This window comes from Pristis pectinata, chromosome 23 (assembly GCF_009764475.1).
Source record: "Pristis pectinata isolate sPriPec2 chromosome 23, sPriPec2.1.pri, whole genome shotgun sequence".
Lineage (NCBI taxonomy): Eukaryota > Metazoa > Chordata > Chondrichthyes > Rhinopristiformes > Pristidae > Pristis > Pristis pectinata.
Window position 1 is genome coordinate 29192485 of NC_067427.1, and position 576716 is coordinate 29769200.

At 43.4% G+C, this 576716-nt stretch overlaps 6 protein-coding genes and 1 long non-coding RNA gene across 18 annotated transcripts in view; 2 read left to right on the forward strand and 5 right to left on the reverse strand.

Annotated features, from left to right (window-relative positions):
* Window positions 1–29175: 29175 nt before the first annotated feature.
* LOC127582304 (uncharacterized) lies at window positions 29176–233523 on the reverse strand. The gene is made up of 25 exons (XM_052037483.1): window positions 233498–233523; window positions 219200–219239; window positions 202983–203139; window positions 146589–146666; window positions 137941–138018; window positions 133493–133573; window positions 132221–132298; window positions 129930–129950; window positions 123953–124036; window positions 119017–119082; window positions 112939–112965; window positions 111425–111508; window positions 102665–102691; window positions 96445–96474; window positions 86767–86802; window positions 82117–82146; window positions 76079–76114; window positions 69827–69862; window positions 68905–68940; window positions 67206–67241; window positions 58139–58168; window positions 45130–45159; window positions 42392–42418; window positions 30901–30927; window positions 29176–29209 (listed from the first exon to the last, which is right to left on the reverse strand). Exons 2-25 carry the CDS (start codon window positions 219210–219212, stop codon window positions 29176–29178), a joined length of 1182 nt encoding a protein of 393 aa, XP_051893443.1. The 5' UTR covers window positions 219213–219239; window positions 233498–233523.
* A 296-nt stretch (window positions 233524–233819) lies between these two features.
* LOC127581958 (CD209 antigen-like protein D) lies at window positions 233820–279552 on the forward strand. 2 transcript variants are annotated; one of them, XM_052036753.1, is made up of 9 exons: window positions 233836–233893; window positions 243870–244027; window positions 247478–247590; window positions 248264–248388; window positions 256665–256754; window positions 256890–256979; window positions 257434–257601; window positions 267603–267744; window positions 279432–279552. In XM_052036753.1, the coding sequence occupies exons 1-7, from the start codon at window positions 233875–233877 to the stop codon at window positions 257574–257576; spliced, it is 738 nt and encodes a 245-aa protein (XP_051892713.1). In that variant the 5' UTR covers window positions 233836–233874; the 3' UTR covers window positions 257577–257601; window positions 267603–267744; window positions 279432–279552. The 2 variants fall into 2 exon arrangements, 1 of the variants encoding a protein (XP_051892713.1); XR_007958045.1 differs by lacking the exons at window positions 256665–256754; window positions 256890–256979; window positions 257434–257601; window positions 267603–267744; window positions 279432–279552 and adding exons at window positions 241012–241286; window positions 251607–253700 and having other exon boundaries at window positions 233820–233893.
* LOC127581956 (glutamate receptor ionotropic, NMDA 1) lies at window positions 270449–374011 on the reverse strand. Of its 6 annotated transcripts, XM_052036751.1 has the most exons (21): window positions 373489–374010; window positions 362958–363092; window positions 343297–343473; window positions 332797–332859; window positions 332116–332216; window positions 323833–323954; window positions 322088–322262; window positions 321322–321466; window positions 318912–318995; window positions 317289–317424; window positions 315608–315741; window positions 314599–314763; window positions 313331–313449; window positions 311977–312089; window positions 308257–308405; window positions 306146–306303; window positions 304345–304506; window positions 302739–302848; window positions 300162–300307; window positions 280133–280246; window positions 270449–275147 (listed from the first exon to the last, which is right to left on the reverse strand). In XM_052036751.1, the coding sequence occupies exons 1-21, from the start codon at window positions 373969–373971 to the stop codon at window positions 275079–275081; spliced, it is 3060 nt and encodes a 1019-aa protein (XP_051892711.1). In that variant the 5' UTR covers window positions 373972–374010; the 3' UTR covers window positions 270449–275078. The 6 variants fall into 6 exon arrangements, with proteins under 6 accessions (XP_051892711.1, XP_051892712.1, XP_051892708.1 ...); XM_052036752.1 differs by lacking the exon at window positions 332797–332859 and having other exon boundaries at window positions 373489–374011; XM_052036748.1 differs by lacking the exon at window positions 280133–280246 and having other exon boundaries at window positions 373489–374007.
* Window positions 374012–383458: 9447 nt separating this feature from the next.
* Window positions 383459–420797, forward strand: zgc:92275 (cholesterol 7-desaturase nvd). The gene is made up of 7 exons (XM_052037195.1): window positions 383459–383851; window positions 408764–408952; window positions 409368–409546; window positions 410766–410891; window positions 414196–414315; window positions 416560–416736; window positions 419550–420797. Exons 1-7 carry the CDS (start codon window positions 383506–383508, stop codon window positions 419709–419711), a joined length of 1299 nt encoding a protein of 432 aa, XP_051893155.1. The 5' UTR covers window positions 383459–383505; the 3' UTR covers window positions 419712–420797.
* A 10557-nt stretch (window positions 420798–431354) lies between these two features.
* LOC127582191 (tetratricopeptide repeat protein 28-like) overlaps window positions 431355–576716 on the reverse strand; it is a 167224-nt gene continuing 21862 nt past the window's right edge. The window contains exons 5-15 of one of the 2 annotated variants that reach the window (XM_052037266.1): window positions 573361–573580; window positions 565664–565885; window positions 465039–465186; window positions 461959–462125; window positions 460387–460530; window positions 450477–450755; window positions 447506–447591; window positions 445769–445926; window positions 439707–440838; window positions 433340–433531; window positions 431355–431981 (exon numbers count right to left, since the gene is read on the reverse strand). In XM_052037266.1, the coding sequence (XP_051893226.1) occupies window positions 431751–431981; window positions 433340–433531; window positions 439707–440838; window positions 445769–445926; window positions 447506–447591; window positions 450477–450755; window positions 460387–460530; window positions 461959–462125; window positions 465039–465186; window positions 565664–565885; window positions 573361–573580 (2979 nt within the window). In that variant the 3' untranslated portion in view covers window positions 431355–431750. The remainder of the gene's footprint in view (window positions 431982–433339; window positions 433532–439706; window positions 440839–445768; window positions 445927–447505; window positions 447592–450476; window positions 450756–460386; window positions 460531–461958; window positions 462126–465038; window positions 465187–565663; window positions 565886–573360; window positions 573581–576716) is intronic. The other variant, XM_052037267.1, reaches the window with a different exon arrangement.
* Window positions 481300–483833, reverse strand: rnf208 (ring finger protein 208). The gene has a single exon (XM_052037305.1). It carries the CDS (start codon window positions 482999–483001, stop codon window positions 482264–482266), a length of 738 nt encoding a protein of 245 aa, XP_051893265.1. The 5' UTR covers window positions 483002–483833; the 3' UTR covers window positions 481300–482263.
* LOC127582206 (uncharacterized) lies at window positions 532819–534674 on the reverse strand. Of its 5 annotated transcripts, none has more exons than XR_007958074.1 (4): window positions 534128–534674; window positions 533814–533865; window positions 533500–533551; window positions 532819–533448 (listed from the first exon to the last, which is right to left on the reverse strand). It is a non-coding gene; the product is annotated as an uncharacterized LOC127582206 (long non-coding RNA). The 5 variants fall into 5 exon arrangements; XR_007958073.1 differs by lacking the exon at window positions 533814–533865 and adding an exon at window positions 533973–534024 and having other exon boundaries at window positions 534128–534672; XR_007958077.1 differs by lacking the exon at window positions 533814–533865 and having other exon boundaries at window positions 534128–534673.

The window sequence follows — 576716 nt, forward strand, 5'->3', positions numbered from 1 at the left end:
CCCATTTAGAACAGAGATGTGGAGAAATTTCTTTAGCCAGAGGGTCGTGGATTTATGGAATTTGTTGCCACGTACAGCAGTGGAGGCCCGATCATTGGGGGTGTTTAAGGCAGAGATTGATAGGTATCTAATTAGTCAGGGTATCAAGGGATATGGGGAAAAGGCCAGGAATTGGGGCTAGACGGGAGAATAGTTTAGCTCATGGTGAAGTGGCAGAGCAGACTCGATGGGCCGAATGGCCTACTTCTGCTCCTTTGTCTTGTGATCTTGTGCCAATACCAATATTGGAATCCATTTGCAGAAGAGTCAAACGCTGAGAATCTTAATATGACAGTTTTTAGATAATGAGCCCAATGTGACATGAAGGAAAACTTTTCATGCAGTAAGTTGTCAGGTCTTGAATGAACTGCCAGGGGTAATAGTGGAGACAGATTCAATCTCAAAGTCAGATCAAGTCGAGTTTATTGTCATATGCACAAGTACATGTATGCAAAAGTGTAAAGAAAAACTTACTTGCAGCAGCATCACAGGCACGTTATTAGAGACACAACATTCATAAGAAAAACATAAATTAAACATAAATTTTACAATATTATACAAGAAAAGACACAATTAGAACTAAAAAAAAAGCCCAATGTAGTGCAAAGCAATCAACGTGTTGCTATACTGATTAGGGTTGTGCAAGAACTGAATGGTTGAAGGGAAGTAGCGAAGTGGTGGTGTGGGACTTCAGGCTTCTGGGGATCTTTGACGATAGACGCTGCCTTCTTGAGGCAGCACCTCATGTAAGTACTCTTGATGGTGGGGAGGGATATGCCTGGGATGTATTGGGCTGAGTCCACTACTATCTGCAGCTTCTTATGTTCCTGTGCATTCGAACTGCTGTACCAGATCATAACATAACCAGTCAGGATACTTTCAACAGTACATCTGTTGAAGTTTGTTAGCGTGTAAAGTGACTTGCTGAACCTCCTTAATCTTCTAAGAAAGTCGAGACTCTGGCAGGCCTTCCTTGTGATAGCATCTATGTGCTGGGCCCAGGAAAGGTCATCTGATATGTTAATGCACAGGAATTTAAAGCTGCTAACTCTCTCTACTGCCAAAGACTGGTGCATGTTCACCCTCCTTCCTGTTCCTGAAGTCAATGATCAGTTCTTTAGTTTTACTGATGTTGAGTGAGAGGTTGTTGTTGCAGCACCACTCAACCAGGTGTCCTATCTCGCTTCTGTACGCTGACTTACTGCACCTGTGATTCGTCCAACAACAGTGGGGTCATTGGTGAATTTATATATGGCATTGAAGCTGTGCTTACCCACACAGTCATGTGTGAATAGGGAGCAGAGCAGGGAACTAAGTACGCAGCCTTGAGCACCTGTGCTGATGGTCAATGAGGAGGAGACGTTGTTACCAATCCTCACTGATTGAGATCTGCCGATAAGGAAGTCGAGTATCCAGTTACAGAGGAAGGTACAGAGGCCCAGGTCTTGAAGCTTGATGATAAGTTTGAAGGGGATGATTGTGTTGAATGCTGAGCTGTAGTTAATGAACAGCAGCCTGATGTATGTGTTCCTGTTGTGCAGATGATCCAGAGCAGAGTGAAAAGCCAGAGAAATTGCTTAGTGACCAAAAGGGAGCTGGATAAGTTTTTGAAAGGAATGAATCTTCAGGGCTATGGGAAGAGGTCAGTGAGCTGTGTGACCATGTAAATCAGCTAGATTAGATCAATAGTTTCCTTCTATACTGTAACCATTCTGTGATTCCAGGAGTGGAATATGGAAGGTGGGGAGATGGAGGTTTTTTTTTGACTTTATGAAGGGTCAAAACAGCTGTTGGAAATGGTGGCTAAGAGTTTGCCCTGAAATAAGAGCACCATGTGTATTTAGGTGAAATGAATATCTCTAAGGTATCTTTTCCTGTATTGAAGGGTTGGGTAGGGGTAGAATGACAAATGATTAATAAGCACACAAGAAATAATCATACCTTAATATATTCGGTCCTTGGTAAGTCCTAGAAATTAAAAACAGTACTATCAAAAAAAGAAAATCAGTTGGGAAAGTGGAGACAATAAAATAGTAAATAACTATCTGCATAATTCCTTTTTACCTATTTTGATTGATATAAATTACTTTCCTGATAAACAAGGCTGTTGATATGAAACTACCTCTTAATATAACTTTGTTGTACATAAGCTTGTGATTGCTAGCACTATTTAAAGCACCAACCCAATACTGGAATCCATTTGGGTATTTTCAATACATCTGGGGCAAAGGTGACTTTATATTTGACTTGTCAAGATAGTTTCAGTAAAATGAGTCAAGGTTCACTTCAGTAGAAAGGGTTTGAGGGTCAGTTGAAGTAAAATGGAAAACTCGTGGCCTTTATTGGTGTAATAAAGATTGACAAAGAGGAAAGTATTGAAATAAGAGAACCTGACATTTGAATTTATGCTGTCACCATTACACTCAACCACCACTTAAAAGTCTCAGGGTAGACAGCTCCAGAGAAAACTCTCAAATAGCTGATAAATGTAAAGTTTTTCATATTTGTGGTACAAACTTACTAGTCCACCTTACATCTGTCAGAATAATATTTCATACTTGTGTCAAAATCAGTGTGTCACAGTGCTCTAACACACTCCATATTCTCGATGAACATTTGTGAACGCAACAAATATTATAACTTATATATTACTATGTCAATACTTAATTTGTAAAACAAGGAAGACCACAACCTATTACATATTCTGACCTTATTCTTATCATCAACACATGAAGAGCCACAATCATCACTGAAGTTTCACAGTAAATATCAGGTTCAACAGGATTCTGTTTCTTATAAGAACACAGGAAAATAAAGAAAAGGAACAGGAGTAAGAAGGGGAATAGAGGATCTTCAGATGGTGTCATCTTGGTGTTTAAGATGAGGAGAGAAAAGACTTTAATGCAATGGTCAGCAATTAAGCAAAGGTCCCTTGTAACAGCTTGGTGAGTAAAGGATTGCCCTAAACAAGCAACTGCTCCTCTACTGATGACCTCTGAACGCTACATGACAGCTTTAATTTTCTAAGGCGGAGCTATTTCTGGAAAATACTGAGGTTGACTTATTTTTGCATTGTTAAGTTCTTTCAGCAGGCCTGCTGTGTTCAGCATGATTCAGATGGATGACTGAACCTTGTGGTTGTGCTCAATAGGAAAGATAATATTAATGGACAAGACTACTGATAATCTTTGCCTCCATGGAGCTTAAAGAGTGGTGGTCTGTTGGACCAGCTTAAAACAAAATCTTCACAGCTACTGAACAGAAAATGAGGGTGGAATGGCCTCATCCTAACCTGTGTATGCCCTTGAAGTAAGGCCCGCAAAAATGCTACAATTTGACCAATTGTACAAGTTAACCAAATACCATGTACTAACATGTTTTAAGAAGAGAAGCCAACAAGACTTGCAAGTTAGCTTTGCTGACTGCTGAGATTTTTGTGAGAGTTGTTTCTCATGATAAACGTGAGTGAGATCTGACCTTGGGATAAAGGTGGATTGTTTTGTTTAAAACAAGAACACCCTCAGATGATTTAGCCTTGGAAGGCAGACACAAATTATCTGTTGTTGAAGAATGAAAAACAATTTCCAATGTAAGCTGTTGCATAGTGGAAAAATATTATATCGAGACTAATTGACTTAAAAAAGTCTCTGTGTAGTACCATTAGGGACAATAGTTAACAGGCAGGCAACTTTGGTGTTAATTAAGGAACTAATCCTAGGTCACAATCTGCTGGTGTCCTCTACATTTGCATATTTTTGTGTATGATCATTTGAGGTTTTATATATAGTCATTTGTAACAGAACATAGAACATTACAGCACAGTACAGGCTCTCCAGCACACGATGTTGTGCCGACATTTTGTCCTACTCTAAGATCTATTTAACCCTTCCCTCTCACTTAGCCTTCCATTTTTCTATCATTCATGTGCCTATCTAAGAGTCTCTTAAATATCCCTAATGTATCTGCTTCCACCACCTCTGCCAGCAGTGCGTTCCACCCACCCACCACTCTGTGTAAAAAAAAACTTACCTCTGACATCCCCCCATACCTTCCTCCAGTCACCTTAAAATTAAGCCCCCTCGTGTTAGCCATTTTCGCCCTGGAAAAAAGTCTCTGACCGTCCATTCGATCCATGCCTCTTATCATCTTGTACACCTCCATCAAGTCACCTCTCATCCTCCTTCGCACCAAAGAGAAAAGCCCGAGCTCGCTCAACCTATCCTCATTAGACATGCTCTCCAATCCAGGCAGCATCCTGGTAAATCTCCTCTGCATCCTCTCTAAAGCTTCCACATCCTTCCTATAATGGGGCGACCAGAACTGAACACAATACTCCAAGTGTGGTCAAACTAGAGTTCTATAGAGCTGCACCATTACTTCATGGCTCTTGAACTCAATACCCCAACTAATGAAGGCCAACACACCATATGCTTTCTTAACAACCTTATAGGTCTACACGGCAACCTTGAGGGATCTATGAACTTGGACCCCAAGATCCCTCTGTTCCTCCATACTGCTAAGAGTCCTGCCATTAACCTTGTATACTGCCTTCAAATTCGATCTTCCAAAGTGGATCACTTTACACTTTTCCGGGTTGAACTCCATCTGCCACTTCTCAGCCCAGGTCTGCATCCTATCAATGTCCTGTTGTAATCGACACCAACCTTCTACACGATCCACAACACCACCAACCTTTGTGTCATCAGCAAACTTACTAACCCACCCTTCCACATCCTCATCCAAGTCATTTATAAAAATCACAAAGAGCAGGGGTCCCAGAACAGATCCCTGCGGAACACCACTAGTCACTGACCTCCAGGCAGAATACGCTCCATCTATCACCATCCTCTGTCTTCTATGGACGAGCCAATTCTGAATCCACACAGCAGAGTTTCCCTGGATTCCATGCCTCCTGACTTTCTGAATAAGCCCTCCATCAGGAACCTTATCAAATGCCTTACTAAAATCCATGTACACTAAATCCAATGTCACATCCTCAAAGAATTCAATCAGGCTCGTGAGGCAGGGCCTGCCCCTCATAAAGCCATGCTGACTGTCCCTAATCAGCCCATGCTTCTCCAAATGCCCATAAATCCTGTCTCTAAGAATCTTCTCCAGTAATTTGCCCACCACTGAAGTAAGACTAACTGGTCTGTAATTCCCAGGGTTATCCCTACTCCCTTTCTTAGAGCAAGGAACAACATTTGCCACCCTCCAATCATCCGGCACTACTCCTGTCTCCAGTGATGACGCAAAGATCATCGCCAAAGACACAGCAATCTCTTCGCTTGCTTCCCGTAATAACCTTGGATATATTCCGTCCGTCCCAGTGACTTATCTGTTCTAATGTTTTTCAAAAGTTCCAGCACATCCTCTTTCCTCACCTCAACATGCCCTAGTATATCAGTCTGTCGTATGCCATCCTCACAAACGTCAAGCCCTCTCACTCTGGTGAATACGGAAGCAAAGTATTCATTAAGGACTTCCCCTACCTCTTCCGACTCCAGGCACGTTTCCTCTTTTATCCCTGATCAGTCCTACCCTCACTCTAATCATCCTCCTATTCTTCACATACTTGTAGAACGCCTTGGGGATTTCCTTAATCCTACTCACCAAGGCCTCTCATGCCCCCTTCTAGCTCTCCCAAGTCCATTCTTAAGCTCCCTCCTGGCTACCTTGTAACTCTCCAGAGCCCTGTCTGAACCATGCTTTCTGAACCTTAGGTAAGCTTCTTTCTTCCACTTGACGAGATATTCTACATCTCTTGTCAACCACGGTTCCTTCACTCTACCATCCTTACCTTGCCTCAATGGAACAAACCTATCCAGAAGCCCATGCAAGTACTCCCTAAACAACCTCCACATGTCCATTGTGCACTTCCCCAAGAACATCCGTTCCCAATTTATGCTCCCAAGTTCCTGCCTAATAGCATCATAATTCCCCCTCCCCCAATTAAATACCTTCCCATACCATCTGCTCCTATCCCTCTCCAAGGCTATCGTAAAGGTCAAGGCGTTATGGTCACTGTCTCCAAAATGCTCTCCCACCGAGAGAACTGAAACCTGATCAGGCTCATTGCCCAGTACCAGGTCCAGTATGGCCTCTCCTCTTGTCGGCCTGTCCACGTACTGTGTCAGGAATCCTTCCTGGACACACCTAACAAACTCTGCCCCATCTATCCCCTTTACACTAAGGAGGTGCCAATCAATATTAGGAAGTTGAAATCACCTATGACAACAGCCCTGTGATTTTTGCTCCTCAGTGTCTCTGCTGCTATTGGGGGATCTGTAGAATACTCCCAATAGAGTGGATGCTCCCTTCCTGTTCTGACTTCCACCCACACTCACTCAGTAGACAATCCCTCCAGGATGTCCTCCCTTTCTACGGCTGTGACACTGTCCCTGATCAGCAAAGCCACCCTTTTACCTCTGTCCCTGTCCCTTTTGAAACAGCTGAACCCCAGAATATCCAGCAGCTATTCGTGCCCTTGTGACAGCCAAGTCTCCGTAATGGCCACCACGTCATAGTTCCAAGTACCTGGCCATGCTCTGAGTTCATTACCCTTGTTCCTGATACTTCTCGCATTAAGGTAGACATACTGCAGCCCATTCAACTGACTGTAATTTTCACCTGCCTATTCTTCCTCACAGTCTTTCTACACTCTGCATCTACTTGTACACTAAATGCACCAACCTTTGACCTATCACTCTGATTCCTATCGTCCACCAAACTAGTTTAAACCCTCCCCAACAGCTCTAGCAAACCTGCCTGCAAGAATATTGGTCCCCCTGCAGTTCAGGTGTAACCCATCCCTTTTGTACAGGTCGTACCTTCCCCAGAAAAGATCCCAATGAGTAACAAATCTGAAACCCTGTTCTCTGTGCCAACTCCTCAGCCACACATTCATCTGCCAAATCAACCTATTTTTACCCTCACTGGCTTGTGTAAACAGGCAGCAATCCAGAGATTGCTACCCTTGAGGTCCTGCTTTACAGCTTCCTACCTAACTCTCTCTATTCCCTCTTCAGGACCTCATCTCTTTTCTTCCCTATGTCATTAATACCAATATGTACCACAGCCTCTGGCTGTTTGCCCTCCCCCTTCAGAATGCTGTGGACCCGATCCGAGACATCCCTGTCCCTGTGACCCAGGAGGCAACATACTATCCGTGAGTCTCTTTCACATCCACAGAATCTCCTGTCTGCCCCCTTACTATGGAATCCCCTATCACTACCACTCTCCTCTTCTTCCCCTTTCGTGCCACACAACCAGGCTCAGTGCCAGAGACCTGATCACTGTGGCTTTCCCCTGGTAGGTCGCTCCACCGCCCCCCCCCCCCCCCCAACAGTATCAAAAGCAGTATACCTGTAATTGAGAGGAGTGGCCACAGGGGTACCCTGCACTACCTGCCTATTCTCCGTCCTTCTCCTGGTCATCCACCTGCAGCTCCAGTTCCCTAATACGGTCTGTAAGGAGCTGCAGCTGGATTAATAGCTTGAGATTAAAGTTAAATCATTCATATATGCATAGTCCTGGGGTTAATGGATACCAACAATACAGATGCTTACTTGGGACATCTAGTTGATCTTAAGTGGGAAAGGCTTGTTCCATTTATGCAAGTAATTCTCCAGCAATTTTAAATATAGCATTTTTAACATCTTCATTCTTTGTCTCGTTGTCTATTTCATAGGCTCGAATCCTGAAATTTGTTGGATGACTGTTATCTAAAACTATGCACCCTACATCTGCAATTTCTGTAATCTTAAGAAACCACCCCTTCTAAGTCTGGAGGATTAGAAATGTTGGTGCTGAGGCAAATTCAGGACAATGTGCTCCTGATGCTCTCTCTCAATTTAATTTAGATTTTTCAGAATAGTTTTTATTTATTCAGTTCAAAACAGTATTCAGTAAAAACTCCCCTACTCCTCTAAACGAAGTTGTCGCCTAAACACAGAACTTCAGTTCAAACCAGAGTCAAAAAATAACAGACTTCAGGACAACATAAGCTGGTGAAGAAGAAAGAAAAATCTGGTGAAATGAAGAAATCCATTTCATAGAGAAACAATTGAGAGCAATATGCCTGTTACTATTTTCCATACTGTTTACTTCATTTCTTATTTCGTGTCAACTGCAAGCTTGGACATTATGCCTAATGTAACTATGATATCTTATCTGTAACCTATTGACATCCTGTAACTATAAACATAATCTCTCTCTTCACCACATAAGTTTAAGGGAGCAGGCAACATCCTAGCTGTAGACTTTAGCACTGAAGACCTATGCTGCAGAGCTAGATGTACCTATACTCAAGCCATTCCGTAACAGATGCACTTTGGCAACCACCACAAAATGTCATATTCTTTCTTTGTATTTGCAATTTATCATCGTGAGAGCAACCAGGTTAGTGCAGCCAGCTACTACTAAAACACACAGTACTGGTGACACCCGCACTACAGTTGTTTAGAAAACAGAAATTCACCCTTATTCACAAATCAGTACCAAAAAACTGAGATTCAGAATAAGATTCAATCTGAAGGAATTTATGTGAAAAAAGTAAATATATAAACACAAAACTTATTTTTTAATTTTGCATTTCTTGACACATGTACAGATGATGGAGCTTTGTGTTACGGAAAATCGTGATACGGACCATTTTCTAGGAATGCAACCGTCACTCTCCAAATATCTCAGCAGAGGAATAAACAGGAAAGAGTGGTGGAAAATGAGAAAATGAGAAAATAAGAAACAATGGGAAATATCTCACCTCTGTTGATTGAGTTGATTGTCAGATCTACAAAATAAAAGTTAGCATGGTAAGTACAAAGCATTATGGAATTGTCATAGAGAGATACACAATGGAAACAGGCCCTTTGGCTCACTGAATCAGCACCGACTACCAACCACATTGCACAAACGCAAAGTGCCGTATAGAATGAACAGAAGAGACAGTCAGAAAGAACATAATAGTTCAAGCATCTTTGCCAGTTCCCCAGAACCATTTTCTTCTCTGTGCCCACACTGCCCAGATTCCATCACGGCAGAAGAAGAAGGCTATTAATACAGGAAAAGATCATAACAGTTCATTGCATGAAAATATGTCTCTTCATCTCCTGTCAGGCATGTGCTAGTTATCCACGAGAGAAGTAATTTTGGAGCTGAGTATGCTTGGGATAATTGTCAGAAGCTACTCAACTGTTGTCAGCAGCTTTCATTTCTATATGTGAGAAGGGTTTGGCCACAGTACTTGCACTAAAAGACTACTTTACCCACTTTATAAGTTTCTTCATCAGACATTTAACTCTAAAGGTTTGAATTTCTAATCTACATATAAATAGCTGCTTTATGGAAGGGCCACCAATAATGACACCAGATGGAACTGGAGGATGCTCGGCTTTGTAAGTCTAATTGGGTACTAAATTTTGCCATTTCATTTGTAGGAAGCAGTCTACTTGGTTGCACCTCTTTACAATTGTGCATCTTAAATTACCCAATTATATTCTCAGTTCCAAAGAATGTAGTCTTAGACTGTGAAGTCTTTAATATTTGTATTTGCATTTCCATTTTTTTCATACTGAAAGCAAGTCAGTTTGCAGCTAATATTAAGATTTAGAGCAATTTTTGAAGGCTGACCTCTTACCTCCTAATCTAGAGGAATAGTTGAGAAAAGATGGAAAAATGAGAAAAGTCAGAAAACAAACAAACATCTCACCTTTGTTGATTAACATAATTGTTCATTCTGAAACAAAAATGTATGTTAGATGCCAGCAACATATTAAAAATCAGCTTAAGGCAAACAAGAACATGAACGCACATTCATTCAGCACATTTAACGTAGTAAAAATTTCCTGAAGCACTTTACAGGAATATAATCAAACATTGAGTCACATCAACAGCTTATAGTAGAGGTAATGAAAAGACTGGGAACTTGGAAGAAGCAAGGAGGAAAAGTGCAGTTTATGAAGGGAATTCCAGAGCTTAGGATCTTAGCATAAGATGGCTTGGCTACCAGTGGTGGAGAAATAAAAAACTGTCATGTATGGAAGGTTAAAACTGGAAGGGCAAAGAGATAATGAGCAGTCCCAGACTGGAGAGGTTACAGAGAAAGGGAGAGGCATGTAGGGAAAGGTGGAAGATGATGTCTCTGCATTATACCCTATAGTATATACAGGAATGAAAAGGCAATGACATTGTCTGATCGCTAAGAGAGTTTGTCAACACAAAAGGTATTCTCTCCAATGTGCATTTGTTGTGCAATTAGAAAAGAACTCTCTGCAGGTATGCATGAGAAGCCCAAGGTGGTTTGCAAGCCAGATGTCTCCATGCTTGGATGCAGTGGTTCTAACTAGTTGCTTGGAGACAAGGGATGCCCACTTAATATGTTGTTGATGAATAGGAACCAAAAAACATGAGGAGCAGTAGTTGGCTACTCAGTCCACTGTGTCTGCTTTCCTATTTAATAAGATCATAACTGATATGATGGTTGGCCTCAACTCCACTCTCCAGCTTGTTCTGAGGAACACTACAGGGCACTACTATGAATGGACACCAAATTTCTCACTGAGGAAACAGTGTGATTAAAGTGTGCATCAAGTACCTGCACTGATATTTATTTATTCATTCATTTTCCCAGATCTGAGCCTCATTGCCATTTATTTCCCATCCTTAATTGCTCTTGAGAATATGATGGATAGCCATCTTCTTGAACCACTGCTGTCCTTCTGTTGAAGGTACTCCCAAAGTGCCATCGAGAGGGAGTTCCTGGATTTAGATCCAGCAACAATGAAGGACTGGTGAAAATTTTCTAAATCACGATGGCATGTGACTTAGAGGCGAACAGGCAGGTAGTGGTGATTCCATGCACCTGCTGCCCTTGTTCTTCTTGGCGGCAGCAATCATAGGTTTGGGACGTGCTGTTGATGTAGCCTTGTAGTTATTTTGTAGATGGTATACAGTACAATATCTGATAGTGATGTAAATTTGTTCTTTTCTATTTTATCCACTTTTTCTCTTTACTTCTCTCCTAATATCTAATATTTCCTTCCTTGTGCTCTGTAACTGATTTGACACCCTTTTATTCAATCCCTTCCCCTGTCCTTCTGCTATTTTTCTCTCATTCATGAATTTCCCAGTCATTAAGTTTCGTTTGTTAAGGAGTACTCTGTAGGTTGTCTTATTCATTCTGATCCCAAATGCCAATTCCTTCCATGTGCTGTTACCAGCATGTATTTAATTCAGTCTGTGAGTGCAGATGTTTTGAGGTGTAGCGTGCAAGAGAAGTGGACACAATTGCCATGTAATGCCTTGCTAAATCTAGTCCACTAACAAAATGGAAAAATTCTTCCCTCTGTTAATTAACATCAATCCTAGAAATATACTCAGGTCTGTTAAAAGATGTGTAACTAACCACTGAAATTAATTCACAGCATGTTTCATTAAAAGCTCGTGAGATTGAAAAGATAGTGGCAGCAGCCTTAGTGACATCCCAGGAGAATGACACGTAGATGTTTGAGGCCTGTAATATTCTTGTGGCATAATGCAGTGGATGTTCATTTTATGGATTTTAAGAAAGTATTTGACAAATTACTACATAAAAATCTCGTTAACAAATCTGAGGCTCATGGAACATCAGGGCTATTGTCAGCTCAGCTAAAAATAAAATTTGTTTAAGGACAGAAAACAGTGAGCTGTGGTAAATGTTTTTTTAGATGGGAGAATGGTAAGTGCGAGGGCCATTGCCCTTTCTGATATACGTGAATGACTTAGACACTAGAATACAAAATAAAATTTTCAATCTTTCCTATGATACCAAACTTGAAGGTGCTGTAACCAGTAAGAAGGATACTAATTGACTGAAACAGGACATGGATAAGCTGTAGGAATGGCAGATAACTAGTGGATGGAATTTAATGCAGAGAACTGTGAGGTGATGTATTTTGGCAGAAGGGAAGAGGGGGAGGCAATATAGGATTAATGATACAGCTCTAGAAATAGAGGAGCCTATAGCTTTGTGTGCATAAATCTTTGTAAGTGGCAGGATATATTAAGGGCATAGTTAGTAAAGAAATGGGATCCTTGGCTTCACAAATAGAGGTATTGAGGAAGAACTTTTTTTTCACACAGTGGGTGGTAATGACCTAGAACCTGCTGCCTATAAGGGTGGTAGAAATGGAGACATTCAATGACATCAAAAGGAAATTAGTATGGTGCTCGAGGGAAAGGAACTTGCAGATCTGAGGATAAAATGGTTAAATGGAACTGACCCGATGACTGTACAGATAGTTGGCAAGAACTCAATGGGGTAACTAGTCTCCCTCTGTGCCATAATGACTCTAGGTCACTCCAATAATGCTGCACCACTCCTTTTACAGCACAGAAGAGAAAGAGGTGAAAAAGTAAGAAGGTTATCTTACCTTGATCTTTCTGCAGCTTGGTAATTCCTAGAAATCAAAATGATTGTCAGCACACTAGTCAGTGCAATTGCTTACAAATAACATTGAATGACCTCAAGACATCTTGCTTTCACAGGCAAAAATCACTTTAAGTTTAGCCATTCTTGTAAAGTTAGAAAATGAGGAGAACATTTAGTATGGAACAAAATTTCACAAACAGCAATGAAATAGAAACATACTTCATCTAGCTTTTGTGGCACACATTAACCCACCAATTTAAGATCGATAAATTGGGCCTAAACAATTTGCTAGTGGTTCCATAGAAAACCACAGTGATGTCCTCTGTACATTACAAGGCAGAAGTCAGAATGAAGAGGGAGATCAGATGCCAAGACTTCTGACCTCTCGCCATGTGGCTGATTCACCACTGCATCCAGAGGCAGAACATAAAGGCCAATAATGGTTGATCTAAGTAGGGTGGCCCCATTTAAGTTAATGGGCTGGCCAATCTTGATCGAAAATCACAGTTAAGTAGTTTGTTTATTTCTAACAAAAATAGAAAATGCTGGAAATACTGAGCAGGTATTTTTTTTATTTCACTTGCTTGGTTATTTTCCTTTGCTTTACCTTTATGTTGATAAAAGGGAATCTGTAGATGTACTGTACTTAGATTTCCATAAGATATTTGATGATGCCACATTAAAAGTTATTATAGAAAAAAGCTCATGGTATAAGGGGTATATTGGCACGCACAGAAGATTTAAAAGAAACAGAATATGCATACATGTGCCTTTTTCTGGTTGGCACAATGTAATAAGTGGTATCCCACAGGGATCTGTGCTGGGGCCTTAACTTGTTACAATTTGTTACAAAGGTATAGTTAAGTGAGTAGGCAAAAGTCTAGCAAATGTGGGGAAAAGTCTATTTTGGCAGGAAAAATAAAAAAAATATATTACCTAAATGGAGAGGGATTGCAGAACTCTAAGATGCACAGACATCTGGGTGCCCTAGTGCATGATTTGCAAAAGGCTATTATACAGATAAAGCAAGTAATTAGGAAAGCCAGCAGAGTGTTATTATTTATTGCAAAGGGAATTAAACACAAAAGTAGGGAGGCTATGCTTCAGTCATGTAGATGAGACCTATCTGGGCAGTATTGTTTAAAGAATGGTGTTAATGTGATGGAAACAGTTCATAGCAGCACTACTAGATCAACATCCAGAATAGGTAGGGAGTCTTATGAGGAAAGGTTGGACAGGACAGTTTTTTATCTGTGGAATTTAGAAGAGAGAGAGGGAACTCTACTAAAATACAAGATCCTGATGGGTGGATGTGGAGAGGATTCTTCCTCTTGTGGGAGAGTCTAGAACTAGGGGCTGCTGTTTCAAAATGATGGGTCACTTAAGACACAGATGAGGAAAACTTCTCTCTGTGGGTCATGAGTCTTTGGAACTTTTCCTCAAAGCGCAGTGAGATCATTGAATACAGCCTTTGAATATTTCTAAGACAGAAACAGATACTGTAGATAATTGATAAACATGGGCTGAAAGGTTATTATGGACAGTTAAGAATGTGAAATTGAGATTACAATCAGATCAGCCATGATCTTATTAAATGGCAGAGCAGGCTGGAGGAGCCAATTACCCTAATCCAACTCCTAATTTGTATGTACAAACGTTCACATTGATCTTTACCAAGGAAGAAGAGGCAGCTGGAGTCTCAGCAAAGGAATATGTCAGTGACTTTCTGGATGGGCTAAAAACCAATAAATCTGGTAGATATACTAGAAAGACTAGTTTGACTTAAAGTGGATGTCACTGTATCCAGATGGAATCTCAACAACATCTTCCTTTTCTGAGACTCTAGCAGCATCAAAACTAACCTCAGCCCTGGTCTCCATGAGCAGATTTTCTTTTTGTCTTTGATTGGCCTCACCTATCCTCTAACAGCCCTTTTCCTGTCCACTTGCCTGTAAAACACTTTTAGGATCTGTTTTCTGTTTGCTGCTAGTCTCTCCTCATGCTCTCTCTTTGCCTCTTTTATTTCCTTTTCTAAATCGCCTCTTGAACTTTCTATAATTAGCCTGGTTCTCACATACGTTAACAACCTAGTAACTGTCATATGATTTTTTAAACATTTATTTTACTCTCTATCTTTTTGTTATACAAGGAGCGCTATCTGTAATGCCCCTACTTTTCTCTATCATGGGGAATGTATCTAGACGCAGCTAAGACATCTCTGTTTTAAAGGCCTCTTGTATAATTTCAGTTTTGCCTACCAAACTTCATTACAATTTACATGGACTAGGTCTATCAACATCCAATGGAAATTGATTCCTGCCAAAAAGACTAACTTTATCCTTTTCTACTTCTTTCCTAAACTTCTTGGTATCATGATTGCTGTTTCCTCAGCAATACTTGCTCCTCTCTTACAGCATGTCCTTTATTCTCTAAACAAAGTCCAACAATGCCAATCTTTGCTGTTAGACCAGAAACAAATTGATCAACAAGTTTGGCTGACCAGAAACCCTTCCCCCTTTATTGACCCTTTATATTATAGCTACCCCAGACCATAATCAGTTAGCTGAAGTCTTCATTATCACTATTCTATGGCTTTTCACTTCCCTGGAATTCCCTGAACACATGCTCCTCAAGCCCTAGGATTAATTACATAAGTAACAGCAAGTAGAGAAAGGACTGAGAAATGAACAAACAGTCAAAATAAAAAAGACAAAGTAAAATAAATTATAGTAAGCTATTTTCTTTGCTGCAAATCCTAAAAAAATAAATTCAGTTTTTCGGGAAAGAACTAGGTCAAAATTAGAACATGACAAACAATTCAGCCCAGCCAGCCAGTGCTCATGTTTTCCTCCATGAAGATTCCTAATCCTATGTTATATCCTGGTCCCATATTCCTTTAACTATCTGCCTTAAGTGTTATCCATATCTCCATGGTTCTTTAATACATTGGATCACATCTGTGATCTTGGATCACATGCAGCTTTACAAAACTCTAGTTAGACCACACTTAGAGTACTGTGTTCAGTTTTGGTCGCCGCATTATAGGAAGGATGTGGAGGCGTTGGTGAGAGTGCAGAGGAGATTTACCAGGATGCTGCCTGGATTAGAGCGTATGGAATATGAGGAGAGGCTTAAGGTGCTAGGGCTTTATTCCCGGGAAAGGAGGAGGATGAGAGGAGACATGATAGAGGTATATAAAATATTGAGAGGAATAGATAGACAGCCAGCGCCTCTTTCCCAGGGCACCAATGCTCAAGACAAGAGGGCATGGCTTTAAGGTTATAGGTGGGAGGTTCAGGGGAGATGTCAGGGGGAGGTTCTTCACCCAGAGAGTGGTTGGTGCATGGAATGCACTACTTGGGGTGGTGGTGGAGGCAGATACATTGGACAGGTTCAAGAGTTTGTTGGATAGGCACATGGAGGAATGTGAGATAGGGGGATATGCGGGAGGAAAGGTTTAGATAGTATGAGGGTGGTTTGATGGATGGCACAACATGGTGGGCCGAAGGGCCTGTTTTGTGCTGTATGGTTCTATGGTTTGTCCATTCTCTCACATTATAACTGATACCTACATACCGTAATTTTAACGCCTTGGCTGAAGCAAGCAGGCTGTTCTGATGTTCTCTGCCTAACCCCTTCATAATTTTAAATCTCTATTTACTCATTAATCATCAATTCTATAATTTTTTTTCTACTTCTATTTTCTTACACTGAAAGCAAGTGAGTTACTGCAACTATCTAATACTAAAATTCTCAACACTTTAATATACCCGGAGGCTGACCTCTCAATTAAGAGATCAATTGAAAAAAAGGGAATGGAACCTGAGAAAATATGGAAGAAAAAATGGTAAATATCTCACCTCTGATGATTGGCTTGATTGTCAGATCTAGAGATAAAATTATTTCGTTAGGTGGATGCAAATAATCCATTGAAATCAGTCTATAACAGACTACAATACCAGCAAGAACTTGCATTAATGTAGCAACTTTAAAGTCATAAAAGCTTTCCTAGATTGCTCACAAGAATATTATTACATAAACAATTGATGATGAGTGACAGATGGATTTTAGCACCTGTGATCAAAAGATCAGGAGGTGGAGAAAGGTGAAGGAGGGAACAATGTAGCAAGGCAAAGGAGTTTATAGAGCAAATTCCAGGCCTCAGGGCTGAGGCTGCTGAAGCAATAGGGGCCTGAACTGGAGGAGTGCAGAGATCCTGGGAGAATTTAGTGTGAGATGATTGAGGGATTTGAACTGGAATAACTCAACTCAATATCCCATTCTCTGGTGTAAAGGAGGCCATAAAAGCAATGGAGGCAGCTTTATGGGATCACTAAAAAATAAGGGATAGAGGCATGAGGTATGTAAACACATGTAACACTAAGGAAGCAGATAAATAAAAGTTTGCTTGGTTTACTCTGGCCCCAAATTCTTCTTAAAATGAATCATCCATCCCCTATTGTGACTAGTGCATCTCAGAAGCATCCCAACTGCAAAGTTTCGATTGGAATGAATAGAATACATAAAGCTAAAATATAAAAAGCCTTACAAGCATTCTTACCCTCTCACAAAAAACCACAGTACTTTATATCCTGTTCCTAGATTTCTCAGTGCCCATCACACCAGCAGAAATGATGTGCTCCAATTACACTTCACAGGAATGTGTCAACTGGCACACCTGTCATGTTCAATGAATTTACAGCATAGGAGACCACTCCGTCCATCATTGAGGGTTTAAACTAAATGGCAGGGGGATGGGAATCCATGCAAGAAAGACAGAAGGAAGCAAAGCAGAGACCAGACTAAAAGTTAGAAAAGAGTAAGAGTGGAGTACAGAAAGTTAAACGCAAAGGACACACAGGTTACTAGATTTGAAAACGACAATGGGTGTAAGGGCACTTTATCTGAATGCCCGTAGTATTCGAAACAAGGTCAGTGAACTTCTGGCACAAATCAGTACAAAGGGGTATGATTTAGTAGCCATTACAGAAATGTGATTGCAGGGTGGAGATGTGTGAATTAAATATCCAAGGGTATCAGGTAATACGGAAGGATAAACAGGAAGGTAAGGGAGGTGGGGTAGAACTCTTAATTAAGAATGAGATTGGGGCAATAGTGAGAGATGATATAAGATCTAGGAAGCAGAATGTTGAGTCCATCTGGGTAGAGATCAGGAAGATTAAAGGGAAAAAAATTACTGGTGGGAGCTGTCTATATGTCACCAAATAATAACATTACAGTGGCACAAGCAATTAATGAAGAAATACTTGATGCATGTAAGAATGGAATGGCAGTCATGGGGGACTTTAACTTGCTCATAGATTGGGCGAATCAAGTTGGTCGAGGCAGTCTTGAGGAGGACTTCATAGAAAGCATCCGTGATAGGTTCCTTGAAGACCATGTTAGTGAACCTACAAGTGAAAATGCCATCTTAGGTCTGTTCTGTGCAATGAGACAGGTAAAATTAACAATCTTGTAGTTAGGGATCCTCTTGTAAAGAGTGATCTGAGTATGATTAAATTTCTCACAAACGAAAGGTGTAAAGGTTCCATCTAAAATCAGCGTATTATGCCTAAACAAGAGAGACAACAATGGGATGAGGGAGGAGTTGGCTAGCGTAGACTGGCAACACAGGCTATATGGTGGGACAGTTGAGGAACAGTGGAAGATTTTCAAAGAGATTTTTCACAGTGCTCAACAAAAATATTTTCCAGTTAAAAGCAAGGACAGTAAGGGTGGGGAGAGCCAGCCTTGGATAACTAAGGAAATAAAAGAAGGCATCAAGCTAAAAGCTCATGCACCCAAAGTCATCTAAAGTAGTGGGAAACTGGAAGATTGGGAAAACTTTTAAAAAGCAACAAAGAACCACTAAGCAAGCAATAAGGAAAGGGAAGATAGATTATGAAAGTAAACTATCACAAAATATATAAACAGTTGGTAAAAGTTTTTATAATTATATAAATAAGAAAAGGGTCGCTAAAGTGAACATAGGTCCCTTGGAAGATGAGAAGGTAGAATTAATATCAGGTAACGTGGAAATGGCTGAGGACTTGAACAACTATTTTGTGTCAGTCTTTACGGTGGAGGATACGTTTAACAATGTTATGGATGCGATGGGGGTGGGGGCAGGGCCTCGATACAAATGCTGTCACTAAAGTGGTAGTGATGAGCAAACTAGTGGGTCTAAAGGTAGACAAGTCCCCTGGTCCTGATGGGATGCATCCCAGGGTACTGAAAGAAATGGCGGAAGTTATTGTAGAGGTGTTTGTGATAATTTACCAAAATTCTCTGGACTCTGGGCAGGTCCCAGTGGATTGGAAGACAGCGAATGTCACGCCACTGTTTAAAAAAGGAGGCAGGCAAAAGACAGGTAACTATAGGTCAGTTAGCTTAACGTCTGTAGTTGGGAAAATGCTTGAAGCTATCATTAAGGAAGAAATAGTGAGACATCTGGATAGAAGTGGTTCCATCAGGCAGACACAGCATGGATTCAGGAAGGCAGGTCCTGTTTGACAAATTTACTGGAGTTCTTTGAGGATATAATGAGCACAGTGGATAGAGGGGAACAGGTGGATGTTGTGTACTTGAATTTCCAGAAGGTGTTCGATAAGGTGCCGCATCAGAGAAGGATGCATGGAGTTGGGGGTAATGTACTAGCATGGATAGAGGATTGGTTAACCAATATAAGGCAGAGAGATGGGATAAATGGGTGTCTCTCTGGTTGGCAATCAGTGGTGAGCAGGGTACCACAGAGGTTGGCGCTGGGCCTGCAACTGTTCATACATTAACGATTTGGAAGAGGGGACAGAGTGTAGTGTATCTAAGTTTGCTGTCGACAGTAAATTGAGTGAAAAAGCAAATTGTACAGAGTATACAGAGAGTCTGCAGAGAGATATAGATAGGTTAAATGAGTGGGCAAGGGTCTAGCAGATGAATGACAATGTTGGTAAATGTGAGGACATCCACTTTGGAAGGAAAAGTAGAAGATTAGATTATTATTTAAATGGTGAAAGATTGCAGCATGCTGTTGTGCAGAGGGACTTGGGAATATTTGTGCATGAATCGCAAAAGGTTGGTTTGCAGGTTCAACAGGTTATCAAGAAGGCAAATGGAATGTTGGCCTTCATTGCTAAAGGGATTGAATTTAACAGTAGGGAGGTTATGCTGCAACTGTACAGGGTACTGGCGAGGCCGCACCTGGAGTACTGCGTGCAGTTCTGGTTTCCTTACTTGTGGAAAGATAGACTGGCTTTGGAGGTGGTACAGAGGAGGTTCACCAGATTCCAGAGATGAGAGGGTTAGCCTATGAGGAGAGATAGAGTCCCTGGGACTATATTTGATGGAATTCAAAAGAATGAGAGGGATCTTACAGAAACACATAAAATTATGAAAGGGATAGATAAGATAGAGGCAGGAAGGTGGTTTCCACTGGTGGGTGAGACTAGAACTAGGGGACATAGGCTCAAGATTCAGGTGAATAGATTTAGGGCTGAGATGAGAAGAAACTGCTTTCCCACAGAGTAGTGAATCTGTGGAATTCTCTGCCCGAAAAGACAGGGAGGTGGATCTGAGTCCACGACCAGATCAGCCATGATCTTAATGAATGGCAGTGCAGGCTTGATGGGCCAGATGACATACTTCTGCTGCTATTTCTTATGTTCTTATGTGGCTGTGCTGGCTTGTTGGAGCTATTAGATTAGTCCCACCTGCACTCCTTTCCTTGGTCTGAAGATTTCTCCTTTTAAAAACTATATTCAACTCCCTTTGAAAAGTTCCCTCTGAATGTTCATCCTACTTCATCGTTTTAGGATGTATGACTTGCTTCTACTCCACTTCTGTAGATTCTGAGATGACTGATGAAGCCAATTTGGAACCTGCAGATTTTGCCACAAGTGGGGCAAGAGGTTCTTGATAGGCCAGGCAAGTAAGTTTAAGGTCTTGATCTTCAAACACTCCATTCCTAAGGCAACCAGTGCTGGTGCACTGGAGGTGATGGTGAATTTCATTATCAATGCAAGCCTTCACTGAGAGGTGACTCCCAAGATACAAGAGGTGGTCCACATTTTCCAAGATCTCACTATGGACCTTTTTATCAGAGGGCCGTGTTGTATAGTGGAGGAAGGTTGGTAAGTGAACCTCATTTTGTAAATATTAAATATAAGATCTGTCATCTTGTATATTCAGTGGATGAATCAACAATGATTTGGAGATTGGCCTTTGAACGTGCATGAACACAAACATTATCTCCATATTACAGCTTGACCACTGAGGGTGAGGTGACCTTGCTTCTGGAGTGGAGATACATAGATTGAACAGTTTCCCCTTAGTGTCGAAGGTGAAGTGCAGCAATGCTATGAGAAAGACTTAGTGTTAGTGTGATGATGCCCGTCTGCTTTCAGATTGATTGGCTGTTTGGGATCTTGGCTTGCATGCCAACTGAAGCAAACATAGGATGGAAACAAATTTCTGCAGAACAGCTGTAAGTATGCTCCACAGTTCATTCCAATTAACGGAAACAAAGACTTCAATGAGGTTGAAATAGGACATATTATAGTCAGCGCTGCTCCTTTAGAGTTGATGTGTGGCAAAGATCATGTCTACTGTGCCTCCAGATGGATAGAATCCACATTCTGATTCAGGGAGCATCATTTTGGCCAATAGGAAAGGTGGTTGAGGAAGAGCCTGGTTTTCCCCATGGCAGACAGCAGAGATATCTTCTGTGGTTGCTGCAGTCAGGTTCATCTCATCTCTTGAAGATAGTCACAATTATGACATCTCTGAAGTATCTTGATATATCCTACTCTTCCCAAATGTAGGTGATGAGACTGTAGATATGTGACTGAAGTTCCTCACCACCTCGTTTTAGAACTTAAGCAGGGATGCCATCTTCTCCAGAGGTCTTGTTGTTCTCATTTGGCTTTGGCCTTTGCTTTTTGTCAGTCAGGGGTGGTGGCAAGGCTGGACGGACAGATGGCTGTTTCCATAACCCTTTGAAAAAGTGTATTCTGGATCATAAGAACTTGTTACATAAGTGCTGTCTTAATGGGCTTAATCTTAATTATGTGTCTTCTGGTTATCAGACCTCTAGCCTGTGTGACCACAGAAATTTAAGCTATTTTATTGATATCTATATGATAGCTATCTATTGACACCTATCTTTTCTATCAATAGGATTCATTATTCTGACACATCTCTTCAATTTCCTGTAGCCTTCTCTGCTCTAAGGAGAACAATCCAGCTTTTCCAGTCTCTGCACAACTAAAGTGGTTTATCCCTAGTGTTTAATCTCCTCTGCACTGACTCCAAGGTCTTGAAAACCTTTCTAATATGGAATGACAGAATTGAATATTGGTCCTCATGATGGACCACTGTACTGTCAGCATTGTAAAATCTGCATTTTCTTCTCTGTGCCAATAGTGAAGCTTACTTCAGTTGTAAAATATTAAAATGCAGATTTTTATGACTTCTAATTGATAGTTTAGAGCACACTTACATCAACAGAAAACTGATAATTATTTCCAATTACCATCCACGGCACAGAAAATTAATATTTGCAAGGTTTTGTCAACTGTTGTGGCTTGAATGCATTCACTCCACGTGTTAGCAGGAAATGGTTGAGAGCATTGGACAAAGCATTGACTATGGAACCACACAACATACTGGCTGTGATACTGAAGATCTGTGCTCCAAAACTAACTTGACTTGGAAATCTTTTGCTCTCCTTTCATCATCACTGGGTCTACATCTCCTATCTCCCCTCCCAATGGTACTGTGGGATTACCTTCCCAGAAGGACTGCAGCGGTTTAAGAAGGCAGCTAACTCCCATCATCTCAAGGGAGAATAGGGATGGGAAATAAATGCTGGCCTTGCCTGTTATACCCCAATCATGAAAAATGAATAAAGAAAATATATTTTCACATCTGAAATGAAATCCTATTGAATATATATCACTTCATTGTAACAAATATAATTGGAATTTCGCTTGTAATTCAAATTTTGTCTATGTAAGAAATTGAAACTGTATCATAGATCTAACACCAACCAGACAGAAGTGGGTTAAACTTGTGCTGAATTCCCATTGATTCAGGCCAGAAGGGTGAGTGCAAAATTTACTTTTAGATCAAAGGGAATGTTGCAATTACAGCAAATTACAGTTAGCAAGGTTTTATCTTAAAGATAAGACTTTCAGCTATGAGGATACCAAAGAGATAGGGTGACCTGGTCAGTCACCAATAGGCATTTGCAGGTTGACCACAGAGACTGTAGTTGGGAAGGGTGATCTGGGCCTCATTGGATTCTTGGCAGATTGACCACTTCCCTCCCATCCCACCAGAAGGACTGCAAGTACCTGGGGCTCAGTCCATAACATACAGGTGTAGAGAGAAAGAGAGCATAACAGTGTCTGCTGTTATATTAGGGTTACTCTAATCTCCTCATGTCAAGTAAAGGTATATCATTGCAGAGTAAGGAATCTGGTCTCTTATCATTTATTAAATTCCTGGGTCATACAGTAATTCAATCCCCATCTGTGTTAATGTGGATAGGTGGGGGAAACAACAGTCCTGTAAAGGGCAGAGTGGGAGAAGAGAATGCAATATGAGAAAGTAAGAAGAAATCGCCTTACCTTGATCTTTCTGCAGCTTGGAAACTTCTATAAATCAAAACCTGTATCAGTAAACCAGTCACTGCCTCATTTCAACTTTTTTTTGCTTTAGAATGGCTGAGATGGAAAGGTATTCTTTACATTTCAGTGCACTGGTAACAACTAGAGACATCTTTTGGTTTTGTAACTAGTCACTCCAGTAATGAGGGGAGTGCAGAGGACTATCTGCGCGTTGTCTCACAAATAACCATGAGATAAACATAGACTACACTAATTTCATGTGGTATACATTAAGGCATCAGTATAAATTTGAAGTGCATTAAGTGTATCACCATAAAGTGGTGAAGAAGGCATGCAGGATACTTGCTTTCATTAGACAGAGCAAACAGTATAAGAATAAGAAATTATGGTACAACAGTGATTAGGTCACAGCTGTACTGTCTGCAGTCTAGTCACCAACCTATAGGAAGGATGTGTGTACTGGAGAGGGTGCAGAGGAGATTCACCAAGAAGTTGCCTGAGATGGAGCATTTTGGTTATGATGAGGGACTAGACAGGCTGGATTTGTTTTCCTTGGGAGCAGAGGAGGCTGATGGGGGATATGATAGAGGTATACAAAACTATGAGGGGCATGGATAGAGTGGATAGTAGGAAGCTTCTCCCTTAGCAGAGGTGTCCAAAAGTAGAGGATGTGGATCCAGAATAAGTAGTAAGGAGTTTAGAGGAGATTTAAGGAAGAACTTTTTCATCCAGAGGGAGCTGGTTTCTCTAACATATTGCCTGAGTGGATTGTGGAGGCAGGTACTTTCAGAATGGTTAAGAAATGTCTAGACAAGCACTTGAATCTCCAAGGCACTGAAGGCAACAGACCAAGTGCTGGTAAATGGGATTGGTATAAATGGGTACTTGATGACACCATGGATATGGTGGGCCAAAGGACCTGTTTTTGTGCTGTATAACTCTACAACTCTGTGATTCATCACCACAGACACTGCCTGATTCACAAACACCCTAATTATATCACACATTGTAAATCATCGGGCATGTTACAGCTGAGCAGTAAACGAAATGTAAACTATGTACAGTAGAAGTAGATATAATATTAGAAAAGAATAAGGACATTAGCAATGTATTAGGGTTCTGTTAACTGAAGACCATCAACTAACAACAAACCGAAGCTTTGGAGAACATGCCAACGGATATTGCAAATGATTGATCAGAGAGCTTGAGGCAGCACAGACACACAAAATGACCCTAACTGCAGACTTCCCAAAGGTTCAGTGAACAATATCCAACAAGAGAAAATCCAGCTATCAACCCCTGATATTCGATGGCAGTACCGTTACAGAATCCCACACTATCAATATCCTGGGAAAGTTACCATTAGCCAGAAACCAAACTGGAGTAGCCATATATAGAATGTGGCCATGAGAGCAGGTTGGAGACTAGGAATCCTGTGGCAAGTAACTCACCTCCTAACTCCCCGAAGTCCATCATCTACTAGGCTCAAGTCAGGAGTGTGATAGAATACTCTCCACTTGCCTGGATGAGTGCAGTTTCAACAACACTCATGAAGCTTGACACATGACGTAGCAGCCCACTTTATAGGCACCCCATCCATAACCATAGACTCACTCCATCACCGACGCACAGTAGCAGCAGGATGCACTGTAGCAATTCACCAAGACTCCTTAGTCAACACCTTCCAAACCCACGACTTCTATCAGCAAGGACAAGGGCAGCAAAAGCTGGGAACACCACCACTTGGAAGTTGTCCTCCAAACCACACACCATTGTGACTTGGAAATACATTGCCATCCATTCACCATCATTGGGTCAAACTCCCTCCCTAACAGCATTGTGGGTATACCCACACCTCAGGGACTGTACTGGTTCAAGAAGGCAGCTCACCACCCCTTTCTCACGGGCAATTTGAGTTGGGCAATTAAAAAGCTGGCTCAGACTGTGAAGCCCATATCCCTTGAATGAAAATGTTTAATTACATGTGTGACTCTACATTCAAACCTCAAACTTATCTTCAACAGTAAGGTCCTGAGGCCAACCATGGAAGACTGGAAGAAGAAGGCAAGATCTCTGGCCAAGGGGGCTAGACCTCTTAATGTACAAATCCTTTATGTGTAAATAGCATGCCACCACCAGGAAAGTCTCCTCAAAATCATCAAAATGCACACAGAAGCTTGCATAATTCCTTCAATCCGAAGTAGTCTCCTGTCCCTGGTTTATTATAGTCACCACAGCAGAGGGTCAGCTCACAAGTTAGTGTTTTCATACTCCCCTGTATGGCTGGGCCAGAGCGTTGCATATGATTGGATAAAGTACTGATCCACTTACAGATGTGGCAACTTGTCTTCCTCTCCACAGGAAAAACTCTGCAAGTAATATTCTTTGGTTGGAACAAGTAGAGACACCCAAGGTGGTTTTAGGATTAGATACCATGTACGGGTAGTGTGTGAAAAATTCATAAGATGGTATACATCTGACTCACTGATTAACAACTGGATAGGAAAAAAGAGTGGAAATTGAGAAAATAATTAATCAATTCATCAAAATAAATGATTTTACTTTGAAATATCCTGGCTGTTGCAAATTCCTTAAGACGAAAAAAAACTCCTAATCCTTACAATTGTTAAATCTTTGTTCCCTAGTTATTGTTCTCATTTTAAATGAAATGGGCCATTTCCCTTGTAGGTCTTTCATAATTTTGCACACATTCAATAAAATCTCTGCTCAATCTTCTTTATTCCAAGGAAAACATCCCCAGTCTAGACAATCTCTCCTCATGGTGATAATTCTGGCAACATCCTTAAATCTTCTCTGTGCTCTCTTTGGTGCTATCACTGTAATGTTTCTTAATGGCCTGCGCCAGTTTACTTTCACCTCTGAGTGTAGTAACTAGAACATGCACTGCTGTCTAATTACTATTTTATAAATGAGATTATCACCAAAGCTTTAGACACCTTGTCTTGCTACCTTCAATGATCTACCTTTAAAGTCCAAGATCCCTCTGCTCCTCTCCATTTAGCATTCGATCATTTATTGTTTATTCTCCTGTTTACACACAGTGCATATGACATCAAATGCACTAACTTCACTGACATTCTTTACCTCCCCCAAAAAACTTTAGTCAGATACAACCTTTCCTTAACAAATCAGTGCTGAATGACCTTGATTGATGTGCACCTCTCTAAGCTCTGATTCATGCTGTCTCTCTGAATGTTCTCCAACCACCTGCCTTCCACCAATGTCAGAGTGACTAACTGGCTTGTGGTTACTCCGTCTAAACTTCTCCCTTTTTAATTATAATATATCAACAACATTCTGTTCCCCCAGCATTACACCTGCATTCTAAGAGCACTGAAAAATCATCGTTGCTGGCATAGCTTAAAATATACAACTGGTCTCAAGTGGTGCTTCCGATGGTGAGTGATGGGATATGCTAATGTGTGACTGCTAAAAATGTGACAGGAAACATTAATCCACTCAAGAAATTCCATGCTTTATGTAAGTTAAACTGTTATACATTGGGAAGTCAAGACATAAAGCAACATCCCAGTCACCCACAATAAAAGGGTAAGATAAAGATAAATGTCCATTAGCAAAGGAAAGATAAGGAATATGGAGATAGCAAGGGTATGTGAATGAAAGAACAGAGAATGGAAAAAAGGGTCAAAGAGAAAGGAACAGAGGGAGTAATCATCCAGAAATTTTAGTTTGGAGGAGGTGATTGGTTATTTTCAACTGAATATGTTTGAGAGTGAATGTGCTTATCTGAATTAGAGACTCAAAAGTAAGATAAGTAATCTTGCCTTGATCTATCTGCTTCTTGATAATACCTAGAAATTAAAATATGGGAAAATTAATTCTTGCAACAAAAATGAAAAGCCATAAGTACAATTTTCTTTGATCATCTGTAACTAATTTACCTTCATGGTAACTATAAAGGAAAATACTGCAGATACTGCACATCTGAAATAAAAGGAATACTTAGAATATTCAGCAGTTCAAGACAGCATCCATGGAGAGAGAAAAGCAGCTTACATTTCAGGGTCAGGTCAACATTAACTTAAATGGTAACTCTGTTTCTCTCTCTACATGTGCTGCCTGACCCGTTGAGTATTTATGGCATTTTGTATTATTTTTCTGTACTTCTTATCTGGTGCAGTGTTTTAGTTAAAAACCTATCCACTTAGTCTATAGCAAGTGAAAAAAAGTTAAATTCTTGTGGCTCTGTTGACTTTAATGCCAAGCAATTAGGCTTTCATCTCACTCAACCAGGCAACTCATTAATACGTCGTCATCAAGGTCCACTGCTCAGGTGTGCCCGAGTAGTACAATATGGATCAGAGCATACTTTGATTATTCTGACCAGTGAAATATGCTGAAACAGAATCTACAAAAAAAAATAATTAATTACTTCGTATTTGGGATGTCTGGAATGAACCTTAGTGTTCCATAAATTATGTTATGAGCTCTGCTTCCCTGGATTTCTCTCTGCCGATCTATGTGACCTCTACTAAACCCAATCACCAGTATTCACATGAGTGCCATTAGACAGGCTCTGTGCTACCAATCTTCACCTCATTAAAAACATCTAAGTGTCTCCAAGTTTTGTGCAGGTATCTGGCTTGCAAGACATTAACACAACCCAGTGGTTAAAATCAGCCATCCATTGCTCAGAAGGACCAAGTTATTAAATTTGCCAGCTTGCTCACTTTGAAGAGATTTTGGTATTGTCTTACAGATCTCTCTTCTGCAAATAGAAAATACTGCTTGTTGGGAATAATAAGTAGATTCTTGTCATTTTATCAACATTCAGTATGCTTGATCAATAATACACACACTCTGAGCCAAAGTTTCATAGCATCCGTTATCCTTGGCATAATCATTTATACCTCAGGTGTTACCTTGGCCACAATACTTTGCTGTGAATATACAATCTCATTAAGGAAGCTAAAATGGTTCATGTTAATTAAGGTAACCAATCAGTGGCACATATCCCCTTGGACTTGAAAAGTGAATTTAGAAATGAAGCACACAGTGTGACATTCACAACCATCTGAAAAGCAAGGATACAGTAACAAAGTCTTGCAAATTTTAAGCACATAAGAAATAGGAGTAGCGATTTGGCCACTCCAATCTGGAAGCTGACTTATTAATACTCACTCTAAACTATTGAAAACACTGAGTAGAAACTGGTTCATTTTTGTTCATGTCATGATCCAATTTCTGTAAAAAGTTAATACATAACTGAAAATCATGCTCTCCATGTGAGTTGCGAGTCAGGGTCTTCTGGGTCTCTGACACTCTTGTGCACAGCGGACCCAAGATGGGCATCAGCATCCAACACATTACTGCATATCTCTTCCACAATTTTCATTCATTCATGTATGGCCTGTGCTGTTCACCAGTCATTAATGAAGAAGCAGCTTTTGATGTGACTGGAAACATGCTAGGCAAGTCTCAGGCCGTCACTAAGAACTTGATTTGGGTGGTACTTACCCCTACCCACAAAGAAACTCTCACTTCACCAAGCTTGTGTCCACTATCAACTCTTCTCACCTATTGCTTGGCCAACCCAATCTGACTCCGATCTATCAAAGTACTGTCCCCTTTCCAACTCAACATCTTTTTTCCTTTTACCTCATCCCCAAAACTGTGATTGATCCCAAACCTAACCAATCATCACACTCCCCGTTATCATCTTTACTTTCCAATTATCAATATTACCCTTCCACTCCCCACCAAACTCAGCAGCCAACCCTTGTCCAAACCCTCTGCTCACTGATTGCTCATGACCTTCCTTCCCAATCCCCAAATCTTTCTTCCTCTCTCCAGCAAAACCCTGGATCTGAATCTGGACTTATTTTCTTTGCAAACTTCAGTTTAACAAAATACATGAAGGAAAAATCTTTAGTATCCAAATCCTTGTCAGACCTCTGCAATGCTGTTTGCTCTGTGCACTACTGAATTTCACAGCTGCTGTCCCATGAACAATATGTTATTGGGCACTGAGCGGCAAATGCTTAAAGCACCTTTATGGACACTGACCAACTGACATGGAATTGAAATACAGAAGCCAAAAAGATTAAAACTAGAGGAAACTTACTCTGGATCTTCAAGAAGTGTGCTCCTGGAACTTAAAATCAATGTGAAATAAAGTAGTTAATATTAGAATATAATCTGTGAAACATTATTTATACAATATCATCACAATGACATTTACTGATAAGTGTTTCACCTTCTATTTCTGATATTTTTGAACCTTCTCATGTAATATTTATTGGATTAATCCAAAACACTGCCACCTTTCCACTATCCTGCATCAATTCCTGACCACCCACTAGCCCAGTAATTGCAGACTTATTTTGACGTAGTGTGGTAAACCTCAATTTTCTGGTGGCTCCAGAAAAATTGGATGGATTACTTTCGATCTTCCAGAATTCTCTGTGCTCCCAGTTCTGTGGACTGGAACAAAGGAACCCTACTATTCAAGAAAGGAGAAACCAGAACTACAGAACAATTGTCCTGACATCAGTAGGAAAGACAATCCATTTTCAATAACGTGGTAACTTGGAAAATCACTATGAGTAGGCACAGCCAACATGCTTTTGAGTGGAATGTCATGTTTGACAAATACAGAACATTTTCAGGATATTGTAAACAAGGCAGATAAGGGGAACACAAGTTTCACAAAGCCATTGCAATTTTGTTGAAAGGTTAACAAGTATGATAGATCCACAGGGACTTTAGTGGAATGTAGAGGGAAAATAGTGGCCTTGATGGTCTATAATCTATTGGATTGTAATACATCCAAGTTGGCTAAATAGGCAAATAAATTGTGAGGAGGGCGTAAGGGGAAAAAGGCACATTGAGTGAGTAGGCAAGAAGGTGTAGATAGAGTATCTGGGTAAGTGTGAAGTTAGGAAGAAAGAAAAAGCTGAATGTTTGAATGGTGAGAGTTTGGCACATCTATTCAGCTGAACCTCTTTGTCCTTGTATGTAAATCATAAGCAGTAGCAAGAAATCAAGAAAGAAAATAATGTGTTATCCATTGCTGAGAGAGGGTTGTAGTATAAAAGTAAGAAAGTCTTTCTGCAATAACATAGATTATTCAGAGCTGAAGTACTTTAACAAATTTGATCTCAGATGTGAGAATGCTCCCAATGAGCCAGAGATGATACTGGGAATAATCCAGAAGCAAATACTGTAGATGCTGGAAATGTTCAATAGATCAGTAACATTAGTAATGTTTGTGGTTGATGAACTGTCAGTTGTTTTCCCCTCTAGAGATATTCTGTGAGTACTTCCAGCATTTCCTGCTTTTATTTTATGACCTAGGTATTGAGTTGGGTGGTGTGGTGGGTGGTGAAGAATGATCTAGTGTCAGCTCAAGACCATGGCAATCAAGGGTATCAGGCCAAGCAAACGTGCAATCATTGGTTGAGCCAGGAAGGAAGTTGGATAGTTGTAGGCTGGGCCAAGATGAAGAATTATGATCAGGAATTGGATTGCAAGGAAGATTGATGGGGGCAAATTGGGAAGATAATCATGGGTTGGGATGTGAAAGAAGGCAATTGGATTGGTTCAGGGTGGAGGAAATTCAGATGCCTCCAGACCCAAGTACATTTTTGACTAATTTATCTTGCACCCAATCCTAAACTCACTTTACTCTTCAATGAAGTTCCTCCTACTCTGTTATTTTTTTAAAATTCCGATAGCTGGAGAGTGATCTCCTAACTAAGTTTTACATTAAGTGCCGTTGTACGTGGAACATAAATTGAGAAAGTAATAAGACCTCTAAAAAATTAAAAAATGTTTATATCTTACTATAAAGGATTTTCTTCATTGTAAAGCCTACAAATTGAAATTAATAATGTTAGATTGGAGCAACGTAGTTACTACAACTAATATTGCTAATATTCTAGCCGCGGAGTCTAAATCTAGAAGAATAAATCAGTAAGTATGAATAAATTGGGGCCACATGGATTCACCCAGTTCAATCCTGACCTCTGGTGTTGTCTCCATAGCACACTCTTTCCAGACCTTAGGATGCAGACCATTGCGTCCTGTGGATTTATTATCTTTCACTACCATTAATTTCTCCATTACTAGTTTCAGGCTAATGCCATTGTCTTTGAGCTTCTCATTCTCTGTAGATCTATTGATCACCACTGTTTCAGAGAGATTTTCCATATCATTTCCTATGAAAATTCAAAATATATACTTAATTTTCTATGCTATTTCATTAATTCCCAATATTTTTCCTGAGTTGGTCTGTAAGGGGTCCACAATAACTTTTGTTATTCTCTTCCTTTACACATCTATCGAAGCCTTTATGGTCTATCTTTGTTTCTCCCTGGTTTACTCTTGTATTCTACTTTCTCTCTCCCATGTCATTACTTTGGTCCTCTGAAATGTTCTACATCTTCATGATTTTGGCAACAAACAGGTGGGAAGAAATTTGCTGACATTAATGAAGTAAGGATGGATGGAGGTGGTTTGGGATGGCAGCATCTGCAGTATTGCAACAAGACTATTGATCTAATGGGGACCTAGCTAGGTTTAGGAAAGCAAGAATATGCCAATTTTTACTCATTTTCTGCAAGATGCCTCTTCGTACTCTCTTCTGTCTACACTGCTCATATAAATCTTTACTCTGCATTATTTTCCTCAGCATCAATTACAATACACTATTTCTCATTCTTACTGCTTACACTTTCTGCTTCCTCTTTTTACTCTGAGAATAAGAGAACTTTCATCTGTGGATTATAGTTTTCAGAGCACTTGTGCTCAATCCAGAGTGACCCTGAGTTTCCCATTGCTTGCCACTTTAACTTACCTTCCCACTTCCACCTGTCTGTGACCTCCTGCACACTTACAGCAAGGTGCAATGCAAAATTGAGCAACAATGCCTCATACTCAATCTAAGAACGATGCAACCATCTGGACTCAGTTCTGAATTCTCCAACTTTAGTAACTCATTCTTTCTTTATGGCTGTATCGGGCCTGGCTATTTTTGTTTGTCACCATTTTGGCTCAGTTTTTCTTTTCCTATTTGTTTAGCCAAGCACACTGGGCATGCCTGACAGCTATGAGCAACACTCCGTACAGACAAAGAAGCATAATTTAATAGCAACTGCTACTCCTACTTCTGCATTGAGTCATTTGGTCTCACCCCATCAGAGATATTCCTTTTGTTTTATCATTTGTTCCATTCAAAAGGAAGCTGGATAAATACGAGAGGAAAAGACTTCCAGGGCTGTGGGGAGAAGGTGAGGGAATGGGACATGCCTGATTGCTGTTACCTAGAGCCATTTCATCATCCTAGTTGGATCAAAACCCTGAAATTCATTTCCTATCATGTTTGATAGATTCCTTAGATGTGAAAATTACTGTTTTTGCCTGTCCACATTCTGGGAATGAATAAAGAAAAGACATGTTAAACAATGGAGTGTCTTCGAGTGCTTTCTAGGTTAAACATTCTACATAAATGCAAGTGGTTATTGTTTTAGCATTGACAAGTTTCAGAAATGCCATTGACCTCAAGGTCATATTAAAAACTTTAAAATACTATTTTTATTTCTGCATTCATTGTTCTTTCTCCAGGACCCCCTCAGAAAGAACACAAACAAATGCTTACAGAAAACAAAATTGCATTGGGGAGCCTCAGGAAGCTAGCTTGGACCAAACAGATGAGACATCATTATGGCGATATGGAAGCATAAAAGCAATTACACTCAAAACCATGCTTAACTGGCTGTTTGTCAGTTTATCCTGGTGACATTCAGATGTCTTGAGCAAAGACTTGTGCATTTAAGCAGTGCCAATAACTCTATAATTCTATATGTGCAAGGACAATTTCAAGATTCTCCCAGGTCCAACTGAAAGTCATCCCTGCACTTCTTGAAGGGAAGGAGCTCAATGCCCATAACTACTGCTGGAAGTTATTGCATAACTTAAGCAGCACTCAGAGCAACAATGGCAAACTGAACATGGGAGCTGGCAACACATTTCTTGGACACTATACTCCAAATACTTAGAGGTGGAGGCCAGGAGAGAGATCAGAGCTCCAAGAAGCTTTTCAGTGGGAGAAGGTTGCTTGGATGCAGACTGCAAGGTACAACGTACAATGTTCTAGTCCTACGTTGAGAGTAGGAAGAAGTTTAATGACTACAAGATAAATGAATGCATCAACAAATGTCATCTGTTAATAACTGGGCAATTGCACTCACTAACTGCTCTCGAAATGATCAAGTAGCTCTTTTCCACGGATGCTGCCTTTTCTGCTGAGTTCCCCCAGCATCTTCTTGTTTCTTTTCCATCTAGATTCCAGCATCTGCAGTCCTTTGTTTCTCTCCAGAGGCAGAGTAGTCCAGGCATGAGTACAGGGTTAGAGCTCCGAACCAGGTAAAAAGGTTTTAAGTGTCCTTTTGAAAATCTTAGCCTCCAGTACATTGCTCCTCAAACATGAAGAGATGGGAGCATCACTCTCAAAAGACTCTTGGAGGATAGGCTTTCCATCCCAGATCCCTTCTCCTGCTTCACTCACTACCATCAAACATGGTAGTCTTCACCTCATTAAATGGAAATCTACCATCCTGCCAGGTCTAAACTGTGACACCATGGACTACAACTTGCTCTCCTCCAAATTAATAGCAAATAAAACTTCAAGTAATTATTGAAACCTGTGAATAGCTGATATCTGGGGCTTCTTCCTGTTTGGTTTTGATTTTCTGTACATATCCCACACAAGGAACTAGTTCCATATATGCTGCCCAATGTAGCAAGGCAGATGCCAACAGAATGTTGCAGGAGAACTGATATCATTGCTGCATACTTCAGGCAGATAATTTTATAGGTTGGATTGTCCAAGGCAATGTCCAACCAGCACATGCTGAATAGCTGAAGTTTTTATGTGAGCCACTTGGCAATGATTGACAAACCTATAAATTCTCAAGTGACCTCAACAGGCTGACGCTAACCCTAAAATGCAATCCTGAACTTGCATGCCATCTGTGAAGTTTGTGTGTTGTCCTTCTGACTTTGTTGATCTCCTCAAAGTGCTCTGGTTTCTTCCCTCATGCCAAAGATCTGCTGGTTAGTAGCTTAATTGGCCAGTGTAAATTGTCCCTAGGGTAGATGGATGACAAAAGAATCTTGGGACTGGGGAAGTTATGGGGATGCAAGAGGAAAAAAAGGATTAGTGTAGATGGGTATTTGATGATTGGCATGGATGCGGTAGGCTGAAGGGGTTGTCTCCATGCTCATAGAGACACAGAGATGTACAGCATAGAAATAGGCCCTTTGGACCATCTTTTTTGTCTGTTCACACTAATGCCATTTGCTTGCATTAGGTCCATATCCTTCCATGGCTTTCCTATTCAGGTGCTGTCCAAATGTGCCAAACATAGTGATTGTATCTGGTTTCACCATCTCCTATGGCAGTGAGTTCCAGATACTGACCACACACTGTTCAAAAAACTTATCCAACAGATCCACTTTAAAACTCCTTCCTCTCAACTTAAACCTATGCACTCTTGCTTTTGATACTCCTACCACGTGAAAAAAATATCCTATCTACCCTGTCTGTGCCGCTCATAATCTTATATACCTCTATTAAGTCACCCCTCAGCCTCTTTCACTCCAGGGAAAACAATCCCATCCTATTCAATCTCTCCCCATAACTAAAGTCCTCCAATCCAGGCAATATCCTGGTGAACACACATGGAGACACAAAAATTCTGCAGATGCTGGACTATGGAGCAATACACAAAAAGTGTTGGAGGAACTCAGCAGGTCAGGCAGCATCCATGGAGGGAAACAAACAGTCGACGTTTCGGGCTGAGGCCCTTCATCAGGACTGGAAAGGAAGAGGGCAGAAGCCAGAATAAGAAACTGGGGGGAGAGGGAGGAGCACACACAGGTAGAGTTTAGGTAATAGGTGAGAGGGGGAAGGTAGGTGGGTGGGGGAGAAGATGTAATAAGCTGAGAGGTGATAGGTAGAAGAGGCAAAGGGCTGAAGGAGGGGGGATCTGGTAGAAGAGGGCAGTGGACCATGGAGTAAAGGATGGAGGAGGGGAGGAGAGGAGATGGGCAGGTCATCAAGGTGGGGATGCTTCACCAAGTCTTACTGCTGTTTTTAAATATGTTGAGCATGCTTCCAGTGAGAAACAAAAATTAGGTACAGTGTTAAATAGATTGTCAATTTGATGAAAATCGATTTTGCATTACTGCTGCTGAAGTTACCCTTGAGAAAGGGATATTAAAAAAAAGAAGTACAGGGGAGAATATTTCTTTACTCTAATTTGAATTTTTAAAAATAATACACAATTTGAATTTTGAAAACAATATAAAAGCTTTGAATTATTCTTTTTTAGTTGAGAGTTAGAAAATGACAATTTTCTACTTGATAACAGAGATATAACCATAAGGAGAGAACAAAGGAGAGAAATAGTATGAAAGATATACACTTCCAAGAATCAATTGCCAATGCTAAATATAATGTTTGCAAATATCCACTATAGCCCGATAAATCACTGCTATGAAACTTAGGAAACTTCACTCATTGCAACCTGGTCAATGTACATGAAAATTGGAAGTATATAACAAACAGCTGAATATATTTTCACACAAAGCCAAACTTAACCCTGTAGCCTCGACTTTCATAGATGGGCAATCATTAGGCCCTGCAATTCAGGTTTTCTGTGTTTATGTCCTTTCAAAAACCTATTTTTACAGAAAGATTTTCAATAACCACTAATTCAAATGTAATGGGAGTTATAATTCATATTGCTTAAATAATTTAGGTGCAACTGGAATATCAAAAAGTGGCTTGGCTTTTCAACAATCTTTTCAATGTTGTGATTGACTTTGCTCTGTAAGCCAACTTCAGGAATTCAGAAATCCTATTCTCGGTTTCTTTTACTCACTCATTTTCTCCTGATTCTTCCCTCGTATCACACCTTCCTTTACTTGATTTCTCCTACAATCCCTAAGAAAGTGAAACTCACCCTGTTTTTGCTGCAGTAAACAGGTGCCAGAGCTCAATGGGGTGGCCCATAAGAAAAACTGCAAAATTGGTGAAAAATCAGGTAAAAAAGTCATTAGGGGTGGGTTTTCAAACTAAAATATGTGCAAATATGTTACCTGCACAGCAACTGCCTGCAGAGATTACAACTGTTGTATCACTGCTGGATTGAATGCTCAAAAGCAAGTTAGTTCCACGGTAGCCACAGTACAGCAGCTTAAAAAACTGCTCTGATGAGGAAAGATGTCAGGAAGGGTGGGGTAGTGGACATAGTTCCAAGCCAGTGTAAGTCAAAGGCTCTTCAAGGAACCAGTGGTCACAGCACATTGCACTGTGGTGCATAACAAAGAGATGCTGTGATTTTTGTCCTTGATTATGGACAAAAGTAGGTCACAGATAAATGAATTTGGGAGAAGTTGCAGGCAAAATAGCAATGCCACAGTGGGGATGCTTGTGCATGTTTCTTTGATGGCTAGTTGCAGGATTTGCCCCTTGCTTTACTGTAGGTGAACAAATGCAAGTCATGGCTCATAACTTCAATTGCCAACTTTCATTGATAAGCCTGGAAATAACCACTGCATTCCAGATGATGTCATTAGATGCATGTCAGACTCCAGAAAATGTCACATATTGTTAGGTCAATCGGGCTCAGAGGTGTCTGGGTCAAAATCCAGATGGCCGTCAATTGACCCGGAGCTGATCAGTAGTGCAAACTAACATGCAGAAAGTGTTTTTATGTGCACATTTTGATCTATTTTATAGACATATTGTACAAGTTGCTTACATACTATCCCTTTCCTAATGTTTTGTATCTCAAAGACAACTTAACAACGGGCCTACAAATAGAAGATGACCCTCTCCCCCCAGTAAACAAAATTAGTGCTCTCTTGTTTGGACATGAAGAGAAAGAACCAAAAACACAACTCTGATATTCACCAAACAATTAGCTTGTGAATATTTATGGTCCAGCCATAATCATAAAGATTTGTGACGTGGGCAGAGTGTCATTACTATTTGTGGAATTTACTACAACAACAGCCAATACTCTCAGGAAAGAAAAGATATGTAAAGAAAGCAACAACCTTTCAGACTTAGAAACAAACTATTATTATAAGATAGTTGATGGCCAGGTTTATCCCACTTACCATGATGGGGAAAATGGTAAAACATCTGTGCCATAGCCAAAGGCTACACTATACAAATCAGAATAAAATAAAGGAAAAATACAATCATTTTGCAAATTTTATGTTTGTTTTCACACAATTGTATTTTTGGTTATCCAAAGTAAAACTGGAACCATTTGGGTTGCTGGTTTATAAAACTAAGCCTTTTTTGTCCGCCAGTTAATAAATTATTTTGAAATAAAGTAGCTAAGAAATCCTTTAAAGGAGTGGATGAAGAATTACACATGCATGCATTAAACTTCTGTAACCTAGCATCCAATGAATGGTGTTGGTCTGTTTCTAAACTTTTGAAAATATTTTCACAATAATGTGAGAGTTTCAAGGTGTTCAGAAGTATAACATGCAAACTTTGAATTATTTCCTCTGTTTAGTAGTTCAACAAAAAACTATGCAAAATTATATGTGCTTTGGTAAAGACTGAGGGGACTAAAACTAAATGCAAAATAAACAAGGTGCCGAAGTATTATCACTACGAACTAAGTATAAACTGTTGTATTAATGGGATTGCAACACAGAACACTGAGAAGGGAATAACGAAGACAAAAGAGACTGCAGATGCTGGAATCTGGAGCGAAAATGAGCTGCTGGGGTAACTCAGCGAGTCAGGCAGGACCTCTGGAGGAAGTGGACAGTCAAGACCCTTTATTTGGACAAAGTGTAGAGGGGAGACAGCCAGTATAAAGAGGTGTTTGTGTGTGTGTGTGTGGGGGGGGGGGGGGGGGGGGAGGGAGGGCAAGAGCTGGCAAGTGAGGATTCAGGTGAAGAGGAGTTGATTGGCAGATGGAGTGATGTGGGAGAGGGAAGGGTGGAGATAGCGACAGGGGCTGCAGATTATGGCGTTTGAAAAGAAAGGAAGGTGAAGAGTGAATCAAATAAGGGAGGATAATAGGCAGATAGGAGCAGTGGGGGGAAGGGACCCAGTGGGAGGAATGTGTGGGTGATGGGGAGATGAAGTAGGTGGGGGAGGGGAAAGAAACTGGGTGATATGGGGGCTAGGGGTGTAATGGAAAGGTAGATCAGAAGGAGAAAGAAAGGAACAGAGGGTGAGCAGGTTACTTGAAATTGAAGGATTCAATATTTACGCTGTCAGGTTGCAGATTATTGAGGCAAAATATAAGGTGCTGTTCTTCTAGTTTGCATTTGGCCTCATCCTGGCAGTGGAGGAGGATGCACAAGTTGGCTTGGGAATGGGACAAAGAATTAACATGGCTAGCAACCAAAAGCTCCAGACGGCCATTATGGATAGAGCGCAGGTGCTTGGCAAAGTGGTTGCCTATTCTGTGCTGGTTTCACCGATGTAGAGGAGGCCACATCGAGAGCACTGAATGCAATAGACAAGGTTGGAGGAAGGAGGTGCATGTAAATCTCTGTCTCACCTGGAAGGGCTGTTTAGGTCACTTGATGGAGATGAGGGAGGAGGTGTATGGACAGGTGTTATACCTCCTGTGGTTGCAGGGGAAAGTGCCTGTGGAGGGGGAGGGATGGGTGAGTAGTCCCTGCGGAAAGCAGAAAGGCAAAGATGTGACTGGTCGTGGGATGTCTTAGTTGGTGAAAATGTCAAAAAATGATGTGCTGCATGTGGAGGGAAAGGTAAGGTCCAAATCTATCCCTGTTCTGTCTGTGGGAAGTGGGGTGAGAGGAGAAGTGTTGGAAATGGAGGAGATGTGGTTGAGGGCTCTATCAACCACAGTGTAGGAGAAGTTATGACACCTGGGTTAACTTACAGAAATGACTAAAAAATCATTTTCCCTTGCTGTTCTAAGGCCCTGGATGTGTTTATTTCAGGCTTATCTACAATGGGCTACACCTTATTGGAGTGCTTGCTGGCCAATGGGTAGGAGCAGGTCATGGCACGCATCAACTCCAGCCTACCAGACAACCTGGACCCATTACAATTCACCTATTGGCGAAACAGGTTTACAGTGGAATCCATCTCCCTGGCCCTACACTCAGCTCTGGAGCATCTGGACAGTAAAGACACATACGTTAGACTATTGTTTATTGACTACAGCTCTGCCTTCAATACAATAATTCCAAGCAAGCTTGTCACTAAACTCCGAGACCTAGGACTCAACACCTCCCTCTGTAACTGGATCCTTGACTTTCTAACAAACAGACCACAATCAGTGAGGATAGGCAGCAATACCTCCGACACGATTATTCTCAACACTGGTGCACCTCAAGGCTGCATCCTCAGCCCTCTACTCTACTCCCTATACACTCATGACTGTGTGGCCAGATTCTGCTCTAACTCCATCTACAAGTTTGCAGATGATAGCACCACTGTAGGCTGTATCTCAAACAGCGATGTCGGAGTATAGGAAGGAGATAGAGAGCTTAGTGGAATGGTGTCATGACAACAACCTTTCCCTCAATGTCAACAAAACTAAAGAGCTGGTCATTGACTTCAGGAAAGGGGGCAGTGTACATGCACCTGTCTACATCAATGGTGCTGAGGTCGAGAGGGTTGAGAGCTTCAAGTTCCTGGGAGTGAACATCACCAACAGTCTGTCCTGGTCAAATCATGTAGATGCCACAGCCAAGAAAGCTCACCAGCGCCTCTACTTCCTCAGAAGGCTAAAGAAATTTGGTTTGTCCCCTTTGACTCTCACCAACTTTTACCGATGCACCATAGAAAGCATCCTATCTGGATGTATCACGGCTTGGTACGGCAACTGCTCCGTCCAGGACCGCAAGAAGCTGCAGAGAGTTGTGGACACAGCCCAGCGCATCACGGACACCAGTCTCCCCTCCTTGGACTCTGTCTTTACCTCTTGTTGTCTTGGTGAAGCAGCCAGCATAATCAAAGACCCCACCCACCCAGGACATTCTCTCTTTACTCTTCCATCGGGAAGAAGATACAGGTGCCTGAAGGCACGTACCACCAGACTTAAGGACAGCTTCTACCCCACTGTGATAAGACTATTGAACGGTTCCCTTATACAATGAGATGGACTATGACCTCACGATCTACCTTGTTGTGACCTTGCACCTTAATGCACTGCACTTTCTCTGTAGCTGTGACACTTTACTCTGTACTGTCACTGTTTTTACCTGTACTACTTCAATGCACTCTGTACTAACTCAATGTAACTGCACTGTGTAATGAATTGATCACCCAATGTTGTGATCACCCTGCCTTGGTTTGTTCCAGAAAAATAGGTCTAACTTTGTTGCAAGCTCCTATGATTCAAACACTTTTGTGAATATCACGTGATGATTAGATCATGAAACAATTTTCTTTTAATACTTTCAGTGTAAAATGAGGATGTAACATTCTGTTATCCTGCTACTGTAAACATGACTGGTTATCTTGTTGGTACAATTTTATTTCACCAGACACAAAAATCAAGGTCACTAATTACCTAGAACTTCTCTTTTCCTTATGCAGTCCCTCAGGAAAGAGGATGACTCTCTTACTTAATTTTGTGGGTTCTGAGGTGTTTAATGAAGCCAGTATAGAAACTATGTATGGCCTTGAGGTCTTCACACTATCCTGAATGCTGCTTCTCCACCCTTTACAGTCATGGGCCAGAGATCTCCAGGGCATGTTGCATTTCTTCAAAGAGACTTTGAGAACATCTTGATCCGCCTGTAATCCTTCTCATGACAGAGGTCTGCATGGAATGTCTTTTTCAGGAGTCTGGTGTTGGGCATACAAATAATGTGGCCTGCCCAATGGAGCTGACTGAGTGTAACTAGGGCCTCAAGTCTTGGGATTTTGGCCTTGGAGAGGACACTGATTTGCTTATCCTTTCAGTGAATTTGTAGGATTCTGTGGAGACAGCATTGGTGGTATTTTCCAGTGACTTGAGATGCTTGCTGTAGGTGGTCCAATTCTTGGGAAGCATATATTTGAAGTGCGATCACTGCTGCCCAACATTCGTGTGGCACCAACATTGCATGGGATTGATCAGTAATGTTGTTCACATCTTTCTGCATGGGCTTCTCTGTTAGAGGAATTACAAGTGCAATTTGAACATTGCGACCTTTTGATGGAGGAAAGTTCAGTGAAGAAGCATCTGTGAGGCATCTGGTCGAGGTCAGTACTCTGAGAAACCTCTGTAATGATGGCTGGGGATATAATCAGCTATAATTGTCCACAACAAAAACAACCATCTTTCATCATGCTAGCTATGAATCCACCCAGTGAAGAAGCTTTTCTGTGATTTCCACTGGCTTGATTTTTATAATCGAATCAAGATAACTTCCTTTGATAAATCACTGATCCCACCCCACTTTAGAGTAACAGTCTTATTATAAATCAGATACAAAAATAGACTCTCAGCAGGCTTTTGAAATTTATTTTGACATCACTATAGGAAGTGTCATGCTACCAATTAGAGATGAATTTTCAGTCATTCCTCTTTTAAGCCATTCCTTAAAGTCTATTAAGCAATTGATGATATTCCCTTGTATCTCCTTAAATGTCCCAGTGACAAATCCTATTGGATAACACAAATATGAAGTTCATTGGGACTTCTTGCAACTATTAAGGCACAATGTAAATAAAAGCAAGTTGGAGTTTTTGTGAATTGGTGCTATAATGCTTTGCTGACACAAATTGTCATTAATTAAACGAAAGGGAGCTTCATGATATTGCCCTCCTTTAGGATCTCCTTATGAAACATTATGGCCCCTCTTATAATAATACAGGCAGTCCCTGGGTAATAAATGGGTTCCATTTTTACAGACGGTTTTGTTCGTAAGTTGGAAAATACACAAAACTCACTTGATATGTTAGCTATACCTCCACAGTATTATAAATGAATGCATCAGAAGCACATGAGACTGAGAAGAAAGAACAATTAATAAAAGTGGAGAGAGAGAGAGAGGAAACTAGTTCTGCCATTCATAGGAATGAACATATGTACATATGTCAGACTTTTGAGTTTAATATTATGGGAGCTCATTCATATGTATGGTTGTCCATAAGCTGGGCATTTGTAGCTGGAGACAGCCTGTATACTGTTTTGGATCATAAACTTGCGGTTCTGATTTCTCTATTACTGTGACCAAAAGCTAACTGGATAGTGATCCTCACATGCCAGATGGGAATGTGGGAATGTGCTTCACGACAATGGCTAGAACAGTGTTTGGTACTCACCTAGGTCTGGATGGAGATGTTCTCACCCTGAAGACACAGAAGAATAGATATCAGAAATTTCTGGATGATGGCATTTCCTGCTGGGAACATAGTAACATAGGAGTTCTGGACAGAAAAAAAGTACATTTCGTTCACCCTTCACTCATCCAAATGTAACAACATACAATGATAATTGAGTTTTTCTTCATTCATAGCAATTGCCCAAAGATTAGGAGGATTCTTTATTATATTTTAAAAAATGCACCCTGTCACAGAAATCATTATATCACTTTCAGGCTCGATGTAAATTTCCATCATATTATGGCCACTTTTCCCTGAAGTCCCCTTTACAAGATTGTTAATTAGCCCTTTCATATTGCACAATATTAGGTCTAAAATAGTCTTTTTCTTAGTTGGCTCCTTCAACATATTTATCTAGAAAACATTTCATTTCTATTCCATGAATTCAACCCCTACCTCATCAGTGCTCATAGTTCAGTTTGTATGCAGATTAAAGACTACTATAATTACTACACTACTCCTATTACATACACCTCTAATCTCCTGACATATGTTGTATTACAAAACCAAATACCCTGATACCATTCCAGTAAATCTTCCCAGCATCACTAAGCCTTCAACATCCTTTCTAGAGCATGGTGCTGAGAACTGCAAAACTGCAACAGGGGGTTAACCAGTGGCTTATAAAGGTTTAATTTCATTGCTTTAGCATGCTGTCCCCATCATATAAAGCATGTCATTTTAATGGCTTTTTCAATTTATCTTCTACCTTCAAAGAATTGTGTACATATACACTCAAATTTCACTTTCCTTCACCACCTTTAATATTGCAAACTTGATTCATTTTGCTGTCTGAACTCACTGCCCATGTTGCTTTCCTGTGCACACTAAGCTGTAAGTTAACCAGGCCAGTAAGTTGACCCTCGGGAGTAAATTCATGAGGAGAAGTGTTCTGAGCAACAATTAGGATTCAAACAGTGCATCCTTTGGGCCCCTCCCAGAATGCCCACATTTGTGGCTGTCATCACCGATCTTCGACACGATTTCACTAGTTTCTTGCAGCACTGGGACCATCATGGGCCATGATTCCAGGCCCTGATCTCTCTGACCACCTCCTCCCAATGGCACTTCCTGTCAGACCTTGGTGCCTTTCTGTGACCACATCCCTATCTTCCTCCCCATCCCAAAGACTGTACCTCCTTGTGGTTGTTCCCCTCTTACTCAGATTTCAAGGTCAGTATTTGTGATATCCATGCCTCTCTCCCTGTGCAGGCACAGCTATTCTTCTGTGCAGTGGTTCCCAAGTAGTGGTTGGTTTAAAAGGGGAATCACATTCATCAGGCACTGCTGGGTGGCTTGATCAAGCATGTTAACACTCCAAAAGTACTTGTGCTTAAGTCATTGCAATTAAGGTAATGCTGATGTTATGTAAATTATGGAAACAGTCTGTCTTCTTCTGTGAGCAGTGACCTATTAATGTATTATATCACATAATTGCAAAAAATGAAGAGAAATGCAGCCTCCAAGTTGTACGCATTGTTGCACTAGGTGCTTGCACCAAACCCATGCACAGACAGCACTGGAATGAAGAGCCTTAGTTAACTTGCCCAGTATCATTTTAGTCCTTGCAAATGGCAAAACAACTTCAGGCCTTTTCACCACTTGTTATACTTTGCCCAAATTGCTGGATTGCTCCATGGTCATAACTTGTTTCTTTAAATCTATTTTCTGACGCTTGCAGGTAAACACAGGCAGTTTTTTTGGTTAAATATTGGCATTTCTCCATATAATTGCCACCAAGTCCAGATTTCCTGTGTGGAACCAGAAGTACTGTGCTTGTTGGCTGCTCTAGGCTGCAGCTTTCTGATTGCTCCTAGCATCTATCAGAGGAATTTTAAATTGCTGCAATTCCCCCAGCCACTTTGCTGGTAATCTGCTCAATGAACCTGCACCAGGTTAGATCTGGCATAGAAACAGAGATCCCATTATTTTAAAAGAGAACTGTTGTGAGGAAGAAAGGTATCCATCAGTTTAGCTTATTTGTATTAATTATGTTTTGTCAAATGTTTTAATTATAATTTAGTATTTTCATTTTCTTACAAAATTATGAGGGGCACAAATAGGGTAAATAGTCAGTCTTTCTCCCAGGGTAGTGGAGTCTAAAACTAGAAGGTGTAGGTTTAAGGTGACAGGGAATGATTTAAAGGGGATCTGATGGGCAAGTTTTTTTTACACAGAGGGTAGTTGGTATTATAGAATGAGATGCCAGAGGAGGTGGTAGAGGCAAGTACAATTACAACATTCAAAAAACACTTGGACAGGTAAATAGATTGGAAAGGTTTAGCAGGCAGGCAAATGGGATAAGTTTAGATAGACATCATGGTCAGCATGGACAAGTTAGGCCGAAGGACCTGTTCCATGTTGCATAACTCTATGATTATATAATCATGTGAATAATATTTGCTCCTGTAATACATAAAAAAAGTAATTAATTTGTAAGAAACAAAGAAGTATAATGATTTTAATAGCAACAATTAAAAAGAGGCCTGCCACATGATATATTTGGGGTCCTGATTTTTCTAATCTTGACATATATATCTACAATCACGCATGCAAATATACTGATCAAGCTATTTCCCTTGCATACACTCCAGGAATCCCTTTCCATTTTTGTCATCTATAATTAGTGTTTTAAGAATGCTAATTCAGTCAAGAGACAATCAGTGCGCTGTACTTACAGCTTTGGGGACAATTGCTGTATGGATTTCCTGTGAATAAAAAAAAAGTAAAAAATCTATCAAAGAGCAAGCTATTTTCTGTCTAGATCTTGAACCAGAAATAATCCGCACCCAAAATTAGACCCACATGGGCATTAAAGGCAGCCACTGCACCTGCCATTACCACTTGATCTCAGTAGCATGCAATATTAGCATTGCCTGATTATTATCTTAAGTCAGTCAAGCATTCTGTACAGTTCATTTTGCTGCATGCCGGTAGACTCGATGGCATTTAGGACATTATGAAAAGGCAATATGGTATCTCTAAAGGAAAAGGAGGCACTCTGGCTGAAAGTAGCAGAGAAATACCTCCAGAAGGAGAAATAGCTGAAACAAGAGCATTAAAAGGGCACCAGCAGAAACAAAGTAAGTGAGTAGACCTGGCTGATATTTCCATCAGTAAATGCTTGGCAAGAACTCAAACATTCAGCAAAAGCTCAAAATATACCAATATCATAGGGTCTGGCAGCTGTATTGTAAAGGGAATTTTATGGTTTTCAGACATAAAAATTGACTGTTCTTCATAATTCTAGCATGCTGTGAGAAACCAGTAGGCTTTTTCTTGATCTTTTAAAACAGGCTGTGAGTTGAAAGGAAATGCTGAAGGAACTATGTTAGCCGGGGGAGGACATTGGCACAAAACAGAGAGAGTAGTCAGATCATAGGCTGAATCCCTGTGGCCTGGCTGTCAGCATATTTACACATCAACACATAAGTAACAACCAGCCTTGCACCAAGTCTGGATTTTTCCACCACCTTTGAAAGCGTTAAACGTTGGAGCACCAGAATCATCACTACAGTAAAACCAATCACTTAGCTTTCACAATGTTCATAAACACAGACCTCTCCACATCAAAATATTTTTGTTATAATTGGACATCAAGTGGAAATGCCACTTCCTTAATGACAATGGACTGATTCACTAAATAGACAAAATCATGGACTTATAACACACAGGAAAACTGCCATCCTTTAATGTAATTGCTACCATGACAACTTCAGTCTGCAGCTCATCACAGACATTCCCTCTGTTCTCTCCACACCTCCCCCACTCTGCAAATTAAAACATATTTGTTTTCCCACTTCTACTAAATGGATCTTGTACTGAAACATTAACTCTCTCTCCCCATAGATGCTGCCTGCCCTTCCAGTCAGTGCTTCCATCTTTTTCTGATTTTTCTCCTCTAATATGGTCCAGACTGCAGATGTATTCTTGCTAATATCTTCTGTGGCAATACATCGCATGTGGGCATGCTATGCAGTTGTACATGTTTCTTCTTCTTAGGTAGTGTCTCAGGATCAGGATGACTTGTTTCCACTCCAGTTCTGTGGGTTCTGAGGTGGCTGATGAGGCCAATGTAGTACTCAGAACCTCTGTCATGGATGGAGCAAGATGTGCTTGGTGGGGCACACAAATGTGTAGTTTGGCAGGTGTGTGGCTAGGAACAAGAGGCTAGAGCAAGACTGGGAGTGTGCAGAGCTATGCAAGGAGTGGTAGCTCTGTTCAGAGGAGATGGCCCTTTGTGCCCACCAGCCAACTTGGGGTGGCTTGGTTTTATTCAAGATCATACAAAGAATTGGTGCAAATGAAAGGGTAATGACTGCTGTCAGCATGATGTTATAGATCACCATGATGTGCTGCCCATGGTTGCAATCTAGTGGTGCAACCATTTTAATTAAGATGCCAGACTGATGAATGGCAGCCTGTAAGGTAATGAGTCTGCAATTTATGTTTCTTGACACATTTTTGGAAAGTTTGTCAGGCATGCAACATTTTGTTGTCTTTTGTTTTGCTTTGATCTGCCCATAATGAAGTTAGATATCCTTCTAATATAGGCAGCTTAGTGACTTTCTATATTGGTATACTGCATGCTGTGAATGCCACTGATGTCATCAATTGGATCCTGATAGAATATCAGGATTCTATAGATCCTGAATTCAGTTTAGGTGTGATGATGAACTTAACAGACCAGTACAGTGCTGTCTACGCCAAGGTCTGAGGTAGGAGCTGTAGTTGCAGAGTTAAACAAAATGCTGATAATCTTTGAATACCTCCATTCCATCCAATAAGAACGTCTGTGAGCTTCCAGTCAACTATCATCTTAATTCTACCATACACTCCTACTCTGACTCTCAATTCTTGACCTTCTACATTGTTCTAATGAAGGTTGAACATCAACATATCATTTGACAAGTCACACTGCAGCCTCCCAAATTCAGTACTAGCAGAATGTTTATTTCAGATTTTCAACATCTACAGATTTTTCCTCTGGTAATTTCAGATATCATTTAGCTTATCAAACTTACACCACATTCACAGGCCTTCTTCTCTCTTTCACCTTGCACTGTCATTCTATTTATCATTTTATCTCTTCTGCTTTCCCCTACATGCAGTTTCACTCATTTTTCTTTTTCCTTTCTCTGTATCTTAAAATCTATTTATCTCCAACTTTTCCCAGTTCTAATGGAGATCATAGACATTGTCTCCCTCTCTCCAAAGGTGCTCTCTATCTGCTGAGTGCTTCCATTTCTTTTTGTTTCATTTCAGATTTTCAGTACACAGTTTGATTTTACAGCCAGACTGTTAGATGCAAGGCAATAAACATGTAAGAGTATCAAGTTCTCCTTTGGTGCAGACAGACTTTATTGACACAGCAGAACAACCACCCAAAAAAGCAGCAGCCTGAAATAGCAAACCAGAAACTAGACTGTAAGTGCTGCCTGATTTTTTTTTAAATGGCAACAGTGAGGGAGTCCTTCCTGACAGCCAGAGCAGAGTTGCACTATGTGTGGTCGGAAAGTGGTATGTGAAATGCTGGGAGATCCAAATGGAAAACAGATCCTGCAAGAAACCAATGATCCTAATTTATACATAATATTCAGAACTTAGAACATTGCTGGGCTGTTCTTATAACTCTAGTATGCTTCCTTTACCCATCTGGTGGGAGGCAAACTTCTGACCAGAGTGCACATGTATGCTGTCATAATGGTCATATGGCATTTAAATATGGATCATATACAGCCAAGCACCTATTTCATTCAGTCTACAACAATGATAATTGCACAATGTTCAATTCAATTTACAACCTCAAAGCAAATGAGGCAGTCCATGCTTTGAAATCTTGACTTTGGAGGGTTGCACAAAGTAGGTCACTGGGAGTAGATACATTTTTGAAAGATCAGGGAATTGAGGGCTATGGTGAACTGGCATAAAAAAGAGTTGAGGCTGGGGCAGATCAGCCATGAGGGGTTAAGTGGCGTACCCTTGTTTTTTTTATGTACTCAGCAAGATTTAGACAACATTCAGACTTGGACTGATAAGCAACAAGTAATAATCGTGTCACACAAGCGACAAGTATTCACAATCCACAATAATCAAGAATATAACTGCCTACCCTTGACAATTAATGGCATCCCAATTGCCAAGACCTCTGTCATAAACTCTTCACATCACCATTGATCAAAAATACAATGGGACCAAATACATAAAAATTGTGACTACAGAAGTGGGACAGGGGCTGGGTATTCTGTAGTCAGTGACCTACCTCCTGAGATCCAAAATCTTTCCATCATCTACAAAGCACATGTCAGGAGTGTGATAGAATATATTGTTACTGGAGGGGTGGGAGGAGGTGACTTTTCATTTTGGAAATGACCATTGCCTGTTTCTTGAGCGGCAGGAATGTTACATGCTTATTATGCTCGAACACCATTCAGACGTTGTTAAAAATCGACATGGAATGCATGATTTGCTGAGGAATTGTAATTGGATTCTCTATAATGAAATCTCAATATTATTCATCTTTCTCTGAATGACTAACTTGCATGAAAGTTGGAATAGCTGGATCAGAAAATTGTTAGTTCGATTTGCTGTGGCAATTTGGCCCCATTCTAGTTTAGTCGTGTGCAGTGATGTTGAAATGAAACCATCTCTATTGTCATTACTACAGAAGCTCTAATGCAATGAACATCCTATTGCTTCAAAACTGGCTCAGCTTTTCTGCTGGCTAACAAAACCTTTTCCATTGACCTTTGCTGTCACTTCTGGACAACCTCAGGAACTTTAATTTGGTAATATGGGTCTCTAAAACTAAAATCCAAACATCTTTGAATTTATACTGAAATAAAAAAACGCATTTCTTATATCTCATTAAATGTATATATTTTAAAAGGTGAAATAGGGAATGAATTTCCCTAGGGTTACTCACAAGAATTTACACAAGAAAATAAGAGCAGGTGTAGGCCACCTAGCCCTTCAGCCTGCCCCACATTGAATATGATCATGGCTGATCTACCTCCTTTTTACTTAAAGTGATCTACCTCCTCCGCAACTGTCTGGGGTACAGAATTCCAGAAATTCACCATCCTCTGCAAGAAGGAATTCCTACACAGCTTGGTTTTAAATGACTGCCCCATGTATCATAATATGCTCGAGACTCTTCCACTAGTGGAAACATCTCAACATCTACCTTGTCATGCACCATAGGGTCTTATATGTTTCCAAAACACCACTTCTCATTCTTTGAAACACCAAAGAATAGAGGTCTAACTATTTTAACCATTTATGATGGAACAGTCCTCTCATCCCTGGAATTAGCCTAGTAAATTTCTTCTGGACAGCCTCCAATGCTAGTGCATCCTTTCTTAAGTTAGGGGCCAAAACTGTGCACAATACTCCAGCTCTGGCCTCTAAAACACTCTGTACAATTGTTGCAATATTTCTCTATTTTTAAATGTGAAGCCCCTTGCAGTGGAGACCAATATGCCATTTGCCTTCTTAATTACTCGCAGAATATGCATGTTAACTTTTTGTGTTTCCTGCACAACAATATCTCTCTCCATTTAGATAATTTTCTGCCTTTTGATTCTTCTTACTAATGCATGACCTCACACTTTCCTACATTAAATTTAATGTGATTAGATTTTGCTCACTAACTCAACCTATCTATTTTCTGTTGCAGAGTCCAACAATCTTCATTGCAGCAGGAGATCAAATAACCTCCAGCAACTCCAGATGTTAAGCTAACTGATCTAGAGTTTTCCACTTCCTGTCTTCCTCCTTGAACAATTTCCAAACAGTGGATGCCCTGGAACTCAGTGAGTTTTGAACCATTTCAATCAATGGCTCTACAATTTCCACAGCAGTCTCTACTCTTAGATGCACACCATCAGGCCATGGTGTCTAGTCTGCTTTGAGTGTCCTAAGCTTTTTCAATATTTTGACTTTCGTAACAGTGATTGCTCTAAGTTCTTCCATACTCTTTGAAACTAGCACATTTTTTAATCCTTGGGATGTTTGCAGTGTTCACTGTGAAGAGTGATGGAAAGTATTAAGTTATAGGTCATTTTCTTGTTTCCCATCCTTAATTCCCCAGTCTCATTCTCTAGGGTGCCACATTTATCTTAGCTACCTTCTTATGCATCCATGGATGCCCCTGAGCTTTTTGTTTTGATACAACTTGACAGTTTACTCTCATAAACAACTTTCTCTCTCCTTATTAGCTTTTTAGTCCTCCACTGCCGGTTGGTTCCTGAAAAATTGCAGACCTTTGGTATACCAGTAACCTTTGTTACTTTACACACTTTAGTTTTTGATTTAATACTTTCCTTGACCTCTTTTGTTAACCACAAATGCCATTTCTTCTCCTGAGTCTAAACCCTTGAAACTTCTTCCCCAAGAGCATGTTGGAGTACACTCATCAGAAGGACTCCAGTGGTTCAAGAGAGCAACTCACCACCACCTTCTCAAGAGCAATTAGGAATGAGCAGTGAATGATGGCTTTGCCAGCATTGCCCAGATCCTGATAAATGAATAAGTAAAAAAATGTATTCGCCTCAACGACCCTATCTGTTACTTTATCAAAATCTCCATTATTAGTTAAGCTTGATTTGCCTTTAACTTGCTTTCGAATTGTCCAAGAGACTGCTAACTTTGTCTCTGATTACTGGTTCCAGAGCTTTCCCCAGCTCCAAGGTTAAACTGACTGGTCTGTGGTTGCTACCAGTATCCCTTTTTAAACAAAGTTTAACATTTCCAATTTTCCAGTCCTGTTCACACCTCCAATCTGAAGATGTTTCGAGGAATATCATCAGGGCCTCTGCAATTACTAAATGTAACGTTCTAAATGAATAATTTATATCAGTATTTAAAGAGAAAGGAGGTTACTGGAGTCTCCGTACTGCCCAACCTGTCCTCTTTCAAGCCTTTCCCTGTTCATACCTCAGAGGAATATTTTGGTTCCTTTCTATGTTTGCTGTCAGTCTTTATTCACGCTTTTTGTGTCTGCTATTTTTATTTCCTCATTTACCTCCCCTTTACACTTGCTATAATCAGCCTGGTTCTCGCTTGTTGTAACAACCTAGTATCTGACATAACGATTTTTATTCTGCACTATTTACTATAACTTTTTGATCATTCAGGAAGCTCTGATTTTAATTTCCTTACCCTCATCCATCAAGTCAATGTAATTGGACCACAGTTTAAACATTTCCACCCTCAAGGCATCCCATTATTTTAAGTCTTGCCTGTCAACCTTTGATGCAATTTACGCAGACAGATTTGTTTTCATCCCACTGAAATTGGTCTTTGCCCACTTGACTATTTTTACTTTGGAGCAGCCTATGTCCTTTCCCATCGCCATTCCAAATCTTACGATAGTATGATCACTGTTTCCCAGATATCCCTCCACGGATACTTGCTCCAGTTGGCTCAGTTAATTTCCCCAAACCAAGGCTACCTTTCTTTGTCAATATTTTTATTAATTTCAAATAAGTACAAAATGAATGAAACAAAGGAAAAAAAGAAAATGTTACAAAATAGATTATATTGAGTCACACAAGAAATCACAATGTTTCATATTGATAAACAAAAAATATCAATTGATATAAGTTGGAATAATTTTATATATAAAAGAAATCTAACCCCACTACCAAAACCAAAGCTGTTTCGTAACATCCTAAAGACATAGTAGTATTGGCCAATATCTGTACATTTAGCACCAAATCAGTGGTTTTGAAAGTAGTTCAAAAAAGGTCCCCATAATATTTGAAATTCAGAATAGATCCAGAAATAGAGCAATGGATCTTCTCTAAATTTAGATATGACATAACATCCCGTAACCATTGAGAATGAGTAGGGGGAATAGTTTCCTACCATTTCAGCAACACAGCCGTCCTGGCTATAAGAGAAATGAAGGCCAATATGTGTAAGTTGGAAGTCTCCAGAATTGTATCTTTTTCTCCAACAATCCCAAATAATGCAGTTAAAGGCTTAAAATTTATTTTAAAAAGTACGGAAAAAGTTTGAAATACCTCTATCCAGAATTTTTCCAAACTCGGACATGACCAAAACATATGGATTAAGGAAGCCTCTCCATTATTGCATTTGTCACAATAAGGAAATATATCTGAATAGTAACACGATAACTTGTCTTTGGACAGGTGGACTCTATGGACTACTTTAAAGTGAAGGAGGGAGTGACGTGCACATAATGATGAAGTATTAACCAGTTTAAAAATTTGATTCCAAGTTTCCTCAGAAACTGAAATCTGCAGATCACGTTCCCGAGCGTTTTTAATTTTGTTTAAAGGGACCTTATTCATTCCTGATAATCTACCATAAATCTTAGATATTGAAGCATCATAGAAAGGCTTCAAGTTAAAAATTACATCTAATAAGTTCTCATCAGGACTTATAGGGAGGGTATGTACTTCAGATCAGAGAAAATCTCTAATTTGCAAATATCGAAAAAAGTGAGTTTTTGGCAAATTATATTTAATTGCCAATTGTTCAAACGTTAAGAAATTTCCTCCAACAAACAGATCCTGAAAACAAGTAATACCCAATCTATCCCATTCTCTAAAAACTATATCAGTTATAGAAGGTTTAAAGAAAAAAAATAGCAAAAATGGGACTAGACAAAAAAAATTCAATAAACCATAGTATTTTCTAAATTGTAACCAAATCATCAGTTAATTTATTTATTGATAAAGGAAGTGAAGAGCCAAGCAAAGAAATAATAGAAAATTTTTAAACAGAATTAACTTCCAAAGAGACCCATACTGGACAGGCTTCATGATTAATATAATGTAAGCAAAAAGTAAGATTTCGTATATTGACTGCCCAGTAATATAACCTAAAATTAGGTAAAGCAAACCCTCCATTACTTTTAGCTTTCTGAAAATGAACTTTATTTAACCTAGGATGTTTATTTTCCCATATGGAAGAAAAGATAATTGAGTCAAGAAAATCAAAAAAAGACTTAGGAATAAAAACGGGTAAAGCCTGAAATAAATACATAAATTTAGGTAAAATATTCATTTTAATAGAATTAATGCGACCAATCAGCGATATAGAGAGGGGTGACCAATTTGGTAAGATCCTTTTCACATAATTCAATAAGGCAAGAAAGTTTTCTTTAAATAAATGTTTATAATTCTTAGTAATAGTTACACCCAAATAGGTAAAATGGTTTCCTACAGTTTTAAAAGGAAGATTAATATTGAATGGTATCAGATTGTTCAAAGGGAAAAGTTCGCTCTTGTGTAAATTCAATTTATATCCTGAAAATTGGCTAAAACGGGAAAGTAAAGAAGGCAGAGAAGGTAATGAAGTCTCAACATCAGAAATAAAAAGCAGTAAATCATCAGCAATAGAGCGAAACTTTATGGATGATACCTCTCCCAGAGATACCGGCAATCCCTGTAGATTCTCGAAAAGCAATAGCTAAAGGTTCGAGGACTAGGTCAAATAGCAAAGGGCTCAAAGGGCATCCCTGTCTAGTTCCACGTTGAAGTTTAAAAGGTTCAGAAAGTTGAAAATTACTAAGAACACAGGCAGGAGATAAATAAAATAATTTAATCCATTGAATAAAATTGGGCCCAAAATTAAATTTTTCTAAAGTTTTAAATAGGTAACTCCATTCAACCCAGTGAAAGGCCTTCTCAGCATCTAGAGAGATCACACATTCCGATATTTTGTTAGAAGGAGAATAAATAATATTCAATAAATGACAAATATTAAAATGGAAATAACGGTTTTTGATAAACCCCATCTGATCATCGGATATAAGTAATGGTAAAATATTTTCTCATCTACGAGCCAAAACTTTAGACAAAATTTTAACATCAGCATTTAGTAACGAAATTGGTCTGTATGAAGAACATTCCATTGGGTTTTTAGTCTTCTTGAGAATAAGTGAAATGGTAGCTTCATAAAAGGATTGTGGTAACCTTCCCAATTTAAAAGAATCCGAAAAAACAGAACTTAAATAAGGATTAAGCAATGAAGAGAAAGCCTTATAGAATTCTCCCGGAAATCCATGAGGGCCCGGTGTCTTTCCAGAGTGCATTGACTATACAGCCTTGGCGATTTCCTCATGAGTAATATATTTATCTAATTGTTTTTGGTTATCAGCAGAGAGTGTAGGAATATTTAATTGGTCGAAAAAGTTGTTCATTACAGTATCTTCTTTAGGAGAATCAGAACTATAAAGTTTAGAATAGAATTCTTTAAAAGTATCATTTATTTCTAAATGATCTGTTGTCCTACGTCCATTGGCTTTGCGAACTTCTTTGATTTGCCATCTAGCTATAGAGGTTTCTAATTGATTAGCCAATAATTTACCAGTTTTATATCCATGGATATAAAATTGAGTTTTACCTTTTAAGAGTTGATTCTCAATTGGATATGTTAAAAGGAGATCGTATTTGGTTTTAATTTCAACTCGCCTTTTATATAAAGTGGGATCTGGATCCAAGGCATATTTTTGATCTAAAAGTTTCAATTGATTGGCTAAAACAATCCTCTCTGCATTAGCTTTTTTCTTAACGCTTGCCGCATAAGAAATAATTTGTCCTCTAATATAGGCTTTAAAAGCATCCCATATAATAAGACTAGAAGTCTCTCCCAGGGTATTCTCTTTAAAAAAGAAAGTGATTTGTTTCTCCAAAAATTTTTAAAAATCTTTATCAGATAGCAAAGTTAGATTAAAACGCCAGGATCTGTTTACTTGAGGGAGTCCAGGGAGGTTTAAAGATAAAAACACAGGAGCATGATTTGAAAGAGCAATCTCTTTATATTCACAGGCTTGGATTGGTGAAATCAATTGACTATCAATAAAAAAAAATAATCAATCCTGGAATATGTGTGAGGAACATGAGAAAAAAAATGAATATTCCCTGTCTTCTGGATGTAAAAAACGCCAGGCATCAGTAACACCAGTTTTCATTAAAAAAAATTGAAGAAATCAAGCTGATTTATTAAGAGCTGCTGGTTTAATAGATGACCTATCTAACCTTGAATCTAACCAACAATTAAAATCTCCTCCTAAAACCAGAGAATAAAGATTCAAATCTGGCAAAAGTGCAAAAAATCGTTCAAAAAATCCTGGATCGTCCATATTCGGAGCATAAATATTGGCAAATACCATTAGTCTATTACCTAACTTCCCTGATACTATAACGAAACAACCATTAGTGTCCGTTATAACCTTATGTTGAACAAATGAAACAGTATTATCTATAAAGATTGAAACCCCTCTGGATTTAGCCCGAAAAGAAGAATGGTATTGTAGCCCTCTCCATTGGCTGAAAAGACGTAAAGTATCACAATTGTGTGTGGAAGTTTCTTGTAACAAAATAATTGAGGCTTTGAGCTTTTTAATATAAGCAAAAATCTTGTTTCGCTTTACAGGATGGTTTAGTCCTTTAACATTAAAGCTCATTAAATTAAATCACTCGATCCATTTTAATATTGTTTAACTGTAAATAATAAACAAAATAATATACAAGTCATATTAAGATGTATATTTAAATAAGACATTGAACTTTCTGATAAGGTAGCTACGCAACAGACTTGGCTAAAAGCCCAAAACAGCTTCCAAAGAAAGAACCCAATCCCCCTCCCCCGACCCAAAGAGAGAAAGCAGCCGACCAAAAGAAAGCCGGCATCGCTACCTAGAGACAGCATAACCCAAATTGTTGCCAATTTCTCAAGGTTGGTAAAATTCAACCTAGTCAAAACAGTAACTCGAAAAGAAACACCACGGTTTCAAAATCATGAAATAACAAGTATCTTGGTTAGTTTATTAGTAAAAGACCTCAAAAAAAATATAAAATGTCAAAAAAAGATCAAAAATCAAAGTACATAAAACATTGAGTATTAGTAGTTACCAAAACAAAATTTTAAAAAAGTGTAAATAAAGAAAATTACGAAGTATTTCAATCCTCAGATTCCAGAAAATCCTGAGCGTCTCCAGGAGAAATAAACCATTTATACGAGCCATTTTTCAGAATGATTCTTAGCTTTGCAGGGTAGCGAAGCGAAGGCTCATAACCTTGGTTAAAAAGCTCCGACATGACCTTTTTAAATGTCACACGTTCATTCATAACTTCAGGTGAGAAATCTTCAACGATTCTAATTTTGTAATCTTGGTAATTAATCATTCCTCTTCGGCGACATTCACGAATCAAAAGGTCTTTAATTTGAAAGTCATGCAGTGAGATAATGACTGAGCTGGATTTGCCTTCCGTAATAAATTTGTTCATTGGTGACCTATGCACTCTGTCAATCTTAGGTGCAGCTTTTAGAATAGAAGGAAACAATTCAACCAGAAAGTTTGCAAAGAATTCAGTAGGTTGATTGCCTTCGACAAGCTCTCTAAGTCTGAGGACTCTGATGTTGTTCCCTCTGGTCTTGTTTTCTAAGTCAATAATCTTCTGTTTTAACTTTCCATTAGCTTTAGATTGTTTTTCACAAAGCTTTTCCAAGTCATCAATTTTCTCATCCAGAACCGAGAGAGATGCTTCATGCTGTTGTAAAGTTTCTTGGAAAGAATCCAATTTAGAATTAATCTGCTGAAGTTGCTTTTGAAATTGTTCAAATTTCTCGGAAGAATCATCTATATGTTTTCAAAGCAATTGTAAAATAGATTCCAGAGATGCAGGAGGGTCATCTTCTTTAGTAATTTTAGTACCTTTGGCAGCCCTTGTAGTCATGGTGAAGTAGAATTGCAATTAGCGAAAAAGTTTCAAACCGGGTTGAAAAGGTAAGATAAAATGGGAGCTCCGGTGCGTAGCTGTTACTCCACTGACGACCAGCAGGATAATCTCTACCTTTCACTCTGGGCTAGAAACATACCTGATCAAGGAACTTCTTCTGAACAATAACTATCCCTCTTTTCTCTCTTACATAATTGCTATTGTAGTCTATATTGGAATAATGAAATCCCCTATTGTCACAAGAAATTTTGGAGTATCCCTGGAAATTTACTCCTCCATATCCTTCACTCTCGTTGGCAGCTTATATAATATTGCCCATAGGGTAATCAAATCTTTGTTGTTTGTTTAAAATAAGGGTTCCAACAGGGTTTTCAGGGTTTCAATCCAAAACACTGGCAATTTCTCTCCTCCCACAGGTGCTGCTTGACCTGCTGAGTTCCTCAAGCAGATTATCTGTTGCCCCAGATTCCAGCATCTGCAGTCTCCGTTGTCTCCACTGTTTAAATATGCTACTTGCCTTTATACATCTACCTTAGATATTCTTGCACCTTCCTGATAGTCTGGCTCTTTCTAAAAACATTCAATTTCCTTTTCTGATGCTATTTATCTCTTCTAATCCTTTCTGTACCTTATTTCTCTATTTTTCAGAGCTACCTTCCTGAGTTCAACTTCCTGCTAAATTAGTCTCCTCCCACAGCACCAGCAAACTCTCCTGTAAGGATATAGGTCTCATCTCCATTGTTGCAATCCATCTGGCCTGCACAGATCCCACTTTCCTCAGAATTTAGTGCTCCAAGAATATGAAATTGCTCCCCCCAGCACTATCTCTTCAGCCAAGCATTTCCCTCCTATCTCTATAGCCAATGGCAAATGACACAGGGAGCAATTCAGAGATTGCCATCTCTGAGATCCTATTTTAATCAATTTCCTAACTTTATAAAATCTGCTAACAGAACCTCTGTGTACTTACACATCATGAGATGAAGGCGCCTTCAGATTTCTAACAATACAAAATAAAAAAGAAACATGAACGGTATTATCAATAGAATTGTTTGATGTTACCAATTTCCTTCAATGGTCTACTGCAGAATTATTAGATATGTTCATATTAGCAAAATAAAAAAAATGAGGAAAACTGCACACTCCGGAAAAATATACAATATATTGAAATGATAACTAAAAATTGAAATTAAATTTTAAGAAATCCACGTGATCCTGACTTCTATTGATTCATTAATTAACACATTGTTTGACCTAATGGTTCTCTCAACTAATGCTTATAAAATACATTGCATCATATTTTCACCAGGAGAGTAAGTTGTATGAACTTAGAAAACTACCCCCATGTGAACCATAATTCCATTCCATAGGAGAAAAAATGTTTCATTCAATTATGACATTTAAAGTTAAATGGCTTCATTTCCAACTCTGTATTAAAGATAGTAATTATGGATTTTTGTAATAAAAGTGATATTACAACAGGTTAAACACTGCCACAGTACCAATGGATGCTATTAACCCAAATCAGTCTTGCACTTTTTCTAAATGCAAACAATAATGAAAATTCATAAATATAAATATTTAAGTTGCGCATTTGTTATAATGGTACATCACCAGAAAATGTTTCAATGACTGTTACCAGCTCACAAACTGTACTGGGATTAATTTGACGGCAGGAACAACAGTATCAGTGATCAGGGAAGAATGGTTTGTATTGTGGGACTAGGTGATGATATACCAAGCTGTGCCAAAAGGAATATTTCTTCTGAGATTTAAGAGATTGCGGATGCTGGAAGCTGGAGCAAAAAACAAACTGTGTTCATTCCCTTCCACAGATGCTGCCTGACCCGCTGAGTTCCTCCAGCAGTTTGTTGTTTTTTTGTTCTGAGGACAATGTTCTAACCACACTGATCGGTATATTTTATTTTAAAGTCAGCATTAATCTGAATACACTGAGATGCCAGCTTGGTTACTGACCATTCAAACCTCTGATGTAAATGAGATCAGGACATTCTGGTCAAGGATGGTGCAGGCATACAAGAGCAGAGATATTAGCAATGGTTTTCTTTCCTGCTGAAAAGTGATAGAGACACATGTACCATTTGTTTTTTGAATTTAGCTCATGAACAAAACTCACAAAAACATTCTCTTTGGACTTTCCTGGACTTAACTGTTCCTGACCAGAGATTTTCTCCAAAGATCTAGGTACAGGGGCAGAGGCTGATTGTTCTTAGCAAAACATAGTACAGCCCCTACTTAGGTTGTCTTAAGGTAAAGGTTTGCATTTTCAAGGGAGGCCTTTATTTCTGACATTTTAAATAAAAATTATATTGTTGTTCCAATTAGTCTTTTATATTTCATGATAGAATTGTGTTTAGTACAGTTTTAACTCCACCTTTTGAACTATGCCTTACTTAGAATCACATAGTGATATACTACAGAAGGAATTGATTCAACCCATATGCCTGTATTAAACTTTGGTAAAGCTATGCAATTAGATTCATTTTCCTACTCTACCACCCTTTTAATCAATGCATTCCAGGTCACAACAACTCCCTACCTAAGAACATCCCTCACGTTCTTTTGCTACTTACCTTAAATCTATATTTTCTAGTCACTTCATCACAAACAACTTCTCCTTATTCTAGCTGAATTCTTTATAATCTTGCACAATTCTATTAAAAACCTTCACCTTCTCTGCTCTGATAAAAATAATCAAAACTTTTCTGTAACTGAAGTCACTAATCCACTGTACCATTCTAGTAACTGGATTGTTTAGAAATAGGGTAGGAGGGAGACACTTCTGGTGTTTAAAAGCAGAATGAAGAAAGGTCAAAGTATTCAGAAACAATGACATGGAAAGGGGCTTTAAATGTTTAAAAACACAAGAGAGAAGGTTGTAAATGTTAAAAAGTAGTGCGGGAAAGAAGCTGAGTGTTTAGTGTTGAGTGTTTGTAAGAGATTCCAAATATTTAAAAATAATGCAGAAGAGAGGGGCAGGAGAGCTGTGGGGTTGTGGTGGGGTGTGGGGGTTACTCAAATTTTAAAAGCAGTGTGGGAAAGAGAACGTACATAGTTGGGACCTGTTGTCTGCAACTCCTGCACCAATTGGGAACTACAGGATGCTTTGTGACCTGGGGAACATGTGTGCAGGAATTACTCTTAATTTAGTAGGTTCAGGATTACTGAATTTGAGGCTGATTAGGGAAGTTGAGATCTTTCTGGATTATACATTCCAGTAGATGACCACCTACAGCCAGAGGGTGTTCAGGAGATTGTATAGGATATACTTTTGATATATATTAATAGCTTAGAATTTAGTGTAAAAAGCACAATTTTCAAATTTGCAGATAAACACAACTTGGAGGCACAATTAATTATTAGGATAATAAGAGACTAAGGAGATGCAGATAAACAGGTGGAATGCAGGGAGAATGAGAAGTGGCAATACTAACTTGACCAGACAATTCTAAAAGTGATAGGAGAGTCTGGGGCACATGTGCATAGTTCATTGAAAGTGGCAGATTGAGATTATTACAAATGTATATGGGACCCTGGGCATGGAGTATAAGAGCAAGGAGATTATGATGAACTTTTATAAATCATTGGTTGAGGCACAAGTAGAGGATTGTGTCCAGTTGTGGACACCACACTTCAGGAAAGAAGTAAGGCTTTAAAGAGGGTGCAGAAGAGATTTCCTAAATTGGTTTCAGAGATGAGGGTCTTTTGTTATGTGGATAGATTAGAGTAGCTGAGGTTGTTCTCCTTGGAACAGACTAAGTTGCAAAGAAATCAGATAGAGGTGTTTAAAATCATGAAATGTATAGACAGTAGAGAAAGAAGAAAATGTTCCCAATAATGCAGTAAAGGATATAGAATGCAGGTGACTGGCTAAAGAACCAAAGCGATCTGATGACAGAATGTTTAACAGCCTGTAATTAGGATCTGGATTGCATTAACAGGGTTAATAATGGAAGCAGATTCAATTGTACTTTTCAAGAGGGAGTTGGAAAAAAGAAATAATTTGCAGGGCTCTAGAGACATGGTAGTAGACTGGAAATAGCTGGATTGCTCTTATGTAAAGCCAGTAGAGACTTGACAGGTTGAACAGCTTCCTTCTGTGCTGTAAGCCTTCTGTGATTGTGTGATACTATCAGGGTCATATGGCAGCAAAAGTACGGGGCAGGAGGATACTACAAGATAGATGACTTGCATCCCAAAAGAATAGGGCCTAATGCCCTCATGGGGAAGGCAACTAGTGTGTTTGGAAGGGCTTAAAATAAATTGGCAGGGGAAGAAATAATGGCAAACAGCAGTAGAAAGGGAGGATAAAGAATGAGTAGTAGATAGCACGTGTAGTATTACAATTTTCAGTGGGTAGACTAAACTGAGTACAAGAAAGACAAAAATGGGTTTAGCATGCACAAAATTTTGTGAATAAGATTGGTGAGCTGCAGGCACAATCAGCTATGTGGGAATATGATGCAGTGGAATTAACTAAAACCTGGGTCATAAAAGACAGGGCTAAATACTTAAAAGTTCTGGATTCAGAGGCCCAGAAATTGGATATCACCTATATTCATCTCACAATGTGTAAGTACACAGAGGTTCTATCAGCAGATGCACTAAAATGGACTTAATAGTGTTCTTTCTTGTAAGAATTGTGTTTATGTTTTTCTTGTGAATGCTGCTTATCTGATGCTATGTGCCTGTGATGCTGCTGCAAGCAAGTTCTTCATTGCACCTGTGCACACATGTACTTGTGCATCATTCTCATGTGACTGATAGGAAGCAAAATTCATCCTTAAAATACACACCCCTTGGCAACCAACTGAAATAAAGGATGCCATGGAGTTAAGAGTAAATGGGAGCAGGGGAAGGATGGAAATGGGGGGGGTGCAGGGGAGAAACATTGCACTGCATGGTTATGTGCACTCATGTGCTGAGCTGGTCCACTGGGACCCTGTGGCATATGTGAATCCAAGCCAGAAAGATTAGTGATTGAGGGGACAGTGACTGAACATCTTCCACTAAGGTGCATAACACACAGATAATGTGATCTTTGTCAGTGATTCCTGTGGAAGAGACTGCAGCAAACCATTGCAGCAAAGCCCATACACACTACATCAATGCCCAAGCAGGGACCTTCAATTTTCCTACTGATGCTGACTTGCCATGGGATTTTTTTCTTATTTTACTGGAAATTAAAAATCAAGGTCATAGGTCACACATTTTTAATAACATTTCTATCAGGAAAGTTGGGATGACCACCATGCATATTCATTACATTCACAGATAACGCCAGAAAAATGCTAGTTGCTTATCAGTTACTCTCAGGAGTCCAATCTTACTTCATGATGATGGAACTTCCACCAGAAATGGGTATAATCACAATAAAATATTTGCAAAACTGATTGTGCTTCAATTTCTCAGCTAGAGGGTTCAGGCAAGATAGGGGAAGAAAAATAGGAGGCAGGGTACTGATTAAAGAAGAACAGGTCCTGATGAAGTGTCTTCGACCTGAAACATTAATTCTGTTTCTCTTCCCACAGATCCAGCCTGACCTGCTGCATATTTCCAGCATTGTTTGTTTTTCTTTTAGATTTCCAGTATCTGCAATATTTTTTATTTTTGGGAATATATTCTATAGGCCACCAAGTAGTAAGATGAAGATGAAAGAACAAATCTGGAGAGAAATTACAGAACAGGAACCACAAAAGTGTGATATAGGAGGATTTCAATTAGTCCAGTAGTTTGGGACAGCATGGAGTAAAGGGCGACAACAGAAGAAATTTCTGAAAAATATTCAAGAGACCATCTTTGATCAGTATGTTTATGGCCCAACAGGAAGCATAACTAGATCTTGTGCTGAGGAATGGGGCAGGCCAAATAGATCAGTTAACAGTGGGATAACACTTGGGGTAGAATAGTACAAGGTTCAGATTAGCAATGAAGAAGAGTAATTGGAATTGGTTTATTATTGTCACTTGTACCAAGGTACAGTGAAAAACTTGTCTTGGATACCGCTCATACAGATCAATTCATTACACAGTGCATTGAGGTTGTAGAAGGTAAAACAATACAGAGTAAAGTGCAAGCTTAAAAGAGCAGAACAATTTTAGTAGAAGTAATGAGTAGATCTGCAAAGAGCAGCTTGCAACGAATCACCAGGCTCTAGCACCATCTTGCTCATTTTGCAATTGGTTTATTACTGTACCTTGATACAAGTGACAATAATAAATCAATTCCAATTCTATTGAATGGTTTCTCGTTCCACAGATGTTGCTTGACTGTAGCAGAGTTTATCCAGTATTTTCTGGGTGTTTTTTTTTGAGTAGGATTTGAGGTGTATGACCAAACCCACGGAGGCACAGTTACTACCTGCTGTCTTACACAGCTTTCAAAAAATCATTGGTCACGCTTATTTTTTAACCAGATCTGAGCCAGGTAATAGGGCATGGTGTCATCATACGTCCAATTAGGCAATAGCGGATTGTCACTTTGGTATTGGTCCACCATTGTCACTTGTATTGAGTAATCCAGAGCAATCTGAATTTGAACCTAATTGGAACAGGAGTATCGTCAATGGGACAAGAGGGGAACTGCCCAGAGTAAAGTAGAAACAAAGGTTCGCAAGTAAAACTGTTAAAGTAGAGCTGTCCGGGTGACAGTAGTGACAGGTGTATTCAATGAATGCCTGCTGAACAATGCAAATGGAAAACAAGAATACAGTCAGCTGAGAAGTCAGGTTAAAAAAAAAGACAATTAAAAAGAATGTGAGCATAGAATGACATTTAATACAAAGAGGAACACAAAACCTAAAGTGAGGAGAACCAGGCCTGATTAGGAACCAAGAAGGTAATCAAAGCATCGCAGTGGAAAATAGGGCTGGACTACTTAGTATCAGCCTTTACCAAGGAAGAGACACCTGGCAATACCTCAGTGGAAGTAGTGGTAACCGTGATACCATACGAGGTGAAATTTACTCTCTTGCTATCCCATATAATACTGGACCAAGGAGAAAGTATTAGAAAGGCTGGCTAAAGTAATCAAGTCACCCGGTTCAGATTGTTACGAGCCAGGTTGCTACTTGGTGAATGTCCCTTTAAGGCACCTGGACAGTAGTGTAGTAGTGTGTGTGAGGTGTTATCTGACAACTGCAAGACTATAACTGGAGTGTACTGGCTGTTGCGGGGAGAGAGAGCGAGAGAGAGGAGTGTGAGAGAGCGAGAGAGAGACCCTGACTGCTGGTCTCTGTATCTATGGATGAAGAACAATAGCTGTCACTATACAATCCTTGTATGGATTTTTGGAGCAATCTATGGAGTCCACTTGGTCGTTAACCTGTACTGGAAAGCAGGTATATCTGTGGGTGGCCACGAATCGAGTGCCCTTGGTGTGGCAGATACTTCAGAACAAAGCAATGGAGATCATTGGTGACTGAGGTGTCGTATGGGTTCCATCGTGGAACATGTGGATTTCGTAAATTTTCTCTCTACATTCTCTCCGCAATCTACTGTGGTTTTCAAAAGCCTTTGCTCATCGTTCTACCTTATGACTTGCTGAACTGAACTTTGAGAACTACTCCTAGACTTGGGGTTTGGGAATTTGCCACACACACACACACACTTCGAGATTATATTTTTGGATCAATGTTTAATATCTAATGTTTTTATTTCTCTGATTATTACAAGTAGTTATTAATAAATAGATCCTAACACTTATACATGGCTCTTTGTGTTTCTATTGTTGCTGGTATGTAACAAGATGCAATGCATCCTAGGCTGATTAAGGAATTTGGGGTGGAGATTACAGAAGGGTTTGCCATAAGCTTTCGATCTTCACTAGTTACAGCTGATGTGTCAGGGAACTAGGGAATGGCAAATATGATGGTGCTGTCCAGAAAACAGTGCAACGGCATGATAGTCTTGTTGGTTTAACTCCAACCTAAAAGTTGGGGAAGGTTTTAGAGCAATGTTCAGGACTAATTTAATAGTTATCTGCAGAAATTTGAGCTGGTAAAAGGGAGCCAGCATCTTAAAGGCAAATTTAGTTCGATTAACCTGAGTGATTGTTTGATAAGGCAACAAAGGTGGCTGATAAAGGGCACACGCTAGATGTCATCTATATAAATTTTAAGAAGGCATCAGGCAAAGTCCCAGATAAACGGTTGGTTAGCATAAATAAAGCCCATGAAACTGAGGAGTCAGTGAGAGCATAGATTAAAAAAAAAGATATAAAGTGGCTGAAAAAGAGAAGGCAGAACTTTGCAGACTTGATGGGCAGTAGTGTTCCACAGGGATCAATGTTTTTTTTTTGATATATTGAAGACTTGGATAAGGGTCTGCTGAATCACTTTTTGGAATCTGCATGCAACACCATGCTTCGAGGTGTGGCAAACAGCAAGTAACAGATTGCAAAACAACATCAATAGACTGGCAAAAAGGACAGACATTTATTAAGGAAAAGGATTGCAGGCAATATATCAATGGAAGTAATGATAATAGTGATAGCAGGGAAACATGAAATGATACATTTTGACAGAAAGAACAATATGGGTTAAATGAAAGACAACGGTTAGTAAAGCATGTGGGATCCCTGGCTTCATAAATGGAGACACAGAATACAAAAGAGCAGAAGTTATGTTGAATCTATATAAAGTATTGGTTAAGTCACAACTAGAATACTGGGCCCACCTCCAGCAATCAAGAAGGATGTTAGGGTCCTAGAGATAGTACAGAAAAGAAAGTAGAAAGCAGGTTTGAAAGTGGTGCACAAGAGTATAAGAGGTTTAGAGAGTATTTACAGGGAGAAGCCTTCTTGCTACTTGAAATCTATATACAGTAGATGACATCTTGTGTATACCCTTTATCAGCCATCTTTGTTGCCATCTCAAACAATCAATCAGCTTAATCAAACTAAATTTGCCTTTAAAATGCTGGCTCTCTTTTACTAGCTCAAAGATGGGGACACTGTGTTAAAATAAATTCTAATGAAGTGTCTAGGACCTGATATGTTTTTCTTTCTACAGGTGCTGCCTGATGTGCTGAGTATTTCCAGCATCTATTTTTATTTCAGCTTTCTAGCACTATAGTTTTTAGATTTTCATAGATTATAGGCATATTTCATACAACTTTAATAGAGTTCATAATCCTTTTGATATTCAGCTCATTTGTGGCCAGCAGCAGCCTTTGAACTTGCTGCGTCATGCTGTTTTTGTACTCCCAGTATTTAGAGGTCCTGATTTTGGGTGTTCAGAATTGCTATCAAATCAAACTAGTTTATGGTCAAAGTTTAGTTTTAGTTTAAGTGGATAAGCTTGGCCTCTATGCGTGATTCCACTACTGTCCAACTTGTGCCTATGTGAATATGAGGAAAAATATAGAAGATAGATCCTACGAGTTCTAAACTTAACATGAATTACAACCTGTCCTTTCTCAATTCCCTGTAGGTCCTTTGTGCCCTTTGAACTTGGAAGATATCTTATCATAGGAAATCAATGTCCAATACTTCCAAAGTCATCCTCTGGTCTGAGTCTTTAGTTCTGTGAAATGTAGTCATATTTTCTAATTGCAGGCAGTAAGCTCCAGAACCCCAGCACTAATGAAAACATTTTACTCAACTCCCCCCATATTCTTTCTCACAATCAAGTTAAATTTATTACTCCTACTTATTCTCTCCACTGACTGCAATGGGTCGTTCCTTTTCAGCCTGCCCAGGTCTCTCATAATGTTATACACCTCTTTTAAACCTCTTCTCAGGCTCCTTTGTTAAGCTATAATTGGCATGTATCTGCTTGGTCTATCCTTCTCCCTTTTTAAGTCATGGTTCCACATTGTGTCCTATCTGTTCTGGCTTAGTTTTGTATTTGGGATAATAATTGGTCTCACTAGTTACAAGGGCAGATGGTGAAGATAAGTAATTTCTATCAAAAAACAAATTAACTGAGCTGGAAATACAAGCTCCTGATCAAGAAATTACCAGAAATTCACTTCTTTTGGAAAAAGATTATTTCAGAAAATAAGGAAGATACTTACTTATCGCGGAATGAAGGTGAAGGCTCTCTTAGAATCCTAAGATTAAAAAAAAATTTCTTTTTCTATTTTTCAATAACTATACTTGATGATTTGTAGGTTCAGTTTCCAGTCTCGTTCAGTAGCATTGTTCCAGCATTATTTAGTATTATCACATGCAGATAACATAATACTTTCACCCGTTATTGAACATGGTCCTGACATAAAAAAAAAATCTGTGGTTTGTGGGTTTCTAACTCTTGTTTTTATTTTTATTAAAAATACTCTCAGGATATGGTGATTTCTGGCAAGATTGGCACTTATCACCATTTGCCCCCAAGGCAGATGCCAAGAAATTGAAGTCTTTCTTGGTGCACTAAGCAGGTGCTATGTATAATGCTGGCACCTGATCAGGTGACCTGCAAAAGTTAGGAAAGTAGCAAAATGAACAGTTAAAAGTGTTTAGGATGGTTTTCACTCTAATCTGCACACAAAATCCTTACCAGCACGGTTCTCATAACTGTATGGCTAAGCACAGCTCAAATACCATCTATAAATTCGCCGATGACACCACTGTTGTTGGGAGAATCTCAGATGGCAATGAGGAGGCATACAAGAGTGAGATAGATCAGTTGGTTGAGTGATGTCATAACAACAACCTCGCACTCAATGTTAGCAAAACCAAGTAATTGATTGTGGACTTCAGGAAGGGGAAGTCGGGAGAACACACACCAGTCTTCATTGAGGGGTCAGCAGTGGAAAGGGCGAGCAGCTTCAAGTTCCTTGGTGTCAACATCTCAAAAGATCTATCCTGGGCCCAACACATTGATGCAATCACGAAGAAAGCATGCCAGTGGCTCTACTTTGTTAGTAGTTTAAGGAGATTTGGTAGGTCACCAAAGACTCTTACAAATTTTGATAGACGTATGGTGGAAGGCATTCTGACTGGTTGCATCACGGCCTGGTATGGAGGCTCCAATGCACAGGATTGCAAGAAACTGCAGAGGATTATAGACTCAGCCAGCTCCATCACGGGCACGGCCCTCTCCACCATCGATGACATCTTTAAGATGCAGTGTCTCAAGGAGGCAGCATCCATCACTAAGGACCCTCACCATCCAGGACATGACCTCTTCTCATTACTACCATCAGGGAGGAGGCGCAGGAGCTTGAAGACTCGCACTCAATGATTCGAGAACAGCTTCTTCCCCTCCAGCATCAGATTTCTGAACGATCCATGAACACTACCTACGTATAAGTCAGTGATAATAACTCTGATTCTGATTCTATGAATCAGGGGACAGCTGTCAGAGCGCTGAATGTCAGGGGAAAATGGTTATACTCTCTTTTCACAAAGATGGCTATTGTCTATAAATGGGAATAATTAATAAAATGCTAGAAACACTCAGCAGATCAGGCTGCATCTAAGGAGAAAGAGAGAGAGAGAGAGTTAGCAGATCAGGTCAGTGAAGATTCGCCAGATGAAAGGCTCTAATAAAAGGTTATCAAGCTGAAACATTAACTTTGTTTTTGTCTCTCTATAAATGGTGCCTTGTCTGCTGATGTTTCCAGAATCTTTAGTTTTTATTTCAGATTTCCAGTATCTACATATTTTTATGTTTGGAAGCAAGGACTCCTGATCTCTGTGCTCATGGACAAGAAGTGACTAGAAGTTCATTCTTTCTGGAAGCAAATTGTTTCAGAACATAGGGAAGATACTTACTTATCATGGAATGAAGGTGAAGGCTCTCTCAGAATCCTAAGATAAAAGAATCAAATATATTTTCTTATTCAACTTTTCAATAAATACATTTAATCATTCATAGGTTCAGTTTCCATTCTCATTCAGTAGCATTGCTACAGCATTATTTCGTTATCACATGCAGATAATAAAAGCAAACTGCTGAAATTGCAATGCTGACATAATACTTTCACCTTGAGTATTGAACATAGCCCTGACATTTTAAAAAATCTGTAGTTTGTGGATTTCTAACTTCTTTGTTTTTATTTTTATTAAAAGCATTCTCAGGAAATGCAATTTCTGGCAACATTGACAATTATCACCAGTTGCCCCTAAGAAAGATGCCAAGAAATTGGAGTCTTTCTTGGTCACCAAACAGGTCCTTTGTGTAATACTGGCACCTAATCAGGTGATCTACAAATGTTAGGAAAGTGGCAAAAAGAACAGTTAAGTGTGTTTAGGATGGATTTCATTTTGACTTGTGCGCAAAATCTTAACCACATGGTTCTCCACAGCAGCAGCCTGCAGAGGCCACAGCTGCTGTGTCATTGCTGCCATGAATCGGGGACAGCTGCCAGAGCACTGAATGTCAGGAGAAGATGGTTATACTCTCTTTTCACAAAGATGGCTATTGTCTATAAATGGTAATCATAATAAAATGCTAGAAATACTCAGCAGATCAGGCTGCTTCTAGGGAGAGAGAAATAGTTAACAGTTCAAGTCAGTGAACATTCACCAGATGAAAGGCTCGAATAAAAGGTCATCAAACTGAATCATTAACTTGTCTGAGTTTTTCCAGAATTTTCTGTTCTTAATTTCAGTTTTCCAGCATCTACATATGTTGCCTTTGGTAGGAATGGAAAGGAACTGACAAATTATTTCAGAAAATAAGATAGATACTTACTTATCATGGAACGAAGGTGAAGTCTCTCTCAGAATCCTGATAAAAGAATCAAATATATTTTCTTTTTCAATTCTTCAATAACTATATTTAATCATTTGAAGGTCCAGTTTCTAGTCTCATTCAGTAGCATTGCTCCAGCAATATTTGGTATTCATTATCACATGCAGATAATATAATGAAGGCAAATTGTTACAATTGCAATGCTGGCATAATTCACCATGGTCCTGACATTAAAAAAAACCTGTATTTGTGGGTTTCTAACTTGTTTTTATTTTTATTAAAAGCATTCTCAGGATATGGGGACTTCTGGCAACATTGGCACTTATCACCATTTGCCCCAAAGACAGATGCTAAGAAATTGGAGTCTTTCTTGGTCACTAAACAGATGCTGTGTGTAATGCTGGCATCTGATCAGGTGACCTGCAAAAGTTAGGAAAATGGCAAAAGGAACTGTTAAATGTGTTCAGCATAGTTTTCATTCTGTCATACATGCAAAATCTTTACCAGCACGGTTCCATGAATCAAGGGACAGCTGTCAGAGCGTTGAATGTCAGGGGAAAATGGTTATACTCTCTTTTCACAAAGATGGCTATTGTCTGTAAATGATAACTATTAATAAAATGCTAGAAATACTCAGCAGATCAGGCTACATCTAGGGACAGATGTTCAGGTCAGTGAACATTCACCAGATGAAAGGCTTTAATAAAAGATCATCAAGCTGAAACATTAAGTTTGTTTTCGTCTCTCTATAGATGGTGCCTTGTCCACTTATTTTTCCAGAATCCTCAGTTTTTATATCAGATTTCCAGCATCTACATATTTTTGTGTTTGGAAGTAAGAACTCCTGATCTCTGTGCTCATGGACAAGAAGTGACCAGAAGTTCATTTTTTTTGGAAACAAGTTGTTTCAGAATATAAGGAAGATACTGTAGCGACTCACCGCACCAGCATCGAACCGGCTGCCAACATCGCGAACGTCGTCGGAGGCCCCGATCCAAGATGGCGTGGGGCCCTCCTTCTTCCCCATCAGGCTAGGAAAGCCCACGCGCGGGAAGGTCAGGTGACCCACGTGTGACGTCAGCATGGGAACTTTAGCACAGCAAGTTTCAGATATTAAAGGCGCACTGCGCCCCTGTCGTTCATTCGACTTCTGATTTCAAACCAGCAACTATGTCTTCATTTTGTACTGTGTAGCTAGCCGCTACATTGGTGACCCCAACGGGCCCAAACGTTTTTGGACCCACGATGTCTGCACAACAAGTAGTACAGGCAGTTGCCCTTAAACTGCCCACCTTCTGGACCCTCAGGCCTCGTGTCTGGTTCGGCCAGATCGAGGCCCAATTCCAGATTCGCCAGATCACCAGGGACGACACCAAATACTACGACATGGTGAGCGCCCTTGACCAAGACACCATAGCCCAGGTCGAGGACTTCATTCAGGCACCCCCGGAGGAAGAGAAGTACGATAAGTTCAAGAACCTCCTTCTCGAGACTTTCGGCCTTTCCCAACATGAACGGGCTTCCCGCCTCCTCCACCTCGATGGGTTGGGTGACAGACCCCCCTCCGCGCTCATGAATGAGATGTTGGCCCTGGTAGACGACCACAAACCCTGCCTGATGTTTGAGCAGGCCTTCCTGGAGCAGTTACCCGACGACATCCACCTGCTCCTGGCGGATGCCGATTTCAGCGACCCCCGGAAGGTGGCTGCCCGGGCGGATGTCCTTTGGCGGGCAAAACTGGAAAACGGGGTGTTCGTGTAGCGCGTTGCCACACCACATACCCAGCGGCCCAGCAATCAAACGCACCCCACCCGCCACCAGGTCTGAGACACCGACCGACCAATGGTGTTCCTACCACTAGTGGTGGGGCGCTGACGCCCGCAGGTGCTGGCCACCATGCAGGTCTCCAGGAAACGCCAGAGCCAGCCGCCGCTGATGGCTACAGCGGCTGGTCACCCGGATAGCCTCTTGCATGTGTGGGACAGGCGTTCCGGACGTCGTTTCCTAGTGGACACCGGAGCCGAAGCCAGCGTCATGCCTCCCAACAGCCACGAGACTCGCAACTGCACACCAGGACCCGCTCTCAGAGCCGCCAACGGTAGCGCCATTCGGACCTTTGGCACCCGTTTGGTGCACCTCCAGTTCGGCACCTGCAACTTTACTTGGAAGTTCATCCTGGCCACCGTCGCGCAACCACTCCTCGGGGCAGACTTCCTTCGCGCCAACAGTCTGCTGGTTGACCTGTGGGGTAAGCATTTGGTACATGCCAGGACCTTCCGAACGTTCTCGTTGGGTGAGGCCAAGCTACCGGACCCGCACCTTGACTCCATCACGTCGACCAACGAGTTCGCCAGGGTCCTGGCAGAGTTCCCATCTATACTAACACCCCAGTTCTCCACCACCTTGCCCAAGCACGGCGTCCAGCATCACATCCCCACCCAGGGCCCTCCCCTCCACGCCCACGCCCGGCAGCTACCCCTGGACAAGCTCCGCCTCGCGAAAGAGGAATTCAAAGAAATGGAGGAGTTGGGGATCATCCGCAGGTCGGACAGCCCATGGGCCTCTCTGCTACACATGGTCCCCAAGGCAGCTGGAGGCTGGTGACCCTGTGGCAATTACCAACGCCTGAACGACATTACTACCCCGGACCAGTACCCCGTGCCGCATATTCAGGACTTCGCTGCCAACTTCCACGGGCGGTCTTGTCACGAGGTCGACCTCGACCGCGGGTATCACCAGATCCCAGTGCATCTGGATGACATTCCAAAGACGGCGCTGATCACACCTTTCGGCCTCTTTGAATTTGTCTGGATGCCCTTTGGCCTCAAGAACGCTGCTCAGTCCTTCCAATGACTGATGGACACGGTCGGGCGCGACCTTGACCTTCTTCATATACCTCGACGACATCTTGATCACCAGCAGCGGCCGCCAGGGACATTTCACGCACCTCTGCCAACGCTTTTCTCGCCTGAGGGATTTTGGCCTGACCATCAACCCAGCCAAATGCCAGTTCCGGCTTGAGTCAATCAATTTCCTGGGCCATCGGATCGACAAACACGGTGCCACACCCCTGCCTGCGAAGGTCGACGCCATCCGCCTTTTCGCCAGATCTATCTCCACCAAGGGCCTGCAGAAATTCTTCGGTACGGTAAATTTTTATCACTAGTCCATACCATCCGCGGCCTGCATCACGCGCCCGCTGTTTGCTCTCCTGTCGGGCAGAAGCAAGGACGTTGTTTGGTCGGAAGAGACTCACACTGCATTCATCGAAACCAAGCAGGCCTTGGCGGACGCGGTCATGTTGGTGCATCCTCGTACAGATGTCCCGACTGCCCTCATGGTCGACGCCTCCAGCACAGCAGTCTGAGGCATTCTAGAGCAGCTTATCGAAGGGTGTTGGCAACCGCTGGCGTTCTTCAGCAGGCACCTTCGACCACCAGAGCTCAAATATAGCGCCTTTGACTGTGAGCTGTTGGCATCGTACCTGGCCATCAGACACTTCCGATACTTCTTGGAGGACAGGCCGTTTACAGCTTTCACCGACCACAAGCCGTTGACCTTCGCTTTCAACAAGGTCTCAGATACCTGGTCAGCACGGCAGCAGCGGCACTTGTCATACATCTCAGAGTTCACCACTGATGTCTGCCATCTGTCTGGGAAAGAGAATGTGGTCGCAGATGCACTGTCACGGCCCACCATCCAAGTTTTGTCCCAGGGAGTGGATTTTGGCACCTTGGCGGAGGCACAGCGAATAGACATGGAGATGCCCAGCTATCACACCACAGTCTCGGGCCTGCAACTGCAAGACCTACTGGTAGGCCCAGGTGAGCGCACCCTGCTCTGCGATATCTCCACAGGTAGACCCCGCCCCATCATCCCAGCTGCCTGGCGCCGACGGGTGTTTGATTCCATCCACGGTCTCGCACACCCATCCATCCAGACTACTGTCCGGATGGTGTCCGACAAGTTCGTCTGGCATGGCCTCCGTAAACAGGTTTCCAAATGGGCCTGGTCCTGCACACACTGTCAAACCTCGAAAGTACAGCGGCATGTGAAGGCCCCCCTGCAGGATTTTCAACCTACCTGCCGGAGGTTCGACCATATCCATGTCGACCTGGTCAGCCCCCTCCCAGTCTCCCGAGGAGCGCTGTACCTCCTCACGATTGTCGACCGTTCTACCCACTGGCCTAAAGCCATTCCCCTCGCAGACATCTCCACCCAGTCCTGCACACGGGCCCTTTTGTCAACTTGGGTGGCCCGTTTCAGTGTCCCTGCACATATCACCTCAGACAGGGGAGCTCAATTCTCCTCCGGCCTGTGGTCTGCCATCGCCGACCTGTGGAGTTCCCAGATCCACCTCACCACCGCCTATCACCCACAATCCAATGGGCTGGTGGAGAGGTTCCATCGACACCTGAAGTCGGCACTCATGGCCCGCCTTAAGGGGCCCAACTGGGTAGACGAACTCCCCTGGATCCTGCTGGGGATACACACCGCGCCAGAAGAGGACCTGCGTGCCTCGTCTGTGGAGATGGTCTACGGAACGCCCTCAGTCGTCCCCGGCGAGTTCCTACCAGCCCCTCAGGGGCCAGAAGAAGAACCTGCTGCAGCGCTCGACCAGCTGCGCGAGTGGCTTGTAAACCTGGCCCCGATCCCACCTCACGACACGGACAGGCCTCGACCCATATGCCGACTTCCCTCCAAGACTGTAAGTTTGTTTTCATCAGGAGGGGCATGCACCGAACACCGCTGCAGCGGCCGTACGAAGGGCCATTCCGGGTCATCAGGAACAATGGGTCTACGTTCGTGCTGGACACTGGGGGGCGTGAGAAGGTTTTTACAATTGACCAGCTGAAGCTGGCTCATTTAGACTTGGACCAACCCGTGGTGGTCCAGCGAGCGTGACGCAGGGGAAGGCCACCCAAGTCATAGTTTATTGAATTCTGGTTTACGCGACAGTAGCGCCGGTTCTTGGGGGGGGTTATGTAGCGACTCACCGCACTGGCATTGAACCAGCTCCCAACATCGCGAATGTTGGAGGCCCCGACCCAAGATGGCGCAGGGCCCTCCTTCTTCCCTATTGTCAGGCTAGGAAAGCCCACGCTCGGGAAGGTCAGGTGACCCGCACATGACGTCAGTGTGGGAACTTTAGCGCGGGAAGTTTCGGATATTAAAGGTGCACCGCGCCCCTGTCGTCATTCGACTTCTGATTTCAAACCAGTGACTCTGTGTCTTCATTTTGTAGTGTGTAGCTAGCTGCTACAATACTTACTTATCATGGAATGAAGGTGAAGGCTCTCTCAGAATCCTAAAAGAATCAAATATATTTTCTTTTTCAACTTTTCAATAAATATATTTAATCATTCATAGGTTCAGTTTCCAGTCTCATTTAGGAGCATTGCTACAGGAATATTTCATTATCACATGCAGATAATATAATAAAGGCAAACTGCTGAAATTGCAATGCTGACATAATACTTTCACCTTGAGTATTGAACATAGTCCTGACATTTAAAAAGATCTATAGTTTGTGGGTTTCTAACTTCTTTATTTTTATTAAAAGCATTCTCAGAATATGGCAATTTCTGGCAACATTGACACATCACCAGTTGCCACTAAGACAGATGCCAAGAAATTGGAGTCTTTCTTGGTCATTAAAAAGGTGCTGGCAGCTAATCAGGTGACCTGCAAGAGTTAGGAAAGTGGCAAAAAGAACAGTTTAAAGTGTTTAGAATGGTCTTCATTCTGACTTGCATGCAAAATCTTTACCACATGCTTCTTCACAGCAGCAGGCTGCAGAGGTCACAGCTGCTGTGTCATTGCCGCCATGAATCAGGGGACAGTTGTCAGAGCGCTGAATGTCAGGGGAAGATGATTATTCTCCCTTTTCACAAGATGGCTATTGTCTGTAAATGGTAATCATTAATAAAATGCTAGAAATATTCAGCAGGTCAGGCTGCAGCTAGGGAGAGAGAAATGATGTTAACATTTCAGGTCAGTGAATATTCACCAGATGAAAGGCTCTAATAAAAGGTAATCAAGCTGAAACATTAACTTTGTTTTCATCTCTCTACAGATGGTGCCTTATCTGCTGAGTTTTTCCAGAATTTTCTGTTTTATTTCAGATTTCCAGCATCTACATATTTTGCTTTGGAAGTAAGAGCTCCTGATCTCTGTGTTCATGGACAAGTAGTGACCAGAATTAAATCTTTCTGGAAACAAACTGTTTCAGAAAATAAGGAAGATACTTACTTATCATGGAACGAAGGTGAAGGCTCTCTCAGAATCCTAAGGTAAAACAATATATTTTCCTTTTCAATTTTTTTTCAATAACTATATTTAATCTTTTTGAAGGTTCAGTTCAGTCTCATTCAGTAGCACTGCTCCAGCATTATTTGGTATTCATTATCACACACAGATAATAAAGGAAATTTGCTGAAATTGCAATGTTGACATAATTTGCACCTTGACTATTAAGCATGGTCCTGCTGTAAAAAAAAATCTGTAGTGTGTGGGTTTCTAACTTCTGTTTTGTATAAATGCATTCTCAGGATATGGGGTGTTCTGGCATTTTATCACCAATTATCCTAAAAAAGATAGGTGCCTATAATGTGGAGTTCATCTTAAATGCATAGTGTGTGTAGTGCTGACACATAATCAGGTGATCTGCAAAAGTTAGGAAAGTGGCAAAGAGCACAAATAAAAATCATTTGGTTTTCATCCCGACTCATGCACAAAATCTTTAGCAGCAAAGGTCTTCGTAGCAGCAGCCTGCCACTTTTTTTTTACTTCTTGTGACACACCAGAGTTGGTGGAAATACTTATTTTAAGCAAATGAATTTCAATCATGAATGCCCTGGGAAGTTAAATTCGAAATTTTGGAACATGGGAGCAGGAATGACCAATTCTGTATCACAAACCTGTTTTGTTATTTGATTAAATTATGTGTGATCTGTCCCTCATTCCTTTTCCCTGTTTTTGTGCCTTTTCCTTTAATTTTCAGGATTCCTTTGTCATTGTAAACATATTGTAAACATATCCAATCATTGTAAACATATCAATTAGTTGACCTTTCATATATTTAATCTATTGAAATTTACCTCATAATGGCAGTGATAATTTCAAATATTGTTGCCCAATGCAAACAGCATACATGACAGATTTGGTGTAATTTATGTGATGTATGCATTTCTTTTAATGCTCTCCATAAAAAGATGAACTGATGTGTAGGGCGTATACTGGGATGGCAGGGGTTCATGAGTTGGAAGCTCTTGAAATGGCATATTTTGCAATTAAGTGATCTGCATATACTGTGATGGATATTTACTTTCCAGGCCCCAAGGGGCTTACTGCTAACCTCAGCTTTTTTAGCACAGCAGCAGAAACTGTCCAAGGTTCAAGAATTTTGTTGTTCACTAAGTTAAACTTCTTTCTAGCACATCATCAGAAATCATCCAAGGTTCAAGATGATGATGATGCCGCCAACTAGTGGAAAAACAGTATAAATGTTAGAAGGCAGTCAGGATAGTTAGGAATAACAGAGAGAAGGAGCAACAGAAAGCAGACCTAGAGTTCATTCCTCAGCAACGGACGACCTGTTCATCTGCAACTTGTTGTTATAACTTTTTAAACTTATAAGAATTGTACTTGTGTTTGGAAATCCTTTACAAGTTACAAATCTTTGTTAAGAATTATTTATTAGAATTAAAAGTGTCTCACTTAAAAATAAACTGTGCTTAGACTGCTTCGTGAGCTGGAAGTATCTCCTCCGTGTTTGGGGGAGGGGACCCACCACTCGAAATAGTGATTATTGACAGCTAGACCTTTCTGTACAGACTAAAGTAGTGAAGTAAACTAGTCCTTAAAGTGTAGATTGATACAGTATAATCTCCCTAAAGTGAGGGTACTCATAGATACTTATATCAGATAGAACTTAAAGTCTTGACTTAAGTTTAGAGCTCTTGGATGGTACACTCAATATCATCACAATATTTCAGAGTTAACTCAGTTCTGGCAAAAAAAAGGGAAAGGAGGAGGGTTTCCTTTCAGGATGCAGGTCACGAGGTGCTATTTTAGAAATTTCTACAGAGGAGAGGTTTTCTTTTTAAAGTTAAGATCCATCCTCCCATTGAGTACCTGATCCAAATTCCCTGGGTGGAGACGATGGGGCATATCAATGACACCTCCAATGCCAGTAGGCTATGAGCAATTTTTGCCTAAAAAGTTGTTTGAATACTGCAAAGGCTGATATGAAGCATTAAGTAGGTTTATTATTTGGGTATCTTGACCTAAAATCTTTTAAATTCAAGATATCCACATATTTTTTCCAATTATAGAATATGATCACATATAACAGGCATAAAAATATCCAGACTAGAGGATGGTAAGATATGGAATAGATGGGGGTGCACTAACAGAACAGAAAGGTTGGGATATATCTAGGAGATGTGAGGGACTCCGGGTGTGATTGGGAATTGGGAAGAAGGGAAACAGAAGACTGAGGAAGTTGATTATGATTGGATGAGGCCAAGAACTTTCTTCAACAATTAGGAAGAGAATGTCTGTTCCAGAAACGACCTATATTAAAGCACTTACTTTCTTTTCAGTGCCGTATGCTGTGATTACTGAACTCCAGTACTGTTACGCAGAAAACTTTCAATAAATTTGCATATACATTACTGATGGCATAAAGAAAAATTGAAAGATTGGCTGTCATTCAGGGCATCTTCATATCCAGGTCGCCTTTCTGACTAACCAGGACAATAACAGTAACTTCCCACTTAGATACAAGTGAGAATTGCAATCTGGCCCTGATAACATTACTGATTGTGCTGGGTTCAAGTGGGTACCTTGATGTGCCTTATTACAAATCAAAATAGACAAGAGGAAGAGAGAATTTGAACACCTGGGATATTTTAAACTGACAGATAGTGTTCAAAACCCACTGCATAATAGAAAAAATGTGTTAATTCCTGTTTGTCTCTTCCCAAGTTTCAGGCACATTGAAACTGCTGATCTGATCAAAATTAAATGCCCTTAAACTGTCTTGCTGATATCCTATCTGCTCAATTGGAACTCAATCAAGAAGATAGCTACTTGATACTCAGTTCCATTCAGCAGCACAAGGACCCATTAATTATGTTATAGTCACCTGGCATCATAAAGATTGTTGGTCCAGATTCCAGCATCTGAGGTCTCTCCTGTCATAAATATCTGCATCTTCGCACCTGGCACTAGCAGCGTCATTGGAAATCTGCCGGTATTTCCAAACTCTCCACATCTTGTACATTGAAGCTGAAGAACATCAGTAGCACTGGGTTTTGAAACTAAGCATGTGTTGCAATTCTATAATTTGGAGAATGATTGCCAAGAAGCAATGTTTTGTGGGGTTCAGATTATTAAATAAATCTTTAATGTTTTATTGGTGAAAAGTAGTGCATAGTGCTGCTGTCACATGGTAATCTACATAATTACCATAAACTGAGCCTCAGCATGATTGGGAAGCATCCGTGTAAAGATGGTTGATCCTCGACCACACTCAGGTGTTCAGAAACCAACCCTGACTGTGTACCTATCAGCTTTGTGTGGCACAGAAACCAAGACAAATAAAGGTAGGCCATTCAGCCCGTTGAGCCTCCTCTGCCATTTAATATGACAATGATTGATCCTGTATTGTCCATACAGTAAACTCTCACTGATCTGGTATTCATGCATTTAGAATTTCCATGCAACTGGCAAAAGTTTGTTTTTATGAAAATAAGCTCAAACAGTGAATTTTATTTCAAGTGTTGTGCAAAATGATTAACTGCAACATCCTCTTTGAAGGTTTGGCACTTCATGCAATAGTGAGTGCAGTCATTCATTTGATTTGTTTTTTCTGCATTTTACATTAATACTGTTTAACCTTAAAATATAGAATTGCCATGTAAAACATTATTTAAAAAGGTAAGGGGATGACATACAGTTTGTCAATTTAAAGATTTATGCAAAGAATACTAGCGTGAGGTAGTGATTTTTTTTTGAGCGATTCTCACGCAATCCCTATTCCCCATGGATGCCAGCATATTGTATCATTTTCCTACTTTCTTCCCAGACCCTTTGATGTCTTTTGTGTCTAGAAATCTAACTGACTCCATCATGACTATATTCTGAAACTTGGCCTGGGACTGTAACCCTCATTCCAGACCCTCCAGCAGGGAAAATGTCCTCCCTGCAACCAGTCTGTCAAGCACTGTCAAACGTTTTATAGCCCTTCTTGTAAAGGTATTCCCACAGTGTTATTGAGCAATGAGTTCCAGGATTTCAAATCAGGATGGCCCATAACTTGGAGGGGAACCTGCAAGTAATGGTGTTCTCATGTGCCTGCTGCCCCATCCTTTTTGATGCAGGTTTGGGAGACACCGTGCAAGTATCCCGGGTGAATAAATACACTACACTTACTTGGTATACATTGCAACTAGTGCGCACTGCTGATGGAGGAAATGAATGCTTAGGGTGATTGATGGGATGCCATTCAAGTGGACTGCATCATACTGGATGGTGTCAAGCTTCTTCAGAGTTGTTCGCATTGCACTCATCTAGGTAAGTAGAGAATATTCCATCATACTTCTGACTTGTGCTTTGTAAATGGTGGTAGGGTTTTGGGGTGTCAGGAGATGAATCACTCTCTGTAGGATAGTTTTGACTTACTCTTGTAGACATGGTGCTTATGTGGCCGGTCCAGCTGAGTTTCTGGTGAATGCTGATCCCCAAGAATATTGAAGGTGGGGGACTCGATGATGGTAGCATCACCGGATATCAAGGGTAGGTGTTTAGATTCTTCATAATTGGAGATGGTCATTGCCTGGTGCTTTTGTGGCATGAATGCTACTTGCTACTTATCAGCCCATGCTTGAATATCATCTGGGTCATGCTATATGCAGGCTTAGGTGACTTCATTTGTAGAGGGGTTGCAAATGGAATTGAATATTATACAATCATCTGGGAACATTCTGACCTTGTATTGTAACTGTCCAAGATGAAAGTTTTATGATAGTTTCCTAAACATCCATCAGGCAACACTTGAAGCATTTGCCATTTCAAAATCTGGATATAACTGCCATGCAAAAGATGTCAGGAGGCTCACCTTCTTTTCCAAGAACCATACTGAATTTGAGGCAGAGTAGCCACTGTGCTAAGATAGATTCAAAGATTGAGTTCTGATGCTAGTTTGGTATGGATGTAACTTAAAAAAATAATTATTGGTTCTATATGACAAAACATTAAAACACATAAGAAAATATACTTTTATCTCACTTTAGCAAATTATACATTCTCAGGACAACCTTTTTGGAAATGCTGCCCAAATTTGAACTGAAGGCAATAGTTATTAAGTCAGAGGTAGCATTACTTATATAGCTCACATCAATGGCTGACTATAATCGTAGCAATATTGATTGTTTGTGGGTTTTGGAGGCCAATCATTACAGCAGTAGGACCTATCAGTAGGAATTCCTCAGGTAAACTCAGCCCATCATAAATGTCTTTTATACCCACATGTCAGGTAGGCTGACCAAGTGGTAATAAAGCTACTTGCTCAATGATTGGCATTTTTATGAAATGAATGTGTCAGCTAGCTGAACACACCATCCCAATATTGTTTTAAGCTGGCATGCAAGGATTCAGGAATAGCCTGAATCCAACACCACTATCATTACTGTGTCATCTGCCTCAATAAACTTGGAAGTCACCAACACCTACTAGAAGCCAAACCAGACCAGCTACATCAACACCATAGCTATAAAAGCAAAACTGAGGGGTGATATTTTGCAAAAAAGGTCTTAATTACTGGTCCTTCAAATTCTCGCTAATCTATACCCGGACTGTCAGGAATATGATGGAATACTCACCATTAGCTTTGATAATGAAACCACAATTATAAAGTTCAACATGGACCAGGACAGACAACAGTTCACATAACTTGTATCCTACTACTTCATTTTAATATTAACCCTGCCCCCTGCATGCCAGTAGATTGTGATTTAGCAAATATACTGCAGAAATTTAAATAAGTTACTTTAAAGTATATTTCTTTCTCATGACTTCTGTCATTAAGAACCAATCCCATTGAGTACATTCAACTTCGTTATTTTCTAAGTCAAACATCATACTGATTATTTCAAAGAAAAATGTGAAAAACACAAACCCAATTAGGAACATCTTAATTTCACTTAAAAACAGATTAAATATATTTTGTAAAAAAAACTGAATTAAATGTGAAGTACTAATATATTTGGGTATATTGCACTTACAGATCAGAAGACAACCGTGGCAGACTTCTCCTTAGAAAACAGAGAATCATTATCAGAAAGGCTGCTTTCTTAGCAGATATGCACATATTTCTGCAGTTGTATCAAACTAAATATTGTAGATTTCAAGACTATTATAATTCAAATGTCTGCAAAAGTCACACAATGCCTAATTCAATTTCAATGTCATGTTTCCAAAAGGTACAAAAAAATAAGTACAATTTTTTTAGAATTTACAAAGAAACTCTAATTGCAGAGAAAAGAGAAAACCCGATGCGCAAGGCTTTCCAGTGTGCTCGGATCTTCACAAGTCTTGGGTGAGAATTCTGCTCCGACACCAGCCAATTTTCAGGAGAGTTTTGTATACTTAAGTTAACTCTACAAGCTCTGTTTGAGGTGCCTTTTGAAAACAGACATGGATTGGATTTAGCTGATGCAGACACCTACCCCTCTGTAGATACATTAACCTGGAGTTATGAGCCAGGTTGCTACTTGGTGAATGTCCCTTTAAGGCACCTGGACAGTAATGTAGTAATCTGTGTGTGGTTTTATCTCACTACTGGCATGTGGAAAACAAAACTATGAGAGGGAGAGGGAGAGTGGAACACTGACTGCCAGTGTCTCGGTGTCTACGAGTGACGGATATTCATTATAAGTGTCACTATACAAATCCATGTATGGATATTTTTGGAGCAATCTGTGGAGTCCACTTTGTCATTAACCTGTACTGGAAAGCATGCATATCTGTGGGTGACCATGTCTCAAGTGCCCTTGAAGTGGCAGAGATCTCTGACTAAAAGCAACAGAGTTCTTTGGCGATTAAGGTGTCGTATGGGTTCCATCGTGGAACTTGTGGGGTTCGTAAACTGCTCTCTATATTCTCTCTACATTCTACTGTGGTTTTCGGAAGCCTTTGCTCATCATGTTGCTTTATGACAGCTGAACTGAACTTTGAGAACTGTTCCTAGACTTGGGGGTTTGGGAACGTGACACACACACACCGAGTTTATTTTGGGGTCAATGCTTAATATCTAACGTTTTTATTTCTTATTATTACAAGTAGTTATTAATAAATAGATTCTAACATTTAAACATGGCTCATTGTGTTTCTGTTGTTGCTGGTACGTAACAAAATTGGGGGCTCATCCGGGATCGATCCCAAGATCGACGAGAGTGATCCGAAATCAAACTCAAGACCGGTACGAGAGGTCTGGGTTTGAAACAAATTGGGGCTTATTGGATGACTGATTGTTGATTGGCTTGATAAATTTCTTTTCAATTGGCTTGGGTGTGTGGAAACCAGCAGCAATGGAGGTGGATACATTTGTGAGCTGGCCTACCCCTGAGGGATCGCACTGGCTGAGGAAGGCAGATTTGTTGAGCATTGCTAAAAAGTTAAATATTGCGGCAGCAAAGCAGTCTATGAAAAAGGCAGATATTCAGAGACTGATAGCTGGCTATTATGTGAAGGAGGAGGTATTTGAGGAGGAAGTGTTAAAACAGTTTCCTGGGAGTAAACCAGAAATTTCTGATGCCCAAGTGCAGCTAGCAAAGATAGAGGCCGAACGAGAACAAAAATGATTAGAGGCTGAGATGGAACAAAGGAAACTAGAGATGGAACAAAGGAAGATAAATGCTGAGATAGAACTGAAGAGGCTAGAGGCTGAGGAAAAGGAGAAACAGCGGCGGCATGAGTTAGAAATGAATCGTGGGGGTTATGTTTCTGGTCTTGGAGATAGCTTTATGCCCAGTAGGGAGGTTCGATTAGTCCCTCCATTTGAGGAGGATCAGGTTGATCAGTATTTCCAACATTTTGAAAAAGTTGCTGAGAACCTCCCAGTTTCTTCATGCAAGTTTCATCATGAAGACAATGCAACTCTAACGGCCTGGATATGAAATCACCCAGGAATAGAATTTCATTCACGTAATTTAAATAAAACGGTGCTGTTCTGTTGAAAGCTGAGTTACTTTGGAGGAGAGCAATTTTGCACACATTTCCTAAGCGCCCATCAGAAAATTCATTTTACTTTTTGTCTGCATTCTTTACTCTCGCTAGTAATTTTTTTCTAACATAAGACTCCCTGAAATGATGTCGAAGTACAGCAACAAACAAAATTCATCTGTGGCGAGATTGTCAACCTCACCAGTCCACAAATTGACAGTATCTATTTAAGCACAGAACAACTTCACACTTCCAACCTGCAGTGTTATTCTCTAGGCTAAACAGGTTACTCTGTCCCTTCAGGAACACCTCCCCACAATCATTGCAATGTTCACTCATTTGATAGTAAACCTCTCCAATAGCTGGAAGAGTAATGCTTGCTTGTCTCTATAAGAATCAGCGGAAAAGAATACACCTGCTATGCTAAATATGCTGAGATTAGCAAAAACATCATTAGGAAGTTCTGTATTGAAAACAATATTATTATTTTTGGCTCACAGTTACACAGGGAAATCCAGCAACATTTCTGTGAACCTTGCAAATTAAATTCTCCCTTTTTATGCAACTTCCACAAATAGTCCCAGAGTGATCAGTATGCTATATTAATTTTAAATAAACAAAACAGAGCAATTTGTAAGTCCTGTACTTACATTTAACATTACCAGACAACTTTTTACCAGAAGGTAATAAGCTATTTTCCACATGGCATAATTTTCTTCTCCGAAAACATTCCCACAGGCACTGCTCCAGTGATAGGTAGCCTGGGACTTTGAGTAAGAATACCAAAAAAGTACCAGAACAGGATGCAAGGATATACTACTATTTTGTCAGAAGTCTTAGGATCTTAAGAACTATAGACAGGGATGATGAGAGCACATTGACACAAATCAAGCAAGTGGTCAGCTGCAATCTGGGAGAATTAAAGTCGAAAGTCAAGTTTCTTGTCATATGCACAAGTACATGTATGCACAGATACAATGAAAATCTTACCTACAGCAGCATCACAGGCACACAGCATCATATAAGCAACATTCACAAGAAAAACATAAATTATACACAATTTTTTTTTACAAGAAAACACAACAAGAACAAAAAAAGTCAATTTTAGAGATGGATAATTAGAGAGGGGTGTCCTAAAATATGGAAAGTTATTCTGGAGTCAGAGGAAAGCATACTGAGGACTGGGAAGGAGCTCCAGTAAAGTGGATCTAGCATTCCAGAATGGTTGAAAAATGGACCTGGGCAAGACATGGCAAAGGGCAGAATTTTACAGTGATATGGCTGTTATGGTTCTAGCAGTTTACAAAACAGAATGGAAGGTTAAGGCATCTACAGAAGAATTCAATACAATAAGTCTCTTGCAGCTTTTAGATAATCAAACACACCACCATAGACTTCTGGTCTTTCTGTGCCCTTCCCAAATGCATATATAGGTCTTTACTGGCCATCAGGCAGTCTTCACCTCTTTGATTTTGGTTAGGAGCAACTCTCTTCCAGCTTAGTTTTATTCTTTGATAAAGCAACTTCCAATGTTAAAAATATGCAGAACTACATATTGTGACATCAATCATCCCGTAATTCTGATTTGATGTCAGTGTTGCTATATTGTACCTCAATTATACAGCTTAATGTAATATGTTCAAATCGCAATATTTTTCCAATATTTACTGACAGGAAGGACAGGGATCTTCCTGAGCTATTAAAAAAGAATCATGACTTGCAGGATAGTCACTAAATAATTTGTATGGAGTGTTTATACTGCTCATTCATGCTGCTACTACTCCAAACCAAAACGCCACATGATTCTTAACTCCAATGCATATATGAGGACAATGTGAATTTAGTGAAAATAATACTGGCACTTACAACCTGAAAAAACACTCCATTAATGAGCATGATAATGATCTCATTTCCTCGACTGCTAAAGGGGGTTTCTAGCTTTACTGTGAGTTGCTCTATGCTAAACAACCTTGCTAACACACATAGCAGCCCCTACCAGCTGCTATACAAGGGACCAGCTGCAGACACAAAGCAGGTGGAGGAGGAGAACAGGAGCAGAGGAAGTGGGAGGAAGAAGCCAACATGGAGAATAGGTTTTTGGCTTGGTCATTTATGATGCTGCACTATTTACTGACACAAGTGCAACTTCCAGAAGCATAACAGCTCAGCTCGCATCTTACTTTTCTTATTTGCTGATCAAGAGCCACAGTGACAAAATAAAAGCCATAAAATATTAGGGTTTCATTTTCTCTCATGACCCCATTAAAACTCATTTACCTGTCCATAAGATACATCAATGCCAAACTTGTGCAATAAGGAAGAATTGGAATTCAGATATCCAATGCCATTCATCCTATTTGCTTGTGCATACCAAAAAAGGAATAGGTGGAGAAATTCCTACTCCTGGGGAAGGAAAACTCAGCACAATGAAAAACAAATTAACACTACAGCAATATTCATTCTGACAGTCAACATTATTGAACTGTGAGTGTGGCAGAATCCTTGAATTCCATATTGGCCTCATCAGCCATTCTCACAATCCACAGAACTGAAGTGAAAGCAAGTTGTTGATCCTGAGGAAGTGTCTAAGAAATGGAAATGAATGTCAGAACTGCAGTGATTTCAATACAAGGAATGCAAGAGTGATGTGTAGAAATATTTCCTCAGATTACAAGTTCCACAGTTTAGCAGAGTGAGGTCATTATACTTACATGCTGTACTCTTCGGGTAGTGGTGGCCTCAAGCTTCTAAAAGTAAGAGCATAAGATTTATTAACCTTGAAATAAAATTAATGAAAAAGTGCTGCTATGATTATGGGGAACTGAGAAAAATGGATTTTCTGAACTCAGGGGTCCTTTAATTTTGTTTCCTGCTAACAGACAAGATAATTGGAAAGCTGGTGACATTTTGGGTGAAAGACCTAGTTCACAAACTCAAAACCTTTGGGAAGTCAGAGACTAAGGAGGAGGAAATTCCTGATCTCTGGAGTACTGGTACACAATGTGAGACAAAGGAGAATGGAGGTTCTCAGTCACAGTGGAAGGTTTCAATTGTGGTGTGATTAAATTTTGGGTGGGCAGCCACCCACATCAATGGGGAGGACAAATTGAAGGCTGGTCACATTGTGGGACTGGGCTGCCTAATGAGTGGTGTGGTTCAAAGGTAGCTCAAAGAGTCTAGTTGTGGGCTCGCAGGTTCCGAGGAAGACTGGGGGCTAACAATAATGTGGATGTATTGGCAGTAGAGAGATGGATGAAGAATTAGGTCGGTGACACTGGTAGGAGGGTTCATTGGTAGTCAGGGGTGAGCAGCTGGTGATCAGAGGGTCCAATGATCTGAAATTGGTTGGAGTGGGAAATGTATAATATTGTGAAATGTATAAAATTCTGTCAACCCATGACTGTTAAGACATGATTCTATCGCTTAGTCATAGCCTCGAAATACAGGCAGGACTGTGTGGTAAATCTTTGCAGTTCTCTTCAGAGAACTGAGAGATCTATTGATCTGGATATTAGAGTCAAAGGATATCGGAATAGGGCTGGAAAAATGATGTTTGAGGTAGAAGGTCAGTATGATTTTATTTAATGCATGAGTTGGCATGAGAGACTGAATAGCCATTCCAGCTGCAGCCTCGTTATCAACAGACCATAAGGTCACTTGCCAAATAATTGCCTGGGATCATTATGACAACACTTCATTTGCATTGGTCCAGCAGGCACAAATGCGACTGCATTGACATCTCCAGCATCAGCCTGGCCTTGCCCGCTGGAAACTCTGGTGCTCACCCATGGAGATGTTCATCAACCTCTTTCTGGTCCAAATCTAGGAATTAATATGCAGCTTTTTAAAAGAAAGTGTAGGGTTTTCAATGTCAATGAACAGGAAATTTGACAAACAAACTGGGAGCTTGCTTTATGAGAATTGCACTATTATTGATTATCACAGACAATTGAGTAGAAAAAAGTCTATAATTAAGAAATGCTCAGAATTCTTGTGCTTAACAGATGGTACTTAGTACAAATGCATAATCGTTGATTTCCTTCAGAGAACTTATAAGGAGAAGACCCGGACTGACTGCTTCTATCTATGAACTCATCTAGGGTATTTGCACTAATTGACAGAACAGCCATATTAGCTGTATTAAGAAACATGGCTGCAGGCTGAAGATGTCAGTTTGAGAAATAGTTGTTTGGTATCTTCCAGAGGTACTTGTCATACTGCAGGGACTTCTAGCCTTTTAAAATCAAACACCTCTGGAAAGAGAAGCATCCTCTTGCTCACAATTGCTAATAATGAGTTGAAAAATAAATGGTAATCAAGCTTAATTAGATTCTGTCTCAGCTTCTGCCCCCAAAGGTGGTATTATAGTTAAAAAGGTGGATAAAGTTTAGCTCTATATTTGCAGGAACTGACAATGAAGGTCAATAAAACATTCACTGGAGCAGAAGTGTATAATCCTGATTTCTCAATTTATGTTACAACAAATGTAAATATCAAGTTTCTACTTTCTCACAGCATCTTGTTTCAGAAAATGGTTATAATAGTTCAGCATGGTGTGCTCATTGCACTCACAAAACAAGGTTTAACTCCAATGGTCTACAAAAGATAAATTTGAAAATGGTATTAAAAATTCTTCTTTCATGACATCGTTATTCAAATGTGGACGCAAACCATATCAGGATTGAGTTATTCACTTTCCTTATCCTGCATAACATAATGATTTATCTTTTATTTACCTACTGGGGCAGCTCACTCCTCTTTGGGATCTTTAGATCTGTATGGGAACAATAACTTACCTCACAGGCCAGCTGACTCCACTCCAGGTCTGTCCTTAAGCAGTCACTTACCTTCTAGTTCATGTGAATCCACTCCAGGTCTTCCTAGAAGAAATCACTTACCTTCCAGATGAATCCACTCTAGGTCTTCCAAGTCCGTCCTTCAGCAGTCACTTACCTTCCAGTCCAGGTGGCTCCACTCCAGGACTTCCAGGACTGACCACATGCAGCCACATACCTTGGAAATGTGGTAAAAGGGCTGGACTGCAGGTGAGACTGAAACAGCATGGGTTCATAACACCCCTACCCAGCATACTAACAGCTAATGTCCAGACCATTGAGAACAAAGTTGATGAACGAAGGGCACGACTGACCTACCAAAGAGAACTGAGGGACTGCTGTGTGCTATGTCTCACTGAAACGTGGCTTACACCTGCTTCACCTGACTGTGCCATACAACCTGAAGGCTTCTCAATTCACCGGATGGACTGTACAGCATCCTTGGGCAAAGAGGCAGAGGGCTCTGCTTCTTAATCAACTCGTGGTGATCGGACATGACGGTCCTGGCAAGTTCCTGCTCACCCAGCTTGGAATATCTAACGGTGAACTGTCACCCATACTACCTGCCATGGGAGTTCATTTCAGCTGTCCTGACAGAGTCTACATCCCACCTCAGATGGAATGTGAAGCCTGCACTCAATGAACTAAACTCTGTGGTCAACAGCCTTGAAACAGGATACCGAGGCCCTCTTCATCATTGCAGGTGACCTCAACAGGCCAACTTCAAGATCGTGTTACCAAAATACTCACAGCAAGTCTCCTGTCCCACCAGGGGCCCAAACATCATTGACCATTGCTATACAACCATCAAAGATGCATACTGAGCCACACCCCCACCCTCACTTTGAGACCACCAAGCTGTGCTGCTTCTCCCTGCATACAAACAGAAGCTGAAATGGGAGGATCCAGAACAGAAAGTCCTATAATGCTGGTCTGAGGAAATAGATGAGCTTCTACATGACTACTTTGAGTCAGTGGACTGGTCCATGTTCAAAGACTCAGCTGCTAGCCTAGATGAGTACGTCACCACCATCACGGACTTCATTAGCAAGTGTGTTGAGGACTGTATACCAAAGAGGACAATATGGGTGTTTCCAAACCGGAAAACATGGATGAACTGGGAGATTCACTCCCGACTGAAGTCTAGGACTGCAGCATTCAAATCAGGTGACTCTGACTTTACAAGAAATCAAGATACGACCTCTGTAAAGCTATCAGAGATGCTAAGAGACAATAACAGTCCAAAATCCAGTCCCAGACCAGACGTCAGTTGTGGCAGGGCTTGTATGCTATAACGGGCTACAAAACTAAGTCGGGCAGCATCGCCGACAATAGCGCATCCCTTCCCAATTATCTTAATGTATTCGGTGCACATTTTGAACAGAAGGGGCTTGGTGTGTCACCACCCCAACAGCCTCCAATGCACCTAAACTAATAGTCACTGTTGAGGATATAAGATCAGTCTTCTGGAGAGTGAACCTGCAGAAAACATCTGGCTCGGATGGTGTCCCTGGCCGTGTCCTTAGATCCTGTGCAGATCAACTGCAGCAGTATTTGCAGACATTTTTAACCTCTCCCTGTTTCAATCTGAGATTCCCACTTCCTTTAAGAAGACCACTATCATCCCAGTACATAAGAAAAACAAGGTAACATGCCTTAATGACTACTGACCAGTGGTCTGACATCCACCATCATGAAGTGCTTCGAGAGGCTGGCATACATCAACTCCAGCCTCCCAGAAAACCTTTACCCACTGCAATTCGCCTACCGCCAAAACAGGTCTATGGCGGACGCCATCTCCCTGGCCCTACATTCATCCCTGGAATATATGGACAGTAACGATACCTACCCTAGACTATTGTTTATTGACTACAGCTCCGCCTTCAATACTGTAATTCCAAGCAAGCTCATCACCAAACTCCAAGACCTGGGACTCAATGCCTCCCTTTGCAATTGGATCCTTGACTTCCAGACCAACAAACTGCAATCATTAAGGATAGGCAGCAACAGCTCCGCCACAATTAATCTCAGCACTGGTGCCCCAAAAGGCTGCGTCCTCAACCCCCTCCTCTACTCCCCATACACTCATGACTGTGTGGCTAGATTCTGCTCTAACTCCAAGTTTGCAGATGATACTACTATAGTCAGCCATATCTCAAATAATGACGAGTTGGAGTACAGAAGGGAGATAGAGAGCTCAATGGCATGGTGTCATAACAACAACCTTTCCCTCAATGTCAGTAAAACAAAAGAGCTGGTCATTGACTTCAGGAAGGGGGGGGAGGGGCGGTGCACATTCTCCCGTCTACATCAAAAGTTCTGAGGTTGAGAAGGTTGGGAGCATCAGGTTCCTAGGAGTGTACATCACCAATAGCCTGTCCTGGTCTAACCACGTAGACACCACAGCTAAGAAAGCTCACCAGCGCCTCTACTTCCTCAGGCGGCGAAAGAAATTTGGCATGTCCCCTTTGACACTCACCAACTTTTATCGATGCACCACAGAAAGCATCCTATCTGGATGCATCACGGCTTGGTATGGCAACTGCTCTGCCTGGGACCACAAAAAAAATGTAAAGAGTTGTGGACACAGCTCAGCACATCACGGAAACCAGCCTCCCCTCCAGGGACTCTGTCTATACTTTTTGCTGCCTCAGTAAAGCAACCAGCATAATCAAAGACCCCACTCACCCCGCACGCTCTCTCTTCTCTCCTCTCCCATCATGCAGAAGATATAAAAGCCTGAAGACACGTACCACCAGGCTCAAGGACAGCTTCTATCCTGACTATTGAACGGTTCCCTAATACAATAAGATGGATCCTTGGTTTCACAATCTACCTCATTATGACCTTGCACCTTATTGTCTACCTGCACTGCACTTTCTCTGTAGCTGTGATACTTTATTGTTTTACCTTGTACTACCTCAATGCACTGTGTAATGAATTGATCTGTATGAATGGCATGCATGACAAGTTTTTCCACTGTACGTCAGTACAAGTGATGATAATAAACAAATTCAATTCAATTAAAGCTATATTGGAGTTGTGATTTTGGAGGATTTTTGTTGATCGTGATTTTTGTTATAACAAAGTAAATCTTTCAGACTACTTCAATGTTCATGATGACTGCATGTATTTGTTATGGTTTGGATTTTACCATCAAAAAGAGAAATTTGAGTGGTCTAAACAATTAAAAATTGATTTTACCCAGAATAAATCATGATCATTTTTCGGTTGTTTTGTGCCATTCCAGCTATTTAACTGAGCACATCCTGGAGTTACTCACACTTGTGCCTCTGATTGAACTTTTCAGTTACATGCAGGATGACATCATTCCCCATGCCATCGTTATGTTGGAGTTGTACAAGACATTGGTGAGACTGCCCTTGGAGTACTGTCTACAGTTCTGGTCACCCTATTATGTGAAGGATGTCATTAAATTGGAAAGAGTGCAGAGAAGATTTACGATGTCAGGACTCAAAGGCCTGACTTACAGGGAGAGGTGGGACAGGCTAGGTCTTTATTCCTTGGAATATAGGAGATTGAGGGGTCAACCACATGGAGGTGTATAAAATCATGAGGGGTATAGATTGGGTGAATGCACATTGTCTTTTTCCCAAGGAAAGGGAACTAAAAACTAGAGGGCATAGGTTTAAGGTGAGAAGTGAAAGATTTAAAAGGGATCTGCAGGGCAACTTCTTCACACAGAAGGTGCTGCATATATGGAAAGAGCTGCCAGAGAAAGTGATTGAGGCAGGTACAACAACAACATTTAGAAGACATTTGGATAAGTACATGGATAGGAGGGATATCAGCCAAATGTGGGAAAATGTTTTCCAGCTTAATGGGCTGAAGGGCCTGCCTCCATGCTGTATTACTCTATGACTCGACCAAGTTTAAATCCTGGAACTCCCTACCAAACAGTGTTGTGGACACCTATACCAAAAGGACTACAACAGTTCAGGAAGATGGTTCTCCACAATCATCTAAGATACAACTAGAAATGACAATAAATCTAGACCTTGCCTGTGACTCTCACATCCAAAAATGTGAATAATTAAAAAAAAATGAAACCTAAACTAACCATAAGCAGCAGATTATTGTGAAGGACATCCATCACTTTTATGAAGATTGAAAGTAGACTTATTGGGTGGTAATAAGCCAAATTTGATTTGTCCTGGCTTCTTCCACATTGTCAGATAAACGCCAGTGCTGTAACTGTACTGCAACAGTTTGGCAACAAGAGCAGCTAGTTCTGAAACACAAGCTTTCAGTGCTACAAGTGGGATATGTTCTGGCCTCTTGGTCTCTGCTGTATCTAGTGTCCTCATTCATTTCTTGGTATCACATAGAGTGAACAGAATCGGTTGAAACCTTCTGTAATGGTGGGATGACTTTGCATTTCTAGCTAAACAATGCAGCAAATGCAATTGTTAAATCATATTGTGTCTGCACATTGCAAGATGTGGGAATGACACTTTGCAAAACTGCAAGAATTCAGTGGAGAATATGAATATTGGGCATAGGTCCTGAACAGCTATTTCTAGGTAAGTGATAAGAGTGTGAGATTTATGGAGAAATTAATAGGATGTGGCATTTGCAGGTGCATCCACTAGCTTTAATTACATGTCTCAAAATTACTGAATTTCCTGTGGCAGAGCATCTTTTGATGACTCCTGTTACTGATTATCAAAACTATGTCCTCTCAACTTTCCAATATGTGCCTGGAGGGCTTGGAAAATGAGAACAAATCTCCTACAATGTGACCCAGACCAAAGCATCAAGAGTTATCTGCCCTCTCTTGTATTAAGCCATTATTGGTCACCTCACAGGTTAGAATGAATTTCAGGCCACCTGCCAGCACCTGCAATAACCTCAATGCACCTTTAAGTGGTTCTGGACCCTGAAATTGAGTACCCTGCCAAAGTAATAAGCCAAAGCACAAAGTTGGAATGCTACTTGGACAGGAGATAGCTGGAATGCATAAATAACACATTTTTGCATTCTCACTTTTAGGTGATCTAACCAATGGGGGAAGATTAGAAATTATGGAACAGAAATTAAATAGGAAAATGGCAAGGATGAAGAGAAATAAACCAGAGTTTTATAAAGCTGCAACATAACTTCCTGACTCCTGAACTCAATGCCTCAACTAGTAAAGGCAAGTATGCCAGACACAAGAAAGACTGCAGATGCTGGAAATCTGAAGCAACACACAAAATGCTGGAGGAACTCAGCAGGTCAGGCAACATCTATAGAGGGAAATGAACAGTCAACATTTTGGGCCAAGACCCTCCATCAGAATGGAAAGAAAGAGGGCAGAAGTCAGAATAAAAGGGTGTGGGGAGGGGAAGGAGCACGAGCTGGTGGGGATAGGTAAATCCAGGTGAAGGGGGAAGGTAGCTAAGGCGGCAGGGATGGGGAGGGGGGTGGGATTGATGTTGAGAAGCTGGGAGGTGATAGGTGGAAGAGGCAAAGGACTGAACAAGATGGAATCTGATAGGAGAGGACAGTGGAGCATGGAATAAAGGGAAGGTGGTGGGAACCCGTGGGAGGAAGTTGTGGGTGATGGGTAGGTCATGAGGGTGGGGGAGGGGAAGGAGAAGGGGTAGAGCGGCCTGAGGGATAAGGGATAACCAAGGGTTGGGGGGGGGGGGAAGGAGAGAGTGGTTACCAGAAGTTAGTGAAATCGACGTTGATGCTGTCAGGTTGGAGACAAGCATGCTATATGCCTTCTTTACCACCTTATCAACTTGTGCAGCCACTTTCAGGGAGCTATGGACTTGGACCCCAAGATCCCTCTGCCCACCAATGTTGTTAAGAGTCCTGACATTAACTGTGTACTGTTCCTTTACATTTGGTCTCCCAAAGTGCAACACATAACACTTGGCTTGATTAAACTCCATCTGCCATTTCTCCACCTATATCTGCACCTAATCTATATCCTGCTGTATCCTTTGGCAATGTTCTACAGTATCCACAGTCACTAATCTTTGTATCATCTGTGAACTTACTAACCCATCCAACCACGTTTTCATCGAAGTCATTTATATATAATCACAAACAGCAGAGGTCCCAGTATGGATCCCTGCAGAATACCACTAGTCACGGACCTCCAGCCAGAATAAGTCCCATCAACCACCATTTGCTGTCTTTTAAGGGCAAACTAATTCAGAATCCAAACCGTCAAGTCACTTTAGATCCCATGCATCTCAATCTTCTGAATGAGCCTACCATGTGGGACCTTGACAACTGCCTTACTAAGATCCTTGCAGACAAAATCCACAGCTCTACCTTAATGGATCACCTTCGTCACCTCCAAACATTTCCCCACATATAGTCCATCTGCCACTTTTTTCTCATTCACAACCTATGTTCTTTTAAAGATTCTTTGTATCTTCTCAATATGTTTTCCCACTACCTTTTTATCAAAACAAACAGTTATAATACCACTTGGTCGCTTCACCTAAGTTATTAATTTAGATGCTAAGTGGTTGAGGTCCTGGCACCGATCCCTGTGGCACACCATTTTCTACAGCTGGCCAACTTGAAAATGACCTATTTATCTTGACACTTTTTTCTATTAGTTAGCCAGTTCTCTCTCTATTCTATTACTCACAATGCCATGAGCTCTAATCTTGTGCAGTATCCTTTCTTGTGCCATTGGAAATCCAAATCCAACATGTTTAGTGGTTTCCCCATATCCATACTGCTGATTACATCCTCAAAGAACTAATAAACACCAAGGACAAAAGAGACTGCAGATGCTGGAAACCTGGAGCAACACACAAAGGAGCTGGAGGAACTCAGCGAGTCAGGTAGCACCTATGGAGGGAAATTGAAAGTTGACGTTTTGGGTCAAGACCCTTCACCTGGACTAATAAACACCATTTGCCTATCATAAAATGTGTTGACTCTGCTTAGTTTAATTATGCTTTTCTGAAAGTCTGATTATTATATCTTGAACAATGGATTCTAGTATCTCCCCAAAGTGAAAAATGTTAAGCTAAGATTTGAAGAGAGGGTTTTACTTGTGGTTTTCTAATCTACTGGGGCCTTTCCAGAATCTGTGGAATTTTGGAAGATTACAACCAATGCATGCATTATCTCTGCCACTACTTCTTTTATGAACCTAGCGTGCAGATTAGCAGGTTCAGGTGACTTGAAAGCCTTTGATCCTATTTGTTTGCCCAAAATCTGGGACAGCCAGTAAGTATAACTTGAATATATCAATGTGAAACACAAGCTGCCAGTCTCATATCCTAGCATTACTGCTAACTTCCCTGACTTGCCAAAAGTCTCGATTCTGCATTCCTATTATAAAAGTCATACATGCTCTGTCACTGTAAGTCACCTTTCTTTTCTTACTATGTCAGATAACCAAGAATCTTTCCACAAAACTTTGATGCATTCCCAAATCTTTGATTTCAGGAGTGACTTATGCACTGGCAACAGAAAGTAGGTTCCTGATTTACTTCTTGATGTACTACACTGAATATATAGATTGTTTGAGGAAGCTACTCCTAAAATGAAGCATACAATGTGTGTTTGACTTACTGTATTGGACTTGATGAACTTGGAGGCAACCTGAGGAAACAAATCAGGAAATCATTAGCTATTATACAAAAACAAAAATACCAAGATGCTGGAAATCTAAAAGTGATGATAAAGAAAGCTTGAATTTTATTAACTTTTCTGACATCTAAAGGTCTATTGCAATTCTTCCCATCTCTTGCTCTGTATCCGGGATAGGCTATTCACCAATTCCATTATAGCATGCAAATATCTATGGATAGCTTCACCATACATTCTCATACCTTACATCCCATAAAGATCTGTAATTTTTCCTCGTTCCTTCATCTTTATTTTATCTAAACATAATGGCACCTTTTATGTCATTACTTTTGTCTTCCTATCCTCAAGCAAGAATTCTCTTCCACCCATGGATGACAAAACTCTTGATCACGTCACATTTCTCACACATCTGATATAATGATCTAATCCCGTTCTCCCTCAGAACCAGGATACATCATTTCTTAACCTTCCATCTCCACATTTAACCAATTCTATTATATCCAGAATGAAGTCTCCACCTAATACTTCTGCTCTTTCCACTTCAGATATTGCTTCCTAATTGAAACTTTAGTCTACTGTTCAGTAACCAGCAATATCATAGAATCATAGAACAGCACAGCACAATACAGGCCCTTCGGCCCACAATGTTGTGCCAACCTTTAAACCTCGCCTGAGACTATCTGACCCCTTCCTCCCACATATACCTCTATTTCAAATTCCTCCATATGCTTATCTAGCAATCTCTTGAATTTGGTCAATGTACCTGCCTCCACCGCTACCCCAGGCAGCACATTCCATGCCCAACCATTCTCTGGGTAAAAAACCTTCCTCTGATATCTCCCTTGAACTTCCCACCCATTACTTTAAAGCCATGCCCTCTTGTATTGAGCATTGGTGCCCTGGGAAAGAGGCGCTGGCTGTGTATCTATTCCTCTTAATATTTTGTACACCTCTATCATGTCTCCTCTCATCCTCCTTCTCTCCAAAGAGTAAAGCCCTAGCTCCTTTAGTCCCTCCTCATAACACCACCAACCTCTGTGTCGTGTGCAAACTTGCCAACCCACTCTTCTACCCCCTCATACAGGTCATTAATAAAAATCACAAAAAGCAGAGGTCCCAGAACCGATCCTTGTGGGACACCGCTAGTCACAGCCCTCCAATCTGAATGCACTCCTTCCACAACCCTCTGCTTCTACAGGCAAGCCAATTCTGGATCCACATGGCCAAGCTTCCCTGGATCCCATGTCCTCTGACCTTCTGAAGAAGCCTACCATGTGGAACCTTGTCAAATGCCTAAAATCCATGTAGACCACATCTACTGCACTACCCTCATCAATCTGCTAGGTCACCTCCACAAAGAACCCTTTCAGGCTTGTGAGACATGATCTGCCCTTCACAAAGCCATGCTGGCTGTCCCTGATCAGACCATGATTCTCTAAATGCCCACAGATCCTACCTCTAAGAATCCTTTCCAACAGCTTGCCCACCATAGACACAAAGCTCACTGGTCTATAATTCCCTGGAGTATCCCTACTACCTTTTTTGAATAAGGGGAAAACATTTACCACCCTTCAATCCTCCGGTACCATTCCCGTAGACAACGAGCATTCAAAGATCCTAGCCAACGGTTCAGCAATCTCCTCCCTTGCCTCGCGGAGCAGCCTGCGGAATATTTTGTCAGGCCCTGGGGACTTATCTGTCCTAATATTTTCTAACAGCTCCAACACATCCTTTCTTTTGGTATCAACATGCTCTAGAACATTAACCTTACCAACACTGTCTCAGCGTCAAGGCCCCTCTCCTTGGTGAATACTGAAGAGAAATATTGAGGATCTCACCCACTTCCACAGCTTCCAGGCACATCTTCTCACCTTTGTCTCTAATCAGTCCTACCTTTACTCTCGTCATCCTTCTGCTCTTCACATAAGTGAAAAATGCCTTGGGATTTTCCTTAACCCTACTCGCCAAAGCCTTTTCATGTCCCCTTTTTGCTCTCCTCAGTCCCTTCTTAAGTTCCTTCCTCTGTTCATGCAAGTACAGAGACACAACAGCTGGGATTTACCTCCTTCCTTTCCACTATTCAAGGCCCCAAGACGTCCTTTCATGTGAAATAGTGATTTACATCACCTCCTTTCAATTTCATGACTGTAATTGCTAATCAAACCTATCAGCCCAGGCCTTGATACCGTTCATGTCTTGCTGCATTTGGACATGAACTACCTCATTATCCAAGGAGTCGCGAATGGTTTTGAACATCGTGCAACCATCAGCAAACATCCCTACTTCTGAACTTACAATTGAGTGAAGGTCATTGATATAGTACCTGAAGATGTTGGGTCTGGATCCCTCCCTGAGAAATTCCTGCAGAGATGTTCTGTGGCTGACATGATTGATCTGCAACAACCACAATCATTTTTTTTTGCGTGCTAGGTATGATTCCAACCAGTGGACGGTTTCTCCCTGATTCCCTATGACTACAGTTTAGCCAGAGCTCCTTGATGCCATACTCAATCAAAAGCTACCTTGATGTCAAGGGCAGTTACTCTCACTTCACCTCTGGAGTTCAGCTCTTTTGTCCATGTTTGGACCAAAGCTGTAAAGAGGTCAGGAGCTGAGTGACTTTGCAGAACCTCAACTGAGCTTCTGTGAGCAGGTTGTTGCTAAGCAAGTGCTGCTCAATAGCACTATCAATTATCCCTTTCATCACTTTACTGCTGATTGAGAATAGACTAATGGGGCAGTAATTGGCTGGATTGGATTTGTCCTGCTTCTTGTGGACAGCACACACCTGAGCAATTTTCCACATTACCAGGGAGACGCTAGCTAAACTGGAACAGCTTGTCCAAGGGTATGGCCAGTTCTGGAGCACAGGTCTTCAGTACTATTACTGAAATGTTGTCAAGGCTGATAGTTTTTGTTGTATCCAATACCTTTAGTCATTCCATGATGCACATGAAGTGAATCAAATTGGCTGAAGGCTGGCATCTAGCATGCTGGGGAGCATTGGAGGAGACCAAGATGGATTATCCAATTGGCACTTCTGACTAAAGATTCTTTCAAATGTTTCAGCTTTCTCACTTGCACTGATGTTTTGGCTTCCCCCATCATTCAGAATGAGGATATCTGTGGAGCTTTCTCCTCTAGTGAGTTGTTGAATTGTCCACCACCATTCATGACTGGGTGTGGCAGGACTGCAGAGCTCAGATTTGATCTGTCGGTTGTGAGGCTGCTTAGTTCTGTCTACTGCATGCTGCTTATGTTGTTTGGCACGCAAGTAGTCCTGTCTTGTAGTCCAAGTTGACCCCTCATTCTGCGGTATGCCTGGCACTGCTCCTGGCATGCTCACCTGCACGCTTCATTTAACCAAGATTGTTCTCTTGGTTTGATGGTGATGGTAGAGGGGGGGATATGTTGGGCCAGGAGACTGCAGATCATGGTTGAGTACAATTCTGCTGCTGATGATGGCCTGCAGCGCCTCATGTCTGCCCAGTCCAGAGATGCTAGATCTGCTTGCAGTCCACCCCATTTAGCATGGCGGTCATACCACGCAATACGATGAAGTGTATTTTGACTCTGAAGATGCATCTGTTCCACAGGTAGATTGGCGAGGATGAAATCAAGTAGGTTTTTCCCCTCTTGTTGGTTCCCTCACCACCTGCCTCAGGCCCAATCCAGCAGCAATGTCCTTTAGCACTCAGCCTGCTCAGTTAATCGTGGTGCTACAGTGCCACTTTTGGTGGTGAATATTGAAATCCCCACCCAGAGTACATTCTGTGCCTTTGCCACTCTTAGTGCTTCCTCCAAGTGGTGTTCTATATGGAGTAATACTGATTCATCAGCTAAGGGGGGGGATGGTAGGGGGTAACCAGCAGAAGGTTTCCTTGCCCAAGTTTAACCTGATGCCCTGAGATTTTATGGGATGTTAAATCAATGTAGAGGACTCCCAGGGCCGTTCCCTCCTGACTGTATACCACCGTGCTGCCCCGCACTTCTATCAGGTCTCCCTCAGCTTCCAATGCTCCAGAGTAAACAATCCAAGTTTGTCCAACCTCTCCTTATAGCTAATAATCTCTAATTCATGCAACATCCTGGTGAACCTCTTCTGCACCCTCTCCGAAGTCTCCACATCCTTCCTGCAGCAGACTGACCAGAACAGCATACAATACTCCAAATATGGGCTAACCAAAGTTTTATACAGCTGCAACATGACTTCTTGACCTTTATACTCAACACCCCGACCAATGAAGGCAAGTATGCATATGTCTTCTTTGTCATCCTATCTACTTGTGTTGCTACTTTGAGGGAACTATGGACTTGCACCCTAATACCCTGTGAACATCAATGCTCCTTAGGCTCCTGCCATTTGCTATGTACTTTCCTCTTACATTTGACTTCCAAAAGAGCAACACCTCAGACTTGTCTGAATTGAAGTTCATTTGCTATTTCTCTGTGCAAATTTCCAGCTGGTCTATATCCTGCCAAATCCTTTGACAACCTTCCTCACTATCCAAACTTTGCCAATTTTCGTATCAACTGCAAACTTACTAATCAGCCCTATGTTCTTGTTCAAATCATTTATACACATCATAAACAACAGAGGTCCCAGCATTGATCCTTGCAGAACACCACAGACCTCCAGTCAGAATAACATCCCGCACACTTTTATATCACACAATGTCTTGATTTAATGTCTCATCTGAAATCTAACATCCTGAAAAGTGAATCAGTCTTCCAGAAATGTTATAGAATGCAAATCTAGAAGTTGGTACCCAAACTTTTGGAAATGTACTTGGTCATCAAGAGCATGCCGTGCAATTTGGAACAGAATGCAAGGTAAGACAATTTTTCTGATTATCAAGTCCACAGTTGCTTAATAATTCCCAGTTCTGAATCGTTAAATTGGTTCTTAATATTCCAGGACTTAGTAGCTCACTAGGTAGTGCACTACCAACTTCATGAACATTGAAGTTCTTGAGATCATTTGTGCTTCCACAGAGAGAAGAATAATATAAATTAACAGTGGCTGAGCTAGGGTGGTATAGTATGTTGAAACCAGAGTTGAAGATCACTATGGGTATTCCCCATTTAACGCAAGCCACTCCTAAGCTTCTGTCATCCCAGTGGGACAGAATATGCAGGAATTTGAGATGTAGGCTGCTAAGAATAATTCTGCCTGACTATGTCAAACTATTGCTTCCCTTCTTTATGAGACAAATCTTCCAGTATTAGTAACAGTCCCCACCCAGATGGTACTGTGGAAGCCTTTTCTAGGTTGACTGAGCTGTAAGTGTCTTTGCCTTGATTGAAGTCAACTAAGTAGTCCATTAGGTGTTTTACTTTTCTTCTTTTCAATCAATTTTGTGTAACAGAGTAATAATCTAAGCCATTATAGGGAATCAATTGAGTCAGTCATGTTGATATGTGATTAGATTCAACTATAGGCCAAATCAGGTAATGATGATAAGGTTTTCTTTCCTAAAGGGATTTTGGAAAACTATCTGTTATTGGTGCCAGCATTTTATGACTAGATTAAAAAAATCAAGTTCTGAAATTATTAGATGAGTTTTCAGAAATACTACTCCAGTAAAATGTCACTATGGTGCATATCTTACTAGAGTAGATCAAATCATCAGTGAAGTTGTTGCTGCTTGTCCAACCTGGACCATCCTAGCCATTAGAGTTCGACCTGCAGGATTATTTGTAGCCACATAGGACTGATCACAAGCTTAATTGCCATATTTATCATCTTGCATCAGTTAGCTCACATAGTAGTGCAATCTGAAATAGGACAAAAAGAAATGCTGAAGTGACAATAATGGAATAAGCAAGAGAAAGAGAATTAGGAGTCTGAGAACGTGGCAGCACCACCACTTTCATATCACCATTCCATTATTGTCGCTTTAGCATCTCTTTTTGCACTTCTTCAGATTGCACTACCATCTTTGTACCATTCCATTGTTTTGCACCCATCACTGCACTTATTATTGTATTTATTATTACAATGTATCCTGTTTACTCTGTGAGCTTCATGTGAGCAAGGAACTTCATTGCACCTTGGTGTACACGACAATAAGTTAAACTTACTAAACTAATTTAAACTAACTAAAAACAACTAGAAACTAACTTGTTTCAAAACCTTCATCTCCATGCCCAGAAACATTTCTCAGAATTCTTCAGAACAAACTGCTTATAAAGCACTTACCACACTGAAGGTGAAGGCTGCCTCATTCTGAAACATAGAAATAACATTCACAATCTTCTGTTCAGATTCTTCACAATTTTATTGAAGTATTTTCTGATTTCATAAGTCAAAAAATCACCAAAATATGTTTATTAACAATATATCAAAAATGGTGAATAGTCAAAATAATAAAGCTGTCAGTATAAACTTATACAGACTGAATAACCCCAAACATAAATCCAGGGATCACAAGGCCCATTTACCTTGTGATCATTTGAAGCAGGCAGCATGGCATTTTGTGCTTCTTGATTATGAGCATCATTTGTGCATGCAGTCAGGACTAATCATTGTTTACTGCTACATCCATCAGCCCAAAATTGATACTTCATGGCATTACTTAAAGGTAACTTATAATGCTTAATGTCAGTCTCCATCTTCTGAAGGGGAGCTGCATTGTAACTGGAGTGGATGTTGGGACCCCTTTGTAGCTGATCTGGGAAAGACAGAAGAATGGTTGAAGATGGGAAAGAACAGCTATCCAGGTTTTCAAAAGCTACACTGGAGGTGAAATCATAGGATCATACTGGGCTGTTCATGCATGCTAGCCAGTGGACATCCTTCTGAATTAACTCCATTGCCCAGCTCTTGTTCCATAGTGCTCTATGCCAAAGTGATTCAAGTGCTCATCTAGACACTTGTTGGTTGCTGTCAGCAACCCAGCTTCCATCACTCTCTCCAGCAGTGGAATCCAAGTACTCACCACTCTGAGTAAAGAAGGTCCTCTTCACATCCCCTCTGAATCTCTTACCCCTTACCCTAAACCTACGTCCTCTAGTTTTATCCATCTCTAATATGGGGAAAAGCTTCCTGCAGTCTATCCTATGTATACTCCTCATAATTATATATACCTCAATCATGTCCCCTCTTAACCTCCTCCGCTCCAGGGAGAAATGACCTCCATCCTCCAGAAGATTAAGGCGCATGGGATTCATGAAGAATTGGGAGACTGGATTCAAAATTGGCTTGGGCATAGAAGACAGTGGGTAGTGTGGAGGGTTGTCATTCTGCATGAAGGACTGTAACCGTGGTGTTCTGCAAGAATCACCGCTAGGACCTCTGTTGTTTGTGATATAAAAAATGGACAAAAATGTAGGTGGGATGATTAGTAAGTTTGCAGATGACACAAAAATCGGCAGAGTTGCGGATAGGGAGGAAGGCTGTCAAATGATTCAGTTGGATACAGACTAGTTGGAAACGTGGTCAGAGCAATGATAAGTGAGGTGTTGCACTTTGGGGGGTTAAAATATAAGAGGAAAGTACACAGCAAATGGCAGGACCCTTAGGAGCATTGATGTACTGAGGGATCTTGCAGTCCAAGTACATAGCTCCATTAAAGTGGCGATACAAGTAGATAGGGTCGTAAAGCTTGTGTACTGTGTGCCTGCCTTCATCGGTCAGGGCATTATAAAAGTAAGGAAGTCATGTTGCAACGGTAAAAACTTTGATTAACCCACATTTGCAGTATTATGGGCACTTCTGGGCACCAAACTGCAGGAAGGTTGTGGAGGCTTTGGAGAGAGTGCACAAGAGATTCACTAGGATGTCACCTGGATTAGAGTATTAGCTATAAGGAGAGGTGGGTCAAACTTGGAGATAGAAGAGACTGCAGATGCTTGAATCTGGAGCAACACACAATCTGCTGGAGGAACTCAATGGGTTGAACAGGATCTGTAGGGGGATGGGGAAGGAACTTTTGGTGTTTCAGGTCAAAACTCTGCATCAGGTGTGAGAGTGGAGAGGGGAAATAGCCAGTACAATGAGAAGGGGGTGGTGCAGATTCAGGAGCCTAAGATGATTGGTGGACTGAGGAGTGGTGAAAGATGACAGGCAAATCGAGCCAGGTAGGGGAGGGGGAAGGGTAGAGTTGGGAGACATAAGCAGGTGGATGAAAGATGGAAGTAGACAAAAAAAGGAGAGGTGCAGCGAGGTGGGGAGAGGGAAGGGTGAAGGTGAGACAGCTGCAAGAGGGTGATAAGCAGGGACACAAAGGCTACCAATGCCAGAATCTAATAAATAAGGGAGGTGATAATGGGAACCATTAGGGGAGAGGTGACCTCGACCACCCCCCCTTCCAAGAATCCAATGACCCAAACAGTCCTTTCAGATGAAACAGTAATTTACTTGTACTTTTTATAACGTAGTGTACTACATTTGATGCTCATGTGGTCTCTGCTGTATTAAAGAAACCAAACACAGGGTGGGTGACTACTTAAACAAGGGTAGCCATGAGTTTCCAGTTGCCTGTCACTTTAATGTTACATCCTATTCCCACTCTGACTGCTCTATATTTGGCTTCTTACAAATCCCAATGTAAACTTGAGGAACAGCAGCTCATTTTCAGCCCTCAGGACTCAACACTGAATTTAGCAATTTCAGATAACCAACCTTTCCTATTTGTATCAGATGAAAGCATCAAACTGTAATGTTAACTCAGGTTTTTCTCCCTCTGCAGAAGCTCAACCCTTTGCAGAAAAACAAAGTAGAAATAGCAATCTTTTCCCACAACTAAAGCTCTCAGATCTGGCAATAATTTTGTTAATTACCTCAGTTCCCCTTCTTGAGTGCTATCACACCTTTTCTGTGACATGGAAGTTTGTTCCTTCACTGTCCAGTAATGACAGGAAGATTTACCCATTTTCTGCAATCTTTTACATTAATTGAAGAGCATTTAAAAAAAATCAGACCCTGCCCCTTGCATTCTAATTGTAAAATCCTACTGATTGAGTTAGTTTAGGGATTAGTTCAAACTGCATCTAATTTCTTAGAATAAAAAGGGACTAATGGACAACTTTTAAAAGAATTTTCATTTAAAACATATTTAACATGAGAAACTAAATAACATACACCATTGGATAGAGCAAATGGTTCAATTAAACCACCTTCCGTGATTTAAAAAAGTCAGCTACAGGTGTAGCACTCAACACATTAAATACTTTTTGCAATAAATTTATTTTTTAGTATTAAAAGTTGGACCAAATTAACAGTCTTAACCTTATCAATGAATGCATTTTATAGGGAAGAAAACAACACTATTACACTTTGTTAGACTGCCCAACTGAGGGGAATGTAAGGTTTTACACTTCTGATCCTGTAAATAATTATTGGAAACAAAATGCGTCCTAACCAGTGGAACTTACTTGCAAATCCCAGCCCTGAGCCCTCAATCCAACCATTACATTGATCAAAATGTTCCATGGAGAGAATATTTTTCCTACTCCTTTCATTCACACACCAAGAATCTGCAGAACTAGACTACTGGAGTTAAGATGAAGGACACAGCCTTCAAGTCCTTACATACAACACTGAATGATTAGAGGTCTCTCCAATAATGACCTGAATATAAATAAAGCTGCCTGAGTTAGTGTTTTAAGAGCATTTTCTAGCATCTTTTTCTTTCCCATTTGCATTCATCTCCCACTATTTACACTTCCTCTAGATGAATCAGCTGCAATAAACAACTCCTCACTACCCTCTCAACATCTGTTTCATTCAGTCTCACTTGATTTCCACACTATCAAAGACATTCCTATTGTTCTTTCCATGCTTCCTACTCTTTCCAATTTAAAACAACTTTAATTTCTAATTCTTTTCCTAGTTGTGATGAAAGGCCATCAACCTGAAAAGCTAACTCTGCTTCACACACCATAGAAGCTGCCTGACTAGTTCAGTATTTTCACTATTTTCTGCTTTTATTTCAGTACTGCGGCCAGGATGTTGTCTGGTTTCATAGCCTTTGCTCTATCCAGTGCTCTCAGCCATTTTATGTCGTGAACTCAATCGACGGAAGACTGGTTTTTGTGATGGTGGAGACCTCTGTAGGAAGACAGAATCCACTTGGCACTTCTGGCTGAGGATTGAAACCCATACGCCGACATATGCCAAGATGCCAATAGAGATGTTCTCAAATCCTTGTACATCCATTAGCATTTATTGTCTACCATCACTGACAATGTGAAAGAACTGCAGAGCTATGTTCTGATCAGTGTCTTTGGAAGTAACCATCACTGTCAACAATTTTGTCCCCAGTTCTTGCACAGCAGCACTGGTGTTTCCAGTATCAGTCAACTGCATCTAAATGCATTAGTTAAGTCACTAATAGTTTGCCGTAATTTACAAGGCCAATAATTATGGAAAAACTCTTCTGTAATGAAGACGACAAAGTAAACAAACACTGGGATTCAGCTCTTTGCCTGGAATTCCATGGAGTACTGGGTGTCAAGGACTACAAATATATGATAAATTGTCCATCATTACAGCAACCTAGAGTTTATTTAAATACAAAGAGAATATTTGTACTGTTACGGACTCAGTGAAAGTCCCTTTAAGATAGAGAGTGTGTATGTGTGTGGGGCGTGCTTACGTCAATAGAAGATAAAGGACGTAATGACGTTGTTGAAGAAGTTAGGAGAGAGAGAGAGAGAGGGAAGGGAGAGAGACACCAGCTTGCTAGTTTTCTCTATCGATGGATGAGAAACAATAACTGTGTCTGCCACAGAAATCCATGTATGGAAGTTGGAAGTAATCCGGTGGAGTTCACTTTGTTGCTGACCTGTAGAAGGAAACAGGTATTTGTGTGTGTGGATGACCACGATTCGGATGCTTTTCGGGGTGAGGAAGTCACTACCGAGTAAACACTGAAGTGTCGCTGGGGTTCCATCGTGGAACATTTGGATTTCGTATTTACTCTCTCTCTGTTTTTCTACATCTACGTCTTATCTTCAGACAACGGTGGTTGTTGAAGAAGCCCTTGCTCATGTTTCACCTTATGGCTTGCGGAACTGAACTTTAAGAACCATTCCGGAACTTGGAGTTTGGGACTTTGTCACACACACACACAAAGAGTTTAGTTTTGGGGTTAACGTTCAAGGTTTAACATTTTTGAATTCTAACATACTAACATTTTTACTTTTATTTTACATATTATCATAAGTAGTGATTAATAAAATAGTTTTTAACACTGAATCATGCTCAGTGTGGTTCTTTTGTTGCTGGTTCGTGACAAAATATCAATAAGCAGCTGGTGGGAAACCACAAGAAGGATCAATGCAACTTTGCAACAGGTTCGCTGGAAGTTGTCAAGCTTCTTTCACGTTGCAACAATTCAACATTCCAGAACTTTTTATTCTAAAAAGCAAATTTAAGGGAAGTTAAGTAATACCCATTTCAAATCTGTCATATAATACCTGTGAGGAACCTCATCACTGATCATGCCAAATGACTACCTGATGCATCATTACACAAGTGTTGACAATATGCCTCAGGTACACTATTGGTTTTAACGTGTCTGTATACTCACTACTGAGGATGTCCAGAATGATAACAGTGTGCAGCTTGCTGCACATAACTGTGACACAAAAAAATTGCAGATGGAGGGTGGCTTATCACTTCGGAGGACTAGTAAAAGAATGAAGATTAGACATTCACCACACTTAAAAAGCACCCGATGAGCACTGGAAGATTCATTTTCTGCTGGGCTGTGGGCCATCAATTTTTGGTTTACAAGGGCGTTCATAAAAATAAGTCATTCATCCTACATACTGTTGAACAGGAAGTCTGGAAGCTCTAACTTTGCAGAAGTTCGTCCTGGATCAACTCACTTAGCATCCAAGCACCCTGGTCAACAATGCATGGAGCTGGTCTGGCAATTAGTACTCCATGTTCATTGTAGAAATTCATTGTAGAACAGGAGGAGGACAGTTGGCTGATTGCTTCCATGCCATCCAAAAACAGATTCGTAGTATATTGTTTCTCTGGTGCTATGTTTTATCGCATTACTCGCCCAGAACGTTCGTTCATTGTGACAGTTTGATCTTAACTATACTGACAAGCATACCACACCAAAGTTGCAAAGATCAACCATCTGAGGAAGTCTTCAAGTGAGAGCAGTCCACCACCACTGCACTTAGCAGAATTTCAACCACACCCACTATTCCACATCAACAATTAGTCCTGTATGTTTGAGAAATTCATCATAAAATGAGTGGAAGAATGATCTAATAAGGGATAAAAGTCAGCTGTGGTGCCAATCAATAAATTTTATACATTGTTGTGAGAAAAATAATCAATAACATGAAACCCTTGCTGAACAATAATTTCTGAACATATCAGGTGCATCCAAAGTAGCTTCAACAATGCAGGGGCAGGCTGGTCAGATACCTGACTCACAGCCTTAGTTGTGCCATAGATTGCAGACTGTTCCTCTCTGATAAGTAAATGTACACTTGGATGCTCAAAAGTTAATTCCTAACATAGGTCAGTAAATTTTCAGATGTATAGGGGAAGAATCAGCATTAAATGAGGCAACACAACTGGTTCTGGCTAAAGGTTGAGCAACAGGTAGAACATGGAGGCATCCCACCTACATGTTGCCTTGCATTATTATTCATTTTCACGAGGTCAGTGCCATACCACTCCTATCAGTTTGCTGCAGACCAACTTGTGGGAATCAGTCACACATCATGAGAGCACAGATAAAGTGCCATCCTATTTAATGTCGCAGGCAAGTTGGCATCCAAACTTAGCATAACCTTGATCAACTTCTGCAAAGACTCTTTTTAAAGACTTACCTGAAATTCAGCTTAACACCTCCTTCCTCTCCTGTATTGTAGATAATATGTGGAGTATACCTATCAGAACCTAAATAAGTTTCTTATGCACCACAAACATTATGTTCCTTAATCTTTTCCAAAGTTCAGTGTTTATGTCCAGCTGAGAAGAAATATGGAGACAAGTCCAGAAGCATACTCTGCACAACTGCCCCTACAACCAGTGACAACTCTCACTCATTTTTAAGATACAACTTACTGGATGAAGACCCCAACCGTCCATGTGACCTACCGAATTGTTACATAGAACAGTACAGCACCAGAACAGGCCCTTCGGCCCATGATGTTGCGCTGAACTAATTAAGCTAACGACATCTAATCCTTTCTGCCTGCATATGATCCATATCCCTCCATATTCATGTGCCTATCCAAGAGCCTCTTAAATGCCTCTATCGTATCAGCCTCCACCATCACCCCTGGCAGCACATTCTGCACCCACTATTCTCTGTGTAAAAAACCTGCCCTGCACATCTCCTTTGAACTTTTCCCCCTCTCACCTTAAATGCATGTCCTCTAGTATTAAACATTTTGACCCTGGGAAAAAAAATACCGGCTGTCTACTCTATCTATGCCTCTCATAATTTTATAAACTTCAGGTCTCCCCTCAGCCTCTGCCATTCTGGAGAAAACAACCCTAGATGGGTTTAGGTTTTCTGAGAGTCACCCTGTAAAGGAATAAGAATTATTCTTGTGCATGTCCTGTGACAATTGTGGTATATTCGAAAGTTCTTAAAGGCAAAATGATACGACTTAGTTGCAGCAAAGTCAGAATATTGACAATTACAATTCTCAATCTTCTTAGGTTTCGGTCACTGATGTGGGCAAGAAATATTTGTAGTTCTATCACTAGCTATGTCTATATTTTTTTCTCTCAACTTGCAGTAAAGTCGGTATGATTATTTCAGTTTAATTTGTTGTGTAATTTAAGTCGATGTTAACATGTATGTAACATACTGGGCTGCTGCTGCAAAAAGCTAATTTTTCATGGCATTTATACCCAGGGTAGATATGACTGACAATACTTAAACTTCTGTATTGTCATCTTCATCTCAGAGGGAAGAGGATGCACCACCTCCAGGTCTCTTTCTCTGCTTAAGTAAGGTGGGCAATTTACAGTAACTCACTTCCACTCCTCCTCTTCCTCAGGTTTTGATTTCCTCTCCTTCATAAAGTGAAACAAGTCTATGATTTGGTTATATACAGTACCTAATACATGCAGTGTATTTAGTGAGGTGACTTTGAGACAGACACACTACTTTGCAGTGAATGGTGACAGTGAATGGATAAATAGGAAGAAGACAAAATGCTTGGAAAATTGAAGCTGGTTGTTGCTGAATGTTATGTGGGTTCAATGAGTGATCACAATGTGGACTGCTAAGTGAGACAGTATGTTTGAACTATTCAGTGAATCAGCAAACGTTTTCAATGTTTCTGACCTGGTTAGGTCATTAAAATGCTTTTTACATTGTATCCAAGATCAGGGTTTAAAGCTCCTCATGCTCACCTCCTCGGCTACTTCCAACTATATCTCTTGGTAAGAGTTGCAGGTTTCTTCTTCTCATTACTGGAGTAAACTATCCATGATTGTGTCCAGCAGTAACTTAATCACAGAATTAATCGTTCATCCTAAGCACCTCCAATTTCCCTGGGTCATCCCTTTAAATGCAACTACGATTGTCTCATGCACATCATGTCAGCTGCACAATGTGGGGATGCAAGACCTGGGTGTCAAAATGAATCAGCTCAAATTGAGTTGAGATGATAAATTCTGGTCAGTTCAGTTGACTTCTAAGCAATGCCTCCCCAGTATTACTGCAGCCAACTCCTCACTGTCCAAAGCCACATTTCAACTAATGTTGGGGCCCTCATCTAAATTCAGTAAATCATACCCTGACTGAATATACTTTAAGATGATTTGTATATACAAGATATCACATTCCATGAATATATTATATGATTTGCTCAGTTATACTAATTATTCCTTTGGTAACTCACTCAGCTTCAATGCAATTCAGCCAAGTCTTAATTCCATGCAGTTATATTAAATTAAGTTATAGTATTGAAGGAGATTGAGAGTACTTGTGTTACTCTCCTGGTCATTCCCTTTACCACTTACACTGATGCAGAAATATCCACATTGGAAGTGTTGTTGTCTCTCTGTGCATTGTTCACTTCATCACGCCACATTAGAATGGATGACCTAAGTTCAATGTAGAATCCAACAAAATATGGAAAAGAAAAGAAAATAACCAGCATTTTGTGGATTACAAGCCTATTTAATATGACTTAACCCCTCCTTGACCTCTTCAATCTGCAACTGTCACTGCTAACTTTCCACATCATGCCCTGCCATTTCCTTGTGTTATCTCTGCTCTTTTGGCCAAGCATATAATAAAATGATGCAACAGTAAAAATATGAAGACAGCAAATTCTACAGGAGAGTGTCATGGAAACAAAGTTATTTTTAAAAAAACCACAGGAAGAAATAACAATGGGAGGGTGAGGGGGAGGGAGAGATATTTGCTTAATAATATGATTGGGAGAGACAGGGAAAGAATTGTTATAAAATTAAGCCAAGAGGGAAGGTGACAGGTGATCAGATAACATAAATGAGGAGAAATACTGAGATGAAATGGTAGAAAAAAAAGATGAAAACATAGGCAACAGTATCACAGATATAGAGAACCGTGAAAGCCTTATATTACATCAGATCTGGGGAGAAAAAATGTTGGAAATCGTCTTAATGAAAGGTGAAAGGACTGGGTGAAAAAAGACCAGAGCTGTGATAATAATAGAAAATATAATAATAGCAGCAACATTTAAGTGATAGTCAGAGCGAATGGGAAAGAGGCAGAAAAGTCAGAAAAATAAGGCAGCAAGGGACACAAATAGATTGGATGGACATAATAAGAGGCACATATTGACTTCAGAGCCAGAGGATTCACAATAATAAGTAAACATTATGACCAGCTTGATCTTTACAATACAAAAATTGATTCTTGCAATATGATCTATGCGACATTGGACTGCCATGCACTGTCTCTGGAAGGCAGACACAATGCTGTTTCACTTCCAGCCTCTGGCTCAAATTTCATCTGACTTCTAGGACTTTGCCACTCGCAGGTGCCAGGCAAAAGGAAATTGACCAAAATATGCTTTTCTTACTTTAGTTCAAGTTTTCAATAATTCTGCTCATTGACTCCATGTTACATTTTCTAATGACTAGCAGTTCCCTACTCCATATGAATCAGTAGAAGAATGAGGAAGATGGCCAAAGAGGCTTTTGAAGATAAGGCAGCAATGAGCTAAGGCAAAGATATCTGGGAAGAGAAATTCAGAGCATGAAAATGGCTCAGCTCCAATGATAGTGTTGGCAGAAATGTTGCAATAATGCCATGAACACTTTTTAAACATCAATTTATATCTCATTTTAATATTACTTGTGGGACACTTGACATACAGTGGGTACTAAGTTTGGCTATTTAGCAAAAGTTGTTGTGTGAAGCACTATAGAATGTTCTGAAGCAATAAACTACGTAATAACCTTCAATCCTACACTCTTCTTTCACTATCAGCATATAAACAATCTGCACAGGTATTTAAGGATATTATGAGCTAAATGGTACTTACATAATTGAAGGCTGCTCTTCCCACTCTCTGGTTAAAATAAAAAGGTCATCAGAAATCTACTCCCTTAGGATTTTCATATACTATTGATCTTTTCTGTGTGCTTCTACTAGTGTGCCTCTTGATACAGGTTATCTGGAATTAATTTGTATTATTCTTTTTCCAAATTAGGCAGATAATTGAATGATACCATTCGACTAGATATTGGTCTAAAACACCTTAGTAACGTAAAAGGAAATGGAAATTGCAGTACTGCATTAATTGTTAGAGCTAATGTTTATACAATATCTGGTCATTTAATAATTGGTACTAAGATGTCTAAGGAATTACTGATCTGAAGTTTACCAGCAAACATGACCCAGACAGCATTTGCTGCAAGCCATGCAAGTTAGGTCCACACTTAAGTTGAATAAAATTTCTAGGGTAACTCTGCACATTACAGGGCCTTCTGGCCATTAGTGGCATTGTGTTGTGGTGTCTGAACCAAGCATACCCATAGATATGCTTTGAAAGGCAGTTAAACCACTCATCCTGGCTTCAGCGGCTTTAAAAAGCTGTAAAATATTTTGAATCCGGACACAAGAAAGACTGCAGATGCTGGAAACCTGGAGCAACACACAAAATGCTGGAGGAACTCAGCGGGTCAGACAGCATCTATGGAGGGAAATGGACAGTCGATATTTCGGGTCAAGACCCTTCATGAGGAGTATTTTGAATCTCTGACATTCAAAAACCATAAAGACGTTATCACACAATTAAAATTTTAAGTAGTTGAAACATTTAAAAAATTATAAACTTCAAACAATCAAATACTTTAATGTGATCTCAGCCAATTCATAGAAATATAACTTACCCCAAATTTACCTCTCTTGCTTGAAACTGTTACCCCTACACTGAAGCGGACAGTCCCTGAAGCTGTCAGAGAGCCACATAAACAAGGAGCACCATTGCTTTGCTCCAAGAAAAACTTGAGTGCAGTTGAAAAATTGCCAGAAAGAATCTCTCAGAAAATTTGAGACCTCTTCATTCACGTAGCTTACATGGAATCCTGAGCTTCCTGACATCATGAAAATGAATATTATAAATTCCACAAAGAACTGCAGGCATTTCTCATGAAAATCTGTTCCAAACCATTTTTAATTTTGCATTATTACAAGATTGTTCTTCTAAGGCAGTCCTTCAGGTTTGCTTCCACTCCAGTTCTGAGGAGACCCTACTTGTGAATTCTTTTAACATGGGGTGGCTATCACATATGCCTAATGGCAAGGAGATCCAAGATAATTGCATATACATGCACATGTAAGCAGGTTATGCATATTATATATATATATATATATATATATATATATATATATATATATATATATATATATATATACACATATACACACACACACCCCCCCCCCCCACACACCCACAGACAAACACATGCAGTTTTGCCCATACCATCTTCCTCGGTGCCAAAAAGATTATCCGATTGGGCTTCCTCCTGAGATCTCCATTATTATAAAAATCAGTCACCAGCCAATTTGATTTACTCTACGTAGTATCAAAAAATAGCTCAGAACACTGGATATAGCAAAAGTTATGGAATATAAAATATCCCAGCTGAAGACCTGCACTCCTGGACTAGCTGTGCATCCAGTCAAGCTGCTCCAGTACAATCAGAACACTGGTATCTGCCAACAACAAGGAAAATTAGCCAAGTATATCCCATTCACAAATTCACAGGACAAATCCAATCTTGCTGATTAGCACCCAATCAGTCTACTCTATCACCAGCAAAGTGACAATCAAGTGGGTCTTACCAGTAACTTGCTTACCAAAGCCCAGTTTGGCTTTGTCGGGGTGTCTCAGCTACAAACCTCATCACAGCCTTGGTCCAAACATGGATCAAGATGCTTAATTCTCACGGTGAGGTGAGAGTGATTACTCTTGACATCAAGACATTGTTTGACTGAGTATGGTAGTATTGGTATTGGTTTATTATTGTCACTTGTACTGAGGTACAGTGAAAAACTTGTCTTGCATACCGATCGTACAGATCAATTCATTACACAATGCCTTGAGGTAGTACAGGGTAGAAACAATAACAGAATACAGGGTAAAGTGTCACAGCTAGAGGGAAGTGCATTGCAGGTAGACAATAAGGTGCAAGGTCATAACAAGATAGATTGTGAGGTCAAGAGTGCATCTCATCGGGTAAGGGAACTGTTCAATAGTCTTACAACAGTGGGATCGAAGCTGTCCTTGAGCCTGGTGGTATGTGCCCTCAGGCTCCTGTGTCTTCTGCCTGATGGGAGAGGGAAGAAAAGAGAATGACCCAGGTGGTAGGGTCTTTGATTATGCTGTCTGCTTCACCATGGCAGCGAGAGGTAGAGGTAAAGTCCATGGAGGGGAGGCTGGTTTCCATGTTGTGCTGGGCTGTGTCCACAACTCTCTGCAGTTTTTTGTGGTCCAGGGCTGAACAGCTGCCATACCAAGCCATGATGCATCCAGATAGGATGCTTTCTACGGTGCATCGATAAAAGTTGGTGAGTGTTAAAGGGAACATGCCAAATTTCTTTAGCGTCTTGAGGAAGTAGAGGCGCTGGTGAGCTTTTTTGGCCGTGGTGTCTACGTGGTTGGACCAGGACTGGCTACTGATGATGTTCACTCCTAGGAAATTGAAGCTCTCAACCCTCTCGACCTCAGCACCATTGATGTAGACAGATGCATGTACACTGCCCCCTTTCCTGAAGTCAATGACCAGCTCTTTTGTTTTGCTGAGATTGAGGGAAAGGTTGCTGTTATGACACCATGTCACTAAGCTCTCTATCTCCTTCCTGTACTCCGCTCATCGTTATTTGAGATACGGTCTACTACGGTGGTATCATCTGCAAACTTGTAGATAGAGTTAGAGCAGAATCTGGCCACGCAGTCATGAGTATATAGGGAGTAGAGTAGAAGGCTGAGGACGCAGCCTTGTGGGGCACCAGTGTTGAGAGTAATCGTGCTAGAGGTGTTGCTGCCTATCCTCACTGATTGCAGTCTGTTGGTCAGAAAGTCAAGGATCCAGTTACAGAGGGAGGTGTTGAGTCCCAGGTGTCGGAGTTTGGTGATGAGTTTGCTTGGAATTACAGTATTGAAGGCAGAGCTGTAGTCAATAAACAATAGTCTAACGTAGGTGCTTTTACTGTCCAGATGCTTCAGAGATGAGTGTAGGGCCAGGGAGATGGCATCCACCGTAGACCTGTTTTGGCGGTAGGCGTATTGCAGTGGGTTGAGGTTGTCTGGGAGGCTGGAGTTAATATGTGCCATGACCAACCTCTCGAAGCACTTTATGATGGTGGGTGTCAGAGTCACCGGTCAGTAGTCATTAAGGCATGTTACCTTGTTTGTCTGTTTGTCTTAGGTACCGGGATGAGAGTGGTCTTCTTAAAACAGGTGGGAACCTCATATTGAAGCAGGGAGAGGTTGAATGTGTCTGTAAATACCCCCGCCAGCTGATCAGCACAACATCTGAGCACATGGCCAGGGATACCACTCAGGCCAGATGGTTTCCTCGAGTTTTCTCTCTGGAAGACTGACCTTACATCCTTGACAGTGACCACGGGTTCAATTGCATTGGAGGCTGTCAGGGTGGGTGGTGACAATCCACTCCTCTTCTGTTCAAAACGTGCATAGAATGCATCAAGCTCATCAGGAAGGGATGCACTGTGGTTGACTATGCTGCCCGACTTCGCTCTGTAGCCCATTATAGCACATAAGCCCTGCCACAACTGACAGCTGGACTGGGACTCTATTTTGATCTGGTATTGTCTCTTGGCATTCCTGATAGCTTTTCGGAGGTTGTATCTCGATTCCTTGTAAAGGTCAGGGTCACCTGATTTGAATGCAGTATGGCACCCTGGTAAAAGGGAAAACACTCCAGTCGTTGAAATCATACTTCACATTAAGGTGGATGGTTGTGTTTATTGGTGATCAATAGTTGTATTAATAGGTGGTAGATGGCTGTTTTATTGGTGGTCAATCAATCATTCCAGCTGCAGGAGTTCTTCAGGGCAGTGTCCTAGATCAAACCTTCTTCAGCTGCTTTATCAATTACCTTCCTTCCATCATAAGGTCAGAAGTAGGGAAGTTCACTGATGATTGCACAATGTTTAATTTCATTCACAACTCTTCAGCAAATGAAATGGCCCATAATGCATGCAGCAAGGCCTAGACAACATTCAGGCATGGTCCGATAAGTGGCAAGCAAAATTTGTACCACAAAAGTTCTAGGCACTGACCATCTCCAACAAGACAGAGTTCAACCACCTACCACATCATTCAATAGTATTACCATCGCCGTGTCCCCCACCACCAACATCCTGAGATCAATGATCAGAAGTTCACCTGGACAAAAAATAAAAATACAATGGCTACTAGAGCAGGTCAAAGGTTATGTATCCTGTGTTAAGACTTGCCTCTTGACACCCAAAGGCCTTCCACCATCTACAAGGAATGTCAGAAGCATGATCAAATATTCTTGACTTGTCTGAATGAATGCAATGCCAACAATTCTCAAGAAACTCAACACCATTCAAGTTAAAACAGCAAATGGTTGGCACCCTTTCCATGACCTTAAATGCTGACCTGCTCCACCATGGTACTACACCACTACTGCCACTGCATACCATCTACAAAATGCACTGCTATTACTCACCTATTTGTCTCAAAGGACAACTCTCAAACCCACAACCTCTACCATCAAAAAGAACAAGAGCAGCAGGTGCATGAGAACACCAGCATCTGCTGGTTCCCTTCTCCTCTGGGTCAAACTCTATCTTGACTTGGAAATATATTGCTTGTAATTTGTCTTTGCTGGGTCTAAATCATGGTACTCCCTACCTTTTGGACTGTAGTGTTTCAAGAAGATGACTCACCATCACCTTCTCAAGGGTAATTAGGGACTGACAACAAATACTGGCTTTATCATACCTACTTTTCTAATGGCAGGAATCTGTATCATTGCTCTTTTTCTGCACCATCTTTGGAACTTGGTTCCTTTTTTTGTGCTTTGATAGGAAATGTATACAATACCCAGGATATAAACAATGTAAATGCACAACTCCTGACTTTTACTCTATTATTTGGCTATATAATTGTCAACCTTGTATTTGCTTTAATAAAACAGAAAATGCTGGAGATGAAGGAGATTAGGCAGCATATGTGATGAGTGAAACAGAATTAACATTTCAAGTTGATACCCTTTCACCTGAACTGGAAAAGTGAGAAAACAAATTTGTTTTAAGATGCAAAGAAGCAGGAAGATGGAAAGAACAAAGAGAATGTCTGTGATAGAGTTGAAACCAAGAGAATTCAGCCAACACAAATAGTGTTGGAGCTATCTAAGAGGGTGTCATGTAGGGTTGTTGATCATAGTTGACCAGTCTAAAAGGTGGAGATGAGTAATAACAGAAAACAAACAAAATGCAGGAATTTGAATCTCTTCACAACTTACAAACCCACTCAGTTTAGTGTCAACAACAGACTTAGAAATATTACATTTGGTTCCCTCATCCAAATCATTAATATATAATATGATTAGATGGGGTCAGGCACTGATATCTCTGGTACTTGACCAGTCACTGACTGCCACCCTGAAAATGTCTAATTTATTCCCACTCTCCATTGACTGCCTGCCAAGCAATTTTCAATTCGTGCCACATTTTATCCCAATCCCATGTGCTTCAATTTTGCACGAAAACCTTTTATGTGTGATTTTATTAGAGGTTTTCTAAAAATACAAATACTTACATTATCAAAATTAAAACTTAAGTATTTTTATTATGTTTCATTGGGTAGACTATCGAACAGTATACAATTAAATGAATTTAACACATTCTAATTAAAAGCACAGTACACAAAGAAATACCTACACTTTATATTGTGGTAACATATCCAGCATTAGAAATGGAAAAAAATTGAAAATGAGCTTTTTCATCAGATCTTTAGTGACTAACCAAACCTATTTACCTGCACAGTCTTGACCCAACATGACCTAATTTATACCATGAACTTCGAAACAGACTGAATATATAATCACATCTTTATTACCTGGAAGTGTTTATGTTGCTGGGTGCTTCACGTGGCTCTATGTTTTTCCTTTTATGAAGTGGAGATCTACATTTCAAAATAGAGGGAAATGATGGGAAAAGGAAACAGTCTTTTGGCGTTTTTTGATTACAAACTTATGAAGATCATCACAGAAATTTGGTTACATAGATAACTAAGTCACTGTAATCTTGAGACTTGCTCAGAAATGTAGGGGATGGTGTATTCAGGTGGTCAAGCAGTGACAGCACTGCTTCAAGACATTTGTTACATTGATGTTACAAGAGGTGGTGTGTGGTCTCATTATTTGACTGTTTAATTTTAGTTTCTAAATGATAAATTAATGTCACCAGTCCTTGTTTCTATCCAGCCTTGTCTAATAAAAGTTGACGACATAGCCAATTCACTGAGGACCAAGTGCCATTTATGGTCTCTGGGTGATATGATTGGGGATGGAGTCCAAGTGTCCATAAATCCAGTAGAAATGTGTGGGCTTTGAAGGTGGTGTCCCCCCCAACACAATATTTGAGCATTTTATTGATCTTCACACCAAGGGAATTCTACTACCCTCCTGAAGCCCTTTGCACATACTTTCTGTTCCTCCCTTGCAAGGAAGAAATTAGAAATTGAAAGGTTGTTATGTGAATCAAAGAGTATGGGATTAGTCCAGGAAAGTGGTGTTGAGATAAAGGATCAGCCATAATTTTAAATGAAAAGCAGAGCAAGCACAAGAGGCCAAATGATCTAGTCCTGTTTATGTTTCTTAGGCTCTTAAATTTACATTCTCAAAATTTACAACTCTTAAATTTCTTAAATTCTTAAATTTACAATTCTTAAATTTACAACTCATCTGGTCCACAAAGTCCCAATGGATTGGCAGGATGCAAATTATGAAATGATGCATACTGTATATTAGCAAGTGCATCCTAGAACGATCCTATCCATTCTTATGGCCCTGTTTTGTGGCTGCAGTTGCATTCATAACATAGAACACAGAACTGAACTGCACAGGAACAGGCCCTTTGGCCCACAATGTTGTGCCCAACTATTTAAGCAAATGATGCCCATAAAGCAAATGACTTCTCGACCTTGGGGGGAAACAGATACTGGCTGTTTACTCTATCCACGCCTCTCATAATTTTATAAACTTCCATCAGGTTTCTCCTCAGCCTCTGCCACTCCAGGAAAAATCCACCTTAGTTTGTCTAACCTTTCCTTATTGCACGTGTCCTCTAGCCAGGCAGCATCCTGGTAAACAGTAGAATTGGGACCTCTGCTGTTTGTAATATATAGAAATAACGTGGATAGGTGGATTAGTAAATTTGCAAATGACTCAAAGATTGGAGTTGTGGAGAGTGTAGAAGACTGCTGAAGGATACATCCTTCCTATAATGGGGTGACCAGAATTGAACGCAATACTGCAGATGAAGAGTATGGCGAGGAGGAAGAGAAATAAACCAGAGTTTTATAAAGCTGCAACATAACTTCCTGACACTTGAACTCAATGCCTCGACTAATAAAGGCAAGCATGCCATACGCCTTCTTTACCACCTTCAGGGAGCTATGGACTTGGACCTCAAGGTCCCTCTGTACATTAACGCTATTAAGAGTCCTGCCATTAACTGTGTACTTTCCTTTAATCTCCCAAAGTGCAACACCTCATGCTTGCCCAGATTAATTCCATCTGCCATTTCTCCACCCATATCTGCATCTATATCCCACTGTATCCTTTGGCAATCTTCTAAACTGTCCTCAACTCCACCAATCTTTGCGTCATTTGCAAATTTACTAATCCACCCATCCACATTATTTCTATATATCACAAACAGCAGAGGTCCCAATCCCAGTGTTTAGCATGTTGCTGGTTTTTCTAGGTAGCAAAGGTAATGGGGATAAGTATGATGCTAAATACATCCTTTATATCCTGTGTAATATTGATTTTCCTGAGCCATTGCTCTTTATTTAGATGCAAGAACGACAGTCAGAATACCATTGTTGGCAAGGAAAACTATTTTCCATTCATTCGAAAGCTTCTGCCTCCAAAAAAAGGAAAGGCAGAGCAAGCACAAGAGGCCAAATCTAGCTCTACATCACTCTGGGTGCATATGCTTGCAGCGTCATAAAAGAAAGCTAGTCACTTCAATGGTGATAAGGATAGAATGTTACTATTTGCAAGAGTAGCAGAATATTGATTCATTGTGAGGAAACTGAGGAAGTAGCACATGTGGAGGTGGAGTACATATGGAGAGGACAGAAGCAATGACTACAAACTGTGAACATGTTGGAGCTCAAGAAGTATGAGTGGACTCAGCATACACCCTGTATATGGAATGAGTGGAAATTGCTTTTAAGTCTAACAATATCATTGCGGTCCTGCAGCAGGACATGAAGTGGAGAAATACAATGATGCCCAAGAAAAAGAAGGTAATATTACTGCTAGCTGGCTAGGAAAGGGGATATATGAAGTGCTGGTGAGTCTTCAGTAACCACAAACTACTGTCAAGACATTGCATGAAAAGAGACCCCGAAGGGAGATTTCAATTCAGCATTGGTGGAAATATTTGAGAGGTGCACTGTTGGCACATGCAACCAGAACAAAAGGAAATAGAAGGAAAATCTTTGAGTGGATGAGATTGCTTACTGTGTGGACCATTTGATGTAGGAGAATGCAGAGTTGCCACCAGGATGGAAATGGCATTTTAAAAAGTGAGGCAGTTTCAACTGGGGAATGTACTGCCTGCAGATGTGGTAGAGACAGGTTCCATTGTGAGTTTCAAGAGGTAATTGGATAAATATGCAAGGAAAAGTTTGCAAGTCTATAGCCTTTAATAAAAGACAAAAGGAGGAAACAAAGCAAGATGTCCAACGAAGGAGATGGTGCCAGAAAGTGAAGGTTCAGATCAAAGTTTGATCTGGTGAAAAGAATCTGAATGACACCGCTAATGATACAAATCTGAGTGTTAGTGTGGGCTGTGAGTAGGATGCAGAGAAGCCTCTGGGGGATATGTACAGATTAGGTGAATGGGCAAGGACATAGCAAATGAAACACAATATGGAAAGATGTGAGGTCATCTACTTTGGTAGAAATAAATGGAAAAGCAGAGCACTTTTTTTAAATGGTGAGAAACTGAAAGTTGGTGGTGTTCAGCTGGGTTCTAGATGTCCTTATACACAAATTACTGGATGTTAACATGCAGAGAAGGAAGTGATTAGGAAGGCAGACAGAACATTGGACTTTATTGCAAATGGAATTGGGTACGAGAGCAGAGATGTCTTGCTCCAATTACATAGGGTACTGATGACACTGCGTCTGGAATATTGTGTGCAAATCTGGCCTTTCTGCCTAAGGGTATTTTTGCTATATAGGGAGTGTAACAAAGGCAATCTAGGTTGATTTCCAGGAAGGTGGGTTTGTTGTGTAAGGGGAGAGTAAGCAGACTGGGCCAATACTCTTGAGTTTTGAAGAATGAGAGGTTATCTCATTGAAATATACAAAATTCTACTGGGAACAAAAGGAATAGGAGTGGGAGTAGACTCTTCAGAACCTCGTGTCTGCCCTGCCATTCAATAACATCACAGGCTAACCTTTTATCTCCACATCATTTTCCTGCACTAATTCTTAACCACTTGATTCCCCGAATATCTAAATTCAATTGTGTACAGGGCTAGTACTGGTAAAATAAAGAGAAAATCAAAGGTTCATCAGACTGATTTCTGAAATCACAGTCTCAAAATAAGGGGTTACCAATGCAGGACAGAGGTTAGAAGAATGTCTTCACCCAGAGGATATCTTGAGAATTCACTATGAGGGTTGATTTGCTGAGTTAAGGTCAGTATTTTTTTGATACTAAGGGAACCAAGGGGAATGTGCCTTGTGCAGGAAAATGGCACTGGTGTAAAATATCAACTAGTGATCTCATTGAATGGTGATTTATGCACAAAGGGCCAAATGTCCTAGACCTCCTATTTCTTATCTTCTTGTTTATCGCAGTTAGTGGAGGAAGGCATTGTCAGATGGAGGCAACTTCGGGGAAGCCACCCATCAGGCAGGTTGCAGTCAAAGCCATGAATTTGATGTAATCATTCACAATAAAAGGATTTGCCTGCAATTTAACAAACATTCCAGAAGGATGTCTGAAGAGGGCATTAAAAGAGGATCCACTGGCACAGTCAGTACTGGGTGGGTGAACTGGACAGAAAATAGATTGGCACGTGTAGTCCTGAAGGAATTAGAGCAGTAAGAAAGCACTTAAGGATCCAACTTGCAGAGAGACAATGAGTGAGAACCTTGATTTTGCCCTGCAGAGGACACCATGTGGTGTCTGGCGGAAAATTATAGGGTCGTCTGAGAATAGTTATGCCTGAGTTACTGACAAGAGAATAGAAAGGTTGAGGAGTGCTGGAAGGATGGGAGAAGACTTGCACCAGCAGAAAAGTTATGATGAAATAAGGAAAAGAATAACCACAGGAAAGGTATTTAGGAGTTATGAAAAGAAAAAAGATTTTTAAAAAGGCTAGAAAGGTGGAAAATATGAATGAACAAAAAACAGAATGCTGGAAGAACTCAGTGGGTCAAGCAGCATCTGTGACGGCAAAAGGTTTAAGGTGATGTTTCGGGTCGAGAACCTACATTAGGACTTCCAAGGCTCTGCTTTTTGTTCTATAATCCAGCAGCTGCAGCCTCTTTTGTCTTCAGTTATATGACTGATGCAGTAAAGTCCAGATAATGTACATTGAAATTAAAATGTCCTGTGAATTATTTATACCAATTAATCATTTGGGTGGTTATATAATGTTCAGTAACATTATAGGTACATTCTAAATGGATACTCAGTTCATTTGACCACAGCTAACCCCACTGAATACATGACATAAAAGTAAATGAAAATACAACTAATTCCCTAAGAAAGTGATTAATTTTCACATTTTTATCACTTACAGTGATCTGTCATCTTGCATGCTTGTGTCAATTACATAACCCTGCCTGAGGTTGTCTTGATCAAGCCAAATTCGATCGGGAAATCTATATTTCAAAACAAGATGATGGAAATGGAAAAACAGTATTTTTCATTTTACATTTTTCAGCTTTCAACTTTCCAGGAGCAACTAAATACTGGTAATCATTTCAAAATTGTGTATTTTTGTTTCTCCATCTTTCCAAGGCTATGATGAAATGAAGTGAGTCTGTTGAATGAATATACTATTTCTATTCTTCCACATTTCACCAGATGTTTTAAACAGGTGGATTTTTTTTTTTACAATTAGTACATGTACATTAACACAACTGTCGATTAACACAATTATATTGGGAATTGAGCAAGAGATTGGTACCCTATATAATTTTGGTCCTTTCACACACCTACGGACAGAAAGTTGTAAAAGATACTGAGATCCATGCCCAAAATTCTCAGTGCATGTCCTCAGAGTGCAGCTTTAGATGCATAATTTGTAAATTCTATTATGGTATACAATGTTTGAAATACTTACAATATATGGCACATGTAAGTATGGATTTGTAAAGAAGCAAAGATTTGTAAAACTAACTAAACCACCCACATAAGTTGCATGGCTATTGAGCTTGGTCAGAGACTGGGCATTTTATTGAAAAAAAAAATCATTGACCTGATTCTCCAAATAAGGTATGAATTAAGGGAAAGATATGCCTGGATGGACAAAGCTACAAAAATACTCAAAAGGTTCAGTATCATCCAAAACAAGCAATCCACTGATTGGCAACTCATTTTATTCCTTCCACCAGGGGCTCATTTGACTGCAGTATGTGCTTTTCATAGGATATTCTGCAGCAAGTCACCAAGGTTTATTTGACACCAGCTCGCAAATCCATAATTCCTATCAAAGACAAGCGTAGCAGAGTTATGGAAGCACAATTATCTTCAAGTTCCCCTCAAGTTCACAGACCATCCTAAATAATAACATACACAATTATTACCCAGTCATTTTTCCAATATATTTAACCCCATACCTGATGACACTGTGGAACAATTTTCACCATAATCAAAGAAATAGTTCAAGAAGCAAGCTGCAATTTATCCTCTCATTGACATGTCTAGCAATGTCTACAACTTGCGTATGAATATAGAGAAGTACATAGTTTTAAGAATTAATGTTGGGACATTCAAATTTCATTACGACCAAAAAGGAAAAATGTCAGTTTAGTGGTGAAATAAGAAAGCAATAAAATTTGGATCACTAGATAGGGACTGAAAATGAATACAAACATGTTAGAGAAGTGTGAAACATGTGGTAAATTCAGTGAAACATAGGAAAGATGATACTCGTTATGAAAACAGATTATTAAATAATAAATTCACATTAAGTGTAATATTGAAATATAATGGTTCTGATGTACCAATCTTTAAAAAGCAAATGGAAAAAAAACACTTAGTAAGCCAATTTAATTGAACGCAGAAACAAGGAGCAGTGAAAGATTGTTAAATTACCTTCAGCATACTATGTGCATTTTTGGTCGCTCAGAGAGAGAAATGACATTAAAACCATATAACATATGCAACATGTACAAAATGGTTTTATTTAAATACCAGAATTAAAGGGTATATAGTAATGATTTTGCATTCTAACTCTGTATTCATGGAAGCAGAAGCATTAAAGGGAAGAAATTAGAAGGATTCAAAATGAACTATTCAAGGTGAAAGGTTTTTTTATATTATTCATTCAAGGATATGGGCTTCACAGCCTGAGCCAGCATTTAATTGCCCATCACTAATTGCTCTTGAGAAGGTGGTGGTGAGCTACCTTATTGATCTGCTGCACTCCATGAAGTGTGGGTATACCCACAATGTTGTTAGGGATGGAGTTCCAAGATTTTGACCCAGTGACAATGAAAGAACAGCAATATACTTCCAAGTCAGGATGGTGTATGGCTTGGAGGACAAGTTCCAGGTGGTGATGTTTTCATGCTTTTGTGCCCTTGAGGTTAGAGGATGTGGGTTTGGAAAATGCTGCCTAAGGAGTCTTGGTTGAGTTGCTGCAGTGCATCCTATGGGCAGTACAAACTACTGCTTGTGTGCTGGTGGTGGAATGAGTGAAAGATTGTGGATGGGATGGCCCATCAAATTGGCTGCTATGTCCTGTATGATGTTGAGCTTTTTTTTTTAGTGTTGTTGAAGCTGTACTCATCCAGGGAAGTGGAGAGTATTCCCTCACACTCCTGGACTTTAGGGATTTGGGAGGTGAATTACTGACTGCAGAATTCCTAGCCTCTGACCAGTTCTTATAGCCTTATTTGTAGATGGCTACTCCATTTTAGTTTCTGATCTATGCTATCCCCCAGGATATTGATTGTGGGAAATTCAGAAGATGGTAATGCCAATGAATGACAAGGGTTGATAGTTGGATATCATCATTGCCTGGCACTTATCGCCTATCAGGCCAGGCCTGGATATTATCCAAGTCTTTGCTGCATTTGGATGTGACTGCTTCATTATCTGAAGAGTCACAAATGGTGCTGACATTGTGGAATCATCAGCAAACATCCCTATTTTTTGACCTTGCAATTGAAGGAAGGTCATTAATGTAATGTAGCTGAAAATGGTTGGGCCTAGGACACTACCCCGGGAAATTCCTGCAGAGTTGTCCTGTGGCTCAGATGATTGATCTGCAACCACTATAACCATCTTCCTTTGTGCTAGGAATGATTCCAACCAGTTGATGATCTCCCCTGATTCCCAAAGACTACAGTTTAGCCAAGGCTCCTCAATGCCATTCTCAATCAAATGCTGCCTTGATGTTAATGGCAGTTACTCTCACTTCACCTCTGGAGTTAAACTCTTTTGTCCATGCTTGGACTAAAGCTGCAAGGATGGTCAGGAGCTGAGTGACTTGGCAGAACCCCAAACTGAGCTTCTGTGAGCAGGGTGTTGCTAAGCAAGTGCCGCATCATAGCACTGTCATGATCCCTTCCATCACTTTACTGATCATTGAGAGTAGACTAATAGGGTGGTATTTGGCTGGGTTGGACTTGTCCTGCTTCTTGTGGACAGGACATACTGAGGCAATTTTCCACATAATGGGGTTGATGCCAGTACTGTAACTGTACAGGAACGGCTTGGCCAAGGGGTCGGCAAGTTCTGGACCACAAGTCTTCAGTGCTATTGCTAGAATGTTGTCAAGGCCCACAGCCTTTTCTGTATCCCCCGCATTTAACCATTTCTCAATATCACGTGGACTGAATCAAATTGGCTGAAGACTGGTGTCTATCATACTGGGGACTGAGATGGATCATCCACTCGACATTTGGGAGGTAATTTGCTGGGTTGGATTTGTCCTGCTTCTGGTGGACAGGGCACACCTGAGCAATTTTCCCACATTGTGGGGTGTTATCCACATTATTTCCATCTGATAAATGAAACACTAGAAAGCTCTAAATCTTTTCTTCCCATAATTCCATGGGCTGAGAGAAAGCTGGAAATATGAAAACATGAATATAAATGGGTTTTATTTAAGTGGATGAGAAATGTAACTTTGGAACTCATCTGATATTGCAACCGTCAATATGACACATCAGTATGAGCTTTGATGACACAGAAATTGCCCTATAACTGCAGCATCAAATCAGTCAGTGGCATATTTTATACCTTGTCTGAATGAAATCTATGGAAAAAGTAATCAGGGGTGTTGGATAACAAGTGAAGGCCACTGTGAAATTCCTCATTATACTGTATAGCCCATATATTTTTTGAATTGTCTGCTGTGCTAAATAAGTGAAAGAGAAATAATTCCTAACAATGCAAATCCAGGGATCCCTGGATGGGTCAGATAATATCACTAGTAACAATTTCCAAACATGTTGAAATGCAATGTAAATGTGCCAGTCATTAAGAAGCCAGAGGCTTGAACAAAATCACTTCTTTGCTTTTCCACCTCTGACGTGTATGAATTATAGCAGCTCAATAATCAATTTGATTTTTTTTTCCCTAGGTGACGGTATCCAGTGATACAGAATTATAGCAGCTCAATAATCAATTTGATTTTTTTTCCTAGGTGACAGTATCCAGTGATACAGAATTAAAAGCAGATCTAAATTAATAGTGTATTATTTTTGAGGGGTGAAACAGACCTTTTTATGTTCCCGTGAGGTTAATGAAATGTTGGTCTTTATCGCAAGAAGAAAGAAAATATCTTTCCATCGTACAGAGCATTGTAATTCAAAGGCAACATAGTGCAAATGCCAGAAATCTGAAAAATAAAACTGCTGGAAATACTCAGGCCAGGCCAGTGTCAGTGGAGACAAACAGAGTTACTGCTTCAGATTGTTAACCCTTCATCAGAATCAGGAACATTTAGAAATGGTAGAAGTTTTAATGGTAGAGAAAATGAGGAAGAGTGACGAGGACAAAAAGAATACACACACGAGCAGATTCATCAGAAAATACTGGGGGTTCATGGATTAAAGGACAGGCTAAATAAACTTTTATTATATCTAACTGAATTTTGATGCCTGAAGGGTGATCCATTTAAGGTCTTTAAAATGGATGCTTTTCTCACATGGGTGAATCCAGAACGAGTGAACACTATATAAAAATTATGACCAGGTTACTAAGGGATGAATTCACAAATTATTTTGTCACACAAAGGAAAATGGGCACATGAATCTGCTTCCAGGAAGGCTGTTGAGGAGAGATTAATTGAAATCTTCAACAATGAGATTGATATGATTTGTATTAGGTAAGGGTATAAGAGGTTAGGATTTGAAGCTGGGTAAATGGAATTGATGTACTGATCACCCATGATCTAACTGAGAGTTGAATGGCCTACTCTTTTCCTATATAAAATCATTAATATGCACTGAATGGGTGAGTCTTAATGGAAATAATCAAGCATGCTTAGAAAATGATGAGTTATGAGAGTAATAGTACAAGGTAAAATTGGACAAATGTTTTATTTAAGTATTAATCCAATCTTGATAAACAAGTTGAAAATGGAAAAATTGTCAAGATGTATGAGAGGTTTTGGGGAAGGATCCATCTGGTATATTGAAATTCACAACAGCTGGAGATTCCAACCTATTAAACACCCAGTTCCCTCTACCACTGAATATTAATTTGACTTAATTAATAAGCATTTGGCACTGAGTGAAGAAGTCAAGGATTCAAGCCCAAAAAAAATCAAGTATTTAATTGAGGCTAAGATTCAGGCGAAATACTGGCAAAAGTCTGCATTCCTGTCTTTTGAATGTGACGGCCATAAGATATTGGTGCAGAATTAGGCCATTCAGCCCATTTAATGTGCTCCACCATTTAATAATGGATAATTTTTTTTCAACTCCATTTTTCCTGCCTTCTCCCTGTAACCTTTAAACCCTTTAGCAATCAAGAACCTATCAACCTCTGCTTTAAGTACACCCAACGGCTTGGTCTCCACAGCCCTCCGTGGCAACAAATTCCATAGATTCACCACTCTGTTTGAAGAAATTCCTTCTCACCTCAGTTTTAAAGGGGCATCCCTTTATTCTGAGGCTGTGCCCTCGGATCCTAGACTCTCCTACTAATGGAAACATCACTCTACATCCACTCTATCCAGGCCTTGCTGTGAAATTATGCTTGCATATGACTATTCAGATTAAAGGTAAAGATTGATACCAGTAATTGAAAAGTTTGGAATTCTTCTGGTGTCCATACCAACATCTTTCTCTCAATCAACACCACTGGAATTTACATTGATTTTGAATTTGATGCAATCTGAATCCTGCATATACAAATACACTACTGTATTTGCCTATTTAACAGAAGTGAAAATATCTTGAAAGCACTTGGAGACTTCTTGAGAATGTGATAAAACTAAGACCTTCTAAGGAACAAAAATGTCTGCTTTCCCAGCAGGAATTTGTCTGACACAATTATTGCTACAGCAAGTCAGAAGACAATTTTGATACTTACGGTGAGGGTGATCGAGAATTCCTAGTTAAAAAAAAACATTATCAACAATCTATCTTTTATAATTATGTCTTACAACACATATCACGGAGGTCAAAGATAAATTCAGAAATGTCATCTTCAGACTGACTTATGATTCCTGTCAGAACAGTGCTAGGATATGTAATAAGAGTAGAATTGTCATTATGCAAATGATTGACATGCTGAAGTAACATATCTACAGTCTGGACTTGACAGGAAGAGCTTTATAGTGTAGCCTGAACAGATATCAGTTTTATGATGGATGCTGAATGGCTGATAACATTGCCAATCTTGATGGATCAGCCCTTACCATCTCATGGAAAGCATCAAATGCAAAACAGAGTAAAATATGTTTATAGGAGAGAGGTCCAGATTCAGTAGAGAAACATAACAAATAGAATTCCCTAAAATGGAAATGACAACATTACTGGAAATAATAACACGAGTGGTGAAGATGGTAAGCCTGATCAACAGCTACCTTTACAGAGCTAGGCCAAAATGCCATAACAGATGTACAGTGAGGACAAATAGTTTGGGGGCTGAAAACCTGTTCAAATGTGGTATGTCGTTAATGGATGGAGTTGGCTGTGGTAGAGGTTACCATCTTCTTAAATTCAAGTTTATTACAATGAAGAAGTTTGATAACTTCACCAGTGCTAGATAACCAATTACTTTCAAATTATATTATTGTGGTCCTTTTATATACATAACACTCATGGTTACAGAGGCATCTTTTTAAAAATGGGATCTAATGGAGTGCAGGCTTGATAGAATTCAATCTCTTCATAGCCTACAAGCCAAGGCCTCTTAGCCTGTAGACACATTCAAAGACTTGAAGTATAGACTATATCTCTTCAATGACAATATCCAGTACAGATATGACACATTGCAATACTCATCTCTCTTGGACAAAATGTACCTTATTTGTGGCCAATGGTACTGCATTATGCAAGTCACTGCTCAGTTTTATGACTACTCCTCAGGTACATGTACTATTTGTTATTGTAGGTAAGCACTCCTCACTCAGAGGAGCAATATGGGAGCACTCCATTACCTTCCACATTTACCAGATAAACACAGCATTCTAATATGATGAACTATGGAATCAGATTATTGGGATTCACACTGCTTTGTTGTCTGCTTCAGCTTCACGTTGGTGGTGGAAGAATCTATGTTGGCTGGTTGTCGGGTTCCTTTAAGACCTCTATTTAGATGTGACGTGTTATCTATCTTATGACAGCTAACACTAAAATGAATGTGCTGTTGACTGCTACAAATAGTGATTTCTTTCCTACACAGGTGCAGGGAAAACAAAACAGTAACATATGCTTTTAAGGAAAAGCAGCAACATTTCAACATAATCCTTTGGTCACATGTACCAAGTATGGGTCATTAAACTATTGTAAGCTGCCAGAAGATATCAATAACATCTCTGTAGGCCTGTCAAATGGTTTCTTATGAAAGGCATCTCTGATAGAGATAAAATGGACAACGCTTTTCACTCTGGGAACCACTGTCTTTATCAGAGTGTTGTGACTGTCCATGGCAGATCCTTAAATTATACAACAAGGCCTCTATCATAGAGCTTTTCACAGCAGATTGGCTATAAAAAATTTGCATTGTGGAATACTGATCCACCATGGTGCAGCATTTGCAGGATGTGAATTTTGGCAATTTCTTCATATTACCTGCCATCTGTTGCACATTTTTGGAGATTATTCTCAGTGTCCCACTGTACACATCATGCTCTGCAACCAGCTTTTTTGTCCCCCAGACATCTGAGGCAATAGTTATAAATTGTACCCATTTAACATCAACATTAAAAAGAATTCACACACATGTGGATGTTGCTGATAATGCCACCATGTTGTTGTCCTTCCCTAACTGCCCCTTAACCAAGGAGGCAGTTAACAGTCAACCACATTGGTGGGTGTGGAGTCATATACAGGCCCTTCTAGATAAGAATGGCAGATTTCCTTACCTGAAGAATATTGGTAAACAATTGGGTTTATATGACAATCCAATAGTTTCATGGTTCCTGTCAGTGAATCTAACTTTTTAATTTTAGATTTATTTGACAGCTTGAAGTTAAATCCCACAGCTGCTATGCTAGGATTTGAACAATGCCTGTGGATCACAGGCCTGGAAGCCACAATGAATCAGCAGACCTACAACCCACATACTTTTATTGACATCTGGGTGCATACTAAATCATTGTATGGTGTAATTAAACATTTTCGTTGTTCTGTAACTCACAAAGCCATCACACTGACCTATAGGCTGCTATGCCGCTTGTTGCATTATCCTTCTCTTCAAACATACTTTCTTCAGGGAATCCAGGACTGAAAGGCCTAATAAACCAAAAGCACAATAAAACATAAAGAGACTGAGAAAACAAAATAAAAATGGAGAAATTAGATTATTGGCAAGGCATAAAGGATACAGCCCTAATGCAGACCAATGGGATTAGAGTTGATGGGCAAAGAGGTCAGCATTTTCATGGTAGGCCAAAGGACCCATGTCTGTGCTGTACAATTCTATAACCTAATAATACCAGATTAATTATATATTTGGTAAACATGTATTTAAGTAAAATATGGCACTAAATGCACAAAAATATAAATAATTCCCTACATTTTAAATAAGAAACCATTGTTAGTTGGTTGTAAGTAGCAATAATCATAGAAACTAGGCTGTAAATAAACCCCAGCTATTGTGTGTTTATTTGTATGAATGAAAATATCAATATCTGGCTATGTATGATGAAGAAATATGCTTCATGCAAGTCACCTATTACTCTCAATTGTGATTCAAGATGTTGGAGATAGTGCTATCAAGCAACACTTACTATCGATTATCCTGCTCACTGATGTCCATTTCGTGTTTCGCCAAGACCATTTGATTCCAGAACGTCTCACAACGTTGATTCAACCATGGACCAAACAGCTGAATTCCAGAGGTGAAGTGACAGCAACTGACCTCAACAACAAGGCAATATTTGACTGAACGTGGCATCAAGGACCCCTGATGAGTCCTTGCCAATGTTGAATACATGCCAATGTTGTACTCATATCTCACACAAAGGAAGATGGTTGTGCTTGATGGACCATCTTTGTCCATCATGGTAGAGGGTAAAGGCAAATTCATGCCCCCTAATCATTCCTTTCGAAATGTTATCATGACCTCTCTTACACTGCTATTAAGCAATTTGATATAAAATGTTGGAAACACTCAGCAGGTTAGACAAGTTGTTTAAGTCCTCCAGTCAATGCCCCTAATCATTCCGTTTTAAATGCCCTGATGACCTCTCTTATACAGCAATCATTATTTTGAAGGGAATGATTAGGGGGCATTGACAATAATGGAGCTGGAAGCAAGCAAGTTTGTTGGGATTGAGAAAAATTCTATTACAGGTAATCTTGCTGAGTGTATAACATTATAATTATAAGAAAGCAAAATTCCTGTCCATTCATTCTCTGGGCAGTAAAGCTGGTTTAATTCCCCAAGATATCTGACTAATCAATCATTATATCTTTACCACTTACTGTGATCTGTTATCCTGCACACTATCAATTCTATATCGCTGTCTGTAGTTTTCTTGATCAGGCCAGTTTTGTTCAGAAGACCTAAATTTCAAAGTGAGACGGAGTAAAAGTAAAAACAGAAGTTTGCATTTATCAAATTAGGAATCAATTAAGAACTAATTCTAATTTCAATAAACAATTATCTGTTACAAGCTTGGTCCTAAACTGTGAACAAAATAGAATCAAAATTCATTGTTTTGTAGCGACTCACCGTCCGGTCAGACAAACCGGCTCAGCAGTCGGGTTGAAGCGACAAGGCCCAAGATGGCGGCGGGCCTCGTCTTCCCTGAGCGACAGGGAGAACCCGCGCACGGGAAAGACTTGATGACGTAGCACTTACGTCATTGCCGGTTGCATTGGGCGGGAACAGTCTCCCTTAAAAGGCCTGCACAAGGCGGGAAAATAAACCAGTTCTTGTTTGACAATCCTTCGACTAGCATCTTGTTTTATTTCGTGGTAGCAACCGCTACAGTTTTGGCATTTTTCAGAGAGTACAATCAAATGAAATGTGAGTCCTCTTATTAAATGAATAAATAACAAATTCAATATTTTACTAGAATATTTAGAAAATAGAGTGAATTTTGTGATAAATACATTCAAAGTAGAGCTTTGGTATAATGGGAGTTCATACTGAGTATGCACAAAAATTTAGTGCCCCCACAGCAGTCTATGTATGGACAAACACTTGAATGGGAATTGCTTTCCATCATGCCCACATTTTCAGCATATGACCTCACTGTGAGCAGCTTCATGAGAGCATTAATTTGTAAATTCCTGTGATACATTTTATTTAAATGTTTTGAATGAATAGAACATACTAAGTAGGAAAAGTTAACAGACTTGTAAAAGTTATCTATATCAATTGATTTTTTTCAAATAATATACTAAGTGTGTGCATGGTCAGGAAATGAATTAGAAACATCAATACAAATGTTTCATTCCATTATGGCATAAGAAGCAGAGAAATATCAGTTCAATGTATTTGCTGATGGACTGAATCACTTTGGCTATGACTAACAATTCTAAAGGGAACTGCAGAGGCTTAGTCATGCTCAGGTAAGTAAATCTTGAACTAATGCAATCTGACTCTTAGTGACAGGCAAGTTAAGTGAGAGCCCAGAGTTTCTAGGATTTTGCAATAACTGGTTCTTTAATTCTGGGGGTACGAAACCTCAGTGATATGCCATTTGAGGCCTACTTACAACTCTTATGCTTTGCTGAGTGAAAGGAATTAAGCTTTTTGACCCTCTGCATTCAGACCCGATGAGTGCATGTGTGCAGGGACCATGGGCAGTGTGCCTAGATGGGACAATTAATCCAGCTTGGCTTGGTTTACTAGAGAAACAAAAGACTGCAGATGCTGGAAAAACACTATGATGCTAGGGCAACTCAGCAGGCCAGGTAGCATCTGTGGAGAAAAGCAAGTGGTCAACGTTTCGGGTCAGGACCCTTCTTCTGAGAATGTGTATAAGGAAAGGTTAGGAGAGTAAAAGATCGTGAGCCCTGAGATGTGAATTAAAGGGTACATCACTATGGCTGTAACAGACTGCTTGAAATAGCTGTGCTTCGCTTTGCAATACCTTGCTCCAGAGATTTTGCTTGCTTCAGCTAGTTTTCTGCAGCCTTGAGGTATGATAGTACCAGTACAAATCAGTTCCTGTCTCAGCAAGTCTGCACAATTGACTCTTGCTCCACTAAACTGACCCTGAGGCCCACCATGAGAAACCTTATGTATACAAAGATAACCAGTGGAACAAGATGGTCTGAAAAGATTAAGGAACTATAGCTTTAGTAACTTTTTTAAGTAAATTCCTTTGTCTGTAACCAATCACGATGTAGAAAATGAGTGCATGCTGTCTGACTAATGCACGATCATTCCTTGTATGGTAAGTGTTTGCACCTCTGAAAAGGTATAAGAACGTATGTATATCAATGTATCTGAGACCACCTGGTCCGGGACGTAGGTGCCTGGCTTGGTGCTCTCTCCTTGGATCAAGTAATAAAGAGATTGAACGAGAACAGTGGTCTTTTGAGTCTTCTCTCAACGAATTCGACACTTCAGGACTGAAGACAGGAAAAGGGGAAGCCCAATATATAGGAGGGAAAAGCAGAGCAGTGATAGGTGGGCAAAAAAGGGGAGGTGGGGTGGGCACAAGGTGGTGATAGGTAGATGCAGGTGAGAGATAGTGATAGGCAGATGCAGGGGAGAAGGGGAGAGCAGATCCACCGGGGGATTAGTCAAAGGTAAGGAGAGAGGAAAGAAAAAGGAGAGGTAGAAAAAAAAGAGAGGCAAAGAGATGAAAAGAAGCATAGTTGGGGGGTAGGGGGGGGAATTACTTAAAGTGGGAGAATTCAATGTTCATGCTGTTAGGCTGCAAGGTTCCAAGATGGAAAATGAGCTGCTGTTCTACCAGTTTGCACTTGGAATTCTCCTGGCAGTGGAGAAGGCCAAGGACTGATATGTCAGTGATAGTGTGGGAGGGGGAGTTGAAGTGACCGGCAACGGGGAGATGCAGATCGTGGTTACGGACGGAGCACAGGTGTTCTGTGAAATGGTCACCTATACGTTCAGTCTCACCAACGTGAGGCGAAGTTTTATCTTTCAGAGATTCATGACTCGTTAGCATTCTCTACCCCTGGGCACTGTGAAGGCAGAGTCCTTGAATGGTCAAGATGGAGGGTGACAGACATTTAAGCTTTGTGTTGAGGTCAACACTGCATCAGCCATGATACTATTGAATATTGGCACAGACTTGAAATGCCAACTGGCCCATTCCTGCTTCTGTTTCCCATCTAATTATGTTCTTTGGTAACTATAAAGTAGCTGTATCGTTGGTGGAGCTCCATTGTACTGGGTATACATAGTTGGATATGAGAATTTAGAAGGTAAGCATACATGCAATTATCATGTAGTGTTGTTGACATTTGAGTAATAAAATGTGGTAAACTTACCATATCATCAAAGTGCAATACTATTACTATAACACAGTAGGTCCAAGGTGGGCTGGAAGACTGAGTGAAAATGGACCTTCTAAATTGTCAGACTGCCAGAGCAACTGTCATCAGTTCTTAACAAGCTTAAAATGATTCATTGTTCTATATTCATGGTTTAAGAAAGCACTATAATCTATTAACCTTTGTATTCCATTTTTTAATTGATACTTTGACCTCTTTTGATTTAGCATTGCTGAAGATTAGGACCTTATCTGATGTTTCTAAGAATTCAGATGTTCAATAAAAAAGATCAGTCATGTGACCATTCTCTACAGCACTGCCATGACAATTCTACACCAAGAGTGTTTCCTGTCAAGAAGTTAAGATGAGACTTTAAGGGCCTAAGGATCAGATAAATATTCTTTTCTCATACTGATCCCATTGTTTTTACATGGATCACTATTAGAGTAGCAGTAAATGAACAATGGGTGTTGTCATCCTAAGCAAAGACAGCTAGTTTGAGTCCATAGAGCCACTGCTACACTTCTGCAAAGGTGACAGACTGGACAACAGATTGCTGGAGTACTGCAACACTCTGGCAAGTCCGCTTAAATAATTAGAGCCAAGCCGATATTTAAGATTCCACTGCAGCACTCAGATGCTGAGTTGGCTTTTGCTTGCGCAGCAATGGAAGCTGAGATGAAACTTCCTCTTCACTGTCTCCTCACAACACGACAACCTGGCCAGATGAACGTTCTTAACTGACAGAAAGAAGAAACCACAAGAGTATTACCATAATGAAATGAGGGTCAGGGGGACGAGAGCAGGATTGTCAAGTGAGAGCTGTATGTTGACAACAACCCAGCTTGTGACTCTGACCAGAATGTGAGGAGGAGCATCAGCTTCAGGCACAATTTCATCTTCAAGGTTCCTTATCCTGCTGCTGATCATGAACTCAATGGCAGCTGCATCAACAATGCCACCTTTCTCTCTTCCAGAGCTTTGGGCTGATGGACAAAACTCACAATCCATCATCATACTATAAATATGTTAGGCACGTTAGGCAGCACTACCTGCTGCAATTGAGAGGGAACTTCTTAGCGAGCATAAATAAGTGACAAGCCTGCCCTGATGTTTGGGGAAGCTTTGAGATGTGGATATGAGACTTGAAGTAATGGAAATTGTGTGAGGCTATTGGGAAGTTGTTGTTAGATCAGTGATGGAGGTATATAGCATCATGCAATGTTTAGGAATATTGGGCTCATGCAAGTACAAGACCTTTCTTCTCACTAACTAAAGTATCTAAAGCCATATTACTGTATCCCTTTCACAGGCTTAATACAGGAATAACGATGTTGAATTCAGCAGAGCAACACCCATGCTCTATTTTTGAGTATTTAGAGGTTGACAGATACATTATAGGGTTCAATTAGACACGTCAACTATCTGTAAGTTACAAACCTAGTTACACTGACCTGTAAGTTGCCATGCAGCTTGCTACATTATCTTTCTCTTCATACATGTATTCGTCAGGATCACCAGGACTGAAAGACCTAAAAGATGAAGAGAAGGTAGAAGACAAAGGGACGTGTATTGTGTGTGCAAAAAGCATATAACCTGTATAGCTGATCTAAGAAGGAACGCATAATTACTGATATATGTATTTATTTTACTAATCATGAAGGTATATTTATAATATTAGTGCAACTTTATTATCAATGCTCAACGTATTATAAAGTAGGATCGCTTCCACAGTTGCTCAAAAAGACACCTTTATTACTTAGGTACATTTCCTATAGCTCTACTTCTCTATGAACAATTATTCAAAAGCAAAATATTGCAGTTCCTGGAAATCTGAAATATGACAGAAATGTTGAAATACTCAGCAGAACAAACAGCACATATGAACATTTATTTTCATGATAGTGAGTTCCTTCAAAGAGAATTCTAGTCATCCACTTGTGCAAGAGTCACATGGTCATCATCTAGAAAATCATGTATTCTTCAGGCCAAGTAAAAGTAGTGGTTTTCCGTTTACAAGATTAGCGAATGAGTGGGCATTTACATTCAGGGTTAATTTCCACACAAGACTACAAATTACTTGATTGATTGAATTCAGTTACTTGCCACAATGAGATATAAACTTTGGATCTTTGGCTTCTGTCATATTCTGATGGGAAATGCCCATAAAATGGTACATGATCAATACAATATGTCACTCCTTTATTATTTATGGTATATTTATACATTACATATTATATACATCATATGGCCAAAGTGAGCTCCTTGTTGTTACAGTAGACAGCCTTGTTTGAATCTCCTGTGTGCTGATATGGTAAATAGAATTTACCAGAACTCCAGCAGTTCCACGGTCCATGTTAGCATACATTACAAATGATAACAAACAGATTTAGCCACAACAGAAAAAGTTTAAAGAGGTCAGAAAAATAAAGCAGCATGATACCTTTAAAAGGAGTGTTCTTACCTTGTGGACACTGAAAATTCCAGGTTCTAAGAAAGAATGATTTTAAAAAACCAGCAGAATCAGGATCCAAAATTGAATCTCTTAAATGCTGGCTCAGTGAGAACACCAAGTAGCGGCTTTTGACAGGGATGCAGCAGCACTTGTTCTTAAAGCTGCACTAAACAATCTTTAAAATTAGGGTGAAGACGGCAATGTAAGTTTGCAAATAGTGGAACAAGCTGAGAATAAAAATGTAAATACAGAGGCAACTTAAGGACTGTGTTTTGGTGGAAAAAAAGGAGAAATAATGGAAGACTTTATCGGCTGCCTGGGAGTGAATAACAACTTGTGTGAATTGTTCACATTCTACTGTAAATTTGGCACATGCAATCAAAGATTGGGAGAAACCATGCATGAGTCCATTGTTGCACACTGAGACCTATTAAGATAATGTAAGTTTGGAGAGTTTTGCATTATGCCATCAGTTCATAAAAGAATTCAGTCAAAGCTGTTAAACTTAAAAAGCCTTACATTTGACATGAAATGTAGGAATGCAGCTTCCATGGAGGTAGTGGTCAAGATTGCCAGGGAATTCTTAATTCTGCAGGGCACAAAAGTAATAATAGCCTTCAGTCAATGGAAAGCCCCCAAAGCCTTGGTCCAGAAACAAAAAACAGCAGCATATTATCAGTGGTGCAAGTCTTTGCCAGAGATGTAGCAGCATTCAATCTCCATGCAGCTGATCTTTTAAAGAGTCTATTACTCATGTTAGAAGAAAGGATGAAATGCAAGACAACAGACAGTGTAGTCTTGAATGTAACAGTAGCACAGAGAGAATGAGTTTCTCATAAGTCACAAAAAGGGAATCTGCACAATATTACAACCACTGCAGGGAACAGAATTTACTTCATGCAACACCAATACTATAAGTAAACGTAGTGTGATTCAATGGGAATTTAGGTCAGTCATTATTAATGCAGAATCATTAGAGACGCAGATTGATGCAGCTGAAGACCGCTTTACTGTGCAGAAGGACATGTGACAAGCAGTTCATCTGTCTATTTTCGTAAGGAACACAGTCAATTCTTAAGACTTATTCAGGAGTTGTGAAAGTTTTAGGATAGATCCAATGCATGATATGCTGTGATAGCCAGCACAGGGTTACCTCTAATTGCAGTTGACTACTCAGTGTGACCAATGATAATAGGCAAAGAACATGAGAAACAGAAGCAGAAGGTGGTCATTCTGTTCCTCACATCTGATCTGCCACTCAATAAGACTATGGCTGATCTTTTACGCCATAATTACTCCCACACAAACCCCATACCCCTTGATTCCCCTAATATCTAAAAATCTATCTTAACAAGACTGATAATTGATTAGTCAGAAGTGTTTACTACTCAAGGTGTTACTTTATCCACATGAATTGTCAGATATTGGAAGTGAAATTTCAATCTTCACACTGCGACTTGTAGATAGGTAGGTACCTTCAAGCAAGACATATATTCAACTCCTCATTGTCAAACATTGACCAAAATCCTATCTAGAGTACTGTGAGAAATCACAAGACTATTTTAAAGCAACTTTTAAAAAATAGGCAGAGAGCTAAGAAACTGTAAGAACAGTTACAAGTGACCCCCACGTTACAGCAATATGGGTAATGGAAATTTGCCCTCTGGAAATTTACAAATCACCACCAAAAAACCTGAAATATGGAATAAAAATTTGCTCTTGCAAAAGTTAAGGTTTAATTTTTATTTTATTTTCAACTTACATTTCTTGACGTATGAGCAAATTACATGACTTTGTATTATAGAAAATCATGATACAGATAGTTTTCTGGAAATGCAACCCCCTATTCCTCCACGTAACATGGGGGTCGTCTATATTTTCTTTCATAAGCAAGTTTATCCCAAGGACACAATTAACATTGTTTTCTCTAAAGTCTCTGCAGTCCAACTAACTGCAAAGTTTTAAAAAAGGATAAAAAAGACACTTTGCAGCTGCTGAAGCTCAGAGCTCTTCCCTATCAAAACATTCTTTCTGTAACATAGCACTAATTGAAACCTGAATTTCGTAAGGCATGGATTTATAAGGAATAAACCGAAGGTAGAAGGAGCAACCATTAAAGAGAGGTTTGCATCAATGAATTGCTAATGGCTGTGATTCTTTCATAAAACGAGGGTTTCAGGAGCAATCGTGGGCAACTTGCAAGAAAACTACAGACAAATCAGATCAACCTATAGAAACAGGAGCCAACTACTTTGTTTGATCACCGGGATGAGTTACACCCACAATTAGAATTAATTACATAGTTGAAGTTATAGTTAAGAGTTAAAAATTGTGTAAGATTGTTAGGGTACAAAAGCTGTACTGGGGCATGGAACTTCATATCATAGTTTTGTAGCAATTTGTATCTATCATCCCAGCTCATATAATTCCTTCACAGTTTTTATAATTTTATATGATTTGTAGTATTTTACATGATATAATTAGTAGTGTCACTTAGTTGTCATAAACTTTTAAAAATAATTGAGGTGTGATTCTGTGAGTCTTGGCTAGTTTTACTCCATTCATATAGGTTCAGGACCAAGCAAAGATAATAGGTATTAAGGAGGACCTCTTACAAAGATGATTTTCCACTGACAGCCAATGAAATTGTTTGGGCCACTCACCAAGCTACAATACTAAAGCAGGTATACAAGCACAATTTGATAGAATGAACCAATCTATTCAAGTGTCCACATGAAGCTTTACAGCAATTGTACATCCATTGGTTTGAATTATCAACCATCCAAGGACATTTAAAATGATTCGTTGAGTAGTCATTACAAGCCTCATAAAAATGGATCGTAGGAAACCCAAATGCTACACATACTGAAATCGTCAACTTGAAAGCTGTCTAAATGTTGATGGTTAGAGAAAGCTGTGCCCATGTGAACGGTTTGTGAGCAACACCAAGTGATACCACTTAAGATGGAAATAACTGACTCAACCATTCCAATGAGTCCTTTTGCCTTTTGTCCTTACCTTGTGCTCAGTCATGCGTACAACTGGGAAGATATCATTGAAAAATTATAGTGGATCTTTAAAACACATGGGATACCAGAAGAATTAATGTCTGACAAAGGGTCAAAGCCCACTTTACATTTATTAGAGAATTTTATGCAATGTAATGGCACACATAGATCTTTCTGTTGCCTCTTTAGAAGCAAGATGATTCAGACAAATCACTGTGTGTTACAAGAAGCTTTCTAAAAGCAAGTGTTCTAAGATTACTCTAGCTTCATCAATTGGTTAATTTCTTGCATAAATACCATATAACTCCACATTCAATTATGGTTTTACTCCAATTAAGCTATTAATGCATTATGACATGAGACTGAACTTGTTACAGCCTAGAGGGAGAATAGAGAGGTGGTAATTGAATTAAAAGTCAGTGACTCAAGTGAAGAAAATCAACTACTGAGTGAAAGAATTAGAGTCATCAGACCAGTAAGCATGTCTGAGATTCAACAAGACTTTGGCAAAAAAAGTCCAAATCTTAATCTAAGACGACTGTGGGTGCTCAAATTGCCAACAATAGGAGATTCTTCTGTCCACCCCAAGGGAACAGTAAGTTCTCTGAGCAACATTTCAGCTGCCGTTGGAAACAGGTCATTGCAGAGATCAATACTAGGATCTAAGGAATAGAGTTGCGATGTAGAGAGGAGTTCGTTGACCTGACCAGACTTGTAAAAATAAGAATCCTACGCTTAATATTATTTACTTACTCTTCACCCATTTACACCTACAACCACAATTTGCATAACGCTATCTGTCCATTCTTCCTATCCCTCGTCCCCAACGATTTCACCATATGACACTTTTCCTCCTCCTCTTGCTGCTCACACACTCTTCAGCTTGTAACTCATACTACCATTGGACCTTCCACCTCTTCCACACATAATATAACATATTCGACCATGACAGTACTAAATCAAATTATCTTGCAAGGCTATCATCAACACACTTACTTTCATGTAGGACAACATGACGCACACCCATTAACCTCTGGAAAATGTCACAATGGTCAACATACAAGAAAGGAGATCTGTGAGAATGGCAAGCCTGAAGGATACATCCATCCCAACATGTATATTCTACAGGACAGACTAGCATTATTTTCACTTACCATTTATCTCTCCCTTAAGTTATATTGCACTAAAGATAATCTTCGTTTCATCTCTTTCATTCCAAATGCTGAAACAGTCAATGCCCCTGCACCAGAGCAGGAAGAGTCATAGAGTTATACAGCATGTACACAGGCTCTTCAGCCCAACTTGTCCATTCCGAACAAGTTGCCTTTCTGAGCTAGTCCCATTTGCCTGTTTTGGGCCCATATCCTTCTAAACCTTTCCTGTCCACGTACCTGTCTAAATGTCTTTGAAACATTGTAATTATAACCAAGTCTACCACTTCTGCTGGTAGCTTGTTCCATATATTTACCACCCTCTGTGTGAAAACATTGCCCCTCAGGTCCTCTTTAAATATTTCACCTCTCACCTTAAACTATGCCCAGTAATTTTAGAACCCCCTACCTGGGAAAAAGACGATGACCATTCACCTTATCTATGCCCCTCATGATCTTACATAACTCTATAAGGTCATTATTCTGTCCTATATGCTCCAGGGTTAAAAGGCCCAGCTTATCCAAATTCTCCTTATAACTCAAGCCTTCCAGACCAGGTAAAATCCTTGTGAATCTTTATTGCATCTTTTCCAGCTTAATAACATCCTTCCTAGAGCTAGGCAATCAGAACTGCACACAATACTCTATGTGTGGTCTCATCAAAGTCGTGTACAGCTGTAACATGATGTCCCAACTCTTGTACTCAATGCCCTGACCAATGAAGGCAAGCGTGCCAACTGTCTTCTTTACCACTCCTGTCTCCATGTAGCCACTTTCAGGGAACTATGTACTTGTACTGCTAGGCCTCTTTGATCTACAACACTTTCTAGGGCCCTACCATTTACTGTGTCCACTTTCCCAGTTGATCTAGAACCTGTTGTAATCTTAGATAACCTTCTTCACTGTCTGTTATACCACCAATTTTGGTATCATCCACAAACACACTAACCATGCCAACTACATTCTCATTCAACTTGTTAATATATGCGACAAACAACAGGGGACCCAGTGCCAATCCCTGTGGCACACGACTGTTCACAGGCCTCCAATCTGAAAAGCAGCCCTCCACGACCATCCTCTGACCCTTGGTTGGTCTCTCTCTAGAGTCCCACAGCAAAGATCAGTGTTGTAGCAAGTCCCAGCCAACTTTGTATCACATTGACTAGCTCACCCTGGAACCCATGTGATCTCATCTCCCAGACCAGTACCTTGCTAAAGCCCATGTAGGCAATGTCTCATCAATCTTCTTGGTTACCTCTCCAAAACAAAAACAATCAAACTCGTGAGACACAATTTCCCCACACATGAAGCCACTAACCCTAAGCAGTCCTTGCTTTTCTAAATGCAGGTAAATCCTGTCTCTCGGAATCCCCTCCAGTAACTTTCCTACCACTAGCGTTAGGCTCACTGGCCTATAGCTTGGCTTGTTTTTGCAGCCCTTCTTAAATAAAGGCACAACATTAGCGACCCTCAAGTCATTCGTGGCTTCACCGTGGCTAACAAAGTTACAAAAGTCTCTGCCAGGGCCCAGCAACTTCTTCCCTTGCTTCCCACAACATCCTAGGATATACCTGGTCAGGCCCTGGGGATTTATCCATCTTTATGTACTTGAACACCATCAACACCTACTCTTTTGTTTCAGGACATCACTGTTCTCTTCCCTGAATTCACTGGGGAGCGATAAGGATAGTTGCAATCATTTACTATCCCTTACCACTGTTGGCTCAGGTGCTAACTTCAACGGTCCTGATTAATTATAAAAGCAGATGGTCACTCAGTGGGAAACACCATGGGCAGCCTGCCTGAGAGCATGCACAAGTTGGTTAAGAGCACAGTCATCTAGATCCAAAAGCAGAAAATGCTGGAAATACTCAGAAGTTCAAAGAAGCTTGCCTTTCCACAGACACTGCCTGATATGTTGTGCATTTCTAGAATTTTCCGTTTTCATTCCAGTTTTCCAGCATTTGTTTTTTGGCATCTTCATTTGATTGTCATCTAGATTCAATTTGGTCTGGCCTTCAACTATTCTCTTCGAGAGTCCTTGGTCCACTCATTCCTCCCCATCCACCCACTCCCCTTCCCCTGCACTTTCCCTTTCAAATGTAAGAGGTATAACACATGACCCTTCACCTCCTGCAGGGACCTAAAGAGACCTTCCAGGTGAGGCAAAGGTTCACCTGCACCTCTTCCAACCTGGTCTACTGCATTCAGTGCTCACATTGTGGCCTCTGTCACAAACCAGCAACAAAAGAAACACACTGAGCATGATTCAGTGTTAAAAACTATTTTATTAATCACTACTTATGATAATACATAAAATAAAAGTAAAAATGTTAGTATGTTAGAATTCAAAAATGTTAAACCTCGAACGTTAACCCCAAAACTAAACTCTTCGTGTGTGTGTGGGTGTGGCAAAGTCCAAAACTCCCAGTTCCGGAATGGTTCTTAAAGTTCAGTTCCGCAAGCCATAAGGTGAAACATGAGCAAGGGCTTCTTCAACAACCACCGTTGTCTGAAGATAAGATGTAGATGTAGAAAAACATAGAGAGAGTACATACGAAATCCAAATGTTCCTCGATGGAACCCAAACGACACTTCAGTGTTTACTCGGTAGTGACTTCCTCACCCCGAAAGCATCCGAACCGTGGTCGTCCACACACAAATACCTGTTTCCTTCTACAGGTCAGCAACAAAGTGAACTCCACCGGATTACTTCCAACTTCCATACATGGGTTTCAGTGGCAAACACAGTTATTGTTTCTCATCCATCGATAGAGAAAACAAGCAGGCTGGTGTCTCTCTCCCTTCTCTCTCTCTCTCCTCCTTCTTCTTCTAACCTCCTCAACAACGTCATTACGTCCTTTATCTTCTATTGACGTAAGCACGCCCCACACACACATACACACACTCTCTATCTTAAAGGGACTTTCACTGAGTCCGTAACACCTCCTCTACAATGGTGAAACCAAACATAGGCAAGGCAACTGTTTTGCAGAACACCTGCACTCTGTCACAACGTCTAGCTTGAGCTTTTCAGGTTGCATGTCATTATAATTCTCCTTCACACTCCCAACACTGACCCATGTGTTCTCAGCCTTGTCTATTGCTAGGGAGAGGCCACATGCAAACTGGAAGAACAATATCTCTTATTCCACTTGGGTAGCTTACCACCCAATGGTGTGAACATTGAATTTTCCAGTTTCACGTAATCCACATTTCCTGGTGTTCTTCTCCCACACACATTCATCTGTCCAAAATGTAACCTTGCTTAGAGAATGATGCTTATCAACTGTGGGGTAGTGATGTCATCTATGCACTTTTTTTTCTTGATCTTTCAGATTTCCACCAAATTCTGAGAGAACCAAATTCATGTCATAGACAATGTTCAGAAAACTATATGTATTTATAAACTATAGAACAGTTTTCATCACAGATATTTCACTTCATGAATTAACGTCACATCACCTTTTTCCCCCACTAACACTGACCTGTAAGTTTGAGAGTAGTCAGTTGCTCCATCTTTGTCTGGGTACAGAGTTTCATCAATGGACACATGACGGGAAAATCTACATTGCAAACAGAAATAGACAAAGGTATAAGAAGATGTAATTTGTGGATTATCAGAATCTGAATAGTTCATTCAAAATGCTTTTGCGCACACAATAAATTGATTCATTGATTAAGAGTTCATACAAACCACACCTGATAGCCACAGCTAAACTCTTTAAGATACAAGAGAAAATTCTATAAACATAGTTCTCCCACCATCCCTCAATGAAAAAATAAGGCTACAGAATTACCCTGCAATTGCAGTATTGAAATATTTCACAAATATAAAAACTATACTTACACATCAAATTCCTCTATTCATAATCCATGGATCAGCAGGATTAAATAAATATCACAAGAAGTTTTATAAAGTACATCTGTGAAGTTCTACCCTTGTAAAAGAATAAATTTTACTATAAACCTAAACAGTTTTACTTCATTCTTATAACATGTTGTTACATAAGAATATAACAACATAAAAATATAAGAAGTGTCCAAAAATCTTTGCGTTTATTCAAAGACTGAACCTTCGCATCTCCCCGGAATAGATAAAAAGTTTCACCTCCCTTTAAATGAAGAAGCGTCTCCTCACTTCAACTCTAAATGGTCTGTTCCTCACTTTAACACTATGAGCACTAGTTCTAGACTCCTCAGCCAGAAGAAAAATGTGCCCCATACCTGCACCCTCAGCTCCACTCAGAATTTTGAATATTTCAAGAGGTCACCTCTCTAGTGTTTTTTATGTAATTGTGTTTACTTATACAGCAGTGTAAAATAATTGAGAATCTCACTGAACATGTTCTGAACAATATACAGGGTAAAGAATGGGTTCCATTTTTACATTCATTCAAAAGTCAAATTTTCCCCATGTCAGAAAATACACAAAAATCACTCAATATGGTGATCATACCTCCACAGTACTGTAATCAATGGCATCAAAAATATAAAACTGATGAGAACAATTACTTCAAGTAGAGACAAGAAATTAGTTCTGCCGTTCTTAGGGATGAATGTATGTATGTACGTCAGACGTTTGAATTTAATATTATGGAAGCTCGTTCGTAGGTACAGGTGTCCATAAGTCAGGCGTTCTTAACTCAGGGATGGCCTGTACATCCAAAAATCAAATAACAGAGTGGTGATGAGAAATAGGAAAGGCTGTAGATGGGCCAAGGCTGAGGTGCTAGGGATACTATGACATGTGGTGGGGCCTGTGGTGCAATCGGAAATTGTTCAGAATAGGATCAGCTTTCATTTTGCTTTTTAACTCATGAAACATAGAAAGCAACACAGGCCACAACCACCTGGTCCTTATCACTGTATCCAACTCTCCAGGATGGGCCATAAAAAAAAAACCATTTAGTGGCCAGATGTAGCCATTGGACAGTATGTTATACTCTATGGTACTAAATGCAGTATGCCGGCTATCATGATCATATGGATATTGTATGGATCAACTGAGACATTGCCACAGATGACAATGAAGTTCAATGTCATTTTGATTCTATCATTGGTAAAGGGCTTGCTAGAGAATGATAGTCATCAGCTAAAGGGGAGTTATGTCATCTGCAGGTTTTCTTGGAACAGTAGCTCCTACTTGATCTTCTTCTCGTGCCTTCATAGCCTAACTCTGCTTGCCAGCTTTCCAGTTCCTCCTATTGTGTCTCCACCATAAGGATATACATGTGAATTCCATTCTGACAAAAAGGAAAAGTGTGAAGGGAAAGCTTTTCTCACTTGAAATTGCCAAAAAGAAGCTTTCAGAAGTCATACACTGTTTTCACAGTTCAGAAAAGTTATCCTTTAATCAATTCAAACAAAATTTAAGTTTCAGATAAAGTAGGTGAACACTGCCACATCCTCATTTGTCACATTATGTTAAGTTGATTTCTCCCTCTTCTCTACAAAAGTTGTGCATCGTCTGCACAACTGGTGGAATTTATATAGTTGCAGTGTTTGGTCTCTTTACCATGTAATTTATAATTAGTCATTCAGATAACAATATCTTCTGCCCAATGTAGTTGTAGCATATTTGATATGATGCCAGAATGACATCATTTTTCAACTTAAAAAGCTGTAATTTCCAGCCCAAATTTTATCCATCTCCTTTTTGGACATAGGTATGGTAGTAACCTTCAGGTATGAGAGGACTCAAACCTGAAGGTTACTACCATACCCATGTCCAAAAAGGAGCTTGATGCACCACAATGGTTGTCAACAACCTTGAGTCAGGATACCCTGAGACCCTCTTCATCATTGCAGGTGATTTAATCAGGCCAACCTCAAGAGTGTGTTACCAAAGTACTACCAGCACGTCTCCTGTCCCACCAGGGGCCCTAACACTCTTGACTATTGCTATACAACAATCAAAAATGCCTTCCGAGTCACCTCTCATCCTCACTTTGGTAAATCGGACCACCAGGCTGTGCTCCTCCTCCCTGCATACAAACAGAAACTGAAACAGGAGGATCTGGTACAGAGAGTCATGCAGTGCTGGTCTGAGGAAATAGATGAGCTTCTACGCGACAGGTTTGAGTCTGTGGACTGATCCATGTTCAAAGACTCAGCTGCCAGCCAAGATGAGTATGTCACCACCATCACAAACTTTATCAGCAAGTGTATTGAGGACTGTGTACCAAAGAGGACAATACGGGTGTTCCCAAACCGGAAACCATGGATGACCTGGGGGATCCACTCCCTACTGAAGTCGAGGACTACTGTACACAAATCTGGTGATCCTGTGCTGTACAACAAATCAAGATATGACCTCCGGAAAGCTATCAGGAATGCCAAGAGATAATACCAGTTTAAAATAGAGTCCAAGACCAGCCATCAGTTATGGTAGGGCTTACATGATATAACAGGCTAAAAATGAAGTTAGGCTACATAGTTAACAACAGCCCATCCCTTCCTGATGAGCTTAACGCATTCTATGCATGCTTTGAACAGAAGGGGAGTGTATTGTCACCACCCACCCTGACAGCCTCCAATGCAACTGAACCCGTGGTCACCATCGAGGACATAAGATCAGTCTTCCGGCAAGTCAACCCGAGGATACCATCTGGCCTGGATGGTGTCCCTGGCCGTGTGTTCAGATCTTGTGCTGATCAGCTGGCGGGAGTACTTGCAGACATATTTAACCTTTCCCTGCTTCAATATGAGGTTCCCACCTGTTTTAAGAAGACCACTATCATCCCAGTACCGAAGAAAAGCAAGGTAACATGCCTTAATGACTACCGACCAGCGGCTCTGACATCCACCATCATGAAGTGCTTTGAGAGGTTGGTCATGGAACGCATCAACTCCAGCCTCCCAGACAAACTCGACCCACTGCAGTTTGCCTACCGCCGAAACACATCTAACAGCAGACACCATCTCCCTGGCCCTACACTCAGCTCTGAAGCATCTGGATAGTAAAGACACCTACGTTAGACTATTGTTTATTGACTACAGTTCTGCCTTCAATACTGTAATTCCAAGCAAACTCATCACCAAACTCCGACACCTGGGACTGAACACCTCCCTCTGTAACTGGATCCTTGACTTTCTGACCAACAGACAGCAATCAGTGAGGATAGGCAGCAAACCTCCAGCACGATTACCCTCAACACTGGTGCCCTACAAGGCTGCGTCCTCAGCACTCTACTCCCTATATACTCATGACTGCGTGGCCAGATTCTGCTCTAACTCCATCTACAAGTTTGCAGATGATAACACTGTAGTAGGTTGTATCTCAAATAACAATCAGTGGGAGTACAGGAAGGAGATAGAAAGCTTCGTGATATGGAGTCATGACTGCAACCTTTCCCTCAATCTCAGCAAAACAAAATAGCGGGTCATTGACTTCAGGAAAGACGGCGGTGTACATGCACCTGTCTACATCAACGGTGCTGAGGTCAAGAGGGTTGAGAGCTTCAAGTTCCTTGGAGTGAATATCACCAATAGCCAGTCCTGGTCCAGCCACTACCAAGAAATCTCACCAGCACCTCTACTTCCTCAGGAGGCTAAAGAAATTTGGCTTGTCCCCTTTGACACTCACCAACTTTTATCGATGCATCATAGAAAGCATTATATCTGGATGCATCACTGCTTGGTATAGCAACTGCTCTGCCCAGGACTGCAAGAAACTGCAGAGAGTGGAAACCAGCCTCCCCTCCATGGACTCTGTCTATACCTCTTGCCCTTGGTGAAACAGCCAGCAGAATCAAAGACCCCACCCATCTGGGTCATTCTCTCTTCTCTCCTCTTCCATCAGGCAGAAGATACAGGAGCCTGAGGGCATATACCACCAGACTCAAGGACAGCTTCTGTCCCACTGTGATAAGACTATTGAACGGTTCCCTTATACGATAAGATGGACTCTTGACCTCACAATCTACCTTGTTGTGACCTTGCACTTTATTGTCTACCTGCAATGCACTTCCCTGTAGCTGTGACACTTTACTCTGTACTGTTATTGTTTTTTCACCTGTACTACCTCAATGCACTCTGTACTAACTTAATGTATCTGAACTGTGTAATGAATTGATCATTACGAATGGTATGCAAGACAAGTTTTTCACTGTACCTCGGTACAAGTGACAATAATAAACCAATACCAATGTGCCTCAAACTTCACTTGCCTATCTTTGTTCCATGCTTCTTGTCACTATTATCCAATAAAAATATACAGAAACATCAAGGATGATGAAATATAGTCAGCCTGTACTAAAATTCCATATTCAACAAGAGTTGGGTTGAATTTTCCCAAACTCATTAAAAATAGATTCCACAAAAGCCTTTGTAAAGGAAATGTTTATTTTCTATTACAAATCCAATATTTTATTAATCCTTTTCAAAGCACTTAACAACCACTTAGGTTGCCTTAAAAAAATTGAAAATTCTGCTTCCACCATCCTTTCAGGAAGATTCTTCTGAGAGGAAAAAAAAATGCCTCTTCTCTGACTGAAATAAGAGACCCCTTATTTTCCTCACAAGAGGAAACACCTTCTGCATATCCACCTTGTCAGGGCCGTTTAGTATCTTATATGCTTCAATCGTCACCTAAATTCCAGAAGATACAAGCCCAGCTGCCTAACTGTTCTTTTAAGACAGCGCACCCATTCTAGGTCTATAAAACCTTCTCAGCAACTGTTTCCAATGCATTTATTTCCTTCTTTAAGTAAGGAGACCAATACTTTGCACAGTACTACAAATGTGGCCTCACAAATGCCCTATATAACTGAAGTATAACCTCCCTATATTTGTATTCAATTCCCCTTGCAATAACCTATAACAGTCAGTTAGCTTTCCTCATTACTTGTTGCTGTATACAAACCCTTTGCAAATCCTGCAGTTGGATACCCAGGTCCTGCTACATCTCAATCACAGGGAGAATGTGCAAACCCCTACAAGTCTGGATTGAACCTGGGTCACTGGAGTTGTGAGCCAACTGCACTAACTTTCATGTCACCATGCCAGCCCTCTTGAACGATGTCCATCTTCAGTGGGACTGAACCCTTGAATTTCAGTCCATATATTCACCTCCTTTAACTGAACCGCTACAGCACTTTCATTTCACCTTCATAAGCCATTAATACTCCTTTTACAAATACATTTTTCTAGCAAGTATATCCATTACAATGTTTTCTTCTCTTGCACAAATTAAGGTCAGAGCATCTTCAAATCTTATTTTTTCTATTACTAATTGAATCATTAAACATGGAAATTGATGACAGTGCACAGTATCATATGTACCTAACATTATAAGCACTGATAGTTTCTGAAATCAATTCCGTGACAATATCTTGGTTGAGCTTTAGATATCAAAAAGGTCCTCTGGCTGGAAGCTTTCAATATGAAATTGTCCTGAGTTGCGGAATTTAAAAGGCCCACGCAGTTCAAAGAAGTTACACATATTTCTTTTGATACTACACAATCAAAGCATCATTTAGGGAAGAGGTGAAAACATTAAAAGAATCAAATAAGCCTGAACCTTGATCATCACAGAAGTAGATTTGCTGAATCTCTTAAAACATTCACAGGGGAAGACATGAACAACAGGACCTCCCCAAACATGAGTTTAAATCATAAAAGAATACTTTCATATAAATGTGCTTCCAAAACTAAGAGAAGTGAAAATATAGGTGATAAGAAATCTATTAATCCTACTTTAATGTTGTATAAATAATGACCCGGAGTGAACAATAACGTAACTGCATTTACACAAGAAACATCTTGCCTGACCCACGTACATGAATTTTTTTTAAGGAAGACTATCTTCTACAAATTTTGCAAGGAGAACCCAATTCACACATGGTAAACCTAGTATTGTGTGTTTTAATTTCCCAGAATATTTGATAAAATAATCCAAAATAACACAAATACATCAATAATTAATCTTTAAATTATAGGTTTTGTGCCTGCATGGCTTAAGTGAGATAGGTGGTGGCTGTAAGGGAAGGATCCAAACTTTGATATATCTTGAGAGATAGTATCCTATGTAGTCACCCTTAATTATGACATTCCACTGACGTCTAAGCGCCCATTGGTCAAATTGGCTGGAGGATGTAATAGCAGCAATCAGATTGTGGAAAATCTTGAAATCTAGCTCTGCACCTTAATTCCCAGAAAAGTCAATGCAAAGATTACTGCATAACACAATAATGCTACAGTATATGCTTTCACAAAGGAAGGTGCATTGATTGGTGCTGAAATAATTCTAAGGTAGCCATGTATGCATCATCCAACAATAATCTTATCTTCACCAATGCTTGGAAGGTAGAAGAGGTTTCTAAAGTTGCAGCAAATGAAAGAACAGGCAAGCACGGTAGCATAGTGGTTAGCATAATGCTTTACAGCGCCAGCGACCCAGGTTCAAATCCAGCCACTGTCTGTAAGGAGTTTGTACGTTCTCCCCGTGTCTGTGTGGGTTTCGTCTGGGTGCTCCGGTTTCCTCCCACATTCCAAAAGACGTACAGGTTAGGAAGTTATGGGCATGAAACGTGGCGACACATGCGGGCTGCCCCCCCAAATCACTACGCAAAAGATGTATTTCACTGTGTGTTTCGATGTACATGTGACTAATAAAGAGATCTTATCTTAAAGTCACAGCTGTTATTTGCCACATATCTTTGCAAAAACATGTAAACATTTACATGGGTGCAATGTTCCTGGAAGACCTTTCTTTTCAAGAAATTACACAAATATTCTGGTTCTGAGAATTCTGAAGTTTTGGGCATTTTTCCTTTCAATTTCCATTGAGAAGTTGACTCATCCCCATTCTTTGCACTCATCTTGACAAATCTAGAGAAATGATTTACCACTTCCCACATACTTCCTTACTGACAGCATCTAATTTCCCTCAGGTTAAAAACTTCTAAATTAATGTGAGGGTTTGAAAATGCAAGTGACAAACAGTCTGCTGGGAAAGGAGTTAAGGCACATGCAGGGATGGCAGGAGCTCATGGCAAGTCTTGCCTCATTATGCTCATCCTCAATATCATCATTCTTCATGTCACTGCTTACATCATAGTGGATGATGATAATTTAGCTTCACCCATATGCCCTTCTCCCATCGCCATCATTACTGTGAGTGATTTGCAGGAAAAGACATTGCATCAGCGCATGGAGAAAATTGGTATCTAATTATTTTTGAGCCAAGGCGGCAGAGAAAATTGGCTTTGTGCTGCTTCACAAACCTTCGAAGAGTTCCAAATCTGAGAATAAAGGTGTGTATTCACTAATTTTGTGATCACTTATACCTAGATGTGTTCGTCAGGCTCCTAACAACTGCATGGCCTGCTTCTCATAAAGATGGCAATACCTGACAAAATTTGGATAGAAAATGACACTTGTTAGACTGCTTAACAAATTGATAGAAGCTGGAAGAAATCAATTATTTCTTTTGCAGCCTGGCTCCTCAAAATCAGTGTAACTAATTATGTACAGCTCAATAAGAATGGCAGTGATGCAGAGGGAGTCATGTATGCTTCCCTCTCTTTGAACATCAGCACATTTGTTTCCCTGCCCCAGCCCCTCTACCAATACCTGTACTCTGTCAGAAAAGCAAATTACCACAAAAGAATTCAAAGTGCAGTAATCTACTCTTTGGGCCTCCTAGGTACATACAGTCAAGAAATGCTGGTCTTCTCAAGGGTTCACATATGTGCAACCATAACCCTCAATGAAGTTCTTATGGGTCCAACATTGAGGGAAATTTCAGTGAGGAAAGCACCAGTTTTCTGCTTGTAAGCATGTGTTCCTTTCTTTTGACTCTCAACTCAATCTTTTGTTTGTTGTAGTCTTTAACTATAACCTCCCTCTATCCTATTCTCCTCATTCAATCACAAAGCTCACTTTATCCATATAACCCAGCTCTTGCTATCTCAAACCATTAAGCCATTTCATTCCAGATTCTGATTCTAGTCAATCAGTTTGAGGAAAGTAATAAGGGGTGTGATTTTACTGTCAGGTCTCGTTTTCAATAACTTCTTCCTCGAGAAGAGCTTTGGCAGTCATTCCTTTTTATGGTTGATAAAGATGACTTTTCCTCATCTCCTTAGACTCCGAGTGCTGTGATGGAAACATAGCAAAACATGATAAAGACTGAGAAAGGGTAATATTCACCTCCTGATGTTAAAACACTGGAGTAATTTGTAGAGATTATTCCTTTATGTTGTTTTATAGAAATGTTGCTATCACTATGAAAGTCAGCAACCACAAATTAATGTTTGCATTGTGCTACAAATCTTCCACACCTTGATCAGAGTACGTCATCAAGAGCTCCATAGCTTCCTCCACACTAAAGGTGAGTTCTTGACATCAGGGATGCCTCCTTGACGTCCTCCTCTCAAACCATTCAGAAAACTAGATAATGGGGAGGAATTTAGGATTATCCATTGTTTGGAATCAGTCACCTGATGCAAAAGATGTGGGAATATACAAACAAATATACAAATTAGGAGGAGTAGGTCATTTGTCTCCCTCAAGCTTGCTCTGCCATTCAATAAAATAATGACTGATCTCATTGTACCCTCAACTCCACATTCCAGCCTACCCAGGATAATGGTCCTTGGTTATCAAGAATCTATCTGCATCTACTACCCAATGAGAAAGTATTCCAAAGACTCAATCCTCAGAGAGAAAACGTTTTTGCCTTATCTCTCCCTAAAACGGACAAGTCCTTAGATTTAAAGTGACCTCTTAATTCTAGGTTCCTCCACAAGAGGAAACATCCTCTGCATATCCACTCTGCCAAAATTCATCAGGATCCTATGTTTCAATCAAGTCATCTTTTGCTCTTCCAAATTCCACTGGATACCAGCCAAGTCTGCCCAAATATTTTTTTCATTTTTCCTGCCAAAATGAACAATTTCACTTTTTTCCCCACATAATATTCCATCTGCCAGTTCTTTGGCCATTTAACCCATTTATACCCCTCTGTAGCCTCCATATTTCCTCTTCACAATTTACTGCCCTAACCATCCTATCCTTGCGTCATTCAGAAGTTTAGCCATCATACCTACAGTGCCTTTATCTAAGTCGTAAAAAGTGAAGAAATTGTTTTTTATGGTTCTGCATGTTGTTCGAAGAGGACTCGCATTGTAAATCCTGGATACGTCTCTTCCTTAACCAGATTGCAGTGTTAAAAGCTAGTTGTACAACTCTCACTATTCGAGTGTGACATGTGTGCATCTAGGATACCCAAGAATGAAAAGGAAGAGCAGCCTGCATTATGCTACTATATAATTATCTTGCCATCTGTCATCAAGTGATTGAACTTTTGACATCTTCTACAATCCAAAGGTGTATCCTGTCCCATCAGCAGTAGAGGCCCACCAGGAGCAGGAGCACAGTGGTACACAGGTGGGAGGGAGTAAACTTGGAAATGCTCAATAGTGACTCCAGACCCCATGAAGTAACATTCCATCTAGTCAAACACAGTCAAGGAATCGTCTTCTTGATTACCAACTGCTACCTTCTCTTGACTAATGAAGCACTGCTCCTTCAAGCCAAACAAAACTTGGAAGAAACACTGAAAAGACCAAGACCCAAAATGGAGTATTTTAATGCAGTTTAATGTCCACCATCAAAGTGGTTTGGTAGTGCTACTAGTGACTGAACAGGCCCAGTCCTGAATGTAAGCATGCAGGTGCAAAACGCAGTTAAGAAGGTAGCTGGTAATGATGGTTTCATAGTGAGAGGAATTGAGTACAGGACCACTGATGTATTACTGCATCTGTACAGGGCTTTGGTGAGACTGCAGTTTGACTATCATGTTCAGTTTTGGTCTCCTTATTTGAGGAAAATTGATCTTGCTATGGAGGGAGTACAGCAAAGGTCCACCACACCAATTCCTGGGTTGGCAGGACTGACATGTGGAGAGAGATTGGGACAATTGGGCTTACAGAATCACAGAGAGATATAGCACAGCAATAGACCCTTTGGCCCACCGAGTCCACACTAATCATTGACCACCCATTTACACTAATCCTGCATTAATTCCCACATTCTCACTCCACCCAGATTGTACTACTCATCTACATAGCAGGGAGCAATTTACAATGGCCAATTATGCCACCAACCCGCATATCTTTGGATACAGAGTCATACAGCACAGAAACAGGCATTTTGGCCCAATTCATCCATGCTGAAAATGTGCCTTCCTGTCCTAGTCCATTCGCCGGCATTTGGCCCATATCCCTCTAAATTGTTCCTCTCTTGTACTCAATGTCTTTTGAACATTGTAATTGTAACCACCACTACCACTTCCTCTTCCTCTATACCCAGTACATTCTGTGCTAAAAATCTACCCCTCAGGTCCCCTTTAAATACTTCCCCTTTCTGCACCTTGTCTGGCTTAATCACATCCTTGCTATTGTATGGAGCAACCAGAACTGTGCACAATATTCCAGGTGAGGTCTCACCAACGACTTGTACAGCTGTAAACATGACATCCTAACTCTTGTACTCAATATCTTTTGAACATTGTAACTATAACCACCACTACGACTTCCTCTATACCCAGTACATTCTGTGCTAAAAATCTACCCCTCAGGTCCCCTTTAAATACTTCCCCTCTCATCTTAAACCTATGCCCTCTAGTTTTAGACTCCCCTACCCTGTGACCATTCACCTTATTAATACCCCTCATGAGTTTATAAACCTCGATCAGATTACTGCTCAGCCTCCTTCATTCCAGAGAAAACCATTCCTGCCTATCCGATCCATCCTTATAATCAAGCCTTCCAGTCCCAGCAACATCCTTGTGAATCTTTTCTGCACCTTCTCTGGCTTAATCACATTAAGCCAGTTAACCTTTAAGGTATCCTGCACGAGTACCCCCAAGTCCCTTTGTACAGAAGGGGGTACTCGTGCAGGATACCTTAAAGGTTAACCATCAGGTCGGATCAGTGGTAAAGAAAGCAAATGCTATGTTGGCATTCATTTCAAGAGATATAGTGTATAAAAGTAAGGAAGTGTTGATGAGGCTCTACGGGGCACTAGTGAGGCCTCATTTGGAATACTGTGTCCAGTTTTGGGCCCCATATCTTAGGAAACAAGTGCTGATGTTGGAGAGGGTTCAGAGGAGATTTACGAGGATGATTCCCGGAATGAAAGGGCTTATGTATGCTGAGCATTTGTCGGCTCTTGGACTGTACTCACTGGAGTACAGAAGAATGAGAGGGGACCTCATAGAGACATTTAAAATGTTGAAAGGACTGGACAGAGTAGATGTGGCCAAGCTGTTTCCCCTGGTGGGTGAGTCCAGGACCAGAGGGCACAATCTTAGAATTAGAGGGTACAGGTTTAAAACAGAGATGAGGAGAAATTTCTTTAACCAGAGGGTGGTGAATTTGTGGAATTCCTTGCCACGTACAGCAGTGGAGGCCAGATCATTGGAGACGTTTAAGGAAGAGATAGATAGATATCTAAATAGTTGGGGTATCAAGAGATATGGGGATAAGGCCGGAAATTGGGGTTAGGTTTTTTTTGCCCCCCCCCCCGCCCATTTCTCATTTCTTTTTTCCTTTTTCTTTGGAGCAGACTCGATGGGCCGAATGGCCTACTTCTGCTCCTTTGTCTTGTGATCCTTGCTATTGTATGGAGCAACCAGAACTGTGCACAATATTCCAGGTGGGGTCTCAGCAACGTCTTGTACAGCTGTAACATGACATCCCAACTCTTGTACTCAATGCCCTGACCAATGAAGGCAAGCATACCATGGGCCTTCTACACTATCATACCTACCTGTGTCGCCACTTTTAGGGAACTATGTACTTGTACCCCAAGGTCCCTGTGTTCAACACTACTCCCTAGGGCCCTGTCATTCATTGTGTACGTCTTGCCCTGGTCTAAGTTCCCAAAATTCATCACTTTGCATATGTCTGAGTTAAATTCCATCTGCCATTCCTTGGCCTACTTTCCCAGTTGAGTTAGATCCTATTGCAACCTTAGACAACCTTCTTTACTGTCCATCACACCACCAATTTTGGTGTCATCCACAAACTTACTAATCATGTAACCTACATTCTCATCCAAATCATTAATATACGTAACAAACAACAGGGAACCCAGCACCAATTCCTGTGGCACACCACTGGTCACAGCCTCAAATGTGAAACTCCACTACCACCCTCTGACTCTTTCCACCAAGCCAATTTTGTGACCAATTAGCTAGCTCACCCTGGATCCTATGTGATCTCACCTTCTGGACCAGTCTACCACGCAGAACCTTGTCAAAAGCCTTGCTGAAGTCCATGTAAACAATGTCAACTACCCTGGCCTCATCAATGCTCTTAGTTACTTCTTCAAAAAACTCAATCAAATTCGAGAGACATGATTTTCCACACACAAAGCCACGCCGACTAACCCTAATCAGTCCTTGCTTTTCCAAATGCAGGTAGATCCTGTCTCTCAGAATTCCCTCCAGTAACTTTCTCACCAATGATGTCAGGCTCACTGGTCTGTCCCTGCAGCCCTTCTTAAATGTGGCAGGTAGTAAGTGAGCCAACACAGGTCAATAGCAGTGGACAATTAAAAAGCTAACAAGAGGAGGAGGCTCAAATAGCATCCTAGCTTTAACTATGGTGAAGCCCATCATTGAGTACTAAAGACAATGCTGAAACATTCGCAATCAATATTCAGTAGAAGATCCATCTAGCTCCCTCCTGAAACCCCCACCATCACAGAAGCCAATCTTCAACCAATTCACCACTTTATCAAGGAACACCTGAGAGCAGTGGGCTATGGGACAACTGAATTGTAGTACTCAAGCCCTATGCTTCAGAATCAGCCACACCTCTTTCAAAGCTATTCTAACACAGTTCCAGCACTCTCATATACCCAGAATTGTGGAAAATTTCCTTGGTATGTCCTGTTCACAAAAAGCAGGACAAATTTAACCTGGCAAATTACCACCAAAACAGTCCACTCCCAATCATCAGTGAAGTAATGGAAGGTGCTACTAGGAGAGCTTTCAAGTGGCAATTACTCACCAATACTATGCTCACTAATACACATTTTAAGTTTCATCAGAACTAGTCAGGTCCATATAGCACCATAAGATCAGTTCAAACAAAGATCAAAGAGTTGAGAGAGGCTGTCCTTGACCATAGCAGCATTTTAATCTAGTGTGGCATCAAAGAGTTCAGACACAACTAAAGTCATTGGCATCATGGGAATACCAATTTAATGGCTGGAGTCATACCTTGTAGAAAGGAAGTTGACTTTGGTTGTTGGAGGTCAATTATTCCAGCCCCAGTAAATGCCATAGTTCCTAAATGCAGTCTCCTTGGCCTAACCATCTTCAGCTGCTTCATTGATGACCTTGCTTCCATCATAAAATCATAAGTGGAGATATTTAAATAAGATCTTTATTAGTCACATGTACATCGAAACACACAGTGAAATGCATCTTTTGCGTAGAGTGTTCTGGGGGCAGCACGCAAGTGTTGCCACACTTCTGGCGCCAACAAAGCATGCCCACAACTTCCTAACCTGTACGTCTTTGGAATGTGGGAGGAAACCAGAGCACCCGGAGGAAACCCACGCAGACACGGGGAGAACGTACAAACTCCTTACAGACAGTGGCCGGACTTGAACCCGGGTCTCTGGCGCTGTAAAGCGTTACACTAATGTTCAATACATTTGCAGTTCCTCAGCAAATGAAGCAGTTGATGTCTGAATGCAGCAGGACCTCGACAGCATTCAGACATGGGCTGAAAAGTGGCACAAATGCAAAGCAATGGCCATCTCCAACAAGAGAAGGTTTAACCACCTAAGCTTGACTTTCAATAGCATTACCAAGTCTCCAATCATCAATAACCTAGGAGTCAACATCAACCAGAAACGAGAATGGATCAGTCATAAAGACACCAGGGCTCCACAATACACTGGCTGTGTATCCAGTGGCAAGTGACTCACTTCCTGACACCCAAAAGCCTTTCCCACAATACAAGACACAATGGATGAATGTCGTTCCAACAATTCTCAATAAGCTTGGCACCATTCAAGGCAAAGTAACCTATTTGATGATCCACTATCTCAAAACACTACTAGTCACCAAGGTTACTGTCCCAATCTCCCAAACTCAAGACTTCCGTCACCATGTTGCAACTATATAAAACTTCGGTTTCATGTTGCAGCCATATAGGCTGCACTTGGAGTATTGTGTGCAATTCTGGTCACCTCATTACAGGAAGGTTTTGGAAAGGGTACAGAGGAGGTTTACCAGGATGCTGTCTGTATTAGAGGGTATGAGCTAAAGGAGAAGTTGGCCAAACTTAGGTTGTTCTCTCTGGAGCATCAGAGGCTGAGGGGAGACCTGATAGCTTCATAAAATTATGAGAGGTGTAGATAGGGTAGACAGTCAGAATCTTTTTCCCAGGGCAGAAATGTCAGGTACTAGAGGACATGCATTTAAGGTGAGAGCAGGAAAGTTTAAAAGAGATATGCGGGGCAGGTTTTCCCCCCACACAAAGAGTGGTAGGTGCCTGGAACGGGCTGCCTGAGGTAGTGGTGGAAGCAGATATGACACTGGCATTTAAGAAGCGGTTAGACACGAATATGCAGGGAATGAAGACATAAGGATTACATATAGGTGGAAGAGATTTGGTTTACTTTGGCACTGTGTTTGGTACAGACACCGTGGACCCAAGGGCCTGTTTCTGTACAGTATTGTACTATGTATCTATAAGAAGGATAAGGCCTTCAGATATATGGGAATACAACCTCTGTACGATTCTTTTTTATTTGCACACAATGCTGACTTGGAAATATATCCCCACTCTTTCGTCATTGCTGGGTCTGAATCCTGGAACTTACCCATTAGCATTATGGGAGCACCACTGTCTGAAGAACTGCAATGATTCAAAGAGTGGCTCACCAACAACTTCTGAAGAGCAGCAGAGATGGACAATAAATGCTGGCTTTGCCTGTCATGTCCAGATTCTAGAAAGTAAGTTTTTAAAAAGTTAGAAAAATAGTTGGAATAGAGGAGAGTTGGAATTGGAAAAAAATACACAAAAAAAAAGACATACAGACAGAATGGGGGGGGATTAGAGAGGAGGGATTCAGATCGGGGAAGGGAAAGAGAGAGTGGAAGACAAAGGAGATAAAGAAAGAGAGAGAAAGAGTGAGTGGAAGAGAGACAAAGGGAAGAAGGAAAGGGGGAAAGTTGGGAAAGGTCTGAGAGAAAACAAGATCAGTTATTCCTCCTCCTCTCCCAACCCTTCTCACTCCCGTACCATTCTTTTCCTCTCCTCTATTTCTATCTCCATCAGCCAGTCTTTGTTTCTCACAGAGTCATCATGGACACATATTGCCAGTGGGGGTGCAGTGTTATGCATGTGGACTTTGTTTTGTGGATGTCAAGTGTAAGACCCATCCTTTTATATGCTTCAGTGAATGACTTGGACATTGGCCACTAATGTGTGCATGTGTAAATGATATCCGTGTACTGCAACTTATTGACTGGAGGGTGAAGACGACATAGGTTGAACAGTTTCCCATCTGTCCTGCAGATTAACCATTCCAATGGGAAGCCAGCTGGAAGTGAAGTGCAGTAATGGAGCAAGATAGAATATCAGAGTTCTGCTGAAGGCAGGCAACCATTACCTCACTAAATGAAGAGCTGCAGGTGGAACTGAACACTAACCAATTATCTGTAGAGATCCCCAATACTATCTATGTATATGGGGATGGTTATTTATTTAGGATCTTAAAATAATTGAGTTTGGGTCTAGACAATCTAAATTCTACAGAATCTTACAGTCCTATAGGATGTGGCCGCAGAAATAGTGAATGCATTGGTTGTGATCATTCAAAATTCCCTAAATTCTGTTAAGGTCCCAGTAGATTGGATAATCACAAACGTAGCACCACTGCTCGAGAAAAGATGGAGAGAGAAAGCTGGGAACGACAGGCCAGCTAAACATCCATCTCAGAGAAAATGCTTGAATTGATTTAAAGCAAGTGGTAACAGGATATCCAGAAGTTCATAATATCTGTGAGCTGAATAAATATGGCATGAAAAGGGAAACAGCATTTGATGTATTTAGTAGAATTTCTGATTACGTAATAGCAGGGTGGACTATGATTTACAATGGATTTCCAAAAGGCATTCACTAGGTTCTATATAGAAGGTAATTTCACTAACACTTGTTGTATTGAGTGTAATGTATTATGAATAAATGGTTGGTTATTTGACAGAAAGTAGAGTAGGGCTAAATTGGTCATTTTCAGATTGGCAAACTCACACTGCATATCACAGAAATCAGTGTTGGGGCTTCAATTATTCACAAACTACATAAATGGTTTAGATAAAGAAATATGGCACATTGTACAAAATGGGCAACTCTCTAACCTGAGCAAAGAAGAAGACACAAGTCTGCAAAGAAATATAAAGAGGTTAAATGAATGGAAAAAAAACCACAGCAAATGGAATAAGATGTGATAAAATGTGATGTTATTCGATTTTATAGGAAGAACAGAAACAGATATGGTTAAATAGTGTGAAACAATTAAACGCTGGTGTTCAGAAAGACCTGGGTATTCTTGTACCAGAAACACACAGAGAGGCAGCGTGCAGATGCACCAAATAATGAAGGAAACAAATGCGATATTGGTCTTTAATGCAAGAGGTACGGAGGACAAAAGTAAAGCCTTGCTACGACACTAAAGGGCTTTGATGACACCATACCTGGAGTACTGCATCCAGTTTTGACCTTATTTAAGAAAGGATATCTTTGCCTAATTTTAGATTTTACTATTGGGCAATTAATATTAGATACTTAATTTTCTGGGCACAAGATTTGGATGCAATTCATTGTCCATGTTGGGTACAGCTTGAGTGTGAATCAGTGCAAGGATTTTCATTAGTTTCTATTTTAGGAGCTTCATTCCCTTTTGCACTTAATAAATTGAGTAAACAAATGACGAATCCAATAGTTAAACATACAATACGGATATGGTTTCAATTTTGTAAATTTTTTGGATTGAATAAATTTGATTTATCAAGTTTTCTTTCAACCATCTAGAATTGACTCAGCTTTTTCCTTATGGAAAATGAAGGGAATAACATGTTTTGTGATTTATTCATTGATAACTGTTTTTTATCTTTTGAACAATTGTCTAATAAATACAATCTGCCTAGATCACATTTTTTTCAATATTTACAGATTAGAAATTTTTTAAAAAGTTACTTTACCTTCTTTTCCAACACCATATAAAATTGAAATTACGGAAAAAAACTTAGGTTTTAATCCTTATCAGAAGGGCCTGATAGCAATAATTTATGATCGTATTATGAAAATATGTCCAGAGGAACTTGATAAAATTAAGAATGAATGGGAAAGAGAACTGCAGATACTTTTACCTACAGAGACATGGAAGAAAATTCTTCAATTAGTTAATACATCTTCAATGTGTGCTAGACACTCTTTGATATAGTTTAAGGTGGTTCGCGGGACCCATATGTCCAAGGACAAGTTCATCCATTTTTATCATCATATATATCCTATATGTGACAGATGTAATTCAAAGGTGGCTTCCCTGACACATATGTTTTGGTCCTGTCCCCTTTTGGAAAAATATTGAAAAGACATTTTTAACATTATTTCATCTGTATTGAACATTGATTTACAACCTCATCCTATTACTGCAATTTTTGGGTTACCAATGATGGAATCTCGCCATTTATCTGCTTCTGCTCGTCGTATGATCGCCTTTGTCACATTAATGGCCAAGTGATCCATTTTGTTCAAATGGAAGGATCTAATACCTCCCACCACTTTCCAGTGGTTTTCCTCAAACAATAGCATGTTTAAACTTGGAAAAAAATTAGGAATGGTACTGTTGATCCTTCACTTAAATTTGAGGAAGTTTGGAGTCCATTTATTCAATATTTCCATATGATATAAGCTGATCTTTTTCAGATCCCTTTCAATAACCCTTGAATACAGAGGAGCGGAGTTGACGACAAAATATTTTTTTAATTGAAGAATTATCAGCCCAGTTTTATTTTTGAAGTTTTTGGTTTTTTTTGGTTTATTATCAATAATTTTTTTTGATTTGGGGGTTCTTTTCTCATATAATTAAATTTTTTTTTCAATCTTTCCTTTTGTATTTGTTCACTTAATAAGAGAGCAGGAGGTCTAGATTACTTATTTTTTCCTCCTTGTGAATATATATATATATTAACTATTATGATTGTTATCCTGATCTCTTTGCACCATATATAATTACTAATGTTATATATATTATTTTGTACTAATTGCAAATTAATAAAAAGATTGAAAAAGAAGAAAGGACATCTTTGCTTTAGAAGAACACTGTAGCAAAGATACATTAAAATGACTGATTGGCAAGGGGTAATCTTATGAGGATGTACTCAACAGATTAGACCTAAACTCTGGGGCCTAGAAAAATGGCACATGACCTCATTAAAACAAGATTCTGATGGGGCTTGACAGAACAAATGCTGAGGATATTTCCTCTGAAGGGTGAGTCTAGAACCAGGGGCATAGTTTCAAGACAATGGGTTACCCATTTAAGACTGAGCTGAGGAAGAAGTTTTTCTTTCAAGCGGTTGTGAATCTTTGGAATTTGTTAACTAAGAGAGCTATAGAGATTGTTATTTAGTTGTCATTAAATGTAATCAAGGCTTCATGTAAAGTCAAAAATCTGCCTAAGTATTGTGGAGACCAAACAGGAGAATGGAATTGAGGAAAAATGCAGATCAGCTCTGATCTCATTGGATGGCAGAGCTCAAAGAGCCTCCTGCTTCTCCTACTTCTTAAGCCCTTACAGAAAACTGATCTGAGGAACTTCTACAGTGATATCTTGGGACTGAAATTATAGCTTTCAAACAACTCAGCTTTGCCTAAAAGACTTCAGGGTTTTTCCCAATTTTCACTGACTTCATTCTTATTAAGACTCCTTGATCTCAGAGTGAAAGACTGCCTTGAAGACAAGGACAATGACTCACAAATTGCCACTAGAATTCAAGATTTTTGGCAATGTTTAAGAACAAAAGAAGAAATAGTAGGCTAGTCAACTCCTCAAACTGCTTCTCCATTCAATAAATGGAGAAGGTTTGATGGCCCGACCTAATTTTGTCCTCACACCACTTTCCTGTGGTCTCCCCATACCCATTGTAATTTAAGTGTCTGTCACTCTCCATCTTAAACACATTCAATAACCTCCTCCACAGCCATCTGGGATAGGGACTTCCAAAGATTCGCTCTGATAAAAGAAACTCTTTGTCTGAAAAGGGTGGCCCCTTATTGTGAAACAATAGGACATAGAACAGTACAGCACGAGAGAGGCCATTCGGGCCACGATGTTGTGCTGATTTTGATGCCAACAACGTCCTCCTCCTGTGTGTCATCCACATCCCTCCATTCCCTTCATATTCATGTGTCTATCTAAAAGCTTCAAATGCCACCAAACTGCCCGATTCCACTACTATCCCTGGTAACCCATTCCAGGCACCTACCAGACTCTGCATAAAAAACTTGCTCCTCATGTCACCTTTAAACTTCCCCCCTTGAAAGCATGTCCTCTTGTGCTTGACATTTCTACTCTGGGGAAGTTTCTGACTGTCTACCCTATCTATGCCTCTCATAATTTTAAAAACCTCTATCAGGTCGCCCCTCAGCCTCCAATACTCTAGGAAGAACAACCCAAGTTTGCCCAACTTTTCCTTATAGCTCATGCCCTATAATCCAGGTAGCATACTGGTAAACTTCTCCTGCACCCTTTCCACAGTCTCCACATGCTTCCTCTAATGGGGTAATCAGAACCGCACACAATACTCCAAGTGCAGTCTGACTAAAAGTTTATATAGCTGCAGCACGACTTCCTTACTCTTCTACTCAACACCACTACCAATGAATGCAAGCATTCCATACACCTTCCTTACAACCTTTATCGACCTGCATAGCCACTTTCAGTGAACTATGGACCTGAACCAAGATCCATCTGTACCTCAATGCTATTAAGGAGCCTACCATTAACTGTGTATTTTCTCCTTTCATTTGACCTCCCAAAGTGCAACACCTCACACTTGCCTGGATTAAACTCCATCTGCCACTTGTCTGCCTATATCTGTAACTGATTTATGTCCCACTATATTCTTCGATAGTCCTTTATACTGCTCACAACTCCACCAATCCTGGCGTCATCTGCAAAATTACTAATCCACCCATCTACATTTTCATCCAAATCATTGATATACATCACAAACAACGCAGGTCCCAGCACCGATCCTTGCAGAACACCACTGGTCACAGACCTCTAACTAGAATAACAGCCTCCCACTCCTACTCTGTCTTCTCTAGGCAAACCAGTTCTGAATCCAAACTTGTAATTCACCCTGGATCCCATGCAGCTTTATCTTCTGAATCAACCTACCATGAGGGACCTTATCACATACCCTATAGTTTTCGATATCGCCACTAAGGGAAACATTTCTCAGCATCCTTCCTGAAGGATGTGCTCACTTATTGGAATTATAGGCCAAAATTCCATTAGCTGTACTAACTGCCTGCTTGGTTTGGATCAAGACTATAAATAGGCCTGGGAACCATTGTTTGGGAGAACCTAAACTAAGCATTGGACAAAGATTGTTGTTACATAAATAAATAAAACAATCATAGAGAGATACAGCATAGAAACAGGCCCTTCGGTTCACCAAGTCCAAACCAACCACCCACTAAATTAGTGTTAAAGGTGCCTTCCATCACTTTGTTGATTCAGAATGTTTGGGTGCTAATTAGACAGAATGGACTCATTCTCATTTTGTGAAATATACATGGATAAATTCCTACTTTGGCAGGTAGGCTGCAGTTAAATCAATTTTTGGACAGCTTAGATGGAAGTGCAACAGGTTCAGGATCAAAATTATTCACTACTACGGCTGGGATATTGTTGGAAATTTTGGCATTTGCAGTATTCACTTAGTCTTTGCTTAATGTGTGGAGTGAACGAAAAATGACTAAAGACTGGTGTCTATGATCCTATGGGAGAAGGCAAAGATGGATCACCCACTCAGCATTTATAACCGAAGATGGTACCAACCAACTTTATCTTTTGAACTCACGCTGCGCTCCACCATAGCTGAGGAAGATTTTCATGGAGCACTGTCACTTGTTCAAAAGCCCACCATCACTGTTGACTACACTTGGCACTAATGCAGACTTTTGAATTGCTGGTTAGATTGTTCAGCTCTATCTATAGTGTGCTATATGAAGTTCTGTGTTGTTTCTTCAGGAAGCGAGTATGTCGTTTTTAAGTGCGCCCTGGTGCTATTCCTGACATACTCTCTCGTACTCCTACCATAATCAGAGTAAGCCATCTGGTTTGATGGTCGTGGTAGGGTGAGGAAAATCCAGAGCTGTAGTTTACAAATTGTGGAGTGCAATTCTGCTGTTGCTCATGATCTCTACAGGGCCTCAAAAGATGCCCAGTATTGAACTGCTATCTGAATCAATCCTATTTAAGGTAATGGTAGTGCCACACAAGGGTACTCAGTGTGAAGAGAGACTTCGTCTCCACAAGTTTTGCATGATGATCATTTCCATCAGCGCTATCATTAACAGAAGCATTTGAATCAGGTAAATAACGAAGCAGGAGCTCAAATGGGCATTTCCTTCCTATTGATTCTCTCACTCCCTGTCACAGGGCCAACTGACAGCTACTGTACATTCTTCAGGATTTGGCCTCATCAGTCAGTAGAAGCATTAACTGGTTACTTTTGCTCCTGGACATTGAATTTGCCCCACTCAGAGTAAACTTAATGCTCCTAGTTTATCAGCCAAGGAAGTATGGTAAGTGATAACAAGCAAAAGTTTTTCTTGCATCTGTTTGACTCACTGCCACAATACCTTATGGGGTCTGAGTCAATGTCTAAACTCTTAGGACCATTACTTGCAGATCACCGTGTCACCACTTCTGGGTAGGTCTGTCCTCCCATTAGGACAAAATATACCTAAAAATTGTGTTGGAAAAGTCTGGTATTTTGGCTGCAAAAAATAATTCTGTGAGCATGAGTTTGTTATGTTGCAGTCTAACCACAATAAGACAGCTGTCCCCAAATCCTTGTGAAGAAAATTTAGGCAAGTCATTAGGCCCAGAAGTTATTTGCTGATTGTACAAATTTGATGCCTAGGTTGATGCCAGGTTACCTGTCCAGTTCTATGTTTATTGTATTTTGCAGTAGCTGTTTTGATTAAACTAAATGCCCCATTTTAGGGGCCATTAAAAGAGTTAATAATATTGCCGGGATGTAGATTGATGGTAATGGATGAGTCGGTGATGTTGGCTAAAAATATGGTTTTGTAAATTCAATTTTCTCAAGCAATTCTTTGCCTAATTTGTGGGGCAGCTCTTACAACTGTTTGTACAGGTTCCAGATGTTTGTAAAGGGAGACTATTCAGAGTTAATTAGTGGTACCGAAATGAATGCAAGGTGCACCATCCAGTTTTATTCTAATTATACGTGGTAGTAGCAGAGCAGCTTGTTAGATCAATTCAAATGCTGCATGTATCTGGAGGCATAATATAGCCTGGCTGGAGTGACATAGTTTCTTTCCTCAAGGGCACAAGTCAACAAAACCCTGTAGGATTCAAACTCATGTTTCCAGTTTAAAAATATTGTCATCATAGGATGCTTGCACAAACAGGAATGAGATAATAACATGATCATCATTTTTCCTTAGTGTTAGTTCAGCACTTAATATTGCTCAAGACACTGGAAATACATCCCGGCTCCTTTTTTTCAAAAAAGATTCTACATTCACCTAAGAGGATGGTGATACTTTCAGTTTAAAATTTCATATAAAAATCGATGCTTCCTACACTGCAGGACCATCCCGAGGAATGTGACTGCAGTATCAGTCTAGATTTTCTGCTTAGATATGCATTGCATACACTTGGGGATGCAGCTCCTTGCAGTATCATTTAAAATATATTTAATTTAGTTCTCTGGACTCAGCTGGCAGAAAGGCATAACTGCATTTGAAAATTCAGGGAAGTTGATTTTCTGGTGGTAAAAAAGTTTTACTTTATGTTGAAGTAGAGGATGATAGAAAAGAGACCATTCAGCTCCTCCAGGCTATGAATTATAGAACTATTACAGCAGAGGAGGCCGCTATTTAACCAATTGAGCTATGGCAGCTTTTTGTAAGAGCAATCAGGTTGGTCCCACTTTTGACTCTTTCCCCTTAGCCTTATATATCTTTTGTCCTTCAAGTATTTAATCAATTTTGTTTGCTTTGGAAGATATAATTGAATCTGCTTCCATCAAACTTTCAGGCAGTGAATTCCAGATCATAACATTTTCACAGCATGAGTAGTTATTCTTTGTCACATTTTGGTCCTTTGATAATCATCTTAAATCTTTTGACCTGACTGCAAATGGAAACCATTTCCCTTTATTCACTCAACCCATCAGGATTTTATCACCTTCAAATATTTTTTCAAAGGAGAACAAGCCTAGCTTCTCCAGATCACCCATGCAAGTGAAGTTCCTCTTCCCTAGAACCATTACACTAAATATTTTCTGCACCCTCTCTAAATACTTCATGTTCTTCCTAACCTGTGGAACTTAGAATTAGACATACTCCAGTTCCTCTTTCTAGGTTCATCATGACTTCCTTGCTTTTGTATTCTTCATCTCTGTTTATAAAGCCCAAGATCCCATTTTTCCCCACTTCTTCCATAACTGGACACCCTCAAAGATTTGTGCACATCTCCCTAGAGATTTGGAATTGTACACTTCAGCTCATTCACACAGCTCTGCATTAAATTTCACATTTTAATTGTCCAACTATTCCAACAAACCATCTTTGTTTGCCACACATCCAAGTTTGGTGCCGTCTGCAAATTGTGACATTTTGTCTTATTTAACCAAATTATGCCTTGCACACCAATTATTCAATTAGAACCTTGCTGATCATATATTTACTTCATTTACTTGCTCTTGATCAATATGCCTTGTTATCTTTACTTAATAAATATATAGAGTGTGCTCAGTTTTGAAAAGTTCAGCTGATCCAGCCTTTCTAAGGAAGTTCCAGTTTTGTGCTACCACTCCCATGGGACTTCCCTTACTGCAGGAAATATGTAAATTTTGCTGTGCATGTGTATCAGTGTTTTGCTAACACCTGCAGAATGCAGTTGTTTTAATCTCCATTACAAGAGCATGGGCAAGAAATTACTATTTATTTTACACATCTAGCCATAAAATGTGGGCCACATTGTGCACATTTTCATGGACTACTGAGGCTCCATCTGTACACTCCTATTGCCATATTAGTAGAGAGGCAATGCTTGTATCAGTACTGCATGCAGTAACATTTAAAATGGAAAATAACTTTTGTACGTTTCTATTTTACTTCATTTAACACATTGGCAAGTTCCTCTTGCTGGCACAACTTAAAGTGTTCATTTCATTCTTGAAGGTTAATTGCCAGTTTATTATTTGCTACCGTTTGATTTCTTGTTTACTTGCTGTGCTCTACTACAGTTCATTTTATTTACTTTTGTCTATGTAGATACATTATTCTGTGGCATAACCAATCAAATGGCGCGCCTGGGTGTTTGGTAAGCTTCCTGTGTGAACAGAACATAATTGGAACCATCAAGGAAGATATTGTATGGGAGAAGCGGCAAATAGAATAAGGGCTATATTCACAGAAGGTCTTCAGGAAATACCTCTTCTACAACAGTTTTACTTCGGACCAAACGCAAGGTACATTTACTTCAATAAGGAAGCTGCTTCTAAGCCATTTGCTCCAGCCTCAATCTACAGCAGGGTCAGTATTGCATGAGGCTGTAAAAGGACAACAATCTCAATGTTTATGTCACAAGCTTTCAAATGACAGCAAGTGAAATCTGCAATATTTCACAACTCAGAGATTTTCATGCATGGCAAGCTTTCGCATGCAGCAGGATGCAGCTGTTTATACATATTTACTTCCTTCCTATAACTAGCCTGGAATATTTATCAATCAAAATACTAACACTCTCAAAATACCAACTGGTAGTTTCAAAATACCAATCAGTATCCAGGCAGTAGACATGACTGTCTCCCTATTCCAGGCATCTGAGCAGCCTTTATCCCAACAAATTACAAGTTAGCTAATGATTAATAAGGCAACCTGAAAGCTCCAGTTAGCTGGTTCATGACTCCAGCTAGGAACCTGTATGCAGTATGCTGTTATACCTCAGCACCTGTACACTCGTGGCTAGTGAGTCACCAAGTACATTTCTCTACTGTAATCCCACCCTGAAGGCTTTCACCATATCAGTATCTGAACTGTGGCTGGAAAATCAGATCAAGTGAAGGTAAACTTTTTTTTTGTTTTTCTTCAAAAGTTGAAGAGTATTTATATTCTCAGAAGCTAAAATGAAAAAGAAACAAGGATGGGGTTACAGTATAGTAGAAAGAAGAAAGTGGGTGCCATATGTATAGCCTTGTCAAGAAGAGTAGGCAGGGTGAGGCCAGAAGAGGAAGAAAGGATAAGACATATAGAAACCCTTCCAAAGGGGTTCTTCAGTACAATACCACCACAGCCTCCTCACTGCCAATATTTTCCATTGCTAGAAACATCATCACAAGAGGATAGCAAATTTGTGGGCATGCTCTCACTCCTCCAGTGGCTATCTGTTGCCTGATGTTATGTGCCTTGTAATCCAATAAAGAGAGCAGCCTGTTAGTGGAGACTTGTGAAATATTTGAAGAATGTAGCTTTTGTGGTTGGATAACTGACAGTAAATGAGCGAGATGTCAGTTGGGCATGAAGTTAGTTACGGTGCTTAGTAGGCAAGGAGGAGGAGATGAAGTGTTTTATTGATCTGTACAAAGTACTAGGATAGGTGTTGTACTTACTGACACGGATTGGTATAGATTTGATAAGAGAGTGTTTTAAGTATGCTCTTACCTTAAAAATTATAGGAATATTTGCTTGGCATGCAATAGTTTTCTTGGAGCAATGGACCTGGCACTCTGGCACTCATTTCATAAGCATTATTTTCCCACTCCTTGTTATCATATGCATCCAGGGCTTCTTAATCCAAGAGAGGAAAAAGGATGTTCTTCATCTTCTTCATGTCCTGGACCAAGGTTTTCATTAAGCAGTATCAGAAAACCTTGATATCTGTGCTCTCAATTCAATTCAAAGTAGTAGTAAGATAGGACTTGCAGCCAGAAAACACTTCTCCTTTGAGTGATAATTAGCATTTGTAACTTACATGTTTCTCCACTGTTGTTGCATTTATAGGCTAAAGTCCTTCCTTTTAAATAGCAGGTAAGAGAATACAATATGAGCACATTGGTGTTTATCACCTGTTATCAGCAATAGTCATTTCTACCTCCTTTGTCACTTTGGGATGTTCAACATCTAAAAGAAAAAGGTTCATGTTCAAACATAACCTAGGTTCGCAATTTAACACCAGGCAGATGTATGCACAGGAATCCTTTTGGAGAGACACAATGCACAAATCACACATCATGCACATATGTGCAAGTTCTCAATGTGCTAAATAATTACTGTCTCCAAACCTCAGCTTGCCCACATTGAATAAACACACAGCTTCAGGGACATGCATAAAGGTTTTGCAAATCTCAGATCATGTAACCACATATACGGTCTAGGCTGTCACAGGATTAGTGTCATAAATACATACAATGATAAGTCAGCTTTGTCTTTTCAAGTTACAAAACACAGCTACTTGATGTGCAAGTAGATATTTCAATTAGAAAATTTAAACTATTATTCTGGGATTGGATTTTCTGTACTCTACAAAGATTGATTTAAAGAATTTACAACTAGATTTGTTGCAAATTCTTTAAATCAAATGTCATATTTCATATATTTACAATCCTTCCATAAAAACTTATTAGCATCAGATTATCCCTGAAAATGCTCCATCACTATCACTTTGCTTAAAGTATGGTGGAAACCCTGATAATGTGAGTGACTCCAAAGAAATTCTGTGCTTATTTTTGGTCTGAAAAGCAGAATTACAGTGAGATGTGAAATTTCAGAAAATACATATATAAAATAATAGCTTCTATTTTCCTTCACCTGTTGTGTCAGGTTCTGGAGAGGGCCTTCACCTGCCACACTAACCCATCAACATCACTGCTAGTTCCCTGGACCAAGGGACAATATGAATCTGCAGTGAGTTGGCAGCATGCAGATAGAGGAACCGCATCAAATTATTAAAAGGTATTCAAAATATTATGTTTTACCACACCTACATGCAGTTATATGTTTTCAGAGCACAAATGAAACATTTCCACAGAACATGCAGAAACTATACATTTCCCTATGCTAGGCAGCAGAATGTTACAGTAAAACAAGTCTTTCCTCTTTCTCTTGCTGCTGACTTGATGTAATATTTGTCAGAGTAGAAACTCCGATAAGTTTGAAGTATTTCCAACTAAACCTTGTGGATGTTCAGTGGAAGAGTACTTCCAGTACCTTCTTCCTGGATGAATACCATTCCATGGCTGTAGAAGTCAAATCACTGTCAACAAATTTGTGATTCTTAAACACCATAACATTATGCTAAAATGGTTATGACTGATTCAATGAGTGGAATTAAATGAGAAGAGAACAAGTGGAAATGAATGAACAATGTGCAAAATATTATTTTACAGCACATTACAATGGCACAGACGATATCAAGATAGCTAAGGAAACCATTACTGAGATTTATCAAATGAAGAAAATAATATTGCATTTGAAAGGACTTTCAGCATTTACATTAAAGGATCCTTTATGTTAAATTTATGCATTGTAGTCTTTAATTAGATTACACAGAAGGAGAAAATATAATTTGATCTTACCAGAATTTAGGACTCCAGTTTAAATGTTTTGCCCTCTGGAATTATTTAGAAAGATTTCAATCTGCTCCTCTGGACACATTAGAATATTCTTTGGTACAGAAATGTTTACTTCTGAGTATTGAAATCTTTTCTACATAGTTAATTCATATTCAGCAAGTTATTGTTCAATAAGATCTTACATTTTAATGTGTCTTCTTTGGTACATACAACTTTCCCTCAGCAGTTGATAATGCAGATTTCTTTGGAACAATTCATCATACTTATCAGTACTTTTTACAATAATATGTTTTTGTACTCCTTTTATGCATTTTCCACTATTACTAGCAGCTCTATTTGATACCCAATTTGTCTGATCAGCTCTGATTACAAACTGACATAAAATATATTTATAGATTGGCTAATTTCTCCATTATATCTGCATGGGTAAATGGAATATACAGAAACTCTAGAAAATAGGAGAAAGCTCCAAGATGAACAAAGAGACCTTCAACTCTTACTGAGAAGTTGATTCACAAAATACAAGTCAAACAAGAGTATCACTAAGAAATACAAGACATTTATTGATCTACATGCTGAATACACAGATTTGATTAAGACCTCCTGGAAAAGAGATCTGGGAATGGAGATTAATGAGGATGATTAGGATTCGATGTTGCCATCTACTGACAAGTTGTTTCCCTGTATTAAAATGAAAGAGATGCAATTTAAATTCTAACATAAATCATTTATACTGGAATGTGACAGAAAAATGTAGAGCAACATACTTCCATATTCATGTATTCTGTGAATTCAGCTATTTTGGTACTATACTTTAAAACTCATCAGGAATACCTTTCAATTCGAGGTGCTGCGGAATGTGCCTTTGCTATGCTGAGGTTACCTGTGGATACTGCCTTAAGTCAAGAGAAATTTCACTTAATCTACTTTGCATTCTACTTCATAACTCTTAATAGTGTTTCATCTACTTCAGATAGGTTTGATTGGGAGGATTCTTGGCTTTTAACTGCACTACATTTCCATCTTCCTGTTAGCTTAGACAAGGCTAAATTTGGGCTAACAATTAGAAAGGTTTGTTTAAATAATCAACAAGTCACTTAAAAAGTTGGCAGAGAAATATGTCTTTGGTGTCTAATGATAAATGGGCAAAATTCACTTCCCAACTTTCCGATTTCATTGAAGTCAATAGAACTGACTGGTGCAAGTTCAAATGACAACTGATACTCTTAACTACTCAGTGCTAGTGACCAAACGTGAATACCTTCTCTATTATATCTATGAAGGTAAATTGAGTATACAGGAATTCTAGAAAAGAGTAGAAACCTCTGATACAGAGTACTTTGATGTAAAATTTTGAGAACTGTGAACAATGGGAGAAAAGAAGTCAGGTAAAATCTCAGATGCACGGGACAAATGAACCTGATACCAAAGGAAAGAGATTTGAACAATATGAAGCTCAGCATCAGGGTAATTTCAAATATAGAGGTGCTGAGGAATCCAATCAGAGAATGGAACAGGTGAGAGGGGTGTGAGGTTAGCAATAAAGAGTGCAAAATGGAGCCCCCCAGATCCAAAAATCAGAGACCATTGTGGAGGCAATGATGGTAGGGATAAGGAGGCAAACAAATCAGAGCAGAAAGACTGAAAACATTTCTTCTTGAAATTAGAAAAATGGAACAAGAAAACAAGGAAGTCTGATGGAAACCACTGATTTCTGTATTCATTGTCAGTGACCATAAATCACTATGTCTCTGTATCTCCATCTCATGGTAATAATACTTGCAGTATGGTTACACACAACTTTGTTTCTACAATAAAAAAAGTTCAGTTCTCCTTAGGGATTTATCTTCAGAATCAACTTCAAACTCCTATGAATTTCATTCAATGACATTCAAAATTCCAGCATTACAAACATGATATCAAAAATGATTGTACAAGAACATTAAAATTTCCTTCAAGTATTCTTAATTTCTACTATATTGATGGATTTCCCCAAATAGTTCCTACCATGTTAACCAATAAACAAATAATTTAAAGACAATAAAAGCATTTCTCAGATACCTATAATTCTGGATTATGATCTAAGAATATCTTTGTTACTCCTTTCTGTTCTTTTATTTCTAAGATTCCCTTAAAAATGAATGAGTTGAGGCAGTAACTGAGCAACTTTTGCAACACTGTTTTTGTCAGGCATTTTGGCTTACTTTTGGATATGCCTCAGGTACATTGACAAGTAGGTGTTTATTATATGCAAAACTCTGCCAGTAACTTTTCTTTCCCCTTTCCATAGATGTTGTATGACCTACTGTGTGTTTCCAGCATTTTGTTTTATTTTATCTATAAATATCTGCTGAGACCTCAACTATGATACATTAATCAGAGCAGGTTCTATTTGCAGGGAAAGTAGTGGAGTTTGGTACAGGTTGCAACTGCCCAACATTTGTCATTTTTAAAATAAAAAAAGTTCCATAAGAATGTAAGAGATATACACAGTAGGCTACATACACCTCAGGACTGCTCAGCGTTCAATAAGGCTGATCCTGTATCTCAACAACAGATTTCATAGTCTATGGGAAAGCATACTTCTCTGCACCTTAGTCAAAATGGCTCATTCTTTATTCTGAGCTTCAGATTCTCTAGTCAGAAGAGACAGCATCCCATCATCTGACCTCTTAATCCCTCCCAGTATTTTATACATTTCAATCACGTTCTCCTGAACACCAGTAGTAAAGTTCCAGCCTTGTCCATCTTTCCTCAGGGGAACCTGTTGATATCCCAAGAATCAATCCAGCAAAACAGCATGGTCATATCTCTAAGTCAAATACATCCATCCTTGAACCCCAAAACTCCACAAAGATGTGGCCTTACCAAAGCTCTGCACAACTGCAGCAAGACTTCCTTAACACTTATAACCTAACCCTTTTGTAATAAAGGTCAATTTTACATTTGTCTTTCTTATTGTTAGATTGCCACTTTCTCTCCCCCCCCCGACTTAATCTGTCTTTTTCCTTTTGCAAACTCTTTCAGTTTCCCAACCAAACTCTCCCACTCAGTTTTAAAACGTCAACAAATGACTGCAATATACTGTCCTTCTCTGTTATTAATGCAGATTGTGAACAGCTGAGGATCTAGTTCTGCTACTTGTGATACCTTGCTACCAAAAGGCTCCCAACCTCATAATTACATGCTAATTCTTGCTCTGCTTCTGTCCCTTTAAACAAACCTCTATCCATTCTAATATCCTCCCCACAACCCTGCGAGTTCTTTTCTTGTGTAAAAAAAAGTTATTAAAAATCCAGGTGTATTACATTTATTAGATCATTCATACCTAATCCAATAATTACATTTTCACAAAATGTCCTCAAACTTGACTTTCTTTTCATAAAATACATAGCCTTTCCCAATCATGTTGAGTTCTAATACTTCCTACTGCCACATCCTTTAAAATGAATTCCAGCATTTTTCTGATCACTGATATCTGGTTAAGTAATATTTGATTTGCTATTTTCTTGGAACAATGATGTTATATCTGCTACCTTCCAATCCATGGGACTATTCAATAATCCAGAAAATTTTGGATCTTCACCATTAATGCATCCAGTATCTCTACAGTCACTCTTTTCAATACCCTAGAAATGGGACATTTTCCATTTCCCATTTTCTTTTTCAATCCATTTTCAGGATATGAGCATTGCTGGTAGAGACAGCATATATTGCTCATCCCTAACTATCCTTGAGAAGTTGGCGGTGAGCCACGTCCTTGTACTACTGCAATCCTTATGATGAAGGCACTCTCACAGAGAGGTTGGGTAGGAAACTGCAGGATTTAGATCCAGTGATGAAGATGGTCTGTCAATATATTTCCAAGTCAGGATGGTGTGTGACTTGGAGGGAATCCTGCAGGTGCTGGTGTTTCCACACACCTGCTGCCCTGGTCCTTCTACATGGCAGAGGTCAACATGCCCACTAATTTCCCTTCAATTCTTTATTCCGTTTACTTGCACCAAAGTGGTACTTTCCAGTAGCCAATCAACCTGGCTACACATCTTTGGGATGTAGGAGAAAACTGGAGCAGTCAGAGAGACAGTTTGCAAAATCCATACAGATAGCACCCAAGGTCAGGATCAAACCTGGATCCCTGCAGCTGTGAGGCAACAGTGCCAACTGCTCCACCACCATTCCCTTAGAGTTTACTCTATGACTTTTTCTAATTCTGATGAGAAGCCATCAACTTGAAATATTAACAGTTTTTCTTTCCACAAATGTTTCCTGACTTACTGAGTACTTCTAGCATTTACTGGTTTTATAACAGCTTAAAATACTTGGCATCGATAAAAAGCACCACTAGACAGTCAAACAGGCCCATTCTAAAGTGGTAGTGAAAGGAGCTGCAGTTGAGCTGAGAGCCAGGAGTAAAGAACCAATGGAGTGAATGCAAAAATGTTAATAACTTCTCTAACTTGGTCAAGACTTCATCAAATCCTATCTCTGAATAACAACAGTTTCTGCCTCATACAATACACCCCCATCTATCATCTTTAAATCACGACTCCTACCTAACATTCAAACGCCACATAATACTCATGCAACTTACTCTAGCCCTCGCACCCATCCACTTCATGGCATTTACAATGTCAGCTATTCAACCATGACAGGTGTATCATCCAAATACATTGCAAGACACTTACAGACCACCCCTCTCTTACAGGAGGAGATGGGACTTAATCAGTGGTAGCAAGAACAAACTAGTGATAGATAAGCACATGTACATTGCTTATTCAGCATGGGAAAGGTAATGTAGAGAGCATAATAATTATCAAACATGACAGTGTTCTTATGTAAATGCCTTTCCTCAACCCACAACTTTCTGATTTACATGCTGCAGATGGTATAACAAATATCACTTAATTGTTGCCAATTCTTATCATGACCTTACCTTTGCCCCTTTCTTCTCACAGACTGTCAAGAACTTTCATTTCATAAGGCCCAGTCTATTCAACCACAAGACAAAAACAAAAGAGGAACCCAAACAGCAGTACCGTAGAGGTGGCATCTGAACATGGTGAGTCACTGAGCATGAATGATTGACAGCCAGGGCAAGAGATAAGGGTGCTCGAGCCTCCCCACAAAGTGGGATTTCAAAAAAGTTCTTCTCCACAGGACTCAGGTGAAGACTTTGATGCGACAATGTGCAGTTGAAGACAGATTATAATGCAGCCTGGAATGCCTAGGCCAACTTTATATGTGAAATCTCAAGGAACAAAGAAGAATCCAGGCCGACCCTTGCACAGGGATCGGTACAAAAGTTGTATACAATTTATGTTAATTTAAGTTTACATCATGTTTGTCCTTGTCTTAAAATGTACTGTGCAACTGCTGCAAAAGCTAATCTTCGAGGCATTTATGTATGTGAATGTATGCCTACGACAACAATAAACTTCAACTTGAAAAGCCTGGAGCCTATCCTTTAAAGCACTGAAGTGGTGCCCAACATCACTGCAACACCTGCACACCCAACCATTATGCAGTACTTCAAAACCAAAATCCTGAGGACATTGGGAATCTGGAACCAAAACAGAAAATGCTAAAGCTATTCAGCTGGTTAATTAGTATCCATGGCAAGAGCAACAAAGTTAACTTTTCAGGTCAAAGACACAAAAATTCATCCATCTGGACATTAAATCGGTTATTTCCACCACAGATGCTGCTGGTCTGCTAAGTATTTGCAGAATTTTCTGTTTTTATATCATGTAGTGTCTAATGGCCAATTGCTTAATTTCATGGTAGCACAAGCGATTCCTAATTAACATATGGGCACTGTGGTGAAAGCTTTGACTTCTGGTATTGCAACTCTGATGCCAACATTACTCTCATTGCTATTGTTCAAAAGGTCTGAGGATTTGGTATACATCAAAGTTAATGGAAGCAGAAGTAGTAGAAATAACTCCTCAAGAATGCTTCATCATTCAATAATATCAGGACTGATACCTTTTTTCAAAGTAATTTACTTGCCTCTTTCTACACCTGTTGAATTCCTTCATGTCCAAAAGTCAATCTCAGCTATGAATAAACTCACTTCCTGTCTGTGACTTCCTGCACTGTTACAACAAGGTCCAACTCTAGCTTGAGGAACAACACTTCATTTTCCATCTGGGAATGTTGCTACCTGCAAGACTGAATATCAAATTCTCCAACTTTTGATAATAAACTATTTATTTCTGTTTGCACCAGAACTAGCCATTTCTGCCTGTCATCACCATTTTGGCTTGTTTTTTTTTCTTTTTTTTCCTCCTTTTTTGGTGTCATCTGGCCTGCTGGGCATGTCCCATGTTACATTAACAACACATTACACAGACAAAACAGCTTAATCTGAGCTTCTTAAATGCCACATTATAGTCTCACCCTATCAGAGATATCTCTTTTGTTCCACCCATCCCTATTCCTCAACTTCTCTGCAACCTAAACCAACTTGTTTTCTTCTCCCTTTCCCAGTTCTGATGAAGGTCCCAGACTGAAGCGTAAACCATTTCTCTTTTCACAGAAGCTGCCTGACCTGCTGAATAGTTCCAAGATTTTCTGCTTTTCCTTCAGATTTCCAGCATCTGCAATCTTTTTTGATGTTCACTGAGTAACACTTAATCTGCTGGTATCTATTTGTGTTTCCATACAGTTCATATTCACAATCCCACCTGGATTTGTATCATGAGTCAACTTGGATGTAAATGACTTCACCATTTCATCTAAACCATTAATATAGAAAATAACTGAGGGCCCAGTACAACTACTTGTTGCCATCATTACTAACTACCTCACAACCTGAAATTGCCACATTTATTCCTACTCTCCGTTTAATGCCCCTTGACCAATCTTCCATTCACACTAATACATCACCAATGAATTCACAAGATCACAAGACAAAGGAGCAGAAGTAGGCCATTCAGCCCATCGAGTCTGCTCCATGAGCTAAACTAAAATCTATTCCTATCTAGCCCCAAATTCCGGCCTCATCCCCATAACCCTTGATACCTTGACTAATTAGATACCTATCTATCTCCTCGATAAACGCCCCCAATGATTGGGTCTCCACAGCTGTACATGGCAAAAAATTCCATAATTTCACTACCCTCTAGCTAAAGAAATTTCTCCTCATTTCTGTTTTAAATCGGTACCCTCTAATTTTAAGATTGTGCCCTCTAGTCCTGGACTCACCCACCAAGGAAAACAGCTTAACCACATCTACTCTGTCCAGTCCTTTCAATATTCTAAATGTTTCTATGAGGTCCCCTCTCATTCTTCTGTACTCCAGAGAGTACAGTCCAAGAGCCGACTAACGCTCATCATAAGCAAGCCCTTTCATTCCAGGAATCATCCTCGTAAATCTCTTCTGAACCCTCTCCAACATCAGTACATCCTTCCTAAGATATGGGGCCCAAAACTGGACACAGTATTCCAAGTAAGACTTCACCAGTGCTCCATAGAGCCTCATCAACACTTCCCTACTTTTATACACTATACCTCTTGAAATGAATGCCAACAAAGCATTCGCTTTCTTCACCACCGATCCGACCTGGTGGTTAACCTTTAGGGTATCCTGCACGAGTACCCCCAAATCCCTTTGTACTTCTGTACTTTGAATTTTCTCCCCATCTAGATAATAATCTGCCCATTTATTTCTTTTTCCAAAGTGTACAACAACACATTTCTCAACATTGAAACTCACCTGCCATTTCTTTGCCCATTCTCCTAAACTATCTAAGTCTCTCTGCAACCCTCCTGTTTCTTCAATACTCCCTACTCCTCCACCTATCTTGGTATTGTCTGCAAACTTAGCCACAAACCATTTAGTCCATCATCCAAATCATTAATGTACAAAGTGAAAAGAAGCAGCCCCAACACCGACCCCTGTGGAACACCACTAGTAACCAGTAGCCAACCAGAACAGTATCCCTTTATTCCCACCCTTTGCTTTCTGCCTACCAGCCAATGCTCAACCCATTCTAATATCCTACCTGTAACTCCATCTCTCATCTTATTAATCAGCCTCTTGTGCAGCACCTTGTCAAAGGCCTTTTGAAAGTCTAAATACACAACGTCCACAGCCTCTCCCTTATCCACCCTACCTGAGATTTCCTCAAAAAACTCCAATAGGTTGGTCAAGCAGGATCTTCCCTTCATGAAACCATGCTGGCTTGGACCTATCTTGCCTTGCACCTCTAGGTATTCCATAACCTCATCCTTGACGATCGATTCCAATAACTTTCCCACCACCGATGTCAGACTAATAGGTCTGTAATTTCCTTTATGCTGCCTCCCACCTTTCTTATACAGCGGAACTACATTTGCGACCCTCCAGTCCTCCAAAACCATGCCGGAATCTATTGATTCCTGGAAAATTATCACCAATGCCTCCACAATCTCTAAAGCCACCTCCTTCGGAACCCAGGGGTGCATCTCATCTGGTCCGGGAGACTTATCTGTTTTTAGTCCACTTAGCTTCCCTAGCACCTTCTCTTGAGTGATCTTGACTGAACTCAGTCCTATCTCGAGAGCCCTGACTATCCGGTATATTGCTGATGTCCTCCACAGTGAAGACCAATGCAAAATACTCATTTAGTTCCTCTGCCATCTCTCTGTTATCCATTATAATCTCTCCCCCACCGTTTTCAATTGGTCCTATATCAACCCGTGTCTCTCTTTTACTCTTCATATATTTAAAAAAAACTCTTAGTATCGTTTTGAATGTTATCTGCCAACTTCCTCTCATAATTCATCTTTTCTTTCCTAATGACCTTCTTAGTTTCTTCCTGTAAGTTTTTAAAAGTTTCCCAGTCTTCTGTTTTCCCACTAATTTTTTTGCTTCCTTGTATGCCCTCCCTTGCTTTTAGTTTAGCTTTCACCTCTCTCATTATCCACAATTGTGCCATTTTTCCATTCGTAATCTTCTTTTTTCTTGGAATATATCTATCCCACATTTTCCTTATTTTTTGTAAAAATTCCATCCATTTCTGCTCTGCCGTCCTTCCAACTAGCTTACTTTTCCAATCAATTTGGGCCAGTTCCTCTCTCATGCCACTGTAATATCCTTTGTTCCACTGAAATATTGACACATCTGATATCAGCTTCTCCTTTTCAAATTTGAAACTGAACTCAACCATATTGTGATCGCTGGTTCCTAACGGTTCCTTTACCTTTAGTTCCCTAATCACCTCAGGTTCATTACACAGCACCCAGTCCAAAACAGCTGATCCCCTGGTGGGTCCATCAACAAGTTGCTCCAAAAAGCCATCCCGTAGACACTCCACAAACTCGCTCTCCTGAGATCCACCGCCTTCCTGGCTTTCCTAATCCACCTTCATCTTAAAATCCCCAATTCTTGCTTGATGAAACTTTTTGTGCAGCACGTTATGAAGTGTTTTTTGAAAATCCAGATACACTTGTACTTCATTCTGCTTTTCTGGCCAAAAATTCGTAATTAATAATAAATATGCTTGCTTTCTTACAACCACATTAACTCTGCCTAATAACAATGACCAGCTGTGCCCAATGCTGACCTGCAAGAAATCCTTGCACTTACACAAAAGGAACCAGAGCTAGAGCTCATAAATACAAAATAGTTTTCAAGAAATTAGGTAGGTACTTCAGGGAAACCTTTACTCAAAGGCGTTGATAAATATACATTGAGAATTTGGTCAAACAACAAGACACATGAAAATAGGAGTAGGCCACCAAAATCCTCAAGCTGTCCTCACCATTCAATATGATCGTGGGTGATCTATGCTGGCCTCAACTCCTCTTCTATACCAGTTCCCCATAACTCTCAATTCTTTGATCTTTCCAATATTTATCCATTTCCACCTTAAATATATCTAATGATCTAATTAATAGAATTAACTTTGGTTGTAGGAAACTATGCTGAGAGTTTTGCACAAGAAATCTTTTCATCCCAGTTGCAAAGATTCTTTTTTGTTAATAAAAAGTGCTTTGTTGTCAGGAGAGCAATTACTGCAAGGCTCAGTTGCCAGAAGAAGAAAGACCGAGGGGAGAGAAACAATGGCTCCGGTCAGAACTCCCACCTTCCAAGAACATTCCAAAAGCACAGATCCAACTGCACACTAGTCTGACAGATACGTATACAGTGGAAGGAATCATCGACTTCCACCATATACTATTGCCAGTGCTACAGTCAGAAAGCCACAGCTAAAGAGGTCTCCTTTTGGGCAGTTAAAGTCATGGAAATCCTGATCTCCTTTGCACCTGGCTAATTCCAGGCATCAATGATGGACATAAGGCAGATCTCTCAATATGCATAAAGGAGGGGACAGATGCTCTTTACTCAAGAAGAGCCAATTTCATTTCCTTCTCCTTGCACAAAGACCAGAAAGTACCTTAAGCAGTTGACATTGTCAACACAATAGGTTTCCTTATGAAAACAAGGTTAATTGTCACATACTATTCCATCCTGAATGCTATCTAGGTCTTTCCACATGTAGGCATGGACTTCTTTATTTTCTGAGGAGTTGTAAATACAACTGAACATCATGCAATCAAAGAACATCCACATTTTAGACCTTAAGATAGAAGGAAAGTTACAGATCAAGCAGCTGAGGATGGCTAGGCCTAGAACACTGTCCTGAGAAACTACCACAGTGATGTCCTGGGGTTGGGATGATTGACTTTCTCCTTTAAAAGGTGAAATAGTAAGAGTTCAGGAGCCAACATGTTCTCAGAAGGGTGAAAGGAAAGGATAGCAAGTGCAAAGAACCCTGGATGTTACAGGATATCAAGCACTGATTTTTTTTTATTTTACAGCAGCAAAAGGCAGGTACAGAAAACTAAAAATTGGGGAGGCCCTTCAAAGTATACAATGTTTTGGGGACTACTTAAAAATGAATTTAGGAGAGGCAAAAAGGGGGCACAAAATATCACAGACCAATAAGATTAAGGAAAATCCCTAAGTATTTTAAGTACATTATGGGCAAGAAGGCAACCAGAAAAACAGTAGGCTCTTCAGGGACCAAAGAAGCGACCTGTGCATGGCACCAGAGAACAAAGGCGAGGTCTTATAGGTGATTACTTCTGATCTGTATTCTGTAAGGAGGACATTGTAGTTAGATAATTGGTGAAATTCCCAAAGAAGTTACCAGCAAAAAGCAGGAATTATTAGGTATCTTAGCAGGCTTTAAGGTGGATAAGTCCCTAGGGCCTGATGAGATGTGTCCAAGGCTGCTGGGGTCCTGACAGATATTTTTAAATCTTCGCTGGCCAAAGGTGAGATGCCAGATGACTGGACTACAGCAAATGTGGTACCTTTATTCAAGAAGGGCACTGGGGATAATCCAGGTAACTACATATTAGTGAATCTAGACAGTGGTAGGAAAGTTATTGCAAAACCATTGAGAGACAGGATTAATGTACATTCGGAAAGGCAGGGATTGGTCATGAATAGTCAGCATGTGTTTGTTGGTGGGAAATCCTGTCTGACTAATTTGATTGAAATTTTCAAATAGGTAACAAAATGTATTGATGAGGGCAGTTGGTTAATGTAGCAAGACCTTTGACAAGATTCCACATTGGAAATTGGTTCAAAAGGTTAGAGGCCAAGGTATCCAAGGTAAGTTGTCAAATTGGCTTGTTAAGTGATGTTGGGAAATAATTTTTGTGGCTGCAAATCCCTGACCAGTGGCATATTACATGGATTGGTGCAGAAACCCTTACTGCTTGTTACATATTTAGGATGTGAATGTAGGAGATGTGACTTGTAAGTTTGCAGATGACAAGCACAATGAGTAGTAGAGCCTTAGGGAGTATTGAGGAACAGAACGATCTTGGTGTCCTAGGATCCTTGAGGTGGCAGCACAGGTGGATAAGGTGGTGAAGAGGGCATATGGGTTATTTCCCTTCATTAGCTGAAGCACAGAATGCAAGAGCAGAGAAGTACAACTTTATAAGACATTGGTTAGGCCACAGCTGCAGCGCTGTGTGCAATTCTGGTTGCCATACTATAGGAAGGCTGTGATTGTATTGGAGAGGGTGCAGAGGAGATTCCTCACGACGTTGGCCTGGCTTAGAGTATTACAATTACAAGGAAAGGGATTTTATGAGGAGGATTTATTAAGGAGGATTTATTTTCCTTGGAGCCGAGCAGGTTGAGGACATGAGCGGTACATATAGGGTTAACAGTAGGAAGGTTTTCCCTGTAGCAGAGGTGTCTATAACTTGAGGGCATAGGTTAGGATAAGGGATATGGAGTTTGGAGTGGTTTCGAGGAAGTTGTTTTTTTAAATCCAGAGGGCTATTGAAATCTGTATCAAACTACACTGCCTGAGGGGATGGTGGTTTTCACAACCAATCTTTCATATCTACATGAGCACATGAAGAGCCAAGGCATAGAAGGCTATAGGCTAGACTGGTAAAAAGGGATTAGTATACATAGTACTTGATTGTCAGCATGGACACGGTGGGCCAAAGGAACTGTTTCTGTGTTACAAGTCCCTTTGAAATGTAACTGATATTTCACTCCAGGCTGTGGACAGTTTGCCCACCACTGTGATTGACTTTAGTTTTACTAAGACTCCACGATGCCACACCTGGAAAAATACTATCTTTATGTCAAAGGCAGTTCTTTCCACCTCACTTCTGGAATTCAGCTTGTTTGTCTATAGCAACAAAGCCTGAAGTATAATATTCCTGGCAAACTCCCACTTGAGCAATGGATTACATTTGGTTGCACTACCAACAACACTTTCTATCACCTTGCTTATGACTGATAATTACTAAATAAATCAGCAGTTAGCCTGATTGGACATCCTTTTTGTGGACAGACCGTATCTGAGGAATTTTTCATATTGTTGTGTGGATGACAGCCAGCTGCACTGGTATAGCTTGGCAAAAAACACACCAAGTCATGGAGTGCAAGTCTTCAGCATTATTGCTAGGATATTATTCGAAACCACAGCTCTTGTTATACCTAGTTCACTCAGCCTTTTCTTGATTTCACATGGAGTGATTCAAATTGGCTAAAAAGACTATTGCATTTAGTGAATGTGATTGACAAATCTCTATTTCAAAGCATCTTTCATTCCAGACATAAATGATAAGCGGTAGTAGTAACGAAATAAATTTGTAGATAACTTTGCCATGTGGACTCATCTCCACTTGTAATCAAGTTAAATACATATAAAAATGCATTTCAAGTACAGGTCCCATAGAAAGGGGATATATCAATTCCATCACTCTGGGACAGAATCAATCTTAGTTGTCACCTCTTGAAGATCCAAATTCTAATAACTATCATCAATTAATCTCATAACAAGTTTAATATTAAACTGCTGCAATGTTTGTAAGGCTTTTTTTTATAGTCAATATCATAAAAGTGTACAAGACTACCAATATTTCCTAAAGAAAACAGTAAATATTCCCTTTTGGCTTCCAACATTATTTGATGATCTTTTCTAAAAGTCTGTTATGGAAAATCAATGTTGTGAAAACTGGTGTGATAGCAGGATCTGATTGAGTTGAAAATGGTATATGCTTTGGAATAAAATTTTAATATTTCCTGGCTTCTGACATTATCTGGGCAAGTAAAGCTATCCAATTTGTAGAGGACTGCAGGAACATTAAAAGAGGTTTTTAAGAGCCTCATCCCTCCCCCAACAACCCCAAAGCAGATTGGTTTGGTGCAACTGATGCCAAAATCCTAAACCAAAACAATACATACCCATGAATGCAACCATTTCCACTTTAGCTTTGAAGGTAGCTAAATATTACTTAAATATTAAAATAAATTGCTTGCCTCATATTTAATCTCTACTTTAAAACTAACCTAACAAAAGAGAATCAAAAACAATTACACTCAGGTACTCGCAATCTTTCTATTTACCTGTGTGATCCAGCTTATACACTTCTAACCCCCATCTCCAGCACTCCCTACAAAGAAATACAACCTCTCCCCCTTGAACCATTGTTTTTTTGTGACAGGATCTCCACATTCCTCTGCACTGCAGTCTCTCTTTCTCTGCTCCCTTCTCTGCATTCCTTGCTTTTGATTCTCTCCCCCACCTTCCAATCTTCCACTACCAATCCTGATTTTGATACCAAGTCATCTGAAGTTCACACCACAACCTTACAGATCTCCTCTTCCACCCCTCCCCCACTGTATCTTAACCTTTTGATTTACTACTAAGGCCTTTACCCAACTCCTGCCCTTCATCTTTTTGGGCCCAACACCTGCCCATCCCTGTGCCTCAAACTTCACCCAGTTCATGTTTAGATCTCCCTGCATCTCCTTGTATCCTGGCTTTTCTGATCCCTCCTCCTTCTCCGCTCCCAGCTGAAGATTTATACCTCAATAACCACCCAACTGCTCAATTTAGTTAGTTACAATGTTAATCAGGTTCCAATGCCCAAATCAAGACCTGAGAAATACCCATTTTCAAGGCTTCCCAATCACAAAACAACACCTCAGCTTCCTCCTCTATTGTTTTCTTAATTCCCTCACACAATAATTTAAGTCTATGTGGAGCAGGTGAATTTAAAAGTACAATTGTTAAGAGTGTTTCACAAGTGGAGCATTTAAATAGCTGCTTCATTTATAACAGAGAAGAGGCTGTGCTTAAGCTCATCTGATGAAATGAAACTAGGGCAGGTGGTGGAAGCGTTGATTGTGGGGCACAATTTTTGGGAAACTGACCACAATTCTACTTACAAGGTAATTATGGAAAGGGATAAGGTTGGTCCTCAAGTTAAGGTCATAAATTCGGGGAAGCCTAATTTCAATAGCACAAGAGAGGACTTGGTGAAAGTAGATTGGGAGCAGATGCTTGTGGGTAAAACAACATCTGACAATGGGGAAATTAGCAAGAGTTCAGGCATGTTCTGATAAGGGTGAAAGGTAAAGATAGCAAGATTAGGGATGACAGATGTTACTGAACGTTTGATCAAAAAAGGGAAGCATGTGACAGATATAGGCAACTACTATCAAGAAGGTCCCTCAAGGAATATAGAGAATGTAAGAGAGTACTTAAGGAGGAAATTAGAAAGATAAAAAAAGGTCATGAAATATCCTTGGCAGGTTAAGATCAAGGAGAATCTTAAATCATTTTGTAAGTATATTAGGAGGATAGCTAGAGAAAGTGGCTCCCCTAAAGGACCAAAGGGGTAATCTATGTGTGGAGCCAGGGGATATGGCTGAGGTCTTAAATGAATACACCTCATATTAAGGTGCAAGATGATAATAGAATCCATAAGTGTAGATAAATCCCCAGGATCGAATGAGATCTATCCCAGAATGCTATGGAAAACAAGGGAGGAGATTGCTGGGGCTCTAATGGAGATTCTTTCATCTTTGTTAGATGGTGAGGGACCAGGAGACTGGGGGATATCTAATGTTGTTCCCTTATTTAGGAAGGTATCTAATGTTGTTCCCTTATGCCAGTGGTAGGGAAACTATTGAAAATTCTGAAGGACAGGACTATGTGCATTTGGAAAGGCAGAGACTGATTAGGGATTGACAGCATGGTTTTGTATGGGAGAAATCTTGTCTCAGTTTTCTGAGGAGGTAACAAAGGAGATTGATGAAGGCAGAGCAGTGGATGTTGTCTATATTAGCAACTTGGATGTGAACGCAGGAAATATGATTAACTTTGCAAATGACGTTAAAATTGGTGGTGTTGTGGATAGTGAGGTAGGTTATCTAAAGTTACAACAGGAAATAGATCAGTTGGAAAGTTGAGCAGAGCATTAGAGATGGAATTTAATCTCAATTAAATGGTGATACATTTTGGAAAGTCAAATAGGGGTAGCACATATATATCAAATGATACGGCACTAAAGAATGTTGATGAACAAAGAGACCTAGGGGTCCAAATTCATAGTTCACTGAAATCAGCAGGGCAAGTCGACACAGTGGTGAAGAAGGCATATGGCATGCTAGCTTTCATAGGTCTGGGGATAGAATACAAGAGTTGGGATGTTATGTTACAACTTAAACCACATTTGGAGCAGTGCACGCAGTTCTGGTCACCACACTATAGGAAGTATGACTGTGCTGAAGAGAGTGCAGAGAAGATTCACCAGGATACTGCCAGGACTGGAAGCCTTAAATTAAGGGAGAGATTGGATTGGCTGGACTTGTTTTCCCTAGAGCGAAGGAGGAGGCTGAGGGACAATCTGATAGAAGTATACAAGATCATGAGAGGTATAGATTATGATAGATAGTCAAAATCATTTTCCCATCGTATAGGTATCAAAACAAGAGGACACAAGTTTAAGGTGACATGTAGTAGTTTTAAAGGTGATCTGAGGGATTTTTTTTTATATACACAGAGTGGGTGATATCTGGAACATCCTGCCAGAGGTGGTGTGGAATCAGTTACAATTATTATATTTAAGAGGCATTTAGACAGACACAAATAGGCAAGGCATAGAAGAATATGGTCCTAAGGTGTGCAAATGGGATTAAAATATAGACGAGCAAAAAGGTCGGCATGATCGTAGTGGGGCAAAGGGCCTGTTTCTGTTCTGTACAACTCTAAGACTCTATAAATTGTGATTTATAGGGTGATGACACAAAATCTGTCTGTGGTACCTACCAAAGATCAGTTGAGTCTTTCAACAATCTGCTAAAGGACAAAAGAAAAATGTGTCAGAAACTTCCTCTCTTAACACTTTCATCCAGTGTCAAGAAATCAATTAATAGATCATTAGGATTCACATAAGCTTCTGTTTATTCCAACCTTGTTTAAGAAGTATGAACTAGTAAATTAACTAATCACTTTTCAGTTAACAATTTACTGCAGACACTTGTTTTGGGTTCAGCATCACTAGTCCCTTGTTCCGCATGATCCAGAAGGAGAAATCAGAGTATGTGGCCTTAATAAGTGTTCCTTATATAAACATACAGGTTATAGCGGGCTAATTCATTGGAGGGTATGAAGTGGTACCCAATACACATCCATAGCTGCATGATGATCAGGACTCAGAACTAAATGCATCTGGTGACAGGAAAACTGGAAAAGGAGGAAGAGGTAGTCTTTTAATTACACTGTGGAAACTTTATGGGTAGAAATAGGAAAGAGCCTAATTGGAGTTGTGTATAGGTATCTGGAATAAACTGTGAAGCAGGAAAAAGCAAAAATTTGAAAAGCACATAGCAAAAGTGGAGTAATTTTAATAAGGCACTTTAATTCAAATAAATTGAGATAAACTGACCAGTTCATGTCTGAATCAGTTAATCTCTGGGGTTTATACAGGATAGTTTTCTTAAGCAATGTCCCAGAACAAACAATAAAACATGTCATATTAGATCCACAATAGTGTAATGAGCCCAGATTATATTAACAGACTTGGGTAAGGCTGAATTCCATGCAATGGAACGGATACTATCTACCATAAATTGGGTAAATCTGCTAATGGTTTAAACCATAATAGAATAGATGACATTCAAAAAAAGACATTTGCTATAATACAGAACCAGACTAAACTCTAATGGGCAGAAGACCTTAAGATAAAGAAGCTGTACATAACCAAAGAGGCAAGGGATGACATAAAACTAAATAAGCAATCATCAAGTCAGAACCTGCTACAGATCCTGGTGAAATTTTTTATCTATCTATAAAAACAGCAAAAGGAAGTACTAAAAGGAAGAATAACATGAGACTTGGAAATGTAATCAAATCTACAGATGTTCTGTATAATCGTTAGGGAAAAGGTGGCCAGGAGCAATGTGGCCCATTTAAAGATGAAAATGTAAATAAGAAAATTCCAGGTATGTGGAAGGATTATTTTGCATCAGTGCTTACAGCAGAAAAGAAAAAAAAAACGTTTTGAGAAAACAAATAGTAAATCAGGAACAGTGATTTGCCAGAATACTGATGAAGCATATAATGGCATTGAAGAAGGAAAATACTTAGGCTGCGATTTTCTCCACCAAAGGGTCCTAAAGAACATAAATGATTAAAAAAAATTGGAAATGCCTTTATTACAAACTCCTCTTGATTCAGGAGTTCCTTTATATTAGAACATTGACCATATTGCTCTGTTATTTAAGAACAGCAACCAAGAGAAACCTAGGAATTGAAGACCCATTAGACTTTTAGCTGAACAGTAGAAGCAAAGGTGAATGTGTAAAAGGCAAGTCATGCCTGACACACACAATTGAAATCTTTGAAGATATTACTAAAGCAGTAAGGCTGTGATGTTTATATAGACTTCCAGAAATTTGCCAACGTTCCTCACTAGAGACTGTTAGCTAAAGTTCATGGGATTGAAGGCAATATATTGACATGGCTATGAAACTAACTGAATAGTAAAATAGAGGAGGGATAATGAGCAGGTACAAATTGGCAGAGTGTGATAAGGTTCTGCACTGGGGCTACAACTATTCAGCATATTTATTAATTATAATGGGATTGAAAGTCATGTGAATGATGGTATTAAGTTACAAAAATACATCACAGAATACATGAGAAACTAAATTTCAGCATCAACAAATGTGAATTAATCCACTATGTACTTTAAAAAAAAACAGAGCAACTTCCAAATCATTAAAAGCCAGGAACAATGGAGTTCCAATGAGTCTTGGAACTTGTGCACACATTATTAAACAACTATACAAAACCTGTGAGCAGGTCTTGACATACAGATATTGACTTTTGAGAATGTGCAGCATAGATTTACCAGAATGGTGTGTGGTTCCTAAAAGCAGAGACTAAGAAACTAAGATCTTATTTAAGATTAAGAAATAGAAGGAAATTAATAAGGTAGATATAGCAAACAAATTTGCACTGGTCGTTGAAGTCTAAAAGGTCATAGCCTAAATATTAGAGCCAGGTCTAATTCTGAATCAAGTTCAGAAAATACTTCTACCTACGAACTATGCTAGAAGTTTGGAACTTGCTTCTAAAAAATAGAAATTGATGGTAATTTAAAATCTCAGAATAATAAACTTTTATTAACCAAAAAAAATAAGGTAAGTGGGGAAAAGGTGAGATTTGAGAGTTAGATCATGGATCAACTATGATCTTATTGAATGATGAAACAGATCTGAGGAGATAAATATGCTACATCTGCTCCCATGTTCCTTTGTTCTGATAACTAGCTAAACAATAGCGAGTACCTGAGATCAAAACACAGAACGTGCATTGCTGCATTCAAACTATACATGGAATACTATGCGTTCTACATGATCTCTTTTAACACAGAATGGCATACTTTCAAATTATGCTATTCCTCTGACTGCAGAAAATTTACTTATTTAACAAATTAAATAGGTAACATAACAGGATTTGAAAAGCATATATGTAAAGTAATTATAAATAATAAAACTTTCAAAGTACTAAAGCAAAAACCTTCCATATAAATTTTATCTATAAAACTCATTGTTCACTTCTTTCATTGCTATGTGCCTCCACAGAACTCGCTGACTGGCCCTGCCATAGCTAATCAGGCAGTTTCAATAAATGCAATTAGTTAAATCTGAGCCCCTAAACTGAAATGCCATGCAATAGAATGCAATATTATGGATGGGGGTTTGTCCAGTAAGGAAAGATTAAGCAAGCTGAACCTATACTCTCTAGAGTTTAGAAGAATCACAGGTGATCTCATTCAGACATACAAAATTCTTACAGGACTTGACAGGGTTGATGCAAAGATGGAGTTCCCTGCAGCTGGGGAGCCTAGAACCAGAGACATAGTATCAAAATTAAGGGTTGGCCATTCAGAACCGAGACAGCACTGTAAATAGTGCTAATGCCTCCCAGCTCCAGGGAGTTTGCTCCGATTCCCTCCCACCTCCCAAAAATAATACGCTGGTAGGTTAATTAGTTACTGTAGATTCCCCATAGTCCAGAGAGTGCAGATGGATGGTAGTTGATAGACACGAGACAGAATAGATTGCAGGAGGTACAGGGCAATGGGACTGATGGGTGTGCTCTGGCAGAGACTTAATGGATTGAATGGCCCCCTGTACTGCAAGTTAATATAGAAGTATGAGATTAAAAAATGTCTTCATAAGAGGATAGTAAACCTTTGGAATTCTTTATCGAAGGTGGCTACTAGGCTCAGTCACTAAGTATATTTACGAAAGGGATATGGGGTTAATATAGGAAAATGGCACAGGAATAAAAGATCTTCAGTGGTGGAACAGGCACAAGGGACCAAATGCCTAGTCCTGCTTCAATTTCTCATGTTTTTACCATGTAAATTACAAAGAACCATGGTTTTGCTCTTTTCACAGATCTAAATAGTCTACATTTCTGATTTAACTATTAATCAAACATACTGTACACAGAGTTCTATTAGCAATGTGCATCTAACAACTGGTAAGCAGACTGATCATAATGTGATTTGAGTACAAAGATGATTTGAGCACTATACTGCTATTTTGTAATACTCCAGCCATTATTTCACACAACTAAAAATGACTTCTGGTTGCTGGTTGACGTGTCATTTTTGGAGGTTTTCCAGAATTGTTTATGCATGGTCTAGCAAATCTTGCATATCATTTTGGACCGTTAAAAATATTCTAGTAAACTAAGGTTTTATGAGGCAACACACAAAGCACTGGAGGAACTCAGCAGGTCAAGATGAAGGGTCTCAACCCGAAAATGCTGACTGTCCATTTCCCTCCATAGATGCTGCCTGACCTGCTGAACTCCTCCAGCACTTTATGCATTGTTCCAGATTCCAGCATCTGCCATCTCATGTGCCTCCAAGGTTTTATGAGGTATGGGTGGTCTAGGAAAGTTCTACAAGAACTAAACATAACTGGAGAAAAGAAGTGGGGCTATGTAGACCAAACAAAGAATAGGGAGGAGGAGGAGGGCAATGCTTCCTGCAATTCTACATCCATGGAGGGTCTTCAGGGAGAAATATTCTCACATCATTTCCAATCAAGACCATTTGTAAAAAGTCTTTAGGTAAGGGCAGAACCTGCAGTAAATCTGGGTGATAGACTGGATCCAACACGATCTTGCCTTTTATACATCAGGCTTCTTTCAGTCCGTTATTGGTAGCAAATCTTAGTTTGTAACATTTCAATTTGCAGTGTAGTGCTATACAAATAAGATCATAGAACCTCTCTATACAATCAGAAATACATTCATCACAATCCAATATGGTGAAGCAAGCAGGCAGTTTTATACTCTTTATTGATTTCTCCATTGTAAGGATGCCTTTCACTGCAGAGTTATTTTTTGTGAACTCATCTTAACTTTCATACTTAACTACAGAAAGAGATCTACACTATCAAGTTCAACTGGTCTGTAACTATAGACAGTGCATCATGCAGTTAAATGTTTGCTGGCAATACTGCCATCATTTCATTCTGCACCTGTATATCAATCACCAGGTTGGCTCTTGGGGAACCAGGGTTCTTCCTTCTGATAATGCCTCATGATACCAGTCAGGAGACATAGCAGCACAACAATCACATAACAAGTAAATGAAAACAAAAAAATGCAGATACTAGAAATCTAAAATAAAAACAGAAAATGCTGGAAATGCTCAGCAGGTCAGGCTGCATTAGTGGAAAGACAAACAGAGTTAACGTTTCAAGTTGAAGACCTTTGTCAGGCTGGGAAGGAGAGAAGCCTATCTTCTGTCTTTATTTTAGTCACATAACAAGAGCATGTTATTGCATAGAATATCATAAAAAAGTAATTGGCATCCTCAAACAAGAATTCCATACCAGGAACACTCTGGAGTAACACTGCAATTTTGGGAAAGTGGGTATAAATATTTATGGTAATGTGTAGCATGTTGCACAACCTGGCTACTATGAGTGAACAGTGCAACCTGTCACCTTCAGAAACATTAAAAGGAAGAGGAAGAGGAAGAAGAATTGAACTAGAAGGATGAGGACTGGAGAAGGAGAGAACATAAAAACAAGTTTTCAACATATATGGGCCCTTTTGCCCTGGTGCTTTATGTGGCCCTTTGAAAAATACAGATGATCTGCACTACATCTCCTTCTTCACCATAGCCCCAGACTCCTTACGTTTCCTCACTCAGTAACCATTAAATCAACCCTTTTCTGACACATCAGCATTTCCTTCAGTTCAGTGCAGATGTAAAATTCAACACCAAATACAAAGTTTAATCCAAATTTATCAAGTGAATCAGCTAAGAATATATCAAAAAATTAAATTAATCTTTAATTTAAAAAAAGGCTTCTGTCTGTTATGCACCTTTGCCTAACCTACAATGTTAGTTTCTAGTACATGGAGTCATTAAGAATAGGAAGAATGCTGGTAATACTCAACTGAATAGACTGTGGGTGTCTTGGAGGATAACCTGAGAGAGACCCCTGCATTAGAATATGCAAATTTCCCCCCCCCCCACAGGTTGCAGAACTGCGGGCCAAATGGCAGAAAGGTAGGGGTGGTGGTAAGAACTAAACCTGAGAAGGGGGAAGCATGTTTCCCTTCACAAAATCAATGATACTTCTTAATCTGCATTTCAGCAATCTAATAATCTGCTATAGAACAGAAGTCTGGACTGCTGTGATGATCTAGAAGAACCTTAGTTTACAATGGATATAAAAACCAATACAAAAAAGTCAAATCTAAATTTATCAATATACAATAAATATAAAATTAATCATCTTTTTACATTCCATCAGTAATTGTCATCCCAGTGTCTTTGCCTTTCTTAGCATTCTTACAAAATGTTTTCCCTCATGCTTGCAATATGGGACACAAATCATTTGAAAGAAGTCAAAAAAACAATGAACTAGAGACACTTGAAATTGAAATAGAGAATGCTGGGAATACTTAGTAGGTCAGGCAGCATCTGTGGAGAGACAAATCTTCTTTCACTGTACGAAGTAACTGCAAGGATGACCTTGATCACCTCCGGGTTTAGAGAGCCCAGCAGTAGGTTTTAGCATCTCCCACAGGATGCAGACTCTGGGCTGATTAATTGATAGGCAGGGTGGAAGCAGGAATATCAGTCTGAAAGAATAAATTCCTCTGGTCCATTGTAATAAAATGAAAGCTGCTTTCAGCAGTGGAACCCAGAACCAAAATGGCACATGCCTGAATGTCAATTTCCAGTTCTTGGTACTTCCATCGAAAATCAGTCTATCATTTCATGGAACCCATATACAGCTATTATACACTGCATGATTGCCAGTTCCACAGTTGTGATGGTGCCATCAACTGTTTTAAGTTGGTAAGATTTCCAGAATTGCTATACAAAATCTTGTTCTAAGTTGGAAGCAATCACCATGGCCAATTCCACAGAGCAACAGACCTAAAGCCACCTTTAGTTGTGTTTGCCTGTGAGCCATCTTCTGTAACCTGCTCGAAGTCCACACCTGACTTGACTGAGCTGGCACCAGTGGTGTTCTTTCCAAACCACCCTTCCACCACCATCTCTATACCCAGTTTTCTGATCACTCATGCCCAGAATCTGACATGCCAAACTGAGACATTTCCCACAATAAAGACAGAACAGGGTCTACAGTTTAAGAACATTGTACTATAGGTCTTTGTGTATATGGAAAAGAAGAGACTTTTTCTCTAAATATAGGGGTACAGAGGGTTACTTAATCGATACCAAGATGGCAACAGGGGAAAGTAACCTTGGAAGGTCAATGCCAAATTTGGCCAGAGGGACTGGATTCCCTAATGCTTAAAGTTTCATTACCTCAAATACATGGTCATGGCCAGCATGTGCATCTTTTAACACCATATCCTATTAAGAGCTCCACCACCTTAACAACCTGCTTAAAGCACCACAGCCTCCTCACTCATCAATTAAGAATCTCTTTCAAATAAGATTCAAATGCTCTTTTGCATCTCTACACATTATTGCTGCAAACCTAAAATGTACACTACAATTTGCAACCACTGCCTTTTCATTCAATGATAATCATATGACTAAAATGCAATCCAACAGAACCCAGCACCTGCTGACACATTGCACAAAATATTCACTCTCAAGCTGGTACAGGTTCTCTGAGACATCATACAACCTATTTAGGATACTTTTGTTACTTCGCACATGAATATCTTTCTGCATGGAAAATCTTTTAGTTGGCATTGGAATAACTACAGGAAGTTCTGCTATGATAGTTGCATTCCTAAGACAGAAAATCATGTTAGTACAAACAATTGTCAATGGGGAAGGGGGGGGTACGGGCTCACAATAACAGTTATTTCGCCCCCCCCCCACAGGATTTTCAAAAATAAAGGTGATTTTAATAACTAAGTTTATTTTATTACTGCAAACTAAAAATACTGAAGGCTGTATGTTACATTGTTTCATACTATATCCTTGCACAAGCATAAATAGAAGCGATTGCTTGTCAATTTCAATGGCTTCCTGCTGTGAAACTAGCAGCCTGTCTTCTTAAGAGACAATGGTGTTTGATTACTGCTGGGAGCTTACATGGAAACATTTTTTTCCCCTCAAGACAGCTTCTTTCCCTGCTTATCAATTTCCAAAGTAACTCTCAAGTGGTTCTCTAGTTCCTGATCAAAATCAGATAACAACAAATTTGGCCTACGTAATACAAATAGTGTTCCCTAATCCATCAATCATGTTATATTGAATTTGCCTTATGGAAACACGGGTTACAGCAGAACTACCTGCACTTGTATTCATGAGCTCTTAATTTTTTTGATGGGTTGTGGTAACAAAATAGTGAATTGCTAAATAAATTGAACTAAAAGCTTCAATTTTTAAGGACTTCAAAACTGAAATTTGGACAGTGGAAATGTTATGCAGAGGAGAAAGAACATGGTAAGTAATTTAAATCAAGCATCAACAATAAATGAGTAGGTACATGATTAAATAGTAATATTAAATTCAGGGACAAAAGTAACAGGAGAATATACTAGAAATAAAGGAATTAATTATTCTTACTTATTCATTCGCAGATGTGGTAAGACCAGCACTTTCTGCCCATCTGTATTACCCCTGAAGCAAGTGGCTGGCTAGGCTACTTCAGAGGCCAGTTAGGAGTCAATCACATTGGTTAGTCTGCCTCTGGACTCACATATCAATCAGCCAAGGTAAGGACGTCAAATTTCCCACCCTGAAGGACTTCAGGAAGTCAACTGAATTTATACAACAATCCAGTGGTTTCAAGATTACAAATACTGACAGATTTTTATTCCAGATTAATTTAAGTTTCCCAACTCAATGACGGCACCCAAACATATTTCTGAATTATTAGATAATAAGTCAATAACAATTACGATGCAAAGTAATGATATACATTGTAATAAATAATAGTTAAGTGGATACTAAATTAATACGTATATATGTGTGTATATATGTGTGTATATATGTGTGTATATATGTGTGTATATATGTGTGTATATATGTGTGTATATATGTGTGTATATATGTGTGTATATATGTGTGTATATATGTGTGTATATATGTGTGTATATATGTGTGTATATATGTGTGTATATATGTGTGTATATATGTGTGTATATATGTGTGTATATATGTGTGTATATATGTGTGTATATATGTGTGTATATATGTGTGTGGGACGCTTGAATGTAATTGCATGCAAATTCTTGTGCCAAATGGGAATACTTTATGTCCTGGATAATTAAACATAGAGAGAGTATTTCTGGCAGCTTGAGGTTATGCTCCATTTTAGAATTTGATGAATGGTGGGTGTCACGGCAGGTATACAGAGGACTGAGTATTTCCTGGATCACATATTCCAGGAGGCTTTCATCCTATAGTCACAGAATTCAAGGGGATATTAAATGGGTGGCTATCCAGAAAGGTTGACAGATCAAGCAAACAGGGCAAGGGACAAAGAAATGGAATTAATCGGACAGCTCTTACAAAAAAAATGGAGTACGCACAATGGACTAAATATTTTTTTTCTCTGATCCATTATTCTATGATCTTGAAAGATGTTTTCACAATGTACACCTTCAGGAAAGGAAAAATAATGTCTTGTATTTCTATTGTGCTTTTCATGACTTCATGCTGTTTGAAAGAAATGCTCAGAATAAGAAGTACTCTTGAGATGTTTTTGCTACTGTAATAAAGAAAATATAGCAAGTTGCAACAGCAATCTCATAAACAACAATAAAACAAATAATCAAATCATCTGTATTAAGTATTGGCTGAGATATAAATAGTAGCAAGAATTATTTCAGAGTACCCTTGCTCTTCTCCAATCTCTGTTCTAGAACTTGAACCCACATGTTTTTCACTCAGAGGTGAGGAAAGAAATTAATCTTCTGAAACCTTCAACTCTGTTCATCAGCAGATCTTTGATATCACATCATAACATATTGCATCTCACCTTTAAAAAGCAGTAATCCCAGTGGATTTCCTTTTATCCCAACAGCTGAACTGCCTACAAGGAACATCATTACAACTGACATTACCCTTTATATTAAAATATGGGGTAGGCTGAGAAAAAAAATGCCTTGCCTTTTGCATGTTAGATTCATGTGAAACTTGAAAATCACTCCAAAGTAAATTGGCACACAAGCTCTGCTTACAGAAGCATCTTGCTGCCTACATTCATAAAAACGTTCTGTATATTTTAATTTATTGCCACCTCCCACTCGATCAACTGCCCCCACTTCCACACATCTCCCCCTTTCTACTCTACAAAATCTAAACACTGAAATTCTGCAAAGATCACGAAGCACAGAGGACAAATCACAGTATGTAACAGGAGAAGACCATTCAGCCCCTCAAGCCTGATTCTCCATTCAATCAGACCAAGGCTGATCTATAGATCAGTTTCATGAATCCATTTCCCTTTATAACAGACATCTTTAGTTTTAGGACAAAGTGCCTTAAAGATAATAATAACTTTTGAAATGTTATAATACAAGGAATTGTCACCACACGTGTTTCATATACAGCAATGAAATGAATGAACAGAAAATTTCCTCTTACGTTGTTTGAAAGATAAATATTAGACAGGACAACAGAACTCTGTTCTTCTTCAGAATGTCCCATTTTTTATTTTCACCTTAAAAGCCCAACATCAGCCACATAGAAGAATGTATTCTCATTCATATTGCTCTGTACATGAGAACGTTGCTACTTTCTGTTCATTAACATTATCCAGACTCATTTGATGCAGTCTAAGAAAGCATGGAAGAACTGAGAGCAATTTTGAAGAAGTCTATCGCTCATATTCTGCAATGATGTATTATTGCTCATTTGAATGTTAATAATGCAACTTGTAACCGTTGCTCATATTATGACCTCTGCTCATATTACTGCCATGGAGACATTAGCTTTCTTACTAGGATCTAGAATACCAAATGACTGGATTGAAAAGCCACATTACAGAGCTTTACAAACCTCCTATCTGCTCATGTCCTGATCAGGAACTTGGATAATGGAGACCCTGGAAGTAATTTCATGGCTGGAGGAAGAATGGATTATGTAATGAATCCCATCCAACCTCCCATAATCATTTGGTCGGATACCAGAAAAAGCCCCATAAATTGAGTCAGTCATTGTATTGGCAGCTATTAAGGAGACATTGCTGGATCACACAGGATAAGGACAAATGATATCCCAAGACACTGCATTTACTCTAGGCAGCTAGCCACACTGCTGATCCTTCCCATGCGGGAAGCAACTTGGATGTGTTCGAGAAGAGACACAGCATTTGCTCTTAATTTGGGAAACCACAAGGTAAAACACCTTAAGCTGCATACATTCATAAATTTGGTTACATCTTATTCAAACTTTGCCTGGAGAGCTATCCTTTGATAGTGCAGAAATAACTTAGCCATACTAACCCCGAGAGTTTTCACTACTAATTATAATGGAGAGAAAGTTTAATAGAATTTGCAAGCTTCCATGCCCAAATTTCCAATGTATGCTTTCAAAAGATGAAACCACATGCTGGAAACAAAATACATTAAATTTAAATTATAATGACTGTCAGTTGCCAACATCATGACATGCTGATGGGTATCAATAAAGAATGCTAATTTTATAACTCACTTCATCTACTTTTCCAACATCTCAATAATCTACTTACAACTTTTGAAGGCAGTTGTGGAGCAGACGTGGGTATAAGAGAAGCACAGTTCCTGCAATGGTTGTAATGATACAGAGCAGAGAGAGCAGACCAAGTACTGCCACAACAGCTCTCTCATTCCCCTCTGTTACCATATATGAGCAGTCACAATCACCAGCTATTAGGCAAATGAAAATAAAATTTCAATTAATTATAATGTCAGAATTGATAAACAAGCATTCTACATCTAATTCAGCAGTTAAAAGACCCAAGTTCATCTGTTACCTTCCATTCACTTTCAGAAACAGGCAAATTAAGTGAATTATGAAGCATCCAGATTTACATTCACAAAGTAGGCTTCTAGATTTGAAATTCTTTCTTACAACATTCTAATTCTAAGCAGGGTTGAATCTGTGGGTGATTCAACTTGAGGGCTAAATCTACTTGATACTGATGTAAATATAAACTACTTTGCAGTAATGAGCATTAAACAAGCAGACCAGCATAAAAACAAATTTAGTTCACTGCTGCCCTTCAGTCCACAACAGAATTGATGGAAGTGACCACGACAAATTGTATCTTCACACCAAGGACATCTTCTGTTGTATGGCACTACCATCATGCCAGATGGAGAGATCAAAACAGATCTGGCAGCTCAGAACTGGTTATCTGAGGTGCTGTGGATCATCAGCAGCAGCAGAAGAGTACACCACCACAATCTGTAGCCTCATGGATCACATAATCCTCATACCACCAGTACTATCAAGCCAGGAGAGCAATCCTGGTTCAATGATGAGTGCATGTACATGCTTCTGCAACATCAGGTGTACCTAAAAATGATGTAATATTTGTCCGAAACATTAACTACATTTCTTTTCCCAAAAATGCTGCCTCTCCTGCCAAGTGGTTCTAGCATTTTCTTTTTTTGTTTCAGATTTCCAGTATCTGAAGCTTTTTGACGTTCAGTTACCTTAACAGGTTTGGTCTCCACTCTATCACAAATATTTCTTCTGTTCTCTCCACCCCTTCCCCTCTTTGTAACTTGAAATATGTTTATTTTCTCACTTTTCCAGTTTTGGTGAAGGGCCCTTGATTTTAAACATCAACTCTACTTCTCTCCCCAGGGGAACGGCTTGGCCAGCTAAGTGCATTAGTTCATTTTCTATTTTTGTTTTGATGTCCAGCATCTGCAGTTTCTTTGTACCAATGGATATTAAAGAGTTACTTCTCTTGGCCAGAAGCTTGGAATATGCATAGTCTCAGGACAAGGGAGTGAATTTTAAAGCTAAGATCAGGTCCTGGTAGCGGTGTAGATTCCACCGTCAGGCTGGCACTGGAGGACCTGAGTACCATAATCAGCAGTCACGAGACAGAACACCCTGATGCCTTTCTGATCATCATGGGGGACTTCAACCAGGCCAGCTTGAAGAAGTTTCTGACAAATTACCACCAACATGTCACCTGAGGAACCAAAGGAGCCAACACCACCAAGAATGCTTACCGTGCCATCCCGGGCCCGTATTTTGGCAAGTCCGATCACCTGGCTGTACTTCTACTCCCAACATATAGGCACTGACTGAAGACTGCAGCACCAGTGATGAGGACTGTGAAAGTATGGTCAAGGAAGGCAAAGGAGCATTTACAGGACTGCTTTGAATTGGTGGACTGGACCATATTCAGGGATTCATCTTCGGATCTGAATGAATATGCCATGGCTGTCACCGACTTCATCAAGACCTGCATGGTTGAGTGCATACCATCGAGAACATACAGAGTTTTCCCAAACCAGAAGCCCTGAATGAACCAGGAGATTTGCAGTCTGCTGAGGGCTAGATCTGTTGCAGTCAAGACTAGCTATCTACAAACCTACAAGAAGTCTAGGTACAACCTACGGAAGGCCATCATAAAAGCGGAAAGACAATTCCGTATGATGTTAGAGACACAATCGGGTGCACGACAGCTGTGGTAGAGTTTGCACGCCACTACTTACTATAAGGTGAAACCTAACAGCATAAGTGGCAGTGATGCTTCACTCCCCGATGAGCTCAACACCTTTTATGCGCACTTTGAAAGGGAGAATAACACTACACCTACGTGAATCCCCACAGCATCTGGCGACCCTGTGACCTCCGTCTCAGAGGCTGAAATTAGAATATCCTTCAAGAGGGTGAACCCTCGTAAGGCACCAGGCCCCGACAGTGTACCTGGCAGGGTACTGAAAATCTGTGCCAACCAACTGGGTCAAGTGTTCAAGGACATCTTCAACCTCTCACTGCTGCAGTCGGAGGTTCCCACCTGCTTCAAAAAGGATCAATCATACCAGTGCCCAAGAGCTGCCTCGATGACTATTGCCCAGTAGCACTCACATCTACTGTGATGAAGTGCTTTGAGAGGTTGGTCGTGGCTAGAATTAACTCCTGCCTAAGCAGACCTGGACCTGCTGCAATTTGCCTACCGTCACAACAGGTCTACAGCAGATGCAATCTCACTGGCTTTGTACTCGGCTTTGGAGCATCTAGACAACAGCAAAACATACGTCAGGCTGCTGTTTAACGATTATAATTCAGCGTTCAACACCATTATCACCATTAACAAGCTTCAAAACCTGGGCCTCTGCACCTCCCTCTGCAACTGGATCCTCGACTTCCTTATCGAGAGGCCACAGTCAGTGTGGATCGGTAGTAACATCTTCTCCTTACTGACAATCAACACAGGCGCACCTCAAGGATACATGCTTAGCCCACTGCTCTACGCTCTCTACACTCATGACTGTGTGGCTAAGCACAGCTCAAATGCCATCTATAAATTTGCCGATGACACCACTGTTGTTGGCAGAATCTCAGATGTACAGGAGCGAGTTAGATTGGCTGGTTGAGTGGTGTCACAACACTGGATATGGCATTGCAAGTTGAGGTGATCTGCAAGTAGAGATCAGCTTGATACAGATGCTGCCTGATGTGCTGTTTCACATCATTTTCTGTTTTTATTTCAAATTTCCAGCATCTGCAGTTCTTTTATTTACAGCTTCAGAGTTGGCATTCCAAACAAAACGAAATAAGAAATCACAGGCCAGTAGATAGGTGCTTGGTTGGCGAGTATGAACTGAGTGGAATAGCTGAAATTATATAAAAGTAGAATACTTCAAATGATTTGTAATACTGGTAAGAATATTAACAATATTGGTAGGTGTTAAACAACCTGAATAAAGTTGTTTGGTTAAGTGATCCTCTTCATCGACAGAATCGTTGGAAAAACTTGGGCCTACTTGGGACTCCATTTAGACCATTTTCCAAAGATCTTTATTACCAGGAGTGGTGATGTGTACGAAGAGCAGTTGGTAAAGAGCTTTTGCTTTACAGATGCTCTGTGCAAGGCCCATTTTCTTGTATACTTCAGTGAAGAACTCAATAATGACATGCATCTTGGTTTTCAGTGTGCACAATAGAGCATTTCCAGTCTGTGCTTGATTACTGAGGTTGGAGTGAATTGGTTCTGAAATGGAAGGTTCCGAATGAAAAATGTTTCTCATTTTTCTGGGAAGTTTGTTGGATGTGAGGTGCAGTTGCAGTGAGGATTGAAAAAGCTATTTTTTAAAAGAACAAATTTAACTTTAACAGAGACATGGCTGCATGGTTCAGTATAATAGTCCAGGGTACTTGACATTTAAAAAAAGACAGTCAGGAAATGGAGAAGCAGTAAATGCTGATAAGGAAAATAGTGAAGAATGATCTTAATCCTGAAGACATTTCCAAAATGGGTAGAGATACAAAATAAGGGAAATAAAAGAAACACTGACGTAACTAATTTACATATCCACCAAACAGTAGAAACATGTTTGGAGATAGAATTAAACAACAAGACTATTGTAAAGGTAATGCAACAATTATGGGGACTTCAATTTTCATAGAGACTGGGAGATCAAATCTGCAGAAGTAGTTTGGAGGATAAATTCAGACAGTGAATTTGGAATGGTACTATGAAGCAACATATCCAATTAGGGAATTGGCAATGTTAGACCTAAGCATATGTAATGCACAGAGTCAACTGGCAATTTCTGTGTAAAGAATAAAGTGACCACAAAACAGTAGAATTCTATACACAGTTTGAAAGAGATAAAGAGTAATCAGAAACCAGAGACTTCAACTTAAAAAAAGCACATTGTATTAAAGCAAAACTGGCTCAAGTAAATTGGACAATAGTTTCAAGGGTTTCCCAGTAGACAGGAACTGGCAGGTATTTATTGAAATATTGCAAAATCTCAATGAATGCACTTTTCATTGAGAAAATAAAATTCTACAAGAAAAATGATTTGTGGTAACTAATCACTAATAGAGATAACAAAACAGAAGTTCCATTTACCATGAGATTATCTAATATCAGTCCTTACACCATGTTATTTCTTCCAGGCATGATCTCAGTTATTTAAATGGTGTGAGTTTAGAACATGGAAATCATTAATGGCCACACCAAACTGCTTCTGCTTTAATCATCCATTCTCAGTAAATGGCCAAGCACAACACCCATATACCACAGGAAGCAGGGAACTAGTGCACAACTGGAAGCATGGACAGGTATGTAGCAAAGAGCTGGAGGCCAGAGCATGCCTGAGGACTGGGATTGGGATGCGGGGACATAGCTTTGAAGATATTAACATTTGTCAAAAGCTTGCTCTCCTGTCATCCTGATCCCCTTTGTCCCCTGGTCCAGAATGACGTGGAAGTTTAATCATTGATTGCATTCAAAGTACAGATTTATATATTTCTGGACACTAGAAGAAACAAGGGATAACCACAATCTGGTTGAATTGTGATGCAGGCAAATGTCCTCTTCCTGATAAAATGCTTAGTGTATGGCTTTGTCATAATTAACACTGTTTCAGTAGAAAGACAAGCACAAGCTCTCATGGCAACATCCCCTTCCTCCCCACCCCCAGCATCCAGGCATAAGCACCTTATAGATTATATCATTGTATGAGTAAGAGACAGCATGGATGTCTGCATCTTCTGCGTCATGACAGATATTGACAACTACTTGACTAATCACAGCCCAATTCACTTCACTGTTTGTCTAAATTTTAAAATTCTCTGCAGAAAAAAAGCTCTCTCAGACAGTGCCTCAGAAAACCTTATGACTCCCATCTAATGAGAGCTGCAGAGTTTCCAAAGCATTTTGATTGCTGTGAAGACACAAGAGACTGCAGTTGCTGGAATCTGGAGCAACACACAAAATGCTGGAGGAACTCAGCGGGCCAGGCAGCTATGGAGAGAAATCGACAGCCGACTTTTTCAGTTGACACCCTTCATCTGAGCTTCACTGGACCTCCTTGAAGTCTGTCATAATTAGCATCTGCAAAGATACTCTTGGCTTCTCTACAAAAACCATAGAACAATACAGCACAATACAGGCCCTTCGGCCCACCATGTTGTGCCGACCTTCAAACCACACCTAAGACTATCTGACCCCTTCCTCCCACATATCCCTCTAACTTAAATTCCTCCATATGCTTATCTAACAATCTCTTGAACTTGACCAACATATCAGCCTCCACCACCACCCCAGGCAGCACATTCCATGCACCAACCACTCTGGGTGAAAAACCTCCCTCTGACATCTCCCTTGAACTTCCCACCCATTACCTTAAAGCCATGCCCTCTTGTATTGAGCATTGGTGCCCTGGGAAAGAGGCGCTGGCTGTCCACTCTATCTATTCCTCTTAATATTTTGTAGACCTCTCTCATGTCTCCCCTCATCCTCCTCCTCTCCAATGAGTAAAGCCCTAGCTCCTTTAGACTCTCCTCATAATGCATACTCTCTAATCCAGGCAGCATCCTGGTAAATCTCCTCTGCACCCTCTCCAATGCCTCCACATCCTTCCTATAATGAGGCGACCAGAACTGGACACAGTACTCTAAGTGTGGTCTAACCAGAGTTTTGTAAAGCTGCAACATTACTTCGCGGCTCTTAAACTTGATCCCACGACTTATGAAAGCTAACATCCCATAAGCTTTCTTAACTACCCTATCCACCTGTGAGGCAACTTTCAGTGATCTGTGGATATGAACCCTCAGATCCCTCTGCTCCTCCACACTGCCCAGAATCCTGCCATTACCCTTGTACTCCGCCTTGGAGTTTGTCCTTCCAAAGTGTACCACCTCACACTTCTCTGGATTGAACTCCATCTGCCACTTCTCAGATCAGCTCTGCCTCCTATCAATATCCCTCTGTAAGCTTCGACAGCCCTCCACACTATCCACTACACCACCGATCTTTGTGTCATCTGCAAACTTGCTAACCCACCCTTCCACCCCCTCATCCAAGTCATTAATATATATCACAAAAAAAGTAGAGGTCCCAGAACCGATCCCTGTGGGACACCACTAGTCACAGCCCTTGAATCCAAATGCACTCCCGCCACCACAGCCCTCTGCTTTCTACAGGCAAGCCAATTCTGAATCCACACGGCCAAGCCTCCCTGGATCCCTTGACCTTCTGAAGAAGCCTACCATGTGGAACCTTATCAAACGCCTTACTAAAATCCATGTAGACCACATCTACTACACTACCCTCATCAATCTTCCTGGTCACCTCCTCAAAGAACCCTATCAGGCTTGTGAGGCAAAATCTTCCCTTCATAAAGCCACGCTGGCTGTCCCTAATCAGTCCATGATTCTCTAAATGCTCACAGATCCTATCTCTTAGAAACCTTTCTAACAGCTTACCCACAACAGACGCAAGGCTCACTGGTCTGTAATTCCCTGGACTATCCCTACTACCTTTTTTGAATAAGGGGACAACATTCGCCACCCTCCAATCCTCTGGTACCATTCCCATGGCCAACGAGGACTCAAAGATCCGCCAATGGTTCAACAATCTCCTCCCTCGCCTCACGAAGCAACCTGGGGAATATTCCATCAGGCCCCAGGGACTTATCTGTTCTAATAATTTCTAACAGCTCCAACACATCCTCTCTCTTGATATCTATATACTCTAGAACATTACCCTTACCAACACTGTCCTCAGCGTCATCAAGACACCTCTCCTTGGTGAATACTGAAGACAAGTATTCATTGAGAACCTCACCCACTTCCACAGCTTCCAGGCACATCTTCCCACCTTTGTCTTTAATCGGACCTACCTTTACCCTAGCCATCATTCTGCTCTTCACGTATGAGTAAAAAGCCTTGGGATTCTCCTCAACCCTACTTGCTAAAGCCTTTTCATGTCCCCTTCTTGCTCTCAGCCCCTTCTTAAGTTTCTTCCTTGCTACTCTATATTCCTCACGAGCCCTATCTGATTCTATAACTGATTTGATGGAAAGGACCAGATTTCCCGAAAGAATTTGCTAAGGCGATGAGGAAATAAAAGTTCATCAATTAGGAAGTAAAATATTCGTGTGGATAGAAGAATGTCTGGCTTACAGGAAACATATAGAGGGCACAAACAGGTCTTTTTCTAGTTGGCAAAATGCAATGAATGGTGCACCATGAGGATCAGTGGTGGGGTTTAAATTTCTTTACAGTTGATATAAGCAACTTAGTTTGAGGAAGCTACCAAGGGTATAATTGCTAAATTTGCTGACGACACAAACATTGGTAAGAAACTAAGTTGTAAAGAGAACATAAGGAAGCTACAAAGGGATAGCAAAAAGTTAAGTAATTGGGCAAAAATCTGGGAAATGGAGTACAAGTAGAAAAATTTCAAATAAAGCATTTTACCTAAATGGTGGCATTGCAAAGCTCCAAGTTGGAATGGATAGATTGTTTCAATGACAAAAGATTGCACTGTCTACTCAAGTATCTGCTGGAGTTTAAAAGAGTAACAAGCACTCGTTTCAAACATAAGATTCCAAGGAGTCTTGACAGGGTATGTAAAGAGGATGTTTCCTCTTGTGGAAGAATCTATAATCACAGGCCATTGTTTAAAAAAAAAGTCACCCACAATACAGAAATAAGGTGAAATTCTTTCTCATGGAGGGTCCTGAGTCTTCGGAAGTCTTCTTCAAAGTGTGGTGAGAACAGAGTCTTTGAATATTTTTGAGGCAAGGGTTATTAAACACTTAATAAGGTGATGCAAGATTATCAATGGACACACAGGAATACTGAGCTGAGAGTACAATCAAATTGACCACAATCTTATCAAATGATAGAGCAGGCTCAAGGGGCCAGTGGACTATTCTTGCTCAGAGAACTTGGAGCTAACTAACCACAAACACGTTGTTCCTGGATTGGAAGCTCCACTGTATCTCAAGGGAAAACAAATAGCCCTGTGGGTATCAAAGTTGAGATACAACAAAAATTAACTATGATCCAAGGAAGAGATGGCAGTTAGAAAGAGTATTGAAGGTCCAGCAACTTATTATTAGAGGTACAGATTCTTTGGTGCCTTTGTGTCTACTCAAACACCCAAGGCTCCAACTACTCAAAATCAAGAATGGTGATTAAGATAAAGGACAAAGAGGCAGACAATGCCTGCTGGATGGAATATGTCAAAGATCTCAACTGCAACTCTATCCTTGACATGAGTGCCCTTGATTCTATACCATTACAAACAATTCAGTCCTGCCTTGCCACCATCTCTAATAAACAATTCAAGGCGGCCATATGCCAACTAAAAATGTAAAACCACAGAAGCAGACAGTATCCCTGCTAACATTCAGAAACTTGGCAATGGGGAACTTCAGTCACCAATCCACGACCTCATCTCTCACATCTAGTACGAGGAGGATAAGCCAGAGGACTTTGAAGATGCCATAATCATGACCACTTTCAAGAAAGGAGACAACCCCAACAGTGGTAACTACAAAAGGGGTCTGCTTGCTGTCAGCCACAGGAATAGGCATCACTAAGGTCCCTTTCAATGGCCAAAGAGATACTTTCCCATTCACAGTGTGAATTCTATCCATCAAGAAGCCCAGTAGATATGAAGCACCATACAACTGCAAGAGGTGATGGTAATGATCCTAACCAATAGGTCCACAAAAGATCCAATATCGTGTAGTCAGTCTGTCACTTTCTAATCCCTCTTTCTTCTTCACTGCACCTTACCTCCAACAAACTTCCTGCTGGAATGGAACTCTGCAAGACCGATCAATATCTATTGCCTCTGGACTGTAATATGCAAGTGAACTGATGTATGCATGTGTTTGGAGGTTGAGCTGCAAGACATAACTGACTCATTCACTGAAACGATTGAGGACGGGCCTTACAGTTAACATCCACAACACCACCGTCCAAAACCAAAGGTTCAAGATGAAGCCCTGGAAACAATGGACCACTTCCCATACCTTAGGAGCCAACTTTCAACAAAGGCCTTGATGACAAAATTCAACTTGAGTATGCTAGGAAAGTCTTGGCTATCTGAGGAAAAGGGTGTTTTAAGAACAAGACATCAAACCTGGATCAAAACACATGGTTGGCCAGGCTACATTGATCTTGGCCCTCATTTTTGTTTCTTTGACTTAGAATGACAAGAGCACTGGAGGGATACCATCAATGTTGTCTCCTGAAAATCATCCAAAGCCTCTGGAGGATAAACTAACCAATATCAGCACACTCTCCCAAACCAACATCCAAAGCATTGAAGTCACAAATCCCAACTCAGCTTTGTTGGGCAGACCACATTGATCACATTCCCAACACTAAACCCCTGAAGCAGGGTCCTGGCATAGTAAGAGACTACCAGATACACAGAGGAAAAGATTCAAGCATGTTCTCAAAATTTCCTTGAAAATATGGAACATCCCCACTAATTCCTGGGAAACCCTGGTCCATGACTGCTCAAAGTGGAGAAGGAACATTCAGATGACACTGAGAACCTCAAGTCCATGTGTCGGAAGCCCACAGTAGCCAAGTGTAATCTGAGGAAGGAGCGCTCCAAGTCCCAAACTACCCACTCTCAATCCCCACCAAGCATCTCCTGCCACAATAAAGGCAAAATCTGTAGTTCCCACATTGGCCTCAGTCATCTATGAAAAAGATGCAAGTCTCAGATGGAAGGCCAGTTCTCAGTGATGAATAACGAGTCCAGTAGTGGAACAAGAGATCACTGACTTCTAGCTCATCTCTCACTTACACATTTCCACGCATAGGCTGGGAAGTCAGGAGTGAATTGACCAGCAAGACCCACCTGACAGTTCTTTACACAACTGGCAGTCAGAAGTGAGTATGGTCTTTCATGTAATATGGTACAGATTTAATTTTTTGGAACCTAATTCAGCAATAGTGAAGATTTGAACAGAACCACTGTTCTTGCTCTGGGTCTAACCTGGGACATAAAAACAGAAAATGCTGGAAACACTTAGCAGGCCTGCCAACATCTGAAAATAGAAATAGGAGTTAAAATTTTAGGATGAAGACCCTTCACAAAACTGCAAGAGAAAAGTTAGTTTTAAATTAGACAGGGTAGCAGAGGGATTGACGGCCAAAGGGAATATCTCTGAAAAAGAGGGTAGCTGTGGTAAGCTTTAAGGTAAAACCATCTGGCTGATTGGCTAATGAGGAAAGTTAGAGAAAAACTAAAGTAACACGTAAAAGCTCTGAACTGCAAATTAGAACTGTAGGAAATACCCATCAGATCAGTGTTAGTGAAGAGAAAACAATGAGTTAACATTACAGATGGATAACTGAATAAAAAAAAAATCAACAATTTTAGGTAACTCACTTTCTCCACTTGCATCAAGATTGGCTGGTTCTATTATGTGTAATCCAACCAAGATGTATAAAATTATGAGACACATCAAAGAGTAAACATAAAGATCCTGCATTAATTTAAAGCAATTGCAGAAAGATGGGAGAAGAGATGAGGAGAAATGTTTTCACCCACAGGGTGAGAAGTGTCTGGAACTCTGTGCCCTAAAGGGTGGCAGAGGCAGAAACCCTCAGCAATTCTATGTGCAGTTGAAGAGCTGTCACTTGCAGGACTGCAGACTGAGCACTAGAAGGTAGGATTAGGCTGGGTATCCCTTTTTTGACTAGTACACGCACAATTGACTGAATAACTTTTTTCTACATTGCAAGTCTTCTAAGATTCCATGGTTATCCCCATTTTTAGGTTAAGAGAGCCTGATATTTCCAAAAATAGTAATAAGCCAAAAGGTTTAGGAGAGTTGGGAGGAGCGATGATTAATGAAAAGAAATCAATAAAGAGTGAGATTATAAGAATAAATTCACAAGAAATAAGGAAGATTGTAAGAGCCTTCAATTTCAAAAAAAGGAGTGGCCAGAATGATTGTCGCAGAAGGATTATAAATATTTCTCGTTAATTTTCATTGTAGATGGGATACCAAATATAACAGAAATGGATGGGAACCAAATGTCAAATGACAATAGGAACATAAATTATTTAATATCACTAGCAAGAAAGTACAAGAGAAACTAAGGAAATCAAAAGATATCCCCAGGAATCCTAGGATTTAAGAGCTGGATATATTAGTTTTATTTTCCAAATTTCCTTGTACTTTGGAGTAATCCTAGCAGATTGGAATGTAGCAACTGTAATAGTACTACTTAGGTAGGTGGAAGTGACAAAATAGGGAACTACAGACCTGACATAAGTTGTGAGAAAATTGCTGCAATCCATCAGTAAAGACATGGTAACTTAGCTATCAGAATATGACTAGAAACAGTCAGCATAGTTTTAGGAAGGGAAAATTAAATTTGACAAAAGTAGAGTTCTTTTGGGATGTTACAAGTAATGTCATGAAGACTTGATAGAATCTAGATGAAACTTCCTGGGCAAGTGTGGCCCTAGGGATTTCATCTCAATTGGAAATGTCAGATACATCCCTGAGTTTGGGCTAAAAGAGGAATAAATGTATGAATTAATGCATTGCATATTAGTACAATAATAAGCACATCAGGACACAATAAATAGGACTGAATTGGCAGATATTTTTTGGAAATAACATGGAAACTATTAGTCTTCAGGAAATGTCTTTGAATTAAATCTCCATACTTCAAGTGGTACATAATTTGAGAGAAATATGTGATTAATCTGGTGTACTAGAAAAAATAAAGTGGAATTGGTGCAGATCGCATGAAGCACAAAAGCATACACAATATTACCATGTTTACTTTTTCTTTACCAAATAATTTTCAGATGTACAGTATAAAATGTAAACAATAACAAAATTATTTATCAAGGAGAATGTCAATTGGACAATTTCTCAATAATGGCTTCATAAGCCTGTGCTGATATATATATTATCTCTGCCTTGGCCAATTTTGTCTTAGTTTTTCCAATGCATGGTTAATTTCCATTCACCACAATAAACAAATGGATGGCTCAATCCATAGCTGCTGCAAAGGATGCAAAAGATCACATCACTGCTGTTGATTTACGGCATATTGGTAAACAGTCATGTGTAATCCAAACAATAGGACCTGAAGGCAGGCAGGGGACGTGGAAGTTGAATGTCAAGCTGCTGACCCCAGAGAGCATCGAAGAACTAAAGAGGGATTACACGAAGCCCCTCTTTGACTCCCCGATTCACTGGTGGGAGGCAACCAAGGAGAACATAAAGAATCTTCTTCCTCAAAGATGTTCAGAAAGCCAGACAAAGTCAGAGGGAACCCTGCCAACTCTAGGCATACTTGCAGCAGCTTCTACTTCTGCAATCAAAGGGGGTGGATGTGAGAGAGGAACTCCAAGAGGTGAAGAGCCAGCAAGCTGGGCTCTTTGCCTCCAAAATCCTCATAGATCACCCTCAAATCCAGAGTCTGCTTTGTGGAACAGGATGAGACATGCTTGCGCTTCTGATTCCAAAAGGTTCACAGGGGGAGCTCTGTGATCCACAGCCTTAAGGAAGAGTATGGCTCAGTAACATCCTCACAGACAGACATACTGAGGATCTTCAGATCCTTCTATGCCAATCTGTATGACAGTAAGACCACTGACAGCACAGCCTCCTAAAATTTTCTGTCCTTTATCACGGAGGTGCTAGACGACAGCAGGTGGGAGGGTCTGGATCAGCCACTGTCCCTGGAGGAGCTGACAGGCTCCATCCGTTCCCTTGGCACAAATAAAACTTCCGGAAGCAACGACTTACCAGCAGAGTTGTACTCAGCTCTGTGGGACCAGATGGGCCCAGACCTGCTGGAAGTGTATAACTCTATGCTTCTGGTTGGCAGAATGTCAGACTCCATGAGGAAGGGCATTATTACCTTCATTGACAAGCAGAAGGGGGAGGAGGAGGGCATCAGGGATTGGAGACACATTTCACTGTTGAATGTGGACTATAAGATCCTGTCCAATGCAATCGCCGACCAGGTCAAGTCTGTTCTGGGATAGGTGATCCACCCAGACAAACCTGTGCTGTACCTGGCAAGAAAATCTCTGACAGCCTTGCACTGCTCAGGAATACCATCGCCTACGTGCAGGACAGAGCGGTGGATGCCTGCCTGGTCACTTTGGACCAGGAGAAGGCCTTCAACAGGATATCACACACATACATGCTGGATATGCTCTCCAAAATGGGTTTTGGGAAGCAAATCAGAAATTGGATCCAACTGCTCTACAAAGATATCTGTAGTGCAGTTCAAATCAATGGGTGGGAGACAGACAGTTTCCCCGTCAAGTCTAGAGTAAGGCAGGGTTGTCCACTCTCCCATGTCTTTTTTGTGTGCTGCGTAGAACCCCTTGCTGAATCCATCAGGAAGTCAAGTCTGACTAACTGAAGGTGCAGGGAATCTGGTTTGGAGGGCTAAGGCACGTAACAAGAATTGGCTGGAGCAGATTAGGAAGATAAAACAAAAATTGGGTTTGTGGAAATGGCATTCTGTCAATAACTGGGAAGAACTTGGTCATCAGGTGCGACATGCTCCAAGGGCTGCTGTACTTGGCGCAGGTATGGCCTGCCCCTCGCTTCTCTGCCTTGGCAATCACCCAGGATGTCTTCCAGTTTATCTCAGGGTCCAAGGTGGAGCAAGTCCAAAGGGTCACACTGCACAAGTCCCCTGAGAATGGGGGCAAAAGTGTACCCAATGTTGCCTCATCCTGATGACCACCTTCGTGTGTGGCTGTATCAGTCGGTGTGTGGATCCAAAGTATGTAGGCACCAAGTATCACTACGTACTGAGGCTCTGCCTGTTCCTGGTGTTGCAGGAGATAGGCCTGGCCCCTCTACCACATAATACCCCAATCAGCTGGACATTGCCACACTACCTGCCTTTTGTGGAAGAGTTCTTTCAAGTAAACACCTTTGACCACAAGTCCATCAGGCAGTGCCCAGCACGGAATGTACTGCAGACACTGCAGGACAGGGACACTATGGATTCTCTGGGTTGGTTCCCAGTACAAACAGTCCAAACCATATGGCAGAATGCCTCATTGCCAGATCCAACCAACACCAAGCCCTCGCTTAGCTGGTGGTGAGAGGTGCCCTCCCAGTCAGAGCTTTCCTCTACAGACGACATATCACCCCCAATGTACGCTGCCCTCAGGATGGCTGCGATGGGGAAGAAACAGTCACCCACCTCTTTGCAGACTGTGGATTTGCTAAGAGGGCAAGGAGAAGGATGCAAGGGTCCATGTCCCAGTTCATCCCCAGCAGCTATGTAACAGAGGACTCTCTGATCTACAGGCTGTTCCCGGGGGACACACGCCTAGACAGACATCAAGTGCTGCTGGAAGGTCATCAACTTGAAGGACGGCCTTTAGTCTGCCCAAAACTTGTTGGTCTTCTAGCTCAGCGAGATGTCTGTAAGGGAATGCTGCAGACTGGCACAGTCCAGGCTGCAGGAATATGTGCTGAGATACGCACTGAAGCTTGGTGCAGCCAATGCCAAGGCTCTGTGGGGAAGGTCCACAGTATAGGCACCTTCTGCTACCACACATAAAGGGGCAAAGGTGGGTGGGGAAACCCCTCGAACAATGAAAGGGGTATCACCTCAGGGAGCCACATGAGTAGCAATAGTGCTATGTTTGTTTGTGTGTAATTTTTTCTCTTTAAAGTCTGACACTACTGAATGTAACAACCATGAACATAAAGGTTTTTTATTCTTCTTTTGTATGTTTTATTTCCTTTGTATATACTTTTAATTATGAATAAAGTTTAGTTTTGAAATAAAAAAAATCCAAACAACATAATTGTTTCAGCACCTGAAGTTACTGATCTATTAGCACAACATTTTATGCTGGTGGGTGCCGTAGTATGTCTCATACAACTGATGGCAATCCCAATATAAACCTGGCATTTTTGTTGTAATGTGCATTTCTCAGATGCTGTCTTCAGTAATCCAATAATCTAATAAATTCGAAGTATGCAATGGTATTGCTGCTGGAAAACTACACCCGAATCTTGGGAACCACCAATGTAAGCAAGCCTAAATGCCTGCAGAGTGAAATTCCTGTCTCTTTCCTTCTTCGTTCTGGACAAGCCACAAACATGAGAAGGGACAACTCTTGCCACTCTCAAAGGTTGCTCTTTTAAGATACAGGGTGCTTAAGTGTCTTGGAACTCCTGAATGACGCCATATATTTCTTCTGCATGTCTCAAATAATTTGAATATTATAGACTGGTATATTTTCAACAGCAGGAAAGAGTATTGAGCCCCTTAAGTTGGAAAATCTTTTCTTACGTGGTTGAGAGTAGGATCTCAACGATACAAGTTTAAAAAAAACACATATTGATAACATCTTATCATCAATCATAGAAGCATACAGCATGGAAACAGGCCATCAGGCACCAATCTCTGGGCTATCAAATAGCTATCTTTACTAATTCCATTTCCCAGCAATCGACCCATGACCTTCCATGCCATGGTGCTTTAAGAGTTTAAGTACTTTGTAAATATTGTGAGTGTCCCAAACAATAGAACCAACATACTATTTTAATTTGCAGTCATTGTGGTTACGTAGGAAAATATGCCAATCATTTTATGTTCAATGATGTCTCACAATACAAGTGATGGGTTAGTTGTTTCTCGTAGTTTCAGTAGAGATATTTATGTTGGCAAAAATGCTGGGAAAACTTACAGCTCTACTTCACATGGCTCATGCTATCTTTTACATTCTCTTGAGTAGATAAATGAGGATTTAATATATCACTTGAACACGAAATATTTAGCACTACATTGAAATGGCAGCCTTGATTATATGCTTAGATACGTCAATGGATACGGATGAACATAGTTTGACTACTAATAAACAAGAAAATAATTACAACCATAAACTGAATTGAATTCATCCAAATTGCTATAATTGGATGCTATCTTGTTTAACACAATAATTATATTACTTACTATCTTTATTCATTCTCGGAATTGCTTTGTCAGACTTGTACTATAAATAGAAACAAAAAAAATTATGAATCAGATGAAGGTGAAACATACACATTGGTATGTAGAACCTACCACACAAATCACACATTAATTAAGCCATATACCTATATTGTTTATTATATTCTTGATTAGTTTTACCTTGAGCTAAGTTTGATATACACCCATGTAAAGAGGTAACAATGGATTTTTGTTCTGGGGTTCCAAAATAATTGAGATAGGAAGGGCAAGTTGACAATTGTGGCATAGCTGCCACATCTGCAAAGTCTGCATTAGATTCTTCTGCTGGACTGGACAGGCTACAGTAAAATTTCAATAATCTGCTATCTAACCATCTAGGAGTTATGATGGTTCAGGATCTGTCACACTATGTAATGTTTGCCGCGTCCCTTTTCAACTCCCCAGGGCCCTGATTCATGAGTTCCCCTTCCACTTGCCCCTGTTCCTAGGCTCCTTTCGATTCACCACATTCTTCCATTCCCCTTGTATTCATTGGGCCCAGCTCCCATACTTCCTCCAAATCACCAAGCATCAGTTCCCACTCTACCTTCGCACTTGGCAGTTCCAAGTCCCCATGCTCCCTCCAATTCGCTGGGTACCTGGTTCCCACCCTTCCTTCCACTTACCAGGGCCCTGGTTCCCATGTTTCCTTCTGGCTCACCAAGGCCCTGGTCCCGTGCTCCTTTCAGATTTGCCAGGCCCCAGTTCCCAGGCTATCCTTTAAATTTACTTGGTTCACCAGTACACTTATTATAATACTATGTTAACATCTTAAAAAAAATTAAAAACGTGTTGGGATATTAATAAAACACATCCAATAATCTGGAAAATGTTCTAATCCAGACCATTAAAGTCCCAAAGCATGCTAGATTATGGGAGTTTTACTGTCGTATCAAATTGTTGAAGTGTCACCTCATATTTGACATATAAAATCTGAATTGGTGATGACTAACCTCATGAAAGAAAAATTATCAAACAATGAAGTTTTCCAATCGATGCATTTTCTAAACAAGGAACATCTGCCACAAAATGTTGTCTAGATTACTTAGGGAAGTGACAAAAGATAATACTTTAATCACTTTCCAGTGGAAAAGGACATTATTTGAACAAGATGTACACCTCCCTGAGGTTGGCACATTAATTAGTACATGAAACTGGTGTCAGCAATCTTCATATCAACTCTGAAAAAACTTGCTGAGGTTTACTGTTCAAATGGTATTTAACCACAAAAGTATATCCATACATGCAGGCTGGAGTGCCAGCAGCCCAGACTTTTGAGAGGCCTAGGAAATATACTTCAGCTGCTCCAGACTCTCAAAAATAATTGAAACACATTTTTAGTAGGCTTTTCTTTCATTAATTGTGAAACCAATCAGAGCTGACGCTCTACAGTATCCAAAAATGGCTACTAGGGTCCATATTAAGATAAATATCTGTATATCTACTTCAGAAATATGTGGTTAGTTTGGACACCTGGTTATGGGGTTGCTTTAGAATCGAAACAGCTATGTCACCAATACTAACATAGTGGTAAGTAATATGAATCTCATTTAAAGTTAATTCAATTCTGTTAACATTAAGGGAGCACACTCAAACTTATCCCCACTAAATGCATAGTCCATTTAACATACCCCTAAGTAAAGTGCCTGAGCTTTTGTGTGTGTTCTGTGGTCTGAACCACTCACCTTCCTATCGACTATGATCACAGACTTAGCAGTAGTATTTGAAGACATAAACCCAGTGGAAGCCAGAGAAGGAATTGAACCTGAAGTTACTATGGAATTCAGATTTGAAGTCAAACTAGAAGCTGAAGATACAGTAGGATGTTCATTGATAATTATTTCCAATGCAGGAGATGTAGGTGGAACATGAGCTGTTATATTCTCAGTTTCAGTCCAACCTTAGATCAAAATTAGTTACAAAAGGTCAGCAATCAAACTGCAAATAACAGATTAAATGCACAACTTAAACTAGACATGTGGCATATCACATTATTAAAATTTAAAGTAGAATTTGAAAACATTGGTCAGACACTATTTCACACATTGAAACATGCAATGAAATAACAATCCTCGGGGAACCATCCAGTTTCACATGATGCCAATGATGCTGGATTTCTCAAGCAGATTTCATGAAAGAAAATGTGCCTTTTGAAGGCACCAACTACATCATTTTCTTAATAGCACACATTAAATATGAATTATGATTATCACACTTATTGAACAAGAGTTTTTACTCTCTTGAAGCTCAGAAGAAACCAGAAGAGAACATTTAAGAGTGCATACATTCTTGTGAGATTATGTGTACTTTTTCCAGATTTGGTTACAGCTGATTGCAGTGAAACAGTGTAATGAAAAAGTGAATTACATAAGAAATTTAGCACATTTGATGATTCAAGAATGAGATTTTAAAAATGACGTAGTGTTATTTTATCTTCAAGAATCACCAATGGTATTCCTAGGCGTACTCCAAGCTACTTGTACGGCCTTTATTTTTCTTGTCATAATTTGCCATTGCATAGGTACAATGCTAAATGTGTATTTTTAAAGAAGTCATGCATGTCTTTTTTTTTAGTTGAGTATGGCAAAATTGGTAGTTGATTTTTACATTATATGACTGAAATAGTTCTTTTAATACATTATGTTTTATTATAAGAGGTTGGATATTTAGAAATAGTGATATTGTTACAATTGTATAGGGCATCGTATTGGTGAGGCCACACCCGGAATACTGTGGACAGTTTTGGTCCTCTTATTTAAGAAAGGATATTATGACATTGGAGGCAGTCCAAAAAAGATTCACTGGAATAATTCCTGGGATGAGAGAACTGTCTAATCAGGAGTGGCTAAAAAAAAAATCTACATTCTTTCAACGTTTTGAAGAATGAGGGGGGAATCTTATTGAAAAATACAAAATCCTGAGGGAGCAACAACAAAGTAGACATCAAGATGTTTCTACTAGTGAGAAAATCTCTGAGAGTTCATAGTTACAAGATTAGGGGGCAATCAGTTAAAGCTGAGGTGCATGGGAATTTCTCACAAAGGGTTGTGAATCTCTGAAACTCCAATTCAGAGGGTTGTGGAGGTTAGATCATTAGGGGTACTTAAACAGCAAGTAGCATTTTTTTTAAAAAACAGGAAATTGAGGGCTATGGGGTGCTGATACAGAAGATTATGAGGCCTGGGACAGATCAGCCACAATCACATTGAATAGCCTGGCAGGCTGATTGGGCCAAGTGGCCTAATTCTGCTTCTACTTTCTTACATTTATTATGTGGAGGGATAATTTTCTGTTTGATGAGAGTCCCATTAAATCTTAATCCATCTGTTTCCTATCTGTTTCTTCCTCCCACCCACTACATCCCCAGCCCAACGAAGGGACAACAGGAAGAAATCCACACCAAGAGCAAAAACCCAAGGATCTACTTCCATTGGCAGCAAGAAATTTAATAGCCTAATTCATATGATGTTTGGTGGAGTCAGCACAAGCAATGCAACATTTGCACATTCACACCAACTTCACTACTTAAATAAACAGATCATACTTTATAACACAGATGTTCAATTGTGGCAACCATTTTATACATATAATTTCAAATATATTAATAGTCTTCCCTCCTAGGAGGTTACTTCTAAATAGTGGCCACAGCAGCAAATTTGGTAGACCTTTTGCAAGCTTGGTAAATCATTGTGCCTGATGGTTTGCTAATATCCAGTCTGCCATCTCATATCATGCTTCCTGTTACCCTAGTTTCTTCAGGTGGTTCAAATGCACCTCTCTCACTCACTGTGTTCCCTTACATGATCATAGCTCCATCCCATGCATTTGAGCATAGGGCATGCTACCTGGCTGAAAATTGCCAAATGAGTCATAGGAATCCAAGCAAGAAGCACCAATTACTCGAACTATCATATACATCCTCCAACTCAGATCCTGCTACTTTCCAGATTGTAGTTCAGAGATGAAGTCAGCTCATGATGAATTGCCAGCCATGAGTGGACAGGAGCCAGACCAAGAGGAAGGTGAGCCAATCCTGGGAGGGCGAAGTCACAGACTAGTTCTGTCATTATAGATGAAGACTTTGATGAGGCTGACTCTTGACCAAGGCCATTGAGAACATTGCATCTCATGATGAGACAGCGCAGTCCAAAACAAGGTACCTAGTCTAAGAGGAGAGACAAGGGGCTGCTGATGCTGGAATCTAGAGCAAAAAACAAATTGCTGGAAAAACTCAGCAGGTTGAGCAGCTTCTGTTTGGGGGGGGGGGGGGGGTGGAGGGCAGAGGGGAAGGAACTGTCGATGTTTCGGGTTGAGACCCTTCATCAGGACTGAGAATGGAGAGGGACGATAACATATAAAGAGGAGAGGGGGAGTGAGGCAGGGGCCAGTAAGTGATAGGTGGACCAAGAAGGGGTGAAGGATGACGGGCAGAAGCAGCCAGGTGGGGGGAGGGAAGGGTATAGGTGGAGAAAGCTGCTGGAGGGTAATAAGTGATGACACAAAAGGCTACCAGTGCTGCAATCTGATAAGGAAGATAATAATGGGAACCATGAAGGGAGAGATTGAGAGCATATGGAAACAGATTGCGGGGGGAGAGAAAGAAGAGATTGGGTGGGTAAAGTGTCTGGGTACCAGTAGGGTGAGGGGATGAAGATGGGTGATGGAGGAGGGGTATGTGAAAGGGGACAAAAATGGGAGCACCGGAGGTGGATTGGAAGGAGAGAGACAGAAAGGAAATTGGAAAATTCAATGATCATACCACTGGGTTGTAGAACTACCCAGGTGGAATACAACTATCAACTTCCTTACTACAAATGTGCTAAATGCGAAAGACTCAGGAGAGCTCAAACTTGTACATTATCAACAGCAGAAATGTATACTACCACCATTTGTAATCTCACATCCCTCACTCTTCTATAACAATCAAGCCAGGAAATCACAGAGTTCACTGAAATAAGTGTCCAAAATGTGCTGGAATCAACACCAGGCATACCTAAAATAGGTGCCAACCTTATAAATCTGCAACATAAGATTAAATGCAGGCTAAAGACTAAAAGCAGCATGTAATAAATAGAGCTAAGCAACCATACAACCAACAAATCAGATCAAATTCTGCAGTAATGCTTCATCTAATCAAACAACTAATGGGTGGAGTAGTAGTATGTGGCTCCAAGCATATTCCTAGCCTCAACAATGGTGGGACCCAGCACACAAGTGGCAAAGGAAGGGCTGAGGCTTTTACAACCATGTTTGATTAGAGGTGCCAAATGGATGATCCATTTTAAGACTCCTCCTGGGATCCCTAATCTTCCTGCAATTTGATTCCTTCCACAGAACATCAAGAAATGGTTGCAAGCACAGGTACAACAAAGGCTGTGGAATCAGACAACTTCCAAGCTGTAGTATTGAAGATTCACACTCCAGAATTAAATGTGTTGTGACCCCAGTTATTCCAGTACACTTATTGCTACACTGTCATCTTTCTAAAAATGGAAACACTGCCCAGGCATGTCACAAAAAAAAACAGAACAAATTCAGGTTATTACCACCTAGTCTACTCTCAAATACTAGGGAAGTAATGGAAAGTGTTGTCTACAATGCTATCAGGTTGCAGCAATTTGCCAATAACCTCTCACTAATGCCTGTTTTAGGTTTTGTCGTAATCGCTTGGTTCCAGATCTCATCACAGGTTTAGTCTAAGTATGGAACAAAGAGGTGAATTCCAGAAGTGAGGTGAAAATGCCTGCCAATGGCATCAAGGAAAAATCTGACGGGGTGCAGCATTACAGAGCTCTGGTAAAACAAGTCAATGGGCATGAAGGACAAAACACTCTTATTGCTGCAGTCATACCTTGCACAAAGGAAGATGGTTGTGGTTACAAGAAGTCAGGATGTCACTGCCGTAGTTCTTCAGGGCAGTGCCCTAAGCACAAAGATCTTGAACTGCTTCATCGATCATAAGGTCTGAAGTGGGGATGTTCACTGATGATTACACAATTCTACTCAAAACCCTTCAACAAATGAAGCAGCCCATGCCTGTAGGTAACAAGCATCCTAGGCATCACAATTGACCGGAAATTCAAACAGGATCAACCAAATAATTACTAAAGCTTACAAGAACAGGAAGTATCCTGCAGTCAGTGACTCATCTCCTGACACCCCAAAGCCTTTTCACCACGTACAAAGCACAAGTCAGGAGAATGATGGAATACTTTTTAAATTGCTTGGATGGGTACAGCTCCAACAACACTCAAAAGGTTTCAAAGCCATCCAAGACAAAGTAACCATCTTAAATGCTGCCCTATTGACCAACCTAAACATTCATTCCTTCCTTCATTGGTAGACTATGGACACTGCGTATCATCTATAAAATGCACTGCAATGACTTAGCCTACGCACTTTACAAACTGGTGACCTCTACCATTAAGGACAAGGGCTGCAGGTACATGGAATGCCCTCACCGTAAGTTACAATCATGCTGACTTGGAAATATATAATCATTCCTTCATTATTGGTGGGTTTATATTCTATAACTTTGTACCCCACAACACTAAAAGCTCCATCATCAGAAAGACTGTAGTAATTCAAGAAGGTGGCTCTACTTCAGCTTCTCATTAGTGATTAGGTATGGGCAAGAAAGCTGCAACACTCACATCCCAACAAAAGAATAAATAAAACAAGTAGGTGAGAATACTGCAGATGCACCAAAGTTTTCTTAAATCAGGAATTGCTTATTTAGATTGGAAAATTGTGAATGCCATTCTACTTTGTAAGAAAGGTGAAAGAGGGGAACTGTGAAATTGTAGACCAAATAATCTAAAATAAATTCTTGGAAAATTACTAGAGTCGAGAATTGAGTGACTGAATTCCTTGGATTTTTTTTTTTGCTGATCAGAGACCACTAATGTGGATTTTTAAAAGATAGTTTGGTTATGCCCAATGAACTGGATTGAGCTTTCTGAAGAGCTGATTAGGTAGTGTTCAGAGGAATGCATATGGTTTGCTCTTTATATGTACCTCCAGATCACAGGGGGAGGGGGGGAGAGAGGGGGGGGGGGAAGAGAGAGAATGTCCTCCCCCCTCCCCCCAAGTTTACAGACATTGATCTGCACATTAACATATCCTGAGATAGCTTGGAGGAGACAAGCCCTGTATATCATGGGTGTCTGCGGGAGAAACAAAGAGGGACTGGCAGGATTCCATCACCAGACCTCCTCTCCTCTCAGCATTTGAAAAGCATCATTCCCTTTGCAACTCCCCGGTCTGCTCTCCCCGGTCACCTACTAATGTAATGATATTGAGTGTGCTGTCCAAGAGCTCTAAACTTAAGTCAAGACTAAGTTTTATCTGGCTTAAGTATCTATGAGTACCATCACTATAGGGAGATTATACTGTATCAACCTACACTTTAAGGACTAGTTTACTTCACTACTTTAGTCTCTACAGAAAGATCTAGCTGTCAATAATCACGATTTTGAGCAGTGGGTCCCTCCCCCCCAATCAAGGAGAAGATACTTCCAGCTAATGATGCAGTTTAAACACAGCTTATTTTAAGTGAGACATGTTTCATGCTAATAAGCAATTCTCAACAACGACTTGTAACTTACAAAGGATTTCCAAACACAAGTACAATACTTACAAGCTAAAAAGTCCTATCAACAAGTTGAACAAATCATCCATCGCAAAAGCCAAAGGCTGAGGAATGAATTCTAGGTCTTCCTTCTGTAACCCCTTTTCTCTGTCATTCCCCCTTACCCAGACTGCTTTCTAACATTTATACTGTTTTTTTCACTGAGTTGACATCATTGGTATGTGATATTTTCTCACCCACATTTTCAGGCCGGGTGACTGGAGTGTTTAATTAAGTAAACAGGACTCAATATCAAATTATCCAATTTTAAATAACTTGCTCTTTTTTCCTGTTTGTATTATGAACGTCCAATTTTACCTGCTATCCATCCCTTCCTTTTCTTTCATTGTATATTCTGGCTATGAAAAGTGCAGGAAAAAATTAAATAGCCTTCCAAAATTTGTTAAGAATAGCGTCCTGACACTTAGAACAGAATCTCACACATGCAGCCTTGTAACTGACATAGGTGCCTGTGTGGGAGTTGTGGTCTGAGAATTGTAAGTAGTGTAAGTGTCTATCTTACCCAACCATCCTTGCATACTTCTCACTAATACAACCTTCCTCAGCAGCTCACACAGCTCAAAGCAGTCACAAAAACTAATCCAATCATGTTATTAGAGGACTTTGATATTAACTTTCCCATTTGTCTTCCAGAATAAGTTCAGCCACAAACATGAGTGACAGCCTTCCAGTCTCAAAGGCTCACCAAGTTGAAGGTCCACACAAACTGTAACTCCAGCTGTACTTGAGGATTCATGGATATAGAAGGCGAGCAAGCATCAACAGTATTTTTTCCATACCTTCTTCCTTCATAGCAATCAATGCATCTGCTAGGCACTCCACACAGTGCCATGTGTTTTCCATGACAATACTCGCCATTTATCACTACAGAGTGTCAGAAGTTAACAAGAAAAAAAAGGAAGACATATCATGGCACCTGACACCACTAAGCTCCTGCTCAGATACCAGCACTATGAGGTTTCAATGGGCTAGAGGACTGCAGTTTACATGAAGAGACACCTGGTGCTAGCAGATTGCAAGTAAACAATGCGTTTAGGCTCCCCAGAAAGCAAAGCTGCACATCAACCCTGTCTGGATGATTTGGATAAGAACTACAAATAGGAAACATACAGGAAGGCTGCAGCGAAATCTTGTCAAAATGTATCAGCTGGTCTGTCTGACAGAATGCAAGAGATGTTATGGGTGAATCTGTCTGGATGGCACACAAAACAAAGCTTTTCACTGTATCTCGGTACACATGACAATAATAAACCAATACCAACTCTGGAAGTTTATGCACAGCCACAGATACACATTTCTAAACAGCAAATGGTATGAATTAGTGGCCTGGTGGAATTAACACTCCAACAGGACAGCCACTGATGAAGCAGGTTTCTGCTTCCACTGAATAGAAATGGAGATCACTGAGTGAAACTAAGTACTCGTACCTTAGTGAAGTCTGCTTCAAACAGAGCTCTGCTTACCGTAACCTGTAATCAAACTAGTTCTGAAAAAGCATAAAGGTGCTAGCAAGGAAAAAATTGCTTCTGTATGAAAGAGCTAAATTTTAGGTAACTGTAATTACACTTTGCAAGTTTTCTTTAGCATTAGTGCTTTTAGATTTGTTCATTAAGATGTTTTTGTTCAAATCTTTAGAGCCTAATCACTTTAATGAAACATGTAGATAATGTGACATGGGTGACTTTAGAAACATGACATTAAACATAGTGCAATAGTCTTTGTGCAGTCTTTACCTTCCATTTATTTACTGAATATGTTTAAAAATGTATAGGATATAAATAGCATTTAAACAGAATGATTTTGTAGGTCACTGTTTTGAACCAATATATGCAGATTCTGGCATTTCCCCTTCAACAATAAAATGGAACTGCTGCAAACATGAAGTGAATTTTTCAGGCAATGTGTCAGCACTGTCAGGAGTCAATATTACTGCCACTTACCCTCATCATCTTGTTATGACCTTTATTGTTTTGTGAGCATAATCCTTCACCTCACGCGAGAGAAGCATTTATTACAGGACCTTTCTTTGGTCCTGAACCATTGGTGATGTTTTGTTAGAAAGCCAGATATCTTTATTAGTTACATGTACATCGAAACACACAGTGAAATACATCTTTTGCATAGAGTGTTCTGGGGGGAGCCCGCAAGTGTCGCCACGCTTCCGGCACCAATATAGCATGCCCACAACTTCCTAACCCGTACATCTTCGGAATGTGGGAGGGAACCGGAGCACCGAGAGGAAACCCATGCAGACACAGGGAGCATGTACAAACTCCTCACAGACAGTGACGGGAATTGAACCCGGGTCGCTGGCGCTGTAATAGCGTTACACTAACTGCTACACCGCCGTGCCTGCCAGACAATAATAAAATGGAGCTCTAGAGATAATGATATTCTGATAGCTAGGTCTTTTTCAATGCTCTGCCTTCAAACCTTGCAAGTAAGACAGCATCAAACTCCACACTACCCTACATTTGGAAAGTTGACAGCAAAGTCGAAGGTTGTGTGGCTTGCAATCCTCATCATACACATTCGTGGTACTGCTGAAGGTCAAGTTTTCGGCCACCTGTTTTGTATAGTACTACTTTATAGTAATGTGCTTGATTGTGCAATATTGATTGGTCAAGGTCAAAGATCATTACAGGGTCTTATATCTCACTGAACTGTCTTAAAAAATTCCTTTGGCTCAATGCTTTGGCCTGATAACTGATAAAAGTGTATGGCAATGCAGCTATGAAGTCTGCTGTGACTTAGTTGAGAGTATGGCAGGCTTACAGAGCACTACAATAGGTAGTTATGTGACTGTTAATCCCATGTCAGGAGACTTTAATTACAGAATTTCTGGTGGGACCATCTAGGAGATCTCTGGGAAATTACTACCTCCACCACCAGCATACAATACGGTTGCTTACTCAGCTTATTCCAACAGCATCTCCTGAACCTACAATTTCCACCACCCCTATGGCAGCAGAAACCTGAGAATGTCATCACCTGTAGGTCCCTCCCACACCGCCTTCCCCACAAAGTGCCACACAAAATCAGCCAACTCCCTCTGAAACTTTGGGAAACCAGCAAATTTCACAAATTTATGGTCATTCTTTCTAATGATTGCTACTCAGCAAACTGGAAAGTATGGCACAAAATATCACTATCACCATCATCCCCAGAGTGAATTGGAGGCTAGAAGTTCAGAATGACAGTGACCAAGACCCATAAAAACAAATGAATTTAGACTGTAGTTTTGCTCATAGAAGATCACCATTCTCTGACTCAGGAAAATATAGCCTCCAAACACATTGCTCCTCAGAGAACCCTAAATGTTCTAGGGAAATAGACTCTACAGACAAGTCCTTTTCCCCAATTTCCATAGGATACTGGGCACATCTACCATCTCCAATACATGTTCTGCAGCTCCAGCTATTGTAATACACATAGTAGGACCACCACAGAAGCAATAATAGCCAAAATAAATGGAGGAATGCAGTACATCTCACCTAAAGTACTATGCAGTCTACTCTTGAGTTGCTGCAGCAGACTGCAGAAGTGTCAACTGCCTTATGTGCCATATAAATAAACTGCAGCTACTGTAAATGTAGCTGAGATATATTTAATGAAAACAAGGCTCTCTGAGTACGCAATGATGGAAAAACATGACCCAATTTCATCTGACAATGCAACAAATGAGAATTACACAAGAGTTGACGTCATTCAGTGCTGATCACACCCAGCAATTTCTATCACAATTTGTGATTTATATCAGGTTCTAAGTATCTTTCACAACTATCTTTTACAGAGAGCTAATATTCTACAAAAGCAGGCAGTGTCAAACCAAAGTACAGCATGAGCAATAATTAATAGTTGATTGCACAAATAAAAGTCTGATTCAACCTACCTGAAGGCAAAGTAATGAGAATGGAAAATGAGATAAAACAAAATGTGAATGTTTCCATGGTGACAGTGGTGCCTGCTTTACTTTAAAGCCCCCAAACACCACAGGTAGCACAAAGTGGTGTATTATATAATACATGCCTTTGGTTACTAATGCCTTTGGAGATTGTGACATCACATAATGTTATTATGTTACTGGCTTGCATCTCTTCAGTTTTAGCTATACTTTGCAGTTCAACTGACGTAACAATGTAACACTGTGACATCAAGATTTGATAGAACACAAATATGGAACACTTGAAGACGTTCAAACAAGAGAACAAAAAGATAAGTTTTCATCAATTTTGGCAAAATACTGTCCTGTGAAATATTTAATAAGTGGTCACCAAATCTGGCCAAAGTATCTGTTTGTAGGCATTGTCTTGGTCTGATTTCAAAGTGCTGATGGTCTTGTCAGTAATACATTGAGATGTTCAGATCACCATAAATAGCAAGACTGAAGTTGGAATAGAATGGACAAATAATTAAAATTTATATTAATGAGTATACAAAGAAAATACATTAAGTATTTGAATACAGTTAATGTAACTAATTGCACACAATCATGCAAAATAATTGTGCTATATTGGAAATTTAAATTTGGACAAAGAGTACATTTTTAAACATATATTTAAGGAAGTTGGCTATCCCTAATAAAGACACGTTTTATTCATGATCCCTAAGCAAACTGCATTTGGTCAAAGTATGGTCACATTTCAATTAGACAGAGTTTGAGCATTTTGCTAATGCAACAATGAAGCAATGATAGTCCAAGTCAGGATGATGCACAACTTAGAGGGGAACTTACAAGTGGTGGTATTCCCAGCTGCCTGATACCCTTACACTTCAACTGATGGAACTAGTGAATGTTTCAGAGTTGTATAGTGTACCAGCTGAATTATCTTGGATGGACTGAGCTTCTTGAGCTGTACTTATTCAAATAGGTGGGGAATTTCCATCACATGTCTGTCATTATTTTGATTTTGATGATGGAAATGCTTTTGAGAACAAGAATGAGACACTCACGACAGAAAATCCAGTTTCAAGCCTTCTCTTATTCATGTGACTGACCCAATTAAGCTACTAGTTAATAATGATCATCCACCAATCCCTTCACTGCCCACCCCATTACTCTTGGTTCCTCCTTTCCTCTTGGTCATCTGTTTACAACTGGTAGCAAAGGTAGCCTTCCTTGTTGCTGAATGAGTATTCAGCTGTGCAAGATTAAAAGTGGATATTATTTAAAGCACTGACATCTAAAATAGCAATGCTGGCACCAGTTCAGCTTTGCATAATCTATTCTGCATGCTACTCTTAAATGTTAACTGCAATAAGGTGTCTATTAGGAATCTCAGTGTGTACATCCAAGAATGCATCAAACACTATTTTAAACCAATCTGGTACTTGCAGCACCCAAAAAACACTGATTGATTCTCCAGGTCTGTAGCATATTAATGGAGGTATTTTGTTTTACTCACAACTCAAACTTTTGTTTAAGCTTAATCAAATCTTTAAGATTAATTTCATCCTATAAGAGAAATTCATTTTATGCCATCCACCTTCCCCATCTTCTCTGTTACCTAAACTGATGTGTTTCTCTTTCTCAGTCGTAATGAGGAGTCCCAGACCTGAAGCATTAGCTGTTTCTCTTTCAGCAGATGCTGTCCGACTTGCTGAGTTTTATCCAGAATTTTGGCAAAGAATGGTTGCTGCACTTTAAGGTCCAGACATGGTAAAGATTTAGATGGAATATTGGTCTTTGGAGAGGGACTAAACAGTGGAAGAGGCTGAGTTAGACCATTGACTGGAAGCTAAAAGCCCTTTAGGTTGGATGTAGAAAGAAGCAAATTAAATTGAAAATGCAGAGTTGAAAAACGAAGGATCCAAAGGGGCACAAGTGACAGATAATAAAGAAACAAGGGAGAGAAGGTAGGAGTTGTATTAATACATCGATACTTGACATACTCGGACAGGATCAACAGCTACAGCTGAGTAGGAGGCCAAAGGCCCTCCCTTAATGACCAGGGTGGAGACAAGAATTCAGCATGGGGTGATAGAAAACTGGTACTCTCTGTCCCTACACTCTTGTTATAGAGTAACAGGTCCAGTTTCAGGAGTGTAGGGACCCAATAGCACCCTGCCTTTGTTGGGTACAAAGAGACACTGGACCACATGAAGGGGCCCCTTCCTTTCTGGAGGAAAAGCAGGCTCTCGTGAAGGACCTGCCCACTTTGAAACTGAAGTATGTCTGCTGAACTCTGGTAGTAACTGGTAGATAAAAACTGGCTGATAAAATCATGAAGAGCCCTGGATCCATGGACGTCCAGATAATGCAAGATAGAGTAGATAAGTTGAAAGATACCCTCAAGCACCTGCTGAAGACCAAGAATGCAATAACGCAGGAGAGAGCTATCCTATTTCAGGAAAAGGCAAACGACCTCTGTCAAACAACATACAAACATATATTTGTCCACCACCAAGATTGAGCAGGCAGAGACTGGATGTCTGAGACACTTTCAGGCACTGGATGGTGGTCAATTAAGGCGTTTCATTTTATTTTTTCAAATATTGTCATGTTACATACTGTTACCTACTTGCCTCAATACTAACCTATGGAATGTTAAATTCTAATAAACATAACGGGAAAATATTTACAGCTGTGGATAAGTAAGGAAGTAACTGACCTGTTTACTATGATTCGAATAATCAAGGTAACCTACGAGACAAAATATACCTGTGAGATTAGTAACTTAAATTACTTCTTGCATGTAAAGCAAATGCTTTCGCTGGTTGTTCACGTGCCTGTATATACGCTTCATATTTTGGTCTCCAAACTGAACGGGCACTTGAAGCTCCTTCTCTCGCCAGTCGGCAGCAAAAATTCCCGCCAACAAGCGCCAATTCACAGCAGTAAAATGGCGGCGGCGGCACCAGCTCCGCGCGTCACACAGAAGGTGCTGAGCTGGCGGGGCCAATCAGAGTGCGGGGGCGGAGAGTCACGTGACACGGACGGTTGGGAATGGCGTGTTTTCCCGGGGCTTTAGTCGTGGCTCTGCTGGCGATGTTGTTTTCCTTCACAGGTATGGGCATCGCAGTGGGTTGTTGTAGAAGCGTGCAATATCAGTGGCAGTAGTTTTAGTCTCGGGGAACGTGTATAATGGATGATAGTGACTTATTTGTCCCTTATATGCAATATCAAAGCAGGAAAATGTCTTCACAGCTCCATTGTTTTTGAGGATATGATTGTCATTGGTGGTTCCTGTGGTGTAGCTCTGGGCGAGGTCGTTGCCTGGAAACACCTTCTGGAAGTGTGCAAACTTGGGTAGATCATGACATTTAACCAGCACAATGCCTATTTAACACCAACACAATAAAACAGGACCTCAACATTACTAATTAACGCCCTATCTTAACATGGTTAAGTTTAACTCGTGTTCATCATTAGGAAGAAACTATTTGGGCAGGCCTGTGGGACTCAGCCCGTTAAATGGGTGCCAGTTCCAAGTACATTATTAACATGCCTCATCTGTGAGGTCAAATGTTCAGCTGTCAATCGCAAGCAGTGAGGGAACAGAAAAATTGGAAGATTTGAAGTGGACGCAGAACTGACAATTATAGTCTTAGGCAGTGGAGTACATATTTTGATTTGATTTTGAAGTTTGGGACTTCTTTCTAGGACGTGTTGCGGTCTCCTTCATTTCAATCCAGATCTCCCTCGCTGTCCTCTGCTTGTTCTGGTGTACAAGCATTGCACGTCACAAAAACCAGTCTCCCCTTCATGGATGCGACACTTCTCACTGCCTCGGTGTAACAGCCGTCATGACCAAAGACCTCTCTTCTCACCTCTGTCATTGGGCCGCAGATACAAAAGCCTGAAAACGTGTACAACCAGATTCAAGGACAGCTTCTGTCCTGCTATTACAACACTATTGAACAGACCTCTTGTATGTTAAGGTGGACTCTTGACTTCACAATCTATCATGTCATGGCCTTGCACCTTATTGTTTGCCTGCACTGCACTTTTGCTGTAACTGTAACACCATATTCTGCATTCTGTTATTGCCTTTCCCTTGTACTACCTCAATGTACTGATGTGATGAAATGATCTTTATAAATTGTATGCAAAACAAAGTTTTTCACTTTACCTTGGTAGATGTGACGATAATAACCCAATTTACATAATAGAACGTCTATTGCCTTCTATTCTTCTTGCTGGACTGGATGGAAGATGACAACATTTTTGCTAGACCTGGACAATGGGTACATTTAGCCACACACATTCAAACTCTACCTGTTGTAACTGGGATCCCACGTCCCTCTATTGCAACATCCTTTTTTCTTCCCTGGCAGCCGTGTCATTGCAGCTACCAAACTTCATATTGAAGGATGGATAATCTTGTAGTAATTGGTCTGTGGGGAAAAGTAATCATAACATAGAATTTCACATTGAGAGTGAGAAGCCTGGATCTAGAACTTAAGTGTCTTAAATAAAGGCAATTACAAAGGTATGCCAGCAGATGTGGGTGAAGTGGAAAGTAGATTTTAAAATAATAGATAATATATGCTTTTGAGAGTAAAAGACTTCAATGACTTATTCATCATGTGATCTAAGGGGGTAATCTTTGCTGATGCTGATTTAATGCCAGCATGGACCCGATAGAGTGATTCCTTTACATCCATTCTGCTCCATGTAAATTAAAGCTTGTGCGTGTATGTCCTCGCACATGCCCATCTCTTAGCATGTATGTTTGGGGACAGATGAATTGGTCATTAAATAAAAACAAGATGGTGGAAAAACTCAGCCGATCAGGCACCATCCGTGGAAAGAGAAACAGTTAATGTAATATCTGGAAAGACCGATTGTCCCCCTGGATGGTGGGAAGGTATGGGAAAGTACCATATATTGCCAATTGATAATCAGCGAATGAAAAGCAGACCAAGGAGTTGTGAAGGGAATGATCTATTTGAAATGCTGAAAGGGAAGGTGAGGGGTGTTTGCTGGTAGTACATAGTTGGGGTTGGCTAAAATTATGAAGGATGATTTGCTGAATGTGGAGGCTGCTGGAATAGGAGGTAAAGACCAGGGGAACTCTGTTTTTGCTCTGCCCAGGAGGAGAAGGGATGAGAGTATTGGTGTGTAAAGTAGATGAGATGTGGTCATAATTCTGAGCTTCCAGCTCTGTTTCTCTCTCCACAGATACTTCCTGGCCTGCTGAATATTATCAGTATTTTGGCTTTTTTCCATTTCAGATTAACAGCACGTGGAAATTTTTTGCTTTTTGCATTTTATTTTGGTGTTCGGTTGCTGTATAGGAGTGATACTTGTTTCAGAAGATCTCCTTTGCAGACACCTGACGAGAGCCCAACTATAGCTCTTGACTCACAGAGAACAAGCATCCTCTGGGTAATGTGCTCTTCTGACCTGTCAAAGGCTCTCTTTTGAGAACTGGCAGGATGTTTCCTACTGTTCTAATTATTGCATCAGCCATTGTTCATGAAGTAGCATTCCCTCAGTTGCAAACGTTCTGCATCTATTGTACGAGGCCCTTTTATGGGTGGATCCCAAGGCCACAGCTGTATGGCTAGGTGTCGCCAACCACACAATATTGAAACAATTGGTTAGTGCATGCGGAATGCTGACTCTTGCATGAGGGAGCCTCACTTTAAGAATTGCCTGGTCAAGACACTGTGTCCAGCATGCCATGCAGGATGCCACTCACTGAAAGTATGCAAATTGGTTAGATCATGACATCAATCAATCAATCATAATGCAGAGTTGATGCCAACACAATAAAATTGGATTTCAATATCTGAAAAAACTTACAATCCCTCAGTTGAACTTGTGCTCACCAGCAGGAAAGAGTTCATCCCCAATGCTATTTGGGCATGTCTGAGGGAATTGGCCCAATTAAATGAGTGTCAGCTCCAATTGTTGTGAACTAGTCTATGAGATTACTATAGTTAATCTATGAGATCAACTATCCAGATTTAACATGCTTAAAGTAGAAAAGCAATTTCTAGGCATTTATTTCTATCTTTTTTATAAAGAGTTCTGATGAAATGGCATCAATCTGAAGTGTTAAATTAATTTGTTTCTCCTCAAGCCTGACCCACTGACTACTTCTAGCATTCTTTTGTTCCCTTTGTCTTTTCTATTTGACTACCCTACCACCACAAGTGCAGCAGTTTGCTTTTTTTGGAATGCTGAATCAATGCATCTGCTGACGGAACTTATCGTGAGAAGTTCTGCAACACTCAACCAAGCTTTCAAAATTGATGATGGAGTGTTTTTTTATTGCATGACTATGCCATCATAAAGCCCAGCCCTGGGCATCAGTTTCATGGAAGCTAGCAGAAGATAAAGGAGGATGATAAGAAGGGAATGAAGCAAATGAGACCACCCCTTTCTGGTTGATTTGTCTTGCAATAATATTAGTAACTCCAGATAAACCACAATTCAATTCACCAAACTATATAATTGTCCTTCAGTAGGAACTTGCATGGACCCAAGCTTTGGGATATGTAGAACAGTCTTTCTATCAGCCTTAGTCTGGCCTCCTTCCTTGGCTTTTGGGGCCTCTGAAATGCTTAGTTCCTGATCCATGGCTTTGCCTCTTAGTTGACAGAGCCCTTTACTTTCAATTTATTTTTCGCTTTACTTTCCATTTATTTTTCTGTACCTCTGCTCTCACCTACTATCCTCCTGGTCAGAACATTGATAGAGTTTAACTGCTTCTTCCCTTCCACCATCCTTCACATTAATGGATCATCCTTTGCAATTTCTGCCAGCTCCAAGATTCCACACTGGACAGTTTCCCTTCCCTTCCATTTCAGAATTTCAAAGGGACTGTTTCCTTTGCAATTTTCTGGTCTGCACTGTTCCCATAGACTGCAATCCTTCTTACAACATTTCTCCTATGTAGCTGCAGGAGATGCAACACTTGTCCTTTCATCTCTTCCCTTCTGACCATCCAGTGACCCAAACAGCCCTTCATAGAGTAATAAAGCACAAAATCAGGCCCTTTGGCCCAACTCATCCTCACTGACCAAGATCCTATACAAGATAATTCCATTTGCCTGTATTTGGCCATATCCCACAAAACTTTCCTACCTATGTACTTGTTCAAATGTTTTTGAAACATTGCAATTGTGTCTGCCTCTACCACCTCCTCTGGCAGCTCGTTCCATATACCCACTATCCTCTGTGTGAAAAATTTGCCCCTTGGGTCCCTTTTCAATCTTTCCCCTCTCACCTTGAACCTCTGCCCACTAGTCTTAATCTCCCCTACCCTGGGAAAATTTCTGTGACTATCCATTTTATATGTGTCTATCGTGATTTTATAAACGTCTAAGGTCACTCCTCAGTCTCCTTCAATCCAGGGCTTTCCCTTTTCCTTAGTTGACAGAGCCCTTTACCATAATTCATTTATTTTCTGTATCTCTGCTCTCGCCCACTATCCTCCTAGTCAGAACATTGATAGAGTTTACCTGCTCCTCCCCTTCCACCCCACCATCCTTCACATGGATCATCCTTTGCAATTTCTGCCAGCTCCAAGATTCCACACTGTCTATCCATGTTGTCACTTTCAGGGAACCATGTATGTGTACTCCAAGGTGTCTCTGTTCAACGACACTTCCCAGGGTCCTGACATTCACTGTGTATGTCCTTGCCTGGTTTAACTTGTGCATTGCACTTGTCCGAGTTCAATTCCATGTGACCTTCCTTTTCCCACTTTCCTAGTTGATCAATATCCTGTTGTAACCTTAAACAACCATTTTCGCTGTCCACTATGCCACCAATTTTAGTGTCATCTGCAAACTTATCAATCATTCCAGGTGAAGCAGCAATTCACTTGCACTTCTTCCAAACTAATGCACTGTATTCAGTGTTGGTAATGTAGCATCTTCAATTAAGAAAGCCAAATGCATTTTGGGTAAGCACTTTGCAAAGCATCTGCATTCGGTCCGCGCAGCAACTCTGAGCTTCCTGTTGCTCGTTACTTTAGTTCTTCATCTCACTCTTACCTACTTGTCTTGGCCTTCTGCACTGTTATGAAGAAGCTGAACATAAACTTTAGGTACAGCACCTCATCAATGGGCATGTAGCAGCCTTCTGGACTCAATATTGATTCTAGAACTTCAGGTAACTTGCTTTCTCTGTCTGTATCAGAACTGGTCATTTCTATTGCAAGCAACTCATCTGTAATATTGGCTCAACTTTACTTTTTTCCATTAGCATGTTGTGCAGCCTTACATTTCAAACTTTTTGCACTTTTGTTTGTATCTTCACTCTCTCATTGCCCCCATCAACCAGCAGACCCATGCAGTTTAGCCCCATGGCCTCACCTTATTTTCCTTTGTCCAGTCGTTCCTCCTCTGCCTTCTCTGTAGCTTAAAACTAACTTCTCACTTTCCCAGTTCTGATAAAAGGTCTTCAACCTAAAATGCAAACTGTTTCTCTTTTCACAGATGCTGACCAACCTGCTGAGTTTTTCAAACATTTTCTGTTGTTATTATTGAAGACTACTCTCTTCCAGTGGGTGAGACTGCAAATGGTTTTGGATGATGCCCTTTAGTAGCTCTGGGCCAAGAACCAATTCTTTAAACTACACCTGTCTGCATGACTAGCAATAGTCTGGGCTGGCTGATTGGCAGGCAACAACAAAGGCGCTAGCAGGAAGGCAGTACTTTCATCATGAATGCTATTATCCATAAAGGAATTAAGATTCAAGCTCTGCAGTTCATCAACATTCCTTGAAATCAGTTGAAGAACATTTTACTGGAATGCTGTGAAATTTGCCTACCCTTTGAAACACTGAGGCTTGAATGGCAGAAGTCTCACATTCCGCTCCAAACACAAAACATTGGGTGGCTTACCATTCAACAATGGAGTAAAGACTTGGGGCATCTAATGCTGCATTATGGTGGGTCTATGAATATGCTAATTGATTAGCCCACCATTTCTGAGTTTAGAATAGAGCATCTGTTTCAGGAATCCAGTATTGGGCCTGCAAAGGACGTGGCCAGCCCAATATAACCATTTGACAAAAATTTGAGCTCAATGCTGAGGATATTGGTCTGGGAGAGGACACAGGCATTGGTTTGCTTATTCTTCCAGTGAATTTGGAGGACAGCACTTGGTATTTTTCCATTGCCTTGAAATGCCTGCTGTTGGCTTTAAAGTCTTTGACTCCATCAATCAGGAAGAACTGTGGAACACTCTCCTCAAATTCAGCTGCCCACAGAAATTCATCTCCATATTATGTTTGCTTCACAATTACATGGATGATATGATATGAACCAATAAGTCTACAACAGAACCAATCTCTGTGAAAACCAGTCTCAAACAGTGTCATTGCCTGACACATTTTATAGTATCATCCAGCAGAGAAACAGGGCCTTTGTTTCACCATCTGCACTGACTTTCAAGCACCATTTATATTAATCCCATTTTATTCTCCCCGCATTTCCATCAACTCCTCCCAGATTCTACCACTCACCCACTAGGGCAGTTTACAATGGCCAATTAACCAACTAACCAGCATATCTTTGGGATATGGGAGGAAGCTAGAGCACCTGGAGGAATCCAATGTGGTCACAGGCCGAATGTCCAAATTCAACCTAGCATCAGAGGTCAGGATTGAATCCCAGCCTACTAACTGTGCTGCCCTCAATCTTTCTCAGCACAATGTTGCATATCACCTTCAATGATCTTCTTGTTGGCTTGGAACTAATAATCAGAAGTAACAGGAACCTGTTCAACCTACGATGACTACATTCCAGAACCAGGGTCACCTGAACATCAGTGGACATGCTGCAGTAAATTGGTAAATTGATTTATCAAGGTACAGTGAAACATTTTGTTATGCATGCTATCCACACAGATCATTTCATCACAACAGTGCATTGAGGTAGTACAAGGGAAAAGCAATAACGGAATGCAGAATGAAGTGTTACAGTTACAGAGAAAGTGCAGTGCAGGTAGTCAATAAGGTGCAAGGCCATAACTAGGTAGATTATGAGGTCAAGAGTCCATCTTATCGTACTAGGGGACTGTTCAGTGCAGTAAATGCTTGTGTTTGCAAATGCTTAGAGGCTGACCATGTAAACAAAAGGATGGGCTTTACACTCAACATCTATTTGACTGATATCCTGTATCAAACTCTCTCCTCCCCACCCCCCACTGCACCCATAACAGGACCCTGGAAAATGGGGATTACTTCTCATAGCTCAGGTATCTAATTGAGGAAGAAGATATTTGAAGATCAAGACTACGGACTGCGCACAAGACTCATGCAGCAGTGATTCCTTCTTTCCAACATGCTTCTGAGATCTGGACTATCTATAGCAGGCACCACACTCAGTGCTGTTTGTAATTAACTAACAACCACCATCATTTCATGATGCCTGGGATAAGTTATGTAGAGAGGCCAGAGAAACTGGAATTGTTCCTTCAATACAAGAGATTAAGAGGTGATTTTAAAGAAGTGTTCAAAAGAATGAAGGACTTGGAAAATTCTATTGGCGGCATATTTGGTAATCAGAGGATATAGATTTGAAGGTACGCGACAAAATTAGTGAGGGAGATGAGAATTTTTTTAATGTTAAAGGCATGTCCTGGAATGGACTTGAAACATCTGCAACCTGAAAGGTTAAGTGTTTCCCTTTGCACAGATGTTGCCAGAGTATTTCAGTATTTTCTGTTATTTCAGGTTTCCAGCATCTACACTTTAAAAAGGTTTTCTCAGTATTGCAGATGCAATCTCACAAAAGCCCTATATAATTGTAGCAAAATCCCTCTTTTGTACCCAAATCCTCTTGTAATAAAGGCCAACATACCAGTTACCTTGCTAATTGCTTGCTATATCCACATGTTAACTTTCAGTGATTTGTGTACACGGACACTCATCTTTCTGAACACCAGCGCCTTTCAATCTCTCATAGTTTTAAGAACAAAACCTTTGCCTTCCTTTTTTTTAACCAAAGTGGATGACCCCATATTTTTCCACAATATATTCCATCTGCCATTTCTTGCCCATTAACTTAACCTGTCCAGATCCTCTCTGAAGGCTTTCTGTATCTTCCTCGAAGCCCATGCTGCTATCTATTGTATCATCAGCAAATGTGAATATATTACACTTAATCCACTCATCCAAATCGTTGATAAAAATTGTGAATAGTTGGGACCACACAACACTCAATATTCTCACTGTTTATTTTAATCCCTTGCCTTGTTCCACCTCCCCAAATGCATTATGCATATTACTTCAGATTATTTCAATCCAATTGACCAGACTATCTTTGCCTTCCCATTGTCTAAGGCTTTCCATCTCATAGTCAACACAAACTATATTTGCATCATTTGCAAACTTGTTTATTGTACCCCCCTCTAAGTCTAAATCTTTAATATATCTTACAGAAAGCAAGGGAGAGTATAGAACCCTGTGGAATTTGACTTGTAACAGCCTTCTTGTCACAACAGACATCAGCCATTACTGTGATGCTGGAGAAACTCAGCAGACCAGGCAGCATCCATGGAGAAAGCAGGCAGTCAACATTTCAGATCAGGACCCTTCTTCAGGACTGAAGATAGGAAACAGGGAAGCCCAAGGATGCTGCCTGGCCTGCTGAGTTCCTCCAGCATCATAGTGTTTTCATCTAGATTCTAGCATCTGCAGTCCTTTGTTTCATGCAACTGAGCCAGTTTGGTATCCAATCTGTCACTCTCCCTTGGATCCCATAGACTTTTCCTTTGTTGACCTACCTTGCTCTAATCCATTGGGACAAATATTAAATACCTTGTCCTGATCAGGCCTCCTTGTTGTCTCCTTAAAATGTATTCACGTTAGCCAGATACAACATTCTTTTTATATATCTGTGTTTATGGTCCCTAATTAATATCTACCTTTCTAAATGGAGGTTTATAACAATCCTATGAATGGATTCCAATAATTTGCCAAAGCACTGAATTTAAACTGCAATTGCTCGATTCATTTCTCTCCTTGATTGTTTTCACACATTGGGAGGTGGACATAATGAACACCCATTCGTCGATATTCATTCACAAGCTCAAAGATACGGCATTCCTAATGCACCAGTCACATATAATGAGTCACAGTTAACAACAAACAACTTTGTAGGTTCTCAAAGGACTAGCAGTTTGACCATGGGCAGCAATGTCTCACTTTCCTTTGAGTGATGGAAAGGCAGGAATGCTGTGAATGTGGCCAAGAAGGCTAACTCATTATAATCTTTCTCCTATTTGAGCAAACTAGCTTTTGCAATACCCCAATCCAAGAGATGTCAAGTAATGGAGTATGAACAAATGAAATCTGCTCCCCACTGCAGGGAGGCTGCTTGAACCATGAATACAAAAGAGTGTAGGAAGACAACTGGAGGTGGCCAAAAGAAAACAGGTGCAAGGTGACAGTGGAGATGCCAAAGGTTTGCCACAGCTCAGAGGTGGAGATGCAATGAGGATGAGACCCACATTATATCAACCCCAGATTTGGCTTAAGGCAGTGTTGACTCAATACACAGAAGCAGGCATCCCAGATTGAAGGAAAAAGCACCATCTCAGAAAGACTATCATAGAAGTTTGCTTGACGGAAACACAGATGTACCACTAAATCTGCAGAGTCAGAACACCACAGCTTGACAACAGACCCCTAGAGAATTGCAGCCAGAACCAGATTTGGAAGAACAATCTGTCAATCCAAGTATTTGGAAAATGTTGTGCTAAAGTAAAGCACATAGAAACTGCATGGTAACTTGGATAGATTATTTCTTTTTGTTTTTTCTTTATTAGAGGAAGGATGTAACATGTAATTTTGCTATCATAAGAAATATAACATGACCCCTGTACATAGATATATTATTTTAGTGGAGAACTTGTCAAAAAGTTTGTCTTTGTAGAGAAGGCCACTAAATGCTGCTTTACATAATGCAAGTTCTTTCTGTGAATAAAATACCTTAAATAGTTTAAAGTACAGTCTACTCCAAGTATCTTCATGAATGAAAAAAATACACTATTTACATGTGTGTTTCTCTGTGCAGATGGTATTAATTGCCCTGGGGATCCTGACTGGCACATTTTTAAACGTCACTGTTACCTTTGGAGTCCTACTTTAAGTGCTACTTGGGAAAAAGCACTAAGTTTCTGTAGGGCTTATAGAGGCACTGAATTGCTTTACCTGGACACCATAGATGAAAAGGTAACTATAAAGATCAGCAGTAAAATGTCTGGATAGCTTGTAATGGTTAGCATTATAATGATTTTAACAATTTCTTAATGAGATACAGTAAAATCTTATCATGCAAAAGTGTTTTTGTCTTAGCCACTTCTTCTAAGGTGGATTTGTTGACAAGAGCCAGACATGAATACTTAACTATTGTGGAGATATTCTAGGCCATTCCTTAGCTGGAAGGTAGACCTGTAGATTGGCCAGAAAAGTAGTGAGAAAGTATCGCTGTCACAAAAGAAAGCTACACTTAACATAGCCTCATCTATTTGGTCCTTGCTGAAATCCTAAGTGTCACTTTGCCTTTTAAACTGATGTTACAAAGACATTTTGGAAACCTAATCCATGCTTCTATTGAGGACACTGCAAGAAATATTTTAGGTAGCAAATGTATTGAACATTCTGCACATCTTTCAACTTTGCCAATCCGCTGACATAATATATACATAGCATAAACCTTAATATATATACAAGCATACCTAACAGAAGCAAACATAGATCACTTGGCCCCTTGAGCTTAACTGGTCTGAGTGTAACACAATTCTGCATTTCTGCTTATCTGTGGTAATATTTCATCTCCTTGCTTATCAAGAATCCTTCTACCTCTGCCTTCAAAGTAACCAAAGACTACTTTCACTGCCCTTGGAGGAAGTGGGCTCCAAAGACCCACAACCCTCTGATAGAAGATTTTTTGCCTCATTTTCGTCTTAAATAGGTGACCCCTGCCCACCACCCCCCCCCCCACCCTGCCCAAGTTCTGGATTCTACCACAAGAGGAGACATTCTCCCTTCCCACCAGAATCCAATGTTTCAGTCGTCACCTTTCATTTTTCTAAACTCCGGCGGATAGATGGGTAGATGGTTCTTGAAAGAGCAGTTATGTTGTTCACATTAGTAGTATCTAAGATGACTAAATAGGCCGAGAAAACAGAAGAGTATTTAGGCCTATGCTTCAATTGTTTGTTGTAACTTGGTTTGCACCCCCATCTGAATGTGTTGTACATCTGGGGCACGGTGAAAGTGCGTGTGCAGAAGAGCTTTGGTGCAGGGAATGTTGTAAATAGTGCCTTTCAATTAAGACACAGCTTTCTAAATTAGGATATAATGCACAAGAAATATATACAAAAGAGAGGAGCCTGAAAATCTGCAGCCAAGTGCACAGAACATCTGGGTTGGCGAGAAGCCTTACATATAGTAAATAGCTGTGTTTAACTTGATTTTCAAAATCATATCATTTCACGCTTCACATGTTCAAAAACTTAAATTCCCAGCGCCCAGAGAGGCAATATTTTTTGTTCCCTCAAATTCCCACTTTTAGCAATTTTCAACTCTTGCTCCCTTGACAGATCATGTATTTCTTAGCCAAATATACCATGAACTAAACCTTGGACAGAGCTTTTCTGCTTTTCATCCATTCAAAATATTGATGAGGTTTATGTTAAAATGGAATACAGTTCCCCCGGTCAGAGATGTGCCTCTAACTGAGATGGCTATTGAATTTTTACTGTAAGTTATTAACTCGGTATTGTGGTTTCTTTGTTGTACATATATAGTACATAATCATTAAAACAATGTGAAATGGAACCATGCTGTGCCTCTACAAGAAAGTTTTCAGCACTATATGCTATCATAAGAATATCTAATATTTGTCAGAGCTATACCATTATCTACCATTTAAGCATGCAGGAATCACTTTACAAGACATTAGTGAGACAGTATTGCATCAAAATCATGGCTTTCCCTACTCTTTGGTTGCTCAGGTAACCTGCATTTAATTTAATAACTGCCTCTCACTTTTAGGACTCTGCCTTTTCAGGTCAGAAGAGGCTGGAACTTGTGTGACCAGTTTGAAAAGTAAATGTTGAATTACTTTTGTGGACTCTGTAGGATTATCAGATGTTGCTCAGAAGCCTCCAACAATTATCTGATCCTCAATTGTTCTGCTTCCCCCATATTCACCCTCCCCAGAAATGTATTGTGCTGATATCTCCAAGGCACGGCCCAAGGATTTCCATCCAGAAAACCTTGTTGGGACACTTCTTTGGTACCAGAAGCATAGCTGAAAAATTGAAAATGGTCTGTATCTCAAAATATCAGAGGCCTCTATCCTACTGAATGGGCACCTGACGAAAGGACTGCACTAATCAGGCAGCCAAAAATCAAAATACACTAGTTATAGTCCTAGAGGTGGAAATCATTGAATTGCTAAGCACAGAACTAGGCCATTTGGCCCATCACCTCAGCTCCTTGTACAACAATCCAGTCAGTCCCATTTGCCCACTCCAAACCTATCAGTTGTTTACCCCCCAAAAGTGCCTATCTAATTCTCTTTGAAAGCCATGTCTGATTTCCACCGCCCTTGCAAGCAGGAAATTCAGATCATAACCTGTATGCTTAAAAAATGTGTTCCTCCTCATACTACAACCCTTAACCTGTGGTACCTTTGGCCTAACACTTTGAATCTGTGTTCTTTGGGCCTTGAATCATCGTCTAATGGAAACATCGCTCTTTAACCCATCTAAGCTTGTCATGTTGATGGCGAATCTCCAATCGAATTTTGTTTCTAAAGAACAATTCTAGCTTCTCTAGTCTAATGTTGTAACTGAAAATCTCACCAGCATTAGCTTTATTACTTTCACATGCTTCCTAAAGTGTGTTGACCAGAACTGCATGCCATACTCCAGTTGAATCATAAAGGGTCAAATATTCTTTAAACATGTCCTGCCACTTTTAAAGATTTGTGTTCACATTTGTCCAAATCCACTATCCCAGAATATTCTTTTAGAACTGTGTTATTTGGTCTACAATGTTTAAGTTACTGCTTGTTTCCCAATGTTGTGTTTGAAGATGTTGTACTATGATAATTACCTGCATCTCACTTATGTGACTAGTCAATAATGACACCCAGGATGTTGAGCAACAAACAATCTGCTGGAGAACCTGATGCAGGGTTTCGATCCGAAGCATTGACAATTCCTTTGAAATTGCGAAATGAATTTTTTAAAGGATGGCTTCAGTGATTGGGAGGTGGGGGTGGTGGTCAGGAAGAAGCTGAGATGAATCACCCTCTCAACAGTTTTGGTTAAATTTGGTTGTGAATACTGCAACAGCCGGTCTACCCTGGTGCTGGGTCTGTCACAAATATCAGGTGCAAGGTAATTTGCTGAAAGGAGTTGGGAACATATTACATACCATGCTCCCATTGTATAGATTCGGATTCAAAAAATTTGATATGCTACACAAAGACCATCTTTTGTACAGCAAATCAAAACACTGTCAGGACCCAACCAAGATTAAGGACATGCTCATGGAGTTATTTCCTCAAGCTAATCAGGGTTAAATTAAGTCCCTTGGTATGCAGAGAATTTGGCATGTTTAAAAGGAAGAGAATTTAATTTTTATAAATGAATTATTTTATAACAGGATTGGCTCGCAACTAAAGTCTCTGGAGTTTATTGGACTGGGCTCAATGATCGTGCAGCTGAATCTGATTTTCACTGGACAACAAATGATCCCTTGAACGCTGCCCTGATCCCGTGAGTTTGTCACGGTTATTTTGTTCCATTAATTGCTTTTTCAATTTATTTTTGTTTGTATGATTAGATATGAGCAGAACAGAACCAGAGAACCATATTGTGTAAAATTCCTATCCAGAAAACCCTTAATTTTAAAATTCTCATTCTTGTTATCTAGCCCTCCCATCCTTCACCACCACCTCCTATTTCCCTAAGTTACTCCAGTCCAGTAAATTTCTAAGATACTGCTCTGATTTTGGTAATTGGTTTATTATTGTATTAATTTGTATTATTCTATTAATTTGTACATATAAATAGTTCACGCCAAGGCATAATTCCAAACAAATTGTTTACAATCAAAGATTCCCAGCAGTACACAGTTTAATTTTTATAAGGCACAATGTAGTTCACACACAACCGATTTTTTGGGCTGTAAGAGGCTAGTTTTCCCCAAGTTGAGGGTTATTTCAACTCAACTGATAATGTTGTCATTTAAAAAATTAAAGAGAGGCTTTCTTTTATACAGTCCCTGTCATGGTCTCCACATGTCCCAAACTGTATTGAAGCCAACTGATAGGTAGATACTGCAGTATAATATACCTTTAGAGCCGTAATCAAGTAATGTTTATTTACTCTTACCAGTATGTTTCAGTTCTTATTTTAATCTATCCACATTTCTCTTTATGTATTGAAGATATTTTAGGAATGACTTGAGGAATGGAGATCTAAAGGACTGTGTTCAGTTAGATACAAATTTTGGACTGCTAACAGATATTCAGTGCTCAGTGGAAAATAATTTTGTTTGTAAATCAAAGCGGGGTAAGTAAAGGAGAATTGAAAAACTTTGCTGTAATGTAGTTTGGGTGGAGCCCTATTTGCCGCCAACATGCCAATATTGAAAAAGATGTAGACAGAAGAGATTGTGGATGCTGGAATCTGGAGCAAAATATAAACTACTGGAAGAACTGAATGGGTCAAGCAGCATCTGTGAAAGCAAAGTGATGTTTTAGGTTGAGATCCTGCATCTGGACTGAGCATGTAGAGGAAAGATAGCCAGTATATTAGGAGTGAGAGAGAGGTGTAAGACAGAGGCTAGTGGTGATGGGTGGGACCAGATGAGGGGAGGATGATGGGCACATGGAGTAGGGAGGGGGAGTAGGATGTGCTGAGACTGAAGCTGGTAGGTGACAGAGAGAGACCTCACTACAGCTCCTACCAGGAATCACCATTCAGGAATCTAAACAGCCCTTCCAGGTGAGGCAGAGATTCACATACACCTCCTCCAACCTGGTCTATTGCATCCAGTGCTCGCAATGTATCCTCTTCTACATTGATGAGATCAAGCTAAGACTAGGCAACCCCTTTGCAGAGCACCTGCATTCTGTCCTAAATGGCCATCTTGAGCTTCCAGTTGCATGTCATTTAAGCTCCCCTCCCATTCTCAGATTGATATGTCTGTTTTCAGCCTTCTCCACTGCCATGGTGAGGCCAAGTGCAAACTAGATTAGTACCTGATGTTATATTCTGCTTGGGCAGCCTACAGTCCAATGGTATGAACATTAAAGTTTCCAGTTTCAGGTAACCCACTCCTCCTGGCATCCTTTCTTACTCCCACCAGTTCACCTTATGGTCTCTCTGCCTTTGTTCACCTTCCCCCCGCGCCCCCCCCCATATATTACCTAGACTCATCACCCACTCCCACCCTCCCACCTGGCTCCATCTGCCTAAATCAGTGTTTCCACCTATCACCCACCAGCTTCTGCCTCAGCACTCCCTCTCCACCTCCCCACCTGGCTCCATCTGTCCTTCATTCCTCTCTCATCTAGTTCCACCTATCACCTACCAGCCTCTATCCCATGCCTTCCTCTCACTTATATATACTGGCTATCTTTCCTCCACACACTTAGTCTTCATACACCGTCTCAGCCTGAAATGCTGACCATCCCTTTGCCTCAACAGATGCTGCTTCACCCTCTGAGTTCTTCCAGCAGTTTATTTTTTGCAGTGAATAGTTGAGGTATCAATGGTGCTGTTTTGTTTGTGCAACATGATCACTTTTTATGAGTGTACAAATTACTAGGAGGATTTGCCCACTTGGCCCCTCAAGCCTGTTCTGCCATTCAATAAGATCACAACTGATCTGAATGTAACCTCAGCTCTGCATTCCCACCAAACCCCAGTAACCTTTCCTCCTCATATTTATCAAGGTTATCAAAATTACTTTTGTAAATTAAGTTCTGAGTAGTAACCTATTTGAAAAGATTAAAGGGAGAATTTTAGCACGTGGCAAATAGGTGGTGTATGGTGTTCCCCACTCAAGGGCTGCAGTGGAAGGTCTGATCCACTTTAATAGCTGCCCTCTTTGGCATCCTGTGGTCCAGCTACTCCCTTTAAACTAGTGGCCAGATTGTAGCTTGCAAGGATTCTAATCATGTTGTTAATATTGCCCTCTGGTGGATCGGTGGGATGACAGAATAACAATATCTCCACAGACATAAAAAGCAGTCTACTCCCTTACTACTGAATCATCAGTATTGTTTTCCCTTGAAGTATGCTGACATTGAACTGTGCCATTAGGGTAATTAGCAATGAAGTTAACAGAACTGGGATGGTCACAGGAATTCACATTGCTTGCCTTTTGTGAAACTGGAGAGTCTTACAGAGAAAATTGAGAAGAGTATAGGGAGTCTAGGAGTGAAGTTAAAAGGGCAATGTGCAAAGGAAAAGACAATATGAAAATATACTTTCAAGTAAAAGCACACAAAATCTGAAGCTCTTTTATAAGTTTTCAAAGAGCAAGAGGTTGACTAAAGAAAGGATAGGAACTATTAGGGACCAAAAAGAGGTAAACTATGTGTGTGGGTAGAGGATGTGAGTATTGTGTTTAATGACAAAGAAAGGGAGAAGGCAATTGAGTGCACAATATTGGATGGGATGAATGGGGTAAAAGATTAAAGTGGTTAGAATCTTTGGAAGTGGATACTAGTTGAAGTATACCTCAAGCTATTAAAAGAAGCAAGGATTAAAGAAATTGCAGAGGCTATGGCTACGGTTTTTCAATCCTTCCTGACTGCATCTGTGCTAACGTAGCCAAGATACTACTTTTATTGAGTTCTGGCATGAATATATAGAACAGAAGGAAAATTTTATCACTGCAATTAAATTCTGTTTGCCATCTTCTTACCTTAGAATAGCAGTTGTAGCCTTGGGTGCCCATCAAACAGAGGCTACCCTTCTGAACTCCAGTTTGGCAATCTGTCCCAATATTCAATCCCTAAATGTGCAGGTTTCATCAGCATGCGCGAGAGGTCGTGTGAATGGCTTTCTCATGCACTGACAATGATGGTCTGAAAATCACACCACTTCCCACGTAAAAATGGATTTTCTAAATCATTACAGGTTTGTTAATTATTAGAGTAAACATGTAATGACCATTGCACAGCTGATGGAGCAGGAAATGTATGCAACTTTGCCATTGGAACTTTATATTTTAGGCGCTATGTTATTATAGCCTGTTCAAATACACCACTTGGTGAGCGTGACTTCATTGATAATATCTTAACTTCTATGGAAATATATATGTTACACCTCACCCTCTTTCTTCTCTAGGCAAGCTTCCTCTCACCGTCTTTCTTCTCTAGGCAAGCTTCCTCTCTCTTTCCTCTCCTTCCCAATATACCCCATCACTGTCCCCGCCCTCTAGTCTCCAGCCGCAAGAAATCTCAGTTAAAGTTTATTGACTATTCAACCCCAATAGTGCAGCAGAAGCATTTTCAGGCTTTTGTTTTAATAGACATAAGAACAAGGAATCTATGACGTTGACGTAGCTTTCCACAAAAGACTTATGAACTTTAAGTGACTTTTTGTGGAAAGGAGGGAGTTACTGATTATATGTGGCCATTGAATTTAAAGCAAGTCATGAAGAAGAGCATTCCTAAAGTAAGTAATGTTCCGATGAATTGTAAGACTGGAAATCAATATTATTATTCATTTTACAGTAAGCACTTCAGATTTATTTAGAACTGCGTTCTTTTCAGATATGGACTGGTTTCAGAAAAAAGAGAAAACAGGACTGACTGTCAGACCTCCATATGTATACCCTTCGAAAACAAATCTGGTCACAGCCAAAAATGCATGCTTGCAACAAGGAACTGCATGTACCGGAATACTGGAGGCTGGAACTCCTAAAGTTTTTTATATTCTTGATGCTTCAGCTATATTTGTCTTCAATCCTCATTACAGCGTCTATATCCCAGCAGGTAAAAATCAGCTGTTTAGATCTGAGTTCTCTTCAAGTTCTAATTAAACGTTAAAATTAAGCTGGGGGCAGTTTTACTTGTGAATTTTGATAGCAGAAAATGCATAAAGTCACTGACAACACCAGCTTAGTCTGTGGGATTATCTGCCACTTGTGGAGCCCTCCACAATCCAGATGGGGCACAGCTGCAGCAGAGAAGACTAAGACTTTCTTGTTGGACAAGGGGGATTCCTCCTGCTGCTCTTTGTCCCACGTGAAGTAAATAAAAGCATACTTTCTGGCCATAACCCAGTGTATTCTCAATCATCAGTAAAGTGGTGTAAGGCATCATCATCGTTGCCATCAAACAGCACTTATTCACCACTAGCCTGGTTATTATTGCCAGGTTAGAATTTCACCAGAATTACTGAACTCGTATATCATCTCAGCCTTAGTCTAAACATGGACCAAAGAGCTAAATTGCATAGATGAGATGAATTGCTAAAGTCTGGCATCAAAGTACGCTGATAAAACCTAAGTCAATGGACGTAAAGAGGAAAATGACCCAGTGGTTGAAGTCATATCTTGCACCAAGAAATATTGTACTTTTTGGATATCAGTCAGCCCATGTCCAGGGCATAGCCGCTGAAGCTCCTCAGGGCAGTCTCATAGGCCCAACCATCTAAAGCTGCTTCACCAATTACCTTCTTCCATCAGAATTGCTGATGTTTGCTGATTTTCAATTCTATTCACAACTCCTCAGCAAATTGAGCAAACCATGCCTGAATGCAGCAAGACCTGGGCAACATTCAGGCAAGGGCTGATGTGACAATTAACATATGCGCAATGGAAGTGCCAGACAATGACCATCTCCAACAGGAGAGAGTCTACCTATTTTTGACAATTCAGTGCCTTAGCATCTCCAAATTCCCCGCCATCAACGTCCTAGCGGTTTCTATTGACCATAACCAACTTAGACCAGTCACATGAGCACTGTCGCTACAAGGGCAGGTGAAAAGATGGCTACATGGTGAGTGACTCACCTCCAGGTTTAGCCTTCCCAACGTCTAAAAGACACAGGTCAGGAGTGTGATGGAATACTCTCCACCTGTCCACAGGAGTATAACATATAACACTTAAGAGGATTAAAACACTTGATCATAGGTGAATCAAGATCACCCATCTTTTTAGCATTAGCTTACGTTAGTTATGATGTATTCCATCGGTAGTTAACAGATTAAATTGAATGGTATATAATTCACCCTTGCCTATTTGACACAGTGCAGGCCACATGCAAGATTCATGATGTGGTTAATTACCATGATTTTAGGAATCAGCAGCTCAGAGACCGTTACATAAATAGAAGCAGGAATAGGTCATTTGTCCTTCAAGTCTACTCTGCCACTTATCAAAATCATAGCTGATTTACCAATTTTCCTGAACTATCCGCATATCCCTTGAATCTCTTATTGCTTAAGTGGAAGGAAACTACTCCCCCCACTCATGCTCGATGGTTACAGGATGTTATCTCATATCTAAATTTAGAGAAGATCCATTGCTCTATTTCTGGATCTATTCTGAACTTTCAAATATTATAGAGATCTTTTTTGAACTACTTTAAAAACCACTGATTTGGTGCTTAATGTACAGATATTGGCCAATACTACTATGTCTTTAGGATGTTACTAAACAGCTTCGGTTTTGGTAGTGGGGTTAGATTTTTTTTATAATAAAATTATTCCAACTTATCAATATCAATTGATATCTTTTTTTGTTTATTAATATGAAGCGTTGTGATTTCTAGTGTGATTCAATAAATCTATTTTGTAACATTTTCTTTTTTTCCTTTGTTTCATGCACTTTGTACTCCTTATTTGAAATTAATAAAAATATTGAAAAAGAAAGAAAGAATCTTTTAGAAATCTGTTGATAATTATTTTGAATGAACTTGATGACTGAGCCTTCATAGCCCTCCAGGGTAGAGAATTCCAGTGAGTCACCACCTTCAGAGTGAAGAAATTTCTCCTCATTTCAATCCTAAACAGCTTACTCCTGATAACCCCTGCATTTAAAGTCCCAAGCCAAGGCAAAAATCCTCCCTGCATCAAGCCTATTTATAACTGTGTGCCACTGCCCTTTCTAACTGTATGCCACTGTCTCCCATCTCTGGTGAATCTTCCTTAAATGCCCAGGGTCTGTGACAGAGAAGTCTGTGACAATGATACAGATTATGATTTTGTGAGTGTAACTGTCTCAATCCATTGTCTGACTGGACTGTGGGACAATCCCCAGATTTCTGTAGGAAGTATTTTCCAAGTTCACTAGAGCTGGCAGTGACCACATCCAGTGCCTAAAGGTTGATCGTGAGTGATCTGTTTTGTTTTATAGCTGTTGAATTTTAACATAGAGGTTTGGATATAACTAAATGGTTTGCCAGGTCATTTTAGAGGGCTGTTAGGAGACAAACACTTTGTTACATCTGGAGTTCATGTAGGCCAGACTGAATAAAGTCAGCAAATGTTTTTTGCTGAGGATATTAGTTTAATTAGCTGTTTTATATATGTAACATATCCAAACTTCTATATATGTATTAGTAATCCTATAATTTCCAGGTGACAATTATTGAGACTTTTTTTATTAATTACACAAAGTTTAATTAACAATTTAAATTACCAGCTGCCATGTTAGTGTATCTTTCTTGTCATCCCTCTTCTTGTAGCTAGTACCTGGCAGGTTGGTGGGGACTGCATTGTTGGCATCTCCTGTGAGTATGCAATAATAGGCAGAATCATGCTATTTGTGACCATGGCATTCAACTATTCAAAGTAAAAACAAGTAGCTTCCATAATGAGAAGCTGACACTTGCTCATAGATTCACCATAGATCTATCAGTTTACTCAGCCACTGGAAACTCCATTGAATCTGATGGATTGAACCAGTCTTACTGGGATATTCTAGCATCAAAATCAGTCAGACCTGGTGTAAGATTGGATAACCTCACTGATTTCAATGGGATTTGTAGGGCATAGAAATAGGAGCAAAGGGGAAGGTAGCTTCTTTTCTTACCTAAATTAATTACTTTATTGTTTTTAATTACCTTCTTCTATCTTCAAATTTTTTTTAAACATTTAATTCAATTTTAACTGTCAGAGTCATTTAATTAAATAAGTGACAATTCTGATGGAAGGCAAAGCTCTGCTCCTAGCTTTGGGCAGGACTGTTTAGGGGGTGGGCCCTTGGCACTGCAGGAACCTGGGAGTGATTCCGAGCAGTGGGCATGGTTGCTTCAGCAAGCTCTGGCCCAATAAGAGAGTGAACTCAGTAATACTCAGGACTGTTAAGAGAAGATCTGTACAAATGCACGTGCATGGACAGATTATTTTGTGCTGCAGGAGGAGGATCTAAAGGAACAGATTAGCTATAAGCATGCCTTCACCAGTTCTGTTCTTGGCTCCCTGAGGGGTTACCTATTCTCATTTATTGCACCTATACTTCAAGTCTGTTCAATCCTTAAGACTAGAAGAATCCCGTCTCAGCTTCTGCTTTTGTGAGAGTGTGAGCTTTTAATCTTAGCCTTTGGGAGCATTGAGAAGCCTAGTTGGAACGATGGAGGCTACACCTCCCAAACTACCCTCCTACCGGTTCCAGCTTGTGCACCCTGTGAAAGAGACTGCAGTTCCCACATTGGCCTCATCAATCATCTCAGAACTCATGTAAGAAGAGGGGAAACAAGCCATCCTTGATCCAGAGGAGCTATCGAAGAAGAAGAGGACAATCTTATCCTCGGTGACAAAGGGAAAAATGTTGGCTGCCATTGTGTGTGCGTGCGCGCGCGCGCGTGTGTGTCTGTGTGTGTATGTGTGTGTGTGTATGTGTGGTAACAGAATTGAAGATCTGGATGTTTTTGCAGCATTGCTTCCAGGTCCTCAGTGTCTCATTCGTAGCAGAGATTTTATACTGAAGCTGTATTTTTATTTTAAAAATTTAAATAGTGGAGTATTCTCTTCAATAAGACATATCCCTTCAATTTTCTTTCTGGGTGATGGATATTAGGAACAAAATCCAGATTTTATGTTAAGGTTCTTCGATTGTAATAGTTACTTGGTATTGGTATTGGTTTATTATTGTTACTTGTACCAAGGTACAGTGAAAAGCTTGTCTTACAAACCGATCGTACAGGTCAATTCATTACTCAGTGCAGTTACATTGAGTTAGTACAAAGTGCATTGAGGTAGTACAGGTAAAAACAGTAACTACAGAGTAAAGTGTCACAGCTACAGAGAAAGTGCAGTGCAATAAGGTGCAAGTTCACAACAAGGTAGATCGTGAGGTCATAGTCCATCTCATTGTATAAGGGAACCGTTCAATAGTCTTATCACAGTGGGGTAGAAGCTGTCCTTAAGTCTGGTGGTACATGCCCTCAGGCACCTGTATCTTCTACCCAGTAGAAGAGGAGAGAAGAGAGAATGTCCCGGGTGCGTGGGGTCTTTGATTATGCTGGCTGCTACACCAAGACAACGAGAGGTAAAGACAGAGTCCAAGGAGGGGAGGCTGGTGTCTGTAATGCGCTGGGCTGTGTCCAGAACTCTCTGCAGCTTCTTGCGGTCCTGGGCAGAGCAGTTGCCGTACCAAACTGTACTGAAGAGCTTCCTATAATATAAAGTATCAAATCACATCTTTAGTGAATAAAGAAAATTGACTAAAAAGCTGAAAAAGTGTGAAATTGAAATCATTGTTTTGCTTATTAAAGCTAATCTTAGGGGATTTGTAGAAAAGCTGACAGAATTATTTTTTTAGAACAATCCTCTTCTGCAGTTTTGTTTAATTTTGTTTTTCAATATGACTGGTTTCTTGGCAGTGTGTGTTTCAGAATTTCCTGGACCAAAATGTGGCACAGAGGATCAATTGTGCAATTGTATTGGGATTGTACAAACTTCATTTAGTGAAGGTATGATTGCTGACTTCTTTATCCTTGTTGAACAAATGTTACATTCAATAAATAGTTTGTGAAGATTTGCATAAACTTCATCTAAGTACGAGAAGGCAGAGGTTCATAGAACTGCATCTTTCTCTTTTTTCATAGTGTGTGGTATTTCTGTGCAAGCATGCAAGAATTATTGTGGTAGAAAGAAGAATGGCACAGATTGTTCCAAGTGTGTTCCAGTTTGTCCAGGTTGGTACCCCATGAAGTGAGTTCTGTGTCATAGAACCTTATTGAATCATAAAATGTTTTAAAGAGTAATATGGGCAATAGCTTCTTTAAACTACAAACCTTTCATTCCTTGTTAGCACAGTGAAGCAAATAACACATTAGCATATTGGAAAATGTAAATGTGAATTTCATAAGGTTTTTCTGAGTCAGTGAAATAAAGCACCAACAAAATGAATGGACTGATCCTTCAAGAAGATTCATAGATTATGTTCTTTTCACATTTTATCTCACTACCTTATTCTAGAGAGGCTATATTTTGGGCTTTTTATGCACACCATTTATTTGTAATGACAGATTGTGCAGAAACATGTATCAAAGTGCAAGTGCGTTAAAGCTTAGTGAGAAACAATAAAGAACACGTGATTATAAAGAAAAGGAACTACTTATGTGATTTTTGTTTTATTTCCTTTTTCAGATAACGCTGAAGAAGTTTTGAGCATGGAAGAGGCTGTAATAGTAATGCTGGCAAAGGAAAGGATTTTTGGAGGTGCTTCTATTCTAACTGTCAATGACCAGGATTACCTTGATGGATTTAAAGTATTTTACAAAAAGAACTAATTCCGTCTCGTCTGATTCTACCACAGTAAGTTTGAATGGTATAGGTTTAACAATCATAGTGAAAAGTACCCAACAGCATTCAGAGGAGTGAAATAATTTATATAGCTCCCGAGCTTAAAACTTCCCATGTAGGTTGATCTTCTGCGCAAGGGGGAAAATCCTGTGAGTTTGAAGTTTTTCAAAGGTGTAGGTAACTTAAGGTAAGTGGCTGTATTGTTGGAATAAATTAATGGTTCTAAATCAAATATTGTCATTGTGCACACTGATAAATCAAGGGATACTTGCATGTAAACCACAACCCAGTCTGATATTTCATCAAGGCTCAATGTTCTAATGTCCTTTTTAGTTATTGCAGAGGTGGATGGGGATAGTGAAGGTCCGGCGTGGGGGCGGGGTGGGGCCGGGAAAGTAGAACAAAATGGAGTCCGTTGGAAAATGATGGAGCATTGCAAGACTCAACATCCTTTTTAAGTGGTTGGCAGCATGAGCTGGGAAAAGAAGAAAGCTGTCCCATTTGCCATTCCGATGCAACTTTTTTGGTGGAGGGTAACTTGTCCATCAGCATTTCAATGAAATAATTCTACCACCATTTTCCATAAAACATATTAACACAAAACAACCTATAATAGCTAGCTAATTTGTTTTTGATGGTATGGATCATGGGAGAAATGTTCATCAGGCACCAGGAGAATTTTCTGCATCACTTTGAACATCCAGTTGGACCCACCAGAAGTAGTGATATACTGTAAGAAAGGTGACTCTAGGAGCCTTCAACCTTGACCCCGGACTCCTGGCCATTATCATCTGTCATCCACTCTCATCTGATAAATCAGTCCATTTCCATTTTGAATAACATGTAGAGATGCATCAAAAGTAGCAAAGGTACAAGATGTAATATGGATGAGGGACTCCAACATACATCACTAAGAGTGGCTTGTTAATACAATCATTCATCAAACTGGTGGAGTTCTGAAGGACATACCTCAGAATAGCTCTGGAGCAAGCGATGAAGGAACCAATACAAGGGTCTAATACATCCCCACCAGTGTATCTGTTGTATATGCATTGTCATCTGTCCATGACAATTTTGGTAGGAAAAACCACAACATATGGTCTGTGAGGATAAAGTCCCATCTTCACATCAAAGACACCTCCACCATGTTTATGACACATGGTAGATTCAGAACAGATGAGTCTACTCAAGACTGGGCATCCATGAGCTACTGAAATAAAAACAGAAAGTGCTAGAAATACGCAGCAAGTCAGGCAGCATATGTGGAAAGAGAAATAGAGTTAATGTTTCAACTGAAAGACACTTTATCAGAACTGGGCAATTGAGGAAACAAATTAATTTTAAGTTGTAGAGAGGGAGAGGGGAAGGTCAAGACAAGGAGAATATGTGATAGTTTGAAGACAGGGTTCCATTGGTGATTGTGATGTTTACTGAGCCGGTTCAATCTGTTTGACAGATTAATGTGGGAAGTTAAAGAGGGAGAAAACAAAGAAGTCCAGTCTGGTTTTAACTGCCACATTACAGTCTTACTCTACTGGAGATATTCCCTCTGTTCCCACCCATCCCCCAACTTCTCTGCTGCCTAAAACTAACTTTTTTTTCCCTCTCTTTCCCAATTTCCATGAAATATCCCAGACCTGTAAACAATTTCTCCTTCCACAGATGCTGCCAGTCCTGCTGAGAGTTTCCAGTATTTTCATATTTTTATTTAAGATTTCTAACATGTACAGGTCTTTTGATTTTCATTTGCATTAGTGAAAGTGCTGTAATCTGTAATTAAGGGAGTGGTAACAATGCAAAGAAAGTAATAATAATAGGATTGTGCAAAGTCGATATGGATTTATAAAATGGGAAATCATTTTTGACAAATCTGTTGGAATTCTTATGGTTTTAACCTGCAGAATAGATAAGACCAAGCATGTTGATGGGGTATATTTGGACTTTTAGAAGGTCTTTGATTTGGTGCAAACACAACAAGAGTACATGATATTGGGGATAATATATGTACTGAGGATTGTTGCCAACCAGAATAAATAAAGAAGGAAGAGGGGGGTCATTTTCAGATTGGGAGGCTGTGACCAGTGGAATATTGCAGAGATTGATGCCAGGGCCCCAGTTGTTCATAATCTATGTCAGTGATTTGGATGAGAGGATCAAGTGTTGTATTTCCAAGTTTTCGGATGATACAAAGCCAGTGTGAGCTATGAGGAGCATGCAGAGAGACTTCAGAGACTATAGACAGGCAAAGTGAATGGTCAAGAATGTGACAGATCGAATATAAAGTGAAAAAATATGAAGTTTACTTTGGTAAGAAAAAAATAGGAAGCCCAAATATTTTCTAAAAGAACATAGAACAGTACAGCACAGGAACAGGCCCATCAGCCCACACTGTTGTGCTGAACTAGTAATTAAACACCTAACTAAACTAATCCCTTCTGCCTACACAATGTCCATATCCCTCCATTCTCTGCATATTCATGTGCCTATCTAGGAGCCTTTAAAATGCCTCTATCATATTTGCCTCCACTACCACAACTGGCAGTGTACTCCAGGCACCCACCACTCTGTTCAAAAAACTTGCTCCGTACATCTCCTTTGAACTCACCCCACTAACCTTAAATGCACGCTTTCTAGTATTAGACATTTTGACCCTGGGAGAAAGGTAACGGCTGCCTTCTCTCTATGCCTCTCATAATCTTATAAACTTCTATCAGTTCTCCCCTCAGCCTCTGCCACTCCAGAGTAAACAACCCAAGTTTGTCCACCCTCTAATCCAGTCAGCATCCTGGTAAACCTCTTCTGCACCCTCTCCAAAGCCTCCACATCCTTACTGTAATAGGGTGACCAGAATTGAATGCAATACTCCAGATGTGGCCTAACAAGGGTTTTATAAAGCTGCAACATAACTTCCTGACTCTTGAACTCAGTGCCTTGACTAATAAAGGCAAGCATGCCATACATCTTCTTTACCACCCTATCAACCTGTGGAACCACTTTCAGGGAGCTATGGACTTAGGCTCCAAGATCCCTCTGTACATCAACACTGTTAAGGGTCCTACAATTAACTATGTACTGTCACTTTACATTTGATCTCCCAAAGTACAACACCTCACATGGCTGGATTAAACTCCATCTGCCATATCTGCAACTGATCTATATCCTGTTGTATCCTTTGGAAATGATCTACACTATCCACATTGCCACAAATCTTTGTATCGTCTGCAAACATACCAAACCACCCATCCACGCTCTCATCCAAGTCATTCTTATATATCATAAACAGCAGAGGTCCCAGTATGGATCCCTGCAGAACACCACTAGTCACGGACCTCTAGCCAGAATAAGCCCTGTTGACCACTAACCTCTGTCTTCTATGGGCAAATAAAGTCTGAATCCAAACGGCCAAGTCACCATGGATCCCATGCATTTTAATCTTTTGGATGAGCCTACCATGAGGGACCTTGTTAAACACCTTACTAAAATCCATGTAGACGACATTCAAAGCTCTATCTTCATCAATCACCTTGGTCACTTCCTCAAAAAATTCAATCAAGTTAGTAAGACATGACTTGGCTCACCCAAAGCCATGCTGATTGTTCCTAATTAAGCCATGGTTTTCCAAATACTCATAAATCCTATCCTATCCTAAGAATAAAATCCTATAAAGATAAAATCATATCCTTAAGAATCCTCTCCAATAGCTTCCCTACCACTGATGTGAGTCTTACTGTCCTATAGTTTCCAGGATTATCCCTATTTCCCTCTTGAACTTGAACAACATTAGCTACTCGCCAGTCCTCCAGGATCTCACCTGAGGCTGGAGATGATACAAAGATCTTGGTCAAGGCCCCAGCAATCTAATCTTTTGCCTCTATGAATAACCTGGGGTATATCCCATCAGATCCTGGGGACATCCACCTTAATGTTCTTCAAGAGACCCGAGACTACCTCTTTCTTTATCTCAAAATGCCCAAGCATATTAGCATGCTCCGCACTGATCACACCATCTTCCACATCCTTCTTCTTGGTAAATACCAATGCAACTTAGGACCTCACCCACATCCTCTGCGTCCAAGCGCATGTTCCCTCCTTTATCCTTGAGTGGTCCTACCCTCTCCCTAGTTATCCTCTTGCTCTTGATGTATGTATACAATGCCTTGGGATTCCTTTTAATCCTTCTTGCCAAGGACTTTTCATGGCCCCTCCTGGCTCTCCCAATTCCCTTCTTGAGTTCTTTTCTAGCTTCTTTATAATCCTCAAGGGCCCTGTTTGATTTTAGCTTCCTAAACCTTACATGCATTTCCTTTTCCTTCTTGACTAAATTCACCACTCTCCTGTCATCCAAGGTTCCCTTACCTTGCCATACTTGTCCTTCCTTCTAACTGGAACATACCTATCCTGTACTCTGTGCAGTTGGTCTTTAAACACCCTCCATATGTCAGATGTGGACTTGCCCAAAAACTGCTGTTCCCAATTAACTCTCCCTAGCTTCTGCCTAATGCTCTCATAATTTGCCCCGCCTCATATTAATACTCTCCCACAAGGTCCATACTTATCCTTATTCATAGCTATCTTAAAGAGTTGTAATCACTGTTTCCTAAATGTTCCCCCACTGAAAGATCAGTCTCCTGACCAGGCTCATTTCCCAATACCAGGTACCATATGTCCCCTCCTCTAGTTGGACTTTCTACATACTGATTTAAGAAACCTTCCTGGATGTGCCTAACAAATTCTGCCCCATTTAAATCTCTTGCGCTATGGAGGTCCCAGTCCATATTAGGGAATATGAAGTCAGCCATGGCAACAACCCTGTTGTTTTTGCTCCTTTCCCTAATCTGCCTGCATATCTGTTCCTCAGTGTCCTGGTGGCTATTGGGGGATCTGTTGATTCCTTTTGTATGTAGAAATATAACTACCTCATTCTTGCATATATTGATTGACTTGGCCTTCTCAACTTCCTATAGTAGAGAATTCTGCAGGTTCACCAGCCTCTGAATGAAAACAATTCTCATCTCAATCCTAAATTTCTTAAGCTGGAATCTGTGAACCCCTTGTTCTAACCCACCCAGCTGGGGGAAACATCTTCCACATATTCAGTCTGCCTGGCTTTGTCCAAATGTTGTATGTTTCAATGAGGTCCCCTCACTCTTCTAAACTTGAGTGAATACAGGCCTAGTCAACCTAATTTCACCTCATACGACAGCCCTGACATGAGGAAATATTAAATAGATTCGACCAGTACTCTCTTCAGTTTGGAAGAATGAGAAGTGATCTTATTGAAATGTACAAAATCCTTGTGGGTTGACAGTGTAGATGCAAGGTGGATGTTTCCCCTGGCCAGAGTGTCTAGAAGCAGTGATCACAGTCTTTTGCAATGCCTTGCCTGACACCAGTTTTCACTGAGATTGGTTCTGTGTACCCATTGGTTAAGATCATGGCTTTCATGCTATCATGAAACAGACATGACTTGGAGACAACTTTCTGTAACAGCCATATATACGAAGAATGCCCCACATACACCAAGTCAGATAAGGGGGTCACTGACCATTGCGTTAAGATACTTTTGGAAATGGGAAGATGAGCTTCATTGTTCTGTCATGCCGTAAGATGTCAAACTTCAGAAGGGCCTGGTATCACACAGTGAAATGCATCTTTTTGTGTAGAGTATTCTGGAGGCAGCCTGCAAGTGTCACAACGCTTCTGGCGCCGACATAGCATGTCTACAACTTCCTAACCTGTATGTCTTTGGAACGTGGGAGGAAACCAGAGCACCTGGAGGAAACCCACACAGTCATGGGGAGAACGTACAAACTCCTTACAGACAGCGGCTGGAATTGAATCTGGGTCGCTGGCACTGTAATAGCATTACACTAACTGCTACATCTAACATGCCTGCCCACATATTATTGAATGTACTCCTTGATATAAAGAAGAAAGAAGGACCACTTGCACAAGATGCCGAAGTAGTTCCATTTAATCTTAGTGGGTATCCCTACCTCAGAGCTCATTGAGTGGCCCTGCTGCTTTGTACCAATCTTAAACTGCTTTATAATGAGCACCTGAAGGTTTGCAGATGGAAAGATCTGCTTGTTATTAGGACAATAACCTCTGATGAGATAAATTCAAGGTCATCAAGATAGTATATAGACAATGAAATTACATTCAGATCTGGAAATGAACTTTGTGGAAACAATAAAAGGTGTTCGGCAATGTTCAGTCTTCTGAGTGTTACCTTGTAACGTTTGCCAGAAACTGAGAATTGTGTCAGGAGCTTCAGCCTCCTGCATTTGGGAGAGAATATTTGCATCCATTATAAACTAAGTTTTTTTCCTTGAAGTTCTTGATAAATCATATAGTGCTGCTGTTGAAATATTCCCATTAAGATTGAATACAATGGTATTTATGAATACTATATTCCTAAAATGCTGCAATTCCTTAAAAAGGCACTGTATGTTAATGTGCTGCTGAAACATAGAGCCCAAATGAGACCCTTCTTGAATTAGAGCCTCATCTAGAAATAGGCTTTCTTAGGTCCAGCCAGGCACAGGGCTCATAGCAGTGAGTTTTAATTGAGTTGATCATTTGTGTCACTTCTTCCTAATCCTTGTGATTGCCATTATCCTGGTGTTTGCCCTGCTGTTTTTGCCACCTTCCCAGCTGGTCCTCACTTTATTCTAAGTCCGGAAGTAATAGCTCTATTTGTGTAATAGCTGCGTCGTGGGTTAAGTGGCAACTGACTATGCAGTACAATATCCAGGTGGTTAATGCTGTGATACAGTCAAGGGAATACCATATTGTGGAGGCCAATCATGCTTTTCATGTTTGCCAATCAGGTTTTTCAGTCATATTTTTCAGTAAACTCCCAGTGGTCATACAACGGTTCTCATTATAGCAGTACTCAGCTGCAACACCTGGATCTTTGGAAAGGAATGAGAAGCCATTCGAGTGGTTCCTGAATGATGATTTGTGGCTGCAACTGTCAGGATTTTTCAGGATTAAATTCTATCTGCCCAATTTATCAACTCATCAATATCATTTTGCAGCTGAAGATACCCTCCCCATTATCAACACCACCACCACCAATCTTTGTGCCATCTGTGAATTTACTAATCCTACCTCCTTATGGGTGGTACAGTTGCACAACTAGTATGGCTGTTGCTCACAACTCTAGTCACCTGGATTCAATTCTGACCTCCAGTGCTATCTGTGTGAAGTTTGCAGGTTCTCCCTGTGACTATGTGGGTTCCCTCCAGGTGCTCTGGTTTCCTTCCACATCCCAAAGACGTGTCAATTGGGAGGCTAATTGGCTACTGTAAATTGCCCCCAGTATGGAGGCATGTGGTAGAATCTTGGAATGTGTGGAGAATAAAATGGAATTAATGCAAGTCGGTGCTTGATGGTCAGTGTGGACATGGTGGTCTGTTTCCATGCTAGGGGACTCTATCTAGGACTCCTACATTCATATCCAGATTATTAATGTATGTAACAAACAGCAAGGGTCCCAGCACCAATCCCTGAAGAAGACCATGAATCACGTAGTTCCAACCACAGAAACAATCCTCTGTCTCTTATCAACAAGCCAAGTTCAGATTCAGTTTGCCAAAATGCATTGAATCCCTGGCTTATTACCTTTTTGACCTCACAGTTCCCCACATTAAACTCCATTTGCCAGGTTTTCACCCACTCACTCAATATATCTATATCCTGTTGCCAAGTCACAATGACCTCATCACAACATGCCCTTCCACCTATTACCATCGACAAACTTGGAAACTTTACATTTCATTCCCTCCTCCAGATCATTAATGTACATAATAAGCAATTGAGGGCTAAGAACCAATCCCTGGGGTATTCCATTAGTTACATCCTTGCAGCTTGAAAAGGACCCATTTATTCCAACTCCAGTGAGATGATCCCAGTTAACACTTGGGAAGTTGAAATCCCCTATTATATTGTTTCTATACTTTTCTGTGATTTGCCTATGCATCTGCTCCACCCTTTGAGTGTTTGGAGGTCTGTAGTATATCCCCAATAAAGCGGTCACCCCCTTTTGTTTCTAAATGACAACCATATGGCCTCATTTGAAGAACCTTTTAGGATATCCTCCCTGCTTACTACAATAATGGATTCCTTTGTTGCAATGCCACCTCCTCTTTTCCATATCACCCTGTTATACCAGAAGATCTGTACCCTGAAATATTGAGTTTTCAGTCCTGCCCATCTTTTTACCATGTCTCCATGATAGCAACAGTATCATATTTCCATCTGCTAATCAAAACCCTGGTTCATCTGCCTTATTTGTCAGACTCCTAGCATTCTCCCATGTGGCTTATCCAGTCCGTGTATGCTCTGCCTACTATATTTGGCTGTTCCTCATCCTCTACTGTGCTTTTATTCTTATCCCATTCACTTTCCAAATTAGTTTAAATCCTTCTCCACAGCACTAACAAACCACACCCCCCACAAGTATGTTAGACTTGTTCCAGTTCAGGTGCAACACATCCACCTTGTACAGACCCCATCTCCCCCAGGCACAGTCCTAGTGATTCATAAATCTAAAGCCCGCCTTCCTGCGCTGTCTCTTCAGCCACTCATTCATCTGACCTAGCCTCCTATTCCTACACTTACTTGGCACCGGAAATAATATTGTCTATCTGCACTGCACTTTGTCTGTAGCTGTGATACTTCACTCTGCATTATGTATTTTACCTTGTCCTACGTCAATGCACTGTGTAATGAATTGATCTGTATGAACGAATAAATGAACAAGCTTTCACTATACCTCGGTACATGTGACAATAAAAAACCAATTCAGTCCAAATCAATTCAGTCTTTAGAGGTCCTGCTTTATAATCTGCAATCTAGTTTCCTCACTTCAAGTTGCAGGCACTCATCCCTTTTTACTTATATTATTGCTTATTGAAGTGTAGCCTGCATAGTGTAGATATGGTTGACATGGACGAGTAGGGCTGAAAATTTTATAACTCCATGGGTCCCCATAAACCCTGGATAAGACCTTCAGTGGTGAACCTCCTTCTACAGGTGCCTTGATAGCTCTGTTCCGTTTCCAACTCATTCAGTAAGAGATAAGTATAGACATATAACCATTGGAAGTAAACTTTGAGTGCAGATGTGTCACTGAGGATGCAAGGAAGGCTCAATATTAAAGGGGCAGTCAGTAAAGTAAGCAGTGAGGCTGCAGAAGTGCTGTGGAACAGGCTGTTAAGAATTGTAGTTTAATTGTAATTGGTACTTTGCAGAGCACGTGTAATAATTAAACAGTTTGATTAACTGAAATAAGTTTGCCTGAGTAATCAAGGATCGCTTTTAGAAAACTGAGGTTGAAAGTTAAGCTGCAAGGTATTGTAACATTATTGATGTCATTGATGTAAGTTTTTGCTAGGACAAAAATTTGGACAAAAAATCAGGATTAAGTTTCCCACATGAAACTAAGAAGACTAGAAAAAGTCACAATTTGGATGGCACAACTAACGGAGCTGCTGCCTCACAGCTCCAGTGACCCAAGTTGAATCTTGACCTCTGTTGCTATCTGTCTGGGATTTACATGTACTTCCTGTGATCACATGGGCTTCCTCAGGGTTTTCTAGTACCCTCCTCCATCCCAAGGCTGTTGCCACGGTAAAATTGCCCCTCATGTGTAGATGTGTAGTGGATCTAAGGAGAGTTTATGAGAATGTGGGAAAATAAAATGGGATAAATGTAAATGGGTGCTTGATAATGGGTGCCTGGGCCTGTTTCCTTGCAGTGTGAGTGTATAGCTATATTTTCTCTGCCCAGGGCTAAACCCATCTTCAGCTGCATAGAATTTTTTTTTAGTGCTATGACAAGTAATTTCTAGATCCAGGTTATTTATCCTAATTGTATGTGGAACCCAGATGAAGAAAGTTTTATACACCTGGTAGTTGCCATTCAAATCATGCCCACTGTTTTCACTTTATAACCAACACTAAAAGAGTAAGTCGTCTTGTTTGTGCTTGTTTGTGCATATGCAGGAATTATTATAACAGACAATTACAGATGAACACTAGAGTTCAAGATGAACAAAATGCGAACATCTATTAGACTTCAAAGAATGACATCAGAAGTTGCCATTTCTGGTATGAAGCTGTGGAAGTGATGGCATTTTTCAGGAAAGTGGGTTTAATTCTAAATTCATCTGTAAATGTTCATCTGTTTACTCAAAATAACAAATTTTGTATTATTTAATACACTCTGATAATTCGGCTATTTGCAAATCCCAATAGTTTGACATCAGGCTCAACAAATGATGTTTGCCATGCTCCCCTTCTGCTCACTAGGGCCGCAGTTACCAGCTTTTCTTTCCACTCAGCAGGTTCCTGGTACCTGTGCTCCCTTTTTCACTCACCAGCGCCCCAGTTCCTGTATTCCCTTTCCACTCACCAGATCCTCAGTCCCAATGCTCCAGATGCACACAATGGGGATTCAGTGGCCGCCCTCCCTATCCACTCCTGGGGCCCCCAATTCCCCGGCTCTCTTTCCACTCATTGATATCCTAATTCCCGCACTCCCTTTAAACTTACCTGGTTCGCTGGAAAATGTACTTTAATATTGTGTAACATCTTAAAAATATTTACATAATAAGTGTGTTGGAGTAATTATAAAAATAGCATTCAGTAGTCCAGAAAATCTGCCAGTCTAGCACCACTAAGGTCCTGAGTGTGTCAAGTTATCAGAGTTTTACTGTATATTTTGTTCCTTAAGCTTTCCTGCAAACTTGTTCAAAACACTCCATTTATTTCTTTGCTTCCACTCTAAAATAAATGCATTTGACAATCCCCGGCACCTGATGTGATTTGCTTTGCAGAACAATATAAGTTGTCATGGAAACAATCAAACTCCCAGAAATTATATGATTTGATCATTTTTGTATCTGAGCAGCAGAAATACCAGTTCAGAAATATCTATTGGAAAAATCACCAGGAATCTGATTTTAGGGAATAGTATGCAAAAGTCTTGTGGCAAAGACCAAGGTTTATGTAATTGAACGGCAGAACAATCTCAGATTCACATGACCAACTGCTGCTGTTCCTTGTGTTCAGGAAATTACGTATGTGGCAATCCGTCATATGTACGGATACTGATCTTTACAACCATGGCCTCAAATGGATGGACTGAATATGTCAGTTGGAACTTAGTTTAGGACACCAAGGATGGACAAGAACAGATTGAATGTGCAGCTGCAAAGGAGGATTAGCTAGATCAGATGTGAACTGCTTTATTTAGAACACAAGTCCTTCTAGGTCAGGCACTAAACATGAGATTCAATCACGCTAGACATGAGGAATGTGCTAATCGTTTGACAGCAGAGAAAAAGATTTACAGGGAGTGAACAGAAATGTTGAAAAAAGCTTGCAAAGTAAAAAGCAATTGTTACTTTAAGCTGTAATGCAATAATGTAAGAAACGTGCATTTGCACTGATGGCATTTAGATTCCTTCAGCTTTCCCTGTAAATAAGCAAATACTTACCAAAAAAATTACCAAGTTTTCTGCTGAGCTAAAAGGTCACCCCTTCTGAATTTCCTGCATTCATCCTATATGTTAAACAAGGTAAATAAATACCGCTGTGTTTGAAAGTAAGCTTAAAGGAGCATCTCACTGGTGTGGAATCCTTAAAAATAAAACTTAAGGTAAAATCTACCTTTAGCTGCCATTGCCTCTGCCAACATAGTTATTGTTAACATTTTCATTAACCATCCAGTTATTGGTGGTGTTAACAGTAAAGTTGCGAGTCATTGGAAGCAAGACTTCTTGCTACTTTAGGGACAATTTTAACACCATGTATCTGCTGAGAACAGGCTCTGTGTGTAGAGTTAAAATGGAGGTAGTTTCCTTTATTTCACCTGTCATGACACTGAAGCTGACCGTAAGTGGTGTAACAGCCATGTTTCAGACAGTATTTGGGGCCCTCACAGTGGTGTGAGGATCTAATGAAAGTCATGGGTCAACAATGCAAATTTTGTGTATGAGTTTAATAGTTACTTGTGCAACCCACAAGCAGTCACAGATTCACCAGAAGAGGTTGCTGTTGGACAGGAGCAAACCCAAAAGAGGGGTAAAAAAATGTTTTTAATATTTTAGGAAGATCCCTGGTGGAACAGTAGTGCCCTTCTGAATCCTACAGAAAACCATGGACCTCTAAACCCTGTCTGGCATCTCTCCCTTCCAGTCTTCCTTGATATCAATCACCTCTGGATGCATTATGATTTAGCTGATGGGCAATAACCATTCCACTGAGGTTCCAGTAGCCATCTGCTGGACCTGAAATTCTATTCCTGCCCACTTACAGTGAGCAACCACCTGAATCAGGCTATAAGCCTTTGAGTAAGTTAGAATTAAGCCTGGCTGCTAAAATTGCACGGCCACATGAACTTCAAACTTGCTCTGTCATGCTCATGAGATTTTAGTGTAATCTAGGAGTGTTCCATGTGAACTAAGATGAGATAAGATATCTTTATTAGTCACAAGTACATTAAAACACACAGTGAAATGCGTCTTTTTGCATTAAGAATGTGTGGGGCAGCCCTCAAGTATCGCCACTCTTCTGGTGCCAACATAGCATGCCCACAGGTCCTAACCTGTACGTCTTTTTGGAATGTGGGAGGAAACCGGAGCACCCAGAGGAAACCCACGCAGACAGGGAGAATGTACAAACTCTTTACAGACAGCGGCGGAATCGAACCTGGGTTGCTGGCGCTGTAATAGTGTTACCCTAATTAGCATTGTTACGTTTTCCGGGACAGAAATCATTATATCCAAATCAAAATGGTCCTCAAACCAAAAGTTAAAGGTTCAAAATGTTTATATTTGAACATTACATAAGTGGCAAACACCTTTCAAAATTATTTTTATTATTTCAGAATTGTTAAATAAAATATGTCCATTTTCAATACCATGCAGTATCTATAACCAGTTCTAAATCAAGTTTATATGAATTACAGTAAACAATTTCAGGCACTAAACATTACTCATAAGCAAGATACTGGAGATGCTGGAAATCTGAAATAAAAATAAAAATACTGGAAATATTCAGCAGATCAGGCAGCATCTGTGGAAAAAGTAAAAGGTTAATGGCTGGTGATTGTTCATCAGAATTAGGCAGAGTTAGAAATGAGACAATTTTTGTTACAAAGAATGAGCGAGGCAGATACAACAAAAGGGAACCTATGTGACCGAGTGGAGACAGGTGGTAGTACCAACTGAAAGAGGGTGGTAAAGGAATGCCTGCTGTAAATTGGAAGATGAGATGCTGTTCTTTGAGCTAGAAGAAATGTGCCTGAGATCCTTATCAATTATGGTTGAAAAAAAAAGCCATATTGGAAGCCTTGGAGTAGAAGGTGACACAACAGTCACAACAGAGACAGAGAAACAGAGCGTCCTTAAAGGAAGCAAGTAGGGAGGAAGTCCAGTCCACGTAACTGTGAGAGTCTATGGGATTGTACTCAGGTCGAGGTAACTTGACTTTGAAACTTTCTGACAAAGCTCAGTGCAAGCTTGGGCAACAACACCTCATCTTCCAACATCACATTACAGCTTTCAGGAATTAACAATGAACAGCAACTTCAAAATATCAGCCACTCCAGTCGTATATCTCACATCTCTGGTATTCAATTTTTTCCCTCTCCTCTGGCATTTCAGATTTCATTCATCTGCTCCTAGTTACCCCTCTCCCGGACACACCTTTACCACCCTCTCTCAATACGCACCTTCACCAACCTTTCCGTTTTCCACTCAGCCACTGAGCCTTTTGTCCTAGCCACCCCTCCCTTTCTCTCTGCAAATTATTCTTATTTCCCAGGTCTGATAGAAGTTCATTGACCTGAAACGTTAATCCTGCTTGACATTCCATAGATGTTGCCTGGCCTGCTGAAACCTTCCAGCATTCTTTGCTTTTATTACACATTATCCACTGGCAAGGGAATAGTACAGGTTGAATCATCTGCAATGTCCTGCAGCAGTGAGGTTAAGTGCACTACTAGAATTTCCCAAACAAAGCAAGTATGACAATAATTCCCCAGTATTGACTTAGAATCATAAATTACTGTTTTTCAAATCAAATATATAAAATGATTTAACAGATCTCTAGTCATTAACATGGAAAAATGCAATAATAATTTCTATTCTATTGGCAAATATTTTGGCAGTTTGTCATGTAGGAATACCCAAGAGATTTTAGTCCATATATATATATATATATAAACAGCCTGCACTATCCCTCTATACATTCCTCTCCCAGGTGCAAATCTGAACTAATTATTAATTACATATGAGAAGAAACAAAATTTATAGTCCCAAAAATTTACTGTGTAGTGCAGTTGAGAAGAAATGTGTTGTGTGTATAGAAGGGATGCATTGCTAATGTGTGTAGCTTTCCAAGTAAATAACTGCAATCTGTATAAGTCCTGTTTAATTTCATAGATATTCTTGGGCAAGGTGAATCAATAGTTGCACCTCTTATCCTCTTAACTCTTCGAGTCGTGATAATTTTAAATAACTTTCGATGTATAAAATTGTGCACATAAATTTCCTTTAGGAGAAAGTTGCAAAAAAAGAAACACTGAATGAAGTTTTTGCTATGCATGAAGAATATGGGTGATTTAGTTAAGTTAATGTGGGATGTTTTCATTAACAATGGTCAAAGACTTGAAAGCATGATGTTGGATCCCACAGAATGCTGGATGAAGGAAAGATTTTATATATTCTGATTCCCCCACTCCATCTCATACCAAACTTCAGAATCATAAAGTAGCTCCAACAGAAAAGACTGTTCACCTTCATGATTTCTCTCTGCAAGGATAATCTAGTCAATCCCATTCCCCAGTTCTTTCTCCAATTTTTTCTCCCTCAAGTATCAATCCAGTTCTCTTTGAATGTAACGATTGAATCTTTTTCCACCACCCTTTCCTGCTGGGAGTTCCAGATCAAAATGAGTTTCATTTTGTCACTCCAAGTCTTTTGCTTTAAATCAATCGCCTCAGAAGTCAATGACAACAATTCATTTTTTTTACTCTGACTAGGTCCTTCATAATTCTGAACATCTTTATCAAGTCATTGGAGCATTTTGGCAGTCCAGTCTATGAATGTATCTGGACCCCTAAAATAATTAACATATTAAGGAAAAGCATTGGGAATCTCAGATGTCTCTGGGCATCCATCCCTGCCACCTTGCTAAAAATGGCATCTGGGCTAAATCTTAAGTCTTTTGGTGCAGGTCTGTCCTTCCAAAGTATGATTCTAAGATGTACTTCACACAGAAAAAGGTTGGGTTAACCAAATAGGGGATGAATCTCATCAAGCCTGCCAAAAGCTCCCTCAAAATACATAACTTGTAGCACCAGTAAATAAATAAATGTTTATTTCAGAGCTCCATAATTAGTATTTGAAACCTCCCCCTGCCTTCTACTTTTAACAATTGATGAATAATTCTGGGAAATAATGTTAATAGAGTGCATCAATTTGGAAATTATGGTAGAATTGTAATGAAATTATGTTATGCCAGTTTAACTGTATTAAAGCTGTTGAATGTTTAGGATAAAAGATCTCAACATCCCTCCCCCTCCACCCTGAAAAACTGGTAGCCTAAAAAAATTGGCACAAATTGGCAGAAAATTTCACTGGATTTCTTGACCACCGCTACCCCTCTTTGGGAACAAACAAAGCAGTGAAGAGACCAAAATCTTTCCCAATAAAGTTATATTGCTTTACTGATAACACTGGTGGCATATTGAAAGGAAGTCTTGCACATGCTATGCAGGCTGAGTACATGTTCGGATCCTTAATTTGTCCAATGAGTTGGTGTAACACTAAAACAATGAATAGCAAACTTATTAATGCAGCATTTTTTGAGTTTGGTCCCAGGCATATAATGCCTGTTCAAACTACAGTACAGTGGTTTCTATGTTAAAACAAAATATTGGTTCATTCGTATCTTTAGCATCATTAGCACCACACTTCTGTAGTCATATTCTTAGCCTGTTACAGTTGGTTAATGTATCCATGCCAATGGCACTCTAGGTGTATCAGTTTCCTCCAATATTGTACAGTGTATGAACATTCCTTCACACATCTGCACACATTGATTTTTTTGTTTCTTCTATTCTTAACATTAACAAAGGAATTGACATAATTATGAAACAGTTTTCCTCACTTTCTCAGAAATGACAGTGAAGGGAACTTTCGACACATCAGTTCTATGCTAGTACTAGTTTTGTTTTTAACTAGAATTATTCAATTGAATCCCATTTCCTCTTTTTCCATTTACTTTTATATCCTTCTTTTTTAATTAGGTAAGCAATTATGTATCAAATATCTGTGCCTTAATAGCCACTTTTAAGAAAAATTCATGCCTTTAAAGACTCTTTTTAACACTTCATCTAACTCCTCCCCCCGCATCCCAGTTACTCCCCCTTTAATCATCTGCTGATGATCCTGAAATTATGTCCCTAATTAGTAATTCACCAAGCACCAGAAATAACCTCTGTTGTAGTGTTCCAAGAAAAGACATTGTAAGTCTTTTTCCAGAACTATAACCTTTAAATCCTATTATTGTTTTGCTTAATCTTTCATGAACATTTTATGATATATTGGCATGGACTTTTGTACTAATGTTAGCAAGTGAAAGGTTATACCTATCGCATTTATTTATCAAAACATACCCAGTGAATTAGTGTGAATTCAAAGTTTGTTCCCACAAAATTATGATTTTTCCCTCCTTAAAATTACTTTGTGTAGATTTGGCACAACTATTTTAACAAACACAGCAGATCTGTTCTCTTCTCCTCCAGCTCATTGTGAACTTTTGCTCCTCAGAAACATACCACCTGCTGCACCAGTGTCATCTTTTTTCTGTGTCACACTTGCCCATTCTGCGGACTCCCTGATTAAGTCTGTCAAGTAAACAACAATTTCTACAGAGCTGAGGGTAGTATATTGTTGTGGTTTGATGCCTACTGGACACTGAGTTGAAGGTGTACTAAAACCTTTTCATTTCTTGTGCCCAGCAGCCTGGCACTGTCATTCCACTGCACTCGGACAGATTTATGGCAGGTTCCCAAGGTGAAGGTCTACGACACTAACCTACTGAACTACCCAATTTCTTCACAATAGTAGTTTGCTGAATAATTATAATGCTGACAGTCAATGAGGAATACTGAAACTTTTCTGATTAGTAGACGTTTGATGAATAACTAATACCAGGAGTTTGGTAAGTAAATAAAACACTGACAAAATGAGTAACTTTCCTCTGATCAGGCCACACAAGGTTCAGTAACGTTGAAGTTTTGCAGAAAAAACTAATGCTGATGATTTTGTTGTGATTCCATTGTATCTTTTGATTCTTCTTTCCTTTCACTCTGCTTACTGCTGGTGTTCTAAAGTCTAGTGCTGTTGGATAATAATTCTTGAGTTGCTTAATTCTTTCTGGTTTAAAACATCAGTATTCTGGGCAGATTCACACTACCGTGCTGACAGAAGGGTCTGAGAGGTTCAGTTGCCCACTTATATCAGTAGGGTGGTATTGCTGAAAAATAAGAAAGAGAGAGGAATTAGAGCCAGTCTTCCACAGAAGAATCAGCTTGTCCTTTATCCTGGATGTCTACTCGTCATTGCTCAATAATTTAGGTAATAAGCAACTCTACTACACATATACTGAATTTGTCAAGATATATTAACTTTTAAGATGTCTATATTGGACGAAAATGGGAATTTCAGATGAGAAGTTAAATTAGCATTCAGGTGGGCTAACGAATGGAGAGATGGGAGTTAGGCACCAGTCGGGCACTATATTGGCAATGCTGGCTTGGTGCCTGCTAAACAGGAGAGTTGCAAAACTAGAACCATGTCCAAATTCAGGCCTTGTTAGTACTTGGTGAACTGTGGGCGTCAATCGGGGAGGCTGCTGCAGGTAAAAGATTTATTTGGGAGAAAAATTGTTCAGCTACCCCAGCTAACCAGCCAGCAGGCTAGACTTTGGGGGAGAGAAGCAGGTGCTCCTTCTCATCCCACCACAAATCTTACCTCTGGGGAGAAGCCTCCAGCAGTCCCTTCGAGGATTGCTGATTAGGTGTCTCACAACCTGGGGAAACAAGCTTGTCATCAGCCATTCATGTTTATGTTCATTTCTCATCAAAAGTTGCAATGGTTTTACATTCCTTTAAAAGCTTCCTGAAGAGACAACCCTCAATGTTTAATTCTATATTTTGATCCAACTATATCTATACCATGGAAAACTGTATAGGGCCAGCATTTTCTTCACTAACTGCACAAAGCTAATCAAGTATATTGTCTGATATTTTTGACGTTTGGATATTTCATGGTCAAAGGCTGGAGAAATCATGGTTGAAGGTGAGAAGATGGGGTCACAATGACGGTTCAGGTTCAATCTGCAACCTAGAGATCCTTGCAAACAGTCCCAGAGTGTGGAGCTTTTCAAGTGATGCCACAAAGCAAAAGTAATGCTAAATGACACTAACGCCAGTAAGTACTTGTACTGTCACTAAACCAGCAACTAAAAATTATTTAGTGAAGTAAATATATTGAAAAGGAGTACAGAAAATACTTTTTTCCCTGTGGAACTTTCCAGATCATATACTCCGCTCTCAGAGCCCAATGCTTACATTTTCAGTCCCAGCTCCTTTCATTAGACAAGGTATAATATATCCACAAATGTTTTTAATTTATAATTTGCAAAAAAAATAGATCATACTCATTGAAACTAGAAAAAGATGTTGATGGCTATGTTTACTCCCATTTATTAAAGGCTGAAGATTCTCTATATCATTAGTGAGGTAATAAGCCTTTACCATGGGCTGTCACCTCCCCAAATAAACAATTTCAGTTCAGTCCATCCATATTTTTCACTGCATTCATTGCAGGCATCTATATTTTACTCATTGTTAGAAATATGGCCAGTATAGATATATTTTAATACTTGAGTGTTTTGTTTCAATAATAAATCCATTTTTCTCGTCATATCATGGTGGATAAATAGTTGTGCTCACCTGCAATTAGAATACTATATCTTAATTAAAAAAACACAAATTACAAAACTGGTATTTATTACATTAAAACTTGTTTTATGATGTTTTTGACCCATAATACAATTCAATATGAGCCAGTCTAAGATTTGGTTGCCGTGTTACACAAGTAAGCACGCAATGATTTTCGTAATCTGCATGGAAATATGGACCAGAGTCTGCGGCATCAGTATTCTTTCCTTCATTAAAGCAAGAACACCTTCATTTAACACCTTTACAAATAGCACCAATTACTCATGATACAGTGAGGTCACGATTTTCCACGCAACTGTATCATACAAAATTCATCATTTAAAGAGAAAAAATTACAGAATAATCAAATTATATTTTCATGAATATGGATTTTATCAACCCTAGCTTTCTGGCCTTTGCATTTGTCCTAGACAGCCAGGCTAAGGTGTAGAAGCAATTTCTAAAGGTCCATATTCATTGTTACTTGGGTAGTCAACCTTCTAATCAAAAGAAGGAGAAGCAGGAAGAAGCATCACTGTTCAGTCTGAAAGCAAGGAGAGAATATGGTTTCTTGTCAGAACAACAGAATAAATAACTGCAATACATAATAAAGATTTTTTTTGAGGAATGCCACAGTGGCTGGGAGATGACAGCTGGCAGGCATATTGCACAATGGAGCAGAACATATGAAGAACACATGAAGTTAGCAACTTTGGAGTTTGTTGAAGATGAAATCATTCAGTGCATATCAAAGAACAGGAAAGCACATAAAATCAGGCTGACAGACAAGACAAGTCATTTTGCATTTTATTTTATTTAGAAAGTAAAATGATGTTCAATTAAAAAAAGTACATTAAAATTCTCTAAACAAGATCTGAAAGGATAATAGCACAGTGTACAATTAAGGGGAATGGGAAAGGAGTTCATCATGCAGCTTTTCTGATATGTCATCTCGACTGACTTTATGAAGATTAAAACACTGTAGAAACAAAATGATTTTAGGTGCCACTGATGAAATGATGCAAATAAAACTTGGGTTTCTAAGTAAGAAGGCAGACAGAGGAAAATGACAGAAGACAACTTGAAGCCCTACTTTTGAAATGAAAGACCCTGTTTAAGCAATGGCTTAGTTTTTAAAAAAACAAGAAAAATTCCCAACAAATGACAAGTTTCCCAAAATAAGGGCAATCGGTAAAACAGAATGCCACAATCAATCAGGACAAGGATTCCAACCTTTCAAATTAAAGGAATTAAAGGCTAATTTCAAGGGAATACCTTCAGGAAATGCAGCAGATAAATAATAGAAGCAATTAAAAAATGGATTTTTAAATTAGATTTTAAATTACTGTTGACAGTCAAGAATAACCCAACTAGGTAATGAAGAGTTTATTCACTTCACAGTTGGCTTAGGGAAGCTATAGACCAGCAGGATGGAAATATCAGCAAACCAAATCCCAGAGAAAGTGGAGGCAGGAGGTCATGTGAAGATACCGCCAGGAATATGTCCATCCAAAACCAAAACTTCTATAGATTGCCCTCTGGCACTGTTGCTCAGTTATAAGGAGAGAGCATGAATTCATGTGGCAGTATGCCAGAACTGTCTGCTATACTCCTCTTGTCAATATTAAATCCTATTCCTATTATCAAGTGGCCAGAGTAATTCTCAGATCTAAAATGTGCCAAGAGTGTTCTCAACAGTCCTTGAGAACAGAAATAGCACTGTAATGCACCAGCACCCTTGCTAGTAGAAATTTTGACTTTGGAAATTTAGCTTTTATCATGCATGTTGTTATTATTCAGGCAATTTGATTCAATGTTTCCTGTCTTCCTGGCCACGTCCTGCTGATTTTTAAAATTTATTTTATGCTGCATTCATTGGCTGTATTTCTATTGCTATTCAACTTTCATGATCAGGTTTACACAACCAATCTATAATTTTATATTTTTTTCAGTTTTTCAGATACAGCCATTGTTCCAGGGACAGTGATTTAGATATAATTTACTGGTTTTACATTCATAGAAACTTTCATAGAAAGCTATTAAAAAGGGAAACAAAGACATTAAACAAAAACTTTAGTAAAAATAAACATTATGAAAAGAACACTGCTAACTTACAATAGAACCAGAAAAAGGCTGAATAGCTAAAATGGTTTAATGATGTTATCATGTACATGGCATCAATGCTATGACATTTGGAAGTCAAGTTCACTCTTTAATGAAAAGCGGGAAATGCCTATGTTTCTCTGTAACAAGTGTGTTAATACGTTCTCGAATATCACATGTTTCAGAGCTGTGCATTTCTGCTATTTTATAGGTCTGTTGCTAATGATAGAGAAGATTCATTCTGCTCTTTCTATTGGGAAAATTTCACCCTGAAAGTATCTCTAAATCCAGATTAATTGCTGCAAGTAAAATCTAATTTGGCAGGCCAAACTCAAGCTTAATACGGCTGAGCTTGCTTTTGTGATGATGTGACCAAATTTCATTTGAGTGTACATGCAGATTTCCATTTGTGCTATATAATCTCAGTGATGGTTTAGATCACTCTTGAGAGAAAACATGTTTATTAAGGGCTCCAGCTTCTATTTTCATACTCAGTGTGAGCACTAAAACTAGCAAGAACCTTGCCCTTCTCCCCCACATATGTAATATTCTTTTTGAATGTTAATATTTATGTGTGGGACTGTAGCCAGAATCATAAATCAATTACTAAATACATGAAAAATACATCCAAAAGAGGAAGTGGCAAATGTCAAGATAAAGGACTTTAGTTGTTGAAAATGTGTGACAATTGTGTGTCTTTGTTGACCTTGCAGTAACAAGTCAAGATAAAGATGAATTTCAAGAAGAACTTGATAAAATTGATCAATAAAAAGATGAAATCTAAAAGGAAGAACAAGTGTCTGCAGAGAGAAAGACAAAGTCAAAACATCATTCATTACATCATCACAGTCAACAAATATACCAAAAAAAGGTCATGTCAGTGATTTAATTTAGAAATTTCATCCTTATCATCACCATCATCAAAAAGTAGCTGAAAGAACATGATCCTTGCAAATGGTGAAGGATGATTCTTTGGAATGATAAAGAACATGATTTGCAGGAAGTATATAAAATATTAATGCTTGGACATGGCAGAAGACATGAAGCTGAGAAATGATGAAATCCATGGATATTGGCAATGAACCTAGACTCTTGTGGCAGTTGTAAGATTTAACTGAAGGTTATTCTCATCATGAATGGATCAGCAATAAGCATAGGGAATTTTCTTTAGAACAGAGCTCAAGACCAGGGCAACTAACAATGGCAATGAGAGCAAGAACAAGTGTCAGACATAAACATTCAAGGATGTTATCAACACTTCTGGAGTTCTCCCACGTTATTCCTTTGCCCAGTGTTAAGGATGTAATGCAGCTGTTTCACATGGGCATGTGGTGATGTGGATATGTAATAGTACTGAATGAGCTTTGGGCTAATGGACTCATGGTATGGTGAAAGGAGTCCCAGATCCTCTTACCGTGTCTTTGGAAGACCTACGTCTCTTGAAGCTGGAGGTCAGTGTTGAAGTGAGCGATCTAAAAGATGCTGCTTTCTTTTTAGGGTCAGGCTCTGCGCTACCACTTTTTCTATCCTAGAACAGATATATTTGATGTTATTGACTTTTTTTCTGTTGATAGTAGCTATTTATAATCTACCTTTGTCTAATATTTGTAGTGGCAAGAAGAAATCAAGTAGATGTACACTACAGATAATTTGCTTGGCAAACCTCTGTGGCAACCTGGCCCAGGAAAGGCAGTTCCAACAAACTGACTGGTAAAGGATGAGATTAATCACTTTGAGGGTCTCACATTGTTAACTGGCAAAGGAGGGCCTAACTGTCAAGCAGCAATAATGGTAAATCAAAGGAAAAACCTCACCGCAAGCTGAGATTTGTGAAAGAGCAGTGAATCTAATGAACGTGACTCAGATCTTGAAGATGAGAATGCATGAACCTTCGTGTATGTAGTGCACTAGTCACTAATACACTAGTGTTCTTTGTATGATTTCCAAAACAATTTATAGAAATAAAATAAAATCTATAAAAATTATTTCAATCTAAAATAAACTTAAACCAAAATAAGTCATATCTAAACATTACTATCAGAATACTAGGTATCATTTTCATTAATCCATATTAGCAAATTCTATTCTTTTAAACAATCAGTGCCTCTTTCGTTGTGAAAAGCCATGAAAGATACATTATTTTGAGCCAAGACAACCAGATTCCTTCACTGAATAACTCTTGTTCCAAACTGATTCCTCCTTTGATGTCCTGAAGAGTGGAGTCCTTTTCAAAGAATGCAGAAGGATGCATTTAATAACCAGGAGTGAAGGAGCCTTTAGGCTCCAGGTCATTTATTTAAGACTGAGGTGTCAGCAGTCACTACTTCCTGTGTGGAGACCAGACTCTTCATTAACATGGATCCATTACTAGTTGAAAAATTGATTCCAACCAAAATAGAAACATAAATGAGGCCTTTCTAATCTTCAGCTTTGAACTGCGGAATCCAGAGGACAATGATGCACACCAACCTAGATAATGTCTGTCAGGTTTAGAAGCAAAGCTTGAGTCCTTTTAAATTCAGAAAGAATTGGGGAAAGAGACAAATGCTAGAAAACACATATGTGGAGTGACAGACGGTCAGGATGCTAAAAAAGACACTAGAGCATGGTGATTTTGAAAAAGGTAAATTTACAAAAGACCCTTGAGTAAATTCGGTTTCTATCACTATGTAGTACTGAAACGGATGAGAGACAATTCATATAAGTGATAGATGTAGTTTACATTCTGGTGTATATTCCCTTCAACGATTAACCCAACAATAAAGAAAAACAGAAAACAGCCTTTTTGTTATCTCACTTTTTTCTTTAATTTCCTCATTTGTCAGATGAATGGCAGTATGGCAATCCTGTGTCATAGAGGAGTCACAGAGACAAGAATACAGCAGAGATTATGACACCCTCATACCTTCCACATTCATGCTGGTACCTCTTCTACTGACAGAATCTACAGTTGTAAAGTGAAATAGCCAAGGTTGGAAATTGCACAGAACAATATTAGCAACGAATGTGTTCATCTACTATCTTAATTAAGGTATGGACTATTTTAACATAAATGTATTAATATTATTAAACCAACATAAAAGGAATCTGAAGCAAATACGTCAACACATAGATTACTCGTATTGTATCAGGCAATTTAAACATATTTCTAGTACCTGGCCTAAAGTAATTCATTGTAAACATTCATCAAAATTTGATGGCTCACCTAGGTATCACCTAAAATGTTCATCTAAATGTGTAATAATGCAGTGAAATCAGGTGTTCCGTCTAGTAAAAGAAGAAGGGAAATTTTTACCTTTGTCCAAGAGCTAATGAAGGTCATTCTAAGTATAGTTTGAAGAGTGGAGCTCCAGGCACTCAAAACTGTGTTGTAAGTTTAAGTCCAGCTGAGTGACAACTGCTTTGTAAATCAAAAGTGGTTGGTATAATTATCTTTAAATGACTGCCCATATTGTTGGCCTTGTAATTGCTGTTTGCACAAAGCAACAGTTCATCTCATGGCTTTAGAGAGAAATATCATTTTTCACTAAGGATAAAAAGATCTTCTCTGCACATGCTCCTTTTGTAGGTCAATATAAATCGCAGCTCACGTGGATCAGACTATTCCTATTGCTTTTCAGGAGAAGTAAAAATTATGGATTCAAATTACCTCAATGCATACATGGAAATCAGATGGAGTTACGGGTTGTGCTCATTCTGAAGCGTTAAAGAGATCTTTCCTTCACTTCTAGCATGTAAGATCTCGATTATTTTAATCCTATCAAGACAGTAGTGCAAAGCAGTGAGACTTGGTCCCAAGATGCGAGCACCAGGAAGGATGAAAACTGGAGAGGAGTTAGACCAACTTTGAAAAGAATTTGGAATTATTTGAGTCCACATCTTCAGGTTTCCTGCTAAACTCTGAAGCTAACAATTTATATTCTGCAAGCAACAAGAGCACATTTACACTAGTTATATTTTGTTAAAACAAAAATATGTGCACACTGCTCAGCTGATTAGGCTGCATCAGTGCACCTTCTTATGGTGCATCCACACCTGGGACACTTGCTTCCCTCACCTGACCTACTGCATTTTCTGTTAAAAGGTCTGCAGCATCTGCAGTTGTTTTGGTAAAATTAAGATATTGACCTGAAGGTAAGAGATTGGTAAATGGGTGATGGTCTGTCAATTCACAAGATCCTTATAAAAGCATACCATATGCATTGCCAATAAAAGGGAAGGGTCACTTCCAAGTAGAAAGGAACCACTACAAACTGTGAACTGCAACTGAGATCATCTCAGACCACTCAGCATAACAGAGAGTCAGAGTTTATTCATAATATACATCATTTAGCAACAAGAATTAATAATTTGTATCCTTGTGAAAATATGGTAAGTTAAGCTCCAAGAAAAATGAAAATGAAGGAAAAGATATAACTTATCAGATCTTGCTCAGTCCTCCTCATGCTCCCTCGGAGTTCAGGAGACAAATGTTTCCTTGCCTTACCATCTGCCTTTAAAGTATAATCTTGTGAGCAATTTCAAAGCTAAAGCAAAACCCAATCAGGTCCAACACAAAAATCTCCTGAGTTCAGGTAATGCATCATTAATGAAGACCAATATGATTAAATCTCTCTTCAGTCTCTCCTTGTCCTTACCCTGCCCTATCCTTGTAACTTGCTCTGTAAGTTAGCCATCAACAAACAGCTGGTGGTGGAAAACTTTGCTGGCCAGTGGCCTGAGAGATGTAGGTAATGAACAGAAGGATCTGCAGCTAAAGAGTACTGCCCTTATAAAGATGATGCAGGCACTGCATTAAGTATTAATCAAGTGTTGGGAATATTTCCGATTGAGTGCTGCAAGTGGGACTATTTAACGGCACAGTAATTCACAGCCAGTCCCACAGACATTTGCTCTGGAAGCTCTTCTCACAGAGGCTGTGAAATTTGTCTTTGTTTTCTTTGTGCATCCTTCCAATATCAAACTGTTTCTCGCAATCTGTATTGTGGCCATTGCAGACAAGCTTTGCCCATGATCTCATTGGGACAATTATGTGTGGCATCAATATTTAGTCCTCACTGTGTGGCAGAAAGGCATTCAGATTAGGGCATAAAAACTAAAAGCTGGAAACACTCAGCAGGTCAGACAAAGGTTTCCACAGGTGCTGTTTGACCTGCTGAGTGTTTCCAGCATTTTCAGTGTTTATTTCAGATTTCCAGTATCTGCCATTTTGATTCTGATTTTCATTCGGATTAGGATGCTGTATGCCATTGGAAGGACTACAACTGTCCTGTGCAGAGACTTCCTTGGTTTGTATGGTAGCCATGCTGACAAGTGTGGATACAGGAATTAGCTGCAGTAAGGTGACAGTGGCTTATATTGTCACAAGGCAGCCAACGACTCAGTCAGCCAGTTGAGGAGCACTAGGTTGGAGCAGGCAAGTCACAGTTCATAAGCTGATACAAAAGGAAGCATTTGGCTTGAAACTGAATTGTACCCATTTCTGATTCACTTTCACACAGATACATCTGGCAGGAATGCCTGATTGGATTCTTCACAGGAAATTCACAAAATTGGCTGAAGTGCAGTGTTGGGGTAGTTCACAAGCACTGAAACAGGACCCACATGACTCCCCAGTTAATGGGATACATGCCAAGAGTGAGATTTCCCATACAATAGAGGGACACAAAGATTCATTATCTCACAAGACAAATCAGGGTGATCAGCACACTATAGATTCCGTCTGCAGTGTGGAGACCCTCATCAGAAATCAAATTTTTTTGCAGAGTTCAAAAATGAAGTGCCGTTTATCAGGAAGTACAGAGCTGTTGCGATAGGCCATTTAGGTATCTGGAACAGGGGTTCATTTTATCCATGCATTGCAACCAGTGCAGGTGGACCTGCAGAGCAAGTTGTGGGGGAATTTAACACAGCACCTCTGGGCTTCCCCACCTTATTATTGGTACGTGAAAAGCAAAAAAAAACTGCAAATGCAGCAAATCTGAGATACAACAGAAAATGTTGGAGATAGTCAGCAGGTCAGGCAGCGTCTAGAGAGAGAGAAGAACAGAGTTAATGTTTCAAGATGATGATTTTTCTGCTGTTCTTTATTGCATTTTGATTATAAATTGTAAATGATCAGTTAATTGGCATTGGGGAATTCTGTTTGCAGGCACCTTGTGAATATTATTTCTTCATGGGGGGATTCTTATATCCCACGTGGACAATGCCTGTCTCCTCCGCTCATCAGGGAGCTGAGGCCATGGATGCTGAGCAGGAACATCTCCCAGTCACCACCACCTCACTCCTGCTCAACCACATGGCCTCAGGCTCTAGATCTCTTTGCTGTTCTACTTCTGGCACCAGCTGCTGTCTGCAGATGGTGAAGTTGTGGAGTGTGCACCACACAATGATAAAGTCTGGGTGGGTGCTACAGGATGCCTGCAGACCTGTGCAGACAACTGAAGAGACCAACAACATTTCTCACTACAGTCCTGGTGCTTCAGTGGCTCTCATTATGTCTGCACTGAGCTGTTGTGGTAGCAGAGTGCCCTGGGGATAGGAGCCAAGGTCATTGAGGGTGGCCCTTGTCCCCAGGATCCATTGGCACTGCAGACCACACACACCCCAGGGTGAGGGTACCATGAGTATTTCCTGGAAACATGGCATTCACCATGAGGAACTTCTTCTGGGAGCTGATCCCATACAGGGAGTGGAAACGTCTCCTGGGCATAAAAAAGGGTTACTAAGGAGAGCCCCCATGGGCACCTGAGAGCAGACAATGGGGCTAGTACTCATCGCAAGTCAGCAACACTGGCAAGTGCCAATGACCGAGATATAACAAGGTCATAGGTCGCATCTCAAGCTCCAATTATTGTCAGTAATGTGGCCACATCAATGCAAACTCTCTGTCTTGCAGCCTGCAAATCCTTATCATTTCATGAAAGTCATTGCAATTTTTATGTATTTTTATAACCTGAGCATCTATTACTGCCCAGCCTGATATCCCTCCACAGCATCAAGGTTCACCCATTTACAGTTACTGGCACTTCAGTGCTTGAGGTGAAAGTCAGGGTGAAATTCATATGACTTGGCTTCTTGTGCAAAGCACTGATGCAGTAAGTAGCATTGATCTTGGGACATTTGGAAGTATTAGGGCCATGGTCTGTGTGCTGTCGGCCAGTGATCCCAACATTGGCTGCATCCCTCAAGTCGCTCCTTTGTTTCTTCCTCTTAATGTAAATCCATTTTTTCCTCTGGCATTGAGTAGTAAATGGGCACAGTATTGGGCTGAAATATGCTTACCTTTCACTGGTGCTTGGAGGAGAATTGCTGATGTCTTCTTCACTGCTCGGCAACATTCCTGTCTTCTGCACCTCGTACTGCAGTGCAGAGGTAGGAAGTGTGTTGGGGATCAGATGTCGAGGTATCTGGCCTCCCCTCTGCCGCTGGACTCAGCATTGTGCTGGGAGGAGCTGCTGTGCTGAGCAGAGGGCCTAGATACAACGTGTCTGTCTCCTGAGCTTTGTGTCAGCCAGGGCTGACAATGTGGTACAGTCCCATTCACTTCAACAGGGCCACTGGCCTGGATGGAAATGCTACGTGAAGGAAGTGGCTTTTGTAGGTTAATTCTCCGTAATGTTTTACTTAATTTATTTCAATTGTGTGCGTTTATCACTTTTTTAAGTGATTTTTAATTATTTAAATTTATTTCAAATATTTTTGTGTTCATAATGATTAGAGCTGTACAGAAGAGTTGAAAGGACTTTGACAACACAAGCTGAATTGCCCTCCTTCTCTTACTCTGTATGAAAGATGCCTCCCTCTAACAACAGGCATTTCTCAGAATCTGAACTTTAACCCTTGGCCTGTCAAGATGTGTTTGTTCATAATGCAAGAGTTGTGAAGATGAGGGACACTACACAACATTTAACAATTACGATTCCTTTTACACGTCATGTACAAGGTTGCTGGCAGCTTCCATCTCCAGGTGCTGACTTCCTGTAACCTACACATGTCCATGCAACTGTCAAGCAGAAGAAGCCAGACTCTTCAGAGCAGTGAATATAAAGGAAGCTTGGTGTAATGTTCACACTTACACAGTAAGTGGGGATTGGAAACTGTCAAATAATTTCACTCAAAGCTTAAAAAGTCATTAAAATGTATGTTCTTATCAATGTTTAAATTACTGCAAAGGTAGAATTCATCACAGTTTATCATTTAATGATAACTATCTCCTTATCATGACAATACACAATTTTCAACATCATTGTAAAATCTCACCCCAACAGGCATAGTCTTTTACCTATTGCTGCTTGACTTAATGAAAAAAAACAAATACAGCAAGCTGCCTTCCTATCGCCTATTGTCAGAGTTTGACACCTTCCTCTACCACCATTCTCCCACATCCATCCCACATCACAAGTTTGTATTGCTGGAATGAAGTAAAAGTAAAGACAGTTCACAGAGCTGTAGAAATCGCATGCCCTCTCAGAATCACATTCAGCGAAAGGATTAGTTGCACCCTCTTTCACTGATAGACACAGCCATGTAAACTTGCCTCCAATTATAACACATAACTTTTATTACTGAGAGAGGAGATGATCATAGAGAAGGCCAGAGAATAAGAGAATATGGAGTTCCACACCAGAATGTAGACTTGTAATTTTCTTTTACATTTATGTTGGAGAATGTGATATTCATTCAAACTACCAGGTTAAAATGTAAACTGGCTTACTTTTATTGTAGGCTTTATAGTTTCCAAAGCCCCGACTATTATCTTGACCACTTTTTTCCATATAACCTCTCTCTCTCTCTCTCTCGCTCACAGGAGACAGACATGCTGACACAAAAATGGGCCACATGCACACCCAGCTCACTTTGATGAGTATTCTCCACAAACTAATACTATGTGCCTGATGTTACCCTCACCTAACCCATTCTTCAATGCTTGCTTCAATCACAAGGTGAAGTGTCTTCCCATAAGGCAGCCTTGTAGTTGTAAAAACTACAATATTAATGACAGATTAGAATTTCTCATCCATTTGTTGCCTTCAGCAATTTGTCTGAAAGCAGCATGAGCTTCCATATAAAGTTGGTGACTGCCACCTCCGAATGGCCACCGCCTTCCTCTGCCTGTCTTCCATCTCTAAACGGTCGGACTGTTTGTTCTGCCCTAGACAAGCTGAAGTTCCCTCAATTAAATATTTAGAAGACTGACACCACTGTTTTACAAACACTGTTCCCTAGCTGTCGACTCCATCCCTCTCAAAGCACCTGAATGAAACTGAACCAGGCAATTTGCTGTACGTTAGGCTATGTATATTTGCCATATGTTAGACTACAGAGCATATATCCACAGCATCACAAAGACCTCTTATTAAGATAAGATATCTTTATTAGCCACATGTACATCGAAACACACAGTGAAATGCATCTTTTGCGTAGTGTTCTGGGGGCAGCTCGCAAGTGTCACCACACTTCCGGCACCAACATAGCACGTCCACAACTTCCTAACCCGTACGTCTTTGGAATGTGGGAGGAAGCTGGAGCACATGGAGAAAACCCACGCAGACACGGGGAGAACGTACAAACTCCTTACAGACAGCGGCCGGAATTGAACCCGGGTCGCTGGTGCTGTAATAGCATTACGCTAACTGCTACACTACCGTGCCACCACTATAACATCACCACACTCTGTTCCTACCTCAGCTGATGGCTGCTGAAACCCTTTTCCTTGCCTTTGTTTCAGTCTGTACATGGTTTGCCTCCTCTCCACAAACTAATAATCCAAAGCTCTGCTGTCCATGTGCTAACACCCATCTTCTATGTGGTGACCAGCAATGACCCCCAGTTAAGCAGGTTCTCCGTGTCAAAGTGTGACTGTGGCTTCACTCTTCCCTCTCTCTGTTCTCTCCTCCTGCCTTCAACCTACTCCTTGCTCCTTTACTTCTGCCCTCTTCATTATCCTTAAAATTAATTTGTTGCCATGCCATTAGCTGCCATGCCTTTAAAATTCACTCCCTAAACTTTTCTGCCTGTGTCTTTTTTTTAAGACGCAGCTTAAAATCTACCTCTTTGACCTGGTCATCTGCCCTGGTATCGCCCTGTGCTGTGTTGAAATTTTGCTTGGTAACACTCTTATGAAGTGCCCTGGGATGTTTTGTTACATGTGTATAATGCATAGTTGTTATTTAATTAGTAAGTGATTAAAATGGTTATTCTTAAAAGCACTTCAGAGTCATTCTGAAATATTCTCACGATATTCATGATATTTTACAACATTATTTCTTAGTAGTAATAATTTGCCTGTGGCCTTGCCCATGACCAGCTGATGAATTTAACTTCTCTTTAAATACATGAGAAGCAATGACAGAGACAATGGAAACTTCACCCAAGTGACAACAGTCTGCTACCAGACACGGTTTCATCTAACAGTTCTACCTCACTGCTGGGCACTCCGCACTCAGAACAACAGAAGAAAGCACAAAATGAAAATTAGAACCACCAGTTCCACAGAACAATAACATTTCATGTTATCACAAATTCTTGCCAGCACTCTAAATTTCCTGTGGGAAGTTTTGCATAGGAATTCCCTGATCCATAAAATTAATAAAGCAAATCATTCATTCAAGCATTCCACTGAATTGAGCCTCAGGCCCTCCAGAAAACAGTCCCAGAGCATCCATTTATCCTGCTCCATTTGGAAGGGTTGAAATTAAGCTACAATTCCGTCTTACACCAACTGAGTTACAGAGCTGGTTTGAGAGAATGCATGCCCCACTCCCTTTCCTCTGTTCTTAAGTCTCTCATGCATAATACTGGGCTTGTATATCCCACAGTAATTCTAGTTATTGTCAAGTTAGCATTCCACTTTAGGTTATGATAGCTCCTAATGCATGTCAGTTCCTATTGTTATGCAACAAACAAAACACTTGTCAGTCATGTGACTTAAAACCTGCATTGCAGGACTGCTTTCTCAAAGCAACAAACAATCTGCTGAAGGAACTCAGTGGGTCGAGCAGCATTTGTTGGAGGAAAGGAATTGTCGACGTTTTGGGTTAGGATGGAGAGTGGAGAGGGGAAATGGCCAGTATAAAGAGGAGATGCACGGTTTCAACCCAAAATGTTGACAATTCCTTTTCTCCCACAGATGCTGCCTGACCCGCTGAGTTCTTCCAGCAGACTGTGTGTTGCCCCGGATCCCAACATCTGCAATTTCCTGTGGTTCCTCTGCTTTCTCAGATCCCATTCTGGGAGCTCACATCATGAAATTGCAATATCTTCCCCATGACCTTATGCCTGGGGATATGGACCCCTGATATACTTGTCCTTCAGGGAGAAAAACATGCTTTCAGATCAGTAAACAGTTTGCACAAATGTAATTAGCAGGACTTGGGTATAACTGTGTTCATGTACAAAACAATGGCCTGGAGAAGACCTGTGCCAGCAACATCCAGAAGAATGACTGAGTTAAACCACATACAATTCAGACAGAGTACGTTACTGGCACTGAAGAGCATTATCATTGAAATTACTGATTTGTTTCAAGTAGCAAATCATTTCAAACATCAAAAACAGAAAATATTTCACATAAAAAGAAACGAGGGAAGTATTTGAAATATGCCTAGGAATGTTTCATTTGTGTACCAAGAAAAATAAAGTGGAACAGTTGGAAAGTAACTAGAATATTTGTACTTAAAGAGATTTTTAAGCCATTTTTTCTGTTCTCTGTGACCTTGGGCTACTTTTCGTACAATGGAAGCACTGAAGTTGCATTATATGATGTTGTTGGCTGCAGGAATATTGGTAAAGAAGGTAATGTTGTTGGGATTATGGAAATGACAACAGCAGAATAACTGTGGAGACTCACTGAGAGGGAGTTAAGGACCTCACTGACAGTGCTCATGTCACCCTGTGATCTCTCCAGCAGAAATAAAATTGACTACAAACTCTTCCGAGCAACACAATGTTTATGTGCTATGCAAAAGAATTGTATCAGCACACTGTGCTCCCAGGGAGGCTCCTATAACCGTCAGGACAAGCTCTGTCACTGTGGGCTCCTCTGCAAGGATCACTGAACTGGTCATCTGCTTTGTTTGCATTGTCTGGACAGGAAGAAGAGCTGAAAGGATCAATCCCCTCCTTCCCTCAGCCCCTCTAATCCTGTTCTCTGCCTGGGAGAAGGGAGAATGTTGGTGTTCTGAAAGAAGTGCACATCAATCTGAAACCAGGATCTTAAATTTGAATAAAGCAAATAATGAAGGCAAGCCGTGAGTTGGTGATGGTAGATTAGGAAACCACGTTAAAAAGAATGTAAACAATGGCTAACCTTTAAAGAATTACTAATGGTTTGCAAGTGATATGTGTCCCTTTAAGGCAAGGTAATAACAGGAACATTGGTGCAGCTGGCTATCAAGAGAAGTTAAGGATAGTAGAGGGCGATGCAGAAGGTCCACTGCAACCTCTGGCCATCTGAACAAGAGGGTGTAAAGTGCAGGGACCCCGCTGACGGTGGCCTTGGCCCATTCCTGCTGCTTCCTCACAGGAATGGGAGGTGCTGCCGGAGTGGCCCTGGGGCATCTTGTAGACAGTACACACTGCAACCACCAGCGCACCCAGGGAATTAATGGATGGGGTGTCCATCAAGTGGCTGCTTTGTCCTGGATGATATGGAAGGTTCTATAGTGGGTCAATATGTTGAACATCCATTTTCCTCCATAGATGCTGCCTGACCTGCTGAGTTCCAGCTTTTTGTGTGTTGCTCCAGATTCCAGCATCTGCAGTCTGTATCTCCTTGGGATTAGTATAGATAGGCATGATGGCCAGTATAGACACAGTAGGCCAAAGGGACTGTTCCTATGCCATCCAATTCTGTGACTCTATTACTGGGCCATACAAGTAATGTGAACTCCTGGATCCACGCTTACTTTCTGCTCAATCAGATGATTCAGATTTAGCCTCAGTAAAGGAAAGACTAACCACTCCTCTTTGATGAAATCAATTGACTTTCATAAGAAGTGCTCCCTGTCCAAATGTTGGGCAAAATGGGAGAAATGGGATCAAGTTGGTCGCTGGCGAGCTGAGCGGGTAATCTAGGTCCAAGGTGGCAGTACTGAGAGGTAGCCAGCTCTGCCCTCTTTCAGATCAGGTTTAAACTGTATAAATCCCACAGTCTATCTGTGGAGTCATGAATGAAGAACATCAGAATCCTGCAAGCTGTTTGTGAAACCACATCCTGAAGACATCCAGAGGCATTGTGGAGGAGGGGGAGGGTCTAAACCAGAACTAGGAGTTTGACAGCAATGATCCCTTTTGTATGCCCCAAGCTCCACAGCCCAGAAACTGCTGGCTGACAGTTTTCAGGTACTAATACAGTACTGTGGGTCACCTACTAGTGTCTGTGAAAGTACATAAAGAGCCAAAACTTCACTCTCAACATTTACAGACAGCACTTTCACTGATGGTGGCAGAACAGACAGCATTCCCTGCGAATGTGCAGCAAGTTACAAGCACTTAGCCCCATAGACACAGCCATTGTAGCCAGCTCTTCAAGGGATATACCACAATCCAAGTAACACACTTCCAGCTGCTGGGGAGTGTTGCTGCTGGATGAATGGATGCTGCCCGATGGGAGGGAGTGCGGAGCACTCTCGGGGGTGTTAAGAGGAGCCTGGATGGACTGGTGCAAAGCAATGATCATAGAGGACATGATCTGTGTGCAAGGAGCCATGGAGATCTCCAGGGTTACAACCAGGTGCCCCTGGAGAATGTCACCAGGGAAGCTTGCAATGCTCTGTGCCCACTCTACCTGCTCCTGTGGCCTGAAAGATAAAGACTCCTCTCCCTGAGTAAGGAGTTTGGGGGATTAGTCTAATGCAGCAGTGAGTGGTGAAGTGTGAGATGTGGCAGAGATCACCAACGGCAGCTTGCAATGATCCAGAGGCTGGGAGAGAAGAGCAACAGTGACACTGAGTCCAGACACATAGTCATGTCTCAGTGAGGACGAAGAATACATTGTGAGTGCATGAATGGCTCTTTAAAGAGCATGGTTTCCTGACAAACAGGGTGGGTAAGTATGAGCTGTTGTTCATCAGACCAATGAGGTTTAAAATCTCGCAGCAGACTAATTTTGCCCATGGTACTTCTGTTGATGGAGAAAATATAGTGATGGGGAAAGCAGAAATGCTGCTGAGAAATGAGATGAGTTTCCCGCCAGGTCTGGGCACCCAGAACTGTGCTCGGAATAAATCTCCTTGAAGCTAACCTGATTCTCAGTGGCACAGTGTTGTTCCTCTGGAGTTTTCTGAATGAATTTTGAAACACACCTGGTTTATGAACAGGGAACACTTGAAGCCACAGCAGGTTTACAGCGAGTTCCTTTGCTGGAAAGTCCCCATTTGTCTATCTCTGAGTTTCCTACAGGCCAGGGACCATTCACCTGGGTTGTCCATGTTTAAGGCTACAGACCAAAGTGACAAAATAGATTGCAAGCAGAGTGACAAACTTCTCACCAAATAAACCTGTTCCTTAGCATAAAGAAGGCAGCACTTCTCCTTTGATGAAAGTCAAAAACTGCAGATACAGAAATTAGATGAAATACGAAATTAAAACTAAGAATGCTAAAATACTCAGCAGGTCAGCCAGCATCTTGTGGGGTTTGCACTTTGTTGTTCAAACTAAATATGGCTAATTTACCAAACAGTATTACAAAGTGCAAGAAGATCTCGGACCTAGTCAGAGCCCACCACCTGCATCTCACCACAACTTCCAGCTCATAGCCCAAGTGCCTTGCCACTAGATCTCTTACACCGACCACACATTACAAACAATTCTCAGCTCTACCTCAACAAGCAACTACTCCTCCCCATTGACCCAACTTGCCAAAGAGCTTCAAGCCCAGCAGACACAGAAACCCACACAAATGCACAGGGCAGAAAAATTACAAGATAAGATCTTCATAAGTCACATGTACATTGAAACACACAGTGAAATGCATCTTTTGCATAGAGTGTTCAGGGGCAACCCACAAGTGTTGCCACGCTTCCAGCGCCAACATAGCATGCCCAAAACTTCCTAACCCATACATCTTTGGAATGTGGGAGGGAACCGGAGCACCCGGAGGAAACCCACGCAGACACAGGGAGAACATACAAACTCCTTACAGACAGTGGCCGGAATTGAACCCGGGTCACTGGCGCTGTAAAGCGTTACACTAACCGCTACACTACCATGCCTGCCCTCTGAAATGGGCAGAGCATTTAAAGATGGCTTAGCGCGCTTGGAACATTCACGGTGGGGGGGGCAATGGACTCAGCAAAACATTTAAATGCAGCTAAATGCTCTGAGCAGAACAGTTACAGAGGCCACAGAGCACTGAACACAGCATTTAAATACAGCACTGTGTACGGGACATAACACTTACAGAGGGCATTGTGCACTCTCTAGAACACTTAGTGAACAGTGTGCTAGTGCATTTACAGACAATCCAATGCAACATGAAGAACAGGTACACAGAAAACAGTACCTGGGCAGAACATCTACAGAGCACACTGCAGATTGGGAAGAACATCTACAGAAAGAACAGTATATTAAGCAGAATATTTATAGAGGACACAGTGCACTGGATACAACATTGAGAAAGTGAACTGTGCACTAGATGGGACATATATAGATAGACCAATCCACCAGAAAGATCATATCCACAGAGCCCGGTGCACTGGGCAGAACATTTACTGAGGGCACAGTGCTCTGGGTGAGACACAGTCAATTCGACATAACCATTAATCAGGGCACTGTATACAGGGCTAAACTTATAAAGAGGCTATATTTTGGGCAGAGTCACCGAGTTAAACAGCAGAGAAACAGGCCCTTCGGCCCAACGTGTCCATACTGACCAAGGTGCCTTCCTGACCTAGTTTTATTTGCCTGCATTTGGCTCATATCCCTCTGAACCTTTTCCTATCCATGACCCTGTCCAAATGTCTTTTGAACATTGTAACTGTACCCACCTCTTCCACTTTGCAGCTCGTTCCATATACCCACCACCCTCTGCGTGAAAACGCCCCTCAGGTCCCCTTTAAATCTTTCCCCTCTCACCTTAAAACCTATGGCCTCTAGTTTTTGACTCCTCTACCCTAGGAAAAAGACTGACCATCCACCTTATCTATTCCCCTCATGAGTTTATACACCTCGATAAGGTCACCCCTCAGCCTCCTTCACTCCAGGGAATAGTCTCTACCTAATCAGTGTCTCCTTATAACTCGAGCCCTCCAGTCCCAGCAACATCCTTGTGAATCTCTTCTGCACCCTCTCCAGCCTAATCACATCCTTCCTTGCCATAAGCAGAATGCATTGGGAAGAACACTAACAGATGAAACAATGCAGAGTTGTACATTTACAGAGAGCGTAGTGCATTAGAAAGAACTTTATACAAATCAGACCGCACTCGGCAAAGCATTTAAAGAGTCTGCAGCAAGAACATATTTAACTCATTGTAAACCAATACTGAATGAACATTGTTTAAAAATTGACCAACATTTCTATTCCAGCGTGCCATAAGGAACCAAAGGACATTTTGTTAAAGAAACATTTAAACAGACTGTTAGCTGAAGGATCTGCAGAAGGAGTTCTTCTTGCAGAGGCACATACAAGACTAAGCCAAAGACACAATTTATCTATCTGCTTTCTCCACAGGGTTTCTGTGGTGGGCTGTACAGAAACTCTCCACATCAACACAGAAGTGTCCCCTGGATCAGGAACCTTCCAAGGTGTTGATAAACTCAAAACAACATTGTGTGAAAACTAATGACAAAAACTAAGTAAATCAAGGAATGAATGACATGTGGGATTATTTGGACACAAATGGTACTATCAAGAGGGAGGCAGTTGTACCAATTAATTTACATGGGTGTGGTTTATGTATTATAAGAAGGGGTGTTTTAGGCTTTGAGTTAGAGACCAATATATGTGAGTTGAAACTACACATTGAAGTTCATTAGTGTGTAGAGGCTATTTAAGTGCACTTTATTATATAGTATTTTTATCAAATAATTCTTTTGTAGTTTCTTGCAATATTTTATTGTGGCGTTATGTATTAAATTAGCTGTAGTGTTCATTCCACTTTAATAAACATTAAAAGAGCAAGAGTTCTGGGTCGTGCTGTTTTATGACCTTTGGTGGGCTTTACCCAAACCAGACGGGTTCAGGCCAAACTCAGTGAGTAGATATAAGGGAGAACATAATGCACCAAGCAGAACATTCACGGAGAGCACAGGGCACTGGGCAGAACATCTACAGAGGGTACAGGGCATTGAGCAGAATGTTCACAGAGAGCACAGGGCACTGGGCAGAACATCTACAGAGGGTACAGGGCATTGAGCAGAATGTTCACAGAGAGCACAGGGCACTGGGCAGAACATCTACAGAGGGTACAGGGCATTGAGCAGAATGTTCACAGAGAGCACAGGGCACTGGGCAGAACATCTACAGAGGGTACAGGGCATTGAGCAGAATGTTTACAGAGAACACAGGGCACTGGGCAGAACATTTACAGAGGGTACAGGGCATTGAGCAGAATGTTTACAGAGAACACAGGGCACTGGGCAGAACATCTACAGAGGGTACAGGGCATTGAGCAGAATGTTTACAGAGAACACAGGGCACTGGGCAGAACATCTACAGAGGGTACAGGGCATTGAGCAGAATGTTTACAGAGAACACAGGGCACTGGGCAGAACATCTACAGAGGGTACAGGGCATTGAGCAGAACATTTACAGAGAGCACAGGGCACTGGGCAGAACATCTACAGAGGGTACAGGGCATTGAGCAGAATGATTACAGAGAACACAGGGCACTGGACAGAATATAGTTAAACCGTTAATCCAGCACAGTCAGGATTTTGTGGTGCAGGACAAGCAGATTTTCCAGCCTATTAGATGTTAATCACTTTAGTATTCTGGCACACTTTTACTTCCCTGTTTTTAAGATCTTACACAATAGGACATCAAGTTTGAAGGAGTGTGGGAAACTGGTAAGTTTCAAGAGAATGGAAAAGTGAGGAGGCAAATGTGCCTTAAACCGCAGAGAGAGGGAGGTAGCGAGAGCAGAGGGAATGTCTGTGGTAGGGTGGAGACCGAAGATGTCAAGGTAACAATCGCTTTAAAAATTGCCAGTTAATAACAGAAAATAAAAAATGGACAAGTTGAAACTGAAAGGTACACCCACATCTGTGGAGAGAGACAAAAAATGGGTGGTTACCTAAAGTTGTGAAAGTCAACATTAAGCCTTAAGGACTGCAGTGTGCCCAGATGAAAGATGAATTGTTGTTTCACAAACTTACCTTAGGAAACATGGAGCAATGTGGAAGATCTACAGCCCTTTCCCTGGTCACATGCTCATAGAATATTTCTGGATTTCCTTATATGCCTCCGGTCACTCCCCTCCACAAATTTCTGTCTACCTTTCAGTTTCAACTTGTTTCCTTTTATGTTCCTGTCCTTAACAGGTAGTTTTTAAATTGTTATTTTAACATGTTTGGTCTCCACCCTATCACAAATATTGCCTCTGCTCTCTCCACCCCTCCCTTCCACCTCAACCCCATAACCTAAAACATGCCCACTTCCTCACTATTCCCATTTTCTTGAAGGATCCTTGACCTAAAATATGGATTCTATTTCTCTCCCCACAGATGCTGCCTGGTCCACTGAGTTGTCTTGACTTTTGTTTTGATTTCCAGCAGCTGCTGTTTTATTCTTCAATGATATCTTCTTGAGATGTATGGCTGCCCTTCAAGTCTCTTCACTATTCCTCCTTGTGTTGTGTCAACTGCAAATTTGGGAAAAGTGCCCGTACACCCAAGCCCAGGTCATTACTATCCATTAATGAAAGCAGCAGTCCTTGTACTAACTCTGAGGGAACTGCCTGCACACATCCCCCCAGTCCCAAGAACACCCCTTCACTGCTTCTACTTCCTGTTGCTTGGCCAACCTTCCTTCATGCTGCCACACCCCTTATATTCCACAGTCTGCAATCTTGATGACAAGCCTGTTATACAGCCCCTTATTAAATGCCTTTTGGAAGTCCACAAATATCACATTAACTACATTTCCTGCATCAAGCCTCTTTGTGACTTCATTAATTAGACAGGATTTGCCTTAAAAATCCATGTGGGCTTTATCTAATCAATCCATACTTATCCCTGGTCAATTTTTTAGAACTTTCCACCTTGGGCTCTGCCCTTTAAGCTCCAGATGTTTGGGAGATTACGCCCAGGACCTCTGTAATTTCTTCCCATTTTTCCCTCAGTATCCTGGGATGCATGCCATCTGGGCCAGGCGATTTATCCACTACAAGTGCAGCTTGCCTTTCTACTGCCTCCTTTTCAATGATTAGCCCATCCAGAATCCACCTCCTCCTTTGCTGAGACTCCAGCGGCATAGAAAGACACAGCATAGAAACAGGCCATTTGGCCCCCAAATCCACACCAGCCACCAACCACCAATCTACAGTAACCTGCATTAATCTGAACTGAGTGCTGATTTTAATTCCAATTTGTATTGAATTGGCACACCAAACTGAACTTTATTGACAATGCAAGATCATTTTACACAACTCCCATTGGAGCATTAGAGGATATTTTCTTGGCATTCAAATTCTTACCTAAGGTTTACATCCGTATAATCACTCAGTGTGAGATCCTTTAGTTTCTTAAGAAACCAAATACAGCAAAACAAATTCTCTTAAATGCCATGTGCAAGTAGAATGGGTGTTTGTGTGCAAACCTAATCATACTTCCTCCCAAACTGGTCAGTTATTCCTTCACCCGCCAGCCAGAAAGGGGCATTTAACATTGACGCTCCCCTCTTCCTCCTCCTCTTTGCCCTACCTCCCCTCCAGCTGTTGTTCCACAGCTGCTGGTAAGGGCTGGGTCTGCATTACTGCCATGTTGTGCAGGCTACAATAGGGGGCGATGTGCTTGGAGACTCCCTCCAAACCCTAGAGCAGGAGACCTCCCGTGTCCTCCAGGAAGGGCGCTCTCGCTCTTTCTCCCTGGTCTCACTGCCCAACAGCCCTCCTTGTGTACACAGGTCTCGACCACGTAGGATGAAGGGATCGTGGCTGCTGTCAGGGTATCGAGCACTGACCACCGTGGACTTCTGTAGTGCACACCAGCTGGATGTACAGCAGTTGAAATGCCTCGTGGTCCTTGGACATTCTGAGACACTGGTGTGGCTCAAGCCTTGAAAGACCAGGAGGTGAAGAAATCCAGTCACCTTCACTGCAGCTGACAACGTGGGCCTGGCCCTGCTCCCAGGCCGCAGTTGTGTCTGCAGCATCTGCTTGTCTCGGTTAACACCTCCTTGCATGACTGGACACACTGCTCCTTGCTGCTGTGGGTGTGGAGATCTATTCCCTGAATGTCCTTGGTGACTGGCCTTCTACTCCTCCTCTAATGGGTGGTCTTGCACTGCAAGCCCTCTTCTTACCTTCCCTGCCCTGCCTGTAGACCTAGAGGAACATCAACTTTAGGTTTCGGCTAAGGTTTAGATATCAGACTTAAAACACTCACTCCCTGAAGACCTCTGAAACTCCAATGTTCTCCACACACTAGTCAGTGACTCTGCTTCCAGGAACTCACCAACAAACCTGCAGATAAGTGTCGGTCCTTTCGGTCCTGTAGGTAGAGTGTCCTTCTAGCAGCCAGACACGGGGTTCTCGTGTCATTATCAGCATTATTGAGGGCTAAGTTGGCAGAACTGTATGAGGGTCTGCCTTCTCTGCATGCTTGCAGCATGCACGAGGATTGCTGAGAATGCGGTGGATGGCCTGAACCACACTGCAAACGTGCACATGCATCGCACATAAAATGGCAGCCATAAGGTGCTCACGGTGCAGGGGGCAGTGGTCATGCACTGGAGGCAAAACGTGTAGAGAAAGGCCAGTGTAGGGGAGCAGAACATGTCCAGGGAACACCATGCAGGGGTCACAGATAAACCATACCATGCGGGAGCAGGATTTACAGACAACCGCCAGCCAATTACAGCTAATAAATTAATGCATTCAAAAAGTAACAGGTATATTTAGAGGCTACCGTCCTGTTTAGGGAGTGCAACGTGTTTAAACGGTCATGTAAATGACTTCAACCAAGTGATTCTAATATTGTGGATAATAGAACTTATTGTAATTTCTGAACTTTTGGCACATTTCTTTATCCACAATTTTTTTTAAATGGCAAATGTGTCTTCATTGTACTGTTGTCCATCCAATGACGTTCTTCTGCCACAGACTGAACAGGCGATCACTGCTCTGTCACTTTTACCTGCAATGCTGAAGTTGTGGGTGTGACATTCTCAGGTTTCACTACAGCCCTTTTGTTGTGATGATTCTTTAAACCTGGCCTTGTGCCCTAGAATTACCTCAGCGATGTGTCTCAAAGGTTCTGGCACCTTCTCCTGAAACATACCTGCAAATTCTTTCTCCAGACATTGACAGCAGCGAAGGCCAACTGCATCTGCTTCCTCCGAGCATCCTTGTGGCGCTTGTAGGCGATCTCAATGAATATCAAGAATATTCCTGCGACAATCCCTCCGGCAACCAGCATAAAGACACCTAAAGGACAGGAACCGAGGCACGAGTTCAGTGGCTACTGAGTGTGTGCATTCTCCAAAGTGAAACTCTGCTTTAATTCAGAGGTCACATCTCCTTTCTGCATCTGTGTGTGTGTGTGTGTGCGCGCGTGTGTGTGTGCTGGTGTGTGTGTGTGGGTGTGTGGGTGCTGGTGTGTGGGTGTGTGTGGTGTGTGCGGTGTGTGTGGTGTGGGTGTGTGTGTGCTGGTGTGTGGGTGTGTGTGGTGTGCGTGTGTGTGTGCGCGCACGTGCGCCTCCCATGGCAGCCCAGAGCAGAAGGAGCTGACCTGCTCCTGGCCTACAGACACACACGGCAGAGATAGAACACAGAACATGGAACAGTACAGCACAAGAACAGGCCCTTCAGCCCAAAATGTCTGTGCCAACAACCATGTCAATCCAATCTAATCCCACCTGCCTGTACATATTCTATATCCCTCCACTCCTGCGTGTTTGTGCCTCTTAAATGTTGCTAGTGTATCTGCTTCCACCTCCTCCCCTGGCAGTGTGTTCCAGGTCCCTACCAATCTCTGTGTAAAAAACTTACCTCGAAAATCTCCTTTAAACTTTCCCTCTCTCACCTTAAACCTATGCCCTCTAGTTTTTGAGATTTCCACCCTGGGAAAAAGACTCTGGCTGTCTGCCCTATTGATGCCTCTCATAATTTTATAAATCTCTATCAGGTTTCCCCTCAGCCTCTGATGCTCCGAGTTTGTCCAACCTCTCCTTATCACTAATAGTCTCTAATCTGGACAACATCCTGGTGAACCTCTGAGATATGGCGGAGCTGTCAGTCATCAGTCATGTGGCCACCTTCTCACCACTGGTTCAATCTTTCCCCACCATGAGGCTTGGCCACAGGAAATGTTACTGGGCCTTTACACCACCTGTCAAAACTCTTTATAAACCACTTCTTTGATGAAGCTTCATCCATTTGACACCGTACCTACTTCAGGGACTCAACTTCAGTCTCACAAAGCTTCTCATTACCACAGTGGTCACATAAATAAGTGTTCATTCACCAAAGTTACAAGTTACCAACTCTCTAGAAAATTCAGTGTGGTTAAACTCATCTACTGTACATCATGCTGGTTTCAATCTCACAAACTCACAGGCCTGTTACCCTGGATCCAGCTGTGATCTGCTGGCATGTGACGCTGGATCCAGCTGTGATCTGCTGACTGATCCTAGATCCTGCTGTGATCTACTGATCTGTTACCCTGGATCCAGCTGTGATCTGCTGACCTGTTACCCTGGATCCAGGTGCGATCTCTCACTGCCGCATGACACTGGATCCGGCTGTGAATTGGTTCTTCTGCTCCTGTGCTTTCATTAACTTAGTGTCTGGGTTATCAAGTAATATCCATCCTGTCCATATCTCCCACAACAACCTAGACCACAGCTACCTTCCCTGCACACTGGCTCTGTTCCATGCTCTCACTTCTTCTGCCTTTGTTCCTTCACAGTCCTGGTCCAACTCCCGATCACCCCAGTGGACCAGCGTTTTCCCACAGCACCTTCCTGTGTGATGCACAGGAGATGCAAGACAACTCCTCACTTCTCACTGAATGCAACTCCAAACATTCCTGCCATAATTTGCATTTTCAACACAGTATCACACGTGCTCCTCTGCTCACAATAACATCTCCCACAACTCCCAGCAAGTTCTGATGGCAGTTATCCATCAGTCTCACAATATTAAATAACCTGCTCGCAGTTATTGAGACCACCAGTATCAGGACACCAGCGGGCAGAGCCTGGTGTTTCTGCTCGCCGGGGCTTGCCGGCTGAAGACACGGCACTGAACTGAACCCTGTGCTGGCAGTGAGGTCCGAGGGCTTCACTCCTGCACACGCCCTCGTAGTCAAAGAGTCATACAGCATGGAAACAGGCCCTTCAACCCAACCGGTCCATGCTGACCAAGATGCCCGACTAAGCAGAGTCCCATTTGCCCACGTTTGTCCCATATCTCTCTAAACCTCTCCTGTCCACATACCTGCCCAAATGTCTTTTAAATATTGCTAATGTACCTGCCTCCACTATCTCCAGTGGCAGCTTGTTCCATATACACACCACCCTCTTGTGTGAAAAAGTCGTCCCTCAGGTCCCCTTTAAATCTTTCCTCTCTAGCCTTAAACCTACACCCTCTAGTTTTTGACTCCTCTACCCTGGGAAAAAGACTGTGGCCGTCCACCTTATCTACACCCCTTGTGATTTTATAAACCTCTGTAAGTCACCCCTCAGCCTCCTACACTCCAGGGCAAAGAGTCCCAGCCTACCCACCCAGTCTCCTCCGATAACCCCAGCCCCCCAGTCCAGTCCGGAGCAGATCGGATCCCTGACCACTTCTCCTCTCGCACTCTCAAACTGTGGAGCTCTCTCTGAGGTATGCACATCACTCAGGGGGCAATTACCTGCCATGTTTTCAAAGGTGAGAGTTGCTGGGGCGTTACTGCGTGAATCACACTCCTGGTACCTGACCCAGGTCTTGTCCAGATCCTCCATGAAGCCGTTCTCATGGAAACTGAAAGACATTAAAAAGAATCAGTCACTGAGGGTTCTGAGAATGTACATGGTGGATTTTCCAAGTCTGAGTTCAGGCATCTGGTTTCCTGGGCAAATACCCAGGAGCTTCTGAGGAACCCGTAGAGTTTCCCTTCATTAACTTAAGTGGCAGGTTTCTCAGTACATCCTCAGTGGCCCACCATTTGATTCACCACATCATCAGTATAAGTTGATCGGTAATAAATTCACCAAGGAATTCTGGAGAAAGGTGCTTACCCAGACAGGTTAACCCTTGGGTCTCACCTCTCCGGGAGCCAAGTAGCTGCATATATCGGGCAGGTAGTGGCAGGTACGTGAAGGAGAACAACGTGGAAGAGTCCTGGTGGGCAGGATATCCGAGGGGGTGACGACAAGGGATCTGGGGTGGTAGTATTCCATGAGATTATATCAACTTTTACTTGGCTGATCCTTGTGGTAACTCCTCCAATTCAGGTGTCGGGGAGGTGAACTTTATGCGTTCCACTGCCAAAGTCTTCCTCTCTCAGGATCAGTGGAGAAGAGGTTGAAACTAATATTTCAGTGGGTCTCTCCTTATTGCTCTGCCCTGATAAAGACATGTGTGCCAAGTATTAGTTCCCCCCTGTACTGTATAGAATGTCCATTGCCGGGGAACTAATGCTTGGCACACATGCCCTTACCAGCCTGTCCCATATTTATCCTGACCCAAAGCCTGGCTAACTTTTACTGAAGAGTTTTCACTGAGTTCAAGGAGATAACTGACTGCTGCACTTCCTGTAGTTCCCCTTCCTCTGCTGTAATCTACTTCTCTTCACAATCCATCCCCCCACACTCCTTCCCAAAGCAAGCTCGGGAAATGTAAAACCCGCCCATTTCCCTCCTTCCTTCCTGCCACCCAAGTGAAACAGCATCATATTTTCAGTCTACTGCACTGTATGCAGTCTCATCTATACTCAGCAGATCCAATGCCAAAATGGATGCTCGCTTAGCCAGCTGTCAAACTTGGAAAAACTATTGTGATTCTGATTGTCTCTGGAAACATTTCACAGAACTTTCAAACAATGAAACATGTTAAAAATTATTGAACTATTTTTTTAAAAAAACAAAAACACGTAAGAACACTTAATAATAGTTAAGAGCATTTAATTTAGAAAATGTAAATTACAAATTCCAACCATTCTTTTCAATTGAAGAGAAGCGCTGTTCCCATATCATTTGAACCCAAGCACTGGAGAACTGATGTAATGTGGTCCCATCCAATGTCATGCAACTATGGCCAACAAAGAGCCTGCAGCAGGTTTGTGACTCTTATTGGAACCCTGAACTTGGTGACATTTGCACAGGAAACTGCCTGTGTTTCCCAGCACTGCTGGGTTTACGTGAGGGGGAGAGATGGATCAGCAAGAACAAGTGTAAGACCCAAATCAGTGTTTTTTTTCTTCCTCTGGGAGAAGAGGAATAGGGCTAAAATGTTAGCACGATGATGCATGAGCCTACCTCAGGATAGCGAGTGACACAGCTTGCTTCCACGGACTATCCTTTCTCATTCCGATACCAAACCCAGACCGAAAGAAGAGCTCCCCTGTGGTGATGAGGTCGCACTTCTGAGAAGCCTCGAACTCCAGCACCGCGGAGTCCCAGATGAATGCATGCAGTTTCCTGGAATAAAACAGCTTCTAATGAGCAGCAGTTGTATCTGTCACACGCAGCGCCTGAAGAGAGAACGGCTACAAGCCACCAAATCACTCCCAGCTCTACAGCGAAGCTATTCACACCAAATGCTGCCCAAATCCGTTTCCTGTCTGGGCTATTTTATGACAGGATTTATGCACTAAAGCTGAATATTATAACACTAACTTTGCCTGACCCTGGTGGGATTCACAGGCACCAGTCAATCTCTTGTGTAATCTTTCCCAGCAAAACCCTGTCAGAGCACTCAACCTAATCCTGACCTCCTACATGCACAGACTGAACAGTGGGACGTGAAGTATTCTTCATGTGATCTGGGGAGCTGTGCAGAAACAGTCCAATCTCCCAACCGCACCACCAGTAATGTGACGTGACATTTTCTTAAGATGTTAAAAAAGTGTGTAAGCCATAAATGATTTCTGTTCTCGCTTCGTACTGGAGAAGCCGGTAGTGTTGGGGTCTCATCCTTCAAACTTCATTACTGCAAGCAACAGGGAGATCTGAACATCAGCAACTTATGTTCAGAACATCCACTTAATGATGGAGAGTCTCACATTTTAAAGGTAGTGATTAGGTGAATAAGCATTTGGATGTCCTAGGGTTATACCAGGTGCCATATAAGTGCACATCTTTCTCTGCTGCAGTTTCAGCCCCTGAAGTACTCTGCCAGGTGTGCACAAGGCACAAGCTGCCCAGGCTTCAACCAAGAGCTTTTCGTCTCTCAGCACCACTACAGTCCCTGAATCATTCCCCTGCTCCTCTTACCTCTGATCCTGAAGGCAGTTCTGTGCCCAGCTCCTGTACTGCCTGTGATTGCCAATGTTATCAACACAAAACCAGCCTATGAACTCTCTACACTCCACAACTCTAGCCTCCAACATGCGTTGACTTATCAACAACATGCACTGCAGCAATCCCTGCATCATCCAGTGATCACTGAACCAACCCATACATCGTCCAGTGAGTACTGCATCAAATCCTGCGTCATTCAGTGATCACTGCATCAGCCACTGCATCTCCAGTGATCATTGAACCAACCCTTGCATTACCCAGTGAGCACTGTATCAAATCCTGCATCCCCCAGTGAGTACTACATCAACCCCTGTATCCCCCAGTGAGCACTGCATCACCTCCGTATCCCCCAGTGAGTACTGCATCACCCCTGCATCCCCAGTGAGCACTGCATCACCCCCTGTATCCACCAGTGAGCACTGCATCATCCCACATCCCCAGTGAACACGGCATCACCCCTGTATCCACCAGTGAGCACTGCAGCATCACCCCTGCCTCCCCCAGTGAGCACGGCATCGACCACTGCATCCCCCCCAGTGAGCACTGCATCGACCACTGCATCCCCCAGTGAGCACTGCATCACCCCTGCATCCCCCAGTGAGCACTGTACCAACCCCTGCCCCCGACCTGTGCGACTATAGACCGGAGACACAGTGTGATGTTTACTTTTTTAGTGTTAGCTCATGAATCCACAATAGCCCCAGTCCTGGTCTGTTTGGGATCAATTGCCCCTGATATCCATGCTGCAGGTGCCATTACCCTGAACACCCATCCCCTACCCTAATGCGGAGTGTGCTGAGGTTGTGGAGAGTATTACCCGTCCCGCACCGCCTGGATGGCGTCGGCTGCGTTCTCGTAGTTGTGCTTCTCCATGTGCCGGTACATGGTGCTGAGCTCCACCTGGCGCCGGAAGTAGATGTCCACAGAGCTCTGCTTCACCGTGGCGTAGATGAACTTGTCCGAGGGGTTCCGGAGCTGGAAACAAACACCAACAACTCTCAAACCCACAGGCCCTGGGGGCATTTTCACACCAGGCATCTCACATCCACTCCGAATGTTCTTCAAGATGTAAGTATAGAAATACCGTCCTAGATTTAGGTGTAGAGATTCTGTGTAGGATGAGAACATTATGCCCACTCACTGCTCACAGCTGGTCCACTGCTCACACCCCTTCTCAGTCCGATTCCCACAACAATTCTCACAATTCTCATGGGTTGTATGTGTGTGTGTGTATGCATGGGTCTGTGCGTGTGGGTGTGCGCGTGTGTGATGGTGTGTGTGTTCATGGGTCTGTGTGTGGGTGTGTGTATGTATGCGTGTGATGGTGTTTGTGTGATTGTGTTTGTGTGTGTGTATGGGCGTGTGTGTGTGGGTCTGTGTGTGTGTGGGTGTGTGTGTGGGTGTGTGTGTGTATGAGTCTGTGTGGGTGTGTGTATGAGTCTGTGCGTGTCCGTATGTATGGGTGTGTGTGTGGGTGTGTCTGTGTCAAAGTCAAATTTATTGTCATATGCACAAGTACACGTCTGCACAGATGCAATGAAAAACTTACTTGCAGCAGCATCACAGGCACATAGCATCAGATACACAATATTCACAAGAAAAACATAAATTATATAAAATTATACAAGAAAGAACACAATTAGAACAAGAAAAACAAAGTTCATTGTAATGTAAATTGGTCACAGTGTTGCTGGACTGAGGTAGTGATTAGGGTTGTGCAGGTTGGTTCAAGAACCGAATGGTTGAAGGGAAGTAGCTGTTCCTGAACCTGGTGGTGTGGGACTTCAGGCTTCTGTACCTCCTGCCCGATGGTAGCTGCGGGAAGATGGAATGGCCTGGAAGGGTGGGGATCTTTGATGATAGATGTTGCCTTCCCGAGGCCGCGTCTCACGTAGATAATACAGATGGTGGGGAGGGATGTGCCCGTGACGTATTGGGCTGAGTCCATTACTCTCTGCAGCTTCTCACATTCCTGTGCATTCGTATGTGTGTAAGTGGGGCATTATGTACGTGTGCGCATGTGCATGTGTGTGTGCATGCGTATGTGTGTGTGCGTGTGCACGAGTGTGTGTGTGCACGCGTGTGTGTGTGCGCGTGTGTGTGCGCGCGCATGCACATGCATGTGTGTGCGTGTGAGTATACGTCTACGTGCATGTGTGTGTGTGTGTGTGTGTGTGTGTGTGTGTGTGCAACACTCTCCCAGGTGTTAAGACACCAACCATTTCTCCAACAGACAGTGCTGATGGAAGTGAAGTGTTGGGGGAGGACAGGTGCCACAATCCTCAGCCCACATAGTTCTGTCCCTGACCACTGACCACCCGGTACAATCACACCTACCACCTGGTCTCACACACACACACACACACACACACACACACACACACACACACACACACACACACACACACACACACACACACACACACACACACACACACACAGAGGTATGTGCAGAAATACCACATAAATATTCAACATACACACACACACGATCAGACTAGAGCTCACTGAACCATTTTCCCTGTACATAAAAAAACTCAACAAAAGTTGAATTTTTGCAACTTCCTACAACAACAAGAACATTGTGTAAACCTTTAAAACATTGTTATGGCTACACTGCTGTGGCACGGCGTTGCAGCAGGTAGTGCTGCTGCCTCCAAGTTCCATTGACCCGGGTTCAATCCTGATCGCTGGTGCTGTCTGGGTGGAGTTTGCACGTTCTCCCCGTGACTGCATAGGCTTCCCCCGTGTGCTCTGGTTTCCTCCCACGTCCCAAATGCATGGGTGAGTGGTAGAAACCAGGGGAGTGGGTGGGAATGTGGGGAGAATAAAACAGGATTAGTGCGGGGTCAGTGTAAATGGGTGGGTGATGGTCAGTGCAGGCGTGGCTCACAGCTTGGTGCTCTGGTCTGGGAGCAGTGACCTTACCCTGGGGTCATTAATTCCAGTGATTCTCTCCTCGGGTCTGTCCAACACCAGGAAAGCAGCCAGGTTGGCAGTGTAAGAGGCAACGATGATCATAGCAAATCCAGCCCAAACCATGCCCAAGATACGAGCGGAGAAACTTCTTGGAGCCCCTGAAAGCACAGGTTGGAGAGGCAGCAGGTTAAAGCATGTTAGAGCTTAGGAACATTGTCCTGCCCACCTCACACACATATGTGCACACATGGATGCACACATGCACTCACTCACGCACACACACGCATGCATGCACACGCATGCACAGGCACACACACACGCACGTGCACGCACACACACACACACACACACACACACACACACACACACACACACACACACACCACTCCTCCGAGTTGGTTGGATGCTTTATTTCTCTCTTTCCACAGCCATGCCAGATTCTGGAGGATGTTTCTACATACCAGGGAAACCTACCGCAAATCAGTTCTGCTGTTTAATTTGCCATCCCTCTCCCACTCCGACCTCTCTGTCTGTGGCGCCCTACACTGTTCGACTGTCAGAAGCTTTAGGAACACCTTATCTTCCATCTGGACACTTTGCAGTCTGCCGGACTCATCACCGAATTCTCCAACTCATACCTTCCTTCTGTCTGTATCTGAACTGCTCATTTCTGCCAAACACCCATCTGTGACTTTGGCTCAGTTTTTCTTTCTCTGTTAGCCTAGCCTGGCCTGCAGGGCCTAACCCATACATGAATAAAGAAGTATAACATGCTTCTAACATGACACTAACTCATCTGGTCTCACCCTATCAGAGATATTCCCTTTGTTTTCCCATTCCTCCCCAACCTTCTCTGCGACTGAAAGCTAATTTGTCTTCTCTTCTATCCCAACTCTGACAGAGGGTCTTGGACCTCTATCTCTCCCTCCACAGACGCTGTCTGACCTGCTGAGTGCCTCCCGCATTTTGTGTTTTTATTTCAGTCCTGCGGCATCTGAAGTGTTTGTGATTTTCATCTGCTCAGCAATCCTCAAGCTTCCCTCAGGCCAATGGTTTGGTTTTCCCCTCTCTTGGCTTGGAACCAGGATAAGACCATTCAGCCCCTCAGTCCTGCTGTACCAGTCAGTTAAAACATGCCTGATCTGCAGCTCCACCCCTTATCCATCTTCACTTCAAAACAGTTCCAATTCAATCCTTACCCAACAAAAATCTCTCAATCTCAGTCCTGAAAGCTCCAATTTTCATGGCATTCAGTCCTACATCTGACTGCACAAGGTCTTTTAGAGGGTTGTGCTTTGTAATAAATGATCTCCAATTGGTAATCGAGAATTGGTTGGAATTTACTTATGAGCCATGGTTTTGAATGGAGAGGGTTAATGGCAAGCATGTTATGGAGAATGTGTTGGGGTGATTCCAGCGGAGGATACCAAAGAGTGCTACCTTTGTGGGAGAGATTTTAACAGAAGTCATCTCGCAAGTGATCTTGCTCTATTTAAGATTGACTCCTGGCTGTTCTTCCACATTTTGCCATACTTACACACAGGAATATCTGGCAACTCATCCAAAGGACCAATTGTAAGCACAGTCATCTTGCCCAACATTAACTTTGTTAAATCACTGTGGGTCTGTGGGCTTTATTTTCAAAGGGAATGACCAGACGGGAGAGGTGAAAGCCAAGCCACGTTATGGAGATGCCATTTTCAGGTGCTGATAGTTATTGAGCAAAGCTCGGCTCACAGTGAGAAGTTGGATACTGGTTAATTGGCTACTATAAGTTAGTCTAGATGAATGGCAAAGGAAATCAAAGGGGAGTTGATGGACATGTGCAAGAGAGAACAAGTTGCAGGGGTACAGGGAAATAAGGAGAGTGGGATTGGGATTATGGGGTTCCTTCCCTGGGAGCCAGTATGGACACAGTAGGCCAAATGGCCTCCCTCTGTGCCATTATGTGTAAGAACTTGAGCTTTTCCAGTCTCTCTCCCTACCTTGAGACAACCTAAAGGGTTTCAAAGGAATGAAGAATTTTGAAATAAAAATGGAAAAATGCCAGAAATATTCAGCCGATCAGGCAGCTTATGATGAAAGGTCATTGACCCTCAAACATTGACTCTACTTCTCCATCCAAGGATGCTGCCTGACTTGCTGAGTATCTCCAGCACTTGCCGTTTATACCTTAGAAAAGAATATTAGCGTGTGTGGTGCTTTAGGAAGAGGAGAAGCCAATTTGCACAAAGCTCCCACATTGCTTATCCGTTCATGGTGAAGCCACCTACTTTAGTGATGTTGTTGGGTAAGGAGTGTTGGCCAAGACATCAGACAGAGAAGTGGATGAAAAACATGATGATGCTGGGGGAACTCAGCAGGCCAGGCAGCATCCGTGGAGAAAAGCAGGCGGTCAACGTTTTGGGTCAGGACCCCTCCTCAGGACTGAAGATAGGGAAAGGAGAGGCCCAATGTATAGGAGGGAAAAGCAAAGCAGTGACAGGTGGACAAAAGGGGGAGGTGGGGTGGGTACAAGGTGGTGATAGGTAGATGCAGGTAAGAGATAGTGATGGACAGGTGCGGGGGAGGAGGGGAGAGCAGATCCACCAGGGATGGGTCAAAGGTAAGGAGAGAGAGGAAAAAAAGTAGGAAAAAAGAGGCTGGGAAAGGGAAGAGGCATGGTGGGGGGGGGGGTGTTTGTGGGTAAGGGGGGTGGGGGGGTGGGGATTACCTAAAGTGGGAGAATTCAATGTTCATGCCGTTAGGCTGCAAGGTTCCAAGACGGAAAATGAGGTGCTGTTCCTCCAGTTTGTGCTTGGAATTCTCCTGGCAGGGGAGGAGGCCGAGGACTGACATATCTTTCTCTAGATAGAGAAGTGGGATCTTTTACAGTCCCAGAGAACAGGCTTCTGTTCCAAGGAAAGGAATGTCTAAGACTGCAGTACTCCCTCAGTACTATCTTAGACCAAGTCTCTTGTGTGGGGTTTGAACTCACAACTTACTCTAGAACATGTTGATTCAGAGACGAGCCATGATTCACTGAGCAATTTTTCCTACGAATTTAAAGATTGTGTTAAAGGTGCTCTCCATAACACAAGTACATAAGCTTGTCTGATACTGAAGCTGTGCTGAGGAACCTCCGCAACCTGATCCTGGTTACCTGACACTGAGGCCCTTATGCATCAGTACGATCATATGCTACTGTTTAAAAAGAATCAATGAATTTATCCCACTTTATTGATCAACATTCCTTCAAACAATACCACCAAAAACTGATTATCTTGTCACTTCTTAATTTGTTAAGTATGGGATCGCTCTCTGCATCCATTATCCATCAAACTTACCCTGCGCAAGAGATTTTCTCACTCTGTTATTAGTGGACAATAGCTGATGGCTGTTTTGAGAGTGTTAATAACCAGGTAACCAGGACCAGGTCACTGTCTGACTGGTGGGAAATAGCCTTCTCAGCCAACTATTGGACCAAATCCCAAAGTAATGAATGGACTCTGAAAAATAACAAAGTAACAAAGCTCCTCCGACTATATTACTGAGAAGGGCCGCTGTTTATTCATTGAGGGGAAGGACACTGGCACTGTGACTGTTGCTCCAGATTCCAGTCCCTTGCGCCTCCAAGGCACTGTAACTGCTTGCTTACTTTTCTGGATCTAACGACGAGCTGGCTGGATCCTAATCCGGATCCGCAGCCTGAGGCTGAGGTTCTCAGTATCCGACCTTCTTTTCTCTCACCTTCTCCAATTCCAGAGTTCAGCAGCACTCCCCAGGAAAACCACATGGCCGAGGACAGGGTCAGAGCATCCTCCTCTTCCTCCTCGCTGTTCACCTTAAATCGCCCGAAAGGACTGGGGGGGAAGAAGGTTCACTTATTAAGGGATAGGAAACTCTCCAAAGGACGGACTCATGGCATGGAGTGTGGGGGAAGGGGGGAGTAATTGGCACGCTGTCAGCACAGGAGTCACACTGGCAGGAGAATAAACATGAGGGGGAACAGTTCAGACTTTTGGGCAGTTCCTGGGGCGTAGACACTGGTTCTTATTCAGGGATGGGTAGGATATGGAGGTTCAGGGTATCCTGGCTGGGAAGGAGTGTTGGAGTCATCCGATTACCACAAGGTTTGTTGGGAGATCCGGAGATAGTTCCACCCCACCCCATCCACCTGCTGGGATGGACGGCCAGGAATACGACGGGATGATCTTCTGTGCTGCTGACAGCACCTTCCCAGCTCCCACTTTCCACTTTTGCCCTGCCCCCTCTGCTCCCGCTGCCCCAGGGCTACCCTGCTGCGTCCTCGTGGGGTCCAGCAGCCGGGAATCCTCCCACTGATCTCGGGCAGGTCGTACCGGCCGGAGGCACGGTGCTCCCTGCTGGTGAAGGGACACAGGCAGGTCACTTCCACTCGGGGCAGCACGGTGGCATAGCAGTTAGCGTAACGCTATTACAGCACCAGCGACCCGGTTTCAATTCCGGCCGCTGTCTGTAAGGAGTTTGTACGTTCTCCCTGTGTCTGCGTGGGTTCCCTCCGGGTGCTCCGGTTTCCTCCCACATTCCAAAGACATACAAGTCAGGAAGTTGTGGGCACGCTATGTTGGTGCCGGAAGCGTGGCGACACTTGCAGGCTGCCCCCAGAGCACTCTATGCAAAAAATGCATTTCACTGTATGTTTCGATGTACATGTGACTAACAAATAAATATCTTATATCTAGTTTTACGGGTCAGGTTCAGTGTATTAAATTGATTCTCAGTGCCGTCCAGGAGTGGAGTGGGTGAACGTCTGCAGGTGTGACAGATGGGAAAGTGACCCAAGGCTCAGTACTAACACCACATCTTCCTGCGTAATGAGTAATGACGCTGACAGGCCGAGCAGCTTCTCACTTCCCTCCCAATAACCCCTGCGCTGAGCCTCATGCAATCCTTTCCAAGTCCACGTGACTTCCAGATCGGAGACGTAACCAAGAGCCAGTCATGTCACACCTGCTCACTGTCAATCTGTGTTCACATCACTGAGCAAAGAACTTAGGGGGATCTCTCCTTCTCTCATGACACAAGGAAAAGAAGAAATGACATTGACTGAGAGGCCACGAACCTGAATCTGTCCAAGAGATAAAGCATCACTGCCACCACATGTACGGAGAGCCCCACCAGCAGCCAGAGCGTGCTCTGGAATGGCTGCATGAAGGAATCCAGTGTACTGCGGGGGATTTCCTGTTAACAAGAGAAGAAACACTGCTGTCAATGTGCACAGAACAGCCCCGCTTGTTGCAGCAGAAACAGATGAAATGGAATTGCACAGATCTGAGAAATGAACAACAACCTCACATCTGGTCTGAATGTCCAGCTCCACACCCCAAATTGGCATCAGTGCATTTCTCCTCCCTGTACCTGTCAGCCCTTCTCTTCTGTTCAAGGGGACAACAGACTCCGAAAGAACTCATTAACTGGAATCCGCATTCATCACTAACTGCTTTTCTATCTCAATAGTTTCTTAACCACCTCCCTCCCCCACCTCTCTCTCTCTCTCTCTCTCTCTCTCTCTCCCTCTGATCAGTACTTCTCCATTCTTATCAACTGGTTTGGCTGTCTCTCTTATAAACTTATCTCTTTCATTAGATAGTAGTTTCTCTCATGAACAGGTATCTCTCCCTCTGTCTTGCTTTAATAACTCTCTCTCACTCATACTCTTTCTGGAATCTCTATCTTTTGTTACCTCAATGAGGCATTTCAGTATGAGTAGTAAGCTTGACAGGGTCTGCTTTCTCACACTGACTCGTTTGTCTGTATTCATTACCTGTGCCCTTATCTCTTCATAACCCTGATGTTGATAGAACAACTCTGGGACATGCTAACAGGATCGACCATTGACTGAGAAGACAGGAAAGGCTCCAAAGCTTCCAGGACTTAAGGCTTCATCTCCAGGCAATCCTCCGAGTCACTGGGCAGAGAAATCAACGTGGGGAAAAAAAGGTCCTTCACCCAGCAGTCGAGGACCATCCCTGCGATGACTAAGGGCTGCTCAGCAGTTGTCTGGGGGAAGGAGTGCCCTCTGAGGGTGGGCAAGATGGGCCAGGATCAGGAGAACACCTCCTGGCAGAGATAGTCATGTTGGAGGGAGGGGAAAATGAGATAAGAGCTTACTTTGGAATTCGAGCATTCCTAGCTCTTACTCATCAGCCAGTAGTTAGCCTGAAGGTTTGCTTTCTGGAGCCCAACCCCTTGGGAGGTGGACAGAGTCACTGCTTTGGGCTGCTGTGAATTCCTAAAACTCCCTACTGTCTGATGGCGGGGACCTGGCTGGATAACTGGCCCTGATGTCGGGATGGCAATGGTCAGATGAACAAACAGCTGGAGTGTTACCTTCTTCACCAAGATGGTGAGTCCTTGGTATTTGTAGGGTTTGGAGAATTCAATGTACTGGGCTCGCTCATTATTGATGGTTAGAGGGGCAACAATCATGTCACCAAGCCCACTCAGCAGCTCGCCCATCATCCCATTCCATTCCTTCTTGTTGCTATTGTTAACCTGGAAATAGTTAAAGTTTCCGTGAGCATTGGCAGGTTCCAGTGACACAGACAGTGAGACAAAGTTGCCAGAAACCACAACACACTGTGCAAGCTACCAAGCCACCTTTAGTACAAGCATTCTACAGATTTAAAAAAGGTTTCGCTTTGAACAACCTCTATCTGTGTGCTTGCTGGAAGCTCCGCAGAAAATGCACCCTCCCTGGCGCTGGTATTGGAGGTGACCCACTGCTGCCCTCTCTGGACAGGTCATTCATACACACACACACACACACACACACACACACACACACACGCACGCACGCACGCATGCACGCACACCACTCACACCTACCACTCACACCAGCAGACACACACACCACTCACAAATACCGCTCACACACATACACACGCACACAGAGTTAATGTGAAGAAATACCACATAAATATTCAACACACACATCCAACATATACACTGGTCCCATGTAGGGAGCTTCCCGAATGAGAGTTTTCTGACCCTACAGCAGGGTGTGAATCCACAACCTTATATGGAGTGACCCAGTTTACCCTGTGTCCTCCTCCTCCCCTCCCAGCTGGGACCCAGACCCAGACTGTCCCCATTTACTCACTTCATTGCAAGTTGTAAATACATTGCAACCACGATCATAAGTTCAGTCACATCACCCCCTGCTACACTCCTGTGCGAACATGGTGCACTGTTAATGACTGAGAGGCTTGTGGTGATTGCCTCCCTGACAGCTGGCTGATGTTTTCACAGGGTCAGTGTGTGGCAACATGTACCAGATCAAGCCTCGCTCTCACTGGGATTCCTGTTACGGGGCAACAGTGACAGAAGGAATACCTACTCGCTCCTGTGTCCCGAACTTTCCGTCTTGGACGAGGTGAACCTCATACGTGAAGTTCAACGCAGGGGTGCTGGCAAGCTTGATGAGTAGATCGATACAAAACCCGTAGCAGCATTGGGGGATGATGGGCCGACCTGCCAAGCAATGCACAGAGTGTGGGGTTCAGCATTACTGTCTCCCGGTAGTTGGGCACAACATTGCACCCTTACATAGATATGGTAAAGCATGGGATCTGTGGGCAAAACGTGCAATCTTCAACAAAGACCTGAGCGTTGGAGCCTTCCTGCCCATGTGGTAATACTTCTTCATCATAAACACATCAGCAATAATTTGTTTTTTCCAGAACCGGTTCTCAGTTGATCGGGAAGCATGCTGGAACATCAGGAACGGAAGCAGGAGTAGGCCATTCTGCTGTGCCACTGCACTGCCCAAAGTTTACCTGTCACTGTGGATGAGTATAATGTCACGGGTCACGGCAGCAGGCGGTCGAGGGTTCTGGCCGGTCGGCCTGCCTGCCTGTCTTCCGTGCTTACGTGCGCACGCAGGTGTCCTTGGAGAGGGAGCACATGGTCTCAGCGGGCACCCTGGTTGAGTTCCGTGCTCAGGGGATCGCGCGTGTCGTGGATGGTGAGAATGCGATTCTTCTCTGAAGTGTTACGTGTTGCGTGTTGCGTTTAGCGGGTGTTGTGTTGCGTGTGCGTTTAGCGGGTGTTTAGTTAGCATTATTTTGCTGTAGTTATGTAGCTGCTTAGTTTGTTTTATTTTCTTTCTGTATTAGTTGTAGTGTATTGACACTGGTTGTCCTTTTGTAGTGCTTTTAGTTAATAAACGTTTGTATAAAAAAAACATAAGGATCAGAAGCAGGAGTAGGCCATTCTGCTGTGCCACTGCACTGCCCAAAGTTTACCTGTCGCTGTGGATGAGTACAATGTGTGAGTGTGGTAGGTGGCCATTACGTTGTGGATTTACATTGTGGCTTGTTAATAGTTTGAGACAATAGGATGGGCTATAATTGCTTGCTTTACCCCGGGTGTCAGGGAGGCCCAGAATCTCATCGGCATGGTAACCGGCTCCTCGGGCTCAGGCCTGCTGTCCCAGGCCTCAGGCTTTCCCCAGTCACCTCACATGAAGCAGCAGACAGAACGCCTGGGTGGGAGCTGGGGCTGGGGCTGGGGCTGGGGCTGCGGCTGGGGCTGGGGGGAGAGATGGCTGGCAGTCAGGGCCCTGGTGGGGGACAGCCAGAGGATACAGCCAAGGGCGGTGGGTGAGGCGGGGAGGGGGGAGTGGACCCAAGCCTTCAACAGGAACGTCATCAGCAGGAAGCGGAGGGTGGACAGAGGGAGGGGAGGATGTTTCTGGGCTGGGTTCCAGGAGAGACAATGTAAGTGATGCCTCCACAGGGGCACAGTGCAGTGAAAGGCAGGTGGTCCTGGGAGAGGTCCACAACAATGGTTGCAGAGAACAGTGTGACCCAGGCAGTGACACACAAGGTCCCGGCAGGGGGAGTGACGTCATCCCTTGCCCAACTGGCGTGGAGATGACATCAATCTACGATACCCTGACTGAACCCTGAATGAGTTCCTAGTGGTACAATTCAGCTTGGGAATGGGCCCAATCACATTCCACTCCCGGTATTACTTCCAGGGAGGTGTCACTGATTGGATCCTGAAACTTGGCTTACCTGGTACTGTAGCATTTGGGCCTGTACAGATCACCTTCTTAATGGGCTCCCCGTTAATCGAGAACTCCTCCTGACACGTCCCATCTGGTAATGTTGGCTTCACGTACACAAAAGGCTCCTGGTAAATACTGACAATCTGTGTGTAAAGTAAATCAAATCCAAACATGACACTGAATGGGGTTGTAAGAATGAAACTTTTCTAACACTATACATTTATGAGCAATTTTTAAGCAGTTTCACCAGAGGTTCAAAAGAGTTCCCAAATACAACTGCAGTTTCATTGGGCAGGAGTTCAGACCTGATGCAGTAGAAAAGGATCCTACATGTCATGAGTCTCACACTGAAGCTGAGCCAATGTAACGTACACTCTGTGGAATGAAGTTATAAATGCAGCACCTTAAAGGCCTGACAACAAACAATTTAAATGTGAGTTTTAAGTTCAATTCTCAGTTCTGTGTATTGGTTTCCACAGTTAATCGAGGGGTCACAATGAGCTGTGAGTGAAGGCATTCCATGTTTCTTGCCAGCACCTTGTTTTACCCCAGATAAAATATGCACAAGCTTTTGGTAGGTTTTAAACTGAATTATTTCCTTACTCTGCATCAATGATAAGTCCTATAAACACCAGACTCAGAGTGAAACACGGAATTCCTCTCTATTCACGGAACGTACCTGTCCTGGTGACTGGAGAATGCCTCCACCAGCTTGTTACTTAAGTTACTGACCACTACACTAATGATTACTAATTAATGACCAGTACACTAACGATTAATACACTAATGACCACTATTCTAATGATTACTAAACTAATGACCACTACTCTACTGAGCACTACACTAATTTATTGAACCTCACAACCTTTGGTTAATCTTCAGGCATCAAAGGACAACGCTGCCTTTTCTGGTGTTAATCCTCAACATTAAACGAATTCCTACTGTGTTACTCTGGGTGGAGATCCCCTCACAGATGCTCTGTGTATCCACTTGCCCCCAGCCTGCTTGCTTGCCCCTTCCTCCTTCAATGACACTGATGGAGATAAATAAACAGGGACCTACGACCGACCTACTGCACGAGCAAAAGTTCTGCCCTCTGAATGGTGTCCTGAAGACCTGCGAATCAAAGCACACGGCCACTAGCGGTGACTGACGTTGAATATCATATTGTCCTCGTAACGTGGAAGGGGGCCATTTGGCCCATCAAGCCTATGCTGACTTTCAGAACAATCCCATGAATCGCACCACCACACTTATTCCCTGTGACTTACTCTTTCTCACATTCCTATCAACTCGCCATCTCCACCCCCCTCCACCGATTCTTTCACCACCCACCTACACCAGGAGTAGTTTACAGCAGCTAATTAACCCACCAACTCCCACGTCTTTGGGAAGTGGGAGGAAGCTGGAGTACCCCACGCAGTTACAGGGAGAACATGCAAACTCCACACAGACAGCACCTGAGCTCAGGATTGAACCCGGGTCGCTGGAGCCAGGAGGCAGCAGGACTACCTGCTGCACACTATACTGGTGCGACTGAGAGTGGAGGCTTCCTGTCAGGAGTCAGAGTTTTAGCTCCACAGCTGCTGTATTCTGCGCTGCCCATTGATTCCTTCAGCTCACTTCGTACCTTCAGTTTTGTTGACATCTGAAACCCTTTGGGTGTGTTTAGTTCACCGCCTGGCCAGATGATTTTCCTGTCATTCAGCAGAACCTGTGGAATGGACCAAAGGCAGAATCAGGAGATTATTACAGATTAACAAACACAGCAGAGTCAGACCGGTATCCTCCTCCCCAACCCCTCCTGCTTCTCTCCAGATTAAAACCAGCAAGGAAAACTTGTGAGAACACTGAACTGTGACCTTTCTTGGCAGCAGCACCATTTACAACACTCCGAATGACCGGCCCGACATCAGGTACCATTCCCACGCACTCAGTAATACACGTCCCAGTCATCAATACCTGCATGGGTCAGGCTAATCTTCTTGTCTATAAAGACTCCTTCCAAACAGGAATTTTCAACATTCCTGGTTAGAATGTATTCCAAGGACTACACAGCTAACTTCCGATCTCCATCTATGCACAAGGCTTGGCATTCTGTTTCCCATAAATATGAACCAAATGGAAGGATGTACATCATGGTGCCCTCACTACAATGCTTCTGAGCCAGAGAATGATGAGCTGTAACCATCTCATTGAGCCAGGCAGTGCCATCAACATCAGGCAAATCCTTGTTATTGACAATTGGCAGAGACACAGAGAAGCCTGCTCCTGTGCTGTACTGTTGTATGCAGTAAGCCATTGCTTCCTTCAGACCCCAGAGTTAACCATTGACTTGTTAACTCTGGAAGGAACCATCTCCGTTAATGATCAGACCTTTCCAACTATTTTATTTGACGGGTGACATTTTGAGAAGGAGATGAAGACATTGAGTGATTCACATAGAATATGCTCCATGTAAATCCTTCATCGATTAGCAAATGGCAGGCTGCCTTGTTAGTCATGAAACGTGCCTGAGAAATAGTGTTAGGATAACCAGTGCCACATGGGAACTAATAAATGGGTTTGGATACATCAGCATTTCACAATAACACTGATGGAAGACTCTGCATCACTGTACAATCAGAGACTCACAGGTAGATGGGGAATCTTTCCCAAACTTAACAGTATTGGAGAAGATTCATTCCCTTCTGGTCAAACCCACGTGTTCAGCAACATCAATGCAGCAGGTAAGGATTTTAATTAAGAAGGAACTCCCATCAATATATTACTTTCAGTAGTCCCAAGTGCTTATAAGGCACTTCACAAGTTTTGTCTATTAAACATTAAGGTGACGTGTGCACAGCAAGCTGTCACAAACACCAATGTGAAAGTGAACAGAGAGTGTGTTTTGGTTGTGTTATTTGAGGCAAAAACATTGGCCAGAACTCCTGAGCACATCTTCAATTGTGCCTTGAGAACCCTATGTCCACAAGACGGGGCAGGTGCTGCCACACTTTAATGTCTGAAAGATGGCAACCCTGAGAGAACAGGACATGCTCTGAGCTTGAATCTTTTCACCCAGATAGAGACAGGCAGTGCCATTGAACCACCTGGATCCAATGAAGTTGCTTGCCATCCGCCTCTTAACTGCTGAAATGCACAGAGCACCTCCTGTACAGCAGAACCAGCAGTGGTAGCCTGAATTCAGATTTTCTGTAACAGAGTGGGATGTGTCAAGGTACTTCTCAGGAGTATTGTCAAACAGCACCAAACTGGGTAAAGAGTTGGATAACCGTAGCTGAAGCCTATCCTTTTGTAACATTACCCTGTTTTGCCTCTTTCCACCGACACTGCCTGATCCTCTATGCATCTCCTAAAGCTGTGACCTGCATTTAACAACTTTTACATGTGCCTTTGTTTGTCATCTCTCTCTCTCTCTCTCTTGCTTTCTCTCTCTCTCTCTCTCTCTCTCTCACTAACATCCCTCATTAACCTATCAACCAGATAACTTTACCAACAGCTTATCCCAGTGGCAACCCTGGCCTCACCCCATCACCTATATTCCCTTTGACCTATCCATCTGTCCCCCACCCACTTTCCAACTTAAAACTAACTTGTTTTCTCTCTTTCCAACCTGAAATATTAACCTGACTTACTGAGAGTTGCTAGCATTTTCTGGTTTTATTTCAGATTGCCAGCACCTGTGTTGTTTGAATTTTCACTGGAATCATTGAGTCCAGAGATAAAAAAGGCAAGAACAATGGTTAGAGCAGCAGGTAAACTGATGTGGGGTGGAGAGGGTCACTGTTATTGAGAGGGAAGCAGGTGGTCATGGTTATTCATACTTACCCAACAATATGCATTTATGTGGCACCTTTCAGATTCCACACCACTTCACGTGGTGACACTCAGTACCATGCTCTTCTCTCCACTGCCTTTGAAAATGCAAGACAATAGATTTCTTTGCAGCATGTACTAGGGTTGCATCATGGTCAAGGTTAGGGGTTAATGTAAAGGTCAGCCATCTGCAAAGATGACCTGTTTTTCTGCATACGTACATTAGTCCCGTTGTAAACTCCAATTTGCACCAGCTTTCCCTTTTGCACATTCACAATGCTGTAGTTAGAAAACTTTCGGTCTCCTTCATCGTTAAATTCCACTTGTCCCGTGAACCCTTCACGGTACTTGGTGGACAGCAGGACCCTGTGGAAACAGATGGACACCATCTCAGTAATGACACCATTGCCATAAGTTGGATTCCTGTGGCCACACAGACCCGAGTGCTGAAAAAACAGGGGCCCTGGCGGACAGGATCATAGGTCCACATGATCACCAGATCACAGGATCACTGGATCACCAGGTTACAGATCACTGGTCCACTGGATCACAGCTCCATGGGATCACTGGTCCATGGGAGCACAGATCCACATGATCACCTGATCACAGATCCACAAGATCACGTGCAGTGGATCACTGCCTCGGCAGGAACTTAATCAACTTGCCAGGAAACAATTAGCTGCCTTTGGTCCAGTTGGAGACGGGGAGGTTCTATCATGGGACCTCTATAGAAAAGTTCTGACTTCCATTAGTCTCGGACTCAGTCACAACTGGCACTGCTGTCTCCGGACACCTCCAGCTTCAACAGACCAGGGGAAATCACAGGGAGACCGTTTGTGCTCTTTTTCCAGGATAATGATGGGTGTTCCACTCCCATGAATTTAACCTGAATCACTTTGGAAGAAAATGGCAACAAGTGAGTGTCCTATGATGAAGATACACTCCATCCATCCAGTGAGGGACCCAAACGCCAGACTGTACATTTACCTTTTAAAGAGAGGTCCAGTTTTCCAGATATTGGTGTTCCCAACACAGCCTTTGGGGGGATCGGTGATGTTTTCCTTCTCAAAGAGCTCGTGGATGGATTGAGCCACAATACCCACTGCATCATTGATATGGGCCGTTTCATTTTTACCATCAATGAGTTGCAAACCAATTACACCTGGAAGGGAAACAACCACCGGACCTGAGATCAAAGGGTCACTGATATGTGGGTCACTGGGGGAGGGTCACTGAGGGTGGGTCACTGACGGGTGGGTCACCGATAGGTGGGTCACTGAGGGTGGGTCACTGACAGGTGGGTCACTGAGGGTGGATCACTGATGGGTGGGTCACTGAGGGTGTGTCACTGACAAGTGGGTCACTGATGTGTGGGTTACTGAGGATGGGTCACTGAGGGTGGGTCACTGACTGGTGGGTGACTGAGGGGGGGTCACTGACAGGTCGGTCATTGACGGGTGGGTCACAGAGGGTGGGTCACCGATGGGTGGGTCACTGAGGGTGGGTCACCGATGGGTGGGTCACTGATGTGTGGGTCATCAATAGGTGGGCCACTGAGGGTGGGTCACTGACAGGTGGGTCACGGGGGGGGTCACTGACGGGTGGGTCACCGATAGGTGGGTCACTGAGGGTGGGTCACCGATGGGTGGGTCACTGATGTGTGGGCCACTGAGGGTGGGTCACTGACAGGTGGGTCACGGGGCAGGTCACTGACGGGTGGGTCACCGATAGGTGGGTCACTGAGGGTGGGTCACCGATGGGTGGGTCACTGATGTGTGGGTCATCAATAGGTGGGCCACTGAGGGTGGGTCACTGACGGGTGGGTCACTGAGGGATCGGTCACTGCACCAGCAGTGGGTGTCACAGAACGACAGGGAGGGCAACATAGAGTCAAAGTGGAGGGGCATGGAGCACAACACAGACAGTGGGGCAAGCAAAGCAGAACAGAGAGGAGCATTAGTGGACTGGGATACAGAAGGAAGACACAGAGAATGGCGTGAGGGGTATCATGGTACAACACAGCATGAGTACATGGGGCACATGGACAGATGCAGTTAGTGTCTGATCACACAGACAGTGAGTGGTGAGGGGTGTGTGGGGGACACAGTGTGAGGTGTGGGGTGTGTGAGTGACACAGCAAGGGGTGTGAGGGGGGCACAGTGACGGGTGTGGGGTGCGTGGGGGACACAGTGAGGGGGACACAGTGAGGGGTGTGTGGGGGATACAATGTGGGGTGTTTGGGGGACACAGTGAGGGGTTTGGGGACAGTGAGGGGTGTGGAGTATGTGGGGGACACAGTGAGGGGTGTGGAGTGTGTGGGGGACACAGTGAGGGGAGAGGGGTGTGTGAGGGACACAGTGTGGGGTGTGTGGTGGACAGTGAGGGGTGTGGAGTGTGTGAGGGACACAGGGAGGGGTGTGGGGTGTTTGGGGGACACAGTGAGGGGTGTGGGGTGTGTGGGGGACACAGTGAGGGGTGTGGAGTGTGTGAGGGACACAGGGAGGGGTGTGGGGTGTTTGGGGGACACAGTGAGGGGTGTGGGGTGTGTGGGGGACACAGTGAGGGGTGTGGAGTGTGTGGGGAACACAGTGAGGGGTGTGGAGTGTGTGGGGGACACAGTGAGGGGTGTGAGTTCTATGGGTGACATCGTCATTAAGAGAAGACCCTTTGTAGAAGAGTGCAGAGTGAAAGTGGCTCCCAGTGGTGCGTGGAATGTGTTCCTGGGGCCATACCTTCTGGAACATGTTGCATGGCCCTGCCAGATATTTCTCTCTCTCCAACAAGCCAGACATAACCGGGCCCAGTCATGTTCAGGAGTGTTGCAGCCTTGTACATTGTCACTGCGTCATCTTCACTGGGGGAAAAGAGGAACACATTAACGTATGAGAGCAGCTTGCATAGTGTGTCCACGATCCTGGGTTAAAGTGCATCTGCTCTCTGAAACATCAAAATACAGCAAGAATAACTTGGGCACTGCTTGGTTTGATCACTCAAAGTAAACGGACACACTGAGTAGAGAGGAATCTGTGAGTTTCAATATCTTCTCTGTCAGGGAAGTCAAGGAGTTGACTGACTTGAGGATACGTTCACTGGGGACGTTTCTATTCCCATTCCCAAACTCCCTTCTGCCCTCACTTGGAATCTGCCTCCTCTCTGCTGCCTCACTGGAAGCTTGTTCCTTATTTGCAGGGATCCTCTTGCCATGAGTTTTTTGCAAAGTGAGGAGGAAGCAGCCAGGATCTCCTGGGAAATAGAAGTGTCAACTTCCCATAAAATCTGGCTGTTCCAACTTTGCCAGACCTCAGTTTAGGGAACACTTTTCCCAGACCAGTAACCAGACCTCAAATGAATAATGCAGCCAGACTTTTTCTGTCCGTTGGCAGGGACTCTGCCAGTCCCTGATCCCTACCACAAGCTCTGTCTTTTGTGGGAGGGGAAGAAGCTGATTCCAGAGGTGTGGAGGGATCTCTGGGTGCCCCCAGAAGCTACCGGAGGTTCTTCTGCTAATGAATTTGAAAATGAACCCTTTGCACATTGCTTGGTGTGGATGCAGAATGCTTGAGTTTTCAAGCGATGGGGATTTTCTCAGGAAGGTATTTCCATTCCGACAGTGGAGGAGGAGGTGTGGAGTGCAGGAGCAGGCGGGGGTGCAGAGATGGAGAGTTGCCCTGGCAGGGGTCCCCAGCTGCTTATCAATTAGAAGGTGTTCACCAGTTGGAGGGATTCATACACTTCTGGCCAATGCCACTCTCAGCTGGTCCTCATCCTGAGAACATCGCTGCTAGTGTTAATGAAAGAGTTTCAGCCAGGCTCAGGTGAAGCTTTGAAGATGTTTTGATTTGATTTCAGATCTCCAGTATTTTCTCCTTTTTGATTTAAATTAATGGATGCTTGGTTTGACAAGACAACATTTCTGGTTACAGAAACCAGCTGGTTTTTTCATCCTGCACTTGCGTGTTTCTGGATCTCACAGCATTGGAACCACGTTGTTAGCTGTTGCAATCCAGGACTGTTGAAGGGAACCTCTAGGATTGCAAGTGGAGGAAGAGGGGGAGCAGGAGGAAGGAGCAAACAGTTGGAACTGCTGGGGCACAAACACCCTCGCCTTCACAGCAGAGCTTATTATGAAGTATCATCTGGTGTCACAAACTATTCACAGGCATTTATTTCAGCGGGACCACACTGGGGCTTGTGCTCCACATGTACTCCTTCCACAAGGCCTTCTGTTTTCTTCCTCCTGTGCCCCTCTGGTGAGACCCACATCCCAACTACTCACAGAGCTCTTCCCCAAATTCACCCATGAGTTGGTACATCCTCTCCACATTTACCCTCTCAAACCCTTTCATAAACTCCCTCTACCAGTCCTCTTGTGGTTAAAAAAAATTTTTCCTTCCTAAAGTTATTAACATGTTGATATATAATTTTAGTGAATCTGTCTCTCCCTTTCCCTGTGCAATGATGTCCTTTTCATCCTGTAACCAGAAATGTTGTCAAACTGAGCATCCGTTAATTTAAACCAAAAAGGAGAAAATGCTGGAGATCTGAAATCAAATCAAATGCTGGCACAAGCAGCAGGTCAACCTGAAAGTTCATCAGTCTGAGGCATTAACTCTGCTTCTGCTTCCACAGTGGCTGCCCGACCCGCTGAGTGTTTCCAGCCAATGAATTCCTGTTTTCCAATGCTCTCCCTCCATGAGTAAACCTGTGTACAAATGGATAGATTTTGGAAGCTCTGCTCAAATACTTTAAAAGCTCTGTGTTCCTGTGACCTCAGATCCTCCTGTCCCCCTACCCTATTTACACCCTTCCTTGTTTCCCCTGACCAGTGTGTGCCTCGCTGAACTATTTCCCAACTGTGTACCTGTTCCTTCACTCCATTATGGCCTTCCCCTGAGCTCATCACAGCACTCAATGCAATGCCATCTGCGAATGCTGAAGCAGTATTTCCACCTCCCAGTCCAAATGATTTACTTATCTACTTGTTCGTTGATCAGTTAGTGATGGGGATCCATCCTTTGCATCCGCCATTTGCTAACCTGAGTAACAGTGGTTCATGCCTCATCTGCCTCCTGTGTTGCAGCCAGCCTGTCATCCATCTACCTACAGTGCCCTGACTCCATGCGCCCTGATGTTGCAGGCATGCTTTGAGGCTTCATTGTGGCTTTTTGCCCCGTCCAGTGTGAGGTGCCCCGTGATGATGCGCTGGCTGTGAGAGGCGGCGAGCTGGGGAGATTTGCTTCGATTGGGGGGCTGTGGCAGTGTTGTGGAGGTTTCGCAATAAGTCTTGTGATCCACGGCACACGGAGGCTGCAGCCTCAACACTGGATCCAGAAACCCCAGCATCACTCAGGCTGTTCAGTGTCTCCTTTAGACAGAGAAATGGGACTGAACACTGCTCTGCAATAGAGCAGCACAAGCCAACCAAAGAATCAGGACGTTCTGGCACAAGAGTGAGCTCGATGCCGAGTATTCAGGCATTCAGGGGGTGGGGGGGTCAAGGAGGCATCATCCTCCACACTCTTCTGCCCCAGAACTCCCAGTGAACATCCCAGCTCTCCTCCACTCACTGTCCCTCCCAACCTCTCCTTCCCCCCTCCACCCTCAAACATGATAGGCTTCACATCACAGATCGCCATTGGCTCCGCAACATCACCTGACTCTGGAGGGCATCAGCTTTGCTGCATTATGGTTTTGCATGGATGTCAACACGCTGATTGTGCCCTAGGCATCTGCCTGAAGAACTCCCACTGCTGCTCCTGTCTCTACAGCTTAGAGTCAGATAGTCAGAAAGTTGTACAGCACGGAAACGGGCCCTTTGGCCCAATTCATCCATGCCAGCCAAGTTGCCTACCTGAGCTAGTCCCATTTGACTGCATTTAGCCCATATCCCACTAAACCTTTCCTATCCATGTACTTGTCCAAATGTTCTTTAAATGTTGTAATTGTACCCGCCTCAACCACTTCCTCTGGCAGCTCGTTCCATACTCCCGCCACCCTCTGTGTGAAAAACTTACCCCTCAGGTCCCTTTTAAATTTTTCCCCTCTAACCTTAAACCTGTGCCCTCTAGTTTTAGACTCCCCTCCCCTGGGATGAAGACTGCGATCATTCACCTTATCTACGCCCCTCATGATTTTATATATCACTACAAAGTCTCCTTACCTCTCCTTACAACTCAAGCCCTCCAGTTGCGTTAATATCTTCGTGAGTCATTTCTGCACTCTTTCCAGCTTAATGACATCCTTCCTATAGCTGGGCGACTAGAACTGCGCTCAATACTCCGTGTGATCTCGCCAATAACTTGTGCAGTTTTAAAGACATAACATGATGTCCCAACTCCTGTACTCAGTGCCCTGACCGATGAAGGCAAGTGTGCCAAACGTCTTCTTCACCGCCCTGTCTACCTGTGTCACCGCTTTCAGGGAACAATGTGCCTGTACCCCTTGGTCTCTCTGTTCTACAACACTCCCCAGGGCCCTGCCATTTACTGTGTAAATCCTGCCCAGGTTTAACTGACCAAAATGCAACACCCCGCATTTCCCTGAGATAAATTCCATCTACCCCTTGGCGCACTTCCCCAGTTCATCTACATCCTGTTGTAATCTTAGATAACCTTCTTCACTGTCCACTTTTGGTGTCATCTGCAAAAATATTAACCGCATTAACAACATTGTCATCCAAACTGCTAACATAGATGACAGACAACAGTGGACCCAGCACCAGCACTGCGGCACACCACTGGTCACAGGCCTGCAAGCTGAATAACGACCTTTCACTATCACCCTCTGACCTGACTCCTTCCTTCAAGCCAGTTTTGTATCCAGTTGACCAGCTCACCCTAGATCCCACATGATCTAACCTTCTGGACTAGTCTACCATGTGCAATCTTGTCAAAGGCCTCGGTAAAGTCCATGTAGACAACACCTACTGCCCTGCCCTCCTCACATTCAAAAAACACTATCAAATTTGTGAGACATGATTTCCCACGCACAAAGCCATGACTATTCCTGATCAGTCCTTGCTTTTCCAAATTCTGGTAGATCCTGTCCCTCAGAATCCCCTTCAGTAACTTTCCCACCACTGATGTCAGGCTCACTGGCCAATAGTTCCCTGGCTTGTCCTTGCAGCCCTTCTTAAATAACTGTACAACATCAGCCACCCTCCAGCCTTCCGGTACCCTACCCGTGGCTAAATACAATACAAATACCTCTGCTAGGCCCCTGCAATTTCTTCCCGAGCTTCCCACAATGTCCTAGGATACCCTTGATCAGGCCCTGGAGATTGGTCCACCTTAATGTGCCTTACCAACACCAGCACCTTCTCTTTTGTAATGTGGATATATTCCAATACATCACCATTTATTTTCCTTAATTCCTTAGCCTCCATGATCTTCTCCATGATAAATACAGATAAAAAATATTCATTTAATACCTCGCCCACCTCCTGTGGCCCAGACGTACTCGACTACATTGATCCTTTTGCTCTTAATCTCCTTGCAGAATCCCTCAGGATTCTCCTTTGTCTTATCCACCAAAGCCATCTCATGTCCTCCTCTTGCTCTCCTGATTCCCCTCTTAAATCTCTGATTCTCCTCAAGGGATTCACTTGATCCCAGTTACCATATGTCTCCTTTTCCCTACCAGAACCTCTATATTATTTGTCAGCCAGGGTTCCCTAGTCCTTCCCAAACATGATGTCCCTGAACTCTCCCCATCTCATGTTTAAAAGACTCCCATTTGCCAGATGTCCCTTTTCCTGCAAACAGCCTCTCCCCATCAATCTTTGGAATCCCCTGTCTAATGCCTTCAAAATTTGCCTTGCTCCAATCTCAGGCTTTAGTTTGTGGACCAGGGCACTGGTGGAGTGGCTGCTGGAGGAGCTGGTGATCAGCTGGTGAGGGTCATCTGAGAACTGGGACCCTGCCCAGTGGTCTGGCCCAGGGGACCTCCTGACACAATGGTAGGCAGTGGTCCAGGACTTGCATTGGTCCAAACATGATATCAATCATGGGTCTGGCTCACTGGGGGGGGGGGCTCCCCCAGCACTGACTGACCAGGGTCAGGGTCAGGGAGAGAACATCCCCAGCACTGACCCAGGCTTAGAGAGAGATCTTCCCAAGCACTGACCAACCAGGGTCAGCATCAGGGAGGGAGCTTCTTCAGAGCTGACCCATGTTCAGAGTCAGGGAGGAAGCTCCCCAGCACTGACCAACCAGGGTCAGGGTAGGGGGGAAGATCCCCAGCACCGACTCACAGTCAGAGTCAGGGAGGGAGCTCCTTCAGCACTGACCGACCAGGGTCAAGGGCAGGGAGAGAACATCCCCAGCACTGACCCAGGCTTAGAGAGAGATCTTCCCAAGCACTGACCAACCAGGGTCAGCATCAGGGAGGGAGCTTCTTCAGAGCTGACCCATGTTCAGAGTCAGGGAGGAAGCTCCCCAGCACTGACCAACCAGGGTCAGGGTAGGGGGGAAGATCCCCAGCACCGACTCACAGTCAGAGTCAGGGAGGGAGCTCCTTCAGCACTGACCGACCAGGGTCAAGGGCAGGGAGAGAACATCCCCAGCACTGACCCGGGCTTAGAGAGGGAGCTTCCCAGGCACTGACCAACCAAAGTCAGGTTCAGCGAGGGGGATCCCTAACACCAACTCACATTCAGAGTCATGGAGGAAGCTCCCCCAGCATTGACCGACCAGAGTCAGAGTCAGGGTGGGAGCTCCCCCAGCATTGACTGACCAGAGTCAGGGTCAAGGAGGGAGTTCCCAAGCACCAATCCATCCCTGGGTCAGGAGGGAATTGCTGACACTATTCCCAGATCAGACAGCAAGCAGCAGGAACAGGTTCTGAGCACTCGCTCTGGATGAGGCTTCTTCCAATGGGCAGGGTCAGCCAGTGTCAGTGGCTCCAGGTCTGGGGAACACACTTGGAGTACTGTGTCCAGTTCTGGTCACCTCATTACAGGAAGGATGTGGAAGCGTTGGAAAGGGTGCAGAGGAGATTTACCAGGATGCTTCCTGGTTTAGAGAGTATGCATTATGAGGAGAGACTAAGGGAGCTAGGGCTTTACTCATTGGAGAGAAGGAGGATGAGAGGAGACATGATAGAGGTGTACAAAATATTAAGAAGAATAGATAGAGTAAACAGCCAGTGACTCTTTCCCAGTGCACCAATGCTCAATACAAGAGGGCATGGCTTTAAAGTAATGGGTGGGAAGTTCAAGGGAGATATCAGAGGAAGGTTTTTTACCCAGAGAGTGGTTGGGCATGGAATGCACTGCCTGGGGTGGTGGTGGAGGCAAGTACGTTGGTCAAATTCAAGAGATTGCTAGATAAGCATATGGAGGAATTTAAAATAGAGGGATATGTGGGGGGGAGGGGGTTAGATAGTCTTAGGTGAGGTTTAAAGGTTGGCACAACATTGTGGGCTGAAGAGCCTGTATTGGGCTGTACTTTCTATGATTCAATAATTTTGAACACACTCGGCCTTCAGGTCGCGGCTCGCTACAGATGTTGAACGTGCCTCAGGACCCAGACGCAAGCCTGGCCAGGGGCTGACCTACCATCAGAGAAGCCCAGTGGGGAGGTTTGGAGCCTTGCACATTGGGTTGTTGCAGGCGGGTGTGAGCTCCCTCAGTGAGCTCCCTCACTGGCGACTGGCTCAGACAGGGAAAACCCTCAGTACAGAGGGCAGTCAGACTGGTGCCAGGGATTTGGCAACAGACTGGCTTGAGGGAAATTAATCAGGATGCAGACAGTACCAGAGACAAACGGGCTACATACAGGCAGAGTAAGGGTTGGAGCTGGTTACAGACAGACAGGCTGATACATTGGACAAGTTCAAGAGATCATTAGATAAGCATATGGAGGAATTTGAGATAGAGGGATCTATGGTTCTATGGTTCTATGGTAAATTGAGCTGACGACAGACAGACGGTGGAGGAAAGGAAAGTGCATGGACAGGCTGAGAGGTCAATCATAACACAGCCAGTGTTGGGTACAGGGGAGTGCTGGGCATGTGCAGGGGCAAGACCAGAAGAAGAGAGAAAGGGACAGAAGGGGAGCAGGTTACCTGAGAACTCAATGTTCATGCTGTTGGGTTGTGGGAAGGGTGTTGGGCACAGGTAGACTCTGGGTAGTGGCACTAAGTGCAGGCAGACACAGTGGGAAGGGTGTTGGGCACAGGTAGACTCTGGTTAGTGGCACTAAGTGCAGGCAGATACAGTGGGAAGGGTGTTGGGTACAGGTAGACTCTGGGTAGTGGCACTAAGTGCAGGCAGATACAGTGGGAAGGGTGTTGGGTACAGGTAGACTCTGGGTAGTGGCACTAAGTGCAGGCAGACACAGTGGGAAGGGAGATTCACAGTGGAAGACACAGCAAGAACGGAACTCCCTGGAGCATCCTTGGAGAAGTGAACTCAGGTATGAACCAATTCTGGGGAAATGGAGATGGATACTGAGAGACAGTGAGGAACACAGCTGGTTATGGACAGTCTTTGCAAATAGGAGATGGATACATACAGAGACATGGGGTGTGGGGGTGGGAGTCAAGGACAGAACCTGGGAAAGGGAACTGAGTGCAACAGACATATGGAGAAGGAAACTGAGTGTGGACACAGGGAAGGGGACTGATAACAGACGGCCACAGGGAAGGGGACTGAGAGCAGCCCTTACTAGTGGGAGTGGAAGTAAAACTGCAGTTTCTAGAAATCTGAAACACAAACAGAAAATGCTGGAAACACTCAGCAGGTCAGGCAGCATATATGGAGAGAGGAGCGGAGTTAATGTTCAAGGTTGAAGGCTCTTCGTCAGAACTGCGAAAAAGTGAGAATGAGCAGGGGAGGTGTGTGCTGACAGAGACAGGGATGGCAGAACTGGCTGGGATCAGGCTCTGAGGAATGGTCTTGAGTTCAGCAGAAACTCAAGGATGCAATTCAGCTTCTTGTGAACTGCATCCGGACTGAGGGATACGCACAGAACGGGGTGACCAGTGTGTCCGTTTTCCAATGGTTTGGCACTTACTTGGCTGACAGAATGATGACTCTTGCCTCCAAGTCCTTGGCTTCCAGCAGCATTGATGTCATGTTTGTGGTGCCTGGTTCAAACTGCAGGACCTTCTCAGCCTGTAGTTGGTGCAGGGATTCAGAATTACTACACAACTTGTCCAAAGCCTTCTTTTGCAGGCTCTTTCCACCAACGACGCCTTTGATCTCCAGCAAAGATCATCTTAAAGGCGATGGAAGAACTAGGCCCCATCTGGAGCCGATGTGAGCTACAGTTTCTCTGTATTGGGCATGCAAACTAAGATAGAACAAGACCAAAAAAGGGTGCGTGCAGCTGACAGAGTAGAATAGACGAGAAAAGATGCATCTCAACCTGAGAAGGAGTTGGTCGGTCTTTCAAAAAAACAAAATAGCGTCTTAAAGGGATTGAAGTCTCGGGAAAAAGTCATGGCTTGATTCTAAAATGTACTTTAAGAAACTTGCAAGTTAGTCTTTATTCAACATGCACGTGTCCTTATGACAAGATTTGGTTAGGTAGGGTGGCTCATGTTCTTTAACCATTCTCATTGACAAACCAAAGAATCTGTTTGAAACTAACAGCGTGCTACCAGAACAGTCTCATTGGTCATACTGTGACTGTGGCTAGGCTACTCCGTTAGTTTAAGATTGGTGGGCTCGTGCATTCTACATGCAAATATACCTTTGGTCCTCGCCTGCTGTCATACGAATGTTGGTCCTTGTTTTCAAAGTTCCTTTTTTTATTCTGATGAGTAATGTGCACAGAGAAAATATGCAGACACAGAAGAATATTATAAACAGTTGAAAATGACGTGTAGTAAGCAATTTAACCCTCTCTCCTCCTCAGGGTCAATACGTAACACTGGAGCTTGCAAATAAAAACTGCTCCTCATTTGACTGAAAGTTCTGTGGCTGTCTTGGTGACACAGGCACAGCAACCCCTCTCGGTGAAACTGGCTCTGTGTGACATTGGTACTGTGACACTGTCTCTGTGACACTGCGACTGGCTGGCTCCATGAGACTGGCGGTGTGCCTAGCTCAGTGAGACACTGGCTCTGTGAGTGGCTCTGTAAGGTTCTATGACACAAGTCCCAAGTCTCGCTCTGCTACATTGGCTCTGCAAGGCTGGAATATGACACTGTCTTGATGATACTAGCTGTGTGACACTGGAGCTGTGGGAAAGCCTCTGTTACACTGGCTCAGTGAGGTCGGTTCTGTGACACTGGGTTGCGAGGGTATGGAGTGTGAGTGCTGCATACTTTGACCGTATCAGTGTGCTGGGGTCCCGGGGTATTGAGGACAACAGACAGAGAATTGCAATGTCTCCCATCTCTGAGCTTGCTGAGGTCCCTCTTTGTTTCTGGTGACCCCTGAGTAGGGGAAGTGAAGGAGTGGGTCTCTGACGAGCTGGTCTGGGCACAGGCAACTTCCTTGTTCCTGGGGGCCCTGCAAAAGGATCACCTCAGTCCTGTGCAGACTGCAGCCACTGCTGTCCCCAGCAACGTCCGGCATGAGGTAGAGTGATTGGACATCTCATCTCAGAATACTGAAGCAGCTCAGGAGAGGAACTTTCAATCCCAGAGGAGGAATGTTTTATCCTTGATGAAGCAGTAGGGGTGAACTTGTGGAATAAATGTCTGATGCCAGAAAGAATTTCTGTTGTATTGGAAAAAATATATCTTCCTGAGTGGTTGATGTCTGACACAGGCAGGGTTTCATGGTCTAGCGAGGGAGACCTCTATTGACCTAAGGGGTAGTTTATTCCTGAAAATCATAAATGTTGCAGATGCTTTGAATCTGAAATAAGTCAGAAAATGCTGGAAGCCCTCAGCAGGTCAGGCAGCAGCTGTGTAGAGAGAAGCAGTGTCAATATGTCAGGTCTGACGGAGGATCTTCATCCTGAAACGTTGACTCTTTCTCTCTCCACAGGTGCTGCCTGACCTGCTGAGTGTTTCCAGTACTTTCTGTAATCTTTTGATGTTGGGCCAAAGAGAGCAAAGGCTCAATCTGACTGAGTGGTGGGAGGGACCTCTCATTCTTATTGATTTAGTCGGAAGGGTTACTGACCCAATGATCAATTGAGGTATCTTATTCCAACTGACCTAGTGAGAGGGATCACTTATTACAATTATGTTTAGTTTTGTTTTTCAGATGTGAGGGCCGGCATTTCCTCTCCCTGAAGGGGAGAAACTACTGATATAGTTATAGGTCTGGATGGTGTGCAGATTGGAGGGGAAACTGCAGGTGGCAATGTTCCTTGCACTTGTTGTCCTTCTTCTTGGTGGTGGAGATTGTGGGTTTGGGAGGTGTTGTCGGAGTTGCCTTGGTGACTACCTGCAGTGCATTTTGTAGACGACACACACTGCAGTCACTGTGCACTAGTGGGGGCGGGGATGAATGCTTCGGGTGGTTGGGATGCCAGAAAGCAGGCTGCTTTGTCCCCCATAGTATTGAGCTTCTTGAGAGATTTTAGCTGTACTTATCCAGGCAAGTGGAGAGTCTTCCATCACACTTCTGATTTATTCCTTGTAGATGGTGGAAAGGCTGTGGGATGTCAGGAACTGAGTCATTTGCTGTCGGATACCAAGCCTCCGACTTGCTCTTGTAGCCAAGGTCTAAAAGTGGCTGGTTCCAGTTGAACTTCTGGTATCTGAGAGGGATCTTGTGCAAGGACCTCTTGTTCCTGTGAGAATAGCTAGGATTGCTCAGCGCTATTGATTTAACCAAAAGGATCTGCAGTCCCTGCTGATGAAATGGGAGGGACCTTTCCTTCCCACAACTCCAGCCCAAGAGATTCCTGGTTCATAATGTAAAAGTTATCACTTATGGTCAGGGGAGAGCAAGCTCTTATTCAGTGGCATTTTGTGAGAGAGACAATCATCCCTACATTTTGAGGGAGATCACTCACACAGCAGGTGGGAGAGGATTTTGCCAGTGATGTAGAGAGTGGGGTGTCAGATTGCTGATTATCTAGTGAAATTGTTATCTGATCCTGGCAACGCTACCTACAGTTACATCAGTCTAGGGAGAGGGATCTCTTATTCTTTCTGATCCAGTTGGGAAGATTTCATTCAAAATGATCAAATGAGGAGAATGATGCATTCTTTCTGTATAAGGAAGAGGATTACTGCTTCCCGTTGACCTACTGAGGTAGCTCATTCGTTCCTGCCGAGCTCATGGTGGGACCTCTCGCACTTTCCAAGCAGGACCTCTCTCTGGTCTGAGCAAGAGTATTCACATCCCACTGCCCCAGGTGAGAGTCATAGAACATAGAGCAGTGCAGCACAGGAACAGGCCCTTCAGCCCACAATATTGTGCTGAACTTATTAAACTAGTAACTAAATGCCTAACTAAACTAATCCCTTTTGCCAACACAATGTCCACATCCCTCCATTCTCTGCACATTCTATCCAAGAGCATCTTAAACTCCTCTATCGTACTTGCACCACCAGCCCTGGCAGCAACTCATTCCCACACATTCCTATTGATGGAGTGAGAAGGGACGGCTCAATCCCACTGAACCCATCGGCAAGGATTTAACATTTCAGTTTGTCCCCTCAGAAATCCCTCATTTAAGCTGTTTGAGAGAGAGCGATCTCTTATTCATCTGGTCCAAATGAGAGACTTTTGTCTTTATGAACGAGCTCTCCCACGAGTTGACAAAGCACTAATTTATGTTCTCCCGGTGAATGGTCGCTGATTCCTACCGATCAATTGAAAGGGTCTGATCTAGAGAGAGGAGGTTCTTCTGTTCCAGCTGGAGGTTGATCACTCAGCCAGCGATGTCTCCACTGCTTTGTACATTCACATCTAGTCACAGGAACCCCACCCTCTCACTGATCCAGTAAGATGAACTACACTTCTGCAAGTCCCATTTGAGGAAGCGTCTATTCCTACAGGTCTGTTGAGTGACGTTACTCAATGACCAACTGGTGACAGGGTTCTCACATCCCACTGATCCAGTGGGAGGGGCAATGACCTTGTTGTCGATTTGATGGTGTTGATGGGTTGTTTCTGTGTCAGTGCGGGCAGTACAGTGTGTCTGCATTGTACGACAATGATGTGGGGCATGAGGGAATGGGTGACGGTACGGACATCAATTGGCCGGCCAGGCTGCTTCGCTCTGGGTGGTGACAAGTGATCAGAGAGTTGCCGGAGCTGGAGACAGGTGGAGGGCGTTCTGTCACACTGCTGAGCCATGCCGTGTTGTCGGTGGTGGACGGGGACCTGGGGTTGGTCTCTGCTCATGTGGGCTCACTCTATTTGCTCTCACTCCTCACACAACTCCCTTCGCTTTGCTGCTCTCACCCATTCACCTTGCTTGCTTGCAGACTTGTTCATTACAGGAGCAGGTTTCCATGGGGAAAGGCCCAGCAAGCCAGTAGCTTTGCAGGCCCTGTGGGGTAAGCTGATGTCTGGGCCGTTTCCTGTTGTGTGGTTGTCTTGTTCGTGGTGCACACATCACCCACCACCCACAGACGCCAAGACTGCAGTAGGAGGAGGCTGTGACCCTCAGCCTGTCCTGCTATTCAACATGGTCATGCCTCGTCAGCACCGCAATCACAGTCCCCCAGCGCCAGCTCCTGATACACTGGGCAAGGAAAACCTCGCCATCTTCAGATCGATCTAGAAAGCTCCATTTGTCATCACATCCAAACCACTTTGGGGAAGAGAGTTCCAGATTCCCACCATCCTGGTCTGAAGAAGTGTTTCCCGAGGAATCCTTGTCTTTCATTTCCAGCTTCCGACATTTTTTTCTGAGGAAATGTTCAGGATCATTTAGAGTCACAGAGCCTTACAGCAGGGAAACAGGCCCTTCAGCCCAACTCATCCATGCCGACTGTGTTGCCCAACGAGCTAGTCCCATCTGCCCGCATTTGGCCCATTGCCCTCTAAACACCGCCTATCCACGTACTTATCTAAGTGGCTTTTAAACGTTGCTAATGTGCCCACCTCAACCACTATTTCTGGCAGCTCGTTCCAAATACCCACCACCCTTTGTGTGAAGAAGCTACCCCTGATGTCCCTGTTAAATCTCTCGTTTTTCAACCAATGCCCTCTTGTTGTTAGTACCCCCGGTGCATGTTGCTGGGTGTTTCAAGAGAACTTTTCATAAATGTACCCTTTGAGTTATGTGTCTGCCCTCCAAGATCTGTGTACTGGCAACTCACTTGGAATAACCGACTCCTCAATCCACTGGATCACTGCCCCCTCACTCCACTGAATCACTGCCCTCTCACTCCACTGGATCATGGCCCCCTCGCTCCACTGGATCACTGACTCTCACTCCACTAGATCACAGACCCCTCACTCTATTGGATCACTGCCCCCTCACTCCACTGGATCACTGCCCCCTCGCCAATGGATCACTGCCCCCTCACCCCCATCTCTCAGCAGCTGCTGATGATAAATCCACCGTCGACTCCCAGCTGCCAGCAAACCTTTGGCCCTTTGATGAAAATAGTGTTTGAAGAGTAAGATGTCAAACCCTGAAGCAAGCTGGCAGTGTGCTGGGCAGCAGTGATCGCTGCCCTTCTCTAGGCTACTTGAGACGGATGACCCAGTGTGGGCATCTCATGGTGCTGGAGAGATGCCACCAATCCTGTCTCTGCAAAATCCTCCAGATTTATGGCAGTCGAAGCAAACTGACAGGATGTGAGCAGCGGGCAGTGAAGGCAGTGGGTTTGCTTTTCCCAAAGACATTTGGTAAGGAGCCACATAAAAGGTTATTGCACAAGGGGTCAGGGGTCGAGAATGACATGTTTGTGCAGATAGAAAATCGGTTTACACAGAAAACACAGGATGGCGATCAATGGATCATTTTCAAATTGGTGAATCAGAATAACTCAGGGATCAGTGCCAGAATCTCAACCATGTACCATCTATGTTAATGACAGGAAAAAAATCATGAAAAACTGAGTGATTTTTAAATGGATTGGGAAATATGAATGATCCGAGAGGTGTACTTGTGGACAAGTCATTGAAGCCTAACATGTAGTAAGGAAGGCACATTGGCCTTAACTGCAGGAAGATTTGAGTACAAGAGTAAATATGTCTTTCTACATTATAGAAGGCCTTGGTGAGACCACACCTGCAGCACTGTGCACAATTTTGGACTCTATCTAAAAAAGGACCCACTTGTTAGAGAGAGAGTGCAGCAAAGATTCACCAGACTGACTCTTGGGTTGGTGGGTCTGGTACTTTGAAAGAGATTGAGTAGACTAGGCCTCTGTTCGCTGGAGTTTAAAACAATGAGAGGTGACCTCATTGAAATGTAGAAAATTCTTCCAAGGCTAGATGAGGGAGATATGAGGAGGATTTTTCCCCTTGCTGAGGAAAGAGAACCAGGGGGTCACAGGCTCAAAGTAGGCCAACATGGATCTATGTGAAGAGAAATTTCTTCCCTAAGGATGTGGTGGATCCTTGGAATTGTCTACCCTGGAAGACTCTGGAGACTCAGTCATTGAATGCATTCAGAACAGAGATCAATAGATTTCTGGGTATTAGAGGTAATGAGGTATGGGTCTAGGGCAGAGAAGTGGTGCTAAGGTAGGCCAAAAAGCCTCCTCCTACTCTATTTTTTCTGCTCTTATACTCTTGTGACGAGGCTGAAGGGACCAGTTGTGAGGTATCCAAGTTGATCAAGGTGAAAGAGTAAGATGTGAAGGATGTGAAGACAAAGAGTCTGCAAAGGAACATGGACGGGGTAACCAATGAGCAGAGGAATGGCAGCTGGAGCACAGTGTAGGGAATTGAGAAGATATCTGCTTTGCTGTGTCGGGTATTGTTTAAAGTGTGTGGACTGTTAAATGTTGCTGTTCAGATAAATCAACGTCTTGCTCAACACACAGAAAATGTGCAAATAATTCAGAAGGTGAATGGAATGTTGGCCATTGTCAAGAAGCAGAAGGGAACCATGAGGAAGGGACAATGGTGACAGTGTGACCACTTCTGGAGCACTGTGTACAGTGTGGGTGTCCTTGTTTAAAGAGGGATGCAATTATATTGGAGAGAGAGAAACAAAGGTTCACTGGACTGATTCCTGGAATGAAGGGGCATTTGTATGGAACGATCTGGGCCTGTATTCTCCAGAGTTTAGAAAGGTTGATCTCATTCAAATACCTAAAACCTTGAGAGAGGTAATGAGATAGTGAGGGCGATTATCCTGCTGGGGATGTTTATACAAACGGTCAAGGTCTCAAGATGAGACATCGAGCTCTAACATTGGAGATGAGAAGAACATTTTTCTCTCAGAAGGCTGTGGATGTGTTCAAGCCTGAAGGACAAGTTTCACCACCACAGAACAATCAAGGCTTGTGGGATCTTACTGAACAGCAGAGCAGATTCAAGGCCAGTAGGGTCAATCTCTGTCTCACTTTACTATAACCAAGGTCCACCACAAGACCCTCCCTTCAACACAAGGCCCTATGTCTGTCAGTGGTACCTCACTCCATCATAGGCCCCTCACTCCAACATGCCCCTGATTGCAACACAAACCCCTCCCTCCAAAACTGAGCCCCTCCCTCCAACACAAGCCCCTCCCTCCAACACTGAGCCCCTCCCACCAACACTGAGCCCCTCCCTCCAGCACAAGCCCCTCCCTCCATCTGGATCAATTAGACCTGATTGCTAACTTTCCCTGGCCTGTGGATCATGGACACTTCATCCTGTCATTAACCCCTCACTTACTGACAGCCCAACATCAAATCCCTCAATCAGTTAACCACCAACTGGAAACTTGTTGGACCATTAACTTCCAGCCCCGCCAGACTACTAATCAATTACCCAGAAGGATTCCTGCTCCCTCAGGCATCCAATCTGCTAAAACAGCCAGATAACCGACTGAATCCATCTGAAAATTAGTTGAACCTTAATTAGGTTATTAACTCCAAAACCAAGACAATGACCCACCTCTCACGCCGTCTGACAACCGAGCTCCAACTCACCTGGACGATTCGCTCCAAACAAGCTGCTCCACAGAGGAACCTCAGTCCCGAAGACACTGCTCCTGTCACACCCATTGCTTGAGAAAATCCACAAAACATAGAACAGGGAACAGTACAGCACAGAAAACAGGCCTTTGGCCCACTGTGTCTGTGTCAACCATGATGCCAATCCAACTAATCCTACCTGCCTGCACATGGTCTGTATCCCCCTATTCCCTGCACGTACCTGCCTGCACATGGTCTGTACCTCTCTATTCCCTGCCTGTTCACACGTGTCTGTCTAAATAACTTCTAAACATCACTATCGTAGCTGTTTCCACCACCTCCCCTTGGCAGCACGTTCCAGGCACTTACCGCTCTGTATAAATATCTTGCTTCGTAAATCCCTTTTAAACTTCCCCCTCTCACCTTAAACCTATGTCATCTAGTATTTGACATTTCCGCCCTGGGAAAATGACTATCTACCCTATCAATGCCTCTCATAATTTTATATCAGGTTGTCCCTCAACCTCTGACACTCCGGAGAAAACCAAGTTTGTCCAACCTCTTCTTGTAGCTAAAGGAGCCTTGTGAACCTCTTCTGCACCCTCTCCAAAGCCTCCACGTCCTTCCTGTAGTGCGGTGGCCAGAAATGCCCACAAACCAAAATTAGCCCCTCCCTGAGCTCTGAGCTCCGCTTGGTCACCAATGTGACGGTCTGATGAGCCAATGGGACAATCTGAGGATGATGGACAGGAGCACAAACCCAATCACGGATCCCTTCTGGCCTGGAGCGGTCGGACATGATTGGTGGGGGGGGTGGGGGGGGGCAAAGAGGGAAGATAAGGAGGTATTGGGATAGGGGTGGAAGAGGGAAAGTGGAGTGGGAAGGGGAGGGAGGAGGAACAGGAGTGGAGGTGCCAGAGGAGGAGGGCAGAGGAGGGACGATGGAAAGAGATGGAGAAGGAAAGGGAAGGGGAGGTGCACAAAGGGAGAAAGAAAGGAAACACTGAGATACAGGGAGCGTGGGGGGAGGAGGGCAGAGGTATGAGGAGACAGAGAGGAATGGAGGGGGCTGGAAGATAAAGCAAAGGTGTTAGGAGGAAGGAAGAGGAGGGAAAGAGAGGAGGAGATGTGAAGGCAAGAGGAGGCAGAAAATATTCTCAAGGGGTAATGTTCAATGATTTAATTGGTGCTTTGTTGACGCTTGATGAGGTTGTTGATCCTGACCAGATTCTCTGTGGCCATCCCTGCCAAACATAAGTGTTAAAACAGACCAGTGTTCTGTGGAGGGTAATTCATGGTCATAGGAAGGCGAATTAATTCTCTTCCCACCACTCCTACTGTATCCTAAGTCAAAGATCTAAAGGGAGTGAGAAACTTAATATTAAATGCAGAGAAATTAATGGGATCAAGGTTGCCCAGTCCTGGGTCAGGTAAAATACATGTCAGTGTCGTTAAGGAGGCTGCTGATGTTGTGATACTGGATAAATTTGATATGATCTTCTAAAATTGCCCAGAATCTGCGGCAGTCCCAGCAGACTGAGAGGTACCAATGTATCCCTGCTATTTCAGAATGAACGGAGAGGGGAAACAGGGACTGCGGATCAGTTAGCTTGATGTGAAATGCCATCAAAGTGTTGGAACCAGTTACTGATGGTACACTCAGAGGGAACTCGGAAAAACCAAAACAGTCAACCTGCAGCTGTTAATAGGGAAATGTTGTTTGACAAATCTACTCAAATATTTGAATGTGTGGCCAGCGTGGTGGTTGGGTGGGGGGAGACACCAGTAGATCCATATCGGAATTTTCAAGAAGCCTTTGGTAAGGTGTCACGTGAAAGGAAGTTACAAATTCTTAAGTGTGGGGCTAATGTATGAGCATGAATAGGGGATTGGGTATAGGGCAGGAAGCAGAGAGTAAGATGGCTGTTCTCATGTAACGAGTGGGCTTCCACTGGGATGGGTGCTGGGGCCCCAAGTTGTTGACATTCCACGTTAATGACTTAGATACAAAGCTAGAGCCTGGGTCCTGGTTCATTGATGATACAAAGGAGATTGGCAGGTGAGTGGGCAAGATGCAGATACTGTGGCTAATTTTAGGTTATTCCCTTTGCTAAAAAGAAAAGGAAACAGGTTTATTTTTAAATAGCGAGAAACTACTAAACCTGGGTGTACATAAGAATCTGTGTGCCCTTTTATGTGAATCACAGTAAGTTAACTGGCATAGACAGACAATTAGAAAGGCAAATGATGCATTGCATTTATTGAAAGAGTTGGCATGGAGGACTTGAGCTGGAATTGTCTCAGAATATGTTCAGAACACATCAGTTTTTGCCTTTGGAGATGAGGAAAGATCCACTCGCTGAAGGGTGTCGCCTGGAATGGGGGGTTTGTCCGTGCACAGAGACTGAGTAACGTAAGTCTGTGCTCCCCACAGAAGCACGAGAGGCAGACTCGTTGAGAAAATAAGATTCTGGGAAGGCTTGACAGGAAAGTTCTGAGCCACTGCTTCTCCTAGCTAGAGAATGTAGATCTCAGGGCACCCCTGGAGAAAAGGGTTGGACAGTTATGACCTGAGAGGAGGAGAGATGGTGGTTTGTGGACGTTCGCAATTCCCCATGTGAGAAGGGTGTGGACAGTCAGTCATTGGGACGGTTAGATTTCTGCGATTAGTGGGTGAAGGTGGGACATGGAGCTGAGTTTATGGGTCAGCCATGAACTTATTGGAAGCTAAAGGGGCTGGGGGACCTCTGCAGCTCCTGGCTCACCTCATGAAAGGGCCAGGCAGAAGGAGGAGAGAAATTCACCCAAGTCCTATCCAAAGAGCAGGACTGGGAATGGGAATGGGAAGCCTGTGTGTTAAGGGGGTGTACCCAGCATAATATTGGCATTGCCCTGGCTGGGGTTGGCTCAGGGGGCTGGCAATGGGCACTCCACTCGTGCTGCTCAGTGCTGGCCCTGGAGGACGCTCTCACTGATTGACAGGAGAAACAGTCTGACTACAGAAAGAGCTGCCGGTTGTTTTTTTTTGCACAGCTCCAGTGTACGGGCTCTCATCCTTGCTGCTGATCACATGTTGACTATGGTGAAGCACGTGGAATGATAAATACAAGTTTTGTCAGGTACCACTCAAGACACCGTAGATGCTTTAAGCAATATGTTAGCCATGTTCATAATGGAGAGAGAATGTGTTCACGTACAGATATCTACAGACACATAACACTCGGGAGGTGACACAGAGGTGACACACTAACCTTTGACTCCTTTTCTTCCAGGAGGGTCTCCAGCTTCTTCTGTGCAGCTCGACCCTCGTGGTCGTTGCTGACCACCAGAATGATGTGTCCCCACCGAAAGCGCCTCATCATCTCAAACCAGACGTGAGCTTGGTGAGAATAGGGAGGCACAGTGCGCAGGAAAGAGAGATGGATACTCTGTGGGAGAAACAGATATCAGTCAGAGGATGGCTCCAACATCTGGAGAGGCCAAGTCCATATTCATGAACTGGGGTTAGAGAGCTGGGCTCCCAGTAACTCTGGGTTAGAGAGCTGGGCTCCCAGTAACCCTGGGGTTAGAGAGTTGGGCTCCTGGTAACTCTGGGGTTACAGAGCTGGGCTCCCAGTAATGAAGAGAAACCGCGTAGACTGGGGAATTTTTCTTTGCAGCAAAGGAGACAGAGAGGACATTTAACGAACGTGGTGAACACAAGGAAGGTAGATCCCTGAGCAGAACAAACAGTACTTGGGACACCTGGATATAAGGTCATGATGGAGCGTTTGACGGGAGCTGAGTTCCACCAATGAGTGGAGAGGGTCTGGAGCTCTCTGCCGAACACACTTGGGAGGCAGAAACCCTCACCACATTTTTTAAAATCCCCGATAACCTCCTGAGGAGCTGTGAGTTGCAGGGCCACGGACCGGCAGCTGGGAGGTGGAATTAACCTCAATCTATTTCTGTCTGTTTGTGGCCATCATGGACAGAATGGGTCGAATGGCCTCCTTCTGCACTTCACATCGCTCTGATGCTATGGTAACCATTGGCAACTCCTGGAGCTCTGGAAACGTGAACGTCATTGCTGCCGGCACCCTACCGATGTCGTTCCAACTGATGGGAATATCACATGGGATAGGAGGACCTTCCCCTTCCCCTCCTGCATTCTGACAAAGTTTACGTGCTCTAAATAACTTCAAGTGTTTTCAATTGCTTTTCTGCTTGATTGTTATTTCTTTAAAAGTTAGTAAGATATTTTGATAGTTTTTGTGTTTGAACTACCTGAAACGTTCTGCCCTTGGCAGTTCTGTGCAGTTCAGGGATGTTGACTTAGCCAGCTGCCTAATCTCTTGTAGAACATTGGTAAGAAGTAGGAATTTGGCCCATCCATCCTGGTCTGTTGCTCAATGGTGTGCTCTGTGTCCATATTTCCACTGAGCCCCATGCCCCAATTCTGACAGAGCCACACAGCACAACAACAGACCCTTTGGTCCATCAACTCCATGCTGACCATCAACCACATACTTACACCAATAAACTAATCTCATTTTATCCTCCCCACATTCTCATCAACTGCCCCAATTCACCTACAATTTACAGCAGCCAATTAACTCACCAACCTGCGCGTCTTTGGGATGCGGGAGGAAACCCACCCAGTCGCGGGGAAATGTGCAAACTCCACACAGGCAGCACCGGAGGCCAGGATCGAACCTGGATCACTGGAGCTGTGAGAAAGCGGGTGTACCAGCTGTGCCAGGGTGCTGTCCTCTTCACCACTATGCCACCCGTTCTCATCATGCTCAAAAATCTATTGACCTCAGCTTCAGTGTTCTGAGAAAGCAAAGACCCACGTCCCACTGAGGAGCAGAATGCTGAAGATTTCAGCTTCTGCCAGCCGTGAGCTGGGGCCGGGCTCGTTCACCTGCCCCGTGACCGTGAGCTGACTTCTTCACCGACGGACACTGGCACCGCGGAAAGGGGCAGCGTTTATCTCTGGGTCGGACATTCCAGGGTTAGAGCAAGCACCGGAGGGATGGGGAGGTAGTTCTGCCTCAGGATGGCGTTGACCAGATGTGGCTCCAGCCGTGCCCCTGTGACCCCTGACCTTTCACCTGATACAGGCTGCAGAGATGATACAAAGGATGCAATGGTGGGGTGCATCTTGTAAACCACCCACACACCCACCCCAACACCCGCCAACACACACTCACCCACACACATACACCCAACACCCCCCCCACACACATACACCCAGCCCCTGCAACACACACACACACACACACACACACACACACACAGCCCACACCCCACCCCACCCCACCCCACCCACACACACCCCAAACCCCACACCCCCACACACACACCCCACACCCCCACCCCCCACACACATACCCACCCCACCACACACACACCCCAACACCCCACAACACATACACACACACACACCCAACCCCCCAACACACCACCCCCACATCACACACCCCCACACACACACCCACATGCCCCCACACACACATACACACACTCTCACACACCAACACACCCACCCCCATCGCCCCACACACACAAACAAACCCACCCCAACACACATACATACCCACACCACCTCACACACACACCCACACCCACACATACACATACAGTCACACACCCACAACCACCCCACACACATACATCCACACCCACCCACACACACATCTCACACACATACACACACACACACACTCCTCTCACACGCATACACAAACACATACAGACACACACATACACACACACCACACACACATACATACACACACATACATGCACACACACATACACACACCTCTCACACACAATCACACACATACACATACCTCCCACATGCATACACACACATACAGACACACACATACACACACACACATACCCACACACACATACCCACCACCACCCCGCACACACACACTCACACACCCACAAACCCACACACACACACGACCACACTCACCCACAAACACATATACAGTATATACACACCCACCCACACACACCTCTCACACACATAAACACACACACATACACACACACGTACACACTCATCTCACACACATACACACACCTCACACACACATACACACACCTCTCACACACATACACACACACACCCACCACCACCCACACACATGTCTCACACACATAAACACACACATACACACACACATACATACTCCTCTCACACACACATACACACACCTCTCACATGCATACACACATATACAGACACACACGTACATACACACCACACACACACATACACACACACATACATACACACACATACACACACACATACCCACCACCACCCCGCACACATACACACACACATCCACAAACCCCCCACACACACGAGAACACTCACCCACAAACACATATACAGTATATACACACCCACCCACACACACCTCTCACACACATAAACACACACACACACCACACACACACTCCTCTCATGCACATACCTCTCACACACACACCTCTCACACATATACACACATACCCACCACCACCCACCCACACACACCTCTCACACACATAAACACACGCACACACACCCTCCTCTCACACACATACACACACACCTCTCACACACACCTCTCACACATATACACACACATATCCACCACCACCTCACACACATAAACACACACTCACATACCCACAATTCCCCACACACACACGACCACACTCACCCACAAACACATATACAGTATATACGCACCCACCCACACACACCTCTCACACATATAAACACACACACATACACACACATACACAGAGCACATACACACTACACACACACACACACACACACATAATAATTTTAGGCTCATTTCCCAATTGGAACTTGGGGGATCTCCTTTCCTTTCCTCCACCCAGCTCGTGGGCTGTGTGTGTGTGTGTGTGTGTGTGTGTGTGTTTATGTGTGTGAGAGGTGTGTGTGGGTGGGTGTGTATATACTGTATATGTGTTTGTGGGTGAGTGTGGTCATGTGTGTGGGTTTGTGGGTGTGTGAGTGTGTGTATGTGTGTGTCTGTATGTGTGCATGTGGTGTGTGTGTGTGGTGTGTGTGTGGTATGCGGTGTGTGTGGTGTGTGTGCAGTATTTATGTGTGAGGTGTGTGTGTGTGCGGTGTGTGTGTGGGTGCGTGTGGTGTGTGTGTGAGGTGTGTGTGTGGTGTGTGTGTGCGCACGCGCGGTACATGTGTGTGTGTGCATGTGTGTGTGTGTGTGTGTGTGTGGCTCCCTGCTGATCATGACCTCTGCCCTGGCCCTTACTCTGGACCAGGTACTTGACCTGTTCTGCTGTTCACACAGAATGTGACAAATCTGCACCTCATTTCCATTTCTCCCCCTTTCCTCCAATTCCCATCAGACATAAGGATTCATTATTTCCCACTGTGGGCATTCCAGCCCTTCCACAGCACTTCCAGCCGTTGCTGATGGGACTCCCAGATCCCAGGGACCCCTGTGGGAAAGGTGCTTGTTCATGTCATCCCCAAATAGCCCAGTGTTAATCTTTGGCTCACTAAGCAAGGAAAATAGGAGCAGGAGTGAAGGGTTGAGGTGGTGGAGGGGGTACTGAGACCGCCGGACGCAAAACAGCAACGAATGCACTACCTGAAGATGGAAAGGTTCCCCACACTGCACAGGATCAGCAAGGTTCCCCCTGCTGCACTGGATCAGCAAGGTTGCCCATGCTGTACAGGAGCAGCAAGGTTGCCCACACTGCATGCCAGCAGCAAAGGTCCTCACACTCCTTGGAGGCAGCGAGGTTCCTCACCCTGCACAGGAGCACCAAGATTGCTCACAGTCATGGGAGCAGCAAGGTTGCCCACACTGCATGGAGGTAGTGAGATCTCACACTGCATGGTTGCCCACCCCACTGGACTGTGCCTGGAGCTGGCTTGAACTGCATTCTGATCAGAGCTGCTGGGTGAACCAGTAGAGCCAGTTCTGCTGAACGGCAGTTGATGGATGCATAGCTGCCTAATTAGTTCAGCAGGAAGTAAATTAAGGTGTAGAGTCCCTGCAGTAAAGAAATATTCCATACACCCACTTAAGGCAGCTTTACAGGTCACATTCACTACCAGTTACAACATAACCTGTCAGTTTTGTGGTCTGAGGTCATATTTCCCATGGAATGTGATCAGTGAGTGGAGGACCCTTTCCCAGCCACATGTCTAACGTTTCACTTGGAGATCTACTGTCCAGGACCACCAAACACAAGAAGTGTCTCCCGTCCCCCTGTAGATTGGCAGATCCTCAGGAGCGAGTTATAGCCTGCAGCCTGTACCATGCGGGTGGTTTGTGAGACATTGTCTGAGCCAAAGCTGGAGCACTGTGTGCAGTTCTGCTCATCCCATGATAGGAAGGACTTGATCGCCCTAGAGAGGGTGCAGAGGAGCTTCGCCAGGATAGAGACGCAGGAGACTGCAGAAGATGGCGTCTGGAGCAATAAACAATCTGCTGGAGGGACTCAGTGGGTCAAGCCACAAGAGAGAGCGTAGGTGCTGGCAATCCCGAGCAACGCACAGAAAACACCCGAGGAACTCTGCAGGTCGGGCAGCATCTGTGGAGGGAAATGAACAGTCGATGTTTCCGGCCGAGACCCTTCATCATCCTGATGGCCCAAAACATCGACTGTTCATTTTCCTCTGTAGATGCTGCCTGACCTGTTGAGTCCTTCCACTGTCTTCTGTGCAGTGGGTCAAGCAGCATCCGTTGGGGGGGGGGAGGAATTGTCGACGTCTCGTGGACGAGACCCTTCATCAATCCTGAGTCCCTCCAGCAAGTAGATTCACAGGGATGTTGCATGGGATGGAGTGCGTCCATTATGGAAAGCCTGGGTTTGTATCCCCTTCAGCAGAGGAGGCCAAGGAGGGGACTTGACGGAGTCATGCAAAATCACAAGGGGGTCGGGTAGGTGGTGAGAAACTTTTTCCCCATAGCAGAGGAAACACTGGAGGGCACAGGTTCAGGGTAAGGAGCAAGAGGTTTAGAGGGGATCTGAGGAAGAACTTTCTCACCTGAAGGGCAGTTGCAGCCTGGAATGCACTGCTCAGGTGATGGGCAGAGGGACTGTCACAACATGAGCGCTTGAACCACTGAGGCACAGGAGGGGAAGTTCCAAGTGCTGGTGGGATTGGTACAGATGGATACTTGATGGTCAGTTTGTCCATGGTGGGCTGAAGGGCCTGTGTCTGTGCTATATGACCTTATGGTTCTATAATCTATAGAAGTGAGTTATACACAAGAATAAGCAGAGGAAAATAGGAGCAGAAGAAGGCCACTCGGCCCCTCAAACCTGCCCCACCATTCAATATAATCATGGCTGATCTGCCCCGGGCCTCAACTCTTCTTCAGTGCCAGTTCCCCATAACCCTCAACTCCCTGATTTTTCATAAATTTATCGACCAATTCTTTAAAGATCCCTAGTGATCGAGTCTCCAGAACCCTCCAGGATTGAGAATTCCAGAGGATTGACTCACCACCCGCAGGGAGAAGAAATGCCCACGCACCTCAGTTTTACATGACCGGCCCCTCATCTCATTACTATGTCCCTCGTTCAAGAGTCTCCTGTGAGTGAAAACATCTCAGCATCTACCCACGTCATGCTCCCTTAGGATCTCAATAAGATCACCATTCATTCTTCGAAACCATAGAAAATACTGGACTAACTTATTTTAGACATTCCTGATAGCACAACACTCTCATCCCCTTGAATCTCTTCTGGGCTACCTCCAGTGCCAACATATCCTTTCTTAAATAAAGGGATCCAGACTGTGCACAGTACTCCAGGTGCAGTCTCACCAACACCCTGTACAAGTACAACAACACTTCTCTATTTTTAATCTCCAACCCCCTTACAATAAAAGCCAAGATGCCAATTGCTTTCTTAATTACTTGCTGCACCTGCCTGCTCGTTTTTTATGTTTCATGGACAAGAACACCCAGATCCCTCTGTATGCCACTCACGTGGAATCTCTCTCCATTTAGATAATAGTCCGCCTTTTAAATCCTCCCACATTTTTCTGCATTAAACTGCATTTATCCAGTTTTTGTTCACTCACATGCAGAGTCCAAATGGCTTTGTCACAACAAACACTCTCACTTACTTTTGCGTCATTAGTAAACTTGAATACCTTGCAAACTAGATTTTGCTTGAGTATGATCTGAATGATTTATATGTAGAATTACAGATACCCTGGAGTGATTTGTTGGATGGGATCTCATCCAGCAGTTTGGCTTTTATTTACAAAGTAACAGACAGCTAAGATAAAAATTTTAAAAATTATTGGAACTATTGAGCAGATCCAGCAGCCTCTGTGGAGAGTTAACATTCCTGATGCATCCAATTTGGGAACTGTTGGAGATATACGAGTTTAAGATGGTATTGGTATTGGTTTATTATTGTCACTTGTACCGAGGTACAGCGAAAAACTTGTCTTGCATGCCATTCATACAGATCAATTCATTACACAGTGCATTGAGGTAGTACAGGTGAAAAAACAATAACAGTACAGAGTAAAGTGTCACAGCTACAGGGAAGTGCATTGCAGGTAGACAATAAAATGCAAGGTCACAACAAAGTAGATTGTGAGGTCAAGAGTCCATCTCATCGTATAAGGGAACCGTTCAATAGTCTTATCGCAGTGGGACAGAAGCTGTCCTTGAGTATGGTGGTATGTGCCCTCAGGCCCCTGTATCTTCTGCCTGATGGGAGAGGAGGGAAGAGAGAATGACCCGGGTGGGTGGGGTCTTTGATTATGCTGGCTGCTTCACCAAGGCAGCGAGAGGTATAGACAGAGCCCATGGAGGGCAGGCTGGTTCCCGTGATATCCTGGGCTGTGTCCACAACTCTCTGCAGTTTCTTGCGGTCCTGGGCAGAGCAGTTGCAATACCAAGCCGTGATGCATCCAGATATGATGCTTTCAATGGTGCATCGAAAAAAGTTGGTGAGTGTCAAAGGGGACAGGCCAAATTTCTTTAGCCTCCTGAGGAATTAGAGGTGCTGGTGAGCTTTCTTGGCCGTGGCATCTACATGATTGGACCAGGGCAGGCTATTAGTGATGTTCACTCCTCTCAACCTTCTCTACCTCAGCATCATTGATGTAGACAGGTGCATGTGCACCGCCCTCTTTCCTGAAGTCAATGACCAGCTCTTTTGTTTTGTTGACATTGAGGGAAAGGTTGCTGTCATGGCACCATGTCACTAAGCTCTCTATCTCCTTCCTGTATTCCGACTCATTGTTATTTGAGATAACGCCCACTATGGTGGTATCATCTGCAAACTCGTAGGTGGAGTTAGAGCAGAATCTGGCCATGCAGTCATGAATATATAGAAAGTAGAGTAGGGGGCTGAGGACGCAGCCTTGTGGGGCACCAGTGTTGAGAATAATCGTGCTGGAGGTTTTGCTGCCTATCCTCACTGATTACGGTCTGTTGGTCAGAAAGTCAGGGATCCAGTTGCAGAGGGAGGTGTTGAGTCCCAGGTCTTGGAGTTTCATGATGAGTTTGCTTGAAATTATAGTATTGAAGGCGGAACTGTAGTCAATAAACAATAGTCTAACGTAGATGCCTTTACTGTCCAGATGCTCCAGGGACGAGTATAGGGCCAGGGAGATGGCATCCACTGTAGACCTGTTTCGGCAGTAGGAGAATTGCAATGGGTCGAGGTTGTCTGGGAGGCTGGAGATGATGCGTGCCCTGACCAGCCCCTTGAGGCACTTCATGATGGTGGATGTCAGAGCCACTGGTCGGTAGTCATTAAGGCATGTTACTTTGTTTTTTTTTAGGTACCGGGATGATAGTGGTCTTCTTAAAGCAGGTGGGAACCTCAGATTGAAGCAGGGAGAGGTTAAATATATCTGCAAATACCCCCGCCAGCAGATCAGCACAAAATCTGAGCATACGGCCAGGGACACCATCTGGGTCAGATGCTTTCCTTGGGTTCACTCTCCGGAAGACTGATCTTATGTCCTCAACGGTGACCACGGGTTCAGTTGCATTGGAGGCTGTCAGGGTGGGTGGTGACAATACACTCCCCTTCTGTTCAAAATGCGCATAGAATGCGTTAAGCTCATCAGGAAGGGATGCGCTGTTGTTAACTATGCAGCTTGACTTCATTTTGTAGCCCATTATAGCATGTAAGCCCTGCCATAACTGATGGCTGTCCTGGGACTCTATTTTGAACCAGTATTGTCCCTTGGCGTATCTGATAGCTTTACAGAGGTCATATCTTGAGTTCTTGTAAAGGTCAGGGTCACCTGAATGGAATGCAGCAGCCCTCGACTTCAGTAGGGAGTGGATCTCCCGGTTCATCCATGGTTCCCGGTTTGGGAACACCCATATTGTCCTCTTTGGTACACAGTCCTCAACACACTTGCTGATAAAGTGCGTGATGGTGGGGACATACTCATCTAGGCTGGCAGCTGAGTCTTTGAACATGGACCAGTCCACTGACTCAAGGCAGTTGCATAGAAGTTCATTTATTTCCTCAGACCAGCACCGCACAACTCTCTGTACCGGATCCTCCCGTTTCAGTTTCTGTTTGTATGTAGGGAGAAGGAGCACAGCCTGGTGGTCTGATTTACCAAAGCGAGGGCGAGGGGTGGCTTGGAAGGCATCTTTAATGGTTGTATAGCAATGGTCAAGGGTGTTAGGGCCCCTGGTGGGACAGGAGACGTGGTGGTAGATGGAGAGAAATGGGGAAGGAGAGAGTGAAGGAGGTGCAGGAGAGGTGAACCGACAAACGGGGAGAAAGTGCAAAGTAACAAACGCTTGGGGCTGGTGAAAATGCAAAACAACTGAAGGAATTTGGAAGCATGCTGCTTCACATGGTAAGAGGGTTTGGGCCCCGGGGCAGTGTGTGGGGAAGAGGTGAAAGGGCAGGTGACGCATTTGTCTTCCTCCCTTCACATTCCCTTGCACATTCCCAAGTTTAATATATTCACTGCTCACAGTCTGGGCTCCTTCACATTGGAAAATCCATGCATCGTTGATTGACTGCCTTGTAGAGTCACAGAAGCATAGAATTACAGGACAGTGCAGAAGGAGGCTTTATATTGAGTCGATATTGGCTCCATGGAGGAGTAATTCAGCTGGTCTCATTCACCTCTCCCAAGAGCCCAGCAAATTCTTTTCCGTCTGATACTCCCATCTGAATACTAGATTTGAATTTACCTTGAATATTATTCCAGCAGTACATCTCAGACTATAACCAATCACTTCATCAAACTGTTTTTTCCTCAAGTCCCTTTGGATTCTTTTGCCAATCATCTTCATTCTACGTCGCTGGTTCCTCACCCGCTGCCACTGGGAACAAGCCCAGCTCTGGTCAGTCCACAGACTTAAAGTCCTTCATCCCCAGAATCATTTCAGTAAATCTCTTCTGCACTCTTTCTAAACCACCCTATCTCTCCTGAAGTATGAAGCCCAGAATTGGACAGGATACTCTAGTTATGGCCGAACCAGTGTTTTATAAAGGCTCATCATGTCTTCCTTTTGCTTGTGCTCTTTGTCTCTATTTATAGTGCCCAGGGTCCCGAATGCTTTTGTAATCACTTTCTCAACCTGCGCTATTAACCTGCTCTGGGACTGGAGGGCTAGAGGGCAAGGAGGGACTGGATAGGCTGGGACTGTTTTCCCTGGAGCACAGGAGGCTGAGGGGTGACCTTATCGAGGTTTATAAAATCATGAGGGGAATAGATAAGGTGGATGGTCACAAGTCATTTTCTCAGGGCAGGGGAGTCTAAAACTAGGGGGCATAGGTTTTAAGGTGAGAGGGAAAGATTTAGAGGGGACTTGAGGGGCAAGTTTTTCACACAGAGGGTGGTGGGTATGTGGAACGAACTGCCAAAGGAAGTGGTAGAACCAGGTACAATTACAACATTTAAAAGCCATTTAGACAGGTACATGGATAGGAAAGGTTTAGAGGGATATGGACCAAAGGCAGGCAAATGAGACCAGCTCAGGTAGGCCCCTTGTTTGGGCCAAAGGGGCTGTTTCCATGCTGTATAACTCCATGACTTCATGACTCTCTAACTTTCAAAGAACTCTGCCCCCAGCTCGCTCTGTTCCCATTTAGAATTGTGCCCTCTAGGTTTATTCTCCCTTCACATCTTTCCTTTCAACATGTAACCCTTCACTGTTCTCAGCATTACACTTCAGCTGCTGCCCACCCACTCCAGCAGCCTGTCTCTATCTCCCTGGTGTATCACATTCATCCTCACAGCTCACTGGCCCTCCAACGTTTGCTCTGTCTGCTGATATGGAATTGTACCCTGTCCACCCAAGTCCACATCACTAATAACTATGGAGGAAAGCAGTGATCCTCGGATAAATCCCTGCAGAACTCCAGTGCCCTAGAAATCAACCTCTCGTCACAACTCTGTTTCCCTCCAGTTAACCAACTTCCTTTCCATGTTACTGAAGCCCCTTTTTTTCCCATGGCCTCTTCAGTCTTGAAGACAAATATATTATACAGCACCTTGTCAAATAGAACATAGAACATAGAACAGTACAGCACAGAACAGGCCCTTCAGCCCACAACGTTGTGCCGATATAGCTATTGCCTCTTACCTACAGAATGCACATATCCCTCCATTTTCATCTCATTCATGTGCCCATCCAAGCCCCTCTTAAAAGCCCCCGATGAATTTGCCTCCACCACCCTATCAGGCAACACATTCCAGGCATCCACCACTACTCTCTCAGTAAAAAACGTACCCCTCACGTCTGTTCTGAACCTACCCCTTCTCACTTTAAATGCATGCCCTCTGGTATTAGATCACTAAGTAATGGGAAAAAGATATTGCTTGTCCACCCTATCTATGCCCCTCATAATTTTATACACTTCCAACAGATCACCCCAAATGTCTTCTGTAAGTCCATATAAATTTCATTTCAAGGGAATTACCTTCAGTATTTTGGTTGATATTTATCCCTTGTTCAATGTTACTAAATATTTGATCATTATCACATCGCTGCTTGTGAAATCTTATTGTCCACAAACTGACTTGTGTTAATAATAAGTACATTTCACGAGTACTCATCCGCCATCAACAGCTTTGGGAAGTCACGAAGGATCTGTAAAGATGCAATAAAAAAGCCGAAAACGCTGTAAACACTCAGCAGGTCTGTGGGAACAGAAACAGAGTTCACAATTCACGTCAAAGACCCTTCATCAGAAATGGGAAAGGGAGAAAACTTTAACTCTGTTTCTCTCTCCACAGATGCTGCCTGACCTGCAGAGTGTTTCCAGAATTTTCTGTTGTTATGTCAGGATTTCCGGCATCTGTAGTGTTTCCTCTTTGTTTTTATTCCCTATGAAGATGCAACTCTTTCTCCTTTGCCATCTACTCTTTGTGTCTGCTTTTAGTTTTAATCTTTTAGTTATTTTTATTCATTGTCCCTGGCATGTCTGCAAACTTAGGGGGGTTTAAACTAAATTTGCAGGGGGAGGGGATCCAGAATGAGAGAGAGGATAGTGAGATGGAGGGTAGAGGACAGGTAGGAACTACACAATTTCGGAACATTAATATGAAGGGAGAGAGGAGAAATGGGTTAAAAATCCGATATCTGAATGCACGGAGTGTCAGGAATAAGGTAGTCGAGCTTGAAGCTCAGATACGAATGGGTAAGTATGATGTTGCTGGGATAACGGAGACATGGCTGCAGGGAGATCAGACCTGGGAAATGAATTTTCAAGGGTATACATGCTATCGTAAGGACAGGAAGGTGGGCAGTGGGGGTGGGGTGGCCCTGTTGGTGAGGAATGAGATTCAGTCCCTTGCAAGGGTGGACATTGAATCAGGAGAAGTAGAGTCAGTGTGGATAGAACTGAGGAACTGTAAGGGCAAAAAGACCCCAATGGGTGTTATCTACAGGCCTCCGAACGGTGGCATGGATATTGGGTGCAAGCTGAATAGTAAGTTAATGTTGGCATGTGGCAAGGGTAATGTCACAGTAGTTATGGGGGATTTCAATATGCAAGTGGACTGGGAAAATCAGGCTGGTACTGGACCCCAGGAAAGGGAGTTTATAGAGTGCCTCTGGGATGCATTCTTGGAGCAGCTGGTACGAGAGCTGACCAGGGAGAGGGCTATTCTGGATTTAGTGCTGTGTAATGAGCAGGATTTGATAAGAGAACTCGAAGTAAAGGAGCCATTGGGAGGTAGTGACCATAACATGGTAAGTTTTTATCTGCAATTGGAGAGGGAAAAGGTCAAATCAGAAGGGTCAATTTTGCAGTTGAACAAAGGAGACTATGGAGCCATGAGGGAGGAGCTGGCTACAGTTGACTGGACGGGCATCCTAGCAGAATTGTCAGTGGAACAGCAAAGGCAGGTATTCTTGGGAATAATGCACAAGGTGCAGGATCAGTTTATTCCCCAGAGAAGGAAAGAGTCAAAGAGGGGAAAGGGGCCACTGTGGCTGACAAAGGAAGTCAGAGATAGCATTGTGTTAAAAAGGAAGAAGTATGGCAGAGCCAAGCTGAGTGGGAAGATAGAAGATTGGGAAATTTTTAAGGTGCAGCAGAATTTAACTAAAAAGGTAATTCGGGAAGAAAAAATGAGGTACGAAGGCAAGCTAGCCAGGAATATTAAGGAGGATAGCAAAAGCTTTTTTAGGTATGTGAAGGGAAAGAAGTTAGTTAGGAACAATGTTGGGCCCTTGAAGACCGAATCGGGTGAAATTATTATGGGAAACAGGGAGATGGCAGTCGAATTTACTAAGTACTTTGGATCTGTCTTCACGGGGGAAGACGTAAGAAATCTCCCAGAGATAAGGATGGACAAAAGGCAGAGGGTGACAGAGGAACTGAAGTGGATTGACATTAGGAAAGAAATGGTGATGGGTAGACTAATGGGGCTGAAGACTGACAAATCCCCAGGTCCAGATGGTCTGCATCCCAGGGTACTAAAGGAGGTGGCTCTAGAAATTGTGGATGCATTGGTGATCATTTTCCGATGTTCCTTAGATTCGGGGTCAGTTCCTGAGGATTGGAGAATGGCTAATGTTATCCCACTTTTTAAGAAAGGAGGGAGGGAGAAAACGGGGAACTATCGTCCAGTAGCCTAACATCTGTGGTGGGGAAGATGCTAGAGTCCATTATTAAGGATGAAATAGCGGCATATTTGGATAGCAATGATAGGATTGGGTCGAGTCAACATGGATTTACCAAGGGCAAATCATGCTTGAATAATCCACTGGATTTTTTTTTGAGGATGTAACCAGGAAAATAGACGAGGGAGATTCAGTGGATGTTGTATACCTCGACTTTCAGAAGGCATTTGATAAAGTGCCGCACAGGAGATTGGTGGGTAAAATTAGGGCTCATGGAATTGGGGGGGCGGGTATTAACATGGATAGAAAACTGGTTGGCAGATAGGAAACAAAGGGCAGGGGTGAATGGATGTTTCTCAGAATGGCAGGCCGTGACTAGTGGGGTACCACAGGGCTCGGTGCTGGGACTGCAGCTGTTTACGATCTATGTTGATGATTTAGATGAAGGCATTGTGAATAACATTAGCAAGTTTGCTGATGATACAAAGTTGGGTGGCAGTGCGACATGTGTAGAGGAAGTGAGGAGAATTCAAGGTGATTTGGATAGGTTGGGTAAGTGGGCAGATACTTGGCAGATGGAGTTTAATGTGGATAAGTGTGAGGTTATCCACTTTGGGAGCAGGAACAGGAAGGCGGATTATTATCTGAATGGTGTGGAGTTAGGTAAGGGGGAAATACAAAGGGATCTAGGAGTCCTTGTTCATCAGTCACTGAAAGTGAATGAGCAAGTGCAGCAGGCAGTGATGAAGGCTAATGGAATGTTGGCCTGTATTAAAAGGGGAACTGAGTACAAAAGCAAAGAGATTCTTTTGCATTTGTACAGGGCCCTGGTGAGACCACTCCTGGAGTATTGTGTACAGTTTTGGTCTCCAGGGTTAAGGAAGGATATCCTGGCTATAGAGGGCGTGCAGCGTAGGCTTACGAGGTTAATTCCAGGGATGTCGGGACTGTCTTATGCTGAGAGGTTGGAGAGACTGGGATTGTACACGCTGGAATTGAGAAGATTGAGAGGGGATCTGATTGAAACATAAAGGATTATTAAGGGATTGGACAAGATAGAGACAGGAAATATGTTCCAGATGTTGGGGAAGTCCAGGACCGGGGGGCATGATTTAAGAATAAGGGCTAGGCCATTTAGGACAGAGGTGAGGAAAAACTTCTTCTCCCAGAGGGTTGTGAATTTGTGGAATGCACTGCCTCAGAGGGCAGTGGAGGCCAATTCCCTGGGCACTTTCAAGAAGGAGCTAGATAGGTTTCTTATAGATAGGGGAATCAAGGGATACGGGGACAAGGCAGGAACAGGATATTGATTGTTGAGGATCAGCCATGATCTCAAAATGGCAGTGCAGACTCGAAGGGCCGAATGGTCTACTTCTGCTCCTATTGTCTATTACCCCCTTGTGGGGTTTATTACCCTTGAACCACTTGTTAAATAATGAATAATTAGTAGGTCCATTTGCGAGATTGGTTCAGCAGATCTATTGTTACATTTATTATAATCATTCTAGTACTCTTTTAAATCTCAATGCTAAGACCATAAGAATTACTAACAATGTTCTCAACACTATATTCTGCACTCTGTTTTCTTTTTACTACTTCAATGTACTTATGTATGGCTTGATCTGTCTGGTTGGCACGCAAAACAAAAGCTTTTCACTGTATTTCGATACGTGTGACAATAATAAACCAATACCAATAAACTTAACTATTTCAGCGTAGGTGAGTTCCAGCTATAACACTGATTTTACATCAAGATGGAAGTGAGGGGTCAGAGTAAAACAGGGCAAGTTCTTTTCAAATAAAGAAGGAACATTATAAGCTCTTCAAGCCTCGTCAGCTGATCAATCCTGTTTTGCCAGCAATTCATTACCTTAAATTAATATCTTTACCTATCAAAAATTCATCAATTCCAGTTTTGACATTTCCAATTGATCCCTGACATCAGCAGCAGTTTGAGTGCGGCTGCGTTATGACTTAATAGGTGAGGAGTCCCATGTTTAGGACTAATGATAACAAGAGATCAGATCTCACCATGCAGATAGAATTTTAAACGAACAAAAGTAAATTAAATCAAATTAAAAATCTGGTGTCAGTCATGGTGAAAATGATTGGATTGTTGTAAAAATGCATCTGGTTCGCTAACATGCTTTGAGAAGGGAACCTGCCCTCCCACCTGGTCTGGTGACTCCAGACCCGTGTTACTAAGGAGAACATTTCACTGCCTTCTAAAATGGTCTCACTCAACACTTTGTTGTATCAAAACTGCAACAGAAAGGAAATAAAACCAGATCAAGCAACAACCACGACATCAGGCATAACAAAGGTACTCACAGCCAACCCCCAGCGTGCTACTCACTAACATCAAGGGGAGTTTGCTGGAACTGGGAGCAATGTTCCAAACACCAGGCAAACAACATCCTAACCTGGCCACACTCGAAGCTGTGGTCAACATCTGGAGGAGGTGGTCCCAGGCAGAGTGTGCCTCCATCGGGTCAAACATGGACAGAGAAACCTCCTGCTGACCTCCTCCCATCTCTCTCAAGGAAATAGGAGCAGGTGTAAGCCACCTGGACTTCAAACCTGCCTCGATATTCAATATGATCACAGCTGATCTATCCCAGGCCTCAACTCCCCCACTGTGCCAGGTCCCCATAACCCTCAATGCTCCGATCTTTCAGAAATGATCTACCTCTACTTTAAACATGTCTAACCATCCAGCCTCCTCAACTCTTTGGGGCAGAGAATGCCAGAGATTCACTGCACTCTGCAGATGAAATTTCTATGTACCTTAGTTTTAAATGATCAGCCCCTTATCTTGAAACTATGTCCTCTCATTTGGGACTTTCCCACTAGTGGAAACATCTCAACATCTCACTGTTATGACCTCCTAAGATCTCATATGTTTCAGTAAGATCATCCCTCATTCTTCTAAACTCCAAAGAATACAGACACAACCTCTTGATAGGACAATCCTCTCACCCCAGGAATTGGCCTGGTAAATCTCCTGCCTCCAATGCTATTATACTGTATCCTTTCTTACATAGAACATAGAACAGTACAGCACAGGAACAAGCCCTTTGGCCCATGATGTTGTAACGAGCTAACTAAGCAAATGACACCTAATTAACTAATCCTTTCTACTTGCACATGACCCATATCCCTCCATTCTCTGCACATTCATGTGCCTATCTAAGAGCCTCTTAAACACCTGTATCGCATCTGCCTCCACCACCACCCCTGGCAACACACTCCAGGCACCCACCGCTCTGTGTAACAGACTTGCCCCGCACATCTCCTTTGAACTTTCCTCCTCTCACCTCTCATCTTAGGTAAGGGAACTGATGAAGAATCAGTCCCCTCAATAGTGAAAGCAAATGGAAGAAGCACAGACACTGGTGGGGACACAGAGGACACACATATTGAAGCCTCCCCTCCAGAATCATCTCTGGGCTTCAATATGCCCCATCATGTGCGGCTCGGTGCACCACCACCGCTGTTCCAGATGTTGTCTCTGGTGGGTGGTGGAATCAGCACAAAGAAACCTTTGACATTGCCCTCTTCACTTCACCAACAGCAGATGCATCTGTCTGTCACAATCCTGGCAGCAGTGAACGCCACACAACTGCCCGTGGAGAAAAGACCTGTCTTCACATTGAAGACACCCTCCACCATCTTGTGTGGCATTGCTGCTGTGTTAAACGGGATAAATTCAGAAAGCATCCAACAGCTGGATACACCAAGCAACGGCATAGAAACCGTGCTGAAAACTTGTCTCTAACCAGTCTGTTTCAGTAAAGTCACAAGATGGGCAACTGCTGGAGAATGTGGAAATTTGCCTGGATAACTGAACTCTGTACAAAGCAGCACAAATCCAGACCAGTTACCATCTCCTCTCAGTCAACAGCGAAGTAATGGGAGATGTTGTCCACAGCGCCATTGTTCTCCAAAGACTTGTACACAACAAGATCTGTGGGGTGAAAATCCGGCAGTAACATTCACGCCACAAAAGTGCCGAGCAATGACCATCTCCAACAAAAGAGGGTCTGAGCACCTGACCTTGACATTCAATAGCATGACCATTACTGAGCTTTCCACCATCAACATCAGAAAATCATCTCACCAGCCATATAAAAATTGTAGCTACAAGAGCACATCAGCGGCAAGTGACCCACCTCCTGACATCCCAAAACCTTTCCACCTTCTACAGGGCACAAGTTGGGAGTGTGATGGAATATTCTCCACTTGCCTGGATGAGGACACTCCAACACCTATCAAGAAACCATTCAGGTCCAATCATCCAACTCACCTGGCACCCAATAAACCTCTCTAAACATTCATTCCCTCCACCACCGGCTCACAGTGGCTGCAGTGTGTACTGGCTACAAAGTGCACTGCAGTTTCTCACCCAGGATACCCCAACATAATCTCCCAAACCCATGACCCTACCACCAAGGAGAAGAGCAGACCGTACATGGGAACAGCACCACCTGCAGATTCGCCTCCAAGTCCTTACACCGTTGCTGTGACGTGCAAGATTCCCAGGAGAGCAGTAACTCACCCGCCCCCCAATCCCGTGATGTCTACAACCAAAAAGGACAAGAGCTTCAGATACAGGGGAACACCTCAATGTCACACACATCCTTACTTGAAAATATATCACCGGTCCTTCATTGTTGCTGGGTCCTAGCAAAATGAAGGAGTTCCTTCACCAGAAGGATCACCACTGCTGGCACCACCCTCCCTGGCAATTAATGAGGGACAATAAATACTGGCCTTGCCAGCGATGCTTATACCCTAAGAGTGAATATAAAAATGACAGGGTATTTTCTGGTATCATTGCTGAGAAGCCTAGACCTACTTTCAAGGTTTATTAGATGCCTTGGCAACTTCCTGCTACTGGCTGTACCAGTTACTGTCTAACGTCGCCTTCAACACATGTAGGCTACCTTTCCCTTCATCCATCACTTTCAGACATGGTGAAAAGCCGAGGTCCCAGTACAGATTGCCAGGGACCCCACTCATCACATCTTGTCATTTTGATGATGCAACCATTTTCCATACATCCCAACTAATTCCTGATTCAGGTAAATTGGTTGCCTCCACTGCAATGTGTTAAATGAGGAATGGGATGCTATTTGGTGCCCAGTCCCTCTCCTGCAGTGATCATTATGTCCTCAGAAAAAGTAAACAAGTTTGATATGATGTGATGCTTTGATCCACGCTGGCTCTCTCTGTCTCTGTCTCTCTCTGTCTCTGTCTTTCTCTCTCTCTCTCTGTCTCTCCCTCTTTCTCTCCCTCTCCCTGTCTCTCTCTCTCCCTCTCCCTGTCTCCCTGAGCAGATCCCAGGAACTTGTCACAGTCGATGTCTGATTCCTTGTTAACCTCTCCTCCTCGAGTAAGGCTTGCCAAGAGCTCACACCAAGTGAGTGAGCTTTGGATGTTATTGGTTAGATTGTTAATCCTGAGACAGGCTGAATCCTATTGATGAAGTTTGGGATTTGGCTGATTGGAGACATTGGGTGTTTCTGGGAGTAGAGGTTTGATGGGGGCAGAAGCAAAGGCTCAGGAGAGGAGCATGGATGATGCAGTGGAAGCTCAGGACTGAGTCAGAGATTACAATTCCACTGGGCAACTGTGTATTTGATGTATAAACCAGATACCAGTCTTAAGCACGATGAAACGATTTGCAAAGTTTCCCTATGGTATGAGAGAGACCATACATTTTATCAGTGAGGTAAAACTGACATGAACAATGCATCAAGTGTCTCCACCCCAGGACGGATGTGGTCAGCTGCCCCAGTTGATTGGATGCTCCTTACCTTGTCAGAATATATTGACATGCGTGTCGTCAAGCCAATCACTGGGATTCGGTAGAAGCCAGCAGTGTAGGACACTGGCGTTGGCGTGAGGTGGTCACTAGGACCTGGTGGGTGACTCACCAATATCGCATACACCTAGAAATAGAATCACACAAAGGGATGAGAAATACATGGGAACTGAGTCCTCCTCCTCTCCTCGAGGCCTCATTAACCTGGAGGGCCCAGAGCCCAGTCAGTACAACGAATCATTTCCCATCCAACACACCTCTCATACTTCCAACCACAAGACTACTTCTCACATTCCTTCCTCCCAGGCAGCCAGCCTCTCTCCCCCTCCTACCCCACACTGCAGGTAATCTTACCCCCTCCAGGCAAGTAATGGCAACTCTTCCCCTGCTCCCTGTGGCTGTGTAGTAGGGAAGCCAGCTAACCAGTCGAGGCCAATGTTTAGATTCCACATGTCTATTCAAACCTCCCGCATATCCGCCAGCCCCATCGCCCATGAAATTAAATCACTTTAAATGTGTAAATGTTATTGATTCCAACAACCATCTGCCCTCCTCCCACAACAGGAGGAAGAGTTCAACACTTCCCAGCACAGTCTGTGTGAAGAGAGTCCTCTATAAGTTCCAATCTGCTCCATCAGTGACTGCCCTGTTCCGGATTCTCCCACAAGTGGAAGCTGTTTCTCCAGAGCCAGTTTTGATAATTTGAAGACCTCAATCAGGGAACCCACACTTCCATTTTCTAGAGAGTGTATCCTCAGCCAACTTGATATTTCCCAATGGATGCATCCACCAGTTCCTGAAAATCATTTCTGCGTCTCCCGGCACCTGTCCACTATAACATGGGAGTGGTCTAACAAGGGGCTGGATCGATACCTTGGGACGGGTCTGAACAGGGGTGTCATAAAACCCATGGAAATAGTTAACCAGAGGCCATGTTGACATCATATGATTTGTCTACACAAGGCCATGTTAATATGATGGGAGTGGTCTAACCAGAGGCTATATAAACACTGTGGGATTGGTCTAACAAAAAGCCACTTAGATATTGTGGGACTGGTCTGACCAGGAGCTGTATAAATACTGTGGGTGTGTTCTAACTATGGGCTACATAAGTACTGTGAGAGTGGTCCAACCAGAGGTCACGTATATCCAGTGAGATTGGTCCAAGCAGAGGTCATATAAGTTGAATGCTGACAATCCCCAGGGTCCAATTGTCTGCATCCCAGAGTACTTCAGGACTGGGCCCTATAAATAGTGATGTATTGCTGGTCATTGTCCAACATTCATTAGACTCTCGATGAGTTTCTATGGATTGGAGGTTAGCTAATATAACCCACTGTGGTAAAACACCGATAATCAGGCAGACTCAGGACTGGCAGATTTTCCAGACTATTGATGTTGTTTCTATTGATACCCCAACACACTCTTTTTTGAAGATGTTGCACAGTATTGTAATAAATGTGAGCCAGGTAAGTTTAAAGGGAGTGTAGGAACCAAGGAACTAGTTAGTTAAAGGGGAGTGCAGCAAACATCACCTGGTGAGCCACATGCCGTACCAATAGGGTTTTCGAATAGTCAGATTATCAGAGTTTTACTGTGTTTATGAAAGGAGGAAAACATGAGCTATATACCAGTTAGCCTGACATCGGTGGCGAGTCCATTATAAAAGATGCAGTAGCGTAGTACTGGGAGATGAAGGACAGGATCAATGTCAACAAAGGGAAATCATGCTTGACAAACCACTGGGATTTTTTGAGAACGTAACTCGCGGAATGGATGAAGGGGAACCAGCGGATGGGGTGTATTTAAGATGCAGGTTTTCAATAAGGCCCATGTAAAAGATTAGCATGCAAAATGAAGGGACATGGGATTGGGCTGGGATTAGTGATGTGGACAGAGGACTCTTGTCGACAGGAAACATAGAGTGGAAATAAACAGGTCTTTATCTGAGTGGCAGGCTGTGACGAGTGGGATATCACAGGGATCACTGCTGGGACCCCTGCCACTCACAATTCATGATTTGGATGAGGGAACTAGATGTAATATCTCAGAGTGTACACATGACACAAAGATGGGTGTGAGTGTGGGGTGTGAAGGTGATACAGAGGAGCTCTAATGTGGTTTGGACAGGTTGAGTGAGTGGGCAAATGAATGGGCAGATGCAGGATGATGTGGATAAATGTGACGTTATCCACTTTGGTGTTAATAACAGAAAGACATTATTATCTGAACAGTGAGAGATTGGGAAAGGGGAAGGTGCCGCAAGAACTGTCTGACCTTGTGCATCAGCTGATGAAAGTAGGTATGCAGGTGCAGCGAGCAATTAACAGGCAAATTGTATGTTGACCTTCATATCGAGACGATTTGAGTATAGATGCCAGGATGTTTTGCTGTACAGGGCCTGGCAAGTCTGTACCCGAGTACAGTGTGCAGTACAGAGCCTTGGTGAGTCTGTACCTGAGTACTGTGTGCCATACAGGGCCTTGGTGAGTCAGGGCCTTGGTGAATCTGGGCCTTACTGAGTCTGGGCCTTACTGAGTCTGGGCCTGAGTACTGTGTGTAGTACAGAGCCTTGGTGAGTCTGGGCCTTGGTGAGTCTGGGCCTTGGTGAGTCTGGGCCTGACTACTGTGTGCAGTTATTGTTTCCCTATCTGAGGAAGGATGCTCTTACTGTGGAGGGAGGGCAGTGAAGGTTCACCAGACTGATTCCTGGGACAGCAGGTCTGACTTATGAGGAGGGATTGGGTCAATTAGGTTTATATTCCCTATATCCAGGACCAGGAGTCACAGTCTGGAGAAAAGGGGGAAGCTATTTAAGACTGAGATGAGAGAAATTTCCATCTCCCAGAAAACAGTTGAAGCCAAATCATTAAATAAATTCAAATAAATTCAAGAAAGGGTTAGATATTGTTCTATGGTCAAGGAGATCAAGTGACACAGGGAGAGAGCAGGAACAGGGTTTGGATGATCAGCCATTGTGGTATCTCCATGGCAGACCAGGTTCAAAGGACCAAGTGGCCCACTCCTGCTCCCTCTGTTTCTACATTTCTAAGTGTCACGGGAACGGTTTGGTCCACATATTCTGGAAAGCATAACAGCAGAGAACCTGCAAAACTGGGAGGCAAAGGAGCAAATCACCCATCTGTAGGGGGAGTTAAAGGGCAGGTGCCGTCATCTACACTTGGGGTAAACGGTTGCCCTGCCTGTACTGGGGATAAAAGGGCAGGTGCCCCACTGATATGGGGTAAACAGATATATGGGAGGGGGATAAACAGACAGGTTCCCAACCTACATAGGAGTTAAATGGACAGGTACCTCACCTATATGAGGAGGGTAAACATACAGGTACCCTACCTATATGGGTAGGTAGGTGCGTAGGTACCTCACCTATAGGGGACTAGACAGACAGGCCCCACCTATATGGGGGTAAATGGGGAGATGCCCCACCTACATGGGGGTCAATAGGGAGATGCCCCACCTACATGGGGGTCAATAGGGAGATGCCCCACCTACATGGGGGTCAATGGGGAGATGCCCCATCTATGTGGAGGTAAATGGGGAGATGCCCCACCTGTGGGAGTAAATGGGGAGATGCCCCACCTATATGGGGGCAAATGGGGAGATGCCCCACCTGTGGGAGTAAAGGGGATGCCCCACCTATATGGGGGTAAATGGAGAGATGCCCCACCTACATGGGGGTAAATGGAGAGATGCCCCATCTATGTGGAGGTAAATGGGGAGATGCCCCACCTGTGGGAGTAAATGGGGAGATGCCCCACCTATATGGGGGTAAATGGGGAGATGCCCCACCTGTGGGAGTAAAGGGAGATGTCCCACCTATGTGGGAGTAAATGGGATGCCCCACCTATATGGGGGTAAATGGAGAGATGCCCCACCTACATGGGGGTAAATGGAGAGATTCCCCACCTGTGGGAGTAAATGGGGAGATGTCCCACCTATATGGGGGTAAATGAGCAGGTGACCCAGCTGCACAGCAGGTCAGATACAGATTGGCAGATCACCTGCAGGAGTGACGCTGTGCTTGCGGCCATCTTCACTTTATTCTTGCCCCTCCCACTCTGACCTCCCTGCCCTCAATCCCTGCTCCACTACAGTGAAGCTCAGTCTAAAGGAAGAACATCACCTCAACAGGTCCCAGAGGCAGCACAGACCAACCATTCCGGTTTCCACGCCTCCACACCCATCTCTTGCTCCTTTCCAGGTGCCACTGCTCTCCTCTTTTGCACCGCTGCCTCTTCCCTCTCCTGATTCCCCGTCCCTCATCACAGGCCTCCTCTCCTGCCCAATCCCTCCTACCCGACTCTCTTTCTCAATTCTGATCAGAAATCATTGACCTGAAGCACTCACTGATTGCAGAAGCGTAGAGAACCATAGAGACACACAGCAGAGACACAGGACCTTCGCGCCCCACCCCAACCTCCCAATCCACTATCAACGACCAATTTACATGAATCCTACATTAATCCCATATTTTTTGTATTCTTCCCACATTCCCAACAACTCCCCTGGATTCTACCACTCACCTCCACGCTAAATTTACGGTGATCAATTAACCTATCAACCTGCACATATTTGGGCTGTGGGTGGAAACCAGAGAACCCGGAGGAAACGCAGGCTGTCAGGGAGATGATGCAAACTCCAAGTCGTCAGCCCTCCAGGTCAGGATTGAACCTGGGTCTCTGGCATCGGGAGACCATTGCATCACTGTGTCACCCAAAATTTTCTCCATACTTGCCGCCTGACCAGCTGGATATTCCACTGAATCTTGCTTTTATTTGAAGACATAGAACATAGAACACTACAGCACAGTACAGGCCCTTCAGCCCACAATGTTGTGCCGACATTATATCCTCCTCTAAGATCTATCTAACCCTTCCCTCCCACATAGCCCTCTATTTCTCTATCATTCATGTGTCTATCTAAGAGTCTCTTAAATGTCCCTAATGTATCTGTCCCCACAATCTCTGCAGGCAGTGTGTCTCATGCACCCACCATTCTCTGTGTAAAAAACTTACCCCTGACATCCCCCTTATACCTTCCTCCAATCACCTTAAAATTATGCCCCCTCATGTTAGCCATTGTCGCACTGAGAAAAAGTCTCTGACTGTCCATTCGATCTATGCCTCTTATCATCCTGTACATCTTAAGATGTTAGAGATCAAAAGGAAAATGGATGTCAAAAGGTGAGCAGACAGTGGCTGAGTTTGGCTCTAGTCTTAGGTCCAGTATTAGGTATTAGGATGAGTTTCAGTGGGGCGGGGGGCGGTGGGAGGTGAGGCACTGGAAACATGAACTGTGATGGGACATCAGTTGGGGTACTGAGTTTAGAAGCTGAGGTATTTTGTTGCAGTTGTACAAGGTATTGGTGAGGTCACATTGTGTCCAGTTTTGGTCACCCTGCTATTGGAAAGATGCCATTAAGCTGGAAAGAGTGAAGAAGAGATTTACGAGGATGTTGCCAGGACTTGAGGGACTGAGGTATGGAGAGAGGTTGAGCGGGCTAGGACTTTATTCATTGGTGCGTAGGAGAATGAGGGGTGATCTTATAGAGGGTATAAAATCACGAGGAGCACAGATAGGGTGAATGCACACACTCTTTTTCCCAGGGCTGGGGAATCAAGAACTAGAGGGCATAGGTTTAAGGTGAGAGGGGAGAGATTTAATAGGAACATGAGCGGCAACATTTTTTTCCACCTAGAGGGTGGTCAGTATATGGAATGAGCTTCCAAAGGAAGTGGTTGAGGCAGGTACATTAACAACACTTAAAAGACACTTGGACAGGTGCATAGATAGGAAAGGTTTAGAGGGATATGGGCCAAACACAGGCAAATGGGACTGGCTTACATGGGTGTCTTGATCAGCATGGATGAGTTGGGCCGAAGGGCCTGTTTCCATGCTGTATGACTCTATGTGAAGGAAGAGTTAGAGTGGAGGGGATATAATTCATCAGGTAGATTGTGCATGAGGAGGGAAGTAGAGGTGGACGGCAGGGCAAGGGTTAGCCTTATTAAGGAAGATACAGTACCAGAGGGTTGTGATGGGAGACAAAGAGGCCAAATGGAGGGTTTCCAATGAGCTAGAACAGCCCTTGCTTGTCCTTGGGTCTGTGATGCTGTGCATTAGTTTAAATAGGGAGGTCTTGATTCTATCAACGGCACAAACTAAGTTATAGCGATATCAATTACCCTGACGGCTCAGATTTCAGATGTTTAAGAAAAGTGCAGTAAAACTAGTTGTAATATGATTTGCTTAAAGTAGTGTTTAATCAAAGTGCATTAGGTTATTATTACTGTCAGCTGGGAGTATCTTACAATGGGAAATGCAGAGTCGGAAAGAAAGGAGGAGAATGACTTGCCAAAATGTCCATGACACACACTTAGAGCTTAGCCCCTCCTCTGTGAACCAGCCCTCCCTTCATCCACTATACAGAGAAAGATCAATACAAGAACTGGCCTCCTCCCAATCAACTGCCCTGGAGACTCAATTGCAGTGAAACTAAAGATCAACTCTCAACATGTAAACCCCATCCTCCCTGGGTCTGCTCTCCCAAGAACAGACACAGTCAAATTCCCACCACAGCAAGCAGTCTAGCTGTTCTCACCACTGTTTCTGGGACACATTGTTAAAACTCCCCATGTCTGGCCTTTTGTCTTGGAAGGTCACTTCGCCAGCACTTTTGGGAAATGAACTGGCACATGGCAGTGGAAATGGGCAGCTTGTCAGTCAGAGTTGGAAAAGAGAAGCTCTAGAGAAGTCCCCGTCAGATACTGCCAAGGGGCATTTCCAACGTTCCCTGCTTCCATTTTAGATACCACACGGTTCTCTACATCACAGTTCCACCATCCAGCACTGGGAGTGTGTGGCAAAGGAAGGATGAAGAGGAAACAATGCTGAACTGGGGAATAGAGCACACAACAGCTGCCAGAAATCGTAAATAAAAAGGGAACGGTGGAAATACCCAGCATTTGTTAGCTCTGAGATAAACTGGAAAATCTGGTTATCTGAACTTGTTGAGTTCAACGTTGGGAAGGACGGAGAGATCGGAGGGATTGCCTGGAGACCAGAGGGAATGAATGATGCAGATGGTGCTGGAACTGGCAGTGGGAGGTTTGGTTGGCTGCAGCTGATCTGTCTCCAGGAGGTGTAAGTAGAGGGAAAATGAATGAGAAGGGAGAAAAAAATACCGGAATCGTGAGTCACAAACACTGCAACTGGTGGAAATCTTCCAAACTTCCAATGTGATGTTCATCCACATTGATCCAGAGCCCCAGTTCCCCTTGTTCACTCCCGGAGCAGGCAGACTCCTCCTTATGCTGTTTCCTTGAAGCCATGTTACTTAAAGGGCCAATCCCTCACAAGCAACAGTCTTTGCCAAGTTGATCCTCAGCACCCTCCAGCCTCAATGCCTCATGGTCGCACTCAGCCTTCCTTGTCCTTCACAGGCAGTCCCCATCTTGGAGACATGACACTGGCCGCGGGCAGCCAAGGGAGCATGTGGAAGAAGGCATGGAAGGTCTCGTCACTGAAGACCTTATTCATCCAGGGTTCACAGAGACCCACACCCATATCTACACTTCCTGAAGGAATAATGTTGATGCAGGTTATGTTGCAACAAGTCCTCACTGAGATCCTGCAAACTCCTGCACAAGCTCTCAAGGCTGTGCTCACAGTTGTAGGCAGGTCCCAGTCACCCTCTGCTTCTTTGCCTCAGGACCATTCCAGGGTACTGACGCTGATCTCAGCCACATCTCAGTTTGCTGCTCCCAGCTCTATGGGGGTGAGGAGAGAGGGGGAAACCACTAGTCAAAATGCCTGAGGCACCCGTTCCACCTAGCACCTGATCCCAGCCCCACTGAGGTGTGAGGTGCCAGGAGAGGCGGCAGAAGTTTGAGAATCGCCAGCACAAGGGGCCATAGTCCTGCGTGGCTGCTCGCTGAGAGACAGCAAGGGGTGAAGGCAGGGAATGCTCAGCAGGCTGGGTAGCTTCTGTGGAGACAGTCAACATTTCAGGTCAATGGCCCTTCATCAGAACTGGAAGGAGTTAGAAAGGAGGCATGCTTTAAGCCGTAGAGATGGGGAAGGACGGAGAGATCGGAGGGATTGTCTGGAGACCAGAGGGAATGAATGATGCAGATGGTGCTGGAACTGGCAGTGGGAGGTTTGGTTGGCTGCAGCTGATCTGTCTCCAGGAGGTGTAAGTAGAGGGAAAATGAATGAGAAGGGAGAAAAAAATACCAGAATCATGAGTCACAAACTCTGCAACTGGTGGAAATCATCGAGAAACAAAGGGCTGCAGACGCTGGAATATCCAGATGAAAAACACGATGATGCTGGAGGAACTCAGCAGGCCAGGCAGCATCCGTGGAGAAAAGCAGGTGGTCAACGTCCTGGAGAAGGGTCCCGACCCGAAATATTGACCGCCTGCTTTTCTCCACGGATGCCTCCTGGCCTGCTGAGTTCCTCCAGCGTCACAGTGTCTTTCCTCAGGGTGGCAATCTTCATTCAAAGCTCAGAATGTGGTCTCCTCCACATCGAGAAGACCAGACATGGTTTGGGGGACCATTTTGCGGAACACTCACTGGGTTCACAAGGGCAACCCTGAGCTTCCAGGTTGCCTTCCCCACCCCACTCCCACTCTGTCCTCCCTGTTTCCACTGTCTGTGTGACACTTCACACAGACCCAGTGCCACCTCACCACACCTCAGCACTTTCCAACCCTCTGATCTGAGCAGTAACCTCAGTGACGTCTCCCATCGGTTGTAAACATCATCTGCAAATTCACTTCCAGCTCACCTGTACCTTTGTTCACCCCCTTTGGACTCAAAAGTGATAAACCAGATTACTTACTAAAGAACAAAAGTTGAAAGCAGTGGAAACACTCAGGGACTTAGGATTCCACATACAACTATCTCAAAACGTTACCACATGTACAGAAAATATTCACAAGTCAACAGAAAGTTGACCTTTATATCACCAGGACTGGAGTTCCAAGTGTTGGATGTCACCCACAGAGCCCTGGTAAGCCCACACCCGGAACACTGGGAGTGCCTCTGGAGCCCATGAAATAGGGAAGATAAATTGGAGAAAGAGGAGTAGGTTTAACAAAATGATACCTGAACTCCAGAGGTTAAATTAGGAGAGATTACAAAACTTGGGTTGTATTCTCTGGTATCTAGAAGGTTAATGGTGATTTACGAAGTTTTCAAGCTATCAAGGGGAACTATTAGGGTTGACGGAGAGAGAAGCTGTTTCCATTTGTTGGAGAGTCTAAAAATCAGAGCATTCAGGAGTGAAGTCAGGATACACTCCACACGCAGAGGACAAGAGAGGTTGGTAGCTCCTTTCTGCAAACAATCATTGATTCAAGGTCAGTTGTCAATTTTAAATTGTAGGATCAATTGGCTGCTGTAAACTGCATCTTTGTATATGTGGGTGGCAGATGTATCTGGGGAGTTAATGGCCGTGAGAGAATGGGTTACAGGGAAGTACATGGGGGAATGAAATTGCCATTGGAATGGAAGCCAGCACAGGCTAGATGGGCCAAATGATTCCCTTCTAAGTCATAAGAAAATATGACAAAAGCAAATCTGAGAGGAATAGCTCTCCATGAATGGGGGAACATGCACCAGGGGTCAAAAAGCCTTTTCAACCCTTTCTCCAGTGTTGCCCCACCACCTCCCCCACCCACCCCACTCAACACCAATGTTAGCAGCAGTAATCCATCCTCCCTCCTAACAAACACATTGTCTAATGATTCCAGCTTTCATGGATTGTTCCATCTTATCTGTCCCACCAGTGTCAGTAAATAGTTAACGACAGCTAGGACTAATAAATGCTGCACATTGCTATTCAACAATAGAAAATGCTTCTGGTTAATAGTCAGTACTAAAAAAAATGTTGCACGTTAGTATTCAATAATAGTAAATCATGCTAGTTAATAGTCAGCACTAGAAAATACCATCAACCACTACTCGATAATGGTGTATATTGTTATTAATGATTAGTAGAGAAAATGCTGCAGATTCATATTCTAAATTAGTAAGCATTGCTAGTTAATAGTGCCAGAAATTTTGCCAACTAGTCCTTGATAATAGTATATATTATTATTAATAATAAGCACCAGAAAGTGCTGCAGGTTAGTATTCCATAACAGTAGATCTGGCTAGTTAATAGAAAATGTTGCTGATTTACTATTAGGTAACAGTGGATATTGTTGGTTAATTGAAAATGTCGCTGATTAGTATTCGGTAACAGTAGATGTTGGTTAATAGAAAATGTCGCTGATTAGTATTTGGTAATAGATATTGTTAGTTAATAGAAAATGTTGCTGATTAGTATTCGGAAACAGGAGATATTGCTGGTTAATAGAAAACGTCGCCGATTAGTATTCGATAACAGTAAATTGTGGTGGTTAATCATCCGAAGCGGTTGTAAGTGGCGGTGGTTAATGAGCAGAAGGGCACGGTTGGGGGCAGCGGGTAGTGGTGGGCGCTGCTGGTTACCTGGCTGCTGATGAGATCCTCGCACACTGCCAGGGCCATCTGGATGGCGTTGGGCTTGTGTGTGACGGCCGTGGCGTTGAGCTGGATCCTCAGGGCGCCGTGCTTGCGGTTGGCCAGAGCCACCGCCTCCCTGAAGATGTTCTCCGTCTTCTTGGTGCTGAGCACGGCGCCGATGTTCACCACTCTGGGCGCGGCGCCGGCTCCGGCCGGGAGCAGGGCGGCGGCGAGGAGCAGCGGGAGGAGGCTCCTCATCGTGCGGCTGCCCGGGGCCCCGGACCACGCTGGCAGCCGAGGCGAGCGATGCTCCGCGACCGCCGGCCGCCTCTCAGCTGCCAGGGATGCTCTCCCTCCCCGGCTCCCGCTTGCTGCAATGCCGCATCCAGCCGCCGTCTGATTGGTGCTGCCGATGGTGCAGAGGTCCGCCTTACCATTGGTTCCAGCCGTGCCAGACCTTGCCCACCTCCCGTACCATTGGCTTGGCATTCCCACTCCCAGAGCTCACTCCCTCTCGTCTGGTTGCCATGGTACTTTCCGCCGAGGTACCCAGACCGGGCTTCTTATTTCACCCTCAGATGGGCTTCCAACATCGAACGCAGTCTCCTTCCACCGCTGTCCCGTCTCATCGGTCACCTCCGGATAACTATTCCATTACCTCTCATCTCCCAACTCCACTGAATTAAACCCATCCAAGCTCTGCAGCCCCAATATTCATACCAGTAACTGGTCTCTAACCAACTGTCCCTTTATTCCTGTCAGTAACTAGTCCCTAATTAACAGCCACCATATTCCCACCAATAACTCGTTCCTAACATGCACCATATTCCTACCACTAACTAGTTCCTAATAGACACCATATTCCTACCAGTAACTAGTCCCTAATTAACAGCCACCATATTCCTACCAATAACTAGTTCCTAACAGACACCATTTACCTGCCAGTAACTAGTTCCTAACAGCCACTATATTCCTACCAATAACTAGTTCCTAACAGACACCATTTACCTGCCAGTAACTAGTTCCTAACAGCCACCATATTCCTACCAATAACTAGTTCCTAACAGACACCATTTACCTGCCAGTAACTAGTTTCTAACAGCCACCATATTCCTACCAATAACTAGTTCCTAACAGATACCATTTACTTCCCAGTAACTAGTTCCTAACAGCCACCATATTCCTACCAGTAACTAGTTCCTAACAGACACCATAGTCCTAATGGTAACTAGTCCGTCACTCACAGCCACTGTATTCCTGTCAGGAACCAGTCATGAACACACTGTTGGATCAAGCAGCATCTGTGGAGTGAAAGACTTGTTGACCTTCCAGGTCAGACTGAAGGGTTTTGATCCTAAACACTGACAATTCCTCCCCCCCCCCCCCCCCCCACCACAGACGCTGCTCCACCCACTGAGTTCCTCCAGCAGATTATTTGTTGCTCCAGATTCCAGTATCTGCAGTCTCTTGTGTCTCCACCAGCACACTGTTCCTGTATTCCTGTCAGTAACTTGTCTCTAGCTCACAATCTCTGTATTCCTGAATGTATCAGATCTCCTATCTCACAGTATTTCCATGTGTAACTGGTCTTGTTATTCCTTGGCTCCCTTAGCTAATCAGTAACTAGTACTGTAACATGGTACCAGTCTCTCTGACTCTGTCTCTAACCAATGCTTTGAATGTATTCCTGACCTTGCTATGAAGTGTTCGGTTCAGCCCAGGTAAGAATGCCAGCACTGAACTAAAACTGGCTTAGCCCAGATCCAGGAGCTTGCCAGGTGGGGCTGGGACTTTTACCGACAGGATCACCTCACACGTCCAAGTGACACAGGCAAAAGGATTATAATATTGGGATAGGCCCTTCAGTACATTCCCCCCACCCCCTATTCAATTACCTCATGGCTGATATGCATCTTGTCCTTTTACCTGTCTGCCAAACAGGATGGGGAGAACGAAAAATGGGATTAATGTAGGATTAGTGTATAATGGGTGGTTGATGGTCAGTTGTGGACTCGATGGGCTGAAGGGCCTGTTCCTGTGCTGTATTACTCTGTGACTATGAAAAATCAAACAATCTCTGTCATGAAATTTCAAATTGTCTCCCAGAATCTAAAGCTGCTTACAGGCGAAGAGTGCCTGATTCCCACTAGCTTTGTATGAAACAGCATTTCTTGATTTACCTCCTGAAAGGTGTAGAACTAATTCTAAGGTTATGCATACTTGTTCTGGGTTCTCCCATCAAAGAAGGCTGTTCTGCCACACTCACATCATAAAATCTATTAACCCTTTAATTATGTAGATTAGCCCAGCCCTCTGTCTCTCGTAGCCAAGGTCAAGTTTATGCAAATTATCCTCATGATCTAATCTCTCAAACACCAATCCCATTTTGAAAAGCAGTTGAGAATTTATGGCACTGATGGTCATATCATTGTCATGTAGTTTTGGGGAATTATTTGGTGGTGACCTGGAAAGTTGTGCTCCCTTTTTAAAAAAGAAATTTCCCCAAACACTGTGCATGAAGGCAGCAAGGTTTGAAAGCATTGCACCTCACACCACGTCAACTCAGAGATGCTCACAACCAGAGAATGATTCCAAAGTACAGTCACCAATTCCCAGTCCGGGGGAGAACACAAACAAGCTGTAAATCTGATCAATGGGACAAATGTTGACCCCTTCAACTTTGGTCTTGGTTTAACCTCTCCGAAAAGAAAAAAAAAGAAATGCTGGTTCTGGAAATCTGAAATAAAAGCAGAGTGCTGGAAACACTCAGCAGATCGAGCAGCAGCTGGAGAGGGAGGAACTGGGTCAATGTCTCATGTTGATGACCTTTCATCAGAACTAAGAACAGTTCAGCATCCTGAAACATTAGAAACCAACATCGAAAATAGGAGCAGGAATAGGTCATTCAAACCTTTGAGCTTGCTCGGCCACTCAATACTATCATGGCTGATCATCTGAATTCAATACCAGCTTTCTCCCTTCAGCCCTTATCCCTTCTGGGCTAAGAACTCCTTCTTGAATATACTTAAAGACTTGGCTCCAACTGTTTTCTGTGGTTAGGGAATTCAACAGGTTGATCATTCTATGGGAGAAGAAATTTCTCCTTCCCTCAGTCTTAAATGACTCACCTCTTTTCCTTTGACTGTGACCCCGGTCCCAAAATTTTCACCATCAGGAACATCTAATCTGGTCTTGTTAAAATTTTGCAGGTTTCTTTCTTCTAAACTCTAGTGAATAATCATCCCAGTCTCTTTGTATATAAGTGCTGCCAATCCAGGAATCAGTCTGGAGAACTTCGCTGAACTCCCACCATAGAAAGAACATCCTTCCTCAGAGAAGGAAACCAAAACTTCCCACAATATTCAAAGTCATGCACAATGGCAGCAAAACACTTCTGTTCCTATATTCAAATCCTCTCACTTTGAAGGTTAACACACCATTTGCCTTCTTAATCACCTGCTCACCTACAACTGGTGCACAGGAACATCTAGGCATTTCTTCACCTCAACCTTTCCTAATCTATCATCTATCATCTTTCAGATAATAATCTGCCTCCCTATTATGCCACCAATCAATCTGTTTCGCTCTTTACAGATACTATAAGAACTGCTGAATATTTGCAACATTTTCAGTTTTTATTTAATTTCTACCAGTTAAACAACTCCTCCAAGCAGTGCCAATTTAACTGGTAAAAATCCTGAAGTGTAGCACTGCAAGTGAGTTAAGAGCTCACTGAGCTGCCACTATCCATGTGATTCTTCTGCCATGAAGAGAGTAGGACTGGTGTCTTCTGCCTACCTACATTTACAATTGATAATTGGTAATTGATTTATTATTGTCACATGCACCGAGATACAGTGAAAAACTTTGTTTTGCATGCCATCCATACAGTTCATTCTAAAACATAACTACATCAAGGTAATGCAAAGGGAAAGGCAAGAACAGAATGCAGAATATAATGTTACAGACACCGTTACAGAGAAAGTGCAGTGCCTATAGACAAATAAGGTGCAAGGACCATGATGAGGTAGGTTGAGAAATCAAGAGTTCATCTTTATCGTATGAGAGGTCCATTCAAGAGTCTTATAACAGTGGGATAGAAGCTGTCCTTGAACCTGGTGGTGCATGTTCTCGGACTTTTGTATCTTCTGCCCGATGGAAGGGGGGCAGGTAAAGAGAGAATGACTGGTGTGGGGCGGGGGGGGGGGGGGGGGAGGTGGTGGTGGTTGTGATTATGTTGTCTGCTTTACCGAGGCAGCAAGAAGTGTAGACAGAGTTCATGGAGGGGAGGCTGGTTTTTGTGATGTACTGAGCTGTGTCCAAACTTTCTGCAACTTCTTGCAGTCTTGGGTGGTGCATTTACCATACCAAGCTGTGATGCATCTGGATAGGATGACTTCTATGGTGCTTCTACAAAATTAGTGAGGATCAACAGGGACATGCCAAATTTCCTTAGCCTTTGAGGAAGCAGGGGGCTGCTGAGCTTTCTTGACCATAGCGTCCACGTGGTTGGACCAAGATCATTTGATGACGATATTTACATCTAGGAACTTGAAGCTCTCAAACATCTCCAACTCAGCATTATTGATACATACAGGGGCGTGCACTCCTCCCTGCTTCCTGAAGTCAATGACCAGCTCTTTTGTTTTGCTGACATTGAGAGAGTTGTCATTGTCTTGACACCATGCCACTAAGCTCTCTGTCTCCTTACTGTACTCCCTTCGTCACTGTTTGAGATTCAGCTCACTATGGTGGTGTCATCTGCAAACTTGTAGATGGAATTAGAGCAGAATCTGGCCACACAGTCATGAGTGTATAGGGAGCGAAATAGAGCTCTGAGAACGCAGCCTTGTGGGGCACCAGTGTTGAGGATAGTCATGGCAGAAGTGTTGCTGCCTATCCTTGCTTATTGTAATCTGTTGATCAGGAAGTCAAGGATCCAGTTGCAGAGGGAGGTGCTGAGTCCTGGGTCTAGGAGATTGGAGATGAGTTTGTTTGGAATTATGGTATTGAAGGTGGAGCCGTAGTCAATAAATAGGAGTCTGACGTAGGTGTTTTTGTTGTCCTGATGTTCCAGAGATGAGTGTAGGGCCAGGGTGATGGCATTCGCCATAGACCTGTTTCGGCAGTAGGCAAATGCCAGTGGGTCGAGGTTGTCTGGGAGGCTGGAGCTGATGTATGCCATGACCAGCCTCTCGTGATAGTAGATGTCAGAGCCTCCAAGCTGTAGTCATTAAGGCACATTACCTTGTTTCTCTTTGGCACCAGGATGATAGTGGTCTTAAAGCAGGTGGGAACCTTGGATTGGAGTAGGGAGAGGTTATAAATCTCTGCCAATACTCCAGCCAGCTGGTCTGAGGACATGGCCAAGGACTCCATCTGGGCCAAAGGTTCACCCTCAGGAAAGCTGATCTGACGTCTGCAATGGTGACCTTGGGTACAGGTGCAACGGAGGCTGTCGGGGCGGGTGGTGTCACTTCACTGACCTGCTGTTCAAAACGTGCACAGAATGCATTAAGCTTATCAGGGAAGGGTGTGCTGTTGTCAGCGATACTGCCTGACAACAGACAGGTAATGGAATTACAGTCAGTTGTACAGATGCCCTGACTAGGGATTAGAAGAAATAACAAAAGACCAGAATTCCTTTACTTGAAATTAAGAGATTACAATGACAAGTGACAGCTGACATTATGAAACCTTATCCTTTCTCTCTGCTCCTCTGTACTATGAGCAGAGCCCTGTGTATTCAAATCTACCTCAGGTACCAATTCACCGATAATCCAGTGAGGTATGACTTCTGGTGACTGAGCAGGTCACCCTTGCCTGACAGTAGCACTCTTGTGCCTTTGAAGTACTGATCATCTTGATCTTGGATCTTGGGGTAAAAGCCCACAGCCTGCTGAAAGTGGCAACACAAGTGATAGGGTGGTAAAGATGACGCACGGCATGACTTGCCTTCATTGGTTTGGCATTTGAGTATAAAGGTCATGTTGCAGCTGTACAAAACATTGGTTAGGTCGCATTTGGAGCGTTGTGTGTAATTCTGGTCGCTGCATTGCAGGAAGGATGTGGAAGCTTTGGAGAGGGTGCAGAAGAGATTCATCAAATTGTTATCTGGATCAGATAGTAGTAGCCATAAGGAGAGGCTGGACAACCTTGGGTTGTTTTTTCTGGAGCGTCGGATGCTGAGGGGTGACCTGATAGAAGTTTATAAAACTATGAGGGTGATAGATAGAGCAGACAATCAGAGTCCTTTTCCCTGGATGGAAATGTCAAATATTGGAGCGAGTAGCTTTAAGGTGAGATGGGGAAAGTTTAAAGGAGATTTACAAGCCAAGTCTTTTACACAGAGAGTGGTGGGTGCCTGGAATGAGCTGCCAGGGGAGGAGGTGGAAGCCACATTTAAGAGGCATTTAGACAGACACATGAACAGGCAGGGAATGGAGGGATATGGGCCATGTACAGGCAGATGCACAGTTTAAATTGGCATTGTGGTTGTCACAGACATTGTGGTTGTCACAGACATTGTGGGCTGAAGGGCCTGTTCCTGTGCTGAAATGTTCTATGTATTATGTTTTACATAAAAACAGAAAATGCTGGAAACAGTCAGCAGGTCAGGCAGCATCTTTGGAAAGAGAAACAGAGTTAATGTTTCGAGTCAAAGCTCCTTAATCAGAACTTGGGTTAGTTTGCAAGTTCAGAGGAATCTGGTTCTGAGGAGGGGTTGAAATGGTTTCTCTTTCCACACATGCACCCTGTTTTTTGTTCTAATTGTGTGCTTTCTTGTAAAAATTGTGTATAATGTGTTTAATTTATGTTTTTCTTGTGAATGCTGCTTATCTGATGCTATGTGCCTGTGGTGCTGCTGTAGGTAAGTCTTTCATTGCACCTGTGCACACATGTACTTGTGCATCTGACAATAAACTCAACTTGACTTAATGCATTGAGCCCTTCCAACATTTTCAGCTTTTATTTCAGATTTTCAGCATCTGCAGTTTTTGATTTTCATTTACTTTTCGGGTAATGCCTGCTAGCCACTGGTGGCTGAAACACCTGAAGTTTTGCTCTTCGCCTGCCTGTCCTGGCCCAAGCCAACAGAACTTGAGTACAAGAGTTGGGACATCATGTTACAGCTGTACAAGACATTGTTGAGACTGCACTCGGAGTACCGTGTACAGTTCCAGTCGCCATACCATGGGAAGCTAGAGAGGGTGCGTTCAAGGTTCACATGGGTGTTGCCAGAACTGTCTGGCTTGAGTTATACAGAAAGGCTAGATAGGTTGGGAATGTTTTCCTCGGAGGAAAGGAGGCAGATTGATTACCTTATAGAGGTTTATAATGAGGGCAGGCACGGTAGTGTAGCAGTTAGTGTAACGCTTTACAGCGCCAGTGACCCGGGTTCAAATCCGGCCACTGTCTGGAAGGAGTTTGTACATTCTCCCCGTATCTGCGTGGGTTTCCTCCGGGTGGTCCGGTTTACTCCCACATTCCAAAGATGTACAGGTTTGGAAGTTGTGGGCATGCTATGTTGGCACCAGAAGCATGGCAACACCTGCAGGCTGCCCCCAGAACATTATGCAAAAAAGATGTATTTCACTGTGTGCTATGATGTATATATGACTAATAAAGATATCTTATCTTATCTGAAGTCATGAGGGCACAGATAAGGTGGATGGTCAGTCTTTTTCCCAGAATAGGGGAGTTAAAACTAGAGGGCACAGATTTAAAGTGAAAGGGGAATGATTTAAAGGGGAACTGAGGAGCAAGTTGTTCACACAGAGGGTGGTGGGGATATGGAACCAGCTGCCAGAGGAAGTGGGAGAGGCGGCTACAATTACAATGTTCAAACAACATTTGGACATGTACATGGATTAGAAAGATTTAGACCAAAAGCAGGCGAATGGGACCGGCTCAGACAGGCAAATTGGACGGCATGGGCTGAAGGATGTGTTTGTGTAGCGTTTAACATTATGACTGTATGACCCTAACTTCAACACTCACCCCCTCCTGCCTGGTAACTGTGCCAGCTGTTAGAATGATACCAATCCAGTGGTTAACATATTTCCCAGTGAGCAAAGAGCACATTCTCTTGACACAACAAGCTTAAATTCTCTGTTGCTTTAGATGAAGTTAATTCCCTCCCACCCTTAATGGGGTTTTATTGACAGACATAACTCCACCAGGCGCCCATCATCGTTTAGATGGAGCCTCGTTTGACCCAACGCGGTAGTGCTTTAGGACCCTAAGTCCCGATGAAGGGTCTCGACCCGAAACATCGACCGTCCATTTCCCTCCACAGATGCTACCCGACCCGCTGAGTTCCTCCGGCATCTTGTGTGTTGCTCCGGATTCCAGCATCTGCAGTCTCTTGTATCTCTGGTGCTTTTTGCCTCCATGGACCAAATTCTGCGCCAATTCTCAGACAAGTTACTGATACTAAAGTATCTTGTGCTCTGACTTAAAACGTATCTATTATTTAGGAACAGCTTCTCCCACCGCGTCAGCCTGCGATCCTGCATAACGGCGTCAGGAAAATTGAGCGCACATCCCCGGATCCGCTCCACGCTCCCCAATCGGCAGTGACTTCGTGACTTGTTCTAAAACTAACTGAGTTCACAACTAAACACTTGTCATTGGGTTCGTATTTTATTCCTAGGCCTGTTTAAAATGAACTGCATTCTCGGGCGGCTCTGCGGCGCAGCTGGTTGAGCTGCTGCCCCACAGCTCCAGGGACCGGGTTCGATCCCGACCTCGGGTGCTGCCTGACAGGAGTTTGCACGTTCTCCCTGTGACCGGGTGGGTTTCCCGGGTGGTCCGGTTTCCTCCCAAGTCCTAAGGATGTTTGTGTCGGTGAGTGGTAGAATCTGCGGGCGGGATTAATCGGAATATGGGGAGAATGAAACATGGGATTAGCGTGGATGAAAGTCTGATGGTCGGTTCGGAAACGATGGGCCGAAGGACCTGTTTTTAGTGCTGTATGAACCTAAGGGTCCCATAACTTGGTGAAGTTCCTGCCCCTTCCCTTATTGATCTCGCTTGTAATTTGTAGCGAGGTTTCCCTAAATCGATTTAAAATAAAATTAGAAAGTGGCGGAGCATTAACTTCTCCGCACAAGTTGATAACCCAGGAACCAGGCTCGGTCCTGCCAGCAGTGAGCACCGGGACTGCGAGTGCCTTCCACGTTACAAACCCAGCATTCGCAGTCGCAGCGTTAGTCCTGGTGCGAATGGTGCAAAGCAATGGGTCTGGAAATCACGATCAGAGTCGGAATCGGGCTGGAAGTTTATGATCCTCACTCCTGACCGTTTCGGCGCTGGGGAGGAGGGGAGGTGAGGTTGCCGGGCAGACACAGGGACTGTTGCGGGAGCGGGGCTGAAGCGGGCGCCGGAAAAGGTGACAGGCAGAGGCAGGTGCGGGGCGGGGCTGGGACAGGTGCGGGGGCGGGGCTAAGGGAGGTGCCGGGGGCGGGGCTGAGGGAGGTGCGGGGGCGGGGCTGAGGGAGGTGCGGGGGCGGGGCTGAGGGAGGTGCGGGGGCGGGGCTGTGGCAGGTGCGGGGGCGGGGCTGTGGCAGGTGCGGGGGCGGGGCTAAGGGAGGTGCCGGGGGCGGGGCTGAGGGAGGTGCGGGGGCGGGGCTGAGGGAGGTGCAGGGGCGGGGCTATGGCGGGGGCGGGGCTGAGGGAGGTGCCGGGGGCGGGGTTGGGACAGGTGCCGGGGGCGGGGCTGAGGGAGGTGCGGGGGTGGGGCTGTGGCAGGTGCGGGGGCGGGGCTGGGACAGGTGCGGGGGCGGGGTTGGGACAGGTGCGGGGGCGGGGCTGGGACAGGTGCGGGGGCGGGGTTGGGACAGGTGCGGGGGCGGGGCTGGGACAGGTGCGGGGGCGGGGTTGAGACAGTTGCGGGGGCGGGGCTGGGACAGGTGCGGGGGGCGGGGCTGGGACAGGTGCGGGGGGCGGGGCTGGGACAGGTGCCAGTGGTTTATCAGCGCTGGGGCAGAGCGGGGTGTAGGAGAGGCGGTTGCGGGTGTTATGGAGAGTGCCGGGAGCTGCTGGCTGCTCAGTCCCGGGTTCCTGCTCCTGCTGCTGGGTGGTGCGGTGGGCTGGGTGCTCGGGCCGCTGCCGGCGCTGTTGCTCCTGCTGCCGTTCGCCCTGACCCGGTTACACCGCCTTCTCTTCGCTCCCCTGCAGCTCTTCCGGGAGCTGCACGACGTGGGCTACACCCCTGACCCCGGCGCTAGCCGTCGCCACACGGCCGACGAGGTGAGGCGGAGGCGCAAGCGGGGAGAGCTGCCCCCGGTCTACCCGAACGGCTGGTACCGGCTCCTTGGCTCCCGCCAGCTGCCCGTGTCCCAAGTGAAAAATGTCACCATTTTCGGTAAGGAGAAGGGGCGTGTGGGGCGGGAGCCAAGTGGGATGGAATCGGTCTGAACGGGCTCCGAGGCGCTCAGCACAGAAATAGGACGTTTGGCCCATCGTCTGTACTACCCGATTAAGTGGGGGTGAAAGGGGTTGAGGTCGGGGGCAGCTGGGGGAGGGTCTGGGTCAGGAGGGTGTGAGGTGGGTGGGGTGCGGGTTCTGGGGTGAGGGTATTTGGGGAGCTGGATGATTTGGCTGCCTGGGCTTTGTGGTTGGAGCCGGTGTTGTGCGGGAGCCATTGGGAGCAGGAGGGGGTTTATCGGTGTGGGGCAGGGATGGGGTGGTGGAGAGCAGGGGGTTGGAGGCTTGCTTGTGTTGTCATTTGGTATGGTGCTGTATGTAGGGGGGACAGAGAAGTAGGTGTGTGGGGCCTGTGGGGTTCACTGGGCTTCGAGGTGAAAGTGGAGGGTGGTGATGCGTTAGGGGGTTCGTATTGTGCTGGTGATTGATGGGATAGAAATTGTCGCTGTTGCTTTGGGCTCTATTGGAATCTGTGAACGATCAGGTTTCATTTGTTCTGTAATCTCCTGAAGTTTTGTTCTGTTAGGAGTAGGAATCTGTCGTCACGGTGATCAGGAGCTGTTGGCAAAGTTGTGGTTAGATTGTGTTGCTGGATGGAATATCAATAATTATAGTAATTCCATCGCAACTGCATTGATTTGAGAAAGAGCTGGATTGTGGCATTCACCTTTGTGAAAGGCGTGTTATTGCTTCCTGAAATGGAGCTGAGATCCTTTCTGAAGCAAGTATTCTAATGCAGCACTTCTGTTTCCATGACCAAGAACTTCCTTCAGTGTTGATGGATCTGACTGTATCGTACTGGATGGGGGTGGTTTCGGGTTTAGAGCAATGGTGCAGTTTCCAGAAGGCACTTGGTTAAAGTGTCACATCAAAGATTATTGCAGAAAATAACACACATGGTACAACACGTAACATTTTGGTGTGAATGGAAAATTAGAGGGCTAGCAGGAATCAGAGAAGGGTCTTTTCCTGGTTGGAAACAGTGATGGGACAATTCATAGAAATGGATGAAGGCACCGCTGTATTGGTCGCTAAGGGAGGTGTGGCAGTAAGCAGTGAAGTAGACACGTGGAAGGGGGTATTACGGTGTTCCCCTGGTGGGGACTGTTCAAGATCCCCTGATAATTGATGAGGGTAGATCTGGGTCCTCTTAAGGGATGGTGGGTTTAGGATCCTCCTGGTGGGAGGAGCTAGGTTGAAGGTACTCCTTGTGAACAGGGGCTGTTCAGGTTCCTGGTGGAAGGGGGTAGGTTGAAGGTACCTGCTGGTGGGGGAGGCGTGGGAGAAATTGGTTCAGGGTTCTTGTGAATGGAGACCTGACAGGCTCCTGGGAAGGAGAGTCAGTGTTCCCCAGGGTGATGTGGGAGGGGTGTGTTTGTTTGTTTACAATTGCCAATATCATTCCTCTTGTAAAAGATTTACTGTGATGTTTAATATTGGTGTTATCTGCATGAACTGGTCATTGGTAGTTGATTTATCATTGTCACATGTACCAAGATGCAGTGAAAAACTTTGTGTGTGTGTGTGTGCCATCTAGACAGATCATTCCAAACATACTGAAGGTACATCGAGGTAGTACAAAGGGAGAAGAAATGACTGACTCCACTGCCATCAAACCCGCCAGCTCCCCATAAGTCTCCTTCTCATTATACCTGTTCACTCTGTCGGCATCTCCATTCATCATCACAACCCTCTGTCCTTCCGCAGCTTTCTCCCTTCACCATTTATGAATTAAACCAAGAAGCATCCCAGCATCACTCAGTTATAAATTAACACAGAGATCTTAGTTTCATTATAGCTAAAGCTTTTAGTTTGCATGACTTGTAACACCCTATATCTATATGGGTTTGATTGTTTTTGGAAATGTGTTATAAAAGTTGTGTTCTCTTATTACCTTTTATTGCAGTAATGTATTTAATCTATTTGCTCAACTACCAACACAATTTATGGACACTCGAGCAGATTGCAAGGACAATGATCATCCTGCTGGCCTTCTTTAATGGTAGTGGGGCGTTGTTACCAGCATACTTGTATAGGGGATGGTGGGTTTAGGATCCTCCTGGTGGGAGGAGTGAGGTTGAAGCTACTCGTTGTGAACACCCCATAACTGTATAACAACACCCCAAGACAGATATATAGCTGTAATAAAACTCAGTGCTGGTAACAGCACCACTTCTGAGAGTAGTTGTATCTTGTAGATAAGGAAGGCATCTCAAGTCAAGAATTCTGATGGTTTTGATTTTCAGTTTTGACACGGAACTCCGATATTAAATTACAAAGAAGCGAATCTGATTCGTGCTTCAACTGCCTGAATATAGATGTTTAAAACAGTGATCCTCCAATGATTTCTTCAGTAATGTTAGTTTAAAATACAGTATAAGGCTGAGGGTGTTAGTTGGAGAAGAGCACTAATGTAGCAATGGAACAATCCCTTCATTGTGGATGGGTCCCCTGAAGACCTGGGTCAAAGGCCATCATACTAACTGGACCAACAAACAATCTTCTGGAGGAACTCAGCGGGTTGAGCAGCATCTGTGGAGGGGGGGATGGAATTGTCAAAGTTTTGGGTCGAGACCTGAAACTCTGACAAACCCTATCCCCCCACAGATGCCCGTCGACCTGCTGAGTCCATCCACCGGGTGGTTTGTTGCCCTGGATTCCACCATCTGCAGCCCGTGCGTCCCCACCAACTGGACCACCTGTCAATCCGAAGCAAGTCATTGAGCTTTTCGTGCCTCATGGGCTCTTGTTCCATTCCAGGTCACTGCCGTCACCTGATCCCAGATGGAGACATCTTCCAGTTATTCTCGAGGCCCCGAGGATAAGTGGACAAGGGAGGAATCAGCCGTGTTCGTTTGCACGTGCTCATATTTGCAAATATTGAGGGAAGACCAAGTTTGGCAGTTGTGCCCTGCACAATCGAACTAGTGACCAGCAGTCACTGCCCACACCACAGAACAGCTGTGCACAGGGCCAGTGGAATCAACCTGTGACAGAAAGAAGTGGTTGGGGCAGGTGCAGACGTGATCACTGGTTTTGGGACTGGGATGGGGTACGGAGTGGGCATGGGAGCGTGCTGGTGGCACTGGGTCAGGGCGATGCATGGGGGTGGGAATGTGTGTGTATGGTGCAGGCATGCTTCTGCCAATATGCATCGACATGGGTGCAGCTGCACCAGGGGCTGTGGGAAGGGGGGTGAACACAGGTTTGGGGATACATTTTATACACATGCCACTGGTGTTAAAGGAAAATGCTTTGCACCAGTCTCACCTTATTGATAGATGTACCAGGTGTATTTATTTGACAAGCATCTGTTTCATAATCGGGTAAGTAGAACATAATGATCATACACTCCTTTGCTTTTTTGTCTGTTTTACCAACAAGCTCACAAGGGTCATTGTGCTCTTACGAAGCAAATGTCAGAAGCAAGGGTACAAAGGTTGCAGCAATTACTCATTTCTTGAATGTGCGAGTTAGCAAGTGCAGTTTGCCACCTGCTTAAGGTTGTCATTGGCCAGTACTGATTCACAGAGGTGGCTTCTGACTGATGTGGGGAGGGAGGGAAGGATGCTGGTGTTCTGTCTGTCATCACTTTCTGATCTCTTTGTGTGAGCACGTGGTCAGACCTTGACCGTGGTCAGACCTTGAATGAACTTGGAGCTGCAGTCTGGCAGCTTCAGTGCCTGGCTGTTCAATAGCTACAGTAAGCCCCCACAAGCATCGCTCTGATATGGACCAGATAATCTATAGTTTAAGTGATTGTGGAATGAGGGCACAAGGGTCGACACCTCTCCTCACAGCCACCTATAAGACCAGATTTAATGTCTCGCCCAAAAAGCAGTACCTCCTGCATTGCAGCACTGTGTCAATTTTTATGTGCTCGAGCCTCTGAAATGTGACGGATTGAGCCATGACTGACAGCTGTGTGCCATCACAGAGCAAGAAATCTTCCCCAGACTTGGTCTCCCAGCTTGCCTTTCTGTACCTGCCTTCAATAAGTCTGAGTGGGTTATTTCTCTCTCTGATAGTGGTCTAATGTTTGTGTCCATGGATTGCATTCTCAGTAGCTCTTCTAATAAAATTAGAGGCCCCCATATCATTACAGTCCATTTTTGGTTGTGAAACCTCAAAGCTTTCCGCAAAGCTTTAAGTAAGAATATTGTAATCCATCTGTAGTTTTATTTAGATTTTAAGTCATTTTTATCTCCTTTAGAATATTGTGCATCTTGTTGGTTATTTTTCCTGCATGGGAGTAGCCATCCAATGTGTAATCCTGTTCTAAGTTCTGAGATGTGCTGTGTACAACTGTGAGCCTTAGTTTGATGTTTGGTTTCAAGCCAGCAACGTCCAACCTGAGCTAACTGAGGCAGGAAAGCTGACAGAATGCTTCAGAGCCATCCTTGTACAGTGGCACCTCTTCCCCTATCCTGTGGCTGAAAACTGGCCCTTTGGGAGGCAATGCTTTCTCAGCTGGTCATCACACTTTGATTATAAACTTCCGAGATGTGTAGACCCAAGCTGTTTGTCAGCTGCAGCCTGAACCCTCAAACTTCCTTTCCACAAACTCCCATTAACACCCATGCATAGCCCTATTAATAGTTTTTTTTTACATTTATCTCATAATTAAACCATAATTTGTAAGATCTGATCTTAAATTCCCAAATTACTGGAGAGAATAAAATGATTGATTTAAATTTAGTGAGGAGATTTGGAAATTCCTAAGTTAAGGTCAGGCATCCATCTGTAACTAGTTTTGGTAGCCCTTACTCCTTGATTAATGGAGGTAGAAAAAAACAGAAATTATAACCTGCTGTTAATATACTGTATTTTATATTTCATATTATTCTTATAACATAGTCTTGACTGAATGGCTTCCTTCTACATTGGTTGTTAGAACAAGCCCATCAGTCCCATTTCCCCACTTTCTCCCCTGTAATCTGTTCTCTCTCACATGGCCATCGACTCCCCACTAATTCTCCTGCCACTCATCAGCACCAGGGTAATCTACGATGGCCAGTGACCATACCCACACATCCTTGGGATGTTGGAGGGAACCAGAGCGCTCTGGGGAAACCTATTAGTTCAGGGGGAGAACATGCAAACTCCACACAGCACTCGAGGAATGAGCTGTGTTGGTGGAACTGTGAGGAAGCAACACTGAAAGTTGCACAAAAATCCTGATCCTTTTAAAACCTTGAGTTTAATTTGCCCTGTTGAAGAGTGCATAAATTCTAACAAGTAAGCGTCAGCTTAGATCTATCTGGACTCTTGATCTTAGGTTTGTAACATTGAATAAAGCATTCAAAGATCATTAATAAAAGGCATTACAAATTCTGCCTATTTCTAACATTGTTACATTTAGTGACAGTGTCAAGTAACAGTCCAAAAATATGCCAACTTCTGATTAGAAATCTAATAAAAGGACCAAAAACCATTTGTTGATTGTATCATCCACTGTGCTTCTCAGTCAGGTTAAACGAAAAAAGGGAAAAACAGAAAATGCTGGAAACATTCACCAGGTCAGGCAAAATCTCTCTCCACAGATGCTGCCTGACTGTTGAGTATTTCTAACATTCTTTTTTTCCAATTTCCAGCATCTGCAGTTTATTTAATTTCCCTTTTAAAGGGGAAAGGAGATGTGCATTCCCACTGCATTTTGTTATGACCTCGCCCTCCCAAAGTTCCTTTGGAACCTGCTAACACTATTGTAATCCAGGAAATGTGATGGAAATTTGTGCGCAGTGAACTCCCACCAACAAAAAGAGGACCAAATGCCCTCTTTCTGTGAGTGATGTTGGTTAAGGGATAGATATTAGCCAGGGCTTGCGTAATTCAAGCAACGTTTGAAATATTTGTGCACTCTTAACTAGGGCCAAGACTGATGATGGAGACTTGGAACCAGGTGGGGAGTGGGTGGTTTGAGGGGAGGTGGTGAGGGAGGGACTGGATAGGTGGTCTGAGGGGAGGGGGTGAGGCAGGGTAGGTGTTTTGGGGAGTGTGGAGGGGTTGATGTTTTGGTTCGGGGAGTAGGGATGAGTAGTACTGACAGTTAAAGAGATGGGTTGAAGGTGAAAGAGCACAGAAAAGAAATCCCACCAGCTATCTCCTACATCCCTTCATTTCAATTTTGCTGTCAGTCTTTAATTGGCCCAACTCGTTTAGCTGCTCAGAGACGATTCTGTGGGTCCATGAGGTGCCGGTGCAGAGCTCATGCCAGGCCTGAGCCCCTGTGGTAACATCAATCCTCTCATCTACTTCCTTCTGCAATGAAGGGCTTTTATTTCTGCTCTGCTGGAGCTGAAGGTGACTCCCTGGTTCCGTTCTGTCGACTGTTTCAGCATGGCTCTGGTTGCTTCTTGGAGACCTGGCCACTTCACACCTTCTTCCTGGTTCTCAGTTAATATTTTCTCCTATTTCCTGTGACATCATGGGCCATTCAGCCCATTGAGTCCATGCCTGCTCTCGGGGCAACCCCATTCCCTCACTTCTCATATCCGCAAGAGGCGAGGACCTTAGGCATTGGGCTTTGGGGGTCCTGGCTGAGCCCCATTGTAAGTAGCTCATCCATTATCGATGGTCCTGCTGGGTCAGTGGGAACGTGTTCCAGGGCAAGAGGGGGAGCTGTGTAAGTGTGCAGAGTAGGGGCTAGACCTGACCCTGGGACAGAGGAGGGAGCTAGTGTGAGTGCTGCCAGGGTTGTGGAGGGGATTGAATGGCCTGTGGGTCGTAGCTTGAGCTGGGGGGTGTGGGAGCAAGACAGGGGTTCAGGTATAGGGTCTGAATAGGTGCTGGAGGAAGGTATGGCCCTGGCCTTGCCTGTGGAGCGTCAGGTTGGGGCCTGGGTCCTTGGAAGGAGGAGGGAAGGAAATGGGGCTCAGGTCCTGGTGGAGGTTGGTTGAGGTGTGAGTGGGATGGGGATGTGGAGCAGGTCCCAGGTGGAAGTGGGGTGGGTAGGACAGTGGAGAGCACAGCTAAGGTTGTATGAAGTGGTTGTGGTTCAGGGAGAGATGGAGGGAGTGAACTGGGGCAGGGTCAGAGATGGGAGTAAGACCAGACTTTGGGTGATGGTTATGAAGGGAGATGTGGGGCCAGGCTCCATGTCTGATGTGGGGAGGGGATGGGTTGGGCCCTGGATTTGGCACAGGGGGTGGTGGTGGTGTTTGTGTAACATCGGTAGCCCGAGAGTGAATGAGCTGGTGTGTGGGAATGGGACTGGACCTTGGGTCTGAGGACAGGGAGGGGGAGTTGGTGCACAGTGGAGCCAGACCCTGGGTTGGGTGGGAGTGGCATGGGAGCACTGGGGGTGGGGGCAGCTGCTGTCTCTGGAGGTGGGGGCAGAGTCAGGATGGTGAGCAGAGGGTGTCCCATGTGCTCTTTGGGGACCTGTGGTTGTGGTTTAAGGGGTATCAGTGGCCCTCTGGTGCAGCGGGAATAGGAGCAGTTAAAGAACTGCCTCCAACAACAACACAGGAGGAACCCAAAACCCTGCACCATCCCGGGAAGGACGGACAACAAAGGTATGTGTTGATTCCGGGGCATGAGATGTCCATCCTGTGATGAGATATAGGAAATGGAGTTGGTTTATTATTGTCACATGTACAGAGGTACAGTGAAAAACTTGTCTTGCATACCATTCATACAGATCAATTCATTGCACAGTGCATCGAGGTAGTACAAGGTAAAACAATAACAGAATGCAGAATAAAGTGTAAAAGCTACAGAGAAAGTGCAGGCAGACAATAAGGTGCAAGATCATAAGGTAGATTGTGAGGTCAAGAGTCTATCTTATTGTGCTAGAGAACTGTTCAATAGTAACAGCAGGATAGAAGCTGGCCTTGAGCCTGGTGGTACACACTTTCAGGCTTTTGTATCCCCTGCCCGATGGGAGGGGGGAGAAGAGAAAATGTCCGGTGTGGTGGGGTCTTTGATTATGGTGGCTGCTTCACTGAGGCAGCGAGAATTATCGATAGAGTCCATGGAGGGGAGGGTGGCTTCCGTGATGTGCCGGACTATGTCCACAACTCTGCAGTTTCTTGCAGTCACGGGCAGAGCAGTTGCCATTACCAAGTCGTGATGCATCCGGATAGGATGCTTTCTATGGTGCATTTATAAAAAATTGGTGAAGGTCGACAGGGACATGCTAAATTTCTTTAACCTCCTGAGGAAGTAGAGGTGCTGGTGAGCTTTCTTGGCCAAGGTGCCTTTGTGGTTGGACCTTGACAGGCTATTGGTGATGTTCACTCCTAGGGACTTGAAGCTTTCAACCCTCTCGACCTCAGCACCATTGATGTAAACAGGAGCATGTGTACCGCCCCCCTTCCTGAAGTCAATGACCAGTTCTTTTGTTGACATTGAGGGAAAGGTTGTTGTCATGAGAACATGTCACTAAGCCCTCTGTCTCCTTCCTGTACTCCGACTCATCGTTATTTGAGACACGGCCCACTACGGTGGTATCATCTGCAAATTTGTAGATAGTAGGGTAATAATCTCTGAAGGTGAGAGGGCAGGAAGGTGAAGTTCAGGAGCAGGCTGGAGCCATGTAACATCTTCTCCTTGTTTTACCCACCCCCCCCCACCCCACCACCTTGCCCTTTCAATAGGAGTTAATCTTAGTTAATCTTCTGAATAAGTGTCCTGGAGCAGACAGGGTCATCCTTGCAATCTCTTTGGGTCCAACTTCACGTTACCTTGATTCTAAATGTAGGTACAGCCTTGGCAGTTATTGATAATCCCTGGAGGGTTATTTAGGTCTTTGTACACTTTGATTGCTGATATTTTCCATTAGAATTCATCATCCTTAGAAACAACTCCACCAGTTAGGACAGCAAGTGGTCACTGATACTTCTGGGCAGTGTGGAACAGAGAGTTGTGTTTATCTGCTTAGTGTTCATATACCAATGACTCAGATAGAGGGACTGAGTGTAGAGCATCCTGGTCAACCAAGGGTACAGAGATAGGTGGGAGAGTAAAGTGAGAAATTCATATCTCAAGGATTATGGGAAGGTTAAGGGAGTGTGTTTTTAAAAACAAAATATAGAAAGGGTAGCAGGAGGAGGGAAAGGATATTCTTCTCATACAGGAAACAAAGAATTGGTGTGCATATGTGGAAAGTCATTCTGAAGTGAAGGGAAATGCCAAGGGCCTAGCAGGGGAGGTACGGAGAGGCTTGACTCCAGGACAGGGTGAGGAAACGGGCTGGATGTAGGAGTAAGATTGGGCGTAGGCCTCTGAAGGAGGGAGTGCATCATGGCCCAGGGTCTGGAGTGGGGGAGGTTGAGTTAGCGATGGGAGTGGCACTAGGTCCTTGGGTGTGGGTCCAGAATGGGACCAGACCCCAGGCCGGGAGAGGGTGAGAGTGGGGTTGGTGCCATGTCTGGAAGTGAGCTGTACAAATGCAACCATCTGCCTGCCCACCCTTGCCCCTCTCGGGACAGCTGTGCTGCAAAGCAACATGCTAAGTGTGCCAGTGCAGAAGCAGCAGCCCATTCTGTGATCCGTTCCCCCCCATACCTCCTGTGCTGTATAATTCACTGTTGTTGATGTAATCACATATTCCAAGTTACTAACTAGCGGAGATGGGCAACACAGTGGCTCAGCTGGTAGAGCCACTGCCTCACAATGGCAGAGACCCAGGTTCAATCGCGACCCTGGCTCCTATCTATGTGGAGTTTGCACATTCTCCCTGTGACTGCACTGTGTTTCCTCCAGGTGCTCCAGATTCTCCCCCCCCCCCCCCCCCCACATCCCAAAAGCCTGCAGGTTTGTAGGTTAGTTGGTCACTGAAAGTTTCCCCTCGTGCGTAGGTGAGCGGTAGAATCTGGGGGGAGTTAATGGCAATGTGGGGAGAGTAAGAAATGGGAGTGATGTAGGTTGAGTGTAAATGGGTAGTCGATGGTCAGCACAGACTCGATGGGCTGAAGGGCCTGTTTATGTGCAGTATCTCCCTGTGACTCTATTCACAAATTACAATTCAGCTTATCATGTAAGTACAATGGTAAATATTCTGTTGGATTTTTCAGTGGGAGTTACCAGTGAGAATTTATTCCAGTGTGTTGTGGAAATGTGTCAGGTTGTACTCAGTGCCAGTCCCTGGGATGGATTCAGTGCCAGTGTGTCTGTGAGCAAAGGTTTACTGTCATGTGCCTGTGATGCTGCTGCAAGGAAGATTTTCATTGCACCTGTGCAACATGTACTTGTGCACATGACAATAAACTCAACCTGACTTTGCCTCAGTTCAGACATTGCAGTGAGTATCCAGAAAGGCAGCCCCTGACCATGTGCAGAGCCCCAGCAGCTGTGCTCCACTGACAGCCATGGGTTACCTGGGGAAGCTGCAGTGAGCGTCAAGCATGCAGTGTGTTGGTAAACAGTTGCACTCTGAATCTCCTCAGGTATCGCCCCTGGTGCCCCAGATAAAGTGTACCCACAGCACGCTGCCTGTTCCTAACATGCCACAGCTCACGCAGGGACTTTCTTTCACAATCGCTGTGCATTTTTAAGAAGTGAGGTAAACATTCTTCAGCCATACTTTCATGGTTCAGTCACAGAGAAGTGGCTCGGGACAGCTGGAAGATTTTTGCAACCAGTGTTTTGAGGTGTAGTAGCTTCAGCAGTGGCACCCACCACACCAGTGTCTCCAAGGTTCCCCTCGGTGTCTCCAACGCCCTTCGCTCCCTCTCACAGGGCTAAAGCCAGTCGGACCATTTCTCAGGCACTGCGCTCGGTCACCGGGTCTGGGGAATGGGACGGGCTGCTCCAGGGATGAAGGAAATGGGGAGGGGGCTTCATGTGGGAGATGGAGAGGGGGAAGGGAATTAGGAGGGCAGAAATGATTGGGGAAGAGTTTTAATTCCACATGGACCCCCTGAGCTATGGAGCAGTTTCATTAGGCCGAGGCTGTGATCAGATTGGCAGTGAGTCGGGGAGACAATCACGGTGGGTGGCAAGCATACTTAATGTAGTAAAGCTTAAAGGAAAGGATAGATGGCCTGACAATATAACCATGAAATCGCAGCGATTGCTGAGTAAATCACTCAGGGTTCTCTAGTTTGAGCATGATGTTCTACTCATTTTACCGAGTGAACTTCAAAGGTCGTAGGTTGAGAGCTATCGACCTAACTTCTGTCATCGACCAATCAAAACGAGCATTGTGTGTTGATGATGTCATCACGTGGAGAATGCAATGAGTGAAGGAAACTTCTGTCAGGGTGATTCCTGGCGGGACCCTTCCTACAATGGGTGAGACCTCCACTGGAAACTGGTGCTACCCTTTGCTTTTTATATGAACGTCCCGATGAGGAACAGGGAGCAGGCCCCTCGAGCCTGCACTGTCATTTGTTAATTTGAGGGGATAAGTACTAGTGGGTAAAAGGGGGGAGCCCCTGATCTATGGAGGGGTCCTTGGGGTTTACGTGAGCGGGGGGTTGCACCGCAGGCAGTGTAGTACTCCCTCAGTGCCAACACTGAACCTCAGTGTGCTGGAGTCACAGGAGAGGGAGTGTGTGCCCTCGGTCAGCAGTTCGAGCCCCTGAACCACAGTCTGGGTGAGTTACTGCTGTGGTTGCAGGAGTGGAGCAGTCTGTGGGTGATGGGAACGTGTAACCAAGAACTGGGTGTGCAGGCTAGGCAGGTTAATGGTTGCACTGGGCGGGACTGCACTCCAGAGCCCAGAGTCAGGTTCAAAAGATTGTGCAGTCAGATACAAGTCTCAGTATCTTCACATCATAGTTTCTGAGGACTTGTTATATCTATTGCTAACCCCAGGTACCTGGGTGAATGTTGTCCCAGCAGCTGGTCTGTTGCCTCACAGCTCCAGGGACCCAGGTTCAATCTACATTCTCCCTGTGACTGCAATGGGTTTCCCTCGGGTGCTCTGGTTTGCCCCCCAACACCTTAAAGATAGGTTAATTGCCCAGCCCTTAGAGTAGGGAAGTGGCCACAGAATCTGAAGGGAGTTGATGGGCATTTGAGAGAGAAAATAACATGCAGGGCTACAGGGAATAAGGATAAAGGGAGTGCGGCTGATGAGGTTGCTCAGCTGGGAGCTGACATGCCCCATATGGGCTGAATGGCCTCCTGCTGTGCCTGGCTATCTGCTGCAGAACGGTCAGTGACAACAAAGGCAAACTAGTTACACTCAGGAACACTGAGCTGCCCAGTTGGGCCTGTTGATGTTGGTGTGTGCAGGAGAAGGGAACACACCAAACCTTGTAGACAGACCTTTTTTTTCAGGTTTATTTTTTGGAATCTGCACGTTGCTGGCAAGACCACCATTTATTGACTATCTCGATAGATCGGTAAGGCATTTGAATTCGGTCAGAACTCGAACTCTGCTCTGTCAAAAACTGCCTCAATATCTCTTTCCCCCCCCCCCCCCCCCACTGTTCCCAGAGAAACCCCACAACACTTCTGATCCACTCTCGCTCAGAAACTGAGCCCTGGGTCAGCCTAGAATAGGAAGCTGCTAAACTGTGTCACATTCAGCACTGACGGTCATTTGTCTTCACACACCACACAGTAAAACTTGGCAGAGATCCTTTCTCTTAAAAAAAGGTAAGACCATAAGATATAGGAGCAGAATTAGGCCATTTGGCCCATCGAGTCTGCTCCACCATTCAATCATGGCTGTTTTTTTTCTATCTCATTCTCCTGCCTTCTCCCTGTAACCCTCAACCCCCTTACCAATCAAGAACCTATCAATCTCTGCCTTAAATACACACAGTGACTTGGCCTCCACAGCCCGCTGTGGCAACAAATTCCACAGATTCACTGCCCTCTGGCTGCAGAAATTTCTCCTAATCTCAATTTTAAAGGGAGATCCCTTTACTCCAAGGCTGCGCCCTCAGATCCAGACATGTCACAAGGGTGTGTTACACAGAGAATCATGCATCAACTAGACTGTGGGCAGTTCTGGGCAGTCTGGGGACCTGCTGAGCTGGGGAGGAGGAGTCGGGGGAAGGGTTTGGTCACAGTGAGAAGCCCCAACATGGGAATGACTTGACTGGGTGTGCTAAGGCGCAGTATAACAGACATGCTGTTCATGCTGACACTTGCGCGTACATGCGTGCACACACATGTGCACTATGACTCCATGCACACCTGACATCCCAACACAGATTGGGGGTCAAAGGGAAGGGCCGTCTCTGCCATCTCTGTGGACTCTGTGAAATGGAGCAGCCCTCCTGTGTTCATTGCAACCACAGTGGAGACATCACTGTCGGCAGGCGACTGTCGGAAGTGGAAGCAGGAGTTGTCCATTTGCCCCTCACGTCTACTCCACTATTCCGCGTGATGGCATCCGATCCTTTACCTCAGCACCACTTTCCTGCACCAACTCCACATCGCTTGGTTCTCTTCACACCCCACTGAGGTCTGTCTTGAATACACTCAGTGACTGAGCATCCGCACCCATCTTGGAGAGAATTCCAAAGACCCACCACCCTCTTCTTCTTATCTCAGTCTTAAATAAAATTGTGCTTGGACTTTGAAACCCACACATAACATAGTAAAAAGCAAGGGGCACGAGGGCGTTTAATTTCATGACAAACTCTAACATGATGAAAATCAAAAAAAACTGCAGATGTTAGAAATCTGAAATAAAACCAGAAAATGGTGGAAATACTCAGCAGGTCAGGCAGCATCTGTGGGGAGAGGTTAGCGTTTCAGGTCAGAATCGGGAAGGAGACAAAATAGATTCAGAGAAGTTGACAGGACGAATGGATAGGACAAAGGGAATACCTGTGATAGGGTGAGACCAGGTCAAATGTGTTAAGGGGGACACATAGGGGGCAATTATGCTCCATTGTCTGTGTAAGGTGTTGCTAATAGCAGGGCTGTGGGACATGCCCAGCAAGTCAGACTGTAGAGAGAAAAAATTGAGCCAATATCAGAGATGGGTGACTTGTAGCAGAAATGGTTGGTTCTGGTGCAGACAGAGGACATGAGGTACCTAAAATTGGGGACTTTGATATTGAGCCTGCAGTAGTATATCCTGCTCTCCAGGTAGGGGTGCGTGACAGACCATGAGCCATGAGGGAGCTTGCCAGCTCAAATCTTCTGTGCAAACTACTCTTTAGCAGGGATGGGCATGGCTGAGGGAGCCCCAGAGTCAAGTGAAGGATTGTACAGGGAAGTGAGATGACATGTTGATCAGAGCAATGCAATTCACCTCTCATTATCAACAGTTGTGGCCCACGGAAGCAGCCTATCTGTGCAAAGGGCTAACATGACCCTCGACTTGGAGTCTTGTGAGGGACAGGCAATTGGCTTGGTGGAACCCTTGACAGCCCACTGCCCGATCTTGTGAATGGCCACCTTGGCCAGGTCTGGGAGCAGACCAATGAGGGGGCTCCCAACTGACTCCAGCCCAGTGTGGTGAAGTTCCTGACCAGGTGACCCTGCACACAAAAGTGCCGTATGCCAACTAAAAACTGTCAAGGCCTTGGGAGTAGATGGTGGATGTTCCAGAACTTGGTGAAAGGAGCTTTGGTCACCAATTCACAGCCTCCCTTCACACATCGGGGAAGAGGAGGACAGTCCAGGGGCCCACAGAGACACTATAACGATGATCACCTTCAGGAAAAGAGGCAAATCCCATAGTGGACCAACAGAGAGGTCTCCCTGCAGTGTCCCACAGGGAACATCATTGCTAGGGTCTTCCTCAAATACTTCCCAGTGGCTGAAGAACCACTCTCCAAATTCCAGTGTGGATTCTGTCCATCCAGAGGCAGAACGGACATGGTCGTCACTGAATAATGACACCAGGAGGAGTCTGACAGCAGCACTAGATGTGGGCTTTATCAACCTCACTAAGGCCTTTGACTCTGACAGTAGAGGGGCACTGTAGAGTGTCCTCTCCAAGTCCAGCTGCCTGCAGAAATTCATCACTCCAACTCCATCTTATTTTTGCTCCATGCAAACCATGATCCCAACCAATGGGTCGATAGCAGAGCCAATCTCTGTGAGGACTGGTGTTAAGCAAGGCTGCAATGTTGCCCAGAGCTTTTATCGGCCTTTCTCAGCATAGCACTGCATGTTGCTCCAACGAGCTCCCTGCTGCACTGAAGCTCATCTGCAGACTGCTCAACCTCTGTCACCTTCCCTCCATAACCAAGGTCACCCCTGTCTCAGTCATTGAGCCCCAGTAAGCAGACATCATGTTCTGGAGCTGAGCTCCAAGTCATCAACGACTTGCTCATTGGAACATGTAAATGCTTTGCATTTGAAATGCACAGAACAAAGATCCTGTAGCCCCTAACCCCCACTGTAAACAATCCCCTCTGACGGTGAAGGGTGAAAGTGAGACGTTCAAACTGGGACCACTTCCCGCATCTCAGGAGCCACCTCTCAGTGAAGGCAGATGAAATTCACCACTGCCTTCAATGTGCTGGCTCAGCCTTTGGTAAACTGACAAGTAGTGGTGTTTTGAAGACCAGACCTTTAATCCTGGCACAAAGCCTGTAGTGTACCAGGCAGCAGTGAGCCCTGCCCTCCTGAATGTTTCTGAGACCTGGATTACCTACATCTCAGGCATTGGATAAGTACAGCAACGCTGTCTCTGAAAAGTCCTCCAGATCCACTGGAGGGATAAGTGTACCAACATCAATGTCTTTCGCAAGCCCTGATCCTCTGTATTAAGGTCCCAGTTACCAGAACGCACACCTGACACAAGCCACCTGAAGTGAGCATTCTCTTCCGAGCTCTTGCCATGGGAGTAGATTACCAGAAGACAGAGGAAAAAATTCAAAGATGTATCAGAGCCTCCTTGGAAACAATACAGCATCCTGACTAATCCCTGAAAGTTCTGGCCCCTGACTCTAAGTGGAGAAGGAACAGTCAGGATTTTAAAGAGAACCTTGAGACAGGACAAACATCATCTCACAAGCTACCCATCGCCAACCTCCACAGGCACCTCCTGCCTCGTCTGTGGAAGGGTTTGAGAGTCCCATTTTGGCCTGATCAGCCTCCTTGGTGCCCACGAATCTGGGGCAGAAGCGAGTCACCCTTGATCCTGTGGCTGAGAGGAAGGCATTATGTGCTGTGGCCAGACACCAGTGAAATCTGCACTCCTGCACACAGGATGCTGCAGGGATCCCCAGACAGATGTGGACACAAGGATGGTGTACCGAGCAACATGCACAAAATGCTACTGATGAAGGGTCTCAACCTGAAACGTCGACTGTTTATTTCCCTCCACAGATGCTGCCTGACCTGCTGAGTTCCTCCAGCATTTTGTGTGTATTGCTCCAGATTTTCAGCATCTGCAGAATCTCTTGTGTTGGTACACCAAGGATGTTCTCCACCTGAGGCTGCTGCTTGCAAGGCAGTTATTACACCAGTGCTCTTCAGTAGACAGAGGGAGCCACTAAGGAGAGGATGGCCCTATGCCCAGGATCCATCTCTCCAAGCAATGATGTTATCCAGCAGCTTGCTGCCCTAAGCTTGAGTAATTACAACATGGGTGCTGTCAGGGAATGAGGCATTGTCTGGGAGCAAAGGCTTCGAAAGCTCCAATGCTCCTGGGTGCAGTGAGTGGAAACCTCTCCTGTTGGGGAGAAGGTTGGGGGTGGTTGAGCTGAGGTCTGGTGGGCTGCCAACCCTTGTGGAAAACCCACTGAGGGCAGAGTCATCCCTTGGTGAGGAGAGAGCCTGGGGCTCAGCCCTGATGCTGCATTGAGCTGCACTTAGGCACAGCAGCGATCTTCTTCAGCTGTTAGAATGCCCCTGTGCTGAAAGTGAACGTGAGTTGACCTCTTTCGTAGAGAGCGCTCCAAACAGCTAGAGGTCTCCTTGTAGCTGGTCACGTGGTCTAGTAACAACAGCCCTGGAGATCCAGAGCTTGCGAAGACACTGCTCATTGGAGAGTCTGCTTGCTGGTCTGAGGTCCTGGCCCCACCCCACGTGCCCTGTTGCCACAGTATTGGTTGCTCCAGTGATGGCTCCCATTGGTGTTACAGCTGGGGTCCCACTGCAGGAGTAAGTCAGCAGGGAAAAGTCTTTCTGTGAGCTCCAGCCGTCTCTGAGGACTGTGCATGGTGGCAAAGAGAGTTCTGGAGATGCCCAGTAAGTTTCCTGATGTCAGCAGCCTCTCCCTTGAGTCACTGGTCAAACTGGAACATAGGGCAGTGTGAGCGAGCAGCAACAGCTGTGGGCAAAGTCCTTCGATGTATCCCTACAGCTGGGGACTGACATTGACGCCATCTGAGTAACATCAGGTAAACCTGCGGAACTGCTTCACCACCATGCACAGTTGGCCACCCACGGTGAATTCACCAGCCAGAGGTCTTCCGGTTAAATTCTGGGAAGGTTAAAACCATTGTCCTCTGTCCCCCCCACAAAATTCCCTTCCCTAGTGACCGCCCCCTCACCTCCCCTGTGTGAACAGAACCAGACTGCTCACCAACACTCTTTTATTTGACCGAGATGAGCTACAGTCCAAGTCGCTGGAGACCATTGAAAGGGGGACCCCTCTGCACCACCAAAAGTCCTTTTTAGGTTCATCCTGAACTTGCTAACCTGTGTTGGCTCTTGTTGCCCCCCAGTCCATGGAACTTGCCCTTTCCCTGCCTCTGCAGTCCGCTCTAACATGTTTCCCCTCTTGGTCATCCTAGACTTCAATCGCTCCTGCCATGCCATCAACTCCCAAGTTACCCAATTGTGAATCTCCACCTCTAAACCACCCGCCCTCTCCTCCAGCCCTGGACCCAGACCTCGGTCGCGACCCAGTCCGTGTTTCCATCAACTGCTGAACAGTCAAAGAATTCGCCTCCCAGCCCTCAGACCGGGGATGGAAGCAAGTCACCAGCAACCCTGAGGAACCGCTTGGGAAGAAGGTGTGTCTAATATGCGCCTGGCCACGGAGTCAGGTTGAGGCAACTGCCTGGCCTTTGAGGTGCGATATATCGCCCGGGGCTTCCCTTTCACAGATCAGATTGCCAGCAGCTTCTGTAACTAAAACACAGAATGTTACAGGACAGAGAGAGGGCAGGGGCCAGCGTTCTGCAGGAGTGAACCCATTAGTCCCCTCCTCTCCCCATTCTTTCCCCACAGCCAACAAGTTTCCCCTTCAGGTATTTATTAAATGCCCTTTTGAATTCTATTATTGAATTTACATCCAGGCCACAAGTTGTTGTGTATGAAACGCTCTCCTCCCTCCCCATGCCCACCCCTCTGATTACGGATTATCGGCAACCTGAGCCCACTGATTACTGGGCTCGGACACCACCGATGCTTCATCTCTCCACCTAAATTTTTCGGAATAAAATATCTTTATTAGTCACATGTACATCAAAGCACACAGTGAAATGCATCTTTTGCATAGAATGCTCTGGGGGCAGCCCGGAAGTGTCGCCACGCTTCCGATGCCAACATAGCATGCCCACAACTTCCTAACCCGTATGTCTTTGGTGTGTGGGAGGAAACGGGAGCACCCGGAGGAAACCCACGCAGACATGGGGAGAACATACAAACTTCTTACAGACAGCGGCCGGAATTGAACCCGGGTTGCTGGCACTGTAATAGTGTTACGCTAACCACTACACTACTGTGCCTGCCTCACAACTTCCTCTGCTCCCCAGTCTCCCCATGGTTGCTTGCCATGGGAGCTGACATTATGGGATAGCGAGAGCTGCCTTGCCATTGTGTATTGATGTTTATAGGGTTAGCTATGTTGTGATTGCAACAATGAACCTGGAAAGGAGCTCCGGTAAACGTCATAGATCAGCAAGAAACTGAATTGACTTGCAAAGGGCTGGGGTTCAGAGTGTTTGTTACTTCATGTACTTCTGGGAGAACAGTTGATGCATCTGACTAGAAGGCTATTGCTGTCACTGGAGAGAGGTGAAGTCAGGGTCCGAGAAACCTGGATGGGTTGTTGAACTAAATTGACGTTTGCCAATCTAATGTGGCCCTGGGGAAATGCCTGCCCAGAAACGATCCCCAGGTCCAGTAATGGCCGTGGTGTTGGGTTGATCTGGGGTGTTGCTGCCTGTTTTGCTGCTCTCACTAGCCATGGCCAGTCCCTGGACTGGAGGGTTTTTAAGTCCTCGCTGTACGAAATTGAGAAGGTTGTAACAGGAGGGTATTACAGAGCCCTGCTGACTGACTGGCATACACAGGTGGTGGGTAGATCACACAGGATCCATTAGATCCAAGTGGATAATGACAGCTCCATTGAAAGCTGAGTTTGTGGGAATGAAACACTGATCTAGAAACTGGATTACAGAATTCGTGAAATGGAACAGAAACTCGTCTGCAACAGTTTCCCCTTCTCCCCCCCCACCCCCGTCCCCCCTCTCTCTCTCCCACCACCACCACCCCCGTGTCCCCCCTCCTCCCCTCCCCCTTTCCACCTGTACTCGTGGGAAGCCAGTGATGTGACCAGATTCCTGCCCCTGAGATGGTACCACTTACTCACTGAAATGAAACAACTCCTTCATGAGCACCGTGCCAGGGTGTCCCCTGAGGCAGCAGGGGAAGAGATCTCCCACGGTTGCTTGGAAAGGCCCTGTGGTGAAGAAGTTGAGTCAGTATGACAGTGACCTCCATCGGGAGAGCAATCCCAGCACGAGACAGCGGCAGAAAGTCTCGCTGTAGAACGTCACGCGTCTCCGTGACAACCTGGGGAAAAAATCCAACCAGTTGATGTGAAACCAAAACAGCAAATGCCAGAAGCTCTCTGAGGAAGGGTCTTCCACCTGAAACCTGAACTCTGTTTCTCTTCTCACAGATGCTGCCTGACCTGCTGAGTGTTTCCAGCAGTTTCTGCTTTTGTTTCAGATTTCAAGTATCTGCAGCTTTTTGGTTGAAGACGGGTTGATGCATATAGTATGCAGAAGTGCCTGATCCATTTATGCATCAGGCACAATTTGAACCAGTAATGAACTGAAGTAGAGCAGAAATGTTATTGTGTGGGATCCAAGGATGGGTGCTGCATCAACCCCCATTTCTACAGGGTGTATGTGCATACGTGTGCCTGTGCGCGTGTGTGTTTGTTTGTGTGTAATGAAATGCATTCCTCTAGAAATGTGTGTAAGAGAAGAATGTGGAGCAACAGGTTCATGAACAGCAGGGAGGGATAATGTTTCAGATACTCTGAGGAGTGTTCACAAGTGACTTTCAGGGCATGAATTGGAAGGAGAAACGCTGGATCTGTGGTCTGATTCCACGTATCCAGAGCTCCCAGTCTAACGCTTGGGTCACTTCATGGACACCAGAAGTGAATAGTCCATATCGTTCTTTTCAATCAAACTTAAGTTAAGTCAGAAGCACAAATTGGTTTATTATTGTCACTTGTACTGAGGTACAGTGAAAAGCTTGTCTTACAAACTGATCATACAGGTCAATTCATTGCACAGTGCAGTGCAAGGTGAAGATGCAGCACAGGTGCAAGTTGTGAAAAATGCAGGTTTGTTTATTTTGCCAGACAACAATATATTCCCCATCCCCTTGCAACATATAATTGGATTTTTAAGCAATGTGTTCTGTGAGCCCAGGCTGTGCATTCATCACTCTGTCAAGAATACTGTTTTGACAGCCACAGTAAAATTGCTCATTTCCACTGTGATCTTGTGTCTGACCATCCCAAGGCAATTCCTTCATTGAATGCAACATCCGATTAGCCACCCCCACATCGTTTACAGAGCTTCACTCCTTGGTGCCTCCCTTGCAGAGTGAAGCCCAAATCTCCCTCCACTCTAACCCTGGCACAGGTGACTCCCCTCAGTATTGACCCGAGCCCCTGGCTCAGGGGCAGCCGGTGACTCCCTGCACTGACCCCAGCCCTTGTGCCCAGATGGGGTTAGGTGTGACCTGACCAGGATGTCTGACGGGTATTATCTGATGCCCTGTACTGTGGGTAAGTGGCGTTGAGTCTAAATTTCAAAATAGTTTGCGATTTCAACCCACCCTGTTTCAGCACTAATTGTGCAGTTGTGTCCCCTGGTTTCTCAGTTACCATTCACGGATTGCACTTACACTCGACCCTACCCAGTATGGGATCTGATTTACACCCAGCCCCGGGTCTGATTTATGCCCAGTGCTGTGCAACAATCCCATCCCATCTTGGATTTGGATTGTTGGCCTTCACTTTCTATCCTCCAGCTAAAGTTTACTGTTATTGTTGTTACCTGTACTACCTCAATGCACTCTGTACTAACTCAATGTATCTGCACCGTGTAATGAATTGACCTGTACGAATGGTATGCAAGACAAGTTTTTCACTGTACCTTGGTACAAGTGACAATAATAAACCAATACTTCTGTTTCTCCAGTGAGGTTGACCAGTGATCTATGTGGTGTTCATGGAGAAATGTTTGGTGACCTTCTCTGTTTGAGAGCTTTTCCCCAGTGGAGAATTGCTTGTGGGGTGCAGTTACCTGCTGAGCTGAGAGAAATACCGCATAACTTTGTATAGAGTCAACAATTAACAATTTAAACCACGTTTGAAGGATAATCAATCCCTCACACCTGCCCTCTCCCCTCACACCTCACCCATCCCCAAAACTCTCCCCTCACCCCTCACTCTCCCCTCGCATCCCCTCAACCCATAACTCTACCCATGCACCCTCTTCCCTCCCTCCATCCCTCAACCTCTCGCCCACCCTCACCCCTGCAGTCCCCTCACCTGCTCGTCCCCACACTCCCCCCTTGGCCCCCTCACTCTTCATCACCCTCACGGCCTCCCTTCCCCCCCCAGTTGCAGGCCTCCAGCCTGATCCACTCTCTGTCGGGATACGCCATCTGGGTTTGAACCGAGTCCCCTCAATGCCTGACCTGACCCGAGGTCAGGCTCCACCCACCCGGAGTCCGCTGACCGTGGGTACCAACCTCGACCACTCCTGTTGCCTCTGGGAGTGTCAGCCTGCCGGGAGCAGCGGTCTCAGGATGGAGCTGGGTGTGGGATTGCTGTGATATTTTTGGGTGGAATCACTGACGGCCAATGTTCCAGTCCAGCCTGAAACTGTTCAGTCATCACATCCAATATTGTGGCACTTGTGTGTGTAGCTGCTCGCATGCAATGTACCTGCTTATTATTGGATTAATCAGGCTGTGTTTTAATACAGCCCTGTAACTGGGGGAAGAAGTGCAGTCATCATCTCCCCAATCTCCCTTCCCTCTCAGCCACCCACCTGTCCCTTGCCCCGACTGTTGCACCACCCCGATCACTCCCCCTCCTCCTGTTTCATCACCCATCCCTTCTCCTCCCGCAACCTAACCTGTAGCCCAAGGATTCCACCCTGACAATTGGCTTATTGTTGAATATCCCAGGCCAATATCGTGCACACAACACGTGTCCAAATCCCAGCAAGCCTGGAACTGGTGCACACCTCGGTTTAGTGGTCAGTACCTCTCGCCACCAAGTCCGACGGACAGGGGAACAGACGACAAAGCCCGACATCCCCAGTGCCATGCTGAGCACCGCCAACAAGACAGAAACTGGTGAACCAAAACTATTTCATTCTCCTTGCTGTTATGCCCAATATTTATTCCAATGATATCCCTACAGCAAGTTATCTGGTCCCTTGAATGTTCATTAGTGGGATCTTACTGTGTTCAAATTAATTGCTGAGTTTGATATTATAAGAACAGAAGAACATGAGAAATACAAGCAGGGGTAGGTGTTCAATAAGGTCACTGCTCTCCTGCACTGTCCCCAATCCCCGATTCCCTTAATGTACAAAAATCTATCATTCTCTGTGTTGAACATTCTGAGCTTGAATCCGGAGCCTCTGCAACCCTCCAGGGCAGTGAATTCCAAAGATTCACAACCTCTGCATGAAGAAAATTCTTCTCATCTCAGTCATGAATTGCTAACCCTTACTGTACCTCCTGTACGATAAGATGGACTCTTGAGCTCACAATCTACCTTGTCTGCCTGCACAGCACTTCTCTGAAACTGTAACATGTCGTTCTGCATTCTGTTGTCGTTTTCCCTTGTACTACCTCGATGTACTGATGTGATGAAATGATCTGTATGAATGGCATGCAAAACAAAGTTTTTCACTGTACCTCAATACATGTGATGATAATAAACGAGTTACCAATTATTTTGAGACAGTGGCCTCTGGTTCTAGACACCACAGTTAATGGAAGCATCATTTCAAGTCTCTCAAGTCTCTGTCTTCTGAGCCTAAGAAAGCACAGACCATTGTTCCTTATTCTCCACCCTACAACAAACCCACTAACCCCAGACCACTCTATCACAACCCTATCCTTCCTTGGTGGAGAGACCAGACCTGTACACAATAATAGGATGTGGCCATATCATAGCCCTACATAACTGGAGAAAAACATCTCTACTCTTGTACTTAAATCCTCTTGCAGTAAAGGCCGGCATATTGATTGCCTCCTAATTGCTTGCTGTACCTGTATGTTAACCCTCAGTAATTTTGTGTGGAAGACACCCTGGTCCCTCTGAACACCAATATCTCTCAGATCTCTTACAGCTTAAAAACGTACTGGCTTTCTACTGCGAAACCTTTCTCAGGTTCCAAACAACTTTATTCTGCATTCTGTTATTGTTGTACCTTGTGCTACCTCAATGCACTGTGTAATGAACTGATCTGTACGGACGGTATACAAGACGAGCTTTTCACTGTACCTCGGTACAAGTGACAATAATAAACCAATTCCAATTCCAATTTGATGTCTCTTGGAAACCAGGTTCCTTCATTCCATACTCCTGCACACTCGCCACTTCCTTACCCTCATCTACCATCCAGACACACCCAGCAATCTATTCTGCAACCTGGCAGTGAGGGACATCTCCAGTGGAGGTCTCTGTACGTGAGAGTCCTCCTCTTTTACACTGGGCACAAGAGGTGGAGAGGCTGCACTGAGCTGTCCTGTGCAACAAGTTTGTTCATGGACTCCCCGAGCCTCCTGTCAGTCTGTGGCCCGGATAAGTCTGTGTTGTGTGGGAGGGCTGAAGTGCAAGAACAACTTGAGGATCAGCCCCTCTTTAAGTATTATGTTGCCTGCTTTTCCGAGGCAATGGGAAGTGTAGACAGAGTCCATGGAAGGGAGGCTGGTTCTCATCATGGACTGGGCTGTGTTCACAACCCTCTGCAATTTCTTGCAGTCTTGGGCAAAGCAGTTGCCAAACCAAACCGTGATGCATCCAGATAGGATGCTTTCTATTGTGCATCTTTAAAAATTGGTGAACATCTTCAGGGACATGCCAAATTTCCCCAACCTTCAGAGGAAGTAGAGGTGCCAGTGTTCTTTCTTTGCCATAGCGTCTATGTGGTTGGACCAGGACAAGTTGTTGATGATATTTACATATAAGAACTTGAATCTCTCAACCGTCTCCACCTCAGGACCATTGATACAGACAGGAGCCCATACTCTGCCCTGCTTCCTGAAGTCAACAATCAACTCTTTTGCTTTGCTGATATTAAGGGAGAGGTTGTTACCTTGACACCGTGCACTAGGCTCTCTATCTCCTTCCCGTACTCCAACTCATCGTTGTTTGAGATCTGGCCATCAAGGGTGGTGTCAGCTGTGAACGTGGATGGAATTAGAGCAGAATCTGGCCACACAGTTGTGAGTGTATAGGGAGTAAACTAGGGGGCTGAGGACGCAGCCTTGTGGGGCAGCGTCGAGGATAATTGTGGCAGAGGTGTTGCTGCCTGTCCTCACTGATTGAGGTCTGTTGGTCAGGAAGTCAAAGGGAGGTGCTGAGTCCTGGGTCGAGGAGTCTGGAGATGAGTTTGTTTGAACTTATGGTATTGAAGGCGGTGCTGAGGTCAATAAATAGGAGTCTGACATAGGTGTGTTTGTTATCCAGCCAGGGCTCTGGAATGAAGTGGTCAAGTGGTGACCCCCTCCGTCTGTGTTTGCCCTCTTGCAGGTGAGCAGGTGGCTGTTTACCGGGGCCAGGATGGGACAGCCTACGTCGTTGATGCCTATTGTCCCCACCTGGGTGCCAACCTTGCTGTGGGGGGCCAAGTGTTGGGAAACTGCATCGAATGCCCGTTCCACGGCTGGCAGTTCCGTGGTGAGGACGGCAAATGCACAAAGATTCCATATGCAGAGAAAGGTACGGGAGAGGCGGGCAGGGGTGGGCGCCGGGGACGGGCAGGTGTGGGCATCAGGCATTAGGGATGGGCATTGGGGGTCAGGCATCGGGGATGGGCAGATGGTGGGCATTGAGGGATGGGCATCGGGGTACTTGTAGAGAGGGGCTTTGGAAGTACCAACAGGGGCAACGGAGCTATTGATGAAGGGTGTGTGTGGGGGGGTAATGACCAGTGGGCACTGGGAATGGTCTGTCGCTGGACAGAGGGATGGATAGAGTCAGGGGGCTTGTGGAGATGTGACCCTGGTGACGTGGGATGTCTCCTCTCCCCGCTCCTCCCCTTCCCTTCCCCGTCCCTCCTCTCCCCCCTCCCCGCCCCTCCTCTCCCCCCTCCCCGCCCCTCCTCTCCCCCCTCCCTGCCCCTCCTCTCCCCCAGTGCCAGACTTTGCGAGGATTAAGACCTGGCCCTCCTGTGAGCTGAACGGCGCGGTGTACGTGTGGTATCACTGTGAAGGCCTCGATCCCAGCTGGGACGTTCCGGTACAGAATGAGATCCAGTCCGGAGAGTGGGTGTTCCGTGGTCTCACGGAGCATTACGTCAATTGCCACATCCAGGTGAGGGCAGGGCCTGCTGAGGACTGCGGAACAGCACTGGGAGGGGGAGGGGGTGGGGCAGGGGCTTGGCTGGTCTGGACAGCTGGGGATGGGCTGGGAGCTCGACTGTGTGGCCTTCAGTGACCCAGTGACTGCCTGTGGCCTTCAGTGACCCAGTGACTGCCTGTGACCTTCAGTGACCCAGTGGCTGCCTGTGGCCCTCAGTGACTCACCAACACTGTGCATTGACCATCAGCAGCAGAGATGTCTGGCAGCACTGCTTCTGGAAGTTTCTTCTGCTGGTGTGACCTGATTTCCAGTGGATTACTACAACTCCAGGTGGGAACGCCCGTCTTTAGGAAGAGCACGAAGCAGTTTGGCTCAACCTACCCACCGCTCCCCCGCCGTGGACGGGAAGGTCCCAGCCTGCGCCGTCGGCAGTTCCAGATCAGGCAGCTTCGGTTGCTTTGAAGTTTACAAACTGGAAGGTCATGTGGTCCTTCAGGCCTGTACCAATCCCGGCAGAGCATTGCCAAAGACCCCCCCCCCCCAACATTCCCCACACCCCCAATGTCACTTCTTTCAAACCTTTACCCACTTCTCTCTATCAAGATCTGTGCCTCAAACTGACTCACACTAGATTAAGATACACTGTCGACATACAGTATACTAAGATGAAATTACTGTAAGCTGCAGACAATGTTACAGTATATTACAGGCAAAATTATAGTATATTATGCAGTGTATTACGGTATACTAATGATACTGTATACTACAGACAATATTACTGTAAACTACAGACGATATTACAGTACATTACAGCTAAAATTATACTATGGAGTATGTTACAGAAAGTATTGTATATTGTGGATGAAATTACAGTACACCACAGAGTATATTGCAGTATACTATGGACAATACTACAGAGTATATAACAGTATACTACAGATGATATTACTGAATACTGCAGAAGAGATAATGATACACCACCGAGTATATTGTAGTTTACTACAGACTTCCTCACAGTATACACCATTGGATACCACGGTGTATTCTGTGCAACCCTGCTCCAATGATCCTGTAATCAGACACGTTTCCCGATCTCCAGGCTGGCTTTGGTGCTGGGAGGGAGGGTGAGCAGGTGGGCTGCAAGGGGTACGTTCTGAGTGGCCTTCCCTCTGCTGTTCCAGTGCGCTGCTCCTGCCATCACTGACCAATCCTCACTGTGTTTGTGTCGCAGGAGATCCCGGAGAATGCTGCTGACGTTGCCCACCTCACGCACCTCCACAGCCCGGCAATCCTGAGCGGGACCGATCTCCGAAACACCAGGACCAGCCTCTGGGGCTTTGTGCAGCACAACTGGAAGGTGAGGAGAGAGGGGACCCGGCTTCTGATCCTCGGGAATTCCTGGGGCGGCGTGGCGGGGGGGGGGGGGGGGGGGTGTGTGTGTGTGGGCTGCTGGGAATCCACCTGATGTTCCCGGTTGGAGAGAGGTTTCGGGCACTGTCTGGGATCTGTCTGGGAGGGAGAAGGCCATCAAAGTCCCATCGGATTCCTGAAGGGAATGGAAAGCTACAACCTCACGGATTGTCTGATGTCCTCCACCTGTCCGCATTGTTGGAGGTAAACACCACCTCTCTGTGCTGGGGTCGAACAGCCTGTACCACCGCACATCAGCAAGTGTGAACACGCACACTCTGTTGTGTCTGAAGAGGGTTTGGGACTTCACTTTCTGCCAATACATCTGCCAAAGGCCACAGCTCAAGAGAAGGAAAATGGGTTACAGATGGAAAGAAATCAGAAATGCAGAGGCACCAATGTTGGGTACAATACTTCTTACAAAAAATAAACCATAATGTGGGCTGAATCAGTTTAACTTGTGTTCTTAAAGCCTTTCCTTTCCTCTCAGCAGTGCTGAGGGAAGGAGATTACTGTGGTATAAATTGCAAGAACTTACACAAGCTCATGTCAAAACTTGTTCACCACCTCTGCTGCTTAGGAAATAATGAGACATTTAACCCTTGCAATGAGTTGATTGTCCAAACAGTATAAATAATCAGCAAACTTCTGCATCCAGCTGAAGGCAGATCACAAAATGGTCAGAAATATGCTGTGTTTTATTTAACTTTAACAAGACCTGCCTCCTTCCAATGTGTAAATGAACTTAGAGAAGCAACATTTGTAATTCCTCATTAAATCTCCTGGGAGAGATTTGATCCCCTGAGCTTGTTTTCCCTGGAGTGAGGAGGCTGAGGAGGTAATTGGTAATTGGTTTATTATTCTCACGTCAGAATCAGGTTTATTATCACTGACATATGTTGTGAAATTTGCTGTTTTGCGGCAGCAGTACGGTGTAAGATATAAAAATTACTGTAAGTTACAAAATAAATTGTGCAATGGAGAAATAATGAGGTAGTGTTCATGGGTTCATGGACCATTTGGAAATCTGATGGCGGAGGGAAGAAGCTGTTCCCAAATCGTTGAGTGTGGGTCTTCAGGCTCCTGTACCTCCTCCCCGACGGTAGTAATGTGAAGAGGGCATGTTCCGGGTGGTGAGGGTCCTTAATGATGGATGGCGGCCTTCTTGAGGCACCGCCTCTTGAAGATGTCCTCAATGGCGGGGAGGGTTGTGCCCGTGATGGAGCCGGCTGAGTCTACAACCCTCTGCAGCCTCTTGCAATCCTGCACATTGGAGCCTCCATGCCAGGCGGTGATGCACCCAGTCAGAATGCTCTCCGCCGTACATCTGTAGTAATTTACAAGAGTCTTTGGTGACATACCAAATCTCCTCAAACTCCTAATGAAGTAGAGCTGCTGGCATGCCTTCTTTGTGATTGCATCTATGTGCTGGGCCCAAGATAGATCCTCTGAGATGTTGACACCCTTGAAGCTGCTCACCCTTTCCACCGCTGACCCCTCAGTGAGGACTGGTGTGTGTTCTCCCGACTTCCCCTTCCTGAAGTCCACAATCAATTCCTTGGTCTTGCTGACGTTGAGTGCGAGGTTGTTGTTGCGACACCACTCAACCGGCCGATCTACCTCACTCCTGTACGCCTCCTCATTGCCATCTGAGATTCTGCCAACAACAGTGGTGTCATCGGCAAATTTATAGATGGCGTTTGAGCTGTGCCTAGCCACACAGTCATGAGTGTAGAGAGAGTAGAGCAGTGGGCTAAACACTCATCCTTGAGGTGTGCCTGTGTTGATTGTCAGCTAGAAGGAGATGTTACTACCGGTCCGCATTGACTGTGGTCTCCTGATAAGGCAGTCGAGGATCCAGTTGCAGAGGGAGGTACAGAGGCCCAGGTTTTGAAGCTTGTTGATTCGTACTGAGAGGATGATGGTGTTGAACGCCGAGCTGTAGTGTACCTGTACCGAGATGAGGTGAAAAACTTTGTTTTGCATGCTATCTGTACAGATTATTCCAAACATAAGTACATCGAGGTAGTATAAGGGAAAAGCAATGACAGAATGCAGAATTTATAGTTACAGAGAAAGTGCAGTGCAGGCAGACAGTAAGGTGCAAGGGCCATGACGAAGCAGATTGAGAGATCAAGAGTTTATCTTTATTGTGCAAGAGGTCAGTTCAAGAGTCTTATAACAGTGGGATAGAAGCTGTGCTTGAGCCATAGATAGGGTAGACGGTCAAAATCCTTTTCCGATGGTAGGGGTATCAAAAATCAGAGGGCATAGGTTTAAGGTGAGAGGAAGGTGTTTCACAGGTGACCTGAGGGGTACGTTTTTTACACGAAGAGGGGCTGTTATCTGTAACTCACTACCACAGAGAGGTGAAATCATAGATAATTACCATGCTTAAGAGGCCTTTAGACAGACACTTGAATAGACAGAGCATAGAAAGATACAGACCTGGTGTGGGCAAAGGGATCAGAGTAGATGGGGAGAAGAGGTCAGCATTGACATGGTGGGCTGAAGGGCCTGTTTCTGTGGTGTCCGACCCTGACTCTCTGACTCATGCAGGAGGCTACTGTGTCTGTCAGTGACAGAAGTAGGGAGTGATTAGACATTACCATCTCTGGATTTCTGAATCTGTTCGAAGGGCACGGGATGTGTGTAAACCTCTGTAAAGCACAGGTTGCCCCCAGCTGCAGAATCATTCAGCCACAGAGTCATATAGCATAGAAAAGGCCTTTCAGCCCAACGAGTCCATGCTGACCACCAAGCACCCAATGGCACAGATCCTGCACCAATCCCGTTGAGTCCTGGGTGCCACGTGGTGACGGTGTGACGAGCCTGCAGCAGAGTCGTGCCTGGGGGTTGGAGGTTTCCAGTGAAGTGGGGAGGTTCATAAACCATTTCCACCAGCAGCTTGGTCAAAGGAAGGAGGGAGAACGAGTGTTTGTTAATTGTTGTCTGGAATGGGTTGGAATGTGCTGCCTGAAAGGGCAGTGAGTTTGGAGCGGGAATCGGAGACGGGACGGCCAGCCATTGGTGTGGGGCAAAGCGGGAGGTGGGACTGATTGGGGAAGGGTTCGGACCCAGACATAAAGCCTGACCTCTTGCACTGTCTACTTCCAGGAATGGGAATGGGTTCCCCAGCACTGAAGGTGTATCCGCGTCTCACTTGCGGAGATGTGGATTGTGGCCGAGGGAGGGCAGCCCGAGGGGGTGCCCCGGGGCGCTTTACTGACGCTGTTACTGGCTGTCCACAGGTGCAGTGGAGCCCCGAGCCAGAGTCCAACAAGCACTGTTCGCGGATGCTGGTGAACCATGCCCTCCACATCCTGGGCTGGCACTGCCCTCTGCTGGACCTCCACGTCACTGCCAGGCAGGTGGGTACTGACCTGACAAGCTGCAGAGCCACAACGGTGCGATGGGTACTCTCCAAACACATCCAGGGGCTCCCTGGAACCTCAGTTTCGTTTCTTCTTCCTCTCTGCAACAGATCAAAGGGCCATCTCATTAATATGATCACACTGAAGAATGTAGTGGGGTCAGCGGTGGCAAATTTGGGCTGACTTCAGAAAGCACTTCCTCACACTTCCTGGTGTGAATAGAGTGAAGGACATAGCGTGGAGGACCTCTCCCTCAACTCTCGCCGTCACACCGCACGGACATCCTGCATTCTGTCTGCGCTGTCTCATTCATAAAGTGGAGACACCAGAGACATCAGACACTGGAACCTGGAGCAGCAACCGATCTGCTAGAGGAACAACTCAGTGGGTCGAGCAGCACCTGTGTGGTGGCGGTGGGGTGAGGGGGGGGGGGGGGGATGTCCTGACACAGGGTTTCAACCCGAAACTTCCCCCCACTGCTCGACCCACTTCAGCAGATTGGTTGTTATTCACAAAGTGTGTGTGGCCTGGCCTTGCCTGCAGTGTGGTCATGGGCATCCGTGGGTTGGTGAGGACATGGTCGAGCAGGTTTATCCCCGCTGTTGCTTCTCTCCCTACCTACCGTCGACCCAGTCTGGCTCCTCTGTCGTTCAGTGGTGGTGCTACCGAGCCACTCTAGCTGATGGACACTGAAGTTCCCCACCCAGAGGATATATTCTGTGTCCTCGCTACTGTCTTCCAAGTGTTGGAGGAGCACTGATTCATCAGTTGAGGGAAGGGTTCCTGTCCCATGTTTGACCCAATGTCATGAGACTTCATGGGCATCCGGTCAATACTGAGGTCTCCCAACGTCACTGCTTCATAGAGCTGCAGCCTCCCAACATGGTGCTTCCCTCTCTAGAGGATCCATGCAGCCAGTGAGACAGGCCCAGAGATGGAAGAGTCCAGCTCACTGATGGAGAGGCAGGGTATGGAGTACGGCTGCCTTGTTAGTCCCTGAGATAGTTGTCCCAGTCAGATCCCTGAGGAGAACTTATCCGAATCACAGGCCAACTAGAGATCAAGAGGGAGAGCTCCAGTCAGACGCCCTCTCGGCCCTTTGCCCAGAACCCTGGACATTTATTCCCTTTGAGTGTTTATCTGATTCTCTTTTGAAAGGTGAATGAATCATCTTCCCATGTCATTCCAGCCTGTACATTTAGGTAACTGCAACCAGCGGTGTACAAGATTATTTTTTAATCTGCCTCTAGGTGTCTCTGATTACTGACACTTGTCAGTTTGTCTATCTCCTCTGTCAGTGCTTTTCGAACACCTCTCTGAGCTCCCATTTCCCAGTCTCTTGACATAATTACCCCTCGGGTGGGTGAGTTGGTGTTTGAGGATGTAGGGTGTGGAGGACTGGGTATTTGGTAGTTAGTGGGCAGAGATGAGTTGGGTGGGGTGGGGTGCTGGGTTGGTGTAAGGGGTGGGTGATTGGTGTTTGGGGTGGAAGGTGGTGACAGGTGTTGGTGTTGGGTGATTGGTGTTTGGGGTGGGGGGGGGGGGTTGGGGAGATCAGGGAGCGGGGGGATGGTGGGTGATTGGTGCCTGAAAATGCAGGGGATTGTGGAGCGGGTGAGGGCCTCTGGGGTTAGTGAAAGGGGTGTTGGGTTGGGGAGGGGGTTGCTGGCAGCGATTGTGGGGAGGGAGAGGGTGCAACAAGATCTTCCTGCACCTCCTTGCCCACCAGCAACGCTGGACATCACATTCCCTCCGTGTCTGTCCACCTTCTCCTGCACCCTCTGCCCCTTTGCAGCCCAAACCATCTGCTGATCACCGGCTCCCTTCCTGCACGCTGTCTGAAATGGTGAACGGATCCCTTCCTCGTCCTTTGCACATTATACCTTTTGTACTTTTAAACAACACTGGACCACCCCATGCCCATGTCAAGTTCCAAGTCCTGCTCCGCCTCCTGTCTCTAGGCTGTCTGGGTGTTTGCTGCAGCCATTGCTGGCTCCATGCCAGGGGACTGAAAATCCTGGGAGGTGATCGACCCAGCTGGTGGACTGTACCCAGCATACTGGCCAATAGGTGCAGTTCAATTGATATCCTGAAATGGTGGCTGCTCATGGAGGTTGATGCCCTTGATGATTCCGTGTGTTTTGTTCACCCCTCCCCCGGCGCTGTCGACCTCTGCCCCCTGCCCCCTGCCCCGTGGCCGACCTCTCCCCCAGCTTTCACCCTCTCTTGGTCTGGTTGAAGGTGGGGCCTGGCCTGGTCTACATGCTGTTCAGCCACTCGTTCCTGGGACGGGGAGTGATCCTGCACTGCGTGACGCCCGTGGAACCCCTGCTGCAGCGGGTCAGCCATTGCATCTACTACCAGAGCAACATCCCCGCCATCGTCCCCAAGTTCCTGATCAAGGGCGAGTGTATCCAGGTGAGTGCCCCTCCACCACTGTCGCCCTGCTCCTGGACTGTGGGTCGGGTAGGGGTGGGGGTTTACTGAGGACAAGCGCCAGCGCTCACTGCGGCTCCAAGCCCCCTCAGTAACCCGGGCTGACGTGCCCACTGCGGGAACGGGCCAGAGCTCCGAGTCGGCATCCTTCAGGTGGGGTGTGGTGGGTGGAGTGAAAGATCTGGTTGTCAGGTGAGCCCCACCTGGGGTTCTGGCCCACTTATACCCCAACAGGTGTTATCAGCACAGATTATCCAGTCATTATTACATTGCCCTCCCCACCTCTCTCCCTTCACTCCATGCTCCCCCTTCACGTTCCATCATCTGTGGCCCTGTCACCTCCACCTATCACCTCTCAACCTCTGCCGCTATTCCCACACTCCCCTCCTCCACCTGCATCCACCTTGGCCTTGCCAGCTCTTGCTCCATCCCTTCGGAAGAAATCGGAGCAAGAGTCAGCCACTGGCTTTGCAGCTCATCCCACCAGTCAACGAGATCATGTCTGGTTTACCTCAGCAACACTTCCCGCACCATCCCCATCACCCTTGTCCCCTGAATATCAAGTCTATTGTCATGTGCACAGGTACGGTGAGGTACAGGTACAATGAAAAACTTGCAGCAGCAGCAGCATCACAGGCACGTAGGTACAGACAACACACAGAACATAAATTATACATAAATTAAACAAGACAGTGGAAAAAAATGTTCAAATCAAAACATTAGTGCAAAAAAAACAATCAGTGACAGTCCACGGCAGTGCAAGAGGTGGTCAGTGGTGTCCCATTGCTGAGGTAGGGTTAGGGTTGTGCATGTCAGTTCAAGAACCTGACGGTTGTAGGAAAGACCTGGTGGTGTGGGACTTCAGGCTTCTACCATCGGGGCCTTGCCATCTCCTCCTGCCTGACAGTAGCCGCGAGAAGGTGGCATGGCCCGGATGGTGGGGATCCTTGATGATGGATGCCGCCTTCCTGAGGCAGCACCTCCTGTAGATGCTGTCGGTGGTGGGGAGGGCTGTGGCCGTGATGGACCGGGCTGTGTCCACTGCTCTCTGCAGCCACTTGTGTTCCTGTGCATTGGAATTGCCATACCAGGCCGTGGGGACCTGAAGATGGACACCTGTGGAAGCTGATTGCTGGAAGTCCCAAGCGGAACGGTTTCTGCTCACCACCGCCCACTTCTCCAGCCTGTTCCCCGACAGGTCTTGTACAAACCCTCGAGCAGTTCACCACGCCTCACTACCCTCCTGCTCTCCTTCCCACCACAACCCCACCCCCTCCCACTCCCACTCACCCTCCTTTCTCTGTGTCGCCTGCTCCATCCTGCACAATATTCACCACACTTCCTAAGCGCAGTGTGCCGGAGAACAGGACTCTGGCCGGTTTCTGCCCCGAACAAGCATTGCCGGAAGTATTGTGCCCTTGTCCTTGTGGAGCCCCTTCACACAAAAGTTTACAATGGATCAACACACACAAAATGCTGGAGGAACTAAGCAGGTCAGGCAGCGTCCAAGGAGGGAAATAAACAGTTGACATTTCAGGTCGGGACCCTTCACCAGGACTGGGAAAGTTTACAATGGAGTGATTTCAAAACAAAATTTGACACCAACCCACATAAGAGGGGTGCTGACCAATGGCTGAGGTTGGAGGCTTCAAAGTTCTGCTTATGGGAAGGGAGAGGCTTGGGAAGGGCTCTCTCCCTCCCTCCCTCCCTCCCTCCCTCCCTCCCTCCCCTTGTATAAGGATGTGGTAGAGGAATGGACGTCCAGTGGAGAGGCACTGGGAATGAGCAAGGGCCAGTATTGGCAGGGAATTGATGACTGGGGGGGCGGGGGATGGGATTAAGGTGGTGGGAGGCTACAGAGAAAGAGCGGTGAGTTGTAACACACAAAAAGTGCTGGAGGAACTCAACAGGTCAGGCAGCATCTATGGAGGGAAATAAACTGTCAACGTTTCAGGCCGAGACCCTTATCAGGACTGGAAAGGAAGAGGGCAGAAGCCAGAATAAGAAGGTGGGGGGGAGGGGGAGCAGCACATGCAGGCAGGGGAGAGGTGAGATCAGGTGAGTTCAGGTGAGGGGGGAAGGTAGTGGGTGGGGGGGGGGAAGATGTAATAAGCTGAGGGATGACAGGCAGAAGAGGCAAAGAGCTGAAGAAGGAGGGATCCGGTGGGAGAGGGCAGTGGACCATGGAGTAAAGGATAGGGGAGGGGAGGGGAGGAGAGGAGATGGGCAGGTCATCAAGGCAGGGGAAGGGAGCCACAGGAAATAAGGGAAGACAAAGGTGGTGGAAGAGAAGAAGAAGGGGTGGGGTTGCTATAAGTCAGAGAAATCCATGTTAAAGCCAACAGGTTGGAGACTCCCAAGGTGGAATATGAGGTGTTGTTCCTCCAACCTGCATCTGGCCTCAGTGGCAGCAGAGGAGGCCGTGGACAGACATGTCAGTGTGGGAGTGGGATATGGAATTGAAGTGGGCGGCCACCAGGAGGTACCGGCTGTCGCGGCGGACGGAGCGAAGGTGCTGGACAAAGTGGTCATGCAATCTGCGTCGGGTCTCACCGATGTACAGGAGGCCGCACCGGGAGCACCGGATGCAATAAATGACTCGGGTGAAGCGCGGCCTCACCTGGAAGGACTGTCTGGAGCCCTGAGTGGTGGTGAGGGAGGAGGTGTGGGGACAGGTGTGGCACTTGGTGCGGTTGCAGGGATAAGTGCCGGGGAGTTCTCGGTGGGGAGGGACGAATGGACAAGGGAGCCACGGAGGGAGAGGTCCCTTGTTGTAACGTGGCTTCCTCTTCCAGTTTGAGCGGGACGTCATGATCTGGAACAACAAGAAGTACGTGTCGAGGCCGCTGCTGGTGAAGGAGGACTCGGCCATCGCCCGCCACCGCCGGTGGTACGCCCAGTTCTACACGCAGAACAGCCCCCGCTTCTCAACCCAGGTGGACGGTCTGGACTGGTGAGGGGAGGAGACAGTGGCTGAGCAGCGGAGTTTGCTTAGGACCGCAGCGGCAGCCCGGGGGCCGTGGCCCGAGCACCTCTGCCGTCTCACGGATACAATGGACGGGGCAATAAATGCAAACACCGCGGGCAGCTTCCCCACCGGGGGCGGGGGCGGGGCCAGCGGTCTGTGTGCATCCTTACAAGAGGTTTTCTAGGACTTTTATTGATCAGTAATGTGTACCGAGGGGCTGGTGCCGCCCTTGCCGGCACAGGGTGACCTGGGGCTGCAGGGCTGGTCAGAGGAGGGGGGTCCCGGCTGCTGAAGGGTCCGGCCTGGTGGGGGGGGGGGGGGGCAGGTGACGCACCTGGCCCACCCCGCACTGACTGACAGGCGGGCGGGGGAGGGGGGGGGGTCACCGCTGGAGGGCAGAACTGGACGGGCTGAATCGTCCCGGGGCAGCGGGACGGGACGGGTTGGAAGTTGTGGCCGTTAACGGAGAGGGGCTGGTGCACAGGCATCTGGAATGGGCTTCTGCAGCTGCACGGGGTGTAGCCGGAGTCAGGCAGTGTGTGTGTGTCCGTCCGTCCGCCTGTTGGGTGCATGTGTTCGTGTTTGTGTGTGTTTCTCTGCAGTGCCTGTTTGTGTACGTGTGTTTTTGCCTTTGGATGCGTTGTCTGTGTGTGTGTTTACGTGTCTGTGTTTGTGCATCTGCGTGTATGTGTGTCTGTGTTTGTGTGTGCGTGTATCTGCATGTCTTTACGCGTGTGTTTGTGTATCTGTGTGTGTCTGTATCTGTGTGTGTGTGTGTATATCTGTGTGTCTGTATCTCTGTGTGACTGTGTGGGGAGGGGGTGTTGGTTTTAACCTGCAGCTGCTGTGTGTGCCGCGGTGAGGTGCCGTGCTCACGGGTCGACCCCTCTGGGACCAGTCTGCCGATGGTCCTGCCCAGGGAAGTCCCCAACTTGTTGCACAGACCTACACCGAGCATCCAGAGCCCGTGGTGTGTGTCCCGGCTCCAGCCAATTCTCTGAGGGAGCCCCAGATTATTTTTTTTAATTCTTGCATCAAATTTGTTTTTAATATTGAAATAAAATAAACTTTAATACTTTGTGACTTTTACGTAAAACTCAGAGCAGCTGGACCCATCGCCCTCCTTCCTGCCTCAGTACAATGAGGTGGGTGATAGGAGACCTGTGGCACCTTCACTGGCCCAGCGGAGGGGGGAAGCCGGGAGGTGCAGTAAACGTTGGTTCGGCTGCAGCCTGGCTCTGCACCCCGTTGTGGTCACTCCCACCAGCTGCCGTTGACGGATGCAGCGATTGACACGGATCGTTGTCCCTGGGGCTGCAGAGTCTGTCCTGAGGAAAGATCGGCTGGGCTGGAGTTATTTTGGTGGAGCTGGATAGATGGAGGGGAGGTTTGAGTTGCAGCATTTATGAACAGCACACTGGTGCGGCTGGTAGAGCCGGTGCCTCACAGCTCCTGAGATCCGGGTTCAATCGTCACCTCGGGTGCTGTCTGTGTGGAGTTTGCACGTTCCCCCTGGAGAATGGGTCCTTGTTCTCCAGCCACGGAGAAATAGAATGCAACACACACTGGGTCCCCTCTTCCAAATCGTTAATGTACATCGTGAACAGTTGTGGGCCCAGCACCGACCCTTGCGGCACCCTGCTCACCACTGATTGCCAACCAGAGAAACACCCAGTTATCCCAACTATCTGCCTACTATTGGTTAACCAATCCTCTGTCCATGCTAATACCTTACCCCCAACTCCATGCGTCCTTATCTTATGGATAAGTCTTTTATGTGGCACCTTATCGAACACCTTCTGGAAATCCAAGTGCACAACATCCACCTGTTCCCCTCTATCCACTGCGCTCGTTATATCCTCAGAGAGCTAGATGCTGCCTGACCTGCTGGGTGCCTGACCTGCACGTTCCGTCCGGATGCTCCGGTTTCCTCCCATGTCCCACCGACGTGCGGGTTGGTGGGTTGATTGGCTGCTGTAAATTGACCAACATTTGTACAATTATCTGTTAATAAATTGAAATGGACTTCTGATGATGTCAGGCTGCCCCTTGTCACCTCCTCTCCCCTTCAGTGCCCCCTCCCTCTGTACTTCACAGATGCACCCAGCACCGCAGAGCTTTACCTCCATCAGACCCCAGGATTCCCAGCCCAGTGATCCAACTGCCATTCCAAGAGTTGTTGGTTGTCCAACCACAGAGACTTCTCCATCTAAACCTCCCATAAAATCCTCCTCTGCCCTCTTCCTTACCAGTCCTGGTGAAGGGTCTCGATCAGAAACGTCGACTGTTTATTTCCTCCATAAGAACATAAGAAATGGGAGCAGGAGTTGGCCATCTGACCTGTTGAGCCTGCACCGCCATTCAATAAGATCGTGGCTGATCTGGCTGTGGACTCAGACCCACCTCCCTGCCTTTTCCCTATAACCTGTAATTCCCCTACTAGGCAAAAATCTATCTAACTGTGTATTAAACTATTTAATGAGGTAGCCTCTACTGCTTCCCTGGGCAGAGAATTCCACAGATTCACTACTCCCTGGAAAAAGTGGCTTCTCTTCATCTCCATCCTAAATCTATTCCCCTGAATCTTGAGGCTATGCCCCTAATTCTAGTCTCACCTACCAGTGGAAACAACCTTCCTGCCTTTATCTTATCCATCCTTTTTTATAATTTTATATGTTTCCCACAGATCACCTCTCATTCTTCTGAATTCCATCAAATATAGTCCCAGGCGACTCAATCTGTCCTCATAGGCTCAGTCCCTCATCTCCGGAATCAACCTGTGAACCTCCTCTGCACCACCTCCAAAGCCAGTCTATCTTTCCTCAGGTAAGGAGACTAGAACTGCACGCAGTACTCCAGGTGCGGCCTCACCAGTGCTCTGTACAGTTGCAGCATAACCTCCCTGCTCTTAAATTCAATCCCTCTAACAAGGACTGTTGTGTACTGTATATCCCACAGACAAACATTGTGTGGGCCCATGTGGGTTCCCAACACTGCACCTTGTTGCAAAAAGTAAGTGGAGTTGAAGATGAGATGATTCACTGTGAGAACAAGGTAGGTCAAGGGAAGGAGGTAGTGCCGGAGGGGCTCTGTTCAAGGGGGAAGTGAAATGTCCTGTCACCATCCTGGTTAGGGATGTATGGTGAAGCTGGGCCATCTGGGACCAGGAGACTGGAAACTGTCCGAAGAGGTGGAGGGCATCAGAAGGGTCATGGTTGTAGGTGGGAAAGGACTGGACCTGGGGAGAAAGAATGGAAGCAAGGAAGGGCAGGGTGAAATGCAGGGTCCTCAGGCCAGACCTGTGGGGGACGTGGCAGCTGTGTGAAGCTGGGGGCGGAAGCTGTGGAGGGAAGATCTCTGGAGGAAGTGACTGGGAGATGATGGCCCAATGTTCACTGTTATGACCCAGAGGAGGTGTCTGAGAGCTGCTGCTTGGCTCCCATGAGGCGGAGGTCAACTCACCAAATATCAACAGCACCACCCTTGAAGGCTGCAGGTGGGTTAGAGTGAGTGAGGCGAGTGGAAACATCGGAGATGGTCAATGTGGCGTCAGCAGTTCGTGACGAGCAGACGGAGAGAGGGGCAGAGGCTCGAGGGAGGGGTCCAGGTAGGCCAGGAGTTCTGGAGTGTGGTCCAGAGTGTGCGGGGACAACGAAGGAGCGATGCTTGCGGTTCGAGGTTCCGGTTTGTCTGGCGCCTGCCTCCTCCTGTCTCCACACCACCCCTTCCTCCCCTGCACTGTGCCCCCCCCCACCCCTGGCATTTGTCAGTCCACACGGTTCATTCTCTTCACCACTTTCATCTGCCACTTTCTCAGGTGACGGGACAAAGAACTGGGGAAGACGGTACCGATGGGACAGCTGCGTTCATTCATCCTTCCTGGATCCCAGCTTAAAATAAATTCCAGCTGTGGGGTGAATGACTGTTTAAAGGAGATTTATATTAAAATTGCTCGTTTCACTGCACCATCCCATCAGAAATGTCATCCCCCTCACTCCGAGTGAAGAACAACCTGATCTCAGCCTGAATGTTCCCTCCTCAGGATGAACCCTTGTTCGAAGGTCCCTCCCTCTGTTATCCCGATTTTGAAGTCCCACTTCTGTCTGCTGTAAATCTCACAGTGCCACAGGTTAATTCAAATGCATTTATTTAGCAATATATCGCTAGGGAGAAATCTCATTACTCTCAGGTAGAGTCCGCAGCGGAGCTCTCCGAGATACAGAGGGGGCAGACAGTAATTTATACAAACATTGTCACGCACACTTTAATGAGTCAGGTGCCGCAGTTCTTAGTTGAGCAGGAAACGGACAAAGGGCTACTGCAGATGGACAAGCAGCAGCCTCACACCCCAGGTTCAGCTCATCGTTTTGCAGTTGGGTGAGACAAAGGCAGGTATCACCCTCATTGTTTGAGGCAGCCTTCCCATTTCCCGTTAAGATTGACTATCATCCCTATAGTCAAACATAATGGGAATCCAATTAAGTTCCACACACAGCAATTACCACACAGCACCCAGCCCAGGAAAGCAGTCGTGTGGCTGTTCTGGCCTGAAGGACACTTTTTAAATCAGTAATTCGAGCAGCCATAATTCTCATCCGTCTTAAGATATGAATACAGTTATAGTTTATTAATCCTACACCTCCTCACCTCAAGCAGGTCCTGCTTTGCTGTTTTATGGCAATGTTTGCTCCTGGGTTCATTCACCTGATGGAATACATTCCAGATGCAGCAGCTAAAGTTTACAACACCTTTCTTCATGACCTGCCACTGGGACCAACCTCATGACCCTCTGCAGTGACAACAGCCCCACTATCCGTCTGACTGTCCCCTTGTTCGTCAGTGCCCAAGATTGGCCCAAGAATCCAGATGTTCCCTGACCTGGCATGTTCTGATAGGAACTCCAGATGTGCTCTGACCCCTGATGCAGGTGTGTGGTGTCCAGGGCTTCACCTTATAACACAACACGGGAGACTTTAGCAGAGCCTAGCAGAGAGATGTGATAAAAGTAGGGTTATCGTGTTAGGGACATTTCAATTTCCCAAACATTAACTGGGATTGCCTTGTTGTAAAAGGTTTGGAGGGGGCAACAATTTTGAGGTGTGTCCAGGAGATCTTTTTAACACTGTGTGAAGATAGACCAATGAAGGAAGGGGCATGACTGGACCTTATCTTGGGGAATGTAGCTGGTCAGGTGGAGGGACCGTCAGTGGGGAAGCATTTTGGAGATAGTGACCATAACTCTGTATATTTTAAAGGGATTATGGTAAAAAATAGGAATGGACCAGGAATAAAGGTCTTAAATTGGGGGAAGGCTAATCTCAGTGAAATAAGATAGGACCTGGCATAGGTAGACTGGGAGCATCTACTTGCTGGTAGGTCTACATCTGCACAGTGGGAAGCATTCAAGGGAGAAATAGTGAAAGTTCAGGGCCAACATGTTCCTGTCAGGGTGAAAGGATGTTGAGGGATACTGAGGGTTGGATGAAGAGAAAAAAGGAAGGATATGATGCGTATGGAGAAGTGTAGAGGGGGAGCGTGTTCAAGAGAACATAAAGTGTCGGGAGAAGCTTAAAAACAAAATTAGGAAGGCAAAGAGGGGTCACGAGATATCACTGGCAGACAGGATTAAGGGAAATCCAAATGTGTTTTATAGGTATACTAAGGATAAAAGAATAACCAGGGAAAGAGACATTATGGACAATGGACAATTTGTGTAGAGTCAGGGTGAGATCCTAAATGAATACTTTTCATCGGTATTCACAAAGGAAACTGACTTTGTAGTTGGAAAAACCACAGAAAGAGAAGGTGAAATCCTAGTGCAAGTCTCCATAAATAAGGAGGAGATACTCGATGCCTTAGTGGGCTTAAAGGTAGATAAATCCCCAGGGCCAGATGTGATTTATCTCAGACTGCTATGGGAGGCAAGGGAGGAGATTGCTGGGGCTCTGGCTGAGATTTTTAAATCTTTGCTGGACACAAGTGAGGTAAAAGATGACAGGAGGGTGGCAAATGTTGTCTCCCTTTTCAAGAAGGGTGGCAGGGAGAAGCCTAAGGCAGGGACTAATCAGAAATAGCCAGCATGGCTTTGTGAAGGGCTGATCTTGTCCTGCTACTCTGATTGAATCAGTAAGTTCGGAGATGACAGGAAGATTGGGGAGTTGAGAAATGGGATGCTGGCCATCGTTAGTCGGGGCACTGAATGCAGAAGTGGGGAGGTTATGCTCTAACTTTATAAAACCTCAGCTGGAGTACCATGTACAGTTCTGGTCACCATGTTACAGGAGGGATGTGATAGCCTGGAGAGGGTGCAGTGGAGGTTCACCAGGATGTTGCCTGGGGTGGAGCAGTTCAGTGATGAGGAGAAACTGGAGACGCTGGGTCTGTTCTCCCTGCACCAGAGGAGATTATGAGAGGACATGATTGATGTGTATACAATTTTGAGAGGTATAGACAGGGTAAATCGCAGGAAACTTCTCTCATAATCAGAAGTAGATAAATCTAGAGGGCATATACTTAGCGTAAGGCGTCAGAGATTTAGAATAGATCTAAGGGGACCGTTTTCACCCAGAGAGCGGTGAGTACCTGGAATGCCCTGCCTGAGAGAGTGGTTGAGCTGGGTCACTGACAGCAGTTGAGAAATGTCCAAATGAGCACCTGAATCACCTCGGCATAGAGGCCTATGGACCAGGTGCTGGGAAATGGGTTAATATGGAAGGGTGCCCACTGGTCGGCATGGATGAGTTGGGCCGAATGGCCTGTTTCCCTGCTGTGGGACTCCATGGCCTTGCCCTTAAGTCAATCTCAAGCTGTCCATCTGCAGCTTGGTTGGTTACGTTTCTCCCACTGGGTTTCAACGTCTCTGCTGAGAGGGCAGGAGGAGGAAGGGGTTGGGTGAGGAGGGGAGGGGCAGATGAAGGGGGAGGGCAGAGGAGGAGGAGAGGGAGGAGGAGACAGAGGGTGGAGAAGGACAGAGAGGAAGAAGGCGGGAGGTTATGGCTGCTGTTTGCATTTGGTAGGGCACATGGGGAGGTGAAAAGAATGGGTGTGTTCGGTGCTACCACTCACTCCCAAGTCAGGCTGTATTGGATTCGAGCCTCAGGTTCAAAATCAAGTTCAGGTTTATGGTTGTCATGGGCAACCATGGGGATAAATACCATGAAAATTAGCTTTTTGCAGCAGCAGCACAGTACGGTACAAGTTAACATAAGCTTAAATTTACATAAACTACACCTAACTTACATGTGTGCACAGTAAACACACCACCAGTGGACGACTAAAACCTGAGAACAAGTCCCAGAAACCCGAGCAGACAGTGCAGGTTTATGCTCCAGTGTACTGCTGGGGCAGTGCCACTCAGTCAGAGGTGCTGTTAAAGCAAGATGCTACCCGAGTGCCCGGGTGGACGTGGCAGATGCCGGGGACACCACTGCTGAGCCCAGTGAGTCGGAGTGCCCTGCTGTTCAAATGTTCAGTCTTTGACTGAAACACTTGCAACTCTCCAGAGCTTGGGTGTGAAATCTTCATTTCATTCTTTTTCTTTCGAGACTTAGAAACTCATGAAGATATTTCGTACTTCAGTTGGGCTGAAGAGTGTGAGTTGTTTTATTGAACGTGTGCGCAGCGGGGCTGGAGCGGGAGCTGGGCTGGAGTGCGTGTTCTCTGCTCCAACACTGCCCCCTGCTGTACACCTGCTGCGTAACCATGGAAAATCCCATCACAATGTCACCGAGCGGTCTGAGAATGTCCTCACAAAACAGAACTCATCCAATGTGGCCACTTAACGCTCTGCCAGTCTGTTTGAAATTATCAGCAATATGCTGGAAGTGACGTCGGCACGGTTATCAAACAAAACACACATAAATCCTCCGGGTCCTGCCAGCAACATATGACTCCAGAGATCACAGCTTTGAGAGCTGAGCTCCGAGGTGAGGTGAGAGTGACTGCCCCTGACATCAGGCAGCATTTGGCCAAGTGGCAAACTGAAAACAATGGAGATGAATCATCTCGGCCCCTGGACATCACTGCAGGAGTTCCTCGGGGCAGAGTCCTAGGCCTGACCTTTCTCAGTTGCTTCATCAATGACCTTCCTTCCATTATAAGGTAAGAAGTGGGGATGTTTGCTGGCGATTGCTCAATGTTCAATTCTGTTCACAGCTCCTTAGCGAATGAAGCAGCCCAACCTTTACATCGGGGTAACATTCAGGCATGAGCTGATGAGCGATGAATGTAAATCCAGGCAATGACCATCTCCACAACAAGAGGGAACCCGTTCACGTCCCCATTACATTCAGTGGAACTACCATCATCCAAACACGCACCGTCAACACCCTGGGGTCAACATGCACTGGATCTTTGGCTGAACCTGCTACAGAAATACAGGAGCAGGTCAGGGATGGTATTTTATGGCCAGTGACTCCCTCAAAGCCTTTCCAATGTCTACAAAGATCAGGAATGTAATGGGATACTTGCCTGGAGGAGCCTCCTCCTCCCGTGAGCTGTTTAACTGTCCACCTTCACCATGACAGTGTACCACAGGATCTGATCTACGGATTGTGGGATTGCTCTGCATGCTGCTTCTGCTATTAATCACCCTAAACTTGTCCAATTTATACATTCACAAAACACTTCTGCATCCCATTTTAATGTTAGTTGCTAATCTAAGCTCAGATTTTCATATTGCCTCTCTAATTCTGTTTTTCTAATTTACCCCCATACTTCCTGTGTTCAGGTTGGCTCTCACTGACAGTGTTTGGAGCTATGACTCTCTTGTTGGTTCTAATTCCAGCACAATAGTTTGGAGTTTCCACTCCGGGTGTGGGAGGTAATTCGGGCAAAAGCTGCATTTGTTTCCCATGGTGAAGTTATGGATCAAGTTTCCATTCAAAATTATTTGGACAATCAAAACCTCAAACCTTCAGAGCAATCAGATTCTGGAACAGATATATTTTCTCCATACATTAAAAATTCTCCTTAATGCATTAAAGAGAGTAATCTGTCACAGTTTTATTAAGTGGGTTTTCACAAGAAATTAGACATTTGTAAAGAGGGTGTGGCCCACCTCAGCACGCAACTCAGTTTTAAACAGCTGAAAATGACTTTAGTTTCATTCATGTATAAGTAGTTTGTAATAATGAAAATGTTTTAAATATTTAGGTGTATAAATTTTAAATTGTTACAAGATGCTTAGTTGTGACCTTTCGTTAAAAGAAATGTTAATTTTAGGAGCCTCCTACAAGGGCCACAAATGGATGTAATTTGCAGAAAGTCCCCATGGCCATGCCTCCAGCCAGTTGTGTGGGAAACACCGAAATGCAGTGCCTCATCTTTAAAAACCAGTGCAGGGGATTGAAACTAGATGGAACTTGAAATCCCTCTGCCTGTTCTGCAGGTTTCTGGGAGAAACAGGCTGAGAAAACCAGCAGAACCTGATGGAAACTGCACTCAGATCGTTCCCATCCAGGGAGCTTGAGCCTGGGCCCTTCCCTTCCTGTGGGAATGTGACCATCCTGTATCCCGGCAATCTCCCCCCCACCCCGGAAACCTTTGTGATTCAGTTACTGACTGCTTCGCATTTTTTGATTGATTTGTTCACAGGATGTGGATGTGACTGGAAATGCCACAGTTATTCCCCTATCCCTAACTGCCCTTGAACTAAGGATCACAATCCATCCGGGTCAAATCCCATTCCAACTCATTGGGCACCTCTTGTCTCACCAGCAGGAATGGGCTCTTCCTAGGGTAAACCAGGCAAACCGGCCAGACCTGTGCCAATCCCAGGACCTTTGATGCACTGAGCTTGGTCCCAGTGAAATCTGCAGCCTGTGCCAGTGGATGGATTCCACAGCCAGATCTTGGAAGCACGCCTGGTCTTCGGATTGGTGGATCCTGCGGTCTCTGCACAGACCAGGTGCATCGCACATCATGCTCCAGAGACCACATTAGCAACCCACCATGAATGCACAGGGGAAGCAGCAGTGGCCCAGAATGAAAGGAGAAAGCTCCTTTCATTGACCAGTGGATTGTCAGCCGGGGTGTGAATGGGCCGGACCTCCTGTGGTCCATTCCCAGGCTACAAGATGATCAGTGGGAGTGAGGCCGGACAGGGAGCAGGATGCAGGTTCAAAGTGGGAAGGGGGTGGGGATGAGTGCTCCCATGAATTGACTACGGGGGAGGTGGAGGGTAGGTGCCGATGTGACCCAAATGGAATGGTGCAGAGGGACAGGCGCAGGGTAGATGTTGTGTGTGCTGAAGGCCCCAACGCTCCTGGTGTGGGGCTGAGCTATTGGTCACACAGCTGGGGGAAGACCACTGGAGTCCGTCCTGGCTTGGCAGGAACCTGAGGACACCGAGCCGGGCCACACCTCCCTCCTGGTGGAGGGGGCAGTCAAGGGCAGCAAGTGTAGGGACGGGTTGATCTGAGAACCAGGGAACTTGGGCAGGGACCCACTGGCTGTTGAGACCAGTGCCAGTAGGAGGGGATGTGTCCCCCCCAGAACCCCACTGGCCTGGGCCAGCTGCCTGTCTGCAGGATTGGGCACAGGGTAGGTGGGCTCAGCAAACCTGGGCACCAGCAGCTGTGCCTGGCCACACTCCCCACCTCTCCCCTCACTCCATGTCCCGCAGCCCCTCATACAGCACAGAAACAGGCCATTCAGCCCACCTGATCCGTGCTGACCATTGCCCACCTGTTTACCCTAAACCTACACTTCTCCCATTTCATTCTTCCCACATTCCCATCAACTCCCCCCAGGTTCTGCCCCTCACCCACACACTAGGGTCAATTTACAAAGGCCACATAACCTACCCACCCGCACGTCTTTGGGATGTGAGAGGAAACCCACCCGGTCACAGGGGGAACATGCAAACTCCATACAGGCAGCACCGGAGGTCGGGGTCGAACCCGGGACTCTGGAGCTGAGAGGCAGTGGTGCTAACTTGTTCTGGGCAGGCCACAGCCAATCCACCTCCGCTGCTGGAGACTCTGCCTCATGCCCCTCCCTTCACCCTCAACTACTTGGAGAAAGTTAAATAAAGAAAGCTCCTGTTGGAGCTGTGGGAGGAAAACCGAGCCCACGCCTCCCACCGTGCTCCCAGCAGGGCAAGCCGGGAGCTGAGGCACCTGAACACACTCCTTCAGTGCCTCAGCACTTGCTCCTGTGAATTGCCGGCTGGTCTCCACATTAACGGTTCTAGAAAACTGACCCCTACTTCATGACCATTCCGGCCGTGCAGGGAGGGAGCCTGTGTGTTGCTACCAAGTGCACCCTGGCCTCTGTACGATGGGTACCTGGCTCCAGAAAGCCATTAGGAAGCCAGGTCATAGGCAGCATCCCATCACCTGCCCCACCCTCCCCTTGCCTCTTCTCCCTCCTCTCTCCTTCCCTTTGCTCTCCTCCCCTCCCCCTCATCTTTCCTTCCCTCACTTCCCCTCCTCTCCTCTCCCCTTGTCTGTCCTCACTTTCTCTCCCTTCCCTCACCTCCCCTCCCTCCCATCTGCTCTCGTCCCTTCCCACACCCCTCATTTCTCCTTCAATCCCTTTCCCTCTTTTCCCTTCCCTTCCCTCTTATTCTCTCTCCTCCCCTTCCCTCCTCTCCCCTCCTCTCCCCCCCCCCCCCCCACCCCTTCTCTGTAAAGGTAAAACTTTACTCTACACTCTGTTACTGCTTTTCCCTTGTACTACCTCAATGCACTGATGTGGTGAAATGATCTGTCTGGATGGCATACAAAACAAAGTTTTTTTACTGTACCTTGGTACATGTGACAATAATAAATCAATTTACCCTCCCCTCCATGCACAGTAACTGTTCACTAACCACACAGACAGGCTCTGCTCCTGCTTGGGGAATGGGTTGCTGAGTTTATTCAATAGTCAGATCATTTGAAGTCAGTGCCTGTAACATGCTGGGCTCTCATTTACACCGGTATTTACTAAATGAGGGTGTCTATATTTGCATAGGTTCCTTGCTTAAAGATAACATGACGTATAGGCAGCATGAACCAACACTGGGCGGCATGCACACACACAGTCACACGCTGTCAGGCATTGGATCAATAAAAGGCATGAAAAGGTTATTGACTTCAGCTCGGTGTCGGAGTTGCACACTCCCCTCTTGCTCCTTTATGACCTGGTGTGCAGCTGAACGCAGAGCGAGGTTGTGTGTGACAGTCTGCGAAACTGGTGTGGGTGCATCTATGGGGGTGCGATTGGAGCTCGGGGTCCTGGGCCCTTTCACTTTCACCTTCTTTATACTGCAGGCCTGTTTAAACAAAAGCACACATCAGTCAGAGCACACCAGGGCAGTGAATCGTGACGTTACATGCCCCGGCTTGTTCGAAGGAAACTCATTAGGGGCTGCACCAAGAAATGCTTGGGAAGCAAAAAAAAATCTGCTGGAGGAACTCAGCAGGTCGAGCAGCATCCGTGGGGGAAAGGAACTGTCGATGTTTGAGATCGAAACCCTGCATCAGGACTGTCTCCATGCTTTAGGGGCAGTGGATTTAGTTTGGGGGAGGTTCTAAAGGTCAATGGTTTTTGTCAAAGTAAAAGAAGTAATGTGGCCTGATAGAACAGGGATTAGTTTAAAGAATCCGGTGACATGCAGGAGCAGACCATTTACCTCCTCAGCCCCAGTGTGTTCAGTGAAAGAGCTGTCCAATCTGTCCCTGCCTTTTTCCACAGTTCTGCAAACATTTATACAATTTCCCTTCCATAATTATTAGTGAACCTGCTTCCATTATCCTTTCCAGAAATATATCTCACATCACAATAAATCACTGCACTAACAAAAAAGTCAGTAAATTTTAAGGTAATCTAAGGATAAGGAGTATTTGTCAATTTGATAATGGTCCTTTTGTCAAAGCAGTGCTGTGTATTTGAAACAGGAACTATCTACCCAACAAGTGCAAGACCTTTGCAAATCTAATGCACTCCAGGATAAGTAATTTGCTGAAGTTAGACCTGACATCAAATCCATGCACCAACTCCAAAGCAAAAAAACTCCAGATGCTGATGAAAGGTCATCAAACTGAAATATTAACTCTGATTCTGTCACCACAGATGCTGCCACAGTGAGTGATATCCCAGTAATAGAGACATCCAGTGGCAGTGATATACCCAGACACCTCGAGCTAGTGGTAGGCCCAATAATACATGGGTGGTAGTAGAGCTGCTGCCTCACAGCTCCAGTAACACCGGGTACATTCCTGCCCTCCAGTGCTGTCCGTGTGGACTCCGCACGTCCTCCCTGTGACCACGTGACTTTCCCCCGGGTGCTCTGGTTTCCTCCCACATCCCAATGAGTGTTGGTTAATGGACCACTGTAAATTACTCCCAGTGTAGCTGGGAGGTAGAATCTGGAGGGAGAATAGGTTCCAGGGAATTAAGTGGGACAATGGGATTGCTCCAAGATTCAGTGGGCTGAAGTGACCTCCTATGTCGTATGGAAATGTGGAAACACTATGGTCACACCCAAAGCAATGTCACTCATGAAGCTCATGGCTGTGTCATGTTCCCATAAGCAGGCTGTTGTAACTGGGCTTGTCTTGTTTGTCAGTGGTGTTACTGTGTCTGTTTGTGGACACGTGGTGACTGTGATGAATTATTTTCTGTTGGTACCTGTGTTTTGCTTTCACTCTTCTCTGGTTTACCCTCCAGGTCCTTCAGAGTCCTCTTGTACCAGAGCTCCATGTTACGTATGTGAGCTTGCTGCTGTGAACGTAGAGACGTCAACCTGTGTGCCAGACCACGCTTAACTTGCACTTCCTCTGAAGTAGGTTTGACAGTTAACCACGGGGCCTGCATCATAATCTGTGGGAGATAGATAAGTGGGAAATTCAGAACGTGCGTTCATTGCCAGAACCCAATTCCAACTCTCGCAGAGTTATTGAACCTCCAGAGTTGTTGGAGTGAGGTGACTGATCCAGGCCCAGTTCCCACAGGTGACCGGGTTTGTGAATCACCCGCTGTCTTGTTATTGGTCTCAGCCAGGTCCTCCTCCAGGGACCTGTGGAATGTGAGGTTCCAGCTCCAACACCCTTGCAGACACTGAGTTCCAGATCCACCCCTCTGGGTGAAACAAAATCTCAACAACTTCCCCCTAATCCCTGTTCCCCAGTTTTTGATCTGTCTGCAAAGGGAACAATGTCCTTCCTGTCTATGCTCATCACAACCTCACACCAGTTATGTTTTCCTTCCCATGCTGCCGGGAAAATCCCAGTTTAGTTTCTCTCTCCACATAATTATAATTCCCCAGGCCTGGCAACGTCCTCATAAGTTTCTTCTGCACCGCCTCCTGTCTTATTATAGTCTCTGTGCAATGTGGTGACCAGATTAGATTCTAGTGGCCTAACTAGTTTTATACAGCTCCCTCAGGACCACCCTGATCTCCTTTTCTGTGCTCAGGAAAGGCATGTATCCCATATGGCTTCTTAATCATTTTACCTACCTAGCCCACAACTCTCAGGGAACATTTGAGGTACACTTCCAGATCTCTCCGTTCCTCTACATTTTCTACCACTTATTCTGTATCTCCCTTGCCTTGTTTGACCTACATAATGCATTATTTCACGCTATTCCCGACTGAATTCCATTTGCCGTTTTGCTGGCCACCTGGACAGTCCCTTGAATTTCCCTCCTCACGATCATACTGCCAATTTTAGCATCATTGACAAACTTCTAAATAATGTCCCTACAGTTAAAACCTATTAAAAGAAGAGCCAGTTGAAAAGCAATGGCCCAGTACTGAGCCCTGTGGAACCCCACTGCACACAGCCCTTTGACACCAAAACTCTTCACCCTTCACCTTCTCCCAATCAGCCGATTTTTAGTCCAATTGGTTGCTTTCCCTCACAGAGCACAGGCTTTTACATTCTTAACCAATCTGCCATGCAGGACATTTTCAAATGCCTCACTAAAATTCAGGTGTACCACACTCTTATCAACACTTCCAGTTACTGCCTCAAAAATATTCAGGACATTATTTAGATATGACTTTCCTTTAACTGATCTGTACTGTCCGTGATTAACCTGTACCTTGCTGTGCTGATTATGAAGACCCTCCCAGCACTTCCCAACAATGTGCCCACTGTCGATGTTAGATTGCTTGCTCTGTGGTTATTCAATCTGCTCTTCTATGGCCTTTCCTCGGCAACAGTACCACATCAGAGACCTTCCAACCCCACGGCACTGTACCTGTGGGCAGAGAGCACTGGCAATTGATAGTCACAGCCTAGGTTACTTCCTTTCTTGTTCCTTTCAACGGCCTGGACAACAAAATTATTCAGACCTGGTGTGTTATCCACATTTCAAGATGCTAAATCTTTTAATACATCTCTGTTTATCATTTGCTTCATCACGTTCTTCTAAATGTTAACGTCTGCATCACCTCCCTGTTTTGTAAAAACAAGATGAAGAGTATTCATTTACAACAATCCAAATGTCTTCTGCCTCCACACAAGGTTTATAGTTAGGACTTAATCTTTCCTTTCAAATAATTATAAAAATTATTTGGATTTACCTTGATTTTACCACCCAATATTTTACATATATCCTCTTTGACTTCCTGATTTACTTTTTCATCTCACCCCTCACCTTCTACGCTCCTTGCAGTGTTCAGCTCTTGGTAGTTGTCATAAGCTTCCCATTTTTGTCTTCTCCAATCCCATACATATCACAACATCCTTGGGAGTCTATAACTGGCAACTCCACCTTCTCCTTTCATGGGAATATTTTCGTCTCAGTCCTAACCACCATTTGCTTTAATATCTCCCATTGCTCTGACACAGACTTCCCTTCAGGTCTGTTTCCAGCCTATTTTATAGTCCCCAGTAAACCAGACCCTACAACATCAGTCAAACCTCACGTTAGTGACGCACATGAGTTTAAATGCCCATTTAATGGCTGTATCATTTCACCCTATTACAGATATTCCCTTTGTTCCATCCATTGCCCTCCCTGGCCTCTGCTGCTTAGACTAACTTGTTTTCACTCTTTCTGATGAAGGGTCTTCAACCTAAAACAATAATTGTTTCTCTTTCCACAGATGCTGCCTGACCTGCTGAGTTCTTCCAGCATTTTCTGTTTTCATACTTGGTAGAATTGACCTTAATGCAATATAAATGTTTACTTCTGGTCTATCTACTTCCCTTAACAATGCTAAATCCAACTGAATTATATCCAAAAACTCTTCAACCTACCCAAACTAATTCACTGAAACTAGTCCGGTCCCTGCTGTCATTGGCCTTGCTACTTACTAATTAAAAAAAAATTTTTCTTGGAAGCACTCGAAATTTCTGCACCTTCTAAATCTGCAAGTACTGAATTGCAAATTAGAACTTCTCAGAACCTGCCTATCTATTTGATCATTTATCTGCCTCTCTGACTATTTGGGGGCCTACAATACACTCACAGCAATGTTGTGCCCCAGTTTTGTTTCTCAGTTCAGCCCCTATGGCCTCATTTGTCAACTTCTCTCCCACAATGTGTTCTCATTGTCTTTATCTCCAAGACCCCTTTCATTAAAGTATACAAAATTAAGTACTCATTAAATGTGTTATTTCCTTTCTTCCAGCCTTCTAAATGAGTCTTCCGGGCTCATTTACTAAACCTTCATCTTTTACATCCAATTTTGCCCCTACTCTTCAAAAATACCTTCGGCTTCCCTTTCCCCTGCCAATCTAGTTTAAACCCTCCACAACAGAATCAACAACCTTTTCTGCATTTCTCCAGGGCCTGTTCTCCTCTGGCTGCACAGGTCCCACCTTCCCAAGACCTGGCCTTGATCCACCAGGAATCTAAACCTCTCCAGCCTATATTTTTTTGAGGTATCAGTTATTTTCATTGTCCTCCTATTTCTGTACTCACTGGTGCTTGGTACTGATGGTAGTCCAGAAATTATTGCCATATGAGAAAGGAAAAAAGGAACTCACTTTGCTGGGTGTACTTTGGGCCCTCAAACAGTCAGAGGGAGATAGAAGATCAAAGATATGACTGCCAGACAAAGTAGCAGGCCTGAGGATTGGGGGCAGTAAAGAAGTACAAAGAACTTGATGAAGACAGCAGAAAAATAGAATTTAAGTGTAAACGTGCAAACAAGGTAAAAGTGGACTATAGTAGCATCTGCATACTTGTAAAAAGAAAAAGATTAGTGAAATCAGGAGTAGGTCCCCACCAGTCAGAAATGGGAAAATGATAAAGAAGAACAGGGAAGGACATGAGCAATTTTTCAGAAATGTTAGGAAACCAAGAGTCTAATAAAGGTGAGGATCTAAAGGAAATTAGTATTTGTTGGAAAATAGTGCTGGACAAATTAATGGCACTGATAGCCAATAAATCCCCAGGGTCTGATATTCTGCATCCTAAAGTACTGAAGGAGGTAGTCATGGAAAGAGAGGATGTATTGTTTTTTTTTCCCCAGTATTTTATAGATTATGGAAAAGTTCCAGCAGATCAGAGGGTGGTACTTAAAGAAATTAGAGAGGCAAGAGGAAACTACAAATGGTTAACCTAGTGGGGAAAATGCTGGAGGATATTATAAAGATTGTGGTAACAGGACATTTGGAAAGTATCAGTGGAATTAGACAAAGCCAACATAACTTACTGGAAGGGAAACAGTATCGAGCAAACCTGAATGGAGTTTTTTGAGAATGCATCTGGTGGAATAGATCAGGGAAAATCTGTGGATGTGTTGTACTTGGACTTTCAGAAAGCTTTTGATGAAGTCTCACATAAAAGATTAGTGTGCAAAATTAAAGCACGTAGTATTGTATTAGTTTGGATTGAAAGATGGTAGACAGGCAGGAACCTGGAGTAGCAATAGATGGGTCTTTTTCAGGGGATCAGGTAGATGGGGTACCAGTGGGATCAGTGCTTGTTCCTCAGCTATTCATAATCTCAATGATCTGTATGAGAATCAACTGTAGTATTTCAAAGTCTGCTGATGACACCAAACTGGGTGGGACAGTGAATTGTGAGGAGGATGCAAAGAGGCTTCAAGGTGACCTGACTGAACAATTGGGCAAAAACATGCAGATGCAGGAAAAATGTGAAGTTATTCACTTCGGCAGTTATAAACAGAAAGGTGGATTACTACTTAAACAGCATTAGACTGGGAAATGTTGATGTATGAAGAGACTCGGGTGTTCTTGTGCACCCACCACTGAAAGCAAACATGCAGGTGCAGCAAGGTAAATTGTGTCAAGATAAATGGTGTGCTTCACAGCAAGAGGTTCAAATACAGAGCCCGATGCAGGGTTTCAACCTGAAACGTCGACAGTTCCTCCCCCCCACAGATGCTGCTCGACCCGCTGATTTCCTCCAGGAGATTGTTTGTTGCTACAGGAACAGAAGTGTCTTGCTACAATTATACAAGGCCTTTGTGAGACCACACTTGCAGTAGTGTGTGCAGCTTTGGTCTCCTTCCGAAGAAAGGAAATATTTGGCGTTAGAGAAGTGCATGGTAAAGGGGGAAACGTATTGGTATGGTGGACGGACAGGGAATCTGATTCCTGGAATACCTGGACTGCTGCGTGAGGGGAGATTAGATCGACCTGGCCTGTACTCACTAGAGTTTAGAAGAATGAGAGGGCATCTAATTGAAATTTCTGACAGGGTTGGAGACCAGACGCAGGGAGGATGTTTCCCCTGGGTGGGGTGTCTTGAACACAGGGTTACAGGGGAAGAGGTTTAGGATGGAGCTGCAGAGGAATTTCTTCACTCAGAGGGTGGTGAATCCATGGAATTCACCACAACTGAGGGCTGCAGAGGGCACGCCGCTGGTTGTATTTGAAGGAGATAGCTAAGTTTCTCGACACAAAAGATACCAAGAGGTAAGGGGAGAGAGTGGGAGTAAAGGATGGGATTGAGATAGATGATTAGCCATGATCATTTTGAATGTTGGAGCAGGCTTGAAGGGCTGAATGGCCTACTCCTGCTATTTTTTCCATCTCTACATTTCTAAATTTGTGAGGAGCTTTAATTACCTAAATAAATTATCAAAGACACAAGAGATTCTGCAGATGCTGGAATCTGGAGCAACATACACAAAATGCTAGAGGAACTCAGCAGGTCAGGCAGCAACTATGGAGGGAAATGAACAGTCGATGTTTTGGGTTGAGACTCTTCATCTGTCCTGATGAGGGGTCTCAACCCCAAGCGTCGACTGTTCATTTCCCTCCCATAGATGCTGCCTGACCTGCTGAGTTCCTCTGGCATTTTGTGTGTCTAAATAAATTATCATTATCTTTTTTAGCAATCCTATTTATTTATCTTTATTTTTCAAAGCAATTGGCATCTCCTTCCCCAATTTCCACATTTACTAAATTTCCAAACTTTGCAACGTGCTCACTAACTAGCCAGGTTGTTAGATGTTGATTTGAGAGAGATGTGGGGCTCCCAGGTCTTGTCCTACTGATTAGATGAACGCAAGGCTTCTCAGTCCCAGTCACTGCACATTGTGGAAAATCTTTTTGTATCCTGGGCTGCAGGAAGTATCATTACATGAAGCTGCAAAATACATCCATGAGGCTGAGAGTTAATGCAAAACCTTTTCCGTAGATATACTGAAACTCCCCAAGTAGTGAGTCAACCTCCACTGATATTAATTACCAAGTTACCAGTTATATCTGACTCCCTAATTAACTGTAAACTGCCACTGCCAGGCAATCGTATACTACATTGTGACTGGTATTTCCAAGTTGTCTCCCACCCCCACCTCATGCTTATCTGTCCTCATTTACTTCCCTTATCAGACTCTTCCCCTCTTCTTGGGTTTCTTAAGAATAAGCTAAGCAAGAAAGTATACTGTAAAGAATGTCCTTTTTCTCTTTCATTATCTTCTCCTACTAGTTTATTTGGAGGTAGTACCCATAGTTATTATACTATATTATATGATTATTAATGTCTGTCCATGTCTAACGATCCTGTCAGTGTTGGAGTCGCAGAGTGGCCCCACCGGTGTTTCTTTCTACAGTGAGTTGGTCATTACCTGGTGCCTCAGTACCAGCAATGGTTTCAGAGTATTTAGGCAGACCTTTGAGTTTCCAGGTGACTTTCTCTCAAAGTTTGCTGTCGATTCCTGAGCTTCCTGTTCAGACGGTTTATCACTTGCCAGTGAGGTTTCCAGTGGACAGCACCTGTTTCTCATGTTTCTTTTTGCAGCGCTTTCCCGAGGACCCTGTTTAGTTTTCTTGCCTCTTGCAGTGACTCCTGTGGCTTCCTGGAGACCTTGTTTGATTCTGGTCCTCTCTACAGGGGTTTCCCGAGAACCTGGTCCACCTTTCTTGACTCTCAAAATGCCTGTCAAAGGTTCCTGAGGGCCCTGACTAGATTGCTCCTCTCTTGGTGCCAAGCTTTCCTGAGATCTTGGACTAGACTGTTCATCTGTTGATAACAAACTTTCCTGAGGACCCCGTGTGGACTCATTCTCTCTTTGTGCTGAAGTTTCCTGAGGACCCTGTGTAGACTGATCCTCCCTCAGTGCTGAAGAGTCCTGGGAACCTTGTGTGGATTGATCCTTTCTCAGTGCCGAAGTTTCCTGAGGATCTTGTGTGGACTGATCCTCCCTCAGTGCCGAAGTTTCCTGAGGATCTTGTGTGGACTGATCCTCCCTCAGTGCCGAAGTTTCCTGGGAACCTTGTGTGGATTGATCCTTTCTCAGTGCCGAAGTTTCCTGAGGACCCTGTGTGGACTGATCCACTCTCAGTGCCCAAGTTTCCTGAGGAACCTGTGTGGACTGATCCCCCCTCAGTGCAGAAGTTTCCTGAGGACACTGTGTGGACTGATCCCCCCTCAGTACAGAAGTTTCCTGAGGATCCTGTGTGGACTGATCCTCCCTCAGTGCAGAAGTTTCCTGAGGACCCTGTGTGAACTGATCATCCCTCAGTGCAGAAGTTTCCTGAGGACCCTGTGTGGACTGATCCTCCCTCAGTGCAGAAGTTTCCTGAGGACCCTGTGTGGACTGATCCTCCCTCAGTGCCGAAGGTTCCTGAGGACATTGTGTGGACTGTTGCACTCTCACATCAGCTGAAGAGCAATCCTGGGGGTCCAGCTTACATTGTCTATGTGGTGACTGTGGGTGGAGGGCCAGGAAAAGGTTGAGACTCCCCAGAAGCAATGACCTGTGGAACAGAGGAAAGTTCTGAGATGATAAACTGATATTACACAATGAATTTCTGACTCATCTACAAACAGCAAAATCTTATCCAGCTAATTTAGTGCCCAAACAGTCTATTCTGTTTACTCTCAATTATCAGGAAAGTGATGGGAGCTGTTGACATTGCTACGAAGTAGCACTTACTTATCAATAGCCTGCTCCTCAATGCTCAGTTTGGGTTTTGCCAGGAACACCCAGACCCAGACCCCACCAGGTGAGAGTGACTGCCCTTGAATCCAAGCAGTATTTGACAGAGTGTAGTACCAAAGTGCCCTGTTAAAACTAAAATCAATGGAATCAAGGGGGACACACTCGGTGATAAGTCATACATTTTAAGTTGTTGAAAACCTATCATCGCAGAGTCCGAGGGCCAACCTTATTCAGCTGCTTCATCAATGACCTTCCTTACAAAGAACAGTACAGCACAGGAACAGGCCCTTCAGCCCACGATGTCTGTACCAACCACAATGCCAAATTAAATTTAGACCACATCTGCCTATCCATATCCCTCAATTCCCTGCCTGTCCATGTGTCTGTCTAAACGCCTCCTAAGGGCTGCTATTGTATCTACTTCCACCTCCTCCCCTGGCAGTGTGTTCCAGGCACCTACCACTCTCTGTGTAAAAAACTTGCCTCGGAAGTCTCCTTTGAACACTCCCCCTCTCACCTTAAGCTATGCCATCTAGTATTTGACATTTCCACCCTCGGGATAAAGGAATCCTTCCATCAGAAGGTCAGAAGAGGGGATGTTCACTGCTAATTGCACAATATTTGATTATGTTCACAACTCCTCAGCAAATGAAGCAGCTCACATCTCCTTGCAACCGTATCTAGACAACATTTAGGCATGGGCTGCTAAGTGGCAAGTAACATTTGAGCTACACATGCCCCGTAATGCCTATCTCCAACAAGGGAAGGTCTCATATTCCTCATATCCTTGCTATTCAATGGAATTGGCTGGTGGTTTCCTTCAGAACTGCTGATGTTCAGTCCCTTGAAGTCACACCTCATCCTGACTTGGAAATATTTCACTGTTCCTTCATCCCACTAAGATTAAATCCTGGAACTCCCTCCCCAGCAGCACTGCGGGAGTACCTTCACCAGAAGGACTGCAGCATTTCAAGAACGTAGCTCACCACCGTCTTCTCAAGGGCAGTCAGGATGGACAGTAAATGCTGGCCTTGCTGGTGAGGAACGCACATGGCAAAAGATATATAAATAAAAAATAATCTGCAGTTGGGACCCTGCGGCTAACTGTGAATCCCAGATCTCACATCAACACCTTTACCAATGCACTGCACTCATGCTGTATAAGGGGGTAATAAGAAAACCACCCCATGACCTGATGCTGAATTGGGTGATGTGGTTGACCCACCTGGACTACTGCTTTCACCTCTGAGCATTGCACCTTGGAGAGGCATCAGAGAAGATGCACCCCCGCCCACCCCATAGATACACCCTCTGCTGAGAGTATGAGGACATGTTGCAGAAACCGGGTAGACTCGAGATGTTTAAGGATAAATAGAAACTACTTCCTGTGGGGTGAGGGTCTTCAATTTGAGCTGGGGTGCCTGCGGTGTTGTTGGAGTGTCTTGTGAAAGGCTGCATGTCTCTTACCAAAAGTATGGAAGTGGACTGGAAATTCGGAACCTGGAATGTGTATATTTTTACAGGCAATGAATGGTTTGAAGGTTTACCAAAGAAAATGCATTGATGGCACAGGTCAGCTGTGATCCAACAGAGTGACTGAAGGTTTCCACATTTCTACTGGACACACTGTCTGGTTGAAGCCGTGTCGTGGGGACTCCCATACCAGTACCGGGCAGAGAAAGCTGGGGTCTAATGATCAAAGTCTAATTATGAGATCCAGCTACTTCTAGGTCAATGGTGATTAAGCCCCTGTCTTATCATTTCACATGTCCAAAACCATCCTTCACTACTCTCTGCACGGCTGTAAGCAGGACCATAAATTCTGGCTGATCTTATAGCAGCAGGAGTAGGACACTTGGCCCTTTGAGCCTGTTGACCAGTCAATTAAATAATGTAAGTCTATTTACCGAACTTTGATCGCTTATCTGGCCTTGGGTAACAATAACCTCACACTCAGTCCTGAAAATTTCACTCAACATCTATACATTTGTGGGAGAGGGCTCCCCCCAGATTTTGTGTGAAGAATTACTGCTGTTCAACTTGACATTAATGCTAAGATGATGCTCCCTCATCCTGGACGGCCCCAGCAGAAGAAGTACTTCTCTTTTTACCCTTCTGGATCTCCTAAATACATCAAATAATCTTCAACCTCCCTCAAAGGAATACAAGCCTAGTGAAAGCCAGCTGTGCTTTAACCCTTGTTAACCAGGAATCTGGTAAACTGATGAACCTGCCTCCACTCCTTCCAAGACAATACATCCACCTTGTTCTTCATTTATATTTAACAACCTAACTGTGACAGTAGATACACTGATGGAGCAGGAATAGGCTATATTGCTCTTTGGGTCTATTCTGCCACTCAATAAGAATTTGCCTGAGCTTTACTTTCCTGCCTGATTAGAAAGATGCCCCTCTATAGTCCAAAAATTTGTCCATCTTGTCCCAAAATATATTCAACGATTCTGCCTTCACAGCGAGAATGCCAAGTATTTACGATCTTCTGAGAGAAGAGATCCCTCCTCATCCCTCATCATCTCCGCCTTAAAAGGGGTGACCCCTTATTCCGAAACCATGCCTCCCAGTCCTTGATTTGCCCATGAAGGGACCCATCCTCTCAGCATCTACACTGCCAGTCCCGCTCAGAGTGAAGAAAATTACCTCTCATTCTTCTAAAGTCCAAACAGGCCCAATTGCTCAATCATCCCTTATAAGACATCCCAGCACCTGAATCAACCTGGTGAACCTCTGCTGTTCTCCCCTACACAAATAATTCCTTCCTTAAATAAGGAGAATAAAACTATTTGCAGTACTGCAAGTTGGTCTCACTAACACCAAGTACACTTGTAGCAACTCTTCCCTACTTCTGTACCCCATTCCCTTTGCAGTTCCATTTACCCTACTACTTACCTGCTGCACGTGCAGTTAACGTTCTGTGATTCATGTTTGAGGAGCCTCAGATTCCTCCGTGCAGCACTATTCTGCTTTTTTATTCTTCCTTCCAAAGTGGATGACCTCGCATTTGCCGGCATTGTACTCCATCCCTTTGCAGACTCTTTGGTGTTCTCCCCTCAACTTGATTTTTCATCTACCTTCGTACCATTAGCAAACTGGCGAAGTATACTTGACTCTTTCATAAAAATAGGTTCGGAATAGCTGTGGCCCCAGCATCAATCCCAATGGCACACCATTAGTTACAGTTTCCCAACCTGCAAATAATCTGCTTATCCTGACCTTATTTATTGTTAGTTAGCCAATCTAACCAATGTATTACACACCCCTTCCCCCAACCAATGCCACTTAACTTGTGTGAGGCATCCAAAGCCTTCTGGAGATCCAGATACACTCTACCTCCACCATGCTTGTGACATCCTCAACATTTTGTCAAACACCATTTCCCTTTCACAAAGCCCCATTAACTCTTCGTGACTGTATTATGATTTGATAAATTTCCTGCATTTACGTCTTTATCATTTTTGCAGTGAGATGAACTGGCCTGAAGTTTCCTGCTTTCTGTCCTCCTTTCTTGAATCCCTGCAGTTCTCCAATCTGCTGGGACATTTTCCAGGCTACATTGAATTTTGTAAGTGTCTCTTCGCAATCACTTCTCTGAAGACCCCAGGATGTGGGCCATCAGGTGTGGGACATGTCATCCTTTAGCCCCATTTGTGTGCTTGTTACCCTTTCTCTGCTGATTGTAGTTGTTTCAAGTTCCTCCCTCCCCCCCCTTTTAGCCCCAGACTTTCTACAATACTAGAATGCTTTTTACTGAGAAGACAGATACAAATATTTCTTTAAAGTCTCCACCATTTCCTTATTTTCCATTAACAATTACCCCTCCTCAACCTTGAAAAGACTGACATGTGCATCAGCTACTCTCATCCATGGAGAGCCTCTGACTGTTTTTATATTTCTTGCTGGTTTCCTCTCATATATCTATCCTTTAGACCTTTGCTGCTAATCTTTTCAGCACTGTATACATTTTCTTTTTATGGGTAAGGACCAGCCAGACTGGGCAATGTGTAAGAGCTCAGTCCTGGAAAGATGGAAGTCTTCTTTCAGAAATGGCAAAAGAAGAAAAAAGTTCCCCAATTATCATGGGCTCAGGCCCTAATTGAGGGCGGGAGCACCAGGTGGGACCCATATCACTGAGTGTGTATGTTGTGCACAAATTAGTGAGTACCCATCTGCCCCCTCCACTGTTGGGGCTGACTGGGAATTTTACCCACACAGTACAGTCCTGGCAATGAGCTGTTCAGGTCATTGAATAACGGTGACTGAATCTGACACTGTGGCAAACCTACAGTAGGTTTCAGTCACAGTAGCATAGACTGCCAGCCCTGTTGTGTCCAATGCTTCTTGTTAGGTTGAGGATGAAGCTCCTCGCTTTGTAGGGCATTCATCACCTCCTCCCTTTCCATTATATCATGACATTCAGTGGGAAACATTGCAAGCCTGCAGATTCATCAGATAATGCTTTGTGAGGGTGATCACTAACTGATAGCCTAGGGAGACCCGAGAGAATCAAACAGTCCAGGTTTTACTGCTCTTAGCAATAAAGATCATTGCTGATTATATGAGGAGTGAAACGAGTGTGTCTCAACCTTGCAACGACACTGACTTAAACCAACTGCACCTAAGGCTGTGGTAATGTAGCTGCTCAGGAGCCAGGCTCCTTCTGTACTCGATGTGTCACTGCGTTAAGCCCCATAATGCTGGGGTCTGTCCTGTCTGAGTGGTGCACGCACTTGTTTTGGGTCCTGGGATTGTGCAGCAAGAAGAGTCCAGCCTGTTCATATCCAATGACCTGCAGGAAGTCTCTGATGTGTGGCTTGTTCCAAAGTGCGGCAACTCCCTTCTCCGTTAGTTTCAGGCAGAACATGGGAGATGATTGAGATTTTTCCAGCTGCAACAGGACAAAAGAGAGAAGAGTAAATTTCGGGATCAAGGGACAGAGAGCGACACCACAAACCTACTGGGTGACATCCTCACTCTTCCGTAAAAAATTAAGAAATAGAATTAGGTGTCGGCCCCAAGGACCCATGAGTCTGCTCCACCATTCAATAAAGCCGAGGCTGATCCTGTGTCTCCAGCTCACTTTCTCGTCCAACCCAAAATCCCGATTTACTTAGTAATCAAAAATCGATTAATCTCAGCTTTATGTATTTTCAACAACCGAGCATGCACAGCCTTCCGAAGAAAAGAATTCCAAAGACTTATAACCCTTTGCATAAAGAAACTCCTGCCTGAGTCCTAAATGGCCTTTTCTGGCCTTATACCTTGGCATTGTAGACTCTCCAGCATGAGGGGAAGCCTCAGATGTACTATTCATACTGATTCTTGTTGCCAAACAAAACTGTTAGATTTGCTAAACATGACTTTCCCTTTGTAACCTCATGTTGATTCTGCTTATTTATAATAATTTAATTATTTTATTGCTCTGTTCTCACACCCATAATGATAGTTTCCTGCATTTTGGTGAATTGTATCTTGTTTCCTGTTCTGCTTTCTTCCTCCTGTCATAAATATTAGCGCTACACTTGCCATCTTCCATTCTGCCAAAATCTAGGGAACTTTGGAAGGACTTCACTGCTACAGTTCAGTGGGAAACATTCTGAAGACACTACTGGAATAAAACCTAGTTGCTTCTGGGAGACCTTGTGCTGAACAGACACTTGAAACCTATTGCCTTAAGTGTGAGGACTGCCACAGGGTCTCCTGATTACATGTCTCACATAAAACTTCCAGACCAGCACCACCTGGCCTGTTCATTTCACTCTAAGAATTAATCACTAAATGTCGCTGAGAAACAAAATGCCTGCAGAACTTGTGAACAAGGGTGGGTATGTGATGATGCATAATTACTTGAAAACAAAATAAACTCTTCTTTAATTCTTTACCACTGCCCACCTTTAGAACGTATGCATGCAACTGCTCAGGAGGGGGACACCACCTTTGCAAAGCAGCCATGATGCTATCCTCAGGAACACTCCAAAAGGAAATACGGACCTGGATTTTGCAGTAGTAATACTGGCAAACCTACCAATGTTCATCATGATTCCTTCATGAAACTACCAGCATCCAGGATTTCCATGCAGTGCTGGAGAAAGAGGGAGCTGTTTCACTGGGTGGGCTTCAATTTAGAGGTGCTGGACCAACGTCCTACCAAATCAAAAAACTAATGCAGTAGATGAAGTTTTGAAATAAGTAGCAGTGGGGCGGATTCTTGTGAGAGGAAATTTAGAAAAATGAAGAGAAAGAACAAACTGATAGCGCAGGGTGGTAAAATAGGTAATGATCAAGACTCTGTCAGGGACACTGCCTACAAACGTACAAGGAAGGAAGGAAGGTCAAAAGAGAAGGGAAAATGGTCGAGAGACATTATTGAAGGCTGAAGTTAGACTGTGCCTCAGCAACTGCCTGGGACAAAGAGTGGGGGTCTTGTGGGAAGCTTTCAAAGAAGCAAGGGGTGAAATTATACATACCAAAGTGATGAGCTGCTCTAATACATCACAGGTCAGGGGAAGGATCCAGATTAAGGCGTTGACACACTGTTTGCAGGCACTGAGATCTGAAATCACACAAACATATGAACGAGATGAAGAAAATCTATTTTTCATGATCTCATCACCTCAGAGTAGCAACATTTCCATTCCTCAATCACCGGTGCTTGGCACATACTGTCTGCAACGACCAGGCCTTGGTTTAATATCACCAACAATGCAGCACTTTCCCAGTAGTACATTGACATGCCAACTTTGTTTCAGTTCTCAAGACCAGGACAGGGCTTTAGGACCTATATCATTTAAACTTACTGAAAAATGAGAAAGCTGACAGCTCCAAGTGGTGTGCTGCAGTGATGTGACCCAAGCACTCAATATTGGAATATATACACTTAAAAAGATCAATCCAGAGACATTTTCATTCTTTCTACAGCTTCTTTACCTGTCTCTTTCTCCAGGCTCAGTGTGCACCCTCATTTCTTTTGCTATTTAATCATTCTAGCCCTCTACACAGTTACAGAGCTTCCCTCTAATTCCTTCTTCCTTAACCCCTTGCATTCTTTTGTTCTGGACTTGCTTAAAATCTGTTCAGCTATTATATTCATAGAGTCATAGAGAGATACAGCATAGAAACAGGCCCTTTGGCCCACTGAGTCTGTCTGACTATCAATCACCCATTTACACTAATCCTACATTAATCGCATTTTAATTTCTCCGCATTCCCATCAACTCCCCCAAGATTCTACAGCTCACCTACACACGAGGGACTATTTACATAGGCCAACTAACCGAACAACCCACAAATCTTTGGGATGTGGGAGAAAACTGGAGTACCCAGGGGAAACCCACATGGTCACAGGGTGAATGTACAAACTCCTCAAATACAGAACCTCAGGTCAGATTGAACCAAGTCTCTAACACTGTGAGGCCCTGTGCAAGACCCCAATACTTTGAGCACAAATTACTTTCAGAGTAAACTGAGGTTCAGCAGTATTTTGTTCCACTCTGTGGGCCTCCAAGCTTGGATGAATAGACATGGAGAAAGGATTTAAACACTTCTGAATGTAAATATCTTTAAAATACTCAGATGCTGACTGCAAGAATGCAACATACTAGCAAATGATACTGAATATTTTTAAAAGTTATTTGCAGTCATTTAAAATGAGGCTTGATAGTGAGTGAATATTGCTGCGATTATAACTGCAACTATATGAAATAAAACTAAGTTAATCAAATCAAAGTTACAACTTAAATTGATCAAGAAACAGTTTTCTGATAAATCAGAAAAGAAATTGATGTTAGAACATTGGCTGATGGAATGGCTTTATGAGAAATGTTGTTTTCTATAATATGCAAATAAGCTTTGAGACGAAACTTAAAAAAAAATCAGATTAGAGTAATTTTTGGGTGACTGGGTTCTGAATTGACAATTGTGTTCAAAGCAGGTATTCAACCCTAGGTACTGGGGTAACAGTAGCTGGCAGACAGTGTCAAGTTACTGATGAGTGGCAGTGAGCATACTGAAGCACTGGTGTGGGAGAGAGGATAGAGTGAAGGAGTTGGTGAGTGATGGAGGGAGTGAGGGTGTCGGTGTGTGAGGGGGAGGGAGGGTGTCGGTGTGTGAGGGGGAGGGAGGGTGTCGGTGTGTGAGGAGAGTGAGGGTGTCGCTGTGTGAGGGGGGAGTGAGGGCGTCAGTGTGTGAGGACAGTGAGGGTGTCAGTGTGTGAGGGGGAGGGAGGGTGTCGTTGTGTGAGGGGGTGTCGGTGTGTGAGGGGGAGGGAGGGTGTCGGTGTGTGATGGAGGGAGTGAGGGTGTCGGTGTGTGAGGGGGAGGGAGGGTGTCGGTGTGTGAGGGGGGAGGGAGGGTGTCGGTGTGTGAGGGGGAGGGAGGGTGTCGGTGTGTGAGGGGGAGGGAGGGTGTTGGTGTGTGAGGGGGAGTGAGGGTATTGGTGTGTGGGGGGAGGGAGGGTGTCGGTGTGTGAGGGGGAGGGAGGGTGTCGGTGTGTGATGGAGGGAGTGAGGGTGTTGGTGTGTGATGGAGGGAGTGAGGGTGTTGGTGTGTGAGGGGGAGGGAGGGTGTCGGTGTGTGGGGGGGAGGGAGGGTGTTGGTGTGTGATGGAGGGAGTGAGGGTGTTGGTGTGTGAGGGGGAGGGAGGGTGTCGGTGTGTGGGGGGGAGGGAGGGTGTTGGTGTGTGAGGAGAGTGAGGGTGTCGGTGTGTGATGGAGGGAGTGAGGGTGTCGGTGTGTGAGTGGAGGGAAGGTGTCGGTTTGTGAGGGGGAGGGAGGGTGTCGGTGTGTGAGGGGGAGGGAGGGTGTTGGTGTGTGAGGGGAGGGAAGGTGTCGCTGTGTGAGGGGGAGGGAGGGTGTCGGTGTGTGAGGGGAGTGAGGGTGTCGGTGTGTGAGGGGGAGGGAGGGTGTCGGTGTGTGAGGGGAGTGAGGGTGTCGGTGTGTGAGGGGGGAGGGAGGGTATCGGTGTGTGAGGGGGGAGTGAGGGCATCAGTATGTGAGGAGAGTGAGGGTGTCGGTGCGTGAGGGGAGGGAAGGTGTCGCTGTGTGAGGGGGAGGGAGGGTGTCGGTGTGTCAGGGGGAGTGAGGGTATCGGTGTGTGAGGGGGAGGGAGGGTGTCGGTGTGTGATGGAGGGAGTGACGGTGTCGGTGTGTGAGGGGGAGGGAGGGTGTCGGTGTGTGAGGGGGAGGGAAGGTGTCACTGTGTGGGGGGAGGGAGGGTGTCGGTGTGTGAGGGGGAGGGAGCGTGTTGGTGTGTGATGGTGGGAGTGAGGGTGTCGGTGTGTGAGGGGGAGGGAGGGTGTCGGTGTGTGAGGGGGACGGAGGGTGTTGGTATATGATGGAGAATGGAATGGAGATGCTGGTGACCAATCAATTCAGCCCGTTATGTGTAGTTAGTACCAACATCGGATTGGCTGAGAATTGAGCACAATTAATTTGGAGCTGACCAATAAGAGCGGCAATGACTTGCTGTGCATTGCGAAGCAGTTTGTCCTGATTCCAGTGTGGGAAGAGAACAGCCACTGGATGGGCATGGGAAAGGGTTGGTGTAGAATCCTTCACAACATTGGCATTTGCTGTCTTTCCCCTTGTCAGCCAGAAGTTCCTGTTGTCCACTTTGGGAGGGAATGGTGCCAATGACTGGAAGTGAAATCCCAATAACTTAAGTGTGGAATATACCCCTGGAATGCTGATTATATTTGCAGTCAACTTCACCGTGCAATGATCTGTGGGGAGACAAAAAGATTATCAGAATTAGAAGATGACAGTCAGATTAACCAGTGTTACTTGCACACATGGCAACTCCCTCACTGATCAAACTGTTAGTCACAAGTTCACCCACAACCAATATCATGCAATTGCTGCTGTTTGCATATTGTCCCCCTACCCCTGTCTCCCACCCTCTGTCTCCCAGCCTCTGTCTCCCAACCCCTGTCTTCCAACCCATCCTCCCAACCTCTGTCCTCCCAACCTCTGTCCTCCCAACCTCTGTCTCCCAACCCCTCTCCCAACCCGTCTCCCAACCTGCCTCCCAACCTGCCTCCCAACCCCTGTCTCCCAACCTCTGTCTCCCAACCACTGTCTCCTAACCACTGTCTCCCCAACCTCTGTCACCCAACCACTCTCCCAACCTCTGTCTCCCAACCTCTGTCTCCCCAACCTCTGTCTCCCCAACCTCTGTCTCCCAACCTCTGTCTCCCAACCTCTGTCTCCCCAACCTCTGTCTCCCAACCTCTGTCTCCCAACCTCTGTCTCCCAACCACTGTCTCCCAACCCGTCTTCCCAACCTCTGTCTCCCAACCACTGTCTCCTAACCACTGTCTCCCCAACCTCTGTCTCCCAACCTCTGTCTCCTAACTATTTTTTTCTGTAGGGAACCTATTCCATAACTGCAGAGTGACTGAGCCATATCATGCTCGACCCTTGCCTCATGTTCACCATGTGCGCGGTGCCTGCGGTCACACACACACTGTGCATTTGTGTGGCTGCCAGTGTCCTGAGCGCCCACGGCCGACTGCCCTGATGGCCTTCAGACTGCTTGTGCTGACAAAGGCCTTTTAGAGACACAGAAACACGGAGCAGGAGAAGGCCATTTGGTCCTTCAAACCTGCTCTTCTGTTTGAAACAATCATGACAGCTTCTCTAAATCATTTCCATTTACCTGTGTTCTCCCCATAACCCTTGATGCCTTTTGTTTCCTGAAATTTAACTACCTCCTTCTTAAGTATATTCATTGACTTGGCTTCCATCGCTCTCTGTGGCAGAGAACTCACGGCTTCACCATCCTTTGAGTGAAAACACCTCTCCTCATTTGAGACCTAAATGTCTTACCCCGTATTCTAGGACTGTGACCCCAGATCCCAGTGCCCCCAAACAGGGGAAATTCAGCCTGTTGATCCACGTCGAGATGTTGTATGTTTCAAGAGACCCCTCCCATTTTTCTAAACATAGAAACAGAACCATTCAAATCAGCAACAGGAGAAGGCCATTCAGCCCTTTAAGCCTGTGTTGTCATTCAATATGATCATGGCTGATCATCCAACTTCAGTACTTGCTTTTACCCGTATCCCTTGATCATTTTCAAACTCCCGCTGGAATATATCGAACAATTTGGCTTCAACTGTTTTCTGTGGGAGAGAATTCCACAGGGTCACCACTCCTTGGGTGAGGAAATTTCTCCTCAATTCAGTCCAAATAGCATATCCTTAGGCTGTAACCCCACTTCTGGACCTCACCACATTGGGAATGTGCTGTCCTCTCCCGTCAGAACTTTAAATGTTTCAATGACGTCCCCTTTCATCCTTCTGAACTCTTGTGAATATCAGCCCGATTGTTCCAATTGCTCCTCATACGTCAGTCCCACAACCCCAGGGATCAGTCTGGTGAACCCTCACTGAACTCCCTCTGCAGCAGCAACATCCTTCCCCAAATACGGAGAACAAAACTGCACACAGTATTCGAGCTGTGCTCTCAGGGCCCTGTACAATTGTAACAATGACAACTACTCCTGTATTCATTTTCTCTTGCTGTGAAGGCCAATTATCTTAGCTTCCCACTGCACCTGTATGCTTTCATTCGTTGGTGTTACAAGGACACCAAGGTCTGATTACACTTTCCACTTTACTAATCTCCCACTGTTCTGATAAAAATCTGCTTCTTGTATTTTGCCACCAAAGTGGATAATCTTAATCCATCCACATTATACTGCATTTGCTATGTGTCTGCCCACATACTGAATGGGTCCAGATCTACCTGCAGCCTCCCTGCACCCTCCTCACCACTCACCCTCCATCCAGCTTAATGTCATCTGCAAACAGAGATATTGCATTTAAATCCCTCATCTAAATTTTTAACATATATTGTGAATAGTTGGACATTCAAGCCTGTGGAATCCAACTAGTCACTGCCTGCCATTTGGAAAAGGACCCGTTTATTTGTACTCTTTGTTTCCTGACTGCCAGCCAGTATTCCAACCAGTGCATTACCCCAGTGCCAGGTGCTTTAATTTTGTACACTAATCTCTTGTGTGGGATTTTGTCAAAAGCCTTCCAAATGTTCAGATATGCCATATCTATTCATTCTCCCCCATTCAGTCTACTAGTTATATCATCAAAAAACTCCAGTAAATTTGTCAAGCATGATCTCCTTTTCATAAGTCTATGCTGACATTAACCAATCCTGTCATTGTTTTGCAAATGTTCTGTTATTACATCTTCAAAAATGGAGTTGAGTATCCCACCTTTTTTTAGATTGTGGGATTACACTAATTATTCTCTAACCCATCAGATCTGATCCAGAGTCTAACAAACGTTGGAAAATCACCAGCAAAGCATCCACTATTTCTGGGGCCCCTTCTTTAAGTACTCGGGATACAGACTATCAGCTTTCAATTCCATCAATTTCCCTGACACCATTTCCCCACTAATACTGCTTTCCTTTAGTTCCTCTCTCACACTAGACCCTACATTCCCCAGCTTTTCTGCCCCCTTTGTAAAGAAAGATCCAAAGTATTTCTTCAATTGGTCATCCAATTTCTTTGTTCCCTATTATAAATTCCCCAAAGACGTTTGTCTTCACCAATCTTTTTCCCTTCACATATCCATAGAAGTTTTAGGTTCCCTAAAAAACCCTTCTCAGACTCTATTTTTCCCCTTTTAATTCATAGTTTGGTCCTCCATTGCTGCATTCTAAATTGTTCCCAGCCTGCAAGTTTCACTAGCTTTTCAGGTCAGTTTATATCTCATCTCCATGTTATAATACTAGATATAATACTATCCCTCATTTCCATGTTAGTCACGAATGAGCCACCCTTCCTGTTTTATTTTTGTTCCAGACAAGTATGGACAATTATTGTAGTTCATCCATGTACTCCTTAAATGTTTGCCCTTGCAGATCCATAAGAAACTTACCGTGATCCATCTCCACCCACTCTTGCCTCATACCACCATAGATTCATTTATTTAGATTCAGGACCCTAATCTCAGAATCAACTATGTCACTCTCTATATTTTGGCTTAGTCAACCCAATCTCTCCAAATGCAGCAGTTCTGCCAACCCAGGAATCAGTCCAATGAACCTGCCCGGCACTCTCTCTGTGGATCACTTCTTGGGTATGGAGACCAAATCTACACACAATCCTCCAGGTCTGGTCTCACCAAGGTCCGATATAATTTTAGCATACATTCTTGCTCCACCATCAGAACATTTTCAATTGTATCTAAGTGACTCTGATGATCAGAGAAAATTTAGTCGTTGAAATACATCCAAAGTATTAAATGAATAAATAATTATTTTAATACATTTTTTAAAACTTTAAGTTAAAATGAACAAATTATGTAAATTAATTAAAAACTTTAATATTAACTGAAATAAAGGATTAAAAACAGTCTTTTGCAACAATCCCTTTCCAATAGGCTGCTTTAGAAATGCCATTTATAGCTGTCATGACATTATGGGGCCAACTGCAAGCATGTCCTGACCTTCAGCTCATCACAAACAGGAACTGACCCTGGCCTGCTTACCTGGGGCCCACATCCCAGAAATTGATCCATGTTTAACATCCCAATATGCCATGAGAAAACCAAGGATTCTGTGGATTTAGAACTGTGAGGAGAGACAGAGAGGTGGAGAGAGACAGACGGCTGGGCAGGCAGTGTGTTGTAGTTGCAATATGTGGGAACTGGTAGACCCCACTGTGGTGAACAGTGACCACATCTGCAGCAAGTGCTGGCTGCTCGAAGAAATTCAGCTCAGGGTTGAGGAGCTGGGTCTGAGTTCCAAACACTGCCACACATCAGGGAAGGGGAAATTTACCTGGACACAGTATTCCATGAGGCAGTCACACCCCTTAGATTAAATGATCAGGGACAAAATGGTGTGACTACAGGAGAGGTAGGTAGAGGGATCCAGAGGATAGTTCGGGAGGAGTCTCAGCCCCTACCCTTGTCTAACAGATATGAGGTTCTTGCTCCCTATCTGGACAAGGGTGGGGACTGCAGAGAGTATATGCAAACTGTCCATCGAACCGTGGCACCGGGAGCCATTCAAGTGTGGGGAGAATCGAGAAATGTAGTAGTCATAGGGGATAGTGTAGTTAGGGAACAGACACAGTTCTCTGCAGCAAAGACAGAGAGTCCTGAAAGCTGTGTTGCCTGCCTGGTGCTAGAGTTAAGGACATCTCTTCTCACCTGGAGAAGAATGGAGCGAGAGGGGAGGACCCAGTTGTCATGGTCCATGTACACATTCATGACACAGGTATGGACTGGATAGGAGATTCTGCTGAAGGGTTATGAGGAACCCGTGGCAAAAATGCAAAGCGGAACCACAGGGGTTATAATCTCTGGATTATTATCTATGGCACGTGCAAATTGGCAAAGGGTATACAGGATTAGAAAGATAAATGTGTGATTCAAAGTTTGGTGTGGGAGAAATGGGTTCTGATTGGTGGGACACTGGTACAGGTACCGGGGAAGGAGCGAGCTGTTCCATTAAGATCAGTGTTCCGGTGAATCACATAACCGTGGTTGTAGATAGGACTATAAACTAATGAGAGGAAGGCTCCATGACAGGTAGGTTTAATAAACCAGGAGTAAATGAAAGAGCAGTGGCACCGGATAATGAGGGGGAAACCAACAGTCATAGTGTGACGGGCCAGGGCAGAGGATGTAAATGAAAATGTGCTAAACAGAACAAAACCAGAGTTGTAAATAACTGTAAAAAATCAAAGCTTAATATTCTTCTTTTGAATGCATGTAGCATTTGCAAGAAGATGGATGAGTTGACAGCACAGATGGCAATGTATGAGTATGATGTAATAGCTATTACAGAAACGTGTATGCAGGGTGACCAGGACTGGGTGCTCAATATTCCAGGTTATACACTGTCCCAAAAGAACAGGCCAAAGGCGAAAGGAGGTGGGGTGGCGTCATTAATCAAGGAAGGTGCTGCAGCAGTGCAGAGTCAGGATATAAAGGCAGTGGCGAGTGATGTGGAACTGGTTTGATTTGAAATCATGAACAGCTGGGGAAGACAAAGGTGAGAGGAGTCTAAAGACATCCAAAATGTGGTCTCTCAGGAGGTCAGAGCATAAATGGGGAAATATCAAGGGCATGCTTTAAGGGAATTGCAGTTATCATGGGAGATTTTAAACTACATACTGATTGGATGATCCAAATTGACAAGGGTCTTGTAGAAGCAGAATGTGTGGAATGCATCAGGGAGGAGTACATTGTGAAGCTTGCCCAGGAACGTGCTGTTTTAGGTTTGATCTTAAGTAATGAGGAATAATTAATAAGGATCTTGTCGTTAAAGATCCCCTTGGGATTAGTGGCCACAGTATGAAAGAATTCCAAATGCAGTTTGAGGATAAACACCACAGGTTCATAACCAGTGTCTTCAACTTAATTAAGGGCAATTATAATGGTATGTGGGAGAAGTTGTCTAAGGTAAACAAGCTAAGAGACAGCTTGATATCAGAAGGATTAATTTCAAATAACATGCTAGAACTTACAAAAGTCACAATTACAAGAGATAAAGTTTTGGAGAAAGTCAGGGGCTAAAGGCAGACAAGTTGCCAGGACCCGATGGACTGCACACCAGGGTTTTAAGAGAAGTGGCTGCAGAGATAATGGACCCTTTGGTTGAAAATTTTCATAACTTGCAAAAGGGTACCAGAAGATTGGAAAACAGCCATAAACAGCCAAACAGCCTTCCTTGTTCAAAAAAGGAGAAAAGCAGAAGGTAGAGAACTACAGGGCAGTTAGTTTAAAAGCTATTTTTGATAAAACACTAGAGTCAATAATCAAAGAGGAAACTGCTAATCAGTTAGGAAAGCTGAATATAATTACACCTAGTCAACATGGTTTTACGAAATCATACTTGACAAATTTGCTTGAATTCTTTGAAGATGTAACAGAAGGAGTTGATAGAACCTGTAGATACAGTGTATTTAGATTTCCAAAAGGGATTTGACAATGTGCTACATGGGAGGCTGGTGCATCAATGGATTGAAAACTGACTGTCAATAGAAAACAGAGAGTTGGAATAAATGGGTCCTTTTGAGACTGGAAGGAGGTAACCAGTGGAGTTCTCGGGATCAGTTCTCAGCCCACCCTTGTTCACTATATACATTAATGGAGGAAAGAACAGTCTGTAAGGTTTACAAATTTGCCGATGATATGAAAATAGGTGGAATAGGCAAGTGGTGATAAGGATACTGGGATTCTGCAGTGGGATATAGATGGATTGAGTGAATGGGCCAAAGACTAGCAAATGGAGTTTAATGTGGGAAATGTGAGGTCATGAACTTTGGTAAGAGAAATCAAAAGGAGAGAGGCTGAAAGTGTATGAAGTTCAGAGGGATCTAGGTGTTCGAGTGCATGATTCACAAAAAGCTAGCAGGCAGGTCCATCAGGTAGTTAAGAAGGAAACCTAAGAAGAAGCCTATATTGCAAAGGGGTCAGAATTTACAAACAGGCAGGTTTTGTTGCACCTGTATGGGGTGTTGGTGAGGCCTCACCTGGAATACTTCACACAGTTTTGGTCTCCTTACCTAGAAAAAGAAACATTGGAGGTAGAACAAAGGCTAATTCTTGGGATGAGAGGGTTGTCCTACCGAGAGAGACTACGTAGTTTGGGCCCGTATTCCTTGGAGTTTAGAAGAATGAGGGGTGACTTTATTCAAACATATAATCCTAAGGGGGTTTGATAGGGTACATGTTGGGGTGGAGATACAAGGATCTTTTCACTAGAGGGAGGGTCTTGAACAAAGGGACATAATGACAAGATGAAGGACGGGTCATTTAAAACTGAGTTACGTAGAAGATTCTTCTTGAAAAAGGTGGTGAATCTCTGAATCCTCTGCCCCGATGGATGGTGGAAGCTGGATCATGAGAAGTATTTAAAATGGAAGTGGATAAATCTCTCATAGATAAAGGAACAGCAGGGTATGGAGAAGTGGTGCAGAAGAGGAGTTGAAGCCAGCTTAGATCAACCATGATCATGTTAAATGGTGGAGCAGGCTTGAAGGACCTTTTGGCCTACTCCTGCTTCTGTTTGTTTGTGTGTGATGGATAGTTAGGTGGGGCTGCAAAGATAGATAGGCAGACAGACAGAGAAAGAGAAAGAGAAAGAGAGAGAGAGAGAGAGAGAGAGAGAGAGAATGTGTATTGATAGGTTTAACAATGTCTTTTCTTCTTAGACCCCCTCTAGGTTTTGACTATACACATCTATTTTGACTATTCACAATACAGAAATAAAAAGGGCTCCAGATGTCTGGGTTCTGTACTCAGAGTCTTTGGAACTGCTAATAGTCAGAGGCTGTTAAGTTAAAACCCATTAGAAGAGCACTTCAACTCTCCAAACAAACACTAAGATATGTTTATGTATGGCATTTCATGTCAAAATGCCATTGGCTCATTAAAAACAGAAACAGATGCTGAAAAATCTTGAACTTTGTATTTTGCCTTCTGAAATGTAACCCCATTGTGAATACTGAAATTGTGTTTGACCTCCTGGAATGCAATTCAAATTGTGACTTTGTAATATTTTAAAATTGTATCAAACAGCTGACAAAGATAGGAGATAGGAGAAAGGGAAAGAACTTCAGTTCCATTTGTTTAGGCCAGGAAACGGGAGGGTCAAGTGTGAAACTTAGTATTAGATCAGAGGGGAATCTACAATTTGAACAGTTAACGGTTAGCATTGTTTTATCTTAAAAGTAAAACTTCTCACCCATGCAGGCATTGCCTTCAGGGAAGGATGACAATGTCAATCATCAGAAGTCGTGCCTCTTTGGATTGTTAGCAGATTGATCCCAATACACTCATTAATATATGGAGCTTAGTTTGTCAAATGGAGGGGTAGAAACAAAAGGAAGGATGTCGTAGTGTCAGCTGCCACATTAAGGTTACTGTAATCTCTCAACATCAACTAAAGGCTTTTTACCAATGAGTAATTCTGGTCTCTTGTTATTTGTTAAATTCCTTGTCAGGACGTTCACACCTGTCCATTATAAATGTAGGCAGGAAGGTATGAGAGAACACCAACACTACAAAAGGCCACAGTGGGAGTTCCAATGCATGGCACCTGACCTCTAGGGCCTTCTATGTGTGGGTGCTGCTGGATGCAGACATAGAAGTCCAGATGGTTCTGACACTGCAGCTTAGTGGCAGATCTCTACGGAAAAGTTGTCTGGCCTCTGGGAAGATCCAGCCCACAGGTTATTCCATGGGGTATAAGTTACATTCTTTGCAACTTCAGCCAGTTAAAGGTTACTCACTGTGTAACTGCAGAATGGTACTGTTTATTCTGCAGGATAAGGGTGAGGGTGTCCCTCACTTTATAAACATACAGAATTACTCACCAGGATAGGGTTATTAGCTCTCAAACAGTACAAGCTGACATCTGGGTAAAGATGACAGTATATAATAATGCACATCCCTCTTTATTCAGCAGGATAAGGGTTTTAACACCATCGTTCAGAAATTCTAGTGCACTCTAGAGGATGAGGTTCAGGTTGGACAATGACTGTTTTGGTATCAGTTGCAAATTATTGGACTTTACCCATTTTTGCACTCATGGTGCTGCCTGGCCCTCCTCTCCCCGGGATGGGCAGGGGACGTTAGCCACAGAGCTGGAGAGTCTGGGGAGATTGGAGGTCTGCATTCTTCAGTTGGAGAGCTGGGTGGATTGTGTCAACAGTAGTATGGTGGGGTGGGGCATTGGGGGCTGTTGGAGGGGAAATGGCCTGACATTTGGGATATAAAAACTGACCTCATCCTTACCAATCTACCTGTGGGAGGCGCATGACCACAGTAGCAGAAGCGACCAACGCGCAGCTCTGGTGGAGACAAAGTGCTGTGGTCACACCAAGGATTCTCTCATGTCAATAATACAAAATGGGGTAGACTTTTTTTTAAACTTTATTTACAGCATGGCAACAGGCCCTTCCAGCCCAGCGAGTCCGCGCTGTCCATTTAAACCCATGTTAACCTACCCGTACGACTTTGGAATGTGGGAGAAAACCGGAGCACCCAGAGGAAACCCATGCAGACACATGGAGAGAACATACAAACTCCTTACAGACAGCTCTGTACAGATCTGGCAGCTCAAAGCTGGCCGTCCATGAGGTCTGTCAGGACTATCTGGATTATCATCAGCAGCAGAAATGTACACCATCACAATCTGTAAGCTCACGGCTCAGTATATCCCTCACTGTACTGTCACTGTTAGGACACAGGAACAACTCTGTTCAACAAGGAGTGCAAAAGAGAAGCAGCTTACCTCAAATGGGATGCCTCTGTGATTTGAACTGAAGCTGCCTCCTGCTCACAGAGGATCCTTCACCTTATCACCTACCTGTGTTGGTGTTAGAGAGTCTCCTGGCTGCTTCACTCATCAGGAGATGAAGCAGTTTCAATACTGCTGACATGGAGCCTTGATTCACAAGAAGTTCTTCAACACTCTTCTGTATCTTTGAAAGAAGTTCCTCCTGATCTGGAACTGAAGCAGCAGAGACCCTGTTAGCTCTGGTACAGTGGAGAATTGTACACCAGAACTGCCTCAGCCATATGCAGACCAAGTGCCAAACCTTAGTCTGTGTTGACTATAACTAGAACTAATGCCAAGTCTCAGTCAGCATTGCGTTTGAGCAGGTCAGATACCCAGCCTCAATCTGTACCATGTTCAAGCCGGTCAAACGCTCAGTCTCCCTCTGTACTGCATATAAGGAAGCCAGATGCCCAGCTTCAGAGTGTACTGTGTATAAGCAAGTCATATGCCTCGCTCAGTGTGTGTTGCATAAGCATGGGCTGCTTGCATTGTCTCAATGTATGTCACAGGTGTACAGGTTAAGTAACTTGTCTCAGGGTATACATTATATCATAGAATTATACAACGCTTCATGTTTATGCGGGTCTTTGGTCTCACTTCTTTGTTCTTCCCCAATGATATCCTATAGCTTTTCCAGGCAGGAAGAATGAAGAGAGGCCATATGGGGTACAATTCGAAATAGTCTGCAGGAACAGAGTGCTCTGAGCAGATATATACATAAATCTTTGAAGGTGGCAGGACAGGTTGACGAAGCAGTTTGGAAACATAATGGGATTCTGGCTTCATAAATGGAACCCCAGAATTTAAATGCAAACAGATTATGATGATGAACATCTATAAAAACCTGAGTCAGCTACTATGGGAATGAATAGTGTGCAATATTCACACACTATTCACACTACAGAACGGATGTCCTGACCATAGAGAAGTGCAGGAGACGTTTAGCTGAATGGTCCTAAGACTTTAGCTACCTGGAAAGTTTGGAAAATCTGCAGTTGATCGCCACAGAGAAAAGTTTGAGAGGTGGTTTGTCAGAATTGTTCAAAATCAGGACGGGTCCAGACTCACTAAGTGAGAAAAGTTGAGAACCAGAGGATATGGATTGGCAAATGGACCAAAAGCAACAGAAGGAAAGTTATTCACACATCAGCTAACCATGATCTGGAATTCACTGCCATAAAGAGTGTTGAAAGCAGATTCACTCATGACTTTAAAAAAGGAATTAAGTAAGTATTGGAAAAACTTGGGAGGCCCACAGGGAAGAAGTGGGGGAGGAGCACTGGATTGCTCCTACAAAAGCAGACATGGGCTCTGCAGGTTGAGCAACCTCTTCTCTGCTGTCATGGTTCTGGGATCCTAAGTATTTATCCTTTGAAACTGACTGTTGTATATGCTTTCACCGCCCTTTCAGGCTGTGCAATTCCCATTAAAAATTGTTCTGGGTGACTTCTAGTCCATTTGCCAATGGCTTCAATATGTAAACTCTCCTTGCTGACAGTTCCATCGCTGGAAGCAGTTTGTCATTGCTTCTTCCATTAATAGTACTCATGATTTTCACTCTCCTTTTAACTTGCTCTGCTCTCAGTTGTACCTGGTTACCTGGAGGGGCGTATGGTTCAGGATTCAGCCAGTCCTTTTTGTCCCTTTGAGCTACCTCCTGTTCCGCATTCTCCATGGCCTGGTGCAACATGTCACATTTGATGTCCTGCAAACTGACAAATGCATCGAATCCAAGTAGCACAAAGCTACACCAGTACCTCCCAAATCTGCAGAGACACAAACTTTCACTCACACCAGCAGAACTCAGTCCCAGAAAGCAGCAGCACAAACAGAAAATGCAGCAAGCACTCAGCAGATTAGGCAGCAAGTGTGGAGAGAACAGGCAGGATTCTGAACTGAATGTAGGGGACTCAAAATTCTCATAATGTGGGTTCAAATCTTTCCATTGTATTCTGAGAATTTGAACTTAGTTTGGAAATTAAAGCAGGAATCAATCAGTGATCATGAAACTGTTAAATTGTCCTAAAAGTCAAAGACTGATGTCCTTCAGGGAAGAAGGGCTGCAGACCTTCCACGGTCCGGCCTACATGAAACTCCGTTGCCTGTATCCTAACTCATACAAGTCTCTCTCAACCATTGCCCCCATTCCAACAAATAATATTGGCTCCTGACTGAGTAACATTTCAATTTTAAAGTTCTTATTCCTGTTATCAAAACCCTCCATGTCCTTACCTCCTGTATCTCCATAAACACCCCCAGACCTACCGTGCTAAGAGGTAGAAGGTGCTGGGAATACTCAGCAGATCGGGCAGTATCTACTGTCAGAGAAACAACTCTGCTTCTTTCTCTGCTGACGCTGCCCAACTTGCTGAATATTTTCAGCATTTTCTGTTTCATTTCAGATTTCCATCATCTGCAGTATTTTGCTTTGGAATCCTCTGTGATACCTGCATGCCTCCAATTCCACATTTTACTTGCTTCAGTTGTCAAAATCCAAAGCGATGGAATTCCCTCCTGAAACCTTGCCACTTCTCTGCTTCACTTTCTTCCATTAATTTGTCTTGTAAAACATGTTTCTTTGATTAAGGATGGGAGATTTATAATCAAGGCATTTCCAGACTGGGCAGGAGACATCAACCCCGGGAGGATGCAAGGAGGGATTCTGGGCAGGAGTGTGTTGGAAGAGCACTGTCCAGTGCATTCCATCTCTGTGCTGCCCTTCTATGGCAGGCACAGTAGTGTAGTGGTTAGCGTAACGTTATTACAGTGCCAGTGACCCGGGTTCAATTCCAGCTGCTGTCTGTAAGGAGTTTGTACGTTCTCCCCGTGTCTCCGTGGGTTTCCTCCGGGTGCTCTGGTTTCCTCCCACATTCCAAAGGTGTACAGGTCAGGAAGTTGTGGGCATGCTATGTTGGTGCTGGCAGCATGGCGACACTTGTGGGCTGCCCCCAGAACACTCTACGCAAAGATGCATTTCACTGTGTGTTTCGATGTACGTGTGACTAATAAAAATATCTTATCTCATCTTATATTATCCCATGGATTCGTGATGGAAGCGGAAAATGGGTAGTTACTCATGTATATGTATGTATTCAAGGATTGAGTGTGGCAGGGAGTATTATGTTGGATCAGTCCACACTAAAAACATCCCAATAATAGATAGTCAAGCGGGGAGAAACTTGAAGCTATCTCTATCACTAGAGAAAAGGTACTAGGCCAACTGATCATCCTAAGAGCCAATGAGTCCCCTGGGCCTGATGACCTGCAGCTTAGTGTGTTAAAGTAAGTGGGTGTGCATGGGAAGAGGACCTTACAGGGTGATTGATGCCTTGACTATAACTGGAGTTCTGGTCTCCATATTTAAGGGAGGATGTGAATGCACGGGAGGCAATGCAGAGAAGGTTCATTTTGGCTGATTCCTGGGGTGAAGGGCTTGATGTATGAAGAAAGGTTGAATAGTCTGGGCTTGTATTAATTGGAGTTTAGAAGGATGAGAGGTGATCTTATTGAAATGCATTTTCTGAGAAGGAATTGACAGCATAGATATTAAGAGGATATTTCCCCTTGAGAAGTTACCTAGACCAGGGGCCATCACTTCAGAATAAGGGTTCATCCATTTAGGACAGGGATGAGGGGCAATTACTTCACTCAGATGATTGCGAATCTCTACCCAAGAGAAAGGTGGAGGCAGAGCCAATCAATGCATTCAAGGTGGAGACTAACAGATATTTAAACTACAAGAGGTATGGGGAAAGTGCAGGAAAGTGGTGTTGAGGCCAAGGTTTAACAGCCATGATCTTGGAGCCAACTGCTTGTTACACCTACACGTTAATTTCCAGTGACTTGCGTACAAGGACACTTTCATCCCTTTGAATATCAACGTTTCCTAATCTATCATTGTATAAAAAATACATTGCTTTTCTGTTTTCTTCAATGGGAACAAAACATTTTTTCACATTATGTTTAATCTGTCATATGTCCCTTACACATTTAGCTGGTCTCTGTCCACTCTTTACACCCTCCCTACTTACAACTTCATTTGATTCCATATCATCAGCACCATGCAAATATGACACTTGGTCCCCTCATACAAATCATGGATATGGTTTGTAAAAGCTGGGACCCAGGCACCGATCCCCACAGTGTCCCACTAATCACAGCCTGCAAAAACCAGAGAAAGTTCCATTTACTCCCATTCTTTGATTTCTGTCTATTAACCATTTCTCATTTCGTGCAAGTATATCACCCCAATCCTGTGTGGTCTAACCTTGTTGACGGCCCTCCTGTGTGTGACCTGACTGAAAGCCTTCCGTAAATCTAAATACATCATATCCACTACCAGTCACATCGTGAAAGATCACCAGGAGATTGGTCAACATGATTTCATAAATCTGGTCATTCCTATTATTCTTACTGGATGTTCTGTGATCACATCCTTTAGTATGTGTCACCACTGGTGCGCTTTGGAAACACAGCAGGTTGAGGATCACTGGCAATTGGGAGATGATTGCAGCTGAAGCACTCCTGATGCCTGATGCCAGAGTGGTCCCTGATGCCAGAGCTGCAGTCAGTCCTGGGCCGGTGTCCCACCTGGGCCAGTGTTTGGGATCTAGTTAAGGTTATGGATCTGTGAAAGGTCATTGAATCCACGTTCTCTGCTCTGGAACTGTTGTCTGTACCTGGCATCGTTCTGCATCTGATGCTTTGCATATTCCACAGCGTAACTGACCAAAGAGCCGTACCAGAGGGCAATGTAGAAGTGGTGATAGAAGGTGAGAGAGGCCTGCAGGGGAACCGATTTAATCTGCATCAGCACAGTCGAGGCTCCTGTAGAAAGAGAAGAGCTGTGTTTAATGCACAACGGCCCAAGATTCCTGGACACATCAGCTGACCAGCTTATCACAGGAGAGGGCACTAAGTAAACAGTCCACATCAGAAAGCCTCCCTGTTTGTCAAAGCTCCACCTCTCGCACAGACCACCATCTGCCTATCATGTACAGTATTCCACGCATGTATGCTCCTGAAGAAATATTCTGGATAAACATTCCCTCATCCCTAAAAATACACAGCAGAGTATTCATCCACTCTCAATCTAACTATTCAGGCTGCAGAGATATCCTGGCTTAGGCAAGGCCATGGCTACATGATATCTCACTGGAAATGCAAGTGAAAGGAACATACCTTCTCTCAGATATAGGGGCGTTCATAGATCTGGTGCAAGTACTCATGAAGTTTGGCAGTGAAGCAGAAACACTCTCCTACCTCACAGTGGGCTCTCTGTACTTGGGCCAGAGTCAGATTAATGATTATCACCTTTCATTGATTCTCAGTCTTGGGGTAATTAATGCACTTAATGCTGCAAAGGAAACACATGAAACATAAAAGAGCACAATAGCTGCTCTCTGGAGACCAGGGAGCCCGAGGCTTGGCAAAACATCTCACAGAATTTTGGGCATAATCCAGAATTACCCCTTGCCACTTTAAAATGGAATTGTGATGTAAGGGCTGTGGGTGGGGCAACTACTTCCATCTCCCCTGGGAACTTGTTGACACTTGGACAACAGGGTGTTTAATCTGCGGCTCCACCTTTGTAGAGTTTTATACTACAGAAGGGTTCTGCTATGTTTTATGCATGACCTATCAATGGTTTCTTCAACCAGTGCCACTCTGTTTTATGCCTGCACTAAGAATGGTCTCTCCAACCATTTCCACTGCCCCATCTTTTCCCTACAGCCCTGCATTTCTCCCTTTTCAAGGACTTAACCAATTTTTATTTGGATGTTACTGATGAGCCTGCTCACACCACCCTTCCATAAACGTGAGATGGGTGCACACGTGTAATACCTTCCGCATAAATCTAGTAACCTTCTGCTTCCACCTTGAAAAGGGAGTTTGTAAGTAACAACCTTATAAAATGCTGAATCAGAGAATACTTGGGGTGATATTCCCCTTGTTAAAACTGTGGTTTCCCAGTCAAAACAGACCACTTCATATCTAAAGCATATTCCTCTCTTGTCCCCTGACCTGCTGAGTGCTTCTGATAGATTCTGCTCCATTCCAGAAGTCTGGTGCAGGGATGCTGACTGGCAAAGTGTTCAGCTCATGTCCCCTCACAGAGCCCTTGGTTGACCTACCTCAGTAATTAATATTTTTTCTGAGGCCCTCCCTGGGAACAAATCCAATGAAGTGGCCTGACAGGAAGCTATAATCACCGAATGTCTCGGTCAAATATCTTTCTGTGTCAGGCACCGTGTCATTCAGTGACTGAATCAGAGTCATTCACTGTAATTGAGTCACTTCCAGACACATATCAACAAGCAGTGCAACAGGCAAACACTTGGACAAAGTTGGTAGCTCCTGTGGAGTTGTACTTCAGTACGCGGTCAGGAGCTGTAGCATTAAACCCATGATAAGTAGCCACCTCCAGTAACTCTGAAATACAAGCAGAAAATGCTGGAGAGATTCAGCATGTCAGGCAACATCTGTGGAGAGAGAAACAGAGTTAATGTTTCTGGCTGATGAACTGGAGAAGTGAGGAAACAAGTGTGTTGCAAATTGAGGAGAGAGGAGGGGCGGAGAGAACAGAGGAGCTGTCTATGATCAGGGTGGAGACCAAGATTGTCCAGGTGAATTCTTTTATTTCAGATTTCCAGAAACCATTGTGCTCTGCACCTCACAGTTCCAACACTGTACCTTTCACTCTCTCGTACATTTGTCTCCCTCAATCCACACCTCCTCTTCACAGACCGATGTGAATAATGAGCGTCCATTACCCTCTCTTAGACGGCACCAACAGCATTTGGGCCATTGGTCCCCACCCTATTACAGACTTTTCACTTGTTCTCTCCTCCCTCTCCCTCTCTGCAACTTAAAGCACACTTGTTTTATAACTTCTGATGAAAGGTCATTGACCTGAAATGTTAACTGTTTCTCTCTCCACAGGTGCTGCCTGACACAGAGTTATATGGCACAGAAACAGGCCTTCAGCCCACAGTGTCCATGCCAACCAGCAAGTACCCATCTATACTGATCCCACTTATCAGCACTTGGTCCATAACTTCCCTACCTTGGCAATCCAAGTGCTTGTCTGGATACTTGATGTTGTGGGCGTACCTGCTCCCACCACCTTCCCAGCCAGTGGGATCCAGATTGCAACTACCCTCTGGGTAAAAAAGTTCTTGCTCAGATCACCTCTAAACCTCTTATCCTTTACCCTAAACCTATGCCCTCTGGTTTAAGATGCTGTGGGGAAAGGTTTCCTACTACCTACCCTACTATGCCCTTCCATAATTTTGTACACCTCCACTGGGTTCCCCTCAGTCTCTTCACTCCAAGGGAAAAAAAGCAGCTGATCCAGTCTCTCCTCATCACTGAGGGGGTTCCAAATGTTCCATCCCAGGCAACATCCTGGTGAACCTGAGTCTTTCCAGCAATTGTGTTTTTAATTTAGATTTCCAGCATCTGCAGATTTTTTTTGAGTTTGTGCTCCTGTAGGTCATTATTCCATTAGCCAATTGGGTATCAAACACCAGTAGAATATGTGGCCCAGCTAGTTTTCTCCAGTTGGATACTAGCTCTTCTGGTATTGAACATCAGCAGGCAGGAAATACTACCATTGCTATTGGAAGTAACAATTTTTAAATTTTAGTTACAGCGTGGTAACAGGTCCTTTCGGCCCAACGAGTCCACGCCGCCCATTTTAAACCCCACCTACCCATATGTCTTTAGAATGTGGGAGGAAACCGGAGCACCCGGAGGAAACCCACGCAGACACGGGAGAATTACAAACTCCTTACAGACAGCGACGGGAATCGAACCCCGATCGCTGGCGCTGTAATAGTGTCGTGCTAACAGGTATTGTACTCCCAAGTGCTAGCTCTCCTGATACTGTACCCTAAAAAGGTACTGTCACCTTTTGTACAGTACCCCAATACCCTAACAAATCACTAACTTCCCTATAACCACTCCAGTAAGGCACTGGGACCTCTGTGTCCCAGACAGGTACCACCTCCCTTGGTTTGTACAGTGAAGTACTAATTCCCTAATATTACTCCAGTTAAGCACCAGCTCTCCAGGTATTGTTTCTCAGTACCAGCTCCTCTCGTCACTAGTTCAGTAACTTTCTTGTACTCTCCCAGGTACTTTCCTCAGTGATGTACTAGATCATTTTATTACTGAGGTGCCAGCTCCCCAGGTGCGTTTCTCACTAACTATTCTAGTTATCGTCCCACTAGGTACTAGTTCCTTTTATATCATTATTCAGTGAAGTACTAGTTCCTCTTATGACTACAGTAAGGTTAGCTCCCCGGGTACTGTTCCTCAGTGAAATACCAATGATGCTCGTTATTACCCCACTAGGTATTAGCCCCGCTGACATTGTTACTCAGTTCCTCTGCCATTACCCCAGTAAATCTGTAGCTCCTCAGGTGCTGTTCCGCCATGAAGTACAAGTGTTTCCTGTTAATACTGTGGGATGGCACTGGCAGCCTCAAAGGCAGCAGAGCCCTCCTTGCAGCACTATTTTTGTTCTTCCAGTTACTCTAAGGGCCCCCATTGTCCAGCTCTGGCTGTGAAACAGTGAGGTGAATGTGAGGCTTTAAGAGTTAATGGGAATGCAGAGCTGTACAGTGGACCAAACCTGTTTGCATAATCGGTCAGTCTCGGCCCACTCAGGCCGTGGGCTTCTCCCCATTGGTTGCTGAGAGGCACCTTCATTCAGCTGCTTGCTATGATTTGCTGTGGAGCTTGTTATCAAGGACAGAGGAATGCTGCTTATCTAGAACATAGCACAGGTAGGCACAGGGCCTTTGAGTCACAGTTACAGAGCAGCAGCCACACCACGGAGACAGCTAATGCAGCCAAAGCCTGGTGAACTGAGATTGTTTATTCCACAGGGAGACAGCTTGCAATGATGGACGAGACTATTGCTTTTAAAGATGTGATGCACAATGAGTCCTCGAGCTTTAACAGTGGGACCCTGACTGATTGCAGCTACCCAGTGACGCAGGCAAGAGTTGAGATTCTTGGCGAATTTGATACCGAGGTCAGACTGCTGGGAGAGGCCATAAATACAAAAGGCTGCAATAGACCAAAGGACATGGAGGACCCAAGGCAAGGGGCTGACATGAGAAGGGTTGGACAAGCACCAGCTGGTACCCATTGTCTGGATCAGGAGGAAGGAGCTGTTGTGAAATCTGACATCACAGGGGTTCACAGGAATACAGAACTTCACAACGATATTACCATCAACATGCATGCCAGAGAGACTCTGCTAACCCTTCAGATGGAGGCTGGATCTAACAGTAAAAGACAGGGGGGTACAATGTTCGAGGAATGGACTCGTCCAAAGATGACTGAGAATCAAGCAGTGCATTCACACCAACCACACCTTCCTGTGAAGCAGGAAGTAAAGGGCAGGATCTTGGTACCCATTTGGGACTCTGAGACGACAAGACAAACCACCAAGGTATGTGACATTGAAGCCAAGGAGAATGATGTTCAAGGGAAAGAGAAAGCCCGAGATATCTGTGCAACTGAGAGCTACAGAAACAATGCCAAGGAAAGAGATGTCCACACACCGCCAATTGTAGCAGAAGCTTCAGTAAATGTAACTGTTCCCTCCAGTGTGGGTAACCCTACAGAGAAACAAGCTGGGGAGGAAGATACACCAATCAGTACATTGGTAATGGAAAACCAGGGACAGGGTTGCACTCCTTTCCAGCATAACCCCTCAACAAATGAGATGGGATGCCAGAGAAGGAATGGAGCTGGCTTAAGAGAGTGCCTGGTGGACCCTGATGATGCACTCCTGTTGTCTATCATGGGGAAAGACTTGCGAGAGTTCACTGTGGTTGACTGCGAGGTATCCTTGGCTGGAGAGGTGGGCGTTGCTGCTGGAAGAGGACAGGCAGAGGTCTGTGCAGCAAGTAGTGACTTCAGGGCAGAGAGTGATGAGCTGAGCTTCCAGGCATCTGACACAACCTCACACGTTGGTGCTGGTGTCACCCCAGGGGACGTGGAGCGGGAATGCCCTGTCTGTACCGAGCTGTTTGATTCGGGCACTCACAAACAGGCCTTGCTGAACTGCAACCACAGCTTCTGTGACAGTTGTGTGAAGACCATTATGGAGAAGGCAATCATGAGAAGCACCAGCCAGATTCGCTGCCCAGTGTGTCGCCAGAGAACCCCAATGCCGGAGTGGGAGATCCGCCAGCTTCAGGAGGAGATGACTTTCTTGAAATGGACAGAGGCAGGCAGAGTTGACAGGCTGGCTGAGGTGTCCGCACATCCCGCATCCGAGAGGAGGCTGTGCAGCTGGCTGGAGCAGGGCTTCCAACAGCGGCTGCGGACCACACGGCGCTGTGGCTACCTGCCCTGTCTACGTTACCCGTTGTGGCTGGTGAATGCACTGACACGGTGTGATCGAACATGCCCCTGGTGCTACCTGTGCTCCATCCTCCTCCTGTACGTGCTGGAGCTGCTCTGCCTCTCTCTCATCTTCACCCCCGTGATCATACTCATCTTACTCTTCACATTGTTGGGCAAAGAGTGAGACAAGGGTCATGGCTGGCACATACTGCACTGTTGTAGTTAACATCTTGGCAATAAAGTGATGTGCTGCCAGACTTCAATCATTGCACGTGAATGTTAGACCAGAGATACGTTGGAAATTGCAGGGAGTGGCATGGAGAGATTTGGATTCCAGTCTGGGAGTAACACGGATAGATGGGTGTCAGGGGATGGAGTAAGGAAGATTGTGTTAGCTTAGAGAATTGGAATGATTGGTGCTGCTTATGCTGGTAGCTGGATTGTGCAGGAGTGGACTGGCTTTGAAGGAGTCTGGAGGAATTGGATGAGCGGCTAGGAGTCAGTAGGTTTAGGGAATGTTAGCAGGCTGAAGAGTGCAGGGGATAGACGATGAAGTGGGTAAAAGTCAAAACATGTTTTGGGATGGAGTGGGTCAGAGGAGGTTATGGGATGGAGTGGGTCAGAGGGGGTTATGGGGTGGAGTGGGTCAGAGGAGGTTATGGGATGGAGTGGGTCGGAGGGGGATAGGGGGTGTGGGAATTGTAGGGGTTTAGCCCAGGGTGGGTCGGAGTTAAAGCAGGTTATGTTTTGGAATTGGTTGAAGGGTTGAGTGGGTGGGTGTTGGAGGTAATTAGGGAATGGGGAGGGCAGGAATTGGAAAGTTTAAGGGATGAAATTGGAGAGTGGGAGATGGATTGGGGAGGAGTCGGGTGTTATGTTTCGGAGTAGATAGCTGATTTAAGGGACAGAATGGGTAGGAGTTGGTTTACAGGGATTCAGCATTCACCCTGTCAAGCCCCCTCAGAGTAGTTCACCCCTTATTCTTCTGAAGTCCAATGAGTATAGGCCCACCCTCTTCAAACTTTCTGCATAGATCAGTCCCTTCATGTTAGAAATCAGTCTAGTGAAGCTTCTCTGCCCCATCTCAAATTCAAGTACATCCTTCCTTAAGTATGGACACCAAAACTGTACATAATACTCCAGATGCAGTCTCACCAGCACCCAGTGAAGCTGCATCAAAACTTCCCTGCTTTAAGATCTGTACACCTTGCAATGAAGGCCAATATTTCATTCGCCTTCTGAATCACTTGCTGACCCTGCATGCTAACTTTTTGTTTTTCATATACTAGTCCCCAGTTCCCTTTGTATTGCACCATTTTGTAGTCTTACTCTCTTTAAATAATTCTCCTTCATTCTTCCTGCATTTTTCCATATTATCCTCCATATGCCAACTTCTTGCCCACTCACCTAACCTGTCTATATCCCTTTGCACACTCTTTGTGTCCTCACAACTTGATGATCAATTGATCAATCTATCTTTGTATCAGCAGCAAATCCATCTGCAGAACACCCAGTTCCATGGTTACAGGATAATCCAGGTAATTAGAGGCCTGTGAGTCTAATGTTACTCTCAGGAAAGTTATTGGAAAAGGTTCTGAGGAACAGGATTAACCTGCACTTGGAAAGACAGGCAGGAGTGAATGAAAGATTGTCAGTTTGGCTTTGTTTGCGAGAGATCCTGTCTGATCAATGTGATTGAAGGGAACATTTGTTTATGAGGGCAGTGCATGTAGTCCACAGAGACCAGTAAGGCCTCAAGAAGGTTCTACGTGGGAAACTAATCCAAAAATTTAGAGCCCATGGGATCCAAGGCAAATTATCAAATTGGATCCAACATTGGCTTGGTAATAGGAGATGGAGGGTGATAGTGGAGGGTCACTTTTATGATTTGAAGCCTGTGACCAGTGGTGTACCACAGGCATTGGTGCTGGGGAGCTCACAGTTTGTTGTACATATAGATGATTTGGATATGAAGGTAGGAGGTAAATTTGCAGATGACATGAAAATTGATGGCATTGTTGATAATGAGAATGATAATCAGGCTACAGGAAGGTATTGACGAGTTGGTAAGAGGGGCAGAACAATGGTGAAGGGAATTTAATCCTGATAAATGTGAGGTGGTGCATTTTGGGAGGAGTAATCAGGGTAGGACCTACACAATGAATGGTGGGGCCCTAGAGAGTGTTGAGAAAAAGAGGGAGCTTGGTATACAAGTTCAAGGATGCCTGAAGCACAGGTAGATAAAGTGGTGAAGAACGCATACTGTGCGTAGTTCAGGTTACCACACTATTGGAAGGATGAGATTGCATGGGAGAAGGTGGAGAGGAGGTTCCCAGGATGTGGCCTGGGATAAAGTGTTTTAATTATGTGGACACACTGGATAAACTGGATTTGTTTTCCTTAGAGCAGCAGAGGCTGGGGGCGGGGGCTGATAGAAGTATACAAAATTATGAGAGTACGAGAGGCATAGACAGGGATGCTAACAGAAACTTTTCTGCATAGCAGAAGTGTTTACAACTAAAGGGCATAGATTTAGGGTAAGGAGTAAAGGGCTAGTGGGGTCTGAGGTAGAACCTTTTCACCCAGAGGAAGGATAAAACACTGGTTGAATGGGTGGAGTGGGCAGGAACTCTCACAACGTTTCAGATGTATCTAGACAATCACTTGAACTGCCAAGGCATAAAAAATTATGGGCCAAGTGGGAGTAAATAGGATCAGTATAGATAGGTACTTGATGGTCGGCATTGACATAGTGGGCTGAAGGGCCTGCCTCTCTGCTGTATGACTCTGAGTTCCTTCAATAAAGCCATCAAGATAGAATATAAATAGTTAAGGCCCAGCATTAACTGACTTCCAATCCGAAAATGTCCCATTGACCTCGACTCTCTGTAACCTGCTGGTTAACCCCTCCCCTTTCCTTGCCAATATATCACCCAATCCTTTAAAGGTTTGGCTGGAAGATATATGTGAGGAAGAAGCTGTTTACATGTTGAGTTGTGGTGACCTGGGTCTCACTGCCTGTGAGGGTGGTGAAAGTGAAGATAATCAATGGTGTCAAAAGGAAATTGGATCAGCATTGGCAGGGCCATGGAGAGAGAACAGGGGCCTGGTTGCTGTCTAGAAGGACATCATGGACTCAGTGGGCCAAATGGCTCTGTGCTGTAATGACACTGACTCTCCAGCTCACTGAGGGTGTCTGCAAATCACAGGGCTAAATCTAACATGCCTGGTGCTGTGGATTCAGGGTAAGGTACTCGGATTGATTCCCCCACTTGCCTTCCTCTTGTGACCAAGACATTTTCTTGCAGGGATGATCTTCCAGCTGGATTGTGGACCTCTTGACTTGGCACATTTGTCCTCATACTCCACAGTCAGGGATGGGCACTTGTCACTCTCCCTCTCCATTTTCCACCCACACTTAGTCTCCAGAGACACCTCCTCCACTAGATTTTGGTCTGGGATCATCTCCTGGTATCATTGTGGACTTCTGCCACTCATGTTCTGACCTGTGTGGTTATTGTTGTTTCTGATTAGTGGTACCTGAACATTCGTCCATAATTTAGCATAACTGAAAAGAGAAGAGATTGTAACCACGATCTGCATCTCCCCGTTGCCAGTCACTTCAACTTTCCCTCCCACACTATCACTGACATGTCAGTTCTCGGCCTCCTCCACTGTCAGAATTCCAAGCACAAACTGAAGGAACAGCACCTCATTTTCTGTCTTGGAACCTTGCAGCCTAACGGCATGAACATTGAATTCTCCCACTTTAGGTAATCCCTACCCCCCTTCCCCACAAACCACCCCCCGCCCACCTTGCTTCTTCTCTTCCCTTTCCTAGCCTCATTTTTTCTACCTTTTTTTTTCTTTCTTTCCTTACCTTTGACCCATCCCCTGGTGGATCTGCTCTCCCCTCCTCCCCCGCACCTGCCTATCACTGTCTTTTGCCTGCATCTACCTATCACCAAGCTGTGCCCATCCTGCTTCCCCCCTTTTGTCCACTTATCACTGCTCTGCTTTTACCTCCTAAATATTGGGCTTCCTCTTTGCCTATCTGATCGAAAATGTTGACCGCCTGCTTTTCTCCACGGATGCTGCCTGGCTTGCCGAATTCCTCCAGCATCATTGTGTTTTTCACTTAGTAGAACTGAACCTAAATATTTATAATAAAAGAACAGAAGATGCTGAAAATACTCAGCAAGTATCTGTGAAGAGATAGAAAAAGTTAACACAAAGTTAACATTTCAGGTTGATGACCTTTCATCAGAATTGCCTGACTTGCTGAGTATTTCTTGGGATTTTCCAATCTTATTTTAGAATTCCAAGATCTGCAGACTTTGCTTTAATGTTTTTTTCCTACACAAGTGAAACATTTAAGCTTATCAAGTTTTGGGAATGACCAGGAGAACAACAGTACAAAAACAAGTTAGTGCGTGTTATCGGACTGTGATACCAGTTGCATGGGTAACTGAAGGTTGGTGTGCCCCTCTCCTCTTAAGACTGTGTCACACGGTGGTCTTGCAATACTGGTGTGCTGTCTGACTGTCAGAATAAACAGATGTTCGCTGCCCTCCCAGTCTAAGTGAGTTATATGATACCACAACAGAGAGCCAGCAAAACAGAACACATCACACTGGCAATGAGGCAACACCACTGAGGTAGAGGAGTTCTTTGTAGTAATGGTAGGCTGCGAAGGATATTTGACTGCTACCTTGAATGGTTAAATAAGATTTTCAAGACCAACAACACTGTCGAGATTACAGGTAGAAATGTAGGAAAATGCAAATGTGATGAATAAAAGGCTCTCCTTTTGCTACAGGTTGCCTCTAATAGAAGTGGAGTGTTGCTAGATTGGTAATACTACTTCAGTTGGTGAACTTATTATTTACTGAGATCATGGAAGTTTTGTCAAACCATTTCAGTTCTGTATCTGCAGAATCTTCCAACGTTTGATCCTTGCATGCGCAGCCAGTGGCCAGGGAGATGATAAATGATTGCACACTCCCTTAGCCCACTGTGCTGCTGTCAATTTGGGCTTGTTCTGAACCATGGGTTGCAGGATTGTTTTGTTACAGATGAACATATCTATATGGGTTTCCAAAATACATGGGAGCTAGATTTCAAAACACTATCCAGAATTGCGAGCTTTACTGGGGATGGTGCTGAGAGGTGTGAGGGATATTCTGTCTCTACAGTACGCAGCGGGGCATATCTGTGCCCAACATGAGGCAGGAGAAACAACACTGGCAGGAAACCCCTAGCTCAAATGTATACACAATGTGGGATGTCTCAGTCTCTTTGTCAGGGTAACTGGGGACTGCACAGCGAGCATGCAGAGAAACACGACCTCTATCTCGCCACAAAGGGGAGGCAATGAGATTCAGGAAGAGGAATGAGATGTCTGAAGAGAAAGAAGTGGACATGGCACCTAGAAGTATACAAACTGTACCCCAAAATACACAAACTACATCCTAAAATACGCAAAATGCACCGTGAGATTTTGGGAGCCTGCTGCTGGAGAGGTCAGTACCACATATTGGTGACCATGCTACTGAGTGCTGCTGTCTGCTCTGCCATTCTTGTGCTCTCCCAGCACAAGGCTTACAATAGGAATCAGGTAAGTCTACAGCCTGGGTGGGTCTGGAGATGTTGTGGGAATGATGCCCTGCAGTTGCAGGGAGGAGCTGGGGTTCAGGCTGGGGCAAGGGTTAGTTTCTGGAAATGGTGGAGGGGCTTTAGTGAGTGTAGCAGTCAGCCAAGGAAGGTGTCATAGGCAGTAGTTGAATTTTGGGAGGTGGAAGTCATTGACTCAGAGGTGTGATCAGATGCCTGTAGATGCGCTGCTGTAATTCGGATACAACAGGCTGGGTGTTGGGGAGGGGTGGTCAGTAATATAGGGTGTATACTCTCACTCCTTGTTATCTGCTGATTTGCTTTCCGCAGGTCCACATGATCATGAATTCGGCTTGGGGCTCCATTGCAAATATTGTTGAACAAATATACTGTATGTATATACCTGTAGACACTGAGTAACCAATCATTGTCCGTATTAATATGGTGATCAGTTTCCAGACCACTTATATCAAGTGGCTCCCTGCTGTGCACAGACCTAACAGAGGGTGATCTGTGTTTACACAGCTGGACCTTGTGATTTCAAAAACAATCACTCCTTGTAAATGTTGATATATTCATTGGAAGTAGTTTGCTTGCTAATGCTTAGAGAAGTCCAATAAAATGTATGCAGTTGCAGTCTTCCCAAATCCGTGAAATCTACATATGCTGCGGGCCAGATGTTTTCCACCAAAAATGAAGGCACTGGTCACCAGTGGTCACTGCCAGGGCTTCTGTGTACAGTACATCAGATACACAGAGGAGCCCAGAATGATTGCAATCTCATTGTTCTGATTCCCTCAATGTTTAAATTACCATTGAATGGATCATATGGTCATTGCACAGAAGCTTTGTTTTATGTGATCCAATTACTGTGCTGGGCAGCAGTGTAAGCTTGCCATGGTCCAATTGCACCTGAAATGCTCAGGGACTCTAGAAATTCTCTAACTATAGTCTCCAACAGGAATTCAGGCACTCACTTTTGGGGCTGAAACTGACCAGCTGTTGTGATTTGTGGAGTGCTCACTGCTGCACTAGAGTGCACTAGAATTTCTAGGCCTAAGTTCTTTAAACTATACAAACTACAACTTCGCAAACCACATTCTGAAATACTCAAAATTCCCTAAATTAGTCCAACGGTGCCCTGAAATACTGTATGATCCATGATGTAAAGGAATAATACTGCAGGACTGAAAGTTCCCTAAGTACCCAAAGTAATCCTTCAAGCAATCCCCAAATTACTCAAACCGCACTGAACTATTCCACTGTACCCTGCAATCATTAGTGGGCTGGCTCGTGCTCACCTGTGGCCAGCGGCCCCAGACACAACTGTTGGCCGTATTTTCCTCACTGGTCAACTCCTCTTTGAGTTTGGAGCTTGTGCAGTGAGACATGGAATCAGAGGCAAGTCAGGGGTCAGGTACTGGCCCATCTGATTTCTGGCGTCCCAGTGGAATCACCAGGGGTCTGGCAGCCAAATGGAAACATATTGAGCTGACAGGCCAGATACGCTCAGTGCGGGTAAGTGGTATATTTTATGCAATATTACTTAACAGTGAGCTGAGGCCTAGTATCCTGCTCCACTTTGCAAGGTGACCTCAAGCCCAGCCTGCCCTCCATCTCCAGATGGATCAGTGTGGATGGGTGGGCACTACAGGCAGTGGGTTTGGGCGGCAGGCAGGACCCAGGACAACTCTGCCCAATGTTTCCTGAATTATCATTTTTCTTTAAATGAGCACACACAATTGCATGTTGTGATAATCAGATGACACGTTGCAATACTCTCCCTGTATCCTGTAGAACTATCCTTAGACCACACCCTGAAATATTCAAGCTGTACAAAAATGCTCAAACTACAGTACCCAAAGCTCAGTAAACATACTGAAATATTCACATTTTAAACAAAAATACTGAATGATCCCTGAATTTCTGAATGGCCGCTGAAATATCAGCTCCCTTAGAGACTGGAGTCCCTGAAAAACTCAAGGGTCTCTTAAGGACTGGGACTAGATTTGCTGGAATTCATCACCAGGAACAGCTGGCATACAGCTAATAAACTTCATAAGTCCTGTGTGTGCTGTGACACAGGGAAGTGTGGCACCTACTGGCAGAGTGGGAAAATTGAATCTGTCAGCTTGCTTTGCCGCTGGTCTCTGGTCCATTCCCTGTGGAGCTCAGTCTTGCTGGGATTCCCTGGCACTGCACTGGAGAATTACTCCTGGGGTCTGTGTCAGACATAGCACCAAGACCCCATTGACTCAGTGAGGGTTATAGGTAACAAATTAGGGAACAAGGGAAAATGTCTTAGTTATTTTACATTATTTTAATGTTTTTAAGCTTTTTAAGTTGGCTTTTAGTTATTTAAAAGAATGTTTAGATTTTTTAAAAATTACTTACTTCGATTTTAAGACAAAATCTGTAGTTTTTAATACTCAATTATACCCTGTAATATTTATCGTGCACCCACAGAACCCATTTGGCAACCTGTAATACTATGCTCTGTAGTGTCAACCTGCACCCTGTAATATTGAAACTGCAGCCCAGAGTATTCAGGATAAATTTTGATATACTCAAACTGCACCTGGCATTTCTTAGCCTAAAATATTCACATCAAAAGCAGAAACAATTTAAATATGCCCTGATAAACACAAACAATTTGGAAAAACTCATGATTTGTTATAATTGAAAAGTAAAAAAAATAAAATGGTGGAAATGTGAAATAAAAACAGAAAATGCTGGAAATATTCAGGAGGTCAGGCAGCATCTGTGGAAGAATTATGAGGTAAAGGGAATTATGTTACTTTTTCGTAAAAGTAACTTTATTCAAACTCTTGTTAAAGATTCCACGTGCAACCTGACTTCCTAAATATTTCTAGCATTTTCTGTTTTTATTTTATATTTTACAATATTCAGGCTGAACCATGAAATACTCAAACTGCAATGAATATTGAAATAATAAAATTATGACCTGAATCATCGATCCACTGAAATACTAAAAACTACCTTCAGGATACTCAGCCTACATATGAAATACTTAAACTTCAATCTTAAATACTTAAATAATACTTTGAAATACCCGACTATACATTGCAAACTAACACTTAGACTGCATCCTGAAATATTGAACTTTAATTCCACAATAATTAAACTTCCCTTTAAAATAAATAAATCCTGGAAAATTCCAATTCTACCCTGAAGTACTAAAACCACATCTTGAATGATAGAAGCCATTCTTTGTAATGGTCAAACAAAATCCTAACATACCTAATTTCTATCCTGAAATCCTCAAACAACACTCTAAAATATCCAAACAGCATCCTGAATTTTGTAAAATCTCTGAAATACTCTGACACAAGAAATCCTGCAGTTGCTGGATGTATCTGGAGCAATACACAAAAAGTGCTGGAGGAACTCAGCAGGTCGGGCAGCATCTATGGAGGGAAATAAACAGTCGACGTTTCGGGCCAAGACCCTTCATCAGGACTGGAAACGAGGAGGGCAGAAGCCAGAATAAGAAGGTGGGGAGAGGGGGAAGAGCAGATGCAGGCAGGTGATGGGTGAGATCAGGTGAAAGGTGAGTCCAGGTGAGAGGGGGAAGGTAGTGGGTGGGGGGGGGGGGGGCGCGTAGAAGATGCAATAAGTTGAGAGGTGATAGGTAGAAGAGGCCAAGGGCTGAAGAAGAAGGAATCCGGTAGGAGAGCTGAAATACTTTGCGCACCCTAACACTCTCAAAATACAGCCTGAAAAGAGCACAATGCCCTCTGAGATGCTCAAACTGTATCTCGCTAAGCTTATTCTCCTCCTCCTGATACTCAGCTTACATTCTGCAATATCTGACTTGCACTCTGTAATACTCACCTTTACCTACTGTACCCAGTCTACACCCTCAAAATATGTTTTGACAAACTCAAAATGGATTTTGAAACTACATCCTGAATTATTAAACTCCATCTTAACATAGCAACACCAAACCTGAGAATATTAAACTGTGTTGAAATTCTCAATAATATTCTGAAATTTCACCCAGAAGTACTCCAGCTCTTGTTTAACATTCTGTGGAGTACTCAGACTATATTCTGAAATACTCCAACTACCTTTTGAATGACTTAAACTGGGGTACTTTGTACCCATAGAAATCAAGCAGCACCCTGAAGGCCTTATTCCACTTCCTGTACTGCTTGGTTTACATCTGCAGTACTCACTCAAACTACATCCTGAACTATTTTTACACACTTTGCATCTTGTATTATCAATTGGTACCCACAGTACTTGTACTGTGCCCTGTATTTCTCAGTCTGCACCCTGAAGCACGCCTTAATCCATTTAATGCTCATCTTGCTCTCTTCATATTCATTCCACAACATGAACATTCAAATTATACCCTACAATGCTCAACTAAATCTGAAAGTAATCAAACAACATCCTGAGATACTGAAACAATGTTCTGAAATATTTAACCTATACCCTAAGCTTTTGCCTGCCTTTCCTATCCTAAATGATAAACTCTATGGAGCTAGCTGTATTTGTGGATATCTTGGAAGAAACAGCACACAGTGAAATTTTGCCTGTATCTGTGATATCCAGAGTGTGGCCTGCAGTACAGAAGTAATAACCAGTGGCTCTCACCCCAGTGCCTGTGATGTTCACCCTGCTGCCTCCATTGTTTAGCCTGAACCTCCTGTTTCTTCCAGACTTTAAGCAGGATGCTATGAATGCAGTATCTCTTCTTGTGCATTCTGCCACAGTGAAATACCTTACTAACATAATTCCCAATGATTATTTGACATGCGGTGTGAAACAGGAGCAGGGAGTAAGGACCCCTTAGATATTCCACCATGTTGCTGGATATGTGTTTGCACCGGTGTCCTCCAGCCATTGCCGCAAGTTTAATCCATTGCTGGACGGTGTGCCAGCACTTGTCTACTTAACCCCATAATCACTGCAGTAGCATGAATACAAGTGGAAGGTGTGATATAGTTTATTCACAGAATACAATCAATAAAGAAACATTCTTTATGTTCCTAGCGCTGTTCATGGCGACTCCAAGCACTGTGACCTTTGGCAGCAGGTGCTCCATACACAGTATCTAATGATGAAGACAAGGACATGTCCATCATGTTGTGCCCTAGATGTGTCATTGGCTGCATGGAGTCAAGGACCAGATGTTTGGGGTGGGGGAAGGAGTTAAAATAATCACAATCCTCTGGTGAAAGCTGCTTTCATGATCTGGTTACTCTGACTGATGGCTGATCTGGAGACAAGTAGACTTTAACCCTTTTCTGTTCGGCTTCGCCAGAGCTACAGACTGCTGGGTGTGCTCACACATGGTGCTACTTTGGGCTGAAACTGCAAAAACGCTTACAACGTGCTTTTGACGTCAGGGAAGTTAGCCACAAGTCTGTGGCTTAGACAAGGACGCTTGCAGTTAAAATTAAGTGCTGTGAAACCCTTTCCTCTCCATCTAAAGACCAAATTCTAAAATTTAGATTAAAAAAATATGCCCTTGCAGATTCAACACCCTGGTTGAGGACTGAGCCTGGGCTGGAATGGGTCTGAATACTGAAGCATGGACCTAGAACATATTAAGCTTTACTGAACAGTAGCAGGCATCATTTTAAGACGATGCATTGGCGATGGTTTTAGGCATTGTATAATACTGGGGTGGAGAAAGCAGTTCCGAGGTCAGAGTCAAATTTGTGCAGGTAGCTTAGCAATGCTGCTCTCAAGCAAAATTATCAGGACAGCATAATACTTGCCAGTCTGAATTGGATACCTTTGATTTCACAGAAAACACAGAAACTCCCAGATGAGATAATTGTCATAGGTAATTTACCATAAAGGGTGCTGCAAAAACACAGCAAGTTGTTCAGTCTTGGAGTAATCCTTCTCCTGTTGGCTGCAAGTGCAACTTTGTGACCAGGGCCTTCTACATGATGGTGCAGGAGGACAGTGGGTTTCGGAGCTGGCAGCTGCAGGCTGCCCCGCAGTACTGCTGGAAGGTCTGATAGCAGCTGCGGTCTGCCTCCCCACCCCACTGGCCTGGGTTGGCGGTGAGGGCCTCAGCTGGCAGTCGGGCGAGGATGCTGGTGTTGACGGCCAGAGCAGCCAGGCCGTAGTCAGTGAAGAGGACGGTTTCCCGGCGGCAAGTAGGGCAGGAGATGAACTTGTACTTTGGGCAGGATTCATAGAGGATCTGTAGGCACTCTTCACACACCGAGTGCAGGCAGGAGAGGATGCGGGGGCGCTTGTTGGTAGCGTTGTACACGTGACCGCACGTGGGACATTCCAGAGGCTCCGCGGTGGCGGACTGGTGAAGCACGTACTGGTTGACAATGACCTCGTCCGACGGCGTCTGCCGGTGGTAGCACATCTCAGCGCTGGCCTTGCGGTGGCCCTGGCTAAACTTCTCAGCACGGGGCGGAGTCCTGGCCAGCCCACTGGGGCTCCGCGCCTTCTCCAGGGCAGGGACATCGGCACAGGCCTGGTTTGCGATGATCTCCGACTCCAGGGGCCAGGCACATTTCCCAACGAGCGGGGGGTCCCGGGAGCACTGCGAGGGCCCATAGCGGGCCTGCGAGCTTGGGCAGTCCGCAAACTTCTCCGCCGGCACAATCTTCACTGCCTCCATCTTGATGGCGGCCTGCTGCTGTTTCAGGCACGCCATAGGGGAGGATGCAAGTGCCCAAGCTGCAGCTGGGTAGCCCAATTCACAGGCTGGGGCTGTACTCACCACACCGACTATCCATGTCTGCACCTTGCAGGCTTCCCTCTGTACGCCAGGACCTTTCACTTCCCATTCACAAGAGTCAGGCTGCAACACAGTCAGCAGGAAGCATCCCGAACCTTCTGCACAGCCTTCATCAGTTCCAAACACTGATATTTATCGAGCGAGGCTGACAGGTGCTGTCAGTGTCAGCTTTACGACAGCAAAGTCTGACTTCTCTTCCTCTCAACCTCCTAACGGCAGTGAATGCTGCAATATGAAGCACGCAGTGCAAACATGTTCCAGATGAAGCCTCTGTGACAATACTGAGTGAGTAGCGCTCACCCACTGAAGGAATTGCTCAGGCAGGGAGCAGGGAGCCTGGAGATGCTCGCTCAAATCACATTACCTGCACTCGGAGATGATCTGGCGCTTCCAGCTTCTAATTGAACACGGTCTTCCCTCCTCCAGCAAAGTGTGTGTCTCCGTGTTGTTAGTAAGGGCAGTGGCTGCTCTGCAGTTTGCTTTCTCGCTCTGGCTCTGTCTCTCTGAGTCTTCTGTTTACCTCTGATGGCAGTGCTGTCTGCAGCAGCACCGCAGTACTGCAGCTAGCTCACATTTCTCTCATTCAGCACAGTGTGAGGGCTTCAGGCCCCAGTCCTCCAGCACGGGCTAGCTCTGCAACTGAAGCTAACCTCTCTGGCTTGCCTTTTTCATTCATCTGTCTAACCTTCAAAGAGCTCTTGCTGTGGTGCAATCAATGCTGAGAAAGCAGAGGATGATGCTATTGCCATTTCCTTCCTGAGTCACAGTGGCTCGGTGCTGTTACTGCAAGAGAAAGCAGCACCAGCTATTCCCCCGAGCACTTCACACCCTCCTAGTCGACGAGGTCACCTCTAGATAGTTCACACTTAACCCCTCCATTCTCTGTGCTCAGTGTTGATTGCTTTCTCCTGGAACAGACTATCTCAGCTTCTGGTAATAGGCAATTGTGAAAAGAAACTAGATTTCTTCTGAGACACCTTAGAAGCCGTGTTTCACTCTCAAAATTTCCTTACACAATGACGTTTACTGAGCATTTGTGAACATTAGAATTTCAAATTCAAAGTGGGCTAGAAACAGTGTAGTCCTGTGAGTGCTGTAAAGAGCAATTAAAGCAAATGTTAATTCATTGAGAGGGAACGGATGAAGGGCCACAGTTTTCAAAGATCAGTGGTGAAAACAAGGTAAATGAAGAATCTTAAAAGCTGAACACTAAGCATGTTTCAAACACCTACTGATGATAGGATGAATGAAAGATTGAGAGAGGTTAGGAGTCCCATGCATCATGGAGGTCTTCTGACATAGAAACAGGCCCTTCAGCCCAACAAGACAGAGGCTCCTGGGCCGACACGAACAAGTCTGAGACACATAAGGAAAATGGAAATGTTCTTGAAAAGCCAGAAAGTGCTTGGACTTCTCTTCAGATTAATGAGTTAAATGTCTCGTCTTTTTCCTGGTGTTAAGGTTCACAAATTAAATGAGTTTGGACACTCTGAACCTGATATTGCACTGGATGCCACACAAGAATGATTATAAATTGTCATAATGTGGTAATCTGGCTTTAAGCAGGAAATTATCATATTAGATGGAATCCAGAAGACAAACAATGTGGGAAAGTATGATACTGGTATTTTGGGAAGTGCCCTTCTGAGGTTGATTATGGGGAGATATCTGGGACTGCCAGGAGAGGCTACAGTGGTATACACCATGCTGAACTGAGAATCCTCGATAAGACAGCAGAGGTGATTAAGGCCTGGAACCCGTGCTGAGCTGAAGGTGCTTCGTGACGCTGTGTTGAGAGACCTATGCCCTGTACCCAATTTGGTATATTAGATGCAAAAAACTGTAGTGTGGTATTGCCACATAACATTTAGTAGTTTAAAAATCTAACAAAAATACAAAATTAAAATAACGAGAATAATAAAGAATAAAAAAAACAAAAATAAAACAGAATATAAGAAATCATAAACTAACAGCTGCAAATGGCCAATGTGGACCAGGGAATAACACATTGTGCCAATGAAAACCAAGTACAGAACACTTTGAGGCAATAAAGAGCAGCATGCAGACATATCGGGCGAATGAGAGCAAACTACCAATGACTATTGCTACAGAACACAGTGAGCCAATGAGAATCAGATACAGGTATACTGGGTGATGGAACCAATCAGAACTAGGCAGAGGCATACAGGTCTACAGATCAGATATAGACATTTTGATATTTTTACCAACAGTATTTGCCCTTGGAAGGAATTTTGGTTTAATTTACGTTATGATGCTATTGTGAAATTAGATTCTGTTCCCAAGGGAGTACTCTAGCTGAGCTTTCTGAGATGTTTTAGGACAAATGATCTAATTACTGGACATGTCTGCACCTTTAATGTTCAATGTTACATAGTAAGGCATTCAGCTAAATGTAAATATAATTGCCTAAGCTCCCAAATGAAGGAAGTTATCATTTAGGGGGTAAGCTTTGATTGATATCTCAGTGACACAGATGATAAGGAGCAATCAGCAGTGAAAGTTTGGATTTTTTTTCTTAAGGAGTCATAGAGCAAAACAGCACAGATACAGGCCCTTCGGCCCAACTAGTCCATACTGACCACGGTGCCCAGCCAACTAGTCCCAATTTCCTGTGTTTGGCTCATATCCCTCCAAGCCCCACCCCTCCATGTACCTATCCAAGTGCTTCTTAAATGATACTGTTGTACCTGCCTCAACCACTTCCTCTGGCAGCTCATTCCTTATACTCACCACCCTCTATGTGAAAAAGTTGTCCCTCAGGTCTCTTTTAAATCTTTCCTCTCTCACCCTAGTTTTGGACTCCCCTACCCTGGAGAAAAGACTGTTACCACCCACTTATCTATGCTTCTCATAATTTTAGACACTTCTATAACGTTGCCCCTCATTCTCCTACATTCCGAGGAATAAAGACCTAGCCTGGCCAACCTCTCCCAATAACTTAGGCCTTGTAGTCCTGACAACATCCTCGTAAATCTTCTCTGTACTCTTTGCAGTTTAACCATGTCTTTTCTATAATAGAGCAACCAAAACCGTACACAGTACTCCAAGTGCAGCTTCACCAACGACTTATACAACAGTAACATAAGTGTAGTAGGGACTACACTACAACAGGGAGTGAGCCCTGGTCAGTTTGGAGTCTCGAGCAGAGGGTTTAAGTCATTCTTGCCCTAGCAGCTGCCCCTTTCCTTCTCTGTAAGAAGGTCACAGGTTCAAGCCATATTGCAGCTTTCTGAGTGCATGAGGTAACATTAATGAATGCACTGGTTGTTGCATCTCCTGCACTGCAACAAATGGTAATACTTCAGAAAGATTCTCCATGGCTGTAAAACAGTGAGGGAGGTTCTGCATGGTATTCCATAAATGGCGTTTTTATTTCCTTTTGCATAATAAGGTTAGAGGCAGTTCAGGAGATAGCTCATTTGTAAATTGCATTTAGTTCATAGTTGAGGAAGTCAAATATTTCCATTAATGGGAGGATTTGAGGAGTAATAGCAAATCAACAGTCACTGTGAAAGTGTTGTTCTATTCATTCATAGATGTCCTGCAAAATAAACCAGTTGGTTGCAGGGACCTCACAATCTGGAGCTCTTCCATCCACCTTTCAAGAAGACAGGCGATGGCAAGAACATGACACCAGTATTTATTGGTACCATTGCTGTGTTGTGTTTTAATTAGATATTGAGTAGTAAATATACCCTTCAGATTTTGTGTGTGTGTGTGTGTGTGTGTGTGTGTGTGTGTGTGTGTGTGTGTGTGTGTGTGGTGTGTGTGTGTAATGAGCCCACTGAAGTAATCAGAACTAGTTTTACATCCCATGAACCAATGGGAACCAGGTATAGAGACACTACACCATCAGACCAATTAGAATCAAATATAGAAACAATGAACCATTTAGATAAAATGAACAGTGGCTGAATAAGAAACCAGCACGAAACCACGAGATATCACTGAGAATTAGTATGGGCACAGTAAGCTAACGAGAACTAGGTAAGACAGAAGTAGATGGCTTCTTGAGAAGCAACAAGGAGAAAGGTTACCACAGGTAGACTGGTATACAGAGGATTAGTTATGGAAAGATGAACAAATAAGAATACCCTTGGATGCACTAGACCAATAAAAACCAACAATCTGACCAATTGAGAACCAGGTATAATTGTCAGAAACAACCTATGTAGAAATTAGGCTTTTGGTGTTTGGGGGCTGCATATAACACTTACACCAATCAGAAATCACAAAAACGTGTGAAATTGATGCATCCTTACTTTAAAAACCTCTTTTGTGGTTTTGTTCTCCTTTAAGAGTATTGGAACTTGACCTGTGGAAAGTATGTCAGTGTTTTTAAAGAGTTTTCTCTGATAGATGTGAGAGAGCACGGGGAAGGGATTAGGGAAAACTGAGGGAGGGGGAAATGGGGAAGGTGAGAGGGGTGGTGACCCTTGACAGTGAAGCAGGCCCAGTGGTACCCCTGCAGGTGGTCCCTGACCCCCACATTCATCAGCAGCATCAGACTCACAGATCAAGGGGTCTGAGAACTACACATCCGTTATCAGAAGTCTCTATCTTTACACAAGACAGCCGGCTCCAATCTTTTTCTGACAACAATTTCATGGGAGGATCTTTTTAAACATAAAGTGATATCCCATAGAGATACTTTAAATTATGCATAGTTCATTACTTTATGGCAACTGCTCTGCCTGTGACTGCAAGCACAACTCAGCACATCATCGAAAACAGCCTCCCCTCCATGGACTCCGTCTACAATTCTTGCTGCCTCAGTAAAGCAGCCAACATAATCAAAGACCCCATTCACCCCAGACATTCTCTCTTCTCCCCCCCCCCCCCATTGGACAGAAGACACAAAAACCTGAAAGCGCGTACCACCAAGCTCAAGGACAGCTTCTATCCCGCTGTTATAAGACAATTGAATGATCCCCTAGTACGATAAGATGGACTCTTGACCTCACAATCTACCTTGTCATGGCCTTGCACCTTATTGCCTGCCTGCACTGCACTTTCTCTGTAACTGTAACACTTATTTTGAATTCTGTTATTGTTTTATCTTGTATTACCTCAATGCACTGTGTAATGAATTGATCTGTATGAACGGTATGCAAGACAAGTTTTTCACTGTACCTCGGTACAAGTGACAATAATAAACCAATTTACCAAATTATATTGGGTTAATGATGAAGTTGGTAGGTCATGACCTTTTATTTCAATTTCTGTCATTAAATGAACAAAGTAAACCACGCACGTGTGTGACATCATCATGAGTGGGCAATATGAATCATGCGCAGGCAGAAGGGATTAGTTTAATTTGACATCATGCTCAGCACAGACATCCCGGGTCGAAGGGCCTGGTCCTGTGCTCTGCTGTTCTATGTTCTAATACGATGGACAAATGAAATCTTCATTAGGATGAAGTGCTCAGTTCAATTTCCCCATGGCCATCAACAGGAGCCAGGGTAATCCATGTGGCCCTTAGACCCTGCCCACAATTCATCAAAATCATGGGTGATCTACCTCAAGACCATTTTTCTGTACTATCCCTAAATCCCTTAATTTCTTTAATATCCAGAAATCCATCAGTCTCTGAACTCAATGACTGAACATCCATAGCCCCTCAGAGGAGACAATTCCAAAGGTTCACCATCCTCTGTGTGAAAAAAATTCTCTCTCAGTCCTAAATGACCTCTCCCTTATTCTGTGACCCCTGATTCTGGACTTCTCGGCCAGGGGAAACATCCTCCCTGTCTCTATCCTGCTGAGCCCTGTCAGAACTTTGTAGGTTTCAATGAGATTTCCTGAACCCGAAGGAACACAGTTCTAGTCTACTCAATCTCTTACAATAAACCCACCATCCCTGGAACCAATTTATTGAACTTTTACTGGGTTCCCTCTAAGCCAAGCATGTCCTTTTTCAGGTAAGCAGACCAAAATACTCCAGGTGCACACTCATCAAAGTCTTGAGTGATTGCACTAAGATATCTTTAATCCTGCAATCAAATCTTTTCGTAATAAAGATTTACCTTCTTAATCATGTGCTGCATCTTCTTGTTGGTATCCGGTGTTGAGTAAATTTTCCTTTACATGCATGACTTATGCATAAAAGACGTGCAAATGTGTCTAATTTCTAGGTGGGTGAACCAATGAGAACCAGGAATAAAGAGGAAAACATTAAACCAACTTTGTTTTACTTATTTATTCTTCAGGATTTATCGCCCATTTATTGTCCTTTCCTAATTCCTAATGGTTGAGAATAAAGCAAAGGCTATAGGACCAAACAGCGTTGGCAGCTGTGCTCCAGAACTTGCTGTGCTTCTAACCCAGCTGTTCCAGTACAGTTACAGCATTGACACTGACCTAATAATGTCAAAAATGGCTCAGGTATGCTCAGCTCACAGAAAACAGGACATATCCAATCTGGCAAATTACTGGCCAATCAGTCTACTCTCAATAATCAGCAAAATCATGGAAGCTGTCATTGACAGTGAGGTCAGGAGGTACTTACAGCACCTAGTTCCCGTTTTGCCAGGACCAAACATGGACCAAAGAATTGAATTCTAGAAGTAAGGGGAGAGTGACTGTCCCTGATATCATGGCAGCACTTGACCAAGTGTGGCATCAAGCAGCCCTGGTAAAACTGAAATCAATGGGCATCAAAGAGAAGACACTCCAATAGCTGGAGTCAGAGCTCACAGATGGAAGATGATGATTGCAAAATTTTCAATTCCATTTGCAATTCCTCGGGAAGTGAAGCAGCCCATGCCTATGCATAGCAAGACCCTGTCAATGGCATGGGCTACTAAGTGGTAAGTAACATTTTCAACACAACAGTGACCATCCCTGCCAAGGGAGAATCAGAGTCAAAGTGACAATCAATGGCATTGCCATCACTGAATCTCCCACCATCACTATCCTGGGCATCACAATTGATGAGAATCTCAACTTGACCAGCCGCAAACACTGTGGCTACAAGGGTCAGTCGGAGGATGGGTATCCTACAACTGGTAACTCATCTCCTGACATCCCAAAGCATTTCACCATGTATATGGCAACAGACAGGAGGGTTATGGAATACTCTCTATTTGCCTTGATGAGAGCAGTTACAACAACTCTCAAGAAGCTCAAGACCATCGAGGACGAAACAGTCCACTCGATTTGCAGCCATCATCCACCCTAAACATTCATTCTCTCTGTCACCAGTGCACATACATTGGAATTACTTGCCCAGACTACTCTGACACCTACCAAACATGTAACCTCTACCACCAAGAATGCCAAAGGCTAGTTGGTGTGACACGTACAGATTCCGCCCCAAGTTACACATCATGCTGACTTGGAAATATATCGCTGGTCCTTCATCGTCACGGGGTCTAAATCCTGGAACTTCCTGCCCAACAGTGCCATGGGAACACCTTCTCCAGAAGGACTGCAGTGGTTCAAGATGGTCACTCACTACCACCTTCCAAAGGGGAGTTATGAGTGAGCAATAAATGCTGGCTCAGCTAACGATGCCCAGATCCCAATAATGAATGTATCGAAAAATCAGCCCTTCCTGAATCATGCACTAAAGTGCCTGAATCCTTCTACATTTCAAAGTTCTGCAATCCCTTACCATTTATATAATATTTTTATTTTTCCTGCCAAAGTGGACAACATTATTTTCCCACATTTTACTCCATTTACCAGATTTTTGCCCTTGAACTGAACCTGTCTGTATCTCAGGTCCTTTGGCCCAACCCATCACTAATTTGCCTGTCTGAGCTGGTCCCATTTGGCCCATATCCCTCTAAATCTTTCTTATCCATGTACTTGTCCAAATGTCTAACAATAACATTGCAATTGTTCCTGCCCCTACCACTCCCTCTGGCAGCTCGTTCCATACATTCTCCACCCCCTGTGTGAAAACTTCTCTCTCAGGTTCCCTTTCAATCTTTCCCCTCTCACCTTAAACCTACACCCTCTAGTTTTAGACTCTCTACCCTAGGAAAAAGACTGGGACCATCCACCTTATCTACGCCCCATGCTTTTATAAACCTCTATAAGGTCATCCCTCAGCTTCCTATGCTCCCAGGAAAACAGTTCCAGCCTATCCACGTTCTCCTTGTAACTCAAGCCCTCCAGTCCCCTTGTGAATTTTTCTTGCACCCCCTTTGGAGCTTAATGACATCCTTGCTATAGTATGGCGACCAGAACTGCACACAATACTCCAAGTGCGGTCTCACCAACATCTTGTACAGCTGTAACAAGACATCCCAACTCTTGTATTCAATACCCTGATCGATGAAGGCAAGCGTATCACACACCTTCTTCACCACCCTGTATAACTGCATTGCCACTTTTAGGGAACTATGTACTAGTACAAGATAAATTGTAAAATGTTGAGGTGCCAGCACCAATCCCTGTGGCTAACATATCCTTGCATCTTTCCAACCAGCAAAAGACCCATTTATCGCAACTCTCTGTTCACTGTCAGCCGGCCATTCCCCTCTCCACACCAAATGTTACCTCTTACAGCATGAGCTTTTACTTTTTACAATAACCTTTGATATGGCACCTTATCAAATGGCTCCAGAAAATCTAAGTACGCTACATACACCAGTTTCCCTTTATCCACAACCCATGTTATGTCTTAAAAGAACTCTAATAAATTGGTAAACATTTCACAAATCCATGTTAGATTTGCCTGATTACTTTGAATTTTTTGAAGTGCCCTGTCATTAATAATAGCTTCTAACGTTTTCCCTGCAATAGATGTCATTATTTGGCCTATAGTTTCCTGCTTTCTGACTCCCTCCCTTTTTCAATAAAGGAGGTACATTTGTTATTTTCCAATCTGATTGAAACTTCTCTAAATCTAAGGAACATCCTTCAGCAGTCCAAGGTTTTTCTCCTTGCTATCAACCACATGGCCAATTGTGTATTATCTTCTTCAGCATGCTCACTGTACTTATATCTAAATTATTAATATATACCAGAAAGTACTTAACAAGTTCCCATGGGATCCCCACTGGAAACGGCCTCTCATCTGCAAAACACCAGTCAACCCTTACCCATTATTTCTGTCAACGAGACAGAACATAGTGTATTTGTACATTTGGCAATCACGTGAAGCATGTGGTATGTCATAGGTTGTGCTGGCTATTGGTGTTGAGCATTTGCTTTTAATAAAGAATGTGTTTATTAGCATCCTAATTACATCCCTTACTAAGCAGGAAATGAAAGATCCCATGGTTGCCTTATTAGTGATGAGTTTGAGACGTTCTGCTTGAGAAAGTAGTGATAGTAATCAAGTATGAAGCAAAGGAAAATGGGGTTCTGAAGAGAGACTGATGATGCTAGTAGGCAGTGAATGTGGTAGATAGGTTGGTGAGCTGCAGAATTCTGAGCCATCTCACCTATTGCTTTGTATATGGAATGACTGGAGAGGTTCCTGAGAGTGAACATTGTCATGGGAGAGGGCACTGGACAGTGAAACGTGGCCATACATAAAAAGAGGAAGGTGATTTTGTAGCCAGTAGAAGCCCAGGGATATCTCATAGGATGATGTTTATGAGCACCACATATCTGGGATTAGGTCCTACAGCCTAAAGCTTTCCTCCTCACTGTCAACCACTGGCCAATTCTGGTATTGTCTGCAAACTTCTTTATTGTGCCCCCTATATTTAAGTCTAAATCAGTAATAAATACAACAAAGGGCACAGGACTGAGTATTGTACTCGAAACAGCCTGTCATTCAAGGAAATTATAAATGTTTTGAAGGGACATTTTTTTCATGTTTCTTCGGCGATTTTTGAGAGTTGCACATTTGGCTGGTGTAGTGAGGGATCAAAAACTAATTGGAGATTACTTCCTATCACTGAGGGGGAATATATTGAATGTGGTTGGCAATCCTGTGCAGAAAGTGATATCAGTTTTGATACACCTTTGTACCAGCTACTGCTGTTAGTTGAGCATTATTTGTTTTTAATATAGCATGTTTATTTAGTATCTATATCCCTGTTATATGTTGCTAAGCTAAAGATACAACTTTCGGACCTTTCGGATGCTATGAGATCACCTGGGCTTGGCAAACCAGAGTACTTAAGCAAAACTGTTTAACATGCTGGACTCAACATTTAAAAGGTGTGTACAGAACTACAACCAGTATGAAGATGATTCATGAAAATGTGGCACAGTTTTGTTCAGGGCATGATTCCAAGGTGCAAGCACCGAACAGGCTACAGAAATGGCTGCATAGTCTTCTTCCGAGCTGAGTCATGTGGATGCTAAAGTGGGAAACCAGTGGGTCATGTGAACCCCAAAGGTTGCATATGGGTGTAAGAGGCAGGATGCCTTGTTATGGAAGATACCTGGCCTCATAATGTCTGATGCGTTAAGTGCCAAAGAATAGAGCATATTGCACAGGGGTGCCAGTCCCTGAAGAAAGTAAATGCTAGCAAAGATGGTAGTCCCCCTTTACCTCTGATGCATGGGGATGCATGTGTAGAACTGTCCCAATGGAGTGTCTCCATGCATTGTATTTTGAGAGAGAAAAGGTGAAGGGAACTTACTGCACATCTGAAAAAGGTGTTAAAGACAATACAATTTACAGTATAGTTTAGTAACATCCTAGCTTACTAAACAGCCCTTTTTAGGCACAGAACAATTGCTCTTTTCAAAGAAGGGACTAGAATTGATGCTCTAAACATTTCCTGTCCCAAATTATCTGGCCAGACTAATATGGCAGATGATCCTTATAATGGGTGAACAGCAACAAACTGAAGGGTCCTGTTCTAGGACTTATGCACAAGGATGATGCACAAAGACTGAGAACAACTCTTGTCTCTTGAAAAATCAATCATTGCAATATTAATATGGTAGCGATATTGAAATTTTTGATTGACTAAAAAATTAATTCTGCTTTTCTCTCTCTGCAGATACTGCCTGACCTGCTGAGTATTCCTGATATCTTATGTTTTAATTTTAGGTTTTATATTGCAGCAATGAGTAACACTAGACTGGCCATAGAAGTTCCATTGGTACACCAGGAGATGACTAAACTTTCGTCTGGAAAGGAAAAGCAAAGGATGAAGATAGGATGTATGAAGTTGGACCAGCTGTCAGGATGTCCCTCCTGAAACAATTTCTCAACCACCCTGCTTTTTTCTATTCACCTTCTGGTATCTGGGCAATGAACAAATGAATAGCTGATGAAACTTTGGTTGCTCTGGAACCTCTGAAGGTTTGTCACTGTCACCTATCACTTTGCTCCCACACTGACTAACACAGGAAAGCAAGAAGCAGTTCCACTCTGACCAGTACTCCACCTCCAGATCAGCATCTGCAGATGACAAACTCAGTAGGAAATGAAGAGCAGTGACTGGAGAGGTTAGATAAAATAACACCAGCAAGTAACAATCAGCTTCTTCTCTTGCATAAGTGTGGTAAGAACATTGCTGATAGCATCTTTAAGCAAAATGGAAAGTACACAATAGCATAGATGCACTTGTAGTCAGCACAATGGTACCTGGTTGGTACATCATCAACCACCAGGGATATCTACAATGTTAGAATTGCCAGAGTCAGATGAGGCACAGAATGTGGGACCGACCACAGATGAACAAGACCTGCATGCAGTCCCTACTCTCAAAAAGCACCCAAAGCTCAGTAGAAGTTTTCAACATGGTCTATCCACTTAACTAAGAGCCTGGAAGCAGTGAAATTAATGATAAGTTGAGATGCACAATGAAAGACAATGGGTAGACTGGTTCTATAGTCCACCCAAAGCTCCTTTCTGTTAACTTCAACGTGGCCCATCCAGCACCACCTGATCAATGCCCAATCAGTTTATTTCCCCTACCTCTTAGAGCCTCAGTGTCTCACACAGAGACAGAAAATGATGGAGACACTCCACAGGTCAGGCAGGATTTATGGAAAGAGAAACAGTTAACATTTGTCCCAGCTGTCTTTCCACAGATGCAGACTAACTTGCTGAGTGTTTCCAGCATTTTCTGGTATTTCCGATTTCCAGCATGTGCAGTTTCTTTTAATCAACAATATCTTGTACCTTGCACAGTAGACTAAATTGATGTTCATTTAGCTTATGTTTTGCATCTGATCTCAATAGAGCATACCATTCCTATTGTTCCTTCACAATGAATGTGCTCCTCAACATTCACCCCCTCACTCTGCCCCCATACCTTTCACACCCACCCCTCCCTGATCATTTGCTATTACCAGGATCTCCGACAGTGATCACCGTGCCTGGTGCTTCCCACAGAATACGTATCTCTACACTGGCCCAGGGACTCCTTCCCTGTTTGCTGATTCTATGCTGATGTTATAAAGATCTCTTATGGTTGTCACAGCCTTCTCCTTTTGAGAGAAAGAGCCCTGGCTTGTTTGATGTTTCCTAATAGGTTTTTTATATTTAAATATTTCCACTCAGTCTCTCAGTGCAGGTGAAGATTTTTTTATTACTAACAAGACCAGCATTTATCGCCCATCCCTAACTTCTTGAACTGTGCAACTCGACTCGCTCTACCTCTCTTCTCATCAGTCACTTTACCTATCTGATTATTTTTCTTATTATTTGTTTTAATTTGTCTTTAATAAATTCAATCTTTTATAAATTATGATAATTATTATTGTAACTAGTCAGAAGTTGTAAAATATTTCTGTGCATTGGAGACAGTTGAAACCTCCCACAAAGCCTCAGAGACTTGACTCTAAAACTTTGACAAGGGATGAAGTTCCTGCCCTGTGTCCTGTTGAAGGTTGTCGGGGTGTTCTGGCCTCAGCTAAACACCAACTGAGCCTGAGCTGCCACTGAGACCTCACTGTGCCTCACTACTCTGCCATGTACTCTGCCTCACTACTCTGTCCTGGAGGGCCAGGACAATTGGATCCACATAGCTGCACAACATCAGCATAGGAGTAGGAAAAGCCTGGTAGGACAAATCACTACCGGGGACATCCAAGAATGGAGAAGGCATAGAACATAGAACAGTATAGCACAGGAACAGGCCCTTCAGCCCACAATGTTGTGCTGAACTAATTAAACTAGTAATTAAGCGCCTAAATTAACTAGTCCCTTCTGCTTACACAATGTCCATATCCCTCCATTCTCTGCACGTTCATGTGCCTATCTAAGAGCCTCTTAAACACCTCTATCGTATCTGCCTCCACCACCACCCCTGGCAGCACATTCCAGGCACCCATCACTCCCTGTGTAAAAAACTTGCCCTGTACATCTCCTTTGAACTTACACCCTTTCACCTTAAGTGCATGATCTCTGGTATTAGACATTTCGACCCTGGGAAAAAGATATCAGCTGTCTATCTATGCCTCTCATAATCTTATAAACCAATCAGGTCTCCCCTTAGCCTCTGGCACTCCAGAGAAAACAACCCAAGTTTGCTCACCCTCTCTTTATAGCACGTGCCCTCTAATCCAGGCAGCATCCTGGTAAACGGCTTCTGTAACCTCTCCAAAGCCTCCACAACCTTCCTATAATGGGGAAACCAGAATTGAAAGCAATCTTCCGGATGCAGCCTAACTCATACTCCCAGGAATGCTCCCTGGATTTCCAATACTGGAGTGCAAAATTTATTGGAGGAGATGAAAAGTAGGAGAGAAGTGTTATCTCTGTAGGGAGTCTGGATTCTTCCAGACTCAAGGTGTGAATGTGGTTGGAGGAGGTGGCTGTGGCAAAGATTACACTCATCAGCTTTCATTGTCTGAGCACCAATCAATGATTCTCCTCACTCAGCAAGGATCTCTGGAACAGGGATGGATTTCAAACTAGCATCAAACCTACTCATTCAGCACTAAAGAGCACACAGAGCCAAAGCTGGCTATGCCCTACACAACAGTGAAATACTTAAACAACCACAAGTGAAGTCTTGTTGAGTGGGTTGAAAAATTGCAGTGTAATTGTTTTATGCAGCACAGTACAAGAAAGAAAATTTCACAAAAAATAACTGTTATCAATTCAAGAAGTCTCACTATTTCAATTGTACAATTCCATGCCGTGTATGCAAACAGAGATAATGCCAATAATGTGACTTGGAGGAAATTAAATTTTCTCTCAATCATCAGAACATCTTGATGACCTACCAACACATGGCCTTTTATGCTTCAGGCACAGTAGAGTTTCAAGCAACTGTACCACTTTAGTTGCTTAAACTTAGTAGTTAAAATCCACGGCTTTTTTCACATCAGTAGCTAATTGACATAAGCATGGAAGACAACAGACATTGAGTCATGGAATCCAGCATTTGATCATGTTTTGAATCAACTGATTCACCAAGGCAATACTCAGCATGGTATGGTTTCACATTAGATGGTTAAAACTGTAGTGAGGAATGACTGATGCCTTGTTAATAAATTATTAGACATGTTAATAGAACTACTAGAACTATGTCTGTGAACTTACATCCTAATTTCTGTTCTTATTGACCATTCCAAGGTGGAGCTGCAGTTCTCAACTCTGTGTGTCTTTGGATTATACCTTTGAAGATCCACATTTATAAGTGAACTGAAAATAATCCTTAAATTGAAATGAAACTTATTATGCATTGTGTGGGTTGTGTGTATGGTGTGTGTGTTGTGCAATGTGTGTGTTATCTGTGTGTTTGTCTGTGTGTATTTTAGGTACTGGGTGTAGGGGTGAGTGGAATGTATGCACGTGCATGTGTGCTGGTGGGAGTAGGTGTGTGCGTGTGTGTGTGGATTGCAGGCACCAGCATTGTTGAATTCACATATCTTGAAAGGTTATGATACTTTATTAGAACATCGTCATGATAATTCATTCTGCGTAACTCTATGCAACTTGGTGTGTCCTTTCTGTAGATGAGAATCTCAGCCGTCTTCTCCTGGTAACTCTTGATGGTCTCTTGCCCCTGCTCTTCCCACTACCTCTGCACATAATACCTCTGCCCCAGCATTGACCTTTCTCTGTAAACCTAGGGACCCTCCCTCTCCCCTGAAACAACTTCCTCCTCTGGGGCAGCTAGAATGTGTGATGTCTGTCTACCATGGGGAGTATGTCTTAAAGGGCTGAAGCCTTACTCTGATCGCTGTCAAACTGCGGAATGAAGAACTAGGAGTAATGTTCAGGATCCACGTTGCCTGCACCAAAAATGTGCTTACATTGTTGCACACTCACACTGAACCGAATGTTGACCGTTTATTAAGTGGACTGAATTTGGTGCAGGTGGTATTTTAGTGCTCTGTGACTGCAGCAAATGAAGTTCTAGACAAACCTCAATAAAGCAGCAGCAATACATTTCCAAGCCAGTATGGTGTGTAACCTGGAAGGGAAACTGCAAGGCTAGTGTTTGCATGTGTCTGCTCCCTTCTCACATCTCATACTTCCTTACAAAAGAGGAGACCATGCGGCCCATCGAGTCTATGGAGGCTCTCTGAGCAATCCCACCATTCCCCCACTTATTTTCCTGTACTCTATTCTCTCTCACATGCTCATCAACTCCTCCACTAATTCTCGCACCACCCATCAACATGAGAGGTAATCTATAGTAGCCAAGTAACTTAGCAACCAGCACATCTTTGGGATGTGGGAGGGAACTGGTGCACCGGAAGAAACCCATATGGTCCCTGAAAACATGTAAACTCCACACAGACAGCACCTTAGGTCAGGACTGAACCTGGTTCACTGGAGCTGTGAGACAGCAGAATTAACCACGGTGCACTTTCTCCCTTGTGTAGTTCAAGTTTCCTCTTAATCACATCTATTCATCTGATCTGCTCTGTGTGTACTACTTTCTGTTTCTTACCTTTCTGGATAAATAAGATTATTCTGAATACTTTATTGAATATATTAATAACAATGTTATAATTATAACCCCGCCTCCCAGTTTGGACTCTGGTCAGAAAAGGATTATTTTTTTGAAATCCTTTACTAGTATTTCAGGCTTCTAGTAGGCCACTAGTTAGTCTTCTCTTTTCAAGAGGAAAGAGCACTGGCATAAGCAGACTTTCCTGTTGTGAAATGAGCAAGATCTTCACTTGCCCTGGTTACAAGCACAGTAACAGAGGTTGGGCAATGCAAGGCCCTCCCATGGCACGCAGTAAGACAGGATATAAACAATGCAAATTCTTTCCACTGCTACAACAGGAAACATCTAGTCAGACAGGTTTTGCAGAAACAGTTCAAAGGAAACCTTTGTTACAGTGTTAGTCTTCTTTGATAATTCAAGTTAAATTATCATAAAAATTAAATGGTAGGGTTGGATGATATACTTATAATCTGACAGCAAGGTCACATTTCAGCAGCATAACATTGTGTATTCATTTAACAGTCTCATACACAACCCAGTTGAGACGAGGATAACCCATAGGTTGAGGAAATGCGTTGCAAATCATCAAATCCACTCTTTCTGTCCTGAAGTTGCAATTGCTTGCATTTTTCATTCAAGTAATAGGCGGGGTAACATGCGCAAGATCAGGTTGGAAGGTGACATGTGAGAAGTTATTTAAGTGAGTAATTCTCAGTCTCAGGTAAATCTCTCTATCCTGCCCAGCCAGTATATGACGTGCTTTAGACAAATGATTGTTTATTCCCTTATGTGACTCAACTTCTCTGGTCAATAGCAACCACTGTTTATTCTAATATAAGATAAACACCAGAGCATATACCAGTATCAGATCAATAAAATCAGTGTATATTACAGTATAGGATCAATAGCAGTGTAGCGGCCCATACACACGGGACTCAAACCGCCATCAGCGGCCGCGGGCGGACGCGCAAGAGCGTGTCGTGAACAAACCGCGGGGCAGGCCTTCCAGCGGGAACCTTACATCACATCCGCCCCACATGGGCCTGGAGAGGCTCTCGGGTAGTTGGGCACGCACGCGTTTTGTCTGAGTGAGTAAAGTGTGTTTTGAATTCAACCTCCTCATCTCCGAGCTTTTCTTCGGAAACGCACCGCGTCCGACTACATTTGGTGACCCCGACGCTTCCAGACAGCATCTGGAACCCACGACATGCATTCCAACGACTCGCACAACGCAGTCTCACTCAAGCTCCCGACTTTCTGGGCCACTCAGCCCCACGTTTGGTTCGAGCAGGCTGAGGCCCAGTTCAGTCTCAGAGGCATTACAGCCGACACCACACAGTACTACTACGTGATCAGCACGCTCGACCAGGACAAGGCAGGCCGGATTATCGACTTCCTGCACCAGCCACCAATGGAGGACAGGTACGCTAGGATCAAGGCGCACCCAATCCATACTTTCGGACTGTCCTGCTGCGAGCAAGCCGCGCAACTCCTGCACATGGACGGCCTGGGCGATGGTAAGCCATCCGAGCTGATGGACGATATGCTGGCGCTCATGGACGGCCATAAGCCGTGCCTTCTGTTTGAACAGTTATTCCTCGAGCAACTGCCAGAGGACATTCACCTCCTCCTCGCGGCTGAAGATTTCAGTGACCTACATAGGCTCGCGGCCAGGGCAGACATTCTGTGGCAGAGTAAACAATGGGGAGCGGCCTCCATCTGCCTAACCACGACCACACAGCCCAAGGCCAAGACCCCACAACCGAAGCCGCTGAGACCCACGGGGGACAAGGACGAGGGTTCGGACCACTGGTGTTTTTATCACCAGAGATGGGGTTCGAATGCACGCCGCTGCCGCCCACCATGCGCCTTTCCGGGAAACGCCGGGGCTGGCTGTCGCTAGTTGCTTCGACGGCTGGCTATCGCGACAGCCTCCTATTACTCTGGGACCGACACTCCGGGCAACGTTTCCTGGTAGACACCGGGGCTGAAATCAGCGTTCTTCCCCCCTCCAACATGGACACCTGTAACGCCGCCTCAGGTCCCGATCTCACCGCTGCAAACGGCACCACTATCCGAACGTACGGCTCGCGAACCATCCCGCTGTGTTTCAGGCCCAGCTGCTTCACTTGGACCTTCGTGGTGGCAGCGGTATCACGGCCGTTTCTGGGGGCGGATTTCCTACGGGCCAACCGTCTTCTGGTCGACTTGAAGGGCCGGCATTTGGTCCACGCCGAGATGTTCCAGACCTTCCAGCTTGGGGAAGCCCAGCTACCGGCCCTCTACCTGGACTCCGTCACACTCTCGGGTGACGAGTTCACCAGGGTGCCGGCAGATTTCCTCTCCATCACCACCCTGCAGTTCTCCACAACCGATCCCAAGCACAGCGTGCAGCACTACATTCCCACACAAGGACTACCGCTGCACGCCCAAGCCCATAGGCTCCCACCCGACAAGCTCCACCTCGCCAAGGAGGAGTTCCGGAAGATGGAGGAGACTTTTACAGTGGACTGCCTCAAACCGGCGCATTTGGACATTAAGCAACCGGTGAGGGTACCCGCACCACGCCGGCGAGGCAGGCCACCCAAGCGGGACACACAGACTGGGGGCCCCACACCCTGGATGGACGTTTCTGGGGGGGGGGGGGGGGTGGTGTAGCAGTCCGTACACACGGGACTCAAACTGCCATCAGCGGCCGCGGGCGGACGCGCGGGAGAGTGTTGTGAATGAACCGCGGGGCGGGCCTTCCGGCAGGAACCTTACATCACGTCCGCCCCACGTGGGCCTGGAGAGGCTCTCAGGTACTTGGGCGCGTGCGTGTTTTGTCTGAGTGAGTAAAGTATGTTTTGAATTCAACCTCCTCGTCTCCGAGCTTTTCTTCGGAAATGTGCCGCGTCCGACTACAGTAGTTAGTTTATGTTCCAGAAAAGGATGACTAGGAATCAGTGTATATTCCAGTTCCAGATAAACAGCCATTGATGTACCTACTTGCAGCACACTAATAGCAGTAAGAATAACTTCCTGTATCGGATCAATGAGTGTGGTACCTATTCCAATACAGGATCAAAAGCAGTTGGTTAATGTTTCAATATCAGATCACTAACAATCAGTGTACATTCCAAAATGCATCAGCATCAGTAAGTGTATATAGTACAATCTAGAGTAATATTAGATTAAAGGGAAAGCCTTACAGTATTTCCAAGAAGACTGGTAAACCTGAGGATGTGCAGAGTAATGGTTGATCAAATGACTAAGAGGGAGAAGAGAGAATTCAACAACAAGTTAGCTCAATTAAAGGAGTGTCTATGCTTAAGAAAGGCAGAGCATAACAGAAATAAAGTGTCCCTGAGCTTCAAAGACAGGAGAAATTTTAATGGGGCATCGACAAAAGGCAGAGACATTAAATAATTTGTATGGCTTCACTGTAGAAAACATCATAAACACAGCAAAAATAATGGAGAACCAGAAATCTAACAAGAGTGATGAACTTAAAGTAGCTACAATCACTGGAGAGAAAATGCTAGAGAAGTTAAGGCAATTAAAATGAGTCAAATTCCTTGTATCTGTTAGCTTGCATTTGGAATTCTAAAGTGGGTGACTGCAGAGATTGTAAATGCATTAGTAATGTGCTCCCAGAATTGATTGGGATTGGGAATGGGCTCAGCTACTTAAAACATAATGACTTACATAGAAAGTTTCAAACATGCATGTTTGGTAGTGATACAAAGCCAGGTGGGAAAATGAGATGTAACAAGGACTTCACAAGTCTGTGAAGGGACTTAGGCAGGTTAACTGTGTGAGCAAGGAGGGGGCAGATGGAGTACAATCTGGGAAAAGTGAGGATAAGAAGAACTGTAAATCTGCATATGTTTTAAATGGTGAGAAACTAGTAAATGTGGGTGCACAGAAGGATCTAAGTGTGTTAGTTCATGTAAAGCAGTATGTTAACAAGAAAGTGCATGTTTTTCTTAAGACTGCAAGTGGTATGTTGACCTTTATTGTAAATGGTTTGGGAACAGCTTTATTGACACCACATCTGAAGCATTGTGAGCAGTCTTAGTTAAGATAGGACACATTTGCCTGTGTGTGGGACAGACACACACACATAATCTTGCCCATAGACACATATGCACACATACATAGGCACCTGCACACATATAGGCATACATCACACACACACACACACACACACACACACACACACACACACACACACACACACACACACACACACACACAAGCTCATGCACACATATATAGACATACACAGACCTAGAAACACATATCTAGAGTCACACACTCACTGAAATGGACTCAGAGAGAGAGGAGAAAGAAAGAGAGACACATACATACTCTGAGACTTGCTGACACACTGCAGAGTACTGAGAGTGACAATTCTTCACACCTAGTGGTTCTGATGTGTTATTTTAACCACAGCTTGTACATTTCCCTGCCCCTGTGTCTGCTTGATCTCAGCAAGGGAAATGCATGAACCAACAGTGCCCCTTCCCCATATGGAATCTCTCCAGCCCCCTTCCCCACTCAAGACATTCCAAAACTCCTCATGGTCAATGCAGGGCCTCTCCAATGAATCCTACCAACCAATATGTGCACAGCAAGATTCCAGAGCAGCAATACAAAATTTATCCACATGAATGCGTGTGTGAAACTGGAATCATGGCTATGATCCATCAGTTCAGAAGCAAGTAAGGTTGCAGTTTCAGATAAATGATTTGAGTTGGAGTCACTCCAAGGCATCTGAGAAATATAAAGTCAATGAAACAAATTTGTAATAAAAGGCAGACTCAGTAAGCATGAGAATGAAACTACTTCAGGCTACAAAACCTTCTCTTAACTGATCTTTAAATGACAATTTACTAGACTGATACCTGGAATGGGCACGTTGGCTTATGAGGAAAGGTTGGAGAGGCTGGGGTTGTATCTGCTGGAATTTAGAAGAGTGAGAGGGGACGTGTTTAAAACACATAAGCTCTGAAGAGGTTTCGACGACATGGATGTGGAGAGGATGTTTCTCTTATGGGAGAATTAAGAACCGTCATCGCTAAAATAATAAGGTTATGCATTTAAATCAGAGATAAGGTGTTTTTTCTCTCTCAGATGGTCACGAGTCTTTGGATTTCTCTTTCTCAAAGGATAGTGTGTAAAGTATTTGAATATTGTAAGGCAGAGATGGATAGAGTCATAGAGCACTACAGCACAGAAACAGGCCCTTCGGCCCATCTAGTCCATGCCAGCCTGGTTTCCTGCCTAGTCCCATCTATCTGCACCCGGACCATAGCCCTCCATACTTCTCTCATCCATGCACCTATCCAAACTTCTCTTAAATGTTACAATTGAACCCGCATCCACCACTTCTGCTGGCAGCTCATTCCACACTCACACCACCCCCTGAGTGAAGTATTCTTGATAAGGAATGAAAGGTTACCTGGAGTAGGTGGGAATCTGGAATTGAGGTTCAGCTATAGTTTTATTGAATGGTGGAGCAGTCTTGAAGGGCTGCGTGTGTTTGTTTATATGGTTGGTGTAGTGTAGGTTCACTAAATTGATTCTTGTGATGACGGTATGCTCCGATGAGGAGAGATTAAGCTTGGCCTATTTTCATGAGAGTTTAAAAGAATGAGGGGAGATCTCATTGACATATACAAGAGTCAGAAAGACGTTTGATATGACACAAGAGTATGATGCATAAAGTAAGGGCCCCTGGTGTTGAGTGAACATCCTAACCTGAAAAAAGGAAAAAAAACACAATTTGTAGGAATAACATTTTTTTCGAGATTGGGAAGCTGTTACTAGCATTTGCCACATGTATCAGTACTGGGCTCCCAGACTTTTACAAATATGTCAATGTATTCAGGTTTGCAAATGATATAATGCCAGGTGGGAGAGTGAAATGTGGGGACCCTAAATCTGCATTAGGATATAGGTGAGTTAAGCAAATGGGTGACAAATAGAGCATATTAGGTTATATTAGGTTAGATTGTTCCCTTTGTACAAAGAATAGAAATACCCGTGGTAGCCAGGTGTGGGAGGGAATACCAGTACTTCAAACTCAGCATCTGAAGGCTCTGCTACAAAATATTTGAGCAATTAAAATAGGGGGTGCAGAAGAGGCTAGAACTGGAAGGGGATAGAATTCTCAGGGCTGTGGGGATGGAGGAGATTACAGACATGGGGAATGCTGAAGCCATGAAGTTGAAAACAATGATGAGAAATTTAAAATCAGGAATTGTTTTGATGTAAACCTTGAGTACCAGGTAATGGGTGAAAAGGACTTATTGCAAGTTAGGACACAACCTTAGAGTTTCGGATGATCTCAAGTTTAAGGGTAGAAAATTGGAAGCTGGCCAGGCATATGCTGAAATTGTCAAGTTTGGAGGTAAATGAGAATCAAAAAGCTGCAGATGATGGGAATATGAAATAAAGACAGTAAGTATTGTAAGTATTCAGCAGGTCAAACAGCATGCTGTGGAGATAGAAACAGAGTTAATGCTTCAGGTCATAAGCCCTTCTTCGGAACTGAAACATCAATTCCATTTCTCTCTCCACAGAGTGCTGTCCAACCTGTTGACTATTTCCAGCACTTTCTGTCCTCGAGTCCAGAGCTAACATAAGCAAAGTGAGGGTTCATCAGCAGATGAACTAAGGTGGGGATGGAGTTGGGCAGTGCTATGGATGTGGAATAGGCACTCTTGGAAGTGTGAGTTATGTCATTATCAAGTGCAAATGATATTACATAGGGCTGGATCTTGCTCAGTCCAGCCTGATACCAGCACTCACGTCCTAGTCCTCTCCTGTAGCTGCCCTTTCATTGGGTCCAATCACTTGCAGCCATAGCTGTCCCATGAAGGGAATCAGACCACAAGCGGCAACCAGGCCTCAGGCAGTGAATCTAAAGGTAGTGTGGATACAATAAGGAGACTTTCTCTTTAACTCTCTGTTTCTGAAATGCTTACAGTGGGGCACTTACTGTATATAGTGCTGTATGGCTTCAAAGTGAAGGTTGCAAAACCCAGTTGGTTTAAGTGATAGAACAGGAACCTTTAGCCCTTGTTCAAAGTCAAAATCAAAGTCAGAGTTGAGTTTATTGTCATATGCACAAGTACACGTATGCACATATGCAATGAAAAACTTACTTGCAGCAGCATCACAGGCAAATTACATCAGATAAGCAGCATTCACAAGAAAAACATAAATTAAAGATAAACTATACACAATTTTTACAAGAAAGGACACAATTAGAGTTCTGTAATTTCAACATATAACACAGTATCAAGGGATGCTGCCCTGACAGGGAAGATGAGTTTCAGATGAGACATTGAACCAAAACCTCCGCTGCCCTCTCCAATGGATGGAATGGTTTCCAAGTTATTACTTGGAAGAGAAAGATTTCTCAAGTAGTCAAATACCTCTCAGCCAGCATCAGTAAAACTGATCACAGTGCTGTTTGCATGAGTTCGCTGGGTGCAGTGTGATTGTCATGTTTCTTAAAGTACACAAGTGATTGCACTGATAGAGTGATGAAGGTGGCTTCATGATCACCTTCCTCATGGGCACCCGCTCGGGTTCTACTCTGATTCTGTGTTTCTGAGGTGAAGACAATGTGGGAGATTTGCACTCCTCAGTGAACCAGGATTGATCTCTTGGCTTGATGGATATGGTAGAGAGACCAGTGTATCAGGCTATGAGGTTACAGACTGTAGTGTCCACACCGCCTCATGGATGTTCAGTTTGGGCTCCCAAATCTGTTTTAAGTCTACAGTGCTTTGCACAATTGTAGTGCAGCACAAGACAGTGCTGGGTGCTCTAGATGTGAAGATGACATTTTATATCCACAAGGACTGAGTGCTGGTTACTCCTACCAATGCTGTTATGGACAGATCCATCTGCCATAGGTTCGTGGGTGAGGATGAGATACAGATAAGATAAGATAAGATATCTTTATTAGTCACATGTACATCGAAACACACAGTGAAATGCACGTTTTTGCGTAGAGTGTTCTGGGGGCAGCCTGCAAGTCGCCACGTTTCCGGCGCCAACATAGCATGCCCACAACTTCCTAACTCGTACGTCTTTGGAATGTGGGAGGAAATTGGAGCACCCAGAGGAAACCCCCGCAGACATGGGGAGAATGTACAAACTCCTTACAGGCAGTGACTGGATTTGAACCTGGGTCGCTGGCACTGTAAAGCGTTACGCTAACTGCTACACTACCGTGCACTGCCTGAAGTGGGTCTATCCTGGTGTTGCTTCACTCAGCACTTGACAGCTCAGTCCTTCAGGACTCGGCCCGCTCAGTCAGTGGTGGTGCCAACAAGCCACTCTTGGTGAAGCTGAAGTTCTCCACCCAGAGTACATTCTGTGCCCTTGCTACTCTTGGTGCTACCTCCAGGTGTTGATCAACATGGACGAACACTGATTCATCAGCTGGGGGAGCTTGAGGGGAGGGTGGGGCGGTGGGGATCAGGAGGAAGTTTCCTTGCTCGTGTTTGATCTGATGCCATGAAACTTCATGGGGTCTGGAGTGAATGTTGAAGACCCTCAGGGCTACTCTATCCTGCCACCTTTGATGGGTTTGTCCTGCCAGTGGGACAGGATGTACCTAGGGATGGTGACAGAGGAGCCTGGCACCTTGTCTGATCCTGTAATTAAGACTGTGTCAAGCTGTTGCTCAACTAGTCTGAGGGACAACTCTCGCAATTTGGATACCTGTCCCCAGATGTTTGTGAGAAGGACTTCGCAAGGTCAGCCAGGTGGGAAGTGACTTTACTGTGTCCAAGTTTGGTGCCTAGATAAATGCTAAGTGATCAATCCAGTTTTATTTCTTCTCTATTTAAACATGGTGCTACTGGTATGACTGTGGTTTGATTTGTCACCTCGGTCTGTACTTAAGGGTAAACCACACGGGCAATGGCTCTGGAGTCATACACAGACCATACAGGGTAAGGACAGCAGATAATCTCCCCAAAAGGACATTAAGGAACAAAAGGGGTTTTTACCATAATCTGGTAGTTTTGTGGTTATTATTACTAAGACTATTTGCTCCACCATTACCACCCCACCCCTCCCCTCCTCCCACCCACCTTCTGGGTTTCCGTTTCACCCTGAGGCCTTAGTGCTTCGCATTTGGCATGTGGTCTTTGCAACTCCTCGTCGGTGGGGTGGCAGTGTGGCCGGACCAGATGGTTGCTGTGGAATGGAGCCAAGGATGCTCATGTCAAGGACAAAGGCAGTTAAGGAGAATTCCAAAGTGTTACTTAAAGGTAGGCACTGACTGCCTCTTTGTCCTTGAGAAGATTCCCTCCTTGCATGACTATTGACAGGGTGGCCTCTTGGGTGTTTGGACTGTAGATACTCTTGTCGGTCTGAAAGATTTCCACTTGTAGTGGCTGTCAGGGAGTTGCTCATTCTATTCAACATTCTTTAGATCCTTGTTTATTGTGGACCTAGGCCTTCAGGTGCCTGTAGAGCTTTTCTTGTCCCCATGGCGGTATCTCCAGTGTAAGAATGCCTTGTCTTTTCAGTTAATTAGCTCCAGGATCTCCTTGTCATTCTTACTGAACTAGCCCTGGTGTTTTCTGACAGGGAAGCCAAGAGTGAAAACGTGTGAAAAATTAACCATCATGAAAACCAGCCTCTAACTCTGTCTAAACTTTCCGCTGCCTAGGGAAAGCAGCCAACACAATCAAGTAATCAAGGACCCTTCCCACCCTGGTCATTCTATATTTTCCCCCTCCTGTCGGGCAGAAGATACAAGAGCTTCAGAACGTGTACCTCCAGGCTCAAGGACAGCTTCTGTCCACTGTTATAAGACTCTTGAACGGACCTCTTATACACCAAAGATGAACTCTTGATCTCTCTACCTCGTCATGGCCCTTACACTTTGTTGGTCTACCTACAACGCATTTTCTCTGTAGCTGTAACACTATATTCTGCGTTCTGCTTTGTTTTCCTTTTGTACTACCATAATGTACTTGGGTATGGAATGATCTGTCTGACATGCAACCAAAAGCTTTTCACTGTAGCTTGGTACATGTGACAATAATAAACCAATTACCAATTATGGTGGAACTTCAGTGCAATCCAGACTCTGCAGCTGCTGTTGGTTGGGGGTTTGTCCTGGTATCTATGAGGCTCTCTCTGAGAGGAGCTATCATTGAGGGCTTTTTGAGACCTTTGACATTAACTTTCTTGCAGCAAATATTCTGTTGCTGCTCTTGTTTGGGGCCAGGCTGATGGAGATGACAGAGTGATCGGGTGGTGGTCAGTGCAACAGAAACTGGTACCCATAAAGGCGTGATATCTCGCCTGGATAATGATATAATCTAACAGCTGGAAGTGTATGGGTCAGGTCGTTGCCATGACATTGTGTGCTTCTCTCTCTGATGAAACAAGTTGTTGGCTATGACAAGACCACGCTCCATACATTCTGTCAGGAGGAGCGGGCTGCTAGAGCTAGCATTCCCTACTTCCTGCTTATAGGAGGGAGCATCATGTGTGCATCCCCCAAGGTTTTATTGGGAGAGGTTTAGGGAACTGGTCTGGACTACAGGCTGAGTGGCCAGCAGCTGGGGAGTGAGGGGAAGCTGGGAAAGAGAAAGGAAGAGTCTGAGGGAAGAGGGTGAGTGAAGGAGGAGGGAGCCGAGGAGGAAGGAGATCAGCAGAGACCTCTGGAGCCTGAGACAGCAACTGCCCAGTGCTCCAAGGCCACCACAAGCAGCCACCGTCCATAGAACACTACAGCACAGTACAGGCCCTTTGACCCACAATATTATGCCGACATTTTATCTTGCTCGAAGATCTAACCCTACCCTCCCACATAGCTCCCCATTTCTCTTGTCATTCATGTGTCTATCTAAGAGTTTCTTAAATGTCCCAATGTATCTGCCCCCACAACCTTTGCAGGCAGTGCGTTCCACGCACCCACCACTCTCTGTGTAAAAAACTTCCCCCTGACTTCCCCCTTATACCTTCCTCCAATCACCTTAAAATTATGTCCCCTCGTGTTAGCCATTGTCTCCCTGGGAAAAAGTCTCTGACTGTCCACTCGATCTATGCCTCTTATCATCTCGTACACCTCTATCAAGTCACCTCTCATCCTCCTTCTGCCACCTGGCCCTGCTGCTACTGAGAGAACACCTTTAGTGATGGTGCATGGGCGTTTCCTAAGGATTGGAGAGTGAAGGAGAGCTTGGGGAGAACTGCGGGGAGTGGGGTGGAGTGGGGTGGGGTGGAGAAAGAGGGTGCAGAGGGTGGAGGGCAGCAAGCAAGGGAGATAGGAGGCAAGGAAGGTGGAGCCAAGTGGCAGGGTGCAACGGAGGGAAGGGAGGTGTAAGGTGTCTGGAGGAAGGTGTCTGAGGGAGGGTTGGAGGAGGATAGGGGGTCAGAAGGAGACTTTGTTCAAGTCAAAAGATGTGCATCGCAGTTCTGTTCCTCGAGCAGGCCCGAGTATTCGAGAAACTCCTTCTCAGCCTTTGTAAAGGAAACTACAGACAAAGCTACTACTCTGATGCAGTACTCAGGGTTTGCTGCACTTCTACCTTTCTGATGAGATATTAAACTGAGGCCTTGTCTGCCCTTCCAGGTGGAAGGAAAAGATCTTGCAGCCCGATTTAAAGAGCAACAGGGATTAGCTCCCGGTTACCTGGCCGACCATTATTTCTCAACTAACATCTTTAAAGAAGCAAATGACCTGGTCATTATCATATTCCTATTTGTGTGAAAATTTTCTGCTATGTTTCCCATACCAGGTCAATGATTTTACTTTAAGAAGTACTCTACTGGCTCTAAGGTGCTTAGTGAAGACTTAGAATCACTAAAGGTACTATATAAATGCAATACCTTAGAACATAGAACATAGAACAATTACAGCACAATTCAGGCCTTTTGGCCCACAAAACTGTGCCGAACATGTCCCTACCCTAGAAATTTCTACCTTCTTTAATAAATGTTGGAAATACCCAGCAAGTCAGGCAGCATCCATGTTTCTCAGGAGTCCATATTCAGGGCAACAATCTTTCATATGAAATTATAAAGTGAGAAAACAAATGTGTTTTTAAGTTGCAGAGAGGGAGAGGGGTGGAAAGTACAGAGGGAATGTCCGTGATAGGGTAGCGATCAAGATTGTCCAGGTGACCCAAATGCCGTTGGTGCTGGAGATGAATGCTTGTTAATCACAGCTGATCTGCTGGAGGAGATGTAAAAAGAGGGAGATGAATAAAGGCAGTAGAGAGAGAAGGTATGCCTGAACTTAGACTCAGCATGCAGCAGCTGCTGCAAAACTAAAATAAAAATCAATGCTTAAAATACTCAGCAGATCAGACAGCATCTATGGAGAGGGAAAACCGAGTTCCAAGACCAGCATGATGTCGAGTTCTGCATCTCTGCGTCCATTTCTTTGGCCAGGAGTCTTCATCCCAGTCTGTGGACCCTTTCTCCCACCTTCAGGATTCTCCACCCACCTGGACACACGGATCTCTTACCCTCTCTGGCTCTATTCTTCACTAACTGCCAATGCAACATTGACCATTTCAATTTTCCACTGCCCTTGGAAATCAAAAAAACCTGCAGATGCTGGAAATCTGAAACAAAACTAAGAGAAAATGCCAGCGGGCCGGGAAGCATCTGTGAAAAGAGAAACAGTCAATGTGTCAGGTCAATGGCCCTTCATCAGAACTGGAAAAAGAAAAAGCAAGTTAATCTTAGTTAGTAGAGAAGGTGGGGAAGGGGTGGGTGGAACAAAGCAAATATCTCTGATAGGTGACAGCAGATGACCTAATGTCGCAATTAAAAACATAGAACATAGAATAGTACAGCACAGGAATAGGCCCTTCAGCCCACAACATCTATGCTGACCATGATGCCAAAGCAGTTAAAATCAGATTAAGCTGCTTTGTCTTTGTAAAGTGTTGCGATTGGTTAAGGCTGTGGGACACACCCAGTGGGCCAGAATATACAACGAGAAAGAAAAAGAAAAACAGAGCCAAAATGATGGCAGGCAGAAAGAAAAAGTGAGTTATGTAAAGTTGGAGAATTCAGTATTGAGTCCTGCAGGCTGCAACATGTCCAGGAGGAAATGAGGTATTGTTTCTCAAGTTGCATTGGGCCTCATTGTAACAGTGCAGGAGGTCAGAGTGAGAGTAGAATAGAGAATTAATGTCACAGTCAACTGGAAGCTCCATAATGAATTCATCCAATCTGGGTTTGGTTTCTCCAATATAGAGGAGGCCATATTGTGAAAACCAAATGCAGTATACTAGATTGGGAGACGTGCAAGGAATCACTGCTTCACCTGAAGGACCTGTACCTCTCATCGGACCACGATCCCACCACTGAACATCAGGCAATTGCCTTCCAGTCACTGATTTCCTCAGGAGATCTTCCCACCTCAACCCCCTGCATAATCTCCCAACCCCACATGACCCATGTCTGCATCCTCCACAAGATCCACAAGCGGGAGTGCCCTGGTGACCATTGCTTCAGTTTGTTCTTCTCCCACAGAATTTCTTCCTTGAACAGAGGCCCAATCAGTCCTTCTCCACCAGCACACTCATTAATCTGGCTATCATGAACATCTTCTCTCTTAATTCCATCAACTTTCTCCAAATCAAAGGTGTAGCTACAGGAACTTGTATGGAACAAGCTATTCCTGTGTCCTTGTGGGATAACTGGAATAGTCCTTGTTTCAGTCCTACTCAAGCCCTCCTACCCCCAACCTCTTTCTCCATTACATTGATGATTGTATGTGTACTGCTTCCTTGAATCAGACAGACACAAATATTTCATCACTTTGTGGTCAATTTCTACCCTGCTTTCGCTTTCACAAGACCCACATCTGATTTTTCCCTTTCTTTTCTTGACTCCACTATCTCCACTTCAGGGCAGATATGAACTCCCACAGACTCTCAAAGGACTGCACCTCCTCACACCAGTAAGGAATCGATTCCAGTTTCTCCTGCACCACCATATCTATTCTGATAACAAAATGTTCCACACCAGTGTTTCTGGGATATCTTCCTTTTTTCCTCAACCACGGCTTCCCCTCCACCATCGTTAATGGGGCTCTCAACCTCATTTCCACAATTTCTAGCACCTCTGCTCTCAACCCCTCTCCTGCCCAAAGCAAAGATTGGGTTTTCCTTGTCCTCATCTTACACCTCACCAAAACCACGTTCAGGGATCATTGTCCATAATTTCCACCACCTTCAAAGAGATTCTATCACGAGACACACTTTCCCCTCCCATATCCTTTCAGCATTCTGAGGAGATTCTTCCTTCTGTGACTCTCTCACCACCGCCACTTCCCACCTTACTTTCCCATGTAACTACAGCAGATGCACATTTGTCCTTTTATCTCTTCCCTTCCCATTATCCAGGGAGTCAAACAGTTTTCCAGCTGAAGCAGCAATCAACCTTCAGTTTTCCCGATTTAGTGTATTATATATTCATGCAGATTGGGTAACTGCTTTTCAGAACACCTTTGCTATAGTGACCCTGAGCTTCCTGTCACCAACCACATTAATTTTCCATCTCACCCCCACTCTGACCTCTCTGTGTTTGGCCACCTACACCATTCCATTGATGCTCAATGTAAACTCTAATCACTTTGCAGTGCTTGGTACTTATTATTGCATTCAACAATTTCAGATAACCAGCCAGACCTGTTTCAGAAGTGCCCAGATCTGATACCAGGTTTTCCACCTGTAACGTTAACTCAATTTTTCTTTTTTACAGATGTTATCTGTTTTTTTTTAGTGTTTCTAGCATTTTATTTCAGATTTCTAGCAATTACTGTGTTCTACATCTCATATTTCCAGCATTGTGTATTTTTTCCTCCTGTACTCTCATTCATCTCCCTAACAAGCATTCACCAGCCTCTCTTGAACAGTATCCATGGCATTTATGTTACTCAGACAATCCTGGTCTCCACTCTGTCAAAGACCTTCCCTATATTCTCTCCATTCCACCCCCACCCTATTTCTCTACACAATCATTTTCTCATTTTTCCAATTCTGATGAAAGGTCATTGATGTGAAATGTTAACTCTGTTTCTCTCTCTCCAGATGCTGCCTGATCTGCTGAGTGTTTCCAGTCTTTTCTGTCTTTATTTCAGAGTTGCAGCATCTGCCTTTTTCTAAAGGGTCAAGACTCGCTGTTTCTCAAGCTGAACTGCAGGAAAACAATCATTAAGCAGTGCAGCAAAACCAACAGTTCCCATACCCAGAGACAGCCACATTAGAAATGTAAGAGTAACCTTAGTTTCACGCTCACTGGGCCTTCTCCTCTGCCTAATGTTGCTTCCTCAGAACACCATTCCAGCTCCTGACCCACTATGTAGCTTTGGTTCTAATACTTTGGACTGGTTGGATTAGGGTCAAAATTATATTTTTTTTGCCGTTTAACTTTCTTTATGCTTGCTTATATGCTTGTATAATTACCTGTTTGTCTGTAAATGTTTAGTGGATTTTCAGTAATTTGAAGTACAGTACTTCTGTAGTTTCTTTGTCTGTAAGCCTGAGATGTCATGGCAGTGTAAATCAAGACTGTCCTTGTTGTCTCACAGGCTGTTCTTATCAGGGAAGACTCCCTTATCTATCCAGCTTGAACCAGTTTTCATTATAAAGAAAGACCACGAGGCAGGTTCTTTGTTAGAGTGAGTTAGTTACAGTTAGAGTTGGTGTTACCTGGAAATAGTACTTTACCGTTATTTCTTTGTTATGAACATCTAATAAAATGGCAGTGACTACAAGATTTGCACCTCATTCTTGACTTCTGAAGAACCTTGTGGACAACATCATCTCCAGATCCAACAGACTATATGTTGAATTGAAGGCCACCCTGTGTCTTCCTTTAGTTTCTCCACCCTTCTATTTCCCTGCAACTTAAAGCATATTTGTTTCTCATTTTTCCAGTTCTGATGAAGGTTCATTGACTTGAAATGTTAACTGTTTCTCTCTCCACAGAGGCCACCTGACCTGCTGAGTATCCACAGCATTTTCTGTTTTTATTTTAGATTAGCAGCATCTACAGTTTTTTTTCAACCGACTCTCTAACTCACTCTACAGGAGATCCACTAATGCGCACACCTGTGCACTAAGGTACATCTGGTGCACAAGGACACACAAGTGTAAATTTTCAGCCACACAAAAATTATCATTAGGGAAAGAAAGTCAGGAATTCTCTCGAGATGCAAGACAGGCCATAGAGATGGGGGTTAGAGGAAAGGCAAGGCAGAGAAAGATCTGGACAAGTGATCTGAAATGTTAACTGTTTCTCCCTCCACAGATACTGCCTGACCTACTGAGAATTTCCAGCATTCTGATTTTATTCTAGTAACTTACCACTGATTTCAGAAAACCTGCTCCAGCATTAGAAAATAACGTCTAATTGACCTCAGGTAATGACAAAGGGTAAATTTCTGGCAGTTGACCAGATATACTGTCTGGAACACTATTGTCTTATGATCTAAGAGACAGAATGCTGACACGCAGATCAATCTCAGCTGCAAAAATATATAAAAATATAAAAAGCAGGAAAAGGAGTAGGCCATTCAACCCCTCATCCCTGCACCACTGTTCAATAAGGTCACAGATGATCTTCTACCTTAGCACCAATATTTTGCACTAACACCATATTCCTTGCACATAAAACTATGTGATTCCCCCAGTCTTTATAAACTGGTACATCTTCAAATAAATCTTAACCAAAGCCTTGGGAACAGGGAAAAGGAAGAATGCCTTTTGGAGAAAAACAGAAGCTGACAAGTCTGGAGTACATGGGTCCTTCATTTCAGGACACAGCGTATTATGTACCTGGTATTATGGAAAATAGCCTGCAATCATATAGCATCGTTCACATTTTCTGGTCATTCCTGTGTGCCACACTGACACTGAAGTACTTCTGAAGTACAGTCAATGTTACATTATAAGAAACAAATGTTAGAACAAGCCTGGATGTAGTAGATGCTGGTATGACTGCTGGCACTGCGTGTAGATTGGGAAATGTGTCAGAACGTACACTAGTGCTTTCAAACCACCAAGACTAATTACCTGCTCAAAAGTCAGTGGTAAAGATAACCCCGTGCGGTGAAAGGAATTCACTAGGAAAGGAAACCACTCACTAGGATCTGCACCCAGGTTGCATGAACCGACATTACATTAGATGCCTGAAAACACCAGATTGAAAGTGTAATCTGACATAACACACAGGGCTTGCAAGGGAAATAAAATTCCTGGCTAGAAACAGGGTAGTCATCCAGAGATTCAGGTTGGCTTTTTGGCTTGAGTTCTGTTGGACCATAAGATTAATCAATCATTCCTGGCCCAACAGGCTGGGCAGAATAATGTTGGCTGCAACATGTCTTGACCTGGAACGTTTTGTTTAACTGCCTTCAGGATCAGGGAGAGGCTGCTGAAAACTGTATAATATTTGAGTTTGCATTTCGTTATGTCCAAGTTAAAGAATTTTTTTTTATATATCTTTAAGATGCAGGTGCTGCAGTGAAAACTGCCACTTAATGCCCTGTTTGATGTAACTGAATAATTAGCTGGGCCACTTCATAAGTCATATGAGGAAACCACATTTGGCATGGGACCAAAGTTACAGAGAGACAACCAGATGAGGGCTGCAAATGGATGTTCCCCCTAAAAACACTGGAGAATTAGCTGGGTTTTTAACAACATCCCAACAATAACTTCATATTCACTTTAACTCATATCAATTATTTATTTACAGATTATTTAAAAATAATTACTTCTGCAATGATAGGATTTCAATCACATTCCCTGGATTACCAGCCTGGGCCTCCAGAGTACTATTATAATGATAAAACCACTACACCAGCAGAGCTGTACAAATGCTGTATTTCCCACTGAAATTGAAAACACCTTCTTCCCTGGGGACAGCTATATGACCTGCAGTATGTCTGGCCAAGTTCGCTGCTAATTCTGGCCTTTGTTAACTCTGTAATATTAATGCTCCAAGTTGCTGTCCTATTGTCTGATTTGTCCGAGAACTGGGACTAAACACCTCCCTTTGCAACTGGAAGCTTGACTTCCTGACCGACAGACCGTAATCAGTAAGGATAGGCAGCAACACCTCCAGCACGATTATTCTTAACACTGGTGCCCCACAAGGCTGTGTCCTCAGCCCCCTACTCTACTCCCTATACACTCATGACTGTGTGGTCAGATTCTGCTCTAACTCCATACACAAGTTTGCAGCTGATACCACCATAGTAGGCCATATCTTAAATAGTGATGAGTCGGAGTACAGGAAGGAGATAGAGGGCTTAGTGACATGGTGTCATGACAACAACCTTTCCCTCAACGTCAGCAAAACAAAAGAGCTGGTCATTGACTTCAGGAAGGGGGGCGGTGCACATGCTTCTGTCTACGTTAACTGTGCTGAGGTCGAGATGGTTGAGAGCTTCAAGTTCCTAAGAGCGAACATCACCAATAGCCTGCCCTGGTCCAACCACGTAGATGCCACAGCCAAGGAAGCTCACCAGTGCCTCTACTTCCTCAGGAGGCTAAAGAAATTTGGCATGTCCCCTTTGACATTCACCAACTTTTATCAATGCACTATTGAAAGCATCCTATCTGGATGCATCACAGCTTGGTATGGCAACTGCTCTGCCCGGGACTGCAAGAAACTGCAGAGTTGTGGACACAGCCCAGCACATCACGGAAACCAGCCTCCCCTCCATGGACTCTCTCTAGAAATACTTCTTGCTGTAGCCAGCATAATCAAAGACCCCATGCACCCTGGACATTCTCTCTTCTTCCCTCTCCCATCGAGCAGAAGATGCAAAAGCTTGAAAGCATGTACCACCAGGCTCAAGGACAGCTTCTATCCCACCGTTATAGGACTATTGAATGGCTCCCTAGTGCAATAAGATGGAGTCTTGACCTCACAATCTACCTTGTTATGACCTTGCATCTTATTGTTCACCTACACCGCACTTTCTCTGTAGCTCTTACACTTCATTCTGCATTCTGTATTGTTTTATCTTGTACTACATCGATGCACTGTGTAATGAATTGATCTGTATGAACGGTATGCAAGACAAGTTTTACACTGTACCCCGGTACAAGTGACAATAATAAATCAATTCCAATTCTAGTTGACAAAACTTGGAGAAATGTACTCTTTAATAACTGCATGAAGTCAGGACTTGAAAGACTGCCAATTCTGATACTGAAGATGATATTTCTAGGAATAGAACCTGTTTTTAGTCTTAATTTGGCTGTTGCCATATTTTAATACAATGCTACAGGTAGATTTCTACCTTTCTAGACACTGGCCTTGCAGAGGTAAATACCTGAGGGCTACACTTGACATTATTTGCATTAAACTGCTTAGTCATTTAACAGTGTTGCACTGCATTGTTCAAAGTTTTTCAAAATGTCAGATTTAATGTGTGCAAGAGGAGGACCCAGGAAACAATATTTATATAAAGCCCAAATCAACAGATGTCCTACAGAAAAAGAAATAATTTCTTTAAGTATGGCAAAGGACATATATTGTGGAGTGTGGCATAAAATGAAAGAGCAATGAAGGAGGAATATCTACTGTAGGCTTCTGAATGTATTGCAGGTGGGGATAAGGTGTTAGGAGGAAGTTTTAGGGAGCAGGTGTACTGAGGAAGAGGAATTAATGGAATGCATCCGTATTGTTTCTTCAGAACCTCTTAAGAACAGCCCGTTTTAGATTTGGTCATGTGTGATGGGGTGGGAGTGCAAGAGATCTTGTAGCTAAGAACCCTCTGGGGAGAAGTGCTCACAGCAACGTAGAATTCCGGATATAGTCTGAGTGACAATGTTTCAGTTCCAAAGCCAGTGTCCTCAACTTGAATAAGGGTACAGGTGATCCCCTGTGTTGTGGCAGTTCAGGTGGTGGAAATTCACCCTCATGTAATTCATAAGTCACTACCAAAAAATCTGGGACACAATAAAAATTTTCTCTTACTAAATTCATGTGAAAAAAGTACTTAAAACAATTTTTTTCACCTCGCATTTCTTGACACATGTGCAGATGATGCAGCCTCGCATTAGGGAAAATCATAATAAGGATTGTTTACTAGGGAAGCAACAGTCCCCCCCCCCCCCCCATAATGCAGGGGTCACCTTAATTACAAAAATACTAAGGAACAGTTGTCTATCGTGGACTGGGGAAATAGGCTAAGGGAAAGACCAATATATGAGCAATGATACACTTAAGCACAATTTCATAATATTCAGGAGAAAGTTAACCCAAACCAGGCAAGTGTAGAGTATTCCATTACATTCCTGACTTGTATCTTGTGGACTCCTTGGGGATTCAATGGAGAACACAGGTTGTTGATGGTGGGAGACTTGGCATTAGCAATGCCATTAAATGTCTATGAGAGGTGGCTGGACTTGGACTTGTTGAAGATGGCTGGGATTGTCATGTTACCAGTTATTTCTCAATCTATTCCTGAATGCCACTTTGGTTTTCCTGCAAGCAGACAGGGACTGCTTCATTTTCTGAAGAGTTGCTAATGTAATCGTTCTGTTCTCCGAATTTAAAAACCAGTCCACAGCTGGTCATGAAGGGACATTTACAAGATTGACTGAGTTGGGATTGACTCTGCATATCCAAACCCACTGCTAAGGCTGATGCAAGATGGCTACAAGACAATCCATCCAGCTATATTCTTATTTTGTTTAAATGCAGCTCTTCAATTTAACCAAGTGACTTGATGGGCCACCTCAGGGGGCAGTTAACAGTTAACCACACTGCTATGGAGTTGGTGTTACATAAAGACTTAGGGCCTCAGACTTCCTCTCCTGATGTTTATCCAGCTTTTTTTTGTATAAAATCCAATAGTTTCAAAGTCACCATTAATGCGATTAGTATTTTATTAAATTCTACATTATTTAATTTTACTTTTAAATATCCGAACTGGCCATAGTGGGATTTTGAATCCATGTCTCTAGATCGTTAATTTAGATCTGGATTTCTAGCCCAGTAACATAAACCACAGCACCACTGTTCCTGATGATTGTGGTTGTAGGGACTGCGTACCCTGGAAACCACTATCTGGTAACACTGAACCAGGGATTGTGTGTGATAAGAGTGTACTCACTTGCTCTGTCTATACAGGAGAGCATTGCTTGTATTTTGAGGGAACAGCAACTCTATCCAAAGGACAGCAGGCTTGTGCAACAGCAGTCAGGTAGTGGGCACACAGGACCACTACCTGTGTGGCTCTGAAGCAGGGAATATGTGTACTGGAGAAGACCACCCTTGTGATTGTGGAATGGGCTGTAAAGGAAAGCACCGTAAGTGATTGTACAAGAAGGGCCAGTCTTTGTGACTCTGGTGAGCAGGGGTCATGCACAAAGTGTGGCAGTGGAGGACAGGGATTGTGTATACCGGACAGCACTGGCTGTGTGACAAAGAATTGGGAGTGTATGCCTCTGAGAGCACTGGTTGTGTGGCAGTGGAACAGAGTCAGTGGACACACAATTGCTTTACCTTTGTGACACAGGCACGGGAGGCTGTGTTTCAGTAGAGCATGAATTGTGGCAAGTGAGTTGTTTCTGTTCCATTTCCAGACAGTGGAGAGTGTGTTGATTGTCTGAATCTTTAAGGCAGTGATTGCAATCGAGTCGAACTCTCGTCATATTACATTTTGAGCATTTGTAAGATTCATACACATGGAGTGTATCAGTTTAAGGATGCGAGTGTTCCTGGCAAAGCCAGCATTTATTATGCATCTGCAGGCACAGTAGTGTAGCAGTTAGCGTAATGCTATTACAGCTCCAGCGACCCAGATTCAATTCCCACTGCTGTCTGTAAGGAGTTTGTATGTTCTTCCTGTGACTGCGTGGGTTTCCTCCGGGCGCTCTGGTTTCCTCCCACATTCCAAAGACGTACGGGTTAGGAAATTGTGGGCATGCTATGTTGGCGCCAGAAGCGTGGCGACACTTGCGGGCTGCCCCCAGAACGCACTACGCAGGAGATGTATTTCACTGTGTGTTTCGATGTACATGTGACTAATAAAGATATCTTATATCTTATACCTAAATGCCTTTGACAAAGTGGTGATGACTGCATCCTTAAACTGATACAGCCCTTTGGTGAAGGTGTATCTGCAGTCCTCGTTGCACAGGAAGTTCCGATGTATAGACCTAACAATGAGGAAAAGGAAACAGTGTATATTTCCAAGTCATGGTAGTGTGTGATTTGGAGGGAGGTGCGGTGGGAGGAGTGGGTACTGGGGGGAGGAGCTGGTGGTTGCAGGTGGCAGAGGTTCCATGCATCTTCTATACCTATTCTTCTGGAAGGCAGGGGTCAGATGATGGGAGGTGCTGGTGAGGAAGCCTTGGTGAGTTTCTGCAGGTCTTGCAGATAATGCCTTCTGCAACAACAGTGGCGGAAGAGGTGGCTTAGGATGGAGGGATCGATAAAATGGTCTGAGTTGACCTGAATGATGTTGAGCTTCTTGACTGTATTCCTCTTGTGATCTGCATTCATCTGTGCAAGTGGAGACTATTTGTACCTTGTAGATAGTGAAAAGTCTATGGGATATCCAACCATAGTATTTATGCAGCTAATCCAAATAAGTATCTGGTCAAGGTGATCCAACATGTTGATGGTGGGGTTTCAGTGATAGTAATGCCTTTGAGTATCAAATAGTGATGATAAAACTCCTTCTTTACAGCACAGCAGGAGGCCATTTGGTCATCGCTTCTATACCAGTTGAAAGAGGGCCATCCAAATGAATCCCACCTTCCAGCCCCCCCTTGCAGGTCAGGCTAATGCTAGTACACAACCAAGTACATGCGAGGAGGGTTTCTGCTTCTGAAAGGAGAAAATTCTTGCTTTTCAGATATGTACATACTCCTTCAGCCAGAGTGTTCCAGACCCCTACCACATACTGGGTGAAAAATATTTCCCTCATTTACCCTCTAATGCTTCAACCATTTACATTAAATGGATGCCAGTTGGTTTTTGACTCCTCTGCTAAGTAAAATGGGTCCTTCCTATTTACTGAATTACAGGAGATATTCACTGCCTGACACTTGCGTGGCATACATTCCTCTTGCCATTTATCAGACCATTTATAGACCTCTATGCTTCTATTTATAAAGCTCAGGATGTGCATTTTAATCTCTCTCCACCTGCCTTGCCGTTGTCAATGAACTATGCTCATATACTGCGGATCTCTCTGTTCCAGTACCCCTTTTAGATACCTACCTCCCTTTTTACAATGCCCCTTTGTTTCTCCTTCCAGAATATACCCTGTCACATTGAGCACATAAGAGTAAAAGAGTGGCCAGGGAGAGGGTAGGTCTCCTTAGAGATCAGCAGGGCCGCCTATGTCTCGAGCCGCAGGATACGGGTGGGATTTTTAACAAATATTTCTCCTCTGTATTTACTGAAGAGAAAATCCTGTTGCTCAAGAGATAAGGGAAACCAGTGCAGATATTTTGGAGAAAATTAATATTACCAGGGAGGAGGTATTTGCGGCCTTACAGCACATTAAAGTGGATGAATCCCCAGGCCCTGACTGAGTGCATCCTTGGACTTTGTGGGAGGCTAGAGGAGAAATTGCAGAGGCCCTTGCTGAGTTATTTGCTTTATTGTTAGCCACTGGTGAGGTTCCAGAAGACTGGAAGGTGGCTAATGTTGTTCCATTGTTTAAGAAGGGTAGCAAGGACAAGCCAGGGAACTACAGGCCAGTCAGTCTGACATCAGTGGTGGGGAAGTTACTGGAGGGAATTCTGAGGGGCAGGATCTATCAGCATTTGAATAGACAATGTCTGATCAGGAGGAGTCAGCATGGCTTTGTGCGTGAAAGTCACACTTGACAAATCTTTTAGAGTTTTTTTGAAGAGGTAACCAATAGGGTAGATGAGGGTAGGGCAGTGGATGTTGTCTATTTGGACTTTAGCAAGGCCCTCGACAAGGTCCCGCGTTGTAGGCTGGCCTGGAAGGTTAGGTCCCATAGAATCCAGGGAGAGCTAGTTAGGTGGATTCAAAATTGGCTTCGAGGTAGGAAACAGAGGGTGGTGGTTGAAGGTTGTTTCTCGGAATGGATGACGGTGACAAGCGGTATGCCGCAAGGGTCGGTGTTGGGACCCTTGTTATTTGTTATTTGTATAAATGATTTGTATGCGAATGCACAAGGCTTGATCAGCAAATTTGCAGATGACACTAAATTAGGAGGTATTGTTGATACTGAAGAAGGTTATCGTAGATTACAGGGAGATCTTAATCAGTTAGGTAAGTGGGCCAAGGAGTGGCAAACGGATTTCAATACAGTTAAGTGTGAGGTGATGATCTTGGAAAGTCAAACCAGTGTAGGACTTATACTATGAATGGTAGGGCACTAGGGAGTGTAATGGAACAGAGAGACCTAGGAGTACAAGTGCATAGCTCATTGAAAACAGTGTCACAGGTAGACAGGGTATGAAAAAGATGTTTAGCACACTGGCCTTCATCAGTCAGGGCACTGAGTGTAGGAGTTGGGACATTATGTTGCGGCTGTATAAGTTGTTGGTGAGGCAGCACTTGCAGTACTGTGTACAGTTTTGATCGCTCTATTATAGAAAAGACATGGATATACTGATACCATAGGGATATTTAAAAGACTTAGATAGGCACATGGATGTAAGAAAAATGGAGGGTTATGGGCAGTGTAGGAGGGAAGGGTTAGATTGATCGTAGAGTAAGTTTATATAGGTCGGCACAACATTGTGGGCTGAAGGGCCCGTACTGTGCTGTACTGTTCTATGTTCTATGTAAACTGGAAAGAGTACAGAGAAGATTTATGAGGATGTTGCCAGGACTAGAAGACTTGAGTTATAGGGAAAGGTTGGCCAGGCTAGGTCTTTATTCCTTGGAACGTAAGAGAATGAGGGGCAACCTTATAGAAGTATTTAAAATTATGAGAGGCATAGATAAGGTGGATGTTAATGATCTTTTTCCCAGGGCAAGGGAGTCTAAAACTAGGGGCCATAGATTTAGGGTGAGAGGGGAAAGATTTAAAAGGGACTTGAGGGGCAACTTTGTTATGCAGAGGGTGGTGAATATATGGAATGAGCTGCCAGAGGAAGTGATTGAGTCAGGTACGATAGTATCATTTAAGAAGCACTTGGATAGGTACATGGAGGGGCAGGGCTTAGAGGGATATGGACTGAATGCAGGAAACTGGGACTTGGCTGGGTGGGCACCATGGTTAGCAGGGACTCATTGGGACGAAGGGTCTGTATCCATGCTGTATTGCTCTATTACTATTGCTCAACATTAAATTTCATCTGCTGCCCATTGTTCCACAAGCCAGTCTATTATTATCCTCCTCACATTTCCCAATGGCTCCAAGTTCTGAGCCACCTGCAATCATGGAAATTGTGCTCTTTACACAGAGGTCCAAGTCATTAATATAGATGAAGTGGTCCTGGGGTACCACAGATAGCATTGTTCATGACACTGTGGGCTCCACTCGTGTTATTAATATAAATGAAATTGCCATAGTTTAAACAGTAGATATTTACTTGTTTATCTCGGTAAACCACCCTGGTGACTTTTGGAAATAAGATTCTTACTTACACTGTTGGCAGTAAACACGACATGTTCAGGTAACTCTGAGCAAGGTGAGAGAGAGGTCAAAGACATGTCTGCCCAAGCAAAATGCATGACATTTAACTGCATGTAGTAGAGATCTTTGTAGCATTATATGGTTACCACACACATTCCACAGTCTCCACAACATGTGGACAGAATAGTATGATGGGGATTCAGGATGTGCTTCAGCAGGGTCAGTGGTTGGGCCCTGGTGGGAGCCAAGAAAGAGAAGCCCAGCCAGAGCTGAGGGAGAATTGTTTTGTATTCAGCTTTTAACGTAACACACAGACGTACAAACCTACGAATTAGGAGCAGGAGTCAGCCTATCAAGGCTACTCCACTATTTTATAAGATCAAGGCTGATCTGATTACAACCTCAACTCTGCAAACCTGTCTATGTGCTGTAGTCTTTCACCCCTTTGCTTATCAAGAATCTATGTACTTCAGCCTTAACAATATTCAAAGACCCTGCTCCATCACCCTTTCAAGGAAAGAGAGCGCCAAAGACTCAAGACCTTCTGAAAGAAAAAAACTTATCTCATCTCCATCTGAAACCAATGACCTCTTATTTTTAGATAGTGACCCCTAATATTAGATTCTTCCACAGGAGGAAACATTCTCTTCACATCCACCCAGTCAAAACACAGCAGGATCCCATTTGTTCCATCCAGGTCACATTATAAGTTCCAAAGGATAAAAATCTCACCTGTTCACCCTTTTCTTAGAAGTTAACCTGCCCATTCTGAGTGGAGTAAGCCTTCATTTTGTTGTTTCCAATGTTGGTTAAAATAAAATCATAACCATTCACTTATTTTGATTTCAAAACTGCTCAGTTATTGGTGGGGGAGGGGTCAGATGATTAAACTTCTTGACTTTTATCAGCCACATGACAACTGATCTGCTGCTGTACCCATGATAACAAGATGACAAAATACAAGCTACACCCCAGTAGCAGTTCATATCAAACTGAACCATGCCCTACACCAGTGAGTATCAAACTGAACCAGGCCAGGACTCAGTGGGCATCAGACCGAACCAGGCCAGGACTCATGTGGGCATCAGATCGAACCAGGCCAGGATTCAGTGAGCATTAGATTGAACCAGGCCAGGTCCCAGTGGGCATCAGATTGAACCAATTCAGGCTCAGTCAAGAACCAAACTTTACCTCAGTGCCCATTTGATAGGTTGTGGTTTTGTTACTGACCTTGTAACCCAGAGGCTTGGTCCAACAATACAGAAACATGGGTTCACATCCAGCATGGAAATGTGGAATTTAAATTTGATTATTTAAATAATCTGGAGTTAAGAAACATCTCACAAGATTTAAACATATAAGATTCTGAGGGGGCTTGACAAGGTAAATGCTGAGAGGATATTTCCCCTTGTGGGGTTATCTAGAGGGGACATAGCATCAGAAATAAGGGCCACCCATTGAAGACAGTGAGAAGGAACCTCCTCTCTGAGGGGGTTATGAATCTTTGGAATTCTCTCCCCACAGAGCTGTAGAGGCGGAGTCATTGAACATATTCAAGGCAGGAAGTGACAAAGACTTAAACTACAAAGACGCATATGGGAAGAAAGAGGAATGTGCTGTTCAAGCTAGGATTGAATCAGCTGCAACCTTACTGAATGGGGGAGCTCAAGGGGCCAGCTGGCCTACTCCTGGCCCAGTTCTTTCTTAAAAACCCATCTGATTCACTACAGTTCTTCAGGGAAGGAAATCTCCTGTCCTTTGTTGGTCTGGCCTTTTTGTGGACTTAGAGCCACAGTTATGTATGTGGTTGATACTTTCCTGCACTCTGAACTAACCTCTCAAGCTAGTCAATTCCAAGGCAGTTCAGGGTGGATAATAAACACCAGCCTAAGTTCCATGAGTGAATAAAAAACTTCTTCAAGTAAACTGAATGACCCTCTTGGCCTTCATTATTAACAATACCAGAGATCCATTGGAAATTCTGGAGGTCCTCCCAGCTGCATTCAACTCGTATACCAAGCTCACTACTCCAATTATTAAACAATACTGTTGTTTCAAAGGCCAGATTAGAATCATGTGTTCCTCACTCAATGCAGGCAAACTGGTGTCCTGACAATATTTCATAGAGTGACTACCGGCAATTCTGCAAGCAACCGTCAGCAGATTGATGACCATTTCATGCTGATATGTACTGGGACATTCTTAGGAAGTGCCTTGGGATCAAGGATAACATTGTCACTTCAGTTTTGTGTGTTCTGAAGTGGATAAACAGGTCAATGTGGGAACCGCAGAGTCTTCCATAGATGGGGCAGTAGGTGCCACACATGGCCATAGGTTCTCAATACCGTCTCAAATCTCCTTCTCCACTTAGGGCCAGAGATTCCCAGGAAGTCAGTGAGGTCATTGCATTTCTTCAAGGAGGCTTTGAGCATATCCTTGAATCTTTTTCTCTGTCTGCCTGATAAGCTCTACCCATGACATGAGCTCCACCCAGAATAGAGTGGCTGCTTCAGGGGCTGTCTATTCTGAGTGTCACAGGCTTGGTAATGGCGTGGTCTGCTCAAAGCAGCTGAATGAGTGCAGCCATGGCCTTTGAGAAAAGACTGATGTTGGTTCACTTATCCTTCCAGTGAATTTGGAAGATTGTGTTGAGATAGCATTGGTGGTATTTTTCAAGTGCTTGAGCTACCTGCTGTAGGTAGTCCAGGTCCCAGAACATATGGAAGGGCAGGGACCATTATTTGAGATCTTGATCTTCAAATACCTTTTTCCTTAATAAACTGAAGGCTACCTGATCATATTGGCACTAGTACATCATTTGGTATGGCAGCTGCAAGGAAGACACAGACAATGCCTGGCTAGGCTACTAAGTTTACTAGATAGACTCTCTAACAACTTATTACGTCTTAGAGTTGTGGTCAGTTTATCATGACCCAGAGAAGACCTGCTCAGTTTATTGCACAATTCAAAAACAAAAATGGCCAGTTGTTACACTGGTCCCAGAAAATGTCCTGGATAGGTTATTTTAAGTCCCTGATGCACTCCTGCCCATTTTATTACATGGCCCAGTGCTAACCTTTGTTGTCGCAAATTTCTCTGAGTTTAAGGGAATACTTGCATTTATTTAGCACCTTTAACAATTCCAGGCCATCCAAAAAATCTTTATGCTCGACAAACTGTTCCTGAGGTGTAGACACCATTCTCCTGGACTTAAATATGGTAGCAAATATCACAACATGTCTTACAAAAAACAATGTGGTATTAACTAAATAATCTGCAGAGCTGATGTAGGTTGACCAGGATGTGAGGGAGAACTCTCCTGCTTTTCTTCAGGTAGTGCCGTGTTACCTTTGACATCTGTGTGAGATGACAGATAGGGCCTGAACTTAACAAAATATCTGACTACTCACAACTCTACCAGTACAGCACCCCCATAACTCTGGTACTTGCCTACGTCTTGTGCTCGCTTAGTAGAGTGGGTCAACTTGGATTTTTCCTGAAGTTTAAAAAATTCTTAATCATTCTCAGTTAGTTTGAGTTTAAGATTAGAACAAAAAATAGTGTAAACACAGCAGGGCAGGCAGCATCTGTGGAAAGAGAAACAGTTAACGTTTCAGGTTGAAGGCCCTTCTGACAAAACATTAACTGTTTCTCTTTCGACAGATGCTGCCTGACCTACTGAGTGTTTCCTACTTTTTCTGTTTTTATTTCAGATTTCCAGCATCTGCAGTTATTTGAATTTAACCCACTTTCTGTGACTCGATGTTCAATGGGCCCACCATCTGCTATCGGAAACAGAGAAATGCTTAACTTTTTCATGATGTAATTTATCCTGATAGTGCTCTTGATGCAGTAAAATGTCACAGGGCACCTCACATGAATGTAATCAGACAATATGCAAAACCAAGCTGCAGAAGGAGATAGTAACACAGGCGACCAAAGGTTTGGTCAAAAACGTACATACAAAGGAACGTACAGAATTCCAGAGCTTCAGCTAATGCCACAGATGCTAACAGTGCTCTGGTGGGACAGAGGGTGCAGAGTGAAAGAATATGGAACCAGCATGGACTAAGAACAGAAGTGACCACTCTTGTGCTCAAGCTTATTTCTGACCTTTAATTATATGATAGGTCATTTGCACCTTAACTCCACTGAGTTCTGTAAACATTAACTTCTTTGGTTAACTATAATGAATCAATCTTAGTCTGGGATTTTTCCAATGACAGATCCTTATATGATTACAGGAAAGTGTTCCAAATTTCCATTGCATTCAGTGAAAGTGCTCCCTGACATGACTTGAACAGCCTTGTACTAATTATATGGTTAAAATTGGCAAGAGTCCATGCTGAATATGTTACAAGCTGACCAGGATGTTGACTGGGACCAGTAAATAAAACTGAGTTAACAGCTTTCTCATAGAGTGACAGAGAGACAGACCACAAGAAAAGGCCATTCGGCCCACAGAGTCCTCACTAACCATCAACCACCCATTTCCACTAATCCCACATTAATCTTTTTTTTAATTCTCCCGCACAACTTTGAGAGATTGGAGGAAATTGGACCATCTGAAGGAAACCCACACGGTCACAGGGAGAGCGTGCAAACTCCACACAGACAGCCACCAAGGTCAGGATTGAACCCGAGTCTCTGGCACTGCAAAGTAGTGGCTCTACCAGCTGCACCACTGTGCTATCCTGAGTTATAAGAGGCAGAGATCGAGGGGACAGTCAGAGACTTTTTCCCAGGGCGACAATGGATAACACCAGGGGGCATAATTTTAAGGTGATTGGAGGAAGATATAAGGGGGATGTCAGGAGTAAGTTTTTTTTACACAGAAAGTGGTGGGTGCATGGAATGCACTGCCAGCGGAGGTTGTGGGGGCAGATACATTAGGGACATTTAAGAGACTCTTAGGTAGACACATGAATGATAGAGATATAGGGGGCTATGTGGGAGGGAAGTGTTAGATAGATCATAGAGCAGGATAAAATGTCGGCACAACATTGTGGGCTGAAGGGCCTGTACTGTGCTGTAGTGTTCTACGTTCTATGTTTAAATTGATCAGGGGTCTCACAGGGACAGGGTAAGTTGTCTGAGACTGTCCCAACCTACAAGGTCCTGGTTCTGTGCTTAATGAGGGTTAATTTGACCCTGTCACCAGGAGCCAACAGAACTTTTCTTCAGCCACTTCCAGCCTGTCCTGGCTTTTGCTCAAAACCTGTGGTTCATTCAGGCTGAGATCGTCAGTCAACATGGCCGACCCTCCTGTCCTCTCCACTCCCCATTCAGAGACAATCAGACCAGTAAGGCTGATTCAGGGGGTGGGATTCAAGTGAAAACAAAAACTGGTAGGGGTGTGGCGATGGCAGGAGGATGAAGTTTCTGCGAGGGGTGGGGGGGGGGGGAAAGATGCCACAGTGGGGCAAGTTGAGGGCAGGAAGCCTCAGAGAATGGATCAGACAGTGGGAATAATCTTGCTACCCGAACCAACATGGAGGGGCCCACTCACCACCAGGGGCCTCTCTAGGCAAACAGGGGCTCCTACCATTCTTTCCCTAGGTGGAACCAGTCCTTCTAGGGGCAGTGCAAGGACCAGGAATATTCAGGGTTAGATGTGTTAAAGTTAGGCAGTACATGTGGGACTGCATCGGTGCGTTTCTAGATTATTGGCATTTACAGGCAAATAGAAGTGTTAAACATCTAGTCAGCTGTGAAATTTACCACTCTTGCACATGTTGTAGCTTAGTTCCAACTCCACAGAGGTGCTAAGGTGGACAGTATTTATCCCTCAATTATCATCTCAAATGAACAATTTATGTGGTGTTTATCAAATTGCTGTTTACAGAAACTTTGTGCAAATTGGCTGCCGCATTTGCTAAAACACAACAGTGACTGCAGCAGCGGCTGGTGAAGGGCACTGTGTAGGTGTAAGCCCTCCTTCCTTTTCACCAACCCCAGCGGTCAGAATAAACCCCTGTACAAAGCCCGAAACTACAGACATCAAATCTCAGCAGGTGCCTGAAGCCCAAGTTTCAGGACAAGTCCCAGCTGTGCATCAGAGGGCAGTGAAGAACTTTGTATTTGCATCAAGGGAACAGACCACATGCGTCAACAGGTGTGCGCCGGTGTTTATGCTCTATACACTACCCCCTCCTACCTGAATTAATCTGACCCAAAAGGCAATCGCACCCCCTCCCCCTACTTTACACCCGCTTCCCAGTTTCTCCCCAGAGGCAGCTAGAAATTCACCTCGACTGCTGTGACCCTCACTGCGAGCGCTGCTGAAATCGTGACCAGAGGTTATCAGAATGGGCTGGGTGCGCTGGGGACGGGATTTGGGATGGATCGGTCTCACTCCACCTTTTAATACAAGTTCCAGTTGATGATTCAGTGGTGCGGGAGCGAAGGGCAAACAGCAATGGGCGTGCCCGGCACTCCCAAAGGTTTATATAGCACCTGGAAATAGTTTAACCACTTCGGCGGACGAGGATGAGGGATTAAGAGCCTCGGGGGCAATTTTGTCATCCTGCAGGAAACTGTTGACGGAAAATAAATCAAAGCCGGAACGGTGGCTGGGCCCGGGTGAGTGAGAACCCTACAACGATAGAGATGGCTCTGGGCAGCGAGTAGAGTCTCCCCCCACCCCGAGGAGTGGCGGAGCCATGAGCGTGCAAAACCCTTACTCGGACGTGAACATCTCAGTCAAACCCTACTTTTCTAACGAGGGGTTTGAACACGACGCCGACTCCGGGCCCGCCGCCGACACCGAGCTGAAGGAGGTGTTTCCCGGCCAGCAGAACGGGGCTGCGGCGAGGACGCGGCCGGCTCCGGTCGCCAACCCCTACGGTTCCATCTACCAGTCAGCGGACGGCTCTGGGCAGGCGGTGGAGGTCGAGGACTCCGGCCGGTGTCCGCTCGCTTGCTGTCGACGCGGCGGCTGCTGTTCCTGCTGCCAGCACTGCCTCATCTCCTGAGCGGCTCGGCTCGGCTCGGCTCGGCGCTGCCTCCCTCCGGGACCCGATTCTCCCCTTCAGCCGGAGCAGGAGCCCGCAGCAGGTCGGCAATTGGGACTGGAGGCCGCCTGAAGTTGGTGGGACGAGGAGGTAGCTGACCGGACGGTGTAGCCGGAGCGGGGCACGGCGAGGTCGGGATGAAGCGGCGGCCACAGTTCCCCGGGATTATCGGTAACCAGGGCGGCTGCCACGGCGCCCGGGCTCCCCCTGTTATCCCGCCTGTTCTCAGCCTTGTTTGGACTTTACCTACCGGGCACACCTACCGAACTACACAGTATAACCGGCCGTAGGAAACCCGCCTACACACTGCTCGTCAAAGCTGCTCTATGATGTTCTGCTTATGACTGTTATCACTTTGAACCACGGCGTCCTGGGTGAACGGGGCGCCCTCCGCCGCCTTTTTGCATTGAGCTGTTTCCGATAGTTCTCACCTGTCTCCTTTTCATAATGGCGTGGAGGGAGGCCGTTCGGCCCATCGAGTCTAAGTTGGCTCTCGGCCCCGGTTTGAACAAGAAGTCGCCGCTCAGACCGTGGAGATCACTGCCTCCCTGTCAAAGTGTTGGAGCTGTGGATACCAGGAGGCAGGTGCAGGAGGTGGTATGGTGCTCCGTCCCCTGTAACCCTGCGGGATCCCAATAGCCAATCATACTACACGGCTCAAAGTCAATGTTAGACTTGACAATTATGGCAATAAAAGAAACATTCTGTAACTAAACCGCTGAATATAACAGAATTGTGAGCTCAGAGCAATGAGTTCCTGGTCACAGAACCCAGGGATCTGTCAGCCAATCAGCATAATCTTCCAGAGCGGATCCCCTCTCCAGCAGGGCTCATTAGGAAGCAGATGATGACCGGCTTCTCAGTGGCAGAAGCTGAGAAGTTGCTACAAACGCCCTTGGCCCCTGAACCAGGTAGTGAAGATCCCACATCCTACACTGACCCTATCCAAGGTTGTGTAGGTGTTGGGCTGAGCTGCGACAGTCTGCCCACACCCTTTGCCACTTGGATCAGGCACAGGACCCTGCTGCTGGTGACTTTTGGCTCAGCACGAAGAGGGGTTCTTGCATGGCCTGTCCATTTGGGGGAGAGGTGTGGTTGGAAGAACAGTTTAGGAAAATTAGTGGGGAGAGATGGGTTTTCCCTGAGCCAACATGGTCTTGTTGGGCCAAAATGGCCTCTGTGTTGCAAGGAAATGTGTATAAATAATTTTGAGAACAAATGGCAGAAGAAGCCAGACCAACACACCCACAATGTGAATCATTCTGAAATGGGGGTGGGTGGGTGGGTGGGTGGGGTGGGTGTGTGGGTGGAATTAATAGACTGAATTGCAGGTCTGTGGTAACCAATATCTGAGGGGTGGGGTTTCCTGGGAGTGGAAGTGGAATTCTCCACCTTTCAAGCAGATCACTGCTGACTTTCTGCTTGATTGTATTCCTGAACCAATAAAAGTCTCTTAATTTGCCAAACTTTCCCCAGATTTAGAAGAATTACCTGCATTCACAGTGCAAGCTCAAAATGACCTAGACTTTGTGCCAAATTAGGGACCTTTTGGTGTGTTACTGTTGTACAGTATGAGACAGCAAGCTCCCACTGAAACAGCAATGTGATAATGATGTGAAAATATTTCATGGAGGTTAGTTTTGGGATAAATGTCAGCCAGGTCTCTGGGTGAACCCTTGCTTTGAACAGTAGTGTGGGATTTTCTTGCATCTATCTGAGAAGGCAGGTTGATTGCCTTGGATTATCATCTCATCTGACAAACTGCACTCCTAACATCACAGGAGTCCCTTAGGACTGCACCTCACCCGACAGACAGCATGCCCAACAGTGCTGGGGTACCTCAGGACTGCACCTCACCTGACAGACAGCATGCCCAACAGTGCTGGGGTCCCTCAGCACTGCACCTCACCCGACAGACAGCATGCCCAACAGTGCTGGGGTCCCTCAGCACTGCACCTCACCCGACAGACAGCATGCCCAACATGCTGGGGTCCCTCAGCACTGCACCTCACCCGACAGACAGCATGCCCAACAGTGCTGGGGTCCCTCAGCACTGCACCTCACCCCGACAGACAGCATGCCCAACAGTGCTGGGTCCATCAGCACTGCACCTCACCCGACAGACAGCATGCCCCACAGTGCTGGGGTCCCTCAGCACTGCCCTCACCCGACAGACAGCATGCCACAACAGTGCTGGGGTCCCTCAGCACTGCACCTCACCCGACAGACAGCATGCCCAACAGTGCTGGGGTCCCTCAGCACTTGCACCTCACCCGACAGACAGCTGCCCCAACATGCTGGGGGTCCCTCAGCACTGGCACCTCACCCGACAGACAGCATGCCCAACAGTGCTGGGGTCCCTCAGCACTGCACCTCAACGACCGACAGACAGCATGCCAACAGTGCTGGGGTACCTCTCAGCACTGCACCTCACCGACAGACAGCATGCCCAACAGTGCTGGGGTCCCTCAGCACTGCACCTCACCCGACAGACAGCATGCCCAACAGTGCTGGGGTCCCTCAGCACTGCACCTCACCCGACAGACAGCATGCCCAACAGTGCTGAGGGACCCCAGCACTGTACCTCACCCGACAGACAGCATGCCCAACAGTGCTGGGGTCCTCAGCACTGCACCTCACCCGACAGACAGCATGTCCAACAGTGCTGGAGTCCTCAGGACTGCACTGAAATGTCCGCTTGGATGAGGTGCCAAAGCTTCTGAAATCCATCTTTGGCCATGACTTCTAACTTGGGAAATGGTACAGTACCAGGTTTTGAATTTTTTACACATCGTTGGTTTAGTTTGGGGTTATTTCTGCTTTATGTTGGGTATTCTGAATTAAATGGCAAATGCATCAACATTCAGTTTTTCAGAATTGCAACTAAACTGATAATGACAAAAAATAAAATGTGCACATTCAAATAGTCGACTGCGGTCTGCATCTCTACTGATCTGAGTTGTTTCTTCTGAGCAACAAAAAAAATGTACTTGGTCAACAGACTAGTTACAATGTCCATATTTTTTGAAAAATGTGCCTTAAAGCAACAGTAATATAATGCCAATAAAGTTAATCAGTGATTTTTTTAAATCTGTATGTTTTGGGGCTGTATTTTCAGTTAGTAAAAATGGGGAAAAAAAAATCAAACCTTGCCATTAGGGCTTGACACCGAAGGATCACCAAGAAGTGCTCAGTGTGTGTTAGCCAGCCTGTAAGTGTTGCTGCAGAGACATGGAAATGCTTCTGATGAGTGGAAAATACCTCAATGTCATCTTTTTTCCAAAAAATGTCTTATTTGTAATCTATACAGTGGGACATGTCATTATCTTCATTCACAGCATCAAGCAGTTCAATACATTCACTTACAAAATGTCAATGTCACTAATGTTTCATCCTTGTATTGCATCAGTGATGGGTTTGAGAAACTTATGTACAGGGCCCAGCCCCTCTGTGTCCATTGGTGGCAGCACCTCAAACTATGGTCCTTCTAACAAAACTTTTGCAATGGCTGCACCGAGCTTCAGTGCATCCCTCAGCATGTACTCCTGCAGCCTGAAATGTGCCAGCTGGTAGCGTGGACTCTTCCAGTGGAAGACAAAAAAGTTTCAGCAGACCGAAGTCTGTCTTATACAGAACTGATGATCCTCCAGCAGCAGTCAAAATTTGCCTCTATGCGTGTTCCCTGGAACAGAGTCCTATGTTATGCAGCTGCTCTGGAAAACCTCGACAAAGACTACTACATTTCTTTCTTGACCTTAGCAAACACAGAGTACACAGGAGGTAGATGACTGCCTCACCTAGAGGGCAATATACACTGGGATTCCAGTTGTGTAAGAAGGATCTGATAGAGAGGGACCCTGTCACCACCAGCCAAGAGCTGCACATAGTGACACTTGGTACTTGCATACCTAGGCTCTATAGCTACACACTAAGGTAGTCATCAGGATAAGGGCTATGTTGGATACAAGTCTTCCCCCTTTTTATCTAGAGATCTGTACATCAAGTCTCTAGAGTCATGATCCATTCTGGATCTCCAGATGAAATGGAAGATGGCTCAGGAGACTAAGATGATGCAAGAGTGGGGTATGGGCTACATGGGCCATGTCCAAGAATACCTAGAGCACGATGATCAGGTTCTTGCCTGCCACTGAGAAGGAATGTTGCTCCCACATTGCTAACTTCTCTTTCACTTAGGTTATCCACTCCAGCCAATTCTTAGCGCATGCCCAGCTCCACTGAATCAGGTTCCCAGCACCTTCAGGTAGTCGGACCCAATGGAAAGGAACAGATGATCGTTTGGTCCAGTTCCTTCTGGTGAAATTAATTCTTACTCCTGAGGGTCACACAAGCTGATCAATCTGTGGACCAACCAGAGGTCTGAGCAGAAGACGGCATTATCACCATGTACAGGCAGGCTTTCACCTGAGTGCCTTCGCTGCTTGGGAACTTCACACCTCTTATGTTCATGTCTTTCCTGGTGGATTCAGCAAAAGGCTTGATGCAACACACAAGCAAGACACAGGAGAGTGGGCAGCTTTGCCTGACTCAGTTGAAAATCTTTCCATTTCCAGTCTGTTAATTTGGTCTGGACTATTGATGTAAAGCAGTTGTATTCAATTACAGATTCCCTCCCCCAAAGGCCTTCTCCTAGTTCATCCCCTGTCCCATACATTGGTGATCATATCCCTGAGCAGCAGATGGGAGAGAGGGAAGAGATCAGACATTGTGAATGACAAGAATCTGTCCAAGGCCATTGGCAATTGGGTCAAGTATACTGGCCCAGCTATGATGCCAGTCTGGTTTGGTTAGATCACTTGGCCCAGTATGCTTACCCAATTGACAATGGCATTGGACAGATTCTTCTCATTCACAATTTCTGATCTCTTCCCCCTCCTCCTTCTGCTGGTAGATGAGGATGATGATGCCCTTCCTCAGAGATTCTGACATGCTGCCAGCAAGGAGCACAATGCTGTACACTTCCAGCAGGTCTGGGTCCATCCAGTTCCACAGAGCAAAGTATAACTCAACTGGTAAACCATTGTTTCCAACAGTTTTATTCATGACATAGGAACCGACAGAGCTTGTCAGCTCCTCCAGGGTCAGTGACTGTGTCTCTTTCTGTAAATGCTCCCTGGCCTGCTAGGGACTGCCAGCATTTTCTGTTTTTATTGACATATAATTTATTGTCACATAAACAACAAGATAAGTGGCCAGTTAATTTGTTTCGATGATGTTGATTAAGGGACAAACATTAACTAGGGCACTTTTTGTTTGCGACATCTGGGATTCCATATAACCAGCTGGACCCTCTGTTTACTGTGGCATCGTGACGTTGTCACCTCCAGTGGTGCAGCATTCCAGAAATTAAACGAGAGTGAAGGGAAAAAGAATAGGGATAATTTTTAAAAATACACTTGTGTACACTGAATTAACATTGGCTACATGGAAATTACACAAAACTATGATATATATTAAGAGATAAATTATGAATGATAATTATTATTGGTTGCTAACTCAATGACAAAGCTCTATAAACAGAAGCCATAGAAAGTACAAAGTGTGGACATTCATGCTTGTGCTGGCTCTTTGACAAGGTGATCCAATTGGTTCCACAACCCTGATTTTTCTTTTCCTCCATGGCACTCCTTTTTCAGTTGCCTTTTAAAGTTACTGCTGCATTGGCTGCCACCAAATGTTCATACAATGCATATGAACAACTCTCACTGCCAATTAACAGTCCATTAATGCTTCTAATGTTTTATTGAAAACTAAGCATTCTTTTGAATTAAAATCATGACATGCAAAAGAAATTAATAATTCCAAGTGAAAGTCAGGAGAAAGAGATAACAGCAGAATGAAGTACTGCAAGCACAATAAACTGGCATAGAAATCTGACAAAAATAGAAAATAGCGTCATCTGTGGAGAGAAAAATGCAGAGTTAATGCTTCAGGTCAAAGATCCTTCAGCAGAAACTGGGAAAGAGAAAACGATTAGTTTCATTGCAGAGAGGGTGGAGGAAGGATGGCTAGAACAAAGGGAGTTCCTCTGATTGAGAAGGCCAATGTTGCTGAGGTGATCCGCATGTCAATTTTAATAGATTAATGAGGGCAGTTGGGGAGAGAAAAAGCAAACAAAAGGATGTGTAAAGCTCTGAGATAGAGGTCAGAATTGTTGTGGAATTTGAAATCTAATGGTAGTGCCTGTGAAAAGAAGAAATGTGTGTTGATATTACACATGGATAACTTACAGCAAAATTGGTCAGTTCTGATACAAACTGAAAAATCTGGCTACTTGAAATTGTTGAATTAAGTCCCGACAACTGCAACGTGCCCAGACAGAAGATGAGGTGCTGTTCCTCAAGTTTACGTTGGGCCTCATTGGAACAATGCAGGAGACAGGTCAGACTGGTAGTGGGATGGGGAATTAAAGTGATAGACAACTGGAAGCTCAGGGTCATGTTCTCACATTTACTTTTCATACATTCTTACAACACAGGAGGTGGCCATTCAGCCCATCGAGTCAATGCCAGCTCTCAGAGCAATCCCATCAATCCCATTCCATTGCTTATTTCCCTGTAACTTATTTTTTCTCATGTGCTCATTGACTGCCACCTGATACTCCTTCCGTTCACCCACACACTAGGGGCACTTTACATTGGTCAAATAACTTACTGACAAAAACACAATGCTGGAAGGACTCAGCAGGTAAACCTATCCACCTGGATTTCTTCTCCCTTGGCTACCCTTCCTATCGCCTTCCCCACCTGGTTCCATCTGTTTGTCATCCCTCCCTTGTCTGGTTCCACATCACCTTCCAGCCCCTGCCTCTACCTTCCCCCTTCCCTCCCCACACCTGACCTTGTTCCACCTATCATTTACCAGCCCCAGTCTCTGCCCTTTATATCAGTTATCCTCCTGTTACACTAAGTTCTGATGCAGGATCTCAACCTGAAATACTGACCGTCCTTTTGCGTCCACAGATGCTGCTTGACCCACTGAGATCCTCTACTTTGGGATGTGGGAGAAGACCAGAGCACCCCGGAGAAACCCATTCAGTCACAGGGAGGACATGCAAACTCCACACAAACAGCACTGGAGGACAGGATGAAACCTGGGTCACTGGAATTGTGAGACAGCAGCACTATTCTGCTGTCCCTGTGGACTGGAAGCTGCTTTGATTTTTGAAGCACAACAGTATAGCTGTAGTACCAGCAGGCGCCTGCAAGGAGCAGTAGAGTGATCAGTCCAGAGTGGGAGCTTTATTGCACCATCAGCAGGAGCAAAGAGTTATTGCAGTCACAATAGGACTCAAAGGTTATTGGGAATCATTTATTACCAGGCTCAGAACTTTATATCATGAAAGTGATTTGTGCCAAGAGCATCTCAAACCGCCTTTCTAATTCTCACCAATATCAGTATCACTGGACAACCAGATCAGAGACAGCTAACAGTTGACCTGACACTGGTCCAAGTTAATGGAAGGGCTCAACAGCAGAAAAAATGACTTGCATTTATAAGGTGTTTTCATGACCATTACTGTATGCTTGCCGCTTTCCAGTGATTCCACTGCCCTAAGTGATTGACTCTTAATAATTCAGGGCCAGTTAGAGGTGGGCAATAATTGGCTGGCATTGCCAGAATGGCCATTCACACTGGGTGAATCCCTCTAATAAGCAGTTGATTTGGAGAGGGCGGGTCAAGGCTGGTGCAGTCATCACAGAAAGCCAACCGAGAGACCGCAGGAGGAGCCAGAAAACAGGAGGAGCAACAACTTACATCTGTCAAGTGGATTGGCAGCTACTGAGGGAAGGTTTGCTGCTCAGACTTTACACTCTTCCCCACACTGACTTTCTCACATCCTCTTTCATCACTCCAGATGTTGGATGGCCTTTACCTGGTTGTAATGGAGCGCACACCAGTTCCCAAAAAAACAGCAAGATAATGAGGACAGTTAAGTTCAACTTCACTGCTCTTCAAAACAGTGCCATAAGACATTTTACGTTTAACTCAGAGGACCAGCAAGCCTTTGTTTAATGTCTCATCTGAAAGACTGCACATCAACTGTGTAGCATTCCCTTAGTACTGCACAGGAGCCTTGGCCTAGGATTTGTGTTCAAGTCTTTGAACTAGGACTTGAATCTGTGACCATTTAAATCTGATCAACTTGACAAGGCAAACATGCAGGTTATACAGAACATGCTTCCATTTGTGAGGGATACCAGACTATGATCAAATACATCCACGAAGGAATTCAGGAGAATTCAGAAAATGATTGAGATAAAGAGCATTCATGTAGTTTAAGGGAGCTAGAAAGGAGAAGAAATAGAAAGGTGAATTGAAGCAGAGTAAGACCATATGAAAAGGTGTAGGCCAAGTATATATCTGAGCATAGATCTGATGGGTGGGATGACCCGTCTGTGCACTACACTCTCTATTTAAGTAAATGAGAATTGGGCAAAAACTAGGTGTAAGGGGAGTTAGTGCACACACAGTCAACAAGGCCAGTGGGTGTCAGCGTATATACTGGCCTAAGGGCAGCTAGTGAAAGACATGGCAATCACAGGCACTAAGGTCAGTGAATGACAGACTTAAATGGTCCCAGATTCAAGTCCCAGTTCAAAGACTTGAACACAAATCCTAGGCCATGAGGGCAGTGAGTGACAGCACAGACATTGGTAGTACAGTACATGAATGACAGATAGGGCAAATGCTGAAAGTAAGGGCAGCGGATTACTGGCAGGCAAACACTAGGTGTAGAGCCAAGTGAGTGACCATCACAGGCAGCATGAATTAGTGATAAGGACTGTGTATACTTGACAGGAGAACACTGGCAGTAAAGGCAGGAAGTGGCAGACAGATCAAAGTCTGGAAATGTTAGTATAAACTTATAAGTGTATAAAATTTAAATAATATATTAATACTGTTAAATCGATCAGTAAGTTTGCAGATGACACCAAAATTGGTGGTATAGTGGACAGTGAAGAAGGATATCTAAGATTACAACAAGATCCAGATCAATTGGGAGAGTAGACCAACAAACAGCAGATGTAGTTTAACGTGAACAATTACAAAGTGTTGCATTTTGGCAAGTTAAACCAGACAAGACATATGCAGTAAATGGCAGGATCCTGGAGGATGTTAGAGCACAGAGAAACCTAGGGGTAACAACACATTGTTCCCTGAAAGTGGTGACACAGGTAGACAGAGTGATGAAGAAGGTGTTTGGCAGGCTTGCCTTCATTGATCAGGGCAGTGAGTACAAGAGTTAGGATGTCATGTTAGGGCTGTATAAGACATTGGTGAGACCACACTTGGGGTACTGTGTCCAGCTCTGGTCACCTAGCTATAGGAAAGATGTTACTAAGCTGGAAAGGGCACAGAAAAGATTCACAAGCATGTTGCCAGAACTGGACAGCTTGAGTTATAAGGAGAGACTGAAAAGGCTGGGGCTGTTTTCCCTGGAGCGTAGGAGGCTGAGAGGTGACCTTACTGAGGTATGTAAAATCATGAGGGGATTAGATAATGTGTATGATCACAATCTTTTCCCCTGGGTAGGGGAGTCTAAAACTAGAAGACATAGCTTTAAGCTGAGAGGGGAAAGGTTTAAAGGGGACCTGAGAGGGAAGTTTTTCACACAGAGGGTAGTGGGTATATGGAACGAGCTGCCAGAGGAAGTGGTAGAGGCAGGTACAATTACAACATTTAAGACATTTGGACAGGTTCATGGATAGGAAAGACTTGGAGGGATATGGGCCAAATGAAAGCAAATGGGACTAGCTCAGATAGGCACTTTGTTCAGCATGGACAAGTTAGGCCACAGAGCCTGCTTCCTTACTGTATGGCTCTATGATTCTAAGGGCAATGAGTAATGGTGCATATACTGACAGGAAGGGCAGTGAACAACAGATCAAGCAAATATTGGCTGTAAGGCCAGTGAGTGACAGACAACATATACACTGACTAAAGGGTAGTGAGAGACAGTCAGTGTATAGACCAGCGGGACGGGCAGTGAGTGAGACACGGCATACACTGGTTTAAGAGCAGTGATTGACAGGCAGAGAAAACACTGGAATAAGATCAATGAAGTGCAGTGCATAAAATTGATTGTAAGGGTAGTGGCGTGACAGGGAGACACAGGCACCAAGGGCAGTGCATGGCAGACAGAGAGATGGCGCTAAGGGCAGACAGGCAAACACTGGCAGTAAGGGCAGTGAATGACATTGACTGGAAGGTCACTGCATGACACCACATATAGTGGCAGTAAATCCAGTGAGTGATACAGAATTTCAGCAAGGCTACGGCGTGGAAGGACTCAGTTTGGTCCATGAAGTCCCTACCAATAATCCACAAAGTCCCATTCCCCAGCCCTTTCCCCACAGACTGAAATCTTTTGTTTTCAGATAACTATCCAGCTCCCTTTGGAATGTTATTTCTGGCAGTGCTTTCCAGCCCTAATTATAAACTGTACAAACTGTAAACTATTTTTCCTCATGTCACTTTTGGTTCTTTTGCCAATCACCTTCATTCTATGTCCTTTATTTCTTAATTCCCCCACAAATGTTTCTCTCTATGCCTGTAGCTTTCATAATTTTAAATACTTCCATTAAACCTCCTCAAAACCTCCTCAGTTCCAAACAGCATAACCTGAACTTCTCCAAAGAACTAAGGTCCCTAACTCCTAGAATCAATTTATAGAGACATAGAGTCATACAGTACAGAAACAGGCCCTGCAACCTACTGTCCATGCCCACCATCAAGTACCTATCTATACTAATCCCATTTACCAGCACTTGGTCCACAGTTAATATGCCTAGGTGATTCGAGTGCTTGTCCAGATGCTTCTTAAATGTTGTGAGAGTATCTACTTTCTCACGCATTGTGTTCCAGACTGCAACCACTCTCTGTGTGAAAAAGTTCTTCCTCAGATCTCCTCTAAACCGGTTACTCCTCACCTTAAACCTCTGCTGGCTGGTCTTAGACACCTCTGCCGTGGGGGAATATTTCTTACTATCTGCCCTTTCTATGGTTCTCATAATTTTGTACTCCCCTGTCAGGTCCCCCCTTGGTCCCCTCTGCTCCAAGGAAAACAAACCCAGCCTATCTGGTCAGAAACCCTTAAGGCCATATACACATGGAGGCTGAGGATGTACCTCAGTCTTCATCAAGGAACTGATGCTGGAGTCTTAACAAAGGAGGATATTGTTTGGGATTCCAGATGGGCTAAAATTGACAAAGAGAAGGTACTAGAAAGGCTAGCTGTACCTAAAGTGGAGAAATCACCTTGTCCAGATAGGATTCATCCCTGGTCACTGAAGAAAGCAATAAAGTAAATTTCAGAGGCACTGGTCTTAATCCTTTCAGGGATACTGCCTAAGGGCTGGGAAATTGCAAATGTTACACCCTTGTTCAAAAAATGTTGTAGGGATAAATCCTGTAACTTATATCTTGGTGATGGGGAAATAGCAGTCAGTTGGACAAATGTAGATTGATTAGAGAAAGTCAGCACATTGTGGTTAACTATAGATAGATAGAGCTTTTTGATGAAAAAATAGAGAGGATTGATGAGGGAAGTACAGTTGACGTAGCATAAATGGACTTCCAAAAGGCCTTTGATAAGGAGCCACATAATAAGCGTTATCAAGATTCATGGCCATGGAACAAAAGGCTGAAGCAGCGCGGAGAGAAAACTAGCTACATATCAGGAAATATAGGTCAGTAGTGGAAGGTTGTTTTTTGCACTGGAAGGAATTGTATGCTGGAACTCTCTAGGGATTGAGACAAGGATCAGCACTTTTCTTCATACATAATCATGATGTGGGCTAGGGTGTACAGGGCCCAATTTCCAAATTTGATGATGACACAAAACCTGGAGGCATAGTGAACAGAGAGGATGATTGTAATAGATTTTAAGGAAAGAAACGTCGGCTGGTTGAGTGGGTGAATGCGTGACAGATGAAATGTAATGCTGAGAAATGTGAAGGATTACATTTTGGCAGAAGGATGAGAAGAGGCAATATGAATCAGAGAGCACAATTCTAAAAAGAAGTACAAGAAAATAGAGGTTTGGGAGGCATTTAAGTATATTCCTGAGCAGGGCAAGTTGAGAAAGTGGCTAAAAAGCACACGCGTTCTTGACTTTATAAATAGAGACAAAAAATATAAGAGCAAGGAAGTCATGACAAAATTTTATATAACATTGATTTGGACACAACTGGTGTATCCTGCCCAGTACTGTTAGCTGCACCTTAGGAAGGATTAAAGTCTTCAGAGAGTGCAGAAAAAAATTATCCACAATGAAGTACTTTATTTATGATGATACATTGGAGAAGCTGAGGTTGTTCTCCTCGGAATAGGAGAGGTTGCAAGGAGATCTGACTGAGTTATTCAAAATCTTGAATGATACAGATAGAGCAGACAGAGCAGATAGAGAGAAACTGTTCCCATTGCAGAGGGGTCAAGGACCAGGGAAAAGAATGAAGGCAATTGCGAAAGAACCAGAAGTGATGGTGGGAAAACTATTTTTACACATCATATGGTCAGCACTGGAATGCACAGCATTAGGATGTGCAGTAGTGAATAAGTGAAGGAAGATTCAATTGTTATGTTTACAAGGAAGCTGGAAAAGAATCTGCAAGGCTAAGGGGTGAATACAGAGGAAAGGGACTAGCTGGATTGCTCTTGTGTAGAGCTGTTACAGTCTTATCAAGCCAAATGGCTTCTTTCTGTGCTGTACATATTCTAAGATTGTGTGATTCAAACAAGCAGGCTACTCAAGAGTAATCATGATGTGAAAGGGTTAAAGGCTGGAGTTAACATAATGAATACTGTACTTCTCCTTAACCCAGAGCCACAGTATTTTCTTTCCGATGCATTTGGCAGTCTGCTGTTGATGGTTATCTAATACCAAGAATCCATGATCAGCTGCGGTGGAGGAACAATGGTAGAATGGGCTGTCAAAAAGAAACTTGAAGCCCTTATCTCTGAGAGACAAAAAGGAGCACAAAGGCATAGAAAGAGAATGTAAATAAATGAATGCCCCACTGCTGGCAAGCAGGATCAGGATCATCGGCTTCTAACTGGAGCATTAGACTATAAACTGCAATATGATCGTGTTTAGAAGAGTGTTTCTTCGATAATGCTTTACATCTCTGACTATTGGAACTAACTTCTCCTTTGCCCTGGTTATTTACAGATCGAGAGATTTCCAGTCTGGTACTAGAACAATGAATGCTGTGTGCCACGTTCCAGGGACTGAATTATTACAAAATATTAGCTTCCTGGATCACATATAATGACATAAGCTGGATGACTACTGCTTAAGTGTGACAGTAAAGTATGTGTGCAAGCCTCAACTGTTGTGAATACACCAAGAGTAAAACTGAACAACGGCTGGCAGCAGTACAGTCCTTGTGAATTGCACCTTGTGATGACCCACACAACAGTAACAAGGATTGAAGATAAAGTGCAAAGGAGTAAGTACCACCCATATTCTGAGCATAGAGGCAGAAGGAAATACATTACTTAGAGGTAAAGGTGGCAAAGATTAAGACTAGGTTTCCCTGAGCAGGACCAGAAACAGTATGAATGGTTTGCCGACTCATGCTCTCATATGCTTCAATAAAAGCGTCAGTGACTGATCGTTGTCTGCCTACTGCAGCGCAAATACTTTGGTTTGGATAACCTTGGTTCTACAGTGTGGTCACTGTAGGTTGAACATCTCCCCATTTGTTCTGAAAATTAGCTCCACTCCCACAGGGAGTTTGTTGGAGGTGCAGGCATAGAGAGTCACCAAGGTTATTGGAGAAGGTGCATGGGTGAATTGTTTCCAACTTAATAAATTTAAAGCACAGCTCAGTTATGAATACACTCTGTGTGTGTGTGTGTGTGTGTGTGTGTGTGTGTGTGTGTGTGTGTGTGTGTGTGTGTGTGTGTGTGTGTGTGTGTGTGTGTGTGTGTGAGTGTCTGTAGATGGTGGGGTGTGGGGCTATCAATAAACCAACTGGCTAGTTCTAAACCCACCTCAGGCAGCTTTTCCCTGGATAGTTTCACATCTCCTTCCCTCCAACCAAAGCAAATGCAAGGAGTCAGGCACCGGAGTACAACGGCTGCTTGTGACTGGTGCCAAGGTGATGATAATTTCGACGTCTATACTGCCACTCTCACATTATTCCCTCTTTTCTATTAGAACTCAACTTCGATCACATTGCCATTGACCCTTTGTTGGTTCAGATTCCATGTGAAGCTCCTTGGCCCTCACCCACATTAGAAGCACTCTCTAACTGCAATTCATAGGCTAATTTTGTGGGCTATCGTAGTGCGCTATTGTCCATTCTATGTCAAGAAAAGACTTCATTAAAGGGAATCCAATCATCGAGGCACCACAATTGCACAGCAGGCTGTCCATGTAGGATTTAGTGGCCCAGCTGTTTTAACTTCGTGCATCTCACCTGTTGCACTTGGGCACTGGCCTGTGCTGCTGAAGCAGCCCAGCACCTCGTTCATGCCAATACATGTCCTCCTCAGTTTACGAACACCTAACCTATGGACAGCCTGTACATATGAACAAGCATTTGGGAGACCAGCGGGATGGATTTGCTGGCTGCTGTGGGGGCTGCAGGCATGTTCTGCCATGTGAGGACTCAGGTCATTGGCAGTATCAATGCACCTTGTAGAGAATTCTGACTGACTGAGTTAAACGCCCTGTTTAAATGCAAATTGCCCTTGGTTGGCTTATTTTATTTATATACATTTCTGGGTGGCCACATTTCCAACTTGCGAACTGTTCAAACCTGAACAGTTCTCAGGAACAGAACCCTGCTGTAACTGGGAGAGGACCTGTATGCGCTCCTGGCATTCACTTCCTGGTTCACAATGATCAGCCAATGCAACAGATGCCAACCCTTGTACAAGAAGTTTCAAACCCTTGGGTATTAATTACAACTCTTAAGAAATGTGTTATGGTTGAAAAACAAATTTTCAAATATAACAATAACAAAATAATGGTATAAAATATAGTAAAAATTCAAAACTTCAGTAATATTAACAGCTATCTGCAAAAATACTGTTTAATCAGATGTTGAATTCATTGCTAATATTTCAACAAAAGCTAACATAACGTCATTAATGTCCTTAACACATAATTAGGCCTGTCAAATCAATGAAAATTGTTGCATTTATAAAAATAACTTCTGTGAAGTTGACTTAATTGCTGTTTCAATTGCATTTTAAAATAATAATGAAATGCCCCAATATTTTTGAACTGTGTAAAAGGAAAATGCTCAATTTTAGAGAGAATGTAAGGTGGTGGAGGGGGAATCAGGTAGAAGGAAGGAGAGTGGGAGGGAAAAGAGTAGGTTACATCACCTCTGACTCCCTTTTCACCCCCCCCCTCAATCTATCTATTTCTCCATTCTTTCCCCTTTTCCCTACTCTTTTTGTCCCAGCTGCCCTCCCATTCTTCCCTTTTACCTTCTCTTTCCCCTCTTCTCCATTTGGTATTGGTTTATTATTGTCACTTGTACTGAGGTACAGTGAAAAGCTTGTCTCACAAACCGATCATACAGGTCAATCAGGTCAATTCATTACTCAAACTGATCGTACAGGTCAATTCATTTCTCCATCTGGTGCTCCTGCTTCCAAAGGGCAGGAGTTGCATCTGTTACCTGCAGTCCTGGGTGTTGGTAGATCCAGTTCTACCTTCACCACCACACCTCTGCTTAATGGAAGATGTCTGAAGTAACTGAAGTAACAATAGTCATGAGGGAGGGGCTGGCATGCAGCAAGAACCAACTCGGATGTGTGTTGGGAGGTCCAGGCAGCAAATACTACCTCTGGGTAATGCAGGTCCAGACAGCATGTCTCACATTGGGGGTATGGGTGAGGGGCCAGTAGTGTGACTTGGGGAACATACCAGAGTGATTCCTAAAAGACTTTTATCTGCAAAGCTTAAAAAAAGGTATGTAAGAAATGCATGCATTCTATAAGAGCAGACAGGTGAGCGCACACTCACCTCAGGATCCAAAGGTTGTAGGCCAAGGTTGAACAAGACAACCTGAAAGCATTGCTTAAGCTGACATATTCTGGGATACTGGGAGGATGCTGCAAGGCTGGGGGCACTGCCAATTGAATCAGATATTAAATCTGACAAGTGATTCAAGTGAATGTTAAAGATCCAAGGCTGTAGTACAGCAGTTCATTCGGTGCACTGACCAATACTCCACCACAACCAAAGATGATTTACTGCTTATACATGCCATTACTGTTTGTGCAACCTTATAGTGTACTACAAGTCTGCCATATTCAAGTAAATAGCCGAAGTGACAGCACTCCAAGAATGCACCAAGAGCACTCCAATTTTTCTGGGATATAATAAAATCCTCACATATTCTTTGCCAAGTAAACTGTTTAACTGTTTCTTTAACTAGTATAGTGATGTTTCAAAATCTTTTCCTTCATTAAACGCACTGACCCATTGAGAATGAATTAATGAAAATTTAAGGTGTACTAATTGCTAATTTTAACTGGTGAAATAACCACTTTTCAATTTGACAATATTAGATTATACTTATTAATCAATAATATTGCTATCAAACCTCAAATAAGTAACAGCTGATCTTCTTTTTATATTTTTTAGTCCTGATTATTAATCCATTTTTGAATTTCTCAGAACAGGCTTAACACAATGTTCCAGGTGCTTTCAATGAATGTTACACCACACCTTTCTCATAAATACATGCGGTAAAATTATCAATGAGAGGAAAAATGTTCAAAGGTTTTAAGTTTCTATTGAATAAAAGTAAAGCAAAGAGTTGATAATGAATAACATACTATACAATATAATGGAAGTATGGTAAATCTTTATAAATCACTGTCCATTTCCGACCACCATCCAAGCGAATCGAATAAATAGGATAGCAAATAAGGAATAATAACTTAAACTAATTATTGGCGAGGTGGGAGGGAGGCAGTAGGTTTGGATGAGGAGTAATTTAAAAAGTTAATAGCATTCAGTTAAATAAATTGCTTATAATATTGCCAAAACAAAACCATAATCCTGATGATTGTGAAAATCTGAGAATTCAGCAAAGGAGGATCGCGGCATTGATAAGAAAAGTGAATGTGACAGTGGGTGAGTAAAAACATAAAAACAGATTGTCAGAGACACAAGAGATTCTGCAGATGCTGGAATCTGTTGCAACACACACAAAATGCTGGAGGAACTCAGGTCAGGCAGCATCTATGGAGGGAAATAAACAGTCGATGTTTTGGGTTGAGACCCTCCATCAGGACTGATGAGTCGGTGGAGGGGAATGGAATTGCATCAGGACTGAGAGTGGAGGGGGGAAATAGCTGGTGTGAAGAGGAGAGGGAAAGTGGTGAGACAGAGACCGGAGGTAACTGGTGAATAGAGGGGGTGGGGGTAGGGTTGTTGAAGGATAACGGGCAGATCGAACTAGGTAGGGGAGGGGGAGGGGTGGACCTGGGGGACATGATAGATGGAGGTAAACAAAAGAAATGGAGGAAGATGATATCAGAAGGAAGGTGGGGAGGGTGAAGGTGGAGACTGCTGATGGAACACAAAGGCTACCAGTGCTGGAATATGATAAGTAAGGAAGGTGATAATGGGAACCATCGGGGAGAGGTGAAAGGCAGAAGGAGTCAGGACCGGATGGGGGGTGGGGGGATGGGGAAGGCAGTGGGTTAAATATGTGGGTAGTAAGTGGATGGAAGCGGGAGGGGAGGGGGACATAAGTGGGTCATAGTGGGTTGGAGCGGGAGCTTGGGAAAGGGGACAATAATAGCGGACTGGAGGAGAATTGGAAGGAGAGAGCGAGAGAGAGAAGGTGGGGGTGGGGGTTGGTGTGGTGGTGAACCAGAGGTGAGGGTTATCTGTAATTGGAAAATTCAATGTTCATACCATTGAGTTGTAGACTACCCAGGCGGAATATGAGGTGTTGCTCCTTTAGTTTGTATTGGGCCTCACCCTGGCAGTGGAGAAGGTCAAGGATGGACAGATCTGTTTCATGTACGAAGACCCCAAATCCCTTAGTTTGTCTTTATTAAACTAATAATCTATTATTCTTTCTTCCAAAGTGAGCCATTTCACATTTTCCCAAATTATGCTCCATTTGTCAACTTTTTCTCCACTCACGTAACCTATCAATATCTTTCCTCTCAGCTTGCCTTCTCCCCTACTTTAGTATAATCTGCAAATTTGGCTACAGTACATTTCGTTCTTCTAAATCATTAATACTGTATATATTGCAAATGGCTGCAGTCCCAGCACTGATCCCTGTGGCTTCCCACAGGCTACAGTTTGCCAACCTGAATGTGACCTTCTTATTTCTACACACTGTTTCCTGCTCGTTAGCCAATCCTCCATCCAGGTTAATAGATTACCTCCAACACCAGGAGCTCATAACCTTCGAAGTTGCCTTTTTGTGGCAATTTGTTCAATGCCTTTTGAAAATCCAAATATGTTACATCTATCACTTCCCCTCGACCCACCGATATTTCCTCACAGAATTCAAATAAATTTGTCAGGCATGATTTCCCCTTCATGAAGCCACGTTGGCCTACTTGATCAAATTGTTACCTTCCAAATGTTCAATTATTATCTCCTTAATTGACATTAGATATTACTGACTTAAAGTTGCCTGCTATTTTGCTTCCCACCCTTTTTGAATAAGGGTAACACATTTGAAGTCTTCTAGTGCTTATTTTAATCCCATATTATCTACAGATCTGCTGCAATTGGAGCTTCCAAACCAGAAACCTTCACCACCCCAAAGGTCCTGGGCAAGAGGGTTGTACTAGTTACATACTTTCTTGACTTGAATATACATCAGTTTTCCATTGTCGTCACAGGGCAAAAATTCTAGAACTTCCAGTTTAATACCATTGTTGAAGCTACATTAACAGCAGTGGTTCAAGATACCATTTTTCTAAAGTTACCGTATGGCTGAATATTAATTTTTTATGCAAGTGCAGTCCTGAATTATTAATGCAGAATAATTTCAAACCTTGCACAAACGTCAACAAGAAACTAAATCTTCTATTGTTAAAGACGTGTCTTTAACTTAAAGGTTTACATTTGTCTGCTTACTACTGGCAAATACTGACAACTAAAGTCTATACAAATCCTATCTACTCTGAAAATAAGTTATCAATGTTGTCACTGATGTAACCATTACAGCTTTAGAGTTTTACTCTTGTGTATAGTAGTGATAAACATTCAGAAACATGGTTTGAGCATCTTACAGACGGACCTGGAAATTAATTGGCCTTTTAAATGAGCTAAAACAGCTTGATATAGGGATCTAGCCAGTTTCTTTCAGTGCCACAGTGTACAACTTTCCTCAGCATTTAAAGAGGCACAGACCTTTTTAGAGCAGCTTGTCGTAGGGCCCACTAAGAAAAAGGCAATTCTGGATTTGGTGTTGTGTAATGAGGCAGACTTAATCAGGGAGCTTAAGGTGAAGGAACCCCAAGGAGGCAGTGCCCATAATATGATAGAATTCACCCTGCAGTTTGAGAGAGAGAAGCTGAAATTTGATGTAACAGTATTACAGTTGAGTAAAGGTAACTAAAGAGGCATGAGAGAGGAGCTGGCCAGAGTTGATTGGAAGGAGACCTTCGCAGGGAGGACAGTGGGGCAGCAATGGCAGGAATTTCTGGGAGTAATTCAGGAGACACAGTAGAATTTCATCCCAAGGAAGAAGTACATAAAGGGAGGACGAGGTAACCATGGCTGACAAGGGAAGTCAGGGACAGCATAAAAGCAGAAGAGAAGACATACAATATGGCAAAGATTAGTGGAAAGTCAGAGGATTAGAAACCCTTTAAAAGCCGACAGAGGACAACTAAAAAAGCTACAAAGGAGGAAAAGATGAAATACCATGGTAAACTAGCCAATAATATAAAAGAAAATTCCAATGATCTTCTTTTAGATACAGTACATAAAGGGTGAGAGAGAAGCAAGAGTGGACATTGGACCACCTGAAAATGATGCTGGAGAAGTAGTAAAGGGGAACAGGGAATTGGCAGAGGAGCTAAATGAGTACTTTGCATCAGTCTTCACAGTGGAAGACACCAGTAACACACCAGAAATTCAAGAGAATCAGGGGACAGAGGTGAGTGTAGTGGCCATCACTAAAGAGAAGATGCTGGGGAGGTTGAAAGGCCTGAAGGTGGATAAATCACCTGGAGCAGATGGCCTACACTCCAGAGTTCTGAAAGAGATAGCTGAAGAGATTGTGAAGGCATTAGTGGTATCCTTCAAGAATCACTAGAGTCAGGGAATGTCCCAGAGGAGCAGAAAATTGCAAATATGACACTACTGTTTAAGAAGGGAGAGGGGCAAAAGATAGGAAATTATAGGCCAGTTAGTCTGACCTCGGTGGTTGATAAGATTATAGAGTCCATTTTTAAGGATGAAATTTCGGAGTACTTAGAAGTATATGATACAATAGGCTAAAGTCAGCATGGTTTCGTGAAGGGGAGATCTTGCCTGACAAATTTGTTAGAATTCTTTGAGGAGCTAACAAGCTGGTTAGATAAAGGAGAGTCGGTGGATGTTATTTATTTGAATTTTCAAAAGGCCTTTGACAAGGTGCTGCACACAAGGCTGCTAAACAAGATAAGAGTCCATGGTGTTAGAGGCTAGGTATCAGCATGGATAGAAGATTGGCTGACTGGCAGAAGTCAGAGAGTGAAGATAAAGGATTTCTTTTCAGGATGGCTGCCAGTGACTAGTGGAGTTCTGCGGGGGTCAGTGTTAGGACTGAAACTTTTCACTTTATACATTAATGATCTGGATGAAGGAACCGATGGCATTGTGGTCAAGATACCAAGAATGCTGGAGGAACAGGTAGAGTCGCAGAGGCAGGGAGTCTGCAGAAATACTTTGACAGGTTGGGAGAGTGGGCAAAGCTATGGCAGTTGGAATACAGTGTTGCAAAGTGTGGGGTTATGCACTTTGGTAGGAAGAATAAAGATGTAATCTATTTTCTAAATGTGGAGAAAATTCAGAAATCAGAGATGCAAAGGGACTTGGGAGTCCTAGTTCAGGGTTCCCTCAAGGGTAGCTTGCAGGTTGAGTCAGTAGTAAAGAAGGCAAATGTAATGTTAGCATTCATTTTGAGAGGACTACAATATAAAAGCAAGGATGTACTGCTGAGGTTTGAAGCAATTTTGGGCCTTGTAGCTAAGGAAGGATCTGCTAGCCCTGGAGAGGGTCCAGAGGAGGTCTACAAGAATGATCCCAGGGATGTAAGGCATAACATACGAGAAGTATTTGAAGTCTCTGGGCCTGTACTCGATGGAGTTCAGAAGGATGAGCAGGGATCCCAGTGAAAACTCCAGAAACTGGAACGCCTGGATAGAGTGGACGTGGAGCTGATGCTTCCATTAGTAGGGGAGTTTAGAATCCAAGGGCACAGCCTCAGAATAAAGGGACATCCCTTTAAAACTGAGATGAGGAGGAATTTCTTCAGCCAGAGGCTGGTGAATCTGTGGAACTTGTTGCCCCAGAGGACTGTGGAGGCCAAGTCACTGGGTGTATTTAAGGCAGAGATTGATAGGTTCTTGATTGGTGAGGGGGTTAAGGGTTATGGGGAGAAGGTGGGAGAATGTGGTTAAAAAAATCAACCATGACTGAATGGCATTGTTATTGACTTGGATATCCTGATTGGTGGATGCCCACTGAGTAACCTACACCCCACTATGTGGCAGGAGCATCTTGGAAAGAACAAGGTAGGAGCCTTGGTTCCTGGAAGACCATTTGGGAAAAGATGCTTCTGGCCGGAGAGTATCTCCCTCTTTCCTTTATACTCCTCCACAAAACAGATATCTTGAGTCCTTCTCCTCCCATTCCTGTTTATGCTGATCTGATAGGCCATGATTAAAGTGCCCATCTTAGCAAACAAACATTACTCCAAATTTTAAGATATGCTGCAGTTTCAAATATATTTTCGTGAGCCTAGCATGGTCTATTACAGTTACTTTCCCAGAAAAGCTGCAAGCAAAGTAATTGATAATCCGTTTAAATAGCTGGAGTAGGCTTGTCCTTTGTTGGTTAGATCCAATTTTCTGTGCATCACAGAAATTGCTGTATATTTAGAGGGGAGGAAGAAATTGAGGAAAATTATAATCAACAGGCAAGTGATACTAAGCAAATCTTTGGAGCTGTGGGTTTACACATCTCCAGGTGTGAAAAGAAGTGACCTGTGAGGTTGCTGATGAAGCTCAAAAAACTGCAGGTGCTGAAGATCTGAAATAAAAACAGAAAATGGTGGAAATATTCAGTAGGTCAAGCAGCGTGGGCAGGAAGAGAAACAGTTAACATTTCAAGCAAATAGTTGACACATTGGTTTTAGTTTTCCAAAATTCCCTGGATTTGAGGGAAATTACATGAGAAAATAGGAAATGTACTCCTTTACTCAAAAGGTGGCAGATGGAAAGCAGGAAACTATAAGACGGTTAGCTTAACATCTGTTACTTTAGATGCTATTAGAAAGAGACCTAGAAATGCAAGGTAATCAAAAAAATCAGTGTGATTTTATGAAAAAAAATCATGTTTCACCAATTTATTGGAGGGAAAACAGTGGATTTATGATACTTAGATCTCCAGTCAGCATTTGATAAACGGCTGCATCAAAGATTATTGTGGAAAATGAAAGCTCATTGTGTTGGAAGTAATACATGGATAGGGGATTGAATGGCTAACAGGAAAGGGAGAATAGCAATAAATGAGTCTTTTACTGGTTGGTAAAATGTAATGAGTGGAGCAGGGATTGGTGCTGGGGCCTCAAGTTTTTGTCATTTGTATAAATGACTTGGGTGATGGCACTGAAGGAATGGTTGCTAAATTTGCCGATGATGGAAAGCAAATTGCTAGGGGCTGAGTGACCTTCTCCTGCTCCTAAATCATGTGCTTATGTGTTCTTTATGCATGTAGAAATTACATGGATGGACACATGCCATTCAAGGTTGTATTATGTACAATGCATGTTGCAAGGAACTGATCACCTTCAGCAATTGGTTTTAAGTTACAGCTCAACACCATCAAAACAACATCCACTGTGCAATTTAGTTTCTAGGCCATAGTTTCTGACCATAGGGTAATGCAACAATGAGACACAACAAAGAGACCCCTGGGAGGTAGTTACCTCTTGCTCACTAACATACCTCTTAAGGAGAACTGGTCAAATATAATGCTATGGCAAGGCCAATTACGAATAACTGAGCTGTGCTGTTTCAGAACAAATCCATATTTAAATAGGATTAGGCTCATTTTGTTCAGTAAGCACATCCTGATTTTGCATAAAAATATGAAATAAAGAAGTCACCGCGATGTCTTCCTAGTTCACTTGAACAGAACAACTTGAAGCAACCCTCCTGGATACGAAACCTCTGAGCCTGAACAAGGCTTGCCAATGCAGCCCTGTGTTTTTATGACATTCCTGGACATGACTGCCCATGTTTCTAACTCTATTTTCATCATCTGGTGTTTACAACCCCTCCAGGAAAAGCCTCCCAGGTCACTGATGGACCAGTCACTTCCCAACACAATGGGTTTGAGCTGTGTGCTTGAGAACATGAAGGCAAATTTGTACTAGGGAAATGTACTGGAGAGTGCACTGATTATTGAGCAGAAATACAGTCTATAAATTGTATTCCCACCAATTCCATTTTTCTGGCCGATCTAAATGGTTCACCTCAAAAACCTATGCTGTATATTATCCTTGTACATTGTCCTTGACCATGTGCTCTGCAATGCAGTACTGTTGGAGGTACCTTCTTTCAGGTAAAACCTCTGCCTTCTGAGAGGAATATAAAAATTCCCAGGGGAGCACTTTGAACAAGAACAGAGATGTTGTCCCCGTAATCCTTGCCAATATTTATCCCTCAGTGCATATCACCAAAAATAAAGTACCTCATCATCATCGCTGTGAGAGTTTACCACGGGCAAAATTAGCTTCTACATTTCCCTATTCAAAACTACTTCGTTAGATCAGGAAAGGGGCTATGTAACCGTACACCTTTTGTTTCAAGCATAATGACTTGTGAATTTCTAATCTCTCTTCAGATGTTTTGCAGGAAGGAGCTAGCTGAGGCTACCCAGCACAAGGACTCACATCACACCACAGACGGGGACTTATCAGGCTGTATTCCAGCTCACCATAAGAATACCGAATGCATCATCTGCTACTCCATCTATAACCTTACCGATAGGCTGCCTCGGAAGCTTTATTGTGGGCACACCTTTTGCCAGGCCTGCCTGCAGAGACTAGATACCATGTTAAATGGGCAGAAGTGGATCCCATGCCCCCAGTGCCGTCAGAACACCCCATGCCCCCGTGGTGGTGTCATCATGCTTGAACTAGACTTGGGCATTTTTTTGGCTCTTAAAACAGAAATAGAGCCTGTAAAAACAGCATTGAGACCTGACATGGATTTACAACACAAAGCCAAGGGGCATCATGCCTCACAGCCAATCACTGAGCAGCCTGCAACTCTATGTCAAGACACTCCACAAGAACCACAGTTTTCCAGAAGTCCTTGCTGTGCTTGGTGTGCTTGCTGCTGCTGTGGCTAAAGTATTTGCTTGTGAGAATAATCGATGGAAACGAACAAGTGAATCCAATCTAACTAAGGCGGTTACCACAATGCATTACTGAAAACTACACATCACACTGTACCTTATCTGATGTCAATGCAAATGAATATTCAGAAGCAGTATAAATGCACAGTGTGCCACATAGGGGACTGCAAGTGCAAGATTGTGTGTTATAAGGGAAGCTGGATGAGCTTAACAGTGTTACACAGGCATCTATCATGACCACTGTGTAATGGACAGTGTAACAATACTGAAGATTGCACTGCTCTTTGAAAATGATATAGTAAAAAAAACATTTAATTAATGTAAACTAATGCAGGGTTTCTTTACACTTTTCAAAATGATAAGCATTTCTCTCGGTGTGTGATTCCCTCTTTGGGAGTGTCAGTTGGAGTGAGAATTTCTACTTTGGGAGCATCAGTGGGACTGGGATTCCTCCACTGAAAACACGATTTGGAGTGTGGTTCTGTACAGAGTGCACTTGACCTTTAGAAATATCATGAGTAAGGTACATCTTGTCTGTGAATATTATAGAAGAACGTGCCCCATTGATAACAAAGGTGATCATGATGTGAGCAACAATGTCAATAAGAATGGTGCCATAGCAGTCAGCTGATTTTCTTCTATGTGTGGAATGGAGGGATATGAATCATGTGCAGGCCGAAGGGATTAGTTTAATTTAGCATCATGCTTGGCACAGACATCGTGGGCCGAAGGGCCTGTTCCTGTGCTGTACTCTGCTGTACTCTTCTATATGTGGAACAGAGGCAGGGAATGTTATGGAGCTGAAAGAAAGCAGTGATGAATTGGCTGAGGGGAAGAAACTGATTTCACATGCCAAGATTCTAGATGTCTGAGTCAAGCCTGAAGTGATCAAAGGTCTTCAGGTGTTTGTGGGAGCTTCAAGGATTTATAAAGATCTGCAGAGATTGAGTTCCCAAAAGTTTTGACTCAAGTAAGTCTTGATGTTGGATGGGTAGTTGAAGATGTTGGTAACAGCTATGGGGTTGGTGGAGAAGTGTGAGACAAAGGATAGTGTCATTCCCAGCCTCTCCTGGTGGCACCCGTGGGGCATTGTTAATGCTCTGTTGGTCAGACAAGCTCCCCAGGGTGCTTGCTTCCTGGTGAGAGAGGCTCACGTTGGGGGCGCCCTCGTCCCATAGTCGGAGCAGCCACGTAGCCAGGTGTTTGCCCGACCACTCCGCCAGCTGGGTCAGCTCTTTGATGGAGAAGTCCCGGGCCTTCGTGGTCTCGGAGGGGTCCCATGCACTCTCCCCTGCAGTGGCCTCATCCCCGCTCCCCTCCCTTTTGTGGCGGACCTGGGACCATGTAGTGACAGGTCGGGCATGCAGGGGTTCGGGTGCCTAGGGTGGAGAGCGAGTGTGATGGGACTCCGGCTCTTCGGGCACCCCCTTCTTGTCAGTATCCATCCATATATCCCCAAACCCCCAGCGATGTGTCCAGCTTGTCGTTGCGCCAGACCAGGGCTAGAATTTTGAATGGGTCTGGCTGGCTGCCAGCCAGATCGGGGGGGGGCTGCCTGCACCTGCTGCAGCTGAATCAGCCTGCAGGCGACCTCAGTCCCTCTGCCTCGAGGTCATTGGCTCGGGCCTGGGCAGTCTGAACTGCCTCCTGCAGTGTACAGCAATGCTGCCGGAGCATCTCTGTCTCCCTATCTTTCTGGAAACGTGTCCTGTAATCCCGACCTGGCATCTCAGGAGGGACACAAGCAGCCAGAAGGCACCCCTTTGACTCCTTTTGGCCTTGGGGAACCCTGACTTCTGGAGGAGGGCGACCACGTGGTGTCCCAGTTTCTCACCATGGGGGTCTAACTGCTCAGCCCAGTCCACTGGTTTACCGTGGTCTGCCAGCATGCTGGTCAAGCTCCCAAATCCCTCACTCTCATCAGTCCACCCGGGATTCCTGTCCTCGGTGCCTGCACCGGCCTTCTTTCCCCTGTTCCAAAACATCCTTCCCCACATCCATGCTCAGCCAAGACCCTCAAGATCCTGCTCGCAGCACCAATTGTTATGAGACAAGTTCGAGGTCTCAAAAGTAATGGACTCTAAACACAGTCTGGTGAGGAAGGATTTTATTTACAAAGGCAATCGTGGGAAAAGGTGATAAGGGCAACACACGCACACACGCATCGGTAATAGCACGCATGGGAAATCGCAACAGGGGTAAAATACATGCACACACACACAACGGACTGGGTACAAACAATCAAGGAAAAAGCACTACGCTATATGCCACCCCTTGTCTCAGTGCAGGCATGGCTCCATGCCCAGAGAATCCTAACTTAAGATGCTTCTAAATTTGTGGAAATGCACACTCTTACCAATGGTCTTTTCAGCATTGTTTCATGATTCCACTGGGGCAACAAAGAGACAGAACCAACACATGGAGCAGTCTTTATAGTGCTGGAGGGCTGGGGGCGGCCCAGCCCAGCCCAGCCCAGGTAGTTTGAACAGGCCAATGACCTGGGCCCAGGTACCAAGGTGTTTACTGAAGGCAATCATCAGGTGTGCCCTAATGGGTGGGGGTGGAGCCAGGCCTTGATTGACAGTGGTGTGGCTTTCGACCAAGTGCCGGGCTGTGCTGTCACGTGACAGCCTCGGCCCTCCAGAATACACATATCCCTCATTCAACCACCACTATCAAGCCAAGAGATCAACCATGATTCAATGAGGAGCACAGATATATATGGCAAGACAGCATCAGGCATAACTAAAATTGAGATGCTAACCTGGTGAACCTGGAACACAGGATTACAGGCATGTAATAGATAGAGCTAAGGGATCCCACAACCAACGGATCAGATCAAAGCTCTGGAGTTCTTCCACATCTGGTTATGAAATGACAGTTCGCAATTAAACAGCGAATGAAGGAGGACTCCAAGATCAATCACTTCCTCAGTGATGATGGGGCCTGGCACGTGAGGGCTAAAGACAAGGCCAAGCCAGTTGCAAATATGCTCTTCCAGAAATGATGAATGGATGGGTCATCTCAGCTTTCTCCTGAGATCCCCACCAATTCAATTCACTCTGTGTAATGATAAGTAATGGCTGAGAGCAGTAGATGCGGAGGAATCCATGGCATAAGACCACATCCCAGCTGAGGTACTGAAGACTTTTGCCTTGGAACTAGTTGTGCTTCTAGCCAAGTATAGCTACACCCTACATCTACCCAACAATGTGGAAAAATGCCCAGGTAGTTCTGTTCAAAAATGGACAAATCTAATCTGGCTAATTACCACCCAGTCAATCTACTCTCAAGCATCATTAATATAATGGAAGGTTGGTTGAAAGTGTCATCAAGTGCTGTTTATTCTCCAGTAACCTATTCAGAAATGCCCAATTTGGGTTTTCTCAGAGGTATTCAGCTCCAGAGACTTTCCACCAACTACAAAGCACAGGTCAGGAGTGTGATGGACCTGCCTGGACGAGTGCAACTCCAACAAAACTCCTCAACACCATTCAGGACAAAGGAGCCCGCTTTACTCACACTCCACTCACCACCCTAAACATTCATTCCCTCCGCCATCAATGCCTTGTGGCTAGTGTGTACTTTCTATAAAATACCAGCAATTACTCAGCTGGGCTTCTCCGACAGCATCTCCCCCATACCTCACCTCTACCACTGAAAAGCACAATGAGAACATGCCCTGTGCTTTGAAATAATGGATTAGTTGATTTTGAATTTTGCAACAAGGTGAATGTTAAGAAGTATGCTGTGAGTGATAGCTGTACGTGGTCATGGTGGGAGTTTAAATGGAGCGCCATCTTCATTACTGTGATCAACTAAAGTGTTGCATCCAATGTGAAGTTCCTCCTCACCATATATAATAACATTGCCAGGATTTACTTGTCATGGTGATCCATCATGCCTGGCTACCACTCATGGATGTTATTTTTAGCTACAAATAAGGCCTGACCTAAACTACGGGAATTAAATTGAAAGACAAATAATGGCCTCAATTCTTCTTTAAAATGGAGCTACATCTGGGAACAGACAGATCTCAGTCTAATGTCTAATGTTTAGGCAGGTGCATGGATAGGAAAGGGATATGGGCCAAATGCAGGCAAATGGAAGTAACTTAGAAAGGCATCTTGGTTGGCATGGATGAGTTGGGCTGAAGGGCCTGTTTCCTTGCTGTATAACTCATGACTCTATGGGATGAACTTCTCAAAAATGTAGCTGAGTTGCAGATAAGATGGAAACAACAGGAAAAAAGTAAGATTTACTTTTGCTAATTGCAGTCATGTGAAAGTCGGTTGGCATATTCATTTTGGGAGGCTGGGGGAACAACAAACCACATAAACACTTTCTATACTTTAAAACATTTAAATCATGCCATTGTGGCGACTCACCGTCTAGTCGGGCGAACCGGCTCGGCAGTCGGGTCGCGCGGCGTCGGAGCGACGAGGCCCAAGATGGCGGCGGGCCTCGTCTTTCCGAGCGACGGGGAGAACCCACGCGCGGGAAAGTCCTGATGACGTAGGACTTACGTCATTGCTGGTTTTTTTTGGGCGGGAGTTTTTTTCCCTTAAAGGGCCCGCACAAGGCGGGAAAATAAACCAGTTCTGTTTGGCAATCCTCCGAGTAGAGTCTTGTTTTATTCCGCGGTAGCAACCGCTACATTGGTGACCCCGACGGTCCAAACGGCTTTTGGACCCGCGAAATGGACGACAGCGCAGCAGCCAACGCAGTGGCCCTCAAGCTGCCCACCTTTTGGACACTTCGGCCCAGCGTCTGGTTTGACCAGGCCGAAGCGCAATTCCACCTTCGGCAGATCACCTCCGACTCCACGAAGTACTACCATGTGGTTAGCTCTCTGGACCAGGAGACAGCCGCCCAGGTTGGAGACTTCATCCAGTCGCCTCCGGAGGAAGATAAGTACCCGGCTTTCAAAGACCTTTTGATCCGGACCTTCGGCCTCTCCCGTTGTGAGCGCGCCGCCCACCTGCTTCATCTGGATGGCCTGGGGGACAGATCCCCATCCGCCCTAATGAATGAGATGCTGGCATTGACCGAGGGACACAAGCCATGCCTGATGTTCGAACAGGCCTTCCTCGAACAGCTCCCCGATGACATCCACTTGTTATTAGCTGATGCCGACTTCAGCAACCCCCGTGAGGTGGCCGCCCGGGCAGATGTCCTGTGGAGGGCCAAGCGCGAGAGCGGTTCGTCCGTCAGTCAAATCACCAGGCCGCGAGCCCAACGCCTGCCTCGCCCGGCCCCAGCAACCGAGCAGCCACGCCCCAGGAACGCAGACGACGACACGGGTGACCAGCTGTGCTTCTACCATCAGAGGTGGGGTGCGGAGGCCCGTCGATGCCGCCCACCCTGCAAGTTTCAGGGAAACGCCAGGGCCAGCCGCCGCTGATGGCTACGGCGGCTGGCCGCCGACAGAGCCTCCTCTTCGTTCAGGACAAGAAATCTGGACGGCATTTCCTCGTTGATACTGGAGCGGAGGTCAGTATTTTGCCCCCGACAGGCCGCGACACTCGTGACAGGCCACCAGGTCCTCTACTCAATGCCGCCAACGGTACAACGATACGGTCTTTCGGCACCCGTACGCTTCAATTACACTTTGGCGGCAGCCGTTTTACCTGGACCTTTACCCTTGCCACCATCGCCCGACCACTCCTAGGCGCCGATTTCCTTCGGGCCCACAACCTGTTAGTCGACCTGCGAAGGAAGCGGTTAGTCCACTCTAGCACTCTCCGGACCTATCCCCTGGGAGAAATCAGCCCACCAGCCCCGCACCTGGACTCCATTACCCTTTCTGGCGACGATTTCGCCAAGCTCCTAGCTGAATTCCCATCGATTTTGGCACCTTCGTTTACAAATTCTCGGCCCGCACATGGGGTACGACACCACATCATTACCACAGGGCCACCCCTTCATGCCCGAGCACGACGATTACCTCCAGACAAGCTCCGCCTGGCAAAGGAAGAGTTCCATCACATGGAGGAGCTGGGGATTGTTCGCAGGTCAGACAGCCCCTGGGCCTCCCCCCTGCACATGGTCCCCAAAGCCACCGGAGGGTGGAGGCCCTGCGGCGACTACCGCAGGCTGAATGACGCCACCACCCCGGACCGCTATCCCATCCCTCACATCCAGGACTTCGCAGCGAACTTACACGGGGCCCGCATCTTTTCCAAAGTGGACCTCGTTAGGGGATACCACCAAATCCCGGTCCATCCGGATGACGTCCCCAAAACTGCGATTATCACCCCATTCGGCCTGTTCGAATTCCTTCGGATGCCGTTCGGCCTTAAGAACGCCGCGCAGACCTTCCAGCGGCTGATGGACGTGGTAGGCCGAGACCTGGACTTCGTGTTCATTTACTTGGACGACATACTGATCGCCAGCCGTAACCGCCAGGAACACCTTTCCCACCTCCGCCAGCTGTATTCCCGCCTCCGCGATTTCGGCCTCACGATTAACCCGTCCAAGTGCCAATTCGGACTTGACTCTATCGATTTCCTTGGCCACAAAATCACCAGCGACGGGGCAACACCCCTACCCGCCAAGGTGGATGCTATCCGCCATTTTGCCCGCCCCGACACAGTCAAAGGCCTACAGGAATTCCTTGGGATGGTCAACTTTTACCATCGTTTCATCCCTGCAGCAGCCCGTATCATGCGCCCTCTGTTCTCGCTGATGGCTGGTAAGGGCAAGGACATCACCTGGACTGACGAGGCTGCGGCTGCTTTCGTTAAGGCCAAAGACGCCCTGGCAGATGCCACGATGCTGGTACACCCTAGGACTGACGTCCCGACTGCCCTCACGGTAGACGCGTCCAACACCGCGGTGGGTGGGGTACTGGAACAGCTACTCGAAGGCCGCTGGCAACCCTTGGCATTTTTCAGCAAACACCTTAGACCGCCCGAACTGAAGTACAGCGCTTTTGATCGGGAACTTCTAGCGCTGTATCTGGCGGTCTGGCATTTCCGATACTTTCTAGAAGGCAGGCCTTTCACCGCTTTCACCGATCATAAGCCTCTGTCCTTTGCCTTCTCCAAAGTCTCCGATCCTTGGTCAGCTCGTCAGCAGAGACATTTATCCTACATTTCCGAGTTCACAACTGACATCCAACATGTCTCCGGAAAGGATAATGTCGTTGCTGACGCACTTTCCAGACCAACCATCCACAACCTATCCTTGGGTGTCGACTACACGGCCCTGGCTGACGCACAGCAAGCCGACGACGAACTGCCCAGCTACAGAACCGCAGTCTCGGGTCTGCAGCTCCGAGATTTCTGGGTTGGTCCAGGTCAGCGGACCCTACTTTGCGACGTTGCGACTGGTCAGCCCCGCCCTATTGTCCCTGCAGCCTGGCGGAGACGCGTTTTTGACTCGGTACATGGGTTGGCGCACCCGTCCATCAGATCTACTGTCCGACTGGTCGCCAGCAAGTTTGTCTGGCATGGCCTGCGCAAACAGGTCAGTGAGTGGGCCAGGACTTGTCTGCACTGCCAGACGTCAAAAATCCAGCGACACACCAAGGTCCCACCACAGCAGTTCGAGCCTACCCGTAGGAGGTTCGACCACATACACGTCGACCTCGTGGGCCCTCTGCCGGTTTCAAGAGGAGCCCGGTACCTCCTTACCATCGTGGACCGGTTCACGAGGTGGCCTGAGGCAACCCCCCTGACTGACATCACAACTGATTCCTGCGCCCGAGCGCTGCTCACAACTTGGGTCTCACGTTTTGGCGTTCCAGCCCACATCACTTCAGACAGAGGCACCCAATTCACTTCCAGTCTCTGGGCTGCATTAGCGAACCTGCTAGGGACGCAGCTGCACACCACCACGGCCTACCATCCTCAATCAAACGGGTTGGTGGAACGTTTTCACTGCCATCTAAAATCGGCCTTGATGGCCCGCCTGAAGGGTCCTAACTGGGTTGACGAGCTGCCTTGGGTCCTGCTCGGCATACGCACTGCCCCCAAAGAAGACCTCCGCACTTCGTCAGCTGAGCTTGTATACGGGGCGCCACTAGTTGTCCCCGGGGATTTCATACCTGCCCTTCAGGACCAAGGGGAACAACCCCCAGCAGTTCTACAAAGACTGCGCGAGAAGCTCGGCGCCTTGGCCCCGATTCCCACCTCATGGCACGGTCAAGCCCCATCCTGCCAGCCCAAGGAACTACGGGACTGTAAGTTTGTTTTCGTGCGCAGGGGCACACCTCGGGCGCCATTGCAACGACCATATGAGGGACCGTTCCGAGTCATACGGAATAACGGATCCACTTTTATTTTGGACATTGGAGGCAGGGAACAGGTTTTCACGGCGGACCGCCTCAAACCGGCCCATTTGGATCTGCAACAGCCTGTCGAGGTTGCCACGCCACGACGCAGAGGCCGCCCCCCTAAGCGGCAGCTGGCACAGCCCACGGACCTTGGGGACTGTCTCGCCGGTTCTGGGGGGGGTTGTGTGGCGACTCACCGTCTAGTCGGGCGAACCGGCTCGGCAGTCGGGTCGCACGGCGTCGGAGCGACGAGGCCCAAGATGGCGGCGGGCCTCGTCTTTCCGAGCGACGGGGAGAACCCGCGCGCGGGAAAGTCCTGATGACGTAGGACTTACGTCATTGCCGGTTTTTTTTGGGCGGGAGTTTTTTTCCCTTAAAGGGCCCGCACAAGGCGGGAAAATAAACCAGTTCTGTTTGGCAATCCTCCGAGTAGAGTCTTGTTTTATTCTGCGGTAGCAACCGCTACACCATTAAGTTATGTCTGTGGAGCACTTTACTGTTTTACCTCCATAACTATTGTATTATTTTCTGCTAGTGTATTGCTCTAATTCAGGGGTGTGATTGGTTTGGTTCTGGGCCATTGTGGCATAGGCCTGATGTTGCGCGATGGGCAATCTGTGCAATATTGCAAGTTAGGGAGGGCCTCAGGTGCAAAATATTTGAACCTTTACAATAAATTTTCAGTCCTCCCAACACCAGGTGGTGATGTTGCTCCTTCCTTGACATCTCCATAGTCTTTCCTTCAGATAGCACTGTGTGTTTGCTTTACTACATTTATATTCACCACTTTCCCTAAACCAACATTCTCTATTCATACGTTCTCCTTAATTTAAAGCTTTTTAACATACATTTCCCACCAGTTTGATAAATGAGCATTTTTGTGCGGAATCTGTTTACTATCTATTACTGTATTAATAAACCATTAATGTTGTGCCAATGTGTATAAATAATACAACTTCAAGTATGCAGGACTAAAATGAAATGGAATATCCTGTACCTTGGTGTAATAATTATTAGTCCTGTAACTTTGTTCAGATTAAGGATCCATCCATTTGGTCTTCACTCCTACTGTGCATTTCTGCAGGAGATCGAGGAATAATATGTTATGCCAAACATTTCTGGCATACACTTCCCTTCTGCTTTCTGTCCCGCAGAGTGTGTATTCCTAATCACATCACAGACAGCCACTCAACAGTCCACATGGAGCTCCCACTTGGGGCTGCAATTGCAAATGTCAACTTGCAAATAGGCTTTAATTTTGAAAAGTTAGCCAAGTTGCATACACTTACCTGCTCTAAGGAAGGCAGTGGGCAGTATCAAAGATGGCACAGAATCCTGGGTAGTACCTCCATCTCCACAGCTAGACAGGACTACAACCTTGGCCTTCAGCTTTAACTCAAGGATCTCAGGAATGGTCAGTAAGTAGGAGCGCTCCTCCATGAGCTCTCCAGCAGCTGGATATGGATGCGGAGTAAAGAGCAAAACACCTTCCTCCCAGCTACCATAAGTTGCTGCAAAGTCAGAAAAGTTCATCATTGGGAGACTGTCTTTTTACTGTTGAAATATCATTTACATTGATGAAAAGCATCTGTCCCATCATGCACTCCCAAGGCCTTGTACAGCACGGGTTAGAGACAGAGTAAGGCTCGTTCAACCCTCTGTCAAGGTAGGTACTGCGTGAGTTAGATACACAATAAAGATTTCTCTGCGCTGTCCCATTAATGGAGTTTCTTTTATTTTCATCAGGGAGATGGGATTGCCCAATAACTTAGAACCTCCAATTTTTACTTATTGCTTCACAGCCTACACCAGTCTGTCACTCTGAGCACTGGAATCAGCTGTGCTACTGGAACATATCTTTACTAAGTCAATTACACAAGGATCTGGATGAAGTAGTCTGTGATAAGTATGTCAAGGGACACAACACTAGATTTTGTTGTCTGGAAGTCAGTGAGGTTATAAGACTTGAAATTATTACCTGAAGCCGAGTAGGAGAACGTGGCACATATGTCAGATTGAGGAGCAAGTAGTTTTGGGTCATGGTAAGGCAAGAAACTGTGGCTGAATTCACACACCTTTACCTGATAGTCATGCCATGGTCAAGATGACGGTGGATGTGGACTCACATATTTTATGATTAATAAAGTTGCTCATTGTGTTATTTACAAGGAGCTACCTACCTCATTTTAGAGTCAGAGTCATACAGCACAGAAACAGGCCCTTCAGCCCATGAAATCCATACTGACCATTAAGCACTCATTTACACTAATCCCATTTTATTCTCCCCTTATTCTCAACAACTTCCTCCAGATCTTACCATGACATTCACCAACACACTAAGGGCAATCTACTGTTTCTAATCAATCTATTACTCCACACATATTTATGATGTGGGAGGAAACCAGAGCACCCAGTGGAAACTGACTCAGTCACAGGGACTACATGCAAACTCCCGACAGACAACACCAGAGGTCAGGATTGAAACCAGGTCGCTGGAGCTGTGAGGCAACAGCTCTACTAGCTGCACCACTGTAGCACCCCTATTTTGTTATACTTTTTTTTTAATATGCTTTAATTTTAAGCGAAATATCACAAAATACTTTTAATTGAGTTAGATGAGGTTATTAGGAAATATTTTAAGAAGACTTTACACCTCCCTAAATGCAATAATAATGGCATTTTATATTCAAGGGTGAGGGATGGGAACTGTGCCTGGGCATGCTCAAGTTTGAGCTCCAGATCCTTTGGGCAATAATAATGAAGCTGAAGGGATTTTTATAGGCTAGTGATGGCCTGGTCCCCTCTTATTTAGGTATGTGGGCATTAGCTTGGAAGATGTAATCATGAGATGTGAACATCTTAATTGTTCTAAGGGAGGTGAGGTGGATGATGATGAATGAGATGTTGTTGCAGCTGGAGATGGCTTGGAAAGGAATTCCAATGCCTGGAGAAGCAGGGAGTTTGATACCTGGGCCTAAATGCTGCATTAGGGGATTAGGGTAAATTACTTTGTCACTTGTACAAGGACCTGGATGAAGCAGTCCACGATTAGCTCGAGTGACTGGGTAAAGGGTTTTATTCCTTTTAAACAATCCAATTTGTGCCCTGCTTTTAAGATCAAACATCACCCCCATGAAAAGTGATTTACCCCTGGCCAGACCAATTATGAGGCTCAATATCACATTTGTTAGTTGTTTGCCAACTAATGATTACACTGGTTGGGCAAGAAGGCATAACTGGGATTGATTTTGGGGTCAACATGTCTCTGAGAGGACAGGATGGACAATTTGCCAAGTCAATCTCCCTAATAATCCCGTAGGTGAGGTGCAACTGCTAATAGATATTGTTGATAACTGATCAGCTGGCCTTGTTTACTAATGGAATTTGTACCACTTCAGAAAGCCACGTAGACCTAAATCCCAATGCAGAGGATAAACAATACTCAACAAACCTCAGAAAGTTGGCCTGTTCCTTGATCTGGTAATTTGTGTATTCTTGGTATGTTAATCTCCAGCAGTACAGTTGGGAACTGGGGTGGACCCATGCCCAATGTCTCCAGACATAAGAACATATGGAGAGAGCGTGCATACCAGCCTAGATAAAGAAACACTTTAATGGTGGGAGTAGCTACCTCATCTTCTCTGATATTTTTCACCTCTACAAGGAACATGTCAAGAGTGCAATGGAACATATTAAAATTCTGTCAAATACTCAGTGGAGCAAAACAATATTATTCCTTTAATTATTTTTTCACTTCCTGATAGTTGAGATTTGTAATAGAAATGCTTTGTAAAAATACGTTTTTTTTAAACATATTCAAGCATGTGTGTATTATGGGAAATCCAGGATTTACTGTCCATCTCTAAATGCCTTTCAGAAGATAGACCAACTGGTAAAGCTAGTCCCTGCTGTTTGCCCAGCCCATAGACAATGAAGAAATGGTGATATATTTCCAAGTTGGGAATTGGTGGTATTCCTATTTGTGCACTTTCCATGTCTTCCTAAGTGGTGGAGATACTAGGTTTGGGAAGTCCTTTGTGACTTTCTAAATCACATCTTTTGAGTGGTACTCATTACACCTGTGGTGTGCTGGAAATGGATGGAATGAATGTTTTAAGGCAGATGGTATATCAGTCCAGCATACTATTTGGCTTAGATGGTGTTAAGTGTTGTTGGAGCTGCACACATCCACACAAGTGAAATGTATTCCATTAGACTCTTGACATGGTCCTTACAGAAGTGAAAAACATCAGATGAAGGAAAACAGTCTCTCCATTTCATATCCTGAGAGGTACACAGTACAACTATAATGGAGTTGTTGACATATCAAAATAATCAATTTCAATTAAGTAGCCAACAACAGACTCAATTTTTAGTCAATGAAAGCAGTGGTGGAGATCACTGGAAAATTATTTTAAGATCCCTTATTTCCAAAATGGTTCACTTTTTGAAAAGATCCATTTTCTGGATTAAGTGGTGTCTTTTTGATAGGATTCATCATTGCTGATTTTCCATAACACGGTACTGTTGGTTTTAATATAACTGGCACCGACAATGGGACAGCCACATAAGCACCATCTTACAAGTGCACACTAGAGTTAGGGTGTATAGTGCCAAATGATTTACCTTCCGACATCTCCATGCCAACCAAAAGGCATGAGGGAATAACGTTAGAAAATATGAAATTGCCCGTTTTGACAGGAAATTTAAAATAAAACATTGCTTAAATGGGGAAGGACTGCAGACCTCTAAGATGCTGGCGGATCTAAGTGGCCTAGTGCCTGATTCGCAAAAAGCAAGTATGGAGGTACAGAAAGTAATTAGGAAAGTTAACTGAATGCTATTGTTTATTGTGAAGGGAATTGAATGTAAATGAAAAGGAGATTATGCATCAGTTATAGTGATTTCAGATGTGGTCTCACATTAGTGAGACCACATCTGAAGTACTGTGTATAGCAGTGGTCTCCTTATTTAAGGACACATGGTAATGCTTTGGAAACAGCTCAGAGAAGGTTTACTAAACTCATCTGGAATGAAAATCAACTGTTTCTCTTTCCACAGATCCTGTTTTTATGTGATTTCTTGAATGGGCAGATTGTCTGTTGAGGAAAGGCTGGTCAGACTGCACTTGTATCAATGAGATTAGAAGAGTAAGAAAGAACTTGATCGAAGATCATGAGGGGTTTTGACAGAGTGGTATGGAGAGGATATTACCCCTTATGTGAGATTCTAGAATTAGAGGTCACTATTTTATTAAGGAGATGCCCATTTAAGACAGATGAAACATTTTTTTCTCTCTCAGTGGGTCATGTGTGTTTGGAACTCACTTCCTTAAAGAGTGGCAGAATCGAGGTCTTTGAATATTTATAAGGCAGAGGTAGAAAGATTCTTGGTGAGTAAGATGATGCAAGATTATTGTGGATAGACAGGATTGAGATGTTCATAGAATCATACAGCAGGGAAACATTAGACCCACATCGACTCATCCACATCGACCAGTCAGCACTCTTCCATATTAATCCCATCACCCAGAACTTGGTCCATAGTGCTCCATGCCTAAGTGATTCAAGTGCTCATCTAAACACTTAAGTACTGTCAGTGATCCAGCTTCGATCACTCTCTCAAGCAGTGTGTTCCAGGTACTTGTCATTCTCTGGGTGAAGAAGGTCCCCCTCATTTCTCTTAAATCACTTCCCACTTATCCTAAGTCTATGTCCTCTAGTTTTATGTACCTATGATAGGGGGTAAAGTTTCCTGCAGCCTACTCTATCTATACCCCTCAAAATTTTGTGTGTCTCAATCATGTCCCCTCTTAACCCTCTCTGGTCCAGGGAGAACAGACCCAGCTTCTCCAGCCTTTCCTCATAACTGAACTGCTCTATCCCAGGCAACATCCTGGTGAATCTCCTCTGCACTCCCTCCATTGCTATCACATCCCTCCCATAACTTGGTAACCAGAAATGCACTTAGTACTCCAGCTGAGGTCTGACCAAGGTTTTATAAAGTTGGAGCATAACCTCCTTACTTTTGAATTCAATGCCCAACTAATGAAGGCCAGTATCCCATATGCCTACTTAATCACATTATCTATGTGTTGTCATCTTCAACGTCCCCCTGTTCCTCAATACTCCCTAAGACCCTACCATTCCTGGTGTACTTCCTAGCCTCATTAGTGCTCCCAAAATGCATCCCCTCACATTTACCTGGATTAAACTCCATCTGCCATTTTTCATCCCTTTTCACCAACACATTAATATCACTCTGCAGCCTATGACTACCTTCCATACTATCAACAACTCCGCCATTCTTTGTGTCATCTGCACACTCACTGACCTTTCCTCCCACATCCACTTTACTCACATAGATTTCAAACAACAAGGGTCCCACCATTGATCCTTGTGGGACACCCCTATTCACAGACATCTGATCGCAAAAATAACCCTCTACCATCACCCAATTTTGGATCCACTTTGCCAATTTGCCCTCGATCCCATGCACCCTAATCTTTTGAGCCTTATCAAAGGCTTTACTAAAGTCCATGTAAGTCACATCTACTGCCCTGCCTTCATTGATGTACTTCGTTACCTCTTCAAAGAATTCAATCAAATTGGCCTTTGACAAAGCCATGTTGGTTGCCTTTGATTAGTCCCTGCCTTCTCAATTGATCATTAATTCTCTCCCTCAGAATTTTTTCCAGTACCTTCCCTACCATTTATGTTATTTGAGATTACAATCAGATCAGCCATGCTGTAATTTAGTGGTGGAGCAGCCTCAAAGAGACGAGTGGTTTACTTCTGCTGTTAATTCATATATTAATGTGTCAGAAGTGAAATAGAATGCACAGTACTTCCTTCTGCGAGTGCAGTTCCAACTAAACACAAGAAATCCAAAACAGTCCAGGACAATAACAAGAGAAAATGCTGTAAATACTCAGCAGGTCAAGTAGCATCTGGGAAAAGAAAAACAGAACTGACATTTGAAGCTGATAACTTTACATCAGAGCCATTAGCCAGTTCTCACACAAATTGGAAAGGGTTATTGTCTGAAATTGTTAAAAGTCCCAAGGGCTACTCCATGCCCAGGTGCAAGATGAGATGCTGTTACTTGAACTTGGATTAGGATTCATCAGAACAGGGTAAGAGACCAATCAGAATGGGAACAGGATGGAGAATTAAAGTGTCAGGCAATTGGAAGCTCAGGGTCACCGTTGTAGACTAAATAAAGGGATTTCACAAATATGTATTTGACTCCTCCATTGTAGAGGAGACCACATCTTTCCTTTGGGCTTGCTACAACCCTCAGTACTCAGCATACAAGTCAACAAGGAGACACAAGAGACTGCAGATGCTGGAATCTAGAGCAACAAACAATCTGCTGGAGGAATTCAGCAGGTGGAACAGTAGAAGTCAACAATTTCAGAAAACCTGACTTCCCCAGTTTTATAGAACCGGCCAATTTTTATATGTCATCAACTTGTAACATTAATTCAGTTTCCTTCTCTGCATATGTTCCAGCTAATCTGCTGAGCATTTCCAACTTTCTCTTCTATTTCAGATTTCCAGCAACCACTGTGTTCTGTATCTCATAATTCCAGCAATGTTTTGTTTCCTCTATCCCATTCATCTCGCCATATTTACACCTCCTCCAGACAGATCAGCTGCAATTAGCATGCTTTCGCCACCCTCTCTTGGCTGGCACCAACACTGTCTATTAATTCAGTTTCTCTTCAACTCCACCCTTTCACAGACATTCTCTTTATTATCTCCAACCCTCCCACTTCTCTGCAATTTAAAGCATGTTGGTTTTCTAACCTTTCCTCATTCTAATGAAAGGTCATTAACCTAGAATGTTAGCATCTGGGAAAAGAGAAAAAGATGCCTGACCTGCTGAGTATTTCCAGCATTTCCTGTTTTTATTTCAGATTATAACATCTGCAGTATTTTACTTTCCATTCAGAGTAGTGTGTTTGGTTTGTGTCCCATTTAGCACCTGAAATGTTCATTCCCTTCACCATGGCTTCAGTTTGTGCCATTTACAAGATAAACAGCAGTAACTCTGCGAGCTTCTTCAACGGTAGCTCACAAACCTGCGACCTTGAAGGCAAGAGAACAGGTGCATGGGAATATTATCTCCAGGTCAGACAACATGGATCACCATTGTTTCATCATTACTGCGACAACATCCTCAAACTCCCCACCTAGCAGTTCTGTGGGAGTACCTACATCACATGGATTACAGTAGCACAAGAAGACACTTGTTATCACTTACATAATAAATATTCATCTTTCCAGTGAATAATAAAAATGAATATACCTCACATAACAGAAATCTGAAAATCAGACAGGATTTAGTGAAAATACACAATGTTCAGTTGGCATCTGAGAGGAAATAAACATATTTTTGGGGGGAGGAGTGTGAGGCAGTTCTGAAACCGAAATCCATCTGATTCCTTCTCAGATGTTTACAAAGCAGTGAATCTGTCATCATTCCAGTGATAACAGTGACAAGATCCTCAAGAACACCTTTTCTGTACCCCAACAACATATAGGCACAGAGCTAATATAATGCGACTAACTGTAATCTTGATTTTCTTACTCTAACTGGGTGCTCCATTAGTAACTAGACACTGTTGTCCCTTTCTTTGTCTTTACCTCCATGGAAGAAACATTACAGTTCCTTCACTCCATCCTAATACCACGTCAGTCTAAACCGAGAACTACACTGTTGCCAACTTTGTAGCATAATTAGAGGTAGTCTCATTCAAACAGCTACTGTATTACTGCATTGAGCATAAACAAAGGTATTTTATCCAGGGCACAAGCATAGACATTGGTCCTGACTGAATTTGGACATTAGTTAGCAAAGGGGCCAAACCCACCAAATCTCATGCAAGTCACTTGTTCATTGTCAACCTAATATAAATAAACCAATTTAAGGCCTGATTGTGATCTGCCTCAGTAGTCTCCTGGACAGAGAGCCCACTTACCAATATGCACAACAGTAAGTTGTGGAAGTTCGCTGAGCACACGCTTCTTAGTTGCTTGTTCACCCATGACTGCCTCTGTTTGTAGGTACTCGGCCACTTTGATTACTTCCTTCTGAGCTCCAATCAATGGGCCCCAGGGCTTCCAAAGTCTTCCCCATAATGACAACGCTGAAGGGAAATGTGGACTTCCCAAAACCAGAGCCCGAGACTTGCCGACCACCTGAAGACACAAAAAGCTTCTCAGTTAAACATTATCATTACTGCACCAGATTTCATTACTGGACTGGATTTCCAATCAGTAAATGGAACATGAATGATTAAACCCTCTATCAATAACCTTTGATCCCAATCAGATGTGTCTGTTCAGCTTTTATTGAAGCAGAAAAAAAGAAATGAAACTTGTGTATACATAAAGTAGAAAATATTATTAATACACAGTCTGTCAGGCAGCATTTTTGGAGATAGAAATTGAGCTGTTTCAGATCAATGACACTTTGTAAGATAAATTCAGATAAATGATCAACAACCTGAAATTATAACTCTGCTTCTCTCACCACAGATCATGCCTGACCTCCTCAGTATTTCTGTATTACTTTGGTTTTTAATTCATATTTTGAGCATCCCCTGTATTTTGCTTTTGGATTTACATTGCACCTTTCAAACTTATGATATTCCAAACCATTTTACAGCCAATAGAATCTCTGAAAGTGTAATCACAGCAAACAGATAGAAATTGCAGCAGTCAATTTATGCACAGCAAGGTCCTTCTAAAAACAATGAGCAGATAACCTGTTTATAGTGTATGTTGATAAAAGATAACTATTGTCCAGACTTGCTATTGGTTTATTATTGTCACTTGTACCGAGGTACAGTGAAAAGCTTGTCTTACAAATCGATCGTACAGGTCAATTCATTACACAGTACAGTTACATTGAGTTAGTACTGATGTAGTACAGGTAAAAACAATAACAGTACAGAGTAAAGTGTCACAGCTACAGAGAAAGTGCAGTGCAATAAGACTTCCTGCTCTTCTTCAAATAAGATCTTTTATGTCCAAAAGTTTGGTAAAAGAAACATCATCAAAGGTAGCTGCTGAGAGAGGAAGATTTAGACAGAAAGTCCCTAAAATTACGGTCTTGACAGTTGAAGGTATAGCAACAAATAGTGGAGTGGTTAAATTCAGTAATAATCAAGAGGTCAAAACTGAAGATATCATAGAAAATTGTGGGACAGAGAAGGGAGAAGTGAAGCAATGGAGGTATTTGAAAAGAGGGGTGTGAATAACTTGAGGATTATTAATCATGTTGACAAATCTGTTGGAGATTTTTGAGGTTATAACTAGGGTAATAGATAACAGTGATGTATTTATTTAAGGTTATTTAAGGTTAAGCAATTACCTTGGTGTGTAGGACTTTCTGCCACACGGCGATCAAAGTTTAGGAGGACTTAAGACTCCAGAGGGTAGAGGGCAGAAGGCCACCCAAGTGTGGATTCTGTAATGAAGGTTCATTGAAATGTTACCCTGTTCTCTCTCCACAGATGCTGCCTGATCAGTTGAATTTTCTGGCATTTTCTGTTTTATACATTACAAATGTTGTCTTGAAGCTATAAAGGGTGGTGATTCCAAGAGCAAATATGCTGAGAGAGGGGTAGCCTTTAAAGTTAGGCTACACTTCCAAATTTCATAGGTTCTCAAACTCTTCCCACTTTTTGGAAGGTTGCAAGTGTAACCAGACAAAGAGAAAACAGGGTACAGCAGACCAGTTAGATTGATATCAGCTGTAGGGAACATAACTGGAATCTATTATTAAGGAAGTGGCCACAGGGCACTTCGAAAATAATAAAAGGATTGGGCGGATTCAACCTGGATTAATGGAAAGGAAATCATCTTTGACAAATCAGTTAGAGATTTATCAGATTGTAACCAGGTAGGTAACTGTGAATCAGCTGATGTGGTATATTTGAGATTAGTAAGTAAAATTAGAATGCATTGTACTGGGGGAGTATATACTGGTGTGGATTTAATTTGATTAATGGACAGAGAATGGAGAGAATGAGTAAATGAGTCATTTTCTGGTTCAGAAACTATGACCGTATACTACAAGGCCCAGCAGTTCGAGGATTTGTGATTTAATCAAGTTTGCTGGCAGCACAAAAGCAATTGTGGGTTGCAAGGAGGATCTAAAGAGGTTCAGTGGGTTGGGGGTGGGGACACAGAAAATCTAAATGAATGGACAAGGTCATGGCAGATAGCATATAATGCAGAAACATGTGAGGTCATCCACTTTGGTAGAAAAAAAGTGGGATACGGAGGGTTTTTTAAATGGTGAAAGGTTGAAAGTTTGTTTGAGTTCACGAGGACCTGGACATGAATCACTAAAAGTTAACATGCAGATATAGCAGGCAACTTGGAAAGCAAATGGTATGTTAGGCTTTACTGAAAGAGGATTTATGTAAAGAGACTTATTGTTCCCATTATATAGAATCGCGGTAAGACTGCATCCACAGTTTTGTGTACCGCATTGGGTTCCCTCCCCAAGGAAGGATATACTTGGGGGAGAGAGGATGTATTGATGGTTCACCAGATAGATTCCTTAGATAGGTTTGTTGTGTGAAGAGAGATTAAGCCAATGCTCTTTTTAGTTTATTAGAATAAGAGATTTCATTAAAACTTACAAATTTTTTGCAAGGCTTAACAGGATAGATACAGAGGTGATGTTTCCCCTGGCTGGAGTGTCTGGAACTAGTGGTCAGCCATTCAAGACAGATAAAAAGAAAATCTTTCATTGTGAGGAAAATGAATATTTGAAATTCTCTGCCCTAGAGCACAACAGAGGTTCAGTTACAGAGAATATTCAAGGCAGTTGTATAAATTCTTAGATATGAAATCAGTCACAGCAAATGGGGTTGTTGCAGGAAAATGATACTGTAGTAAAAGATCAGCAATGATCTCAATGCAGGAGCAGGCATGAGGGGCAGAATGTCCTACTACCTTCTATTTTTTATGTTATGGTCTTTTGTCCTTTACAAATGCAAACAGCCTCTAGATCTATGGTTAAAGCTTGTTAGAAGCTTTATCATCTTCAGGTTGTATTGAATATAAATTCCATTCAGCATCTCATCTGTATTTTGGAAGATGACAGCCAGTGCTTCCACTATCTCCTGTGCTACTTCTTTCACCTGAGTTATTAACTATTTCTCTTTCCACAGATGCTGCCTGATCTGCTGCATTTTTCCAGTATTTTCTGTTTTTATTTCAGATTTCCAGAATCTGCAGTTTTTTTGATTGCCAAATCGTTCATAACTGGATGGCTGTTTGCAGATCTTGGGGATTAATTGATGTTCAAATCCATTCA

Coding starts and splice junctions, on each gene's coding strand:
- LOC127582304 (XM_052037483.1), bottom strand. Junction 45,160..58,138: donor GCGCCTTCATCTCATGATGT/GTAAGTACACAG, acceptor TTTTATTCACAG/GAAATCCATACAGCAATTGT. Junction 42,419..45,129: donor CAGCAATTGTCCCCAAAGCT/GTAAGTACAGCG, acceptor CTGTGTCTTCAG/GGTGAGAACATCTCCATCCA.
- LOC127581958 (XM_052036753.1), top strand. Junction 247,591..248,263: donor TTGAACGCTGCCCTGATCCC/GTGAGTTTGTCA, acceptor TATGTATTGAAG/ATATTTTAGGAATGACTTGA. Junction 256,755..256,889: donor ACAAACTTCATTTAGTGAAG/GTATGATTGCTG, acceptor CTTTTTTCATAG/TGTGTGGTATTTCTGTGCAA.
- LOC127581956 (XM_052036751.1), bottom strand. CDS start 373,971: ATGCCAAGCCAATGGTACGGGAGGTGGGCAAGGTCTGGCACGGCTGGA. Junction 343,474..362,957: donor TGTCAATATATTCTGACAAG/GTAAGGAGCATC, acceptor TTTCTCCCACAG/AGTATCCATCTCTCTTTCCT. Junction 321,467..322,087: donor ACTGGACCTCTCTTTAAAAG/GTAAATGTACAG, acceptor CTGTTTCCACAG/GGTCCTGCTGTCCACCAAGT.
- zgc:92275 (XM_052037195.1), top strand. CDS start 383,506: ATGGAGAGTGCCGGGAGCTGCTGGCTGCTCAGTCCCGGGTTCCTGCTC. Junction 410,892..414,195: donor TTGTGCAGCACAACTGGAAG/GTGAGGAGAGAG, acceptor GGCTGTCCACAG/GTGCAGTGGAGCCCCGAGCC. Junction 416,737..419,549: donor TCAAGGGCGAGTGTATCCAG/GTGAGTGCCCCT, acceptor TTCCTCTTCCAG/TTTGAGCGGGACGTCATGAT.
- rnf208 (XM_052037305.1), bottom strand. CDS start 483,001: ATGGCGTGCCTGAAACAGCAGCAGGCCGCCATCAAGATGGAGGCAGTG.